This window comes from Lissotriton vulgaris, chromosome 4_1 (genome assembly GCF_964263255.1).
Source record: "Lissotriton vulgaris chromosome 4_1, aLisVul1.2, whole genome shotgun sequence".
Taxonomy (NCBI): Eukaryota; Metazoa; Chordata; class Amphibia; order Caudata; family Salamandridae; genus Lissotriton; species Lissotriton vulgaris.
This window is the reverse complement of record NC_141691.1, coordinates 800,248,708-800,688,016: the sequence shown is the minus strand read 5'-3', so window position 1 is coordinate 800,688,016 and position 439,309 is coordinate 800,248,708. Positions and strand designations below refer to the sequence as shown.

General features: G+C 46.3%; 1 protein-coding gene across 5 annotated transcripts; it reads right to left on the bottom strand.

Moving 5' to 3' along the window:
- Positions 1-52,572: 52,572 nt before the first annotated feature.
- On the bottom strand, positions 52,573-411,506 carry LOC147722605 (tyrosyl-DNA phosphodiesterase 2-like). 5 transcript variants are annotated; one of them, XM_086965136.1, is made up of 8 exons: positions 411,256-411,506; positions 352,057-352,130; positions 219,638-219,765; positions 214,492-214,650; positions 184,460-184,551; positions 128,127-128,245; positions 100,141-100,311; positions 52,573-53,965 (listed from the first exon to the last, which is right to left on the bottom strand). In XM_086965136.1, exons 3-8 carry the CDS (start codon positions 219,736-219,738, stop codon positions 53,687-53,689), a joined length of 921 nt encoding a protein of 306 aa, XP_086821262.1. In that variant the 5' UTR covers positions 219,739-219,765; positions 352,057-352,130; positions 411,256-411,506; the 3' UTR covers positions 52,573-53,686. The 5 variants fall into 5 exon arrangements, with proteins under 5 accessions (XP_086821262.1, XP_086821263.1, XP_086821260.1 ...); XM_086965137.1 differs by lacking the exon at positions 352,057-352,130 and having other exon boundaries at positions 411,256-411,477; XM_086965134.1 differs by lacking the exons at positions 352,057-352,130; positions 411,256-411,506 and adding an exon at positions 315,012-315,038.
- Positions 411,507-439,309: the final 27,803 nt, after the last annotated feature.

Here is a 439,309-nt window from a genome sequence, read left to right as displayed (position 1 = left end):
ACTCAGTGCTATGGCCTGGTCTGAACCCATTTTGTGATGGGTCCAGGATGTTATTTTGGACCATGTGCTGGGACAGAATGCTGTTCGCATGGGCTTCTGAGAGTTTGGACAGCCATGGGAGCAGAGAGATTGGTAGGAAGTTTTCCGGTTTAGATGGGTCTAGAGTGGGTTTCTTGATGATAGGTGAGACCCACGCTTGCTTCCAGGCAGATGGTACACTCGCTGAGGAGAAGGAGAGGTTCAGGATAGAGGCCAGGAAAGGTAGAAAAAAATTAAGTGACTCTAAGAATTGAGCCGGGCGCATGGGGTCTGACGGAGAACCAGTTTTACCTTTTCGGCATAGTTTGGTGAGGTTTCAATGGAAATTTCTGGGATGTGGGTCAGGATAGTATAATTAGGGGAGGGGTTAGTGATTTTGGTGGGGCTGGGGGAGTGCTGAGGGAAAGATCTATACATTTTTTGTACTTTGTCAACTAAGAATGTGGCAAGATCCTCGCATTGTTGCGCAGAGGAGATGCTGGGGGGTGTGGATTTGCAGCTCTGAAGTTCTTGAACAAGTTTAAAAACTTCTTTGGCAGGGGTAGGGCTCAAATTGATTTTATCTGCATAGAAGGCGGTTCGCGCTGCGCGGATGGCTTTGTGATAAATTTTTTGTTTTAGTAAATAATTGGTTTTATCTTCGTTGTTGTATTCCCTTCTCCATAGGCGCTCGGCTCTTTTACATTCTTTGCGCATGGTTTTGAGGGTATCGGTATACCATGGATTGGACGGTGAGCTACGTCCTTTCGTCCATATCGCTGGGATAAGAGCGTCTAATCCTCCCGTAATCCAATCATGAAACGTGCTATAGGTTGCGTTGATATCAAGGTTGGTCTCATGATGAAATTCCCCAAGGGTGGTATGGAGATCATTGATGGATAGTTTGTGCCATGATCTTTTTAGACGGCGAGAAGGTGCGATTTTGTGCATTGTTTTATTGACTAAAATGGTCAGTTTAATAAGGTAGTGGTCTGTCCATCCCATCGGTAGGGGTGCCTCTGTTTTAATCTCCTCGATGTTTGTAAATACTGGATCTAGGATGTGACCAGCTAGATGCGTTGAAGTTTGAATAAGAAAGTTAAGTTGCAGGGCGGAGAAGTCAGCAAGAAGATTTTTGATAGTGGAGTCATTAAGCAGGTCAAAGTGAAGATTGAGGTAGCCTAAAATGGTGAAGTTTGCATTTTTTGTCACTAGAGAGTTTGCTGTCTCAAGAAGTGCTTCAATTAATTTTGAAGCAGGTCCAGGTGGGCGGTAGATGTAGAGGCCCGACATGGTGAAGTTGGGATTTATAGTGATTTTAAAATGTGCACATTCACAGTCAGGAATTTCTTCCTTTGTGAATAGGCATGAAAATAGTTGTTTATAGATTATAGCAATGCCTCCGCCTCTTCCATCCCTATTTAGGGTCGACATAAGGTAGTCGTCTGGAAGCGTGAGGTTAGGTATGACTGTAGTGCCATCCCGTAACCAGGTTTCACAGAGGAAGAGGATGTCAGGGTTTTCATCCAGTATGAGGGTATTAACCTCAAGGTGATGTTTGGTGAGCGACCTGACGTTGAGATGGAGGATCGTAATGGGGTAGTATTGGGTAAGTTTTGTAATTGTCGAATGTGGAGGGGGTAGGCTGTAGTGAAATGACAGGTTTCACATTGGAGGCAGGTGAGACCGAGCGTACCTGTTATGTGGGCACAAGTCCGTCCAGAGTTCCAGGCAAGTAGTTGTTCCCTGTCGTAGTGAAGGGGTGCTGATGGAATACGACCAGGGGGTCTGGCGAGAGGCGATGACTTGGCGAGGACAGGCGAAGACGGGCTTGCCTTAGGCGCGCCCGCTGCGCCCGTCCGCTGCGCGTCCGGTGAATGCACATGTTTTTAATAGGAGTAGAAAGGGCAGGGGGCGTGGCCTCGAAGTGGGCGTGGCCTCGCAGCACGCCGTCAATGGCGGCAGGAATTGAGTTTTTTGTAGCTTCTGTGACAGCGCTAGATCCGCTGTACAGAACGTTCAAAGGGCACGTCCTGAAGGTGCCAGGAAGTCAAAGTAATTGCTTAATTTTTAAAAACACAAGTATAAGTGACACAAAGAGTTAAAAATCAGCTAGTCTTGCTCCCGGCTTTCCGCCTCAGGAGGGTGAGTAATTCTGTATGCAGCGCTCGCAGTCAGCGCTTATATACACGAAGGGCGGGGGCGTGGCCTCGAAGTGGGCGTGGCCTCGCAGCACGCCGTCAATAGCGGCAGGAATTGAGTTTTTTGTAGCTTCTGTGACAGCGCTAGATCCGCTGTACAGAAAGTTCAAAGGGCACGTCCTGAAGGAGCCAGGAAGTCAAAGTAAGTGCTTAATTTTTAAAAACACAAGTATAAGTGACACAAAGAGTTAAAAATCAGCTAGTCTTGCTCCCGGCTTTCCGCCTCAGGAGGGTGAGTAATTCTGTATGCAGCGCTCGCAATCAGCGCTTATATACACGAAGGGCGGGGGGCGTGGCCTCGAAGTGAGCGTGGCCTCGCAGCACGCCGTCAATGGCGGCAGGAATTGAGTTTTTTGTAGCTTCTGTGACAGCGCTAGATCCGCTGTACAGAAAGTTAAAAGGGCACGTCCTGAAGGTGCCAGGAAGTCAAAGTAAGTGCTTAATTTTTAAAAACACAAGTATAAGTGACACAAAGAGTTAAAAATCAGCTAGTCTTGCTCCCGGCTTTCCGCCTCAGGAGGGTGAGTAATATCTATTGGCGTATCGTTATTGCACAGTCTAAGTACTCTTAGCATTACTCCTGGTTTGAGAACAGTGTACCCGGAAGCTTGTCTCCTTCCCAGTATAAGAATTGGCTTGGTAGTTTGGTTTGCCCTGTTCCCATCATGCACTGGGACAGGAACAGACTAATTTGCATATAGCCAGGTTCTGAGCTGGGATGGTGCAGTGAGCTAAAAAACGGTGATGGATCAAGCCCTGATCTCTTGACTGGGTAGGAGTATTCTGCATCATTCAGAAACTCTGTCCATCACCTTTTCCAAAATTGAGAACAGTGTATGTAATGTAAAAATATATTGCTGTGACAAGTGAACAAACATTTTCAATTAAGCATGGATTCCGTCCTGTTTGACTGTTTACACATTCTTATCTTTTGTGCAGCAGACAAAAGTTCTTCCGCTAGTCCATGATTTGGGGGCATTTACACAACCGAGACAAAATTCTTCTCGTACAAATTCTTCAATAGCAGCCAGAAGATGAGGCAGCCAAATGGCCGAAAGATGACCAGTTAACAATAACCAATAATACAGGACTAACCACCAACCTTGGGTTCCGGAGCAGTGTGCTGCCTGGCGTAAAGTGCTTCAATGCCTCGTCAGTGGTAGTAAGTATGATATAATTTTAGTTGATGGGCCTCACCAAGCACCCATTTTTGGGGACCAAGCCCAAATGTTCACTCATCAAACACTTACCGACAGTAAAAGAGACCAAAACACACAAAAGCAAAGGAAGGAGGAAGAAAAAGAAAAAAAAACATCAAAAAGGGACAAATCATTAACTATAAGAGTGAGATGAAGAGGCAGATGTTGTCTGGTGGTGGATTAAAGAGGCCTGAGGTGGATTCCATATTATGCAGTCTTGGTATTTGGAAAGCCAACATTTAATAGGGCTGGACTTGGGTTTCCGAGGAGAGCTTTGGACACGTGCACTCATTCATTTATAAACTAAGCACTGAGTGGTATGACATTTTTGTAGTAGCACTGACCATAATAAATAGTTATGTTCTATTTCTTTTTATACACCTCCTCACAGAGGCAGTGAAGGATATCAAAAATAAGTCCCTTTCAGAAATACATTTGTGAATATATTTTCGATAGCTAGTACAGTTAAGTTAACAAGAAACTTCGCATTGTGAAAATAAAAATAAACTACCAGTCACTAGATGTTTGGAGTAAGAATATTTATAAACAATGATGTTTCTTGCTCCTGCATTTAGCCAGCTTCACTAGAGGTTGGTTTTCTTATTGCACAATATGCAGGCATACATCTAGGAGTTTAAGACAGAGTGCAATTTGGGAGGTGCAGTCAGACTGGTATTCATTAGGCTAGCCTTCTTCTCAGGCAAAAAAAGGAAAATGGTATATTGCTGCTGGCAGTATTCAAAGTTATTTAGAAACAGTCACATATTCTCTGTTGGCTGTCATTGAACGTAGTGTGAAAATGTACTGGCTATATCTAGTCCTAGAACAAATGGTCGATGTGCAGTTTAAAACAACAGAAAAATCAGAAAAATTCCTTTTCCAAATTATATATTAGAAAAAAATCCTTTAGACTCCCTGTTCTCTAATGAGAGAGAGGGATGGTGTGGAGACAAGGTTTGCACAGGTTACCAAATTTACAAAACGTATTCTATACAATGGAATTATATATGTTGAGTGAGTCACATATAACTCAATACCAGAATCCAATATATATCTTATTTTATTATTATTGTTGTTCAGTTACCAGTACATTATCATTATCAGAGGTTAAAAACACTTGATCATATTATTTATTAAAACATATACATTTGATCATTAGAATTCAGAAACAAAATTATGCAGTAAATATACACTTAAAACAATGATATTCTTATAAAACAAATTGTAGTGCAGTTTAAGCTACATCTTGTAAAAAAACAATCTGGCGACACTCATTGAGGCCAATGAGATTTGGCCTAGGAATATCAGCCAGGCAGCACCATTTTGGGTTAGGATGGAATTAGCCGCACAAAAGAAGTTCCTTTCTCTCAGCTAAACATTGTGTGAAATGCTGCCATTATCCCAGTTGGTTACAAGGTCTAGTAATTTCAGCATCAACATGTTTATGTTTGACTTGTATGAATCCTGCAAGGCAACCTTCCAGTTTGAAAGCTTTTTGATTGGTTGAGCTGCCAGCATCATGATTCAAAACGGAGCTTTGCCCGTTTACACTATTTGTTCTACGGCATTTTTTTTTTGGCTGGGCGGTGGTAGAAAAGAAATACAGTCTTTACAGAAAACATTCGAGCTAGACACAGCATTTCCAGATGATAATGTTCAGCAAGTCTCTGATCATTTCCTAGAACACTACATTAAACAAATGAACGAGATGGAACTCTCTGTGTCTAGGTTGGAAACGTTTCAAAGGAGCAGACTGATTGACATCTATGAAAATATTACGCAAGCTACAGCTCTTTGGTGAGAAGGCCAGGAGCTGAATAAAGCATAGAAAACTTTACAGCTGTGTTGGACATGGACCTCTCTGCAGGGTCACCCCCAAACCTTTTGCCCTCCTGTTTTTCTGAATTCGTTGTTGTTGGCTTTTAGGACTCTGCACACTTTGCCAGTGCTAAACTGCTTGTGCTCCCTCCCTAAAATATGGTTAAATTGGCTTACATCCAATTGACACATTTAGTTTAATTGTAAGTCCCAGGTAGTGCCACCCACTTAGGTAGCCCTTTTAAACGTATAACTGCGGCGTCGGTTTAGCACAGTGGACAGGACTGCGGCGGCCAACAGACGTTCACAGCACTACGGAGGCAGTGCTTGTGACGTCCGTTAGCTGACAAACGCACGCAAAGGGTTAAACATGTCCCAGTTCTGCCATTGCAGCCTGCATGCAGTTTTTAAACTGCCATTTCGACTTGGTCAAATAATCTCTTTGCCAAGCATAAAACTCCCTTTTTTTTTTTTGAAAACATGTTTTATTGAATTTTTGAAGTACCTCGCCAGTGAGTATCCAATATACATCAATTGCATACAGGATGATAAGATGTTACACAAATTGGGATACCTAAGATACACTTTGCAAATAGAACATATGTAAAAAACAAACTTTACGCTGACAGTCCCACCACTCAGCATTGGCAAATATTATTGACAACATGTACACAATGAAAATAAAAGTCAGACATATCATATGAAATGGCCATTAACAACCAATAGAAGCAGATTCTTAAGGGGTTTGCGAGGGAAGAGGGGGAAGATCTATACCCCAGTAGGTAGCCCATCTAGACCTAATTTTCCTGTGCTTTTGTGGGCATCCCCGTGCTTGGAAGACTGCTATTTCTGCCCCATGCAAGTGTCAAGCACCCCACGACATTTCCCCATTGTCGGTGGGGAAGTTCCTTTCTAAAGCTGAGCAATATCCTGCTTGGCAATCATGAGCGCTAGGAAAAGTAAGTGTTGCTTGTACCGGTTCCCCACTATATCTTCAGTGCTATTAATAAGAAGGAACAGTCGAGGATCCAGCGGGAGGTCCCATGACCGTACCTCCTTAAGGCAAGTCTGAACCTTGCACCAGAAGTGCTGTATTGCAGAACAGCCCCACACAGTGTGAAAATATGACCCCTCCTACCTGTCACAACGTAGGCACAGTGGGGAAGCTATAACTCCCATCTTCCAAAGACGAAGGGGTGCATAGTATACCCTATGTACAAATTTAAATTGAATAAGACGGTATCTAGAGGACACCACAGCGCCCCTAGGACTGGCAATAGCTTCTGCCCATTCGTCATCAGTCAGTTCAAGGATGTCATCCTGCCATGCCTTCCTAGTCTTATGGAGGGTCATGGTGGCATGTGTAATCAGTGTTTGATAAACCTGCCTTATTTTGTGAGTGCCCAGGTCCCCCATAAGGAGGCGGCCTTCCAGTGTGTGAAATTCAGGGAGGTCATCTACATGTTTAATCGCTGGAGTGAGCGCGTGGCAAAACTGGAGATATTTATAGAACTGGGTTTTATGAAATTGAAACTCTTACTGGAGTTGCTGGAAAGATTTTAACGTTGTGCCTCGCATGACATCTCCTAGAGTGGAGATGCCAATGAGATCCCACTAGTGGAACCCCCTCAAAGCTGTCACCTGGCGCAGGTAATTACCCTGCCACAATGGTGTAGCCTGGGTCAGACGCCCCCTCCATCCCATCCGCCGGACCACATATCTCCACAACCGAATCGTCACTATACTGGCGTGGGGCAGAGAATCAAGTTTCTGCGTGCTGTATCGTAACCATAGGAGAGGAGTCCCTGCCATTACTGCATGTTCTAGGGCATACGCTGGGTCTGTAGGCGTGTTGTACCAGTCATTTATGAGCAGGAGATGAGAGGCTGCGTATTATGAGTAGACATCAGTAGCAGCAATACCTCCACAGTATGTAGGTTGTATACATGTCTGCAGGGCCACTCTTACCTCACCTCCACTCCAGAGGAATTTATTAAGTAAAGTATTTATTTGCGCGAACCAGGACCGAGGATTATAATATGGAAAATTTTGGAGTCGATAAAGCACCCTGGGGAGAGAAGCCATTTTGAAAATCACCAAACTCCATACAACCAGAGAGGTAGAGAAGACCATATGGAGGTCTCTTCCCAAAGCCGAACAAGAAGGGGATTGATATTTCTCATCCAGGACGTCTTGGGGCAGGGAGAAACATATACCCCCAGATATTGGAAGCCATCCCCAGCATGTCTAAGCTGAGATGCCCATGTACACCTACTCTGCTGCCCACAGACTGGGAATAACACAAATTTGGAAGGGTTGGTATGAGGGCCGTTGGTCTGGCCGAAGACTCGTAGAATCTGTAAAATGTGCGGGCCTGAAATCCATAGGTCGTCTTGAAAAATAAAACATCGTCGGCATATAATGCTATACGATCTGGTTCCGAGTTGGGCCAGTCGAAACTCCAGAGCACTGGATCACGGCGAACCCATATCGCCAGGGGTTCTACTGCCAAGGCGAATAGGAGCAGAGACAGGGGACAACCCTGATGTGTGCCGCGGCCAATGGGGAAAGGGGGAGAGCACTGACCGGCAACACGGACCAAAGCCATTGGTTTAGTATACAGCAGGCATACGTATGGCCGAAAACGTGTGCCAAAATTACTAGCCTCCAGAAGCTGGAATAGATACTTCCAGCTCAAGGAATCAAAGGCCTTATCTATACCTGCAAGGAGTATGGCGGCGGGCGCCAACGCCATAGCGTTATGGACCTGGCGAATATTGTGGCGGGTGGCATAAAGCCAGATTGGTACAGGAGGACCAGCTCTTGAATGCAGGTCCGCAGGCGATCTGATAAAACCTTCCCCAGGAGTTTGGGTTCAAAATTAATTAGGGAAATAGGGCGGTAGGAGGATGACTGTTCTGGAGGATGGCCTGGTTTTAAAAAGAGAACTATCTCCATCTGACACCAGTACCGAGGTAAACATTTTCTGTCAAGGACCCCATGTATTGTGTCCAACATATGTGGACCTAACGTAGACATATGAGAGCAAAGAAATTCCATTGGGAACCCGTTGGGACCTGGGGCATGGCCAGGCCGCATCGCAGATAACGCCGCCGTTAAGTCATCCACCGTAATGGGGTAATCCAAGTGATCCCGCATTTGACCAGTCAATCTCCGGGGGGAATTACGTGAAGGAATTCTGCTATGAGGTCCTCTGAGAGCTGTTCCCTCTCTGTGTATAGTGTGGCGAAGTAATGTGCAAATTCAGTAACCACCACTGCGGGGATGAATGTAAAACACTGTCCCTGCCTCTAATGGTTGGGACCACGGCTGGGGTGTTACCTGCCTAACAGAGTCTATGTAACATTTTTCTCAATTTGTCCCCCCACTGGTTTATTCGGTGTTGAGATGCTAACCATATATCCTTAGCCTCGTCTATAAGGGTGTTGGTGTAGCCGTTGCGTGAGAGAGATATCATGATAAAGGGTAGGACTCGGGTCTAATGTGTCTTGCGCCTTGAGCAATGTACATTGATCTTCCAGCTCCATCCTCTGGGCAGAGCGCTTACGATTGTCATTTGTCCTGTAAATAATGTCCATCCGACGGAGTATAGTCAGGATCTCGGAGGTACCATGGGGACATTCACCACCGAAAGGGAGGCCTCTGTACATGCAAGTGGAGTCTCACCCTGACCGGGGAATGATCTGACAACCCTCTGGGGAGGAGGGAGACCTGGGAAAATCTATGGATATAGGTTTGCAGTGCAAATTGATAATCTATGCGGCACACGGAGCCATGAACTATGGACATATATGTGTAGCCTGTCTCAGCGAGATGGTAATCTTGCCATAAATCTGCCAATGCCAACGTCCCAGCAAGCAACAACAGTTTAGAAGTCGGGGCTGAAGAACCTATACCGGCTCCATGGCTCCTATCAGGAGGAGCCATAGTGTTGTTCCAGTCTCCTTCCAGAAGAGATAGGCCCTCTGGAAGGTCACCCCACTGGCGAGTGATGTTGTCTACAAATGTGTTTCCCAGAGGTGGGGGTGCATAGATACTGCCCAAGTTCAGTGGTTCCCCATAGAGTGTACCCGTCAAAAGGACATATTGGCCGCCAGGATCTACCCAATATTTAATGTGGAGATACATAACACGGCGGTGAATAAGAATGGCTGTTCCCCGAGAACCCCTGTTGAATCCTGAATGATACACCTGTTGATACCCAAACCAGGCCAGGCATGGCCAAGAGGCGAGTCTCCTGCAAGAGAAAGATATCAGCTCCATGGCCTTTCTTAGAATGGCCCATCGCTTTATTTTATTAAGCAGCTCTCGGACATTCCATGATACTACGGTTCATTCAGTCATGTGGGAAGTTACTGGCTGGGCAGCCCTATGTAAGGTATTGGAACTAGATAGACTGACCTGCCTAGTGGAGAGTGGGACATGTGTCTGTGTGTGTGAAGAAATAGAAAAAACTACAAAACTTTAAACCCGAAAAACACCCTTCCCGCCCACCCGCTTCCACACGATACCCCCAGGAAATCGGAACATCTGTCGCAGTAGAGAACGGCCCAGGACCCGGAACGTAGATCCAAGAACCCTCCCTCCAATGGATCCCAACAGCCCATAGAACCTTAACAGTGAGGTACACATGTCCGGGTCAGTTCAACCTTAGTCCACTTCTACCCGGTGCCGGATAGGCGGGTTAGTTTCAAACTGCTCCAAGTCAACTGCAGTCTATTGGTGACCATGCTAGCGTGAAGTAATCTAGGCATGCTCTCAAGGCTGGATGATAGTCATGTTGAACCAGAACGGTGTTGTGGCTTGGATTTCGTTCAACGTAGTCTATTCGTTTGTGAGTTTCTAAAGGAGTCATATTCCAGCGGCGACGGGGAAATAGGTTTCAAATGCATCCGCTCGTCAAACCAAGCAAAGACTGCTTCAGGCGAGTCAAAGTAGTATGTCTTAGAAATATACACCACCCATAGTCTGGCCAGATATAGCAGCATGTATGAGACATTCAGGTCTCGTAGGTGCTTTTTCGCTGCTGTGAAGGATTGCTGCTGCTGCTGTACCAAGCGGGTATAGTCCGGGAAGATCATTATGTGCTTGGAGACGAAGATGAGTATATCTCTGTGCGATCGTGCAAACTGCAGCACTGCATCTCTGTCCGCATACTTGAGCAGCCTGACGATAACCGGCCGCGGGGCGTCCCCAGAAGGCGGACTCCTAGTGAGCGCCCAATGACCTCTCTCGAATACAAAGCACATGAGGAGTAGTTCGGCAGAAAGCTGATCCTTGAGCCACGAGGTAAGGAAGCGGTTCATAGTATTACCCTTGCAGCCTTCCGGGAAACCAACGAAGCCAAAGTTATTGCCCTGTGTGCGGCCTTCTGCATCCTCCTCCCGAGTGACTAGTTCTAGAGACATGGCGGTCAATTTAATGACACACTGCTGGAGGGTTGTAACATTGTCTTCTACCGTGGACACTCTTGTCTCAGCTTCATTGATCCGATCCGCAGCTTTTCTCAGGTCCTGACATAAGAAGGATACTTCTGTGCCCACTGCGCCAATCAAGCCTCCAGAGTGTCTCTCGCCTCTGTGATGGTAGCCAACAGAGCTGGATTGCCCGGGATTGGGCCAGATGGGAAATTGCCACTCGCAGACGTGGCATATTGGTCCATGGTGCTCTGTTTCTGGCACGAGGCGTTAGGCTTTTCCTTCCCCATCGCAAACTCTTGTCATAGCCACCACAAGGAGACTCTAGTTAGAATTCGGCTGGTCACAGGATCACGGCTGCACCAACCCACCACATAGGGGGCACCGGAGAAAGTGGGACGGGCCAGTCCACATGGAAATCCCCACTGCAAGGTCACAAGCCGCACCAGGCCTAGCCCAGGCGCCGCCGCAACCCGCAGCAGAAAACCAAGTAGGCTCCTCTAGCGGGACCTACCGTGCCGGACCACCAGCCCGCCACTCTCCCCCAGCATCCCCAGCTCTGCAAGGCAATCCTCCTTTGTCACTCAAAAATCAGGCACACAGTGAGTCCACTGTTGACCGAAAGTCATACTGTGCGTCGTCTGCCCCACCAGCCAGGCGGTGCCAATGGTACTCTCTATGCCACGTATTGATAGTGAAGTGTTTGCAGGGGGTCAAGAGGGTGCTGCACGTGTCTATAGTGCCACAGCAGGATCCGCGTACAGGCGGCATATACGATGCTGCAAGCAGGCCGAGGGTGAGGCGTGGGACTCCAGGCTCAAGGCACACGCGTCGCCGCCCCCGGACAGCAGGAACACTACTAGCCGTACGCTGACTCCCGGGCACTGTAACCAGATAAAATCTCAGAAGTGCCACCAGGGAGGCCTCGCCACATGGAGTTCTACCCCCGTACCCCCAGCACTGGGATCCCAAGCAGCCATCCCCCACCAGCTGGGCCCCAGTCTGGGCTAACCCCACACCCCAACCTCGATCCGGCCGGCCCGTGAGGCTCCATCGCAAACAGAACTCCGGCAGCAGGGAGAACGCCCCTCAGCAGTGGGCCCCGGCAGGGCGGGAAAAGGACACACCCTCAATGCTCGCCTTGGCCCCCCTGTGCCTCCCGGCTTCTCACCTCAAGGCAGGCCCCAGTCCAGGTGTCTGTGGCCACCCGCAGCGCCAGGTCCGATCCACGCCGCCTCCCAGATAACTCCGGCGGAAGCACACAGCCGCCCACCAGGAACCAGATCACTGCCTCGCTCCGGATACACTAAGGCAGGGACGTTCCCTCGGCGTCGGATGGGTGCACCAAGTTGGTAATTCGAGGATTATGTCGGATTAAAGAGGTTGACGCATGGAGCTCATTCAAGCTGCGTCCGCCATGATGGCTTCCCAAGCCACGCCGCATAAAACTCCCTTTTTAATGCATATAACTCACTCCTAGGGTATGCCCTAAACAGTTAATAGTGCAGAGTATTTAAAAAGTTGGACATGTACATTTAAGTTTAACATGTCCTAGTAATGAAAAAGTCACAAATTTATTTTTCACTACTTTGAGGCCTACCTTTTCCATAGGATAACATTCGATTACCTTATTACATTTAATACATGATAACCTTTGTTTGGGGCAGGTACACAACATTATGTTTGGTGTCTAAGGATTGGAATTGTAATTTAAAATCATCTTTATTGTTAAAATCATAATTTTAGTCACAGTTCTGAAAATTCCACTTTTAGAATGCTGGTGGTTTCTTGCTCTAATCACTTGGTGCCTGCAGCCTGGTTCCTAGGTCACATGACTAGATGTAGATGGCCTTTTTGTCTTCCTACCAGACAGCCACACAATAGAGAAGCTGCACTTGGCTAGATGGGACATTTAAGACAGGATGGGAGCAGAGCTATGAACAGCCCTACTTGCACTTCAAAGACACTGACTCAGTTCGCACACAAAGAACTTCGCACTAGGCTATTGTGCTTGCAGACAGACTAGGACCAGGGCAGGGAAGCAGGACTGTCCAGATACCCCGAGGGGAGAAAACTTCAGAAGCTTCCTCCACTTCAAAGCTGGCATCAGGTATAACAATAGGACCCTCAGACTCACCCTTCATTTCACTTCCATACTTGTGGAAGGACTCTCAAAGGACTGCCCTGCTTCCTGTCTGTTGCTGTGTACTTGAGAGTCCTGCCCTGATGTCTGAAGCTTGCACTGTGTCCTCAGAGGACTACCCTGCTGCTTGAGACCTGCTTTCCTGTTTGAAATCAAGACTTCCAGAGTGACTCCAAGGGCTATTTGGCTGGCCTCCTAATAGAGCCTCAGGGACAGAACAGACTCCAACCATCTTGAACCTGCACATCGACTCAGCCTGAGTGAGTCCTGACCATTCAAGTGGTGCCCCTCCTGTCGTGGACCCTTGGAAGTTATGTTATGTTATGTTATGTTAGCCGGATTTGTAGAGCGCACAGATGCCCCAACAAAGGGGCGTCCTGGCGCTAACAGAACAGAAAAACCGGACAAAAGTGATATCAGAACTCAAACACAACAGCACTAGGGGGCAAGGGGAAAAAGGAAAGTTTTTACAGCCTTCCTGAATGGCAGGAGTCCATCAATAGCACGAATATGGACAGGAAGGGAGTTCCATAACTTGGCAGCAAGCACTCTAAAAGAGCGGCCGCCAATCCTAGACCTCTTAAAACGCGGCACTATAGCCAAGTGGAGACCAGAGGACCTCAGAGACCGTGCTGGAACATATGAGGAGATGAGGTGCTCCAAGATCTGAGGGGAAGAATGTTTGAGGATTTTGAACGATAGACAGAGGGACTTAAACTTAACTCTCTGAACGACAGGGAGCCAATGGAGCTTATGAATGATTTTTTTGGCTGAGCAAAATCTGGGTAAGCCAACCAGAGCCCTGGCGGCAGCGTTCTGGACTCGTTGGAGTCGAGAGAGTTCAGCCTGATTCGCTCCCAGAAGAAGAGAACTAGCGTAGTCCAACTTAGACAGAATCATAGCTTGTACAATGAGCTGTCTAGTAGGCGCGTCAAAAAATTTAAAAATGGATCGAAGCTGACGCAGAGTCCCAAAACACGTGGCAGCAACCTTTTTAGTATGGGTGGAGAAACTGAGTCTGGAATCGAACCATACCCCTAAGTTTTTAAACTCAGTGACAGAAACAGGAGTAGGACCAAGCACAGATGGCCACCAGTTGTCGCCCCATAACTGACTCTCTGATTCCCACAATGAGCACCTCGGTTTTCTTGGCGTTCAATTGAAGGAAATTATTAGTCATCCAGCGTGCCACGGAGATAAGCCCCTCGCGGAACTTAGCAGCCTCAAGGTCGGAAGCCCCACTTATAGCAACTGCCAGCTGCGTGTCGTCAGCGTAGGACACCATAGTCAGGTTCCCACGCTTGGCGACAGCAGCCAGCGGCTGCACATAGAGGTTGAATAAAGTGGGGCTAAGAGCCGAGCCCTGCGGGACTCCCTGGGCGATCGCATAAGGTTTGGATTCAAAAGGTGGAGTGGCAACCTTGAAGGTGCGACCAGATAGAAAAGATCGAAACCACTCAAGTGCCAAATTGTCGACACCCGCCTCAACCAAGCGCTGAAGTAAGATAGCGTGGGAGACAGTGTCGAACGCGGCACTGAGATCAAGAAGAACCAGTGCCGCAGTATAACCAGAATCCATCAGCATGCGAAGATGTTCAGCCATAGAGAGAAGCGCAGTCTCGGTATTATGACCGGGCCTGAAACCATTCTGCGATGGATCTAAAATATTTGCAGAATGGAGATGGTTAACTAAGATGGTGTTGACATGGGCCTCGGTCAATTTAGCTGCCCACGGGAGGAGGGAAATGGGACGATAGTTCTCCATTTTTTTTAGGTCCAGAGCAGGTTTTTTTAAGACAGGAATCACCTGGGCCTGTTTCCAAGTGCCAGGGACGGAGCCAGAAGCTAAGGACAAATTAATGAGCTCACATAACGGAGGGAGACAAAAGGAAGCAGATTCTCTAAATTGAACGGGTCATAGCGGATCCTTAGGAGAACCTGATTTGACTTTTACTACAAGTTTATTAAAATCCTCCAAGGAAAGCTCTGGGAGGTGGGATAAAGATGAGATAGTTTTAGATGCAAGTATCATTTTCTGCAGGGACCCTGTGGGGCTAGGAAAGGCACGATAGATGCCTTCCACCTTATCAATGAAAAAAGCAGCTAGATCCTCACAATGGGAGGGAGAGCAGATCTCAGCGGCAGATGCTCTGCTAGTAGTGAGATCCTTAAGCGCCTTAAAGATGAGTTTAGTAGGGTTAGCACTGGCACTAAATTCGCGGGAGAAATAGGCAGCCCGAGCTCTGCAGATTGCTCTATGATAATTCTTAATAGCAGCTAAGTACTGGGTTTTCCTTTCAGGTTGGTATGATTTACGCCAGGCTCTTTCAGCTTGTTTACAAGATTTTTTTAGGAGCCGAAGCGAATCATCATACCAGGGGCTGGAATCGGTACGCCGCTGTTTGCTCTCAGCGAAAGGGATCAGCTTATCCAGGGCTTTAGTCAGCCAGTTACAGTAAAGATCATAGCCAGACTCCACATCAGTAAAAGAGCCCAAAGGAAAAGCACCAAGAAGCTGATGGAAATCATTCAGTCTCAGTTTTTTCCAAGGGCGTCTGAGAGTAGTAAGAGTGGGGGCTATGGGAGGTGGATCATTCAGCATGATATGAAATTCAATTAAATGGTGGTCCGTCCAGGCCATAGGCCTCGGAGACAGTACCTTAGCCATAGCAAGGTTAGTAAACAAGGGGTCTAAAATATGACCACCAACGTGTGTGTGATGTTTGACTAGCTTGGAAAAGCTGAAGAGCCTCCAAGTCGGCAAGAGTACTACTGGCCGCCGAGGGGTATGGAGAATCAAAATGGAGATTAAGATCACCAATAATGCTGAAATTAACAGCTTTTAGGGCCAAGGAGCTAACTACATCAGGAAGAGCAGCCCTGGAGGCGGCATCCGGGTCCGGGGGCCGGTAAATAAGAAGACCAGAGAAGGTAAAATGATGGCTAACAGAGACAGAAAAATGGGCGCTTTCGCAGCCAGCAATATCTATGACCTTCCAATACATGAATAGCAGGATTTGACAGCCGCCGCAATACCACCACCTTTAGAGTTACGATTAAGAGTGTAAATAGTGTACTCAGGAGGGAGTGCAAGATTGATCGCCGCAGAAGCGTCATCATGGAGCCATGTTTCTGACATAAAAAGAATATCCGGAAGCTCCTCAATTAATAGGTCATGGATATCCAGATGATGCTTCACCAGAGATCTAACATTAAGGTGGAAAACCTTAAAAAAGGTGGAATCTAGCTCCGGAGAAGAGCTAGTGTTGGTCGATGCACTTAAAGAGGCAGAACAGTGTGTGGAAATCGGAGCAGGAGAAGGGAGAGAGAATGCACACCCGGGGCAGCGAAAAGGGCCACACAGAGGGTGAAGAGAAGCATCAAAGCAGGGGGACAGAATCGGGCGTAGACAGAGCAGCTGCGCCCTGGAATACATACTTACAGAAGGAAACAAAGGACGCAAACAAACCACCTGTAGAGCCCTGCCCTAGCACTTCCTAAGCGCTGACGGGCGCAGACGGGCAGGACTCTGGCACGACTCGGGCGCAGTGAAGGCGCGACCGCTGCGCGTCACCGCTGCGCGCTAGAGGGAAGGTTTAAGAAGGGCGGGCGGAGGAGGGCCGCAAGACTAGAGCGCTCGGTTCGGCGCCTCTAGAGCGGCGGGTCCACACCCAAGATGGCGACCAAAAAAGCGAGCAACAGGCTAGGAGCCCACAGACCCGGACCCGCTAAGCAGCGGTGGTAGTGACAATTATGGTGCAGGTAGGGGCCAGGAAACCCTCTTAAAATCAGGGGTAAAATAGAATAAATGTAACCCAAATAAGAAAAACGGTGGATTTAAAATGCGCTAAAGCGCTGCCTGTCAGAGCGTTATGGCGTGCAAGTCCACAGCACGCCGATGTCCAAGGTGTTGTCCTGACTGACCCCCTAGAGGACCAGCCTTAAGAAGGGCGGGCGGAGGAGGGCCGCAAGACTAGAGCGCTCGGTCCGGCGCCTCTAGAGCGGCGCGTCCACACCCAAGCTGCCGACCAAAAAAGCGAGCAACAGGCTAGGAGCCCACAGACCCGGACCCGCTAAGCAGCGGTGGTAGAGACAATTATGGTGCAGGTAGGGGCCAGGAAACCCTCTTAAAATCAGGGGTAAAATAAAATAAATGTAACCCAAATAAGAAAAACGGGTGATTTAAAATGCGCTAAAGCGCTGCCTGTCAGAGCGTTATGGCGTGCAAGTCCACAGCACGCTGATGTCCAAGGTGTTGTCCTGACTGACCCCCTAGAGGACCAGCCTTAAGAAGGGCGGGCGGAGGAGGGCCGCAAGACTAGAGCGCTCGGTCCGGCGCCTCTAGAGCGGCGCGTCCACACCCAAGATGGCGACCAAAAAAGCGAGCAACATGCTAGGATCCCACAGACCCGGACCCGCTAAGCAGCGGTGGTAGTGACAATTATGGTGCAGGTAGGGGCCAGGAAACCCTCTTAAAATCAGGGGTAAAATAAAATAAATGTAACCCAAATAAGAAAAACGGGCGCTTTAAAATGCGCTAAAGCGCTGCCTGTCAGAGCGTTATGGCGTGCAAGTCCACAGCACGCTGATGTCCAAGGTGTTGTCCATGTGGTGTGGTGGCTAAAGTGCCCAGATTGCCCAAATCCAAAACTTGAGACATAACATTTTCTGCCAGAAAGTGTTCTGTGAGTCAGGAGGCAACCAGGGCCTACCTGCTCGCTGATCCACCCATAGTGGATCGCTGGCCAGCCTGACTTCTCAGTAGTTCCCTCTCCGGTCTTCTTGGCAGCACAAATCCTGTTTATCAGCTCCTCGCAGAAGGAGTATCCAGCATTGTGGAGTCCTCGTTAGCTACAGCCTGCAGCTTCATCCCGATGGAGATCTTCGACTTACAAAAAAGAGACTAAGTGAGAATGAAGAAATCTTCACTGCAACCTCATCCAGTGGCTCGACGACACCTCCTCCTCAGACACTGCTGACCGACTTGCCCCTCTGAACTTTACCTTCTCAGACGTTTTGCTTCAAAATTTCTTCTAAGTCTGAAGGTAAGTGGAGACCAGGCCCAATCCACTTTGTGTATCCGAACCACACTCTAGCGTGGTTGGCCATAACTTTCGACTTTGTCCAGGTCACACGTGACTAGATGTCCACGGTTTGTGCTTTAATCTTTTAGGTGTTATTTTTCGTCTAAAAAATCATAACTCTTGTTCTACTGATTGCATTTTTGTCATTTTGGTGTCAAATAATGTATAAAAAATATCTCTATTTTCCTTAAATGGTGTGGGATTTTTTCTTGTGTTATGTTTTCACTTTAATAGTGTGTAAGTGCTGCATAAACACTTTACAAAATGCCTCTAAGTTAGGCCTGACTTCTTTTGTGCCAAGATACCCAAGGGTTAAGCACAGGTTAATTTGGTGACTTTTGTTGTTCACCCTGACAGGGATTGTGGCTGCTGCTTGAGAAGGGCTCACACCCCCAGAACCAGCAACCCAATTTTTCAAAAGCTGCAAATAAGGCATGTCAAATTGCAGCATAAAAGTGCAAATATATGGGTTTTTAAAATTATACTTTTGATTCATCCATCCATATGTGTAATTGCCAAGTGGGAAGTAATGAATTGCACCATCAGGCAGTTTTCTGTTTTTTAGTCAATAGTAACTTGCTGTTTGGGACTTGCAATTTGTGTTTATTATTAAAAGTGTATGATAAAATAAATACCAGTACACAAAATGTGCCTGGATAATAAAAAATAAAAAACTATCCAGAGGTGTCATTGATGACAAATGAGTAATTAATGTATTTCCCCTATTGTACATCATTATCAAGCATTATGTTGTGCCTAACTCTGCAGCTAGGCTTTGGTCCATTAATGGTATTCAGAACTCCTAGGCTTTAGCATTTAACCTCAGATCAGGCTGCCCCTTCTGGAGGTCCTGCTGTTGCAGCAAAAGGGCAGGGTTCTGCACCTGGGCCATTCGCAAAATCCACTTTCATACTTGGAGATGAAGCGCTAACAGCTGAACACCTTCGACCCTCCTTCGGAACTGCTTGATATAACTTTGGCAACCAGACGTCTCTCGAAAATACGTTTATATGCCTGTCATTGGTACAAATTAGTGGTTTCATGTGGTGCTCAGCAGATAAACTCCCCACTCCAGGCAAAGTTATCTGATGTTTTTTTGTTTGTTTTGTCCCTAGCCTGGCAAGGCTTGGCTCTGGGCACAGTTCAAGGGTACATTTTGGCTCTTTCAATCTTTTGGCTGTTGTCAGAGCAGCTGTCTTTGTTTAAATCTCCAGTTGTTGTGCTTTTTTGAAAGGTTTACATTAGCTTGCTACCTCTCCCTTTGTGATGCCACAGGGGGGACCTCAATTGGTCTTCACATTTTTAATGTGCATCCCTTTTGAGCCACTTCAGAACAGTTCCTTGTGGCTTCTCACCCTCAAGACAGTGTTCCTCTTTGCCATAACATTGTGCACAGCATGTGAGTGAGCTTCACGCTCTTTGAGTCAACCCAATATACACCACCTTGTTCTCAGACACACGTTATGCGGACACCAGCACCTTTCTTGCCTAAAGTTGTGAAGCTGTTCCACATGGGTAAATACATCACTTTGCCAGTGTTCTATGCTCGGCCGCACCCCTTTAAGAAGGAGGAGAGGTTTTATGTCTTGGACCCTAGAGACCACTAAGCATTAACATAGTTCATACAAAAGACCATTGGCTGGATAATCAGATTTTTGTGGGGTTCTCTGGAGTGAAAAAAGGCAAAGCTGAGCAGAAGAGAACAATCTCCTACTGGATTGTGCTCTGCATTAAGATCTCTTATGCATTAGCTAAAAAGCAGCTGCTGAAAGGACTGTGTGCTCATTCTACCAGGGTCAAAGCTGCAACCAGTGCATTAGCACACAGAGTCCCTTTTCTGGACATTTGCCTGGCGGCTACGTGGACATTCCTCCATAGGTTTGGTGAAGCACTATTGTGTGGATAGTCAGGTTCTCCAAGATGGGTATGTTGACCACCCGGTCCCAGCGGACTTTCTGGTGTGAGTCCATCAAAGACCCACCTCCAAGTAGGTACTTCTTTGGTATCTATTAAAAAAGGTGCGGAATCTTCAGCTAGAAGTTTCTATCAGAAGAACATGTTACATACCTTTGGTAACGCTCTTCCTGGTAAGAACTATTTCTAGCTGCAGAATCCTCACCAACCCTCCCATATTCCCCGTTCTGTGATTAGACTGTACCCATTAACAAGATCCCAAGTCTAGGAATCTACACTCTGGTCAAATTTGCTTTTGGGGCCCTGTGTCTGAGTGCACAGTCTTGACAGCAACTCATGTCAGAGTGTAAGAGTGCGCCTATATAGGCTCATCACATCAGTTCCAGAGCACTATGGTGTCAGTGTAGAACCACAAGGTGCCACCTACAAGAGGTACTTCTGATATTTTTTTCAATTCAGTCTGATGCCTGGGAAATATTCAAAAGGTGAGAAATTTGCGGCTAGTCTCTACCAGAAAGAACATTATTACAGAAAGTAACATGTTCTTTTATATGCCGTTGAGTTTTGCCATAGTCAAATGGGTATTCACAGATGTGGGCACTAGCTCGTTTTGCTCAGACACTCAAACCAAACTCAGCTGACTTTTCCATCAAATTCTTATTTTTTATTGCATTTTTGTAAGTGGAATATTTAGGTTTAGATATGGACTATTTGCTAACCATGCTAAGAGCATAGGACATCCGTATGGTATTTGTTGAACCCTATGTAATTTTTTCTTTTTTTAAACTCCATTGTTTGCTTCAGAATGGATCCTGACCCTGTGCAATACAACAACAAAAATGTGTTTTGTTAACATGACAATCACAATTACATTGTTTGCACCTATAACTAGCATTTGCAATGCAATTAGTCTCGCCTTTGGGACCTTATATGTATTTACCTATGCAGTACATTAGCCTGGGTGCTGAAACACTACTGTACTTTAACATGAAGGGAAAGTAAGCACCAAACTACGTGACACGCCCAGTATGGGAACACAAGGGAGAGAAATATTGCCTTTCAGCAGGAAATGGTATAGTCCAAAGCTCTGTTTTCGGTGGTCATATCACTGAAAATGCAAGATTTGAAAAAAATATTATTGTCTACAAGTGCTCGTGGAAGACAATTTCTATACTGGAATATAGAGAATGCTGAATTGATTCTGGTATTTTACTGACCTCTGCTGGTCGTTTTCTATCAAGAAAGTTAAATGGAGGCAGTTGCCAGAATTTTTTTTTTAAAAAAAAGTCCCTAGGCAGAAAGCAATTCTGGTATGTTACTGACATCTACTGGTCCTTTTCTATTAAGACAGTTAAATAGAGGCAGTTGAACAGAAAAAAAGTCCCAAAGTGGAAGCAGACAAGTCCTAGGGATGATCTCCAGAGCTCACAAAGTACATACAAATATAATTATATACTGATATATAAGTATATACTAAAGTATGAACAAGAGGTCTTGAATGCTCAACCTAATAAAGGATGAGGTTCGTGTAAGCAGGGGACACTGAATAAATTGTAAGATTTCTTTTTTAAAGTGAAGGTAGACAAGATAGTTTTTAGGCAATTCCTAACAACAGGAAGCGATCACAATCACTGATGCACAAAAGAACATCGTAATAAGCCCAGAATTCCAATTAGAATTTTTTTTTAAACCTTTATTGTACCTTTACAAAATTACACAGCCATTCGCCTACAACCCGGATGGCCGGCTGCTAATAATTGAACGGTGGATACCGTGCATCAGGGTAAGTCCATACTTTGGTCACGTTGCTTAAAAGAAATATGTTTATCTCACGGCAAAATAAAAGGTACATAACTGGCGATATGTTGCTAATCAGTAATGGTTTTAGTTTTCTATTTTTTTATGAAAACAACAAAAAGAATAACAACAAAGAAATCACATTGCGGTCATCAAAAAGTAATTAGTTCTGTTTAGCTGTATTGAAAGTCTATCCGACAGTATGTGCCACTTTTTATAATCATTGAGTCAAACCCAGATTGAAGGGCAGTAACGCCTATGCTCCCACATGTCACTGTACACCAGTCCCATCCGTGTCTACCTATACTGCCCGGCCTTCAGGACGTGGGCCCCCTCCCACTCACAATGGCCTCTCCCCTCTGCAACACTTTCATGGCTTCTCAGCCGACCTCCCCCTCTTCATCTGACTCCAACGGGTCATCCTCTGGCAGTGGATCACAAATTTCCCCTCTGTATACATTCCATGGGGTCCATATCTTGTTCCATTTCCCTGGGCATGCACGACTCAAGTATACCGCCCTCTCTGTCACATTATCTTATCCATATTCATACACCACTGCGACATCGTCGGTAGTTCTGCCACCCCCCAGCGCTGTGCAATATCCCTCTTGGCCACTATCATACCCAACGTAACCCAAAGTTGGCCACATCTGGACAGGTCATTCGGTCCCCACACATTTAAGAGACATTGTCTCGGTTCGGGAAGTAGAGATGTCTCCAGGGTCTGTGACACAGTGCGCATTATTTGTCTCCAATAGTCTTGGATGCGTGGGCAGTCCCAGATTGTGTGAAAGAATGTCCCCATCTCCCCACAGCCAAGGAGACAGTAAGGATGTTGTATTCTGTGTATACGGTGTAGTAGTGTTCTCGTGTAATACACTCTGTGTAGGACTTTAAGCTGTACGAGTCTCAGCCTGGCTGAGATGCCTACCTCTCTTGGGGAAGCTAGCGCCTCATTCCATTCATGTTCGTCCAGGGCGTCCACTTCCCCTTCCCATCTCTCTTTCAAGGAGGTCAGCGGGTCAGGTAAGTTATTAAGGAGCTTGCGGTATGTCAATGACATCGCTCGCTCGATCATGAAGTCCGTTAGTAGATGATCCTCCAGCGGGGATGATTCTGGTATATCCTCCCCGGAGGGGATGGCCGTGAGTAATGCATGGCGTAGATGGACGTAGCGGTATGATTCTTGTGGCCCCAGTTCGTATAGTTCCTTCAGGCGGTCTAATGTTATGACCTCTCCTCTTTCCCACAGGTCTCCCACCGTGGATATCCCAATGGTGTCCCAGTGGGAGAAACCCTTGCTGTATCTCAAATTTCCCAAGGCACGTGTGTCCCAGAGCGGGGTGAGTTTGGTAATTTTCCCCTTCCAGCCCAGCGCCGCTAGTGCCGTATGCCACAACGCTGCGGTAAGTCTAGTGGGTCCGGTTAATTTTCGCACTCGACGTTGGTCATAGAGTGGGGCCAGCATACTATTGGTGCCCAGTTGTGCCCTATCTGCTTGGAAAGCTGGGTCAGTCTGTGGAGCATGAATCCATTGGTTATTGGGCTTAAGGTGAGCTGCCCAGTAATACAGTTTAAGATTCGGCAAAGCGATTCCACCATCATACCAACCCCTGTGTAATTTGGCTTGCGCAATACGCGTCGGGCGATTGCTCCAAAGCAAACCAGAAACCACTGCTGCCACCTTTTTGAAATACCCTGGCGCCACTGGATATGGCGTATTCTCCAGTATGTATAGGAAGCGGGGCAAGGACATCATTTTGTATAGCGCTGCTTTTCCCAGCATTGTTAAGGGCAATCCCGCCTAGAACTTGGCGTCTTGTTTAAGCCGTTCCAAGGGTGGCGCCAGATTCTGTTGTATAAATTCCGTGGGGTCCATTGTGACGTGGATCCCCAAATATTTAAAAGAGGAACCAGCTAACCTTAAGTGGCAGTCAGGGCCCAGTACAGGGAGCGGGCCTTTCAAAACATATATTTCTGATTTATTCCAGTTGATCGTGTAACCTGAAATTCTACCATGATCATTACAGAGGTCCAAGAGTGCCGGCACGCCACGCCCTGGGTCTGTTAAGTACACCAGCATGTCGTCCATGTAAAGGGGCAGCCGGTCCTCCCAGCCCTCCTTCCATTGTATCCCTTTAAGTAAGGGTGTCTGCCTTATCAAATTCGCTAGTGGCTCTAGGGAGAGCGCAAAGAGCAATGGCGATAGGGGACAGCCCTGGCGGGTGCCTCTCCCCAAAGGGAATGTTCGAGAAATGTGGCAGTTCGCCACCACATGTGCAACTGGTTTCGTGTATAGTAGTCTGATCCATGATATAAATTTCGAGCCGATGCCCAGACAAACAAGAACCTCAAACAGGTAGTTCCATTCCACTAGGTCAAATGCCATTTTCGCATCTAGGGCTAAGATTACTGCTTGATCGTGGATCAAGTCCGCTCTCGCCAGCACCCCATGCACCCTGCGAAGGTTCAGTGCCGTTTTCCTGTGGGGAATGAACCCGGATTGATCCGGATGTATGAGGTCAGGTAGATGCGCCATCAACCGGTTAGCAAGGAGTTTGGATAAGATTTTACTTTCCGATTTCAGCAAAGAGCTAGGGCGGTACGAGGCGCAATCCTCTTGCGGTTTCCCGGGTTTGGGAATCGCTATTATAGTGGCCGTTCTCTGGTCGAGCGGAAGTTCACCCATTTCTAGGCATTCCTCATACACGGCGAGTATATATGCACTTAGCTCCTCTGATTGGGTCTGATACCATTCCACTGGAATGCCATTTGTTCCAAGCGCCTTGCCAGGCTTCAGCGCTCGTATAGCCAATTGGATTTCATCCCTAGTTATGTCCGCATCTAAATCCGCTGTTGCTTCTGGCTGCAATATTGGAGTTTCTATCCTGCCCAATGCCGCCCGCGCCATGTCAGTAGAAACTGCCAGTTCTGGGGTACAAAACTTCCTCGAAATGTGTCGCCAGTGCTTCCACTATCCGTTCAGGGCTTGTCTGAATTTCACCGTTGCTATCTCTCACCTGTTGGATTCCCCTTGAACTACCCCCCCTTTTATTTAGCCAGGCTAACATCTTTCCCGCCTTATCTCCCACATCATATATCCTGTTCTGTGTATCAGTTATGTGCCCCTTCACCCTCTGCCGGACATGTTCCGTGTACAGCTGCTGGTGGAGTGTAAGCGCGTGCGCCGTGTCTGGTGTGGGGTTTGCTTCATGCAAAGTTATCATGTCGCGAAGTGCCGATTCGAGCCTAGACTGTTCGGCAGCTTGCTCCGTTTTGTGGCCCGTGATTGTGTTTATGGCCTGCCCCCTCAATACCGTCTTGTAAGCCTCCCATACCACCTCTGAAGAGGTCACGGTGGCCACATTTTCTTCGAAGTATTGTGTTGTAGCCTTCTGGAGGGTTTTCCTGATTTTTGGGATTTTAAGGTATGATGCCTGAATGGGATATATACGGCTGCGAGACTTTTCTTGAGTGGAAACTGTCAGGGTGATCGGAGAGTGATCCGATATGCCTCTAGGGCAGCGGTCTTCAATCTGTGGGGCCCGACCCACAGGGGGGTCGTGGAGTCCTTGAAAGGGGGTCGCAGATTCTGCAGAGTGCAGTTCCTGGCATTGGGCTGAGGGTGCTCACGGCGGAGGCCTAATTCACACCGAGGTGTGAAAAACATCAACGCCTCATTAACAAGTAAAAGGTCTTTTAAAGACCTTTCAAGTACTTGGGTGGGACTGTGTGTGTGACCCTGAAGCCTTTTCAGCCTGGCTCACATACACGAGCTGGGGGGAGCTGGGAGGGGGGTGGGGAGGCTGGCTGGGGGAGTGGCTGTAGTTTAGCCCTTTGAGTTCAATGGATGTTGCGCACCTGGAGCTGTGGGTCCCATGACACGTCCCCCGCCCCCAGCAGGGAGGCACAGAGATGCCCTTCCATGAGCGGGAAAGAAGAAGGAAGACGACGCAGAGAGATACTGATCCCCCCCCACCCCCCCATGAGAGAGGCACAGAAAAGGTGGGTGGATGAATGATGGGTAGATAGATGGATGAAAGGGCGGGTGGATGATGGATGGGAGAATGAAAGAGTGGATGGATGAAGGATGGATGTATGGATGGGAAGATGAAAGGGTGGATGGATGTATGAATGGATAAAAGGTTGCATGGATGAATGATGGATGGATGTGTGAAAAGGTGGGTGGATGAATGATGGGTGGATGGAAGTTGGATGAGTAAAGGATGGATGTTTGGATGGAAGGGTGGATGGATGAAGGATGGATGTATGGATGAAAGGGTAGATGGATGGATGTGTGAAAGTGTGGGTGGATGAATGATGGAGGGATGTGATGAGGTCTAACAGGCGCATTTATGGTTGTCAAAAGTTGATGATGAGGAGTACCAGTTTCTAGAAACATTTCTCAGAAGGGGGTCCTTACGCCTAAAAAAGTTTTACAAGGGGGTCTCGGCATCAAAAAGTTTGAAGACCTCTGCTCTAGGGTGTATGTCTACGGTATCGACGTGTTGTAAGCTGTCACCCAGTGCTAAAAAGTAATCAATTTGTGAGAGGCTGTTGTGAACCGTTGAATGAAATGTGTATTGCCTATCCTTGGGGTGGACATGTCGCCAGATGTCTACTAGACCCATCGCTGTCAGGAATCGTTGAAACCGGGAAGGTCCCCCAGTCGGGCCCGTCGCTGGGAATTTGTCAAGGTGTGTGTCCACTGTAGCATTAAAGTCCCCTTCCAGAATTACATCACCCTCAGGGAGGGACAACAAAAATTCACTGAGTGCCGGAAGCTTTAGTGAGTGAAGGGATGGTGGGATATATACCGATACCACAGTAAGGGGTCGACCCTTCCATTGCCCCTGCAGGGCTGCGAAGCAACCCTGCCCGTCAGTTTTCGTGCCTAGTGGGATGAATTGCGAGGACTTTTTGATCAAAATACCAGTACCCTGGGAGCCCGAAGTGAACTCCGAGTGGGCCACCATCTTGTATCCCCTCCTGTCTAGGGCCTTAGAAGCCCCCCCGTTAAATGTGTTTCTTGTAGCAGTGCTCGATGAGGTTTTTGTCTCTTCAACGCATTTAGTACCAGGCCACGTTTCACCTTATCTCCAAGTCCCCTTACATTCCACGACAGTATTCGAAGGGGGGAGCCACGTGTTCGTGACTCGTCGTCCTCAGCTTTACGTATCAGACCATCCGCCATTTCCAGTCATGCAGACGCATACTAATGGAGCTAGGTGGTGGATCTGGACCCCTAATGTTACCTTTCCAGCTATAGTATTCACACAGAAAACACAATTTTTCGACCGACGTAATGTATTTACAACCAGCAACCAACAACCCCCCCTCTCCCTCCCCCTCCCTGCCTCCCTGCTTAACGGACCTTCAACTGCCCGCCTCCCCAACTGAGCAGAGCTCTTAACCCATCCCAAAAACAGAGTACATGCACGTTGGGGGAGAGTATGTCCCTGAGCAGGCGGCAACCCTGCTTCCATCAGGGCACCCAGGCTAGCGTCCATCCACGACTCGTGTGCAATTGAAGTCAATAAAAGGAGTCATCGTCCAGTGTGTTCACAGGTTGTCTACTTTATTCCCCTCCTCCAGCCTCAGAAAGTTCTTGTGTCGGCGACTTGCTCGCGCCTCCTCTGCCTGACGTTTGTGATCCAGTTCGGCTGCCGTCTCGGTGTCCGTTCTGCCGGACCTACGCGGAGGCCCAGCAGTGCGCCATCCATCGAGCCAGTCTCTGGCCGCCTCCGGAGAGTCAAAAAACCAGACCTTCTTGTCGGCGACCACCCTTAGCCGGGCTGGAAATAACATGGAGTAGGGTAACTCTTGCTCTCGCAACGTCTTTTTCACTTCTAAGAATGTCCTCCTCCATCGCGATACCTCAGCCGTGTAATCGGGGAAGAAGGATATCCTTGAATTTTGAATGTGGATACCCGGCGCCACTCTGGCCGCCTGAAGGATGGTGTCCCGATCTCGAAAGTTAAAAAGTCTTACTAAGATCGGTCGTGGCGAGGCCCCTGGTTTCGGTTTTCCTCCTGGAACTCTATGGGCCCTTTCCACAGTGAAGAAGTTTGAGAGACCCTTGGGGGCAAGCTGGTTCTTGATCAGGTCTTCCAAGTAGAGATCTATAGAACCCGTGGTTTCAGATTCCGGGACCCCTAGGATACGTTGTTCCGCCGGGAGCGTCCTTCATGATCGTCCAGCTTTTCCTTGAGCAATTTGTTATCGGCTTGCAGTTTCTCCATTTCCACCTGCAGATCCGATACATCTTCCACCAGGGATTTAGCTTCCACCTCCACTTGCTTCACCCTTTCACTCATTTTCTGGAGGTTTGCCCGAATGAGGGTTACAGCCGTTGCAGTCGCCCCCACCGTCGCTTGAACTTGGGCCAAGGCGTTCAGTACATCCTTCAGCGTAGCTTTCTTTGCGCCTTCTCCCTCTGTCCCTTTGCTCAGAGACTTGCGTTGTTCCGTCTGGGGGAGAGACTGTTTCTCGTAGGCAAATTTATCGAGCTTAGCTTGGGTGGAATTGTTCCTAGACTCTCTGCCCGCCATGTTCACACCCCAAGAGTTCAAGCACTGTTGCACGCAGCCTGTGGTGGTATTCTGCCAGGAGGTTCTCCGCAGTGAGTGGTCGACGGGACCGCCCGAGTTTCAGCGGCGCCTCTTCCACGCAGTAGTTGGGTTTTCCGGGCCGGATCCCCACTGGCGGGTGTGTACCCCTTCTTCCGTTGCGTTGGTATTCTTAGGATCCGTTGTCGAGCTTGCGGAGACCTCGTCACAGGCCGTCCGGCTTGTTATTCGAGAGAGTTCGTGCCCGCAGTGGCGTATGTTATACAAAATGGCGGCGTCTGCGCACTTGTTTTCTGGCTTCGGTTTCCGTTAGTGTTGCCGCTGCCTGCAGCTCTGCTTTGTCGTTGGGGCGATATTTACAGCCCTTGGATGGTCTGCGGGAGCATCGGACTCCTACTGCCGTTTTCGCTTGGGTCCTTCTCACTACGAGCACTTCCGGTCGGTAGCACGGCCGAGGCCCCACTTCCGCCCGGGCAGCGCCCTAACCAGCCGCCGCTGCTTTGCACGTGCCACAAGGCCGTGTTCGGGTGCCGTCTTTTCCACCAGTTCCCGGGGCACCGCTGCTCCAAAACTTCTCTGCTTAGTGCCGTTCGGTCACTGGACCCGGGACATCCCGTCTGGGTTCGTTGTTGAGCGGATAGGCATGCGGATTGATGCGGGAAGCCGCCTTACTCCGGGAGCCTCTCTAGTTTGTTGCCGCCATCGTCGGCTGCTAGCCACGTCCCCCCAATTAGAACTTTTTAAAATCAAATTCTAAAACCATGTTATGATGGCTTATTTGAATATATCTTCATATATAGGAGTGTTTATGATTCGGCATGTCTAGCTTTTCTGCAGTGTAGTCCTGCCCCCTAAACTAACGTTTCTAGAGTAGTGTTGACTTGGTTTCTTCACAGAAGAGCAGAGTAAACTCCTTATTTGGGAATAGAGGTGGTTTTTCTCAGATGGTTTCATTCTTGGAGCAATCCTAGAAATCACGCTTTCTGCTATGTTGACTTATAGGTAATAATAACTCCTGGAGACCTGGAAGGGATTTTGAGCTTCACCGCAAGTCCACCGGGCCACCTCAATACTTTGACAACAAGATGGACAGTGGAGCAAAGGGACTTTTCCAGATTGCAGTTTAGTTTTCCCTAGCCAGAGAAAACAGGTCTGAACCAGGTTAGGAAAGTTTTTAATTTGGCAATTAAGGGTCATGAAAGTCAGAAAAGAGTCAGTCCCCCATTACTTAGGGGCATATTTACAATATTTTGGCATAGGGCAACGCCACAAGCCTTCTAGCTGCCCTGCCCAACGTCAGAAGAAAAGGGCAGGAATGTGCCGTATCTATAAGATACGACACATTCCTCTCCGTTCTGCTGGCGCACAAAATACAGCCAAGTGCCAATGCAGGCACCCTTGCACATTGGTGTAAAGGTGTCTGTGTCATTGGCATGATTGTTTTTGTGCAGGAGGCAGCTTCCTGCACAAAAACAGTCAAAGGAGGCATTTTCCTCGTTCGATGTGTGCTGCAAATTTCAGCACACATGGCAAGAGGAAAAAACGAGGAGAAAGGGGGGTCCAATGTACCTTCCAATTAGGCCAAACATAGCAATGATATCGTCCTTGTAGCTGCGACTTCCTGCAACATCAGTGAACAGGGACTGTCAGTAGACACTCTGGCCCTTTGTGTTTTTTGTGAAGGTCCTTTTCTCAGGATCACTTTCTATCACTATATTACAGTACCCTACCCAGTGTTGCATCTCTTCCCAATCTAACAAACCCTGTAAATGTTCTGCAAAGGAAAAGACATGCAACAGAAATGGGAATGCAGCATTTTATGCAGAAAGAAATACACGCCTAGTCAGGGCAACTTAAACATATGAAATGAATTGTGCACATTTAATATACGTGAGCACATACAACTACAACAAAAAAGAAAATGTCAGTACATTAATTCAGAATTAAATTCATGTTACCTTTTAAGTAAGGATAATATAACTTCAGGTACATGTTGGTAAATGTGACTAAGAACTACATTATGAATGTAAATATGCAAATATTAGTGCTTTACATAAATATTTCTCATTTCTCAAGTAAACACATTTTAATAGTGTGAGGATGGTTGCATCAGATTCTTAAAAGTACAATTCATTTTAATAAGATTAAGGCGCAGAGTGTATATGAATCTCTAGCTCTACAGTGAGTGCACTTCAGTAGTACATCAAAGTGCAATACTTCTCATCGATAACGTTAGGAGACACAGAGTACATATTGCTAAGTGCACATATATGTTGCGTATTTGTGACGGGCAAGGGTGCAGCCAAAATTACCCTGCTTCAGAACAGAACCCCTGCATAAGCGCTTCAGTAAAATTGTAGTCTTTTTCTTCTGTCAGCTTGTGTCAGAAACACCGACATTCACTAAACATACTGCTATGGTTTCACTGGGAAAATGGTGCTCGGATATTGCAATGTGGGCCTATAGTAAGAGTTTAGTGTTGCACACACTTGAAAGATAAACAAGCTCCAGACACCCCCTTGTTGCTTTATGGGATGATACCTTGTTCATATCCAAACACACTGACACATGTCTACGACTGCCGTCTCAAGGAGACACTGAGAATGCCCTTTCAGACTCTATTAACAATTGAATGCTGTATCGAAACATAGCAGATTGTCTTACCTATAATTCTGGCCTGCATCCCTCGTGAGCTTCGTTTCTCAATTAACCCACTGGGAAAGTTTGGATTACTAGTTTTTTTATTCAGTTCATTGTGATATACAGATATCTGTTGCTAGTGACAAATGTATATCTATAATACCCATGGCATTATTTTTCTACTATCGTGTAAGTCCAAACCATGTTATAATATATATATATATATATATATATATATACCAATGTAGCTCCTCCTCGAATTTCTAGGCGTCTCAGGTCACAGCCTCGCACACCAGCAAACAAGGGAGACGGACCACAAACGAATCAGCATAAGTAGTTCATTTTATCCACAGAGATCAGCTATATATATATTGCAAAAGCAAACGTTTCTTCACTTAAGAAGACGCTGCACACCACTTTAAGTTTGGCTTGGTTTCTTTATTCTCCTGTAGGTTTTTCCCACCTATGCATTTCGCGTCCCTGGTCACGGTGTACAAACCGTGACCAGGGACTGGGATAGTCCGAAACCCGTAGGTGGGAAAAACCTACAGGAGAATAAAGAAACCAAGCCAAACTTAAAGTGGTGTGCGGCGTTTTCTTAAGTGAAGAAACTTTTGCTTTTGCAATTAACAGCGAGGCTGTCCCGATCCTCGCCCTCAGCACTGGCTAGAAGTTGCTCCCCCCGCTTGGGACATTTGCTCATATGTATATATATATATATATATCCAAAACAAACTGCTATGGGTGTGACAACTTCATTAGGGGGAGGAGCAGCGTGCGCTGGACAGTATTTTACACAGGTGGGGATTGATGGGTGTGTTCTGCGTTGGGCGCTGAGGAAGGCTGTCAAAGCCGAAATGCATTCGCCACCGCTGCTAGAAGAAGAATTAATACGAGCTGGCTTCCCAGAAAACCCCTTCGGCCTCTGAGTCCTTCTTGTCGGGAGGGACTGTTTCCACGAGATTTTGCTGCGCCTGCCAGGGACGCATTACGGAAGGCCCCGCGACACCAAAGGTCAAAGGACAAACACTGGCATCAGACTGCTTGCAGCTGCTAAACGTCGAGGTATCGACAGTTCCTTTGGACCGCCAGCAGCCACAGGAAAATCCGGGGAAACTTAGGTATTTTACCGATTGGTGCAAAGTCCGCATTGACTGCTCCTGCCCCGCCTTTGTTCCTGTGGAGCTGGAAGTTGCGGAGTAAGGGGACCAAGGGAGCCGGCCGTGGATGTTCCTCAACTTGGATGTGCACACAACCTACCTGTAACCAGCGCGAACCCATTGTTTTGCCTCACTCCGCCACACCACCCACCCAGGCTGGACGTTACAGTGCCTGCTGGGAACTGTAGTTTCTTCATCCAAAACAAACTGCTATGGGTGTGACAACTTCATTAGGGGGAGGAGCAGCGTGCGCTGGACAGTATTTTACACAGGTGGGGATTGATGGGTGTGTTCTGCGTTGGGCGCTGAGGAAGGCTGTCAAAGCCGAAATGCATTCGCCACCGCTGCTAGAAGAAGAATAAATACGAGCTGGCTTCCCAGAAAACCCCTTCGGCCTCTGAGTCCTTCTTGTCGGGAGGGACTGTTTCCACGAGATTTTGCTGCGCCTGCCAGGGACGCATTACGGAAGGCCCCGCGACACCAAAGGTCAAAGGACAAACACTGGCATCAGACTGCTTGCAGCTGCTAAACGTCGAGGTATCGACAGTTCCTTTGGACCGCCAGCAGCCACAGGAAAATCCGGGGAAACTTAGGTATTTTACCGATTGGTGCAAAGTCCGCATTGACTGCCCCTGCCCCGCCTTTGTTCCTGTGGAGCTGGAAGTTGCGGAGTAAGGGGACCAAGGGAGCCGGCCGTGGATGTTCCTCAACTTGGATGTGCACACAACCTACCTGTAACCAGCGCGAACCCATTGTTTTGCCTCACTCCGCCACACCACCCACCCAGGCTGGACGTTACAGTGCCTGCTGGGAACTGTAGTTTCTTCATCCAAAACAAACTGCTATGGGTGTGACAACTTCATTAGGGGGAGGAGCAGCGTGCGCTGGACAGTATTTTACACAGGTGGGGATTGATGGGTGTGTTCTGCGTTGGGCGCTGAGGAAGGCTGTCAAAGCCGAAATGCATTCGCCACCGCTGCTAGAAGAAGAATTAATACGAGCTGGCTTCCCAGAAAACCCCTTCGGCCTCTGAGTCCTTCTTGTCGGGAGGGACTGTTTCCACGAGATTTTGCTGCGCCTGCCAGGGACGCATTACGGAAGGCCCCGCGACACCAAAGGTCAAAGGACAAACACTGGCATCAGACTGCTTGCAGCTGCTAAACGTCGAGGTATCGACAGTTCCTTTGGACCGCCAGCAGCCACAGGAAAATCCGGGGAAACTTAGGTATTTTACCGATTGGTGCAAAGTCCGCATTGACTGCCCCTGCCCCGCCTTTGTTCCTGTGGAGCTGGAAGTTGCGGAGTAAGGGGACCAAGGGAGCCGGCCGTGGATGTTCCTCAACTTGGATGTGCACACAACCTACCTGTAACCAGCGCGAACCCATTGTTTTGCCTCACTCCGCCACACCACCCACCCAGGCTGGACGTTACAGTGCCTGCTGGGAACTGTAGTTTCTTCATCCAAAACAAACTGCTATGGGTGTGACAACTTCATTAGGGGGAGGAGCAGCGTGCGCTGGACAGTATTTTACACAGGTGGGGATTGATGGGTGTGTTCTGCGTTGGGCGCTGAGGAAGGCTGTCAAAGCCGAAATGCATTCGCCACCGCTGCTAGAAGAAGAATAAATACGAGCTGGCTTCCCAGAAAACCCCTTCGGCCTCTGAGTCCTTCTTGTCGGGAGGGACTGTTTCCACGAGATTTTGCTGCGCCTGCCAGGGACGCATTACGGAAGGCCCCGCGACACCAAAGGTCAAAGGACAAACACTGGCATCAGACTGCTTGCAGCTGCTAAACGTCGAGGTATCGACAGTTCCTTTGGACCGCCAGCAGCCACAGGAAAATCCGGGGAAACTTAGGTATTTTACCGATTGGTGCAAAGTCCGCATTGACTGCCCCTGCCCCGCCTTTGTTCCTGTGGAGCTGGAAGTTGCGGAGTAAGGGGACCAAGGGAGCCGGCCGTGGATGTTCCTCAACTTGGATGTGCACACAACCTACCTGTAACCAGCGCGAACCCATTGTTTTGCCTCACTCCGCCACACCACCCACCCAGGCTGGACGTTACAGTGCCTGCTGGGAACTGTAGTTTCTTCATCCAAAACAAACTGCTATGGGTGTGACAACTTCATTAGGGGGAGGAGCAGCGTGCGCTGGACAGTATTTTACACAGGTGGGGATTGATGGGTGTGTTCTGCGTTGGGCGCTGAGGAAGGCTGTCAAAGCCGAAATGCATTCGCCACCGCTGCTAGAAGAAGAATTAATACGAGCTGGCTTCCCAGAAAACCCCTTCGGCCTCTGAGTCCTTCTTGTCGGGAGGGACTGTTTCCACGAGATTTTGCTGCGCCTGCCAGGGACGCATTACGGAAGGCCCCGCGACACCAAAGGTCAAAGGACAAACACTGGCATCAGACTGCTTGCAGCTGCTAAACGTCGAGGTATCGACAGTTCCTTTGGACCGCCAGCAGCCACAGGAAAATCCGGGGAAACTTAGGTATTTTACCGATTGGTGCAAAGTCCGCATTGACTGCCCCTGCCCCGCCTTTGTTCCTGTGGAGCTGGAAGTTGCGGAGTAAGGGGACCAAGGGAGCCGGCCGTGGATGTTCCTCAACTTGGATGTGCACACAACCTACCTGTAACCAGCGCGAACCCATTGTTTTGCCTCACTCCGCCACACCACCCACCCAGGCTGGACGTTACAGTGCCTGCTGGGAACTGTAGTTTCTTCATCCAAAACAAACTGCTATGGGTGTGACAACTTCATTAGGGGGAGGAGCAGCGTGCGCTGGACAGTATTTTACACAGGTGGGGATTGATGGGTGTGTTCTGCGTTGGGCGCTGAGGAAGGCTGTCAAAGCCGAAATGCATTCGCCACCGCTGCTAGAAGAAGAATAAATACGAGCTGGCTTCCCAGAAAACCCCTTCGGCCTCTGAGTCCTTCTTGTCGGGAGGGACTGTTTCCACGAGATTTTGCTGCGCCTGCCAGGGACGCATTACGGAAGGCCCCGCGACACCAAAGGTCAAAGGACAAACACTGGCATCAGACTGCTTGCAGCTGCTAAACGTCGAGGTATCGACAGTTCCTTTGGACCGCCAGCAGCCACAGGAAAATCCGGGGAAACTTAGGTATTTTACCGATTGGTGCAAAGTCCGCATTGACTGCCCCTGCCCCGCCTTTGTTCCTGTGGAGCTGGAAGTTGCGGAGTAAGGGGACCAAGGGAGCCGGCCGTGGATGTTCCTCAACTTGGATGTGCACACAACCTACCTGTAACCAGCGCGAACCCATTGTTTTGCCTCACTCCGCCACACCACCCACCCAGGCTGGACGTTACAGTGCCTGCTGGGAACTGTAGTTTCTTCATCCAAAACAAACTGCTATGGGTGTGACAACTTCATTAGGGGGAGGAGCAGCGTGCGCTGGACAGTATTTTACACAGGTGGGGATTGATGGGTGTGTTCTGCGTTGGGCGCTGAGGAAGGCTGTCAAAGCCGAAATGCATTCGCCACCGCTGCTAGAAGAAGAATAAATACGAGCTGGCTTCCCAGAAAACCCCTTCGGCCTCTGAGTCCTTCTTGTCGGGAGGGACTGTTTCCACGATATATATATATATATATATATATATTCACTGAAAAAACCATAGGTTATAGACCAGATATAGTTAGGAATTAGCATTTACAAAACCTAGAAAATTCACTGAAAAAACCATAGGTTATAGACCATATATAGTTAGGAATTAGCATTTACAAAACCTAAATTTACTCGCACAAAACCATAGAAATTCGAATATATAGTTAGTTGCAATAACTATATATCGCGCAGCCGCAATCCACTGCTGATGATGTCACATATTACATCATTCATGACATGGTCAGTGACATCACTGATGACATCTCAAATGACATCACTGATGACATCTCAAATGACATCACTGATGACATCACTGATGACATCTCAAATGACATCACTGATGACATCACTGATAACATCTCATTTGACATTACTGATCACATCACTGATGATATCATTCATGTGATAATACGATTAACCTCTTCAGACTCTAATATAACCTTAGATACAATCAGTGTAAACAGACACTCACAGACTGTCACTCATCCATGGAGTTACTCATACACCTAGTCAGTCATGCAAAGAATCAATCACACCTCCATTTCCTCAACTATACAGTTATACACACCTTATTTAATCAAACATATACTAACACATATTTACTCTCTTATACAATCACTGATACAAGTTCACAATGATCCATACAGCCACTCACACATTCACTGGCTCTTATGCACAGTTATTTATATATGTCAACTCTTACATGTACTGTGTTTTACATATGTACTTACTTTGACATGTAGCACTGAGAAATCCAATCACTCACCAATACACTCATGCAGACAGTCATCCGCCCATACAGCTGTTTCTACATGCACTTTTGAACCCATACATCTACTAAAACAACTGCGCACACATCTATGCACAGAGTCACATACCTCCCAGCCACCCCCACACACACACTCACTCTCCCATACAAATATTTGGGCAACCAATCAATAACCCATATAGTTACTCATATAGCTACTGATCAACACATGCAGCAGTTTACAGAACTACAGAAATAATGATGCACAAATTAAGACAGTTTAGTCACTAACCCATGCACTCAGTGAGACACATTTAATCACTCTCTATGGAACTTTTGAAAATTCTATGTCTAATAACTTTGGCGTTTGTGGACGGAATCGGCTGAAATTTTCAGGAAAATGGCACATTTTGTTTCTGGGCAGCCCCTGAAAATTTGGGGGGGTTCCGTCAAGGGGGGCCGAGAAAAAAGGGGGGTCCCAAAACGCGTTTTTCCCATTCATTTTTCCATAGGGCGTTTGGCCTCACTTTTAGCTCGAACGGCTGAATGGATTTGCACGAAACTTGGCAAAATTGTAGGGACTGTTAGCCCGATGTGCCTTTGCTGGGTCTCAATATATGTGCTCCAGTGGATTTTGAGATTTTAGCGCACCAGTTCGCGTACTTTTCGCGTAACGGAGCTTTGCGAAGCGAAGCTGATTGGCTCTCCGGTGTCTGTCAACATTCTAAACAGTCCGGAGCGGCCGCCATCTTGTCTCTCGGTAGGATCGAGAGACAAGAGGAGGCCAAAACAAAGAGGGAAATGAAGGAAAGGGGGCAAGGTCGACCCCTTCTGACCCCCTAGGATTGATGAGGGGGATATTAAAGTGCCCCACGGGGCCAAAAAAAAAAATTGCGATTTTTCGCCGTAGAGGCGCGTCCCGGTACGGGAACCGGGCAGCTAACTGGGCAGCTAACTGGGCAGCTAACCGGCAGCGTAACGGGAGTCTGAGGAGAAGCTGATTGGCTGTCAACATTGTAAACAGTCTGGAGCGGCCGCCATCTTGTCTCTCGTTAGGATCGAGAGACAAGAGGTGGTGAAAAACGAAGGGGGAAATGAAGGAAAGGGGGCAAGGTAGACCCCTCCTGACCCCCTAGGATCGATGAAGGGGATATTAAAGTGCCCCGCGGGGCAAAAAAAAAAAAATAATAATTGCGATTTTTCGCCGTAGAGGCGTGTCCCGGTACGCAAACCGGGCAGCTAACTGGGCAGCTAACCGGCAGCTTAACGGGAGTCTGAGGAGAAGCTGATTGGCTGTCAACATTGTAAACAGTCCGGAGCGGCCGCCATCTTGTCTCTCGGTAGGATCGAGAGACAAGAGGTGGTGAAAAACGAAGGGGGAAATGAAGGAAAGGGGGCAAGGTAGACCCCTCCTGACCCCCTAGGATTGATGAGGGGGATATTAAAGTGCCCCGCGGGGCAAAAGAAAAAAAATTGCGATTTTTCGCGGTAGAGGCGCTTCCCGGTACGCCAACCGGGCAGCTAACCGGCAGCGTAACGGGAGTCCGACATCTTGTGTTTTTGGAGCGTCCGGTTTGCGTACCGGGTAGCGTTCCGGTAAGCGTAACAAGGGGAAAACCAAGAGAAACAGTAAAATAAAATTTAAAGGAAAAGATTTCCACCAAACTTGGCAAAATTGTAGGGACTGTTTGTTTGATGTGCCTTTGCAAGGCCTCAAGATATGTGCACGTGTGGATTTTGTCTAATTAAGGTTAAAAAAATATATATATATCTGTAAGCGTGCTCTGGCACGCTTACGTTACGGGTTTTGTTTGCGCTGCAGAGACGATACGTCACGTTTATGCGACGCGTCATGAGGCGTCTCACGTGGCTACGTGATACGTCACGTAATAAAGAATATATTTTACAGCTATAGATATTAGCTTTTAAAAAACCAATGAAATTCACTGAAAAAACCATAGGTTATAGACCATATATAGTTAGGAATTTGCATTTACAAAACCTTGAAAATTCACTGAAAAAACCATTGGTTATAGACCATATATAGTTAGGGATTAGCATTTACAAAACCTTAATTTACTCGCACAAAACCATAGAAATTCGCATATATAGTTAGTTGCAATAACTATATATCGCGCACCCGCAATCCACTGCTGATGATGTCACATATTACATAATTCATGACATGGTCAGTGACATCACTGATGACATCACTGATGACATCTCAAATGACATCACTGATGACATCTCAAATGACATCACTGATGACATCACTGATGACATCTCAAATGACATCACTGATGAAATCACTGATAACATCTCATTTGACATTACTGATCACATCACTGATGATATCATTCATGTGATAATACGATGAACCTCTTCAGACTCTAATATAACCTTAGATACAATCAGTGTAAACAGACACTCACAGACTGTCACTCATCCATGGAGTTACTTACACAACTAGTCAGTCATGCAAAGAATCAATCACACCTCCATTTCCTCAACTATACAGTTATTCACACCTTACTTAATCAAACATATACTAACACATATTTACTCTCTTACACAATCACTGATACAAGTTCACAATGATCCATATAGCCACTCACACATTCACTGGCTCTTATGCACAGTTATTTATATATGTCAACTCTTACATGTACTGTGTTTTACATATGTACTTACTTTGACATGTAGCACTGAGAAATCCAATCACTCACCAATACACTCATGCAGACAGTCAACCGCCCATACAGCTGTTTCCACATGCACTTTTGAACCCATACATCTAGTGAATCAACTGCTCACACATCTATGCACAGAGTCACACACCTCCCAGCCACCCCCACACACACACTCACTCTCCCATACAAAGATTTGGGCAACCAATCAATAACCCATATAGCCACTCATATAGCTACTGATCAACACATGCAGCAGTTTACAGAACTACAGATATAATGATGCACAAATTAAGACAGTTTAGTCACTAACCCATGCACTCAGTGAGACACATTTAATCATTCTCTCATTCAGTCAGTCATGCACCTACTAAATCCTTCATCCAAACACTTATACATCCACTCATTCTTCAATATGTAAGACATATTTTAACTTTACAGAAACATACAGTCACTGGATGTTGTCATCCGTGATGTCATCAGTGATGTCATTTGAGATGTCATCAGTGATGTCATTTGAGATGTCATCAGTGATGTCATCAGTGATGTCACTGACCATGTCATGAATGATGTAATATGTGACATCATCAGCAGTGGATTGCGGGTGCGCGATATATAGTTATTGCAACTAACTATATATGCGAATTTCTATGGTTTTGTGCGAGTAAATTAAGCTTTTGTAAATGCTAATCCCTAACTATATATGGTCTATAACCAATGGTTTTTTCAGTGAATTTTCAAGGTTTTGTAAATGCAAATTCCTAACTATATATGGTCTATAACCTATGGGTTTTTCAGTGAATATATATATATATATATTTTGTGCTTCATTTTGTGAAAGGATGGGCTGCTCCGTGCCCATTGCGTGAGGCCGCTCTGAAGGGTCTTGGGCTCCAGAACGGGGGACTTGTTGTGTGTGTTAATTGAGGAGCCTGACCCACTCGCACCCCCAACCTACCAAGGAAAAGCTAATTAGCGAAAAAGGACGGCGCGAGGAAGAGATTCAGGCAGGATGATTTCCTGCCATGATCGTGCTGCGAGATGGAGTTTTCTTTCAAGTCTGCATTGACAGAGGTACACGAAGATACTGTACCAACCCACCTGACTGTGCCAAGAATTCCCATAATAACATCAGTGCATGTGTGCAGAGGGAAAGTACCATTGAGAAAAAATATCGGAAGATTTCCACTTGAATCATGAACAATCAACACAGTGCACTATGGGACTTGAAGTAAGTTTATTCCAGTCATGTGACTTACCTTTGAAAAAGCGCGCCCTAACACACCTGCGTGTTATTGAATTCCCTCTGTGAGCAAGGCGTAGAGCCGAAACGTTAGAGACTATGGAATGCGGTGCTGCTTAAACTTGGAAAATAAACGTCATCTGCAGTATTGGGCCTCACTTTTTGTGCTTCATTTTGTGAAAGGATGGGCTGCTCCGTGCCCATTGCGTGAGGCCGCTCTGAAGGGTCTTGGGCTCCAGAACGGGGGACTTGTTGTGTATATATATATATATATATATGTATGTATATATATATATATATATATATATATATATATATATATATATATATATATATATATATATATATATATATATATATATATGTATGTATATATATATTCACTGAAAAAACCATAGGTTTCACACCGGTTATAGTTAGGAATTAGCATTTAAAAAACCTATTAAATTCACTGAAAAAAACATAGGTTTCACACCAGTTATAGTTAGCTGGAAATTTTACTGATATAAAACCATTGAAATTCCCACGTTATAGTTAGTCGGACTCACTATAACTTGCGCGTGCAATGCACTGCTGATGACATCACATATTACATCACTCATGACATGGTCAGTGACATCACTCATGACATCACTGATGACATCGTCCAGTGAATGTGTGTCTTTCTGAAAAATAAATATATTTTATATATGTATATGTTAAGATCGATGGAAGAATAAATGTTTAAATAACTGTCTAAATGGATGTTTTTTTTTAAAAAAATTGATTGGTTAACTGGCTTATTAAGTGTATCTTAGTGAATACATATATTAGCAAGTAATGTTTAAATATTTAAATATATGTATCAGTGTTTTACTTTATGTATAAGTGGCTGCATGGGTTGGTGAGTAGCTACATGTGTGTGTATATGGGTTATTAGATGTGTTTTTTTAATATCAGTATGAGTGACTGCATGGTTTGGTGGTGGTGTTACTTAAGCACATAGATGCATCAATGACTGACTCACTGTTTGTATGTGTTTTGAAGACAGCATTTGTGTAGGATTGTATGGGTGGATGAGTGTGTATATGTGTGTGTTAGAGAGTGAATGCCTCTCTCACTAGTGTCTTTATGAGTAACTACATATGTTTTAATCTTGTATATATGAGAATTGATGTATATAAGTAAGTATATGTGAGAGTGAGAGATTGAAAGAGTTCCTGTTTAAATAAGTATGTGTTTCTATAAGTGATTGTTTAAGAGAGTAAGTATGTGTAAGTTTCCTTAGAAGTAATGTGCTAATGTGTGTATAGTTGTATATGCAAATAAATGGATGTTTATTAGTTTATTTGCATGTGTGAGTATATGTATGAGTAAGTTTTTGATGACTGTCAGTGTGTAACAGAATGAATAGGGGTATCACTACATATGATGAGTGAGTATATGTATGAGTGAATACATAAAACTGTTGGTGAATGTGTGAATTTGTATATAGATGGTGAAATTACTGAATTGGTTGTTGTAACTGGTATGGGTATATCCACTTTTTTGTTAATGTTAGTTTCTATTTTTGAATATGTGTTTCAAAGGTTACTTTACAGTGAAAGGAGGTCTGTCACTGTGTTACAAGGATGGTGTCATCAGTGATGTCATGAGTGATGTCACTGACCATGTCATGAGTGATGTAATATGTGATGTCATCAGCAGTGCATTGCACGCGCAAGTTATAGTGAGTCCGACTAACTATAACGTGGGAATTTCAATGGTTTTATATCAGTAAAATTTCCAGCTAACTATAACTGGTGTGAAACCTATGTTTTTTTCAGTGAATTTAATAGGTTTTTTAAATGCTAATTCCTAACTATAACCGGTGTGAAACCTATGGTTTTTTCAGTGAATTTCATAGGTTTTTTAAATGCTAATTCCTAACTATAACTGGTGTGAAACCTATGGTTTTTTCAGTGAATTTCATAGGTTTTTTTAATGCTAATTCCTAACTATAAGTCTCACTTTATAAATAAGACTGTTAGCACTCTAGTTGTTCTTTAGAACACTCTGGTACATTCTGTCATTGGGCTACAGTTGGGCTACATCTAGTTGAAATTTGGGCTACATTTACATTTTTTGGTCTCTGGTGGCCATCTTTGGGCTACATTGGGCTACATTGGACTACATTTGGGTTACATTTTGGCATTTTTGCATATATATATAGCCCAATGTAGCACAATATATATTTTATCAAAGTTAATTTTCGTAAAAACCACTTAAGAATAGGGCTACCAGTCCCTACAATTTTTCCCATTTTTTATTTATTTTTTATTTTTTGCTTTGGAGCGCTCCCGGTGCGCTTCCCGGGGAGCGCCCCGAAAAGCGTACTTTTATAAAGCGCCCCCGGGCGCGCTCCGAGGAGCGTCCCGTAAGCGCCAATATCGCGAACGAAAACATGATCATGACGTATCGCGTAGCCGCGTCCGCGTGATACGCACGGCGTAAGCGCACCCGGAAGTACTCGAACGAATACGATCGCGCAACGTAAACATCCGACGCGCTTACGCTACGCGACCCAAAGCGCCGCCGGGCGCGCCCCGGGGCGCGTAGCGTAAGCGCGTCGGGTCATGTGACCTGAAAATAACACTTTTCATTGGTTCATAACAGTTTTAGTTTCATAATGATGAAGCCCCTGGTCTTGTGACCTGAAAATAACACTTCTCATTGGTTCAGGACAGTTTTTTTTCTAAATGATGAAAGACCCCACCTTTTTTCCTTATTCTGACTTTGTCCTTTGACTGAGGAAGACCTGTTTGTACATCTCTGTACCTTTTTGATATTAATAATGGCTTCAGTAGCAGCAGCAGCTGGTGCATCTGCCCCACCACCACCACCACAACCACCAAGAGGACCACCTCAAGATTATATTGGTGGTCAAGAACAGGAGGAGGAGGAAGAGGAAGAGGAGGAGGGGAGGAGAAGATGGCTGCCTGAAGAAAATACCCCATACAAACCCAAGCCACACATTGTATGGGAGTTTTTTTCAATCCCAGAGGGCAAGAAAAAAGTGAATGCGCCCAAGGTAACTTGCCTAATCTGCAATGATGAACTTTCACGGGGCAACCCAAACAAAAAATATTCATTTGGTAACTATACCATGATTCGTCATATGACCAGAAAGCACCCAAACAACTACTCTCGTGCTGAGTTCAGGGAACTGGCCAGTAACCTCCCCCAGTCGTCAAGGACCACCTCCCAAACAAACCAACCCACTTCATCGGGACCAGAAACATCCGAGATGATGCCTTGCATTCAGCCAAGATTTGCTGATTTTAAAATCACTTGTTCTGCATGTGGCAAGCTTATCGCCTATGGTGAAAAAAGCGTTAAGCTCATCGTCCTTGCAGGTGATAATCACAAGTGCCCCAAAAAGAAGTAATTTTTTGGGTTTTTTATTTTTTTGCTCCAGTTGAGCCAGTTTCAATTCCCTTTTTTGTTTCTCCCCCTTAAAAAATACAAAAAAAATATAAAACTGTTTTGAAAAGCCAAAAAAAGTTCAAAAAGTTCAAAAAACACAAAAAAATATAAAACAACAAAAAGAAGAAAAAAAAAAGTTCTTTTTAGAACTACCTCCAATTTCTAAATAAAAACTTCATTTTTTAAAAACTGTCATCTTTTTCCTTCATTTTACGCTCCCCGGTGCGCTACCTGGTGCGCGTACCGGGCGCTTCCCCCGCGCAAAACGAAAAAAAAAAAAAAAAATTAAATGCCCCGCGGGGCCCTTTTATAGCCCCCACATCAAACCTAGGGGGTCAAGGGGGGGTCTACCCTGCCCCCTTATGGTCATTTCCCTCTTTGTTTTGCCCACCTCTCGTGTCTCGATCCTACCGAGACACAAGATGGCGGCCGCTCCGGACTGTTTAGAATGTTTACAGACAACTGAGAGCCAATCAGCTTTCTGCGCGCAAGTCGCGTGGCGCGCCTGGAGCGCTCTCCGGTGCGCGCACCGGAGAGCGCCTATAGATATATATATTTTTTTGAACCTAAATTACTCAAAATCCACTGCAGCACATATCTTGAGACTTGGCAAAGGCACATCGGGCTACCAGTCCCAACAATTTTGCCAAGTTTGGTGGAAATCCATTCAGCCGTTCGGGCTAAAAGTGAAATCGACCGCCCTATGGAAATTAACATGGGGAAAACGCGTTTTGGGACCCCCCTTTTATCTCGGCCCCCGCTTGACGTATCCCCCCCAAACTTTCAAGGAAGAACCGGAGCTCGACGAGGCCATTTTCAGGAAATTTTCAGGCAGATTCGTCAACCGGTGCCAAAGTTATTCCAAATAGAATTTTGAGATTTAACATTGAAAAAAATCCTAACTATAACTACCTACTGGCGACCGCCAGTAGGTAATATATATATATATATATATATATATATATATATATATATATATATATAGCTGCACATTTCCTGGCTCCATGCGGTGTCAGAAAAAAGAAAGGGCCGGCACACTGGTATCCGTTTTGCAAAATTTAATAACCAGAACCCCCCTTCACCCCTCGCAGACGCGTTTCGCCTTTGCAGGCTTCGTCAGTGCAACGTTTGTGATGAAATCAAAACCTAAAAAACATTAAAAAAAAAATTAAAAAAAAAAATATATATATATATATATATATATATATATATATATATATATATATATATATATATATATATATATATCCTGAAACAACTCGCGCTCCATCTGTCACATTATCCAGGCCACACCAGCAATACTTGTAAGAATACTCTTTATTAAAAAAGATTTCGCGGGCATATATATATTCCTAAATGTTAACATTGTAATTTGGGTATGCCGCAATTCCGTTTGATTGCAGAGGAACACATAGTGCACTGCACTTTATGAAGAGGGCAGATGGATTTGTGTAGATTCTACTGTTAGTCTTATCTACCTGCTGATTGCTGTTCAACCTAAATCTCAATAAACAGATTTACAAAAAATCATATTGATATGGTGATTTGATGAGGCTTATGAATAATTAGTATCCTGTGATATTAAAGTGTTCTACACAAATATTCTCCAAGATGGGTCACTAGTATTCCTCGAAAAGTTACTACCAAGTAAACAATACCCACATCAAAAACCTTGGGGCATATTATCAAGAACGGCGTTAAACATTATCGCCGGTTTAGCGGCGATAATGGGCTTGATAATATGCACTTGAGAATTACAATAGAAGTCCATGTTCTCGTCTGAACATGGGCTTCTATTGGAATTCTCCAGGGCATATTATCAAGCCCATTATCGCCACCTTAGAGGCAGTTTTCTGCCGCTAAACCGGCGATAATTTTAACGCCATTCTTGATAATATGCCCCCAAGTTTGATTCATCACAAATTGTGAACAGCAAGCACTAATGAGAGATTTCTTCTTCAAGAATGAATGTTATCTCCAGAAGACAGGAACAAGCATGGGAGCTATTTTAACCGTAGTTTGAACATGTATAGAAGGTATTCTACAAAGCGAGAGGATAAGAGTATTTAGAAATATTTTGGAGATAAGATCCAAGTATGGAAAAATCATAGAAGTAACTTTTTGTATTTGAATGGGATATGAAGAACTAAAATAACTTTTATATAGGAGCAACACAAGTGAGAGAAATCTGACAATTAGCTTTATATACCACAAATAGAAATTTTAGGTAGCTTGATTTATAAGGAACAGGGACACCTAGACAGTACCCTGTACATTAAACTGTCTGACATGAAGACTGCCAGGAATACATTATCACACTTCACACACAAACTCATTTAGACATAATAGCAGTATTATCTTATTGACAGCTTCTCTGAATATGAAGAAACTGCTGCAGTAAAGAATGAGAAATATTCAGGTCAGTTGAAAGAGTTGAGAAACGTTGCTGAAAAGGATAGCCCGTACATTTTAAGGAAAGCTTACAAGAGAACCAGAACAATCTTTTGATAGCGAGGATACAAATCCTTATAAGCCAGAATAGTAGCAGTATTCACCTATAATCAGGACAGGAAAGAAATCTCAAACAGGAATTGGGATAATATAAATTCTGGGAAAAATAAAGGCTGCAGAAACCTTTGTTTCCATTTAAAGTGTGGACCACATTGAGAGACACATACATACATACATACATATGCCGGAACCAAAAAAATACATGTTAACTAAAATGTGGGGCTTCAAGCCCATGAAGAGCCATCATGGCCCAAGAAAATGCAGTCTCTGTAAATTTTGTATGAACACAGACATCTTTTAATACATAAGTATAATATAATAATATGCTAGATTATCCAAGGAAAGACAACATGGGAGAAATACTTCTGTGGAATGAATAAAAATGGCCATATGATCAGGGGCTTAAATCACTGGGTTAGATTAAACTAAGTTGAGTCCCCTGTCTTTAATGAAATAAAGTGATGACCTAGACGTATAAAATTGAGGAGACAATGATATCAGAGAAAGATCAGAGTAAATATCCCCATGAGTGGTATCCTTTCCATGACTTTGTGAGCAAATTAGCTTCATCAAACACACAAAAGCTGATGAGAAGATGCTTCCAATAAGTGAGCATTAGATACCTGCCCAGATGCGGGTCCCTGCTCACTGTACCACTGAAACCAAGCTACACCCAACTTAAGAGCCCCAATTAGGGAGAAAACAGTTTTAAGTTGCATCTGTTCCAGTTCAGGGAGGCCCTGGCTTGGATGTCCAGGCCAGACTGGTTTCATGAGAGGAAGGGTCAAGACTGATTTCCATATGCCTGGGTCTGAATTGAGGTGGTATTTTGGGTAAAAGAACTATGGGTTGGAGTGCTATCCCAAGCTATTGCCAGTGGTTAGACCTATTACAAGCATTCCTAAGCATCACCTTTTCTGTGTTTGATGCTACACCCTAAGTAGCCAAGAGTATGCCCAGGTGTGGATACCACTGGAATCAAGCTACATCAGAATGAAGAGCCCCAATCAGGGCCCCTGGCCTCATCCAGGACTGTGAAAGTATGTTATTTAAATACATGTCCCAGTGACCTGTTTAGACCATTACATAGTACTTATGACTATAGATCTTCCTAACACTAAGAATACTATCACCAGTAACCCACCAAAAAGGCAATAGCATAAACTGGACCCATCTGCCTTTTCAAACTTTATCGAGAGAAGGGTCCCCCTACTAGAGTCCAATATTAAATGGGCAGAGTCTGCCACTAAAAGCATGCTAACTTATGCCTTAGATCATTTTATTCCGACCAAACGCTGCAGAACCAGGAAGCAGCCCCAAGCTGCCTAGGTTAACGAAACACTGCTCACGGAAAAGAAGAAATGGAATGAACTAGAGCACGCCTGGTGCAAATCCTATGATGCTGAAGCAAATTCACATTATCTGAGACTGATTAAAGGCTACCAGAAATCTATTAAAAGAGATTGCGCAACTTTTTTTGCTGATAAAATTTAAAACTGCAGCAACCCTTCTAATAAATCTTTTCTATTGTGAACAGCCTGACTAAACCCACATCTAGTCAGAAAGCCGACACATGTTTATCCTCGGGGAACAATCACCCGATGACTTCATCAGGGATACAGAAACGAACAGAAACAAACAGTTTGCACTTAACATTAGTTTCTAATCAGTCATGCATAACCAACTGGACTAAATATTGCTCATGAAACTATAGACTATAGACATAGTGAACGATAGACTCTTATTAAGACCCTTGTATATTTTTCAGTTTTTTCTTTTATTAGTCTCATGCTATATGGGACCACAGACAGGTTATAACTGAAAGGTGGAGAATTCTATCGCAAAGACTTATTGTGGTGAGTGATGGAACTATGTGCTTCTTCTTGGGTTTACCAGGACTGGTTTCTTAATCATTTGAATTTAGCCCTTTTTTTCGTGTGCGATTGGACTGATCAACTCTTTTTTAGAACCAATGAACCTGTAGCATAATGGGTGCTTCTAACCATTGTGTTAGCTCGTAATGTTGGCACTGCTCTTCAAACTCAGAAGTTCCTCTTTTCCCTTTTCCTTTGCGACTTGAGCAGTAGAGTCACATACTTTATAATTTTCACTGGGTGATTTTTGGTGACTTTTGACTCTTTTTCCCTTATGTTTACCTTTTTTCACTTTACACATTGTTGGTGGTGGTGAAAAGTTGGTTATGCATGACTGATTAGAAACTAATGTTACGTGCAAACTGTTGGTTTCTGTTCGTTTCTGTAGCCCTGATGAAGTCATCGGGTAATTGTGTTCCGGGAGAAAAAACACATGTCTGCTTTCTGGCTACATTATTTGCGATTCCAATCAACTTACCAACAAGAATCATCATTCTTTGAAATCACTGCAATTGTGAAGAAAAAAGAGAAATAAAATAATTTACAGTTTGAATATCTAAAAATCGGATATATCCTTGGACTGCTTTTTTCTTTGAATTGATATATTCGAAAACATTCTTTATCTGTGTTGTGCCTCGGAACAATAATTTGTTTATTGCTAATTCACTGTGTTTGACACAGAGAATTTTTGGGAACGTGGGTGGCCGTTGCCTTATAGTTCCCTGGAGCTGGCTTTGCGCGAGGTGTAACCTAGCCACGCTTCGCAGTTCATAAACCCACATTTACTCCTGGATTAGCAGAGGCTTTTAATAGACACTGCAATAAACTTGCTGTTCAATTTGTTAATAAAGTCAACAATATCTATCTTCACTTTAATAAAGAGGAGGAAACAGTCATGTCTCCCTACCTTGATACAGGGGCCACCCACATGCAATGGGCACCCTTGGACCAATTGGCTCTGCTTGATGTCAACAATGCCTCCACCTATTGCATTAATAAAGTAAAAACTGGATCTCCGGATGATCCGTTAAAACCTGACCTCATTTTAAAATTTCAGGAAAGTATTACTCCCATCTTTCGTGAAGTAGCCACTCCTCGCTATGTACTGCAGAAATACCAATATCTTGGAAACATGCCAAGGTTATCACTCTTTTAAAAAACCCTCGTTAGATGCCACTCAGCCAGAAATCTACCGTCCTATCTATCTCTTGCCATTTCTATCAAAAGTGGTGGAGAAACATGTAAACAATCTCCTAACAAAACATTAAGAACAAAATAAAATACTTGATGTTTCTCAAAATGGATTTCAACCGTCACACAGCACTGAAACTGCTCTTGTAACAGTGACTGAAGCCATTTGCAGCTCCTCAGATGCTGGGAAATCCTAAACTCTGATCCGCCTAGATTTAAATGCGGCCTTTGACTCGGTCTCCCTTGTGATTCTACTATCCCGACTCACTGAACTGGGAGTACAGGGTAAACGCCGATACTAGTTTGCCTCTTTTCTAAAATAGCAGTAGTTTCAAGTTGTATTTTCCCCTTTTGCGCCATCCCAAAAAGCACTGGTACACGCCATCCCCAGGGATACACAACTGCTTAAAACGTAACACCAATAAAATGGAGATTCTCCTGCTAGGTAGGCATACCCATCTTTGGAGTGACCAATGGTGGCTCGTAATACTAGGTCCTCCAAGATCCAAAATCAGTGGGGAAAACCTTGGATATAGATGGATAATTCTTTATCATGCAAAAACTAAGACATTAGCAGTTCACTGTTTTGGCATGCTAAAGAACCTCAGGCCCATCTTGGGACTCTCTCCCCAGCAAGTACGCAAACTGATTTTGAAATCATTAGTCATCTCGCGACTTGACTACTGCAACATCCTCTATCCGGGCTCAAAAAAATATATTCTGAACCACTTGCAGGTTGTCCAAAACGCAGTCCCTTGACTTCTCTCTCCCCTCCGTGAATTCAGCTCTGCCTCCCAACTTCTAGTTAAGCTCCACTGGCTACCTATTGGAAAGCGCACTAAATTTAAGGCCCTATGCATCTCCAACAAATTGATATACAAGCAGGGAGCGCCGAACTTAGCCACCCTGATGTATTTCTACAGACCCTCTAGAGCACTTCGCTCTGCTGAGTTACACCTGACCTACATCCCCCACTATAGCAGGGACATTATGACAGGCTTCTCTTTTAGTGTCTTAGTCCTGATCCTATGAAACTCTATGCCACCCAACCTCTGGAAGATTCAAGGTCACTTACAATTTAGGTAACAGTTGAAAACCTGGCTGTTAGGCGGATGATCTCACTGTCCTGTTGTTGCCTTTTCTTACCTGTGACTTGTGGTGGGAGGCCCCTTTTAGGGTAGCCATGTGCTTTAGAAATCATTTTAACATAACATAACAGGGTGAAATTGGTGTTGGCTTGCCAGTGTTCCAGTTCAGAAAGGACCTGGCCTGGCAGTTCAGGCTGGACTGCTCCCCAAAGGAACAGTTTCAAAACTGATTTGCATATGGCTGGGTTCAAACTGAGGGGCTTATTACGTACTTGTGTTGGCGATCCGACCACCGCCACACTGCGGGCCCGCCTGCAGTATTAAGAATATGGCGGTTGGATCACCACAGGACTGCTGCATCCGAAGAAGGGGATTCAGAATCCCCTGGCAGTCATGCAGTGGTCAGGAGCAGGTATATGCTGACGGTGCAGCAGCGGCACAGGCGAGCATATTCTAAGTTACCTGTCCACCGCACTTTTCAGGGCGGTGAACCTGCCATACAAAGGGTGGTGGAGAGACGTCAGGGCCCCCTGCTGCTCCTTGGGGTGAATGCAGAGGGGCACATGTTGTGCCCTCCTGGAATTGCACCCCAGTTCCTGCACGGTGTAGCATGCACAACATGGTGCATGCCACACCATGCAGGCATGTGCTGCAGGCGTTCTCATGGTGGTGGTCTACATGTTAGTCTCTCCTATGAGCTTAATGGACCGCTGCCTTGAGACTGCCTCAGCACTGCCACCCGGCCCGACCTGGTCTAAAGTCGTTTTCTGGCGAGCTGGTGCACCACAGCTTTAGTGGTCCTCCAGCGGATGGCAAAATGATGGTGCCGCTGGAGGACCGCCAAACTAGTAATAAGGACCTGAGGGTGCTTGGTGAGCAAAAAAACATTGGGTTGGAGTGCTACCCGTGCAATTGACAGTGGTTACACTTATTGCAAGCATTCTTCCCATCACCTTTTGTGTGTTTAATGTAATGCTGTAAGTGCACAAGGTTATGCCCAGGTGTGAGTCCCTTGCTCACTGTGCCACTAGAACCAAGCTACACCCAACTGAAGAGCCCCAACTAAAACACAGCTAATCTTGCGTTGCTTGTTTTCTGGTTCAGGGAGGACCTGACCTGGCAGTTTAGTCTGGACTGGTCCCATGAGGACAGGATCAAGACTGATTTGCATATGGCTGGGTCCAAAGTGAGGTAGCATGGTGGGCAAAAGAACGATGGGTTGGAGTGCTACCCAGAACGACTGTCAGTGGTTAGTCTTATTGCAAGCATGCCTCCAATCACCTTTTGTGTATTTAAACTATGTTGATGGTTTAAGTTCGAACCATGGTCCTAATCGTAAGCCCATTATATTCTGGATTTTAAGTAATATGGAAAATATTGCACAACAAAGTTAAAAGAACACAGAAAAATCAGTGAGCAATTTGTATGAATAATTATAATAACTAAAATACTAAGATTCTGAGTAATGAAAAGGACTTTTAATCCACATAGTTACGATTACTATGGCTCTCGGAATATAAAGTAACAGAACATAGTTCTGGTACGCGTTTCATCTACTTTCTACGGATAAAAGGGTAAGTGGACCCCCTCAAATTTGAATCTGTGACCTAGGGTTCAAATACATGCCCCTGCAGCGTATGCATTATTCTACTAAGCCAAGAAACATGGACCATGATGTATTCAAGTGATGGAGGTATCAACCAATATAAAAGTGACCTTAGTGCATTAGTATTTATGTGTAAACAGAAATACAATGGTTAAATTATTGAAGAAAGTTAATATTATCAAAGCCCTACCTTACAAGAAGATTTTTTATTTGAACGAAATGGAATGTTTAGTAGAAAACAAAGATGCAAAAATGGTTGAAATTTAGAAATGAATAGGAGATAAGAAATAGTTTGTTGACAATAAATAAATATTTGGTAACTAATAATTGACTATCCAAAGTACATAAGTTACATTTGCAGCCAGCTGCCAATGATACAGTCAACAAAACAGATCAATGAATGAGGAAGAAGAATGTTGAGCTACATATTGGTTGAAGCAAATGTAAATTACAAGAGTTTAAATAATGAAAAATATAAACAAGGGTAACATTTAAATGCACACAGCAAACCTACTGAGAATGTATGTCATGAGTAAATGCAGTATGCATGAGATTAAAAACAAGATAGGCGTTAAATGCACGTAAGATTGATTTAATGAGTTTTAAACTGTGATACATTTTGGAAATGCATATATTTCTGGTGATACCCTGTTACATGAATTTAATGAGTTAGACTAAAACATGCAGGATTGCTTTGGCAAACATTTGCTGTACGGTAATAACAAAGGCAAGTAATGATTGTGATACATTATTATTATTACTGATAAAATAGTCTTTTTTTTTAATTTGAAGAGCTTCAAATACATTTTGAAATACAATCCGAAAACACGCCAATTCTTTCCTTGGCATGGGCATTTCTTTCTTCCATATTTTGTTTCAAAATCACCAACATTCACCGAAGCTTTATACATTTGCAGTATTGTGCTGCCATTTAAAGACAATCTTAGACTATAAACATCAACAATACTCTTTAATCACTTCGATTTTTCTTGGCTCACCTTCAAATATACAATACTTTAATTACACCATCTTGTTCCAAGAGCTTTATTATACAAAATTTAGTATAAGGCAACTAATTTCCTTTATAAAATGTGGTCTGATTTTTCTCCCAAATGTGGCAGAGAAGGAACAAGTCAGCTGTAAACTAGTTCCATTTGCATTTATTCATTTTGACTATAATATTTTTTTGAAAATATATTCATTGGAATTTATATTACATACAATGTATGCGACAAGGTTTACATTGTAGTTTACATTGTTGAAAAAATATACCATGTAAATACACATTGAGGTAGTAAAATCTACTAACGGTACATACATCTCAGCAATAAAGAAAACCGTGTAAGATTCAATGGTATTAGCCAGTGAGTACTACTTTTACCCTGCCGCAATGTCCTTAACTGGGGTAAAAATAGTAGCAGCGGAGGAGTACAGGAGATGGCGGCAGCAGGATGAATCGATTGTTGTGACTATACCAACCATCCAAGCAACTAAAAGATTGATGCCACTGGGCAACAGAGGAGCTAATTAATTATTCAAGAGGGTGGTTTGTGATATAATTGTTATAACCCAAAAATGATCATTTCATAGGTCACTGGTATTCATTTATCTAAAGATTTAATGCAAATGCAGAATTCTGATCAAGGTTATTTTTAAAACAGAATAAGTACCTCATTTGAACTTTCAATTTCTAAATCACATCAAATATACACAACAGACCCCAGTGGTCACTAGGGAATCGACCACAGTCCAGTTTTTCTAATCCAAGTAGGTCCAATGTACGTGGGATAAAATGGCCTCCATCCTTGGATGCTCGGAAGAATATGCGATCAAACCTCAGACTGCAGGGATAACGTGCTCTTATGTTATTATTCACTTTTGTGTCCCATGTGTAACGACAGTGCTCAGGTTTACCCAGGCTCTCCCAAATGTCCAAAATGTTACTTGGAAGGCCTCCCATTTTAGATACCTGGAGTGTAAAATAGACAAGATTCAATACAGAAATCCAAAAGCTGCAAGCTATATTTATCTGCTTTATTTTGAACAGTGAGAAAAACATTCTTGCTTATGAACTGCACACTCTGGCCAGACACACAACTAGCACCACTGCAAAATCACTTGTTTATAACTAGGGTAGACATCATAGGTAAAGAGAAGTCATGACAACAGAGGAAGAGCTAGGCAGCGGGACGAAGTATGAAAACGATACAATCAGCATGAAAATTCAAAAAAGATGGCAGACAATGATTTATTACAATGGCTTCTCGCTTACAGGTACTTATTTTCCCACGTTTCATTCCAGTCTTCCATTCTAATTCCTGAATTACAATGAGGCATTTGTGCTGCAACGCAGTCAAATTTATAAGCTGAAATCTAGAATTCAAAAGAGGGGTTGTAATAGGACTCGGGAGCCCTGCAGAATGGTTCGGTAGGGGTTGGGGTGAGACCTGGTCAGATGAGCAGGGTAGGACATCAGGCGATGCTCATTGTGGATTTAGTCGAGGGAAAGGTTTAAATAGTGGCAGAGAAAGGCTTTCTTTTTCCACCATTCCATGCTTGTAGAGGACCACCTTTATGAGAATGAAAATACATAAGTATTTTGCATTGTATTGAACTAGCCAAAGGCAAAGGAGAATTGTATATGTCAAAGTCAGTCAACAAGTGATTCAGGGGTAGCTGGTTTGTGAACTGACAAGGCATCATGATCAAGTGTTCTTTAAAGAGGTGTATCCTCAACTCTTTCCTGAATTGGAGCAGGGTTGATGCAGTCCTAATGGATACAGGAATGTTGCTGCAGATCCTGAATAAATAGATGGAAAAGGCCCATTGCCTTGATTTTTATTTTTTACACTTCTTTGTCTCCAGTCTGAAAGAGAGTTAGTGGAGTCATCTCATGGCAGTGGTATAGTGGTATAGTAATTATGAAGACGCATATCACCAATGTTTGTAAGGAAGCGAACCACTTGACGAGGACACTCAGAAATATCAAACCCTTCCTGCCACAAAAGGACTTCAAGCAGGTGGTTCAAGCGCTTGTCTTACCAAGGTTAGTCTATGGCAGTGCAAGTCTCTGTGGCCTTCCTAAATATGCCTTGGCTCCACTTAGGGCTTCGCTGAACTTTGCAGCAACACTGATTACAGGCTCCAAACTAAATGGGCACATAAACCCAGTCCTTAAATCTCTCAACTGGCTACCCTTTGAAGCATGAATCCAACTAAAGGTTGCAATACTGGCGCACAAACGATTTCACTACAATACTCCCACGTATCTGGCGCAAAAACTTGAATTATCCTGTAGGGTGAGGGCATATAGAAGCGCCTCTACTCTCCTCCTGAAATTGATCATCTTTAGCAAAAAGAGAACTTGTCACTGAGCCTTCTCTGGTGCTGCCCCTAAAATAAATAAATAAATAAATTAGGAATAAGACAAAAGTCATCAGGGATGGTGAGCCTGTCAGCTAGATAGGTAGGGGATACAGGTACTGATGGCTTTGCAATTGAAGCTGTTGGTTTTGAAGATGGAGCATGCTGGAACGCAGACCTAGTTGCATTCCAAAAGGATAGCTTCGATGCAATTATATTTCTTCAAGCCCTGGATGAGATGTCTAAAATGTCCTTTAATGGTGCATTTTGGAAATTGAGGCCGGTCATTTTGTTGTACAACACTACGGGGACTTTAACAGCAAGTCTTAAGTTGCTTTCTTGGGTTAAGAACTCATAAAAAAGAGCTGGTTGCAGCCATATTTGTTTTTGAGCGTGACGTTAGTGTGCAGGGTGAAGCCAAATGTCTTGGCATTAGGGTAAAAGTGGATGTTCAAAGCCGCCAAGATTTATTTAATTGAGCCAAGTTTATACAATTTCTTGCTTGCTGTACTTTGCAAATAACTGGAATTCTAACTTGGTGGCATTGAGATTGAGGTTCAGGTAGGGGCCAGACATCTAGGTTTAAATGAGGTGCAGGCAATGTTTGATGCATTGTACCTCTGGAGTGGTGGAGACTTTCAAGTAAAGTTGTGTATCGTCCTCATATTGTTGAATATTTATTCTGGTGTTGTTAGTACAAACCTCAGAGGGTCTATGTATAGGTTGAAAATGACTGTAGACCGTATGGAACCATGCAGGTGATAGGGGCCTGGGTGCATGGCTCATCTCATCAGAGGGAAACCAGGCTGGGGAATGGTAGGAAAATAAGGGTGGTAAATATGGGGAAGAAGATATCAGTAAATGGCCCGTGGGCACCAGCCCAAAACAGGGTAGTGTCCAGTAAGGCCCAAACAACTACTGCAACAAGAAGGTGGCTGGTGGGCATAGGCGAAGAGAAGTAACTAAAGATGAGAGTGATATGTGGCGATCTGATGGATGGTGTAAGGGAAAAATAAATTGGTGGGAGGGTCAAAAGGTTCCTTAACTGTGATAAGGAGATGACAGGTAAGAAAAGAAAAGCAATGTAAGGGTAAATAGGAGGTAAGGTCAGAGGACAGAGAGCATGTCAAGCATGGGCGATAAGAAACCGGTCACTTTTTGATAGCATCAGTCAGGCCTAAATATGATAATAGTCAGTAGTTAATTTCTCCATCATAGTAAATAGACTTAGGAGACTGGGGAGCCAACATGAGATGATGTCCTGGGTACAATCTTACCTAGATAAAAGAACATTTCAAGTTTTTTCAGGGGTCGCTACATCTAGGAGACTGAAGCTCAGCTGTGGAGTCCCACAGGGATCCTCGCTGTGCCCTACAATCTTTACTGTGTATATATGTCCACTGGCCGATATAATTCTACCTCACAGTATTAAGATTGTGACCTATGCAGATGACGCACAGTTGGTCATAACCTTTAATGGGGCCCGCAACTTCCCCTCAGACTTCGAAACATGTCTGGAGAAAGTTGCCTCTTGGATGGAGCACTCCTGTCTCAGAATCAACAGGGGTAAAACCAAACTTATGCTCCTAGGCAACCACTATAGTCAGACTTGGCCTAAGTGCCTAGGTACCCCCAACACCCAAAACCAGGATAAAGATTCTGGGTGTCTCGTTAGACAACTTTCTCAAGTTTGACCATCAAGCAGTAAAGGTGACAGGGGCCTGTTTTGGCACACTCAGATCACTCTGAAAAGTCCTCCAGCTACTCCCAATGGCAGCAAAAAGAATCTTAATTCAGGCCTGGTCCTATCACGTTTGGACTACGGCAATTCCCTCTACTTGGGGGCTCCTAAGGCAACACTAAGTAAACTCCAAGTTGCTCAGAATTGTGCTGCCAAGATGCTACTTGGAATTCCAAAAACCCAGTCAGCTAAGCCAGCCTTAAAAACCATACACTGGCTACCAATCCTTGAAAGAGTAAAATGTAAGGCCCTGTGCATTGTCCATAAGACAATGTGGGGAACGGGCTCGGCTATTTATAAACCCCTCATTATCCCTCATCGCCCCAAGAGGGATCTGCGATCGCTCAACCTTAATATTGCAGTTGTCCCCAAAGTCAAGAGGACAAGAAGCGGAGGAAGATCCTTTGCCTACAATGTGGCGAAGCTCTGGAACACTTAACCTTTACACCTCTGCTTTGAATCCCATGTCCTACCATTTCTTAAACTACTAAAAACCTGGCTATTCTAACAAATAGCTCCATAACGTCAATGGTTTTCTGCTCAGTCGCTAGCGCTGGGATGCCCGAGGGTAGCTATGCGCTTTACAAGTGTTCAATAATAATAATACTACTACTAATAATAATAATAATAGTCAGATGCAGCGCCATCATGGTGACGCTAATATCTTGAAATGCAAAGCAGTTGAATTCCCCCCTTAAAAAGCTCAAACTCAGGAGTTCTATAAAGGTAACCTGATATAATATGCCCAGAATGAGCAACAAATTATACCCACTATATTTCTAAGTTACGAGTGAAGTTAAGGGAAGTGGGATCATGCTAGCACTGCATAGAGATCTTGATTATGTGTTGCATAGAGTCATTACAGATTCCAAAGAGTGTTGGTTTGTTTATGCACAGAGATCTATACAAGAAATGTAAATACCCATACTCGCTACCTATGCACCAAAGGCAGACCAGAAACACTCCCTCTTGTACATGCTTGATAGAGTGAGTGAGAGCGGCCCGCTGGAAATGTTACAGGTGGGTGATTTTAACATAGTCCCAAAGGTTGCACAGGATAGACACCCTCAGGATAGATACCTTCTTGGGGCAATGTCGAAAATAGTTTTAGGGAACGGCATTCTCTATACAGGGAGTACACATTTTTATCACACTACATGGGTAATTCACTGATAGAATTAGCATGAGGGTCAGAATCAGTTCTCCTGGCTACATCCGGGAAAAAGATAGGCGTGACTGTACTTTTATGCTCACATGGGAGGTCAATGTGGGACAAAAGACTAAGATAAGGGAAAGTTGGTGATTTCATAGATCCCTTCTAAAGGACAAATTGGTAACCCAAATCCTAACCGAACAGCAACATAAAATATTTGGAGAAAAGTGACATGGAGGATGTCCTTCTTTGTATCCTAGACCTAGAGACCTGACACTTACCTGAAGAGGGTCCACAAACGCCGCCACCGCCCGAGAGTCATTCCTTGCATCGCATCGCGCCGCCGCCCCGGGACCACAACTCCCGGAAGCCTCAGCGGCGGCGCGCACCTCTGACCTCGCGCCAGCGCCCGGAGGCGCTTGAAATCGGCGCTGAGGTCGGCGGAGCCTGGGGAGACCTGACACTTACCTGAAGAGGGTCCACGAACGCCGCCACCGCCCGAGAGTCATTCCTTGCATCGCATCGCGCCGCCGCCCCGGGACCACAACTCCCGGAAGCCTCAGCGGCGGCGCGCACCTCTGACCTCGCGCCCGCGCCCGGAGGCGCTTCAAATCGGCGCTGAGGTCGGCGGAGCCTGGGGAGACCTGACACTTACCTGAAGAGGGTCCACGAACGCCGCCACCGCCCGAGAGTCATTCCTTGCATCGCATCGCGCCGCCGCCCCGGGACCACAACTCCCGGAAGCCTCAGCGGCGGCGCGCACCTCTGACCTCGCGCCAGCGCCCGGAGGCGCTTGAAATCGGCGCTGAGGTCGGCGGAGCCTGGGGAGACCTGACACTTACCTGAAGAGGGTCCACGAACGCCGCCACCGCCCGAGAGTCATTCCTTGCATCGCATCGAGCCGCCGCCCCGGGACCACAACTCCCGGAAGCCTCAGCGGCGGCCCGCACCTCTGACCTCACGCCAGCGCCCTGAGGCGCTTCAAAATCGGAGCTTAGGTCCGCTACGCGGGACGCCCGGGGCGAAGCCCGGGCAAAGGGCGGGCCCTCTGTGGCCCTCCGGGGACCGAGGAGCCGGGCCGGGGCCATTCCCTTTCATCATCGTTCTTTGACAGATTCCAGTAAACAACACATGTGAGTGAGAAACTACTGCTTACAATCTACCTTAATCTCCCATTTGAGACCGGAACTATCCTCCATCATGCCCTCCAATCTGGTCACTATGGACAATTACCTAATTAAAAAGGTTGCGCAAATCAATAGCAACAGAAGGGCGTCCCTGGGTTTGGAGCATTCTCCTACAGTTACACCGGAGCCTCCATTGACTGTCACAGACACACTTATGTCAGAGGTGCCCTCTGCCCCACCAGGCAAACTAACTACTGTTGTTGCCATGGTTCATGCGGGTCAGCATGACGAGGGTCCCCACGCTCAAGCCCTTATAGGGACAGGCACAGGTTCTCTTGAAATATATGAGCCTGCAGCAAAAGAATCGCCTAGAAGATTCAGGAAAGCTCGAGTGAGACGTAGGGGGAAGCAAAGGAAAACCAGCCACACAGTTACACAAGGAGGGGGGGGGGGTGAGTTTGGAACTCTACCACTACTCACAGAAACAAGATCATCTAATTTAGGAGAAATAGGGGACGCAATCTCGCCCAAACGTCTTAGAGATTCTTTGCTGCTTATCGATTTATCACACTCAGGGGTCACAGATAATATTGAACGCTCTTCTGCTGACCCCACCATGATAAGCAAACATCTCTTGTCTAGTACACCTGATAGTTCATCCCTATTGGACTTACCTATTGAGAATGATAGTGTTAGGCTATCGGGCTCCCCAAAACTCCCAATTGAGCTGTCGCCCAAGCCTCCTACATCTCCCTTAATTACGAAAAACAGCAAAAAAAGGGGGGGGCGAGCCACTGGGTAATGAAGCACATAAAATAAGGAAAGGGGTGGTTCACTCTCCTCAGTCACAAATTGGCCAAACCCTAGTATGCGAGGCGGCCATGATAGCCAAAATTGTAGAACCCATCAGGGGTGTGACGCAACCACTTCTGGACAAGACTATTATGATATGCACACACCTAGATCAAATAGAGAAGAAGGTTGAACAGAATTCCCTCCTCCTATCTGACCTGGTAAAGGGGCTAGACAAAGCTAAGAGGAATTCTTCATTAAGAGCCAACCCACCTGTAAAATCCAAAGTAATAGTTCCCCCTCCAATACGAGCTCCTATAACACCAGCACCTATAACATCGGCACCTGTGCAAAAACAGAAACCTGTGCAAGAAGGGGTAAGATCGGGTAGTCCTGTGATTACGTTATTAACTCCAACCCCACAATTGGCCACACCTCAACTCGTGGCTCCAGCAACTAAGGAGCAAACATCTAAACCAGGGGGAATTCAAAATCAAGGTGGTAGTAAGGACCTATTGACGACTAAGTCAAGTAAAGGGAATGTTCTGGCCATCGCTCCAAAGAAAAACCAAGTCGTATCATAGATTTAACCCCTGATTCTGCTCCTTATGTTATTGTAATGGCAGGGGTCCCAGAACTGCCCGCAGGTAAATGGGAAGATCATGGAGCACTACGGAACAAGGTGGCCTTTTGGCTCCGTGATAACAGAACGTTACCTGCTTCAATAAATGGTGAAATTTTAAGTGTAAGGCGTGCCAACTGGGTGGGAGCCAGGCCAAAGGATAGAAATGGCGATGTTATAATCATCAATTTTAAGGACCACAGGGCAGTGAGGCATATTGGGGATTGGTTCGATGCTAGAAGCAGCGATTCCATCTCCACACATCTTCTATCCTATTTCTACCCCTATGCACCGCCAAATAGCTTTAATAGCTGGGGCAGGGACAGGCAGCTTATTAAGAAGCCAGTCTACCAACATCGGGGGTTTGGAAATGCAAGATCATGGGATAGGGTTGGACCCGGGGGGGTACCACCTGCGCTGAGTAGTTCTGTTTATGCAAATGGCCAAGACCCCTTTCGTTACACTCAGAGGCCGGAGGACTTTTATCCCAGAAATCAGCCTCAAGTTTATCAATACCCCCCTTTTAGTAATCAATATCCACCATACTTGGGACCCAACCTCACTCAAGGTAGACCATGGAACAATAGAGGATTGCTTCCACACATGTATAACCTACCAATTCAAAATCGCTTCCAGATCTTTTCTGGTCTGGATGGGGTAGACTGACAGCAAGCCCAGATTCCTAGAGAAACTGTGGCCGGGAAAAACCCCTCTCCCATAGTTTCTCAAGTTTCTACTAGGGGTGGAGTTCTCTCTAACAACATTGAGGCCCCCATTGAGTCATCTCAAGAATCGCCCACACTAAATAAGAACCTCACTCCCGATAGGTTGACATCGTGTGACAAAGTTAGCCTGAAGCAGACGCCACCCATCGTAGGAGATAACAATGGGAGCAGGGAAAAGATAGGAAATGGCCCGATACAGGTGAAGAGTGATCTTTGTGCACTGCTTTTCTGGAATGTAGCAGGGTTGAGGCAAAAAATTTGTAACCCAGCCTGGGAGTCTGTAATAAGTGGCCAGGATATAGTGGCCCTGCAAGAAACATGGACTCAGGACCCAATTCATGTAAATGGTTATAGAACCTTCTTTACCTCAGCAGTTGGAGGCCATTTTGGAAGGGCAAAGGGTGGTTTGACTACGTTTGTTTCAAATCAACTCAAAATTAAGCAGGTTCATTGTCACTTACATTCTAATTACTTTCAGCTCATAATTCTAAGAGATTTTAAAGGAGAGAAGGTGATTATTATTAGCTTCTACAATAATGTCCCGAGGGACGAAATTGTGGCTACGATGAAGCAGCTCAAGGAGGTAGTTCAATTAGTGGTAGATAAAAATGACAGAGAACTAGTAATTTTATGGGGGGGGGGGATTTTAACTGTTCACTCTGTACTAAAGGGAGCCAGGGCCTATGTGGCCTAATGACAGAGAGAGATATGTACCTGACCCACTTTGATCATACTTTGATGGGGGACTTGCTGAACGAATTATTATTCATGTTTGACTTGGGGTTTGCAAATGAAACAGCTCTAAAACCCACACCCTTTGCCCCGACCTTTGTTGGTAGAGGTCTGGCGTCAACTATTGACTTTATTATCTCCTCCAGTAATCTGAATCATAGAGTGGTGGGGGTTACAAACATCCAATTGCCCATAAGTGACCATTTCCCCCAATGTCTCAAGGTAGCAGATTTGTTCCCAGACCCATCGACGGCCGCGCCTCTTGTTGAGGCAGCGGTTGATGTGGTTCTTGGGAGACAAAATGGGTACACACTCAATTGGAGCAAAGTAATGACCGCAACATTCTTCAAGGAACTATGGGAGGCGTGCTCCACTAGTTTTATGACCTGTTTGGGAGATAATTCTAGTAACAATCAAATAATAGAGCACTTTAGTATAATAGCTACAAATATAAAAAATAGCTTAAGGGTGGAGGCAAAACGTAGAGGGAAGGGGTCTAAGAGCTGGTTCGATATTGCATGCACCAGGGCGCTGAAAAATTTAAAACAAGCAGTACACAGAAGCCCCAGGGACACTGGTGAAATAAGAGCATGTAGGTCTGCGTATAACCAGGCCCTCAAAGTAAGGAAAACTGTGCTAAATAAGGAGGCAATAGATTCACTCTGCGAGGCTTCACAAACTAAAAATTCCGCCGCATTCTGGAAAGTACTTAACATCCCTTTCCCATACGAAACCCATACGGCGCGAATTGAGATCGCAATAAACGAGGATAATTGGGTGGATCATTTTTCTAATCTCTACAAGGCACAGGATGTCACTTGCAGCGGAGGTCCTCATATTAGCTTGGACTTACAACCAGGTCCTAACTTGGTTGTAACACTAGATGAGGTATTGCTTGCCCTGAGAGCTACCAAAGGAGGCAAGGCAGCTGGGCCTGACGGGATCCCCGCGGACCTATTTAAAGCAAACACTGAAATATGGGGCCCATTGTTGGTACAACTTTTTAATGCGGCTTTATCGAGGGGCTTGAAAGACGCCTGGTTTACTTCTGTCATCGTCCCAATTTATAAGAAGGGGGATAGAAACAGCTGTGCCTGTTACAGGCCAATCTCCCTTCTCGATTCTTCAATAAAAATCCTGGGACGAATAGTGCTGGCAAGACTCCAAAGCTGGGCGGAGGAAAATGAAGTCATGAGCGACTTGCAATTTGGTTTCCAAAAAGGGATTGGCACAATCGAGCAAGGCCTAAACTTAATGTTACTGCAACACAAATACATAAGGATAAAATCGGAACGCTTGTATTTTACCTTTGTGGACCTTTCATCGGCGTTCGACTGCGTGTCGCACACCAAACTGTGGGCAATAATGAAAAGTCTGGGAGTGGACAACACCATCATCTGTTTCCTGAGGGAACTGTAAAGTGGAGCCACAGCTTCTGTTCGTTACGGTAGGGGGGGCGAATGCTCCAGACAATTTAGTGTGGGCCGTGGAGTGCGTCAAGGTTGTGTTTTAGCACCTTTTCTTTTCCTCCTTTACATTAATGGGCTTGAGCATCACCTGCTGCAGGAGTGCAGAGATATGCCCAGGGTGGGGAGGAGGGCAATCCCTGCGCTCTTGTATGCGGATGATGCCGTGCTTATGGCACGTACTCCTCAGGCTCTGCAAAAACTAGTAGTAAGTTTTGAGAACTTTATGCTGAATCTAGACCTATTGGTAAATTGTAGTAAAACTTTCACAATGAACTGCGGTCCTAAAACAGGTAAACCGATGAAACGGATGTTCTTAAATAGTGTTCCACTAGACAACACCCCAACTTTTTCCTATTTGGGCATTTTATTCCATGAGTCAGGTTCTTGGACAAGTGCAATTAAGGCCAGAACTCTTTTATTTATGAAAACGATCATGGCCCTTAAGAATTTTGTTAGAAAATTGGGCAGGAAACCGATAAAAGAAATGTTAACTATATATAAAGCAACATGCTTATCCGTGGCTATGTATGGCTCAGGCTTGTGGGGGTACGCAAATGTTGATTCAATCCAGGTGGTGGAAAACAAATTTATGAGGGAAGTCCTTGCAGTTCCACAGTGTGTTGCCACATTTAACTGTCACGCTGAACTTGCTCAACCCTACATAACAGACATTATTAAAATTCAGCCTATCCTTTTGTGGCATAGGGTATGGACCACAAATGAATGTGTTATGATTCGGGCTCTATTACAGGATACCCTCAGCCTGGATCATGTGGATAGATCAGAATGGCTGGGATACGTAAAGTGTTTCCTGACTGAGATTGGGCGCCATTCTTATTACTCAGATCCATCTTCTATGGATAGCATCTCAAGGAGTAAACTGAAAACCCTCTGCCTGGACCATCTTGAGGATAAGAGGAGGAGAGCTGAAACTTTGAAACATTCTGTACATTCCCACCTCCTCACTCTATGTGAGTCTAAGTCTGTACAGCCATACCTATCCCTGCCCATGACAAACTTTGATCGCTTTCTTTTAACTCGTTTTAGATTTTGTATATTTTTTAGAATGGTGTCTTTTCCTAATATGAACTCATGGATGTGTATATTGCCCACTTGCCCGTGTGATGGCATGTCACATCAATCGGATATTCATATCCTTTTCTTCTGCAGACTTTATAGTGCCTCTCGTAGAAAAATTATCGTCCCTTTTTTAAAAGAAATGAATTTAACCAGATGCCGCCCAGCTTTTTTAGAAGTCCAGAGAATGGATATGGTTTTTACTGTAACTGTGGTCTTAAGTTTTTTAAAAAGCGTTCTTAATTTACGGAAACAAATGGTAACTGAAATGGTTTAAAATTTCTTTTTAGTGAATAATTCTCTAATGATCTCCCTTGGTGAACTTATATTATGAGCTGTAATCAATGTAATCTGTTTTTATGTCTGTTACTTTTATGGTTACTTGTTTTAACCGAATAAAGTTCTTTGAATTGAATTGAATTGTATCCTATGGGATACCTTTATGGCAACTACAAGAGGTCAATGTATTGCAGCATAAGTTGAGCAAAGACAAATCTGGCTGATAAATAAAGAAAAATTGGAGAAGTACTTGAAATCCAAATAAGAAAAGTTTAGGAATACTGGGTAATTGGCCTCTCTCCGAGCTCTAACCACACTAAGGGATCAATTCAATCTTTTAACTATAGAATAATCAGAAAATGCTCTCCTCAGTTGGAAACAAATACTCTACTTTATTAGCATAATGACAGAGTGGTAGTCACAAATCCCAAATGTTAAAGACTCCCTGAGTATTTTTCAGGAGGGTGAACACGCGAAAAGGCTAACATGCAAGGAATATTACAGAACTCTGTACTAAGAGGACCCTGTGGATTCTGTAAGACAAGAGGCTTTCAGATCTACTGTTGGGCTCCCCTTGATGTCCGTTAGTTTAAGGGAAGCTTTAGAGTCCCATATCACAGCTGATGAAATCTCAGCAGTGTTTACAAATTTGGACTACTATAAGACTCCAGGTCCGAGATGTCCACTTAACATCTTTTACAAACATTTTCAGTCGGTACTCATGCCACAATTAAAAAACATTTTCAGCTAATTTTCACAAACTAACACAGTTATGCCCACAATAAGGGAGGCAAATGTTACCTTAATACATTATTCTGGTCACCCCACAGATCTCTGCCCATCTTAAAAATCATAACTAGCCACTAAGATTTTCACTAAAGTCCCCGCAAAAAAACTAGCAGTGCATATTACCCACTTGATTCATCGAGATCAGTCGAGCTTTATCCATGGGAGACAAACACTAGACAACGTTAATGGGGTACTAAATCGTATTGAGAAATTCAATACTAGGAAAATCCCCATGGCCATATTGATCCTGCACACAGAAAGAGCATTCAACATGGCCAAGTGGTCTTTTTTGAATCTATAAGACAGAACTAAGACTGCATATGAAGATCTTTATCAAGGTCATTTACAAATTCCAGATCGTTAAAATTCTAGTCAATGGCCTTAAATCAGAGCCCTTTCCTCTGAGCAGGGGGTTATGATTGGAGGGTGCTCTCGACCCAATATTAACTACCTTGGTAGTAGAGCCGCTGGTGGTAAGGGAATGCAGGGACATTAAAGGCATGCAATTTGGAGGGGAACTAAACAAAATTCAGCTTTTTGCAGACAATTTACTCCTGATCATGTGGGACCCAGATTCTTCACTCAAAGCAGTGCTAGGCATTTAGCAAGAGTACAATGACCTCTCTGTATTCAAAGTGAACCTGGACATAGAGTTATTGAGTAAGGATCTAAGATGGGAAGTGAAACGAGTAGCCACAATTTCTTAATTTCAAAGAACAAAAGAAAAGATTAAATACCTGGCAATTTACATTACCCCTTCCCTGACTGGGTGGGATAAACAGTCAAAATTAATACCCTTTCCATGCTTTTTTAGGCTTTCCTTGTTCTGATCCTTAGGAAAGACATAACTGATCTCCAGGATCCTTGAGAAGACTTTTGTATAGCGTTGTATCTTGAGAAGGTAAAACCACCAAGGGGGTGGGGAGGATGGGCAAGCTGGATCCTCTTGGTTTCCGGGTTCACAGTGGAGCGTAAGCTGCAGTACATTCTTAGCATTTCTGATATAAATCCATGTTATCTGGTCCAAAGCTGGAGTATGATTTTGGTTTTTTTTGTCCACATATCACCAGTGTTTGCAAGTCAAACCTGGTACCCGACCTGTACCACCTCAGGCAATTTGCAATTACACATCTAGCCATGTGATCCAGTCCATCTGGTTACCTGGTTACTGGTTTCACGGAGGTGTAATCATGGGACAGCAAAGTTAAGTTCCTACTATTCCACTTCAGCTCAAATAATCATCCCTGTTCTTACTGTGTGGACCACCCTTTATTCCTGTATCCATTTTGCAGGTAGTTTTAATCGCCTGGAGCCACTCAAGACCACCAAGTGGAATGGGGTGTGTCCATCTCTTGCAGAACTCTCTCCTGGCAAGGAGGATCATATAAAAAAGAAGATCCCGCCTATTTACCAATAGGGGTGGAGTAGGCTAGTCTTACAGCCCTATCAGTATCAATGTTAAGCTCATTTTTATATTGGCCTGCAAAATATCATTAATTACTTTTTCAACCATGTGCCAATACTCCTGTAATTGGGGTAATTCAAAAAACATATCTCTTTTCTATTAGCCTCCACCGAAGATAGCAACTGCAGGTATTTGAATCTTGAGAGGGAATCACCAGTTTTTGCCAACAAGATTCCCCATGGCACCACTTTCTGCATCATCAGGAGTTCCCGCCACACTTCAATTCCCGCCCTCCTTAATGGGATACTTAACTGATCTTGAAGGCACTCTGACGTACCTGGTAAATCCCAGATTGGTGAGAAATCTGAGAAATAGTCACGTGGTCACTATCTTCTCCAGCTCTCCGTTTATGGCAGGGCCAATAGCCTGTGTGACGGGGGGCCTAGCAACCCGGCACTAGGGCCCTCGACCCCGCGTCTATGACCTTGTGTGTCGGTGGAGGTGTGTGTGAGTATTGTCCCTGTGTCGTTACAATTTGCAGTCCCGTGATAAATACTGGTTAGGGAAATGTACGCCGGTCTCGGAACCGCCGGCTTGCAATACGAGGGAAACATCAAGTCGTGGGGGAAACTTTTCCTAGTGTATTATACAGTGCTGAACGTATGTGGTACCTTAGTCGGGGTCAGTGGGCATCGTACAAATGGGGAGATACGAGTCGCCGGGGACAGTGCAGCCTATCCTCAAGGGGGGGGCCTATAGTCGGTTTGTCTCGCTGTGCGTGCGGGGAACTCAGGTGTCAGGCAATGGGCTGGGGTGACGTGGGGAGGCTTGAAAGTAAACACTATCTATTCAGCCTTCCCCCCAAAAAAAATCAACTCATCTACCCAATCCAACTCTCTATCTCAACACACCATGTCCCACTTTCCCCTACTAGACCTTACCACCCTTGAACCACTAGTGCGCAGTGTTAAGTCCGGATCGCTGGATGATCCTGCTCCACCAGACATAATAATGGCTGCCTCTCAGATCACCCTGCCTATTATTAGGGAGGTACTAAACGCATCCATCACCTCCAGCACTGTACCGACCGTCTGGAAACAGGCCATGGTCAGGTCGCTGCTTAAAAAACCCAATTTAGACCCGTCTGACTTGGCCAACTATCGCCCCATCTCCCTGCTCCCATGGGTGAGTAAGGTCTTAGAAAAATATATTAATCAACAGCTAGTGAACTTCCTGGAAAATCATCACGTACTAGATCCCACCCAGACGGGCTTCAGACCGAAACACGGGACCGAGACCGCTCTCCTCATGGTCACCGAGGAAGCTAGAAAAATCCTGGATCAAGGAGGATCAGTGGCAGTGATCCTCCTTGATCTAAGCGCTGCATTTGACACGGTCAGTCATGACACCCTACTGGACCGTTTGTCCTGCGCCGGGATCAAGGACAAAGCCTGGACATGGTTTAAATCCTTTCTGGAGAACAGATCCTTCAGGGTCTTTGAGGGTGAGTCCGTCTCCTCTAGCAGACCTCTTAAGTGCGGAGTTCCTCAGGGCTCCTCTCTGAGCCCCGCACTCTTCAACCTGTATATGAGGCCACTGGCTGATGTCGTCCGCCCATTCGGAGTTAAGATCATCTCCTATGCGGACGACACGCAGCTGGTGGTCTCACTGGCGCAGGAGACTACCCGGCCTGCATCAGGTGGGCTTAGAGAATGCCTAGAGGAGGTGAAGACCTGGATGTCTTCATCATCCCTCAAGTTGAATGGGGATAAAACAGAGCTGATGTTCTTAGGCCCCCCAGATCTTGGCCTCCCCCCCTCCTTGTGGCCTCCTTGTCTGGGCCCCCCCCAGCCCCCAAGAACAATATTAAGAGCCTCGGAGTGTGGCTAGACAGATCTCTGTCCTTCAACGCTCAAGCCACAAAACTATCAGCCACCTGTTTTGGCATCATGAGGATGCTAAATAAAATCTTCCCCCTCCTCCCCCTGGAAGCCAAACAGGTGGCCATACAAGGCCTCATACACTCGCGCCTCGATTTCAACAATGTGCTCTATCTAGGCACCCCAGATTACACTCTGCGCAGACTGCAGATAGTGCAGAACTGCGCAGCGCGCTTACTGCTCAAGATCCCTCGGAGACAATCAGTGAGGGCCGGTCTGGTCAGCATTCACTGGCTACCGATTCGGCAGAGAGTCCTTTTTAAAGCTATGTGCATAGCCCACCAAGCATTCTGGGACACAGGCCCCAGCATTTCACGTGACCTAGTTACTCACTACATTCCCAACCGAAGCCTTCGCTCCAGCCAGACCTTTTTAGCAGTGGCACCAAGAATAAAAAGATCCAGGTCAGGCGGAAGGACGTTCGCCTACAATGCGTCCAGAACCTGGAACACTCTGCCACTACATCTCAGAGCCAATCCCAACCTCACTGTGTTTCGTAAACAATTAAAGACTTTCCTGTTTAATTCCCCCCACTAATCCCTAGCTTCCTCCTCATCTGCTCTTTGGTAGGTTCTGGTTACCCTAGCGCTTGGACGCCTCCGGGCAGCAATCGCGCTCTACAAGTCTACAGGTTTACAGGTTTACAGTGTGCGGAGGAGAGGGATCTGTGACAACTTCCGGGGTAGTTTTGTGCTGGAATTGTATGAGTAGTTGTGCCCATTCTAATGAGATGGGGTTCTTTCGCATTCCCTTAACTTCCTCGTCCCGTAGAATTTCCTCCTCGGCGGCCCCCCCATTTCTTTACGCTCCTATCCAGGCTGCTGCTGGGGGGCCCACGGGGGCTCTCCAGTGCATTGCAATGGCTCTTTTTGCTAGCAAAAGGGCAAAGAATGCAAATTTCCAGTGTAATTTCTCTGTCGTTTTCCTATGGTAGCTGCCTAGCGCGGTAACTTCCCAGGTTTCGACTTGTGGGAGGTTGACCAACGTGTGAAGTGTCTGATGTATCGTGGCCTAGTATTGCCGGAGGGAGGGGCAATTCCAAAATATGTTTTTAAAGTGCGCTGCAGACAAATTGCATTGTGGGCAATGGAATGGAGTAAGTAAAGTAAACACAACGGGGAAGAATGGTCAGAGGGAAAATATTTAAAGACCTACCCAGGGTGGAGTCCCCCAACCAGTTAATGTAAGAAACAAAAAAACACACACTGGGGGTCTACAGCTGGGCCTAGTACGCTCCAGACGACAAAGTGACAAAGATGCACACTGCTAACCAAGTCAGTGAACGTTTGCCGATGCTACGTAACATAAAGTTTACTCATGGGGTGCCAAAAACAGCGACCTGTGCAATGGGATTCACTTCAAATATAGACTAGACCCATACAGAGAAGAGTTGGATGTCCATCAACGTCAGATGTAGATCATATATTCTCATTTGGCCATCCAGGTAGGAATGGTGTGTCCCATGATTATTGGGACTGATCCATAACCTAGGTTTGTCTGGGTCTTATCTCCAGATGCAGTGAAGACCATGTGAGCAAAGGGATCGTAATGGAGTCCGGTGCAGTGCAAAAAAATTAAAGTGTAGTGAGGTTAAAAAAGGATAGTAGATCAATACAAAAACCTTAATATAACTTGATCACTCCCTTAATAAAAACAAGAACAGTGCAAAGATGCAGTCTTAAACAAATAACTGCATTTATTCGGCCAACATGTTTCAGCCTAAGGGGAACCAAATCCCACGGCTTTCTTCAGGGTCACAGTCCTTAACGTTTGCTACTGCGTATCAGAAACAGTGAAAAATAACTAAATCAATTAAAGGATACAACTGTGTTGTGATAAGTATCTTTCAATCCTCTGTATCAACCAGTGTCGATTTTATCTGTATTGTACAGGGAGCAAACCTCACCTCTCCTGGAACCTTGCTCAGGATAATATGAGGAGCCGCTCTGTCCGTCGTTGCCTCGAAGCTTGCAACTGAGCTTAGAGGGAGGCCAGTGTCTGGGTAATAGCGTTGAAGTTTGTCTGGCGGAGGTAAGCCCGGTGCAGAATGTTGAACTGTATATTCTTAAATTTCACATTTCTGGAGACTTTTTTTGGTATATTCTAAGGGGCGTTTCCATTCCGAGTCATGGAATGCCCTGCCTATATCGTCCTCCCAAGTCTGTCGCAGGTTGCCTAAAGAGACATTGGTCAGCTCCCTTATGGCTTTGTAGTGCCACGTCACAAGATGTCGTCCAGACCCCATCCAAAGAATTGTATGGAGTACCGGGTACATCAGCGGCTCTCCATTTCTCAGATCCCAGCACTGTTGAGTATTCTCTAGGAGTTGCCTTTATGTGAGAAATTGGCCCCGTGGTAGGTCATACCATTCGACCATCTGCTCAAAGGTGCGCAGTTGTCTATCTTGAATCAGCTCCGCTACCTCAGTTACGTCGTGATCAGTCCAGGTTTGTAAGCTCCTGGCAGTGAAGTGGTGTTCCCCGCGAGGGAGACCCACCAGTGGCAACTGTGGGGAGTAGAGCGGTGTGTCCTTGGAGAGGCGCTGAATCCGCATCATACATTTGCGTGCTATGGACACCTGGAGCGGAAGGGTACAGGACGGTTTAGTGCCCGGTAGGAGCATACGTCTGATAACCGGTAGAGGTATCTTTCCAGCGACTGTCGTGGTTTCCACTACATGGCGCTCCGCTGTCCAGTGGGACATCCATTGTAGTTGCGCCGCCAGAAACTATGACTCGAAGAACGGGGCGCCCAGGCCCCCCTCTGTAGTGGGCAACTGCAGTTTACTGAGTGCCACTCTATGTCGGCCATTGCCCCAAATGAGCTTTGTGAGCAGTGTGTCCAGTTCACGGAAGAAGGATCAGGGTGGAATCACCGGGAGATTGGAAAAATGACAAAGCAGTTTGGGTACCATTATCATTTTCGCTAATGCCACTCGGCCTATAGGCACTAGGGGCAGAGTTCCCCAGAAGGCCACTGCTGATCGTAAGCTTGCTAGCTCCTTACAATGGTTGCCCTCGTATAAGTCAATCGGGGATTGGTACAGTCGTACTCCCAGGTATCTTCGGGCTGCTCCATTCCAGTGGAGCGACTGCGCGCCTAGCGTTACCTCATGCGGCGCCAAGTTGGGGTGAAGCGGGTATACTGTCGACTTTTCCCAATTGACTTTGAGTCCAGAGATGGCACCAAAAGCTTGTAGGGTGTCCCATATTGGGGTAAGATCCTCCATGACATCACGGACGTAGATCAGCTGGTCGTATGCATACAGGGAGACGCAGTGAGTCATCTCCGCGATTGGTATCCCCCAGACTGCACCCTCCCCACGTAGCCGCATGGCCAATGGTTCGACTGCCAGTGCGAATAGAAGGGGAGAGAGTGGGCAACCCTGCCTGGTGCCTCGTTCTATTGGGAAGGGATCCGAAATCAATTTACAGAGTCTCACCCTAGCGGTGAGCTCCTTGTACCATAGCCGCTTGTGAGCTAACAGAGTCTGACCATATTGTAGTGTCTGAAGAACCGCAAACAAATGCCGCAACAGTAGCGTATCGAACGCTTTTTCTATTTCGAATATCAGGCATGCTGCTCTGGGGTACCTGTCACGCACACTGTCTTGGATGTGGAAAAGTCTCTGTAAATTATGGGAGGTGTTGCGCCGGAGCACGAATCCGCACTGATCGGGATGAATTAACGTGGGTATGAGTGGGCTGTAGCGGTCAGCTAGTATTTTCTCCAAGATTTTACAATCCGGGTTGAGGAGCGTGATGGGTCTGTAAGAGGAGGGTTGTGTGGGGTCTCTGTGTGGCTTTGAAAATGTAACCATAGTGGATTCCCGAAATGATGCAGGTAGAATCCCCATGACCAGGGCTTCTTCAAGTGCGAGAGCGAGTCGGGGCACCAGTTGGGCTTTGAATTTGCTATAATACTCTAACGGGAACCCATCCATCCCCGGAGCCTTCTTGTGAGCAAGAGACCCTATGGCATGTTTGATCTCTGAGGCTGTAATTTTCTTGTCTAGATCCCTTCGGTCCTCCGGGGATATGATAGGAAGTCTGTGCTCACCTAGGGTATTGTTGCGAAGCGTCGTGCGGTGTTGGCGTGGTATTGTGGTAAATTCCTGTGTAGTAGGTGCGAAATGTATTAAGGATACCGGTTTGAGTGTAGTGCATTTGGCCTGTGTCATCTGTGAGCTTTGTGACTGGTTGCAGGGTCGTGTCTTGTTTGGGCATCCATGCTAGGAGAGCGCCCACCCTGTTTTCCTCCCTTTGTGTGCGGGTTGCATATTTGCGGAAGTTGTATTTCTGTAGGTCCCGGAGTGTCTCTGCCTATGTCAGCTTTGCCTCCCCTATTCGTTCTGGGGGGACCCCGCCTTGGTCTGAGGCGCGGGAAATCGATGCCAGTGCTTGTTCCACCTCATTTAAAGCCGATTCTAATGTTCTCCTTACCCCCACTATTTGTTGGATGCAGTGTCCTCGTGCCGTTACTTTGTATGCATCCCATTCTAAACCCCTAGTTGACGCGGAACCCGCGTTGCATTGGAAATGTGCCTCAATGAACTCCCCGTGTGTGTGTAGCAAACATCTTGATCAGTAAGGCACTCTTGTGGGAGTCGCCACGTGGGAACCAGTGGGTGGGGTGGGCACCAGCGCAATGTTACCACATGTGCGTCGTGATCCAAAACAGTGCAGCCTAGGTAGTCAGTGTGATGTATTGTGGATAGTATCATAGGGGAGCAGAGGCATCTGTCTAAGCGCACCCTAAGGTCGTGCAGGATGGAGAGAAATGAGTATAATTTGGTCGTTGGGTGCCGCGACCTCCAAATGTCCAGCGCCCCATCCAGTTGCGGAAACCTTCAGTTTGTTTGTGTGCTGGGGAGCTCCGAGGGGGGGTGTGATCTGTCAAGGAGTAGGTCCAACACACAATTGTAGTCCCCTCCCAGTAGCCAAGGGATCGCAGTGTAGCGGGCCAAGATTCGAGTCAGCTCTTCCCAATATCGATCTTGCTCCGTGTTTGGGGCGTAGAAGCTACCTAGTCCTCGGGTGATGTTGCTGGGGCGGTAGTCACTTGTAGGAGCCGAGCACCTGAATGTTGTGGTCCAAGTCCTTCACGCTATTACTCGACTTCACCCCTGATGCCAGGTGTTGTGGTCCCGCAGCCGGAGGGAGAAGGGGCGCCCTAGGGGCACGGGTGCTCTGAGCTCCGTTGAGCTAGTGATGTTCCGCCTCTGTGGATGGGTGGTGGTAGTGGTGGTGGGGTGGCCTCGAGGACCCGACAGGGGTGATCACTATTCCCCGGTCCCTTGGTCCTCCCTCGGCCTGTTGTTCCCAGTCAGGTGGCTTTTGGCGGTGACCCCGCGTATTAATATATAGGTTTCTTGGGGGGGACCAGAAGGCACTGTCCAGGCCCCCTCTGGGCGGTTCCCGGGGCCCGCGCTGATGTTGGGGGGGGGCGAGTGTCCTGTCGACAATGGCCTGGTGGCCCAGAGAAGTGTGGAGGCACGGGGCTACACCTGTGGGGGAGGGGGCGCCCCCGGCCGCACGGGCCGCCCTAGATGTGCCGGGCCTCCGGGTTAGCAGTGCGTCCGGCGCCCGCTCACCTCCCCCTGCAGTGCGGCCCCTCACCTGGTGCTCACGTCGGGTTTCTCGCCGGGGGTCCGTTGTCCCCGGCCCGGGGGAGTGCCTCGTCCGCTTCTCGGGTCAATGGCCGCCTCTTAGGGTGTAGGTGGAGTCTGTGCACCGGCCCTGTTCCCCGTGGCTAGACACGTCCTCGCTAGGGGTGGCAGTCTGTGTGTCTCGGGCGGTCGCGCCTCTTTCAGAGAGGGTCGGCAGGTTTAGGACTTCCTCGGCGGGGGGATGGGCTTCTCCGGCTCCACGGCCGACCCCACTCTGCAGCTGTCGATCCCGCTGTGCTCGCTCGGCAGCTCCCTGTCACTTCATGGCCGGGCCCTCCTCCGTCAACCTACTTGCACACATCAATGCCACAGTAGCGCCGCCCAGTCAACGCGCACTCGTCAGTGCGCTGGGTCCACCAGCGCTGCCGATGCACCATGTGGCCGCCATTTTGCAGGTCAACTCATGGGGAACGATCGTGGCGTCCCGGGCCCGTTCTGGGCCGCCATTTGCAGCTGTGACTGCCGCCGATCCCGCTCTGGGGGTTCCGATGGCGATATCTGTCTGTGAAACTGCTGTTACTTCATGGGAATTCCCGTGGTAGGCCTTTGAGGCGGGCCGGCTGCGGGAGCTTCAGAGAGATCCGTCCGCCATCTTAGGCGGCTAGGCCACGCCGCCCCCCGGTTTTCACATTGTTGACCAAATAACTGGATGGTGCCCCAAACTCTTTAGCTACAACCTCCACCCTGGGAATAGTTAACTGGATCTTCCGTAAAGATTACAAGATCATCCGCATATACTGAAATGTTCTTTTTTTAATGTACCTGCACTGAAAGCAATTACCTGATCATCCTGCCGTAGCACTGGGTGAATGGTTCGATATAAATATCAAACAATAATAGTGAGATGGGGCACCACTGCCGCGATCTCCTAAAAATCAGGGGAACTCATAGTGAGAGAATCCTAGCTGTTGTACGATCATATAAAGCTTTTAGTGTTGTTATAAAGCGTGGCCCAAACCCCATAACCTCCAGTACTTCCCATAAATAGCCCCAACAAACACGATTGAAAGCCTTGGTGGCATCCAATGTAACTACCACCAGGGGTACCAACCTTGATGTGGCCAGATCTATGCTACCAATTAATTGCTGGGTCAATTTGTGGATCTGCCTCCCAGGGATACATTTTTTTTGATCAACATGGATAAGTAAGGATGATATAAACTTTGAGCAGAACATCCAAAGAGTGCATAGAGAGCCCTTCCGCCTCAACCCCTTAAGAGTTAAACCCAGGAAGATCCTCATGAATTTCCTCTCTTGTACTATCAAAGATGAAATCCTTAGCAGGCCCTAAAAATGGTCTGTATTCAGTAAATGGCTACTCATTCATAATCAGGTCACATTTATGTAAATCCACAGAACAGAGGGAATGTGAGCTAGGAAACAAGAAGGAGGAGCTACAGAAGCTTGGAGTAAAGGTGCAACTAAAATTTCCTGCAATGCTACGTATAATGTGGGATAATCAAATGTACAATTTCCGCTCACTTGAAGATGTTGAGTCACTAATTGATACTATAAAAAAGAGGCAATACATGGCTAAGTGATTAACAGATGATTATCGTAATTTAGTTCCGGCTAAATGTGATAGTATGCTCTCTCCTTATCTAGTACTAGCTGAAGTTCCCTTAAATAGTGTGCCCATTAGGAATTTCTATGCCTAAAACGAAAGGCAGGGTACCCCTGGGTAGGTTCAGGGGGGTGGAGCGGGGTGGTGGTGGAGGGGTAGGAGCACGGATGGGGAGCAGTGGGTTAAAAAACAAAAAAAGTCCTCAGAATCATTCAGTCAGGAGAGTTTTATTGAGCCAGTGATGAAGCAGAAAGTGGAACTTGAGAGGAAGTATAATGGCCAACATTTATATGCTCACATGGAATGTGAACAGTCTTAAGACAAAGAACAGACAGAGGGTAGTGCTGAGGTATATGGAAGAAAGTCAGGCGCAAATCATGGTTTTACAGGAGAAACATTTTCCAGCAAGTGAGAGTAAGGATTTGTTTGGCAGGTGTGGTTGGATTCAAAATGTTGTAGTCTTCGACCAAGCACAATGCTGCAAGGTTGTTGCAATTTTAATTAGAAGAAGCAGTGGGATTGAGCTTAAATTGTCAAGTACGGATAGCTCCGGCAGATGGGTCTTAGCGGGTATGAAATGGGCAGATAGTGAATTTATATGTGTTGTTTTCTTTGGACCTAATGAGGATGACCCACAGTACATTATAGAGTTGGAACTGAGATTAGTTGATATATCAGCCCCAGTGATTGTAGGGGGATTTTAATATCCTGTTAGATCCTGTACTGGACCAATCTACACGGAGGGATAGTGCCCTGGTGCCTAGAACGAGACATGCCTTGAAAATCTTGATGCAGGATCTTGGGTTAGTAGATGCTTGGAGGCATCTGAGTGGGAAAGCGAGAGGTTGTACCTACTACACTAAAAAATATCGCCACTTTTCTAGATTGGACTATTTTCTGAGTGAAAGATGTTTAGGGTCCAAAATTGAAAAGATTATACACCACCCAGCCCTCATTTCAGATCACTCAGCAGTTATTATGACATTACAAGCCCCAGGACTGCAGCCCAACAGGAGTTGGACAATAAAACACGCCCTTCTCTTAGATGAGGAGGTGGTGCCTCTGAATACTTTATTACTTTATGATCAATAAAGACACTGCCTCCCCTGGAATAGTGTGGGATGCTTTTAAAGCATTTATACGTTTTTTTAAGTCTTGGATGTGCTAAAGGCAGAGAAGAGAGGGCTGAATTAGTAAGTATAGAAAAAGAAGTGGGTAACCTTGAGGCAGCTTTGCTATCTTTAAGTGAGGGAGAAGAAAGGCAGGGGATGGTAAGAAGATTAGAAGAGGCCCAATTGAATTATAAAATCAGGTTGGAGTAAAAATGTAAGGCAAGGTGGCAGGCAGCGAACATGAGGGAATTTGAATACGGAGAGAAATCAGGGGTACTATTGGCCTGGAAGGCCAGGGTCAAAAGAACCAGAAATGAGATTAATGAGCTGAGGAGGCCCTCAGGGGAGGTGTTTGACAACTGGAAAGGAATGCAGAATGACGTAGTCGCACTCTTCTCACAGTTTTATAGGGAAGACACTATCTTCGAACCCCTACAGTTTAAAGATTGGCTGAGGGCAATTGGTGTCCCTGTATTGACTGATGAAGGGGAAAAGATGATGGAAGCTCCAATTACCCAGGAAAGGATCAGGGGGGCAATTAAGAGAACTAAGAATGGGAAGGCCGCTGGCTTGGATACTATCCCCTCAGAAGTTTATAAATTATGAACCCCTTCTATGCTGATGGCGGAGTGGTTCAGTCATCAGCACTGGTTGGGCTGTGCTGATGATGGAGCCGCTCTGTCATGAGCACAGCCCCTGGGGGGAGTTCTGGCGCTCCCCCCTGGGGCATCGATCTTGCCCCCACAAACAGGGATGGCAGCAGAAGAGTTTCCGTTGCCACCCCGAACCCCCCCAAGCTTCCCCATGACGTCAGCATGCACAGCGCGCGCAGACATTATCAGGAAGAGCTGGACGTGCTGGAAACTATTTGTTTCCAGCGCGTCCAGGGAGAGGAGGAAGGTTTGGGCCTCCGGTGGGGCCGGGGGCGGCATTTCTTTGTGCCTTGAGGCATCGAGGGAGAGGAAACAGTGTTTCCTCTCCCCTGAAGTCCCAATGCAGGGCATTCCTGGTGCACGATCGCGCACAGCGTCACGATCGTGCACCAGGAATGCCCCCACTAGACACCAGGGATGTTTTTTTTAGAGAAAAGGAAGCAACCCCTTGGGCAAGGGTCGCTTCCATGGGGGCATAAATTAATTCAGGGTCCAGAATCCCACTAGAACCAGGGATTATTTATTTATCAAAATCGGAAGCGACCCCTTGGGCAAGGGTCGCTTCCTTGGGCCCTAAATTGTTAATAAGTTGATTCTGCCCCCTCCGGGGGCAGATTGGTTTATTTGTTTGGCCTTTCTGTCCCCAGGGGTGCATAAAACCCCACTAGACACCAGGGAATTATTTTTTTTTAAAAATGGAAGCGAACCCTTGGGCAAGGGTCTCTTCCAGGGGGGCCAATTTATTTTAAAATTATATTCTGCCCCCCTGGGGACTGATAGCCTGATGTTTTGGTGTTTCTGGCCCTAGGGAGGGCAGAAAAGCCCACTTGAGCCAGGGTAATTGTTTTTTTAAAAATTGGAAGCGACCCCTCGCTTCCAGGGGCCATATTGTTTTTTAAGTATATTCTTCCCCCACCCCGGGGGCAGATCGGTTTGTTTATTTGGCCCCCTGGGGGCAGAAAACCCCACTCAACACCAGGGAGTGTTTTGAATTTGAAATGAAGCGACCCCTTGGACAAGGGTCGCTTCCTTAAGGGCCGAATTAATTTGTAAGACTTTTCTGCCCCCCTCCTCCCCCCGCTTGGGGACAGATTACCTATATTTTTGTCATTTCTGGCCCAGGGGTTTGTCATTTCTGGCCCAGGGGTTGGGGGGTTACTCTCTCTGTTACCTGCTCTGCTTGAACAGACCTCGGACGCCGGAGGCTCGCGGAAGCACCCTCTGACCAGTGATTACAACTTGTGCTCTGAAAGGCGCCACTCCTCGCCGGACCCGCTTCGCGGGTCCCGCCTCGCAGCGCTGTGGTCTTAAAGGATATTGTTTCAACGCATCGAGGTCTTTGCAAAGACAGGGCTGCGAACGGTTCACAGCGGGACTCCAGTTCCCAAGAGTCCCCGCTGCTACCTTCACCGCAACCACCTGGTGACGCTCTCCCTGTCGGCCACGCCCCCCTGTTCCTTGTGAAAAGAACCTGGACACTAACTCCTGCCGGTTACTCTCTCTGTTACCGGCTCTGCTTGAACAGACCTCGGACGCCGGAGGCTCGCGGAAGCGCCCTCTGACCAGTGATTACAACTTGTGCTCTGAAAGGCGCCACTCCTCGCCGGACCCGCTTCGCGGGTCCCGCTTCGCAGCGCTGTGGTCTTAAAGGATATTGTTTCAACGCATCGAGGGCTTTGCAAAGACAGGGCTGCGAGCGGTTTACAGCGGGACTCCAGTTCCCAAGAGTCCCCGCTGCTACCTTCACCGCAACCACCTGGTGACGCTCTCCCTGTCGGCCACGCCCCCCTGTTCCTTGTGAAAAGAACCTGGACACTAACTCCTGCCGGTTACTCTCTCTGTTACCTGCTCTGCTTGAACAGACCTCGGACGCCGGAGGCTCGCGGAAGCGCCCTCTGACCAGTGATTACAACTTGTGCTCTGAAAGGCGCCACTCCTCGCCGGACCCGCTTCGCGGGTCCCGCCTCGCAGCGCTGTGGTCTTAAAGGATATTGTTTCAACGCATCGAGGGCTTTGCAAAGACAGGGCTGCGAGCGGTTCACAGCGGGACTCCAGTTCCCAAGAGTCCCCGCTGCTACCTTCACCGCAACCACCTGGTGACGCTCTCCCTGTCGGCCACGCCCTCTCAATCTCCTCCCTATATCATATGGTTCGGACTTCCGCTGCGCGGGAGCGCGCGGGAAGCGCCCGGGAGAAGCCCGGGACAAGGGCGGGCCCTCTGAGGCCCTCAGAGGCACGAGAAGGCCAGGCTAGGCCAGTCCTCTAACATTCGTCCATTCGCACACTGTGTGGCCAGAGTACCCCCACGCTCCTTTTGAGAAAGGTATTAGAATGTTTATGATAACTATATAGGTTCTGTAGACATTGTTTGTTAGTTTTTGGTTTCACGTAGTCAATATATATTTTTTTGAGAAAAATTGTTAAGTATTTCAGCTTATGTGCACTAAATAGTACTTATTTCAATATATTTTACCACTCCCATTGATTGATTGAGATGATGACAAAGAAATTAAGGTCTGGGAGAATACTGGTAGGAAGATCATGCTCAAAAACTAGATCGAACCCCCTCCGAAATAAGCTTAGCCAGGCTACTCATTTGAAAAGCACCTGTCAGCTTTTTAATCTGTGGGAAAGGGGTAAGAATAAAGCTACAGTGGTGGATAATAAGTCGGAGGATATTAAGGATTCCGGAGCTATTCACTCAGATATATTACCTAATACATCGCGAGAGACGCCTGTAAGTAGAAAGGTAATTGTGGATAATAGTGCAGTTGCAACAAGAGTAGTACCTATACCCTCTGAGCGTGGTTTTTCACCTCCCCTATTCTCCACAATGAAAAACAATATTGAATTAGTCCCAGAAGTAATCATAAAAACAAGGAAAGATATTGAACAAGATAACTTGCACAAAGGGAAAATTCCACATGAAGATGCCCAACAAATAGTAGATATATCACCAACAAGAGATTCTTTCAACAACGGCTTGTCTCCTATGGTCCTAGATAAGGACCTATGTCAAAGATACATGGAGACTGACCTGGTTAAAGCCGAGATAGACCTAAAAACTCCGGTAACATCAACCCATGCCGGCTTGCAGCTCTACAGTAGTACCCCCTCCAAGTCCTCGCACACAAATTTTTCCATAAGCCCCAACCTAAATTTGACTGGGATAAATGCACTACAATACCAGGGGACAGATAAACCCATTTCTGATTCCCTCCATATATTAGAACACTTATTGTCGTCCATTTTACAATTATTGGAAAAATTTGTGGGGGGCTCCGACTGTGTACTAGATACAGTCACCCAAATTTTGAAAGTCTTATTGGGCACTCGAAGTGAGAAGGATGCAGTCCAAAAGGAGCAGTCCTCCTACTCTTTAGTACAAGATGAGGTAGGAATAAAAGATCAGTTACCCATAGTCAATGATGACCCAAAAATAGTATATGAGGATGTAAAAACAAGTGCTACTCAGTCACCCACTACTCTAAACGGCTCTACAGTTAATGATTCAAAAACTAAATCTCGTGGGGAATTCCCTTCAAAAACCGGGAATGATCTTTTCCCAATTTTTAAGAGGCAACAGGGAGAAGGAGATAGAGAGGTGGATGCCGCTCTGGAAGAGAATAGTCATAAAGGGAAGTCAGAGATAATAAAAAAGAATGGAAAAAATAAGAGGAAATTATTGAGACGGATAGAAAAAAATAGGCGGAGGAAAATCCTTTTTAGAAAACATCTTAACTCCCCCTTACACAATGAGGTACATCATACTCAGGTGGTAGCTGAAAATGATAATATCCCTGAAAATAAGAACACTAAGGAAAATATTGTTCCACCGCCTCCGGCCACCCCAGTATTACTCATCTCCGCCCCCCCCACCATCGATAACAATTGACACAAATACCCTCTTCCAACAAGCTACCATCAATAGTGATACAATTGGGACTAAAAATTCTATATCTTTGGGACAGGAGCATAACCCTCCTGGCCATGTAGTTCCAATCCTTAATCCCCTAGCAACATCCTTTGCGGGAGTAGTTGCAAGAGGTACCTCGTTAATAGAGACCAAGGAGAAAAGCATTGATACCGTATGGGTAGAATTTTCTCCCCTTTTTGATGTTGAATGCATTTTGAATAGATCCCTCTTGCTTAAATATTTTCAAGAATCAGCTAACTTGAAATTAATACAATCAGCCGATTTAGACAGGGTACAAATATTAAAATCAGATGTGGGGATGATAACTAGGGTGAAGTTCCACTCTAAGTTAGTAGCTAATCTAATCCTGCAACGCTCAGAAGATCTACAGAGTAGAGGGATAGATGTAATTCCGGTGTTAGGGTACACTAGACAAAACAATGTCCTTAAATCTCAAATTTGCCAGAAGTCTCCTTTTTCTCTGTTGCAAGCAGCTACAGGTAGTATAAATAAGGTGGGTGAGCTTACAGAGTTAAAAATATGTAAATCTAAGGATTTTTGTTTAGTGTCCTATGCTAACCCTACCTTGCTATCTTACCAATCAGATACTGGAGATGATAACGTTCAATGGAATTGGCTTCCCAGAGTTCTTGCAGAAAAATCCCTAAATAAACAACCGTCTAATTCGCATCTTTAGCAAAAAATTATCTATAATATCCTGGAATGCAGCTGGTCTAAAAAACAGTCCGGAAAAAATGGCATTCCTCTTGTCCCTGGAGGCAAATATATTATGCCTCCAGGAGACATGGTGCCCTGACAAAGTTCAAACAGGGAAAGACTATTTTGTATTGGAAGGTAGTGCCACTTCGAATAAAAAAGGACATGCCAGTGGGGGGATAGCTTGCTTTTTATCGAACCGAATAAATTGGAACTATGCATATTATATGGACCCCAGTAAATTGTTTCAAGTAGTAACTTTATTCAGGTCTAGTAACCCTAAAGCTGGTAAACATTTGGTTTTGATTAATGCTTATATACCACCGGAAGCTGGTTTTAATGTAATTTAAAAAAAGGTTTTTTTACATATCCAGAGTATCAGGGAGAAAGATCCAATGACGGCTATAATTTTAGTCGGGGACTTAAACTGCAAGATTTCCAATTCAAGCATAAATTTATTTTGCGATAAATTTAGAGAAGAAACTCTCCACATTCCTCAGGCAGTATTTCCCGAAAAAACTAAAACAAATAATCGTGGAAAGCTATTATTAAACGAGTTGGCAGAAATGGATGGGATTATTGCAAATGGGAGACTCCCCTCGGATTCCCCTGCTAATTTTACGCATAAATCCTATCAAGGGGAATCAATTCTAGATTCTGTAATAGTGGGGACTCACTCTTTTGAGTTGTTGAAGGACCTCAATATTATCGACACACCGCTAAGTGATCATAGAATCCTTTCCATTTTGGTGAATGTAAAGCCCTCAAAATGTGATCAGTGGTCTCTGAATAGTGATCAAATAAATTTCGGTACCAAATCGGGAAGGTGTTACTGGAATGCAAGGGCGCAACGAAATTTGGAAGCAATGCTCGATGTAGCTATATCTGAGCTCCCTTCCTGGTATGGTTCTGAAATTGAAAATTTCTCTCTGTTTATGAAGGCAGTAATAGTGGGGGCAAAAAAGTCCAATAAGAAAAAGCCCATTGGAACATTCCCAAGCCCTCTGAGACTGCTTAACATAGAAATTAATAAATTAGTAAGGGCCCAATACTTAAATAGATCTATTGTTACAGCACGGAAAATAACAATGCTAAAAAGGAAAAGGAGAAGGCTGTCAGCCACAATACGTAAAGAAAAAGAGGATGCCATCTGGGTAAAAATAAGAGAAGCCGCAATTAACGGGGAAATGAGGCAGTTTTGGTCCCTTATAGGTGAGGGGTGCGGACTGAGAACAAGCCCTTTACCCATCCCTATCGAGGAACAAATATGGAGGGACTTTATTTCTAACCTTTATGCAAGCAACAACACTGTGGCCCCTCAAGTATGGCCAAAAGAGATGAGTTTGCCTTTAGAGCCATTTTCAGAAAAGGACATAGACTTAGCTATCGGAGAAATGCGGCACTCCGGGGCAATGGGCCCGGACGAATTGCCCATTAACGTACTAAAACAAAACAGGGCTAAATGGAGCAAATTACTTTGTCCAGTATTTAATATTTGTTTATTGGGAGGTAAGGTTTTACCCTCCTGGAAGGGAAGTATCCTGGTACCATTGTTTAAAAAGGGAGATCGCCTATCCCCTCAGAATTATCGCCAGATTGCATTATTGGATGCAATCGGCAAAGTTTTTACAAGATGTCTGCTGAAACGAATAAATGACTGGGTGGAGCATTCAAACATACTTCCACTCGAGCAGACCGGTTTCAGGAAAAACCACGGCACCATGGACAATTTAACAGCCCTCCAGGTAATAACCGACAAATACATTGGAGCCAGAAAGGGGAGAGTCTATGTGGCATTCATAGATTTTTCTACGGCCTTTGATAAAGTCGATCGGCAATTACTGTGAAGAAAGCTACATGCTTTGGGAATGCCTCATAGACTCTTAAGTTTGGTACAAGACTTGCATGATAAAACGTGGTGTAGAGTGTCATTGGGGGGAGAAAGGGGCTTATCTCAGCTTATTCCTTCGGCGAATAGCCTCAAACAGGGCTGTCTATTAGCTCCCCTTCTGTTTTCCCTCTATGTTAGTGATCTCCCCCACATCATATCCGCATGTGAAGGAATTGCCCCACGACTGGGAGATACATATATTTCTTGTTTAATGTATGCGGACGACATATTAATCCTAGACCTTACCCCGAAAGGTCTTAACAACCGTCTGCATTCAATATATGTATTCTCCGAAGACCATTTCCTGAAAATAAATATCTCCAAAAGCAAGGTAATGTGCATGGAGGGGCGGAAAAAACTGAAGTTGGAACACATTAGCTGGGAGCTGGGAGGTCAAAAATTAGAAAGAGTAAAATCACATGTATTCTTGGGTAAGGTTGTTAATAGCAACTTGAGCAACAAATCCCATATAGATAATAGTTCCCGCAAGGCAAAATCGCAGGGAAATGGGTTAAGGGCACTATACAAATCAACCGGTAAAAGACATTTCGGATATTTGCTGGAGGCATTCCGGGCAAAAATCCCTCCAACTATGATTTATGGCATAGAACTCATCGATTCAGGCGAATGGGGTTTTTTGGACATTATCGAGGGTTCCCTCTTGAGAAACGTAACTTCGGTTAATGATAGTTGCAGTGCAGCAGCCCTTCGATTAGAATTTGGCCTAAGAAGTAGCTGGGCACAGGGTCTGGCAGGAGTCATTCGCTGGGTTACCTGTTTGATCAAAGGAAAGCCAGCCACATTAAGATCCCTAATCACAAAAGAGTTGATGGGCCCCCTAAAAGAGCACTCGATCCTCATAAAGAACTACAGGAAGGCCATTACACTCTTGGATTTGGAGGAAGCCACTCTTTTGGACCTTTCTATGCAACAATTAAAATTTACATTAAAACAAGCTACATGGAAGTTAAGCTACGAAAGGGATCGCAACTCAATTGTACAAAAGAAGGGGGTTACTCAAGCTGTTAATTCTCTTTTGTTTAGACAAATACAACCTTACGCCTCCTGGAATATACTTCACGGCTTGCGCCGCTTTTGGCTGCTTCTTAGGCAGGATCTTCTTCCACTGAATAAGTTGTTGGCCAAATGGTACGGCATATCCAATATATGTAATTTCTGTAATACTTCAGTTCAAGACTCTTTACACGTTCTGCTAGTTTGTCCAGCACTAATGGCCCACCGACGTTTGTGGGTGAAACCTGTATGTATTCAGTTTGGTATTTTATCGGCCAGATCTTTGATAGATGCAATTTTCAGTCCCCCAAATGAAATTTTCTGTAATAGAATTTTTAATTTTTTTAAATGTTGTTTAGAATTGTATTAGATGAGTTGTATGTTAATCTGTACATTCTGATAGAATAAGTCGATCATATGTGGATTCATTTTAACATTTTCTTGTCTGTTGCTTTGTTATATGTGGATCTCTAAGGAGTTCCAAAATCATATTCAAATAAAATTGAAAATTGGGGGGGCAGAAAAGCCCACTAGTGCCAGGGATTTAAAAATAAATAAATTGGTTGATTCCAGGGGACATATATTTGTTTATGTGTATTCAGCCCGTTTATTTGGCATTTCTACCCCCATTTGTGTAGTGACATAGCCTGTTAAATTGTGTATTGTATTTATTTCTTGTGAATTGTATTGTTTTATTTCCCCCTTTTTTGTTCTAGTTCAAGGCTTTTGCTCTTTAATCTGTTGCAGGTTGCGGTTTCATTACTGGTGGTTCTGCTGGTTGTGTAGTTGCATGTGTTTGGTAAGAGGCTTTTTTTGTACAATTACAATGTAATGTGTTTTTGCAAAGTGTGTAATAATACCAGTATGTTTGGTTTCTGTTTTTGAGTGTCTAAAAAATGTTTTGCATTTGGCTTGTTCTGTATTTTGTTTTCTGTAGATTAATTGTTTTTTTTCTTCTTTCTAGTGGGATATCGTTGACTATTTGCTGTGTCCTTTCAATGTAGGTGCTGGTGAGTGTAGCTGTCCCTTGTAAGTGAATTGTATAGTTTTTGAGTATACAGATCTTTGTGATAGAGGCACACTTTTTTTTACTTACTTTGCACAGTGTTGGTTGTTGACTTGTTTGTGCAGTCTCCTTTATTAGTAAGGATAATGGCTATCCGCCGGATTACAGATCAGCAGGTTGTTGAAATGCTTTTTTATTCTTCCTCTGACAATGGTCCAGTGAATGACTCTGATTCTGAGGCAGAGGTGGGAGGGGAAGATTCAGGCAGTGAGTTTTCTCTCCACATGGCATAATCCGATGATGAAGCGGATGAAGTGCCTGTTTTAGAGGAGGGCATTGATGTGCCGATAGTGCGGCAAGAGGCATCTGGGCTGCAGTCTGGGGCTGCAAGACTTCCTGTTGGTATAGTGAGACAAGAGGCATCTGGGCTGCAGCCTGGTGCTGCAAGACTTCCCGTTGGTATAGTGAGACAAGAGGCATCTGGGTTGCAGTCTGGGGCTGCAAGACTTCCCGTTGGTATAGTGAGTCAAGAGGCAGCTGGGCGGCAGCCTGGGGCTGCAAGGCTCCCGGTTGAAAGTGCTGACCTCTGGGTTGCCCCAAGCATGCTGCAGCCGGCATTGCCAGACTTTACTGGTGTTCCAGGGTGTGGGGTGAACACTGAAAACTTTTTGCCGATAGATTTTTTTCTGTTGTTTATGGATGATGTGTTTTTGGCAGAGATTGTTGAGCAGACTAATTTGTATGTCGAACAGTTTTTGAGGGACAACTGTGCTTGCCTTAAGCCCCACTCTAGAGCTACCCGGTGGACTCCCACAAATCTGGAAGAGATGAAGAAGTTCTTGGGTTCAACTTTTTTGATGGGCTTGCTAAGGATGCCATCAATGGCTTCATATTGGTCTACTAGTCCCTTGATGGCAACTGCTATATTTCTGGCAGTCATGAGTTGTGATAGGTATTTGCTTCTGCTTCGTATGATGCATTTTGTCAATAATGGTTTAGCTTTGCCACAAGATCACCCTGATTGTGGCCGTCTTTTCAAGATTCGGCCTGTCATTGATCACTTTGTTGATCCATTTTCTGAGATCTATGCTCCAGGGAAAGAAATTGCAGTGGATGAGTCTTTGGTGTTGTTCAAAGGCCGCTTGTTTTTTAGGCAATACATTCCTAGTAAGAGGGCACGCTATGGAATTAAGTTGTATATGCTGTGTGACAGTCGGACTGGATATGTCTCTAATTTCAGGGTGTACACCGGTAAGGAATCCAGGATTAACACCCCTGGTTGTCCGTCCACTTTTGGAGTGACTGAGAAAATTGTGTGGGAACTTAGTAGAGGATTATTTAACAAAGGTCACCATTCATATATGGATAACTTCTACACTGGTGTGCGGTTGTTCAGGGAATTGGCCAAAGTGGACACTGTTGCTTGTGGAACAATCCGCTGTAACCATAAAGGTTTCCCAAAACAACTTGTTTGTCAAAAGCTTGTCCGGGGACAGTTCAGTGCATTACGTTGCGAGGAGCTTCTAGCTGAGAAGTTTTCAGACAGGAGAGATGTCTAAATGTTGACTACCATCCATGATGAAAGCACTGAACTGGTGACTGTTTGGGGTGAGGTTGTTGACGCACACAAACCTGTGTGCATTTTAGACTATAATAGGCACATGGGTGGTGTTGACAGAGTAGATCAGAGGTTGGAAACTTATGCTGCTCTCCGTAAGACTTACATTTGGGACAAGAAGTTGGGTATCCATCTTTTCCACTTGGCAACCTTTAATGCTTTTGTTGTGTTCCAGGAATCTTGTCCTGAGTCAAAGATGACTTTTGTGAAGTTTCAGGAGTCTGTAATAGGCAGCCTTGTTTTAGTGGAACAGGCAAGTGTTCCTAGAGTTGGAGTGGTGGAGGATGTTGCTAGATTGAAAGATCCCCACTTTCCTGATCACATTCACCCTACATCCTCAAAAGACTTTCCCAATAGGAGGTGTTGAGTGTGTTGGCGAAGAGGTATGCGGAAGGAGGTTTGCATGTACTGCCCCGAGTTTCCTTCTAACCCTGGGTTGTGCGTGCCTGCTTGTTTTAGAATGTACCACACACTAAATAATTTTTGGGAGCATCCATGAGTGGTAAAGTGAACTGCCTGGCCTCTATTGTTTAATAATTTTTGTTCAGTTTCAAGGTTGGCATTTGTGTAGTGTATTTAGTTTTAGTTGTGTTAGTAGATTTGTATAAATTTGCAATTTGTTTGTGTTTTCTTATTTATATAAAAAAAATCCTAAATGTGATGGCGGTTTGCGCGGAGTGGCGATTGTCTGGCAGTGTGCGTGGTCTGGTGCTTGGCTGGCGGTGTGTTTGGATTGGTGCTTGGTTGGCGGTGTGCCTGGACTGGTGCTTGGCTGGCGGTGTGCGTGGACTGACGCTTGGCTGACGGTGTTTTTGTACTGACTCTTGGCTGGCGCTGTGTCTGTACTGGCGCTTGGCTGGCGTGTGTTTGTACTGGCTCTTGGCTGGCAGTGTGCGTGGATTGGCGCTTGGCTGGTGGTGTGCGTGGACTGGTCCTTGGCTGGCGGTGTGCGTGGTCTGGCATTTGGCTGGCGGTGTGTTTGGATTGGTGCTTGGCTGGCGGTGTGCGTGGACTGGTGCTTGGCTGGCGGTGTACGTGGACTGGCTCTTGGCTGGTGGTGTGTTTGTACTGACTCTTGGCTGGCAGTGGGTTTGTACTGGCGCTTGGCTGGCAGTGATTTTGTACTGGCGCTTGGCTGGCAGTGTTTTAGGTATAATACCTAGCATAAAATGCTACTTCATATAATTCAAATGCACTGTTTTGAATGTATATATATATTATATCTGACAGATCAAATTTTGAAAAACAATCGGAATTTGTGAAAAATAAATCAATACCATGAAGACTTGCAAAATCAACATATGATATTGTAAATAGGTATGGAGTGTACATTTTGAATTTTCTCTTTTGCCTTATACCTCACTGATGGCTTTTTCTGATCACCCGGGAATACACCTTCTTTTGTCACGCTAGTTCACTCAGTACTTTTTGTATCGCACTTCTTGTAAATATGCTCACATAAACGTTAGCCTTAAACTACTAAAATCTTTAAATCTTAGCGGAGACAAACCCAAGATCACTATGTATCCTTTCTCTTTCCTGACATCACTGGGATGTCACCTATCTCTCAATCACCTGTAGTATATTCACAACTCCAAATCACGCTAGCTTTTCTTCAGTCCACATTTACTTACCTTCCCTTTCCTCTTCTGATCTCACAGGCACTTGGGTCAAAGGCTGTCTGTTTTTAAATTTTCTCAGGCTTACGTTTGTTACTCTTTTGATCTTTTACAGCCTTGAAAAAGCCCCGGCGCAAATCGCCACAGGGGGCGAAACACGTGTCGGCTGTTCATGTTTTAATCTTATTTAATAAAAGCAATTTTTTCACATCATATGGACTCCTGACGTTGATTACAAGAATTAGGATTCAGCCTAAGGACACCAATAAACTTGGCCAAACACACTCATCACCCCCTACAAAGACTTGGCTGGCAGTGTGCCTGGATTGGCATTTGGCTGGCAGTGTGCGTGGACTGGCGTTTGGCTGGTGGTGTGCGTGGACTGGTGCTTGGCTGGCGGTGTGCGTGGACTGGCACTCGGCTGGCGATGTGTGAGTAGTGACTTGATGCTGGTCACTACACACACTGGTAGCTGAGCGCCAATCCATGCAATCCATCAGTTTGTGTAGTTGCAGTGTCAGGAATGTGATTCAGAAAAGGGGTTGGTGATGAACAGAGTGTCTGAATTAAGCAGACCACTCTTACCCAGTCCAAAGATCAGGGCTTGATCCATCACCGTTATTTATCTCACTGCCCCATCCCAGCTCAGAACCTGGCTACATGCAAATTAGTCTGTTCCTGTCCCAGTGGATGATGGGAACAGGGCAAACCAAACTACCAAGCCAATTCTTATACTGGGAAGGAAACAAGCTACCGGGGACCGGTTTCTGGCATTTCAGCCGTCGTCGGCCCGGCTTGCTTGAATCCTGATGGTGCAATGAGCAAGGGACTCACATCTGAGTATACCCTTCCACGCTTATGGGGGACAAAATGATTCAGAAAAGGGGTTGGTGATGAACAGAGTGTCTGAATTAAGCAGACCACTCTTACCCAGTCCAAAGATCAGGGCTTGATCCATCACCGTATTTTAGCTCACTGCACCATCCCAGCTCAGAACCTGGCTACATGCAAATTAGTCTGTTCCTGTCCCAGTGCATGATGGGAACAGGGCAAACCAAACTACCAAGCCAATTCTTATACTGGGAAGGAAACAAGCTACCGGGGACCGGTTTCTGGCATTTCAGCCGTCGTCGGCCCGGCTTGCTTGAATCCTGATGGTGCAATGAGCAAGGGACTCACATCTGAGTATATCCTTCCACGCTTATGGTGGACAAAATGATTCAGAAAAGGGGTTGGTGATGAACAGAGTGTCTGAATTAAGCAGACCACTCTTACCCAGTCCAAAGATCAGGGCTTGATCCATCACTGTTTTTTAGCTCACTGCACCATCCCAGCTCAGAACCTGGCTACATGCAAATTAGTCTGTTCCTGTCCAAGTGCATGATGGGAACAGGGCAAACCAAACTACCAAGCCAATTCTTATACTGGGAAGGAAACAAGCTACCGGGGACCGGTTTCTGGCATTTCAGCCGTCGTCGGCCCGGCTTGCTTGAATCCTGATGGTGCAATGAGCAAGGGACTCACATCTGAGTATACCCTTCCACGCTTATGGTGGACAAAATGATTCAGAAAAGGGGTTGGTGATGAACAGAGTGTCTGAATTAAGCAGACCACTCTTACCCAGTCCAAAGATCAGGGCTTGATCCATCGCCGTTTTTTAGCTCACTGCACCATCCCAGCTCAGAACCTGGCTACATGCAAATTAGTCTGTTCCTGTCCCAGTGCATGATGGGAACAGGGCACACCAAACTACCAAGCCAATTCTTATACTGGGAAGGAAACAAGCTACCGGGGACCGGTTTCTGGCATTTCAGCCGTCGTCGGCCCGGCTTGCTTGAATCCTGATGGTGCAATGAGCAAGGGACTCACATCTGAGTATACCCTTCCACGCTTATGGTGGACAAAATGATTCAGAAAAGGGGTTGGTGATGAACAGAGTGTCTGAATTAAGCAGACCACTCTTACCCAGTCCAAAGATCAGGGCTTGATCCATCACCGTTTTTTAGCTCACTGCACCATCCCAGCTCAGAACCTGGCTACATGCAAATTAGTCTGTTCCTGTCCCAGTGCATGATGGGAACAGGGCACACCAAACTACCAAGCCAATTCTTATACTGGGAAGGAAACAAGCTACCGGGGACCGTTTTCTGGCATTTCAGCCGTCGTCGGCCCGGCTTGCTTGAATCCTGATGGTGCAATGAGCAAGGGACTCACATCTGAGTATACCCTTCCACGCTTAAGGTGGACAAAATGATTCAGAAAAGGGGTTGTTGATGAACAGAGTGTCTGAATTAAGCAGACCACTCTTACCCAGTCCAAAGATCAGGGCTTGATCCATCACCGTTTTTTAGCTCACTGCACCATCCCAGCTCAGAACCTGGCTACATGCAAATTAGTCTGTTCCTGTCCCAGTGCATGATGGGAACAGGGCAAACCAAACTACCAAGCCAATTCTTATACTGGGAAGGAAACAAGCTACCGGGGACCGGTTTCTGGCATTTCAGCCGTCGTCGGCCCGGCTTGCTTGAATCCTGATGGTGCAATGAGCAAGGGACTCACATCTGAGTATACCCTTCCACGCTTATGGTGGACAAAATGATTCAGAAAAGGGGTTGGTGATGAACAGAGTGTCTGAATTAAGCAGACCACTCTTACCCAGTCCAAAGATCAGGGCTTGATCCATCACCGTTTTTTAGCTCACTGCACCATCCCAGCTCAGAACCTGGCTACATGCAAATTAGTCTGTTCCTGTCCCAGTGCATGATGGGAACAGGGCAAACCAAACTACCAAGCCAATTCTTATACTGGGAAGGAAACAAGCTACCGGGGACCGGTTTCTGGCATTTCAGCCGTCGTCGGCCCGGCTTGCTTGAATCCTGATGGTGCAATGAGCAAGGGACTCACATCTGAGTATACCCTTCCACGCTTATGGTGGACAAAATGATTCAGAAAAGGGGTTGGTGATGAACAGAGTGTCTGAATTAAGCAGACCACTCTTACCCAGTCCAAAGATCAGGGCTTGATCCATCACCGTTTTTTAGCTCACTGCACCATCCCAGCTCAGAACCTGGCTACATGCAAATTAGTCTGTTCCTGTCCCAGTGCATGATGGGAACAGGGCAAACCAAACTACCAAGCCAATTCTTATACTGGGAAGGAAACAAGCTACCGGGGACCGGTTTCTGGCATTTCAGCCGTCGTCGGCCCGGCTTGCTTGAATCCTGATGGTGCAATGAGCAAGGGACTCACATCTGAGTATACCCTTCCACGCTTATGGTGGACAAAATGATTCAGAAAAGGGGTTGGTGATGAACAGAGTGTCTGAATTAAGCAGACCACTCTTACCCAGTCCAAAGATCAGGGCTTGATCCATCACCGTTTTTTAGCTCACTGCACCATCCCAGCTCAGAACCTGGCTACATGCAAATTAGTCTGTTCCTGTCCCAGTGCATGATGGGAACAGGGCAAACCAAACTACCAAGCCAATTCTTATACTGGGAAGGAAACAAGCTACCGGGGACCGGTTTCTGGCATTTCAGCCGTCGTCGGCCCGGCTTGCTTGAATCCTGATGGTGCAATGAGCAAGGGACTCACATCTGAGTATACCCTTCCACGCTTAAGGTGGACAAAATGATTCAGAAAAGGGGTTGGTGATGAACAGAGTGTCTGAATTAAGCAGACCACTCTTACCCAGTCCAAAGATCAGGGCTTGATCCATCACCGTTTTTTAGCTCACTGCACCATCCCAGCTCAGAACCTGGCTACATGCAAATTAGTCTGTTCCTGTCCCAGTGCATGATGGGAACAGGGCAAACCAAACTACCAAGCCAATTCTTATACTGGGAAGGAAACAAGCTACCGGGGATCGGTTTCTGGCATTTCAGCCGTCGTCGGCCCGGCTTGCTTGAATCCTGATGGTGCAATGAGCAAGGGACTCACATCTGAGTATACCCTTCCACGCTTATGGTGGACAAAATGATTCAGAAAAGGGGTTGGTGATGAACAGAGTGTCTGAATTAAGCAGACCACTCTTACCCAGTCCAAAGATCAGGGCTTGATCCATCACCGTTTTTTAGCTCACTGCACCATCCCAGCTCAGAACCTGGCTACATGCAAATTAGTCTGTTCCTGTCCCAGTGCATGATGGGAACAGGGCAAACCAAACTACCAAGCCAATTCTTATACTGGGAAGGAAACAAGCTACCGGGGACCGGTTTCTGGCATTTCAGCCGTCGTCGGCCCGGCTTGCTTGAATCCTGATGGTGCAATGAGCAAGGGACTCACATCTGAGTATACCCTTCCACGCTTAAGGTGGACAAAATGATTCAGAAAAGGGGTTGGTGATGAACAGAGTGTCTGAATTAAGCAGACCACTCTTACCCAGTCCAAAGATCAGGGCTTGATCCATCACCGTTTTTTAGCTCACTGCACCATCCCAGCTCAGAACCTGGCTACATGCAAATTAGTCTGTTCCTGTCCCAGTGCATGATGGGAACAGGGCAAACCAAACTACCAAGCCAATTCTTATACTGGGAAGGAAACAAGCTACCGGGGACCGGTTTCTGGCATTTCAGCCGTCGTCGGCCCGGCTTGCTTGAATCCTGATGGTGCAATGAGCAAGGGACTCACATCTGAGTATACCCTTCCACGCTTATGGTCAGGAATGTGGGCATGTAAAAGTAATGGGCCCTTGAATGGCGCTGTCTGCTGGTGGAAGTGTTGTAATGTGATTGGCCCGCGGCTGGTGGTGTGAATGTTTTGAATGTGTCACATGTATGAAATGTGTATGAATGGCCTGTAAAGAGGTTGGCGCCTTGTCGTGGCTTTACAGCTCACGAGCTGTGAGTCAATGGTTCAGTTTCTAATCCTTTCAATTATTAACAGTGCATTTCATTTTTGTGAAATCACTTGCTAAAACAATTGTATACACTGAACCATCACTCATCCTCGTGCCAAATCCAACCAGTATGTGTGTGTGTTTGAGGAATAGATGGCTGTGCAGTAATATTTGTCTTTTTTGTATTTTTAAAGCAGGGTGCACCCTGTCCCTTTTTATGAATGTTGTGATGTGTTGCTTTCATGCCTGGGGGTGTGAATGGTCTTCTGTGTATCAAGCATGAAAGGTGTGTGAATGGCCTGTAAAGCGGTTGGGGCCTTGCAGTGGCTTTACAGCTCACGAGCTGCAAGTCACTGGTTTTTTTTTGTCCATTTAATTAACAGTGCATTTCATTTTTGTTAAATCTCTTCTTAATAAAATGTTATATACTGAACCATCACTCGCCCTCGTGCCAAATACAACCAGTATGTGTGTGTGTTTGAGGAATAGATGGCTGTGCAGGAATCTTTGTCTTTTTAGTATCTATGCCAAGGTGTACATTCCACCTAAGAATAACCTACCAAATGGGAGTACATGGTGATGTCTCTCTGGTGAATTCTAACAAGTTATTTTATCCACAATGTCCTGCAAACCTCACAATGTCTGTCATATTTTCCTTGCAATATTGTGCCAAAATTCTCATGCTGCAGAACTAAACAACTAATTTTGTCAAAACAATATGGTTTTGCTAGGAGGGGTCACCTGGGTTTTTGGCCCCGTGCTCAGCGGCCATCTAAGGAAACCTACCAAACCCACACATTTCTGAAAACTAGACTCCCGGGGGGTTCCAGAGAGGTATGGCTGTGTGGATCCCCCAGCGTTTCCTTGGCCAGAATCCCTTGCAAAGCTCGATTTTTGCTGAAAAAAATCACTTTTCTCACACATTTTTGTGTGGGAAAGTGTTGCATCACCGAGATCACACAAATTTCCTACCACCCACCGTTCCCCCAGGTCTCCTGATAAAAATTGTGCCTCACTTGTGTGGAAGGTCCAAGTACCTGCGACAGCCAAGGGCCCAAAACGTAGTGAGGAGACATCAAATGTGCCTATCCAAACTACCCGGTTTTGCAAGGGGGGTCACCTGGGTTTTTGGCCCCGTGCTCGACGGCCATCTAGGGAAACCTACCGAACACAAACATTTCTGAAAACTAGACACCTGGAGGCTTCCAGGGAGGTATGACTTGCATGGCTCCCCCAATGTTTCCCCGCCCAGAATCCCTCGCAAACCTCGATTTTAGCTGAAACAATCTGTTTTTTTCACACATTTTTTTTGTGGGAAAGTGTGGCATCACTGGGCTCACACAAGTTTCCTACCACCCAGCCTTCCCCTAGGTCTCCCGATATAAATGATGCCTCACATCTGTAGGAGGCCCAAGTACCTGCGACATCCAAGGGCCCAAAACGTAGTGAGTCGACATCAAATTTGCCTATCTCCAAAGCACCTAGTTTTGCAAGGGAGGTCACCTGGGTTTTTGGCCCTGTGTTCTCGACGGGCATCTAGGGAAACCTACCAAACCCACACTTTTCTGAAAAGTAGACACACGGGGGCTTCCAAGGAGGTATGGCTTGCGTGGATCCCCTAAAGTCCCCTTACCCAGAATCCCTTGCAAACCTCAATTTTAGCTGAAAAAATCAGTTTTTTCACACATTTTTGTGTGGGAAAGTGTGGCATCACAAGGCTCACACAAATTTCCTACCACCCAGCGTTCCCCCAGGCCTCCCAAAAAAATTGGTGCCTCACTTGTGTGGAAGGCGCAAGTACCCGCGACAGGCAAGGGCCCAAAACGTAGTGAGACAACATCAATATTGCTTATCTCAAAACTACCTGCTTTTGCAAGAGGGGTCACCTGGGTTTATGGCCCAGTGTTCGACGGCCATCTAGGGAAACCTACCAAACCCACACATTTCTGAAAAGTAGACACCCGGGGGCTTCCAAGGAGGTATGGCTTGCGTGGATCCCCCAACGTCCCCTTACCCAGTATCCCTTGCAAACCTCAATTTTAGATGAAAAAATCAGTTTTTTCACACATTTTTGTGTGGGAAAGTGTGGATTCACCAGGCTCACACAAATTTCCTACCACCCAGCGTTCCCCCAGGTCTCCCGATAATAATGGTTCCTCACTTGTGCGGGAGGCCCAAGTACCCGCGACAGGCAAGGGCCCAAAACATTTTGAGGCAACATCGACAATGCCTGGCAGTCAAGTCACCCCATCCTGGATTCCCCTGGGTGTCTAATTTTAAAAAATGTATAGGTTTGGTAGGTTTCCCTAGGTGTCGGCAGAGCTAGGGTTCAAAAACTACAGCTAGGCACTTTGCAAAAAAAGGGTCATTTTTCACTGCGAAATTGAGGTGCGACCACGTTGTGTTTTGCGCCGTTTCCTGTCACAGGCACTAGGCCGACCCACACAAGTGAGTTACCATTTTTCTCAGAAGACTTTGGGGAACGCGGGGTGGGTAGAAATTTGTGGATCCACGCAGATTCTAGAACTTTCCACCACAGAAATGTGGGAAAAATTAGTTTTTTTGTACAATTGTTTAGGTTTGCAAGGGATTCAGGGTAACAGAATCTGGTGGGAGGCAGTCAGGTCACCCCATCCTGGATTCCCCTGGGTGTCTAGTTTTCAGAAATGTATAGGTTTGCTAAGTTTCCCTAGGTGCCGGCAGAGCTAGGGTACAGAAACTAAAACTATGCACTTTGCCAAAAAAGGGTCATTTTTCACTGCGAGATTGAGGTGTGACCACGTTGCATTTTGCGCCATTTCCTGTTGCGGGCACTAGGCCAACCCACACGATTGAGGTACCGTTTTTCTTGTAAGACGTTTGGGAACGCAGGGTGGGTAGAAATGTGTGGATCCACGCAGATTCCCAAACTTTCCACCACAGAAATGTGGGGAAATTTGGCTTTCTTGACTTTTTTTTAGGTTTGCAAGGGATTCTGGGTAATAGAACATGGTGGCAGGCAGTCAAATCACCCCATCCTGGATTCCTCTGGGTGTCTAGTTTTCAAAATGTATGGGTTTTCTAGGTTTCCCTAGGTGCCGGCAGCGTTAGGGTTCAACAACGACAGCTACACACTTCGCAAAAAAAGGGTACATTTTCATTGTGAAAATGTGGTGTGTTCACGTTGGGTTTTGAGCCCTTTCCGGTCGTGGACACTATGCCTACCCACACAAGTGAGGTACCATTTTTATTGGGAGACTTAGGGTAATTCAGATTTGTAAAGCAACTGTTATTACCTATTGAGTTTTGATGCATTTCTGCCTTCCAAATAAAAGACATTGTAAGTCATTTGGAAAAATGACCAATAATTCTCATGCTAGTATGAGTATTCCCAATTTTGAAAATGTCCAAATATGTACTGTTTCTAAACTCTATAATTTGTACCCATTTCAGAAATACATAGGTGTCTTTCATACCGACTTTTCCATGTATACATTTTTGCACAATAATTGCTATATACCCGGTACATAATAAAAAGCCATTGCAAATTGCTACTCAGTTTTTGACTCTGGGTTTGTCTGCTTCTTGGTGAACCTACAAGTCCTATATATCCCAACAACTAGGAAGGTCCAGCGGATGTAACGATATACTATATTAAAATAAAAAAGCCACAAAGCGGGTGGGGCAGTGAAAGCTGTCATAGTTACAAGAAGTTACAGGTGAAAACCTTGACACAAAAGGCTGTTTTTTTCAACTAATTTTCAATTTTTCCAATATTTAACTTAGTTTCTATAAAGAAACCTTGATGAATCTACACAAATGACCCCTTTCTGAATTTAGAATTTTGTCTACTTTTCTAAAATGTATAACTTTCCAGGATCCATTATTGCTTTCATACTAATTTTTACCATTAACAGGAAGGAGGTTGAAAGCACAGAGAAATGTCAAAACTGTGTACAAAATGTTTGTTTCTCTGACAAAAGACTGTCATTCCCTAAAAGCTGGGAAAATGGTGATTTCAGCCTCACAACCCCTTTTTTGATAACATTTGCAGGGAAAACCCCAGAGGCTTTCATTTGTAGCCTGTTTTTCCCATTTTTTTGAACAAACAAAAATGTTACTGCATTTTGGCTAATGACTGGGACCCCTCCAATGGAATCCACAAACCCTGGGTACCTTTAGAATCCCCATGATGTTGGAAGAAAAGGAAGCAAAATTGGTGTGGATACTTTATGTGGTCAAAAAGGTATGCGTGCACTACCCCAAATAGCCCAAAAAAGGCTTAGCACAGGAGGGGAAAAGGCCTACCAGTGAAGGGGTAAATAGAGGAAGTCCTTCCAGTTTGGTAGAACCTGTTTAACATGGTCTATATGGGGAAGACACACGTTCAAGAAGCAATGAAAGAAGCACCCATTGTCTTGATTTTAAAACCAGCCAGAGACGCCGGGAAAGCAGAGTCATACCAACCGATCTCCCTGCTGATAACATTTTTGTCTGCATTCTAGCAGGGAGGATGGCTAAACTGGTTCCCCAACTTATCCATGTTGATCAAAGCAGGAATATGATTAAAATAATAGAATAGAACTACCCCTTTGGTTCTTCCTGTAAAACGATGTACAATTCGAGAAGAGACACTGGTTGGCTGATCCTAACATAAGAGAACAGATCTCAGACATCTTTGTCTTGCACCATGGAAACATCTTCTGCTGAGCTATCACATTCTGTTGACAAAGCTATGCTAGACTGGGCTCTGTGTTGTGGTTCCTGTATGCTGCAAGGTATTGTTGAGCATTGCCTTAAAGGCAGTGTCCACTCAGTCTCTTCTTTTACTGGTAGTTGTCATTAAACAGGGACCTTTCTATTAGAGCAACCTATGGTCACTGCAGCTTATGGTCCATGCACAAGCATACCTCTCAATCATAATTTCTTACATTTTGTTGCAAGTTTAGTCCATCAGACCAAAATGTTAATAGTATGTTTGTATGTTTGCAGGACATGCCCCAAAAGTATTTGCTCCTCTAATACCCTACAACTGCCCCAACTAACTATTTTGTGAAGGCAGTGTCTAATTATGTTTTGGGAGTGCTATCAGATCGGTATGCTAAAGACCTTGGAAAACATTAATATATAATTCTCAGATCTTTTCAAATGTGCACGAGTTAATGACAAGGGGCCATATTTACCAAAAGTACTAATCTGTTCCCAGTTGCTGAATTTCAGACCTTCTGAAATGAAGTTGCAGCACTAACTTTATGGGGGTTATTGCCTGAGTTAATGTTTACAGAGTGTGAACAAAGTATGTGAAACTGATAAACAAATACAGAGGCATCATTTACCTCTTTATCTCGGAGATTGGTATCCCCAGCAAATATGACTGTGGAAGACTCAGGAGCTTCATTTATTTTCTTTAACACAATGTTGAGTTGGTTTAAGCGTTCCTTAGCATGTTCCTTTGTGCTCTCCAGATGAGAAGTCATAAGGCACAGGTTCTTACCAGATACATTTGCCTGCCAGAAAAAAACGTTGTATGTGTTTAGTTACAATTGATCTGTATTTTTAACAGAGGCATCTTCAAGTTGTTTGCGGGGTGTAAACTTTTTGGCTTTGTGGTTCTGACTTAATTGGTAAAGCCCAATTGTTTGCACGATAAATGTTGTCACTTAGTATATTTATACAAACCAGGCAACAGAGAGCTTGTTTAGTCCAAATACCATCACTCTTCATTATGTCAATGTGTGCGAGTAAGTACCCCAAACATTTAGAATATTAAAAAAAAGAAAAATTGTAGCTTGTAGATATGAAAACGGCAAGAGCCCTACAATAGTTACATTTTTTGTAACACAGAAATGAAGGAGTTCAGTGACACAATACAGTTGAATTTGGTTCGCAGTATCTCCATCAATAGTCCATTCATTTCCCCCATGCTCCGGCTCTAATAAATAATTCATAGAAACATAAAAACGACTAGATTAAAAAAGATGACTATAAAAATAATAATCAGAGAGTAATACTTTCTGGAAGAAATGTAGAAGTAGAAGATTACATTTTTTTAAAAACATACCGGCCAGAAAAAGGTCTATAGGCACCACAGAAACTATTAATATAATATTAGTAAACAGCACATTCAAACGTATCAATAGAGAATGCTTGTTCTGACTAAAATAATTTATTAGACTAGTCGTTTTGAGTGAAAGCTAATTAGGAAGACAACATTGTGCAAATATGTTGTAATAACAAAGGAGAAATCCTTGCTTAAGTATCCTAATTATCTAAGAGTTTTCTAGGTTTTGGTCTGTCACATGAATCGGCTTGCTTACTTTAAGTGACTTTCAATTGTTGTTGAAAGTGAAGTAAATCATAATGTCAACTGAATACTGTCACAAAGCTACAAGAGTTATATCTCACTGTAAGTAACAAGAATGATAGACATAATTATTTAAGAAGGGCTATTAAATAAATAGTGGGGGAGCAGAGATAGCACTAGTCAGTGAGTGTGAGGAGCTGTGGTCAGTACATGGTCTCACTCACAACCGCAGCTAGAAGACACACAGGAGAGTTGAATGAAATCCCTTGCATTTTTTCCACACGCCTGCTAATTGGCATATTAGCAGAGGGTCAAAGAAAAAAAGTGAATGGTATCTGTTTAGGAAACAGATTATTCCAGGGAAATAAGAACACACACAAATTAAATGAGGAAAGAATCAAATCAACAATCCTTTTTTATTATTATTAAATTAATTGGCATAATTTTGCACATACCATGGAGGAAAGGTTTTGAAACCTGAAAATTGCATTATGTTGTCATGTTAATGTGCAGTATATAATCCATTCTTGGCTGCCGTCACAAGCTAGCATCACTCTGGAGCACCAGGAGTGTAGCTCAATACCAAGGACCCATTGTGGGGCATGTGTGCTCATATGAGAGGTGAGCATCCTTGAAACCATCCACTATCATACTCACAGGACAGAAAACCTCCGTAGAGCACCCATTAATTAACCACCCTTCTGAAACACTCATCAGAGGGGATCTTTATGAACAAATCCATGTCTAGCAAGATGGTGCTCACTTAACTGAAGCACAGCCTTGGACCGTGGAGTAAGAAGTGACCTTCTGCTCTACTAGTAGGATCAACATACTAATGGTGAGTGAGTGGAACTGTAATCTGGCATCATGTCTCCTCTGAACCCAAAAGCACAATCCAACGCAAACTTTAAGGATCACCTCCAAGCCCCTCCAGCTACAAAGTAGGCTTCACTGGAGAAATCCAAAAAGCTAGCGATTGGTCAGCTTGGTGAAAGACTAATAACTAAATTCTAAAAGCAGTTTTAATTGACTTACTGGATTTATTGGGTGCTTTCAACAATGAAACTGGATATATACATCTCTATGGCTGAGGTTAAAAGTAATTTGTAAAAACAAAAACAGAAACTGATCCACAAGCACGGCAAAATGTGGGCTACTTTCCAGGAAATCAAGAACCGACCATGTCAAAATGTGAGGGCTCCAAAAAGTGTTCAAAGAGTAACAACTATATATAGTAGGGATACCAGTCTCCATGGCACTGAGGGTACTAGAGGAATATGCCCTCCTTTATTTACAAACTCTTTCAAAATTATGTAATGCCATCAATCCTTCCTGACTGTATGCGTACAGTTTGGCAGATTTCTAACAAATGAAGAGGGATCCCATACACATAAATTAGGGCCCATTTCCACAACATGAAGGCGGAAACTCTAGAAGCTGCTAGAAAGTGTCCTGACCTCACCTTTCAGCCTGAAACATACCCATCTTCCATGTTATTACTCAATCCACAGGTAAGAGAAGAAATAATTGATGATCTTATTTCGTAAGAAATAGATGACTTACTATTAGAGCTTGGCTTTCAGCATTTTCCTTTAGTTCAAGAATGTAAAGTAGGCACTATCATGTTGCAAGGAAGACATGAAAATCCTGGGGCTCTTCGCGCAAGACCTGAGAACTGATCATAAGCCATAGCAGTTTCCACAAGAGCAGGTATTTGTGATGTCCACCTCACCAGCACTATGATGCTGTGAGTGTCAACAGCGAAGCAGATTGAAGAAATTATACTATTCAATAGAGACCCAAAAAGATACCTGAACTACCTTGGGGGTTGGTGCCCTCCTAATATTCTTTTACGTGAAAGTTGCAGTTTCTTTAAAAAAAAAAGTTAAAACTTTTTTATTGAGTCATCAGATAAGTTAACCACATTCTTTAAAGAGAAAAAATAATATTTATTGATCAATATTATGGCTTTCGAGCCAGTGACTTCTTTATGACATTTATAGTACAAAAGGATAAACCTTTCGGGTCTTTGAACATCAGCCCCTAACTTTACAAACAACTGTGTCTCATGCTGTGTATTAGTCCATATATCATACCTATCAAGCCACTCCACATGTATCATAGCCCTTTGTATCATCGCTTTTTACTGTGATACGTTCTCAGAAGGTTCCCAGATTAGTAGTGCGTGGTGAATGAGGTTCCAGTATGAGACCCCTGAAGTCTGTACAACATTTCCATATTTCGGGGTGCTTTTACTGGCATCCCTGTGCCTTAAAAATAGGCTGTTCCTGACCCATACACCGATCAAGGTTTGCCTTCCAAGCTCCCAATTTATGCGGACCCGGATCTTTCCATGCCCTAGCTATATCACTTTGTGCCAGGGTAAGGCCCAAGAATAACAGGTGTCTTTTATAGATGTTTCCCCCTATTTCTTCTGTGATATGTAAGAGAGCAAGCTTAGGAGACAAAGGTATTTCCCATCCCAGCACCTTTGATAATTAATTCTTAACCCCCCTCCAAAACGTACTAAGCGCAGTACATTCCCAAATGGTATGTATAAGTGTGCCTTTCGCGCTGCCACATCGTAGACACGTAGGGGAATCAATCAGCCCCGCCCTCCATAGAATGTGTCTGGATAAATAGACACAGTGGAAATATTTAAACTGAGTAAGTCTGAGGAGGGAAGCTATTGCAGCGCCCCTCGGGGATTCCAAGGCCTCTGTCCAGTCGTCACTGTCATGGGGACCAAGGTCTGGCTGCCATTTTTCCCGGAGTGAGTCTAAGGTTGTGAAGAGTCTGTCACTATAGTTTATATATCTTTGCAGTCTTGTGGTCTATCAGATTAAACTCTGGGAGAGATTCCAGATGTGCGACATATGGGGCTAAAGTATGTTGCAGGTGTAAGTATTTGTAAAATTGGGTATGTGGCATTGCAAATTCGTTCCTGAGCCCCTGGAAGGACCTTAAAGTGGTACCTCGCATTACATCCCCCAAAATGGAAATGCCTATGGCGTCCCATTGTCTAAAGCCCACCTAGATGGACACTTGCCGCATAAGGCTGCTCTGCCAAAGGAGCGTCTCTCTCGTCAGTTGTCTCCACCACCCCATCCGTTTTTTTTTTAAATAATTGTATCTTGTGTTTCTACTGTTTTAAAAACCTACCTAACCCTCCCCTGAGGCTGACTGCACCTTAAACCTACCAGGACACCCCACGAGCAGCGGAGCTAGCGCTGCATCGCGGGATTAACTGGTAAAGGGCCGCCATCGCTGCTTCGCGAGGCCACGCCCATCTCTCTGGCCACACCCACCCTCTCCCCAAATGTGCCATCCACGCAAGCGCAGCGGACGAGCGCAGCGGGAGCGCCTAAGGCAAGCCCGTCTGGGCCCGTCCGGGCCCAGCCGGTCCTAGGCCCAGCCACTCTGCCCTTTTTAGCCAGGAACGACCGGACCTACACCCGTGAGGACTTACTAGCCTTAAACACCAAAAAACATCCCTCCTGCTCACGCATCCTGAAGGGCGAGACTCAATTCTCCGGATGTAACATCTGTGACCCCGCCGAACAGAACCCGGCACCCAAGGGCTTGCACCTAGGCCTACTTAACTGCAGGTCGCTCGTGAAACACTCGCACGAAGTGAACATCTTAATTACAAACCATGCCCTAGATATTTTGTTTCTCACAGAAACCTGGCTTACCCCCAGTAGTGGCCCCGATACCGTTCTAGCACTCCCCCCTGGGTACTTCATGTGCTCACTGAATAGACCAGAGGGCAGGGGAGGTGGACTAGCCATAATCCTTAAGGACGGTCTCACCTGTAGAACATCTGACGGCAACATCATGGGTTATGAAAGCTGCCACTATACGATACAAATCTCCCCAGTTACCTCGCTGTCAGGAACGCTGGTATACCGCCCGCCAGGCAACTTAGCAGACTTTCCGAACAAAATTATTGACCAGACCTCCATTAAATGTACATCTACCACTAACTACATACTACTGGGAGACCTTAACGTACATTTTTTGGATCCGGATGACAAGCAGGCCAGTGAACTACTTCAGGACTTCACCTCCATGGGCCTTGACCTTAAAAACCCACAGGCCACTCATGAAAGAGGGCAACTGCTTGATCCCATCTTCTCCAACATCCCCGACCTAAAAACCCTTAACCATATTCCCCTTCCCTGGACGGACCACTTCTTGGTCCCCCTTGTATGGGACATCATCACTCCGCCCCCTCAACCCCCCAAAATCAGAACGTATACCAGACGATGGCAGGAACTGGAACCAGACGTTTGGGCAGCCAAACTCAGGGAAAACGTTCCCTACCCCTCTCATGACACCATAGTAGGGGATAAGGAATTTAACACCTGGGTCACCCAATCGCTCGACGCCATTCTGCCTAAAACCCACTCTCTGAAACACACCAAGAGAGTTAACCCCTCACCCTGGTATACCCCGGAACTCAACCTTTTGCGTAAGGCTTGTAAAAGGAATGAACGCATCTGGAGGAAGGAAAAAACTGAGGAAAATAAAGAAACATTCCGTACCTCTGTAAAATCCTACAAAAAAGAGCTCCGCAACACTAAAATCGGTTTCTACGAGAACAGAATTAAAAACGCTGCCTGCTCGGCTCACGAAACCTACTCCGTTCTTAAAGAACTCCTCCACGCCCCGACCCCCCACTTAAACCTCTTGATCGCAAAGAAGCTGAAACTAAATGTAACAACTTAGCCACCTTCTTTGACGAAAAGATTCAAAAAATTCTTCTCACCATACCCCCCCCCGAACCGGCTCACACGGATCAGGATCTTACCACCACCACCACTAATCCTCCCCTGCTGTCCGCTAGCCCCCGACCCTCCCTGGATGTCTTTGGCCCTGTAACAACGGAAGAGGTAGGGGCAACTCTGGCCTCAATTAAAAGTGGCTCCCCCCTCGACCCTGCACCCCTCCGCTTCTTGAAAAAAGTGTCGAGCACCATCATTCCTTCCCTCACGGCTCTAATCAACTCCTCTCTTTCGGAGGGCATAGTCCCCCCCAGCTGGAAAGCGGCAGCAGTTAAAGGCCTTTTAAAAAAACCCTCCTTAGACCCGCAGGACTTTTCCAACTATAGACCCATCTCCCTTCTCCCAGGAAATAGCAAGATCGCGGAGAAGCTGGTGAACAAGCAATTATCACTTTACCTAGAAAGTAACAACCTATTAGGGGTCTCCCAGACAGGGTTCCGTCCAGGCCAGGGCACGGACATCGCCCTCCTGGCAGCAGTGGAGAAGGCCAGAAGCATTCTGGACACGGGAGGATCAGTGGCAGTGATCCTCCTGGACCTCAGTGCGGCCTTCGACACTGTAGACCATGGGTACTCACAAACTTTCTCTCGGGGGCCAAATTTACAGTTTGGTTTGTGTCCGAGGGCCGCATCGGTGGGGGGGCAGGGTCAGTGGGAGAGGGGGAGGGGCTAGAGCAACAACATAAAACTGACCATGAGGTTGATCATAGGTCCCTGCAGCGGACGCCTTCGTCCACTGAGCCGTCCCGGCATACACACATCTCTCTCGGTCTAGCTCTCTCTCCCTCTCACCCTCCCTCTCTCCTGTCTTCCTCTGTCTCACTCCGACTGTCTCACTCCCTCTCTCTCACTCCCTCTCTCTCACTCCCTCTCCGTCCCCCTCCCTTTCCCTCCCTCTCACTCACTCTCTGTCTCACCCCCTTTCACTCCCTTTCCCTCCCTCTCCCTCCATTTCCCTTCCTTTCCCTCCCTCGCCGTCTCCTTCCCTTTCCCTCCCTCTCACTCCCTCCCTTTCCCTCCCTCTCTTTCTTCATCTCACTCCCTCTCCCTCCCTGTCCGTCTCACTCCCTCTCCGTCTCACTCACTCCCTCTCCCTCCCCCACTCACTCATTCACTCTCACTCCCTCCCTCTCACTCTCACTCCCTCCCTCCCTCTCACTCCCTCTCACTCCCTCCCTCCCTCTCACTCCCTCCCTCTCACTCCCTCCCACTCACTCCATCCCTCTCACTCCCTCCCTCCCTCCCACTCACTCCATCCCTCTCACTCACTCCATCCCTCTCACTCACTCCATCCCTCTCACTCACCCCATCCCTCTCACTCACTCCATCCCTCTCACTCCCTCCCTCTCACTCACTCACTCCCTCTCACTCACTGACTCCCACTCATTTACTCATTCTCTCTCACTCACTCCCTCTCACTCTCACTCTCACTCACTCCCTCTCCCTCACTCCCTCTCCCTCACTCCCTCTCCCTCACTCCCTCTCCCTCACTCCGTCTCACTCCCTCTCACTCACTCCCACTCATTTACTCATTCTCTCACTCACTCCCTCTCACTCTCACTCTCAGTCACTCCCTCTCACTCACTCACTCCCTCTCACTCATTCTCACTCACTCTCACTCTCTCAGTCACTCTCACACTCCCTCCCTCTCTCCCTTCCCCCCCTCTCTCTCTCTCTCCCTCCCTCTCTCTCCCTCTCTCTCCCTCCCTCTCTCTCCCTCCCTCCCTCTCCCTTCCTCCCTCTCACTCACTCACTCTCACTCACTCCCTCTCACTCACTCAACTCATTTACTCACTCACTCCCACTAACTCCCTCTCCCTCACTACTCCCTCTCCCTCACTCCCTCACTCCCTCTCCCTCACTCCCTCTCTCCCCCTCTCTCTCTCCCTCTCACACTCTCCCTCTCACTCCCACTCACTCACATCCACTCACTCACTCCCACTCATTTACTCATTCTCTCTCACTCCCTCTCAGTCACTCACTCCCTCTCTCTCACTCCCTCTCTCTCACTCACTCCCTCTCACTCACTCCCTCTCACTCACTCACTCCCTCTCACTCACTCCCTCTCCCTCACTCCCTCTCCCTCACTCCCTCTCCCTCACTCCCTCTCCCTCACTCCCTCTCACTCACTCACTCACTCACTCACTCACTCCGTCCCTCTCACTCCTTCCCTCCCTCCCTCTCACTCACTCACTCCCTCTCTCTCTCTCTCTCTCTCTCTCTCTCTCTCCTACTCCGTCCCCCTCCCCCTCCCTTTCCCTCCCACTCCCTCTGTCACCTCACCCTGCCTGTGCGCCAGCCGGGGCACGCACACACACACAGCCTCACCCGAGCACTTCACAGGTCATTAAAAGACCATTTGCATGTTAATGTGGCCTTTGTATTTCACCTCTCCTTAGGCCCCTGCAGCTTTACTCTGCCATTCCTAGGATCGCCCGCCGGCAGCCCCCACAAAGCAGCAAGAGTCTCTCTCGCTTCTGCAGACACTTAAAAAAAAAAAACTCGGGAAACACAGGTCTGATGTCTCGGGGGTCCGCGGGCCGCCAGGGAAGGCTTACCGGGCCGCCACTGGCCCGCGGGCCGTACTATGAGTACCCCTGCTGTAGACCATCCCACCCTAATCCATCGACTGGGAGAAATTGGACTAAAAGGTACGGCCTTGAAGTGGCTAAAATCCTCCTTATCAGGACGTTCCTTCCAGGTGCGGGAAAATGACAGCCACTCACCTATCATCCCCCTCCGGTGCGGAGTACCGCAGGGCTCATCCCTGAGCCCTACGTTATTCAACGTGTACATGGCCCCACCCGAGAAGAGGGTCGGTTCGTTCGGCGTGTCAATTATTAACTACGCCGACGACACTCAGTTGGTCGTAACCCTTTCACACCCCCACCACGCCCCCTCTGATCTTTACAGCTGCCTCTCTGAAGTCCACCGATGGATGAATCTCTCATCGCTGAAGCTGAACGGGTCCAAGACGGAGATACTCTTGATGGGTCACAAGGGGCCCTCCCTGCCACTCCACCTCTGGCCCAGCTGCCTAGGAGACCCTCCCGCACCCAAGGAAGAGGTCAAGAGCCTAGGTGTATGGATCGAGAGGGACATGAGCTTTAAAACTCAGGCAAAAAGAACGGCAGGGACATGCTTTGGTCTACTCAGAGCCTGCAGGAAGATCTTCCCCTTGCTCCCCGAAATCGCAAGGAGGCTCCTCATTCAGGGTCTAATTCTGGCAAGATTGGACTACTGTAACGCCATCTACCTGGGAGCTCCCGAAGCCACCCTGAACACGCTGCAGAAAGTCCAAAACGCCGCTGCCCTCCTACTCACGGGCACATCAGCAAGATCCTCTGCCAGGCCGGCTCTTAAGTCTCTCCACTGGCTCCCAGTTAGAGAAAGGGTCGTCTTCAAGGCCCTCTGCTTGGCCCACAAAACCCTCAATAATAACGCCCCCCCCCTTCTCAAAGAACTCCTAATCCCCTACAAAGCAGAGAGAGATCTCCGGTCTGGTGGAGAAAATCTTATCTCAGTTCCCAGAGTCAAAAAAGCCAAAACCGGTGGCCGCCGTTTCTCGGTCCACACGGCCAAACATTGGAACCACCTACCACGAAGACTTAGGACAGAACCGAACTACCTCCAGTTCAGGAAAAATCTAAAGACTCTCCTTTTTCCTCAAACATAATCTTATCAGATGGCAGAAACCCCTGGAGAAGCAGGTCAGCGCTGGGATGCTCTCTGAGTTACTACGCGCTTTACAAAACCATTAAATAAATAAATAAATAAATCCTGCGCATCGATTCCTTCCAAATTCCGAAAACCACACACGTGGAAGGCAGAAATCGCCGTAGCTCTTTTGGGGTGTATAAAAGCTTATGGGGTAGTATTTCACCCATGAGCCATTTCTCCACTTGGTATGCCGGATCGCTGCTATTCCCATACAACCAGTCGTTTAATACCAGGAGATGAGATGCTGCATGATATGAATGAATACCAGGGGTTGCTATATCTCAGCAGTATGTTGATTGAAAGCACGTCTTAAGCGCAACACTAGAAGCTTGAGCATTCCATAGGAAGCAGCTTAGTCTTGAGTTGAGCTGACGGAACCAGGAGACCGATATCTGAAAGGGGTGGTTCTGCAGCTGATAAAGAAGGTGAGGGAGGGATACCATCTTAACCCTTTCGATGCTGATCATCAGCCATGGGGGGCGTGTGCGGATGACGAGCTGATCTCGTCATCTAACGCGGCTATTACAAAATAGCCGCGTAGCGGAAAAATAACCGCCGCAGCGATGCGGTTAAATATCGCCGACCTTCCTAATATGGATAGGGGCATATGTGCCCAGGACTCTATCTCAGCCTGCCTGCGCGTCCAGATGGGGGCGTTGTTTCTATTACATAACACTGATTAGAGGCCAAAATGTAGACCTTGAGGTACTTAAACCCGGTTGTAGCTAGCGTTACTTCTACATTTCCGAGCCTCCGCGAAAAGGCCACAATATCGATTTTCTAGCATTCATAAACAGACCCGAATGTTGACCAAATATCTGCATAATGCGGAGTATTTGGGGTCCAGTCTGGTGTGGTTCTATTAGAAAGAAGAGAACATTGTCCGTATATAGGGCGATCTGATCCGAAAACCCTCCCGGCCATTCCAATTGCTTTACCTGGGCATCGATTCAAACCCATGAGGCCAGCGGTTCCATTGCTAATGCAAATAGATGGGGGGATAAGGGGCATCCCAGTCGGGTACCAAGTCCTATAGGGAAGGGATCAGAGACCAGACCAGCCACTCTAACCGAGGCCGTGAGATCGGTATATAGTAGTTGAATATAGGACATGAGTTGCAGTCCTATATTTAGGTGCTGCAGGTGGCGAACAAGTATGTCAACCCTAACGAATCGGATGGTCTAACTATGTCTGGTAGCAGCAGCGCTGTTGGGCCTTCCAAATGATCAATTGCTGCTACTGCATTGAGGGCCTGTTGAATATTGTGGCAAGTCGCTCAGTGAGGCATAATGACTGCCTGGTGAGGATGAACCAAGTCTGACATATAGGGAAGGATCCGACTCGCCAGGGCTTTGGCCAATAATTTGGCCTCCATATTCAGCAACGACATGGGATGATATAATGAGTGTTGGTCTGGGGGTCGGCCGGGCTTAAGGAATACTGCAATTTCGGCATGTTGGCAATATGGCGGGAGTCTCCCCTCCTCAAGGGCCACATGTACAGCCGCTAGAAAATGAGTAAGGAACTGGGACTGGAACAGCTTATAGAACTCACACAGGAAGCCGTTTGGGCCTGGGGCTTTGCCTGTGCGTAAGTTGGTAAGGGCAGCGCCCAGTTCTACGATCGTCAAGGAGGTATCTAATTCTGCTTGCGCATCATCCGAAACAGCTCTGGGGGGTAGATCCTCAAGATATTGATGGATCAAGGGTTCTGGCATAGTGTCATTGAGCGTATATAACTCTGCATAATAGGTCGCAAAGCTGGAGGCAATTTGGGATGGGTCAGTGAGTGTTTGGCCATCATCGCCAAGGATACCAGGTATTGATAGCGGGTGGAGTGCTTGTTGACAAACGATGCAGGAGAGAACTCGATGTATCTCCCCACTGGTATATTCTTCTACGCACAGCCAGCGTGTCTGGCCTTGTCACACAGTGTATTAGCATATATTTTTTGCAGAAGAAGAAGTTGGTGGCAAATCTGACCCCCATCTCTTCCCCTACTCCTCCGCTCCAACTATAGCAGCCGAGTTTCGGTCTGGAGCAATGCATCCCTGTGTTTTTGCCGCTGAGCGGTGCAATATGATATATATGCACCCCTAATGGTTATCTTCATAGCCTCCCAGATAATCTCAGAGGAGTGTACATGCCTAGGTTATCGAAATAGTCTGTAATTACCTGACACATGAGTGTTTTATATTCCGGGTCTTGGAGGTGCCATGTCAATAAATGCCACCAGAAGGGAGGACGGGCTACCCAAATCACAAAGTCAACAATACTGAGGAGTGTTCTGATAGGCCCCTGGGCAGTATATCCATCGTCGCAATTCAATAGTAATAAGTGGCTGGTATAAATATATAATCCAATCGTGAGAAGGAGTGGTGGACCGCTGAGTAATATGTATAACTTTGTGTGGTCTGGTGCAAATGTCTCCATGTATCCATCCACTCCATGTCCCGCATCAGCGTCTGCAGACGTGTGTCCCTGAGTGTCCCCTGCCCACCATGCGGTCTCCATCTGTCCTGGGCCATATTCACTACGTCATTCCAGTCTCCACCTATTATAGAGAGGCCTGCTGGCATCTCCAGTGTTTGCCTCGTCAGGCATTCTACAAATGACTCCAATAGCGGAGGGGAGCATAGATGCTGCCAAGTATAATGGACTCCCGGTGCAATGAGCCAGTCACAATAATATACCTACCCTGGGAATCTGACCATGTTTTAGCATGCACAAAGGGAACTCTGCGATGGATTAGGACTGCCACCCACATGAACCTCTGGTGAACCCTGCGTGATAAGTCTGTATAAATCCAAAACAGGAGAGATACAGCGCCTTGGAACCCATAAGATGCGTCTCCTGCGGTAACGGGACATCTGAGGCGCGTTTAGCCTGTTGAAGGACAGCCCCTCTTTTAATCTTATCCAGTGCCCCCTGTATGTTCCAACTGACTATATGGAGCCTACCAAGATGGTCTGTCATAGGGCACTGTATCAAAAATGAATGTAGGGCTTGGCTTGTTGTAGGGCATGAAGACCGTATGTACAGAAGAGTATGACACAGCACATTCAACAAAAATAAACAATCCCAATCCCTTCCCCTCCCCCAATACCTCAAAACAGCTGAAGCATCTGTCGTGGTGTGGGTCTTATGCCTGCTTCAAAGGGGGTAGGGTGCAACCCCACACCAATAGATGCCTAATAAACTATCCCCAATCATAAATAAAATTCTCAGATACTGAGAAGAGAGTTGTGGGGGGAAAAGTCTCTCGTAGGCCCTTAAACAATGTCATCAGTCGAGTAAACGTCTTGGATACGGCCCTCAGTCCCCATGTTGCGATAGCAACAAATCTTGTTGATCTTCTGCCAGCCGGAGGCACCCAGTGATTTGGAGCGGCGTCTCGATTGCGATCTGCGTTTAGTCTTCTCTTTAGGTTTGATCAGTTTCTGCGTGGCTTCTACTGAGGACGACTCCGAGCCGAGTCGCGGCGGGGTGTGCGGCCTAAGTCGCCACCCCTCATCCACCCAGGCAAAGACCTCTTCTGGGGTGTCGAAGAAATGAGTAGGCTATTTATAGACAACTCTTAGTTGTGCTGGGAAGAGCAGAGCATACTGGATTTTGAGGTCTCGCAGCCGAGCCTTTGCGGCCGTAAACGACTGATGGCGCTGCTGCACTAATCACGTATAGTCTGTGAAGATTAAAATGAGATGGGACTCAAATTGGAGTTTGCCAGCCAATCTGGCCTGTGCAAGGATGGCGTTGCGGTCATGAAAGTTCAAGAGTCTAGCAATGATGGGGCGTGGTTGGGCCCCCGGCGGAGACTTCAGAGCGAGGTGTGCACGTTCAATGATGAAGCATTGTGATTTAGGTGTTTGAGGGTTCCTTCCCGCTATCCACTTGGTAAGAAATTGTTCCATGTTGTTGCCTTCACATCTCTCAGGAAACCCACGAAGCGTAGGTTGTTCCTCTGTGCTCTGCCTTCGGCGTCCTCCGCCCTGATCGCCAGCCCTTTCGTAATAGACTCCAAGGAGGACACCCGCGCTTGGAGGGATGCAACTGTATCTGCCGCGGTTGAAATGTGAGTTTCAGCCTCTGCTATTCTGTCAACCACTTTGCAAAGATCTTGATGAATGAGCATAACATCCGGCCCCCGCTCCGATTTCAGCCTCCAGCGCCTCATGAGACTGCGTTATTGCTGCCATCAATGAAGCATTATCTGGGCCAGTAGAGACCTGGCTCGTCGACTCTGGCGCCTTGCCCCAGACCCAGCATAGAGATCCAGTGTAATCCACTTGCTGCCCTGCAGCTTATCTTTGGTCATTTTCAATGGCAGTAGTTGGGCCGCAGCCAATTGGAGATCTGCAGGCTGCCGTGAACGTACCTTAGTCCGCCGTCGTAGTAGTAGTGTCACCTAGAGGGCGGGGAGTCCCCACTGGAGTCAATACAGGTATCTGTTGCCTTCTAGGCTGGCGTGAAGGCTGGCGTGAAGGCAACCCGCACACTGGCCACACCAAACCTAGTCCGCCCGCTTCTGCGTGCAAGCACCTCCACACCCCCCTAGTGGGTGCCTCTGACCAGCCCCGCTCCCCAATGCTGTGAAGCCACATTATGAGGGTGCCTCTCCTGAATCGCAGATAAGCAAGTGTGTTTGTCACCTGCGCACTTTCAATTGAATTCAGCTAAGGCCCAGATGGGAAGGGCACTACATGGCACAGCACGGGCCATCAGTGTCCATTCCTTCAACTTCCAATATACGAGGGGGGACAGAGCAATCACAGGCCACGGACGAGCAGCAATGGATGGGGGCCACAATGTTGAGCTTAGCCGTGCGAGTGCGACCCTCCAGGATGTCTACTATCTCACAGCCCCCTCACATCTAGGCAAGGTGTGCCAGGGGGGTCAAAGGATCACAAACCAGCCACACCTCCGTCCCACCCAGCTACACCAAGCGGAGGCCACCCCAGGAGACATGCAGGGCCTCAGGGAGCACTGTTTTACTCTGGGGGGGCACAATAACAAACAGGCCACCCCCTCTTTAGCTGCTATGGGACAACATGGGGATGCCGCACACTCACCACAGCGGTGTAAGCTCATCCCCGCTCCGTCGATTCAGTGGGCCAATGCCATCAGCCCCAGGCCCGCCACTGTGGCGTCTCTGATCGGACCCCAACTTCACCCCTCCACCTGTTCCACCTGCCACAATCACACGCCCGATACTTTTTCTGGTATCATCAGCACACCACGGGACCTATCCAGGTTGCCGTTCACCCACTTCATTGGTGCCTGGGGGCAACGGCGTCCGATGCAGTGTGCTCCAACGTTGGCGCCCCTTTGATCCTTCAGGCGTGGCACTTTTGACGCAGACTCCGGCCCGCCACGCCGCCCCCAGTCGCAGCCCCCTCGGAGCAGTCACAAACCTTCACATGTGGCCACCGACACCAGCAGGTCTGTCAGTCAGGTAAGGACCGCCAGCACTGACAATAGGCTGCACCCGGTTCCAGACCCTCAAGGCCCTTCTCAATGGTGCACGGATGGCCAGGACTCACCCACAGTGTTCACGGCTGCCTCCCGGTACGGTCGCCACCACAACTGATGCTGTGCAGTCCTCCACAGCCAGCGAGCCAACCCAGGGGGCAGCCCTGCGCAAGATCGTCCGATATGTCATGACGAACAGCAGCGCGGCGCAGGCCCAGTCCTTGCTCTGCCGATCCTCACATAGTGCCACTGCCAGCCATCCCAGCCACGACTCCGCTACTTAGCCACTCCACAGGACACACTGTATACAGGGGAGCACTGCAGGAGGGGGCCTGGGGGTAGGATGCGTGCTGATAGGCAGGATAATAGAAGGATTATGGACGGGCCCACAGTGCTCTTCTAAAGCGCGTCTGCCATGTTGGACCGCTTGGTTACACCCCAGTTTCTTTTCATTTCAAAAGATGGGTACTGGGTTACACTGTATCTTGATTACCTTTAACTGTGCCCTTTAGCCTACTTTAGTTAAGTTTCCTTACCTTGACCCAGTAATACACAGGCATGGGGTCAAAGGTATGTTCCTTCTCACTGTTACATGCTGGTGGTACATGACTATGCCAGCATCATTACTGTAGCTTCTTGGTGCTAGAGTTGGAGTCTTTTCAAGCAGAGTGGGAAGAAAAAGTGAAAAATTTCACAGAGTACTGATTTTTTCAAATTTTGTGCTTTAACTTGGAAAAATACTTAGCCGACATTTTTCTGCCTCATGTAAGGGGAATATGGATAAGTCAATTAATGTTCTTGATGGAGCAAGGATTCGCACATGAAGCGACTTCCTTGTATTCACGAACCTCGAATAATGTTAATAAAGTAACCAACATGTTTTTTTTACTAATTTTGCACATTTACATCAAAATCGGGAGTCTGAGAGAAGCTTGCTTATGTGTTTTACTAACCATACTACGCTTGCAATTAAGATGGCTGCTGCTACGCGAGGGTTTCTACTGCGCATGCGTCTGTCATACTCACGTGACATGACGTATTCTTTGCTTCTGCGCACTAGTGTTAATATGGCTGTTATGTGTTCTCACATGTGAGAAGCTTACCCTGCTGCTTTTGCTAAGCTGTTCGTTCTGCCTAATCCTAATGCTATAGTTAAATTTAAGATAATGGGTATAGAGTAGAAATGCATGGTATACAGTGTATTCATTTATTCTGTGTTCTAAAACTGTTTCTTTTCCATTTCATGTTACACTTTGAAAACTGGCCTGGCTTGTACCGCTGTACTCCATCTTTGTTGAAACTGAGGCTGCGTGAAAGTCTCAAGTCTTTGGAACAGTGACCTTTGGATTATAGCCAAGGAGCTGACTGACTAGAAGATGCTCCTGGGAAAGTGCACTTGTGAACTCAGAATTATAACAATGTATTGGTCAATAGAACATCCATTGTTGGGTGGAATAAAACGTCATAAGAACCTGAATTTGATGGGCGGGAACGTAAATTTGCATATGAGACGGCATAAGCCTAAAATTTGGTATGGTGTGATGACCTCTCCTCCTCTTTTGTCCAATCAAAATTGGGGATCCTTCCACTCGCAACATTAGGGGGTGGTACACTGACCTGAAAAACAGTATAACTAGGGTAGGCTTAGTTAGTTAATTTGTCCGACTTGTCCGAATAGCTGACCTGTCACTGACCCAACGCACTCAATAGGTGACCAAAATCAGAGGGCTGCAGAGCACTCTGCCGGAAGATTCGCTGACCAAATCGGGGTTCTGGGAAGCTGAGGTGCTGGTGAAGCACTTTGTCTGTGAATTTGATAACCCAATCGGGGTTCTGGCTATTAGTTGCAGAGAGGGAGTAGCGCAGGCATTGCAACTGAACTGCGGGTGCTGGTCTTAACCTTTGGTGGTCCTGTCCTGATCCAAATCTGGTTTATCCTGTCCTGATTCTGATCTGCACCTGCTGGCCTACTGGCAACTGCAACTTTTGCGGTTTTCTGTCCTTAACTGACCCGTGGCCAGGGTTGGTCTTCGCACCATTCTAGGTAAATATAAATCTGTGTGGGTTCGTCATTATATATGTTTTCCTCTCTGTAACTAATTTTTCGTTAAAACTTTGATAGTACATGTTACTTTTTCTCTTACCCATTCCCTGTAGTAAATAATCAATTGGTTTCTGATTTAATAGAATGTTCCACTATCTTACCCTCTTTATAGTCAAATGCTAAATGTTTTCATGATTGTATATTAGGTTCTTTTTCCACCCTTCCTTTAAAGTGCTTAAGTTTAGTTATTCGATATAATAGTGTGTTCCATTTTTCCTTCCCTATAGCTATATGGTCAAATTGGATTTTTCGTGATTATATGTTATGTACCCTCTTCTTACCCACCCTTTTGGAAATTGTTTTAAAGCTATATTATTAGAATGTTCATTTTCTTTACCCACCTTTAGGGAATTTGTGTAACTGGTTGTATAAATTAGCATGTTCCTTGTTTTACCTTCCCTTTAAGAAATTACTAAATGATTGGCATAATATATGTTTTGCATAGTTATACATTATTTCTAATACTCGTTATTGACAGTCTTATTGCTTTCAATCTTTGGATCATGACCATTTATGACATTTAGATAAAGAGTTTAAAACTTTCCTGAGTCTGTGGTTATTATTTGAGTGCAAATGTTATTTTCCTATTATGCTAACTCCCTGATCCAATAGGTTTATAGGTACCAACAACAAGGATTGGTAAGTCAATGGTATAGGACCTAGAAAATAAAAAAATCTGGTAGTAGAGCGTAAGTTACTCGGTTAAGAAAATGTATAATTGATTATGGGCCCAGTCGAGTATGGTGAAATTATAGTCGGGTGACCTGCGCGCTCTATCATTCTCATACTTTTATTAAGGCTCGATTCCCCTATTTTGCAAGGAGTATTTGTCCAACCTCATATCCCAAGGGTGAGCACAATCTTACTTTTCTGCATTTACTTTCAAACTGTTTAGACATTGTATATATTCACATTTTAAAGTGATGACAATTAACTCTAGCTAGTTGGAAGGATATTTCTCGCATTCCTCTACCGGGCTAGGTAGCTTAGCTTTGACCACCCGATCACTACCCCAAACACTTACATTACAGACACATCAATTTACATTTGGATGGTGGGCTTTCACATAATACAGTGTTTTTTCTCATGCTTAATAAAACCTCAGCATACCTGTCATAGCAGATCGTTGGGCTGCAAGCACGTTGCTGCTTATACAAGGGGACCCATGTATAAGCAGCAACCCAAGGGGAAGGGGACCCTTCCCCTTGACTTTGTCACTTGAAAAGAGTTCTTCCCAAATTAGATACTAAATCACCTAATCAATATTCGAAACTCAAGGCTTTGGAGTCCTTCTACATTTGAAACACTTTACCCTTACCCAACAATATAATGGCCCTTCGAGCATATTTGTTCTGCTGCTCTCCTCTATGAACAAGGCCAAATTGGCCCAGCTGCAAATATATGAACTTAGAGTAATCCCTGAGGAGAAATGGCAGCAGCATTGGTCCATGCATTAAAAGACTCCATGTGTGTCCAATCGAAAGAAAACAGTAATAAAGAATTACCTGGCAAGACTTAACACATATGCCCTACAGGTTACTGGGGGTGCTGCACCCGTTTAGGAGATGTGCTAATGGTAAAATGACAGATATTTTGGAATGAGGTGCTTTTCCACTCTGAAACCCAGCTACCATTGGACCTTCTGCTTTTTTCTGTTGGGGCCAAACACTAGACGAGGCTTATATTCATAGTTAAACCACTTGTGCTTTTGTTAATTACTCATGGATGCCTTTATTACCTTGACCCAAAATGGAAGTCTCCTGATAAACCATCGACTGACGCCTGGCAAGACAGACTCGGGCGATCCTGCAAATGATTACCTTTAGGGTAATGGATCAATCAATCAGATTTAGGCAAGTTTTGAGCCCCTTTCTAACTTGGCACGCTAAACGCACGCAATGTAGTGGACAGCATGGGTTTCTGAAACAAGCTTGCTCCTTGGAATGATGTCCCTTTGACCTAATCGTTCACACTCCTTTTGGGTATGTTTTGCAGATTGGGTTTTCTGCTTTAATTGTCTATTTGCTGAAATACGCTTAGTGCAGATAATGTGTAGTTGTAAAGTAACATGTCTGCTTGTGCCAACTGCTGAAAAAAAAATGTATTCCAAGCATTGCAACAATAAATATTTCTCAGATGTTTTCCTCTGGGCTGTTGTTTTGGATCCTTGGCTGAGTGTTAGACTTCAACTCAAAAATGTTGACCAATATCTTAAAAAATAAAAATAGTCTCACTGCACCTACTACTTTTATTATATCCAAATACATCCAGAGCCAGCCGGGCAATCTTCTGATCTTGTATGTGGATAAAAAGTAGGATAATATAACTCGATTATGAGGATAATGGTTTATTATATGGTGTGGTTGTGTTACCTCATTGGGCAATAAACTCACTACCTGTGCTGGTCCAGTAAGAGCTGTCAGAAAAACCTCAGCTCAACCCTGGGTAACTGTGGCTCAGCACAGTTAGGTTTTATCAAGGGAACAAGTGTAAAAAGAAGTACCGAAATAGTTGAATATGAGAAAAACAAGACACAAATTTATAAAAATATATTGTATTTTTTTTTGCTAAACAGACACCTCATTGACAAAAATCCACAGGATTGCTATGGAGATATGAATTTTCAAAGGAACAATAAGGAACAATAAATCACTGCTTTTTCACTTAGCACAATAAATTAATAAAAGTTGCAAACTACAAATGTGGCAGGGAGCATGACCAAGAGGTCCAGTTACTGGACAGTTACCTCACAGTAATAGGCTCTAAGGGAGAACTGCCATTGACTTTAATGGAGTGGTCCTGATGCAAAAGATACAGGTTTCTGATCCGGTGACAGGGGTCTCCCTGTGGCCAACCCTAGGTGCACAAACCTGTGGGGTGACTTGGCCTCAGAGGTCTATGTCCCTGGTACTCTGGATGAAGTTCAGCCAAAAACTAGTTGCCACTGGTCTACTGGTCTCGGTTTCAGTGAAACCAGTGCCTCCCTGCAAATGGTGATAACTATCTTGCCGGTCAACCGAACTGTAAACTGATGACTCTCCGCGGTCCAGCAGACTCGGTGCAACTTTTGAGGGTCAGGGCTCTGTCTACCAGGTTCACTTTCCTCCTCTTCCCCTCCATCTGTCACCATGAGCACGGCCACGACCGCTCTGTCATGGTGTGGTTTCAAACTGTTGACATATATTACCCTGTGAGAGTTCTTTGGGGTACCTAGGTCCAGCAGATAGGATTATCCCTCCTTCTTTTCAGAAATGGGGTGGGCCCAGTCCACATGTCTTGGAGGGCCCTGCAAGCTACGGTTTCCAAAACCCACACCAACTGCCCTGAATGGTTATCTACCAAGGAGGATTTCTGGTCATACCAGTGCTTGACAAGCTGTCGCTGGCCTCCAAATTCTTGCTTGCCCTCTTCATATACTCTGCCATCCTGGAGCAAAGGCCCAGTATATACTCTGTGACTGTCCTAAGGAGGTGGCTTCTGGGTACCTTGTGGCATGGTCCATTAACACCAGGATGAAAGATGAGCCTGTACCCAGATGCAGTCTGAGTGCTAAGAGGATCAACAATATCTATCCCTACCCTCTCAAAGGAGTCCCCACGACAGGTAGTAGTATCTAGGAACCCTTTGGCTTGCCCCTGCCTTGGCCCTGGCTTGACAGGTGACACAGAAGGGACAGAGCTTCTTCACTTTCTCTTAGATCTGGGGCCTACCAAAGTGAATGACCAACCTCTCCCAAATTTTAGTCTGCTGCAGATGAACAGATAGGGGGATGTCATGGGCCCGGTTGAAGAGGAATAGTCTGTAATGCTAAAGGTCCACCACTCTCCTGGTTTCTTCAGGCCTTCAAGAGTGGGACAAGTCCTCTAACTCTGGCACAAGTCATACCTGGAGGAAAGTTCGCCAACTCTAGCAGGCCTCGCAAGTGGGTGAATTCTTGGGGCACTCAGAATCACCTATCCTGTGTCCTGGCAGCTGACAAACATAAAACACCCCAACCTTTGAAGGGTCAGGATTCTTTCCCAAGTACTTCCTCCCCTTGGACTGGGATGGGTCTCCCTCCACCCTCTTGGGTGTTTTTTGGGTACCCTTAGAGGACTTTTTCTTTTTTATCTTTGTTGCCCACATCTTTCCCGTAAACCGAGGCCTGATCCGCTTTCTTAGGGGCCTTCTTGGGTACCCTAGTGCGCATCCATTCTTCTGCATTTGTGCCCAGCTCCTTGGGACTAGACAGCCTTAAATTTACCAGGTGCTGGAATAACTTCTCTGATAAACAATTTGTAAGGATATCCTCTTTAACCAACAAATTATAGACTCCTTCTTAAGTGTCCACCTTGTTACCGTTAATCTAGCCATCCAGCACCTTTACTGAAGCATCCACAAAGCCCACCCATGTCTGTGCTGTTCCCTTGTGTGTGTTTCTAAATTTCTGTCGATACACCGCTGGAGGAGACCAAATGAATCTATAAATGCTTCTTTCATGCAAGTGTAAGACTCTGCCACCCCATCCTCTAATGTCAGCAGCCTTTCTCTCCCCACCACTGGAACCAGTTCCCACAACAAGGACCCTGTGCTGAGCACCCACCTTCCTCATCTGGACAACTCTCTCATAAGATGCCAGCCACTTGTCTATGTCATTGCCCTCAACATATTTAGGCCGTGCAGTTACCTCAGCCTTTTAGTTGCTACCACCATTCTCTCTAGACTTAAAGCCCAGCTTGACCCTTTTCTCCTAATGGGCCAGTCTCCTTTTTTTCAAGGCCAATCTTCTCTCCTCCAGATCTAGGAGGCTTACTATGGCCTCCTCTCTGACGTTAAGTTCCTCTCACTGCTAGATGTTGAAGGGAGCCTTGGGTGAATGTGGGGGTCAGGGTGCCATCATCCCCCTCCTCCTCGTTGATGATCCTCCTGTGATCATTTTTTCCCCACTTCCTGGGTCACTTTCCAAAAGTGCTTGGGTTCTCTGGCCTCCTCTCAAACCCTAGAGATCCTTCTTTTTTGCTGATGCACCCAAAGTGATGTTTCAGTCCTTGCACAAGACTTTCAATTCATTGAACTTGAGGTTGGGCAGAGTGGCCGAGCCTATCTTCATGTTTTCTAACCCTTTTTGTTACACTCAACAACTTTGCAAAAACGTTGACAAACTTTTTAAATACTTTTGAAAAGTTTCCAAACTCATGCAAGCGGTGTCCAGGAGATTTCAGAACTTGGCAAACTGATTGGAAATTGCAAGCACTTCCTTCTAGATATCAAGTTGGAGGATTTTTAACTTTTCAAAGTTATTAACCGGAGGTCCCTGCAAACACACATTTTCTGGATCCCACCCCACTAGGCACCAATCTGAGGAAAGCAGTTTATTATGTGGTGTTGTTGTGCAACCTCAACCTGTAATAAGCTCACAAGCTGTACTTGGTCCAGTTAGATTAGTTTCAAAAACCTTAGCTCAGCTGTGGATAGCAGTGGCTCAGAGCAGTCAGGCTTTATCAGAGGAAAAAGTGTAACTTGCGTCCTTGCCATGCACTGTTTATAACCGCACATATTACATCACTCATGACATATTCTATAACATCATTGATAATATCAATACAACATCTGAAATGACATCAATGATGACAACACTATGCATAGTGGGGATGAAAATTATAGTTACTTTAGCTAACCATAACTGATGAATTTCAGTTTTTTCTGAGTTTAAAATGTTAATGTAACTTTAACCTTTGTTTTTTTCCATTGAAAATATATCCATAAATATAGATACTGTATATAAACGCAACAATGAACAATTTTATTTAAAAATAATTAGGTACCCTTACCTCAAAGCTTAGGCAGTAAACAATATTTAAAACACATATCACACACACACATCTAAACATTTAGAAATAATACCATAAAAATGTGATGTACAGGTACCATGAAGTAAAACATTGTGGCCTAAAAGTAACAGCGATGTGAATACTGCAATGTAATCTACAGCTATGTGATTTTACGCGCTGTAATCACTGATACTCTTTAAAAAGGGTGTATCACATTAATTCAATGGCTGCAGACTGCACTGAGGGTCAACTTCAAATTAAATTCAAATGAGTTTGTCTGGTACAGACAATTTTGTGCAAATGTGGTTTTGACTAATGCCCAGACCTGCTGCTCATCTACCTCTTAGACACCTATGGGGTTTCTCCCAAAACCGGTAGGAATGGTTTGGGGTACATCTCTTCATAGAAACTTTACAATCCTATTACATTTTTAAATCTCCCATCCCCTTTGAATAAGACTTTAGAAAGGTCTTACAACCTACTTTTTACACGACGCATATGCAATGGAGGGTGTGTAAATGTCTTGACATTCTCTAGTGTCCACCGCTTACAATCGACCCTAAATCACAAACAACCCTAAACAATTACCTGGCAGTTTTAATCAAATTAATGAAGAGATTATTTCAGAATGGAAATTTGATCAATTAGAAATGTGCACTTCCCACAGATGTGTGTCTATATATCATTGAAATATCCCTCAAGCTCCCAGAAGTTTCCCAAGCTTTAACATGCAAACACCTAAAAGCAAAATATATGCTTATCGTTCAGCTCAATGTAGTTATTACAACTCAAACAGGAATCCTACCATATGGCCCCTCTGACCTGAGTAAAGACAAATGATTGAGGGGTACTGCCACTATGATCAAATGAATAGGTTGTATGTCCTATGCCAATGCTGCATCAACACTTACCTGCATAAATAGTCACAACAGTGTAATCCCCTTACTTTGAGGGCTCATAAAGGGTATGTGTTTTCCATTTATTAACAAATGGTGAGCTGATTATTGCGAAGTTTGGAAATTTTCCCCCTGAGATGTCAAGTGGCTCAACCGTTTCTGAATGGATTGGCTCCCAGGCCTGGTCATTGAGCTCATGGATACCACATACTGGACATTGAGAATTTGTGCATAGGCAGCTGTAAGCAAGGCACGCAGTGCCTGCAGGGGGCATCAGGACTCAAAATAGGCACCTTTTCAGAGAGTGTGCTCACCCATAGTTAGCACAGCTACTTGCGGTGTGAGATGATAGTATGGTGCAGAAGTGGGTCGATTCCTGAATGCATATATAAGGCACAGAGGCCAGAAGGTTGTGGTTAAATGACAACAGGCTCTTAGATGGCTGGAAAGATGTCTAAGTAATACTATGTGGAAGGGTAAAACTGTATGGTAGGTGCTATGTTTTAACTGAGACCCTTCCTGAGAGTAAGCTAGTGTAGAGGCTTGATGGCAGACCAGATTAATCACAGGGCCTCAGAATGAGTGCAAGATAAGAAGGTTGCTGTGTACCCCTTTGGAATTTGATTGAGTATTTTTTGGGGCGTAGTTAAATGTAGATGGCACGGTTATATTGCAGCCACACAGAGGACCAAGGCAAATTTGTGAAGCTTTAGCAACAAAGGATTCCATACAATTGTAAGTGAAAGAACCCATTCTTGTTGGCAATATTAACCTGGGGAGTGAAAAAGAGGTCACTATCAAAGAAGAACTCTAGATTGCCTTTTGGACAGGTGTTGGGGGAGAGCTAACACAATCAGGTCAGACAAAAGGTAAAGGAGATGAATCCACTTGGTCCAGGAGAAGCACTTCTAACTTTTGAGGCCGAGCGAATTTAGCTCATCCAGTGCTGGGTATCTTTAAGACAGTTAACACCTCTGTGAGGGATCCCTGTGCCTGCCATTATTTTAACGTGGATCTTGGTGCAATCTGTCTGCATGTGATGGCAGATGTGATGTACTCTGAGATTAAAAAGGAGGCAAATGAGGGTTTCTGCTAATAATTACAATTGCAGGCGATTTGATAGTAGATTGTGGTCCATAGTAGCAAATGTTGCTCAGAGATCCAATAGGAATAGAGCACATACCAGGCCTTGGATGATCCGGGGTTTATCTCTATTAGTTAGGAAAGTTGTTTGAGTAAATCAATGAGGTTGAGCCACAAGGCTGTAGCTCAGTTAGCAAGTTCTTTCACTTCCCGGAGCGCAGATAGATGTGAAGGTTTTCAGGCTCAAAGTTAGGCTTTTTTCCACAAATGGTATGGCAATGGCATACTTGAGGTTGAGATGGATTTCTTCTCTGCGCAATAAGATGTTTATTTCACTTGTTATGACGGGGGAAAGAAGTGGAAGGTATAAGTTGAGCATTTTTTAAAAAGGAAACATAGTAGATGGCATGATTTTTGAACGCAAAGACATACTTGGTGGCTTCCAGTTCTTGGACAAGGGGGGGGGGGGGGACACTATGAGTGGAAGCTGGTAAGTTTGTGATGCAGAAGTAAATTATCTCAGAGGATGTGGTAGGGTGAGCCTTGCTGTTTCTTTGATAAATGGCACTACGCCGTTGCACAGATCTAGAGAATGGTCTCCTAAAGGAGTGGAGATTTTCTGGAGGTTAATTAGATGGAGATTTTGAAAACGTCTAACAATAAATTATCAGTGCTAGTAATGCAAATTTGTAAATGTGCAACTTTATATGTACCAGTGGAAATCTGTCAGCTAGGGTGGTCAACAGGAGATTGAGGTTCATTATTCCACTTCTTTAAGGGAGACTGGAAGTCCTGGAAGGTATCTGCTTGGATTACCACAACATTGCATGCCTAGAGGTAGGCAAATAGTTGGTTATGTTGTTATAGGTTGTATTGATTTGTATAATGCACTATTGCTACCCGAGAGGGTATCCAGGCGCTTGGGTAGGTTTGTGGTCCCCAAGGTGCTTAAACAAAAAGCCAGGTCTTCAGCTTCTTGTGGAACTCAAGAAGCGAGGAGTAGCCTCTGATGTGTTGAAGGAGGTTGTTGCATATCTCAAGTGCAATGTAGGCGAATGCGCGAGTTCCAGTTCTGCGGATGTGGGCAATGTGTGTGAGTCAGAGTGAGGCTGAGCGTAGGTGGTCTGGTGGGTTGGTGAAAGTGTATGCAGATGTTCAGTTGGTGTTGGTGATTTGAAGTTTGAGATCAATGAGGATAGGGAGTCCCGTAAGAATCGGTTTCTTGAACAAATACGTTTTTTACATGGTAGTAGTAAAAGGTGAATTGAGGAACAGATTTCACGTTCCCATATCATTTCTGTGAATTCCAATCTTAAATAACATTAAAATGAACTAGGTCAACCTTCCACAATATAGTGGAAGGGCGGAAATGCTGTCTCGTGTCCAGGATGAGCTCCAGAACCCATACACAATAGGTTCGGAAATACTTGAACTGTAAACCATTTGGAGCGATAGTGGACTGGGAGCTAAAAGCAGCCCAAGAAAATATGATTTGATCCAGGTCCTTACGGTATATACTGAGTGACTAATTACGAGTCTGGCGTTCCATGGACCGTCAGACTCGCAGGGTGAGGCCCCAGCCTTCCGACTCCTCTATTACAACTAGGGCAGTCGGGTCTCCCTGGGACAACCACAATTACGAGGAATCAGAGATCCCGGTCGGTGGCGCAGCGTTCTTGAGGCCGCAAAATGCTTGGCGGGAAAGCTGCAGTCTCACCATGCATATTACGAGTTTCCTCTTTGCAGCAGGTTTCATTTGAGTTTTACCTCCATGAAAACCGTGGCAGAGAGGAAACAAAGGGGGCCCTACAGGTCCCCCTGTTCCCTCTGGGACTGGGGTTGCATACAGGGGTCACATGTTATGCCCCACGTGTGCATGCACACCAGTACCTGCACGACATGGACGGCAGCAGTTCACGCCATGCAGGTACTGATTTTGATGTTCCCATGGAAGTGCCCATTTCATAGGCACTGCCATGAGAACGCTAAAGAACTGCCCGCTAGACCAGGTGAAAACTCCTAATCTGGCAGGCGGTTCAACCACAGGTTTGGCAGTTCGGTCCTGCTCCCGCACCGCCAAACTCTTAATCAAGCCCATGTGTAGGAAGGGAATAAAACTGGACAGGGCAAATTTCATATTTGTTTACCAAAAATTGAGTTCTCTACTCAAAAAGGTTTGCCAAGCTGGCTATCCGGTTCACATTCGCCCTTCCGGTCCCAAAACTGGCCCCCTGGTCCTCATGCTACCATGGGTTTTCACTGACATGAGAAGAAACATTTCAGTTTCCTATAATGTGGTCACATTTTTACAAAGAGAAACATTTTAAATTGCTCTGCATTGAGTAAGAGATGCATTTAGGGCCTTTTCTCCTGAAAGAAGCAGTGCTATCCCGGAATGGGACAGAACAAATGGCCAACTTATTGCTCAATACTATTTTTCATTCAGTGTTGCATTATCGGCCTCACCTTAAAAAGTTTCTGCAACCAAAAACAGGTCTCAACAAAGATCCAAATAAAAGGGAAACTGATCCCTGAAATTGTGGGCTCATTTTGAGTAAATTGATTTAAACCATTCTATTGCTCTGGTCAGGGATGGATATTACCAACCTCTCATAGATGAATTTCGGATGTTTCTGGGCAAGTTATGACTCTCATTATTAATTATCCTATGCAGCCTGCCAGATAAGTGACATACTGGCTTCTTTCACTATTTATAATCAGTCAAACATCAATTGGAAGACTGTGGTGATTAACCCGTGCACAAAAGTCTACCCAACAGGTATCAGCATTGAACTGCTACATGAAGTTGTTATGTAATAGCTGAACTCTGATTTGAAGACAGGATTTTAAGTCAAGTTCCAGACACAAAGAAAGCATTTGCTACAGCATGAAGAATATGCATAAGATAATTATTATAATCAGCCCTCTTGACAATACCCCCATCGGCAAGAACAAATTGCTTTTTAAACTATAAATAATTCTACCCCCAACTACTATAAGCAGGAAATAAAACAGCCCACTTTAAAAGTCTATATCAAGCCCAGATTGTGTGTGTAAAAGATTAACATTGTGGCTCCACAAAAATACACAATAACTAAGGAAATGCCCTATCAAGGCAGAGGGCTCGTCATTGCAATTATAAAGTACTCACATGAACAGTAAGGAGGTTTCTCATCATGGTTGATGAAGGGAAAGGAGTAATTTCTTGACTGATCAATGTAACCTTAGATTTTTTCAACATAATGGCAGTAAAATAACCAGCTTCGTTACCTAAAGAAAAGGATACAACATTAAGTCTTCACGGAAAGATATTCCTTAGCCAGTTCTGACCTAACTCGGTATAAAACAACTTTTCTCTGGCAATGCAACAAAACAAATTTCCATCTTTCCTCCTGTCTATTGTCCTGCCTACACAAAGTCTAGAAGTGCAGGATTTGATGAGCGATTTATGGTAAGATGTTTATCTAAATGTACGTATTTGACAGATAGTACAGACTTCAACACAACCACAAAAGGACTTGCCTGTCGCTTCTATGTATACGTCAGATAATCGTCTAGCAGTGATCAAGTTATTTAGACTTCTTCAGGAAACAAATTCATTAGGACAATACTGGGTTCGAATGAAACTTTAATTCAAAATTAAGTTTATTTATTTATTTATTTGAAGGTTTTATATAGCGCGAACAAGATCTTTGCAGATATCAGAGCGCTTTACATCAAGCACAAGGAAAAACAGGGGGTAGGAAAAACAAGAGAGCGGTTAACAACTTTTGAGCAAAGAGTACTTATAGGAATGAGTAGCAGAATAGGGTATATACATGAGGGAGAATAGTCAATCAACCAAAACAAGTAGACAGTCAGATAAAACGATTATTACATGGTGAGGAGTCACAAATAGTTCCAAAGTGAAGTAAAGGTTCAGGTGAATTTAGCCATGAGGATAGCTTTCAATTCTTTCTTAAAAACTGTGGTGGAGGAGATAAGTCTGGTTTCTGGAGGGAGAGAGTTCCAGATCCTGGGTGCGATTCCTGAAAAGGAGCGCTTATATGTTTTTTCCTTCCGGAATCTACGAGGTTTCAGAAGAAGATTCTTTGTGCTTCTTGTGTTTCTTGAGCCACCAGAAATTGTCAGCTTCTGAGTGAGGTAGCCAGGTGAGCTGTGGTGTATAGCCCTTTGAGTCATGCACGCAATTTTCAGAAGTATTCTGGCCTAGTACGCAGATCATAACCTCAATCAATACAGTGTACCCCAATGGTGGTCAGTGAAGAAATGCTAAAAGCTCCAAGGAAATTACTGTATTTGAAGACACAAAAGGCTCCAGGAGCACAGGGCAGGACTAAAGCCAAATTTAAGACATTAAGGGGCAGGATGTTGAAAATATAAATGAATTATTTACTCATTTATTTTAATGATCTGTATAGCAACAGCTTGCAACATGCAGCAATTTTGCAATGCTTGCAAAGTGAGGGTCAAAAGGTCCATATCGCGGATGATGCACATCAACCGAGAGAGTATAACCCTTACGTTTGTTTCCAGTGAAGTGTTTCTTAGGAAGATGGACTCAACTCAAAGGGGCAATCTCTCGCCTTTGGAGGATAGCTGTGGTTTGCCGCCGTACAGTTGAAAGCAGGAGGTCTCTTTCACGAGGCCAGACTTCAAACTTCTGTTGAAAGTTTGCAGAATTGGAAAATTCCCCAGAATGCAATTTAATGAATTCCAGAGTTGTACTTTAAGGGCACAGAGCACCCTGCTTAAGGAGTTAAAAGCTTGAAATTGGCTTGAACTATTAGATTTGTTTAGCCTTAAGTTAGGACTATGTTCCAATGATAATAGGGCATCAGCTTCTGTGCCTATTTTGTGCATGCTTTAGAAACGGAATGAGCTAAACCTAATTCTTAAAAAGACAGTGTAATGTGAACTTCCTTAGAATGAAGTAGACACTTTTCAATGCATTTTTATGTCTGATGTTGGAAAATGGCCATCTCTGAATGTTCAGCCCAAACGGTTTGCCTTAGTCCTCCTCGTTTTGTTGAATATTTTTATTGGCCTAAGGACTATGAACACTGTACCCCTGCTGACCAGTGCTAAAGTACATGTGCTTTTCCCTAAACATGTGTGAAATTGATGTACACATATTTAATGTACTTGTAAGTCCTGTGCAAAGTGGTATACCATACACGCAGGGCCTGTAAGTTCAATGCTACTAATGGGCCTGCAGCACTGATTGTGTCACCCATAAAAGTAGCCTTTCAAACCTTTCCCAGGCCTGCCACTGCAGTACCTGTGTGTGCAGTTTATTGCCAATTCGACGTGGCATTTAAAACTACTTAGCAAACACAAGGAGATGATGGAGGGAGCGCTGAAACTTTTCAGACACTCACCCCCAGTTACAGATCTGGGTTGAATCCATCATTATTCTTTAGCTCACTTCGCCACCTCAGTTCAGACCCAACCATATGCAATTCAGTTTGACCCTGTGCCTCAAGGGAACAGTTCAGCCCAAACTGCCAAGCCAGGTTTTCCCTGAACCAGAAACAAGCATCCTGGGACTGGTTTCTGGGTAACACCGCCTCACGCACTCTGCCCACAGCTACCTGCTACCTGCTACCAGCCTCACAGCCACTAGGGACTTCAGCGCCCAGACTGCCTAGCGCCATGAGGCACTGACGCTTCTTTCTGTTCCTGGAGGCGCTTCAAAACCGTAGCGCGGCTCCGGCAGCGGGGATGCCGCACGCACTCCGCCCACAGCTACCTGCTACCTGCATCATAGCCACCAGGGACTTCAGCGTCTAGACTGCCTAGCGCCAGGAGGCACTGATGCTTGTTTCTGCGCCCTGAGGCGCTTCAAAACCGCAGCGTGGCTACCGCAGTGGGGACACCAGATGCACTCTGCCCACAGCTACCTGCTACCAGCTTCACAGCCACCAGGGACTTCAGCACCCAGACTGCCTAGCACCAGGAGGCGCTGACGCTTGTTTCTGCACCTGGAGGTGCTTCAAAACCGCAGCGCGGCTCCCAGAGCGGAGACGCCACACGCACTCTGACCACAGCTACTTACTACCTGCTATCAGTCTCACTACCACTAGGGACTTCAGCGCCCAGACTTCCTAGCGCCAGGAGGCGCTGATGCTTGTTTCTGCACCCGGAGGTGCTTCAAAACCGCAGCGCGGCTCCCGCAGTGGGGACGCTGCACGCACTCTGCCCATACCTACCTGCTACCAGCCTCACAGCCACCAGGGACTTCAGTGCCCAGACTGCCTAGCCCCAGGAGGCGCTGACACTTGTTTCTGTGCCAGGAGGTGCTTCAAAATCGCAGCGTGGCTCCCGCAGCGGGGACTCCGAACGCACTCTGCGTACAGCTACCTGCTACCAGCCTCACAGCCACCAGGGACTTCAGCGCCCAGACTGCCTAGCTCCAGGAGGCCCTGACACTTGTTTCCGCGCCAGGAGGTGCTTCAAAACCGCAGCACAGTTCTTGCAGCAGGGACGCCGCATGCACTCTGCCCACAGCTACCTGCTACCTTCTACCATCTTCACAGCCACCAGAGACTTCAGCGCCCAGCCTGCCTAGCGCTGATGTTTATTTCTGAGCCTGGAGGCACTTCAAAACCCCAGTGCAGCTCCCACAGCGCGGCATCACCAGCACTGGACACACGCGGGTGGGCCCGTCTGGGTCCATTTGAGGCAGGCCGAGCCCATTCCCTTGGCCCGTCATTGGACACCTACTTTATTAACCAACGGAGACCAGCTGTTTGCTGATATAGTCACAAGCCTCCCTGCTTCCAGACTTGTCCCTCTACAGGTTCCAAGAGCTGTCTAATAGTGGTCATAGAGAAGGTAGGCGGAGTCCCCCTTCTCGTATATTGTACATTGTATTGGTATCACCCACGCTGACTGTGCCGTAGCCTGTTTGTAGAGTGTTTCCATGATCTAGACATCATAGTATAGCATTTGGACAAACTTAACTCGATCACCCTTACATATTAATTCCTGAAAACAACACTGAAGTCACTAATTATTATCTAAGCGCTTTAACCCGTCAATTTTGAACCTATTATTTGAATCCATCATGGTTAGGCACAAGGCAACATTAGTGCCTGGAAAGGCCACAACTGGTATTACCGCCTCAGTGACCACCATGGACTCATTTTTACAGCGAGCAGCAGCAGTGCTGGACAAGGAGATTGAGCTGGTTAACCAACACCTTTCTAGGTCTCCAGTCATTGCTCCTCACCCCATACATGGTGATACACCAGCGTCTCAGTCTGGCGCTGGAGACGATCTATCAAACCTTTCAAAAAACATGGGTCTCCGGGAGGTCAGTCAAGATTGTAATGGAATATCCAGCCAAACACCAGCTCACTTTCCACCACTTCCCCCTGATATCATAATTAGCAACAAGAGGAGTAACGAAGCTCCCTACAATAAAGAGAATGCAGCGATCACCGACAGTATGCACCCAGAACAATCCAAAACAACTAGGCAGGGGCGTGTCCCCTTGGACGAGTCAGGTGGTTTAGGAACAGGGGCAGGCACCAAAAGGAAATCCCAAACATTGGGGGCGAAGGCTAAAAGATCTAAACCTAATCCATTCTCCAAACCCATTACATCTGCCCAATCATTATCCAAATCTGACCTGATGGGCGCACTGGAATCCCTCCATGTAACAATGATGAATCTGCTAGACTCTAAACTGGGCCCAATAATCCATCGCCTGACACTGATCGAAAATAGCTTATTGGAACTCAAACGGTGTGTTTCACCGGCATCCATGGGAAGGTCAGCCATCCAAGCAGGGCAAAATTCTCTATTGGAGCCCCTTTCTTTGTATAGCCTGCCTAAAAACAGTAAGGGACAGTCACAACCACAACCAAAGCCGCCGGGTGGGGGGCAAGTACCTGCTTGCCAGGTAGTACCAACACAAAGTAAAATCCATAAGAACAGGGACAGTTTGTCCATGCAGGCACACCCCCGGAAGAGAATAACACAATAGGTGTACAGCACCAGGGGGAAAGGAAAGTCCACTTGCAGCGCCTTCCAGTAATTCATCTGCCAGGGGAATCTACCCCCTATGTAGATGTACTGGGGAATGTGCCACCTCCGCCACAGGGTACGAAGGAGGACTTTTTCCAGTTGAAGAATAAAGTTCTACATTGGCAATCGCACAACACACCTCTGGGAATTAGGGTAAAAAAACATTAACATGGTGCAAAGAGTCAGTTGGATAGGTAGCTCTCGTAAATTATGTACGGGGATTGCTTCATCGTAAATTTTAACAGGTCTCACATAGCAGAAAGGATTCTGTTTACAGACTCATACTCTGCCCCTGTCAGTCTAAAATCGACTACTGTGGCTCTACCACTGGGATACTTCTATAAACCAGAACCATCTGGGTACACCCACATGAGCATCTCCAATATGGCTCAGTTTGATGGCCTAATGCCAAGAATTTCATCCAATAAGAACAGTCATCTGAATTTGTCCCCATCATTAGTTCACTCAAACCAGACCCGCATGCCAATAGAACCGTGGTCCACCACCCCTGGAAAAGTTTAATCAGTTTACTACACTGCCCACAATGGATGCTTGTGATTGACTCAGTAGTCCCCCTTTAATGGTTTTAGAGAACCCGTTAACCAAGCAAGACCCTTTTTTGCATAATAATGTGGGCCCACATGTATATGATAACAATGTTTTGTTCTGGAATGTAGCAGGCTCGGCCAATACGCTTTCTGATCCCACATGGATGGCTTTTGTGAATCAATTTATGTATTAAATCTTTTATTGAGCAAAGATAAGCATCATGCACCTCACAACATCGTTCGGGCCGGCACCGATCTGGGGAAGCCGAAATCCCGAGCCCCACTGTCGCCCACCACATCCCTAGCGGGTTCACTTTTTGTTAACACAGCAAGCCGCCTACAACCCAACCGGGCCGGCCGCGTCAAAAGAGGTGCTATAGAGGTGCAAGCTGAGCAACACTAGTGCAAGAACGCAGGACTTTAAATAACCCCCCAGTACCCTCCCACCCATTCCCTCCCCTCTCCTTGTCCAATATTGGGGATAAGTAGTAGGTCACAGTCGGTTCTCTACAGGTCAGGTGGTGCTGCGCGTGTCGGGCCTTTGCACTTGTGGGTGCGCGTCTTGGGTTCCGGGAGAGGGGTTTCTGCGAGGCGCAGCAGACGCAGGTAGTGGGGACAGCTCACCTCTCGAAATTCCCCCGTTAGTAGGGTGAGGAAGGGCCGCCAAAGCTCCGCAAAGTCCGCCCCCCTCCCCGCTGCAGCCAATGACAGTTTCTCCATCCCCAGGATCGCCCAGAGGCGGTGTAACCAACCCAGTTGTTGCGGAGCGTGGACGGCCCTCCAATGGGCCACAATATTCTGGACTGCCGCCCCCAGAGCCAGTGTGATCAGCCGCCCTCTCCAGGATTTCAGAGGATACATGAGGGCGTTGGGGAGGCCTAGGATGATGTAGGCTGGGAAGCGAGGTAGCTGCGTATCCAGGTGGGAGTCTATGAGGTCCAGGATAGGGGTCCAATATGAGCGAAGCGCATCGCAGCCCCACAGCAAGTGCTCCAGAGTCCCTAGTTCCCCGCACCCCCTCCAACATCTATCGCTAACCCGGGCGTCCCATTGGTGTAACCTCTCGGGTGTATGATACCAGTACGTGACGACTTTGGTTAGTGTCTCAGTGAGCCCAGTATGGTGTGCTGAATGCCTGGCCCTGTGGTACACCCCTTCCCATTCTTTTCTTGTGAGCTGTCGCCCCAGGTCCCTCTCCCACCTAGCCTGCCCTGCGTTGTATGTGTGGACGTGCGTGAGGAGCAGCTGTTGATAGAGATCTGAGATCAGTTTTTTGTCCGAGGTGCGTGTCAACAGCCACTTTTCATAAGGCGTGAGGTGTCGTTGGGCTCCTGGTTGGATCGAGGGGTGAAGCACCCAGTGTCGCACTTGCAGGTATTGGAGGCGGTCCGTCTCGGCAATGCCGTAGTCCGTCTTGACTTGACGGAACGGAAGGATCCCCTTGAGGTCAAACATGTGGCCCGCAGCTCTGCAGGGCGTCGCACGCCAAGCCGCGAACGCTCTGGTGTCCAAACCAGGCGTGAAGTCCGGATTGTCGAAAATGGGGGTCATCGGTGAGGGAAAGGAGGTCAATCCTTTGGCCACGGCCACTCTGTCCCATACTTCTAGAACGGTACTCGTGATTTCAGAGGCGTAAAGGTTGGGGGGTCTATGCCGGCGCGGCAGGAAAGGCACGCCCTGCAGGGTACGGCCGGCCACCGCCTGATCCTGGACGAGCCAGTGCTTGCCTGACTCCAGTTGATACCACTCTACTAGAGTGCGTAGCTGTGCCGCCTGGAAATACAGGGTGAGGTCAGGCACACCTACCCCCCCGTGAGCAGGAGGCAAAGTGGCGAGGGTATGCTTAAACCGTGGCCGACGGCCATTCCAGATGAATCGTGACAGCTCCGATTGGGTCTGTTGAAGCCACCCGGCCGGGGGCTTCAAGGGGAGCGTCTGGAACAGATATAAAATCTGCGGCAGCAACGTCATTTTGACTGCGGCAATTCTGCCCAGCCATGATAACGTAAGTGGCTTCCAACGCCTTAGCTGCTCCCGGAGCTTCTTCGTGAGTGCCTCGTAGTTGACCCGTGCCGTACCCCGTACTGTCGGGGTCAGGAGGACACCCAGATAAGAGACGGAGGTGTCTGACCACTGCATTTTGAACTCCGCCTTGATCTCGTCCAACACTTCAGGTCGCAGCGAGATGTTCAGGGCCTCCGATTTCGCCTCGTTGATTTTAAAGCCCGAGGCCAGGGCGAAGGCATGGAGCTCCACAAAGAGAGTACGCAGCGACTGCATCGGGTTGGTGAGGGACAGTAGGATGTCGTCAGCGTAGAGACTAATTTTGTGCGTGTCAGCACCGAACGGGATGCCAGAGATGAGTGTGTGATGCCGCACTCTCTGTGCCATCGGCTCCATGTAGAGCGCAAATAGGAGCGGCGAGAGCGGGCAGCCCTGGCGGGTGCCCCTGCCGATGTCGAACCTCGGGGAAGTATGACCGTTCACCCGCACCGCCGCGTTGGGTCGGCGGTAGCAATTGAAGATGCGATGGCGGAGTGTTTCCCCAAACCCGAAGTGGCGCAACACTTGGTCAAGATAAGGCCAATGCACCCTATCAAATGCTTTCTCAGCATCGATGGTGAGGAGCATACAACCCGGCCTGGTACGTGACCCGGCCTCAATGAGGTGCAGCACTCGCCGAGTATTGTCACTGGTCTGCCGTTGGGGGATAAAGCCCGACTGGTCAGGGTCTATCAGTTGTTGCATATACGGCGCTATGCGACCTGCGAGTATTCCGGTGTAAAGCTTCAGGTCTATGTTCAGCAGCGAGATAGGCCTGTAGGAGCCACAGTTGGTCGGGTCGCGGCCGGGCTTAGGAATCAGAGAGATGGACGCCTCCAGCAGATCGGGGTGTATGGCACCAGGCTGATCAAAGGTGTTAAACAGGTCGCGCAGGAGGGGGGCAATCTGTGGACAGAGGGCCTTATAGAAGGCCGCAGTGTAGCCGTCAGGTCCCGGGGACTTCCCCACCTTGAGGCGAGATATCGCCGAAATGACCTCCTCCAGGCCTATAGGCCGGTCTAAGAAGTCCGCCTGGGCCTGATTGAGGGTGGGGAGTGCAGCGCCTCGCAGATAGGCTAGGCCGGTGTTGGGGTCCAGGTGGTCCGCATCATAAAGAGCGGCATAGAAGTTTCCGAAGGCCGCCGCTATGGCTGCGTCCTCCGTGATCTGGGTGCCACTAGCGGATTGAAGGGAGCGTACCTGTTGCCGCTGAGTCTGCGCCCGCAGTCTACTCACCAGAAGCTTCCCGCAACGGTCTCCCCCGGTGTAGTATGCGTGCTTGAGGCGCATGGCGGCGTATTCCGCCACGTCTTGGTCTAAGGCAGCTAGCATTTTCCTTTCGGCGCACAACTGGCGCCACGCCCGCGCCGCCCCGTGCGTTGGTGCATCTGCTCCAACTCCGCCACACGTTGGGTGAGTTCGGCTCGCTTCAGAGCCCTGTCTTTGTTGTTGGCGGTGGCGATGGAGATAAGTTCACCGCGTAGGACCGCCTTGAGGGCTGCCCACTGTGTGGCCTTAGTAGTGTCTTCGTTTGCGTTATGTTCCAGGAAGTGGGCGATCGCGGATTTAAGCCGCTCTTGGGTGTCGGGCAGTTGCAGAAGGCCATCTCGCAGCCTCCAGTGTCGTTGGGGAGCCGGCGTGGGCCCTATGTGAAAAGTCGCCACGACTGGGGAATGATCCGACAGCGAGGCCGGGAGTATCTCCACGTCCTTGACCTGTGGCACCAGTTGGGAGGAGCACAAAATATAGTCCAGCCTCGCATAGGACTTGCGCGCCGCTGAGTAGTATGTGTAGGCCGTTGTTTGTGGGTGAGCATGCCTCCATAAGTCGATGAGGCCTAGATCTGCAATGTGTGCATGCCCTGCGGTCGTGAGCGCCCCCACCTGTCCGAATCTCTGACCCGAGCGGTCCGCCGTGTTGTGGAACACAAGGTTGAGGTCCCCACTGAGTAGTAGGTGTGTGTGTGTGGTGGAGGTGGCTGATTCTAGTGCTGTGTGCAAGAACTTTTCCTGCCCCTCATTCGGGGCATAGACCGAACCCACCGGCAGAGTGCGACCCGCGACCTGAAAGCTATAAAGTAGAAGCCGCCCTTTAAGTTCAGCTTCTTTCTGAAGGACCCTCCCCTCGAATGATTTGGCCACTAAAATTGCTACCCCGGCTACTTTTTTCTGGGAGGAGGAGAAGAATTGCCAGGGGAAGGCGCGCGATTTAAGCCTGTGGTGGTCACCAGTGACAAGGTGTGTTTCTTGGAGGAGGCATATGTCTGCTTTCGATCGCTCCAAAAAGGACAGTATCGCCTTGCGCTTGTTTGGGCTGTTAAGACCCCGCACATTAAGTGAGAGTATCGTCAAGTGACGTGGCATGTCAGGAGTAATAGGAGAGATGCTAGGTCCCACCCGTGGGCAGTGGGCATGAGCCGTAGGACAATGGCCAGCACAGCACAGGGGCGTCCACCGACTCTATCAGTGAAGTTAGAACCCCCTGGACAAGGAGAGCCCTCCCACCCCACCCCCCCTTCCCCCAACCCCAACCCCAACCCCAACTGCCGCTCCCGGATCCCCCCCCGCCCCGTTATCCAAACTCTGAAAAAGGTTCGAACAAACATAGTCCCAGGTCCAGGTGAGAGTCCGCTGGACCCGTGGTAAGGTAGTCTCTTGGTAAGCAGGCAATGGCAACGGTGTTGGTGGATGAAGCACAGTCCCGTCCGCCGCTGTGGGCAGAATGGGACTGGGACAACGGAGGAAGTGTGTTGAGTCCGATGCCGCTACTCCCGCCGCCGGAGCGAGCAGTCCCGGCCTCATCAAAACTGCCGAAGTCTGTGTAGCTCGAGTAGGAGTCAGCCACTGTCCGGTTTCGCTAGGCCCTGTGCGACGGTCTCCACCGCCGCCCGCTGACCCTCCTCTATCTCCTTAGTGGCGGGGCGCCGTGGTCTGTGGCGACGTCGCTGCTGCTTCCATCTCCCGGCCGTGTCTTCACCGGTGGTGCCCCCGCCCGAGGGGTCCTCGTCTACCGTCGGCTCGTCAATGCCCAGGAGGTTACAGGCCTCCCTGAGGGAGCGCAGTTGGTGGAGGTTGTTGCCCATTTTAAACACCAGTCTAAAGGGGTGGCCTCAACTGTAGGAGATGTTGCGTTTACGTAGTTCTGCCGTGACCGGCCGAAAGGTGCGGCGCTTCTCCAGGGTAAGGGCTGCGAGGTCTTGGTACAAGGTTGGGGAGTGTGCGCCGAAGGTGATCGGCGCCATCTGGCGCGCCTTGTTAAGGATCTCCTCTTTGGTCCGGAAGTCTTGTACGCACACCAGTATGTCCGCTGGATGGGCCGCGTTAGCTCTAGGCGGGCCTGTTCGATGCGCTCTGTCGAGGCCTAGGGGAGAGTCTGCTGGGCGGCCCAGAATATGATTAAACAGGTCCCGGGTGAAGTGAAAGAGATCCTCCGTGTCTGGGGAGTGCTTCACACCCCGAATCCTAATGTTGTGCCGCCTGGAGCGGTTCTCCAGGTCCTCGGCGTGGGTCTGGAGGTCCACTTGCTGATCATGAATGCGTACCAGCTCCTGGCGCAGCGCTTCGAGTTCCGCGTCGCACGTGTCGCATTTCGCCTCTGCTCTCTCCCCAATGGCGTCGGTGTCTCGGCGTACCTCTTTTATTTCTTCCTGAAGTTCCTTCTTCAGGGCGTGTATGTCCTCGCGCAGCCCGGTAAAGAGAGACTCCAAGAAGGAACGTGTAACAGGGCCCTCCGGGTCCGTCTTTCCCAAGGACGGGGAGTCCGGGGCTTTCTTCTCGGAGCCCGCTCGGTGGCTGGTTGACGCGACGCCCGTCCGTTTCCCCATAGTGCCAGGGGTGAAGAGCTCCGTGATGGTGCGGTTCTTCCGGGTCTTCCCGTTGGACTTGACCCAACGAGGCCCTCCCCGGTGTGCTGAACGGCTGCCGCTAGTGTCAGTAATCTCAGGGCCCAAGGCTTCGGGCACACCACGTGCCAGCGGTCCCTGTACAGGCCGGGCCTCCGAAGTCCAACGCCCTATGTGCAGTGTGGGTGAGCGTCCGGCTTCTTATTCGTGGCCAGGGAGGCTGTGTGGCGGCAGCGGGCCACCGAGTGGGGGAGAACAGGCCGACCGCCCGCGCTCTCACGAGTGTGGCGCCAGGCCTCTCAAAATGGCAGCTTGTCTCGGTGCTCGGCCCCGGCTGGGCGAAGGGAAAGGCGGGCGCCCTGCAGGAGGGGGGGCCCACCGCCACCGTCTCACCCCCCCCCCCCCCGACTTCCTCCACTCCGCTGCGGCCACTGTGCCGTGTGCCGGGGGTCGGTCGTCCACCCCCCGATCCTCACCTCTGGCGCCGTCGGGGGCCTCCTGGCGCCGTTGCCGGCAATCGTCCGGGTGGGGACGGCTCCGGTATCTGGTCTGGGGCAGCAGGTCCGCAGAAGCCTCCGCGAAGGGTTACGGGAGGCCTCGCGCGGCACCGCGCGGGCCGGACCTGCCGCCACTACCGCCGCCCGTCCGGGGAATCACCAAGGCGGCTTTCAGGCTCCGCCCACCTCGGCCTCACTTTCGTTGCTCCGCACACTCCAGGCCCCAACGGTCGCGGCGAACGACCGCGGCAAGGATCGGGCTTCCTCCGCTGTCTGCGCCACCGCCGCCGCCTCCGCCGCTGCACCGCCGGTGGCAGGCGCCGTGTGAGACTCTTCGGCCCGGGATAAGTGCTGTGCTAGTGCTAGAAGTCGGCGACCGGCGGCGGGAGCTCGGCAAAGCACGTCTGCTCACACCGCCATCTTGGCCACGCCCCCCTTGTGAATCAATTTAGTGTGATCTATCTGCAGGAAACTTGGTTGATGGATAGTAGTTTCCTTTTTAGGGCTACAAGTCCTTCTTTGTCCCGCCTCTCCCTCTAGGGCTGGTAGACCAAAGGGTGGTCTTGTTATATATATCTCCTTGGTGCTAGAATGTCAGATACAGGTTCTGCCTTCGATAAATCTGTGTATACAATCCCTGGTCTTAGGAAAGGGGTTTAATAAAATGGTTCTTATACATTTTTATAATTCTGTATCATGTAGTGAATACAACATTACTTTGTTGGGGGTCCTTTGTAAGGCAACATTGTCTAGATGGATCTCAAAAATGTATGATTACTGGGGATTTTAACATAGACCTATGTAGAGACCCTAGGACTACAAGACTGGCGGACCTAGGTTGCCCACATGTGAAGGGGATCCACTTTGAACCTTCCATTCAGGGGGACGTTATGAATAATCTCCTCCATGAATTTGATCTAGTGTCCCTTAAGTCACTCATGGATCCATGCAGCAAGGCTTCTATTCCTTCCTTTAAAGGGGAAGGTGTTGGCACACTCATAGATTTTATATTAATCTCATCACTTTTACAATCCCTATTTCGGGGGTTTTCGATACAGGAAAGTGCCTATATTCCGTTCATTTGTGTTGAATTTCGTGGACCTTTAATGACTCTAAAAAGGGGGTTGGAATCAAGGGTTCACTGAGACCAACAGATGGAAGAAGACAGCTAAAGTGGAAACAGATTTCCCCAAAGGCTCTCCATAAATCGCTAAAAGAATACTGTGCAAGTGAATTAGCCCTATGTACCTCGTCGCGTACATCCCGGGGGGAGGTTATCACTGCTTTCAACATTATCTCTGCCAAAATAGGCGATCTCTTAAGTGCCACGGCTCGTAGAACAGTCATTCCATCTCCTAGATGGTTCGACTCTTCCTGCTCGCTGGCAGCAAGAAAGCTGGGGGAAGTCCCTTACGGGAGCCTGAGAAATCAGGCCTTGGTTAGAGCTTGCCGCAAAGATTATGAATTGAAGTTGGCCAAGCGCAAGTCTGTTTTGAAGAAGGAAGCGTGGAGGGAGTTGACCGAGACAAGTACGCTGAGGAACAGCTCTAGATTCTGGAGCACTATCAACAGCCCGCTTCTAGTGCATGATGAAGGTAGTACATTAGGTGCACACATTACCGAGGACGAGTGGGTGCTCTATTTTAAAATCATGTTTGAGTGCCCGCCAGAGTGTAGTTGCTAGTCAGATCACAAGGTAGTTACCCCTGATCTAATCATAGGGTTGGGGGAGGTCAAGAGGGGTATCGCTGGTCTAACGTAATAAAGCAGCGGGACCCAACGGTATCGCTCCGGACCTATTCAAATCTGACCCAACTTTCTGGGCGTCGGTCCTTGCAGCCGTAATCAATGCAGCTGCAAGAAATGGATGCCCAGAGTCCTGGGCTATCTCGACAATAGTACAGTTTTTTAAAAAGGGCGACCGTGACTGCCCACACTGCTATAGGCTGATCTCTCTTTTGGATTCGGTGGTTAAGGTGGTGGGATGGGTGCTCTTAGAATAGGCTGTCCACCTGGGCAGAGGGACATGACATACTTTCAGATGTACAGTATAGGTTCCGCCCAGGTCAGTCCACCGCAGCCCTGTGCCTTATTCTCACCATGATCCTTAGTAAATACACAATTGCCCGTTCTGGCATCATCTACTTAGCTTTCATGGACCTATCGGCCATGTTTGACCACATGAAAAGGGCTAAACTGTGGCAGTCCATGAAAGCTATTGGGGTAGGAAGTAACATCGTCTATTTTTCAGAAGATCTTCACAGGGCAACAAAGGCTAACATCAGATTTTCGCAGGACTTTTCATATAAAAAGAGGTGTGCACCAAGGCTGCATCTTGGCCCCATTCCTGTTCAGTCTTTATATTAATGACCTAGATAAGGCCCTATTATTAACAGGGGTAGATTACCCACATGTACGGCGACGTGGGCTCCCCATTCTACTTTACGCGGATTACGCTGTTCTTATATCTAGGACTTCTAAGGGGCTTCAAAGTTTGCTTGAAGCCTTTTCCGATTTCATGACAGAACAGGATTTATCTATTCAGGGTAGGCCCTGCTAAGGTACTGATGTTTTTTCTTATCTGGTGGTCTTACTGGATGATCAAATAAAATGGGGAGCTCTTAAACAAAGAAAGCAGGGGGATCTGGTGAGGGTGAACACAGCTATCTTCAATTTCACCTCTAAACTGGAAAGTAGACCGATTTGCAGCCTTGTTAAAGATTTACCAAGCCAAGAGTGTAGCGATAGCCTCTTATGGGAGTGAAATATGGGGGCAATCCACCACAGGTGCTCTTCAGGTGGTCAAGAATACATTTATGAAGAAGCGGTTGAGTATCCCGCGGGGCCTGTCTAATATGGTGGTCCACGAGGAACTGGGAGTGCCTTATTTAAGTGACACTTTGGCATTCCGTCCCTTAATGTTTTGGGTAAACATATGGCTGAACGAGGGATTAACGTTGAGCCAGTCGATTTTAAAAGAGTGTATGAGCCTTGATCACGCCCTCAATATACCTTGGCTCCCAAACATTAAGAGCAGTTTTGAAAAGCTAGGACGAGCTGAACTGTACACCAAGCCTGAAAATAACAAAAAAGTGTGTGGGGGTAACAAGGGAGTCTTTTAGCAGTTTGAGGAAATTAGAGAGGGAGGAGCTCGTACTACAGAAGCCCAGTGTCCATAGATTTCTCATGTTAAAAACTACAACTTCAGCTGAGCCTTATCTCCTAGGGCTTTTATCTATCTATGAACGTTTCTTATTGACCAGCTTTCACCTGGATCTCTTTCACCTACGGCTCGCCATACCCAGGGGGAGCAGTAGAGGTAGTTGCTAGCGCCCTGTGGCTGCGACTGAGAGTCTTCACAGGGGTTTCTACACTTTATTCTATTTTGTAAATTTCATGAGGTCTCCAGGAAGTTTTTTATAGTTCCGATTTTAAAGAGGATGAACTTCAAGCAGGCTCGCCCAGCTCTACTGTATCTCCAACTGCTGAATGATGATTATCATGGATTGTTGAGGAAAGTATTTTAATTGTGACAATGTGTGTTGATATTTTATGAAACCTGATTTATTGTTAACTTTTATGGTTTTACATTTCTGAAACCGAATAAAGGTGATTTGATTTGATTTGATTTGGGTAACGCCCTTCATCAGCCAGGCTAGCTTTAATCCAGTGGCAAAGTGAGTAGGGGACCCACGTCTGGGCATACCCTGCCAACTTAAGGCAAACAAAGCAAACACAAGGAGATGATGGACGGAGCGCTGAAACGTTTCAGACACTCACAGATCTGGGTTGAATCCATCATCGTTCTTTAGCTCACTTCGCCACTTCAGTTCAGACCCAGCTATACGCAAATCAGTCTTGACCCTGTGCCTCATGGGAACAGTCCAGCCCGTACTGCCAAGCCAGGTCTTCCCTGGACCGGAAACAAGCATCCTGGGACCGATTTCTGGGTAACACCCTTCATCAGCCAGGCTAGCTTGAATCCAGTGGCAAAGTGAGCAGGGGACCTACGTCTGGGCATAACCTGCAAACTTAGGGCGAACAAAGCAAACACAAGGAGATGATGGAGAGAGCGTTGAAACCTTTCAGACACTCACCTCCGTCACAGATCTGGGTTGAATCCATTATCATTCTTTAGCTCGCTTCCCCACCTCAGTTCAGACCAAGCTATATGCAAATTAGTCTTGACCCTGTGCCTCATGGGAACAGTCCAGCCTGAACTACCAAGCCAGGTCTTCCCTGAACTGGAAACAAGCATTCTGGGACTGGTTTCTGGTTAACACCCTTTATCAGCCAGGCTAGCTTGAATCCAGTGGCAGAGTGAGCAAGGGACCCACATCTGGGCAAACCCTGCCAACTTAGGGCGAACAAAGAAACACAAGGAGATGATGAACGGAGTGCTGAAACTTTTTAGACACTCATCCCCAGTCACAGATCTGGGTTGAATCCATCATCATTCTTTAGCTCATTTCGCAACCTCAGTTCAGACCCAGCTATATGCAAATTATACTTGACCCTGTGCCTCATGAGAACAGTCCAGCCCGAACTGCTGAGCCAGGTCTACCCCGAATCAGAAACAAGCATCCTGGGCTGGTTTCTGGGCAACACCCTTCATCACCCAGGCTAGCTTTAATCCAGTGGCATAGTGAGCAAGGAACCCACGTCTGGGCATACACTGCCAACTTAGGGCGAACAAAGCAAACACAAGGAGATGATGGACGGAGCACTGAAATTTTTCAGACACTCACCCCAGTCACAGATCTGGGTTGAGTCTATCATCAATCTTTAGCTCACTTCGCCACCTCAGTACAGACCCAGCTATATTCAAATCAGTCTTGACCCTGTGCCTCATGGGAACAGTCCATCCCGAACTGCCAATCCAGGTCTTCCCTGAATCGGAAACAAGCATCCTGGGACCGGTTTCTGGGTAACACCCTTCATCAGCCAGACTAGCTTGAATCCAGTGGCAATGTGAGCAAGGGACCCACGTCTGGGCATAACCTGCAAACTTAGGGCGAACAAAGCAAACACAAGGAGATGATGGACAGAGCGCTGAAACCTTTCATACACTGACCCCCAGTCACAGATCTGGGTTGAATACATCACCATTCTTTAGCTCATTTCGCAACCTCAGTTCAGACCCAGCTATATGCAAATTAGTCTTGACCCTGTGCCTCATGGGAACAGTCCAGCCTGAGCTACCAAGCCAGGTCTTCCCCGAATCAGAAACAAGCATCCTGGGACTGGTTTCTGGGCAACACCCTTGATCACCCAGGCTAGCTTTAATCCAGTGGCATAGTGAGCAAGGAACCCACGTCTGGGCATACACTGCAAACTTAGGGCGAACAAAGCAAACACAAGGAGATGATGGACGGAGGACTGAAATTTTTCAGACACTCACCCCAGTCACAGATCTGGGTTGAGTCTATCATCAATCTTTAGCTCACTTCGCCACCTCAGTACAGACCCAGCTATATTCAAATCAGTCTTGACCCTGTGCCTCATGGGAACAGTCCATCCCGAACTGCCAATCCAGGTCTTCCCTGAATCGGAAACAAGCATCCTGGGACCGGTTTCTGGGTAACACCCTTCATCAGCCAGACTAGCTTGAATCCAGTGGCAATGTGAGCAAGGGACCCACGTCTGGGCATAATCTGCAAACTTAGGGCGAACAAAGCAAACACAAGGAGATGATGGACAGAGCGCTGAAACCTTTCATACACTGACCCCCAGTCACAGATCTGGGTTGAATACATCACCATTCTTTAGCTCATTTCGCAATCTCAGTTCAAACCCAGCTATATGCAAATTAGTCTTGACCCTGTGCCTCATGGGAACAGTCCAGCCTGAACTACCAAGCCAGGTCTTCCCTGAACTGGAAACAAGCATTCTAGGACTGGTTTCTGGTTTCTGGTTAACACCCTTCATCAGCCAGGCTAGCTTGAATCCAGTGGCAGAGTGAGCAAGGGACCCACATCTGGGCATACCCTGCCAACTTAGGGTGAACAAAGCAAACACAAGAGCCGATGGATAGAGCGCTGAAACTTTTCAGACACTCACCCCCCAGTCACAGATCTGGGTTGAATCCATCATCATTCTTTAGTTTACTTCGCCACCTCAGTTCAGACCCAGCTATATGCAAATCAGTCTTGACCCTGTGCCTCATGGGAACAGTCCAGCCCGAATTGCCAAGCCATGTCTTCCCTGAACCGGAAACAAGCATCCTGGGACGGGCTTCTGGGTAACACCCTCCATCAGCCAGGCTAGCTTGAATCCAGTGGCAGCGTGAGCAAGGGACCCACATCTGGGCATACCCTGCCAACTTAGGGTGAACAAAGCAAACACAAGGCGACAATGGATGGAGCGCTGAAACTTTTCAGACACTCACCCCCCCCCCCAGTCACAGATCTGGGTTGAATCCATCATCATTCTTTAGCTCACTTCGCCACCTCAGTTCAGACCCAGCTACATGCAAATCAGTCTTGACCCTGTGTCTCATGGGAACAGTCCAGCCCGAACTGCCAAGCCAGGTCTTCCCCCCTGAACCGGAAACAAGCATCCTGGAACCGGTTTCTGGGTAACAACCTTCATTAGCAGTTCGGGTTGGACTGTTCCTATGAGGCACAGGGTCAAGACTGATTTGCACATAGCTGTTTCTGAACTGTGGTGGCAAAGTGAGAAAAAGAACTATGATGGATTCAACCCAGAACTATGTGACTGGTGGTGAGTGTCTGAAAAGTTTCAGCGGTCTGTCCATCATCTCCTTGTGTTTGATTTAAAACTACTTGCCAAGCCTTAAACCCTCCTTTTTTATTACATGTAAGTCACCTCTGAGGTAGGCCATAGGTAGCCCTTAGGAAAGGGTGCTATGTAAGTAAAAGGTAGGACATGTAGTTTTATGCTTTGCATGTCTTGGTAGTGACAAACAGCATATTTCGTTTTCACTACAAAGAGGCCCTACTCTTCCTATAGATTAGCATTGGGAATTCCTTAAAAATACTTTTAAAACAACAATCCCCTGTGCACACCAAAAGTATACACATTATATCAATGGCAGTGTAACAAAGAACTTGACTCCTTGCTGGAACATTCGCTTCAGTTTATTCTCAAAAGCCTTAGACAACACATGTTTCGTTGCGCTTTACGGTTGTGCGCAGCGACTTCTCCAGGGCTAAGAAATAGGCAAATGTACAAAATTGTGAATGCAAGGTATCCAACAATAGCATCTAATTTCGGTTTCCCATTGTGACAGAATGACTTTAAAGGATCGACTCGTGTTGCCTACTCGAGCCTGTAGAAACCCATGCTGTTGTAAATATATCACCGTAGTTGTCTAATGACAAACTAGTGCGTTTAAGAAAAATTATTATCTTTACTCTCTAAGACAATACAAAACTGGCCCGGAATTAAGACATGCTCGTTCCTCCTGAGTTCAATTGTGACGTTTAATCCTAAACAGTCAACAGTGACTTTACTATAGTGAGACAAAGAAAGCAACACCCCCTTAATGTTGCCTGATACCCAAAAAGTTCGTAGCAAAAAGCTGAAGTACCTATATTCTATTCGTGCAGATCCTAGGAGAAGAGAGAAGGGTAAACAAGAGAAAAAAAAGTTTACAGTACTGTAAGAACAGGTGTATCATGCTAGTTGTAACCATAGCTGATTGGAAAACCAACCTTAATTTCAGTTGCAAGAGATTCAAGAGGTCCAAAGTATGACACACAGTTAAGACTGTAAGGCATCCTGTGTCCAGTATATAGTCACTCCTATTCAGTGAATGTGTATCCTTGCTGTGATTTCAATTCAAAAGTTCCTAAGGACAAATAAAAAAAGGAAAACAACCTATTTGCTGGGTTGAATCCATTATCATTCTTTAGCTCGCTTCCCCACCTCAGTTCAGACCAAGCTATATGCAAATTAGTCTTGACCCTGTGCCTCATGGGAACAGTCCAGCCTGAACTACCAAGCCAGGTCTTCCCTGAACTGGAAACAAGCATTCTGGGACTGGTTTCTGGTTAACACCCTTTATCAGCCAGGCTAGCTTGAATCCAGTGGCAGAGTGAGCAAGGGACCCACATCTGGGCAAACCCTGCCAACTTAGGGCGAACAAAGAAACACAAGATGATGAACGGAGTGCTGAAACTTTTTAGACACTCATCCCCAGTCACAGATCTGGGTTGAATCCATCATCATTCTTTAGCTCATTTCGCAACCTCAGTTCAGACCCAGCTATATGCAAATTATACTTGACCCTGTGCCTCATGAGAACAGTCCAGCCCGAACTGCTGAGCCAGGTCTACCCCGAATCAGAAACAAGCATCCTGGGCTGGTTTCTGGGCAACACCCTTCATCACCCAGGCTAGCTTTAATCCAGTGGCATAGTGAGCAAGGAACCCACGTCTGGGCATACACTGCAAACTTAGGGCGAACAAAGCAAACACAAGGAGATGATGGACGGAGCACTGAAATTTTTCAGACACTCACCCCAGTCACAGATCTGGGTTGAGTCTATCATCAATCTTTAGCTCACTTCGCCACCTCAGTACAGACCCAGCTATATTCAAATCAGTCTTGACCCTGTGCCTCATGGGAACAGTCCATCCCGAACTGCCAATCCAGGTCTTCCCTGAATCGGAAACAAGCATCCTGGGACCGGTTTCTGGGTAACACCCTTCATCAGCCAGACTAGCTTGAATCCAGTGGCAATGTGAGCAAGGGACCCACGTCTGGGCATAACCTGCAAACTTAGGGCGAACAAAGCAAACACAAGGAGATGATGGACAGAGCGCTGAAACCTTTCATACACTGACCCCCAGTCACAGATCTGGGTTGAATACATCACCATTCTTTAGCTCATTTCGCAACCTCAGTTCAAACCCAGCTATATGCAAATTAGTCTTGACCCTGTGCCTCATGGGAACAGTCCAGCCTGAACTACCAAGCCAGGTCTTCCCTGAACTGGAAACAAGCATTCTAGGACTGGTTTCTGGTTAACACCCTTCATCAGCCAGGCTAGCTTGAATCCAGTGGCAGAGTGAGCAAGGGACCCACATCTGGGCATACCCTGCCAACTTAGGGTGAACAAAGCAAACACAAGAGCCGATGGATAGAGCGCTGAAACTTTTCAGACACTCACCCCCCAGTCACAGATCTGGGTTGAATCCATCATCATTCTTTAGTTTACTTCGCCACCTCAGTTCAGACCCCGCTATTTGCAAATCAGTCTTGACCCTGTGCCTCATGGGAACAGTCCAGCCCGAATTGCCAAGCCATGTCTTCCCTGAACCGGAAACAAGCATCCTGGGACGGGCTTCTGGGTAACACCCTCCATCAGCCAGGCTAGCTTGAATCCAGTGGCAGCGTGAGCAAGGGACCCACATCTGGGCATACCCTGCCAACTAAGGGTGAACAAAGCAAACACAAGGCGACAATGGATGGAGCGCTGAAACTTTTCAGACACTCACCCCCCCCCAGTCACAGATCTGGGTTGAATCCATCATCATTCTTTAGCTCACTTCGCCACCTCAGTTCAGACCCAGCTACATGCAAATCAGTCTTGACCCTGTGTCTCATGGGAACAGTCCAGCCCGAACTGCCAAGCCAGGTCTTCCCCCCTGAACCGGAAACAAGCATCCTGGAACCGGTTTCTGGGTAACAACCTTCATTAGCAGTTCGGGTTGGACTGTTCCTATGAGGCACAGGGTCAAGACTGATTTGCACATAGCTGTTTCTGAACTGTGGTGGCAAAGTGAGAAAAAGAACTATGATGGATTCAACCCAGAACTATGACTGGTGGTGAGTGTCTGAAAAGTTTCAGCGGTCTGTCCATCATCTCCTTGTGTTTGATTTAAAACTACTTGCCAAGCCTTAAACCCTCCTTTTTTATTACATGTAAGTCACCTCTGAGGTAGGCCATAGGTAGCCCTTAGGAAAGGGTGCTATGTAAGTAAAAGGTAGGACATGTAGTTTTATGCTTTGCATGTCTTGGTAGTGACAAACAGCATATTTCGTTTTCACTACAAAGAGGCCCTACTCTTCCTATAGATTAGCATTGGGAATTCCTTAAAAATACTTTTAAAACAACAATCCCCTGTGCACACCAAAAGTATACACATTATATCAATGGCAGTGTAACAAAGAACTTGACTCCTTGCTGGAACATTCGCTTCAGTTTATTCTCAAAAGCCTTAGACAACACATGTTTCGTTGCGCTTTACGGTTGTGCGCAGCGACTTCTCCAGGGCTAAGAAATAGGCAAATGTACAAAATTGTGAATGCAAGGTATCCAACAATAGCATCTAATTTCGGTTTCCCATTGTGACAGAATGACTTTAAAGGATCGACTCGTGTTGCCTACTCGAGCCTGTAGAAACCCATGCTGTTGTAAATATATCACCGTAGTTGTCTAATGACAAACTAGTGCGTTTAAGAAAAATTATTATCTTTACTCTCTAAGACAATACAAAACTGGCCCGGAATTAAGACATGCTCGTTCCTCCTGAGTTCAATTGTGACGTTTAATCCTAAACAGTCAACAGTGACTTTACTATAGTGAGACAAAGAAAGCAACACCCCCTTAATGTTGCCTGATACCCAAAAAGTTCGTAGCAAAAAGCTGAAGTACCTATATTCTATTCGTGCAGATCCTAGGAGAAGAGAGAAGGGTAAACAAGAGAAAAAAAAGTTTACAGTACTGTAAGAACAGGTGTATCATGCTAGTTGTAACCATAGCTGATTGGAAAACCAACCTTAATTTCAGTTGCAAGAGATTCAAGAGGTCCAAAGTATGACACACAGTTAAGACTGTAAGGCATCCTGTGTCCAGTATATAGTAACTCCTATTCAGTGAATGTGTATCCTTGCTGTGATTTCAATTCAAAAGTTCCTAAGGACAAATAAAAAAAGGAAAACAACCTATTTGCATATAAGAGTAAACCCAAAAAAAAACGACACGGGCATAAGCTGTTTTGTTTAGGAATATGGTCAAGTGGTCCCATGTACCTTAACTACATGGATGCTGAAGGTCTTCATCTCCTGTGCTGAAGGTCAATGGAAACAGGTATGTAAAAAGAGAAGGTTTTATGGCTATACTGAGCAGGGCATTCCAATGTATGCAAGGCTACGGGATAGCTGGTGTCAGTATTTTTAACCGCCCTCATGTGTTCTAAAATGTGGTCTTTCAAAGGTCTGATTGTGCTGCCAATGTAGCTGCTTTGGCATTTACATATGACAGTGTGAACCACATAGTTGGTCTGGCAGTTTATGTTTGTGGCTATCTTGTAAGATCGGCTATTCGGGACTGAAAATTCCCGCTTTTTGTCAGTGGCCCATCTGCACGCAGTGCACCATCCACATTTGAAAAAACCCAGACCCACGTCTGGGCATAACCTGCAAACTTAGGGCGAACAAAGCAAACATAAGGAGATGATGGACAGAGCGCTGAAATCTTTCATACACTGACCCCCAGTCACAGATCTGGGTTGAATACATCACCATTCTTTAGCTCATTTCGCAACCTCAGTTCAGACCCAGCTATATGCAAATTAGTCTTGACCCTGTGCCTCATGGGAACAGTCCAGCCTGAACTACCAAGCCAGGTCTTCCCTGAACTGGAAACAAGCATTCTAGGACTGGTTTCTGGTTAACACCCTTCATCAGCCAGGCTAGCTTGAATCCAGTGGCAGAGTGAGCAAGGGACCCACATCTGGGCATACCCTGCCAACTTAGGGTGAACAAAGCAAACACAAGAGCCGATGGATAGAGCGCTGAAACTTTTCAGACACTCACCCCCCAGTCACAGATCTGGGTTGAATCCATCATCATTCTTTAGTTTACTTCGCCACCTCAGTTCAGACCCAGCTATATGCAAATCAGTCTTGACCCTGTGCCTCATGGGAACAGTCCAGCCCGAATTGCCAAGCCATGTCTTCCCTGAACCGGAAACAAGCATCCTGGGACGGGCTTCTGGGTAACACCCTCCATCAGCCAGGCTAGCTTGAATCCAGTGGCAGCGTGAGCAAGGGACCCACATCTGGGCATACCCTGCCAACTTAGGGTGAACAAAGCAAACACAAGGCGACAATGGATGGAGCGCTGAAACTTTTCAGACACTCACCCCCCCCCCAGTCACAGATCTGGGTTGAATCCATCATCATTCTTTAGCTCACTTCGCCACCTCAGTTCAGACCCAGCTACATGCAAATCAGTCTTGACCCTGTGTCTCATGGGAACAGTCCAGCCCGAACTGCCAAGCCAGGTCTTCCCCCCTGAACCGGAAACAAGCATCCTGGAACCGGTTTCTGGGTAACAACCTTCATTAGCAGTTCGGGTTGGACTGTTCCTATGAGGCACTGGGTCAAGACTGATTTGCACATAGCTGTTTCTGAACTGTGGTGGCAAAGTGAGAAAAAGAACTATGATGGATTCAACCCAGAACTATGACTGGTGGTGAGTGTCTGAAAAGTTTCAGCGGTCTGTCCATCATCTCCTTGTGTTTGATTTAAAACTACTTGCCAAGCCTTAAACCCTCCTTTTTTATTACATGTAAGTCACCTCTGAGGTAGGCCATAGGTAGCCCTTAGGAAAGGGTGCTATGTAAGTAAAAGGTAGGACATGTAGTTTTATGCTTTGCATGTCTTGGTAGTGACAAACAGCATATTTCGTTTTCACTACAAAGAGGCCCTACTCTTCCTATAGATTAGCATTGGGAATTCCTTAAAAATACTTTTAAAACAACAATCCCCTGTGCACACCAAAAGTATACACATTATATCAATGGCAGTGTAACAAAGAACTTGACTCCTTGCTGGAACATTCGCTTCAGTTTATTCTCAAAAGCCTTAGACAACACATGTTTCGTTGCGCTTTACGGTTGTGCGCAGCGACTTCTCCAGGGCTAAGAAATAGGCAAATGTACAAAATTGTGAATGCAAGGTATCCAACAATAGCATCTAATTTCGGTTTCCCATTGTGACAGAATGACTTTAAAGGATCGACTCGTGTTGCCTACTCGAGCCTGTAGAAACCCATGCTGTTGTAAATATATCACCGTAGTTGTCTAATGACAAACTAGTGCGTTTAAGAAAAATTATTATCTTTACTCTCTAAGACAATACAAAACTGGCCCGGAATTAAGACATGCTCGTTCCTCCTGAGTTCAATTGTGACGTTTAATCCTAAACAGTCAACAGTGACTTTACTATAGTGAGACAAAGAAAGCAACACCCCCTTAATGTTGCCTGATACCCAAAAAGTTCGTAGCAAAAAGCTGAAGTACCTATATTCTATTCGTGCAGATCCTAGGAGAAGAGAGAAGGGTAAACAAGAGAAAAAAAAGTTTACAGTACTGTAAGAACAGGTGTATCATGCTAGTTGTAACCATAGCTGATTGGAAAACCAACCTTAATTTCAGTTGCAAGAGATTCAAGAGGTCCAAAGTATGACACACAGTTAAGACTGTAAGGCATCCTGTGTCCAGTATATAGTCACTCCTATTCAGTGAATGTGTATCCTTGCTGTGATTTCAATTCAAAAGTTCCTAAGGACAAATAAAAAAAGGAAAACAACCTATTTGCATATAAGAGTATACCCAAAAAAAAACGACACGGGCATAAGCTGTTTTGTTTAGGAATATGGTCAAGTGGTCCCATGTACCTTAACCACATGGATGCTGAAGGTCTTCATCTCCTGTGCTGAAGGTCAATGGAAACAGGTGTGTAAAAAGAGAAGGTTTTATGGCTATACTGAGCAGGGCATTCCAATGTATGCAAGGCTACGGGATAGCTGGTGTCAGTATTTTTAACCGCCCTCATGTGTTCTAAAATGTGGTCTTTCAAAGGTCTGATTGTGCTGCCAATGTAGCTGCTTTGGCATTTACATATGACAGTGTGAACCACATAGTTGGTCTGGCAGTTTATGTTTGTGGCTATCTTGTAAGATCGGCTATTCGGGACTGAAAATTCCCGCTTTTTGTCAGTGGCCCATCTGCACGCAGTGCACCATCCACATTTGAAAAAACCCAGACCCACGTCTGGGCATAACCTGCAAACTTAGGGCGAACAAAGCAAACATAAGGAGATGATGGACAGAGCGCTGAAACCTTTCAAACACTGACCCCCAGTCACAGATCTGGGTTGAATACATCACCATTCTTTAGCTCATTTCGCAACCTCAGTTCAGACCCAGCTATATGCAAATTAGTCTTGACCCTGTGCCTCATGGGAACAGTCCAGCCTGAACTACCAAGCCAGGTCTTCCCTGAACTGGAAACAAGCATTCTAGGACTGGTTTCTGGTTAACACCCTTCATCAGCCAGGCTAGCTTGAATCCAGTGGCAGAGTGAGCAAGGGACCCACATCTGGGCATACCCTGCCAACTTAGGGTGAACAAAGCAAACACAAGAGCCGATGGATAGAGCGCTGAAACTTTTCAGACACTCACCCCCCAGTCACAGATCTGGGTTGAATCCATCATCATTCTTTAGCTCACTTCGCCACCTCAGTTCAGACCCAGCTACATGCAAATCAGTCTTGACCCTGTGTCTCATGGGAACAGTCCAGCCCGAACTGCCAAGCCAGGTCTTCCCCCTGAACCGGAAACAAGCATCCTGGAACCGGTTTCTGGGTAACAACCTTCATTAGCAGTTCGGGTTGGACTGTTCCTATGAGGCACAGGGTCAAGACTGATTTGCACATAGCTGTTTCTGAACTGTGGTGGCAAAGTGAGAAAAAGAACTATGATGGATTCAACCCAGAACTATGACTGGTGGTGAGTGTCTGAAAAGTTTCAGCGGTCTGTCCATCATCTCCTTGTGTTTGATTTAAAACTACTTGCCAAGCCTTAAACCCTCCTTTTTTATTACATGTAAGTCACCTCTGAGGTAGGCCATAGGTAGCCCTTAGGAAAGGGTGCTATGTAAGTAAAAGGTAGGACATGTAGTTTTATGCTTTGCATGTCTTGGTAGTGACAAACAGCATATTTCGTTTTCACTACAAAGAGGCCCTACTCTTCCTATAGATTAGCATTGGGAATTCCTTAAAAATACTTTTAAAACAACAATCCCCTGTGCACACCAAAAGTATACACATTATATCAATGGCAGTGTAACAAAGAACTTGACTCCTTGCTGGAACATTCGCTTCAGTTTATTCTCAAAAGCCTTAGACAACACATGTTTCGTTGCGCTTTACGGTTGTGCGCAGCGACTTCTCCAGGGCTAAGAAATAGGCAAATGTACAAAATTGTGAATGCAAGGTATCCAACAATAGCATCTAATTTCGGTTTCCCATTGTGACAGAATGACTTTAAAGGATCGACTCGTGTTGCCTACTCGAGCCTGTAGAAACCCATGCTGTTGTAAATATATCACCGTAGTTGTCTAATGACAAACTAGTGCGTTTAAGAAAAATTATTATCTTTACTCTCTAAGACAATACAAAACTGGCCCGGAATTAAGACATGCTCGTTCCTCCTGAGTTCAATTGTGACGTTTAATCCTAAACAGTCAACAGTGACTTTACTATAGTGAGACAAAGAAAGCAACACCCCCTTAATGTTGCCTGATACCCAAAAAGTTCGTAGCAAAAAGCTGAAGTACCTATATTCTATTCGTGCAGACCCTAGGAGAAGAGAGAAGGGTAAACAAGAGAAAAAAAAGTTTACAGTACTGTAAGAACAGGTGTATCATGCTAGTTGTAACCATAGCTGATTGGAAAACCAACCTTAATTTCAGTTGCAAGAGATTCAAGAGGTCCAAAGTATGACACACAGTTAAGACTGTAAGGCATCCTGTGTCCAGTATATAGTAACTCCTATTCAGTGAATGTGTATCCTTGCTGTGATTTCAATTCAAAAGTTCCTAAGGACAAATAAAAAAAGGAAAACAACCTATTTGCATATAAGAGTATACCCAAAAAAAAACGACACGGGCATAAGCTGTTTTGTTTAGGAATATGGTCAAGTGGTCCCATGTACCTTAACCACATGGATGCTGAAGGTCTTTATCTCCTGTGCTGAAGGTCAATGGAAACAGGTGTGTAAAAAGAGAAGGTTTTACGGCTATACTGAGCAGGGCATTCCAATGTATGCAAGGCTACGGGATAGCTGGTGTCAGTATTTTTAACCGCCCTCATGTGTTCTAAAATGTGGTCTTTCAAAGGTCTGATTGTGCTGCCAATGTAGCTGCTTTGGCATTTACATATGACAGTGTGAACCACATAGTTGGTCTGGCAGTTTATGTTTGTGGCTATCTTGTAAGATCGGCTATTCGGGACTGAAAATTCCTGCTTTTTGTCAGTGGCCCATCTGCACGCAGTGCACCATCCACATTTGAAAAAACCCAGACCCACGTCTGGGCATAACCTGCAAACTTAGGGCGAACAAAGCAAACATAAGGAGATGATGGACAGAGCGCTGAAACCTTTCAAACACTGACCCCCAGTCACAGATCTGGGTTGAATACATCACCATTCTTTAGCTCATTTCGCAACCTCAGTTCAGACCCAGCTATATGCAAATTAGTCTTGACCCTGTGCCTCATGGGAACAGTCCAGCCTGAACTACCAAGCCAGGTCTTCCCTGAACTGGAAACAAGCATTCTAGGACTGGTTTCTGGTTAACACCCTTCATCAGCCAGGCTAGCTTGAATCCAGTGGCAGAGTGAGCAAGGGACCCACATCTGGGCATACCCTGCCAACTTAGGGTGAACAAAGCAAACACAAGAGCCGATGGATAGAGCGCTGAAACTTTTCAGACACTCACCCCCCAGTCACAGATCTGGGTTGAATCCATCATCATTCTTTAGCTCACTTCGCCACCTCAGTTCAGACCCAGCTACATGCAAATCAGTCTTGACCCTGTGTCTCATGGGAACAGTCCAGCCCGAACTGCCAAGCCAGGTCTTCCCCCTGAACCGGAAACAAGCATCCTGGAACCGGTTTCTGGGTAACAACCTTCATTAGCAGTTCGGGTTGGACTGTTCCTATGAGGCACAGGGTCAAGACTGATTTGCACATAGCTGTTTCTGAACTGTGGTGGCAAAGTGAGAAAAAGAACTATGATGGATTCAACCCAGAACTATGACTGGTGGTGAGTGTCTGAAAAGTTTCAGCGGTCTGTCCATCATCTCCTTGTGTTTGATTTAAAACTACTTGCCAAGCCTTAAACCCTCCTTTTTTATTACATGTAAGTCACCTCTGAGGTAGGCCATAGGTAGCCCTTAGGAAAGGGTGCTATGTAAGTAAAAGGTAGGACATGTAGTTTTATGCTTTGCATGTCTTGGTAGTGACAAACAGCATATTTCGTTTTCACTACAAAGAGGCCCTACTCTTCCTATAGATTAGCATTGGGAATTCCTTAAAAATACTTTTAAAACAACAATCCCCTGTGCACACCAAAAGTATACACATTATATCAATGGCAGTGTAACAAAGAACTTGACTCCTTGCTGGAACATTCGCTTCAGTTTATTCTCAAAAGCCTTAGACAACACATGTTTCGTTGCGCTTTACGGTTGTGCGCAGCGACTTCTCCAGGGCTAAGAAATAGGCAAATGTACAAAATTGTGAATGCAAGGTATCCAACAATAGCATCTAATTTCGGTTTCCCATTGTGACAGAATGACTTTAAAGGATCGACTCGTGTTGCCTACTCGAGCCTGTAGAAACCCATGCTGTTGTAAATATATCACCGTAGTTGTCTAATGACAAACTAGTGCGTTTAAGAAAAATTATTATCTTTACTCTCTAAGACAATACAAAACTGGCCCGGAATTAAGACATGCTCGTTCCTCCTGAGTTCAATTGTGACGTTTAATCCTAAACAGTCAACAGTGACTTTACTATAGTGAGACAAAGAAAGCAACACCCCCTTAATGTTGCCTGATACCCAAAAAGTTCGTAGCAAAAAGCTGAAGTACCTATATTCTATTCGTGCAGACCCTAGGAGAAGAGAGAAGGGTAAACAAGAGAAAAAAAAGTTTACAGTACTGTAAGAACAGGTGTATCATGCTAGTTGTAACCATAGCTGATTGGAAAACCAACCTTAATTTCAGTTGCAAGAGATTCAAGAGGTCCAAAGTATGACACACAGTTAAGACTGTAAGGCATCCTGTGTCCAGTATATAGTAACTCCTATTCAGTGAATGTGTATCCTTGCTGTGATTTCAATTCAAAAGTTCCTAAGGACAAATAAAAAAAGGAAAACAACCTATTTGCATATAAGAGTATACCCAAAAAAAAACGACACGGGCATAAGCTGTTTTGTTTAGGAATATGGTCAAGTGGTCCCATGTACCTTAACCACATGGATGCTGAAGGTCTTTATCTCCTGTGCTGAAGGTCAATGGAAACAGGTGTGTAAAAAGAGAAGGTTTTACGGCTATACTGAGCAGGGCATTCCAATGTATGCAAGGCTACGGGATAGCTGGTGTCAGTATTTTTAACCGCCCTCATGTGTTCTAAAATGTGGTCTTTCAAAGGTCTGATTGTGCTGCCAATGTAGCTGCGTTGGCATTTACATATGACAGTGTGAACCACATAGTTGGTCTGGCAGTTTATGTTTGTGGCTATCTTGTAAGATCGGCTATTCGGGACTGAAAATTCCCGCTTTTTGTCAGTGGCCCATCTGCACGCAGTGCACCATCCACATTTGAAAAAACCCAGACCGTTAGTCGAGAGCCAATGTGCCTGAGTGCCCGTTCTATGATAACTAGGGCTCAGGTAGTTCCTAAGGCTCTTACACTTAAAGAATGTCAGTTCCAGTCTGGAAGAAAGGAAAGGTTCCAACGTCTTAACAGCACGAAGTAGGTGCCAATGCTTCCTCATGCTTTTTGTAAGTGTCATACTAGGCACATTATAGTCAGTAACAAGCCAAATAGTGTTAGGGTCCTCTTGCTTGCCTTTGGTCTGAGGTGTCTGTAGTCTTTCTACTCATGAGATCCTGCTCAGTGCATTGAGTACTATCCACTGACTGTAACCTCTGCACTTGAATCTGTCCACTATGTTATTGAGGCAACTAACAAAATCACCATTATTACTGCAATTGTGTATGCGCACACAAATTGCCCGTAGAGGATAGCATTATTCTGATATCTCGGGTGAGCGCTGGTGGCATGTAATATACTGTTACACACTGTCTCTTTCCTGTAAAGCCTGCTTTCAATTCTGTCATTGGAGACAAAGAGGTCTACATCTAAAAAGGTAATTGAGCTCTTGCTATGAGGGTGAGTGAATTTAATATTAGCGTAATTTCTGTTGAGCTATGTCACAAATTTCTTCAACCTCTCAGTGTTGCCTATCCAGATTAAGAGGCAGTTGTCACTGTATATGCCCCATAACAGGATGGAGTTATATAGCAATGGGGTAACCCGATAAGCCACTGGACCTGGGTAAATTACAGTAGAAGAAAAAAAGGTTACAGTGGTATACCATTCAGTCAACAAAATGTAACATCACCACGAAATCAAATCATTACAATGTATCAACTTCCAACATATACTGATTTATTCAATGAAACAGCATAAATTATATTAACATTTGCATATAAAAATGCAGGTTCTCCAAGGGAAGTGGGAAAAAGGTGCTCGAAGGGGGTGTGCACTTCTGAGGGTTTTACGGTAGGAAAGGCAATGTGCAAATAATTACATAGCGAGGACTGATAGGCACCTATCCAGCCGCATGAAGCAATATTTACATATGGACATAGTGATTTTTTTGGCATAGATAATCAATCCCTATTGTCTGCACTCCTCCACCCTGACCAGGACCATCGATGTTTTGACCCCCTTCACTCGAGTAGGTAGAATAATCCTTACGTTGGGGTCTTCATCAGGACCAAAGGGGAGGGGGAGGGAAGACACCTATAATAAATTAATTGTGTAATCTCATTATTCTGGTGATGGACATGTGTAAATGAGGATAATTAGGTAAAAGGACAATTAATGTTTTACCATTCACGATCGACAAGAGGAATCAGGATGTTGTTTTCAGAAAGTGCGGGCCCGTAGGCTCCAACGTCAGGAAGGCGAAAAAGGAATTGCTGTGAATAAAAAGTTTGTGGAAGTACTAATCAAAAAGAACAGAAAATGTGTCTGACATGGAACAAATTTCACTGCTACTCACCGAATTACAGGGTTCTAGTAGCAATCATTGTTTGAAATAGTTCTGTTCTCCATGGGTGATAATGCCGGACATGTGAATCGCCTATACCATACGAAAGATATTAACTCGTCGTATTAAAAGTTCAATAATATCCTGTGATGGAGGGATGATTCCTGTAATTACACAACATGTGAAAATGTAGTCAGACACATTGGTATCTATGGACAACCCCTAAACAGAGAGGAGAAGACCTTGACATACCTTGTATATTCGTCATGGACGCGGAATGAATCCAATCTGCTTAACAGAGATTGAGAATATCTGTTAGGACCAATGTTCTGTATGAGCGGAACTCTAAGTGTCTGTTAAAGATCAGGGACATGCCGCTTATCTTGCCATACTGTACGAACACCTCCGGTCACAACCACGGGCGCTCAGCGGATGCAGGAATTTATAACGTACACGTTGCGTATGTCTAGCATGCAGGGCGCTGGATGCTAACACGCTCTGGCCTACGAAAAACGATTACCGAACCCGTGCATATCGGTCACCGATGATGTGGTACTTGACTAATTGAGATACAGTGTTGTTTATTGTTGTGTGACGAGAATAGTTATTAAATCTTAAAATGGTGGGAAGGATCCATATTTCTTATGACTGATGAAATTGAGATGATCTAATTGGAATTGAGGTTGTTTGGATGTTAAAATAAATTCAGCTAAATGCAGACACAGAAAACAGACTCACTGGTAGGAAACTGTAGATATTGTAGCTAGTGTTTCGTGTTCATTCTAAGTTTTCAGTTACAAGGACATAAATGTATATAACATTACATCAGTAAGGGACCCTGTTAAGTGACAAGACCATGATACCCCTTAGTCTAAGGAAAATACCACACATGACATGGACTGAAGAAAAACGAAATACACTTCATACCCTGAATTACCATATTATTGATCAGTACAACATGTGATGCTTAAACAGAACAAGAAACATGACCCATCTCAAACTTTGATCAATCATATATTTCAGACAATCGAAAACAGAAAACAGGAGGGACACAGTGCCTATGAAAATCGTATGAGAATGTAAATAGATATATCCTGGTACATAAAGTAAAAATCCCTGGACAACTTTGAAAATGCATTCATGTGAGAGAACTTTACAGTTTAATCATGACAGTATACCCATGATCATTCTTGGACACAGTGCATAGATGGATGTATTTCATTCAAGGTTCACATGTGTATAGACACTCATAAGTATATATTTTGCCACTAGTGACTCAGGGGACTAACCTGAACGTCAACAACAGGTAGCCCTTGTGTAATGCAAAGTTCTGCTTCTAAGCCCAGTATGTAAAATCTGTAAAATCAGGTAATCCCTAGTAAGGCAAGGCAGTTGAGCATTGTTAGCATCAATTCAATTCAGACCATCCTGTACAGTTTTCATGCAATACATCCATTTACATTCTCTGGTTTTGAGGACAGCATTAACGCCACCACCACTGATGCCCAATGTAATTTTCTCAAGCACCACCCATCTAATGCTCACAAGCTGGTGGTTAAGACAAGAGCCTGGAAATGCTCAACAAGGGGTATGCCCACTGTACAGCACCTGATCCTACTGCAGTGCTGCAGGATACGTGCTTTCACTTTCTGGCGTGTCTAGCCTATGTACATGAGTTCGCATGGCCATGTGATCGCATAAATCACATCGGTGGTGTTACAATTCTTGTGTGATTTCAAATCTATTGTTTGTTCTTTGTAGGTGAATTGCTTGGTCTGTATAGTAAGTTTGCACGCCTTGCAATGCCCACATTTAAAGTGTCCCACAACCTCCGGTAGGCGCTACAGAGTCTGAATGGAGGGCTGTTGGGGAGTTGGTAGTTAGGAGCGGACCACATGGTCCCGAATGTTCTTGCCCGTCTTGAAGGAATGCATCGGTAGATCACACAATTCCAGGTCATCTGAAATCAACTTCCAATGTTTATTAAGCACATTTTTGATGTCATTACTGCGGGTGCAGTATGTGGTGACACAGGTAAGCCTGTTCGCAGGATCCGTGGTGCGTTGTTTGGGTGTCAGCAGGCTCTCCCTAGGGTTAAACCATGCTCTCTTCCTGACCCTTTTCACAAGTCTACGAGGCTATCTGACTCTCTGAAAAAGTCTTCCTAGAGTGAACAGTTACGTCGAATGCCGAGGAACTATCCGAAGGGGAGATTGTCACGTAGACCACTGGGGTGGTGACTACTGTATCTTAATAAGGTATTCCTCTCTGTGGGTTTCCTAAAAAGACTTGTGTAGAGTGAACCATTCACAGACTTGATTGTAATGTCCAGAAAGTCAATGCTTTTGGGATCATGATGAATTGTGATTTTAATATCGTCAGATCTTTCATTCAGCCAACCAAAGAATGCCTGCAATTCCGTGGAGTTCCCTGTCAATACGACCAGGACATCATCTATGTTATGTTATGTTATGTTAGGGGGATATTTCTAGAGCGCACTGACACCGTGAGTTTCCTGGCGCTGATTGGGAGATCAGTGAGATAGCAGATAAAAATTAGCCGGATTGGGGGAAGAGCCAAGTTTTAAGAGATTTACGAAAGAGAGTGAGAGAGTTAGCAGATTTGAGAGACAGGGGAAAGGAATTCCAGAGAGTGGGGGCAAGATGAGAAAAACTCCGACCTCCCATCCTCGCGAGTTTGAAAGAGGGAGTGGCAAGAAGATGAAGATGGGAAGATCTAAGATTGCGAATGGGGCAGTATGGGGTAATGAGGGATTTCAAGAACCTAGGAGAGGGGCCGGTCAGAGATTTAAATACTATGCAGCCGATCTTGAAGGCTGCCCTAAGATTGACCGGGAGCCAGTGCAGTTTGGCAAGAAGAGGCTTGGCCGACTGCCATTTAGGGATCCTGAAGACCAGCCGTGCCGCTTGGTTCTGAGTGATCTGCAGCCTGTAGAGCAGAGTTTTTGGCAGACCATGATATAAAGAGTTGGAGAAGTCCAAGCGGGAAAGGACCAGGGCCATGGTGACTTGAAGCAGAACTTCGGGGGACAGGAGATAAGCAACCTTCCTGATCCTGCGAAGCTGATGCATACAGGATGAGACCACCGCCCCCACCTGGGCTCTGAGTGAGAGTTCGGAGTCAATAATAACTCCCAAACTCTTTACAGACGCCACAGGGGCGGGAGGAGGGCCAAGCTCTGAGGGCCAGAAGTGGGGACCCCAATGGATGGAGCTCTTGCCAGGAAGAAGGAGCTCCGTCTTTCCAGGATTTAGTTTGAGCTGATTTTGACTCATCCAGAGGAGGATGTGGGACATGACAGCATGAAAGTTAGAGACAGCAGAAGGGGTGGAAAGAGGAAAGATGAGTTGTAGGTCGTCAGCGTAGTTAAAGACGGTGACGTCCCACTGCCTCAGAGAGAGAAGGAGAGGGCGAAGGTAGAGATTGAAAAGAAGGGGGGACAGAGAAGAGCCTTGAGGGACACCGCAGGTGGAAGATACCTTGGGTCCACGAAAGGGGCCCAAACTGACCGACTGAGCCCTACCGGACAGGAAAGAGTGGACCCAGGCCAGCGCCGGGCCCTGGAGGCCGGCTTGCTCGACACGGCGAAGAAGGATGTTGTAGTCCACCGTGTCGAACGCGGCGGACAGATCTAGTAATACCAGGGCCTGGGGGGTGCCCCTGTCCGCGTTGCCTCTCAGAGTGTCGAGCACGGCCAAGATGACTGCCTCCGTGGAGTGGCCGGGCCTGAAGCCGGCCTGATTGCCCTCCAGGAAGTTCGAACTTTCGACAAACTGTGAGAGGCAAGCAGTGACATGGGCTTCTAGAATCTTGGAGAAGTAAGGGAGGAGAGAAATGGGTCGGTAATTAGCTGGTACCGAAGGATCAGCCCCAGGCTTCTTCAAAAGGGGCACGAGGACGGCCTCCTTGAAAGAATCAGGTACCGTACCCGAAGAAAGGGAAGAGTTAAGCAAAGGGAGGATACAGTCAGGAAGGGACAAGCAGATGTTACGTAGCATCGAAGGGGGACAGCAATCATCCGGAGAGCCAGACTTGACTCGGGTGGCGAGTTTTGCTAGAGTGGCGAAGTCAAGAGTAGGAAAGTTTGAAAGAGAGGAAGTATTGTGAGGGACGGGAATGGTGTCAGCGTCAGGAAGGGGGGCAGAGATGGAGTCCTTAATACTGGCGATTTTATCCACAAAAAAAGAACTGAGGGTATTGCAGGATTCCTGAGTGGGGGCTTGAGTGGGAAGGGTCCTGGTGTCAGTGGTAAGTTCCCCCATAACTCTGAAAATCTCTTTGGATTTAATAGGTGCGGAGAGAATTCTGTCGGTGATGTGTGCAGATTTGGCCGCAATGATTGCTTTCTTATACTTCTTGCGCGCAATCAAGTAGGTATCTCTGCTCGTGGCACAGTAATCTCTTCTCCACCTGCGCTCAAGTTGGCGGAGTTCAAGGTGTTGCTGTTTCAGGCTAGAATTATACCACTTATGAGAGTGACTGTGCCGAGATCGAGGGAGTTTTGTTAAAGGGGCCAGGGCATCAGTGGCTGATAACAGCCAGTGAGAGGTGTCGTTGGCCAGCTTGCCGGTACTGAGGTCAGGCGTGAGGGGGGGACGCGATTTTGAGAGGAGATCGAGAAAGCCCTGAGTGTCTACGGTCTTCCATTTTCGCGCCATGCCACCCTCTGAAGGGGGGACCTTGACATGGCCAGTGATGGTGAGAGTGGTCTCGACCAGGAAGTGTAGCGCTTCTACATAGTAGTATGTTCACGGTATGGATTAGTTGGATGGTAAACATATGTGTCCTCAAAGTGGGCCATGTACATGATTGCTAAATCCGGGGCGAAGCTCGCGCCCATGGCAACACCTTGGCTTTGTAAAAAAAAAAAACTCGCCCTGAAAGAAGAAGAAATTCTTCATCATTGCTAACTCCAGGGGTTGCAAGATATAACTTGTAGGGACTAGGGCTGGTAAAGGCCTTTTTTCCAAAGCATTGCTGATCACTTCCAAAGTCGGTCGTTGGGGAATGCTGGTGTACAATGACGCGATGTCCAATGTGACTAGAAGCTGTCGGGAGGGATCAAAGGGCATGTCATCAAATAAATGAATGGCTTCCATTCTGTCCCTCAAGTATGACCTGGTGTTTTCAGCCAAAGGCTTGAGGAAGAAGTCCACGAATTTGCAATGGTTCAAGTACATATCCACAACCTACTGGGCGATTTTCTATATTCTTATGGACTTTGGGCAATGTATAGATTGTAGGCAGCCGTGGTTGCTTTTCAATGAGGTAATCGAACTCCAGGTCTGATAGAAATCCTGCGTCTTTTCTTCCTTCGTGATTCTCCAGATCTGCTTACTTGCTTCCTTTGTCGGGTCTGTGGTTAAGTGTGTGTAGCTCAACCCGTCCCTTAGTTGTGAGTAGACCTCAGACTTATAGTTAGGGGTACTTTGCACTACGATGGCCCCGCCCTTATCAGCTGGTTCGATCACACTTGATCCGTTTTCCTTCAGGAAGTTAAGAGATTCCCGTTCTCCTTTAGTGATATTGTATTTCACATATTGCCTGGTGGAGCACACTCTCATAGGTCAGTATCTTGTGTGACATCATGTGTGTTGGTGGCATAAAAGTAGAGGGCACTCTGAGACCAGTATGGGACAGAGATGGAGATGGCTGGGAATGTTTGAAATAGTACCTCAGCCGCACCTTCCGGAAGAAGCGATGCAATTCTGTTTTTAAGTTGAACTGGTTTGGATGATTGGTAGGTACGAAAGATAATCCTTTGCTTAGCCCCCTTTGTTCGTCCTCTGTAAGTTCATAAGATGATAGGTTGATTATTCTTCACCATCGGTAAACCTGTCGTTGGGTCTGGATCTCCACGTGGTTCTATGGTGGGACCAAACCTGTCTCTGATTCTGGCCTCGTGTTCTGCCTCCTTCCCAATTCTGGGCCCGTTGCTGTTGTTGACCCCGTTGCGGGCCCTGGCTCTAATCGTAACCCCTACCTCTGGGTGGTCTCCATTGGACATCCTTTAAAAAAGCAGATCCTTGAGGTGGCTGGTACCAATTATCGTGGTGTTGGTAACCTAAGCTGGTGCCTGGTTGCTCACTCTCGCTCCCAGCACTGATAGAGCCAGATCACTCTGAAAAGGTTGTGAAGCAAATGTAATTTCTGTATCCTTCTCTACCTTGGTTTGAGAACCTGCCTAGTGTTCCTGTTAGAAACAGTCCTCTTGGAGGTAGGGATAAGTTAGCTTTTTTATCATAAAGCCCTTGGATAATTTATCCAGCTTCTTGGCCTGGGTGTTCGTGTCAAAGTCCTTGATTGTCTTGTCTAGGTGTTCTAAAGCTTCTTTGGCATTTGTTAATGCATTATCCTCAGCGATCTCTCTTTTGAGGTCTGTGATCTCCTTCTGGAGCTTCTCAACTTGTTCCAAGGCGGTCTCGATTCCCAGCACCATCCAGTGGCCTGAACAATTGTTGGCCACGTAAATGAAACCCTCTTTGAACTTTGGAACGTCCACAAATATCACTGGTTTGTTCTTAACCTGTAGCCCTAAAGGGATAATATTTGCCTGCAAGTATTTAGTAAGGAGATGTCCATGCAGGCGTGTCCATATTAACTTCTTCTCAAGTCTCTCTAGCTTGTTGATTTTATCATTGTCATGGTTTCCCTCGCCCATGCCATCCACTGGATACAGCGCGATCCTGCACCATCACAATCGGCGCCGCCACAGGTCCGGGACTACAACTCCCAGCATGCCGAGCGGGAGGATCGCGGACCGGAAACGCCTACTTAAGCGTAACTCAGCGAGGACGCTGCGTCGGGTATTTTGAAATCCTTGCCGACCTTGCCTACAGCCATTGGACCCGGTACTTTGGTATCCCGTCATTTCACAGCAGACCGGAGGAATCTGAAACGGAGGTAAGAGTGAGCGGCTGCTCTCTGCCCCCGCATCGTGATACATTGTATAGCTAGCGGAGACGCACACCACGGAGGTGTTTGCCGCGTCTCAGCTGAGAAGCAAGTAAGGTGCTTTACACCACAGCAGGAAACGGAGGTGAGATTGAGCGGCTGCTCTCCGCCCCGCTTGTTGGTCCACTGGTAACAGCTAGCTGAGACGCACACCACGGAGGTGTTTGCCGCGTCTCAGCTGAGAAGCCCAGGAGGAGCTTTGAGCCACAGTAGACCAGAGCAGAGGAAACGGAGGCAAGATCGAGCGGCTGCTCTCTGCCCCCGCTCCTTCCATAGTAAGCTTCCTTGGCACTACAAACAAAGACGGACACCACGGAGGTGTTTGCCGCGTCTCTGTAAAGACACGAGAGGCTGGGCGCTGGTTCTTTACCGGAATCCTGGGGTTAGCTCTTTGCGCAGAGAAGGTTGAGCGGCTGTTCCCTGGCTCTGGTCACAAACTGCATGGTTGAGTGCCCAGATGGGCACTCCCAAGTTCGTGGCATAACTAAAAGCACCCAAACAGGATCAGGAGCTTTCTCACAGACAGTATTACCTTAGCAGCTGTCGAACGGCATTTTTGGCCGTTTCTTAGCACAGTGCCCTCCGTTGGCGAACACCAGGACCGGTGTTCATGCGGAGGACGGTAAGAGCCCCAGGTGCTGCTAATGGGTATCGTTGACTTTACTTTCCTTTCATGTACTGAATGATTTTAATTTCGGTTAGTTCTGTTCTTTTCTTCTTATCCATTAAATACAACAATAGCCAATTCAAGTTTGTCTCTCTTATTATATCCGGGCCTTCCCCGATCCCGGTAACATCAGGGTGTTACAATCATTTAGTGTGAAATCAATATTAAGGGTGTTGAATGATAAAAAACGACTGCTAGACTGCCCCTGTATCAGCCTATTGATGTAATTCTCAGTATATTAAAGAGTTTCGCTCTCTGACATAGTTGAATCCAAATCCAAGAAATACCCTTGCATCCATCTATGCACTGTATCCCTTAATGATCATGGATATACTGTCATAATTGAACTGTAAATTTCTCTCACAGGAAAGTATTTTAAACGTTGTCCAGGGATTTTTACTTTATGAACCAGGATATGTCTATTTACATTCTCATACAATTTTCCTCAACACTGTGTCCCTCCTGTTATCTGTTTTCAATTGTCTGAAATATATGACTGATCAAATTTGAGATGGGTCATGTTTCTTGTACTGTTTAAGCATCACAGGTTGTACTGATCAATAAAATGGTAATTCAGGGTTTGAAGTTTATTTTGTTTTCCTTCAGTCCATGTCATGTGTGGTATTTTCCTTAGACTAAGGGGTATCATGGTCTTGTCACTTAACAGGGTCCCTTACAGTTGTAATGTAATTTTATGCATATTTATGTCCTTGTACCCGAATACTTTGAATGAACATGAAACACCAGCTACAGTATCTGGGGTTTCCCACCAGTGAGTCTGCTTTCCCTTCTGCATTTAGCCAAATGTATTTCATCATCCAAACAACAGTAATTCCAATTAGATCCATCTCATTTACATCAGTCATAAGAAATATGGATCCTTCCCACCATTTTTATATTCTTGCCACATGGCATTCAACAACACTGTATCTCAATTAGTCAAGTACAACTTCATCGGTGACCGACCCGCATGGGTTCGGTACTCGTTTTTCGTAGGCCGGAGTGTGTTAGCATCCAGCACCTGCATGCTAGACGTAAGCAACGTGCACGTTATAAATACCTGCGTCCGCTGAGGGCCTGTGGTTGTGACAGGAGGAGTTAATACGGTACGGAAAGGTTAGCAACATGTCTCTGATCTTTAACAGACAGAGTTATGCTCATTCAGAACATTGGTCCTAACAGACATTCTCCATCTCTGTTAAGCATGTTGTATTTATTCCTCGACCATGATGAATATACATGGTATGTCACGGTCTTTTCCTTTTTCCTCGCTGTTTAGGGGTTGTCCATAGATACCAATGTGTCCGACTACATTTTCGCATGTTGTGTAATTACAGGAATCATCCCTCCAATGCGGGATATTATTGAACTTTGAATACGACGAGCTAGTATCCTTCGGATGGTATTGGAGATTCACATGTCTGCCATTATCAACCATGGAGACAGAACGATTTCAAACAATGATTGCTACTAGAACTATTTAATTTGGTGAGTAGCAGTGGAGGTTGTTCCCTGTCAGACACATTTTCTGTTCTGATAGATTAGTACTTCTACAAACTTTTTATTCACAGCAATTCCTTTTTCGCCTCCCTGACGTTGAAGCCTTGGGCGCGCACTTTCTGAAAACAACAGCCTGATTCCTCTAGCCGATCGTGAATGGTAAAACATTAATTGTCCTTTTACCTAATCATCCTCATATACACATGTCCATCACCAGAATAATGAGATTACATTATTAATTTATTATAGGTGTCTCCTCTCCCTCTCCCCTTTGGTCCGTAAGGATTATTCTACCTACTCGAGTGAAGGAGGTTTAAACGTCGACGGTCCTGTTCAGGGTGGACAAGTACAGACAATAGGGATTGATTATCTATGTCAAAAAATCACTATGTCCATATGTAAATATTGCCTTCATGGGGCTGGATAGGTGTCTATCAGACCTCTGATATAATTATTTGCACATTGCCTTTCCTACCCTAAAACCCTCACAAGTGCACAACCCCTTCCAGCACCTTTTTCTCACTTCCCTTGGAGCAACTGCATTTTTATTTGAAAATGTACATATTATTTATGTGGTTTCTTTGAATAAATCAGCATATGTTGGAAATTGATATTTTGTAACGATTTGATTTCGCTGTTATGTTACATTTTGTTGATTGAACGGTATGGTGTTACTCCAATATCTACCTTTGGAGCCCCAAATTAAATTCTCCTCCAACCACCCCATGAATAGATTGGCGTATGATGGGGAAAACTTAGAGCTCATTGCTACTCCAAGTATCTGTCTGTACCATGCCCCTTTGAAAAGAAACACATTGTTTTCAAGAATCATTTGTATCATTTCCATATCATGCCCGTATGTTCCCAGAGGCTAGCTGGACGTGAGTTAAGTGTATGTCTTAATGCCTGTAGGCCCAGTCATGTTGGATGCTGGTATACAGGGCAGTACCATTCAAAGTGATCAATGTCATAGTATCATCCCAAGTAATGTCAGCCAACGGGCTGAGTATATGTTTAGTGTCTCTGGTATAAGAGGGCAGATTAGCTACCAGCGGCTGGAGAAATAAATCCTCATACTCCGATCATTTCTTTGTGGGTCCACCAATTCCAGACACTATGGGTCGGCCAGGTGGAAAAGGGAGATTCTTATGCACCTTAGGTAGTGTATACAAGCATGGGTGTCTGGGGTGCTCTACTCTAAGGTAAGTGTGCTCAACAAAATTTAAGAGGCATAGATCATGCCACCCTTTAAGTTTTTGACTGATGAGACTAGTCAATGTCCAAATCGGGTTATATGGTATTTTCTCGCAGCAATCTATGCCACTAAGTTGTGAGATGACCTCCTTATCATAGTCAACCTGGTTCATAGGCACCACATTCCCCCCTTTGTCAACCTACCATATTGTAATGCTGTAATCTACCATCAGTTGATGTAGTCCTTCCCGTTCTGTTTGGGTGAGGTTGTCTGTCCACCTATGTTGTGAGTGTCGTGAGTCAGCACATTTATCTAAGTCTGACATAAATAGCTCATAAAAAATGTCAATGTTATTGCCAACCGGCATTGGGGGAGTCCATCTCGATTAAGCCTTAAGTCCACTGCTAATGTTCAGGTCTGTTTGAACATCAAGATCATAAAGCAGTCTATCCATTGTCACTGTATCCCCCTCACATTCAGAGATCAACATAAGCAACTTGGTATGCAATGCATTCAGAATAGTCAAGTCATCAAACGAAAAACTGACTTGCGGTGTATTTCTGTTTTTATTGGTACAAGGATAAAGTGCAAAGTGCTTTTTAAATTTAAAGCTTCTGACAAATTTGAACATGTCAACCGCAGCCTTGCATATATCACCCCTATCCATTGAGCAGAAGCTCAAACCCTTCTGAATGAATGAACCGGTTCTTATATGTGCGCGGACTAAGCCCAATGGGCGTCAAGGCGCCTAATTCAAATGCGGAAGACAGAATAACTACCAAGTCCTATTTACTCATGGGTAGGCCCTCTTGAAAAAGTAGGTTTTGAGGGCCTTTTTAAAAGACTCGATGGTCGGGAGAGTTTTTATTTCTGTGGGGATGGAATTCCACAGCTGCGGAGCAACCACAGAGAAGGCTCTGGCGCCCCATCTGGCAAGTTTGAAACGAGGAACAACCAGTTGACATAGTCACGCAGATCGGAGGTTTCTTGTAGGAACATAGCGCGTAAGAAGAGATCCGATAGCAGTGGAAGGACCATCCTTCAGTGCTCTGTGGGTCAGACAGAGAATTTTAAAGGCAATTCTATGCTGCACCGGAAGCCAGTGGAGCTCCTTCCTGGCTGAGGTGGCTGAAGATGCTTACGGAAGCTCCAGAACAAAGCGAGCTGCAGCGTTCTGGAGAATCTGCAGACGATGTATCAGTCCTTTATTGGCTTCCATGTACAGGGAGTTACAATAGTCCAACCTTGAACCAACCAGGGCGACTGCAACCTGTTTACGCGCCTGGGGGGAAAGGTAACCACGGATTTTATTGAGCGTACTGATCACGCCCCAGCAGGTGGCCACGGTCCTATTGACTTGCAGGGACATAGAGAGCGCGGTGTCGAATAATACTCCAAGATTTCTGGCGGAAGGGGAGGGAGTGGGGCAGTTGCCAAGAGAAGAAGGCCACCACTCGCTCGACCACAGATTTTGATTCTTCCCAAACACCAACACCTCCGTTTTTTCGCCGTTTAGTTTGAGGGAGTTTATAGTCATCCAGTCTGCCACCGACTGCATGCAAACCCTGAAACTAGCGGCTGCTGTAGTGACAGAGGTGTGGGTTAGTGATACCATAATCTGGGTATCGTCTGCGTAGGATACCACCTCCATCCCCTGAGATTTAACCAGTCTTGCAAGGGGGGCCACATAGATGTTAAACAGGGTCGGACTCAAGGCCGACCCTTGTGGCACCCCACACTGCAATGACTTGGCAGGGGAGAGGTGGTTCCCAAGCATAACTCTCTGTTCCCTTTCGGTCAGGAAGGAATTTAAGAGGCTCAGGGCCGGTCCTGAAACACCAGCTTCCCTCAGCCGAGATGTAAGAATGGCGGGGGATAGGGTGTCGAACGCGGCCGTGAGATCTAAAAGGACCAGAACAGTAGTTTGGCCAGAGTCTACCTTACGTCGGATGTTATCGACAACACAGGTAAGGGCGGACTCTGTGCTGTGATGTTTTCTAAAACCGTGTTGAGTGTTATCCAGGTATTCCGAGGAATCAAGGAAGGAGGACAGGTGGAAATTCAGTTGAGCCTCAAGCATCTTCGCAGGTGCTGGAAGGAGGGAGATTGGCCTGAAATTTTTCAACAAGGACGGATCCAAGGATGGTTTCTTGAGAAGAGGTTTAACAATTGCTTTCTTCCATATAGGGGGGAAAGATCCTTGAGAAATGGCCTGGTTAAGGACTTGAAGCAAGGGAGGAAGGAGGGAATTTCTGCATTCTTTTAATTTTTTAAGCGGTATCGGATCAAGGGGGGAAGATGATTTGGTCCTGTACAGTAGTAGGTTCAGCGATTCAAGGGATAATGATGGGAATGTTGTGAATAGATACGACGGATCTTTACCAAGTGAATCAAGACTAGAAATGTCAGTTGAAATTTTTTGGTCGAGAGCACGACAATGGGCTTCAAGAGAGACATGTATAGCATGAATTTTACTGTGAAAGAAATCGGAGATATCGTTACAGAGTTGTTGAGAGCTGACTACCGGGTCAGGGAGTTGTAGGGAGCATAGAGAGTCGGCGATTTTAAAGAGCTCTCTAGAAGAGGAGAGGGAGCTGGTCAGATTGGAAAAATATCTCTGTTTCTCGGTTATCACTTGGAGTTTGTAAGCTCGAAGAGAGGATTTATGAGCCTCTCTATCGATTGGATCCCAAGATTTCCTCCATTTTCTCTCGTTGCTCCTACAACCTTGTCTAAGAAGCCTCAGCTGATCGGAGAACCAAGGAGCCGTGGGTTTACGGCGAGCTACGTAACGCAAAGATGAGGGAGCAAGTTGTTCCACTGCATTGAAGATAGAATCATTCAAAATTTGGGCTGCCTCTGCCGCGTCATTTACGGCTAGGGTAGCAGGAGTCGAGATCAAAGGGGCAAGGGCCTCATCAGAGATATTTCTTAGATTTCTCCTGAGGGTAAAGGGAGAGGTTTCCCGATTAGTAGGACAAGGGACAGGAATGAGAAGCTCAAATGGCACGACAAAATGATCAGACCAGACCACCTGGAGAGGAGGGCCAGTGGAAAGCCTGTCATCATTAGAAAAGAGACCGTCAAGACCCATCAGTGGAATACCTGAATCCTTTTGCCGTCGGACAGGCGCTGCCTGTATCTTGCCCTGGGACTCTCTTCAAGACCCTGCCAGCCCGCCCGCCTCCCGCCTCTCGCCGTGGGACCCCTTCTGCCATCTAGGGAGTCCGGCTGACGAGCGGAGTGTGGGCGTGGTCCAGGCATAGGACCACAACACCCAGCAGTCCTAGCGGGTCATACCGCGAGATTTCGGCGCCAGGAGGCGCATAAATTAACCGTCATCCCGGTCGAGGGGGTGACCCATCAGTGGAATACCTGAATCCTTTTGCCGTCGGACAGGCGCTGCCTGTATCTTGCCCTGGGACTCTCTTCAAGACCCTGCCAGCCCGCCCGCCTCCCGCCTCTCGCCGTGGGACCCCTTCTGCCATCTAGGGAGTCCGGCTGACGAGCGGAGTGTGGGCGTGGTCCAGGCATAGGACCACAACACCCAGCAGTCCTAGCGGGTCATACCGCGAGATTTCGGCGCCAGGAGGCGCATAAATTAACCGTCATCCCGGTCGAGGGGGTGACCCATCAGTGGAATACCTGAATCCTTTTGCCGTCGGACAGGCGCTGCCTGTATCTTGCCCTGGGACTCTCTTCAAGACCCTGCCAGCCCGCCCGCCTCCCGCCTCTCGCCGTGGGACCCCTTCTGCCATCTAGGGAGTCCGGCTGACGAGCGGAGTGTGGGCGTGGTCCAGGCATAGGACCACAACACCCAGCAGTCCTAGCGGGTCATACCGCGAGATTTCGGCGCCAGGAGGCGCATAAATTAACCGTCATCCCGGTCGAGGGGGTGACCCATCAGTGGAATACCTGAATCCTTTTGCCGTCGGACAGGCGCTGCCTGTATCTTGCCCTGGGACTCTCTTCAAGACCCTGCCAGCCCGCCCGCCTCCCGCCTCTCGCCGTGGGACCCCTTCTGCCATCTAGGGAGTCCGGCTGACGAGCGGAGTGTGGGCGTGGTCCAGGCATAGGACCACAACACCCAGCAGTCCTAGCGGGTCATACCGCGAGATTTCGGCGCCAGGAGGCGCATAAATTAACCGTCATCCCGGTCGAGGGGGTGACCCATCAGTGGAATACCTGAATCCTTTTGCCGTCGGACAGGCGCTGCCTGTATCTTGCCCTGGGACTCTCTTCAAGACCCTGCCAGCCCGCCCGCCTCCCGCCTCTCGCCGTGGGACCCCTTCTGCCATCTAGGGAGTCCGGCTGACGAGCGGAGTGTGGGCGTGGTCCAGGCATAGGACCACAACACCCAGCAGTCCTAGCGGGTCATACCGCGAGATTTCGGCGCCAGGAGGCGCATAAATTAACCGTCATCCCGGTCGAGGGGGTGACCCATCAGTGGAATACCTGAATCCTTTTGCCGTCGGACAGGCGCTGCCTGTATCTTGCCCTGGGACTCTCTTCAAGACCCTGCCAGCCCGCCCGCCTCCCGCCTCTCGCCGTGGGACCCCTTCTGCCATCTAGGGAGTCCGGCTGACGAGCGGAGTGTGGGCGTGGTCCAGGCATAGGACCACAACACCCAGCAGTCCTAGCGGGTCATACCGCGAGATTTCGGCGCCAGGAGGCGCATAAATTAACCGTCATCCCCGTCTCGCGGGACGCGAGCGGGACGCCGGGCGAAGCCCGGGCCAAGGGCGGGCCCGTTTAATCCCGTTCAAGCCCGGGTAAGACTGGACTGGGCCATTCCCTTGAAACTTCATTTTATTTAAGCATCGCAGTGCTTCTTTTTCACCACCAACATCTAGTTTGCTGTTTCATTGTATTTATTTTACTGTGCCCTCCTGTAATCTACTACAATGTCACCCAGAATTACTAGAAACACTAAGCTCACACACGCCGCTCAGGTCATAGGGCCTATCGACCAATTCATCGCCAAGGCGAACGATGCTATTAACCAAGGAGTCCTCCTTTTAGAAAGGAGGGTCTCGCAGGACTTAGCGGCAGCAAGGCGTTCTTCATTGGGACTACTCGCATCCGCCGTAACTCCTCAACGTACCCTCGGCTCTGGTACCCAACAAGAGACCCCAACAGCCCTTGGGACTGTAGACCTGTCTGTGTCCATTGACCTATCCACAACTCAAATATCTCAAACCTCTGTATCTCACCTTCCCCCATCACGTGAGCGAACCCCGACCCTGTTTACAAACCCCCCAGAGGAGGTCCTTCCATCCCCCTCTACGAGGGGCCAGAGAGAAGGTGCTATCCCGAAAAAAAGCAAGGGAAAAAGAAAAGGAAATAAGAACTCCCCCCAAAATACCAGCAAAGCACGACAGGATCTTTTGATACAATCAGATAAAAATTCCTCCTCATCAGCAGCTTCAAATCACTCGGCCATGTTGCAACAGCAAATTGCTATACCTGTTTCAGAAACCATAAATCTCTCATCTGACACCCACAACCTGCTTTCGAGTGGCAATATGTGCACTGGGCAGGACATAGCTATACATGATACCAACCTGCTAAACTCAATCGAGGCACTAATAAAGTATCACCTTCAACCTTTCATGGTATCATTAACTAAGATTGAAAAATCCTTAGCTACACTAACTTCCGACCTTAAATCTAAGAAAAACTTACCTTCTACGCACTCACTACCTGCAGTCTTAACTTGTAACTCAAAACAAAAAACTGCCGGGGGAACAAATCTTACACAAACACACAAAGCACCCAAAGCGGCTAATGCTACAACGGTGGTCCAACAGAAAATAGTGACCCAACAAAAATCAGCAAACACAATACACACTAATCCGCAGCAACCATCAGTCATCACATCTGCAAACAAACCTACTACCTCTGCCTCTTCTTCCCTTCCTGTTCCACCTGTACTAGAGGGCCAATCTACCAACCACCTTTCTACCCCAATTCCAGCAAAGACACCAGCCCCTAAAAAGACGACTGTACCCAACAAGACACCCGCTACAAAGAACGCAGCATATAATACTAGACGCAACGGTGCGCGCCCAGCTTACCTTCCACCAGAAGCAACACCATACGTCATTATTATGACTGGGGTCCCGGAGCTACATATTAATTCCGATGAGCCCGGCTGGTCCTTAAAAAACAAGGTTCTTCACTGGTTGTCAATGAATCGTCCACTTCCCCCCTACGCAAACAACAGAGTTGTATCGGTCCGTAGAGTTCCGTGGGTAGGGAAGGAGCCAAAACACATCCCAGGGGATTGCATAATAATAAACTTTGAAGACCCCCAAACCGTGGAACTCATTTCCTCATGGGGGCCTCAAACTTCCCCTGAAGGAATTTCAACAAAAAGATTAGCTTTTTTCTACCCGCCAGCCAAGCCCCTACTACCAGGACACGAATGGAACTGGACCCAGGTTGGCAACTGGAATAACAAAACGAACTGGTCAACTTGGCAAGGACAAGGAGGCAGGGAAACTACGTCATTTCCGGACTGGAGGGGTGTCTCCACCTACAACAGGTTTGACGGCCTGGAGATGGTGGACTGACCACCAGCAGTACAGGGTCTGGAAAACGAGATCTTATCTCTATTTGATCTACCATCCTCAACCCCAGCAAACCTCTCTCAATCCCGAAGTCCACCGCCTAATATGATGCTTTTATCTCCCACAGTAGATAAAATTGCAACAGATATAAACATTATTGAGGCGGAAGGTTCACTCCACCCGGTCCCGTCTCGGTGTTCTACCAATGTAATCAATGTTATTAACCCCAGCAACGGTGTTTCCCAGTTCTCCCCCCTTAAGAACATCAACCGTGCTTCTCTGGATCCATCTGCACAGATAAGAAGCCCTGTATCTATTAATGAAACGGAGTCGTTCCAGCTAGTATCAATATTGTTCTGGAACGTGGCAGGTCTCCGAACCAAGATCTTATCTTCTGCTTGGCTGGACTTTGTTACCGCACATCAGATACTCTGCTTCCAAGAGACTTGGGCAATTGTCCCACTGCATATACAGGGTTACCTAACGTTTCATTCACCGGCCTGCCCATCAACTCACGGTAGACCGATGGGGGGCCTTGTTACATATATTTCAAATAAACTTGAAGTAAGAAAACTTTTTATAAAACGTACTTCTTCGAATTATCAAATTCTTATGATTATTTTTAAAAACGGTACATCATATAGCATAATCAACTTTTACAATAACCTATCTCCGCTAAACTGTATGAAAATTGTGTCAGAAATTACTATGTCTATAAGTGAACAACGTGCTAAACATTCACCCACATTGTGTAATGTAATATGGGGTGGCGATTTCAATGTACAATTGTGCCCAAAACATAGGACAACTGATTGTGGCCTTTCAGATGAAAACGACTGCCCACTGACACATTTTACTCATTCTGCGCTAGGAGACTCTATTAACGAAAGTTTAATGTTTTTAGAACTGTTGTATGCCAACGAACTAGTTGACCCCCTAGTGGAATTTAAACCTACGTTCCACGGTAGGGGCTGTTTTAGTACTATAGATTTTATTTTGTGTTCATATTCTTTAAAGGGTACTCTTATTGAATTCACTACAGGAACAGAAGTATCTAGTGATCACTTTTCCAATAGCATTGCACTGAAACTACCTACTAATACTCCCCACCCTTCACTGAAGAGTTTATTGACCCAAAATGCACTAACTATGGATAGAACCAATGGTTATTCAGTGAAATGGTCCCGGGTAGACCCCCAAATAACATCAACTAAAATTGTAACCAAAGCACTCCCCTGGATAAATTCATGCCTTGATGAGGATTCTACCCCCGAGCAAATTATTTCCAGTTTTGGTGAAATCCTCAAAACTATCCAGAGTGAATTAGTCCGAACTCACAAAACAGCTACCCATCCAGGTCCAAAATGGTTCAACACGGCATGCCGAAAAGCATTAAATGCCCTAAAGAAAGAACTCCACAATCCAGTCAGAGATAATGCCAAAATAGCTAAGCTAAGATCTGAATATAAGCAGGCCCAAATTAGTTGTAAAAAAGAGACCAAGGTAAAACTATGGGCACAGCTACATGAGAGCTGCCTAATAAAGGACAGTTCCCAGTTCTGGAAAGTTTTAAAATCTCCTTTCTTGCTTGACGCCAATTCTCACCAATACCTAGATGTAGCAGTGTCCGCGGATGAGTGGGTGACTCACTTTTCTAAAATCTTTAGTGACTTCCCCTCGGACAGTGCGGCACAATGTAATCAAGAACCTGGATCCCCAAGAAAAGGAGTGTATCCAATTGATCTATCCTTTACCCTGGGGGAGGTCATAAGCGCACTGTCTTCCTCAAAAACTGGAAAGGCTCCCGGCCCGGATGGCGTCCCATTAGATATATTTGTCTCCAATATTGACCTATGGTCTCCAATTATCACCCAGCTAATGAAAGCAGTTCTTAGCACTGGCCTTCTGGATTCTTGGTCCTCGTCCATACTTCTTCCTATTTTTAAAAAAGGGGATAGAAACAACCCTGCCTGCTACAGGCCCATCTCCCTCCTGGATTCATTGGGAAAAGTCGCGGGTCGCCTAATCCTTGACCGTTTGCAGGATTGGGCGGCTGAGAATAACATCTTTACCGACCTCCAATATGGATTCCGGGAGGGACTGGGCACTGTCGAACAGGCTTTAAATCTGACACTTTTAATGGGGAAGTATGTGGGAGCTAAACGGGGAAACCTATACATGGTCTACGTCGACCTTAGTGCGGCGTTTGACTGTGTAATTCACGCTAAGCTATGGCCCATCCTGGAGAAATTGGGGGTTGATCCGCCGCTAAACGAATTCTTGCGCGAGCTTTACTCTGGAGCTTCGGCACGCGTAAGGTTTGGCACAGGTGGCGAACTAACATCTTCCTTCCAAATAACTCGCGGAGTTAGGCAGGGCTGTGTCCTGGCTCCCTTCTTGTTTAATTTATACACCAATGGTTTAGAAGCAGCCATGCTTGAAGGGAGCCAGGATTTACCTACCATTAACCACCGCCCTATCCCAGCATTGCTCTATGCTGATGATTCAGTTATTTTTGCTAGATCTCTGGTACAACTGCAGAAACAACTGGACAAATACTGCAACTTTATGCTTTCCCTGGGGCTAAAGGTGAATAAGACCAAGACCTTTGTCATGCAATCAGGGCCCAAGGTGACAAGCTCGAAGTACCTTTCTATCGAGCAATCAAAATTAGAACGAGTCAGGGAATACCCTTATTTGGGTATATTAATAGATGACCAGCTAACATGGAAAAGGGCCCTGGTAACTAGAAAATTGCTGTACCAACGTGCTACATCTGCCCTAATCTCATTTTCTAGAAAACTGGGTAAGCCATCTCCCACCCCACTACTTAAAATCCATCAAGCTAAGTGCCAGAGCATTGCCACATATGGGGCTGGTGTATGGGGTTATGTAAATACGGCCGAACTCCAAAAAATTCAAAATGGCTTCGTAAAATATTTGTTGGCCCTTCCCCAGAGTGCCCCCACATACGGATGCCATACTGAGCTTGGGATTGACTACCTAGCTGATTACATCAAATGTCAACCAATGCTCCTATGGCACCGTATCTGGTCTAAGCCTGAATGTCACCTTACCCGTGCCCTGATCTCGGACTGTCTGGGGCTGACCTCTTGGAAAAAGATCCCATGGTTGGCATACGTTGTCAAATTCCTGGAAGATTTGGATTTTAACCAATATATAACGGAGCCGTCATTAATCAGTGAGCTAACCAGAAAAACCTTTAAGTACCAATGCCTTAACCATCTTAGGGAACTTCGTTTGAGCGGCGAACTACCCAAGCAATCTAATGCTCATGTCATGATGGTACAAGTATCTCCAGGCTTACAGCCTTATCTCACTTATTATTTGACTAACTACGAAAAATACCTCCTAACTAGGTTTCGTTTTAATTTATTTTTCCGATTGATAACTTTTCCAAATCCATTGAATTGGTCCCACAATCTAGAGAAATGCCCATGCGATAAGGTCTCATCCCAAACCACCATGCATATAGCTTTTTTCTGCTTTTATTATGCCACACCCCGTAAACGCTGGGTATTGCCCGTGTTGCGTCAGATGGGGTTGAGGACCTGTCGACCAGCGCTTCTTGCACTGCAACAGCTAAACTCACAACACGAGGCTAAAAGCCTGGCAATGTATTTGAAATCATGTATAATAATGCGTAAAGCAATAAGGAATGAGGAACTAACACATTGAAACATTGAGCAAGGTAGTTGATTGAAAGTGTATCTTTCCCCCTTTCTTATTTTTTTCTTGTGCAACGTTATAGGCGTTTTAAACTGTATTATAACATTGTAATAATATTATATGTCTTGTATTCATGTGAATATGTATTTTTAAAATCATGATGTACTTTTTATGGTTAACTAACTGTCTAACCGAATAAAAGAATTTGAACTGAACTGAACTGACCGTCAAGAATATGTCCTGCCTTGTGAGTAGCGCTTTTAACAAGCTGGACAAGGTCACAGGATTCTAGCATTTCAACAAGTGCAATAGTGTCCTTTGAGTTAGTCTCATCAAGGTGAAAATTAAAATCACCCAAGATGGTGAAGGCAGTTTTTCCCATATAGGATTCAAGAATGGACATAATTTCAGCGGGAAAGGTGGCCCTAGAGCCGGGGGGTCTATAGATAAGGATGCCAGAAAAAGAGGCTGAAGGAGATAGGGAGATGCAGAAGTAAAATGATTCTAAACGAGATAAGGGAGTCGAAATTGGTTTAGTTACACAGAGAAAGGAGGATTTCACAAGAATGGCAATACCACCTCCTCTACGCAGGGGTCTGTCCTGCCTGTATAGAGAGTAACCCTCAGGTATAGCCATGAGCAAATCATGTCCAGAGGTATCGGAGGCCCAGGTCTCCGTAATGAAGACCCAGTCTGGTTGTCGGCTGTCAACGAAATCGTGAAAGGCGACGTTGTGCTTAATAAGAGAGCGGGCATTGATTAGGAAACCGAGTCTCCGTTGTATAACAGGCTGAGGGGGCGGAGGGGGAACAATAGGGGCGACAGCCCTGGGAGATAAAAAGGAGGCCGAACAGGCCCAACACCTGTAGGAATGCAAAATCCCTTCAGGGGAGAAACGATGGGAGCAGGGCAGAAAGGAGGGTCGGAGAGCAAGGAGGTCAGAGTAGGAGTAACATCTAGGAGTAAGGTTGGGAAAAGAAGGACTAGGGATTGGATCCAGCCCGTCCTGCAGCCCGTCCTCAGCGCGGACGGGCGCAGACGGGCTGGACTCTGGCGTGACTCCGGCGGGCATCCGGCCGGCATCCGGCCGGCATCCGGCGCATCCGCTAACGCGTCCGCTACGCGGAGCGTCAAGTACCTTTTTATATATCAGCTAGAGCGCGAGAGCGCGACCCCACACCCAAGAATGCTGCTAAGCAACCCTCGCCTCCCCGGACCAGCTCTCAGCGTCAACACTCAGCTGAGAGCGGCCCAGGAGGTAGAGGAAGGTAGGAAACAGTGATCCAAGTGCAAATACGCTATTTAAAATCGAGCGCCTATTAAAAACAAACGTCACTCGGGACGCGTTCTAAAATGAATGTTACCCTCAGCAGTTAATTCAGCAGTTAATTCTGTGCAGAATAAGGTAAGGAAAGTGCTGTAGAACCTCCGGCTTCCGCCTCAGAGGGTGAAATGAAAGAAATAATAGTGATGTTGCTTCCTGGCTAATTGGTTTATCAGTGAGGTTGACAACCATGGGATCCCCTATTTTTTCTTGTTCCAGGATCTGGTTTTCATTCTGTCTCCCTGCCAACCCCCCTCTCTTTCCCCACTGTGTCAGTCTGTGGTGGGAGTGTGTCAGTTCTGCTCCTGGTTCCCCTTCTTTATCCTTAAAACCTCCAGTAAAAAAGGATTATCCCTACATCCTGTCCCCTCTTGTTCACTCTCATTGGTCACTGGTGTGTCCAGTGAAGTGGAACTGGAACTGATCGATGTAGCTGGCTCCTTGGCCCCTGTCTGTGGTTTATGGATAAGATGGTCATATTTTTTGGCGAAGGTAAATACCTTGCCACTGTTGTAGTCCTGTTCATCCCTTTTTAGTTTCTTAGTTTTTCTTTGTTTTACCTCAGTCTGGTGTCTCAGTATTGCGCTCTCAAGAATTGCGTATTTCTTTTCGGTTGCCTCTGGTAGGTTGAGATCTTTAATCTCTGTCTCAAGGGTGTCTATCTCCCGCAATAGTTTGCTGCTCTTTCTTTGTGAGTTTTCAATTAGTATATCCATTAATATTTTTGAGTTTGCTGTCAATTTCCTCTCCCAAGCTACTAGTAAGTCAACTTCAAGGTCGTCATAGGTGCGGATAATTTGGGACCTGAGGCCCCTTGGGGTTCTTCCTAGTCTGATGTATTGTTTTAAGGTGGCCCCATCCCACCATTTCACCAATTCCCACTTTTTAAGTCTCTCCAGTAATGAATTTACTTTTAAGACGTTCGTTAGTAAGTGGGTTTCCACTCTTAGTGGCTGGTTCTATGGTAAGTGAAGAAGTCGCTTTGCACAACCGTAAAGCGTGACGAAATACATGTTTTTAAGGCTTTTGAGAATAAACTGAGGCGAATGTTCCAGAAAGGAGTCAAGTTTGTTGTTACACTGCTATTGATATAGGCTGTATACTGTGGGGGTGTGCGGGGGATTGTTGTTTTGTTCTAGAAGTGGATATCCACTCGTTGGGGAGGAGGGTGGCTCTCCCTATCCTTATGCACCACAATTCTCACTCACTACTAGTATACACTTACCTGCATATTGCCCAGGAGTGCCAATATCCCACAGAACCACATACCAAGCAATCTCAACTTAAATCACTTTTAAGCTGCAATTCCTGATCCGAGAGGAGCAACTTGTTCATGTGTTTTTAATGGTATTGATAAATCCCACTTACTGATGAAGTTTAATTAACATTACTATTTTAGAAATGCCACTTTTAGAAAGTACCAAAAAGTAGAAATGGGCCTTGACTCAAACTCAGTCAGGCTCAGTCGAATATTCAAAAGAACAGAACTTGTGCCAGGACTGAGACAGACTGCTAACAAATTTTCGAATGGACCCTTATGAACAAAACATAAACGTCTGTATATTTATTTGCATCATCTAATGATTTATTCAAATTGTTCAATTTTATGTATTTTTTTAAAACATTATATTCTTTGTGCAAAGTATCAAGACAAGATATAAACAATGAATCTATACAAATATATACAAAATATCCACAACATTTACAAATGACACATTTGACCTGAACCACATACACACCTCTCTCAAACTTCAGACACTCATACTATAAAATGGTCCCAGTGTACACATTCAAATAAACAAAGAAGAATAAAGCAAACTGTCATGGCAGATTAGAAATCTATTGTCTTTTTTCTATAGACAGAGCTAAACCTTTTCTTATATAATGACCAAAATATGCACAGTCTTTGTGACCTGGGACCTGGTCGACGCGTTTCGAACCCTCCAATTAGTGGGGTTCTCCTCAGGACCAATAAGACTCTTAAGTCTTCTGGGTCACAGCCTTCGAATGTGGTTCTGATATGTCAGTATCCCCGTTTTTCTTGAAAGCCCAATATTGTTTAGGCATCCAGGTTTTCCAAGTAGTACCCAGATGCCTGGAGACTTTAATTGTCCACTGAGCGAATCCGTTGATCTACTCCCAAGGGGCGCTGCCGGCAAAAACACTCTCCTCGCTGAATTTGTTTTCCGATGGCGGCAGGTTTATGAACCGTCACTCCATGCTCCAGCGCGGTAATCTATTACCATCACTCCATGCTCCAGCGTGGTAATCTATTACCGCGCTGCAGCGTGGAGTGACGGTACATACCCCTGCATGTGAAATCACATTTTGCTCTACACAGTTGGTATGGCTTCTTTTAACACCAGAGCAACCGTATTTTTTAGCTAAAAAAACAAAAGTCAGACTCCAGGACACTTTTCCTTCTCCCGATTCCAATTACAAATGATTTCATTGACCATTAAAAAAAAGGTAGTTCATGATGTATGTTCATACCTGGAATGATGGTGTAGCCGACTGCTCTCTTCGCCAGGTAGGCAAGGTAAGGAGGAATGACTTCCTGCAGAAAAATTACATCTGGGTCGTATCTAAACAGACATATAAATGGAGGCATGAACAACAGGTTGAAGTAAGGTTAGCACGGCATTAAGTTACAAATTAATTAGCAAGCACATACACAACACAACAATACTCATAATTATATTGTATTTGTTACTTAGAATGATGACATACATTTTGGAAATATAATTATTAAAAGCTACATGGCTGAACAATTAAAACATCACCACAACTCTTGCAGACACTTATTTGTTGCAGTATCATGATACCAGAAAAACGTTTACACATAGAGTGGCTGAATGTCATGAAAACATTGGATTAATTTCAAGTACACATTAATGTTCAGTGTAGCTAGAAACAAGCAATTGAGAAGCTATGAAACAGGATTTGAAATATTCCCCATATTTTTATAATCTGGAATCCCAGTGGTTTCATAGTGAGTATACTTGTTAATTTGAAACTGTGCAGCCCAATGTATGCGAGGACTGCATGTTAATGTTATGTTATAATGATTTTATAGCATGCACTCAAGAGTGTCCTGGCGTGGCGCAACACAGTTACCGGATGGAATAGGACCATTTAATATGCCTGCTTAAAAAGGAAGGTCTTCAGCTGCTTTTTAAAAAGTATGAGGCTTTGGATATTCCGCAATGACAGGGGAAGCGAATTCCAAAGGGAGGCTGCCTTAACAGACAAAGACTGGTCCCCCACCCTCATTCTGCGGAAACGTGGGATCGCCATCTGTCTCACAGAGGCAGAGCGGAGTGGTCTGTTAAATGTATAGAAGGAGAAGCACTTCCTAAGATACAATGGTCCAAGATCCTGTAAGGCTCTATGGGCCAAAACGAGAGCCTTAAATTGCACTCTCTGAGCCACGGGCAGCCAATTCAGTTTGCGAAGATGCTGTTTTACACTAGACCACCTTCCGGAGATGTTAAACAGGATTGAAAACAGAGAGCAAACTACTTTACCTACTGAGCTGGTATATCTACTGAATCAAGGAGATTATACCGGATATCTGGATTGTTGTACTTGCCTAAGTCAAGACCTTTTGTTTTTGAATAATATATTTAAGACAGGCATCTAAGAGGTTTTGTAGCAGCCTCTTTCTGCCATTAGCTTATTTGGCTATGGGGCCTTCAGTCTGAACTTGAGGCATTGTCAGTTACATTTTGGATTAGTTCACAGGTAATATTTTTTGGGTCACTGGTTTTCTACTGGTTGTGTGGTTGTATTCTTTCACAAACTCTGGGATGCACGTGAGACTATTTACCATCTCATAAATTACGTCAGTCACCGCACTTTGTCAATTTTAATTACTTATGCGACACGTGCACTTCTATTTATGAAGCAATCCTTTTTTCATGATAGCATCCATTATCACACTTCATGAAATACCTTATGGTGAAAATAACTGATAAACTTCACAAATTGTATGTAATGATCAAAATAGGACTAGCTATGTTTACAGGGGGGAGGGGGACTCAATGAAGTACGCTGGCTGGCAAACCAGTTGTTTTTTTCATGAAGTCCTCACCCACCAACCTGGTTGGTGGCATGCTTCATCATCGGGCCCACCACAGTGACACCGAATGTGTCCCGGGTGTGCTTCGACGCCGGATTACTGCGGAGCTGGTATATTCGGTGAGTGTGCAGTGTAGTGAGTGAGAAAGTGAAGTTTAAAAGCTATACAGTGGGTCCCAGGACCCGAGGGTAAAAAACAAATTTTAATAACTGGGCCCCTGTTAGCAATCAAAAAAGGCGGTTAGACGCGGTGAGTACGAATTATGACCTCCTGCGTCTGGTGTGGTCTACATGTTTAAGCCAGGCCTTATAAAATTTAAAACTGGCTTTCCTCAGGACCAAGTGAGTATGTGCATAAGGTGCAAAAAACTAAATTATAGTGTTTGTGTTGTTGGTTTATGTGTCGCACTCTCTAAGGTGCGATTACATGTAAGAGGGGAATTCCCTCTAGTTTTGCTACATATAACAAAGACAGAGACAGACGTACAAGGGAGAGTCATTTTAGTTTTGTAATGAAATAATCACATTTTGTAGCCGACTTATAAGGTGAGTGAATGACCTATATGCGGCTACGGTGTGGTCATGTTTGACCTGTATGGGTTTTAATAGGAACCGGTTGTTGTGGTGAGCTAAAACAGCGGATATTAGCATTTGTGAGGTACAGGTAAGTAAAGTTGGTATCCTCACGCAGGCTATTTGCTGTCAAAAGCTTCCTTGGGTCACCTGGCAGAGAAAGAGACCCTAAAACAAGGATAATGAAACTAATGGTTTACATCCAACCTGTAGGGAGAGAAAGGTTGCTTACCCCAGTTGTAGCGGTAGTATTGAGTTACTCGCGGAATTCCCGGTCTAGATCCTCCTTGGACCTATCGTCCTTCTGCGGTGCCCGGAACGAGTGAGTGAGGACCTTGAGATCGAGTTTAAGTAGCCCTGATCGTTTGTTCCACCTGGGATAAGTGGCAATAGAGGGAGGGATGCGCTCGTGCTGACTGCACTGTCATTGTTTGTTATGCGCATGCGCTCGGAAGTGTTCTGCACGCATGCACGCATTAGGCTTGCAGTTAATTCTAAAGGAGCGCATATGGAGCGCTTGTGCGCGCGATTAGCGCGTGTATGGTAGCACGTTGTGGGCACGTGCGGTGGTTCTGAAGATATGGCGCTGTGTAAGCGTCTAAGTACGAGAGCACAGTTTTCTTTTTATCTTTTTATGGCTGGGAGTGTCAGAGGGGAACTCTGTTATGAGCTGAGAGACAGAGGGCATAGGAGTGTAGACCAATTGTTTATCACAGGTTGATGGAGTTCCACGTAATGGAATCGTTCAGACCCCTTGTGTGGGTGGACAGACGGTATATCCATCGCTGTTCTTTCTGGAGGAGGAATTTTTCGTTATTTTCTGTAGGGTCAAATTGTTCAATGACTGTCCATGTGAAGTCGTTTGGGGTATGGTTGTGAGTTAAGAAATGATCAGTCAGTTTACTGATATTTTTGCCGCATCGGATGGTACTTCTGTGTTCCGTCATTCTTGTCTTGACTTTCCTAGCGGTCATCCCGATGTAGCGGAGTCCACATCTACAGGTTATCAGGTGTATTAGATTTGAGGAGTTACAATTGGTGAACTGTCGTTGTTTCCAGGTTTTCCCTGTTTCTAGATTGAGGGTTTTTGATGCTGATGTCAAATGGCATACGCTGCAGTTATTGCATGGCTGATGGCCTGTGAGCTTGGGAAGGCCCCAGGCGTTGAGGATTGTGCTGCTGGGCGGAGAGGAATTGGGTCTTGGTCTTGTATGGACCAGTTGGTCTTTGAGGTTCTTTGCTCTCTTGTAGGCAAAGCGGGTTTTTTCCCAGTTTCTTGTACCTGAGTTAATAATCTTCCAGTTTTTGTTGATGATGTTGGAAACCTGGTTTGATGCCGTGTTGTATGTTGTCACGCACTTGAGTCTGGGTTCCTCAGGGGCCCTGACGGTTGCTTCTAGACCGGGAATTCCGTGAGTAACTCAATACTACTGCTACAACTGGGGTAAGCAACCTTTCATTCCCTACAGGTTGGATGTAAACCATTAGTTTCATTATCCTTGTTTTAGGGTCTCTTTCTCTACCAGGTGACCCAAGGAAGCTTTTGACAGCAAATGGCCTGCGTGAGGATACCAACTTTACTTACCTGTACCTCACAAATGCTAATATCCGCTGTTTTATCTCACCACAACAACCGGTTCCTATTAAAACCCATACAGGTCAAACATGACCACACCGTAGCCGCATATAGGTCGTTCACTCACCTTATAAGTCGGCTACAAAATGTGATTATTTCATTACAAAACTAAAATGACTTTCCCTTGTACGTCTGTCTCTGTCTTTGTTATATGTAGCAAAACTAGAGGGAATCCCCCTCTTACATGTAATCGCACCTTAGAGAGTGCGACACATAAACCAACAACACAAACACTATAATTTAGTTTTTTGCACCTTATACACATACTCACTTGGTCCTGAGGAAAGCCAGTTTTAAATTTTATAAGGCCTGGCTGAAACATGTAGACCACACCAGACGCAGGAGGTCATAATTTGCACTCCACCGCGTCTAACCGCCTTTTTTATTGCTAACAGGGGCCCAGTTATTAAAATTTGTTTATTTACCCTCGGGTACTGGGACCCACTGTATAGCTTTTAAACTTGACTTTCTCACTCATTACACTGCACACTCAGCGAATATACCAGCTCCGCAGTAGACCTGCACACTCAGCGAATATACCAGCTCCGCAGTAATCCGGCGTCGAAGCACACCCAGGACACATTCGGTGTCACTGTGGTGGGCCCGATGATGAAGCATGCCACCAACCAGGTTGGTGGGTGAGGGCTTCATGAAAAAAACCAACAGGTTTGATAGCCAGCGTACTTCATTGAGTCCCCCTCTCCCCTGTAAACATAGCTAGTCCTATTTTGATCATTACATATAATCCTGGGGATACGGACTAGCCTTTCTAGTCCTCACTCTCTACTTTGATTTGGTGATGTGGTGTAAACTTCACAAATTATCATTGGTTAGAAAACTGTGATGGGTTAGTGTAAAAAGATTTTTTTATTAAACGTTACATTCAAATAAATTAAGTTCTACACCAAATACCTCTGTACTAAAGATAGTGAAGCTTTAATACTAAAATCCCACAAAAAGAAAGAATTATGAACTAAAAATTAACAGCTTCTTTTCACTTGAAATATTTTCCATTTTAAAAAGGGCAAGGGAGAAGATAAAATAGGGTCAGATGTCAAGACACAAACAAACCCATCCTAAACCATCACTAAACAATTAGCATGCTAATCATAAAACAGAGACCATATACCCTCATACAGATGTGAGGTGCCAACCTTAACATACAGAACTCTAATTTGAAGATACTACTAACATATCCATTAGCCAATTCAACATGGCATGCATGAATAGACTTTGAAACTTTAGGCAGCTGCTTTGTGGCTAATCTCATAGCACGTTCCATCCCACCGCCTGTGCTACAGTAAACACACGAGGACCGCCTATATAAATAAACAAAGTTAGTGACTCTTGTCGGCTTGGTTTTCAAGATTGTATATCTATTCAAGCACTTCTAGACATTGCAGTCTTTAAAATGTGCCAAGTTGTTACTTACATGACCCAGACAAAGTAATATTGCACAAGGCCAATTTAGTCACCGCATCTTGCGTCCACTAAATCTTATAATCAATCCTCTGGTATATATTGCTTAATCCATAATGAACTTCACTTAATAAAATGCCACAATTATTCCCCACATTCATCACACTTAATAGATGCATCTCTTGCATTTACTCTCACACCTACATTCTTTAGATGAATGGCCAACACATTTATAAGGCATTTGTTTATAAACACAGCAGTGGAGTAATGTAGTACTTAGTCAAATATACAAGACTGGCACGTCAGAAATACCTATTGGAATGATTTTAAGAAATAATTCAACAGCTATTTTAATTTCTCAGAAATTCAAAGCCCACTGCTGAATTTCCAGATCACAAACGAACAGCAAAAATATCAGCTGCAGTTTAACTTTTACAAAGCAACTGCACATTGTTATTTTCACTACTGTATTCTCAATATTTAAGCATCAAATACTGTCTACCCATTTTCTCAAAATATGTGATCCATTTTTTGTGGAGTGCATAGGATCGTAGGAAGAACTCTACGGTTATTAAAGCCCTTATGCACTGTAAATATTGGCCATAATGGCATTTGGCCCAACACATAGTGCTCCAATTTTATCGAAATAACCCCTCTTTCACAAAAAATTAGAAGCTGTCAGAATAAGGGCTGAAAGGAAATGTAGCAAGCCAGGCATTCCAAAACTCACTTCCTTTAGTCTACTAAAAATGGATGGCATATAGGAGTCACACTTTGTTTGCCCACTCTACCTCCTAAAGTCAACGAGATGTAATTGACTGGTCTGGAAAATTAAGAAGCAGAGCATTTACATGTATAATGAATCTAATAATAAAGCAGAGGAAGATTCAGCGGAACACATTTTCTGCGTACATCATAAATAAGAACACACCACCTACCTCCAATAACAATGTAACCCTTTCACTGCCCTCAAGATAAACCAATATATCATAAAATTCATATGAATGTATAAAATTACTGGTAAAGAAAGGGTAATCTCCTTGCTTCGTTAAATCTCCTAGAGGGCACTTTGTTGCCCACCCGCTAAAGATGATGGGTGACGTCAAAATGAAAAAAGGTTGAAACCGGACACCACTGTCAAAACACTATAAACATAAAAGGTGGGTTTGTTTAGATGAGCTCTTTCCCTGCCCAATACCTTCAGCCTCAACAACCGCAGCAGGATATCACAACAGCATGGGTATCGCCCACCCGTTACTGTGACAAGAGGTTCGTAGCCTCATGATTCACAGCTGTGTAAAGGGTTTAAACCTTTTCCTGAAGTAAACCGGTGGGAAAATCCTTAAACAGACTCAAGTGAACAAACAACTTGGCCTGGATGCATAAAGAAGGGCTTAGTGGGGAGGGATCAAGTGTTAGGGAATGATATATTTCATATCCCCGCTGGTCCCGCTATACAAATTACACGGGACACCAGCGGGAGGTTACAGCACGTCCCCTTCCTGTTCCTGCCATGCCTAGTCCTGGGTTACAGACAGGACAGGCATTGCGATATGACATCTCCCCCTTTTGTATTTTGAGTGTTCAAAGTTTTATTTTCAGAGTTCTTCAATGAGTCGGCTGGGTTTCCGAACCATTCTCTGTGGTCGACTGCTTCGTGGTGGAGTGGAGTGATGCCTTTCACTGCTGTCACTGATTCCTGATGTTGGTTGGGCTTCTTCATATTTGTCTTCTTCTTAACTTGACTCGTCAATGTCCCAGTTTGGATCTCGAGCCCGAGTATGTAACGTAGGATTACACCTCTTGAAGTGTGACGAGTTCCTAGTTGTTCTCTTGACACCGGATTCCGCCGTGATCATGGTCCCTTTCTTCTTGATTACTTGTAGCGACTGAGCACAGTAGCAGCTGTCAGCCTTAGTTTTCCTTTCCTACTTCACTAGCACCCAGTCACCTTCTCGGATATCAGACGTCTTGGCATGCCTACGTTGATCCGCATATTCCTTCATTTTCGCCTTCTTGGTTCGATCAAGCTCTACCAGTGTCTCATGGTCCGAGTTCGTGAATCTGGACTGTGTGATGGCATCTGCAGCTGGTATCCGAGTGCGTGGGATGCGCCCCAGCATTAGGGTGGCAGGACATTGATTAGTAGTACTATGTGTCGTGGTCCGGTATGCTCGTAACACTTCGTTTAGGACTGGCTAAATGTCCAGATGAGCTAATTCAACTTGTTGCATGGTCTTTTTTATGGTGGCCATGAATCGCTCCACAATTCCGTTAGCCTGAGGCTACGAGGGAGTGATCTTTCGGTGTCTGAAATTTAGATATCTCACAAATTCTGCAAAGTCCTGTCCGTTGAACAATGGTCCATTATCTGTCTTTACGACTGTAGGGATTCCCCATGCGGCAAATGCTTCATCAATGACTGGTATGACATCAGCTGCTTTGGTGGAGTAGATTTGGTGAGCAATGGGGAAATGAGAATATTCATCCATGATAACAATGATGTACTTCCCTGATTTCAACGGGCCAAAGATATCGACTGCCACATATTGTCATACGCTATCTGGGAGATCTAACATCTGTAGAGGGGCTTGTGGTTCTTCTCGCCCCACCAGTTGGCAGTGTGGGCAGTCTAGTAATGTAGTTTCTACCATCTGGTCAAGTGAAGGAAACCAGACATGTTCACTCAGTGCCTTCTTCATGGCTACCACTCCTCTATGTCCTTCATGTGCCAGGTTGACCGTGCCTTGCCTCAATTGATGAGGCATTACGATTCTCCTGTCTCTTAGTAACAGACCATTGGTGCTGATGGAGAGGTCATCTTTGACATGTTTGAATGCCATGAGTTCTTGCGTGTTGATGGCGCCATTTGTATTTCGTTCTTCCAAGTGTCTCCATGAGTTTGTGCGGACCCGGTGCATGATGTTCTGTAATGTGGCATCTTTTGCTGATGCTTCTATGATTGCCTCGAGTGGGACGGCAGGCATGCTTGGTCGATGATGAAATGGAGATATTCTTCTGCTGCCGACGGCCGCACATGTGTCCCGGCTTGGGGATGTTGTGACATGTAATTATGTCATTTGACGGGTTTTCCTCCTTCCCGGGTTTGTGAATGATGGTGTACGTGTAGTCTTACAGGCGGATACCCCACCATTCAATCCTCAGAGGCATCTTCGCCCTAGGGTTGCCATAGAGGGTTGTCAGAGCCTGGTGATCAGTGATGAGGGTAAAATGCTTGCCATAGACGAAGAGGTGGAAATGTTCACAAGCCCATACAACTGCCAAGCTCTCTTTTTCCAGGTGGGAGTATGCTTTTTCCATGTCGGTGAGACTGTGACTGGCATATGCAACGATGTGGCGTTGATCTTTTTTGTCATCGTATTGGACCAGAATGACACCGAGCCCAACGGAGCTGGCATCTACTGTGATTTCCGTCTTCCGTTTGGAGTTGAAATATGCTAGGTTGAAGGCTGAATTCACAGCGGTCTTGATTTCATTGAATGCTTATTCACATGTATCAGACCAGTGAAAACTCTGCCCTTGTCGTGTCAGTTCACGTAGTGGGTAACTGATGGTTGCATAGTCCTTGATGTACCGGGCGCAGCAGCTAGCCATGCCCAAGAGCGAACGGACGTCGCTGACATCTTGTGGTTGTGAGGTGCAAGATAATACTGGTAATTTCTCAGGATCTGGTCTCATGCCTTCTTTTGAGAAAATGTGTCCATCGAATTTTAGGGTGGATTTGTGAAACTCACACTTATCTTTGTTAAGTGTGAGGTTCGCATCCAGGAGTGCGTGGCACTCCCGATCCAATGCCTTTTCGTGGTATTTCTGAGTCTTTCCAAACACCAGGATATCGTCACTATAGTTGAATGCATTAGGGATGTGATATATTACTCGCCGAACAGCTTCCTAAAAAATCTCGGCTGCGGACGAGGTCCCAAAGTTAAGCTTGCTGCAAGTGAAAAGGCACTTTCCTGTGATGCTGCCCCACTGGTGTAACTTGCTCATTAATGTGCAGTTTGACCTTGAAATGGGCTAGTTTCCCTAGACCATAGAAGAGCTTTGGGGACTTGCTGACAATGTCTGGCGAGTCATCCACCAGCTTCAAACGTTCTGCCGTTGGTAGATTGAGAAGGCAGTCATCTGTTCTGGGTCCTTCAATGACGTGGGTGTGTGACCAAATCGTTCTGTCTCTGTATGTCAATGTTGTGGGAAATTGTCCCAGACTCAGCAGTGGTTCTCTTGACATCCAGGTGTAGACTCGTACTGCAGCTGGCTCCAGTTTTGGTTTTGGTTTCATTTTTAGGTCTCGCCTTTTCCATTGGAAAATGGCGAGAATTCAAGTGCTCGATCCACTAGTCAAACCACTGCAGTTTCGACTGCAGTTTCTTCACAGTGCATGTTGAAAAGCGGGAGAATCACGTGACCACAAGCCTCTCGTGAACGAGCCCAGCCAGCCCATTTCCCCACAGGCTTCCCCATTGCATCACCACATCAAAGCCAGCCATCTGTTGTTTCCCCAGCGTGGTGCAGCCAGCAGCTTCACTTCAGGCATCTACTCCCCCCCCCGCCCCCTACTTCACACTTCTCACGGTCACCAGGCTGTGTTTTGCATTCCCCCCCCCTCCTCCCCACTATCATTCTGCTATGCAGATCGTTTCTTTTCTCTTAATTCTAAGAACAATAAGCGCAAACTCGACCAACGTAATTGGAGTGCTTTACTTGTCCTAAAATGTTGTCTGTCCCTCGAGCTTGCCGTTTTTTTCCTCCGGGTATCCTCCCTTGTTATAGTAGTGTAGCCACGTGTCTCTTCTTTAAGCAACTTCCGGGCCAGATCACATACATTTGGCACTGGTGCAAAAAATAGCGCACATGCTTGTTTGCACCCCTTAGCTGCTTATGTTATATAAATTGGAGCAAACGCACTCTGCAGTCCATATTACATAAAGGCTCCTCCTCGCCTTTCGCCGTTCTGGGTTCTCCATCCCCAACGTAACCTCACCCCTCCTCTTTTCGCCGTTTCATCTTTGCTCTGCCTCCATTTGCCCTTTCTCTGCCCTCTGCCTCTCCTTCCCCTCCATCCACTCCACCTCAGTCTCTCCTTTCACGTATCCTAAGCCCACCTCCTCTGTTTTTTTCCTAAAACCCCAGCGTGCGCTCGGCCTCATGCCAGCATTTCTCCTCCCCCAATTATTCACTGCACGGCCGGCCAGCACATCAAAGGCTGCTGCTCTCCGTGCGTCTCGTCACCCGTCCTCCCTTGTAATTATTTACTTCACTTTAGTTTAACAGTTCTTCTTCCTCATCTCTGGTACACGCAGTTGAGTTTCATTGACCTTTTTTCCTCTTAAACATTAGTATAGCGAGAACAATCCCAGTGATTTTCAAAATGTGGGCACTTAATGTTTTGTTCTCGTCAAAATCCCAATGTGTTTTTAGCTTTTACTGATCTAACAGTTGCTTGTTTTAGCTATAAAGCCAATAAAATGGGCTATTGTGGTAATAATTCCTGTTCTTTACATTATGGCACGGTTTTGGATTTGAGGTTTTCTACAGTGTGGTCCGTCGCATCTAGATGCCAGAACACTTAGTTTACACAGTTGTTTAACAAAAAAGTATAAGCAAAGTATAAAATCAGAGCCACACCAGTTATATTTACATTAAATTAATATTCTAGAACCCAGTTTATTGAACTTGGTGTATACCTTCATGTTTTAGTGAAGGAGGAAAGTGTTTTTTAAAGGTCTCGTGCTTTTCTTCCAATAGTTAATTAGTCCACTCATCCACGCAACGCCACTCACCCATGCAACGCCACTCACACATGCAACGCCACTCACACATGCAACGCCACTCACACATGCAACGCCACTCACACATGCAACGCCACTCAAACATGCAACGCCACTCTCACATGCAACGCCACTCACTCACGCAACGCCACTCACACACACAACGCCACTCACACACACAACGCCACTCATCAACGCAACACCACTCATCAACGCAACGCCACTCATCAACGCAACGCCACTCATCAACGCAACGCCACTCATCAACGCAACGCCACTCACACATGCAACGCCACTCACACATGCAACGCCACTCTCACATGCAACGCCACTCTCACATGCAACGCCACTCACACACGCAAGCCACTCATCCACGCAACGCCACTCATCCACGCAACACCACTCGCGCATGCAACACCACTCGCGCATGCAACGCCACTCGCACATGCAACGCCACTCGCACATGCAACGCCACTCGCACATGCAACGCCACTCGCACATGCGACGCCACTCGCACATGCAACGCCACTCACACATGCAACGCCACTCACACATGCAACGCCACTCACACATGCAACGCCACTCACACATGCCACGCCACTCACACACGCAACGCCACTCACACATGCCACGCCACTCACACATGCAACGCCACTCACACATGCAACGCCACTCACACATGCCACGCCACTCACACATGCAACGCCACTCACACATGCAACGCCACTCACACATGCAACGCCACTCACACACGCAACGCCACTCACCCACGCAACGCCACTCACCCATGCAATGCCACTCACCCACGCAACGCCACTCACCCACGCAACGCCACTCTCACACACGCAACGCCACTCTCACACACGCAACGCCACTCTCACACACGCAACGCCACTCACCCACGCAACGCCACTCACCCACGCAACGCCACTCACCCACGCAACGCCACTCACCCATGCAACGCCACTCTCACACACGCAACGCCACTCTCACACACGCAACGCCACTCTCACGCACGCAACGCCACTCACCCACGCAACGCCACTCACCCACGCAATGCCACTCACCCACGCAACGCCACTCACACATGCAACGCCACTCACTCAAAGGCACTCACACCCACGCAGTGCCACTTTCACCCACACTGTGCAGTGCACAATAGGTCTCGCAGTAGGAAAGTTGGAGCTATTGGTTTTGTAAATGACAAAGCCCTTTATGTTTTTAAAATGAAAACAAAAATAAAAGGCATTGCTATTTGCAATTGTAATAGCTCCAACTTTCCTACTGCGAGACTAATTTCATTCTAAATGATTACCACCTATGTTTTGTCATGTAACTAAACAAACAAGCACTGGCGTTGCCAATAGGTCTCGCATTAGGAAAGTTTGAGCTATTGGCATTGTAAATGACAAAGCTATTAATTTCGCTATTTTCAAAACCAACACATAAATAAAAAAATTGTCATTTACAATACCAATAGCTCAAACTTTCCTAATGCGAGACCTATTGGCAACGCCAGTGCTTGTTTTAATACTCAGTGACGCAAATGTAGTTAAGTGATGCACCTGTGTCTAGGACAAACTTGGCAGAGTGTCTTCCCATCAGAATGTCCAACCATGGGTATTTCTTCAACCTGTCTGGGTCTGCCACCATATATACATACTTGTCACTGTCTTGCGATATCGGGGTAAGTCTAGGGGATTCTCTGGACGTCGACCTGTGAGATCAGTATGAGCTGTGTGACTGATTGCTGGACCTTGATGAGCTCGTTGATCAGTCCCTTCTCCCTTGCACAGCTCTGACATGGTGACGTGACCCGTGCTCCGCTTATCCAGTCCTGTTTCTTTGCGACGGGTTTGGCAGGCAGCTTCAAAATGGTTATCTTTTCCGCTTCAATGACATTGTTGGCCGATGGCTGAGCATTGGCCCGAGTGGGGTTAATCCTGCACACACCGATAGCACTGTGATGGTTGTCTTTGGGAGTAACTGCTTTGCTTTCCACTGCGGGGTGACCTTGCATGAAATGTTTTCTTGAATTTTTCAGACTGCAGATGATCTGGACTACGTCTCGGCTCAGTGTGCGACTGTACGCGGAGAGCCTGGTCTCTTTTCTCTGTCTTTTCCATTTTGCTGGCATCCATATTCTTGGCATGCTCTTCCGCTTGGTCGTTTATTCGGGTGAGTGCTTCTATATCTTCGAGAGAGTAATGCTTTTTTAATAGTCGACGGCGTAGCGATTCCGAACGACACCCGTCAATAATGCGTAGGCTAAGTGCATCATCTGTACTGAAGTTATCAAATTCGCAATAGTGAGCCAAACCTTTGAGACGGGAGATGAAATCACTCATAGGCTCATCAGTGTAGCGCTCGTAGTCAAGAATTCACTTGGGAAGACACTTGCTGTTCAGGGCCTCTCTCACATCATCGTAAGATGCTGCATTAGCTGGCGGCAGTTCTTTGATGATTTGTCCAACATCTTTGCCCGCTAAGTTCCGCAGACCGATGAGTTGCTTGTCGGGATTTTGGACTTGTGAGCCCATCATGAAATCCTCGAAATCTTCAAGCCAACTCTTCCATTTAGGCCCCATACTGTTTCCGGACGTAAATATTAAGGGTTCAGGAGGACGCAGGAAGGATACTCCTAGGAACATTGGTACAGGCGGCGGGGCAGTTGGCGCAGAGCCGGTCGCCGCCGGTTGCGACGAGTCAGGTCGTGTGGACATGATAGGGCGTCTGTAGCTTCACTCCGTGCTTCAGTGGGTCCCACGGCTGTCTAGGGACCTCGGTTGAGCTTTTGGCGGGCTTTGAGGTGCTTTTCTGGGTGGCGCCTGACTTCAGCATTGCCTCACTCCATGCTTCAATGGTCCCCACTGGCGTCTGGGGGCCTTAGTAGGGCTTTTCGGCGAGCTCTGGGGCACTTTTCTGGTGATGCCTGACTTTAAGATGGCCGCCATGCAGGGGACCAAGCTTATTCAAGGGAAAACTGCCTGACTGTAAAATGGCCGCCGTGATGACTTCTGCCTCCTATCCTCACAGGGTGCTCCCTCTTCTGTGCTCCTGTCCCCAGACTTCCTTGTGCTTTGGGAGAGTGGAGGTGCTCTATGAATGCTCTGCTACCTTTCGCGCTCTTGCCTCATGGCCTTCAGTGGTCTGGCAGTCCTTGAAGACGCTCCGCACCTCCTCACTCGCGGTAACGTTTTTTTTTCTTACTTGTGCGCACGTGTAGCTATCAGGAAAGAGGGGGGGTGCCTCTATCCCACCCTCATCGCCAGTTTCATATCACTGCTGGTCCCGCTATGCAAATTACATGGGACACCAGCGGGAGTTTACATCGCGTGTTTATTTTACCATGTCTTGGCACGGACTGACTTTTCTTTCTCTAACCCAACCCCTTCCTGTTCCTGCCATGCCTGGTCCTGGGTTACAGACAGGACTGGCATGGCATGGTGATACGACATCATACAATCTATGTTTCAGAGTTGCAAGAAAAGTATTTGCTTTCAGACAATCAAGAAAAAAAACAAGCAAATCAGCAAAGACACCAAATCCTGGAACTTTTAATACCTAAATTATTTTCTGTCAATAGATTTCGTGCAAATATTTTTCGGGGATTGGAAGTCTAATAACATTAAACTTCTATAAAGTTTTCATATGCACAATAGGGAAGATAATGTGACGGGCAAAAGATAAATCCTATGAGAGTAAAATATTAATTGCCATGTTGGTAGTGGAAATTGGGTAGTATGACTCATCACTAGAACATTAATACAAATGAGGATGTTAGTCATCTAATATTGGGGGTTTCCAAGCTTACATAAATACTATTCAGGGCTCATTGAAAGACCAGAGTTTATTCTTAAAAAGCAAAATCCAAGACTATTTTAAGTGGCTTTCGAAGAGCTATGGATGAGGTAAGTTCCCTTTGTGAATGGTAGTTGTGCAAAGGGGCGTGACTCTGCAAAAAATGTTTTAATTGAAAATGAAATCTGAAGAACAAATTTAAGAATGAAATGTGGCTGGAAGACATGAATAAGCAAGCAGGACTTAAATGACAACAATTCAATAGTAAGGAATATTACATGCATTTGAAATCAAATAAATTATTAGGTGAGTCTTCTGTTTGTGGCAGTAAGGGTCATTCAAAAACCAATCATTATGCAAGGCACTTCTCTCTTCAGTATTTTTCTTTATTCTTACTTTAAATGCTTTCTAATGGCTTGCAAGCGTTTTTTGTAGCAACCGTTCCACCGTAACCTTTAGAGGACATATATGTGCCGTTAAAATGTAATTATAACAAACACTGTTGTGTGTCTGTAAATTCACACAGGCACACAACAGCCACTCACACACATTATACTTTCATCAGGTCAGAATGTGCTCTAAGTATCTCAACATTAATCGCCTAATGGGTAAAGATGAAGACACAGACAGAATATGTGAGTGTATATATTTACACATTCTTTGCCCCCTGGTGATGCAGAATGTTTTTTTTTAGGTACCTCAATTACAGTCCTCTTTGCAGTGGTGCACTATGGGCTCCCTAGCTCCAATGCAGGCTGGATTATTTTTGTGCAGCAAGGGACACCTTCCTGCACAAAAACAATCCTCTGAGGCAGTTTCCTCTTCCTATGTGTGCTGTATCCTGCAGCACACATGCAAAAACGAGGAATAAGGAGAAATAAACATATTTCTCCTCATTACGTCTCCCCGTGAGGGCGTAGCATTTTGAAAAAATCCCAGGCCAACAAGTCATGGTAAATCTGGGAATGCACCATAATCCTGGGTGGATGCATGGGAACACCCATGTACCACCCCCTTGGGGCACAGTAGTGCAAAGCAGACACTTGTGCTGCCTGCCTTACACCAGATTTACCAAGCCATGCAGGTGTAGTATGGTGTTTATAACAGAATGTTTACTGTGTGAGAATTCCCTCAGGAATTCTCATAGTTCATTCTGTGTAGAATGTTTTCTATTCTATGTTCTGTACTTGTGTTGTATATCTTTGAAAGAGAGTTTGTTATCTTACTTATTGAAAGATCAGTTAAAAGCAGTTGCACTGCTGATCTTCAAGAAGGTGGATGCTCCAATAAAGACTTCTTCACTACAGTCTGGATTTGCTTGCTTCTTTTATCTTGAAGAACCCTTACTACATATTGGTGACGTTTGGGACTTTTCTAACATATTTGGAGCATCTACTGATCGGTATTTGGGAAGTTATCTTTTATTTTTATCCATTTATAAAGTCATGGATAATGGATTTAATTTATGGATTATAAACTTCCTTGCAGCGCACTCAGGAAACTAATCCATGAAGGAATTATTCCAGAATATACTCGTTTACGAGTAAAATGTAACTGTTTATCGAGCCTTTGACGGAATTTAAAATGCTGCTATCTTCAGGAGAAGAGTATCGCAGTTCGTCAAAAAGTGTTGCTGATTGCCCGATTTAGGAAAATAAAGGGAGCACTGCACTGAGAGCCACATTGAAGTGCATTAGAGTCTATTTCCAGCTGTTTGCTTTGTACGGTTTCTTCAACTCGACTGGCTTTGCAACAACAAGATCATTTCATTGGGTCTTGAACTTTGATCGCAAGTTTTTGGAGGAAATGTTTGAATTTTAATCCTTTCTTCAAAGTTGATCTATTCTCTCACAGTTGCGGTCTGTGTATATTTAAAAAGGAAACGTACTGTGTGCTCTTCATCGTCAGGATTCTGGAATCTGTGTTTTCAAGCTACGTCTTCAAGCTACGTTCTGTGTCTTCAAGCTACGTTCCTGGCGCGTCGCGGTGACGCACACACCTTTCGTTTAACAATCTTTGTTACGTTGTGCTGTCATCACGCTTGGGCGGCCATTTTGTTTATTTAGTTAGTTGCTTAGCAACTCTACGAAGGATTATACGAGCGTTTGTTTTGCTTTTCACCACTGTTTCAGCTCACATTTTCGGAAGATATTCCTTTAGGGTAATCTTGCATTTTGTTTTCGCTTTCATTAACTATTTAAATTTACATAATGAGTACTGTGTGTGGTACACCACCTCCTTCTTTTTATTCAGGACCCAATCAGCCTAGCATGAAATGGGAAAAATGGTATAGATTATTTGACCATTATTTATTAGCGATTGATGGTGCAAATTTTACTGCTTCTAGAAAGTTAGCCATTTTATTAAATACTTTAGGGGCTCATGCTGAGGGTGTGTTTATTCATTTACCTGTATCTCCTACTCCTAGTGGTATGGACAGTGGAGATTATGATTGTTTTGCAGAGGCCATTGACAGACATAAAAAAAGATTTATTGAACAACCTCATATCGTCATGGAAAGATATAATTTTTACACTAGACATCAATTACTTAATGAACCTGTTGATACTTATGTTGAATGTCTTAGAGTGTTAGCAGCTGATTGTGATTTTGGAGATCAAGTTGATAAATATATTAGAGATCAACTGATTATTCGTTGTTCAAATAAAAAGATTCAGGAGCAGTTACTAAGACAACGTAATCCAACCTTAGAGGAAACGATAAGAATTGCAAAAAGTGTAGAACGGTCTATTACTTCTTTTAACACTATTAATGTTGATAAAATCACTACTGGTATTGCTGCTGTTAATGTGAAAGATTCAAAAACTCAATTTGTTTCTAAAAGCAAAAATGCGTTTAAGGAATCTTATGTTCAAGGTAATGTGAAATCACATATTAATTCTAGAATTTTTTTTTGCAATCGTTGTGGTTCAAGAACACATACTTTTCAATTCAAACAGTGTCCAGCTAGAGGTAAAGAATGTTTTACATGTAAAGAAATTGGTCATTTTGGGACATATTGTCTATCTAATAAGAGAATTGCTGTTCTTTCTGAACTTGAAGATCAGGAAGAAACACCTACAGAATTTTTTTGTGATAATGAGATTCTTGCTGTCACTGAAGTTCATACATTGGGACAAGTTATTACCAATGATTGTGATGTTGATTCTGAACCTTATATTCCTCCTGTGTGTACCATTTCAGTAGAAGGAAGAGATATTGAGGTCATGGCAGACTCTGGGTCTCCTTATACAATTATTTCTGATTCTTTCTTTTATAAGTCTTGGGACAACAAATCTTTACTTCCGAATGACATTCGTGTTTTTGGTTTGGGTGGTAAGGAAATTTAAATGTTGGGTTATTTTATTTCTGATATTATTTTTAGGCACAAAACTATTTGTGGAAAAGTTTATGTTGCAGTAGATGGCTTACAGGTCCTCGGCTGGAAACACCAAAGGAAATTTGATATTACTTTGTGTCCAAATGCTAAGGTACAGGTTTGTTTCTTTGAAGATTTGCATGTGAACAGTCTTGAAAATGGGGATAATGCAACTCCTATGTCAGATATTATCTCTAAGCATACCAGTATTTTTTAAAAAGGACTGGGTAAGGTTAAAGGATTTTCACACAAAATTGTACTTTAAAAAAATGCAGTACCCTCTAAACATAAACTAAGGAATGTTCCTTTATCTGTCAGAGGTGATCTATCCGAGATGATTAAATAGCTATGTAAGGAAGGTGTAATTGAACCTGTTGATGCCTCTGAATGGGTTTCTGCCATGGTTTGAGTTAAAAAAAAAAATGGCGAGCTTAGAATGTGCACGGATTTGAGGTCTGTAAACAAACAAATTGTTACGGAATGTCATCCGTTGCCTAAAATACAAGATTTATTGACAAAATTGGATGGGGCAAGAATTTTTAGCAGCATAGATTTAAAATCTGCTTACCATCAGGTAGAACTTACAGAAGATTCACGAAACATCACAACATTCATTACTCCTGATGGTACGTTTAGATATATTAGGATGCCATTTGGGCTCTCATCTGCAGCCTCAGTGTTTCAGAAATTGATGAATTCCCTATTTAAGGACATTGATAATGTCATGGCTTTTCAAGATGATATTTTAGTATTTTCAGATTCGGTTGAACAACACAAAGGCATTCTTGACAGAGTATTGTCTATTTTGGATGAAAGAGGTATGACTATTAGTTTGGATCAGTGCAATTTTTTTGTATCTGAAGTTGAATATCTGGGACATATGATCAATTCACAAGGTATTTTTCCTAAGAATGACCTGCTTGCTTCCATCAAACACATGTGTGAACCTAAAGACAAGGATCAACTAAAATCGTTTGTGTGACTATTATTCGAGGTTTGTTCAAAATTTTTCAGATAATGTATTACCATCAAGATTACTCCTTAAAAAAGGGTGTAAATATGTTTGGACTGATGAACATTCTACATCGTTCTCTGCTATTAAATCTGCAATAATTGATTGTAAACCTCTTCCTCCTTTTTCTTCTAATGCTTTGAGTGTGATTACTGTGATTACTGTAGACATCACCATCGCCATCCCAGAAGGTTACAAGATCACCCGGAGGGACCGCAACGCCAACCAGGTGGGAGGAGGCATCGCCATCATCCACAAGAACACCATCCGCATCACGACCAGCACCGACAACAACCCACCCTCCGCCGAACACCTGCATTTCCAGATCCACACCGACCCGAAGACCACCCTCAGAGGCACCCTGATCTACCGACCTCCGGGACCACGCACTCAATTCAGCGAGGACATCGCCGACTTCGTCAGCCCGCACGCCCTCCCCTCCGCTGACTACATCCTCCTGGGGGACTTCAACTTCCACCTGGAGAACAACAACGACTGCAACACCAGCACCCTGCTCGACAACCTCGCCAACCTTGGACTCAAGCAGCTGGTGTCCACCCCCACCCACCTCGCCGGACACACACTCGACGCCATCTTCTCATCCAGCAAAGACATCGCCTTCAGCCACGCCACAGAACTCCACTGGACGGATCACAGATGCATCCACTTCACCTTCAGAAGAACGACGATCCACCACCACCAGCAACAGGTTGCCCGAAGATGCTGGAACAAGATCACAGCCGACCAGCTCGCCGCTTCCCTGAGCCAGCACCCCCCGGCCAGCTCAGCGAACCCCAGCCAGGCCGCCGTCAACCTCTCAAAGTGGATCAGCAAATGCGCAGACGAACTCGCGCCTCTGAGGATCCCGCCCAGCAGACCCGGCAGTAAGAGAGCCCCATGGTTCACCGACGAACTCAAGAGCTCCAAGAAGAACTGCCGAGCCCTCGAGAAAGCCTGGAGAAAGGAACCCACGTCGGACAACAGGACCACCCTCAAGCTCGCCACCCGGAAACACCACCAACTGATCCGCATCGCCAAGAAAACTGCATACAAGGACAGGCTGGACAACAACGCACACAACTGCAAGGAACTCTTCAACATCGTGAAAGAGCTCTCCAACCCCAACGCCGGAAACAACGACATCACCCCTTCGCAAGACCTCTGCAACTCCCTCGCCTCCTACTTCCACAACAAGATCGCGGACATACACCACAGCTTCAGCACCCAACCGACGCACGCCACGACCGCAGCAACACCGCCCACCACCACCCTCCGCGCCTGGACCCCAGTCAACACCGAAGACACCGCCCACACGATGAACTCCGTCCACTCCGGATCTCCGACCGACCCCTGCCCTCACCACGTCTTCAACAAAGCCGACGCGGTCATCGCACCCCACCTGCGGGACATCATCAACTCCTCATTCGACACCGCCACCTTCCCCGAGAGCTGGAAGCACGCTGAACTCAGCGCTCTACTCAAGAAACCTACGGCAGACCCCACCGAACTCAAGAATTACCGCCCCATCTCTCTCCTCCCGTTCCCAGCCAAAGTCATCGAGAAGACCGTCAACAAACAGCTGGCCGCCTTCCTCGAGACGAATGGATCCCTCGACCCATCGCAGTCCGGATTCCGTGCCAACCACAGCACCGAGACCGCCCTCATCGCCGCCACTGATGACATCCGAGCCCTGATGGACAACGGAGAAACAGCGGCCCTCATCCTCCTAGACCTCTCCGCGGCTTTCGACACGGTCTGCCACCGCACCCTAGTGCAGCGCCTCAGCAACGTCGGAATCCAGGAGAAGGCGCTGGAATGGATCGTCTCCTTTCTCGACGGAAGAACACAAAGAGTCCGCCTACCACCGTACAAGTCAGAGGCCACCGAAGTCATCTGCAGCGTCCCTCAAGGATCCTCACTGAGCCCGACTCTCTTCAACGTCTACATGAGCCCCCTCGCGGCCATCGCACGCCAACACAACCTCAACATAATCTCCTACGCCGACGACACCCAGCTGATCCTCTCCCTGACCAACGACCCAGCCGCCGCCAGAGCCAACCTGCACGAAGGGATGAGAGAGGTAGCCGAGTGGATGACGACGAGCCGCCTGAAACTGAACTCAGACAAGACGGAGGTCCTCATCCTGGGCTCCTCGCCCTCCACCTGGGCCGACTCCTGGTGGCCCCCAAGCCCTGGGCACCGCACCCAAACCGACGGACCACGCACGCAACCTGGGTTTCATCCTGGACTCCTCCCTCTCCATGGCCAGGCAAGTCAACGCCGTCTCCTTGTCGTGCTTCAACATCCTGCGCATGCTTCGGAAGATCTTCTGGTGGATCCCCACAGAGACCAGGAAGACCGTCACCCAGGCCCTCGTCACCAGCCGACTGGACTACGGCAACGCACTCTACGCCGGAACCACCGCCAAGATCCAGAAGAGACTCCAGCGCATCCAGAACGCCTCAGCCAGACTCATCCTCGACGTCCCACGACACAGCCACATCTCCGGACACCTGAGAGACCTGCACTGGCTCCCGGTCAACAAGAGAATCACCTTCCGCCTCCTTACCCACGCACACAAAGCTCTCCACGACCAAGGTCCGAGCTACCTCAACAACCGAATCAACTTCTACGCTCCCAAACGCCACCTCCGCTCCGCCAGCCACGCCCTCGCCGCCGTCCCACGCATCCGCAGAGCCACTACAGGAGGAAGGTCCTTCTCCTACCTGGCCGCCAAGACCTGGAACTCCCTCCCGGCCGACCTGCGCCTGACCCAAGACCACCTCTCCTTCAGGAAGAAGCTCAAGACCTGGCTGTTCGAGCAGTAGCGGCACCCCCCCGCCCCCCCCCAAGCGCCTCGAGACCCTACGGGTAGGTAGTGCGCTCTACAAATGTCTTTGATTGATTGATTGATTGATAGATGCGAGTGCTACTGGACTTGGTGCTGTTTTGAGTCAGGTAAAGAATGATAAAGAAGTGACTATTGCTTTTGCGTCCAGACCATTGTCAGTTGCTGAGGTAAAGTACTCTACGATTGAAAGAGAAGCTTTAGGGTGTTCATGGGCTGTTGAACATTTTAAGACCTATTTATGGGGAAAGTCTTTTAAGATTAAGACTGATCACAAACCTTTCAATGCTCTGTTATCTAACAATAGTGTTGGAAAGGCGTCTGCTAGGTTAGTTCGTATTTTGGCAAAATTATATGAATATAATTTTGATATTGTTTATATTCCTGGTTCACAAAATACCAGAGCTGATTGTTTTTCAAGGTTATTACCTAGTGTCAACTTTGTGAATCATTCTGAAAGTTTTGATGAGTGTGTTGTGGCATCTGTGGAGAGATTTGGTTACAAAAGATGAGTGGTCCAAAGCTATGGATTTGGATGAACAACTTAAATTAGTTTGTAAATACTGAGGGATTCTTGGCCAGTTGAAAAGAATCTTTCAAAGGATCTTGCTGTATTTTGGAAAGTTAGAGATGATTTGACTTGTAATGAAAATTTGATTTTAAAGGGTGATTGTTTTGTACCTCCGATTTCTATTAGACAAAAGATAATTTCGATTGCTCATCTTGGTCATTTAGCACAGTCCTGCACCATTAAGAAGATTAGAGATATTTTTTGGTGGCCTTATATGGATGATCAAATTGTTCATTTTATTAAGAAGTGTTCTTTATGTGCTGATTCAGATAAAGTTTTGAAGCCATTGCATTCAAATACTGTGAAAGTTGAGATACCACATACTCCGTGGAATAAAATAGCAATTGATATTTTAGGTCCATATGAAGGAATTCAGGCACAAAAAGTGTATATTTTTGTGGTCATTGATTATTTCTCAAAATGGGTAGAATATAAATGGTCAACACAAATTGACACTATTTCTGTGATTACATTTCTTAAGGAAATATTTAAAAGGGAGGGTTTGCCATTTACCTTAGTGTCTGATAACGGAACAAAATTCACTTCACATTTGTTTGATCTTTTTTATAAAAAAAAATAATATTAAACATTGTAAGACTGCTTTATATTCACCTAACATGAATGGTCTTGTGGAAAGATTTAATAGAGTTTTAGTCGAGGGTATTCAGTTAGCCATTAAATCTCACATTGATGTTAAAAATCATATTGCAAATCTTGTTTGGTCTTATCTTTGTACTCCACATTCTTTTACAAAATATTCGCCTTTTCCTTTGTTTAAAGATAGGAGTCCTCAACAAGAGATTTCTCTTTCTTGGATTGAAAAGGCAAAATCAAAAAATAACATGAGTGTTATTTATAAAAAGGCTAAACAAAATGTTGTTTCAAAAAATATAGTTCACTCAACAAATAAACCTAAATTACATATAGGTGACAAAGTCAAAATTAAACTACCTGTTTTTGTAAAAAAAGGTCAGTCTAAATTTTCAGACATTTTTGAGATTTGTAAAATAGGAAAAACTTCTGTTCTTTTGGATAATGGATCTTGGTGGAATGTTTCTAAAATTGCAAAGGTTGATCCATCAATTTGTAGGCATTGTAGTTCTGTAGATCCTGATTTTTCAAGTGATACTGTTGTTGCCGAGCAAAGTACAATTTCTGAGGATCATCTTGATGATGCTAATGTTTCTTCTCCTTTAACACAAACATTTTTTCAGGAAAAAAATGTTCATAGGTTGTCTAAAAGACAGAAATTTGTTCCTAGGAAGTTTGATGATTTTGTTTTGTACAAATGAGTTTTATCTCTGTTTATTTATTTTATTTTATTTTATTTTATAAAGGGAGGAGATGTCTAGTATGGTGTTTATAGCAGAATGTTTACTATGTACGAATTCCCTCAGGAATTCTCATAGTTCATTCTGTGTAGAATGTTTTCTATTCTATGTTCTGTACTTGTGTTGTTATCTTACTTATTGAAAGATCAGTTATAAGCAGTTGCACTGCTGATCTTCAAGAAGGTGGATGCTCCAATAAAGACTTCTTCACTACAGTCTGGATGTGCTTGCTTCTTTTATCTTGAAGAACCCTTACTACAGCAGGGCCATGCAAAGCGGCTGTGCGTGGCAAGTAAATCTCATTCTAGGTTTTGCTCCAGCCTGTGTTCCCTTGCGTAGCAAGAGGCCAAAGTGAAACCTTTCATACATATGTCCCTATTTATCTAATTAATAAGGTAATGTTTAATTTCCGTTGTTCTCCGCTTAACAAGCATTTTTAATGGTACCAGCCCGCCAGAGACCGCCACTGTAAGGACAAATTTCTACTCATGATTTCCAAGTTTCGTTTAAAGACCATGGGTAGGCAAGCCGTTTTCAGTAGTTTTGGCCACACAAATTTACTAAAAAATTAAAACTACATTAATTCACACATGAAAAAATCACAAAGCCATGATAGACCATTAAATATGGTCATTTTTAATTTACTATTAAATGCAAATGTGTTTATATTTTCCCATTAACTTGTCACTATAAAATAATACCATATGAGGTGAAACATGTTGTAAACTAGTTCTTCATGTAACATGGCTGACAGTGGTCGTTAGCCCTTCCTTTGTGTTCTTACCTCCTTAGCCTCACAAAATACCTATGTGTGTTCTAACTTGTACTGGAGTGTTCCACTCTTGTCAGTTGATGGTCTGGTCAGCTGGCGAGGTGTGCACTCAGCTGTGCCCTTAAATAAACTACCTGTAACTTAACTAGAAGTGTCCTGAGATTCATCCACAACAAAACACATGTTGGCTGTTACTGCTAAGAACGAAGCTAATATTTTGCTAAGTCAATGAAGAAAGTGCTAAAGAGATTTGTAACTGTTATTGTTGAACATTTAATGCAATACTGCATTGTTAAATTTGAAAGAATTCTACTGCTTACATATTGTTTCTCCAATTCTACATCCAATTGTGTAACTATTTTCTGAGATCATGGTCCTACTTATGGTCTTTAGAATACATAAAAGCACCAGCCATACATATGTCCTTTTTTCTTTTGCAATTTAGTGGCATTTCCAAGGGCTTTCGACCCATAGTATTTCTTCCAATTCTTTTTTTTAAGTTGGAAAACGTCAATTTTGTAACTTTTAGGAAATCATCAAAACTTCCCCCTCTGAAGATTTATTAAGACCAGTCAGGTTTATTCTCTGAAAAGACCCTGGTCACCCAAGTAATGAAACGTAAATTTTGTTATCAACTCCACTTAACTATATTATAAGGAAAATGCCTACATGGGACTGAAAATTAACTAATCTGGTCAGTGCAAAGGCCAGGACTAAGTTTACCAAACACAGCCTCGCTTTGTCAAGACCATGGAGCAGCCCAAGACAAGGCAAATGTTTTAATTTTGAGACATTCAAATGTGTGTTCGTTTGCGCTGAGTATAGATCTGTAATTGATAATGAAATTTTGAATGCCTTCTATGCAGTCTCCTTATTTGTTACCAGTCAATTTTAAATCCTTCAATAACCAGCAGCTCTATTGCAGACTGGCATTAGGTCCTAAGTCAGGATATGGTGATGCACAAAATGTTTAAATCATAGTTTAAAATGAGGTTGGAGATTTAAGTGCAAGCACTTTCTGATCTGATATTTAGCAGCATGCACGTTAGAAAGGAGTTTGCACTTTTAAAGGTGTGCGTCCGAGAGCATTTGATTCTGATGATGTGATATGGTAAATGAGTTTGACAAGGGTAAGAAAGGAAAGGGAAAGAGCAGGATTATGTGAGCAAAGGTTTGAGTAGGTATGAATAGGTCGAAGTAGAAGTAATAGAGAAAAAGTAGAATTTGGGGTAATAGTGGTACGGATAGGCATGGGGTGGAGTAGGCATAGGGGTTTGAGAGAGATTAGCATTTGAGTGAATCAGGGGTAGGCAATAGAGTAACATTAAGAAACCAAATTTTGATTTGAGTAGGAGTGAAAGAAGAGAAGGAGTAAGTTGGAAGTAGGTAAAAGAACGCAACCCAACTGCAATGTATTGACACTTCACAGGCTGTGAATTAGAGGAAGCACTGTATAGATAAACCAATGCACCTAATAGCAAGTCACACGATGACACAGAGAAAACACTTGTGTGGGTTGATCCAAAATCTGAATGACACTTTCATGAATCAATTGCTGAAGGGGGATGACCCAAAGTCCCTCAGTGTGTATTTGTTTTCCTTTTCTGTTTTAAAATAACATGAGCTCAGACAGGCAGTTAAATCCATTTATAGACCAGAAAATAAAAGTAGACATACTAAAAGAGCTGAGGGCAAACTTATAAAATCTAGAACCTACAGGAACTAAACAGGTCTACATCAGATATAGCCCGTTGATAAAAGTGTGTTTGGGATGAAAAAACTTGTAAAACAAATGTAATAAATGGAAAAATCTCTCTGTCTGGTTTTTATATACACCAGGCTTGAGTGAGTGAAAGTGACTGCCAGGTTTAATTGCACAAGTAGTGTGGTGATATCTAAGCAACTGAGTTTGGAGTGTGAAGATATCTAGGGTTTTGTTCCCGACGAAAGCCAACTATGAAGGCACACTGATTTGGCTGAAACAAAGAACCATAAATGTTTGAGTCCTAACAAGTACCCTGACACCATCACCTGTGTTGTTACTTTTGCAAAAAGATCCTAGAATAAACAAAACCTTCAGTTGACCATTAGGATATCTGTAGGCAATTTTAAATATAAGATCCCTCCCCGGAGGTTCAAGGTTGAGCCCGTCCAGCTACAACTAGTATCTCGGTGAGGACACTATGATGAAGCATGTCACTAGGAACCTTGATAGGTGAGAACCATTTCAAATAAATAGGGATCCCCACTAAGAGGGAAAGAGACACAACTATCAATCAGAAAACCACACAAAGCTTCTTGTTCCCCACTTCATTGATTTTGTCAAACTTACAGGTGCAAGAAAGGGGATTGATGCTTAGGAGACCAGTGAAACTGCATTAAAGCTGATATATTCAACACAATCATTCAATAATTTGACCCTTTATTCAAACATATTCAAGTGACAAACATGTTTGGGTTTTGCATTGTCCAGGGTCCTTGGTCAACCACTGGCTAATTGTCAGCTTTCTGGTGATAAACAGCTGTGTAACACTGATGGCCCAAGAAGAGTGTGATATTGTTCTGCTCAAAGAATGCTGTGTTCACATCAATGTCATGAATGTTCAATGGTGAAGTATGTAATGAAGAAGGTCCACTCAGGAAGGCAGTATTTCAAGATGATGTATTCATAAAGATAACAGGTAGTAAAGTACAAGACATCATGTAGTTAAGATGGTATATCAGAGCCCCACCAGGAGCTGCCTGTCAGCTGCTCAGCCCATGACCAACTGTCACTCTGCCTCCCTCAGTCCCAACATTCCGAGGCATCATCAAACTCCAACATTCTAATGAGTCAGAGCACAGGCACTGGCAAAGCAGGGCTGGTAAAACACCATACAGTATAATATGCAGGATACTACATATCCCCTTTCGTTCTAACACAAGCAGTAAACCACTACGTGAATAACAACTGGCGAAAGAGAACCAAAGAAGAGATAACAAGGAAGAATAGCAGAGGAACAGAAACAACAGCAAAGAAAGGTGTAAGCAAAGCAGCGTGAAGAGACAGGTGGAAGAAAATGAGGAGGAGGAAGAGAAGAGTAAAGTGGAAACCGATAGAGATAACACAGACTCATGGACAAAGAAAAGATGAGGGGAAAACGAGTAATCAGAAAATGGAAACAGTAAGGAGCAGAAGAACTCACACGCACTAAGGACTAACCCCCAAACGCACCCACTGGCCAGGCAGGCAGGAAGGGAAGAAAGAACAAGGCACAACGGAAAACGTTTCACCAGCCTCCACAGAGACACAGGAAAGAGGGAGTAACAGATTTCCTCCAGAAAAGGGAAGGAAAGAATGAAAAAGAACGAAAGAAGGCTGGAGGCAAAAAACGACAACAAGAAGTGTAGATCCAGAAACCAGGGATGACAATGAGAATGACACCACGAGTAAAGCTGGACGAATAGAAAAACAGAGAAAAGGCAAAGTAGATATATACAGTATAACTACAACTTCCCTCGATTTTCAATAAACTATATAAATGTGATGTAAGTGTGTGTAACAGTGCGTTATTCAAAACAGCAAAATTACAAATTGTAAACAGACAATAACAGTCAGAGCGACTAAAACCCATGACCGTCCTCTGCTCCTGTGCAAGAGTGTGAGGAGCACTGTCAATGGGACTGAACCCCATATGATGCCCTATGTAGGGTGACCATGTAAATGTAAATGGGAATGTAACCCATATGACGCCCTATGTAGGGAGACTGTATAAATGTAAATGGGTAAAAGACCCATAATGTTGTACCCTGTTTAAGGGTACTATGTAAATGTAAAATGGGACTGTGACCCATAAGACGCCCTTTGTGAGGGTGAAAATGTAAATGGGATTGTAACCCATGAGACACCCTGTATGAGGGTGACAATGTAAAAGTAAATGGGACTGTAACCCATAAGCTGGTGCCCTGTGTGAGGGTAAAAAAACGTATGTAACTGTGCCCTTTGTAAGGGTGGAAACCGTGAACGGCCTGTGTAGGCAAGTATATGGGCAAATGGGGCTTGTACCCATACCCATCCCACCCTCGTCGCCAAAAAATGTAATGAAGAAGGTCCACTCAGCAAGGTAGTATTTCAAGATGATTTATTCATAAAGATAACAGGTAGTAAAGTACAAGACATCAGCTAGTTAAGATGGTATATCAGAGCCCCACCAGGAGCTGCCCGTCAGCTGCTCAGCCCATGACCAACTGTCACTCTGCCTCCCTCAGTCCCAACATTCCGAGGCATCATCAAACTCCAACATTCTAATGAGTCAGAGCACAGACACTGGCAGAGCAGGGCTGGTAAAACACCATACAGTATAATATGCAGAATACTACAAAGTGCTAAGTAGTCAAGCCAGATGTATATCTTAAAATATATAGGTTTTTAGTTATAAAAGCTGAAGGTAGAATAGCTGGTGCTGTTAAAAGCCCTTCTAGAGCTGTGATACAACCCCTAACCTATTTGCAGTGCTTACAAGGTAAAGCACTGTCAAGTGGTTAACATTATAGTCCATGTCAGTATTCATCTATAGGAGGGGATTCCTAAATCTTATTAGACCTTGGATCCTACTCTGGATTCTCTGGCTCTATAAAGTCTCAGGCTCCTGCGATCTACACCACCAATTTGCTAGACAGCATACAACGCGTATGTTTCAGCCCTATGATGATATAGGAGTGACTAAGTGGGACAGAGACAACTTAATCTTTAAAACATCATACTAAACAAACTCCATCACCCACACAAGAGCAATGAGATATCCATCCAAAGCAGAATTGGGGATTACTTGCTGTTACATGAAACAGAACTGCACATCTAGTTAGTGAATATCTGGTCATGTTGAATAGAGGGGACAGTGGGGGGGGGAGGAGAGGGGGTAGGGTGGTGAGTTCACGGGTGTGGTATAGGAAGGCGTTCAGTGTCAAAGTGATGTGTTTCAGGGTAACTCAGATCAAGTTAAAGTTCTGGTTGTCAAACCGATTTTGGAAATTTGGGTTACACTGTGGTTGGAAATAATCTCTTCGTCATAAATAATTAGGGGCCCGTTTCTCATAAATATGAACCATTGTGAATTTCACTCGGGCATTGAATCATTTTAAATTAAGCAATGGTTTGTTTCGTAATTTTAGTAATTATTATCTTCCATAGGACTGGTCATTATCTATTAACATTACGTATTTCAGTTTTGAAATAGCCCCAACGCTGGCGTGCCATAAAGGTTGAGACACGTGTTAGAAATACAAAGTATGGTCTTTCAAAGTGCAAACAAAGTAGTATTACAATACTTACAATTTCAAACAGGAGCAGACACCACGAGCCCTTTCTTGAATGTTTGACTGATCCAGGCCATCAATATTCCACGTGACAAAAATAAGTCCACTGTTATCTTCCTGCTGTGCATCATTTAAACTGCTCTCGGGAATCACTGCATCAGCTGTCAAATCGACGCTGAGGGTGAGGACATATCACACAAACAATTAGCACAAAGTACAACAAATCATGCTTTTTTTAAACACCACAGACATTCTCCCTTTATTTGGTTTAATCCCATGCAAGGGAATCGGATATTTAGCATACAGTTTAGAGAAGTCTACTTTCTGCTTTTAAAGAAACAAACAAAAACAACTTTGAAGATAATGTATGTGTTTTATGAGAATAGCCAACTATACCACGTTGCAAAGTTGTATAATTATTGGTGTTCAACTGTGTCAAGTGTTGCGGCTCATAGTTTTAAGAAGTCAGATGGGAAAATGTACATGATGCACACATTTGAAACATGCAGATTACTAGTTAAATTATGCTGGTGGATGGGATACACACTATCTTTATTACAATAAAAATATATAATCTTTGGTCACCTGTTGTGGTGATCACTCGCAAAAGCTTGCAGGGTGCAAACCAGAAGTACCTCAAAGTAACCCAGTATAAGAAGGAAAATGATTCTACCTATGAAAAGTGAAGAATTCATAAGGAACATCATCAGAGCTATTGTGGTGATCCAAAGAAGTCAATTTCCAGAAAAAAAGGCGAAGACGGCTAAAAATATCATATTAAGATTTTATCAAGTCAAACTGCAGGTCCAAGAGAACACTGGCCATCTGAAAAGGAAGAACTTGAAAACTGAAGGGAAAATTGAGGGAAAGGGCCAAGTCATTCTGTCCTAAGCCCCACTTCTTGTTCTGAAACATATATTTAAAAAAGTATCAGCAAAGCCAATAGGTCTTGGCTGTGAACGCTAATGGCTTTGCCAATGCGTTTTGTTCTGAGGTAGGCATCCAGTGTAAATGCAGGGGCACCCACAATGGTCATTTCGGAATGGCACTTAGAAAAACGAAATCGTAATCACAGATGCAAGTGCATGCACTGCGGCCTTGGTTGAAAGTATTTTATCTTATGTTTTACAACTCTAGTTCAAAGATGCTTGCTTTTGATGCATACACATTAATGGTGACCTTCTTTGAAAACCATTTATTTTTACAAGTCCTGTTAAAAAAAAGAACAGAACAAGCATAAATAATTGAAGATACCCAGAGCACAGCTGGCGGCCATCTTGAAATAAAAAAATAAAAAAATTAAGATGTCTACAAAAACATTCGCAAGGAGCCAAGAGGAGGCAGGGAGGGGAGTCAGAAAGAAGAGAGAGGGTTAAATATGAGTGGGATGGTGAAGGAGTCAGGGAACGAGAGAAACAGAGGAATTAACAGTTCCTCACATGCACTGCAATGCATGGTCCAACATCAGCAGTGGATGGATACCTCAAACAAGCAAGACACTGAGACTGATATGTTTCTGTGTGGGACAAATACAAGAATAGGGAGAAATTCTATTCAATCCAAGGCAAAGGAAGTAATACAAACAACAAAGCCACCCAATGGAAAGCCTGCTCAATGTATACAGTCTTGCCAACAGAAACGATAAATAAAGTTGGATATCAGCAATACTGCTAGTTAACCGCACTATAATACACTTTTAAAACACACTATCACATTCTAAATATCAATGATAACGATATATAAAGGCCAGAAAAGATTTCAGATACTTACAAGTAGATGGTGAAGGGAGGTAGTAAAGAGAAATCAATGCTATAGAAGAAACCAGGAACAATGTAATGCTTTAGCATCCCTAGTACCACTATTCTGAAATGATCAGCTTCAATTAAGACACTATGAATTCTGCAGTAAAATACAACTGAAAAAAGAATCACTAAGGAGAGTGTGCGGTAGTGGTTGGTGAGCGTTCAGACTGCCAGTGTCACAGTAGATGGCCAGAGGGGATTTAAAGAATTGCAAGGGTTTGCTCCCCTACGCCTAAATCAAAACACAGAAAAGTACCCTTGGGTCTATAGGTATCAATTAAAGTTTAAAGTTTAAAAAAAACACTGTTTTTAATCCTAGCCCAGGGTCGCCCTATCAAAGTTTTTTGTGAACCCTGTAGTTAGTTTTCAATCACTTTTTTCACCTGCTCTGCGGCCATCACCACCCCTGACTCCACAATTGGGTATTTAGTATATTTCTCTCTTAGTATGAAAACATCAGTGAGCTCCTCCCTCTCAGTGAGGGGGTTGTAACCGTACAGTGACTAGGCTTCACGGTACGAGGAGGTTCCCCAATTAAGAAGCATGCTACCTTTAGGTGGGTGATAGAAACTGTCCTTTAAAAGGCACACCCCAGGTTTGGAGGTTTATCGCACAACTAGGTAATTGATACCTATAGACCCAAGGGTTATTTTCTGTGTTTTGAACTTTCAGACTGGACATGAGTAAACAGCTAACTAACTTAACGAAGGGATTGGTCGTGAGAAGATTTTGGCCAAGTAAATAATGAAAAAGGGATCATTGCACCTTTTGAGTGGATAAACACCGTACATTACCAAGCTCCTTCAAGTAAAACACTATAACGAGATTACTTGGGTATATTAGTATTCTTTTTTAAACAAAAGGATGCTGCAAAATGCAGACAAAATTTCCATAATACATACATTACACTTGACTTGTAACACATATAAATTCTTCGGTCATACCTAGAAAGATCACAGAAGACTTTAAAAACCTGCTAGCAGCTCCATCACATTAAATTTTAATGGAGAGCGGTTTAAGAAATATGCTACAGTTTCCCTTGTTCAATGGATAAAGTGTAGGAAATCTGTCTTTTCTGAGTGATCACCCTGATATATTGCCTCTTGCTGTACCTTATATTTTTGATAGCTTTAGTACTCTGTTACCACTGTAGCCTGACTGTTGCAGGGCAAAACTGCATTTCAACCTGTCAAACTAAACCCTTTAGACCGGTAAAAACTTTCCTTTTAAATACTAATATGTCATATCTATGTAGGCTTTGTAGCCCACAGAACAGGGTGCCCAGTATTTAAAAGCAGGACATGTAGAAATCTAAAGTTAGTGTGTCATAGTGTACAGGGACTAGTCCCTCAAAAGCTATTTTTACTGTAGGAAGGAAACATTTTGAACCAATATTCTTAAGAGTTAACAAAAATAAAATTTAATGACGAAGTCATACATTAAAAAAATATTAGGAAAAAGTAACTTTTAGAAAGTTATCCTTTACCTGTCTGAACTGTGAAGATGCTAATCAGCATCCTCTGATAGCTCTAAGTCTGTGCTCAGCCTTGAATAGGTGTGAAAAAGGTGTAAACTGCCTCCTAGGAGCAAACGATAGGATGACCTGAATGGGCAGAGATGTCTCCTCTGAGCTTGGTATAATACGCAGGGGGGAGCTGTGGGCCTTCTTTTGACAGCAAACTGTCAAATTCTGCTTGACTGCTTGGCTGAGCCACATGTAACACTTGAAAGAGAGAGAACAGGATGCCAAGAAAATGCTTGTGTATCTACTGTCTGGCTGCTGGAGAACAACGTGTTTGTTCTACAGGACTTCTATCTCTGGGATTTATTGTGGATACAGTGGCTGCCTCAAACTGGGTTTTAGTGGAAGGACATTAGGAATATGATAGCTAGGCGTCGAAAAATCAGAAGAATGTGACGAGACCTGCATGTCTGGTGTCTTGAATAACCTATTCAAACTATCTGTTATGTGATTGACCCATAAACTCATCTCAAATTGTGTGATCTTAGGGAAATATATTATGTCAATGTGTCGCTGTTTTCTTCATTATCACATACAATAGCACCTTCAAATATGTGACTCTTTTGTTCAATTTAATACACTAAACATTTGGTCCAGGTATAATAAAATTCTAGTCCACGTATAGGGTACATGAGACTGATGACTTGCCTCTCAGTTCACTACTAGCATTGTCATCAGGATAAGGCAGGAAAGTTTCTCAGTTCATATTTAAAAAACATTACTTTTAATAAGTATATCACTAAATCATGATGTGGAAGCACACTGTCATTTACAGACATACATTTTCCAATGAAATGGCAACAAATGTTCTCAAACTTTCCTACTGACATGCAGTTTTACTGATAAAACTATATAGAATACTAACGATAATCGGGTTTCAGCAAATATTTCTAATTTGCACATCACTAAGTATACTTATTTGTTTTGATGCCATTAAAATCTTTGTTTCCCTCTCACTTCAGAATTCCAATAAACGTGCTCATAAGTACTGAAATATATTTTGAAGTATTTGTACAGTTAATTTACGAGGGGTTATATGCCCAAAACAATGGTCAGGCAGTTCACGATCTAAAAATAGCTCCCCCCCATAAAATCTGACTCTCAATAGTGATTGGGTGACTAGATTTCTCAAGGCCTGTTTGTTCACTACTCCCACACACCCCCAACCATCAAAGCCTAAGTTTAGTGTGACTGAAGACTTTTGACATCTTGGAAATGTCCAAAGTGGTTACGGTTGGCGAGTAATTTTTACCCCATTTGTTAGGGTGTGTCCAGGAGTCATTCTCACCCACTAACTAGTGCCAGGCATAAATGTAGCCCCTCCAGGCACCTGCCTCAGAACTCTTTGTGGACCACAGGAAGAATAGAAGAGGACTGTGCCTGCTATTTCTGACCTGACAGAGGGGCAGTTAGTTTTTAGTGTACTGGTTATTGCCTTTGCCAAGGGCTTTAATGGCTGAAAATCAGGGAACTGTAACAGGGAATGCCGTCATAGCTTTATAAACCCATTATTTTGATCAAGAACGTTGCTATATTGGAGGTTTCAAGCAATGGTAGTCATTAGCAGTCATTACTATCACCCCTTTGGACTTAAATTCAATCATTAGTCAGCGGGCAGTATTAGAATTATCTTCCTGGTCAATCAAATACTGCTGAAACTAGTAAGAACATAAAATGCATTTTAGATAACACTCTAAACACAAGTTATCATTTTAAAAATTCCCAAATTCTTAACACACAGTAAAACCTGTATATTGTGAGTGCACTGTGGTGGATACAAAGGGCCATAAGTAAAGATAGCTGTAGGATCAAATATCATACAATAGTAAATTATGTACCAGGTTTCTTCTGCTGACGGAGGTTTGTGTATTTCTTGTTTCTGGGGTACTTCTTGTTGGGAGGGCCTAACACCACCAGGATCAAGATCTTGTTCCATCATGGGCTCAACAAATGAATTCAGTGCTCTCTAAATAAAAGAAAAATATTAAACTTTATTAAAGCAAATTGTAGAATAGAGGCCTGGCTAAACGACATACAAATTTATCTGAATACAATATCTTGAAAAGTTAAAACATTTGAAGTACAATATAACAACAATAGGATGTGGTTCCACAGACCAGGAAAAAAAACATGCCTTGTTTATTTATTTTAAAGGTTTTCTATAGCGCGAACATGACCACCGGGGGTATCAGAGCGCTTTACAGTATATAAATCAGGGAAGGATACAAGGAGTAAAAAGACAGAGCAACCAAACAAAAAACAATCATAACAGTCTCATAAATAAGGCGCCCTAGGGAGCAATGGAAGCAATGAGTCCAGGCAAACGTTTCTTCATCCATAACATTTTTACTTCCTTGAGAAAAGAAGTATAGGGCTAAAGTCTATGTTGAGAACATGGTCACAGGGGGTATCATAGCAAATTACCATATATCAGTTGCAAGTGGAATTAAGTGGAGGTAATAGAGGACCGTCAGATCGGCAAGACAATCTTCATATACTCAGACCAGCAAGGATGTCATCTAGCGACTTGGAAGCTCCATTATAATGGTAAGAGTTTCTTTATCAGTATCTATTTACCTTCCTTTTTGAAAAGGGCAGTAGAGGGATTCAACCTACTTGGGTGATACTTGAGAAGGCTCGATTGTACGTTTTTGTTTTGTTAAATTTTTGTGGTTTGAGCTGGCACTTCTCGAGGATCTAGATCTACTGGAGGGCTCTAACTTTTGAGCGGGGTACATTGGGGTATTGAAATGAATAAGGAAACAAAAATGGTGGAGGGCCTTAGGGGAAAGTATTTTTATAGACCTCCTGGTACCTTGTCCCCCAACTAAACAGTTAAACACACAGAAGATACCAAAGGTCTTAGTTTACTTAAATTCCTGATTGGAACCTATATAGTGTCCCACGTAGGTGATAAGACCAAGAGGTTAATACAGAAAAGGACACTAATACAAAGAAAGGGAGACACAGGAGAAAGGAAGTTGAGAGATAGAGTTCAGAATACAGAACTGGAAAATGTACCCATCAGCCCACTCAATAGTGGAACTTCGTCATCTGGGTTTTCACGTTGGAAACTGGTGTCCAATATGCTCTTCCTCAAGACAAACCTGAGGCTAGCTGTTCTTGGACCCAATGGTTGAACCCTCAACCAAAGAAGATGACAGTATATAGGATGAAGGGGCAAAGTTGCAGTGCTCAGAAATTGTGAAAAAATGAAAAGGAAAGGAAAGTAATCCAAGTGATTAAAAATACCTATCTTGATGTCATGAGGAAACTTTATTAGGTCTGTCCATCAAGGTGGTATGATTAAAAGCAGAGTGATAATAGCATGCAAAGAATTGCTATTCACCATGAATGTTATCTGGTCAACATGTTTCAGCCTTTATAGGCTTTCGTCAGGACCTATGATGCACTACTGCAACACTTACTTCACGTGCTGTGATTAACAATCTACGGACATTGTCCAATTCTCAGTGAAAATTGGTGTACCTTCTCCCAAATTTAAGGGAGGAAGAGCCTCACCTCACCTGGCACCCGCTCAGGATAAAGGAGGCCACGCACTCTCCGTCGTTGCCTCGGACTTAAAGCTGAGCCGAGGGGGAGCTCAGCTTTAAGTCTGAGGCAACGACGGAGAGTGCGTGGCCTCCTTTATCCTGAGCGGGTGCCAGGTGAGGTGAGGCTCTTCCTCCCTTAAATTTGGGAGAAGGTACACCAATTTTCACTGAGAATTGGACAATGTCCTAGATTGTTAATCACAGCACGTGAAGTAAGTGTTGCAGTAGAGCATCATAGGTCCTGACGAAAGCCTATAAAGGCTGAAACATGTTGACCAGATAACATTCATGGTGAATAGCAATTCTTTGCATGCTATTATCACTCTGCTTTTAATCATACCACCTTGATGGACAGACCTAATAAAGTTTCCTTATGACATCAAGATAGGTATTTTTAATCACTTGGATTACTTTCCTTTCCTTTTCATTTTTTCACAATTTCTGAGCACTGCAACTTTGCCCCTTCAGCCTATATACTGTCATCTTCTTTGGTTGAGGGTTCAACCATTGGGTCCAAGAACAGCTAGCCTCAGGTTTGTCTTGAGGAAGAGCATATTGGACACCAGTTTCCAATGTGAAAACCCAGATGACGAAGTTCCACTATTGAGTGGGCTGATGGGTACATTTTCCAGTTCCGTATTCTGAACTCTATCTCTCAACTTCCTTTCTCCTGTGTCTCCCTTTCTTTGTATTAGTGTCCTTTTCTGTATTAACCTCTTGGTCTTATCACCTACGTGGGACACTATATAGGTTCCAATCAGGAATTTAAGTAAACTAAGACCTTTGGTATCTTCCGTGTATTGAAATGAATGGCTTTGTGTGCCATATATGCAATTTTGTAGGTGAGCCAATTTAGGGATATCAGCTCTAGCGTGATATGATTGTATCTTTTCAAGCCCGCTATGAGACTTGCAGCAGAATAGAAGGAAGCTCTGAGAGGGGCTGTCTTTCCTCTAGGAAGGCCACAAAGGGTTGTGTTTCCATAATCAAGCTTAGAGATCACTAGGGCTTGCACCGCAACCTTTAAGTCATGTGAAGGGAGGAAAGGTTTTATTTTCCTTAAGAAGCTGAGTTGGAAGTTCGCTCCTTTGGTGAGTGCACTAATATGCTTCTGCATGTTCAGAATCTTGTTTCGCATTATTCCAATGAGCTAGTGGAATCAATGATGTGTGGCATGCAGTTTAGAGCTGATAGTTGATTCATCCATTCTTCAATGACTGGAGACTGCTTGGGTGGTGCGATTAGGAGGAATTCAGTTTTAAAAGCCTTGAGCTTCAAGTGGTTCTGTGTCAACCAGCTTTGTGTTTTCAGTAAGACTGAGTTGCGGGACCGGATGCCCCAGGGGAGGTGACCTTCATGTACAGTTGGGTATCATCAGCAAACATGTGATGGTGAATGCTGGATAATTTCAAGATTTCTGTTAAAGGCTCCATGAACAGGTTGAAGAGAGAGCAGATTCCTGTGGAACCCCCAGGGGAACCGGCAAAGGATGAGACAGGGACCGGTTCACTGTGAAGCTTTTGGGTTCTATTGTGGAGAAATGAGGAGAACCAGTTTAGTACAAGCCCAGAAAGCCCCATCCTGTGTTCCAAGAGGTCAATTAGTTTGTTGTGTTTAACAGTATCAAAAGCTGATGAGAGGTCAAGGAGGGGCAGTAGGCAAGATTTGTTTTGATCTAGCAATCTTAGCGCATTGTCTACAATGTGAGTGAGAGCAGTTTCTGTGCTATGACCCTGACGGAAACCGGACTGAAATTGTTCCAGGAGTCGGAATTGTTCAATGTGGTCACAAAGCTGGACATGCACACATTTCTCCAGGAGCTTTGCCAATGTGGGAATGTTAGAAATTGGACAGAAGTTGTGTAGGTCAGAGGGATCTGCAGATGGTTTCTTTAGAATAGGGGTAACCTGCCCAGATATTAGACAGTCCGGAATAGCACCTTGCAGAAGTGAGCATTGACAATCTTCGTCCACAGTGGAAGTAAGGAGGCTCTGATCTCAGAGAAGAAGTTCGATGGCAAGGGGTCGTTGAAATGGTTAGATGGTTTCAGAGTAGCTAGAGTTTTGCATATAGTACTTTCATCCAAAGTTTTGGAAATGCTCCAAGAGGTGTTGCTTTTGGGGGGGAGAGGGGGGAGGGGCAGAGCCGACCAAGCAGGACATCATCCGACCCAGTAGGAAGGAGGGTGTTAGGAGGTGCAATCGAAAGGTGCTCCAAGGCTGAACATAGTTCAACTTCGATCTTAGTAGTCTTATAAGAGAAGAAGTCAGCAAATTCTTCGCAGTTAGGCAGAGGACCTAGACCCAGTGGGGAAAGGTTCGGTTGACTGTTTGATTTAAGCTTTATGAGCTTGAACAGCTTTTTTGGAAGTTTTTTAGCATTTTCTAATTGGTTGCTGAAGAAGGTGGCTTTAGAGCATCTGATGCATTTGTTACAGATATTTCCTACATATCTCAGCTGGTTGAGATGTTCAAGGGAGGGAGAGGATCTCCAGTCTTTCCGCAAGTCTCACATTCCCTCTTTCAGTATTTAGACTATTGTTGTACCAAGGTTTGGAGACTTTGGAGGACAGTCCTTTTAGCTGCAGAGGCACCATCGCGTCTAGAACACTTGTTATGGAAATATTATAGTGGTCCGTAAGGTCATGAATGTTGGACATATCCAGAGGGGGCAGGGTGTTATCACAGAGAGCAGTCAGATCACGCAAGTTGATGTTTCTTAGACATCTTTTCCAGTGCCTGATGTACTTAGGCTGGACTCTGTTACCTCTCACAGAATCTGAGATGAGGAAGGTGATGCAGTAGTGGTCAGTCCAGTCACACGGGACAATAGATTCAAGGTGAATGGAGTTGAGCTTACCGATGACATGATCTAAGGTAGCTCCTTTAATGTGAGTAGGGCTGTCACAAATTTGTATTGGTTAAGGTCTACCAGAAATGTTTTAATGCTATTGACAGTCACATCATTCATGCCATTCCAGTGGAGGTTGAAATCTCACAAGAAGAACTGAGTGCAATTTAGATCTGCGTTAGATGAGATGATATCCATGATCTGTTCTATGAAGGGAAGATTGTCTCGTGGAGGGTGGTAGAACGTTTTCACTTTGCATGGATTAATATTGCTACAAGCCACCTCAATGCACAAGTATTTGCAAGACAGCAGGAGAGCCGATTGTGATTGTTTGACTAATAGACTGCTACGCTACATCCAAGCAATGCCGCCACCTTGTCCGCTAGATCTGTCTAACCTAATGATGTCGTAGTTAGGAGGCACTAGTATGTCCAGGATGCTTGCTGATGAGTCATTTGGCCAGGTTTCAGTCAACATTACAAGGTCAAGGTCATGTGCAAGTGATGGAGCAAGGATTCGCACGTTACGCGACTTGCTTGAATTCAAACCCCTCGCATAAACATTAATATAGTAATCAACCTGTTTCCGTTATTAATGTTGCACTTTTACACTAAACGTGGGTGTCCCAGAGACGCTTGCCTATGTGTTTATTAATCCTAACTACGCTTGCAACTGACATGGTCGCTGCTATGCGGGATTTCAGTCTACGCATGCGTCGGTCATACCCATGTGATGTGATGCACTCGTAGTTCTGGAGGGATTTTTCGCTCATGCGCAGTATTGCTAATATGGCCGCTTTGTTTTTAACATGCTCTCTGCTTGCCACCGCTGCTCTGGTTCAGCTGTTTATTTCTGCTTAACTCCTAATGCTATAGATATTATAAAGTAAGGGATGTAGTGCAGCTAATCATGGTATACAGTGTATTCATTTTTTCTGTGTTTCTAAATTGTTTTCGCTTACTTTTCATGTAACACACTTTGGGGGCCTGTGAGCTGTGCGCCACTCCATCTTTGAAGCCCATGTCACCCTAACCACGTGATGAGGGAGAAAACGAATTGCGCAGGAGTGGAACTAAGCCAGCTGGCTGCCGAAGCTCAGATGCTCCTGGGAAAGCAACCTCTGCTCCAGGAGAAGACTTCGACTTGTACCTGAAATGTTACATTTTATGATAATGTTTGTGTGCCCTATTGTTTCGGCACTCTTATGCCATGGGAATTGGAATGTAAGGGGTGGGTTCAAAATATTACACATTAATTATGAGAACTCCAAATTCTAGGTGGTGACAATGACCTAACCACCTCTCTTGTCCAATCCAAAGTTGGGGATCCTTTCATTTGCAACATTTGTGGGTGGTCCACTGACCCGAAAACAGTATAACTAGTCTAGTTTTAGCTAGAGAAATTGTCCGACTTGTCCGAATAGCCGACCTGTCACTGACCCTACGAACTCTATAGGTGATTGATACAGAGAGCTGCGGAGCACGCTGTCCATAATTTCCACATACTTAGCCCGGGGGGGGAAGGAACTTTTAAATGCTGACGAAGCACTTTGCTGGGAGATTCGAGAACCCAATCAGGGTTATTGGCAGATTCCTTGCAGAGAGGGCGTAGCGCAGGCGTTGCATCCGAAGCTGCAGGTGTTGGTCGTACCCTTCCGGGAGCCCAGTCCTGATCCAATTCTGGGGTGATCCTATCCTGACTGTCCATGAGCTGTACCTGCTCGCCTACTGGCATTCCAAGTCCTTGAGGGTCCTTTCCCGCCTTTCCCAACTGACCCGTGGCCAGGGTTAGTCCTCATTCTGTCCTAGGTAAATATAAATTATATGTGGGTGTTCGTCATTCTAAATCTTTCTCTCCTATTTTCCAAATAAAGCAATCTTGCCTGTGATTTATCTCTGACTTTTAAAACTCTGACGAAAATATTCTTTAGCATGTTCCTTATCTCTCCCCTACCCTTACTCAATGCTGAATTGTTTGCATATTTAGTATGTTCCACTGTTACCCTTCCTATAGAAGTTGCACTTATTCTGAAGCACAAAACCTTTCAGTTTATTCCAATTAGCTATCAGTAGTATGTACCCTTGTTCTTACCTATCCTTTAGTGATGAAATAGCATGTTCCTCTCAATAGTATCCTTCTAAATATTAATGATTCTCACTCTGGTTCATAGCTATATTGTGATTTTAATCTTGGTTATAGACGTTCTCATTTGTGTAAATTTCATTCTCATGGCATATGAAAACCTTTTATGATTTAGATAAAACTTTTAAAACTTCCTGTGTTTGTGGTTATTACAAGGTTATACACAAATTATAAATGTATGTGGTATTAGTGTTATCTGCCTAAAGCTTAAATTTAGCTCCTGATCCATTGTGGTCATAGGTACCTGTTCTTGAGGATTGGTAAGTCAGGTAAACATGAAATATATAGAAAGTCAGAACCCCGAATTACTGATAGCGCTGTGAAGGTTACCTGATTCACGAAAATGTATTGATGGGCCCAATTAGCGTATATATTTTGGTGAATAAGGATCGGGTGTCCTGCGTGCACTATCAGTAATTTTCTGGTAGCAGAATGATGGTTAGGACTAGTAAGATAGGTAGATAAGATATTTGCTGATGAAACCGTGAAAATAAAATGTGCTGCTAAAAATAAAAATCCTTTCTTTCAGTTATCGATAGATCTAAATACTATTGGTTTTGAAATGTTATAATAGTATTATTCTGTGAAATGCTGCTATATTATTGCATGTGATTAACAAATTGTTAGTGATTGTTCTATGTTGTCTGGAATCCCAGTGGAATAGTATAGCGGGTGGTGAGCAGAATCCACTTAGCTGTGAGGTCACTGGCTGCGAGGAAGATTAGTGCATGGTTAGGTAGAACCGGAAGCGCTAATTAGGATTTTCTGAGTAAATAGTTGAATAAATGATAGCAACGAGTCCGCTAATGAAACTTTAGTTGTGATATTTCCTAGTAAGGGTCACACGAGGAAGGAGTAGTAGGTTCATCGGAGCTTGAATGATAGCAAAGGAGTGCCTTGGTGAAACTTTAGACTTAGTATATATCCCGGAAAGAGTGGATGAGTCAAAGAAGTAACAGGTTATTTAATGCTTGTGTGTAAGGGTAGGCAGAAGGGTCTATCCGTAGTGTATGAAAAGTAGACAGAAGAGGTTTACTTGCAGTGAAACTTTTTTTCTTTTTAGACACTCGAGCACAGTGGCGAATGTTATACGTTGTTAACTAAATTGAGCACTTGCACTTTAAGGAAAATTCAAAGTTTCCGTTACCTTGTGAAGGAGGGAGTCGGTCGCGAAGCTGCGCTGACGTCACTCCGTGCCGCGCTGGTATTGGTTGAAACAGCGGGCGTGTAACGAAGCTGGTATTGTAAAGGAGGGGTGAGTGCCGAAGCGTGAGACCGCGTCTCGCGAAAAAGGCCGCGCACCCATTGGTCGAAATTATTTGCAATCACAGGGTTGATTGGTTGTTGCATCTGTTGAGAGACGCGCTGGTATTGGAGGAGGATTTGTAAACAAAGAGGTTGTAGCTGACCACGGAACTTTCAGTTACACAGTCTATGTGGTATCCCGATTTCTTACCTGATCCACAACTTTTAGGCTTTGGCAAGGATCAGATGCTAAGAGGTAGACCTTATAATATGTACGGAAGCAAGAGAAAAATGTCCTTTGCTGACAAAATCAAAAATTATTTCAAGAAAGACAAGCCCATTAGAACTAGAGAAGGTGTAATCATTCCACCACCTAATACTCCCGCATCATTCATGTTGTTTGACAAAGGTTATCACACCTGCGTATGGTTGGAGAACTGGGTAAAGTATACCCAAGACAATGGAATCCTAGCATTTCCCCTAGATGGTACCTTTAATAGTAGTATTTTGTTTAATTTGAGGACCCGAATGAATGACTTACATCCCAGAACAAGGTTGACTCAGTATGAGGCTTTAGAAGAATGGGAGATTGAGGCCTTAGAGCGAGACAGACCCAGAATGGATAAGGGAGTGAGCAAATGGTACCCGAAATTACAACGAGATGCCAAAGAGAAAAAGATGAAACAGTGGAGACAGAATATGATGGTTGAGGGACTATTTCCAATGTTTGGTATAAATGAACCCGAGGGAGGGAAAAGCACAGAGAAAACCCGACACCTAAGGTCTACAGGTGATTCGGAAGATGAATACCTGGAGGAATTATTAATGAAAAATCCACCGCCATATGATGAGGAATCTAGGTCCCTGAGTTTGAAAAACCAGTTTTTCCGACACCCTAGAGAAAGAAGGGCCAGTGAAATAGATGTAGCAGGTAAAGAGGGATTTTGTAGGCCTGATACAACCTTCCCGAACTATAGGCCCTTTGGTGATGAAAGACCAGGAACGAGAGTCCCAACTGCCCCAAGTCTGTATCTTCCTTTAGTTCCACAGGTAATACATGAAACACCGATTGAAAAGGTTTTACAGGAACAAGAAAGGGAAGCCTTAATTAAACAACGGAATGAACTAATTCAGAAAATATCATTGTTGAATCCCATTCCTGAAGCTTTGACAATTCCAGTAACTATTGGTCCCGTTGTTCCTCTTTATGGGGATAGACAGGCTAGTCCAAAAACTCCAGTTATTACACCAGTGGTAGCACAACCCAGAAAGGAGCCTCTCATAGTTGACGATCAGACAAGTGAATGCGAATCTGTGGTCTCCCTGTTGGATCTGCCCATAAGGGAACCAGAGAGTAGTGTACCTCGAACGAGAACACAGACTAGTGCAAGGGAAGTCCTAATAGACACAGCTTCAGGTACTCGAAGTGCCACAGTAGTGACTCCGGAAGAAATAGATAGATGGACCAAAGAATTAGAAAAAACAACTCCCCAGCCAAAACCATTAGATATTTACAAGCTAAGAATAGAGATGGAAGAACTAATGGCTGGAAACGTGGGATTAGACAGACTGAAAACTCTTAGCGAGGAAGAGTTGCTGTTCATATGCAAAAGTCTTACCCGAAACACCAGAGTGTTCCATGAGAAACTAATGGACACGGCAGCTAATATGGGAATAGATGTGAGCAAATCCAAAGTATTACAAAAACCTTATAGAGCAGAGTTTTCAGACAAAGACTTAGAAAACATGAATGTGTCCGGAAAAAAGGTGCAGATAAGGGAATTGTTAAACCTGTTGCAGAAATGGGGAGACTTAGAAAAATGGAAAGCCAGATGGGCAAAGAAAAAGGAAGACAGTAAGGCCAGACCGAACACTTCTGAATATGTCCTAAAGGAAGTTGATAAGCCAGAAACCTTGTATCCCATGAGAGAAGTGCCAGGGGAAAAATATGTACATGTACCATGGTCCCAACAGGATATTGTGTCCTTTACAAATGACTTCCCAAAACTACGAGAGAAACCGGTACTGTGGTATAGGCAGGTCGAGAGATTTGTCAAAGTCCAAAAGTGCCTCCTGAAGGACCTAGATGGGTTCTTCGACATTGTAGTTCCTGTAGATTTATGGACAGAATGTAAAATTGCAGTTGATTGGCCCAGTGAGGAGTATGAACGAGACTCAAGAACAGGAGCTCCCTCCCCGAATGTAATGAGGCAGTACGATAAGGTAATACAATATTTGAAGGGGAAGGTGCCAGCAAAGGAAACTGATTGGACCCGCATAGATAGAACTACCCAGAATCGTGACGAAACTGTGCACTCCTATTATGAGCGATTGCTGCATGTATTCAAAACCTACAGTGGAATCCATAATATTGAAATGAAGGATATGACCCATTTCATTTATCGATTCGTGTTGGGATTGAGACCTGAGATCTCCCAGTGGATTAGAGATAACAAGATCTGTTGGCAGGGTAAACCTGTAGATGAGGTCCTGAAGTATGCCAAATACTGTGAGGACGAGATGGAAAACAAACGGAAGGCCCTAAAGGAAAAGGGTATGTGGGCTCAAGTGAAATTGGCGGAACAGCAAGAAAAACAGTTAAGTAAAATAAATAATAACACCCCGAATACAAGTACTGGGGGAGGAGGGAAACCCAGAGTTAAAATGAGTCGCGAAGAAGCCATGAAGAAGTTTCCCTGCCACGGGTGCGGTCAGATAGGGCACTGGAGAGACGAATGTCCGAATTTACAGACTGGTAATGTCCCAAATAATGATTTAAATCCACAGGTGCAGAAAGAGGGGCCCCGAAAGACCCAGCAACAGGTAAAATAGAGTCAGTTGCCTCGTGCGCCTAGGCCTAATTATAAGAACAAAAATCAGCAGAATGAGACAGTTGAGGTGTGGGAAGGAAGAGAGGATTGAAATGCAGCAACCTCGCAATTCCTGTTGAATGATACATTCCTCTGTGATGAACCTTACTGACGGGGCCTGAGGGGGGAGGACGAGGAGTGCGTACTTGGCGCCTCCTTGCCGGTAGACCAGTCAGGGCCATACATTGAAGGAAAGGTTGAAGGAAATGACGTCACCTTTCTGTTGGACACTGGTGCTACCCGTTCTACTGTGAGAACAGCAGACGTTCCTAACCTACCCCTCTCGGGAGAAGCAATCCAAGTAGTGGGTGTGTCAAACCAGATAATTAGTACCCCTGTAACTGAACCAATGGAGATCTCAATAGGAAATTTTAAAGAAATGCAAAGATTTGTTGTCTGTGATTCTAGCCCTGTGAACTTATTGGAACGTGATTTGCTGTGCAAAATAAACTGCACCATCTTTTGCACACCAAAAGGCGTTGAAATCCAGACTCCAGATGAAGACGGATTGTACAAATTAATGTTGCTAAGGCCTGACTCAGAAATTAAGAAATTGACAATGCAAGACTTACCTGAAGAGCTCCAACAGACAGTGATACCGGAAGTGAGGGATTTCACTGGAAGGGATGTAGGACTAATGGCAAATATAGACCCAATTCAAATAGCCATAAAACCAAATGCAGTTTACCCAAATACCAAGCAGTATAAAATGAATGCAGAAGTGAAAGCCGGAGTTGCCCTCGAAATAAAAAGATTGCTAGAAGCAAACATAATACAGGAAGTAATGAGCAGTCCTTGTAATTCGCCCATAATTGGAATCAAAAAGCCTAGTGGAAAGTACAGGGTAGTGCAGGACCTGCGCAAGGTAAACAAGATCGTTGTCCCTTGCTGTCCTATTGTGCCAAACCCTGCAGTGATTTTGTACCAAATTCCATGGAATGCTGGATGGTTTACCGTCATTGACTTGTGTCATGCATTCTTTTCTATCCCATTGCATCCAGACAGCAAATTTCTTTTCTCATTTGAATTCGACAGTCATGTCTATGTCTGGAATCGTGTCCCTCAAGGGTACACAGAGAGTCCTTCTATTTTCAATCAGATTCTAAAAAGGTGCCTTGAATCCTTAGTCTTACCTGGAGAATCAGTTTTGGTCCAGTACATAGACGACCTCCTGGTGGCGTCTAAAAGTCGGAATGACTGTGTTACTGATACCATTGCATTGTTGAATCATCTAGGTAATGGAGGGCATAAGGTTATGTTATGTTATGTTAAAAATGCTTGTTACCGCGCACGTACACCAATTGGTTTCATGGCGCTCAAGACAAGTGGGGGGGACTCTGGAGGTGTAATAGGCTAGCCGTAAGCAAGACGAAACAGGTGAGTCTTCAGAAGTTTACGGAAAGTGATATAGTCTGGAGCAAGGCGAATGGGAAGGGGAAGAGAGTTCCAAGTAGAAGGGTCAAGAAAAGAAAAACAAGCACCACCGTGTTTCTTACGTTTAAACCTGGGAGTGATCAAGAGGTTTTGGGCAGAGGACCTAAGGTGTTGTGACGGGACGTGGGGGTGAAGACTGAGACAGATAAAAGCAGGAGCAGGAGTGGATAGAGATTTAAAGACGGTGCAACCCATTTTGAAAATACAGCGGTACGCTACCGGGAGCCAGTGAAGTCATTCCAACAAAGGTGTGACATGTTGGTATTTCGGCTGTTGGAAGACCAGTCTGGCCGCCTGGTTTTGTACCAGCTGGAGCCGGTGAAGGTGGTATGCAGGTATCCCCACGTATAGACAGTTGGCATAATCGATACGTGAGGTGACCAGGGCCATAATGACTAGAATGAGAGCCTCCGAGGATAGATACCTTCGGATTTTCCCAATTCTACGGAGATGATAGAAGCAGGCCGAGGTAACCGCATTTATTTGGGGACGCATCGAAAGATCACAGGAGATGATGACGCCAAGGCTTTTCACAGTATTGACGGGGCAGGGGGCGGGACCGAGGGCCAAAAGTTGGAACTCCAGGGGAGGATTCGGCAACAATAGAGAAGATCTCTTTGGTTTTTGATGCAGAACTGAGGATTTTATGAGAATAGTAAGCAGATTTGGCCGAGATAATTGATTTTTTATATGATTTTAATAGATCAGTGAAAATGATTTTAGATGAGGGGTCATAGTTTCGTCTCCAACGGCGCTCAGCGCGTCTAAGAGATAGCTTGTCTGCCTTGAGTTGTTCGGTGAACCAACGCTGGGCGTCATGTGGGCGTTTGGATTTGATAGTTTTCACCGGTATCGCCAGACAAATTACAGTTCTGCAAGAATTCAGTGAAATATCTGGGGCACCAGATAGAAAAAGTTATCCGGAAGGTTACTTCAGAAAGGATTAGGATAATTCGAGACATGGAATTACCCCGTACTCAAAAAGACATCAGAATGTTCCTGGGAGTGGTAGGATACTGTAGGCAGTGGATTGTGGGATTTGCAGTCTTGGCTACACCATTGATAAAAATGACCAAGAAAGGAGCAAAAGATCAAGATGAATGGGATGATGAAAGCATGACATCCTGGATAAAATTACGAAACTGTCTGTGCTCAGCTCCTGCATTAGGAATGCCTGACTATTCAAAAGATTTTGCCTTGTTTTGTGACACACGAGACAATTGTGCACTCTCAGTCCTGACTCAAATTCATCGTTCTAACTAGACGACCGGTGGCATATTTCTCTGCCACCCTAGATCCAGTGGCTGCTGGATTGCCTGGATGTCTGAAAGCAGTAGCTGCAACTTGCACGAGTCTTGAACAAAGTGAGTCCATTGTCATGGGACATCCAGTAACTGTGTATGTTCCACATGCAGTTGTAATCCTTTTGACCCGGACCAAGACTCAGTACCTCACACCTAGTCGGCTGACTAAGTATGAGAGGATTTTAGTGGGTGCTGCCAATGTGACTATCACTAGATGTAATATACTGAATCCAGCAACTCTATTGCCAAATACACTGGCTGCAGAAGTCAGGAAGGAGGTTGAGCATAATTGCATTGATCTCACTGAATATAGCACAAAACCACGCCCAGATATCAAGGAAACAGCTTTGCCCATAGAAGACATTGAATTGTTTGTGGATGGCTCATGTTTGAGACATGAGGATGGAGGCCTAGGTGCTGCCTATGCTGTGGTCACCCTAGCAAAAACAATAGAAGCATCCTACCTTTTTGGAGTAAAATCTGCACAAGTAGCCGAATTGGTTGCATTAACAAGAGCTTGTAAAAATGGGAAAAATAAGAGAGTAACCATATATACTGACAGTCAATATGGTTACGGGGTTGTGCATGACTTCGGCCAATTGTGCCTGCAAAGAGAATTCATGACTTCCTCAGGGACCCCTATCAGAAATGGAAAAGTGGTACAGAACTTACTGGAAGCAATCCAGTTACCAAAAGAATTGGCAGTGGTCAAGTGTGCTGCTCACAAATCTGGCAACGACAATGTGACAGCTGGTAACCGTTATGCTGACCAAATAGCCCAATATTGCGCCCGAAACAAAATGTCATTGAACATCACATTGGGGGGAGTCGGAAACAGCTGCCAACTTGTGGTGTTTGAGGATGTATCAACTTGGGAGGAACTGAAAGGGATGCAACAGGCAGCAGAACCAGAAGAAAAAGCAAGATGGGAGAAAGATGATTGCCAACCAAGGGATAGAGATGGTATTTTTGTCTATAGGGATGGTATGCCTGTGTTACCAGACAGTATGGTTGCTTCTATGGCAAGACTGATACATGGAGATTCACACATAGGGAGAGATGCAATGGTTCGTGTTTTTAAACAAACATGGTACAATTCAAAGTTCAGGAACATTGCAGAGGCCCTTTGCCAGAGGTGCTTAACTTGTCAGCAGTTTAATCCTGGAAAGAAAACAGTGGTGTTGCCCAGTACAATTGGAAAAGCAGAAGGCCCTTTTATCAGACTACAGGTTGACTTTATTCAGTTATCCATTTGCAAAGGACATAGGTATGTTCTTGTCATAGTCTGCCTATTTTCAAAATGGGTAGAAGCTTACCCAGCCAAGAAGAATGATGCCATTACTGTAGCCAAGTTGTTACTAAGAGAACTGATACCTAGGTACGGTTTTCCAGTCACGGTTGAATCAGACAGAGGTGGGCATTTTGCCAATGACGTAATAACTCAGCTTTTCGAGGCATTTAAGATTACCCAAAAACTGCACTGTGCATATCATCCAGAGGCTTCTGGAGTAGTAGAACAGCTGAATGGCACTATAAAGTCGAGACTGGGAAAGATGTGTAACTCTTCTGGATTGAATTGGATAGATGCTTTGCCCCTTGTCCTGATGGGACTGAGAAGCATTCCAGACCGAAAAACAGGCCTGAGTCCCCATGAGATACTGATGGGAAGAGTGATGCGGCAAGCATGGGTACCAGGACACAAACTGCTAAGTATTTCTGATGATTTGGTACTAGAATACTGCAAGCAGCTGGGTGACCAAGTGCGTTCTATCTCTCACCAGATTGGGGAAGACACCGTCGTCAGGCCCACAACTCCAGCCACTAATTTGAAACCAGGAGACTGGGTTGTGCTTAAGAAACACACCTGAAAGAGTTGCCTAGGACCGAAGTAGGGAAAACCGAGGCAAGTGATTCTCATCACTACAACAGCAGTAAAGTGTGCGGGTGTGCCAAAGTGGATCCATGCAAGCCATACAAAGAAAGTGACTGAAAGAGAAGCGGCTGAGGCTGAAAGTTGTGCAGCTGAAGGGTCTCCAGACGATGGTCCTGAAGTAGCTGAGGACGAACAACCAAGCACCAGCCAAGACGAAAGGTACCCTGCAGATGATCTGGCTCTTGATCCAATAAGAACCAGAAGATACACCTACTTAGATAGAGAGTGGGATAGTGAGGACGAGACAGGACTAGGAAGAGAAAATCAGATTATCGAAATCCATGACAGATTTGATGAAGAAGGAGGTCAGATAGGGACAGGACAGGTCATCAACACACCTCCTACAACTCCAGAAACAGAAAAGGGACAGTTAGAAATTAGTGCGGAAGAAGATCAAGGGTTCGAAGTGCATGAACAGGATCAGATAGAAATAGACGAACGTGTTCATGAACCAGAACTTGAAACAAACGAAAGTCAAAATCAGCATACACCTGAACCAGGCCAGTTTAGCAACCAGGCAGAAGAAACTGTAGTAAGACCTGGGACTAGTCAGACAGGAAGAGAAGACGGAAGCGTTGAAATAGCTGTGCCACAACTAAATGAAAACAAACGAGCTCGTGAAGAGAGTCAAATTACAGTGCCAGTTAAAAGACTTAAAAAGAAGAAAAATGAACCAAGATTCATAAAAAGACTGAAACTGAGGTTGAAAACTGTGGAGGAAAAGCTAGAAGACATAAAGAGGTCTGCCAGTGAAAAGGAAAGGGCTGGAGCCAAGCCTAAAAGAAGAAGTGACAGAATAAAAAGACAAAACGAAAAATATCGGAGTCCTGAATGGACTTACCTAGTACTAGAGGAATTTGAAGACCTCGAGATTAGTGACGAGAGTGACGAAGAATCGATTGATGATCAGGGTTCCGAAGAAGACCCCACCTGAAAAATGTAACCTGCGTAAGCCACCTGTGTAAAGTTACAAAGAGGGGTTGAAAAACCTCTTCTAAGCCAAAAATGTCTGATTCAAATGTGAATGGAAGACCTAGACAGAATTGCTGTAAAACATGCTGTAAAATATGCTTATGTAGTGTAGCAATAGTACTGATAATATGGATAGGACTAACAGTCTTAATACCTTTCATGATAAGCAAAGATTCTAACCTGTACCCTACTAAAGTAGTGACGAAAGACTCAGATGTTTTGCCGACAGAAGAAACACCACAAAGTGTAGAAAGACGTGAGAAAACCTCTAGCCTTAAACAGACAAAAAGGGACATAGATGCATCCGATGAGGGAGGACTACATTATCCCAGAATCAGAAACAGGACGCATTTAAATGTATTTGCAAATCTTTTAGTTCACTATGTAGAAGCTATGGAAATAGAAGACTGTTATGTCTGCATGAAGCTACCCACTTCAGTAGCTAAAGGTGTGACCTATCATCATTTACCCCTAACCTATGGAATTTCCTGTAGCATTTTAGCGAGCCTCTTCTATAGAGGAACTTTACAGTATTACTATTCTAACTCTGACGTAATATTTTCTGAAGTTCCTATTCGGGGAAACCTGAACATTGTACATACCAAGAGCGATGTGACTTGTTATATGGGAGAATACTTTCTGACTATAGGTGATATAGACTTAGGTGAAGCACACAGAAATAACTTGACCTGTTCATTACATGAACAAGAGAAAATGTTTTTAAATATGGCAGAAAAGAGAAGGGAAAGTTTCCAAAGAAAGGCCAATGACAAAAGACATAAAACTCCTAAATGGGCAGAAAACATGGAAGGCACCTCAAAGGGTGAAGAGAACGCTGCACTGTTGCTGGATTTCGAAAGAAAGGGGAAACTTTGTCTTCATGGAGAAAAGACTAGTTATTATAACAATGTATTCATCGGTTCCAGTGAATGCGAACACAATTATAAGGTAATTGGAGGTTGGGGTTTCAAAAATGGGTCAGAACCTGTGTTTCCCGGAATTTATTATATATGTGGAAACAAGGCTTATTTCAAATTGCCTGATCACTGGTATGGAAGCTGCTATTTTAGCATTGTCTTCCCGAAAATATACTATGTGAATGACGCCGCTGGAAGCAATGAAAATACTAATGGTTTAGTGAGTAGTAATTTCTAATTTCTAATTTAAAACATTTATAAAGCGCAGCGTGCACCGAACGGTTTCTTGGCGCTAGTGGAGGGTATTGACTACAGAGACAAAATAAAATAAGATCCGGTGGTAGAGCCTGGGAAGGGGTTTACACAGGGAAAGCCTGCTTGAAAAGAAATGTTTTTAGTTCCTTACGGAAGGAAACATAATGGGTAGTAGTAGAAGAGAAAGTGTAGGTGAAATTATAGGTGATATATTCAGTGCATTGATACCTGGAGTGGGAGTGGTTCTAAACACACCGAATTTGCAAATTGTCTACAGTGGTGGATCGGTTATCTACTGACACTGCTGCTGGTTTCCTGCTGGTCAATACTGAACTGGTTGCGATCAGATCAATGGTTTTACAAAATAGACTTGCTCTTGATACCTTATTGGCAAAAGAGGGCGGAGTATGTAGAATGTTGAAAGCGCAACATTGTTGCACTTACATTCCAGATAAAAGTGTTGAAATTAAGAAATATGTGAGAAACATAACTAATTTGGAAAAAGAACTCAAACCACTGGAGGTTGACAGTGCCTGGAAGAGACTAACTGATGGTCTCTCCTCTGTAGGTAGTTGGTTTTCTAACATAGGTAAAAGTCTTGTGAGTAAAATACTGATGCCAATAGCAGGGATTAGTTTAATTGCGCTAATAATAATAATTTGTTGCAAATGCCAGTAATTCAAAAAGAAGTATGCTGTGAATAAAAGAGGAGTGAAAAGGAATGTTGATGAACTCTAATTAGAAGAGCTGAAAAACTAAATTTATAAGAAAGCAAAGAATTTCCATCCTAATAAGGATGCAGGAAAAAGGCTCAACAACAAGTTTGTTGAGATTGAGATGGATGAGATATGAAAGAGAAAGTTGGCATCTGGTTCCATTAATAGTGATGATAGTAAATATCATCAAAGAGGGGATGGATGGAGCAAGGATTCGCACGTTACGCGACTTGCTTGAATTCAAACCCCTCGCATAAACATTAATATAGTAATCAACCTGTTTCCGTTATTAATTTTGCACTTTTACACTACACGTGGGTGTCCCAGAGACGCTTGCCTATGTGTTTATTAATCCTAACTATGCTTGCAACTGACAAGGTCGCTGCTATGCGGGATTTCAGTCTGCGCATGCGTCGGTCATACCCATGTGATGTGACGCACTCGTAGTTCTGGAGGGATTTTTTGCTCATGCGCAGTATTGCTAATATGGCCGCTTTGTTTTTAACATGCTCTCTGCTTGCCACCGCTGCTCTGGCTCAGCTGTTTATATCTGCTTAACTCCTAATGCTATAGATATTATAAAGTAAGGGATGTAGTGCATCTAATCATGGTATACAGTGTATTCATTTTTTCTGTGTTTCTAAATTGTTTTCGCTTACTTTTCATGTAACACACTTTGGGGGCCTGTGAGCTGTGCACCACTCCATATTTGAAGCCCATGTCACCCTAACCACGTGATGAGGGAGAAAACGAATTGTGCAGGAGTGGAACTAAGCCAGCTGGCTGCCGAAGCTCAGATGCTCCTGGGAAAGCGACCTCTGCTCCAGGAGAAGACTTCGACTTGTACCTGAAGAAGGCTCAAGAGCCGAAATGCGCGTAGTGGTGTCTACCGCTTTGCCTTCATCACTGTATATACGTTTCATGTCTATTGATTTTGTATTTTCCCTTTTGTATTTTTAATTCAATACTATATAAATTAAAACACATAATCACTTATAAAAACTATATAAAAAACAGTAGAAAACAAAGAAAAAATAATCAATAACAATAAACAATAAAGCTTTATCAGAAATAATTTATGCTTATTAGTTTCTGTACACAGGTGGACTTAATATACCGTTCATTTCAGGTTTTCATTTTCAAAAAACCATAAACTAAATTATCTAATCATTGCTTGTCACTTGGCTATAGACCTTTCCCAACTCAGTGGGTTCAAAATATTACATATTAATTATGAGAACTCCAAATTCTAGGTGTTGACAATGACCTAACCACCTCTCTTGTCCAATCCAAAGTTGGGGATCCTTTCATTTGCAACATTTGTGGGTGGTCCACTGACCCGAAAACAGTATAACTAGTCTAGTTTTAGCTAGAGAAATTGTCCGACTTGTCCGAATAGCCGACCTGTCACTGACCCTACGAACTCTATAGGTGATTGATACAGAGAGCTGCGGAGCACTCTGTCCGTAATTTCCACAAACTTAGTCTGGGGGAAGGAACTTTTAAGTGCTGGCGAAGCACTTTGCTGGGAGATTCGAGAACCCAATCGGGGTTATTGGCAGATTCCTTGCAGAGAGGGCGTAGCGCAGGCGTTGCATCCGAAGCTGCAGGTGTTGGTCGTACCCTTCCGGGAGCCCAGTCCTGATCCATTTCTGGGGTGATCCTATCCTGACTGTCCATGAGCTGTACCTGCTCGCCTACTGGCATTCCAAGTCCTTGAGGGTCCTTTCCCGCCTTTCCCAACTGACCCGTGGCCAGGGTTAGTCCTCATTCTGTCCTAGGTAAATATAAATTATATGTGGGTGTTCGTCATTCTAAATCTTTCTCTCCTATTTTCCAAATAAAGCAATCTTGCCTGTGATTTATCTCTGACTTTTAAAGCTCTGACGAAAATATTCTTTAGCATGTTCCTTATCTCTCCCCTACCCTTACTCAAATGCTGAATTGTTTGCATATTTAGTATGTTCCACTGTTACCCTTCCTATAGAAGTTGCACTTATTCTGAAGCACAAAACCTTTCAGTCTATTCCAATTAGCTATTAGTAGTATGTTCCATTGTTCTTACCTATCCTTTAGTGATGAAATAGCATGTTCCTCTTAATAGTATCCTTCTAAATATTAATGATTCTCACTCTGATTCATAGCTATATTGTGGTTTTAATCTTGGTTATAGACGTTCTCATTTGTGTAAATTTCATTCTCATGGCATATGAAAACCTTGTATGATTTAGATAAAACTTTTAAAACTTCCTGTGTTTGTGGTATTACAAGGTAATACACAAATTATAAATGTATGTGGTATTAGTGTTATCTGCCTAAAGCTTAAATTTAGCTCCTGATCCATTGTGGTCATAGGTACCTGTTCTCGAGGATTGGTAAGTCAGGTACACATGAAATATATAGAAAGTCAGAACCCCGAATTACTGATAGCGCTGTGAAGGTTACCTGATTCTCGAAAATTTATTGATGGGCCCAATTAGCGTATATATTTTGGTGAATAAGGATCGGGTGTCCTGCGCGCTCTATCACAAGGATGAGGGCTGCAATGTCAGCAGCGTGTCTTACTGCTGATCTGCAGCTGAGAAGCAGGCATTTAAGTTTTGGATTAGTGTTCAGTGTAGTGGTAAGAGGTATGGGGGCACAAGGTTGAGGCGGTTATTCTTTGAGGACTCGCTTAGCTTCAGATTAGCGGATGACTCTGAGGTGATATGTAAAAGACTTCGAACCTCTGCCTTAAGTTGTTGGAGGCAAAGTGTAATCTCATCTAGCCAATCTTCCAATGGGGTGTGGGAGTGAGTTTTTGAGGCTAGGAGCACGGGACTCTGCAAAGGTGGAGAAATATTGAAGGATCGGATAGAAAAACCTGGAAGAGCCTGTGGCTGCAAGGAGGGTGGGGTTCAGGGCCTTGGGACTGGGGGCTAGGATGGGTGGGTGAGTTAGGGAAGGATTGTTGGAATAAATTGGAGAATGATAGGTGCAACCTTTGGCCAAGAGGCTGTATTGGGGTTCTATGAGACATGTTGTTAGCCCAGTTCAGATGATCAGACTCTGGGGGTGTTTCTGATTTTGATATGTGGAGAGTCTTTGGTACACCCATAATATCTACCGTACTGGCTCGGAGGTCAAGGGAATATCTTGGAAGATGGTGTGGTTTATGGAGCATGTCAAGTCAGAGCTGGCTATTCTAGAGGAGAGGCGGTCATGCATACTAGAATGGTGGATTACTGGAGGGACTCATTCCAACTGTAATTGAGGGAGAGTTGCTATAATGTGTTGTGGTTCCTAAGAGGGAGCCACCATGGGCCAAGGTAGGGTCAAATGAGGAGTTGAGGATGAGAGATGATAAACTTTGAGGAGTCTGGGGGACCTCTGAGGAACTGGTTGCTACTAAGGAGGGGGATGATTTAATGCTAGACATTGTGTTCTTAATGATGGGGAAAATATTGTCAAACATGGCTTGGTTGCGGTCTGAGGCTTGGATAAGAATAGACCCATTTTTGTAAAGGGAGATGGTGGCATCAGCTCTATATATCGCGGAGGGAGCCACCGTCACTCTAAGACCATGTGGAGTCTTCATGGAAGTGGAGATCTGGAGCAGCGTTTGTAGGGCCTTCCTCTATTGAGCATGCCGTTTTGTATAAAAGATGGGATCACTTATAATAGCACCTTTTTTAATGGAGAATAAGGGATCTGAGATAAGGGTTTCAGGGTGGAATTTAAGTAGTCTATGTTTAAAGCTTTTTGCAGCGTTTTTTGATAGGTTAGGGGGATATTTCATTATGAAAGAGTTCTAGCCGGACGGCTCCAGATTAGGAGAGATTGAGCTTGAGGGCTTTGGGTCCATGTCAAATCTAATCTCAGCTAGTGGCATAGGTAGAGTGAATAACTCGAGTTATGGGGCCACATAGTGATAAGAGAGAATTCTTATGAATTCAATATACCAGCTAGAGGAGCGCCTCTGAAGGGTGTGGCCAAGGTGGCGAGTATGAGTTCGAGGCACAGGCTACAATCTGACATGCCGGCCTCGACCAGGTCAAGCGGCAGGGAAATAGTTAGGGCATCTCCCAGGGCTGTACCTTCGCATAACATATTGGTGAATTGAAGAGATCCTCATGGACAAATGAGTCTTAGAGGTCAGATAGTGAACAGTGAAGCTAGCAAATGGGTCGAAGTGGGCTGTGGGGGTCAACTCAAGACGAAGAAGAGGGATAGGCGAGAGATCAAACTGTCCCGAATGACCCCCTCAGAGCAATCATATTCAATAATGCAGACTAATCCAAGCTGAGACCATCTATCGTGTTAACACTTCTTCAGTTCCGCATGTCTGACTGACAGACAGACAGACAGACACACACACACACACACACACACAGTTTTACCTTAATGTTTTTCTCATTCCAGTGGGAGCAATTTACACTGCATCATGTTCATCACATGGCCATACAGTATAAACATCTAAAATTAGTAGACTCATGTTCACAACCAGTCAACGATCTAGAGCATACCAGACACTGTAATTAAAGAGTTCAGACAAGGAAAGAGATATGGAGTATCAAATGAGGATACTGAGCAAAGGGGGAAGGAGCTGGCACTACGATCAAAAAAGGAAGAATAAACATACTTTTCGTGTCTAGGAGGTATGGGATGCTGTCAAGTGGAGAAATAAAGCAATTTAGGGTAGATTTATAGTACAAACAAGAGAATTATGATCAATGAAGGGAATCACTGTTCACTATAGCAGACTTGAGGCTAGGAGTGCAAATAAGAGTGGTTGGTGGTTTAGGCGATGTGCAGGGGCTCCATTAATTAGTTAGCTGAAGACCTTTTTTACAAGAGAAAGCTGGTACAAGTCTGACTATGGTTCAGATGATGTTCCAAATTATCTGTGCATGCCCAGAGAATCATAGATATTTTCATGAAAATACAGGGGCGTGGGGAACTCTGGGCATAGAACTGATTTACAGATTGTTTCTGCCCTCTAGGGATGGATATTTTGGGGAGGGTGTGGGGTTCAAATCTAATTGCTTAATAGGCAATGCAGGCTGCTTTTAAAGTAAGTTAATCAAGCATACATTTATAACCATTGGTGTGTCTTTAGCACTGCAGTACTGTCTTGTAGTTCCTGCTTTCTGGTCTGTGTATGTATCCAGTCTTGAGAGTTGGTAGCCAAATTGTTGAGAGATGAATTAGTAACAGGTTTCAATAATGTACTCAGTAGATGACAAATGCATTAATAGCCTGTTTGAGGTCAACTATTTTGACAATAGGCTTAATGGGCAACAGTATCCTCAGGTGGTTGTGGATGATTTTTACCATCAGTTTGATTTGTGTATCCATATTCAGTGCAGGCTTCTAACGAAATGGCACTGATAATGGTCTTGAGTAAGTAATTCAAACCTTACCCAATGTTCCACCTTTTAGAGGAAAGTTTATTTCTGAAGCCAGCGATATAACTGTTTTCTATTGGTTAATTAAAGTGCCCCATGTGTCCCCTAATACTGCATGCATTTTGGCAGTGTAAGATGCGATTCACTGACTGCGGAATTTATACATAAATTGGGCAATATCTGCATACTGATGACAAGTTACTCCCAAAGAATTCATTAGGGGCTAGATGTACGACCCACCAATTTGCAACTCGCAAATTGCATTGCATTTATGTCTCTCAAATTAGGATGCACAACAGTGTCTGAGACAATGTTTGCTATTCCCAATGGGGTCGCAAATTGCATGCATATTAATGAGGCTTTGGAATCAGCACCCATCAACAAAGTACTTCTTGTTAATTACAAATAATGTCCTTTGAAACAATAAGAAACATCCGTATCAAATGAACAGGACCGAGCTGGGTAAACGTATATTTTCAATCCTTTATTTTGTTTCCACTGTAGACAAATGATCCAATTCACAATGGATTTTCTTTTTTTCTTTTCTAGCCAACGCGTTTCGTCTCTTTTACTGAGACTTCTTCAGGGCTAAGAAAACATATGAAAAAATATTTTATAAAAAACACTCATATACAATTACATAGTATTTACAAGACACAATGACAAACATCTATATACAAGAGATTTATATTAAAAAGGCGAAGAAACTATCCAAGTTAGATACAATTATAAGGTGGGCTTTTTACTGCTTTACTGCTTGTTTTTTGATCAAAGATGGGGAGAAACTTCATACGTACAGCTTTAGGACATGGAAAATTTTCTGCACAAAATTACCATGTCATTTCATATATTAACCACAAATCGTTGGTTCCTCTTTACACAAATTCAAATATTGTACCAATCATTTGAACTGATCTATTGATCACAAAAATGAGTTCATACATACATCTTATCCTTTAGATCTTTTGAAAAATATCTATGAACATCAGAGTAAAGAATACATTTGATTATAAAAACCCATCATGTCCAGTTATAGATAAATCACTTGCTAAAATCATACCTCAAACACCTGTCTTTATGGTAAGTGGTATGGGCTGGCGAATTCTTAATATTCACGAGAAACTTGTAGGATCTAGAGGGTACATATTAGTTATATTTTAGACAATCCGCTCGTGAGATGTATTGCAATAAAGAGATCAACACTAACAGTCCATCAACTGGCCATATAACAAGAAGAAACAGTCTTCAATGAAACTGCAATTTTTATATCAACAACTTCATAAGTGCCAGTTATTCTAATCCTATCAGAAATCTGCTTATAAAATGTTTTGAGATTGTAAAAATCAAAAGAATAAAAGTACATCAACTAGCCCCTAGCTCAAAAGCAAAGTGTACTATTAGACTGCAAGGCTGTGTCAATAATACCATGATTGACAATTGGATACATGGTTATCAGTGACTATAGGTAACTTGCATTACAATTGATCAACCACAATATCCTGAAAAAACAATTTCAATATAAATAGAAAAAGTACTGCAAAAGTGAATTCCAATTTTATGTTATTAAAGAACAAAGCAAACATAAATATTTGGCAATGTCATGAAACAACCAGTAATGCTATTAAATTATTTCATATGTTAAATTGTTTTTCCAGGATATTGTGGTTGATCAATTGTAATGCAAGTTACCTATAGTCACTGATAACCATGTATCCAATTGTCAATCATGGTTTTATTGACACAGCCTTGCAGTCTAATAGTACACTTTGCTTTTGAGCTAGGGGCTAGTTGATGTACTTTTATTCTTTTGGTTTTTACAATCTCAAAACATTTTATAAGCAGATTTCTGATAGGATTAGAATAACTGGCACTTATGAAGTTGTTGATATAAAAATTGCAGTTTCATTGAAGACTGTTTCTTCTTGTTATATGGCCAGTTGATGGACTGTTAGTGTTGATCTCTTTATTGCAATACATCTCACGAGCGGATTGTCTAAAATATAACTAATATGTACCCTCTAGATCCTACAAGTTTCTCGTGAATATTAAGAATTCGCCAGCCCATACCACTTACCATAAAGACAGGTGTTTGAGGTATGATTTTAGCAAGTGATTCATCTATAACTGGACATGATGGGTTTTTATAATCAAATGTATTCTTTACTCTGATGTTCATAGATATTTTTCAAAAGATCTAAAGGATAAGATGTATGTATGAACTCATTTTTGTGATCAATAGATCAGTTCAAATGATTGGTACAATATTTGAATTTGTGTAAAGAGGAACCAACGATTTGTGGTTAATATATGAAATGACATGGTAATTTTGTGCAGAAAATTTTCCATGTCCTAAAGCTGTACGTATGAAGTTTCTCTCCATCTTTGATCAAAAAACAAGCAGTAAAGCAGTAAAAAGCCCACCTTATAATTGTATCTAACTTGGATAGTTTCTTCGCCTTTTTAATATAAATCTCTTGTATATAGATGTTTGTCATTTTGTCTTGTAAATACTATGTAATTGTATATGAGTGTTTTTTATAAAATATTTTTTCATATGTTTTCTTAGCCCTGAAGAAGTCTCAGTAAAAGAGACGAAACGCGTTGGCTAGAAAAGAAAAAAAGAAAATCCATTGTGAATTGGATCATTTGTCTACAGTGGAAACAAAATAAAGGATTAAAAATATACGTTTACCCAGCTCGGTCCTGTTCATTTGATACGGATGTTTCTTATTGTTTCAAAGGACATTATTTGTAATTAACAAGAAGTACTTTGTTGATGGGTGCTGATTCCAAAGTGTATGTTGTTGTGTTTAGGACTTTTGTCCTTGAAAGGAACTTATAGGGTTGTGTTCCTAGGTTTCTCAAGCACCATCACATTACTTAGGAGTCACTGACTACGACAGGTGCAGGTACTTTGCTCCAACCCTTCTTCTGCTATATTAATGAGGCTGTCGCAATTTGCGACCGCATTGGGAATGGCTTGCAACCCCAGGGATGGTGACCATGTCTGGAACTGGTTTTTATTAAAGTAGTTTTTTAGGTTTCGACCTGGCGAGGGCACGCAGTGCCCCGCCCAGATCGAAAACTTTTGTTAACAGTAAGGATGTTCGGACCGCCTCTGTTTCCCATTGGCTAGCTCCATAAATGGACGCTAGCCATTGGGAGACAGAGGCTGTCAATCACGCTTTCTCGGGAAAACACGATTCGGGGGCGTTTCTCGGGCTTTTTTAAAGTCCCGCCCCTTTGTCCCGGGCCGCGCTGTGATTGGCTGCCGGCCCGGGACACCTCCGTGACGTCATTTTCCGGGCCGCGCTGTGATTGGCTGCCGGCCCTGGACCTGACTTGTTTCTTCTTTTTTTTAAAGGCCGGCCAGCGCCGCTCTTTGTGGTGATTGGTGGGCTCGCGCTCGCTCGACTCGTGCCGCTAATTTATGAAATGAATGATGGAGGGAGGGGGCAGCAGTCGAGGGCACCGCTGCCGTCCAATCTGCCCGCGCCTCGCGCGCACCCCCCACCCCCCTCCTCCGGCCTAGCCACGGGCTCCCGAGCAACGGCCCCTTTCAACGGCTCATTAGGGGAGCCGTAGGGGCGGCTTCAAGAGCAGGCAGCCTTCCGCGCGCACAACATAAACAATGAAAGATGAGGCATCGCCGCTAGTTGCGAATAGAGTTGCAATACCTGCCAGGCAGGTGGAGCGCAGAGCGAGATGGGGTCTGAATCTGGTGCTGGGCTGTGCTCCTCACCATCCACAAAGCGCTCCGGGACACCCCACCCGGGAAGGCGGGTCCACCCGGGGGAGCACTGTTCGGGTGAGGCTCACTGCATGCACCAGGTGAGCCGTGATGTTGGGCCGCCGGCTCACAGCTTTGCGACGCGGGATGGGTGCTACCCCCTTGCAGGTCGTCATCGCCGTGTATCTCCGCAGTCTTCAGCCCCACGGGGCACTCAGAACGTCCTCCCGCCCTAGCAGACCGCCGTTAGGGGCACTGGTGCGATCCACCAGAGCATTCGTCACTGTAGGGCGATAGGCTGTGATCCCTGGCCTGGCGTGAATTCAGCTCACTTCCAGGCTTGTGCGGCTCCCCGTGCTTTTGTTTGCTTGCAGGTCAGCGGAGCACCTATGTGTCCCCCTGTCCCACCGGGTTCACACAATACCTGGCTCCCTTGTAAACTTCGGGGATAAGATGCAAGCCAGGGCTTATCAGGATGGCGTAGTTATCGTAGCGGGTCCGGGGCTCTGGCCGTGCCTCTCAGAAGGGCTCCACCGAGCTGCACGCAGCAACTGCCCTCAGTCGCGCGATCCCCATAGTGGTTCCGTCACCTCTCTCGGTCGCCTGCAGGTATGTGCTGGGGTCGCCACAACAAGTCCACTTGTGCGGCCCCTCGATCTCCGTAGTCGTCGGCGGACTCTCCCTGCTCTCGGCTCGGCCAGCAGCGCTGCTCAGCACAGGCCACAAATTTACAGGGCGCCCAGGTAGTCCGCCGCTGTCTCCGGATCGTTACTGAAGGGTGACACCGCTCCCACCTACCCTCCACCACGTTGTGGGGCAGAGTACAGCGAGAGTCCCTCACGGGTTCAGGATGATTTTTTGGATAGTATCTCCAGGGCTGACGGAGCCTCACTACAGTGCGGCTATCTTGTTAGCCCGTCCTCCAGTGCCCAGAATATAAGTAGCTCTTGTTATAGAAAATGTTGGAGACCCCTGCATAAGGCAATTAGGTCAAATATTTGATGTCTAACTGGACAATGGATGCTATTTTATACTGGAAACAGTAGATGTGATGTTGAATGGAGATTGGGGTGGAGGGGCTGGTCGAAAAGTCAGTGGCTAAATTGAATGACCAGAAGTGTGATAGATGGTAGGGTAGAGGCAGACAGGGTAAGGCAGCATGGCTGTTCACGGCGAAGTGGTCTGCTACTGTGTGGGGTAAAATGGTGCGGGTCGTGCAGGGTGACAAATCACAATGGGGACGCTCAGACAGACTTAAGGTTCTGTGATCGTGGTAGAACAGGATGAGTGTAACAGTTCAATAAATCAATGTATGAGGTACCAAGCAGGATGAGAGGTTAGACTGTGGTATGGCTGTGTGAAGTGTGGCTTGTATACCATTGTTATGTTAGACTTGCGAAGAGACCTCTCACACTACTAAGGGCAACTGGAAACAAGAGTATGAGTCTAGAGCTGCCAGTAAATGTTGGTTTTATTTTTTATAATTAACTGTGTTGTTTTGTGCTAGTATGTCACTTAGCAACCAGTTTCTCATGCTGACTGCCAAAGGCATATTACGGAGGTGAATTTGGATGTTTTGTTAATCAACAAGATCGTGGGCGACTATCAGTTCAGTGGCAATCTTCAGCGTCCTTCATCAACCTGTGACAGTGGATTTCAACCTTAATATTTAACACAAAACAGAGAAGATGGTGCTGGTATGGTGTAGTTGTGTGCATTAGGCCTCCTTGAAAAGTGAGTTTTGAGTTTTTTAGCAGACAGGGAGGCTCAGAAGTTCTCTGGTTAACGTTCAAAGAGCTCTAATGCTGACAGCCTTGAGTGAAAAAAATACTTTTTCTCACTCAGTTTGAGATTGCAAGTTACTGATGAGGTTAGAAACTAAAGACAGTGCTGTAGGGGAGACTCTATAGAATAAGTGAAAAAGTCAGTCCTAGTTAGTGAATTGCGGTAGATGTAGTAATTCCTTGGCCCTGATCTTTTACTGTTTATAAACGGGGCTTGATCCCTGGGCAAGAACTCGTAGAAATCGCGTATGGGTTGTTTGGTATCAATATGATATAATTTGGAATGTGCATGTTCCAAATAAAGGCTACCGGCATCACTTAGGTGGCTATTCCAAGCCTGGTAGTAGTTCTTTGATGTTTTTTGTTAGAACATGCAATTTTTTTGTTAGAACATGCAATTCTTTTGTTGGTGAGCTGGTTCTGTGTGATCGGTTGGATCACACCTACTCACAGATAACTGCTTTATGAATTGAGCTCTAGTAGATACTAAGTTTGTACTGTGTAGTTTATGTGAGTATGATACTTGGACAGGAGGTAGAAGGAGCCCCAGCAGAGGCAATAAGGTGGGCCTAGGATCACTAGCAGATTTGAGCAATTCAGCTGGCACAAGCATTGGTCAGGAAGCAAAAAGACAATTCATAATGTAGTTGCGGTGAAGAAACTTTAGAAGACCCCATAGTGCTACTTTGCTGTTCTATTTAGGAGTTTTGGAGTGCACTACGTCGCTTTCAGAATCTTTGCAGTGCTTGTTTATACCGCAGACTGTATGATGAAGAACGTTTGTGGACATTTTAGATTCCAATCAGATAAGAGCTAGCTAGCTGATGCCATATCCCCCAGTCACTACTCTTAGCGTTATGGTATTCAACTGGACCTGAACAGATCAGAAGGCTACTGAAAGGAAAAGCGTTTGTGTAATTAGACGTGGCTTCAATGAGATTGAGTCTGTGACTCCTGCCTCATGACAACACTACCATGCTTTGAATTTTTTTTAATTTTCTTTTTAGGTCGGGCCTAGAGCCAGCGCGCATGTGCTGCTCTGCGAGACTTGTAGTTGAGTAGCGAATAGAAGCCCCGCCCACTCCGCCCATAATTGCCATTGGCTTGTGTCATTTGCTGTCCTAAGTGCTGGCTTCTGATTCGTAAATAGGCTTGCTAGTCCCCCCTTAGTACCGCCTCCTCTTCATTTGTCACCTCCCATGGTGACTGTCCCCTTTACTTCGGTTGTTACACTGTGCGTGTTATTTAGATTGTGACCACAATTTTCTTTATTCAGTCTTACTGAAGGCACAACATGCTTTGTTGCCTTCTTTAACCCCTCCTTCCTGTTGTCGTGCCTTCTGTACTGTAAGATCTACAGTGATGATTCAGGTGGAGCGAGTAATAGAAGATACTGCAGAGCAGATGCAATTTTGGACCCTTGGTACCAGACCCTATTATTTTAACTGAAGTGGGGTCCTTGGTCTGGTCAGTCAGTAATGGGAGACCCTACAGTGCAGGCAAGAACACATACAACCTTATTCAGGAGGCAGCAGGAAACCTACCATGCAGGTAAGTCGGAAACACAGATCCCAGCTCAGGGAAGGCCCTAGTCAGTGCCCTGGTCAGGAGGTAATTAGAGCCACTCCAATGCTGGAAAGGAAGCCAGGATGGCAAGGGGATTGCAGGAGACCACATGGTACACATATGTTGGTCATTAATATTCCTGAGGCTTTGCAGTGCAGGCATTATGGATTTCGTTTTAATATGAGACAGTGGGAAACACATAACCTGGGTATGAGTGCCTTTAACCCTGCAACGTGGCCCCTTGACATGTTATGCCTTCTAATATTTTTGTTTTATTAGCTATTAGCACTTTGCATGTGATGAGAATTGAACCTCTACAATGTTAAAAGCAAACTACAAAACCCAGCATGCTACTTGCTGGTGGCTAAAAAGCAAGATTGATTGAATGTATCACGCTTGACTTGGCCTCATGTTTTGACAATTCGCAGGAGATAGTGTTAGGAGTTTACAGTTGAGGTACATTTTAGCTGAGCAGTGGCAGGTGGCTCACAGCAAACCTTATATGTCAGAAAGCCTCCGAATTCCATGTCTTGGAATTCTTCAGTAAAGGGATAATTGGAGAAGGTCTCCCTAAATGCTTCTTTAGCAACAGTGGTCCCCACTTCAAGTCTGGTCCTGTGGAAACTATTTCACACACAATGAGATGTCTTGTTCTATCACTTCTCTTTACCATACCTCAGGTAACGGTACGGTTGGGAGATTTCATAGGGATTCATGGTTGTGTTACAACTAGCCAACATTGGTAAGTAGGGTTAGGAAGAAGAGATTAAGAAAATGATTTGTGCTCATCAGGTCGCACTTACATTAACTTAAATTGCGGATTGGCAATGCGGGTATTCGGGCATCGGCCGAAGGGCCAGTATCTTCGTGCCCTATGTGGGCCGTTTTTTTTCTCCCCTTTCCCAGCCGCACAGTGAAGCTGCATTAATTTCTCTGTCTCTGTCTCCGTGATCACTGTGGATTAGGAAAGGGGGGGAAAAAACGGCCCACAGAGGGCACGGAGACAGAGACAGAGAAATGAATGCAGCTTCACTGTGCAGTGATTATCCGCTGTGGCCTCTCCTTCACCCCCTGCCCAGCAAAGCAATCAGGCTGAGGGTGGCGGGGAGGGGGTGATTCTTTGCAAAAATCGGCCTCCCTGGGGGCCAGGTGTTGCTCAGGCCTTTGAGGCATTTTCACCTCGGCCCCCCTGGGGCCCACGCAGCACATAAACAGTGTTAGTTTTTAGGTTTCGACCTGGCCGTAGCACGAAGTGCTACGCCCAGGCGAAAACTTTTGTTTACACTTGGGGGACTTGAACCCGCCCCTTCTTTCATTGGCTAGCTCCATAAATGGAGGCTAGCCATTGGAAGAAATTGGCCGTCAGTCACTATTTCCCCGTCGGAACGCGATTCGGGGGCGTTTCTCAGTGTTTTTTTAAGTCCCGCCCCCCTCGTTGCCGTGTGTCCCGGGCCGCGCTGTGATTGGCTGCCTACTGCCGGCCCGGGACACCCCTGTGACGTCATTCCCCGGGCCGCGCTGTGATTGGCTGCCGGCCCGGGACCTGACTTGTTTATTCAATTCCATCAGAGGTTTAAAGGCAGCCAGGCGCAGTGTAAACACACGTGCATCAAGTCCCTTGGAGCTGTCTGAAGGGCGGGTACCTGCCTGCGCTTTGAAAAACTCCAGCTTCATAGTAGGGAAGAAAGACTGGCAGATAACGGTACCTGCTGCCGTCAGCATCGAAGACAGACTAGCGGGCCTGCTCGCCCCTCACAGACATGGCGGTGTCGCGTGTCGTCACTTCCGCGCCCTGGAAGCCCCTCCGCACTCAGCTCCCGGATCCCCGGCGCTGAGGGAGAGAGCGGCGGCCGAGCTCAGCTCTCCATGCATGGAGCGGCGACCCCGCCCCTGGAGGGCAGGGGGGTGTCTGAATAAGGTGAGTAAATGATGCACATCCAGGAGGTGTGTACAAACTGCTCCCCGAAGCCACCACATTCACCGCGCCATTGGAAGCGATTGTACTCTTTAAACACATCCCCTTGCCCACCCTCTGACATTCTGTTTCCCTCAGTTCCTAAATTTCTCCTACAACACACCTTTGTGTGATATGTCACTCCCTCGCGATACCTATAATGCCTTGTGGTGGTCCATCACGCTCCACCCCGATATCGCCTCCGAATCAATAGCGGCACACTTGTTAAAGTTTCTTAAGTAGGATGAACAGCCACACAAGTTATATTAAGTTATAGTAGCTGGTGGAGAAATAAGCACTTTGAAACGAGGCACTAACCAAAAATAGAAGCTGACAAAGAGAGAAAGAATACCGGGTCCATGTCAGTTTGTCGGTCTGTGCCCGTCTGTGTGAATGTCCATCTGTCTGTGTCAGTCTGTCTCTTTCTTCGGTGTCCGTCAGCCTGTCTGCATGTTCATGTTACTTTGTCTGTGTCTACCGGTCAATCTCTTCGGCTTTGTTTGTCCGTCATTGAGTGAGTATTTCCGTCTCTCTGTCTGGAAGTTCATGGCTGTTTGCTGGTGGTGGTGCGTATGCATGTGCATGTCAGTTTTCTTCGTGTCTGTGTGCATGCGAGTTAGCTTGTATGCACATCCATGTCTGTGTTCACCGGTCTGTGTCTTTGTCCGTGTGTCTATCTGCCTTCCTCTGCGCCTCTGCCGCCCTCTGTCCGTGTTGTTTCAACTAACATTTGAAAAGGCGAAACCGTTGCATTGTAAATGCTTGTTTTTAACTGCAGCCCGTTTTCCTTAAAGGAAAACAGGATGCATTTATAAAATATGTTTAGGGTCACCCATAAAGGGGAAGGGTTCTCCTGGGGACCCCTTCCAGTTAGTGAGTGGCTTACCACCTTTCTCTGAAGGGTGGTAAACTGCGACAGTTTCGCGACCGCAATTGGGTTTGCAAAACAGTCATAAATAGGTTTAGGAGTCGCTATTAGGAAGGGCCGCCCTTGGAAAGCCCCTTCCTAATAGCGAGTCGCTAATCCTAATTTGCGAGTCGCAAATTGATTTGCAACTCACAAAATAGGATTACTACATGGGCCACACGCTTTTTGCGGTCGCAAACAGGTCTAATTTCCATTTGCGCCCGCAAAAAACGTTAGTACATCTGGCCCTAGGTCACATAGTGGTTCAAGGCATAATCTAACGAGTATGGGGACAGTATAGAATGCCAAGAAGTCTCAAAAGGTGAAGTGGTGTGGAGTTTTGCCTTGTGCTAATGAGGTGTTTTGATTTTGAGCCAGTGGGGATAAGGAGTGATCGCAATATTCTGGTTTGCCATCAGAGTGTACGCATGATATCCCTGGACCAAGTTGAGTGTGATTTTGGCTGCTTATTTTTTGAGAAGTCATGTTTTGGAGTTATGACTAAGTCAATGTGGAAGGTGTCACACAGGTCAACGGCTGTGGGCTCATCAACGTTGAAGAGCTAGTGGATTAGTTCCGATTAGGTCAGGTATAGCCACATTGCTGTGGTTTAGCTTCTAGTAATACTGATGATGATGGTTATCTTCGAAGAATGAAGTAACCATCTTGACTCTTTAGTCTAAATTGTCAATCCAGTGCGGGTATAAATCTTCTAGAAATATACAACCATTTGATGTCAGAATCTTTATTCTATATGCAGTAACGTTCTCAACAAATTCCAGGTTGTTTTAAAGGAGGCACATAGGTAGTATGAGGACTACAAAGGGTGTGAAAACTTTGGGGAACCATGTTTTGGTCAGAATATTACACCCAGGTTTTTGGCTAATAGGAGGGCTGGGATGGATGTAGCATTTTCCACTAATTGCCAAAATGTAATCGCGTATTCAGCTGGATATTTATGCGCTATAGAGTGATTGGAATGAGACTGATGAGACATGCAATTCTTTTTTGTATGATGATTTTATTTTGTTGTAAGTTGTACGCACTGAACTGTGGGGTAGGCATAGTCCACTGTTAATGAGACGTTGTTTATTTGAAGAGTGATGGTAGAGAGCAGGTTCGCAGGAGCTTCATTTTCAATTGAAGAGCAAGTGTACAATCTTGTGAGCGATTTACCCCTGGGAGACATCTATGACATTTATGCAAGGTGCTGCTTGGAGTAGGTGAAGTGGTCACATGCACGGAAGGGAAATGACGACACAAAGACATGGCACATAATTGGAGAGTTTGGTTAAAAATGTTGCGCAATGAAGATGTGATTACATTTGTACTCCATACAGTATATTGGGTAGGGGTGGCAGGTTTGAGCGGGTAGTAATGGTGTTTGTGAGTGAGAGAGAAAATTATCTGCATTTTGGTCATGCACTTGTGGGGAGTTGTTTCGTCATGCATTTGTGGGGAGTGGTTTCAGAAACTAATTTTGATTTGTGTATTATACAATAGGAACATGGGAGATTGCTCTTAACAGCAGTAGTAGAAGTACTATAAAGATTTCTAGTATATAGTGCATACAATCATGTGGACCTCATAGGAATTTCCCACGATTTTCTCTTTTTTAGGTAGACATATTGGAAATTGTACAATCAACTAGTGAGAAGAACTATCAGTGCAATGTGAATTGTTATGAGAGGTTAGGTAAGCAGAGGGCTGGGTGAGTGGTAGAGGGTTATGACTGGTGTCTAGAGAAACTGGTGCAGCAGTATGGAATTCTGTTTTGAAGACCACGATGAAAAGAATGAGGTTTGTGTATTTGAAAATTTGTTTTTTTGAAGTTTAAAAATAAATACATTTGAAAGACAGATGGCAAATGTCCATAATTGTGTATATGATCTTAACAATAACAACCTCAAGTTAATATTCTAATATTTTTAAGGCAACAGGGTTTCTGGATTGGATGCATTAGATGTATGATTTTATATTTATTTTTGTAGCATTTTATATACAGACAGGTGAATGTATGCTTTTGGAGGCACTCTATATTTAACTCTATTCTGTGGATGCTCGACTATATGGTTTAATTACAGTAACATTAATTATAAAGACTGTATACAAGAAGGTAAAGATATTTTCAGCATCTGGTGGCCAGCTATATATGGGTCATCAGATATGAGGTGATTGGGAAGGAGTGGACATTGGAAAGGTGAAGTGGAGTATGATAAATTGGGCCAGGTATGTTGGATAACTGCATGAGTTGCAAGTGGTCTGCGGAATATATGACAGTTACATAGTTGGGAGGAAAGAAAAACTGCTAAGCATCATAGGTCAGAGAACAGCATTATACAGTATTCGCTTCTTAACAACATTGCAGCCTATAGGTTTAGCAGTGGAACAATATGCTCACACAATTTTACAAGGCTACAAGTGACATAATGTGCACATACACTTTCAAAAGACTACGAGCAGCATAACATGCATATAAAAGTAAACACTGAAGAACTGAAATCTTCATTCTCAGGGGTCTCACTAATAGAATAAAGAACTTGGCACAGAAGCTGAAATATGGAAAGACATCTTTATTATAAGTGAGGCTACGTCGCCCAGAAGCCTTAGCAACTGAATGAGGCAGTCTGAGGAATACAGAGAACAGAGGCCTTTTATATGCTTAGGGTTACAAAACTCAGCATAAAAGTAAGGGGCAGTCCTAGCTTTTGCAAGCATACAAAAAGCCCAACATTCCTTCTTACACAACCGGACAACCCCATAATAAAAGACCACAACCCATATCGTAAACAAGCCATAAAAGAAGGAACAGAAACAGATGAGAAGTAGGATAATGGGTGTGTATGTGCATACCAAACTTTACAATCTCCTGTGCTCTGATCCTGAATCTTGATCAGCTACTGGGCAAGGAACTGGTCTAACAAGGTCAGCTTCAGGCAACAGGGTCAGTTCACTAAGGTCATCCAGGAGTCAGCTAAAGTCATCCGCCTATGTGAGGGCAACCACAAAATGGCTGCCATGCACAAAATGGAACCCATGGTTCAGAATCAAATCTCCAAATACATAGTGAATCCATGTGTGTAACATAACAAAAACACTCATACTTGCTGAACTCACTGTTTACGGTTCGCTGTTACCAAAATCGTAACAGAACCACGACCTTTATGACCCAGGTTCAGAATTCACGGAACCTCAGACCCTCCTTTTGCCCTTACATAGGCAATAACCTAAACTCACGTCAATCTGAATCCAGGTCTATATTCATCAGATCATCAAGATGTTGCTGGAGCATAATCCTATTACTTAGCAACTCTCTCGGGACAGGACTCCTTACACACGTAGTAGCACAAAGGCCACATATGGCAGGACCAAATAGGGAATACCTCTATCTGTAGTATGTGGCATAAGACCACACACCCAACAATTAGTGATGTTCACTACTAACTGTTGTTGATGCAGAAGCCGTACAAAAGAATTGTTTACGAATTCTGATCTTCTAACCTGCTCATGTTCAGGAAAAGGGTGAAAAGAATGCAAAGAAGCAGTAGTAGGAAAAGACATAGGTTGGGAAGTGGGTGCAGAAGTCAATTTAGTAGAAAAAACAATCCCACCCATAAATGACGTCATGTTTAAAAAAACACTAGAAAACACGTTATTAAGAACATATAGACAACAGGAGAAAGTAATGACCTCTATTACAAACAAAATTATAATTTTTCACAACCCTAAGCAGAAAGCAAATCCTAAAATTATCTAGTAACGTTTTATGGCTCCTATGCATTTCAGTAACTTATTCTATGTTCAAGTGAAACAGTGGTGATCCTCATCAAAGCTCTGAGGTGAAAAAGGGGATACTTTTCCACAGAAAATGGACTTTATTCTGCTTTTACTAAACAGAATACTACTTTAAAATAATGTCAGCAAAACAATAACAATCAGTCTCCTAACACCTAGTCTATACAATCACACGGAAACCTCTTGTGAAACCAACTATGCCCAGAGTCCGTTCAAAAGCCTCTCTGGTAGGCTTCTATTGTCCATCAATCTTCTTTTGTTGTTTTCTTTCGCATGGGCCTCTTCATTCAGGCCTTTCATGTAAATGGTGCTTCTCAGTATCCATTGGAGTGCCCTCCTGGCAAACAATCATAGCTCACTTAAAAGTCTCAATGTCTCAATGCAGTGCACCAGTATCTCTCCTCTGCGGCAGACACTACAGATATTGTGCTCTTCATTGGTCATGGGCACAGATCATCTCGTGCAGACCCGGGAACATTCTCAGCCTCCAACACTTATCATTCAGTATTAGAGGACGCTCAGGCTGCTCTTTCATGGGCACCAGAATGTAGTGCCTTTTGCCAATCTTGGATCCGCCGGTGCACTGCACTTCCGTTGGAGCAAAAGAAAAGGGGGGTGCGTGTGGCCAAAACTCAGGCCAAGGGGCTCAAGCGACTGCACACTGTCAGAGGTTACCAGCACATGACAGGCGCTCTTTTGCACTGAAATTCCAGTTCTGTGATGTCCAATGCCGTCTGATGGAGCAAGTGTGATGCTTTAAACAGTTCATTGTATAACAAGGGGACTACAAACAGGTGGCCTGCGATCTTCAAAGGAGTGGCCACACACCATGGGACAATTCTGGTCTAGAATACACTGTCATTTTCAAAAAGCAATACAAATAAAAAGGCAGTAGGCAAAACAGTGCCTCTAGGCTTTTCAATTGGGTTTCCGTGTGAGAGCATATCCTCCATCATCTAAGGGTAGATAGCGACATGATTAAGTCTAAAGAAAATTCTTAAAAACCAGTCTGGTCATACAAAAGGGAATTATACATAATATGGGGGTTTCTGGTACATTACTGCAGTCTGGAAGTGTGAACCTGAACAATACACTAACAATAATAAAAGCTGACTGGTGAAAAGAAATACAGAAAAGAGAAATGGATCTACGACACAGCAAAAATCCCCAATAACTAGGTAAAATGCGACATCGGTCAGGGGAAAAGCGACAAAAGAAAAATCTATAGGAAGAACAAGAAATTACTTGGGTGATTGTCAAGCATGTGACACAATAGGGTAGATAGCGACATGATTAAGTCTAAAGAAAATTCTTAAAAACCAGTCTGGTCATACAAAAGGGAATTATACATAATATGGGGGTTTCTGGTACATTACTGCAGTCTTGAAGTGTGAACCTAAACAATACACTAACAATAATAAAAGCTGACTGGTGAAAAGAAATATGGAAAAGAGAAATGGAACTAGGACACAGCTAAAATCCCCAATAACTAGGTACAATGCGACATCGGTCAGGGGAAAAGCGACAAAAGAAAAATCTATAGGAAGAACAAGAAATTACTTGGGTGATTGTCAAGCATGTGACACAATACCAAGAGTATGAGTGATACACACAAGGTCAAAATAATACACAAATTTAAACTCTACCGCTGGCCGCTACACCATATACGGTAATCTTTAGCTAATGTTCCAGTTCCTTCTTCAGGGAAAAAAATTAAACCTGGTTTCCTTTATGGTACAAAGCCATACACTACTTAGGAAGCAGAACAAAACTGAGTAATGTAATATACAAATTAGGTCACCATGTACAAGAGTCACAGATCTATAATTTTATCCTTACGTCCAATCAGGATACATAAATGTAGGGCTGCCTGTTCCTTTAAGGGAAGGGGCAGTAAGTGACTGTGACACACTTTGATTCTGTATATCTTTTTTATTTTTCTTAAATACTATTTATAGCCAAATTTGACATACACTGGTGAAGTGTTGTCTGTGTCGTGTTCAGAAAATGAAAATATCATATCTGTGGAATTTAGCAAATCAACCCAACTGTTGTGGAGCGATATGCATCGTCATGTATATCCCTTCACAACACAGGTAAACTTGTACTAAAAAAACGCACAAAACATCAAGCCATCAGATATACTTGCTGTATATCAAGCACAAAAAGCATAGACAAAACAATAACATATGTGAATGACAGATATACTTGCTGTATATCAAGCACAAAAAGCATAGACAAAACAATAACATATGTGAATGAGCGGTGACACACAACACCATGTCATGTACTTTATGTTACTGTGAAATTCGAGCCTGCTTAATTTGTCAGGTTTGTAATCCTTACCCTCCTTTTGACAATAGATCACCAGTTAGTGGATATCTGCTGTCAAATACAACTTTCTAACATACAGGACCAGCAAGAACAATTCATGATAGGACCAAATACACAAACATAAAAACAAAAACATGAACATTTCTTTCCAAAGGAGTTACGCAAAAACACATCTCCTTTCAACCAACCAAACTCACATGTCTTGACTTCCTTAAAATCACCCAGAACAATCCATGAATGATCTGTAGGCAGAAGCAAAAAAAAAAATACACAACACACAAAAGAGAGACATTTCTCATAACAAACAAATATCCTTTATAACTTGTAATCAGAAGACAAAACATGATACACATTACAGACACAAAAATAAATTTCCATTATTAACTGTTACCATCTTGTCAGTCAGCTTGCAACATTAAGCCATTTTAACTTTCCAAAAGTAAAATTCTTTCACTGACACTCCATGTTATCTTTGCGCCACAATTCTTTTTCACTTAGGCATGTAGCCTTCAAAATTTCAATAAAAGACTTCGTCTTATTTTCTGTCTAAGACTTAATGCAGTCCTTCATTTTCTGTCAAATAAAAGCAACTAGCAGACATTATTTTTTTAGAGCAGAGATACAAATGTATCAGTTCTGCAGAGCATTTAGCATGATGTTGGGACTTTCAAAGAAACCCTTTTTTATATTTTCCCTTTGGAATTAAGTTCTTTAATTTTACTGATGTTCTTATGGAGAAACCAGAAACCCCACCTTTTAGAGGCCCGTTTAGCAAAGTTATTCTGCATTCCACAGAGACAAGGCCCTAATTTAAAAGGTCACAAATGTCAACATGACAGCCTCTTCCATTGTTTACAGGGAAACTAAAGATAGCATCTCAGCACAACTTGAGCCTCTGCAGCTTTCCCAGCCCCCAGCTTCTGCTCACTGTGAGGCTGACAAAGACAGAAGGCCTTCCTTATTCCTCTTAACCTGCAATAATTCACTCTATTTTGAAAAATAATTTCTCCTTTTTAGGCGCTAAAAAAATTATCTCTATTCCCAGATTATTAAACTACATTTACTGTGAATAATTCACAAAACCTAATAACACACATACCAGTTTTTAGAACAAATGCTTGTTGCAATGGTACTCATTTCAGCACCCTTAATTGGATCTCACTGGGCCATTTAAAAGTAAACCCAAATGGGGACAACCTGCAAATTTGTATTGTACCTAAATGTATGCATTTACTGAAGCCTAAAGCACTTTAAAGCTATTAAAAATGGCAAGAATGCTGTTTTAAATGGTCTATTTTACCCAAATTCAACTTTGATATTAGGGGCACTTAAAAATAAATATCCTATAATTGTGTTACATATTAATCATCCTCAGAATGTTCTTTACAAATTGCAGATATTGGACATTAGACATATCCCATGTAAATCCTTAGAAAAATGAGTTTTTAACGCCTGCTGCGCTAAGTAAAAATTCCATATGGTAATGTCCTCATTATGCAGGATAGCACAACTTAAATTAAATTATAATGCTAGGAGGTCACAGTATGAGCATTAAGCTTCATGAATAGTAAAAAACGAATTTTGTAGCACTTATTTTTAATAATTATTTTTCATAATTAAATAATTATTTTTATTAAAGCCAATCATTTTTGATAATACCACATATAAAAGCAAGCTGCATCCCTTGCCTGTCATTTTTGACGCATTCATTTATTAGCCCAAGCACAGAAGCCTAACTTGAAACATGACAAAATGTTTGCGCCACTTTTTTCCTTTCTAAAAAGTTTTATTTATTTTTTATTTTACAGATTTGTAGAGCGCATGGCTGCCCATAGGCGTCCCAGCGCTGACAGACAAAAACCTAGTGAGAGGTGTTTTTATGGGAACAGCCATGTTTTGAGTGCTCTACGAAATGAAAAAAGGTTAGGTTGGGCTCTGAGGTTAGGGGGGAGCGAGTTCCAAAGTTTGGCAGCGTTGAGGGAGAACAGTCGGCCGCCTGAGCGGGCTTTTCTGATCCTGGGGATTGAGGCTAGGTTACAGTTGGAGGAGCGGAGAGTTCTAGAGGTGGTGTGGGGTGAAATGAGATTTTGGAGTATGGGGGGGCCTTGCCGTGCATAATCTTGTGGGTCGTGCAAAGAGCCTTGAATTGAATTCTCTCTTGGATGGGGAGCCAGTGAAGGGCCTTCAAAGATGGTTTGGCGGAGCAGCGACGATGGGTACCTGTAAGAATGCGGGCTGCCGCATTCTGGGCCGTTTGAAGTTTTGCTAGAACTTTTTTGGGGGCCCCTAGGTATAGGGCATTGCCATAGTCCAAACGAGATAGTACAAGGCCGTGGATGAGGAGTTTACAGGATTGAGTCGGAAGCAGGGGTAGAATTTTCCTTGCCGATCTTAGAAGACCGTGGCAGGTTCCAGCAGTTTTCCGTGCTTGGGCTGAGAAGTTAAGTTCTTCATCTAACCAGATGCCCAGGCTCTTAATTTCTGGTTTAGACACAGGGGGGAGGCCCATGGTTGACGGCCATATGGAGGTGGAGCTGTATAAAGATTTGTTGCCTAAAAACATGATCTCAGTTTTTTCGCTATTCAGCTTGAGGTGGGAGCTACTCATCCATTTTGTTATTTCGATCAAGCAAGTATGCAGGTTGGGAATGGAGAGGTCTTGCTGGTTAAGGGAGACCACAAGTTGAGTGTCGTCGGCATATGTCAGGAGTTTGATGCCATATGGGGCGACGACCTTCTCAAGGGGGGACATATAAACATTAAAAAAGGTTGGGCTCAGAGACGAGCCCTGTGGTACCCCGCAGTTGATGGCTGTAGGTCTGGACGTGAAGGTGCCCTCTGTTACCTGAAAGAGTCGGTTTTTGAGGAAGGATTCTAACCAGGCCAGGGCCACTCCTGTGACTCCAAGGTGTTTGAGTCTTTGGATAAGGATAGAGTGGTTAACGGTGTCGAATGCGGCACTAAGATCCAGGAGGATCACTGCCACTGATCCCCCTGAGTCTATGATCTTCCTTGCCTCTTCGACTACCGCTAATATTGCTGTCTCGGTGCTCTGGCCTGGCCTGAATCCTGTTTGGGAGGGTTCCAATAGTTTGTTGGACTCGAGGTATTGGGAGAGATTTAGGTTAACATGTTTCTCAGCTATTTTGCTGACACCTGGAAGTAAGGAAATTGGCCTGTAATTGCCAAGTTCTAGTGGATCAAGGTGGGGTTTTTTGAGCAATGCTCTCACCATAGCTCTTTTCCAGCTGGGGGGAACAGTGCCTAGGGAAAGTGAGTCGTTGATGAGTTGTGTCAGCTTAGGTAGAATAGTGGGTCCGACTAGTTTCAGGATATTCAACGGAGCAGGGTCGGAGGGGCTGCCACTTTTAATAGAACTGAGTAGGCGGAGAGTGATGTCAATTGTGAGCGGTGTGAATGCTGACAGCTGATTGTTGGGTGGGTTGACGTCAGAGGGGGCACTGAGGGCATTGAGAGGGGTAGGGGGGAGTGAATTAATGATTTTAGTAATTTTGGAGTTAAAAAATTCTGCAAGTTCGTTGCAGCGGGTGACTGAAGGTTCCACCAGAGGGGGAGGATCTGGTGTTTTGAGTAGTTTCTTCGCTATTTGATAAGTTTCCCGGGCTGAGTTGTGAGAAGATTTAATTTTCTCCTCGAAGTGGTTAATTTGTGCAACTTTGATTGCTTTTTTGTAGGTGAGAAGAGTAGTTTTATATTTGGTTTTAGTGGTATGGTCAAAATTTTTCCTCCATTCTCTTTCAGATCTTTTGCAGGCTTTTTTTAGTAGTTGCAATTCATCAGTGAACCAGGGGGAGGTGGGTTTGTTCCGTGAATTACAGGAAATTTTTTGGGGTAGAGTTTTGTCTAGGGAGTTGGCAATCCAAGCTGAGAATTCTGCATCAGCACTGATGAGGTTGTTGTTGGGTGCAGGAAGGGAGCTCTCTAGGTGGTGTTTCCAGGTTTCTACATTAAGTTTAGACCAAGATCGTGAGGGTTTACTGGGAGGGGCGGTAGTGCGAGGGGCGCGGGTGATCTGCCAATATAGAGGAACGAGGTGATGGTCAGACCAGGGGACTGGAATAGGCTTACGAATAATGAGGTCGTGAATGTTGGTGAATACTGGGTCCAGCAAATGTCCCAAGGTGTGAGTGGGTAGATGGCCCAGTAGTTTCAATTGGAGGGTTTCAAGGTCTGCTGTCAAGTCGGCGGTCTGTTTGACTTCCTTTTTATCGAAATGGATGTTTAGGTCGCCCAGGATCAAGCATGAGGAGTTGGTTGCGGTCAGGGTGTACGAGTGTTCCGTTAAGGATTCGCAGAACTGACCTAATGGTCCTGGGGGGCGGTAAATAAGGAAGCCTGAGATGGATTGGCAAGGGGAGACCTGAATAGCATACATGACGTTTTCGCAGTCAGCAAGTGGGCTGCCTTGGAGACGGCAGGATAGCTGTTCTTTATGAATTATGGCAATGCCACCGCCTCTTCCTTTAGGTCGGTCTATACGCTGTATGAGGAAACCCTGGGGAAGGGAGTTGACAATGTCAGGATCTGAGTCCGGTCCCAGCCATGTTTCGGTTAGGAAGAGTACTTCTAAGTTGTAGTTTTCCAATAGAAGGTGGATTTCTGTCGAGTGCTTAGGGAGAGATCTGCAGTTGATAAGGGCCATGCGTATCGGGGTAGGGGGGGGCAATATGGATACGGAGGGATTACAACTGTATGAACAGTGGGCGCATCGAGTAGGAGGGTGGTCAGCGGAAATGCCATGTAGGCATGAGCTATGTACCTTTTTGTTAAGGTGTAGCAGTTCGTCTTTATTGTATCTCCAAGTCCGGGTACTGGATTTAGTAGTATGGCTTGGCTCTGCGCTCTGCCTTGCGCGGACGAGCGCAGACGAGCTTGCCTTAAGCGCGCCTTCGGCGCGCCATCGTCGCGCACGCTGCGCTCGACCGCTGCGCAGCCTGAACTGACACATAATTTATAGGTGGTGTTGGGAGGGTGGGTGTGGCCAACAGGAGTGGGCGTGTCCCGTGGCTCCTCGAGGCAAGTGATGGCGGCTAGCGATCGTTTTCTGCCCCTGAACAGAGTTAATGTCGTCTGTTTGGGGAGTTTCAAGTAAGTGCTGGGGAGCGGATTTGCAGTGGGTTAAAAACAATTCACACAATTTAAAAAAGGTTTTGCTAAGTGGCTCCCGGCTATTCGCCTCAGGAGGTTCAAGTCTCAATGCGATGCTCGTAGTCAGCGCTCGTATTTATACTTGGTGGAGGGTGGGCGTGGCCAACAGGAGTGGGCGTGTCCCGTGGCTCCTCGAGGCAAGTGATGGCGGCTAGCGTTCGTTTTCTGCCCCTGAACAGAGTTAATGTCGTCTGTTTGGGGAGTTTCAAGTAAGTGCTGGGGAGCGGATTTGCAGTGGGTTAAAAACAAGTCACACAATTTTAAAAAGGTTTTGCTAAGTGGCTCCCGGCTATTCGCCTCAGGAGGTTCAAGTCTCAATGCGATGCTCGTAGTCAGCGCTCGTATTTATACTTGGTGGAGGACAATTTTATTTAGCAACAGACCCAAGAATATGCTTACAAAAATGCTTAAAGAGAGAAAACCCTTAATTGAAATGCCTTCCTGTAATACAAAATAATGAACCTTAGTTTTGGAACCTTTTGAAAACAACATTCTGAAATGCAAGTATTCACCCGTGTTTAACTAAGGGCAAAATCCTGGCTAAGTAAATACTCCTGTTTATTTAACTTGTCTCTCAGCATTGTAACATGAGCACAAATGGCAGTCTTTTTCAAACGAAAACACATAGGTCCGGATGTATCAAGATATCGTTTTGCAATTCCTAAATAGCGATTTTTTGCGAATCGCTATTTAGAATTTGCAAAATGGTATGTATGTACAAAATCGCTATTTTTTAACGATTCCTTATCATTCTTTATTTGCGAATTCGCAATTTGCGAAATCGCAAATAAAGAATGATTTCCAATGCATTCCTATGGGCCAGGAGGCCCATAGGAATGATGGTGCAATAATTCTCAAATTGCGAATTCGCAATTTGCTAATCGCAATTTGCGAAATATTACAAGGGTGCAGGGGTGTCTCAAAGACACCCTGCTGCACCCCTGAAATCTACATGTGTGTGCATGTGGCACACATACATGCCCTATGGGCATGTATGTGTGTCACATAACACCCTCACAAATGCCAAATAGGGCATTATTATAAGAAATCGCAAATTACCACCAACTACAAGTTGGTGGTAAATTGCGATTCCTTATCACAAATTCGCACTTCAAAAATGTATCGTACATATCATTTAAGGAATCACAAAATTTGCGATTCCTTAAATGCTATGGCAAAATAAGGAATCGCAAATTATTGCGATTACTTAAATTGCGATTCATTGATACATTGGAAGAAATGCAAAACGGCTGTTTGCGAATCGCAAAGGCCGAAATTCTGCGAATTTCGGCCTTTGCGATTCAAAAACGGCTTGATACATATGGCCCATTGTTAGAACTGGGGGTCTCTAGTTGGCAGAGGTAGGTACCACTGTCCAAATAGGGACCCTTGCTTCTAGTCAGGGCAAGGAGATAACCCTCTTAGATAACCCCTGCTCACCCTCTAGGTAGCTTGGCCTGAGCAGTCTAGGCTAACCAGAGGCAATGCGTAAAGTATTTGTACCAACACTCACAGTAACACAGTGAAAACACCACAAACTGATTCCACAACAGTTTAGGAAAATAAAGATATTTATTCTAAACTACACAAGACCAAAACGACAAAAATCCAACATACACAGTTCAAGAATATGGTTTCGAAAGAGTTCTTCAGGTTGTAATCAAAGTTCTTTAAGTTGCGTTAAAATAATCCACAGATGCGTGAAAAGTTCACAGTTGCGTCACGTTTACTCACAGTACCTTTTAGATGCAACAAAGTTCCACAAGCAGGAAGCTGGTGCGGTGGAAAACAAGCGATGCGTTACTCCTGAGACCCTGGGGAGGCGATGCGACAGCTTCGCTGCAGCAGCGGGCGTGTTGCGACGAATCCGGTCTGTATGGGGAGGAAGGCCACTTGCGTGGATTCCGGTGCGCAGGTTCCGTAGGAAGTCTGTTCTCGCAAAGGCACGATGCGATGATCTCGTAGGGGCTGCGACGATCTCCGGGGCGTCGATGCGCGGTCCAGCGGTGATCCTCTCTCTCGCAGCTCCTCGATGCGATGGTTCTGCGACGATGCTCGCAACGACGTGATGCGGTCCGCAAGCAAGCGGAGCGGTGACCTCACCCAGAGACGACAGGCTCTGCGACGACACTCGCAGCGATGTTCGATTCTCCCGCACCGTTCTGGTGCGTCCCGCAAACGGAGGATGCGACGGCTCTGGCAGCGGCGTCAGGCGCTTCGCCGGTCTCGACCTTCGTAGCGGCGGGAAACTTCTCGCACTGTCGGGGATGCGCTCCGCAAGCGAGCGATGCGACACTTTTCAGATTCAAAAGTCTCTCAAGCTTAGTTTCAAGCTTCCCAGCTCAGGTTCAACTTCCAGAGGCCCCACACTGGATCAAGCACTCTAGGAAGGACAGAACTCTCTCGGCAGAGTTCAGGGAAACTGGGGGTGAAGTCCTTTTGTTCCTGGGACTTCAAAAACAGGGAGCCAGCTCTTCTCAGGCCCTTGGAGACTCCTTCAAGACAGGGGACACAGCTCACAGCAAAGTCCTTCCCCTCTCCTTGGCAGCAAAGCAACAGCAGGTCAGTCCAGCAGAGCAACAGCAGGACAGTATTCCTTCTTCAGAGTCAGCTTTCTCCTTGGCAGAGGTTCTTTCTTGATTCCAGGATGATCTAATTTTCTGTTGTCAGGGGTCCTGTACTTATACCCCTAAAGTCTTTGTTCTCTCTGTGCATGTGGGCCCTGAGCCCGGTCTGAACCAGTTCTGGGTGGATCCTGAGCACTTTGTTTTGCTGGCTGCATCTTTCCTTTCAGAGTGAGGGGCAGGGTCCTCAGCCGCCCAGCAGGAGGTGGAGCCAGCATTGTGGCAGGCAGGCACAGCCCTAGTGCTAACTCCTCCCACCACTCAGGTTGCAATTGCATTCATTCAGCCTAGTGCTGACTCATCCAGCCTCTGGGGGAATTCCCCAGCCCCTGTCACTCACAAACCAGACAGTCAATACACAAACAAGCCCAAACACACAGAAGGGTCAGACAAGAGAACAGCAACTTTCTAAAAGTGCTGTTCTCAAACACAGGATTTAAAAACCACCTTTCCTAAAAGATGTATTATTAAATTCTGAGTTCAGGGATACTAGATACTTATGTCCTATCGTGTTCCTATGGGAAGAAATGCTGTTAACCACTGTAGCCAGCATCCCCCATGTTAACCTATGGAGCAAGATAGCCTTACAATAGTGAAAAACAAAAATGGCTGTAATTCACTACCAGAGCATGTCACCTGCACTAGTACATGCTCTACCTTTCACATACACTGCACCCTGCCCAGGGGGGTACCTTGGGCCTTCCATAGGGGTGACTGATGTGCACGAAAAGGGAAGGGTTAGGCCTGGCCAGTGGGGACACTGACCAGGAGGACATGGCAGTTCTAAACTGCCCATAGGCGCTGCAGTGGCAGGCCTGAGACACCATTTTTAGAGCTACTCCTGTGGGTGGCACAATCAGTGCTGCAGGCCCACTAGTAGCATTTGTCATCACCAGCCCTGGCACACCCAGTGCACTTTACTAAGGACTTCATGGTGATACAAATATGCCAAACATGTATATCCAATCAGAATAACAATTTACATAGGGAGCACTTACACTCTGGCACTGATCAGCAGTGGCAGAGTGTCCAAAGCATCTAAACCAGCAAAAACGAATCCAGCACAGCATCAAAAAATACAGGAGGCAGAGGCAAAAAGATTGGGGTAATCACGCCAAAGATGCCAGGTCTAACACGTGTCCCCTCCAGCTGAAAGTGGGGAGAACTACCCACCCTCTTGGGAGTTCTCTTCACTAAGGTGGAAAAACCTGGACAGACCATCAGCGTTGGCGTGTTCTGTACCAGGGCGGTGTTCCACCGTAAAGTCCATTCCCTGTAGGGAGATGGACCACCTCAACAGTTTTGGATTCTCGCCCCTCATATGCATTAACCATCTGAGGGGCCTGTGGTCGGTCTGAACACGGAAGTGAGTCCCAAACAAGTAGGGCCTCAACTTTTTTAGAGCCCAGACCACAGCAAAAGCCTCCCTCTCAATCGCACTCCACTTCTGTTCCCTGGGGAGTAGCCTCCTACTAATGAAAGCTACTGGCTGGTCTCCATTCTCCTCAGTGGCTTGTGAGAGTACTGCTCCCACACCATGCTCTGAAGCGTCCGTCTGAACTATGAACTCACTGGAAAAGTCAGGTGCCTTGAGCACCGGTGCTGTGCACATCGCAGTTTTCAGGGCATCAAAAGCAGTTTGGCAGGCGTCAGTCCAGTCAACTCTTTTGGGCAACTTCTTGGAAGTGAGTTCTGTCAAGGGGGCAACAATGGTGCCATATCCCTTGACAAACCGTCTGTAATACCCGGTAAGTCCTAAAAAGGCTCTTACCTCTGTCTGGGTCTTGGGGGGCTCCCAAGCCAGAATGGTATCAATCTTTGCCTGTAGGGGCGCCACCTGGCCGCTCCCCACCTGGTGTCCCAAATACACCACAGATCCCTGCCCTATCTGGCACTTGCTGGCCTTGATAGTGAGGCCTGCCTTTTGCAGAGCCTTCAACACTTCGCAGAGGTGTTGCAAGTGTTCCTCCCACGTGGAGCTGAACACCGCAATGTCATCCAGGTATGCGGCGCTGAATTCCTCCAGCCCGGACAGTACCTGGTTAACCAGTCTCTGGAATGTGGCAGGGGCATTCTTCAACCCAAAGGGCATGACACGGAACTGGAAGTGCCCCTCTGGCGTTGAAAATGCTGACCTCTCTTTGGCCCCATCAGTTAAGGCAATCTGCCAGTACCCTGAAGTCAAATCAAATGTGCTGAGGTACTGGGCAGCTCCCAACCGATCCACGAGCTCATCAGCTCTGGGGATAGGGTGTGCGTCAGTCTTCGTGACCGCATTGAGCCCACGGTAGTCCACGCAATACCGGAGTTCTGGAGGGCCACCGGGGGTAGCAGCTTTCTTGGGAACCAAGACCACTGGGCTAGCCCAGGGGCTGCTGGAGGGCTCAATCACCCCTAGCACCAACATCTTGGAAACCTCTTCCTTGATGCTGGCCCTGACCTTGTCAGCTACCCTGTAACATTTTTGCTTCACAGGCAGACTGTCTCCAGTGTCCACATCATGGACGCACCAGTTGGTGACTCCTGGGGTCAGGGAGAACAGAGAGGAGAACTGACCCAACACTTGGCGACAATCACTCTGCTGTTCTGGGGTCAGGGTGGGCGAGAGGACCACACCATCCACTGACCCATCTTGCTCTTTAACTGCCAGGAGGTCAGGGAGAGGATCGCTATCCTCTTCCATTCCTGCATCTGTAGCCATGAGCATGGTTACTTCAGACCTCTCAAAGTGTGGTTTGAGGCGGTTCACATGCAAGACTCTCAGGGGCTGCCTGGGAGTCTCCAGGTTAACCAGGTAGGTTACCTCACTCTTCCTTTCCACCACCTCATATGGCCCAGACCACTTGTCTTGGAGCGCGCAAGGCTCCACTGGCGCCATCACCCACACTTTCTGCCCAGGTTGAAATTCGACCAGAGTGGTATTCTGGTTGTACCATCTTTTCATTTCTTCCTGGCTTGCTTCCAGGTTCGCCTGAGCGAGTTTCCTGAAGCGTTGTGTCTGGTTGCGGATGGCCAGCACATAGCTGAACACATCCTGGGGGGTTTTCCCACGGGACTTTTCCCAACCCTCCTTCACCAGTGAGAGAGGTCCTCTAACAGGGTGGCCATACAGGAGTTCAAAGGGACTGAACCCTAAGGACTTCTGAGGCACCTCCCTGTAGGCAAACAACAGGCATGGTAACAAGACGTCCCACTTCCATCTCATGGGCTCCGCTAGGCCCATAATCATACCTTTCAGGGTCCGGTTGAACCTTTCAACCAGCCCATTTCCTTGAGGGTGGTAAGGAGTGGTGAACCTATAAGTTACCCCACACTCCTCCCACAGAGACTTCATGTACCTAGAGATGAAGTTGGTACCCCGGTCGGAGACCACCTCTCTGGGGAACCCCACACGGGAAAAGATCCCCATCAATGCACGGCCCACCACGGGTGCTGTGATTGTCCTGAGAGGGACTGCTTCCGGGTACCGGGTGGCATGGTCCACCAAGACCAGGATGAACCTGTTGCCTAAGGCCGTCTTGGGGTCCAGGGGCCCTACGATATCTATGCCCACCCGCTCAAAAGGGGTGCTCACCACTGGGAAGGGTTGAAGGGGTGCCTTCAACTTCATTCCAGTCTTGCCACTAGCTTGACAGGTTTGGCAAGATCTGCAAAAGGAACCAACGTGCTTTCTCATCTGGGGCCAGTGGAAGTGGGTGACAAGCCTGTTTAGGGTCTTGTCTTGCCCCAGATGTCCTGCAAGAGGCACGTCATGAGCCAGACCCATTAGGAAGTTTCTGAAGCGCTCGGGTACCACCAGCACACGGGCTGCACCGGGCTCAGCAAACTTAGGCTCGCTATAAAGTAGGTCATCTTCCCAGTAGACATAGTGATCTCTGACTGCTCCACCTGCTGCCTGATCTACAGCCTGTTGCCGCAGACCAATGAGGGAAGGGCATTCCTTCTGCGCCTGGCATAACTCCTCCCTGGAGGGACCACCTTCTTGCTGCCAATGGGTCAGCTCAGGTAGATCTCCCAGTTCGGCCACTTGATCCCCTGTAGGTTCCAGGGCATCCCCCTCAGGTTCTGCTTCCTCCTGGACCGTGGGAACGGCTGGGGCTGGTTTCCCGCGCCCTCTGCCTCTTCCTCTCCTGGCTGGTCTCCGGGCCACTGTTTCAGGCTCCAGTTCTGCTGATTCACCCTTACTGGCTGCCATAGCACGCGTGGTCACGCAGATCCACGCAGGCAGACCCAACATCTCCAAGTGAGTTCTGTGTTCTATGTCCTTCCAAGGAAAACTCTCCAGGTCGTTGCCTAACAGACAGTCTACAGGCAGGGCATCACTGACAACTACTTCCAAAAGACCAGAGACTCCTCCCCATTCAAAGGAAACCTTCGCCAGCTTGCAGAGGCGCACTGAGCTGTCAGCTGCCACTACAGGGCGGAGTACGCCAGGGATGATTTGCTCTTCAGACACCCACTGACACCTCACGGATGTCACGCTGGCTCCGGTGTCCCTCAGAGCCTCAACCTTCCTCCCATTGATGGTCACCTTCTGCCCATATTTCTTAGTGTTGGAGGGCAGTAAGGTTTCCTGGACCATCTCTTGGTCTCCTAGAGAGACAAGGGTCATGACTGCTAGCTCCCCCCAGTCACTAGAAACCAAATCCCCACCCAAAGCTACACTAGCTAACGCTGGGGCGGGAGCACCAGTGGGTGCAGGCTTCTTCTTGGGACATTTTGGAGCAATATGGCCCACCTCATTGCAGTGATAGCAGGTAGGGGGACCCTGGTTATTTCTCCTGTCTCTATTGTCCAGCCTGCCCTTAGAGGGCCATGGCTGTTTAGATTTGGGGGGTTGGGAATCCTTTTCCTGGGAACTATTTTGGGGCCCTTGTGAGAACTCCTTTTGGTTACCCTTGTCCCCCCCACTCTTCTGCTGGGGACCCTGCCCACCTTTGGCTGTGGTACCCACAATTCCTCTGTGGACCCTGGTACTGGTCCAGCGGTCCGCCTCCTTAGCAAGCTCAATGGGGTCTGTCAGCTTGCTATCTAAAAGATGCTGGCGCAGCTCTGGAACACAAAGACTACTCAAGTGCTCCCAACTGATTAAATGCAACAACCCCTTAAAATCAGTTACTTTACTGCCCTTCATCCAACCTTCCAGTGCACGCGAGTACCCATTCACACACTCCATCCAAGTCTCAGACTCTTTCTTCTTGGAGTTTCTAAACTGCAGTCTGTACTGCTCTGGAGTAAGGCCATACCTGAGACATAAGGCCTCCTTCATATTGGGGTAGGTCATGGCGCCTGCCATCTCTAAGGGCTCTAGAGCACTCCTCCCAGAAGCCTCAAAATGTTTCCACAGGCCCGCCCCCCAATGCTGATCAGGCACACCATTCATCTTCAATGCAATCTCATACGAAGTGAACCAGGCATAAATATCCTCACTCCTATGGTAATTCTGTACCAGGTCTTTGGGAAAATATACTTTACCCCCATGCACTGGCTGCGCGCTGCCACCATTTGAACTGGCATCCACCTCCTTGGCTTTAAGATCCAGTTCTTTCATGCTCAACTCATGAGCCAAAAGCAATTTCTTTTCCTCTAGGGCACGGGCCTCTCTCTTGTCTTCCGCTGCCCTTTCTTTCTCCATTTCCAATTGCCTCAGTTTTATTTTCATGACTTCCAAGTCATATTCTCTCATTCTCTGATTTTCTTGTAACTCTTCTGGGGTGAGGCCCCTACCGGAGTGGTTCTGCCAGCTCCTGAGCCTACTTTGCCCACTGGCAGATCTTTGCCTTGAAAAGCATTTTCTACATCCACAACATTATTTCCCTCTTGTGCCTCCCAATGGACCTTCAAGATTCTCTGCAGCTCCTCTTTTCTGTAGGCGCTCTTTATGGGGCACTCAAACTTCTGGCAGAAGTACCTAAGATGCTTTACCGGGTAGGAGTACAAATCTCCAATCGAGAATTCCAAATCTATATCTGCCTCCTCACTGGGTGCCTTCCCATTCAGAGACATGATGCTTTAGAAGAGTTACTCAAAAATAGAAAAAATCAAAAACCAGTAGTATGCGGTGGCGTAGTGGTCTGCACTCACTAGTGATGTACACCAATTACTGTGGGTCAAGTACAAATTTAAGTTCAAATCCCACCGCCTGACCACCAATGTTAGAACTGGGGGTCTCTAGTTGGCAGAGGTAGGTACCACTGTCCAAATAGGGACCCTTGCTTCTAGTCAGGGCAAGGAGATAACCCTCTTAGATAACCCCTGCTCACCCTCTAGGTAGCTTGGCCTGAGCAGTCTAGGCTAACCAGAGGCAATGCGTAAAGTATTTGTACCAACACTCACAGTAACACAGTGAAAACACCACAAACTGATTCCACAACAGTTTAGGAAAATAAAGATATTTATTCTAAACTACACAAGAGCAAAACGACAAAAATCCAACATACACAGTTCAAGAATATGGTTTCGAAAGAGTTCTTCAGGTTGTAATCAAAGTTCTTTAAGTTGCGTTAAAATAATCCACAGATGCGTGAAAAGTTCACAGTTGCGTCACGTTTACTCACAGTACCTTTTAGATGCAACAAAGTTCCACAAGCAGGAAGCTGGTGCGGTGGAAAACAAGCGATGCGTTATTCCTGAGACCCTGGGGAGGCGATGCGACAGCCCCATGCAGCAGCGGGCGTGTTGCAACGAATCCGGTCTGTATGGGGAGGAAAGCCACTTGCGTGGATTCCGGTGCGCAGGTTCCGTAGGAAGTCTGTTCTCGCAAAGGCACGATGCGATGATCTCGTAGGGGCTGCGACGATCTCCGGGGCGATGATGCGCGGTCCAGCGGTGATCCTCTCTCTCGCAGCTTCTCGATGCGATGGTTCTGCGACGATGCTCGCAGCGACGTGATGCGGTCCGCAAGCAAGCGGAGCGGTGACCTCACCCAGCGACGACAGGCTCTGCGACGACACTCGCAGCAATGCTCGATTCTTCCGCACCGGTCTGGTGCGTCCCGCAAACGGAGGATGCGACGGCTCTGGCAGCGGCGTCAGGCGCTGCGCCGGTCTCGACCTTCGTAGCGGCGGGAAACTTCTCGCACTGTCGGGGATGCGCTCCGCAAGCGAGCGATGCGACACTTTTCAGATTCAAAAGTCTCTCAAGCTTAGTTTCAAGCTTCCCAGCTCAGGTTCAACTTCCAGAGGCCCCACAACTGGATCAAGCACTCTAGGAAGGACAGAACTCTCTCGGCAGAGTTCAGGGAAACTGGGGGTGAAGTCCTTTTGTTCCTGGGACTTCAAAAACAGGGAGCCAGCTCTTCTCAGGCCCTTGGAGATTCCTTCAAGACAGGGGACACAGCTCACAGCAAAGTCCTTCCCCTCTCCTTGGCAGCAAAGCAACAGCAGGTCAGTCCAGCAGAGCAACAGCAGGACAGTATTCCTTCTTCAGAGTCAGCTTTCTCCTTGGCAGAGGTTCTTTCTTGATTCCAGGATGATCTAATTTTCTGTTGTCAGGGGTCCTGTACTTATACCCCTAAAGTCTTTGTTCTCTCTGTGCATGTGGGCCCTGAGCCCGGTCTGAACCAGTTCTGGGTGGATCCTGAGCACTTTGTTTTGCTGGCTGCATCTTTCCTTTCAGAGTGAGGGGCAGGGTCCTCAGCCGCCCAGCAGGAGGTGGAGCCAGCATTGTGGCAGGCACAGCCCTAGTGCTAACTCTTCCCACCACTCAGGTTGCAATTGCATTCATTCAGCCTAGTGCTGACTCATCCAGCCTCTGGGGGAATTCCCCAGCCCCTGTCACTCACAAACCAGACAGTCAATACACAAACAAGCCCAGGCACACAGAAGGGTCAGACAAGAGAACAGCAAATTTCTAAAAGTCCTGTTCTCAAACACAGGATTTAAAAACCACCTTTCCTAAAAGATGTATTATTAAATTCTGAGTTCAGGGATACTAGATACTTATGTCCTATCTTGTTCCTATGGGAAGAAATGCTGTTAACCACTGTAGCCAGCATCCCCCATGTTAACCTATGGAGCAAGATAGCCTTACAATAGTGAAAAACGAAAATGGCTGTAATTCACTACCAGAGCATGTCACCTGCACTAGTACATGCTCTACCTTTCACATACACTGCACCCTGCCCAGGGGGGTACCTTGGGCCTTCCATAGGGGTGACTGATGTGCACGAAAAGGGAAGGGTTAGGCCTGGCCAGTGGGGACACTGACCAGGAGGACATGGCAGTTCTAAACTGCCCATAGGCGCTGCAGTGGCAGGCCTGAGACACCATTTTTAGAGCTACTCCTGTGGGTGGCACAATCAGTGCTGCAGGCCCACTAGTAGCATTTGTCATCACCAGCCCTGGCACACCCAGTGCACTTTACTAGGGACTTCATGGTGATACAAATATGCCAAACATGTATATCCAATCAGAATAACAATTTACATAGGGATCACTTACACTCTGGCACTGATCAGCAGTGGCAGAGTGTCCAAAGCATCTAAACCAGCAAAAACGAATCCAGCACAGCATCAAAAAATACAGGAGGCAGAGGCAAAAAGATAGGGGTAATCACGCCAAAGATGCCAGGTCTAACACCCATAAATGCATGTTCTATAATATACTTCTGAGTTCAGCAAGACTTTACTTCAGCTGAAGAGCGTTTGCCTGTTAATATCTGATGCAATATTTGTAAGCAAAAAATACTATAAGCTTGTTTTCCTACAAAACACACCATTTTCGTTTTTGAGGCTTCTTTATTCCTAGTGTATGTGAATTTTTAATTTTATTATTTTAAACATTTAGACATTTTGCTTAATAGACTGAAAACATAAAAAACCACAAACACACATTTGAGCTCATTTCAGACATAAACAGAAAGGGGTCAAAACACTCAGGACGGGGGCGTGGCCAAGATGGCGGGGTGAGCGGACGCTTCTTCCCGCAGCTCCTCCGACCCGACTAGGCCCGAGCCCTTTTTCGTCAGCTTCTCTCCCCCCGCTGAAGCTCAGCGGCTGAGGGACGGGCGGCGGAGACCCTGGGGCACACATTGATGCTACTTTGACCCCGATCGCTCCGGCGGAAGCACGCTAAGAGACTGATAGCCGGACGGTGAAGCGCCTTGGAGGCGGAGCGGAGCGGGGCGCTGTCCGGGAGCCTCGGCTGGGGCCTGGTGCTGATGTCTAGCGATCTGGAGTGGAGCTCGCCCCGGTACTCGACGGGGATCGTCAGAGGGACAACTGCCGTGTGACATCGCTGAGCGTGGTCCCTACTGTGTGATTGTGGTGGTGCTTGGACTTGCGGTGGTGGCCTCTCACGTTGTGCGGGCCCTGGCCCCGTCGCCAGTTGGCGACAGTGCTTAGGATTGGAGCCAGGTCTACTGTTTCTCCTCTCTGGCTGGACGGCCCTGGATAGAACTTTCCTCTGTATACCTAACTCTTCGAGTGGCCCTGGTGGCATCGCGAGGCCTGGACGATCTGCCCGGCCCCGCCCAACCGCCATCTTGTCTTCACGACGACGGTGTCGCAGCTCTCCTCCAGTGTCGCCTGGGGTTGTCTCCTGCACCTCTACCCTTGCACAGCTCTTCTTTCCTGCGGGACGCGGCAGCCCGGGTTCCTCCTGCGGGGGCCTATGTTGGAACTTTGCCTGGGCACCGAAAGGCCCTCTGTGACTGGACTGGCCCGCCATTTTGTCATCTGTGGCGCAGGGCCCCTGGCGTCCCTATCTTAGCGGGCGTTCCCCCTGGAGGTGTTCTGCCGAATGTTAGAGACTCATCGAGGGCCGAGCCTACTGCTGGCAGCCGGAGCCAGTGTTCCTGACTCAGTTGAGTGCGGTGGCTTACGGGGCACGAATGTCCGGAAACCGAGGATCGAGGAAAGGGGACCGCACCCTGCCGGACATGCTTAGCAGGGCCCAGCAACAGCGAGACAGGGCGCAACCATCTCCGAGCTCTTCCCGGGCTGCTGCGGACCCGACCGGGGGTGAGCCCCCCGTCACAAGGTCCTTCATGGAGGAACTGTTCAGCTCGCTCAAGGCTGACTTCCAGACGCTGAAGCAGGAGGTGGCCAGTGAAGTACGCGAGGTCCGCAGGGAGGTGGAGGGCCTCGGCGAACGGATGGAGACGGTGGAGGCGGCGGCCCAACGTCGGGACGACGAGATTGTCCATTTGCAACAGGACGTTCTCCGTCTCAGGGAGCAACATGTTGAACTCCAAGCCCATAACGAGGACCTGGAGAACAGGTCGAGGAGGAATAACATACGAGTACGGGGTGTGCCGTCCGCAGATGAGGGGACAGACCTGGTGGGCTACCTGCAGGACTTGTTCCGGGAGATTCTGGGAGAGCCCGGGGACTTCCCGATCCGCATCGACAGGGCCCACAGAGTCGGCCGACAGCGACAGTCGGCAGCACCTCCGCCGGACATCTTGGCCTACCTCCCTGACTTCCCGGTGAAGGAACGCATCATGTCCGAGGCCCGCAGGAAACAACCATTGACATTCAGAGAACGACCTGTGGCGCTGTATCAGGACCTGTCTGCCATCACGCTACAGAAGCGTAGGTCCTTCAAGATTGCAACTGATTTCCTGTGAGAGCACGAGACACCGTACTCCTGGGGGCACCCCTTTCATTTGATATTCCGTTGGAACGGGGTACTGCACCAGCTGCGCTCCTTGCAGGATGTCTGCGGTGTCTTGGGTCTCACGGCTACAGAGGAGGATGGAGCAACACCGACCTGGAGGCGCTCGGATAGAGGAGGACGACGGCGGTCAGCGAGGAGGAGATCGGCGGCGATCGCTGGGCGACCTGACTCGCCCACCATTAGAGCGGACATGGCTAGAGCTCTGAGAGAAGCGGCCAGGGACTCGGCCACCATGAACGGTGTGGCCTTGACGGCGTAGACTCACTCCGGGGGGAGATGGACATAGCTTCTTCGGTGCCAGGTTTGGGGGTCGGAGGGAGGGCCGGGGGAGGGCGGGGTGAGCGAGTGGCCGGACGTCCACTTTTGGTACTTTCTGCAGACTTGTCCGTTTTGGTACTTGACTGGGACAATGGGTTGTTTGTGTATGGTTAGGAATTTGGCTAGTTGCCACTGGTTAGTTTGGGGTGGGGTTGGGAGTTGTTCAGGGGTTCGGAAGGAACCGTCCGGTATTTCATATGTTAACGCTTGGTCCTACTTTGCTTGTCCTGCGCTGCTGCCCTGCGCCCCTCCCCCGCCTATTGCCTGCCCGCGGCATAGCGTCTCCGGACCCTGGGAGGTATGTCGTCCCTGAAGGTGGTGACCCTTAATGTTAAGGGTCTGAATAACCCTGTGAAGCGCAGGGCGATTTTATCTCTGCTGGAGGGGACACAAGCTGACATATGCCTCTTGCAAGAAACCCACTTATTGTCCCGTGATTGTCACAGAATGCGCTCTGCCAAGTTTCCAACTCAGTTTTTCTCCTCTGCTACGTCCAAGACCGCGGGGGTGGCTATTCTGCTATCGAGCTCCTTCAGGGGGGAGGTGTTGTACAAATTTGCCGAACAGAAGGGGAGGCTTTTGGCATACCGTCTCCGCCTGGGTGACACGTCGTTTACCATTGGTTCCTTATACAGCCCAAATGACCATCAAGAACGCTTTCTAGATTCGGTGCTGGTGGACGTGACTGCCTCCCCTGATTGTCATGTCATACTAGGGGGTGACTTAAATATAGTCTTTGATTCTGCTTTAGATAGATCAGCGCAGCGATTCCCGCAGACTGGGGAACTTTCCCAGGCCGGGAAGGCCCGAATCACTGACATGGATTTGCATGATCTTTGGCGCACCCTCCACCCTACAGACAGGGACTATTCCTATTACTCGCATGCGCACCGGACCTACGCACGGTTGGACTACTTTTTGGTTAGTGGACCGATGCGTGCCGCTGCTACGGCAGCGGACATTGGGGTCCTGACACTGTCTGATCATGCGCCGGTCGTGGGCACGTTTGCGTGGCCGACGACCTCCCCCTCTCGGGGGGTGTGGCGCCTTAGGGACACCCTTCTGCACAAAAAAACGGTTGTAAAGCATATTGAGGAGGCGATCCGGGAATACCAGGCACACAACGATAACTCGGACACTTCACTGGCGACACAGTGGGCGGCGCTGAAGGCGGTTCTCAGGGGGGAGTTCATCTCCATCTCCTCGGCAGAAAATAGAGAGCGGCAGCGCAAGAGGGAGGAGCTGACTTCCCAGGTCCAGGAACTGGAGCAGGTCCACCGCCGTACGGGAGCTCCGAGGGTGTGGAGGCAGTTAAAGGCTGCCAGGAAGCTCCTGTCGGCGCTGGACATGGACAGGGCGGAATACGCAGCGTTGCGACTGAAACACGCATTCTACACAGGGGGGGATAGGTGTGGCAAACTTTTGGCAAATAGGCTTCGTGTCGCGCACCAGCGTAATGTGGTGAAGGAACTATTGGGTGCTGACGGGGTGGCGGTTTCTGGTGATGCGGCGGTTGCGGAAACTTTTTGTAGTTTCTATGAAGCACTATACGCCGGGGAGCCCCCTTCGTCGCGGGATGCCACGGAATATCTGGAGTCCGTGACCCTTCCGGCGCTGGACCTCGCTCAGGCGGAATACCTTGAGCGTGACATTCATGTAGAGGAGGTGATTTCTGCGATAGCCAGACTTAAGCACGGGAAAGCTCCAGGCCCGGACGGTTACACGTCCCTGTTTTAGAAAACCTTCTGCCCGGTTGTGGCCCCGATCCTCGCCCGGCTGTTTAACTCCTTCTCCGAATCAGGAGCCATCCCACCAGACCTCCTGAGAGCGACGGTCTCAGTGATCCCGAAGCCTGGGAAGGACCGGGCCTTATGCGGCTCATATAGGCCCATCTCTCTCCTGAATGTCGACCTCAAATTGTACACGGAGATTCTGGCGTCCAGGCTGGCCCTGCACCTCCCGGGTCTGGTTGAGGCCGACCAAGCTGGCTTTGTGCCTGGTAGACAAACTGTCGACAATACTAAACAAGTGGCGCACATTCTGGAGAAGGCTTCGCGGATCCCGGGCGAGCGGATGCTGCTGGCGGTGGATGCTGAGAAAGCTTTCGACAGGGTTCACTGGCCTTACCTCGACCAGGTGCTTAGGAAACTGGGCATCGGTGACAAATTCTGCTCGATGGTCTTCAATTGCTACAAGTACCCTTCGGCGACGGTGAGAGTCAATGGGTGCAGCTCCCGTAGCTTTGCAATCGAACGGGGCACTAGGCAGGGGTGCCCACTTTCCCCACTCCTCTTTGCTCTTTACATGGAGCCGTTTGCCCAGAGGATCCGCCAAAACCCGGATGCGATCGGGATCAAGATGGGGCAGTATGTCCACACGGTCAGTCTTTATGCGGATGATGTCCTGTTGACCCTGGACGATCCCAGGAGGTCCCTTCCCGCCTGTATTCATGAGCTGGACGCTTTTTCGCGAGTGGCCGGTTTTAAAATGAACATGGGCAAGTCGGTGGCTCTTGATGTGTCTCTGGCCGCGGATACTAGACGGGACCTCCAGCGGCTCTTTCCCATGCAGTGGTCATCATCCCTGGTGCCATACCTGGGGATTCTACTGGCGCCGACGTTGCCAGAGATGGTAACGGCCAATTACGCCTCTCTTAGCAAGAAAATCAAGGAGGAGCTTGGCCGCTGGAGCAAAAGCCTGTTGTCCTGGCTCGGCAGGATTGCTGCGGTCAAGATGACGGTTCTGCCCCAGATTCTATACCTTTTCCGAGCCTTGCCGCTCCAGCCTCCAGTGGGTTGGATCAGGCAGATGCAGGCTGACATCGCACGCTTTGTCTGGCAAGGCCGCAAGCCGCGGATGAAGAGGGTTCTCTCCACGCTCGCCCCGGAGGCGGGGGGCCTCGGTATCCCGGACCTCCGGAAATATTTTCAGGCGGCGCAGTTGCGCTACCTTGTGGAGTGGAGCAGGTGGGAATCCGATAAGCACTGGCTCTTTCAAGACCAGGCGGTGGCAGGGCGTACCCTCCAGGAGGTTCCATTCTTGCGCCGGGTTCACCGCCCCCCCAACCTCTATGCTTCCTTTGTCACGCGGGTTCCCCTGAGGGTGTGGGACACAGTTTGTGAGGTTCGGGAACTCACCACGTTCCCTTCGCCTTTTACACCGATAGCGGATAACCCTGATTTCTCCCCTGGGATGGAGCCAGGCGCTTTTTCCCACTGGAGGGCGGCGGGCTGCCGAGCGCTCTTTCAGATTTATGGGTCGGAGGGGGTGGTCCCCTTTCAGCAACTTCAACAGGAGTTCCGACTGCCGGAGTCAGATAGACTGAGATACATGCAGGTCCGGCACTGGGCGCTTCAACCCCAGGTGCGGGACACCGCTGATCGTCAGATAACACCATATGAGCGTTGGTTGGTGACCCGCGCCTCCGATGCTAAACTGATCACCGATCTATATAAATTCTTGCAGCCCCCTCTGTTTCACTACTATAACCCAGGCAGGGAACGATGGAACAGGGAATTGGGTAGGACACTTAGCCATAAGGAATGGGACCAAATTGCACACCGTGCGAGACACTCGGCATATCACACTGGCCTCACCGAAACATTCACCAAGGTGTTCACATATTGGTACTACACCCCGGAGAGACTGCACGAGATGAACAGGCATATCGAGAGGGAGTGCTGGAGAGGTTGTGGTCAGGTGGGGACCCTTTCACACATTCTTTGGGATTGTCCCTTGTTGGCAGCTTATTGGAAGGAAGTTCTTGATGAGATTGATGTGCATTTTGAAATCGAATTACCGCGCTTCCCGGCGTATGTATTGCTGGGCCTTCCTAATGGTCTGATGTACCCGCTGAAGTCCCGCAGGGGCAGGCAAATCGCAATAGCGCTGGGCTCAGCGGTTCAGAACATCATGATCCACTGGCGCACCACCACGACCCCCTCCATCACAGGCTGGTTGCACAGGCTCTGGCATGTGCTGGGTATGGAAAAATTATCACTCATGGTAGCGGGGGATGTGGACCAATTTGATGAGCTATGGCAACCCTTTCACGCGCTTTTAACTACGGAATTTAGGGAACTCACCTGTCCGAGGTACCTCAGGCTTCTAAGATTGACACCACCGGTGATTTCAGCTGACTAGGGGGGCAACAGGGCTGGACACATGGGGGGGGGCGTAGTGGGAGGGCAGGTAGTGTTATTAGCGGAACATTGGACGGGGGGTGGGGGGGGAGTTGGGGTGAGTTGGGGGGTTTGGGGGGGGGGTTCTAGGGGATGGTGGGTTGGTTTTCTTTGTGTTATTGCTTTTTTTCTGCTCAGACTGATGGTGTTGATTATGCTCAGATTGATGGTGTTGCTTATATTTAGCCTTTCTCATTTGCCGTTGTTTCCTTTTCCACAGCGGACTAGTCCACCATCGCATTCATAGTATCATGCTTAACTTCTTTCACTTGAATGTATGTAACCCTAACCTCCTGTTCTCTCCCCCTATGTTTTTGTCTTAATAAAATGCTTTAAACCTAAAACACTCAGGACACACAATACAGCGTGCTTTAGCCATGCATTTCGTGAATAGCGCCATCGCTATCTACTTACAGAAGGTTGCACTAATGTGAAAACCACATAGACATTTAAACACATATTTAACCCACATATCAATACTCAGATCAAAAACAAAGGACAGCCCACAGACTGTACTTAAACCAAACCATTTGTAAATATTAGTTGTAAGTCATATTTACAAGAAACGCTTCTCAATTGTGTTTCAAAAGACTGCAAAAACAGCCCAACAGACTGATGTATGTCCAAGAAGTGAAAATACACTCAATTCACTAGCTTTGGCTAGCAGAACACCAAACAAAATTGTTCTGCATATCTTCATTCATAAAACTGCGCAGAACAAAGGATCCTTGTTTTGTATTATGTCCATATTTTAATTCCCTGGGGATACAAAATCACCAAGGAAGAAATATGTTTGTAAATCTAAACCTATTTAGATATTTCCCGCTAGGGGAGCCGGCTAATTTTACTTCACATCACACTATAGTACCTTCCAAAAAAGCAACACATTTTTCCATGTGAGCTTACAAACAGGCATGCCAAAAATACTGTGGAATACGCAAGTATTATCAACTAAACCAAATGGAGAAATATCTCCTCACAACCTGCCTACACAAATTGCAATTCGCATATCCAAACCTATACAAATCAAAAGTTGGCCCAACACAAATTCCAAAGTTCCAAAGCCTCATTCCCAAATTTACTAAGACCAGGCATCTTATAGCTCACTAATCTAGCTTCAAACTTCAAGGGGTTATCTCTACCAATATACTCGCAAATATACGAGCCCCTCTGCTTTGGTTTTTTGCAGCAACCAAATCAAAACCAAGAAACCAACCCCTCGGCTTTGGTAATTGCAACAACCAAACCAAAACCAAGAAACCAAACAAAGTCGTGGGAGCGACCCACTTGTACTTCTTATTCTTACTAATCAAAAGGTTATCCAAATTCTAACTGCCAAGTTCTACATGACCTAACGGTCTTTTTTAGAATACTCACGCCAAAAAGGTTCTCAGTCAGGAGTGACATCATGTGGAGAATCAAAATCAGGAAGATCAGAAATATACTCGGCTGCAGAAACAAAGAATCTCCAGAATCCCTGTGCACAGAGTACCTCCTTAGTAGAATCCTGTTCTGTCCTCCTCAGTAGATTTCAGTCCTCTGACAAGATCACTCCCACAGAAAGTCACTTCTCTGATGACGCCCACGTTGGCCGCGCCATTTGAAGAACTGAAACCTTCATTCTCATGGGTCTCACTAATAGAATAAAGAACTTGGCACAGAAGCCTTAGCAACTGAATGAGGCAGTCTGAGGAATACAGAGAACAGAGGCCTTTTATATGCTTAGGGTTACAAAACTCAGCATAAAAGTAAGGGGCAGTCCTAGCTTTTGCAAGCATGCAAAAAGCCCAACATTCCTTCTTACACAAGCCGGAAAAACCCATAATAAAAGACCACAACCCATATCGTAAACAAGCCATAAAAAATGGAACAGAAACAGATGAGAAGTAGGATAAGGAGTGTGTATGTGCATACCAAACTTTACAATCTCCTGTGCTCCGATCCTTAATCTTGATCAGCTACTGGGACAGGAACTGGTCTAACAAGGTCAGCTTCAGGCAACAGGGTCAGTTCACTCAGGTCATCCAGGAGTCAGCTAAAGTCATCCGCCTATGTGAGGGCAACCACAAAATGGCTGCCATGCACAAAATGGAACCCATGGTTCAGAATGAAATCTCCAAATACATAGTGAATCCATGTGTGTAACATAACGAAAACACTCATACTTGCTGAACTCACTGTTTACGATTCGCTGTTACCAAAATCGTAACAGAACCACGACCTTTATGACCCAGGTTCAGAATTCACGGAACCTCAACACTGCTACATTTTTTCTTGTAAGGAATCAAAAGGGCTTGCCCAAATCCACCTATTCTAAGACAATTCCCCAAAACTGTGTTTTTAGGTGCAACACTACTCCATCATCTTTACAGCATGTATCAAATCTCACGCACCCCACATTGTACCTACCACATAAGTCATTTTACAAACACTCTTTTTAAGCCTGCACTTCAAAAAGGTGCTCAGGATCTAGACACAAACAGGAGTGTTTCCTGCCTATGTTATTAACTATGCCATTTCTACAATACAATAAGTTTACACGATTAGGATTGAAGACAATACAAGTAGTAAACTGTTCTAAAATACAATAATTATTATCCAATTGGAAAGAAAGTATAGAGTTAGGGTTAGGCAATATTCAACTTCTTGTGTTCAGGTGGTATGGATGAGTGTGTAATGTATCAGAGATACCTGGTTGTTTTTCAATAGCGAAGTTTCAGAGGAGCTAGAGGACGGAGAGTCCCTGGACTTTACTTTTGTCCTGTCTCCCCATTTTACGCAGGGGGGTACTCTGGGGGTACTCCTGGCCAACCTGGAGCTTCTCTGAAAGATGACGCCATTGCCTCGCGGGCTCTCCGCTCCTCTAAGTTCTTACTTTTGGGTGACTTTAACATCCACCTCGATATCCCTGAGGCTCCAGGTCCCAGAGCCCTTATGGATTTGTGCAATATAGATCAGCTGACTCAGTGGATTAAGCTACCCACACATAAAGGTGGCCATTTGATTGATCTGATTTGCTCTAATTTTGATCTTTCTGTCATGGAGCCCTCTCCAGTTACCTGGTCTGATCATTTTCTGATCAGGTTCTCTTGGGTCATAGAAAAGCCTTTCTATTTTATTTATTTATTTGCGGGTTTGCATAGCGCTTGAATCAACTTCCATGAGGAGTATCTCTGCGCTTAGGGCCAGGGACATGAGAAAACAGATTGCTACAGTTGGGATTTAGATCTGATTACTAAACAGTAGGGTTTTAAGTTGCTTACGGAATTTAAGATGCTCTGAGCATTGTCTGAGGGACAAGGGAAGTTTGTTCCATAGTATGGGTCCCGTAGTGGATAAGGCTTTCCCGCCATGTCTTGCCTTTCTGGCACGGGGTACCACCAGAAGAAGTTGGTCGCTGGATCTGAGAGAGCAGGTGGGAATGTATGGGGTACATTTCTTAATCAGGTATGTGGGCCCATGTCCGTTGAGGCATTTCTGTATTAGACAGCATATTTTAAACTTCGTTCTCTGCCGGATTGAAAGCCAATGCAGTTGGTCCAGAAGAGGTTGGGATGCTGTTCTAGGTGGAACATTTAGGACTAAGCGGGCCGCTGTATTCTGGATAACTTGTAGTTTATCCAACACACCCTTGTTAGCAGAGAGTAGTAGGCCATTGCAATAGTCGTTTCGACTTAACATTAGTGCCTGTACCAGAGTTTTCCGAAATGAATCGGGGAGCAGGGGAAAAACTTTGCGCAGCAGGCTGATGGTATGGAAACAGGAGCTTACCACAAAGTTGCTGTGTTGCTTTAGTGATAAGTCTTGGTCCAGTTTTATCCCTAGATTTTTAACAACCTGTTTAGGTTCTGGAGCCGTTCCTAGGTCTTGTGGCCACCAGTCTGGGGACCATAACATTTTGGCCTCCCCGAATAGCATGACTTCCATTTTATTAACATTGCATTGGAGGCAATTGCTGGACATCCACTGTGCTATGGCCTTCATGCCGGATGAAAAGGAGCTAATTACTTCAGTGGAGAGGGTTTTGAAGGGGAAGAGGAGCTGTGTGTCATCCGCATATGACACTGGGATGAAGCCATACGTGCGCATCACTCTTGCCAGGGGTGCCACGTAGATGTTAAAAAGAGTTGGGCTCAGACATGAGCCCTGTGGCACCCCTTTCGAAATCTCCACCTCCTCTGAACTGTAGGCACCCATGGTGACACTATGGGTGTGATTAGTTAGAACAGCTCTTTAGCCAGGCAAGGGCTTTGTTCTTTATGCCAATGTTAGCCAACCGGTCAATTAAGATGGTGTGTGGCACGGTGTCGAACGCTGCCGACAGGTCTAATAGTACCAGGATGACGGCATAGCCTTTATCCTGGTACATGTGCAGATCGTCTGTGACAGATAGAAGAGTGGACTCAGTACTATGCTTTGGCCTGAACCCAGATTATGAATAGTCCAGGCCACCAGCAAGTTCAATGTATTTGGACAGATGATGGTTAGCATGTTTTTCAATTAATTTCCCTAAGAATGGTAGTAGGGAAATGGGCCTAAGATTGGTGAGTTGGGTCCATGGTGTGGCAGTATTTTTTCTAATTGGTCTGACCAAGGCTCGTTTCCAATTCTTGGGAACGTCGCCTGTGGTTAGAGACATATTCACAAGTCTCTGAATTACAGGGCATAGTTCTTCAGTTAGAATGGGCATAATCCTAGCTGGAATTGTATCATCCGGGCTTCAACTCTTGATCTGTGTGGATAGCGATGATACCTCCTCTATAGTAATGAGGGGGAAACAGTCTAGGGTCTGAGTAATCTGACTTGGTTCGTTTTTGATTAGAGGGAGTGACTGAATCGTACCATATGCCTTGTTGGAACTGGTTATCTTCTCATATATTGTATCAATTTTCTTAGTAAAGAACTGGGAGATATCATCACATAACTGTTGTGATGATGATTCAGAGCTTTCACATGCCAATGGTTTTATGAATGTTTGTAGGATTTGGTACAGAACCCTGGGGGAGTTTCCAGCAGCAGTAATTTGGGACGTGATAAGCGTTTTACGTGCTGCACGTGCTGCACGTTTTTCTTCTTCATCCCTGCCATAATAGCTTGTCATCCCGGAAGACCGATATCCGGGCTCTGTCTGAAGCCTTATTGCGGGTCGGCCCGGCGCCCGACCCCAATCTTGAAGAGGCGGTAGACAGCTTCTCCTCTTGGATTAGCCGGGGGGTTGGTTCTATCTCTAAACCTGTCCTGAGCAGACAATTGTGCCTTACTCCTTCCAAACCCTGGTTCACGGATTCCCTTAAAGGGCTTAAGGTGGGGTGCAAGAAACTGGAACTGCGTTGGCGGCATGGTGACATTTGCTTGAGCGATTGTATGGTTGTAGCGCTTATTTTGAAACCTAAGTCCGCTGTGTGATTGAACTAGAAAATTGCACCGAGTATTTTTAAAATTGGAAGCCTGTTCTACGGACACTCCCTAATGACATGCGCTGAAACGACTGAATGTTTATAGCGCGATTTGTGAAATTTTTTAAACAGCACTGTGTTGATTGATTTTAAAAATTGCACCGTGTACCCTGTTAAACTGCACTTTGTATAGCACTCACCACTGAGGCACTTGTCGCCCCTGCAGCCCCGGTCCACCGCAAGCGCTAGGCTTGTTAGTGTGGAGGGTGGAGGGCAGTACCTTCTTCCGGCTTCCCGCCCGGGGCAGGCACTGATTGGGCGAGTGTGTGGAGGCGGAGCTGATGACTAGCCCGTCCTCTACATAAACCTGATGCCCTCTATGACGCGAGGCAAGTACGCGCTGCGCCCGCAGCAAATACGCGCCGAAGACAAGCCTAAGACCAGCCCGTCTGGGCCCGTACGGGTCAGGACGGGGCAGGGAACTATGCCTCGCCGGCCCTGCTAAACCCAGGTATGACCTCTGAGCAGTTAAGGGCCTTACGTCCTGCTAAACACGGCAACCTGCCCACCTGCCCAAATTGCAAATTTTCTCTCACTAACTTCCAACCCTACCTTGACCAAAGAGACTGTAATTCAAAGCAGAAACTGCTCCCCAGGCCTAAGGCTCAAGATTTTTCCTTTTATAGCATTAACTGTCGATCTCTACCGCAACATAAACTAGACATTTTTAATTTACTGCTTGACAATAAACCCAGTGCACTTTTCCTGACAGAAACTTGGCTACATGACTGTGCTGGTCCCGATGTAGCAACCGCTCTCCCGCCTAATTATGCTATTGCCAGGAGGGATAGAATGGGTAAAATAGGCGGTGGTATCGCAATTATCTTCTGCAGAGAACTCACATGTAGCCTTGAGTCGGTCAACATCCCTGAATGTGAAGCTGCCTTTTTTTAAATCACCCTTAATCCAATTTCACGTTCTCCGGTCTTCTGATGTACAGGCCCCCGGGATTGCTAACATGTGGGCTGCAAATCTAGCGAACCACATCACACCGTTTCATCTTGCCTCCAAAAATTTCTCATTGATTGGAGACCTAAATCTGCACTTTGACGATCAAGCTAACGCCTCATGCACAAACCTGCTAGATGATCTAGCGGCATTGAACGTGAGACTACTTAACTCTGGCCCCACGCACAAGGCAGGACACCTGCTCGACCCTATTTTTTCAAACATTCCAGAATTGAGATGGCGAAATACTACTCCCATCTGCTGGTCAGACCACCATCTTATTCATTTTAGTCTAACACTATCAGCACCCACCCAGTTGAATCCTGTCTGGCCAGCTACCTCAATGAGAAATTGGAAGTCGCTTGACCTCAAAAAACTAAATGAAACTCTAGGCATAAATCCCCCAACTCCTGGCCTCGATATGGAAAGCATTGCGAACGCGACACACACTTGGCTTGGAAACGCCGCAGATGGCTGTCTCCCTTCCTTTCACACAAAAGGGAACGTTCACCGCCCCCCAGCCCCCTAGTTTAATGAGCTCCTAAAAGCGGAAAAATCGAAGTGCAAAGCGCTTGAAAGACAGTGGCGCAAAGATTACGCACACGAAAAAAGAGACATACCATAAAGCCAGGAATAAATACCACACTGCCTGCATTAAAGCTCGAGCCCTTTATGTATCAAATACCATCAATACAGCACCAAATAAGGCAGGAACGCTCTTCAATACTGTAAGGGAACTAGCGGGTGCGCAAACTACCGCAACTGCCTGTCCTCTTAACAAGCAACAATGTCAAGATCTCGCTATTTTCTTCACTGAAAAAATCGACAAGATCATTATTGACATAAATAAGAACACCACTGCAAATGACCGACAAGATGACATGGTTCCCATGCCGGCTGAAATGAACACCTTACAACACTGGCCTCCTATTACCCTTGAGTCACTAAGGTCCACCCTCAAGACCATCAAGCCAGGCTCCCCCCGTGATCCGATACCCATTAGTGTCTTGAAACAACAGGACGCTCCATCCCTGAACATCATCGTCGACACTCTAAATTCCTCCCTCCAACTCTCCACAGTTCCTACACTCTGGGAACACGCTATGGTCAGTCCACTTCTGAAAAAACCCACAGCCAACCCCGAATTACTAGCCAATTACCGACCCATATCTCTTCTCCCAGCTTTCTCGAAACTTCTAGAAAGATACATCCACTCCGCCCTAAACCTTTTTACTGAAGAAAATTCCCTCCTTCACCCGTAACAGTCCAGTTTTAGAGCAGGTTTCTCCACGAAACTGCTCTACTAGGAGTAACCGAAACCATCAGGAAACTCCTAGATGAGGGTCAAACAGTCGCACTCATTCTGTTAGACCTGAGTACGGCCTTTGATACCATCTCACACAATAAACTACTTGCCACGCTTAGTAGAAATGGTATCTGTGGTGCCGCACTTAAGTGGATCAGGTCCTTCCTGACACAAAGGACGTTTCAGATCGCATCTTCCCTAGCTTGCTCAGAAACGTTCAGCGCCCCGCATGGAGTACCCCAGGGCTCTATCTTGAGCCCACTGTTTTTTAACCTCTACCTCCGACCCCTGGCCGACTTAGCAGACAGATCAGGACTCACCCTCATGACTTATGCGGATGACTCGCAGATCATCTTTTCACTGTCTGAATCTAATCCCCTAGCCCCATCCCCTCTCAGACAGGGGCTCCACAATATCTTCAGCTGGATGTCTACCAACCAGCTGAAGTTAAATGGAGATAAAACGGAGATCCTCCTTCTGGGGGAAAACAAAGACCTATGGAACTCCTCCCACTGGCCCTCTGAGTTAGAAAACCTCCCCATACCAGCCACCCAAGTAAGAAACCTGGGGGTCACTATCGACAATGCCCTCTCCATGAAACAACAAGCCAACAAAGTCGTAGGCCTCTGTTTCACCATCATGAAGTGGCTGAGGAAAATCCTCTGGATGCTGCCCTCTGCGACCCAAAAGACTGTAGTCAATGCACTTATTACTTCTCGTCTTGACTACGGCAGCATTCTTTATCTGGGTTCGAATCAGGCTGTAATTAGGCGGCTGCAACTTGTTCAAAATTCAGCCGCAAGACTTCTATGCAAAATTCCAAAAACCGCCAGTGTATCGAAATACCTGAGGGACCTGCATTGGCTCAGGGTTGAAAACCGCATCAGGTTCAAAGCCCTGAGCTACATGTTCAGGCTCAAAGCCGGTACGGCACCGAAATACCTGCAAGCACTGGCCCTTCCTTACATTCCTGGAGGGAATATGCTCTCTCAAACTGCAGCAAATTTTGGGGTACCTAGGTTCAAACTGGCGAGAATGGGAGGGAGGTCCTTTTCATTCCTAGGGCCCACTCTCTGGAACGCACTCCCTCCTCACATTTGCAAGGAAGACAACTATGCCAGGTTCAGGAAAAGCATCAAGACCTGGCTTTTCGAGAAATAACTTGAATGATCAACTCATCTCATACCTCCGTTCAGAGATATGTCTCGGCGCCGGGAAACCCTTTTTGGGTAGCTGTGCGCCATACAAGTGTAAAAAATAATAATGGTTATTGCCCCTTGGCTAAGGTGGCTCCCCGTTCAGCCCAGAGGGATTATATGTAGCCATTAGGAAAGCTAACAGCGACTTCTATGCTGAGCGGATTGCCAAGACCAATAAAAATAGAATTTTTTTTTTCCATTGTTCGTAGTTTTCTGTCCCCCTGTGCCGAACAAACAATCCTCCCAGTCTCATCACAATTGTGTGAGGAGCTATCCTCTTTCTTTATTGATAAGATTAAAAGGATTCAGGACAGCCTTCGGACGGAGCCTCGGGAGCCTCGGAATCTTCCTTTGCTGCCCCTTTCTTGCCCTAGAGGGTCTACCCCATCATTTACACAGTTTCTTCCCGCTGCTGGGACTGATATATTGGCCATCCTTAAATCATTGAAATCGTGATCTCCTACTGATCCTTGTCAAGCCAGAACCCAGGGGGGGAAGGTTGCCGAGGCAGTCTTTGTAGAGGCAGCATCCATCAACCTCTCTTCAGACAGCCATCGTCCCTCAGCAATGGAAACAGGCAAAACTTCTGCCCTCCCTAAAAAACCTTCGGCAGACCCTTCTTTACCCACCAACTATCGTCCTATTTCCCTTTTACTGGCCTTGGCTAAGGTCTGCGAAAAAGTGGTTTTCCAGCAACTTGAGACCTTTGTTGAGGCCTCAGGTGCTCTTCATCCTGCACAATCTGGGTTTAGGGGATACTACAGCACTGAGACAGCGCTGGTTGAGATGAGAGAGGCGATTAGGGAGTGGTTGGACGCAGGTGGCAGAGCGGCCCTGATTTTATTGGACCTCTCTGCCGCCTTCATATGGTGCCCCACCAGCAACTTCTTGCCCGGCTGTCTTCCATTGGTATTTCTGGCCCAGCATGGGACTGGATAAAGTCTTTTTTGGAAGACCGCACCCAGCAGGTCTGGATGCCACCTTTTAAGTGATTGATCAGGAAATTAGCTACTGGGGTTCGCAGGGCTCCACACTGAGCCCTCTGCTCTTCAATATTTATCTGACCCCCCCCCCCCTGATCTTCCTAGCTGAGGAACTGGGAGCCAAAATAATAGCTTATGCTGACAACACCCAGCTCCTATTCACCTGGAAAGACTCGGACCTGAGAACCGACACTGCCCAAATATGTCTTGCGTCTGTTTTTAACTGGCTAGCACATGCACAACTTAAGTGCAATGAAGATAAGTCAGAGGTGCTCCTGTATGGTCAGTTTCCCAAACCTTATGGCCCCCTGACTTCCCGCGCCCTAACTCAGAGGCAGGCTTAGCGAAGAACTTAGGGGTTTGGTTTGGGGAAGACCTACGGTTTTTGGATCAAATCAAGAAACTTACAGGAGTCTGTTTCAGCACCCTCAAAGCTCTAAGGAGATTCCTCCCCCTGTTACCAAGACAAGCCAAGGAAATGGTTACCCGGGCGCTTATCCTTTCCTGCCTCGATTATGCCAACGCTTTATATATTGGCATCACGGGCTATCTCTTAAAAAAACTCCAAACCATACAGAACGCCGTGGCCAGACTCCTGTTTAATATCCCTAGGAGATCTAGCGTCTGGCAGCATTTGCGTGACCTACATCAGCTTTTTGTGGCCCAGCGGGTGCAATTTAAAGCGCTCACCATGTCTCACAGGGCCCTTCATGGCTTTGGACCATCTTACATTAGTACACGCGGGTGCAATTTAAAGCGCTCACCATGTCTCACAGGGCCCTTCATGGCTCTGGACCATCTTACATTAGTACACGCTTTGCGTTTTATGTCCCAGACGATCTTTGCGCTCAGTGTCTCAGCGTCGGGTGGTGATCCCGAGGTTCCGCAGGATGCGGATGGGGGGCCAGTCTCTTTCTGTCAAAGCAGCTATTGCGTGGAATTCCCTTCCTGTGGATCTTCAGCATATTAATGATTTCCGAATTTTAAAAAAACAGCTCAAAACTTTTCTCTTCAATCAGTCTTCCTAAACATCTTTACTTTCCCCCGCCACAGTCCATTTGCGCGCCAGGACACTCTAGAGCAGAGGTCTTCAATCTGTGGGGCGCGACCCCCAGGGGGGTCGTGGAGTCCTGGGAAGGGGGTCGCCGATTCTGTCAGAGTGCAGTTCCTGGCGTCGGGCTGATTGAAGGTGCTCACGGCGGAGGCCTTATTCACACCAAGGTGTGAAATACATTAAAGCCTCATTAACAAGTAAAGGTCTTTTGAAGACCTGTGAAGTACTCTGGTGTGCCTTTGTATATGTCACTGAGGCTGTTTCAGCAGGGCTCACATACACGAGCTGGGGGGGCTGGGAGAGGAGGCTGTAGCCCTTTGAGTTCAATGGACTTCGCTGTGGAGTTTATTTTAATTTGTAACGTTTTATATAGCGCTAGTTTAACCTGTAGGTATCTTAGTGTGCCAGTGGAATGGTGGCTGCTGGTCTCGCCTGCTTTCTGCCACCTCTCCTGGGTCCCACCCCCCCCCTCGCACTCCGTTGTCTGTGCATTTTCGCACACCCCTGCCCGCATTCTGCTGTCCTTGGATGGATTTCGCACCACCCTCCCCCTGCCAGCACTCCGCTGTCCGTCATTTTTTGCCCCCCGCCCGCATGATAATTGGGATTTCTGTGTGAGAATGACAACACTCGTTTGAAACAAACAAACATGGAGAAAACCTTTCAATCATCCTTTGGATTGTCTGTTGCATGACATTACCTGCAAAAGGGGTGAGTGAAACATGTGTGGTCCTTTTGCAAGCCTCTCCGCATTATAACTGGGGGTGTTCAAAGTCTGCTTAACTTCCTTTGCACAATTATGCGAAATTTCAGCAATTGTGTTCGGAATTCAAAACTGGCATTTGATGATGTTTGTAGCTTTAGACAGGAAGATGCATTTTGTGCATAAAAAAGTGTTAAATAAACACGCACATTAGCTGCCCGCACTCTGTCATTCGGGTTGTTCACATGCATACATGTGTGAGTGTACATGTGTGTGTATGTATGTATGTATGTATGTATGTATGCATATATATATATATATGTATATAAATATATATATATATATATATATATATATATATATATATATATATATATATATATATATATATATATATATATATATATATATATGGATAGATGTGTGAAAAGGTGGGTGGGTGGAGGATGAATGGATGGATGAAAGGGTAGAAGGATGGATGGATAAAAGGTTGCATGGATGGATGTGTGAAAAGGTGGGGGATGAATGGTGGGTGGATGGATGGATGAAAGGGTGGATGGATGAAGGATGAATGTATGTAAGGATTGAAGGATGAAAGGGTGGGTGGATGTATGTTTGAATGGAATGAAGGATGGATGGAAGGATGAAAGGATGGATCGATGTGTGAAAAGGTGGGTGGATGAATGATGAGTGGATGGATGTAAAGATGAAAGGGTGGATGGATGAAGGATGGATGGATGTGTGAAAAGGTGGATTGAGGATGGATGAAAGGGTGGATGGATGAAGGATGGATGGAAGGATGAAAGGGTAGATGGATGTATGGATGGAAGCAAGGAAGGATGGATGGATGTAAGGATGAAAGGATGGATGTGTGAAACGGTGGGTGGATGAATGATGAGTGGATGGATGAATGATGAGTGGATGGATGTAAAGATGAGTGGATGGATGTAAAGATGAGTGGATGGATGTAAAGATGAAAGGGTGGATGGATGGATGAAGGATGGATGGATGGATGTGTGAAAAGGTGGATGGAGGATGGATGGATGAAGGATGGATGTATGGATGAAAGGGTGGATGGATGTATGGATGGAATAATGAAAGGATGGATGAATGATGTATGGATGGAAGGATGAAAGGGTGGATGGATGAAGGATGGATAAAAGGGTGGATGGATGAAGGATGGATAAAAGGTTGCATGGATGAATGATGGATGGATGTGTGAAAAGGTGGATGGATGGACAGGTGGATAGGTAAAGGATGGATGTATGGATGGAAGGATGAAAGGGTGGATGGATGTATGGATGGATAAAAGGTTGCATGGATGAATGATGGATGGATGTGTGAAAAGGCGGGTGGATGAATAATGGGTGGATGGATGGACGGGTGGATAGGTAAAGGATGGATGCATGGATGGAAGGATGAAAGGATGGATGGATGATGGATGTATGGATGGAAGGAAGGATGAAAGGGTGGATGGGTGAAGGATGGATGGATGTGTGGAAGTGTGGGTGGATGAATGATGGATGAATGATGGATGGATGGATGGATGGATGTGATGAAGTCTAACAGGCGCATTTATGGTTGTAGATAGTTGTTGATGATGAGGAGTACCAGTTTCTAAAATCTTTTGTCGGAAGGGGGTCCTTACGCCTAAAAAGGTTTTGCAAGGGGGTCCTGGCATCAAAAAGTTTGAAGACCTCTGCTCTAGAGTATTTGTGCGCTATATAAATTTTGTATAACATAACGTATACCATAATTTTATGCACTGAACCTTGGAGAAAAAATTCAAAAATGTTTGTTCCATTTGGTATTCTGTCCTTAGCCTGACTGCCCGTGAAGAACACACAAAGAAGAGGAGTGAATATGGGGTAACAAGGCTGGCTGGGGCACAGAGAGTGAAGACACAACCCCCACTCTAAAAGGGAATGCAATTCACAGAATTACAAGCTGGAATACCAAGAACTTTCTTGTTCAATATAGCATATATTTTGTCTGGGCCTTTGCGGTGTTCTGGCAGGTAAACGTAGGCCACACTATTCCCTTCTCACGTCAGGAGAATAATCAGTGTGATTTCAGATGTAGGGGAGCTTATTGCCCCACTTCAAGAAAGACTCCAAGACACAATTATGACATTGTTTGTGCATAACAGAGTTGGCAAAAGCAGCTCTGTGGTTCACTCGCACTTCCCATCAAAAATACATTTTTGGTTCGCTTAAAACGTTGTCACTGTTTGACAGACTACAGGAATTTGGCACTAACCTAAAGTATCTGGCTACGTTTCCGCATGTCACCATTTTTTTCAAAAAATATCTAGGGCAAATGAAGTTATGGGTGGGGTAAAAAAAGATGAATTTCCCTTTAAGGATCTCAAAGGAAATGCTGCTTTCCGCTGCAGCAAACAGTGCATGGATTTGCACAAAACTTGGTATGACAATAGAAAGTCACTCAGAAAGCATTAATTTCATGGTTTGGTGTAAATCTGTTCAGTAGTTCTTGAAAAATCCACTTGTGAAAAAGGTGACAAAGAAACTTGTGAATTGCGTCAACTGCATTCATACTTCTTAATAAATAATGCTGGCTGATGAAGGGCTTTACTTATTGTTTTCCACCTTCTTGGAATTTGGCCAAGCCTGAGAATTCTGTTTTGTGAAAAACAAATTCACTGAGAAGAGCAGGCATACTGACCGTAGGCTACAAACTAGAAATTATTTCTCCTACACAGTGCTCACAAACTCACACACTACATTTGTTTGACCGGTGTGTTTTGTTTGCTAATGGATGCTCATACCCAAGTGCTCTTTTGCCACATGGATGTTCATTATTACTGTCCAGTGAATGGATGTCGTATTTAGGAGTGGGGTGCATGCACATTTTACTGAATACTGAAAAATGGCCTGTGTTGAAAAACAAATAACATGTCGTATTGCGAGTGTGTGTAGTTTGCACTGGTGTGTACCACTTGGATATTTGTTTAATTTGTCCAAATTGAATACAAATTCAGGGTCGGCTGGTGACATTTGAAAGTGGTGAGACGTAAAAGAATTGTCGTACTTCACAGCGGCGAGCTCACGTAGCACGCGAGCCCGAACCCCCTATGGGGGGTTCGGGGGTTCTCCCCCGAGAAATTTTGAAAAAAGAGTGGGCAAATGGTGCATTTTCAAGCAAATACGATACAATTCGGATAGATGCACAGCTAATGTTTGTTAAATTGTTTGATGAGACGGTTTGGCTATGTGTTATGGTGCTCCCAAAGGTGTTGTCGAGGGTCCAACGGCGTCTGAAAATATGATTAGAAGTGAAGCTAGAGGATCTCTAGTCTCATCCCTTTTAAGGCACACATATTGTTGTCTTTCCCTTTGGAAAAAGACTTCATTCCGTTTTTTCTGGTACATAAATGTCTTTTTTTATTCCTTTAAATTTAACTCATGGTTTTCAATTTCGTTTCATTTGTGCATGAGTTTTAACCATATACACTTCAGGCAATGTCATTTTAACGTATCCAATGCGTTTCGGGCATTTCATTCATGCCCTTCATCAGGGAATCGACACTGTTGAGTGGTGTCTCATTGTCTTTATCTTAGATGCTAGGAGTTAAGGGAGGGCCAGTTGTGCGCAGTGTTCACAGTGGAATGTTTTTCAACAAAGTTCTTCTGATGATTCTGCCTGATAGTTATTCTTGTCCTAACAAGGAGCGCAGGTTGTAACTTTCCTTCCTGTCCCAGTTTTGGAAATAGTTGATAATAGCATATCACATTGCCGCCTTTTTCTTTTAGAGTGCGTTCTGCTACAGGGGGTCCTCCGATATGCATGCCATTGCAGCTGAAAAAGGCGGCGATGTGATATGCTATTATCAACTATTTCCAAAACTGGGACAGGAAGGAAAGTTAAAACCTGCGCTCCTTGATAGGACAAGATTAACTATCAGGCAGAATCATCAGAAGAACTTTGTTGAAAAACATTCCACTGTGAACACTGCACACAACTGGCCCTCCCTTAACTCCTAGCATCTAAGATAAAGACAGGAGACACCACTCAACAGTGTCGATTCCCTGATGAAGGGCATGAATGAAATGCCCGAAACGCATTGGATACGTTAAAATGACATTGCCTGAAGTGTATATGGTTAAAACTCATGCACAAATGAAACGAAATTGAAAACCATGAGTTAAATTTAAAGGAATAAAAAAAGACATTTATGTACCAGAAAAAACGGAGTGGAAGTCTTTTTCCAAAGGGAAAGACAACAATATGTGTGCCTTAAAAGGGATGAGACTAGAGATCCTCTAGCTTCACTTCTAATCGCATTTTCAAGCAAACCAGAAGGTGTGAAGAACAGCTCAATTAATACTAATGTTCAGAGTTGTGGGAGTTAAGAAACCTTATAGAAGTTTGACCCATAATTAGAATGCTCTGTGAATATGGAACTAAAATGAACAACAATTTCCTGGTACCGCAGTAGCACAACTATTCTTAATCATACTGGATATAACCACAAGTGAACATGTACAATACCATGATTGACAGGGTGATGAATTTTTTTGGACACTAGCGCTTAGGGAATGTAGCAATTTCTCACTCCAAGGCTCTCAAAACTATTCACACATCAAAAATGTGTTTTTGTGCAGTGCTTTGAGGAGCTGACCATACATGCAGACAGGGCTTTGGACACAGGTTGAGCCCACTATGGGTGGCGAAACACAGATGTGTCCCACACACACCACTGTAAAACACTGCCATTACAAGATGGAAGCCATGACAGGTGCATCACTATTGAGGCAGCTAACTAGAGGTGTTAACATGCTCAGTGCAACAGTGTTCCACTGTGGTACCAACAGACTCAAGTTATAATGCTGGCTGCGCCACTGCCCTGTCCTTCAGTTAACCATTTGCCAAACTTGTGCCACCTAGAAGCAGACCTGACCACACTATTAGGCGCTATTTAAACATCTGCCTCCGGCCTACAATCAACAACAAAAGCTGGATGATGCAGCTGCACTGGCATGTTTGGGGAAGGGAGTATACTAAAGTGGTAGATTGAAGCCAAAAACTGTGTTTCTCTTGAAAACATACGCCAAACAAATCTGTAACTCTTTTTCCTTAAAGGTATTTCCATTTGACAATTCTAATGCACCCAATACAATTTTAAACACATCAAAGGCAAATACTAAATTTAATGCTGGGCAGTTGGCCCTGAACTAACTGTTTTCCTTTTTAACTTCCTAAGATCATTTAAGAATATTTTTTCTGTGATCCCCAGGCAGTCAGTGTGTAATAAAAGACTAAACAAATTGAACTAGGGAGTTATAAAAAAACACACAAAGAAGGGCATTAGGCCAAAAGGAGCATGCAAGTAGCAATTAAAGGGTCTCCATGGATGTGCTCTGGTCAGTCATAGCACGGGGTGGAGCACAACTTTTCACCTAGCCCTGTGGTTCCCAAACTGTGCGCCCGGCACCCCGGTGCGCCGTTATGAGTAGCCGTGCCACGATGTGGGAAATTGAAAGCAGCACAACATACGGGGAAGAAATGCCACCTGCATAATCAGGCAACATGGTTCGGCCCAAGCACTGCCGCCATACGTGCGTGCGTGTGTATGCGCTTTCACAGGCGTAGTCTCGGCATTATGCATACGCAGCAAGCACCTGGCGCAGTCCTGTTCCTCCAGGAGGGTGGTGGGATCTGTAACTTCTCTGGCGGGTCCTGTCTCCAGCTGTAATTGCTGAGACGGCAGCATCTGGCATCAGCATCTGGTTCTCACTCTGAACTTGAAGTCGGGCTGTCGATGTCCTTTTTAGGTCTCGCCTGGAAATCGCATCCGAAGGATGCGTCCAGGCTGGAGACTTATAGCGAGCTGACACGAAGGAATGACGGACAAAAAACTGTCACGCGCTTCTCCCCGGCTGGATTCAGCTGCTTGCACGCGCACCAACATTCACGCATGCGCACATCACAGCCACACGCATACACAGCACTCACGCATGCGCACATACACACGCATACACAGGCACACCCCCGTCGCCGCCGCCGCACCTACACGCATACACAGAGACCCCTCCACACACACCAGCCCCTCTCCTCCCGGCTCCACTCACCGGTGTCTGGCGGGCGCTCCCCGGGTCTCCAGGCTCCTTCCCTTCCTCGGCAGCTGCAGGCTCTCAACATTCACACATGCGCACATCACAGCCACACGCATACACAGCACTCACGCATGCGCACATACACACGCATACACGGGCACACCCCCCGTCGCCGCACCTACACGCATACACAGAGACCCCTCCACACACACCAGCCCCTCTCCTCCCGGCTCCACTCACCGGTGTCTGGCGGGCGCTCCCTGGGTCTCCAGGCACCTTCCCTTCCTCCGCAGCTGCAGGCTCTCCCCACATCACGGGGGCCCGCTGCTAGACAGAAGGCTTCTCTGTGGCCGGGCGGTGGTAGCGCTCGGCGGGGCTCTCTCTCCACATGGGAGCCCCGCCTCCTCAGTGCGCCCGCTTCGCCCCGCAGTCTTCACCCGGTCCCCCATCTCGGGACCGGGACTTAAAGGGAAACAGTATCCAGGGCTCCTTCCTGGTCACGGGAGCCCCGGGGCCGCAATGCTCACGCCACTTCCGGCCGGGCGGTGGTAGCGCTCGGCGGGGCTCTCTCTCCACATGGGAGCCCCGCCTCCTCAGTGCGCCCGCTTCGCCCCGCGGGTCTTCACCCGGTCCCCCATCTCGGGACCGGGACTTAAAGGGAAACAGTATCCAGGGCTCCTTCCTGGTCACGGGAGCCCCGGGGCCGCAATGCTCACGCCACTTCCTGCTGCCGGCTCCTCTTCCTGGTTGCACGTCAGGTCCCGGGCCAGCAGCCAATCAGAGCGCGGCCCGGGAATGACGTCACAGAGGTGTCCCGCAGTACCGCCCCCGGCCTGCTTGACTTCTCAATTACTTTATTCAGGTTATTTTTTTATTTTAACTAACTTTGGCCAAAGCTCTTGTCAGTGTAGGTGCCCACGCCTGCTGACTTTCACCTTCTGAATAGTTACGGTTCCGCCCGACGCCTCTCACGGGTTCCCTGGAGATGAGTTACGGCAGGCCGCCGCCTGACGTAGGAGGCATGACGTCCTTGAAGGTGGACAATCTTACCTACAGGACGTCGCCCGAAACACTTCGAAGAGTTTTCGAGAAGTATGGACGAGTAGGCGACGTCTATATCCCCCGCGACCGGTGAATGCAGAGTGACAGTAAGTGCAGAGTGAGTGACAGTGAGTGCGGAGTGACAGTGAGTGCGGAGTGACAGTGAGTGCGGAGTGACAGTGAGTGCAGAGTGACAGTGAGTGCAGAGTGACAGTGAGTGCAGAGTATTTACAACAAGGGGTGGTGAGGGACAGAGTCTCTGAATTAAGCAGAAAGCTCTCACCCAGTCAAGAGATCAGGGCTAGATCCAACACCGTTTTTTAGCTCACTGCACCATCCCAGTTTCAGAACCTGGCTGTATGCAAATTAGTCTGTTCCTGTCCCAGTGCATGATGGGAACAGGGCAAACCAAACTACAAAAGCCAATTCTTACACTGGGAAGGAAACAAGCTCCCGGGGACCGGTTTCTGGCATTACAGCCGTCTTCGGCCCGGTTTGCTTGAATCCTGATGGTGCAATGAGCAAGGGTCTCACATCTGAGAATACCCTTCCACGCTTAGGGTGGACAAAAATATTTACAACAAGGGGTGGTGAGGGACAGAGTCTCTGAATTAAGCAGAAAGCTCTCACCCAGTCAAGAGATCAGGGCTAGATCCAACACCGTTTTTTAGCTCACTGCACCATCCCAGTTTCAGAACCTGGCTGTATGCAAATTAGTCTGTTCCTGTCCCAGTGCATGATGGGAACAGGGCAAACCAAACTACAAAAGCCAATTCTTACACTGGGAAGGAAACAAGCTCCCGGGGACCGGTTTCTGGCATTACAGCCGTCTTCGGCCCAGCTTGTCTCCTTTCTGGTGAAGAATTGGCTTGGTAGTTTAGTCTGCCCTGTTCCCATGATGCACTGGGCCAGGGACAGACTGATTTGCATATAGCCAGGTTCTGAGCTGGGATGGGGCAGTGAGATAAATAACGGTGATGGATCAAGCCCTGATCTTTGGACTGGGTAAGAGTGGTCTGTTTAACTCAGACACTCTGTTCATCACCACCCCCTTTTTGTAAATCGTTTTTGGCCACCATAGGTGTGGCAGGGTATACTCAGACATGAGTCCCTTTCTCACTGCTCCATCAGGATTTAAGCAAGCGGGGCCGAAGAAGGCTGATATGCCAGAAACCGGTCCCCGGTAGCTTGTCTCCTTTCTGGTGAAGAATTGGCTTGGTAGTTTAGTCTGCCCTGTTCCCATGATGCACTGGGCCAGGGACAGACTGATTTGCATATAGCCAGGTTCTGAGCTGGGATGGGGCAGTGAGATAAATAACGGTGATGGATCAAGCCATGATCTTTGGACTGGGTAAGAGTGGTCTGTTTAACTCAGACACTCTGTTCATCACCACCCCCTTTTTGTAAATCGTTTTTGGCCACCATAGGTGTGGCAGGGTATACTCAGACATGAGTCCCTTTCTCACTGCTCCATCAGGATTCAAGCAAGCCGGGCCGAAGAAGGCTGAAATGCCAGAAACCGGTCCCCGGTAGCTTGTCTCCTTTCTGGTGAAGAATTGGCTTGGTAGTTTAGTCTGCCCTGTTCCCATGATGCACTGGGCCAGGGACAGACTGATTTGCATATAGCCAGGTTCTGAGCTGGGATGGGGCAGTGAGATAAATAACGGTGATGGATCAAGCCCTGATCTTTGGACTGGGTAAGAGTGGTCTGTTTAACTCAGACACTCTGTTCATCACCACCCCCTTTTTGTAAATCGTTTTTGGCCACCATAGGTGTGGCAGGGTATACTCAGACATGAGTCCCTTTCTCACTGCTCCATCAGGATTCAAGCAAGCCGGGCCGAAGAAGGCTGAAATGCCAGAAACCGGTCCCCGGTAGCTTGTCTCCTTTCTGGTGAAGAATTGGCTTGGTAGTTTAGTCTGCCCTGTTCCCATGATGCACTGGGCCAGGGACAGACTGATTTGCATATAGCCAGGTTCTGAGCTGGGATGGGGCAGTGAGATAAATAACGGTGATGGATCAAGCCCTGATCTTTGGACTGGGTAAGAGTGGTCTGTTTAACTCAGACACTCTGTTCATCACCACCCCCTTTTTGTAAATCGTTTTTGGCCACCATAGGTGTGGCAGGGTATACTCAGACATGAGTCCCTTTCTCACTGCTCCATCAGGATTCAAGCAAGCCGGGCCGAAGAAGGCTGAAATGCCAGAAACCGGTCCCCGGTAGCTTGTCTCCTTTCTGGTGAAGAATTGGCTTGGTAGTTTAGTCTGCCCTGTTCCCATGATGCACTGGGCCAGGGACAGACTGATTTGCATATAGCCAGGTTCTGAGCTGGGATGGGGCAGTGAGATAAATAACGGTGATGGATCAAGCCCTGATCTTTGGACTGGGTAAGAGTGGTCTGTTTAACTCAGACACTCTGTTCATCACCACCCCCTTTTTGTAAATCGTTTTTGGCCACCATAGGTGTGGCAGGGTATACTCAGACATGAGTCCCTTTCTCACTGCTCCATCAGGATTCAAGCAAGCCGGGCCGAAGAAGGCTGAAATGCCAGAAACCGGTCCCCGGTAGCTTGTCTCCTTTCTGGTGAAGAATTGGCTTGGTAGTTTAGTCTGCCCTGTTCCCATGATGCACTGGGCCAGGGACAGACTGATTTGCATATAGCCAGGTTCTGAGCTGGGATGGGGCAGTGAGATAAATAACGGTGATGGATCAAGCCCTGATCTTTGGACTGGGTAAGAGTGGTCTGTTTAACTCAGACACTCTGTTCATCACCACCCCCTTTTTGTAAATAGTGAGTGCAGAGTGACAGTGAGTGCAGAGTGACAGTGAGTGCAGAGTGCGTGCAGAAACAGTGAGTGCAGAGTGACAGTGAGTGCAGAGTGAGTGCAGTGACAGTGAGTGCAGAGTGACAGTGAGTGCAGAGTGACAGTGAGTGCAGAGTGCGTGCAGAATGACAGTGCGTGCAGAGTGACAGTGCGTGCAGAGTGACAGTGCGTGCAGAGTGACAGTGAGTGCAGAGTGCGTGCAGAGTGACAGTAAGTGCAGAGTGCGTGCAGAGTGACAGTGAGTGCAGAGTGCGTGCAGAGTGACAGTGAGTGCAGAGTGAGTGCAGAGTGACAGTGAGTGCAGAGTGACAGTGAGTGCAGAGTGACAGTGAGTGCAGAGTGACAGTGAGTGCAGAGTGACAGTGAGAGCAGAGTGCGTGCAGAATGACAGTGCGTGCAGAATGACAGTGCGTGCAGAGTGACAGTGCGTGCAGAGTGACAGTGAGTGCAGAGTGACAGTGAGTGCAGAGTGACAGTGAGTGCAGAGTGACAGTGAGTGCAGAGTGCGTGCAGAAACACTGAGTGCAGAGTGCGTGCAGAGTCAGAGTGAGTGCAGAGTGACAGTGAGTGCAGAGTGAGTGCAGTGACAGTGAGTGCAGAGTGACAGTGAGTGCAGAGTGACAGTGAGTGCAGTGACAGTGAGTGCAGAGTGACAGTGAGTGCAGAGTGACAGTGATTGCAGAGTGCGTGCAGAATGACAGTGAGTGCAGAGTGCGTGCAGAGTGACAGTGAGTGCAGAGTGCGTGCAGAGTGACAGTGAGTGCAGAGTGACAGTGAGTGCAGAGTGACAGTGAGTGCAGAGTGACAGTGAGTGCAGAGTGAGTGCAGAGTGACAGTGAGTGCAGAGTGACAGTGAGTGCAGAGTGACAGTGAGTGCAGAGTGACAGTGAGTGCAGAGTGAGTGCAGAGTGACAGTGAGTGCAGATTGCGTGCAGAGTGACAGTGAGTGCAGAGTGACAGTGAGTGCAGAGTGACAGTGAGTGCAGAGTGACAGTGAGTACAGTCACTCAGCACCACCACATTATCACTCAGAACCACCACAGTATTAAAAAAAATTAAAAGCCATTGTTATTTGTAATATCAATACATCTAAGTCACGTAAATACAAATGTTGCATTACAAATGCTATAGGTGTCACATTTGCGAAAGTTATAACTATTGGCATTGTAAATGACAAAGCTATTAATTTAGCTATTTTCAAAACCAACACATAAATGAACATTTGGTGAATTTCCATTAAAATATTTGACTTTTTTACTAAGATATTATTATACTGTTTTATGCAAACAAAATTTAGATACTGCATAAATAACTTTAATAAAACATATTTTATATGTAGCTTTTTATGTAAAAAAAAAACTATAGCATAAAGCAAAAAACAATTGCCATTTACAATGCTAATAGCTCAAACTTAAATAATGCGAGACCTATTGCATTGCAAATGCTTGTTTGTAGCAAGGAATGTCTCTGACAAGCAGGCAGTCTCTCTTTCTTCCTTCCCTCCGCAGATACTGTTGGCTCTCCCTCTCGTCTCTGTTCCTCACTCTCCATGTCTTCCTTCGGTGTCTTGGGGCTCTGGGCTCCTTTCCTTTTACATCCGACTCCACTACCTCTTCCTCTTTAAATTTAAAGCCCTGGCATAATACCCCAGAAGCAGGAGAGAAAGCCTTGGCTTGGCTTTTATGATTTCTTTAACGAGCTCCGTGGAGCCTGCCTTTTTACGATAAAAATAATGCTGGTGGTACTACTATTAATCAAATGTCATGGTGATCTTCTGCCCAACATCCGTTTTTAACTTGAATTAGATTTTGAATACTGCCAAGATCGAGTGTAAAATCTAGTTCAAGTAAAAAACGGATGGTGGGCAGAAGATCGGCATGGCATTTGATTAATAGTATCACCAGTATTATTTTTACAGTAAAAAGGCAGGCTCCACGGAGCTCGTTAAGGAAATCATAAGGCAGCCTTACACAGCCTCTGTCAGCGCCCGCAGGCCATACTTGTGAGAGTATATTTTTGGGCTCCTTCCTAATCCCTATAACTACAGGGCTGGGAGGGAGGGGACCGGCCAGGGTGAGAGAAACATGGCGCCCACCCTCCCCCAGGTTCAGGGACACGACAGAGTCTAGAAAGCCTTCTCTGGTACACCTGAGCCCCTGGACATCACACTCTTCCCTGTTTAAGAAACTACATTATTCTGCCAGGAAGTGAAAGGAAAACAAAGTTCACCAAACCTTACCCTTATTACGTAATCAGGCCCTAGCGTTCCTTTCCATCACCTTCGCAGCTGCCCTGCTTGCAGCTAGGGGGCAGCTTGCACTCCAGTGTTGGTGTGCTGCAGGATCCGGTGCTCAATTTGGAATATAATGAGTTGGGCACTCTTGGGTGTTGATATGCTCAATGCCAAGGCTGCCACAGTTTGATTTCACCTCATGTCTCTCATCCACCAGACACTATTTGCCTCTTTATCTCACTCCTGCAGGCTCTGTTTTTCGTCTTGCTTTCTTCCTCGCTGTTTTGTATTTCTCTTCCTCTTGGTTTTCCCATTTAGGGTTTTTTTTCTCTCTTGCACTGGGTCATGTCTGATGAGGAAAAATAAGTGCCCCCCCCCCCCAACATGTGTGCCTGTGTGCCCCACATACAACCACCAGCTCAAATAAGCACTAGCTTCACCTGATGTGGAAATCCATTTTACACATAAGGCTTATCACGATCATGGTGTGTATGTGTGTGCAGCGTTGTATTTTCAGCATTTGCATGTGTTTATGTGTGAATGGTAGTGTATGTGTGTGTGCTCTCTTGTGTTTGCTTCGATTACTTAAATGTGCTCGGCTGCATTTGGTACTTGGATGCGTGTGTTCTCAGCATTTGCAGAAATTATTTGTGCTTTGCTGCTTTTGTAGCTACAGCTTGTCTCTGGTCTGCTGTATTTGCAGCATTGGTGCATGCAGGCATGTGTGAGCTCTGTTATATGTGCTGTATTGGCATGTTTGTGCTCCGTTTAAATTTGCGACATTCATTAATATCCTCCTCTTTGTGGTTCAATATGCTTAATCCCCCGGCCAAAATGATGATTCGATTACCAATTTTACCCTGTTTCCAAATTAAAAAAGTAAAACATATTAATTAGACAACAATTTGAAAAATGAAATATCAACAGGAAGTACTCCCGAGGTCGGGCTTACATTCCCGCCCACCGGTAAAAAAAAATGGTGGGGAGCCTCGGCCAACTGCCAATTTTGTCAAGGGAGCCACAGGTCAAAAACGTTTGGGAACCACTGACCTAGCCCAACAGGTTGTAGGGATTCCCAAACTTTTGACTCCTGAGGACCCCCATTGACTCACTACTGGAAGCCGGGGACCCCAGTAATTTGTATGATTTAAATTTCAAACATTAAAAGAGTAATTCGAAAAAAATAAACACACGTGCACACAAAACAAACACTCGAATTACTAAGAATTTTAGCATTTTATATTGAAAGAGTTTGCAAAAAACGGAAAAATGTCATGGGAAGGTTGGTGCTGCATCTCCGTGATTAACTTTTAAATGGTTTGTTTTATTTTGCAGTACAAGGCTCCTGCTCCTGCCAAGGCCTGAGTGGTAACCCGAAGCAGCCCTAGCAAATGTTTTCAGACCAGCCCCCATTCAGTGCACACCAAGTGCAGTAAGTGAACCTGACCACTACAAAGGGGGCTTTGGAAGGCTCACCCCTCAAGAAAATTTTGGATACAATAGTGCATTCTACAACACATTTATCATTATATATTGAATTGTATTAGCTTTTAAAGAATAGTAAATGATGACCTTACTATGTACCAGGATACAAAAATCTTTGTTGGGGTTCTGCAATGATTCCCTTATTATCACCCGTCAACAGTGCCTCTCATTTCTCCATAGCACATCTGTCACATGTATTTCATTTGTCTCTCATACCATTGCAGGATGTTAGAGCATTTTACATCACACACATATAGAGACAATGAATCATACGTGTAAATCAGTGTAGAGAAAATGTTACATAGGCAAAGGGGACTACAAGGTGTAGTATTCACATGTCATTTATATGGGTAGGCATTTTTAAATAGTGCTTGGTCTGGAAAAGCACACAATCAGGATTCAGAACATAACACATTGGTTAGCATTGACTTTAACAATAAAGATCTACTTCCACCCAAATAAAGCCCTTTAGCAGCATCAGGATAATGAAAGAATGGGAAAAAACATAAGTTACTAACTTGTACCATGCAGTGTGTAAGCAGCTCTTTGATGACAGTTTATAGGTCACTGTGCTAGATTGTTTGTCTCTTATGAGCTGCAGAGTAACACAAGAATATCTGTGACAAAAGCAGTAACCCACTGACCTATGCACATAAAATACTGTTCTTTAAAATGCATGGTGTGCGTTCTTTGCAGCAGGCATATTAACCCTCTGTGCTACATTAGATAAGTCAAACCTGCCACTGGACAAAACTCTCATCTCTCTCCAGCAGGTACATTAATCACTGGTGTTATCTTGACACTTATTGTTGCTGCTCGAAAACTGCCAATTCTACAAGGAACTTTGCAGTGCTTTTAAAACTGCTGCCTGAGGACCCCCGGGGAATGTGTCACGGAGCCCAGTTTGGGAAACACTGGTAAGGCATCTGCTGCACTGTACTGGGACTCTGCATTTTATCAAACTCGGATGGGCAGTGGCGTAACGAAACTTGAGGGGGCCCCCCTGCAAAACACATGGAGGGGGCCCCCCCCCCGGTGGCCCGGCCCACCACCTACCACTTGGCCCCACCGCCCAAAAATCTGGCATATTTTGATTTGAAACCTCCAACATTTAAATGAAATGCCTCCATATTGTCTTTCTCAAAGATCTAATGAGAAAGCGGGAAACCCTCTTTACTTATAAGATATGGCATTTGTAACATTAATGTCAAAAGCAGATTATTTAACTGAGGCAGCAATCAGAACAATGCCAAGGAGTGATCCTATTGTCTCAGGAACTGCAACAATCAGTACAATGACAAAGAGCGGTCCAATTGTCTCAGGAACTGCCTGTGGCTGAAGAATAACTTGAAGGGTCTGAATTAGAATTGACATTAATAGACGATAACATGAAACTTTGAAAGACAAACCCAAATCAACAATTCCATAAAAACTCGACTGACAATATACATGAGACGAACACAAGATAGAACTCAGTATCCTGCGAAAGGCAAGAGAAATAGACTGGTGAATTATCTGAATGCCACACACTAGCGACTGTCAAGGGTTGTGCATGATAACGTAAACTGAGGAAGCAATTTCAATTTCTACCACCATGTCTTTATTAGTAAACATTACAAAACAGGCAGGCAAACAAGGTTAAGGAAGAAAACTGTTTGGATGCTTCAGAACATTGATGCAGATGTTTGTCTGTTTTAATGTAGAACAGAGCGGGTTTTATCAGGGGGCCCATGAAAGTCTGGGACCCTGGGCCGAAGCCCACTTTGCCCAACGTCTAAAAAAGTATCTGGGTGGCATCTGACAGTCTTTTTGGCGTGCCCCCCCTCCTCCTTTTCCCCTACTCACCAACAATGCACCTCATCTCTGTAGCACACTTTCTGAAAAACATTTGATTTTTTTTATAGCGCTACACATAGTTTCCTCACACTCAGTTCTGTGATCTGCATGGTACACATTCTTTGTAGCAGGCATATTAACCCTCTGCGCTTTGTGAGTGGTAGGTCTGCCCATGTGAGTGCACGTTAGTGATGCAACAGTGTGAGAGTAGGGTAAGAGAAGTGACTGCAAGGTGAGTGAGGTGACCATATGAATTTGGGTGCGGATGTAAGTGCAGAGTGGGACGAAACTATCATGGTTAGTGATGGGCTTGTTTAAGTGAGATTGCAGATTGAGCAGTGAGCGGGACAGTTGAGTGAACTGTGACATGAGTGCAGGGTGAGTAGGGTGCTCGTGTGACTGCAGGGTGAGGTACAGGGTGAACAATGCAAGTGCATTCGGAGTGCAGAGCGATCACTATGAGTGCAGGGTGAACGGGTGAATGGTGGGAGTGCATTGTGATCAGTGAGTGCATTGTGATTGCTGTGAGTGCAGGTGAGCATAAAAGTGAAGGGCGAGAACGGGGAGTGAGTTGTCTGAATGCAGGGTGCATTCCCAGACACTTGAAGTAACTCAGCATGTTATTGATTGTGGCGTAGGGTTTTCAGATATATATGTTAAACTATTGCTATTATGGTGTTAATCAGGGATCGAGAGTGAAGGATATAAATCATGTGCTGATCCTGCAACAGACTTTCAGACTTGTGATTAGGGTCACCAGCTCATTATTTTGATGTCCCAGATGGGACAAAAATAAGCAGTCACCTAAAGCCGTATTTTCAGCACTTATCTGTTCATACTTTGAACAACAAAAATTAATAGAAAGCACTTTTAATGGGGTTCTAGGGCTGCCTGAAAGATCCAGGACTGATAATTAAAGGGAACAAAGACAGAAAAGTCACATTACAAATCAATACATACTTTATTTATAACCCTAATTAGTGTCACGACAAGGTCTTTACAGGCTCTTTAAACAACACATGGCTGGCATTTTTCTTTTGGCAACCTTACTTCATATTCCTTTTCATGAAATGCATTCTGACACTAGGACAGTAAATGTAAAATTCAAATGTAAGGAATAGGCAGAGTGGGTGCCCAGGGGGTACTGGAACCAGAAAAAACTAAGCCTCTGTAACCAGTTTACAAAGGTATGTAAATATGCAAATAATCTCTGGCCTCAAGGCAGTTGCCTCAAACCCCCTTGCTGAAGCTCAGGTCACCTGCACCCACCCAACATGACAAGCACCGTTTAATTTATGAGGCAGGACTGTTATGAGCAACTCACAGGTGCAACCAAGGCCGGTGAGAGAGTGTAGTGCTGCCTGTGTGTGCTAACGCGATGATGGACCCCTGGAGGGTGGAACACGGGGGCTGCTGTGGGCATAGCTGCCAAGGTTTCAGATTGCCATGTGTGACATTTTCATAATTTCAGTGTAATTATGAGTGATATTTCAACGACCCTGAGTGACATTTTCTTGCGTGCAAAGTTATGCAATAAAGACGATCAAAACATATAAATATCAGAAATTACACTCATTTGAGCAAGAAGAAACTTGGAAAAGGTCTTAAAACACCATAAATGGTGCAAAGCACCAGAAATGGAAGGGCACTGAGACATGGAATGGCAAAGTACGGCCTCTCTTTGTATAGTAGATGGTCGTTCCCCTCCACAGAGGCCAATGGTCCATTTTCAAGCCGCGCCATCCTTGAAGACGTACACCTGCAGGGCATAGAAACTGCACCGCAATACACAGGGCGCAGTGCTGGCAACGTAGAACCACCTTCGTTAAAAAAACATACCTAAACCTCATGCCAGGAAACAGAAATCTAAGGTTTTTGCCAACCTACGGGTTGGAAATGTGTTTTGTCAAAAGCTGTTAGGAGTGTTTTATAAAATAGGGCAGCTGGGAACACGGTTGAAGCACATGACATTGCTTGTGGTACACATCATGACCAGTATGGAAACCCGCATGTTATATGTGGGGGTAAAAGGAATATTTAAAACACCTTCTGATACTTAATCTGCACATTCCCATGTGCTTTTATGTAATACAAGATTGCTGCCTGCTGCAGAGGCGCCCCTAAAATTGCTAGCCATTGCCCACACTGGGCCCCCTCCCTGCCAGCAATCAATCAGGCGAGCACCAGGACTCCAGTGCCTCTCTGTCCACGTGGGACCCAACATGATGTGATGCAGGCCCAACATGAATAGTTACAACACACAGATCCATCTTAGCTCCCTAAGTGTGACACTGACTCACGTACGGACAGGCACCATGCTGCATTATCCTCAGGCTGAGGCAGTAGCTGTGCAGCAATCTCACAGCAAAACCAACAACTAGTATAACTGTCAGAAGAGACCCACCTGTTTTAAATTACCCCCAAGATACAAAGAAGCACGGCCGCCAGAAAGCCGGCTGCATTTGCCAACAAGCGCTTGAAATAATGCGCGCACGTACCTGCGGCATTGCTGTCAAGTTTTTAAGATTGCAAACGCAATTGAAATGTCGCACATCAGCAATCGCAGAGCCCACCTAGACACCAAAGGCATGCATTAGGCACAAGTGGTCTCAGAAGTGTAAGAACGTGCACATAACATTCCCAACTTTCAAGGTTGTAGTGAATCAGGTAAAACATCAGAATTGTCACAATGCACATGCCTCGATCTATGTATGCTGTAAGGTATGTTTCTTTGGTGACTACGCGGCCGCCCATTATTTCTAGACTGGAGGCCAATATAATGCTCTCAACTTTGATTATGGTTGTGGCTTATACACTGTCACACAGCTGCAATAAATCACAATTTTAAAATGTTGATTTCTTGCAGCCACGCGACGGTGTGCAAGATGCAACCACCCATACCTGCCAAGATTTCAGACTGCTATTTGTGACATTTTCATAATTTCCATGTAGTTATGAGTGACATTCGACGACTATGAGTGACACTTCCTCGCGAGAAAAATCAAGCAATGAAGACGAGGGAAACATACAATTATCAGAAATGACACCCATTTGAGCAACGAGAAACGCTTAAGAGCTTAAAACGTACCTGCAAAAAAAAGCACCAGAAATGGAAGGGAACTAACCTAGTGTTCCTGTAATCTGATCGGTCAGTGGGCAAGGACACTAGGCATCGGGCAAGGCTCAGGAGAGTGAGGCTGAGGAGCACATAGGTTACAGCCAACCAGGGCGCTCATTACTGATCTCAAGCCTGCTAATATTGGAGGAATGCTTAATCAACAGTGGTCACCAAGACAGGAGATAATTCAATTTAGTTGTATGACTTTGGCCATTGCAGAAGAGCACTCGACTTGCTGTCACCTGTGCGTATATTATTATATCCCGGTCCGGCTTGTTTGTTTGTTGACGCCCCCAATGACAAACTCCGCCACAGACAGACTCTCTCACTACCCCGCTTTAACAGTGCTCCTCAAGTCGCCATAGCCACTCTTTTGCTGAGATGCATTTAATTAGGTTTATAGTGCTACTCATACCAGTGTAGAGTGTCAGAGCACTTTACATCACACACACATTACACAGAAACAATCAAAATGTGTAAATCAATGTATAGGAATGTTACATAGGATAGAGGATAGAGGACTACAAGGGGTAAGAGCCTCATGTCATCCATACTGATACAGTATAGTTTAAGAGTGTTTGATCTGGCACAAACTCAGAATTTAAAACGTAACACTGTGTTTAGGCAGTTCTCTTTAATAATAAGGACTGATGTTTTTTTGTTACCAAAATGAACCCTTTTTGCAATATTCTAATAATGAAAGGCTGGGGGGAATCATAGCACTCTAATCTATACCTTGCAGTTTGCATGCAGGTCTTCTACGACAGTTAATAGCTCCCTGGGATTTTAACTTAAACACTTACTCCAAGTAAACAAAAGGATGTCTTGAACAAGGCACTAACCTATTTACATGATATGCTCTCCTGACCTGCATTCAACACATACTTTGCAGTCGGGCATATTAACTCTCTGCTCTACTTGATAATCAGCCAGAATTTCCACTAGACAACATTCCGATCTATGTGACATTTTTATTGTTGTATGAAAATTTACGGAGGAAAGGAAGACGCAACAGATGCTAACAGACCGGAAAAGGGAACAGTGCCCCGAGGAAAAAGCTTAGACTCGAAAATATAAAGCTTTACCGGAGGCAGGTGCTGAAAGAAACCGCCGGTGCAGTCAGGATAGGTGCCACACCCTCGCACTGGAGCAACCACCATGGTCTCCGTCTCCACTCAGCAGAACGCTCGGAATGAACTTTTACTTGTATTGATGTATTCCCGGCCGCCTGCCCCACGATGCATCCCTGCGGGCATCAGAAGAGAAGACAGGGCAAGAATGCAAAGCTAGCCAGAGGCTCTAAATAATTAATTGATGACATGATGACCTGCGACCCACGCGGCGCGGGTTCTCTCGGTAATCTCTGGCCGCACAGTGCAGCCTCGCCTCACCAGACGCGCACTTTCAATTGCGCGCCACCCGAAGGGGGAAAAAGCGCAGCCGCAGACCTGGAGACATCTGCGCAGAATTGAAAGTTATGTATTTTGTCATGTCTGGGCCGTGGGTGCGTCCGTAGTGTAAGCTCATATTTCGAGTCATGTCTGGGCCGTGGGTGCGTCCGTAGTGTAAGCTCATATTTCGAGCCAGTCTGCAATGTGCTCAGGGGGCCCCCTGGACCTCGCCCCCCCCCCCCCACCCCGCGTGACCTGCGGGGGGCCTTTGTTACGCCCCTGCGAATGGGGGGGGGGGGGGCACTAGTTAAGTAAACAAGACATCTGTCTGCACAAACACACAATTGCTTTGTAGTGGGTGCTACATTTTATGGTGAAGTGAGAGCTAACGCTGTCAGCAGCGGTTGTAGCGCGAATTAACAATGGGTGGTTTCTGGGTCTCGTCCCAACACCACAGCGCGTCAAGGGGAAATCACGCCCACGGGGTACAAAATATCCTCCCGCAGGCCATGGGGGCCCCTTACCGGCTGCGCGCTGCTGGGTTCTGCTGTCCCGGATGCGGCTTCTTAACCGTGGTCAGCTTTGTGATCCCTCTTCAGAACCGTCTCCCTGAAGACAAGTGTCCTCCTGTCCTGCCGGGCGCTATGTATCACATTCTAGAGCTGCTGCCCGTAGCAAAAAAAAAGGTAGAATGCACTGCCCGGAACAGTAGGGCGAGGTGTGTGCCAGATAAACCCCACGCAGTGGTTGGTGATTCACTTAAAACTGAAGCTGTCGACAGGTTTCAACGAAGCGAAGTGTCAATTTGATGGAATTCCGCCATGTGAGACTTAGGGTGGGAAGCACTTGACTTTTTGGGTAAGAATGCGAGTCCAAATAGACATGTTCTTTCATTGGGCCTGCGTGTCAGTCGAGTCCAAATCAAATTTAATGGGCCATCAGTCACTATGGCGGGTTAGGTTAAGACTGAAGTCATGAAAAATGTTATTTGTACCTTCATCCTGTTTCTGTTTCCCCGGACCCCGGCTATCTTCTCACGCAGTGATACACATTTGCTGTGGGGTTTTTCCCTTGTCATATCCTGTTCGCTTCACATTTCATGGTGTACGAATCTCAGAGCGGTTTGAATTGAATGCGTTCTTTCAAAATCTATGCAGCGCTGGAAAGGCAGGTTTTGCATACATTGGACCAGCCAATCATGCGAGGTTTTGGTCGGTGCAAGCACTGCATGTGTGAGATTTACATCTACATGCCCCCACTGTCCGATTTATATCGGAGCCGCGAATACATGAGTGGGATTTAATAAGTAGTGCGATGTATATATGATGTGTTAAACGGGTGTATGTATGGCATTTAAAATGGTGCAGCACACACGTGTGTGAAATTTCCACAGGGCAACACACGCATGTCCATGATTTAATCTGGAGCAGAGGCGCAACTAGAGTCAAATTTCGGGGGGGTGGGGCTAAGAAAAAAATTCGGGGGGGGGGGGGCTGAATCTTTAGGCAATCGGCAGAGTCGAGCTGCAGGGGCTCTTAGAAGGTGTGAAACAACAACAAAGCCCCATTAACATGCACAAGGTATTTTAAAGACCCGTGAAGTGCTCGAGTGCGGCTGTGATCGGGCCCGGGAAGTGTCTCATCCCGGGAAGTGTCTCATCCCGGGCTGCCTCACACGAAGGGGGGCTGAAGCCCTTTGAGGCCAATGGGTGTTGCGCACCTGATCTGGAGCATAGTGCGGTATCACTCGGCTCACAGAGACGATGTGTTAAAAATTGCAATAATGTCAGAGGATAATTCATGTATCGTACGGGTTTCTTGGAATACGTGCACAATGCACAGCCAGCTGCAATAGGTTTAAAAAAAGTTCCTATAAACTTCAAGAGTCAGTCAGTGTTCTTCTCAGTATGTTTACCGAGAGGGCTGCTTCACCCCCAGCACAGGTACGCCGCGTAGTCACATCAGTAAACAACAACCCCCGCCTTAAAACATACCCAGCATCCAACAAATAACACACAGACACCAGTGTTAGATTGGGAAAGTTGCTGCAGGTTTATTACATACAACATATGTAATCACGGTGGGTTATCTTACGGGCGATCCAAGGGCAGGTCGCATTCTCACCACCTGCCCGCCTGATGAGCCAATGGGCACGGTGGCGAACCACCCAACTGCTGCGCCATTATGGTAATAACTCTATTCACGCCCCTTGCGGGGCGTATCTAGGCAAACCCCCGGTTGCAAAAGCACACAACCGCCCAAAGGACTACTGGGGCACCGACACGGATTCCCGGACCTCCCATGAGGTTCCAGGTTAGGCTGTGGCAGCCCTATGTGCCTGCTGAAGTACAGTGCTGCACGTCTCCGCTTCCGGGTCGCCCTGTAACTCCACCTGCAATGAAAAAGAACACATTAAAGTCCCCCCCGTACTCCCCCCCTTTGCTGACACTCAGGGTAAGAGGTAGGGAGGGAAAAGAGTGTCCCGTGACCCGACGCGCGACGTCCGGAGCGGCAAAGAGGCCAGTGAAATGGCGAGGGGAGGTTATATACCCCTCGCCATGTTTGCCGCCCCGGATGCGCGTCACTGGCTTGCCACCCTCCAGCCGGGCACCTCCTGCCCGGGGAGGAGTGGATGACCGAAGAAGAGGGGGGGGGGGAGAAGCCCTCTGGGACTACTAGCCCGCCCTCTTGATGGCCAAAGGGTGGCCTCGGCAGCGGTAGAAGTGGAGGGGGATCGGTGGGCACGCCGTGCCCCTACTTCTAAAAATAATTTCAGCCCGTTCCCCTACTTCTTTCTTTGAAAAAAGCATCCCGGGACGGAGAGAATAGTCCTACTAAAAACGATAACTTTTTTTCAGCTTCCTGGGGCTGCTCGCACTTCTCTGTTGAACTCCGGAGGCTGCAGCAGCCCCTCCCTGAGCTCTCACAGACCGAGGGCAGGCCATTGTCATTCCGATTGAGGCTGATTATCTCCTTTGGAATGACAATGCGCCCGCCCGCTGCCTGCCGTTAGCATATGCCAGCGAGATCTGCATGAGGTGTCTCTGGTATCTGGGTGCAGGCCATGGCTCGTTGTGCAAAAAATATACGAGATGGGTCGACAAATGTGTAATTAAAGCTTTAAAACAATCCCGCTGGGGCGTGAGAGGTGCACTGTGGGCAGTGTAATAAGCTGTCTGGAAAACACAACCCTGACGTCGACGAGGCGGAGGAGGTGAGGAAAAGCATTACATTCGATCAAGCTATTTTTATAGACAGTATACTTGTAAAAACACTTGTGGCTGTCAAAGGCGTGCCCGAAGGTGCTTGCTTCTTCTAATGCGTCTTATGGAATATATATTTTGCTTAGTGCTCTAAGCTGTGTTTTTATAAGTGTGTTTTGCTGCTCGGTACGTGATGTATTAAAGGGGAAATCCGGCGAATATTACATTAGTCTCAACACCCAGCAGACGTAATTGAACAAGGGAACATCGTGGGATGCCTATTGTTGGGGATTGTTCGAAATACAGGTCGATAAACAGAACGGGGTTTTCCTTTAAACTGCCAGGCCCCTTTAACTGGAGGACAACGTGATCTTAAGCTCTCCTCTGCGATCCTGTGGCCTTTAAGGTGTGAGGCTCTGCTCAGGGGAGAAGCCAGAAAATCAAAATGCCCCGAACTTTGAACTACACTTATAATGGCAAGCAGCACATGATGAGAGTGTCCTTTGCACTCCCTAAAAGAGCGGCCTTCACTGCTCCATCCAACCAAGGGAGTAGTCAGAAAATTAGAATGCCCCCCATTTTGCAGTAAACCTCTGATGCACACCAAGCAAAATAAGTAAATGTGCCCATCCTCCACTCGAAGAAGTGACGGGGACAGGAGAAGTGACGGGACAGGAGAAGGAGAAGTGAAGTGAAGGGACAGGAGAAGGAGAAATGAAGTGAAGGGACAGGAGAAGGAGAAGTGAAGTGAAGGGACAGGAGAAGGAGAAGTGACGGGGACAGGAGAAGGAGAAGTGACGGGGCAGGAGCAGTGAACGGGGCAGAAGTGAAGGGACAGGAGAAGTGAAGGGACAGGAGAAGTGAAGGGACAGTAAAAGTGAAGGGAAAGGAGAAGGAAAAGTGATGGGACAGGAGAAGGAGAAGTGACAGGACAGGAGAAGTGACAGGAGAAGTGACGGGACAGGAGAAGTGACAGGAGAAGTGACGGGACAGGAGAAGTGACGGGGGCAGGAGAAGTGACGGGACAGGAGAAGTGACGGGGACAGGAAAAGTGAAGGGACAGAAGAAGTGAAGGGACAGGAGAAGTGACGGGACAGGAGAAGGAGAAGTGACGGGACAGGAGAAGGAGAAGTGACGGGACAGGAGAAGGAGAAGTGACGGGACAGGAGAAGGAGAAGTGAAGGGACCAGGAGAAGGAGAAGTGACGGGACAGGAGAAGTGACGGGACAGGAGAAGTGACGGGACAGGAGAAGTAGAAGTGAGGGGACAGGAGAAGTGAGGGGACAGGAGAAGTGACGGGACAGGAGAAGGAGAAGTGACGGGACAGGAGAAGTGACGGGACAGGAGAAGTGACGGGACAGGAGAAGTGACGGGACAGGAGAAGTGACGGGACAGGAAAAGTGACAGGACAGGAGAAGTGACGGGACAGGAGAATTGAAGGGGACAGGAGAAGTGATGGGGCAGGAGAAGAGACGTGGGCGGGAGAAGTGACGGGGGCAGGAGAAGTGACGGGGGCAGGAGAAGTGACGGGGGCAGGAGAAGTGACGGGGGCAGGAGAGGTGACGGGGGCAGGAGTGGTGACGGGGGCAGGAGAAGGGAGGGGACAGGACTGTTCCCATTGGGAGCAGAATCTAGACTGATTTGCATATGGCTGGGTCCAAACTGGAATGGCATGGTGAGCAAAAAAACAATGGATTTAGGCCCAGATCCCTGTACTGGGGTGAATGTATGATATTGTTCTGCATTCAGTTGTTCTTTTTGCTACATTATGATTGAGCAGCTAGCTGGCGACATGAATATGAAGGAGCCTTTTTGGGTTTCCGTGAGTCTAGATTCTCCTGAAGAATCCCTTTCTCTTCTGAGCCCTGCTTAACACATGTGTACAGGAGGAGCCCTGTATTCATGACCTCAATGTTTGAGACAAAAAATAATCATGGATTTCTGAACATTGAGTAAAAGCATTAAGGTAACATGTTGTTCCTGCTTATATTTCATACGCTTTACATAAACCTGTATTACCTATGACTGTTTGCTTTTTCCTGAATTAAACCTCAAACATGTTTATCCGTTGTTTAATTAAATAACGTTATAAGCTGTAACTGGTCAGTGAAATGCTAAACGTACAAAAAATTGGTATGTTTTGCTATTTCTAGCCACGCCCCTGACTCCGCCCACTGATTCAATCTTCGGTTATTCCCGCCCCCTGATTCTCCACCCACAGTTCCCCTACTTTTTTTCCCCCACTTCGACCACTGGGCCTCGGGCAAGCGCATAGTCACATCAGGTCAACAACAACCCCCGCCCCAACACATACCCAACATCCCGCAAATAACACACCAACCAGTGTTAGATTGGGAAAGTTGCTGCAGGTTTGTTACATACAACATATGTAATCACGGTGGGTTATCTTACGGGCGATCCAAGGGCAGGCCGCATTCTCGTCACCTGCCCGCCTGATGAGCCAATGGGCACGGTGGCGAACCACCCAACTGCTGCGCCATTATGGTAATAACTCTACTCACGCCCCTTGCGGGGCGTACCTAGGCAAACCCCCGGTTGCACAGGCATCCGACCGCCCGAAGGACTACTGGGGCGCCGGCACGGGTTCCCGGACCTCCCATGAGGTTCCAGGTTAGGCTCTGGCAACCCTATGTGCCCGCTGAAGTACAGTGCTGCACCTCTCCGCTTCCGGATCGCCCTGTAACTCCGCCACAGCCGGGCGGCGGCCACCGTCGCCGTCCAGGCCCCCACCACTTCGCTACTTAGGCAACCTGCAACCTTTGCTCTGCAGAGCTTCTCGTTAGTTCAAGAGGAACAAGTCCAAACGGACAGGTGAGAGGTGGACCCCTTCCACCTCAAAGTGACCTTTGATCCTGTCCTGAATCAACACATGCCTGATGAACCAAAGCCCCTCTGTCACTAATCTGCAGAATACCCCCGGGTCTACATACCTCTACAGCATTAGTGTAGACCGTCCCAGGTTCGTGGGGTCATACCCCCAGGTGAAGGACCAAGTGCTGAGGAGGGGCCCCCAATGCTGATAGCGCTTCCTGTAATCTGTACAATAGGAGATCCAGCGCACGCCACTGAGACCCAACCACACACCTTCACATAAAGCGTCAGCAAACTACACCCCAGTCAGGTTCAACTTCTGTCGTAACGTGGTCCCCCGAATAATCAGTTAAAAGTGCTTTTGATTAAACGCTTGTGTTTCTATGCTCACAGAGTACAGGGGACCATTCTAGAGAAAATTACATATTTTTATAATATATAACTTGTGTGGAGTCCCTACATTTGATATCACAGGATTTGCAATGGGAAAACACTGGCTTCACATGCCCTCGTGAGTTAGCCTTGAGGCTGCTTAGTCCATGCTACCTCTAGAATAGCTTGACTATCAGGTTGACATACAACCACCACCAAAGGGATTGCTTTTACTGCTACAAGGTGCCCCCAGAGTTGGAGACATCAAACATCCGGCCAACTTCTCACATTGGGAGGGGCTTCCAAGAGAATCTATAGGTACTCAAGTTTATTCACGAGGCTGTTCCGGCGCAAGCCAGGGGAGCCCAACCACACGTAATCGTGATCGTGAAGCCGTGTGTCCAATTCCTGATAGGAGCCCACCGTGCAAAGCCACAACCCATCTGAGAGAAAACGAGCAAAAGGGGGGTTGGGATACCAGATTGATCAGTGTGAACCCCCGCAAGCTAAGCGGGGACAATTGTGAGGGCCCCTCCCCATTGAGCGCACAGGAGTAGGAACAGACAGCAAATCTGTAAATTGTATAATTAAGGTGCCCAGGTGAATTTTCGCACCGCAATTTAGGGGTTTCACAATAGCTGAAAAGGCCAATCCAATAGCTAAATCACACAAACTATTTGCTGCACGTGACGCTGTACTGCCTCCTCTTAGCCCTATCAGGAGGATGTAAAGCGTCGCCTGCTGGAACATGTGCTTGGGGTAATTAGCCGCTTGTATACATCAGTACCCTTAGTGCGTGTCAGAAGGAGCTTGCCCAAAAACTGTAATGCGATCAGCTCGACTCCCGCCGTCGCTGAGCGGCTCCCTGGTACCACCGGCCCAGAGCAATGGAACATTCTGCTACCGTGTGCCCTTTTCCAGGGTAAGGAAGAGGGAAAGCCAAGGTCAACGGACCCTCTCGCCATAGGCTCTAACACTGTCGGCCCCACTTTCTGTGCCACAAAACACTTGGTAGATGCAACTACCTCCCCCCGCCTGCTGCTCTTGCTAAAGCGCGGGTGTATATGTCTTAACAGAAGCGACCAGATACCAAATGTCCAAATCGCTACCTCGGGGTAGTCCCACCTGACTGACACCGCACTCCATTCTGTGCATTGTGTAAACATGGCCACCATTGAGTATGAGCCGCGCCCCATGAAGTATACTTGGCTTCGTGGCCGCTGGTGCACCAGAAAGGTGAGGAAGTAGAACAATACTAGCAGAGTCATGTAGTGGCAGGGGTGTTAGAGTAGTATCGTGACTTGCAGCTGCGTCCATTATTCGGATGCTTAAGCCAGATAATGACCATTGCACTTTATGTGTGTGATTTAATATCACATCCTAACCCAACCCCTTACCACTCTACCCAGGAACCTTCCTCATCTCAGGCCACCAAACTGAACTTCCAGTTCCCCTCCTTAAGGGCACATCCAATTACAATAAATGCCCTATCCAAAAATTGGAGAAGACCTTTTTATTATACAAGTTCTATTATCCCTGACCCTGGATGTGTCTACCCATAGTGTTCATGTGGTTAGAGAGTCCGCCATTTGATGCAGTATCATCCTCTTACATCGTGTTTACTTCTGGTACTTGGCCAGAGCCACCTCCAGGTCAAGTCTGCACTTATATACGGCATAAGGAGCACTGGCTGCCGACAAGGCCCAGGAGGGTGACCTACGACTAGCTGTGAGCTGACTCTCATGACACCCAGTCATCCCCCGGGAGCTCGCGTCATGTGAGAATGGGAATTCTTTCCATTCAACAGGGTCGCACAATACGACATGCCTGGGGCTGAGTTATGCGACAGGTTCTCGTCCAATACATATCACAGCTCTGCTGAACTAAAGACAAGATAACACCTTCGCTCACTGGCCTGCCCAATGACCTAACAGCTTCGGCCCAAATACAAAACTTAGGATGAAACACAAACTACCACAGCCCCTTCATACGACGAATCAACAGGTAGGTGAAGCAGACGCAATTTTAACCCTATCCTATTGACAATTGGGTAGAATCTGACTCTCAGGTGAAGGTTGTGTGATGGATAGGTGAACGATACCCTAACCGGCATCCCTTCGACATGTATGTGCTCAATACCACATTACACATTCCTCCGGCATGTGCGCGTTACGTGCTCTGTCAAGAATCATCTAATTGGGCGCGACCCTTGGGCCCAAAACCTGGTTCTAGCATACGTCAGGAGCGCGAGCTCGGCCCAGAAAAAAAAAAAAGGAGCGCTTAAATGAGCAGTAATTCTTTACCTATACAGGCACATGCAAGGAAAGTGAGTTGGCCAACGTCCACTATTAAAGCAGCGCCAACTCAGCACAAACTAACTGATTTGACTGAAATCCCTGCATGTGAACGCGCTTAGTCCAGGATCACCTAATTGGACGCGACCCTAAGCTCGAAACCTGGTCTAGCGCCCGCGCCGGAAGTGTGGGCTCGGCCCAGAAGAAGGAGCGCTTATGTGCAGTAATTCATTATCAATCCAAGGCCCATGCAAGGTAGGTGGAGTGACCAAAGTCACTGCATGTAAACGCGATCCTGCGACAAGAAACCACTATTAAAGCAATGCAAATTCAGCACAAACTACTGATTTGACCGAAATCCCTGCATGTGACGCGATCCTGCGACAAGAAACCATAATTACGCAGCGCGAACTCAGCACAAACTAATTGATTTGACCAAAATCACTGTATGTGATGCGATCCTGCGACAGGAAACCCTAATTAAGCAGCGCGAACTCAGCACAAACTAATTGATTTGACCAACATCACTGCATGTGAATGCGATCCTGAGACAAGAAACCACTAATACTGCCGCACCCTTAGTTATCCAGCACGCACTCAACACTAACGCAGATTGAAGCCGACCTAGACATAACAGGGAGCTTTCAAATTGCACTACCAACACACCTGTACCTAAATAACACAGCCAGGCCTATGGATGGTTAAATTCCCCCAGCTCGAAGGTGCCTATTTTTTCCGACCGCACGAGGATGAACGACTGGGTGGCCGGCGGGGGTACAATCATGCTCAAGGCCTCTGATGTACTCTACCAACCTTAAAAGTTGTCCAAGAATGACAAACCACTTTTATTGCCCCCCAAGACTATACGAATGGCTTGTGCAGCAGGCAATAGTAATCTCAATGTGTTTTGCATTATTGTGATGGTCATCCCTAAATTGAACAGACAGCGCTGGCCCGTGGCGGACTGTCTCCCGTGGGCAGATTCCAGCACAGGGAAACTCGGTGCTCTAGTTTGGTAGTCCAATGCAGCACTTTAAGGACAAACTGTTAGAGTGAGGGCACGCGAACATGCAAGCACAAGCTGCCCAGAGGCTGTTAAAGCAGCAGACATTCCCTCTGGTGCACAGGCCGGGAGCGTGCTTCAGAGTAATGTTGTCATCCAAAAGATTTAACAAGCAGCGTCCCGTCCATTCCCAGTCCAAAAGCACACCAGAGAAGGGGGAGTATGAGCGCAAAGGGTGCTGATTATTTTGACACTTTGTCAATCAGAGACAGGTATCACTACCTGACACTATAAGACAGGCCTTGTTTGTTATTGCAGTGTGCATCTTGGGCCTTAACAAGAGGCACGTAATACCTTGGAACAGTGCATCTGATTCCCTAAACATGGGAACTCTTGTTTCCTTGTTAAAACTGTGAGTCCTATCCTTGCGTGAATTGGACCTATTGCTAGCCTCCTGTAATAGTGTACAGCTACCATTTGAGGCCTATCCGATCTGTGGTGTTGCGTTCTAGTGGTTGCACGTCACGCCGTGACGTGACGTGCTGGCGGCCATTTTGGCGGCTGCGCGAGCATAGTAAGAGAGAGGCGCGAAAGCCGAGGCTGAGTACACATCGGCTCGGCGCTCTTTAGGATAGAATAAGCTAAATAAATAGCGTTACCTACCACTCTTGTGTCGTGTCATAATAGGGCGAACATCACCATTACAATGGCGACGAGGACGGGATGCTGAACACCTGCACATGGGAAAAAGGAAAAAAAATACATTTAAAGAAGCACCAGTGGAGTCAAGCATTCAGGACAAGGAGAGGAATAGCTGAACCAGGCAATCGAGAGGAGCAACCAAACACGGACTTGCAAGTAAGCTACCACACGTAGAAACCAACCCTAAAGAGCGTGGCAGAGCACACCCCAAACCACGGGGGGAAAGACAAGCACGTGGGGGAAGGGAGGAAGAACCCAGACGGAGCCAGTGACAAGGGCGCTCAATAGCACTGGGACCCTGCGGCTGGGGAAACCGCGCTGGCTACCTCAGGAAAGAGCGAGGGGGCAGACACAGAAAGACCCCAGTTACAGACCGAGAAACAGGAGTCAGACAGCACGCCAGGCAGTACCAGAAGTCACAGCGGCACGCCACCCACGGTCAAGCGCGAAAAGATGAGTGCGCAAGCGGTGTACGCAACAGCCCCAGTACAGTTCCTGCCTAAACCAGGAGAGCCACTCATGAAGTGGGAAGATTGGAGAGACTACATTGACAACTTCATAGAAGTACTCGAAGATGAAAATGAAAATGAAGAAAAGTGCAAGAGGAAGAAGCGCATTCTACTACATAACCTAGGCCCAGAAGGGCTCAGAATCTATAAGAACTTAGTGCCCAAACAACGAGGAAGCACAGACGACGACGTGTATGCCCATGTCATAGACGACTTAAATGAACACTACAAGCCAGCAGTGTGCGTATCGATAGACAGATTCAACTTCCAGCAACGGAAACAACGTCCAGGAGAGTCGGTGAAAGAGTACGTGGCAGCTCTGAAGAAACTGGCAGCCACATGCAAATACGACAGATTCGAAGAAGAATTCATCAAAGATCAAATAGTGATGCACACCACGAGCACGGCCGTGCAGGACAAGCTGTGGGCCAGCGGGGACGCCACGCTGAAGGAGGTGATGGTGATAGTCAAGAGGGCAGAATTGGCGCGCAGGTGTGCGGAAGCGGCGAAGAAGGAGACGGCACCCAGCCCCATTGTGAACAAAGTAGATGATGAGGAGCCCGCAGAGACTATAAATACAAGGGATCCTCATCGAAGGGACTAACAAATGGCAAGGCAACCCCGGCCCACCAGGAAAACAGACTGGGAACAACAAGAAAATGTGCTATAGATGCGGAAGCTGGTCCCACGAAGCGCATGACAGGAAGTGCCCAGCGTTCCGCGCCAAATGCATGTACTGCGGCATAGTAGGCCACTACAAGAAGGTGTGCCGGAGGAAATCCTTCAAGAGCATGGTAAAATATATACAACAAGAACGAGAAGATCAAGAGGAAGTCACAGAGGAAGAAGTCGATGCGGTACTGTGCATATATGACCAGGTGTTAAGTGTGGACGGCAAGAGATCGACCAAACCAGTACTAGAAATGAAGATTGGGGGAGTGCCGATAAGCATAGTGGCAGATACAGGCTCCCCCTACACCATTGTCCAAAGAGCGGTGTGGAATGAAACTTTTAAGCCACACTTAGGCCCGGAATTGGAAAAACTGGACATCAGACCAGTCACATACAATGGGGACCGCAAACCCATGGTTGGATTCAGACCTTTAAAATTTGAGTTCAGAGGCCGCTCCGCATTCTGCAAGCTATATATATCGGAGAAGGGGCCGTCGGTGTTGGGATGGCTGGACCAAGGCAATCTGGGCATCAAAGTGGATCCAGGTGGGAAAGAACAGATACTACTCACCGAACCAGAAGTGTGGCCAGATCTGGACAAATGGAAGAGAGAGTACCCCAAAGTATTCGGAGGCACGGTGGGAAGACTGGAGAAATTCTCACATAAAATAGTGCTAAAGGACAGAGCTATACCAGTCTCCCATAAGGTGAGGAATGTAACCCTAGCAGTGAGAGAGGCGGTACAGGAGGAGCTACAGGAATTAGAGAAAAAGGGGATCATCGAATCGATTACGTGCGCGGAGTGGCTCGCGCCATTGGTGGTGGTCATGAAACCCAGCGGGAAAGTCAGGCTATGCATAGACCTGCGGGAATTGAATAAGAATATTGTGGTGGAGAAGTTCCCATTACCAAGAATCGAAAAAATGTTGGCCAAGACCAGGGGAATTAAGTGGTACTCCACCATAGACTTGATCTCAGCATACCATCAAATTGCATTGCACCCGGAAAGCAGGAAATTAACATCCTTCATTACCCCATTCGGGTGCTATCAGTTCTGCCGCATGCCGTTCGGACTAGCCTCGGCGGCTGCGGTGTTTCAGAAACTGATGCACCAACTATTTAAAAATATGGATGGCATCCAGTACTTTCAAGACAACATCCTGGTAATGGGGCAAGACAAAATAGACCACGACGCAAAGCTCAACAAGGTACTGAAGATCCTGGATGATAAGGGCCTCACAGCAGAATGGGCTAAGTGCCGATTGGGCATGGAGTCGGTGACCTACTTAGGCCACGAAATAGGAGTGCGAGGAATCACTCCAAGAACAGAGAACGTAAAAGCAATTTGCCTAGCACCGCCACCCACCAACAAGGAGGAGGTCAGGTCATTTTTGGGTATGGCGGAATACTACAGTCAATTTGTGCAGCACTTCGCCACAAAGACGCATCACATGAGGAAGCTAACAAGAGAAAGTTTAGTGTTTCGTTGGACGGAGGAAGCTCAAGGAGAATTCAAAGTCATCAAGAAAGATGTAGTAGGAGCCATACCACTCCAGGGATACGACCCCCAGGGCAAGACAGTGCTCACAACCGACGCCAGCGACAAGGGGCTGGGTGCAGTATTGATGCTGGACCGAGGGCAAGGAGTGATGGAAACACTCAGCTTTGCATCTCGCACACTGAGCGACACAGAAATACAGTGTCATAGAAAAGGAGATGTTGGCAGTCGTGTGGGCAATGACAAGGTTCAGGCAATTCCTGTGGGGCACACGGTTCCAGTTGAAAACGGATCACAAGCCCTTACTGAAGGTACTAACATCCAGCGGACATGCGAGTGCCACGCCCAGGATTTCGAAGATGACCCTGAAATTACTGAAATTCAGATACGATGTAGAATACATCCCAGGCAGCCGGAACAGAGTGGCACACTACTTAAGCAGGGCGGCGGCCATGGATCCGGGTGAAGAAGACCAAGCAGGGAAGGAAGAGATGGTGGCACTCACGGAGGACCAAGAAAGAGTCATTTGCAATCGGGAATGGAAAGAAGCCTACGACGAAGATCAAACCATACAGGAGGTGAAATTGTACATCACAAAGGGCTGGCCGGACAAAAGACAAACCAACGAGAACCTAAAACCATACTACGAGGTCAGGGGAGAGTTGTCGACGGACGATCAAGGAGTGTTCATGTACAGGGGAGACAAGGTCATTCCCCCGGCAAACATAATTCCCAAGTTACTGACTATGCTCCATGAAGGCCATTTGGGAATAGGAAAGATGAAATTGAGGACCAAGCAAAATTACTGGTGGCCAGGTATTGACCTGCGAGCTGAGAGGCACGTCAGAGATTGCTTACAGTGCCAAGGAGCAGACAAGACACTCAAACTCCTACGCCCAGCACTAGGAAAATTCGACCCCCCACAGAATCCGTGGGAAGAGTTGTCCATAGACATCTTGGGCCCGATTTTAGATGGACAAGGTATTCAAAAATACGTATGCGTCCTCATTGACAGATATTCAAAATGGCCGGAAATGAAAGTGGATGATGTGATGGACACAGAGACAATCTTAAAGTTCCTGTCGGACACTTTCGTGAGAGAGGGCATTCCCAAATCCATCTTGAGTGATAATGGCCCCCAGTTTACATCCGACAAGTGGAATAACTTTATGCAGAGGAATGGCATCCTCTCCAAACATACATCTATCTACCATCCGGCCGGAAATGGGCTGGTAGAACCTTTCAAAAGAGTAGTGATGGGGTCAGTGCAAGCAGCGATATCAAGCAACAAGGACTGGGAAATGGAGATATGGCACATGGTGTGGGCTACAGAATCACCTCCACAGGGACAGGATATAGCCCCTTCCAAATATTGAGGGGTCGTGAACCATTCACCAGGGATAACCGGGTATGGAAGGAGAAAACCATAACGAGCAAATGGTCCCCAGCAGTGGTTCAAGCCAACTTGGAAAAAGCACAGGCCATCTATGCCAAACATTACAACAAACGCAGGAATGTGAAGAAGACGGAACTGGAAGAAGGCGAGTGGGTGTGAGTCAAGTTAGCAACGCTACAGAGGAAGGGGGACAGCAAGTACAGTAAACCTATGCAGGTCAAGGAGGTGTATGACAGACCGGCTTTGTTGAGCGACGGAAAAGTGTGGTCCCAAGACCGCATGGCAAGATGCAACAAAGTACTACGATGGAGCTAAGGTGGATTAGAGTTAGAAGATGTGGAGGAAACCAACGTGTAGCAGGAACAAGAGGAGGAGGAGTTGTACGAGAGAAGAGGAGAACAGAACGAGGAGAGAGATAACGACAGCAGCCAGGGAGCTGCGAGGGAAATAGACACGAGGAGAGAAGGAGAGAGCGCGGCTGCGCTGGGAGATGGAAGGGGTGGCGTAGAGACTCAGGAGAAGGAGACCACGTCCACCCCAGTAAGACTAACCCGGAGGGGAAGAACCGTGGTGAGACCGGCCAGGTTTCAAGACTTTGATATGAGCGGTGGACTGTAAGTTAAACGTTTCATTGTTTGGAAAAAGGGGAGATATGTGGTGTTGCGTTCTAGTGGTTGCACGTCACGCCGTGACGTGACGTTCTGGCGGCCATGTTGGCGGCTGCGCGCTCATCGTAAGAGAGAGGCGCGAAAGCCGAGGCTGAGTACACATCGGCTCGGCGCTCTTTAGGATAGAATAAGCTAAATAAATAGCTTTACCTACCACTCTTGTGTCGTGTCATAATTGGGAGAACATCACCATTACACAATCCTGCATGACTCTGTAGTCTTTGAGGCTGGTGGTTGCCCCACTGCGAGCACTGGAGGCTCCCACATGTCAAATGTTCACACACCATGAACTGAAAGCAAAACAACACTGGAACAGTGCTACCCGGTGACTAAAACGCGTGACACATACTGCCGGACCCCCTGCCTGGAGCCCGAAACCCAAGCCAAAGCCATTCAGCCTCAGTTGCTGATGGGGCCAAACATTGCAACTGCCACCCGTGTAGGCCTCCCAAAGGGGTATATTACCACCAAGACATATTTGTTGCACACAACGGACCGTTTAACGGTTTCACCAGGAATCAAACTCGTGACCTGCTGGTCACATCGGACCTCGGCAGCAACGCTTAATACAATGAGCCAAAAGTACGCTAAACCTATATTCCTCAGGAGGTGCATGGCAAGGGCGTGGTGCGATTCCCGCACCCCGGCCCCTGCATCACCTAAGCCCACTCTCACGCCTGTCGTGACTGGGCGATGCTACGGTCTACCTACCAAGCCAGGGAAAACAATCATAATTAACAATTTGGACCCCTGCTGAGGCATCACGCTGTAACTTTGTCCACAACCGGGCAGGTGCAAGAAAATCTACAGACCAAGTAACCGGAACCAGGGAGGACGCAAGCTATATACGAGCACAAACGAAAGCCAAGTGCCACCGATGTGCTGTTAAAGACAACTCCATGTTTGCCTTCCCTGTTACCTTGACAAATGCAATCAAAACCCGTTCATTAAAAACTTGAGTGTTCAAACCAATGTGATTGGTAGACTCCCTTGTGCCAGCAGACCTGCCATACCCAAGGGACCATTCATCAGAAATTGCGAAGTTTTTCCGATGCCGGGGACTGTCCCTCTGCCCCAAGGACAAGAACAGGAAGGGGCACAGGCAGCGAAAGTGCACACCTCAAAGCATTCCCAACACCGTGAACCATCACTGGGCGCGCAGCAGGAGCTTAGCGCACCAGCGTCCTGCAGCCCTGCGCTCCTTACACCCTCAGGAAACTGGAACAAACCGATAATCGAAAAGGGGGTAGAGAACACACGAGCTAGAGGATCACACACACACAAACCTAGCGCTAAGCACTCCGGAACTCCTCGCAGCGACCTGGTCTCTGACTCAGCCTTTTCCTGATGTTAGACTCTCCTCTCTAATTTATTTACCGGCACTAAGATGGCATCCATTGCATAATGGCCATCCTTGCTCAACTAAGCCGAAGCCTTAATGGCAATCTGACCTACTATTTTCACTTGCCCGAATAGAACACTCGTAGCATATATGCAAAGTAACGGGGCCACATGGGGAGGGAGGTAAGAATGTATGAGAATATCTGAGGCGAGACACATCTGCCATTACCTACTGTACGGGCCGATATTAACTTGTGCTCCGTTCCTGACGTGTCCGTACCTCCGCTCGTCCGTGCACGATAGGCCTAAAACCGACAGAATAACCGTGCAGCCTAGAATTAGGTACAGGTATGGGGAGACCCAAACAGGGCCAGTGTTAAGCCCCTCCCGCGCTGCTAAACAGTCACTGTTGAACTATCCGTATTTACCCCTGGTTAGAAATGCGAATAACCCGGAACCCTAAGAGCTTGCCTCTGGGGAGTTGAAATGAGGCTTGTGATGACACAGCGCAGCCATTCACAAAACCCTTGTGGCTGCTCTCAGCATCTGCTAATCACATTAGTGGCTAACAAAGTCACCCCGCGATTTGGGACCGCAGAACCATCTACATGCGTGAATTATCTCCTCGTGGCATGGCCGGACTGCCCGCGCCCCTCCTTTAGGCCGTGCTGGCGAATATAGCTCAATTTATTAAATGGTATGCAAGTCGAGCAGGGCAGCATTACTAAATGAGGAGGCAAGCATTATCTGCAGGCTGTAAGCCGCGCGCTATATCCAAGCAGCGCAAAACCTCAGCGAAGACCCTGGGTCACCTAAAGCAAGCCGACCCTTCACAGTCTGCTAACTGCCCCAGCGGGCCCTTGTCCTGTGACCGTTTGCTGCGTGCCGGGCCAATTACCCGTACAATCGTCAACAACGTTGTCTATAGCCCCGACTGGTGGTTGCATCGCCTCACTATTTTGCGTTGGCACATTGCCCCCCCCAGCACCGCCCGCCCTTATCTGAGATAGAGAGGGGGGGGGGTCACAGAGTATGCATGACACTTAGATCAATGCTCATACAAATGTCTTCCGTGGACGGCTCGACGTAACTTGGTGCCCGGTTCCATGAGCTCCAGCGGAGGGCGAGGTGCTCGCTTACATCCCTCAAGGCAATCTTTTACCTGTCTCCCGTTACCTATGCAAACGAGCGTCCCCACACCTGGCGGTATGCCCCGCTGCCCCAACACCTGCCTACACCTGCAGAACATGGGCTCGAACTGCACCCTCATTGAAACGGAAAACGTACGCACACCATACGGACGCTGAAATATCGCCCGCCCACTAACTCCCATATTTCTAAACCTTTCCACGCCGCAAAACCAGGGAGCCTGACCCAGTACGGGGGAGCTCCTAAATCTGTCCTCCCCCTTCAGCACTAAGGGCCAGATGTAGGTAATTCCGATTTACCGACTCTGAAATACCGACTCATACCGATTCGGTATTTAAGAGTCGGTAAATTGGAAGGAGCAGATGTAGGTAAAAAACTTACCGAATCTGTAAGAGTCGGTATTTACCGATTCTGTAAATACCGAATCTGTATTTCCCATTGATTCCTATGGGCCTTGAAGCCAATAGGAATCAATAAGAAATACAGATTCGGTATTTACAGAATCGGTAAATACCGAATCCTGCAAGGGTGCAGGGGGTGTCACTTTGACTCCCTCTAGCACCCGAATTCCGGACTTGTTTGCCATGTGGCACACAGTGTGCCACATTGCACAGGTGTGCATGCACAGATGTGCATGCACACCTGAATTCCGTATTTTACCACCCAATAGGATTGGGTGGTAAAATACCGATTTTTAAGGGCATGTGGCACTCTTAGGAGTGCCACCTACATGTGGTGTTTCCGAATCGGTAAATATACCGATTCGGTATTTTACCAATTCTGTAAATTTACCGATTCGGTAACTTTACTGAATCGGTAAAATATAGGCCCCCTACATCTGGAAACCCTAATACCGGTCGGTACCGGCCGAATTCGGCCGTTACCGACCGGTATTAGGGCTCCTACATCTGGCCCTATGTCCCTAAAAGTCAGCCAGTGCCTACCCAAAGGTACTACATACGGCCGCTGAAATATCGGCCGCCCGCCAGCCCCTAAATCCGTCCCCCCCTTCAAGCACCTCCGATGCTATGAGATGCGAGGGAGGGAGCGCCGTTCGGTCGGCGACATAATGTGCGGCAAGGCCCCGGACGGGACAACCCCGAAGGCTGGGTGTCCCGAGGCCGCCCGCAGCACTAGCCAGCGCAACCCCCTCGTGGGTTCTCCGACCCCCATTCCCAGTGCTGCCCCAGCCTCCTCAGCGGCCCACTGCTATGCAGGCCGCCTAGCCCGGCTCAACCTCCCGAGAAAGAGGGAGTAGGCGGAGGGGGAAGAAAACGGCTCTTAGGCCCACCTTACTGCAAGTCCTAAAAGAGTGTCCCGTGACCCGACGCACGACGTCCGGAGCGGCAAACAGGCCAGTGAAATGACGAGGGGAGGTTATATAAACCTCGCCATGTTTGCCGCCCCGGACGCGCGTCACTGGCCCGCCCACCCTCCAGCCGGGCACCTCCTGCCTGGGGAGGAGTGGATGACTGAAGAAGAGGGGGGGCGGGGGAAGCCCTCTGGGACTACTAGCCCGCCCTCTTGATGGCCACAAGGTGGCCTTGGGCAGCCGCATTTCCACTCACCGAGGAAGGGGCACTGCTCTCACAGCCTGGGGGCGGCAGAGAAAAGATGCAGAGATAGAGATAATAAATAGCCATCCAGAGAAGTGAGAGCGCAAGATACAGAGAGAGAAGAAAAAGAGACAAAGAAAAAGGTCAGAGTAAGAATACTTATAGAGAGATACGTGGAAAAAGAGGCAGAGGTGAGGTCCGATTTAAAGATAAGGAGAACAAGAGTAGGGAAAGACACTGAATCTCATGCTTGATGAGCATGACCTGATACACACAACGAGTATAGTATCACCATTAAAAACGCAAACGGAACCCACGTTTAAGGGTCGAAACCATGGAACCTTCATAGATTTTATCCTAGTCTCTAGATCTATTATGACCTTAGTTATAGGTTTTTGTGTAATCCCAGGTGCACACAGTGACCACAACCCAGTGTGTGTATCACTGGGAGGGAATCTTCTTAAAAAAAAGGATAGAGTTATTGGAGGTAACATGATGCAACCTATCAATGGGGGTCGGCGTATCAAATGGAACCAGGTCATCTCATCCCTCTTTCTTGAAAGACTTAAAAAAGAGTGCGAAGCTGATCTCAAAAGCTGTCGTAGTAATGAATCTTCGGACGTGGGAGTCCTTACAGCTTTTGAGTGTATTGCATTCAAGGTAGGAGTGATGTTGCACGCCCCAGGGGGGAAAACTTTATCTGGAGATCCCAAATGGTTTTGCCACAACTGCTCTAAGGCAGCTAGAGGTTTGAAAAAGGCCCTTAGAATTACCCCACGGGATAGACTCGTGATTAGGGCATTAAGGTTAAACTACAAGAACACCCTGGCTTAAAGAAAAACGGAGCTGAAAAATGCACTCTCGAGGGAGCTTTTAGACTCCACGACCTTAACAAACAGCTCCAGATTTTGGGCTACAATTAATCGTTCGCCCCTGTTAACACCAGTAGTGCAGGAAGCAGGGTCCAATATCACCGCTCACTGACCTACTACTGCCAAGGAAGGAGCTCTCTGCAGTATCAGAAGCGAAGGGCGCTTTCTGTGCAAACTTTTGCCCTGTGTCCAGACTCCATCGAGGTCGCGCCGCTGGTGGGAGCTCTTCCGTGGTCGACGGAGTGCCTGCCAGCTCCCAGCGAGCGCTTGACCCCATCATCATTGGCTGCCTGCACCGGGGGACTGCGAGGACCAGAAGCCTTTGCTTCTTCCACCTGGTGCCTCTTCCCCCGGCGGTAACGCCCCCGTGCTGAAACCTCCCCTTAAATTGAACCACATCTTACGCAACGCGGGACGCGCGCGAGGAGAAGCGCGGGGCGAAGCCCGGGCCAAGGGCGGGCCCGTTTCAGCCCGTTCCAGACTGTGAGAGACTGGACTGGGCCACGGTATTTGTGTTTGTTTTTCTACCCATTTGTAGATCTGTTTTGATAACAACTGTGGGGTCTTACATCCTAGTCAATAGTCAACAGTGAGATCTGTCTGCTCGTGCCCTATTGTCTTGTGCGTCTGAGACGCATAGGGTTCGATCATGACTAGAGCTACTAGAAGCAAAAAGACAGATAAAACTACCGACATAACTGGACCACTTGACTTATTTTTAAATAAGGCTAATGCAGCTATTGATAATACCATCCAATTGATAGATCGACGGGTGTCTCACGAACTGGAGATTGCCAGAAAAAGATCGTCAATGGGCCCCTTGGCTTTAGCACAAACTCCAACTCATAAGGGTCCGATCACCCCCCTGTTGAACCAAGCAAGTGCACTAGTTCACACAGTTCCAAATACTGTGGACCTGTCAGCAACACAATTGTCATTAGGATCTGATTCTGTGGAGGATCTGGAAAAAACACCGGACTTACAACTCCTACAAAATCAAGACATGACTTTAGAACCTAACCCCATGGGGGAAAGGGAGGGTGCCATACCTAAGAGGTTAAGCAAGGGGTTGATTACACATGAGATCACATCGGCTCCACCTAATTGTGTGAACCCTTGCAACCTGAAGAAGAATAGTAATAACATTGTAGTGCTCCAAACCCCACCACCCACCAATAGTGTGATCCCAAACATGCCCCCACAGAACACGGCGCCACTGGGGAACTTAGATGCACTAGGTGCAGTAGGTGGTATACACAAACCATGCACCACATGTGTGACATTACATGACTTTCTTACAAATAGCATGGGGGAATTGTTAAAATATCATCTGAAACCCTTGGAAAAAAGTATAAGGATAATCGAAAAACAACTTGCTAAATTAAATACCCCTGCATTTACTCAGAAGTCATTGAGCACCCTAGATACGGGGGAAGGGAAAACCAAACTGCCAAGTAAACCGGCTAAACCGGCCCAACCACTTACCTTACCAGCTGTGTGTCCAAAGCCCCGTGCACAAGATAAAGAAGGAAACACCCAGACTACCAAAAGTGTCAAACAAAACTCACAAAATACCCCTAAACCCCTAATTGCAGAGGGGAAGGGCCAATCCGATATTAACAGCGACAAAGCGCAACCCACCTCAGCCCTAGTGGCTTTAAACACTCAGCTAGCCAATCTTAAGGAGACGTCACATAAATCACAAAAAACCCAGTCCTCCCAATCTCAGGGAAAGCAGAGGACGGGCACTAGGTTCAGGCGGCCGTTTCATCTCCCACCTGAGGCTACTCCGTACACTGTTGTCCTAACAGGGGTGTCAGAACTGCCTGATGGCGCGGATGAGCCCCCGTGGTCACTAAGGAACAAAGTTCTGCAATGGCTAAGCCAAAACAGACCTATACAGCCATCACATCTTAGCAGAATAAATTCAGTCAGAAGAGTGTTTTGGATTGGGGACACGAAAAAAAGCCTACAGGGTGACTGTGTTATAGTCAATTGTGACGATCCTGCCATGGTTGACTATATCTCTTCTTGGCCAGCACTCGAAAAAAGGGGGGGGGTGGACGTACAGCGTCTTTCCTTCTTTTACCCACCGTTAAATATTCCCAATTATGAGAATACAACTGGTTGGGATGAAGTCCAAGATTGGCCTTGGACACAGGTGGGGTACACTAATAGAAGCAGGAATAGAAACAACAATAATTACTGGAACAGAGGCTGGGATTCTCGCCCCTGGTACCATAGTAGAGGTAACCCAAATCCTGATTATTGGGGGGGGGGTTCCCACAAGGAACAGATATGAATGCTTAGACATGGTCGATTGACCAATAAAGGTCACTACAGGGGTATCAGAAGTCCCAGCCCCCCAACTAAAGATCTATGATGTCTCTCCCCAGGTAGAAAACGCTAATCCCATGATGACAGAGATTACATTAGAGCATGACATGGGTGGTGGAAACTTGTCAGGCCAGCATCTAATAGAAAAACTTAGTAAGCCACTGAAGGAGAGCGGACTTGAGTCCACAACCGAAATCACCAGCATGCATTCACATCTGAGCACAGTAGATAAGACTAGGACTCAAATTGAAAATGAGATTGGAGCCCTGCCCGTGGGCATTGTCTCACTAACCAGTCAGGAAGAATCCAGTCCAACCAATGAGGGGAAATGTTCGTTAAAAATAACATCATGGAACATCGCTGGGCTGGCTAAAAAAGTGCGGGACCAGTTATTCCTAACTTTTATGGAAAGGCAGGACATAATCTGCCTACAGGAGTGCTGGGACTTAGATGAGACCCACATCGAGGGTTTTAGCACTTTTTACGTTCCCTCGATCCAGGGCAATCGAGGCAGAGGCTCTGGGGGACTGTGTATTTTTACTTCTAACCTCTGTAATGTAGAACAGAGTATGCATGAGGCAAGCGGACCAAAAGCAGGCGTAGGGAGCTTATTACAAGGCCTGTTTATTAAATCAAATGGGCGCTCCTTTTTCCTGATCAACCTTTATAATAACGCACCAAAAGTTGAGGTTAAAACCTTAATAGTGGAATTGGACTCACTGTTAAAGAGAGGTGGGCAGGCGGCAGACTGCTTACTTATAGTAGGGGATTTTAATTGTCACCTATGCCCTTATAGTCAAACAAAAAACTGCGGCATTTTTGACTTAAAAGGGGACCCCACTACGCATTTTGAACACTCCATAGGGGGCAACCTGTTAAATCAATTCATGCATGAATGGGACTTGGCCTTTGCAAATGAACTTTGTCAGCCACCCGTAGCGTTCCAGACAACTTTTTTTGGCCATGGGGCAGGCACTGTAATTGACTTTATTTTAGTCTCCAATAGGAATCAAGGGTGGGTGGGGGGTTTTGATACGGAGGATCTAGCAATAAGCGACCATTTTCCTATTAGCACCTCCCTTAGTCTAGGGAAATCGGGGACCCAAAAAATAAGCACTATGAATATATTGCATGGTCGTTCAGTGGCGCTGGCCAGAAAAAATGGCTACGCCATTAAATGGACAAAAATTGAACCCACAAACTTCCTGAAAGATCTGGTGCAGAAAGAATCTAGACAATTTGCCACCTGTTTGGAACCAAGCACCAACCCCGAGCTAATAATACAGGCGTATGAAGGGATTAAAGCCACAATAAACGCCAAGTTAACTAAAAAATTAAAGGTAGGGGATGACACGAGACTACATGGCTGGTTCAATCGAGCCTGTACTAATGCACACAAAGTCCTTTTACAGGCTTTAAAGACTGTCCCTAGGGATAGTGGCCGTGTTAAGGAGGCTAGACAAGCTTACAAGCTGACCCTCCTGACCAGAAAGAAAGAACTCAAAAATGCAGCATGGGAAGCCCTGATAAAGGCAAGCGCCCTAAGGGACAACACGTCGTTCTGGAAAGAAATTAATGCCCCCTTCTTTCTGGATAGGAAGGTAGACTCCCTGGAAATAGGCATATCAGAAGATGTCTGGGTCAATTACTTTACCTCCCTCTATAAGAAAGAATCACTTGCTTCAATCCCACAAGTTGAGATGGATGCGGGGCGAGAGGTTCTTCCACAGATTCAGGGAAACTTCCCACTAAAAGTAATGTTCACCCCTGCAGACCTGGAACAAGCGATTTGCCAGAGCGCTAGTTTAAAGGCCCCGGGACCTGACGGAGTCCCCATTGATTTGTTTAAAGGCAACGTAGATCTTTGGGCCCCCTTACTAGCAAACGTACTGAATTCTTACACTAAATTAGGCTTCCCCCATACATGGAATGAAGCAATAGTCATTCCAATATTTAAAAAAGGGGACAGACAAGACCCAAAATGTTACCGCCCCATCTCCCTGTTAGACAACCTAATGAAAGTAGCAGGCAGGGTGTTGCTAACCAAACTACAAACCTGGTCCAAGAGCAATGGGATACTTTCAAAATTCCAATATGGTTTTAAGTCGGGTTTGGGAACCATAGAGCAGGGTTTAAACCTGTCCCTCATAATGAATAAATACATTGGTTCAAAAAAAGGGAACCTGTTCCTAACATTCGTTGACTTAACCTCGGCGTTCGATTGTCTGGATCATGGAATACTGTGGAAAACCCTGACCACAATGGGGATAGATAAAAACATCTTAAGCTTTATCCAGGAGTTGTATAGAGACGCAGGCGCCACGGTGAGATTTGGCAAAAATGGCGAGCAAACTAGAAAATTTCCAATAGCAAAAGGTGTTCGCCAAGGCTGCATACTTGCGCCATTTTTATTCAACCTGTACATCAACGAGGTAGCAGCTTTCTTGAATGATCTGGAGGTGGACTACCCCAAGATAAATGGTCTCGCAGTCCCACTATTGTTATACGCCGATGATGCGGTGATCATGGCCCGCACTCAGCGGGGACTTCAAAAGGCACTAATGGGCTTTGCAACCTTCATGAGCTCTAGAGGCCTAAAAATAAACGTGGGGAAAACTTTCACGATGTCATGTACCACCAGAAAAAAAGTTCCTGACTGCAAAACCTTTGTTAACGATTCAAAGATAGCAATGTCTAAAACCTTTTCTTATTTAGGTATTATTTTTAATAATAGGGGGACATGGTCTACAGCGATTACCTCCCGGAACCTGGCCTTTGCCCGCTCAATAGGGGCGGTCAAGCAATTTGCTAAAAAACTCGGCGGGAAACCGGTAGACACACTACTTAAGATTTATGTAGCAAAATGCGTGTCTACAGCTGTCTATGGGGCGGGGATCTGGGGACTTGCAGATAGCTCTGAAATCCAAAGGGTAGAGAATGCTTTCCTGAGGTATCTCTTAGGAGTCCCGCGTTCCACATCTACTACTATATGCCACAATGAACTTGACAGATCCCATATTAGTGATCTGATAAAGATAGCGCCAGTCATGTTGTGGCACAAGATTTGGACATGCGAGGACACGACCTTTAATAGGGAAGTAATTCATGATTGCCTGCAGCAAGCTAATGGCACCAAACAGCCATGGCTGGCCTATGTTAAAAAAATTCTGAATTCCATCGGCCAACCAGAATTCTTTTCAAACCCTACCTCATGTGCCCAAATGTCAAAAAAAGTATTAAAAGAGACATGCCTTGGTCTATTGGAGGAGAGGAGGTATTATCTAGATGGGAATAAGTCTACCATCATAGCCCATCGCCAGATCCTCCATGATCATGGCCTTCATCCTTATTTGGCGCCAAATTTCTCATGTTATCATAGAATGCTTTTAGCACGATTGAGGACGGATTCTTTTTTTAGGCTAATAACGTTCCCTGCCCCAAATGATTGGTCTGGGAAACTGATGAAATGTCCGTGTGACGGAGTAGCCACCCAGTCTAATATACATTGCATCCTTTTCTGCAAGTATTATCAGTGGGGGAGGAAAAAACACCTGTTGCCACTACTAAAGCTGTGGGGTTTGAGAAGTTGTAAAACTGCCCTCCATAGATTGTATTTGCTCCAAGATGAGCTCACTATTGTAGTGGTGATAACATTTTTGTCGTTCATTATAAAATGTTGAGGAACCATGAGAAGTGATTGAAGGCTGAGGGTTCGTTGGAGTATTATTCTGTGCCTAATAACACCACATAATACATAAATATGCTATATTTACCTCAACCGTTTTAATAATCCAATGTATTCACCTTTGTACCAAATGTTTTTATGAAATGATTTTATGGCTTTCAAGACTAGATTAATTGACTGACAAGTGCAACGAAGAGGAATTTGTGGCAGCGATTTCCTTTTTTAATACCTAAGTGTCAAATGTTGTATCTTTGATTGTATTTTGTAGTGTTTGCTTATATGGTGTTTGCCAAATACCGAATAAAGCTATCTTTGATTTGATTTGATTTGAATATCACGGAGGAAGAATGGGTTTCCCACTTCTCGCAAATTTTTCAAGATACAGCGTCTCATTCAGTCCACCCAAAAGAGACGACGGGATCGGAAGTCATGGTTTTCTCAGAACTGGAAATGAGGGAGGGAATTAATAACCTCACAAATAAGAAAGCACCAGGGCCTGATGGTATTCCCCCCGATTTACTTACTAACCCCCTGTTCTGGGCTCCTATCTTAGTAGTGGTGGGAAATGCTGCAGCGAAAAAGGGCTGCCCCTTATCTTGGGGAGTATCAACTATAGTACCCGTATTCAAGAAGTGCGATAGATCCTGCACAACCAATTATAGGCCCGTCTCCCTGATTGATTCCATTGTTAAAGTCCTAGAGAGTGTGATCCTGAAGAGGTTGACTACCTGGGCGGAGGAGAAAAACATTGTAGCTGATATCCAGTATGGGTTCCGTAAGGGGCATTCAACCATGGCTCAATGCCTAAATCTGTACCTGATTTCTACATGGCCTTCATGGACCTCTCCTTGGCCTTTGACTGTGTCAATCGAGGAGGGTTGTGGCAGTCCATGGAGGCCATGGGGCTTGAGAAATACCTGGTTAACTTCCTGAAAGATTTACATAAAGATACCAAGGTTAACGTAAGATATACCTCAGACCTCAAGGTGTCAAGAAAATTTAGAACCAGCCGGGGGGTCAGGCAGGGGTGCATCCTGGCCCCCTTTCTTTTTTTTTTTTTCACAACAAGTTTATTGATAAAGATGAGCATATGAAATAGAGTGGCCCCCCACAGTCAGGATGGTACCACCAAACATACCGATACAATCATAAAATAGGACTGAGTGTCCAGTCGAGGAACCAATGCAATTCAAGGATACAAAGAAACATTTTCCCCTTCTTTATCTTTTCAGTTACCTACCAACCCAACTCCCAGAACCCTCCCCTGGATCCCACCCTAATCCCATGCATGTGTGTACGTACAGTGTCGATGCAAATTCCTGATGTGGCAATTGCGTGTGCGGGGAAACGGGGTCGCCGGGCCATATGGGGCTAAAGATCTTCCTCCTGTTCTGCCGGGGGGTCCAGTGTCAAGCCCCTGTAGTCCGCCCACCTCTTCCATACCTTAAAGTGCTTACGGGGGCATCCCCGAGCTTCAAAGATCGGTCTCTCCAGACCCATACAGAAGTCTATGCCAGCCTTCCATGCACTCAGGGGGGGGGGGGGCCTCACATCCTTCCACGCTCGGGCCAGGTCTCTTTTGGCCACCACTAGCCCCGGGAGGAGCAGGTGCCTCTTGTAGATATTGCCACCAACCCCCTCTAGGATGTGCAGTAGGCCCAAACGGTGAGTACGGGGGAGGGTCCAGCCCAGCACCTCTGATAGGCAGCCCCACACACCCCTCCAGAAGCCAACCAGTCTGGGGCACGACCATTACTGTGTGGAGCAACGTACCCATCTCCACCCCACACCGCAGACACTCCGGGGACTCAATCAGTCCTGCCTTCCACAGACGCTCACGTGTATAGTAGGCTCTATGAAGAATTTTGAATTGTATGAGTCGAAATCGTATTGCAATAGCCGCCCCCCTCGGGGATTCCAAGGCCTCTCGCCAATCATCTTCATCTAACTGACCGATGTCGACCTCCCAAGCCGCCTTTAGCGGAAGAAGGGTGCAGGAGCAATGGGTGACCATTGTCTGGTAGATGCGTGAAACCTTTTTATCCCCAAGATCGCCCATGAAGACCTTTGCTTCAATCGGGCTAAATTCGGGGAGTGAGTCAAGGTTGGTAAGACTGGGCATCAGTGCATGCCGGAATTGTAGGTATCGAAAAAATTGAGATTGGGGCATGTCGAATTCGGTACGAAGGGCCTGGAAAGATTTGAGCGTCGTGCCGGACAGCACATGGCCTAGTTGCGAGATACCGATCGCGTCCCAGCCATCGAAGCCCGATAGCTTAGACAGTTCGGGCAGCATGCCGTTACGCCACAGGGGCGTTTCCGCGGTCAGTCTGCCCCACCAGCCCATGCGACGCAAGGCCTGTCGCCACACCGCAAAAACAAGTCGAGTAACCCTCGGCAGCGAGCGACGCAGTCGGGGTGAGTAGAGGATGGTGTGGAGCGAGTTATCGCCCATCAAAGCACGTTCCAGGGCATAGGCTGGATCTCCACCATCGCCATACCACCATTCATTTAGAATGAGAAGATGCGCGGCTTGATAATACGACTGCAAATCCGAAGTGGCCAGGCCCCCACAGTAGGTGGACAAAAAACATGTACGTAGCGCCACTCTGGCGGCACCCCCAGCCCAAAGAAAGCGGCCCAGCACAGAGTTGACCTGCCTAAACCATTGAGGTGGGATAGGATACGGATGGTTCTGCAGCTGATATAATAGGCGCGGTAGCGCCACCATTTTGAAAATAGCGGATCGGCCAAAGATTGACAGGGGCATCCGAGACCAAGTTTTAACATCTGACTTTACCCGTTCCCAGACTGGTATTAGATTACGGTCCGAAGCAGTGTCCGCCGAGTCCGAGAGAAACACTCCAAGGTATTTCAGACCGGTCGTAGCCACTCGCAACCCTGAAGCCCAGGGGTCCGTCACCGTGCCTCCTTCCAGTACCCACAGTGTGGATTTATGTAGGTTCAGATATAGGCCTGAAGCCTCCCCAAACAGTTGCATAACCTCTAGGACACGCGGGCCCGAGCGCTGCAAGTCGGTAAGGAAGAAGAGGACATCGTCCGCGTATAACGCAATTTTATCCGACAGGGTGGCAGTCCACTGAAAGCCCCGTATCAGCGCATCCTGGCGCACTCTGGCAGCTAGGGGCTCCATGGCCAGTGCAAATAAATAGGGGGAAAGAGGGCATCCTTGTCTGGTCCCGCGGCCAATGTGGAACATCTCCGACACTGCCCCGGCGACCCGCACCGAGGCCGTGATGTCTGTATAAAGGAGTTTGACGTAGGACAGGAAGACCGGGCCCAGGTTGAGACAACACAGTAATGCAAATAGGTACGGCCAGCTTACAGAGTCGAAGGCCTTGTTGATGTCGGCCAGCAACAGCGCCGCCTGGTCCCCCAAGGCCCCAACAGCGTCGATCGCCGCCTGTGCGCGACGGATATTATGCAGCGTTGCCCTGTGAGGCATAAAACCTGCTTGGTCAGGATGGACCAAGTCCGTGATATGTGGAGCTAACCGGTTCGCCAGGGCCTTGGCTAAGATCTTGGCTTCAACATTAATTAATGAGATGGGTCTATACGAGTCATGGCTATCCGGGGGTCTGCCCGGCTTCAAAAAGACCACTATTTCCGCATGGCGCCAGTCTGGGGGCAATACCCCTCGTGTACGTGCCACCTCAAGCACCCGGCGATAATGAGATCCAAGCTGTACATGAAATTTCTTGAAAAATTCACACGGGTATCCATTTGGGCCAGGGGCCTTACCAGTATTTAGTTGCCCCAGTGCGTCTCCCAGCTCCTCAGCTGTGAGGGGTGCATCTAGGGCCGTCTTGGTCTCATCAGATATCGGTACAGGCGGCAACTCTGCGAGAAATCGAGCCAAGTCGCCTTCAGACAATTGGTCGCGTGGAGCGTATTGGGCTGTATAGTACGTGGCGAAGCTCGCCGCCAATTCGTGTGGGTCGGTCAGGACCTCCCCATCGCCATTCGTGAGACCTGGCAGCAGGAGGGGTTGGAAGCTGTTTTGGCACAGTCTATGGAGCATTGAACACGACTTGTCCCCCCATTGGTATACCCTACTTCTGGTGGCCAGCCATGCCTGTTTGGCTTCATCCATCAAGAGGGACCCGTAAGTTTGCTGTGCCTGCAGAAGCAGACGTATCCCGACCTCATCACCTCCCTCGCGGCTTTCCTGCTCCAGGGTCGCTACTCGCGCAGCCGCCTCCGTAGTCTGCTCTCGACGCTTCCGACGGGCCGCCGAGCACCATGCGATATCTACTCGCCGTATGGTAGGCTTCATGGCCTCCCACACCACTCCTACATCAACACCCTCTACCAGGTTTTCTCGCCAGTAATGGTCAATGGTTTCTCACAAGTGTTTAGTATATGCCGGTTGCAGGAGATGCCACGAGGACATCCTCCATCTAAACGGCTGCCTTCTCCGGAGGAGTTCCATTCTAACTGAGACGGGGGAGTGGTCGGACAGGCCCCTCAGCAAGATGTCAGCGCCTTTCACCCTATACAAACATTCCCTAGGCACAAACACACAATCTAGCCTCGAGAATGAGCCGTGTACAGCTGAAACATAAGTATATTCTCGGGCTGCGGGGTGCATATGTCGCCAGGTATCTACCCAGCCCAATCCCTCACTCATTGCATACAATCTGGTGGGCGAAGGGGAAGGGGGGGGGGATCTCGGTCTCCTCTTGGCGCCTTCGGCGATCCACACATATATCCATCACATCGTTCCAATCTCCCCCAATCACTGCCAGCGATCCGGAGATGTCTTCCCACACTGCAAACAACCTCTCGGCCAGGGCCCATTGTAGGGGGGGTAAACACTGCCAAACACCACAGATTCCGTGCCCACCATGCCCTTAACAAACAGGTAGAGACCCTGGGGATCCACCCACTGCTTCTCATGGACGTACGCCACCCTGCGGTGAATCAATATGGCCACTCCCCTGGATCCCCTGGAAAATCCTGCATGGAAAACCTGCTGATAACCAAATCTCTGTAGGCCCAGAGTCTTTGTGCCCATCATGTGGGTTTCCTGAAGCAAGAGTACATCTGCAACTTCTTTTTTCCCCCAGCGTAACACAGCCCCGCGTTTAATTTTGTCCAATAAACCCCTGACATTCCACGTAATCACCCGCATAGAGTCTTCAGGGAGTCTATGAGTCGATTCAGCCATGATCCACTAAGATCCACCATACGAACCCTCCATTCCCGCGCCACCCACTACACACCACATGGAACATTATTGCGACACACACATGCATGCTACTGCCTACCCCATAAAAAACAACCCCCAACTCCACAGTCCCACAGCCCCAACCAGTCCCTGTCCCCAACTCAGCGGCCACAACCCCGACCGCCCATGTCCCGCCTCCCCCCGCCCTATACCTCAATGAACTATGAAGTACCTGTCGCGGCATGGGTGGTCTCGAGACCAAAACACAAGGCCCGGGCCCACCCATACCAATGGATCCCAACATCCCCAAAAAGGAACAGTAAGCTTACCCCCCCTCCCTCAGTGTCCCTCTCTCTAAAGGGAGAGTGGTAGCCTCTATCACGTAGTCCCCGAACCCCCACCCCACAACCCTATCCACGATCAGGAGACAGAAGCAGTACTGTCCCAGGGCAGCAACATTGCCAGGCAACAAATGAGTCTCAGACGACCTGGTGAGCCCGACCAGAAGTCACAGCATTAACAGCAGAAGAGGGGAGTCAAGGCCCCGGAGTCTTCAGTGCTCTGTTCCAGATTGTTCCGAATCCTCGGTTCTACCACTGGTCTGTGTGCCATCGACCGAGGCCGCGCGTCTGCGCGATTTGGAGCGCTTGGTACGACCCTTCTTCGTCGTCTGGTCTCTCTGTGCCCGTGGTGATCCTTCAGGAGAGCCCGGATTGAGCCCTGGTTGAGAATTCGGTCTGAGCCGCACCGTTTCATCTGTCCATTTGAAGAGGTCTTCCGGTGTATCAAAGAACAGTGTCTGTGATTGGAAAATCACCCTCAGGCGCGCCGGGTACAACAGGGAATACTGGAGCTTAAGGCCTCTCAACTTTGCCTTGGCGGCCATGAAAGAATGACGCTGCTGTTGCACAAGTTTAGTATAGTCAGGGAAAATCATGATCTTACTGTTTTCATAATGGAGGGCTTCCTTGATTCTAGCCTCCCGCAATATGGCGTCCCTATCATGATAATTCAGCAGTCTAGCGATCACCGCCCTAGGCCGTTCGCCCTCAGGTGGCCTTTGCGTCAAGGCGCGGTGTGCTCTTTCAATAATGAAGCAAGCAGATAGCGTCCCTGGGGGCATCCATGACTCCAGCCACCGTGTGAGGAATTGTTCCATGTTGCCTTTTCCACAGCGCTCCGGAAAGCCAATAAAGCGGAGGTTGTTGCGGCGTGCCCGCCCTTCGGCATCCTCCACACGGAGCGCCGGTTTCCGCTGCGCAGATTCCATCGCCGCCATTTTCTTTTTAAGGGTATTCACGTCTTCTTCCACCACCGACACCCTGGATTCGGTTTCGGTGATTCGCGCCACGGCATTTCTCAGGTCCTGGCGTAAGAGGGTCACATCCGCGCCCACTGCCCCTATCTTGGCGTCTAGCATGTCCCTTGACTGGGTGATGGCCGCCATAAGGGCTGCATTGTCTGGCCCCCCTCCAGGTGGAGCACCCCCCGACGGTCCAGGGCCCCCACTGGGCCCCGTGAATTTATCAATAGTCACTTGCTTGGTGGGGCCGCCGCCTCCTCTGGTCATGACTGCCAAGGGTATAAGGGCCCCAAGATGAAATGAAGGTGTGGGACCCCGACCGCCCTCGTTGAAGTCTATCCAATATAATGGGAGGGGGGGGAAAAACAACGTTCGGTCTCTGGCCCCCGGGCGGGTCCTGGCGGGTTCGTTCTGGTATGGCCCAATGTCACGGTCAGTGTGGGGCCGGCCTCAGTGACCGCCAACGAGCAGGGTCTCCCACGACCAGCAACCCTCCCCTGGAAAGGTGGATAGTCCAAGTGTACCCTGCGCCACAGCGCCGGCGTCTCCTCCGGTCTGGGGGGGTCAGGGGGAGGGTCACTACTCACTGTTGCCGCCAGTCGTCCCGCAGGTCATCCGTGTCTCGGGCCCTCCACCGCCGGGCGGGGGCATCAGGGCGTCCGACCCCTTCCGAGCCTGCAGGCCCCCGGCAGACGCGGGGCCGCGAAAATCGAGGTCCCGGCTGCGCCTGGGCCACCAGGCCGTTCCGGCTGTCCCCGGTCGTCTGCTGCCCCTGTGTCTCCTCTTGATGCAGCTGGGCCCTGGAAGAGGAATCGCGCACACTCCTTCTCGTCCTCGGCGCCCCGGATCGCTGAGCGTCGCGGGCGCCACTAGGCCAGGCGACGTACTGCACGGCTCCCCAGCCGGGGAGCACCAAAATCGAGGCCCCGGCTGCTCCTCAGCCCTCCAGGCCGCACCTCACGCCTCGCAGCTCAGTCCGGTTTTGGAGCGCGGGACCACCGCTGAGCACACCGGAGGGTCCCTGGCACTCCTGGCAACCTTCGCCCCGCTTTGGTTGTGGGTTTTCGGGGTCAGGGACCAGGATAAATAGACGGATTAATGGCGGGCCGGCGGGAGCTCTAGCAAGCTGCGACCGCCATCTCCGCTTGCGTAGCCACGCCCCCCCCCGGCCCCCTTTCTTTTTAATCTTTATATAAAAGATCTTGAAAGTGTATTGGTAAAGACAGGGGCTAATTATCCCTATGTGGGGCGACGAGGACTGCCCGTCCTGCTTTATGCGGACGACGCAGTCCTCTTAGCTCGCACACCGAAAGGGCTTCAAACTTTGCTTGACGCTTTCCATGGGTTTATGGTCAGGCGAGACCTGACCATAAACAATTCAAAATCCTACATAATGCAGACGGGCAAAAAACAAAAAAGCTGTACCCCTTTAAAGTTGATGGTATCAACGTAATTAAACAACAGGGGTGGTGATGGACAGAGTTTCTGATTTAAGCAGAATACTCTCACCCAGTCAAGAGATCAGGGCTTGATCCAACACCGTTTTTTAGCTCACTGCACCATCCCAGCTCAGAACCTGGCTATATGCAAATTAGTCTGTCCCTGGCCCAGTGTATCATGGGAACAGGGCAAACCAAACTACCAAGCCAATTCTTTCACTGGGAAGGAAACAAGCTTCCGGGGACCGGTTTCTGGCATTTCAGCCGTCTTCGGCCCGGCTTGCTTGAATCCTGATGGTGCAATGAGCAAGGGACTCACGTCTGAGTATAACCTTCCACGCTTATGGTGGACAAAATAATTAAACAACAGGGGGTGGTGATGGACAGAGTTTCTGAATTAAGCAGAATACTCTCACCCAGTCAAGAGATCAGGGCTTGATCCAACACCGTTTTTTAGCTCACTGCACCATCCCAGCTCAGATGGTATCAACGTACCCAAATGTACAACTTTTTCTTATCTGGGTGTGCTCTTAGATCACCAGCTAAATTGGACCCCACTCTTAAACAAAAAAAAAGGAGAAGTCACCAGGGCTAACGCTGCACTTTTTGGATTTGCTGCAAGATTGGGCAACAGACCGATAGCGGCTATGCTGAAGATCTATCGTGCAAAGAGCATTTCAATAGCTAGCTATGGGAGTGAACTATGGGGGCAATGTAATTTAGAGTGTCTCCAGGTAGCTGAAAACAAATTCCTGAAGCAGCTACTATGTGTACCACAGGGGACCCCAAACATGAGTGTGCATGAAGAGACAGGCACTCCCTTCATTAGTGATACCTTGTCCCTGCGACCCCTCTCTTTTTGGCTACAGTGTTGGCTCAACAAACATCTAGGTCTCACCCATATTCTCCTTAAAGAGACCCTAAGCCTAGATTCTATGTCCAAAATCCCCTGGATGAAGTACCTTAAAACTAGTTTTAGTAGGGAGGGGCGCGTTGATCTGTTTTTAAACCCAGAAGGCATCACCATCAAAGACTTGGTACTTATAAAACAATCCTTTACCATGCACAAATCAACAGAAAGGGAGGAAAGGGAGCTGCTGAAGCCTAATGTGCGTCTTCATCTGATTCTTAAAACCTCGCCCGCTGTGGAACCCTATTTACTTTGGCCTTTACCTGCCTATGAGCGTTTTTTATTAACTGGGCTCAGGTTTAACATGTTCCATTTGTTATTAGCAGTTCCTAGGGGGTGCCATAAAGGGAAGGTGCTGCAGCCTGTGGCTGCGACAAATTGTCTCCACAGGATTTGCTGCACTTCATGTTTTTATGTAAATATTATGAATTCCCAAGGGCTTTTTATTTAAAACCAGTTTTAAAAAGGCTGAATTTCGTTCAAATTCGCCCCGCATTGTTTTACTTACAACTGTTAAAACCTGAATGTATATCTCATGTGGCTGGTTTCTTAAAAAGTGCAATGAAGTATAGGAAATGTCTGAACACACACTGACCTGAACTGGTACCCTTTTTAACAATGCCATCTTTACCATGCAATAATGGGACCCTAATGTAACGAATCAATTTGCTTTTTAACTTGTGTATCTTGTGTTATGTATTTTATTGAAAACCACAGACTTTTTTATTTGTATGTTTATGTACTTTTATGGTTTCACACAAGAAAACCAAATAAAGTATTTTGAATTTGAATTTGAGTAAAGAAGACAGAGGAAAGGATACAGAGGGCGAACTAAGAGAGAACCATAGGCGCAGAGAGAGACAGGAGACGAAACGTAACTAGAAAGCGGGATGACCGACTCACCAAGGCGGGAACGAGTCCAGCTGCCGGTGACCCCTCGGAACTCTGCGAGGCTGTGTTTGCTTAAGTTTCCCCGTCTGAGGTAAATTTATACACATATATCGGCGCTCTACAGGGTCCCCTTTAAGAGGGGGTGACGCGCCTCCTGCATATTTAAGGAGTCTGGATAAGAATATGATTGGAGGCAGCGGGCTGGGGTAATTTAATTAGAAGGTGTGCCGTACCGATGTTTCGCTGGTCTATGCGCAACAGTGGATTGTGTTTAGCTGTATGGATTTCACTATTTGTCTCTCAAAGGTATGTACATTATTTTGGAAAGTGAGGTATACTTTAGGCTTCAAGATTCAGAATACTGTGGATCTTTTTCAGGTTGTCCGAATGACATTCGGAGAGAGGTGAAAATGCACTTTCTTGTAAATATGATAGGAGTGTGTTTATTCGGTTGATGTATAACAAGTGTATGCTCAACTGTGTAGGGGCAGGTACGTCCGACTTTTTCGTTACTGTGCGCTGGATTCTTTTCAGTGTGTATGTGAGGAACTATTCAAATTTAACAGTTTCTTTATTCGGTTTTTTTTCATGTAAAAAAACCATAAAAGCACATTCAGTATAAATGTTTTCTGACATTTCGACACAATAATAAATACAATTTGTAATAAAAAATGTATAAAACCAATTTTAAAAATCGAGCTTTGAACAGACTTATGTGGCGATGAATTTGTGTCCTGAGCATGATTTAGATCTTTTTTTACTTTTTTACTTTTTCGTTCATTTTCTCATTCTAAACTATTTCTATGAAAAACAATACACTTCAGGAATTTCATAATGATTTTTACCAGCCATTGTTCGTCAAGTAACTGTAAGAAAAGGAAAGCAGGGCGACATCTTCGAAACCCAATAATCTTAACGGAGGTATAAGCCATTTCTTTCTGAACTCAGCATAAAACTTACAAAAAAGAATGGTATGCAAGGTTGTCTGAATGGAGATGTCATCACAAGGGCAAGGATGTAAATTACTTGCCCAGTTATTTCTAGTGGTAAATACAACCAGTCGATGGAAAAAGTTAAGCCTAAACCTTGTCAAGAGAAAGCGCTCGTAAGTGGTGGTATCATACGTTAAGTAGGGCTGGATGGCAAATGTTGTTTGAACAGCCAAACTGTGGTTAACTGTGGGTTTCAGAGCCTCGATTGTTAGTCGTAGTTCATCGAGGTGGTTAAGACAATCAGACTGGAAAACCTTCCTCGGTATCTCCCGAATTGAGATGGGGTCATGGTAATATTTTTCTAACCCTAGATCAAGTAAGAACCTTTTCACATAAGATAGCCAACCAGATTTATGTGCGTTCTCCAGGGCGATACAGTCTAAGATTATCGAACTATTCAATTTTTTGTAAATCGTGCAGATCTTTCACCCGAATTCTGTTTCGGATGGGATACTCTTTGAAACTAAGTGGACCATGTGTTAAATTGAATGAGTGGCAAACCTCAGCAATTTCGTTTGTTTCTGTCTAAATGTATATCTGGCATGGGATTGGGTAAATTATTCTCAAAAGATGCTAGATTTTTCAATTAGTTTTAGTGGTATATACATATTTAAAGCAAAGGGAGCCAACTGTGAATGTGTACCCTTTCAAGAACACTTTCAAAGCCCGACTGTTTGTTCTGGGCCTGATTTATAGATATATCCACAACTGATTTAAGCTGTTTTTAAAAAATTGCTTATTTTCACCATTTTCCAAGCATGCCTGTGGTCCCAGAAGAATCTAAGCGCTTGTCAAAATTTCATTCAGTTTTGAGCTATTTCACCGTTTGTGTGTTCTGCATGATCGCCCGTGTTTAAAAAAAGAAAAGCATTAAAAACAGACGGTTATCGACTACGGCATATATGACCAATGCTCACCATGCACGTGATGGGCTGGAATATATACCAAAATATGGTGGACTATAGACAAAAATACCCATCATTCATTTTTCTGAGTCCCACTGGAAAATTCAACATCATGTTAATTATACTGTGGATATATCCACCTAGTGGTCCAGCACACACAAAAATATCATCATTATAGCCATACTAGTAGGAATCCATCAAAAGAAATATTGTGCAGGTTTGTATTTAAAGCAAATCAAGAAAGAGTGATGATCAACATATAATCACTGCAACTGACAACAGAATTATAATTCAAATATTCTTTATTCTTTTTTCTTCACCTTTTAAAAAAAACGTTGTGGATTAAAGGTAGTTGTAGCCAACGCGCTTCGTCCTTTCCCTGACTTCTTCAAGACTACAAAAAGTATATACAAAAAATATATATTTACATGATATATACATAGATATAAAATTTTAAAACACTTAAGCTCTACATTTTCACAATCTGGCTCCGATATGCTATGAGATGGATATTGTAACAACAACAAAGAAATTTCATTACGCATATATTTTTGCATGGATTGTGCTATATTGTTGTACAAAGAAGAATGAGAGCACCAATGCTAGTTGCAACTGTTGTGAATATCCTCTTACTGTATTATCAATATATAGAAGACATCCGATTTCTAGGTTTATATGCACTCTAATTCTATATACACTCTAATTTGGGACATCTTACTCATTATTGGGAGATATATTGATTCCGGACTTCAACACCACATTTCTTAACATACTATTCCAAAGTTATTTCGTCTAGTTGTATGATAGGAGGACCTGTACTATTGTTTTGCATTTCTTCACAAGACTTCATAACATGGGCTTTTTTGAGGGTATGATCAGTATCTCCAATAGATTTAATCAAAATATAGTTTTATTGAACGAAGACTGCCCTATCATTAGATAGTACAAACAAAGTAGCAATTGGGACATACTCCCAAATTTTGAGTCAAACTTCTTTTATCCCTTTGATCCATATAAATATTCTGACAAATCGAGTCCTTCTGTATAATAACAGAAAATAAATCCAATCAGAAATGTAATTTCTGAGATAGTGCTGCAGTATCTATTAACAAACCTTATCAAGGTAACAGGTAGAACATACCTCCAAATTGTACAGCAAAACGTATTTTGTTTGTTGTCCTTTCAAACAATAAGGGATTTAACAAATCAAGTCCTGCATAATAACAGAGAATCTGTAGGATATGTCAAAGAAGAACAATTGTGTAAGACATCACTAACCCAAATTGATGGACCAAAACTATACTGTTTAAATATAACTAGTTATACTAAACTGATCTATCACCCTGTTATTAAGGTGACTTAAACTAGTTAAAAATACTGGAATACACAATCACTAGATCCTTGCATATATCCATTCACAATAAGTTTATGTGCCTAAATCAGCTCGCGTAAAAATACTTACTGGGTTCGTGAGTCCAGAACGCTTCAGCCTCACTCACATTGTCAAACAGCAAATGTATAACGATGCAATGAGGAGAGTTTGTGTACTCCCAAACATCAAAGTCAATTCTTAGCACCTGGCGCCGATTGTTTAGTAATGTCTGCTATCTTACAGCAGGTCAAGGGGCATAGTTGTATACAGAGCGAATTTTCTAAATGCTATTAAAGGCAGTTTAATAGCAATTGCTTCATTCCAAATTTAGATACCCCCCCCCCCCAATGTTTCTTTTAACTGTGCCAGACCTGACCAGAGCATTGCAGGCATCTGACTGGGAGCACCCCCGCCCCCCACTCTCTGCTCATCAAGTTTTCCCAATCTTGGGGGTTCCATTTCTCTCCTTCACCACACTAAGGCCCCATCCAAAAATGTCGTTTCTAGTACCCTAGAGCAATCAATATAGTACGTAAGTTGCAACAAGTCATGGAAAGGAGAGTAACACTAATGGGGAAGCCATCTTGCAATGGTATTGGACCTACCCATATTCCTTACTGAAGGGACCTGCCAGCCCTAATAGCAGTAAAACACACACAATTGTACACAGTGTAAATGTGATTAAAACTGACTTGGAAATATCTTAATAGCCTTTATTCTTGCATTTCCTGGCATTTCCTGGCCAGGATTGATAAGCATTTGCAATGCAATAGGTCTCGCTTTAATAAGAGTTTGAGCTATTGGCATTGTAAATGACAATGCCTTTTACTTATGTGATGTTTTTAAAACAGATACATAGAAGGCATTGTAATTTACAGTGCCAATAGCTTAAACTCTTGCAAATGTGATACCTATTGCATTGCAAATACATGCTATAAAAATGTTAAAAAGAGTTAGGAGAGAGCGTGGCCATTTGAGAAAATAGTGCTTGGAGACTGTAATTAAAGCCTACCAAGCAACTACACACGTAACAAGGAGTGTCGCCATGGGAGGTTACAAAATGAGACAAGGTGGTATTAGGGAGGGATTACTCAGCCGTTTGACCAAGCAACAGCCACAATTTACAGTGGACAATGATGCAAGCCAATGAAAAAAGTGGGCGGAGAGCAGGCGGAGCGTCAATTCCCTACCTCAATACAGCAAGCCTCGCAGAGCAGTGCATGTGCTGCCCAGGCTCGACCTAATGAAATGGCAAAAGCAACTTAGAAGTTAAAGCCAGCAGGCACCTGCGGGTTATATTACTGCAATTGTGCCCTATGTCCACATGATCACCAATCAGATGCCAAAGGTCGAGCCAAGCGTTGCAGCACATGTGCTGCTTGCTCTGCGAGTCATGCTGTAGTAGGGTATGTTTTAGAAGTGGAATGTAAGCCCCGCCCATATTTTTCATTGGCTGGTGGCATTTTTTTTGGTAAATGCTGGCTTCCAATTCAATGTGAGGTTTCTTAGTCCCTCCTTATTACCACCCTGTTGTCTTTTGTAACCGCCCATCAGGACCGGATCTTGTACTTGTGGTGTTACACAGTCTCCATAAGTCGGAAAGCACTCTTTTTAGGTCTCGACCTAAAGCATTGCTTTTAGCAATGCTTGTTGTCAAGATTTCTAGTAAGCAGTTTGAAAAGTCTGCCAAGGGCGGATTAGCCACAGTTCATGTGAGAAAGGCGCGTGCACAAACCAGCCACGTCACACACCACCATTTGTCTGCCTCCCATCAGACTTCAAAGGAATGCGCTCCCGCCTCGCCCCCGCCACAACAATGCCGAGAGCTTGTTTACCATTGTTTACCACTTACCATCGATTCATCTTCAAACGAGTGCTGCCAGGGCCCATCTCTGCTGCAGCGTTGCCTATTCAAATATAACAAGGCTGCATTTCCTGCTCACATCGATGCTGATGGAATCGCCAATTCTAATCTAATCTTACATTGAGGTGTCAATTAGCTAAAGCGAAAGCGCTCTCAAAACCTACTGCTTTCAATTCTATTGAATACAGAGAGGAACAAAATAGCAACATGGAGATCGCCTTGGCATAGAAGACTTTCAATATGGGGAACTGTAACCCATGCAGTACTGGATGTTGAAACATGAATCTGCTGAAGCAACTTGCGGTTCCAACTGTAAGGTCTATAATGTGATGTTTCCTCTTTTGGTGAGCTTAAAGTGACTCCTAAGAACTTGTATCTATGCAGAATGTCCAGTGTTAGCCCATTCGTGCGATTATCACTATGTCTTCCAAATGATGTTACTTTTGTTTTGGAGATGCTCATTGACAGTTTATTGTTGTTCTTATACATTGTCGGGGAACTTCACAACCTCTGCAAGCCAAATGGAGTCTGATAAAAAAATCTAATTATCTTTGTAGGAGAGCAAGAAAATTCTAGACCTCCCTAAATGAGGTGAAAAGCAATGTGTACTTTTCTTATACACAATCACTTATTCACTCATCTATTAAATCATAAACCACACACTCACCAATCCACCCAGGCACTAATTTACCCATCCATTCATCTATCCATGCAGGTTCTTATTCATCCATTCATTAACTCAGCCATTGATTCAATATTGCACTCAACTACTCAAACGTTCACTAAACTTTTTGTAGAAAAGTCAGCTCCATTAAAGTAGGGTCTTGGAAAGATAAACGCAGCACAATAGTGCTTTTCATTACCTTTCGCCACCATTCAGTTTAGACCCAACATGGGTGTAAGTGGTTCTAAAGATAAAATGTAAAAAGGTATTTATAAATGTGGGTCCCTGGTGCCACAATACAAATAGCAATACAAAACTAAGACAAATGGTAGAACAAACAACCATTGGCAATGTCAATAGGCCTGGCTTATAGCTGAAAGTGTCTTTTACATATGTTTAGGCTATCAATAAATCATCATGCATGAACTCTGGCACTCATTCTTGCCCTCATACATCATGCTAGCCACTCGCTGACTCATTCTTGCACTTTCCCACTTCCCAATCCGTAATAAAATTGACACACAAAATCCCATAGGCATGTGGAAAATAAATTATAAGAATAAAAGTAGAAAAAAAACTTAGCAGCATGTATTTACAATACAAAATTAAACTAAAATATAGTAGTGGGTAGCCATCTTGCATTGGCATTGTACAAAGTATATAATTGTTTTAAAGTTCCAATGCAGCTACCACACTGCTGCCCGCCTCACACTGCTGCCCACCTCACACTGCTGCACGCCTCACACTGCTGCACGCCTCACACTGCTGCACGCCACACACTGCTGCACGCTGCAGGCCACACACTGCTGCATGCCACACACTGCTGCACGCCGCACACTGCTGCACGCCGCACACAGCTGCGCCATACACTGCTACACACCTCACACTGCTGCAGGCCACACACTGCTGCACGCCACACACTGCTGCACACCACACACTGCTGCACGGCTCACACTGCTGCATGCCTCACACTGCTGCACGCCTCACACTGCTGCACGCCTCACACTGCTGCACGCCACACACTGCTGCACGCCACACACTGCTGCACGCCACACACTGCTGCATGCCACACACTGCTGCACACCACACACTGCTGCATGTCTCTCACTGCTGCACTCCTCACACTGCTGCATGCCTCACACTGCTACATGCCTCACACTGCTGCATGCCTCACACTGCTGCATTACTCACACTACCACACGACTCACACTGCTGCACGCCTCACACTGATACATGCCTCACACTGCTGCATGCCTCACACTGCTGCATTACTCACACTCCTGCATACCACACACTGCTGCCGGCCACACACTGCTGCACGCCTCACACTGTTGCACGCCTCAAACTGCTGCACGCCACACACTGCTACACGCCACACACTGCTACATGCTACACACTGCTGCACCCCACACACTGCTGCATCCCTCACACTGCTGCACGCCTCACACTGCTGCATGCTGCACACTGCTGCACGCCTCACACTGCTGCACGCCTCACACTGCTGCACACCACCACATCATTCAGGAACACCACCACATCACTCAGGGACTCCGCCACATCACTCAGGGGCACCACCACATCACTCCGGGGCACCACCACATCACTCACAGACACCACCACATCACTCAGGAACACCACCACATCACTCAGGGACACCACCACATCACTCTAATACACCACCACATCACTCAGCTCAACCATATAATCACTCAGCAGCACAACAGCATCACTCAGCACCACAACAGCACTGTCCTTGCTTGCTACCAACAAGAATTGCCATAGCCAATAGGATTGCATTAGGAAAGTGTAAGCTATTGGCTTTGTAAATAACAATGCTATTAATTTATATATTTTCAAAGCCAACACATATTAAAAAAAATGTCATTTACAATACCAATAGCTCACACTTTCCTAATGCGAGACCTATTGCATTGCAAATGCTTGTTTTAATTATTTGCATCGCGGTCCTCTTTCACTTTGGGGACCGCGCTTGTTTATTTAATTAATTTGTGCGTGATTTGCCCGCGGGCCGCTTTCACTTTTGCAGCCGCGCTTGTTGGGTTCTGATTTGTTGTCAGGCGCGGAGCGCAGTGCTTCTGTTTCTCAAGCTCTCTCTGTGGGTCTTTGGAATCCCGGTCACAAGGTGAGCAAGAGAAACACGCATTGGACAGCTGTAGCGCTGGCCCCGCAAGTCTGACTGGCATGGAACTGCTTGGGTTTTTTTTTGAAGGTGTGGGCTGCTCCAACTCTCATTTTCATTTACACAAAGACCATTGGGGCCCACCAGTAAGGGGGGGGGCACTGACCACAGACACCAGAATTGTGAGATAAAGGCCGCTTTATTGAAATCAGGTGCACCCTGCCTATTCCCCAACCCTGGCCTGTGCCGAACAAAACTAGGCCTAGCTAAATATGTGAAAGCCTAACACCCCCACCCCCACCCCTAACCGGATCCCCAACATTGCCACATCATACAACATCTTAAAACAATCAGTCCGCACAAATATCCCCATGCCTACCAACTGTAAATGACCTCAGTGTCCCCCACCCCCTACAGAAACAGCCCAGGCCTCCTCAACTACCCCAACTACCCCCCTTTCTGAACTAGGGAACGCCACTCGAAAGTCGCATTACCGACTTTCGACCCCCCCCCCCCATAGGACTCCAACCTCCTTGGATACCTGCGCACCCCCAAGGCCCCATCCAGCGCCTCCTTCAACTGCACAATGTATAACTCCATCCTGTACTGTGAGAGGTGCACTCCGTCTTCCTTAAAAAAGTACTAAGCTCGGGGTGTTCCATCCTGCCTATCCCCTCCCTGTCACAGAAATCCCTCATCTCCCTGTTGATCTTCCGCCTCGTCCTATCAATCGCCCCAGGGCGCTCCGCCCCCTCTCCAGAATCTTCTAGGAATAAATTCTGACCAGTTCCTCCTAATTTACAACAGGTCCCTCTTCATCTGTTTAACCAGTGCCAACCCCTTACACTGCACCAGGCCATTCAGCCCTCTCTGCCCTCTTGACAAATGAGTGTCCCACAATGAAAATGTTCAGGCTGTTCACCTCCGGCCAGCCACAGCACCTGAAAAAACATACATATCAGAGGGCGAACCAACAAGCTCAGAGCGCCTCTTCTACCCCCGCATCCTGATGTATCGCCTATAGCAATCGTACTTCCACCGCCCCAACCGCTTGATCTCATCCTTCCCCCAACCACACCGTGCTGCCTCTGTCGCTGCCCCGATTCGAAACGAGTGCGTCCAAACGCCTTCGGGTCCTCATCCATATTCCGCAGGGCGTGCCGCAGAACCCACAACGCCTGAGCCGCTGTCACCCTGCCGCCATCACTTCGCCCGAAAACCTCGACGTCCGCAACATTCCGCTTCACCGCCAACCGCCGGCCCCACGCCGCCGGACAGACGTCATCGTGCCCCCCCGGGGCCCAGCACCACCCACGTCCCCATCCCCCTCTGATTCATCTTCGAGTGCCACAAACGCATCGCAACTTCCCGGTCCCGCATCTCCACGTCCTCCCACAGGAAACCCCGGCCCCCTTTTGAGCCTACCAACTCTGACACAACCGAAACGCTCCAAAGAACAGCCAGGACATGAGCGTGGAAAACAATACTGCCTCGCTTCCGCTCCGGCACACCGACGGCAACACCCCAATCAAAGCCCCCAGCAATGCCTCCGTAACCGACTGACGCTGCGCCACCCAAGCCCCCCTCTCTCTCGCCCACCCTTCCAGCAATCGAGCCCCCAACTCACCCGCCGACAGGGGGTACCCCCACCACAACTTCCCCATGAACGCCACCGCCGCCAATTTGCCCGCAATCGTCACCCGCGACAGACCCCTGTCCATCAGACTCAACATGAACCGTACCACCTGTCCTCCCGCTGCTATAAAAATGTTAAAAAGAGTTAGGAGAGAGCGTGGCCATTTGAGAAAATAGTGCTTGGAGACTGTAATTAAAGCCTACCAAGCAACTACACACGTAACAAGGAGTGTCGCCATGGGAGGTTACAAAATGAGACAAGGTGGTATTAAGGAGGGATGACTCAGCCGTTTGACCAAGCAACAGCCACAATTTAGAGTGGACAATGATGCAAGCCAATGAAAAATGTGGGCGGAGAGCAGGCGGAGCGTCAATTCCCTACCTCAATACAGCAAGCCTCGCAGAGCAGTGCATGTGCTGCCCAGGCTCGACCTAATGAAATGGCAAAAGCAACTTAGAAGTTAAAGCCAGCAGGCACCTGCGGGTTATATTACTGCAATTGTGCCCTATGTCCACATGATCACCAATCAGATGCAAAAGGTCGAGCCAAGCGTTGCAGCACATGTGCTGCTTGCTCTGCGAGTCATGCTGTAGTAGGGTATGTTTTAGAAGTGGAATGTAAGCCCCGCCCATATTTTTCATTGGCTGGTGGCATTGTTTTTGGTAAATGCTGGCTTCCAATTCAATGTGAGGCTTCTTAGTCCCTCCTTGTTACCACCCTGTTGTCTTTTGTAACCGCCCATCAAGACCGGATCTTGTACTTGTGGTGTTACACAGTCTCCATAAGTCGGAAAGCACTCTTTTTAGGTCTCGACCTAAAGCACTGCTTTTAGCAATGCTTGTTGTCAAGATTTCTAGTAAGCAGTTTGAAAAGTCTGCCAAGGGCGGATTAGCCACAGTTCATGTGAGAAAGGCGCGTGCACAAACCAGCCACGTCACACACCACCGTTTGTCTGCCTCCCATCAGACTTCAAAGGAATGCGCTCCCGCCTCGCCCCCGCCACAGCAATGCTGAGAGCTTGTTTACCATTGTTTACCACTTACCATCGATTCATCTTCAAACGAGTGCTGCCAGGGCCCATCTCTGCTGCAGCGTTGCCTATTCAAATATAACAAGGCTGCATTTCCTGCTCACATCGATGCTGATGGAATCGCCAATTCTAATCTAATCTTACATTAAGGTGTCAATTAGCTAAAGCGAAAGCGCTCGCAAAACCTACTGCTTTCAATTCTATTGAATACAGAGAGGAACAAAATAGCAACATGGAGATCGCCTTGGCATAGAAGACTTTCAATATGGGGAACTGTAACCCATGCAGTACTGGATGTTGAAACATGAATCTGCTGAAGCAACTTGCGGTTCCAACTGTAAGGTCTATAATGTGATGTTTCCTCTTTTGGTGAGCTTAAAGTGACTCCTAAGAACTTGTATCTATGCAGAATGTCCAGTGTTAGCCCATTCGTGCGATTATCACTATGTCTTCCAAATGATGTTACTTTTGTTTTGGAGATGCTCATTGACAGTTTATTGTTGTTCTTATACATTGTCGGGGAACTTCACAACCTCTGCAAGCCAAATGGAGTCTGATAAAAAAATCTAATTATCTTTGTAGGAGAGCAAGAAAATTCTAGACCTCCCTAAATGAGGTGAAAAGCAATGTGTACTTTTCTTATACACAATCACTTATTCACTCATCTATTAAATCATAAACCACACACTCACCAATCCACCCAGGCACTAATTTACCCATCCATTCATCTATCCATGCATGTTCTTATTCATCCATTCATTAACTCAGCCATTGATTCAATATTGCACTCAACTACTCAAACGTTCACTAAACTTTTTGTAGAAAAGTCAGCTCCATTAAAGTAGGGTCTTGGAAAGATAAACGCAGCACAATAGTGCTTTTCATTACCTTTCGCCACCATTCAGTTTAGACCCAACATGGGTGTAAGTGGTTCTAAAGATAAAATGTAAAAAGGTATTTATAAATGTGGGTCCCTGGTGCCACAATACAAATAGCAATACAAAACTAAGACAAATGGTAGAACAAACAACCATTGGCAATGTCAATAGGCCTGGCTTATAGCTGAAAGTGTCTTTTACATATGTTTAGGCTATCAATAAATCATCATGCATGAACTCTGGCACTCATTCTTGCCCTCATACATCATGCTAGCCACTCGCTGACTCCTTCTTGCACTTTCCCACTTCCCAATCCGTAATAAAATTGACACACAAAATCCCATAGGCATGTGGAAAATAAATTATAAGAATAAAAGTAGAAAAAAAACTTAGCAGCATGTATTTACAATACAAAATTAAACTAAAATATAGTAGTGGGTAGCCATCTTGCATTGGTATTGTACAAAGTATATAATTGTTTTAAAGTTCCAATGCAGCTACCACACTGCTGCCCGCCTCACACTGCTGCCCACCTCACACTGCTGCACGCCTCACACTGCTGCACGCCTCACACTGCTGCACGCCACACACTGCTGCACGCTGCAGGCCACACACTGCTGCACGCCACACACTGCTGCACGCCGCACACTGCTGCACGCCACACACAGCTGCGCCACACACTGCTACACACCTCACACTGCTGCAGGCCTCACACTGCTGCACGCCACACACTGCTGCACGCCACACACTGCTGCACACCTCACACTGCTGCACACCTCACACTGCTGCACACCTCACACTGCTGCATGCCTCACACTGCTGTACGCCTCACACTGCTGCACGCCTCACACTGCTGCACGCCTCACACTGCTGCACGCCACACACTGCTGCACGCCACACACTGCTGCACGCCACACACTGCTGCACACCACACACTGCTGCATGCCTCACACTGCTGCACTCCTCACACTGCTGCATGCCTCACACTGCTGCACACTGCTGCATGCCGCACACAGCTGCATGCTGCACACTACCGCACGACTCACACTGCTGCACGCCTCACACTGCTACATGCCTCACACTGCTGCATGCCTCACACTGCTGCATTACTCACACTCCTGCACGCCACACACTGCTGCACGCCACACACTGCTGCACGCCTCACACTGTTGCACGCCTCAAACTGCTGCACGCCACACACTGCTACACGCCACACACTGGTACACGCTACACACTTCTGCACCCCACACACTGCTGCATCCCTCACACTGCTGCATGCCTCACACTGCTGCATGCTGCACACTGCTGCACGCCTCACACTGCTGCCCGCCTCACACTGCTGCACACCACCACATCATTCAGGAACACCACCACATCACTCAGGGACTCCGCCACATCACTCAGGGGCACCACCACATCACTCCGGGGCACCACCACATCACTCAGGAACACCACCACATCACTCAGGGACACCACCACATCACTCTAATACACCACCACATCATTTAGCCCAACCATATAATCACTCAGCAGCACAACAGCATCACTCAGCACCACAACAGCACTGTCCTTGCTTGCTACCAACAAGAATTCCCATAGCCAATAGGATTGCATTAGGAAAGTGTAAGCTATTGGCTTTGTAAATAACAATGCTATTAATTTATATATTTTCAAAGCCAACACATATTAAAAAAAATGTCATTTACAATGCCAATAGCTCACACTTTCCTAATGCGAGACCTATTGCATTGCAAATGCTTGTTTTAATTATTTGCAGCGCGGTCCTCTTTCACTTTGGGGACCGCGCTTGTTTATTTAATTAATTTGTGCGTGATTTGCCCGCGGGCCGCTTTCACTTTTGCAGCCGCGCTTGTTGGGTTCTGATTGTTGCCAGGCGCGGAGCGCAGTGCTTCTGTTTCTCAAGCTCTCTCTGTGGGTCTTTGGAATCCCGGTCACAAGTTGAGCAAGAGAAACACGCATTGGACAGCTGTAGCGCTGACCCCGCAAGTCTGACTGGCATGGAACTGCTTGGGTTTTTTTTGAAGGTGTGGGCTGCTCCAACTCTCATTTCCATTTACACAAAGACCATTGGGGCCCACCAGTAAGGGGGGGGCACTGACCACAGACACCAGAATTGTGTGATAAAGGCCGCTTTATTGAAATCAGGTGCACCCTGCCTATTCCCCAACCCTGGCCAATGCCGAACAAAATAAGGCCTAGCTAAATATGTGAAAGCCTAACACCCCCACCCCCACCCCTAACCGGATCCCCAACATTGCCACATCATACAACATCTTAAAACATCCAGTCCGCACAAATACCCCCCATGCCTACCAACTGTAAATGACCTCAGTGTCCCCCACCTCCTACAGAAACAGCCCAGGCCTCCTCAACTACCCCCAACTACCCCCCTTTCTGAACTAGGGAACGCCACTCGAAAGTCGCATTACCGACTTTCGACCCCCCCATAGGACTCCAACCTCCTTGGATACCTGCGCACCCCCAAGGCCCCATCCAGCACCTCCTTCAACTGCACAATGTATAACTCCATCCTGTACCATGAGAGGTGCACTCCGTCTTCCTTAAAAAAGTACACCGCCCCATACCTAAGCTCGGGGTGTTCCATCCTGCCTATCCCCTCCCTGTCACAGAAATCCCTCATCTCCCTGTTGATCTTCCGCCTCGTCCTATCAATCGCCCCAGGGAGCTCCGCCCCCTCTCCAGAATCTTCTAGGAATAAATTCTGACCAGTTCCTCCTAATTTCCAACAGGTCCCTCTTCATCTGTTTAACCAGTGCCAAACCCTTACACTGCACCAAGCCATTCAGCCCTCTCTGCCCTCTTGACAAATGAGTGTCCCACAATGAAAATGTTCAGGCTGTTCACCTCCGGCCAGCCACAGCACCTGAAAAAACATACATATCAGAGGGCGAACCAACAAGCTCAGAGCGCCTCTTCTACCCCCGCATCCTGACGTATCGCCTATAGCAATCGTACTTCCACCGCCCCAACCGCTTGATCTCATCCTTCCCCCAACCACACCGTGCTGCCTCTGTCGCTACCCCGATTCGAAACGAGTGCGTCCCAAACGCCTTCGGGTCCTCATCCATATTCCGCAGGGCGTGCCGCAGAACCCACAACGCCTGAGCCGCTGTCACCCTGCCGCCATCACTTCGCCCGAAAACCTCGACGTCCGCAACATTACGCTCCACCGCCAACCGCCGGCCCCACGCCGCCGAACAGACGTCATCGTGCCCCCCCGGGGCCCAGCACCACCCACGTCCCCATCCCCCTCTGATTCGTCTTCGAGTGCCACAAATGCATCGCAACTTCCCGGTCCCGCATCTCCACGTCCTCCCACAGGAGACCCCGGCCCCCTTTTGAGCCTACCAACTCTGACACCCGAAACGCTCCAAAGAACAGCCAGGACATGAGCGTGGAAAACAATACTGCCTCGCTTCCGCTCCGGCACACCGACGGCAACACCCCAATCAAAGCCCCCAGCAATGCCTCCGTAACCGACTGACGCTGCGCCACCCATGCCCCCCTCTCCCTCGCCCACCCTTCCAGCAATCGAGCCCCCAACTCACCCGCCGACAGGGGGTACCCCCACCACAACTTCCCCATGAACGCCACCGCCGCCAATTTGCCCGCAATCGTCACCCGCGACAGACCCCTGTCCATCAGACTCAACATGAACCGTACCACCTGTCCTCCCGCTGCTATAAAAATGTTAAAAAGAGTTAGGAGAGAGCGTGGCCATTTGAGAAAATAGTGCTTGGAGACTGTAATTAAAGCCTACCAAGCAACTACACACGTAACAAGGAGTGTCGCCATGGGAGGTTACAAAATGAGACAAGGTGGTATTAAGGAGGGATGACTCAGCCGTTTGACCAAGCAACAGCCACAATTTAAAGTGGACAAGGATGCAAGCCAATGAAAAATGTGGGCGGAGAGCAGGCGGAGCGTCAATTCCCTACCTCAATACAGCAAGCCTCGCAGAGCAGTGCATGTGCTGCCCAGGCTCGACCTAATGAAATGGCAAAAGCAACTTAGAAGTTAAAGCCAGCATGCACCTGCGGGTTATATTACTGCAATTGTGCCCCATGTCCACATGATCACCAATCAGATGCAAAAGGTCGAGCCAAGCTCGGCAGCACATGTGCTGCTTGCTCTGCGAGTCATGCTGTAGTAGGGTATGTTTTAGAAGTGGAATGTAAGCCCCGCCCATATTTTTCATTGGCTGGTGGCATTGTTTTTGGTAAATGCTGGCTTCCAATTCAATGTGAGGCTTCTTAGTCCCTCCTTGTTACCACCCTGTTGTCTTTTGTAACCGCCCATCAGGACCGGATCTTGTACTTGTGGTGTTACACAGTCTCCATAAGTCGGAAAGCACTCTTTTTAGGTCTCGACCTACAGCATTGCTTTTAGCAATGCTTGTTGTCAAGATTTCTAGTAAGCAGTTTGAAAAGTCTGCCAAGGGCGGATTAGCCACAGTTCATGTGAGAAAGGCGCGTGCACTAACCAGCCACGTCACACACCACCATTTGTCTGCCTCCCATCAGACTTCAAAGGAATGCGCTCCCGCCTCGCCCCCGCCACAGCAATGCCGAGAGCTTGTTTACCATTGTTTACCACTTACCATCGATTCATCTTCAAACGAGTGCTGCCAGGGCCCATCTCTGCTGCAGCGTTGCCTATTCAAATATAACAAGGCTGCATTTCCTGCTCACATCGATGCTGATGGAATCGCCAATTCTAATCTAATCTTACATTGAGGTGTCAATTAGCTAAAGCGAAAGCACTCGCAAAACCTACTGCTTTCAATTCTATTGAATACAGAGAGGAACAAAATAGCAACATGGAGATCGCCTTGGCATAGAAGACTTTCAATATGGGGAACTGTAACCCATGCAGTACTGGATCTTGAAACATGAATCTGCTGAAGCAACTTGCGGTTCCAACTGTAAGGTCTATAATGTGATGTTTCCTCTTTTGGTGAGCTTAAAGTGACTCCTAAGAACTTGTATCTATGCAGAATGTCCAGTGTTAGCCCATTCGTGCGATTATCACTATGTCTTCCAAATGATGTTACTTTTGTTTTGGAGATGCTCATTGACAGTTTATTGTTGTTCTTATACATTGTCGGGGAACTTCACAACCTCTGCAAGCCAAATGGAGTCTGATAAAAAAATCTAATTATCTTTGTAGGAGAGCAAGAAAATTCTAGACCTCCCTAAATGAGGTGAAAAGCAATGTGTACTTTTCTTATACACAATCACTTATTCACTCATCTATTAAATCATAAACCACACACTCACCAATCCACCCAGGCACTAATTTACCCATCCATTCATCTATCCATGCAGGTTCTTATTCATCCATTCATTAACTCACCCATTGATTCAATATTGCACTCAACTACTCAAACGTTCATTAAACTTTTTGTAGAAAAGTCAGCTCCATTAAAGTAGATTCTTGGAAAGATAAACGCAGCACAATAGTGCTTTTCATTACCTTTCGCCACCATTCAGTTTAGACCCAACATGGGTGTAAGTGGTTCTAAAGATAAAATGTAAAAAGGTATTTATAAATGTGGGTCCCTGGTGCCACAATACAAATAGCAATACAAAACTAAGACAAATGGTAGAACAAACAACCATTGGCAATGTCAATAGGCCTGGCTTATAGCTGAAAGTGTCTTTTACATATGTTTAGGCTATCAATAAATCATCATGCATGAACTCTGGCACTCATTCTTGCCCTCATACATCATGCTAGCCACTCGCTGACTCCTTCTTGCACTTTCCCACTTCCCAATCCGTAATAAAATTGACACACAAAATCCCATAGGCATGTGGAAAATAAATTATAAGAATAAAAGTAGAAAAAAAACTTAGCAGCATGTATTTACAATACAAAATTAAACTAAAATATAGTAGTGGGTAGCCATCTTGCATTGGTATTGTACAAAGTATATAATTGTTTTAAAGTTCCAATGCAGCTACCACACTGCTGCCCGCCTCACACTGCTGCCCACCTCACACTGCTGCACGCCTCACACTGCTGCACGCCTCACACTGCTGCACGCCACACACTGCTGCACGCTGCAGGCCACACACTGCTGCACGCCACACACTGCTGCACGCCGCACACTGCTGCACGCCGCACACAGCTGCGCCACACACTGCTACACACCTCACACTGCTGCAGGCCACACACTGCTGCACGCCACACACTGCTGCACACCTCACACTGCTGCACACCTCACACTGCTGCCTGCCTCACACTGCTGCATGCCTCACACTGCTGCACGACTCACACTGCTGCACGCCTCACACTGCTGCACGCCACACACTGCTGCAAGCCACACACTGCTGCATGCCACACACTGCTGCACACCACACACTGCTGCATGCCTCACACTGCTGCACTCCTCACACTGCTGCATGCCTCACACTGCTGCACACTGCTGCATGCTGCACACAGCTGCATGCTGCACACTACCGCACGCCTCACACTGCTGCACGCCCTCACACTGCTACATGCCTCACACTGCTGCATGCCTCACACTGCTGCATTACTCACACTCCTGCCCGCCACACACTGCTGCACGCCACACACTGCTGCACGCCACACACTGCTGCACGCCTCACACTGTTGCACGCCTCAAACTGCTGCACGCCACACACTGCTACACGCCACACACTGCTACACGCCACACACTGCTACACGCTACACACTGCTGCACCCCACACACTGCTGCATCCCTCACACTGCTGCACGCCTCACACTGCTCCATGCTGCACACTGCTGCACGCCTCACACTGCTGCACACCACCACATCATTCAGGAACACCACCACATCACTCAGGGACTCCGCCACATCACTCAGGGGCACCACCACATCACTCCGGGGCACCACCACATCACTCACAGACACCACCACATCACTCAGGAACACCACCACATCACTCAGGGACACCACCACATCACTCTAATACACCACCACATCACTCAGCCCAACCATATAATCACTCAGCAGCACAACAGCATCACTCAGCACCACAACAGCACTGTCCTTGCTTTATACCAACAAGAATTGCCATAGCCAATAGGATTGCATTAGGAAAGTGTAAGCTATTGGCTTTGTAAATAACAATGCTATTAATTTATATATTTTCAAAGCCAACACATATTAAAAAAAATGTCATTTACAATACCAATAGCTCACACTTTCCTAATGCGAGACCTATTGCATTGCAAATGCTTGTTTTAATTATTTGCAGCGCGGTCCTCTTTCACTTTGGGGACCGCGCTTGTTTATTTAATTAATTTGTGCGTGATTTGCCCGCGGGCCGCTTTTACTTTTGCAGCCGCGCTTGTTGGGTTCTGATTTGTTGTCAGGCGCGGAGCGCAGTGCTTCTGTTTCTCAAGCTCTCTCTGTGGGTCTTTGGAATCCCGGTCACAAGGTGAGCAAGAGAAACACGCATTGGGCAGCTGTAGCGCTGACCCCGCAAGTCTGACTGGCATGGAACTGCTTGGTTTTTTTTTTGAAGGTGTGGGCTGCTCCAACTCTCATTTCCATTTACACAAAGACCATTGGGGCCCACCAGTAAGGGGGGGGGCACTGACCACAGACACCAGAATTGTGTGATAAAGGCCGCTTTATTGAAATCAGGTGCACCCTGCCTATTCCCCAACCCTGGCCTGTGCCGAACAAAACTAGGCCTAGCTAAATATGTGAAAGCCTAACACCCCCACCCCTAACCGGATCCCCAACATTGCCACATCATACAACATCTTAAAACATCCAGTCCGCACAAATACCCCCCATGCCTACCAACTGCAAATGACCTCAGTGTCCCCCACCCCCTACAGAAACAGCCCAGGCCTCCTCAACTACCCCCAACTACCCCCCTTTCTGAACTAGGGAACGCCACTCGAAAGTCGCATTACTGACTTTCGACCCCCCCATAGGACTCCAACCTCCTTGGATACCTGCGCACCCCCAAGGCCCCATCCAGCGCCTCCTTCAACTGCACAATGTATAACTCCATCCTGTACCGTGAGAGGTGCACTCCGTCTTCCTTAAAAAAGTACACCGCCCCATACCTAAGCTCGGGGTGTTCCATCCTGCCTATTCCCTCCCTGTCACAGAAATCCCTCATCTCCCTGTTGATCTTCTGCCTCGTCCTATCAATCGCCCCAGGGCGCCCTGCCCCCTCTCCAGAATCTTCTAGGAATAAATTCTGACCAGTTCCTCCTAATTTCCAACAGGTCCCTCTTCATCTGTTTAACCAGTGCCAAACCCTTACACTGCACCAGGCCATTCAGCCCTCTCTGCCCTCTTGACAAATGAGTGTCCCACAATGAAAATGTTCAGGCTGTTCACCTCCGGCCAGCCACAGCACCTGAAAAAACATACATATCAGAGAGCGAACCAACAAGCTCAGAGCGCCTCTTCTACCCCCGCATCCTGACGTATCGCCTATAGCAATCGGACTTCCACCGCCCCAACCGCTTGATCTCATCCTTCCCCCAACCACACCGTGCTGCCTCTGTCGCTGCCCCGATTCGAAACGAGTGCGTCCCAAACGCCTTCGGGTCCTCATCCATATTCCGCAGGGCGTGCCGCAGAACCCACAATGCCTGAGCCGCTGTCACCCTGCCGCCATCACTTCGCCCGAAAATCTCGACGTCCGCAACATTCCGCTTCACCGCCAACCGCCGGCCCCACGCCGCCGAACAGACGTCATCGTGCCCCCCCGGGGCCCAGCACCACCCACGTCCCCATCCCCCTCTGATTCGTCTTCGAGTGCCACAAACGCATCGCAACTTCCCGGTCCCGCATCTCCACGTCCTCCCACAGGAGACCCCGGCCCCCTTTTGAGCCTACCAACTCTGACACCCGAAACGCTCCAAAGAACAGCCAGGACATGAGCGTGGAAAACAATACTGCCTCGCTTCCGCTCCGGCACACCGACGGCAACACCCCAATCAAAGCCCCCAGCAATGCCTCAGTAACCGACTGACGCTGCGCCACCCATGCCCCCCTCTCCCTCGCCCACCCTTCCAGCAATCGAGCCCCCAACTCACCCGCCGACAGGTACCCCCACCACAACTTCCCCATGAACGCCACCGCCGCCAATTTGCCCGCAATCGTCACCTGCGACAGACCCCTGTCCATCAGACTCAACATGAACCGTACCACCTGTCCTCCCGCTGCCAGAGTTTCCCGTGCCTTACCGCACCTGAACGCTGAAACTCCTCCCACGCCTGCGCGTACCCCTTCCACGTGGGCAGGGCCACCAACGCCCTCACCAGCTGAACAACCCGGCGTCTCCTACTGACCAGAGCTCCCTCTGTACCGGTGTCTTGACTGTCTCCGCCGCCGTGGCTAGCCCATGGAACCTTTCCCACTGTGAACGAGACAAAGCATCCGCAATGTCATTGTCCACTCCCGGAACGTTGCGTGCATGAAACATAATGTCATTCTCCAAACAGCGCAGCACAAAAACTCTCATCAGCTTCAAAACCTGCGGATCCCGCGCCGACTGCCTGTTCACCACGTGTACCACTGCCATGTTGTCCACTCTGAACAACACCCTCTTGTGTGCCAACGCACCCGCCCACACCGTGACGGCCACCAACAACAGAAAAAACTCCAGGAAAGCGATGCTACGGCCCCCTGCCTGCCAATGTGCCGGCCATTTCTCCGCGCACCACGGCCCGTCCCAATACAGGCCATAGCCGCCAACACCCCCGGCATCGGAGTACAGCGTAACGTCCCACTCCCAGTCCTCCGCCGGCACCATTGGCAAACCATTGAAACGTTCTAGGAAAGCCCGCCACATCCGCAAGTCCTCCTTCACCCCCGCCGACAGACACACGTGGTGATGTGGAAGGGTCAAACCCGACAACGCCAAGCCCAACCTCCTACAGAAAGTACGACCCACACGCACCACGTGACAAGCAAAATTAGGATGCCCCAAGAGGACCTGGACTTCCCGTACCAACACTTTCTGCTTGCCCAGCATGTCATCCACTAATGCCAACATGACCGACCTCTTGTCCTCCGTCAGGCGTGCTTCCATAGCAGCTAAATCGAGCTCTATGCCGAGAAAGGACAACACCGTACTGGGACCGTGCGTCTTCTCTGGCGCCAGAGGCACCCCAAACTCCTCCATCATCCCCGCCAAACTGTCCAGCAGCCACTGGCAGTCCGTTGCTACGGGTCGCCCCACCAGGAAGAAGTCATCCAGGTAGTGCGTCACCGCCTCAGAGCCTGTGCGCCTGGAAAAAGCCCACTGCAGAAAGGAACTGAATCGCTCGAACAACGCGCAGGAGACTGAGCACCCCATCGGCAATGCCTTGTCCACAAAAAAGGCACCATCGAACTGAATCCCCAGCAGCTGGTGGTCATCCGGGTGTACTGGGAGCAAGCAGAATGCCAACTTAATGTCACACTTCGTCATCTTGGCGTCCTATCCCGCTCCCGCCACGAGCCTCCGTGCCACGTCCACTGATGAGTAAGACACCGACGCCACCTCCGCCGATATGAAATCGTTGACTGACCCCCCCGCCAGCCACAACAGGTGTTGTATCAGTCGGAACTGCCTCGGCTCTTTCTTAGGCACCACCCCGATCGAGGAGACAATCTAACCCAACAGTGGCGGTTCCACAAATGGGCCCTCCATGCAGCCCTCCTTGACCTCCTTCAACAACTTCTCCCTCACAATACCTTTGTGAGCATTCACTGATTTTAGATTCTCCGCCCAGCGCGCAATCCGTTGACCCTCATAGCCCAGCCGAAAACCCTCCCGGAACACCCTGACGCAAACGGCCGCATCCTCCGCCCGCGGGTTCTCAGCCAGCCAGGGGTCGATCCGCGCCAGCCTAACCGGCGTACAAGCCTTTTCCCATAGTCCCCGACCCCCCTTCCGCCCCCCCTCCCCCAACCTGTGAACCTCCGCACTGCGTTCTTCCCTGCACGGGCTGCTGTCCCGGCGGCCCGACGACACCCCAGCAGTGCACCACTGGGCCGCCCGCATTTTGAGCACTCGTGCTGGAAACGGCACGTTTGGCGGCCACACGCCCCTTTATGGAAGTCCCAGCAAGCCCCAACCGGGTTCTGCCCGGTGGACTCACCCTGCCCCACCTCACCTCGGGTGGAGTGAGCCGAAAAGGGGGGCGGCGCGAGCGGCAGACCGCTGGCCGTATACACCGTACGCCCGAACTTCGCCCCGCCCATCGTTTGCTGATACAGATCCGAATCTAGCTCCCCCCACTTTGCCTCCGGATCGGACGCCATACGCGCCCGGAATTCCTCGTCGTAGTGGGACCAGGCGTACCCACCATATGTCACCTGTGCCCTCCGCACCACGTCCATGTACTTAAAAAGTGCAATGGACCGATCCGGGAACCTCTCACAAAAACGCTGGCGTTTATGTAGAAGGCCGCTGACCAGTTGTCAATCGTCAAAGGAACTTTGGGGCGCCGCGCCAACTCCTGCTCCTCCTCCTTGGACCCCTCCTTCGAAGTCAACTCCCTATGCAACAACTTCAAGATATCGATATACTCCACCTTCCAGATCTTCTCCTTCGTCCCTGCCGACAGGTGCGCCCCTAGCGGCTTGGTCACCCCCATGTACGATAGCTTGCGCACCGGCACCACACAACTCTCCTTTCCTCCGGCCGCGCCCGCCCCTGCCTTCGCGTCCCCGTACCCGTGTTCTCGCCCGCGCCGGACCCCGCGCTCCCCGCTGCCACCGCCCCACCAACGCCGCTCACGCCATCCGTGCCCACCACGGTGTCCTTCACGTAACAGCCCTTCACCAAACGCCCCCCTTCTTCCCCTCCAGCATCCGTCCCCACCGACACCTGCACACAGCGCCGCTTGCTCGCGCCACTCCCCACTCCGCCTCCAACCTTACCTGGTGTCAAGGTCCGCGTCCGAACTGGATCCTGCCGCCTAACCAGTGTAGCTGAGGGGGCCTTCACTCTGGGCTCGTCCTGCTGTGGCCGTACCTGTAACACACTGCCAACAAGATTACTCGATCCCCCCTACCGTATCTCCCCCTCCTCCTCAGACTCCCCCGCTCCAACATCCCCCACTCTCCGGCCGTCCTCTATGGACTCCAGCCGGCTCAACCGTGCCTTTTCCATGCACACCCGCATCAGATCCACCAGATCCACGCACTCTCTCTCATCCACTACCGCATTCACACCAAGCATTGAAGTGATTGGAACCGCAGGCACCATCCTCCCCCCGGCGGCCGTCGCGACCCTTCGGGGGTGGGCTGGCGGGGACACTGCCAGTCGCCGCCCCAAGCTGTCCCATGGCATGTCCCACGTTGGAGCGCGACCGCCCGTACTAGGCAGAGCCGGCTCATCCCCTCGGTAGAGCGGAGCCGCATGCTGCTCACCCGAGCGCCTCGCCAACCTGTCCTGCCAAAGAAAAAAGGTGGAGTCCAGAATGCAGGGTGAAAAGGCCCCCCATCCCCTCCCCAAAAGCTGCCCTCGCCCCAACCCCCCAGCGCACCCCGTTCTCACCCCATCGAGAGGCCCCCCCTCTGCGCCGGGCGCCCCACACCCCTGCCCGCTCCCCCTGACCCCCACCCCGTCCCCATGCCACCCACTGTGGCCCCCCTCCCCCTCCCCACCTCTCGTACCACCAACCCGGCCCGCCTCCCCCATCCCATCCCTCCTCTCCCCCTCCCCCATCACACCCGGACCCCAGTTCACCACTCTTTGCTGCACCCCCCACCCCTCCCCCCGCTCCCTCCCCGGCGACGGGGACCTACTCGGGCCCACCATGCTTGCCCCCTCCCCTGATGACGACCCCAATCCAGCTCGCTCTCTCTGCCCCCCCTCTCCCCCATTTGCCTCCCTCCTCCTCCATGTCCGATTCTTTGATGAGCTGGGGGGACCCCACCCCCGGCACCCTGCCCCTCCCCTCCGAAAACCCCCAGCCCCCGTATCCACTCGCTCCTGGGGCACCCCCACCTCCTGCACCGGGCCCCCCCAACCCCCGCCACCTCGCCATTCTCACAGACCACTGTACCCCCCCGCGTTGTACTCTGCGCCTCCCTCCCCCCTCCCAGGGCCCCCAGATCCTTCTCCTTCGAACACCAGCGCAGGACGCCCCTTGCCTCCTCCCACCCCCTTCCGTGCCCCACCCCGTGTCGCGGCCTTGCCCCGCTGGGCTCCCTCGCCTGCCCCCTTCTCGCCCCTCCCACCTCCCGGGGCCTTCCGCGGCCGAGACCGAGGAGGCCCACACGCAATAACTGCTGCCGCGGCGCATTTCGCAGTGCGCCGCGGCGGTTATACCTGGATGTCGGGCCGCACCAGGTCCATGCGGCCCGCCTCCCCCAGCAGCCGGAGAGCCTCCTGCACATAGGAGTCCCCGAGCGCCGCCATTCTTCCCTCACTGCACAGCCAACCGACGAGGGGCCCAGCAACCATGCAAAACGCAGCGCCCACAGTAACTACCGCTCACGCTCTTTTCTTCTTGTGACGTGTACACGAATGCGCCCCTTTCCGCTCTCTGCCAAACAGTCTCTCTAATCTGGTGATCAGAGCCTTTCTAATCGCTGGCGGTTCATTTACAAATAAATAATGGATTTTTTTAACGGAGACAATACGAGTTGTCCAGGATAACACAATGTACTCAAGCGGGGAAGCTGATACTTCACCCCCCTCTTCCTACGGTGCTCAGGAGTGCAGGTACTCTAGAAGGGCAGATGATTGGTATTTTAGTGCCAGGCCCTTTAAAGTACTGGGTCAAATATTTTAAACTCTTACGTGCTCAGGTTAAATGAACGACCGCCTCACATAGACCCATGGTTCGCCCAGTATCCCCTATAGTCCCGAGCTACATAACTTACTTCAACCACCCAAATGCGGCCCCCGGGGAAAGCAGGTCGGCAGACCAGTCTTTTCCCCGGGGTATTCGCGCGATAGGACGGGCGGGCAGGAAGTTAGGTAAGGGTTGGGTTTAGGGGGTGGGGGGGTTTAGGAGGTTACTTAAAGGGACAGGAGGGGAAGGACTTCCTCTTCCTGTCCCCAGTGCCTCAGGGATTAGGTTAGTTTGTTGTGGTGCAGCGGTGTATGGTAGTTAGTGTAGGCGGGGAGTAATTATCGGCGGAGCGCGTCGCCACTAGTGCCCTGGTGTGCGGCTTGTACAGGCCCCATTTCGAGCGTCGGAGAGTCGGAGTGTGTAGGCATGGCAACGCCCGATGCTGAGGCGGTGCGGGCGGCCTTACAGGTACTCGGCCGGGCTGGGAGGGCCGACCTCCTCCAGCCCGGCGTTTTGTAGCAGGCATGGGTCGGGATGACCCGACCTCATAGGGCTGCTTCAGCGGGGGTTTTCGCGGCCGTCGCCGCTTGCTTAGATGAGCCCCTGGGGGCTCGAGGGGGTGTAGCAGGGCGGGGGAGGGGCAAGAAAGAGCAGGAAGGCCCCAAACACGGAGGGAGGCGGCTGAGCCTCCCTCCCTGGTTGCGATACAGACGGTAGTGGGGTGCTGGGTGGGAAGGGTGGCTCTGGGGAGGGGCTCAGGGCCCACGGGCAGCCTGTGGGGGACACCCTTATGGACTTGGTCTCATTGCCTCCTCTGGTTGGGGGGTCAGGAGGGGGGGGGGCAGCTAGTGGACTATGGGGAGAGCAGTGAGGGCAGTGGGGAGGAGGACCTGGGAGACTGGGAGCAGGTGGCTGGAGAGGATTTCGCCCTCATGCTGACAGAAGGGGAGTCTGGGGAGGAGGAAGGGGACCCTGATGGGGGACAGCCAGAGCAGCCAGTGGACCTTTCAAAGGGTAAGAAGGGTGTGGTCAAGGCACAGAGGTCCAAGGGCAAGGGACCACGGAAGGCACAACAGTCAGGGGGATTGGGGTCTGAGAAAGGGGCCCCCACGGCGCCCCCATCAGGGAAGAGTCCCTTTGGGGACATGGAGAGGCAAGGGTCATGGTACGCTAGGTGGGAGCTCATGTGTGCGGAGGAGCGGATTCGTGACCAGCGTGGCGGAGAGTGAATGGCAGCGCTTATGTGCTGCCAGGGAGGCGAAGGCGGGTAGGGTGCCCGGGGGCAATCGGGCCCCTGCACCTGCGCGAGGGGGGAGGTCTGACACTGGCCCGGAGGTAAGGGTTCCTGGGACTGTTGGGGAGTGGGTCTGGGTAGAGGGGCCAGGGACTGCCTTGGCGGTGCAGAGACCTGGTGGCACTGGGGCCTCCCCGGGTGCATACGGCTCGGGGGAGGGGGTGGGTACATGCCAGCAGGTGCAGCTGGCAGAGGCCGGGGTGGGCCAGCGGGGCACCGGAACGAAGCAGCAGGGGGGTCCGCGGCGGCCTGCCCTCCATCGAGGGAGCGGGCACCGGCAATGTTGGAGTGCGAGTTTGTGCCTGGAGTGAAAGGGAAAGGTGCGAAGAGGGTGGTGACTGAGGTGCGTAAGTTGATGGAGGATGAGGTGTTGGACTATGAGGATGAAGAGGATGAGTTGGAGGAAGGCGAGGTGCGAGAGGCTGTGAGTTGGGGGAAGGGTAGAGTGGCAATGGACAAGCCGGGAGTTTTCCCGGAGACACAGGCTGATGCCAGTGGGGCCAGCAGAGGGGCTGGGAAGCCGGCGGATGCACGGAGGACGGAACGGGACGCCCCTGCAACTTTATCAAGTGAGGGCGCTTGGTGGGACGCTTGGGGAGATGGGGCGAAAGGAGGGAGGAAGAAGGCCTGCCGGTCGGTGGGTGTGGGGGACGGGTCTGTACGGGATGTGGGGGCCTCACGTGGAGCGGGGACGGCTACGATGGATGGTAAGAAGCAGGTCATGATGGCCAGTGCACAGACGGATAAGACAGAGGACAATGAGGGAAAGGATGATGGGGTTGAGAAGGCACGGAAGAAGTTACCGTACATGGGTATGGCTATGCCTCTCGGGTCTCATTTATCTAAGAAGACGAAGGCGCGAATTTGGAAACATGAATATGTTGATGTTTTTAAACTCTTGCACAGAGAGATTCAGGCGAAGAAAGGGTCTAAGGAGGAGGAGTGGGAGTTGACCAGGCGGCCGAGAGTGCCGGTGACGATGGAGAATTGGACGTCGGCCTTTTTGATCTATGCGAGTATCTATTGTGAGAAGCACGCAGATAGGGCGATTGCGCTGTTTAAGTATATGTATGTGATTCGGAAAGGCGCAGCTGCATTTTGGGGGTTTTGCCTGGTTGAGCTATGACGAGGAGTTCAGGGCCAGGATTAGTGTTAATCCGGACAAGCCGTGGGGGACGTTGACCAGGAACTCTGGGTTCAGTGGATGTCATCGACACAGGTGGCGGCTTCTACGCATACGGCCAGTGGTCTTCCGGTCACCTATCGGTCTTTTCAGTCGCGCCCCGCCCAATCTAGGGCGGGTGGGTCAGGTGTTGCCGGGGGACACGGAGCTCAGGCGGTGTGGTCACGGGCAGCCGGACAGCAGTACAAGCCGGGACCCAATGGGGCCTTCTGGGGCTTCAATAAAGGATTCTGCAATCGACCTTCCTGTAAATTCAAACATGAGTGTTCCAAGTGCGGGGGACGTCACGCGGTCATGCAATGCCTCACACTGGCTACACCCTCAGAGCAGTGGAAGATTGCAAGAGGCAGGGGACAGGTTGGGCAGAAGGGCCCATACTCCGGTTAGGGTGGAGGCCATGTGTCCATGGCTCTCCCGGTATCCTGATAGAGAGGCTGCAGTGAGACTGTACTGGGGGTTTGTGGAAGGTTTTCGGATTGGCTATCAGGGGCTGAGAGGGCAGCGTTGGGCTGAGAACTTGCGGTCGGCAAAAGAATTGCCGGAGGTGGTGGCACACAAATTGGAGAAGGAGGTTTTGGAAGGCAGGATCGCGGGTCCATTTGAGGAGTGGCCGTTGTCGGATCTCATGGTCTCCCCTCTGGGGGTGGTGCCCAATGTTATGTTATGTTATGTTATGTTATTAAATCATTTATTGAGCGCATTAACACTGATTAGTTTCTTGGCGCTGAAAATTAGCAATAACACAATCGGAGGTGAGGAGAAGGTAGGTTAAAAAGCTTGTCTAAAAAGCCAGGTCTTCAACGCTTTCCGGAAAGATAGAAGATCTTGGCAGAACCGGATTTCCAAAGGAAAGGTGTTCCATAAGCAAGAGGCAAGTGTTGCAAACCTACGTCCACCAGAGCGTTTGAGTTTGAAGGGGGGAGTCTGGAGAAGGCCTAGGTGGAGTGAGCGAAGGTTGCGAGAGGTAACATATCTGGTGATTAATTGATTCATGAATATAGGGCTTTTACCATGCAGCGACTTAAAAATCATACAGCCTGCTTTAAAGGTACAGCGTTGTGTAACCGGGAGCCAGTGCAATTTGATGAGAAGTGGGGTCTCTGCCTGCCACCTTGGTTGCTTCAGGATCAACCTAGCAGCATAGTTCTGCACCATCTGGAGACGCTTGAGTAGATAGCTTGGGAGACCCAAGTAGATGGCATTCGCGTAATCCAGATGGGACAGAACAGTGGCGATCACAACCTGGGTAATAGCTTCTGGCGTTAGAAGTCGCCGGACCTTCCTGATTTTTTTTAGCTGGTAGAAGCATTTGAAAGCCACCTGGCCCACTTGTGCTTTTAATGAAAGGTCACTGTCCACAATAACTCCAAGCGTTTTGGCCGATGATGATGGTTGCGGGACTTGACCCAGATCTGATGGCCAATAGTGAGGACCCCAGTACTTAGCACTGTCCCCAGTCAATACCAGTTCGGTTTTACCTGGATTTAATTTCAGCTGATTTTGATCCATCCAGGATTTAATAAACCTCATGGTTGACTGGAAGTGACTGATGGATTTTTCGGAGTTGTCAATGGTGAAGAGTAGCTGCAGGTCATCTGCATAGTTAAATACTCTCACCTGTTTATCCCTCAAGGTTTGTATAAGAGGTAGTATGTATATATTAAAGAGGTGAGGTGACAGGGAGGAGCCCTGTGGCACTCCGCATGGGATAGGCTGTTTGACACCGGTTAGATCCCCCATGCGCACCGCTTGGGAGCGATCCTCTAAGAAGGACTTTAGCCAGCAGGCCGCTGTGCCCTGTATGCCGGCCTGTCCGACACGCTCGACCAAGATGTTATGGTCGACCGTGTCGAACACGGCCGACAGATCCAGGAGCACCAGAGCCTGGGGGGAACGTCTATCTGCGCAGTCTCGAAGTGTGCCCAAAACTGCAGTGACCACTGACTCCGTTGAGTGAGCAGGCCGGAATCCAGCCTGATGGGGGTCAAAGCAGGAGGACTCCTCCAGAAAGTTAGAAAGAATTTTCGCCACGTGTGCCTCTAGGATTATTGCCAGGTAAGGCAATAGGGAGATGGGCCTGTAGTTTGCCTTACATGCAGGGTCAGCCCCGGACTTTTTTAATAAAGGTATGACTGTGGCTTCTTTAAAAGCAGACGGGTCTATGCCCGTTAAGAGGGAGTTGTTTAGGAGAGCAAGAACAGGGGTTGGGTAGGTGGAAAAGCATTCTTTCAAGATACGAGGAGGGCAGATGTCCAGTGGGGAGCCGGATTTGACTCTCATCATTAGTTCCGAAAGCTGGTCATAGGTTATGGGTAAAAAGTTGGTAAGTGTGGCGGAACCGATCTTGATTGCCATGCCGATCGTGATTGGAGTCTTTGATTGGGGAATGCTAGCTTTTATGTCTGTGATTTTGTCACTAAAATAAGTGTTAAGTGAGTCACACAGACACTGAGTAGGGATTATTTTAGGACGAATATTCTCCAAATTGGTCAATTCATTAAAGACAGAGAAGATATCTTTAGATTTATTTGATGAATCTAGGATACGGGAAGAAAAATATGCTGCCTTTGCTGCAGATATGGCATTCATATATTCCTTCCTCGCCCTAGTATATTTAATTTTTTCCTCAATGTCATAGTCGCGGTGCCACAGGCGTTCAAGATGCCGAAGGGCCAGTTTCCTAGTTTTCAAGTCGGCAGAGAACCATCTGTTGGCATCCGTGCTAGTCTAATTCTTTTATACGGGGCGTGAAGATTGCTAGCCGCTTGTAGCCAGTCAGTGAGAGTGGAAACTGACATGTTTATGTAATTGTCCAGGGAGGGGACATCATTGGCTAATGACTGTAGAAAAGCGGTCTTATCCATTGCGTTCCAATTTCTGGCCAATCTGCCAACGATTGGCACAGTGGTTCTGATTGGAGTGACGCAGATCTTAAATTTAAGAATGAGATGGTCTGACCATAGACAGGGCAGGATTAGCGGGGAGGTCACACATGTGGTGTTAGACCACACCTGGTCCAAAATGTGTCCTTTGTCATGGGTGGGGGAGAGCACCAGTTGCTTAAAGTTAAGGTTAGACAGAAGGTCAGTCAGTTCTGCCGATTGAGAGCCCTCTGATTGATCTTTGTACCAATAATTAAAATCACCTACTAACATGACCCTGGCATAATCCAAGGCCAGGTTAGCAACTTGCTCACTAAACATCAGGGGAAACAGTGGCATTGAAGTGGGCGGTCTATACAGGAGGACGCATGCCATAGTCATGTGGGGAGTAGTAATTTTTAATACCAGGTTATCTGTGTTGGCTAGTGGCAAGCAGATGAGAGTAGTGATATCCAGGCCAGAGTGGGTAATCGCCGCGACTCCACCTCCTCCTTTCCCGATAGCGCGGTCTGCCTGAATAATGTAGTAATCAGGTGGCAGAGCTGCTATTATATCGGGTGCTGAGGTAGGAGTTAGCCAAGTTTCTGCTAGTAGGAGAATATCTGGCTTCTCCGTGTCTAATAGCAGGAAGATGTCCATCTGATGCTTAACAAGGGAACGAGTGTTGAGGTAGAGGATAGCAAGCAAGTTGAGGGGAAGATTGGGCGGTGCCAAACATGCTGCGCGAGTGGAGAGGTGACAGCCTTGGTTCAGGATGCCATACTTACAGAGCTGATGGAGTGTGTCCTTAGATAGGAGCAAATGATCTTTATTTTTATTGCACTCCAAAAGGTCGGCCCTGGAATAATGGATATATTTGGGTATTATGGAGTGCCCCTAGTCCCGGTCGGTCGCGGACGGGCGCAGACGGGCTTTCCTTTGGCGCGCCTTTGGCGCGCCCGCTACGCTCGTCCGCTGCGCTTCCGGGGAAGACACATAATTTATGACCGGGGTAAAGATGGGCGGTGGGCGTGGCCTCTGGAAGGTGCTTGGCCTGCGGTCTGGGCGAGGCGCTGGCGAGCAGCGTTCCAGGCCAGATGATAGAGAGCCCCAAGTCCGCTTTGCTTAAAGCGTCGAGACGTCAGGGGTTAAATGCACAAAACCACAAGGTAACAGAGCACAGTTTTAAAAAGCACAATTTTAAAAACAGTCTAACCTCCCGGCTTTCCGCATCAGGAGTGTGAGTAATGCTAAAGACGGCGCTTTAGTAGATTTTGGGCGGTGGGCGTGGCCTCTGGAAGGGGCGTGGCCTGCGGTCTGGGCGAGGCGCTGGCGAGCAGCGTTCCAGGCCAGATGACAGAGAGCCCCAAGTCCGCTTTGCTTAAAGCGTCGAGACGTCAGGGGTTAAATGCATAAAACCACAAGGTAACAGAGCACAGTTTTAAAAAGCACAATTTTAAAAACAGTCTAACCTCCCGGCTTTCCGCCTCAGGAGTGTGAGTAATGCTAATGTGCCGAAGGAGCCGGGGAGTTCAGGTGGATCCATCATCTGTCGTGGCCGAAGGGAGGTTCTGTGAATGACTTCATCGCGGAGGAGAATTCCAGAGTCTTGTATGCGTTGGTGGATGATGCCATCGGTTTGGTGCGGGCATGCGGGGCAGGGGCGGAGCTGGCCAAGTGTGACATCAAGTCGGTCCTTCGCCGCCTTCCCATTCATCCGGCGGATTTTTCCTTGTTGGGGATGCAGTTTGATGGGGCCATTTTCGTTGACAAGGTGTTGCCGATGGGCTGTGTGGTTTCTTGCGCGCTCTTCGAGACCTTCAGTTCCTTCTTGCAGTGGGCTTTTGTGGGCCGCAGTGGGCACCGGCTGGTGATGATTTCTTGTTTGTTGGAGTGGGACAGGCGGGAGAGTGTGGAACGGCCTTGGGCCAATTTCAGCAGATGGCGCAAGAGTTTGGGGTGCCGGAGAAGACGGAGGGGCCTAGTTGCTGTCTTACCTTTTTGGGAATCGAATTGGACTCGGTGGCATGGCAGGCGCGGTTGCCGTTGCAGAAGGTGGCGGAGATGCAGGAAGTTTTGAGACAGGTGCTCGGTGCACGCAAGATTGAGTTGAGGTTGGTACAGCGTTTGCTGGGGTTGTTGAACTTTGCTTGCAGGGTGGTGAGGGCTGGGAGGACGTTTTGTAGACGCCTCGGCATGACCATGTCGGGGGCGGTTCTCCCTCATCACAGGGTCAGTGTCACGCTGGGAGTGCGGTCTGACTTGCGGGTCTGGTTGGTGTTACTGGAAGACTTCAATGGTGTCTCCTTGGACTTTGCGCGGGACAGGATGGTGTGGCAGGTACAACTCTACTCGGATGCGGTGGGAGCTGCAGTTTTCGGGATTTTCTGGGACGGCCGTTGGCGTGCAGAGCAGTGGCCGGCTCACTGGCTGTGCCAGGGCAGGAGCATTGCGTTCCTGGAATTCTTTCCGCTGTTGGTGGCGCTGTTGGTATGGGGCCCGGAATTCCAGAACAGGTCGGTGTTGTTCCACGTTGACAACATGACAGTCGTGGACTTGGTGAACAATCAGAAAGCAAAAGACCTGCGAGTACTGCGCTTGCTGCGAAGTTTCATGCTGCTGTGTTTGCGTTTCAATGTGTTTTTTCGCGTGCAACATGTGCCTGGGGTAAGTAATGAAATTGAGGATGCGTTCTCGTTCGCAGTGGCAGCGCTTCAGGAAGCTGGCTCCGGGAGCGGAGGCTTGCAAGACCAAGGTGCCGGAGGGTATCTGGGCATGGGGGGAATGAGAGTGGTGGGTTTGGTTGAACAATCTATAGCTGAGTCCACTAGGCGCGCGTACAGGTTGGGGTGGTCTGAGTTTGGGGCCTTTTTGGGTTGGAAGAAAGGTGCTTGGAGGATGCCCAAGGATGCATGCGAGCAAGGGGTGGTGCGATTTGTACTGGACTGCATGGACAGGGGTTTGTCTTAGACGACGATTGCCGGCAAGTTGGCAGGCGTTTCTTTTTACAGCATGGTCTATATGGGTTTTGATCCGGCTAGGACGGATCTGCTGAGTCGTATGTTGAAAGGTTGGGGATGTGTGAGGGCGGAGGGGGGAGGGGGGGAGGGGGGGAGTTGCCTCGTGAGGCGATTACGTTTGAATTGTTGGACAGAATTTTGGGGGAGTTGCCGGTTTGCTGTTATGACAGGGATGAAGTGGCGTTGTTCCGTTTATGCATGGTGTGGATGTGTTTCGGGTATCAGAGTTGTTGGGGGCTCGCGGGGCACCGGGGCGGGTGTTTGCAGATGTACGGTTGGATGGGGCCCGGCTGGGCATTTGGTTGGAACGTTCCAAGACGGACCAGGTTGGTCGTGGTAAATTGGTGTGGTTGGCAGAGAGCGGTTGTGCGGACGTGTGCCCGGTACGTGAGTGGCGAGGTTTCTGTGGGCGAGTGCAGAGGTCGGATGGTGAGCTCTTCGAGCGTGGATATATGATGTTACAACGCGTCCTTTTACAACGCATACCATGACCACGGATCTATTACAACGCAGGTCATGTTACAACGGATCCCTTTACAACGCAATTCACTACAACGCAGGTACTATTACAACGCAATACCATTACATCGTAAGTATAATTACAGGTAAGTAAATAAAATTAATATTTAAAGTAAATAATTATTAATGTATTATTAATTTAAATTATTTATTATTAAAAAAATAAAACATATTAATACAATTAATTTTAATTTTTTAAATTGTAAATATATATTAAAAATAACCCTGTACCCCAAAACCCAACCCCAGCCCTAAAACCTAAAAATACCCCTGTACCCCAAAACCCAACCCCAGCCCTAAAACCTAAAAATACCCCTGTACCCCAAAACCCTACCCCAGCCCTAAAACCTAAAAATACCCCTGTATCCCAAAACCCAAACCCAGCTCTAAAACCTAAAAATACCCCTGTACCCCAAAACCCAAACCCAGCCCTGAAACCTAAAAATACCCCTGTACCCCAAAACACAAACCCAGCCCTAAAACCTAAAAATAGCCCTGTACCCCAAAACCCAAACCCAGCCCTAAAACCTAAAAATACCCCTGTACCCCAAAACACAAACCCAGCCCTAAAACCTAAAAATACCCCTGTACCCCAAAACCCAAACCCAGCCCTGAAACCTAAAAATACCCCTGTACCCCAAAACCCAAACCCAGCCCTAAAACCTAAAAATACCCCTGTACCCCAAAACCCAAACCCAGCCCTAAAACCTAAAAATACCCCTGTACCCCAAAACCCAAACCCAGCCCAGAAACCTAAAAATACCCCTGTACCCCAAAACCCAAACCCAGCCCTAAAACCTAAAAATACCCCTGTACCCCAAAACCCAAACCCAGCCCTGAAACCTAAAAATACCCCTGTACCCCAAAACCCAAACCCAGCCCTAAAACCTAAAAATACCCCTGTACCCCAAAACCCAAACCCAGCCCTAAAACCTAAAAATACCCCTGTACCCCAAAACCCAAACCCAGCCCTGAAACCTAAAAATACCCCTGTACCCCAAAACCCAAACCCAGCCCTAAAACCTAAAAATACCCCTGTACCCCAAAACCCAAACCCAGCCCTGAAACCTAAAAATACCCCTGTACCCCAAAACCAAAACCCAGCCCTAAAACCTAAAAATACCCCTGTACCCCAAAACCCAAACCCAGCCCTGAAACCTAAAAATACCCCTGTACAAAAAAGATAAACTTACCTATAATTATACTTACGATGTAATGGTATTGCGTTGTAATAGTACCTGCGTTGTAGTGAATAGCGTTGTAAAAGGATCCGTTGTAACATGACCTGCGTTGTAAAAAATCCGTGGTCATGGAATCCGTTGTAAAAAATCCGTGGTAACAGTTGTACACCTTCGAGCGTACTTCCACGAGGCGTTTGACATCCTTTTAGTTGCTGGCGGTGTTGAGGTTGGCTTTGCGGAGGCTTGGCAGGGATCCGGCTCGTTTTGGCACGCACTCGTTTCGAATTGGGGCATCCACGGCCGCGGCGGGGTTAGGTTGGTCGTGGTAGGAGATTCGGCGGATTGGTCGTTGGCAGTCTCGTTGCTCTGAACGCTATGTGCGCAAGTAGAGAGGGGGCGCGGGCTAGCCTTGGCGGCTGCGATAGTTGTTTTCATCTTGTTTTACTGTGGTACTAATCTCTTTCTCTTTGTAGGTTGCGTTCGGGGGCCAGGGGCCAAGACGGTCACCTGGATCGTGGGACACTCTTTTGTACACTGGGCCTCGAAATATGCGGACAGGCAGGTATATGGTCGACTCTTTTGCGCTGATCATGGGGTTAAAGTGCTGGCTCATGTCGGGCTCAGGCTGGAGGAGCCCCTTCTCTTTCGCGATGATGGCATGCACCTTTTGCACATGGGAAATGCGTACTATCTTATGGAACTACGGGACCTGATCAGTTTTTTGTGGAATGAGCCGATATGGTGTAGGCGTAACTGAGTGCGAAAGGTGCACGATTGGTGGGGCAGGTAACCGCCCTCCGGGGGTTCCCTGGGTGGCTGGACCTGGGAGGGGTGGGGAGTCCATGATGGGCAGAATCACCCTTCCAGGGAGGGGGTTACAGGTGCAGGATGGGGATGTGGTAGACGGGAGTGCGATGGATGGAGATGATGGAGGAGTTTGGAAGCGAAAGGGGGAAGTGAATGGTATACGTGAAGAGGTTGTGGTGTGAATTGGGAGTGGCTATTGGATTACGTGAGTGGATGATGGTTGAGAGGCAGGATGTTTGGGGGGATTGTTAATTGTTAATGACGTTATGTTAATTTTGGCTGTCATGCCTGTCCTAATAAAATGGCCTTTTACGCTAACTGATGCGTGGAGTGGTTATTGCGCGATTAATTCTAGCTGCAATCTTAACATGAACAATATTTATGTAGTGCGGTCATAGGCTTGATGCTGTATAGCCCTACCAATAGCAGGTATTAATGTTATCTATATGCAGTGGTGCACTATTTATCAACCTTTAAAAGGTTAAAGGTGAGTGGACTGCTGAAAATGTAACATGTAGTCACCACTGAGAGGCCTTACCGGCTCATGAAATAGGAGCCATACAGAAATTCCGAATGAAATTCAGTGAAGAAGGCACCACTCGTCAAAGGCATGTTTTGAAAACGTGCGCAATAAATCATGAGATTTCAAAAAATGGCAGTGCCTTATGAAGGCGAACAGGGCATAAAAATGTATACTAAATTTAGAATCCGGGAGCAGCAGCCTGTGTCCTCCATGTTTCTGAAGTCCAGGGAGCGTGATATTGTATCGGACAATATTTGCACATGGCATTTACTGTGCTGTGCAACGGCACACGGCTGTAAGCACAAGCGCTATGCACGCACTTCAATGTTTACTTAGAACAGCAGTGTAGCAATGGTTCATGTTCTCTAATGCAGGTAAACAAAATGTGCCCCGCTCGTATTCACTTTGGGTGCTAAAGACAACCATACTAGGGGCCTTATTTATGAAGGTCTTACGCTGCCGGTGCGTCACTTTTAAAATGGGAAAAAGTGACGCACCAGTGGCACAAGGCCTTCATAAATGAGGCCCTAGGGGCCAACAGTGCCGTTTATATCACGTGTCACCGGTGCCACTGCACCGGATGCACTGTTTATGGCAGAATTTAGGAGGTAGTGTCATTGCAAGGGTTCCAGGGGCCCTAATGCAGGCAATGAAAAGTTAAACCCGCTCCTTGTTTGGCATTAAAAACATCCCAAACGTGTATGTTTTGAAAGATGTCACTTTATTTATCTTATGCAACTAACAACCATTGCTCACTTTGCCACTGGATTCAAGATAGCCTGGCTGATGAGGATTATGAATCCGAAACCGGTCCCAGGATGCTTGTTTCTGGTCCAGGGAAGATATGGCTTGGCAGTTCGGGCTGGACTGTTCCCATGAGGCACAGGGTCAGACTGATTTGCATATGGCCATGTCTGAACTGGGGTGGCGGAGTGAGCTAAAGAATGGTGATGATTAAAACCAGATCATTTGACTGGGGGTGAGTGTTTGATTTGCTCAAACGCTCCGTCCATCATCCCCTTTCGTATCACTAACAACCATTGACAAATCCAATAATTCTGAATTGTTGTAAATGTAATATTACTTGCTGTATTATATATCTGGTTGTAATGACAAAGTAGACTATACCAGTCGAGTGGCACACTAAGTTGAGCATAGATTTTCAGTTATGTGCTTTTAAGCCACACCCTTAAATTCATCGGCCAAGCCCATTTGAGTGAACCCCCCGTTCCCAGTTTTTTCATCCCACTTAACCCCTTCGATGCTCATGACGAGCTCAGCTCGTCATGGCAGGGTTGAGCTGTGCTGATGATGAGTTGAGCTTGTCATGAACAATGGGATTTACAGATAGCCCAGCACAGGAGGGGAATACCATCAGCAGCGATGGTGTTAAAAACCCTGGTATTATGTATTTTGTAGGCGGACTTCCTGCATTTAAAAGAGAATAAAGCCCTTGCACTCAAACCGGTGGCACTGTGAATCATTCATGGATACAAGGCTTAGCCATTGAGGCTTGTCTGAGGTCCCCAGCTGGGACCAGGAAGCCATGACACACGAGGACTATTGGATGTGCCACTAGAGGTGCATTATAATAAAGTGAAATGGGGTGAGTGTCACCACAAAGAAGCAACTCCTGGATGTAATTGGGTTGGTTCAGAAAAACCACCCAGGACTTTAAGTGGGATGAAAAACCTGGGGAGAGGTCTCTCATGTGGGCATGGCCAATGTAAATAAGGGCAGGGCTTAAAAGCATATAAGCTGAAAATCGAACTCCTAGTGAGCTTCCCCCACCATCTGCACAATGTATTTTTCTTTCCCTCTTCATAGCATCTCATAGCTTCTGCCATCTGTCCCTCCTTCCTCCCAACATCTTCTCTACCTCCTTCCCTCCTTTCTACTTTTCATCCTTATTTTTTACCATCATCCTGTTCTACTTTTTCTTTCGTCTTTCTTGTTCCTCCTCTCGCCTGTTCTTCCCCTTTCCTCACTTCTTTCCCATTAACAAAGTCCGTCCATCTTCACTTCCTATTTCCCTGCTGCTTCCTTTCCTCACCCTCTTGTCTTCTCCAGTCTTTCCTCTCTGTGCAGCATTCAGCTCTTCTTCACCTTTCATTTACTCCTTCCTCTTCCTACAGTATCTCCCCTCCCTTTTCTCATCCTTCAGTCTTCTCCCCTAGCTTGTCTCCCTTTTCTCTCTCCCCCCCTCCCTTCCTCCTCTTCCCATTCGTCTGTTCTCGACCTCTTCTCTTTTTCTTTGTCTGCCTGTCTATTTTCCTATTGCTCAATTTCCTATCTTCTCTTGTTCTTTGTCCCCCTTCATTCCTGTTTATATCCCGCCTCCTTCCTTTTCTCCCCTTCAGTATACATCCTTCCCTTTAATTCCTTCATTCCTCTCACCCTTCCTCCATCATTCTACCCATTTACTCCCTTCTTTACTTTTCCTTCCAGCCATCGTTATCCACATCATATCATGCTGCAATGTTGGGGGGCTTGTGGACACTATTCACATATGCCTTCCCATCCACTCATCCATTAATGCATCATCCTTGCCCTCCCCTCCCCCCTTGTATTTACCTCTTCCGGTTTCACACCTTTGTGTAACACTTTTAAAAGTCCAGCCTTGATAAAGGAGGGGCCTAAATCCCAAATTCCTTTGAGACTTGGAAGGTCCACTTATAGCACCCTCAATAAACATGCAGATGACCTAAACATTTATATTTTAAACCTGTCACCTCTGAGGAGGCAGACGCTGAGCAGGAGAGGACTATTAACATGGGCCAGCTCCAAGTCAATCATCAGAAAACAAGCATGAGCAGAGCCAAGAGTTCTGGCTTTAATGTGCTAAAGTATGTGACCAGAAAACTGCAAGGGGGTGGCTCTAATCAGTATGGCTGAGCCAGTGTCTATAGCAAAAAGAAGGGGATGCCAGTACTGATACAAGTAACCATTTAACAATTTAAGACACTTAACCTGAAGTAAAATTCAAGGCTTGGAGCTGGTCAGTAGCTTTTATTATTTTGCTTAATGTTATTAAAGAACAATTGGTTCAAAATTAAACCGTATTACATGCTAGGTACAACAATGTGGGAGGGAAAGGTCTATCATTCTATCAGGCATGTCACAGGCTTTCAACAAACAATCATACAAGGACAGTGGGGGACATAGAACCTCATATATTACAGTGGACAGTATTTACAGTGAACTGACAAACACAAAAATGGTAGAACAGGCCACAGTCTGCTAAATTTCTGAAAAGTTTGGTTATAAAATTATTTACATGAACAGTACATTCCTAATGCAAGTTTGAATAATCACAATTTTTGATGCAGTCAACCAAGTGGATGAACAAGGTAATGTACAACTACGGGTGAAAAAATGACAAGACAATTCAGCTCAGCTTGTCACCCAGGCAGACTTAAAGGTGATAGAGGGCCTACGCGTTTCGAATCCTACAGGTGTGCGAGGATTCTCATCAGGGCCTTTGGTTCAAAACACGGTGTTAGAACATCCGCAAAAAGTGGTTTTTTCAGCGTGTATGCTGGGGGGAATTTTTTAGTACCTGCTGACTTGCTTATAGATGAAGCTTTAACAGGCGCGAAGTCACTTGGAAAGGCTGAAGGGGTCCTGATAATTTAAAATCTCTATTCTTATTTGTAATCACTGTCGCTGTATTGTAGGTCGCTGTCGCTTTTTTAGAGACACTACCGCCGTAGGCGTGGAGTTCAGTCAAAAGCCGAAGCCTAAATCAGCAATTCGGGTTAGCCAACTCGGAAGGTGAATGGACTGTGTTTTAGAATAAGGCGGGCGTAGTCCGCTAACTGAGTTTACAAACGTTCGAGCAAGTACACGATCCGTCTATGCTGCAACGCACGCTGCAGAAAGGTGATTTAATCTTTCAGAAGTTCAGGCTGGCGACCTTAGCGACGGCGAACGCGAACAGAGTGGAACCCTTCAGGCAAGGGCGCCTAAGCATCAAAATTTGTGATTATTCAAACTTGCATTAGGAATGTACTGTTCATGTAAATAATTTTATAACCAAACTTTTCAGAAATTTAGCAGACTGTGGCCTGTTCTACCATTTTTGTGTTTGTCAGTTCACTGTAAATACTGTCCACTGTAATATATGAGGTTCTATGTCCCCCACTGTCCTTGTATGATTGTTTGTTGAAAGCCTGTGACATGCCTGATAGAATGATAGACCTTTCCCTCCCACATTGTTGTACCTAGCATGTAATACAGTTTAATTTTGAACCAATTGTTCTTTAATAACATTAAGCAAAATAATAAAAGCTACTGACCAGCTCCAAGCCTTGAATTTTACTTCAGGTTAAGTGTCTTAAATTGTTAAATGGTTACTTGTATCAGTACTGGCATCCCCTTCTTGTTGCTATAAAGTATGTGACCAGCATTTCTATATGATTTTTTTGCCATATTAGTCAGACCTAGTGGATTTGCCACTGCTTTTTTATCTGAGCATGAAGCGCTCCTGCTGGAAAAGTGCTAATTAGAACTAAAATATATACAAAAGTGAGAAAACAAATGCTAAACAAATTACTACCTTCGAATACTTGGGTATTACCCTATCTGAGAAAATGGCATGGAAAGATCACATTACAAACCGAACCTCCAACATAGACAGACTAATGGGGCGCTGATTAGGGAACATGGAACCCCCCAAACTAAGCCTATAGCCGCCCCCTTGCAGATTTATGACCAGAAGGTAGTGAATTTGGCCCTCTATGGGGCCGAACTCTGGGGATTGGAAAACACACATAGCCTGCTTACCACAGAAAATAAATATTTAAAATCTTTCTGTTCACTCCCACAGAGTACACCTCTTTATCCACTGAGGTTAGATATTGATAGACGCTCTATTGTGGATAAAGCTAGGTTGCGCCCCTACTATATATTGGTTACATCTTAGGCTAACCCCTGAGCAATAATACAATAAGGGGGCGTGTGAGGGAAATGTTTACTGACCTAGCATTGTTACAGTCCCTGCAAATACTGAAAAAACCAAGTATAACAATGGGTCAAAAGAAACATCATGTAGCTATCTAAATAGTTGTGTGTATTGTGACAGAACACAATCCCTGAATCCAAGGTATTCCTGGTGAAAAGTAGTGTTCCCATCAGATACCCATCCTGTACCGCCCTTACATCATTTGGGATCCTTCACCCGAAGGAGGTGGAATCAAATCCACTATGGATTAGGTAGATTGTGTCCTAATCCTATATGAAGGAAATGGTGATGTAAAAATGAAAACTATATGTTGGTATCAGGGGGCAAAAACAATTAGCAGTGCAAGAAGGTGCTCTCTGTAGCATGTGATAAAGTGAAGTTAATATTGGGTTGTGGGAGTGGAAAAAATAATTTTTATTAGGATCCTACCCACACCCAAAGTTAAAAACCAGTGCAAAGTAGTGTAAACAAATAACTACTTGGGTCTTATCTAGGTCGACATGTTTCTGCAGTATTTCGGCTCACAGGATACCTATCTGCTTCATCAGGACCTTTATGATCAAGTGCTACTGCTGGTTAAAGTGAAATAAAGTGTACGAAAATCATATCACCTGAAATCGCCGGTTGAAATGATCCATTTGGTCACCAAAGGACAAAACAGACATACACACAAATAAAATACACACAGTTAATGACGATAGCTACAAATACACAGAGAATCTCTCATGATGCTGATTTTTTATGCCAAAAAATATTGGTCAATGGTTGTTAAACAATCAACCAAATGGTCAGGTAAGGAAAGTCCTTAGTAGAAAACAGTTTACATACACTCACCCACAGTCTGGGGAATGAACTCTCCACCTCACCCGGCTACAGCTCAGGTACAAATGGAGCACCGCTCTATTGTATGTGAAAAGAAAACATTAATGAAAGAGGAAGAGCCTAATGAAACTCCATCAGAAACACACATGTCTTTCCCAGCCTGTTAGTTCTACCGCTGTTTTAAATTCCAGTCAGGTACCTGGGAAAGTGGATGGTATTGGAAATGTAGCCTTTAAGTATTACAAATGTAAATAGGTTTAGTGCTCTAATCAGATGTTTATGCTCTGTCCCTAAGTTGTAAAAAGACAAGTCCCACTTGTGTCTATAGGGTAAACGAGCTAAGTGAAGGATCGAGCACATTTGTCATTAAAACGGAGGTTCTACCTCTCAAAAGTCCTTAGGTAAACGGAAGCGTCAGCGTAGCCCATTACATTGAGTAGGTACTGAGGCCCCCACCCGCTTACCTGTCCGTCGGTACTCCGCGCCTTCCTCTAGGCTGACTGTGGGAGGTACCGAACGGGTAGGAAGCAGGAATATTTAAACCCCTTCTGATTGGCCGGCAGGGACCCACCTGACGCGCATTGTCGCGCGCGCCTCAGGACTACGAGAAACCTGGGAAATGTAGTTTGTTTACTTTCAGTCTCTCGCCCGAGATTGTCATATGCCGATTTTTCTCGGCAATATTTAGCGTTGAAGGTTTTGGAGATAATACGCCCAGTCTAATAGTGGAATTTTAGAAAAAAGGGTGCCTATAATGAGGAACAGCACCAGTGCTTTACGAACCAGGAGGTAACACGTGACAATACTTGTCACGTGTACCCCAGGACTACACTAGTGACGTAGTCTATTAACTTGTGGCCTCTCGCCCAGTGTTGCCCATAACTATTGTTATGCATAGGTTTGTTTCAACAAATGCCTAGCCATATTTTGAATAAATACTAATGAACTTATAGTAAGTTTTTTATGTGCTGAAACTCAACACGTGAAGATTTTTTTATAGCATTAATCGCCAATGCTCGCCAATGGGTTGTTTTAAGGTGTTTAAGAAGACCAATAGAACTATATTTTGGTTCAGGATCCAATCTCTAGTTGTCTATATTATCTATTTGCATTGTCATACATTCTCCATTGCCATGATTATTGTTAATAGATATCAATGGAGGTGAAAAAATAGAAACAGATTGGTTTCTCCGCTACATTCTGACGTGAAAGATGCAAGACCAACTTCCCCGTGCTTACTGGACAAACACCTATAGCGACATCCATGGGATGTCTTCGTTCAGACCTATTACATTGGTTTGGAGTTTGTGCACCCATCTTTGTTCTCTTCGATGTAAGAAAGTGCTAATGTCTGTTATGTGCTTAGGGATTATTGGTTGCTCTAGCACTGTCCAGTGTAAGTCAGTGGGCGCATGTTCAGCCTCTAAGAAATGTTTAGTCATTTGTGTTGTTTGTTTGTTGCAGCGTATCGAACTCTTATGTTCTGAGATCATGGTCTTCACTTTTCTCGTGGTCATCCCCACATATTTTTAATCGCAGGGACAGCTAATCAAATATATGAGGTTAGAACTATTACAGTTCGTAAACCTACGCTGTTCCCACGGATGTTCTGTCCCAATGTTGAGCGTGGTAGATTTGCGGGTTTGCGGGCATGCTGCACATTGTCCACAAGGATGGTGTCCGGTTACTGCAGGCATATCCCACAGAGTGCCTCTTGATCTGGGGATTTCAATCTTAGGTCTTGTATGGACCAGTTTGTCCTTGAGATTTTGTCCCCTTTTAAAGGCAAATAGGGGGACGGGCAGTTGGTCTTTCCCCGTATTGAGAATGCCCCAGTGTTTCTTGACGATGCTGGTAATTTGGTTTGATAGTGTACCAAATGTCGTTACACAGGTCATTCGTTCTGATTTTTGTTTAGGGGGCATTATTTCCAATAGGCTTGCTCTATTGTTGTTTTTTGCTCTTTTTTTGGATCGGTTTACCAGTTGTTCGGGTAATCTTTATCCAGAAGGTTTCTTGTTAGATTTTTAGCATGTGTTTCAAAAGATTCTTTATCTGTGCAGTTTCTGTGTATGCGCAGAAATTGCCCATAGGGCAAATTATCCCGAAGGGACTTTGGATGGCAACTGTGGTAGTTCAACAAAGAGTTACGGGCCATAGGTTTCTGATAGAGCTCCGACTTGAGTCCATCCACCGTGCCAATGATCATAAGATCTAAGAAAGCCAATCTACATCCATCGAATTCCATGGTGAATTTGAGATAACGATTCTTTTGATTCAGCCACTCATGGAATTCTTTGAGTTGGGTTTCATTACCACGCCACACCACGAAGATGTCATCGATGTAGCGTTTCCACGCTCGCAGACACGGTAGATGGGGGTTGGTGTCTGCGAGCACGTGCTGTTGTTCAAATTGGTGCACGTACAGATTAGCGAGACTATGGGCAAAAACGCTGCCCATACTAGTCCCGCTAATCTGTAAATAAAGGGAGTCCTCAAAGGCAAAGTAGTTCTCCGTCATGGCCAGTGTTGCCAGGGTCATAATGAGTCTAACTGGGGTTATGGAGTTTAAGTCCCATGATGATAACAGGTCTTCTATCACCTGTAGAGTCTCCGTCTGGGGTATAGACGTATATAGACTCTCGACATCGAACGACACCAATAAATCTGTATTGATGTCGTATTCGATCTCAGGTAACAGTCTTAACACATCTTTGGTGTCTTTTAGGTAAGAGGGCATCTCTCGCACCATAGGTTGTAGGAACACATCGACAAAGGTCGACAGAGGTTCCAGTAGCGAACCTATCCCAGATATTATGGGTCGGCCTGGTGGTGGACGTTGGACCTTATGTATTTTTGGTAATTGTTAAAAATACGGGGTGACCGGATTGGATACTTGTAAGTATTGGCCCTCTTTCGGAGTGAGCCAACCTTCTGCGAGGGCTTCCTCAACGATGTGAGATATGACTGTGGTTAGTCTAGCTGTCGGATCTTCCTTGAGTTTTCTGTATGACCGACCGTCGTTGAGCTGACGTAGGCATTCGTTACGATATGTTTCCACGTCAAGGATGACCACCCCTCCCCCCTTATCTGCTGGTTTTATCACAATAAGGGGATTTTCAGTTAGATCTTTGATGGCATTTTTTTCATCTCTGGTCAGATTGGAAAACATCCTTTGTCTATTAGTGAAGAGCTCCTTGATGTCATGATTGACCGCTTCTTCAAAGGTTAATACCTTGGGGGGTTGGCCATCGGGTTCCGGCAAATCGAGGGAGTTTGCAGGTACCATACGGGTGCCTAGCCGTGCAGGCGGTGTGCCATTGTGCTACCACCCCCCTTCCGAGACCCATGGTGTATTTAGTGAACACACCCCATAATAAGCTCAGTTCCTCTCAACACGAGGGATACCAGATCTAGTTTTTAATTTTTCGCATCAATTATCTGTGGTTAGGGTGGGCCTTACACTGCCCAGGTTGACACTTCCCTTACGGTCCTGACGAATGCCAGTTGAATTACAACACATAGGCTGAAACATGTTGACCACACACTAACGGACTCTGCTGAACAATTAATTCAGCTTAGATGTCCTACACTCTGTTTTTATTCTTGTTTGATTGGCTCCTAATAAAATTATTTTTTTGACACAATCAAGGCATTTTTAACATTTACTTTACCCACTCACTGATCACGAACTACCAGCTCCGCAGTAATTCTGGCGTTGAAGCACACCAGGGTGGCATTCAGCCTCTCCTGGTGGGGCCCGATGATGAAGCTTTCTCGCCAACTAGGTTGGTGAGTAAGGGCTTTATTAAGAACCTAGTTGGCTTCTATTGATGTGCTCCACCTTCATGAATAAGGTACACTCTTTTGTTGTTATGATGATAACCCCTGAGCCCTCTCACTATCTGGCAACGCTTGAAGAGGTTTCGAAGCTTGATCGTTCTAAAAAGTTTAGGTGGCCAAATGAAGTCAGATTACTTTCAACATCGATAGGTCTGGGAAATTCTTAGGAAGCTAGAAGATGTGTACGAATTGCTCAGCAAAGAAGTGGTTAGAACACAATACTGGAGTTGGGTAACAGCGTCTTTTGCTGCTCAATCATCAGTGGGTTGCCTCACATTAGAATTCATGGAATTCAAACCTCAATGCACCTTTGAAGCCTATCTGGATTATATCACCATCCTGCTGGACAGGAAAATTTACATCCAGTTTAGATTAGGCTCACTCCCCATGAATTGCTTTACTGCAGATTTGGCAACAGCCTCGGTCTATTACACAGAACCGGGACAGATTGTAGGCCTCTTGTAGCATGTGGAGTTGCAAAATTCCTTGGAAAGATATGGATTATCAAAAGGTTTGCATGCACAACAAGATAGATTGCTTCACACAACGTTTCCTTAAAATTGTAATTCCATGTACTATAATAGCTATACAATGTTATATTTGTAAAACGATTGATTGCTGCTATTATTGGGTTTCCCTTTTTTAATATGGTCAATGCTTTTAAAAATATTTTTAGATTTGATCTTTTTTAGCAAAAAAATGATTATTGCTTTTATACTAACAGTGACAATATAATAACTTCTTAGCAAATGTGCATTATCTAATAGTGTTCTTTTGTTTAATATTGGATCATTGTGTTGTAAGCAATCGCAGTTTAATAGTCGTAATGACGGAATAAAGTTATAATGATGATGACAGCCGGTCCTATTGGATTTGCCTATGCTTGTTTATCAGTGTATGGAGTGCTCCTGCTGGAAAAGTGCTAATTCGAACTAAAATATTTACAAAAGTGAGAAAACAAAAGCTAAACAAATTGCTTTCTTTATACAATGCATATATGACAAATAATTTAATGTGTGACGATTTAGTCCACTTTTTAAATGTACAATAGTCCATAGGCAGTGCAATGCCGCACTCCATAGGTGGCGTGATAATACACCACGCAGCCCCTAGCACCAGAGGACAGAGAAATAGTTGCTCCTCTGGGCGGAGCCATAGTACACTGTATGTATATTTTATAGAGTTGCTAATAATAGGTCTAGGCCAGGCCTCGTGTATGACACGCAGGACAACAGACCCTCAAATTAACCCCTCCCATGCTCGTGACGGAACCGTTCCGTCACGAGCCTCGGGTGGGCTGTGCTGGTGACGGAACGGTTTTGTCATGGCCGCCGCGCCTGCGCGGCGCGAATTCTGCGCACGCGCTAACGTTCTCTAGCGCGGGCGGGGCGGTGACGGAACCGTTCCGTCACAAGCACAGCTCACCCGCGTGCCGTGACGGAGCGGTTCGGTCACGAGCACGGGACTGCCGCACGGCCCCCCCACCCCCTTAGCACTGCGGCGGAATAGCAACCGCAGTGAGACAATAAGCATTTTGTCATTTGTTTAATAGGTCTAGGCCCAGGCCTAGTGTATATCACGCAGGACAACAGACCTTCACATTAAAGAACCACATTTTGCCATTTGTTTACATTATGTTTATTGCATGGTTTATGTAGCAGGTTTAGTGATGGCTCGGCTCATAATCCACCGTGTAAGGTAAACCATCCCCGAGCCTCAGCCCCCTATTAATCCGATAGATGGCCCCCCATTTACATCTGTGTCCTGGGATTAAATGTGGGATATTCTGTTTTTTCGGGAGGTGTGTAAATGTTACCCTCATGTGCTCCAGTAATCAATAAAAATGTGTGTGAAAGCGCAGCAAAGACTTTCTTAACAGTTGCAGAAATACAAAGACAATAAGCATTTACAATGAAATAGGTCTCGAATTTGCGAGAGTTTGAGCTATTGGCATAGTAAATGACACAAAGTCCTTGCTTACAAGGTGCAAGGCTGGCAGTAAAACAGGCACGGTTACTGCCAGCCTTGTTTCTCGTTGGCAACAGCTACAAGTATAAAGTGTATGTTTACGCACCACTTGCAGGTTTTCAAAACACTAAAAGAAAAGGCATTGTCATTTACAATGCCAATACCTCAAACTTTGGCAAATGCGAGCCCTATTACATTGCAAATGCTTGTTGTAATGGCATTTATTTATTTTAGCCAAATCTGCAGCCCAGAAGAAGGTGCTTTGCAGTCACCCAGTGTCCCATGAAAACGTTTTCGCTGCACTTTCTAAGGAAATAGGGTGGAGCAGTTTCCCTCACAGCCACCTCTGCTCTTATGCTCTGACAGGCGCCAGGCAGTACACGAGCAGAGCCAGTAATGGAAGCACAACGGCATGCACACAGCATAGTGCCAATATCGGCCCACTCACCAGCCCTCTTGCAGCAACATACATGAAGCAGACAGACAACTTTTTGTTGGAGAGAAAATTGCTGCAGGTTTATTAGCATACACATATGCCAACATGGTGGGTTATCTTACAGGCGATCCAAAGGCAAGCTGCCCCTCTCGGCCTACCACCTGAAGGGCCAACTTGCATCGTGGCCTTAGCCAATCGTTGCTTAGGGGTTGTGGTGAGGGATAGCCACTCCCACTTCCGGTGAATGGCAGCACAACGGCATGCACACAGCTTTGACATCTACCTTCTGTTTTGGACGGAGACGTCTGCTTGAGTCCACTCACGGCAGACACCTAATGTCAAACAAAGAAGCAACTCCTGGATGTAATTGGGTTGGTTCAGAAAAACCACCCAGGACTTTAAGTGGGATGAAAAACCTGGGGAGAGGTCTCTCATGTGGGCATGGCCAATGTAAATAAGGGCAGGGCTTAAAAGCATATAAGCTGAAAATCGAACTCCTAGTGAGCTTCCCCCACCATCTGCACAATGTATTTTTCTTTCCCTCTTCATAGCATCTCATAGCTTCTGCCATCTGTCCCTCCTTCCTCCCAACATCTTCTCTACCTCCTTCCCTCCTTTCTACTTTTCATCCTTATTTTTTACCATCATCCTGTTCTACTTTTTCTTTCGTCTTTCTTGTTCCTCCTCTCGCCTGTTCTTCCCCTTTCCTCACTTCTTTCCCATTAACAAAGTCCGTCCATCTTCACTTCCTATTTCCCTGCTGCTTCCTTTCCTCACCCTCTTGTCTTCTCCAGTCTTTCCTCTCTGTGCAGCATTCAGCTCTTCTTCACCTTTCATTTACTCCTTCCTCTTCCTACAGTATCTCCCCTCCCTTTTCTCATCCTTCAGTCTTCTCCCCTAGCTTGTCTCCCTTTTCTCTCTCCCCCCCTCCCTTCCTCCTCTTCCCATTCGTCTGTTCTCGACCTCTTCTCTTTTTCTTTGTCTGCCTGTCTATTTTCCTATTGCTCAATTTCCTATCTTCTCTTGTTCTTTGTCCCCCTTCATTCCTGTTTATATCCCGCCTCCTTCCTTTTCTCCCCTTCAGTATACATCCTTCCCTTTAATTCCTTCATTCCTCTCACCCTTCCTCCATCATTCTACCCATTTACTCCCTTTTTTACTTTTCCTTCCAGCCATCGTTATCCACATCATATCATGCTGCAATGTTGGGGGGCTTGTGGACACTATTCACATATGCCTTCCCATCCACTCATCCATTAATGCATCATCCTTGCCCTCCCCTCCCCCCTTGTATTTACCTCTTCCGGTTTCACACCTTTGTGTAACACTTTTAAAAGTCCAGCCTTGATAAAGGAGGGGCCTAAATCCCAAATTCCTTTGAGACTTGGAAGGTCCACTTATAGCACCCTCAATAAACATGCAGATGACCTAAACATTTATATTTTAAACCTGTCACCTCTGAGGAGGCAGACGCTGAGCAGGAGAGGACTATTAACATGGGCCAGCTCCAAGTCAATCATCAGAAAACAAGCATGAGCAGAGCCAAGAGTTCTGGCTTTAATGTGCTAAAGTATGTGACCAGAAAACTGCAAGGGGGTGGCTCTAATCAGTATGGCTGAGCCAGTGTCTATAGCAAAAAGAAGGGGATGCCAGTACTGATACAAGTAACCATTTAACAATTTAAGACACTTAACCTGAAGTAAAATTCAAGGCTTGGAGCTGGTCAGTAGCTTTTATTATTTTGCTTAATGTTATTAAAGAACAATTGGTTCAAAATTAAACCGTATTACATGCTAGGTACAACAATGTGGGAGGGAAAGGTCTATCATTCTATCAGGCATGTCACAGGCTTTCAACAAACAATCATACAAGGACAGTGGGGGACATAGAACCTCATATATTACAGTGGACAGTATTTACAGTGAACTGACAAACACAAAAATGGTAGAACAGGCCACAGTCTGCTAAATTTCTGAAAAGTTTGGTTATAAAATTATTTACATGAACAGTACATTCCTAATGCAAGTTTGAATAATCACAATTTTTGATGCAGTCAACCAAGTGGATGAACAAGGTAATGTACAACTACGGGTGAAAAAATGACAAGACAATTCAGCTCAGCTTGTCACCCAGGCAGACTTAAAGGTGATAGAGGGCCTACGCGTTTCGAATCCTACAGGTGTGCGAGGATTCTCATCAGGGCCTTTGGTTCAAAACACGGTGTTAGAACATCCGCAAAAAGTGGTTTTTTCAGCGTGTATGCTGGGGGGAATTTTTTAGTACCTGCTGACTTGCTTATAGATGAAGCTTTAACAGGCGCGAAGTCACTTGGAAAGGCTGAAGGGGTCCTGATAATTTAAAATCTCTATTCTTATTTGTAATCACTGTCGCTGTATTGTAGGTCGCTGTCGCTTTTTTAGAGACACTACCGCCGTAGGCGTGGAGTTCAGTCAAAAGCCGAAGCCTAAATCAGCAATTCGGGTTAGCCAACTCGGAAGGTGAATGGACTGTGTTTTAGAATAAGGCGGGCGTAGTCCGCTAACTGAGTTTACAAACGTTCGAGCAAGTACACGATCCGTCTATGCTGCAACGCACGCTGCAGAAAGGTGATTTAATCTTTCAGAAGTTCAGGCTGGCGACCTTAGCGACGGCGAACGCGAACAGAGTGGAACCCTTCAGGCAAGGGCGCCTAAGCATCAAAATTTGTGATTATTCAAACTTGCATTAGGAATGTACTGTTCATGTAAATAATTTTATAACCAAACTTTTCAGAAATTTAGCAGACTGTGGCCTGTTCTACCATTTTTGTGTTTGTCAGTTCACTGTAAATACTGTCCACTGTAATATATGAGGTTCTATGTCCCCCACTGTCCTTGTATGATTGTTTGTTGAAAGCCTGTGACATGCCTGATAGAATGATAGACCTTTCCCTCCCACATTGTTGTACCTAGCATGTAATACAGTTTAATTTTGAACCAATTGTTCTTTAATAACATTAAGCAAAATAATAAAAGCTACTGACCAGCTCCAAGCCTTGAATTTTACTTCAGGTTAAGTGTCTTAAATTGTTAAATGGTTACTTGTATCAGTACTGGCATCCCCTTCTTGTTGCTATAAAGTATGTGACCAGCATTTCTATATGATTTTTTTGCCATATTAGTCAGACCTAGTGGATTTGCCACTGCTTTTTTATCTGAGCATGAAGCGCTCCTGCTGGAAAAGTGCTAATTAGAACTAAAATATATACAAAAGTGAGAAAACAAATGCTAAACAAATTACTACCTTCGAATACTTGGGTATTACCCTATCTGAGAAAATGGCATGGAAAGATCACATTACAAACCGAACCTCCAACATAGACAGACTAATGGGGCGCTGATTAGGGAACATGGAACCCCCCAAACTAAGCCTATAGCCGCCCCCTTGCAGATTTATGACCAGAAGGTAGTGAATTTGGCCCTCTATGGGGCCGAACTCTGGGGATTGGAAAACACACATAGCCTGCTTACCACAGAAAATAAATATTTAAAATCTTTCTGTTCACTCCCACAGAGTACACCTCTTTATCCACTGAGGTTAGATATTGATAGACGCTCTATTGTGGATAAAGCTAGGTTGCGCCCCTACTATATATTGGTTACATCTTAGGCTAACCCCTGAGCAATAATACAATAAGGGGGCGTGTGAGGGAAATGTTTACTGACCTAGCATTGTTACAGTCCCTGCAAATACTGAAAAAACCAAGTATAACAATGGGTCAAAAGAAACATCATGTAGCTATCTAAATAGTTGTGTGTATTGTGACAGAACACAATCCCTGAATCCAAGGTATTCCTGGTGAAAAGTAGTGTTCCCATCAGATACCCATCCTGTACCGCCCTTACATCATTTGGGATCCTTCACCCGAAGGAGGTGGAATCAAATCCACTATGGATTAGGTAGATTGTGTCCTAATCCTATATGAAGGAAATGGTGATGTAAAAATGAAAACTATATGTTGGTATCAGGGGGCAAAAACAATTAGCAGTGCAAGAAGGTGCTCTCTGTAGCATGTGATAAAGTGAAGTTAATATTGGGTTGTGGGAGTGGAAAAAATAATTTTTATTAGGATCCTACCCACACCCAAAGTTAAAAACCAGTGCAAAGTAGTGTAAACAAATAACTACTTGGGTCTTATCTAGGTCGACATGTTTCTGCAGTATTTCGGCTCACAGGATACCTATCTGCTTCATCAGGACCTTTATGATCAAGTGCTACTGCTGGTTAAAGTGAAATAAAGTGTACGAAAATCATATCACCTGAAATCGCCGGTTGAAATGATCCATTTGGTCACCAAAGGACAAAACAGACATACACACAAATAAAATACACACAGTTAATGACGATAGCTACAAATACACAGAGAATCTCTCATGATGCTGATTTTTTATGCCAAAAAATATTGGTCAATGGTTGTTAAACAATCAACCAAATGGTCAGGTAAGGAAAGTCCTTAGTAGAAAACAGTTTACATACACTCACCCACAGTCTGGGGAATGAACTCTCCACCTCACCCGGCTACAGCTCAGGTACAAATGGAGCACCGCTCTATTGTATGTGAAAAGAAAACATTAATGAAAGAGGAAGAGCCTAATGAAACTCCATCAGAAACACACATGTCTTTCCCAGCCTGTTAGTTCTACCGCTGTTTTAAATTCCAGTCAGGTACCTGGGAAAGTGGATGGTATTGGAAATGTAGCCTTTAAGTATTACAAATGTAAATAGGTTTAGTGCTCTAATCAGATGTTTATGCTCTGTCCCTAAGTTGTAAAAAGACAAGTCCCACTTGTGTCTATAGGGTAAACGAGCTAAGTGAAGGATCGAGCACATTTGTCATTAAAACGGAGGTTCTACCTCTCAAAAGTCCTTAGGTAAACGGAAGCGTCAGCGTAGCCCATTACATTGAGTAGGTACTGAGGCCCCCACCCGCTTACCTGTCCGTCGGTACTCCGCGCCTTCCTCTAGGCTGACTGTGGGAGGTACCGAACGGGTAGGAAGCAGGAATATTTAAACCCCTTCTGATTGGCCGGCAGGGACCCACCTGACGCGCATTGTCGCGCGCGCCTCAGGACTACGAGAAACCTGGGAAATGTAGTTTGTTTACTTTCAGTCTCTCGCCCGAGATTGTCATATGCCGATTTTTCTCGGCAATATTTAGCGTTGAAGGTTTTGGAGATAATACGCCCAGTCTAATAGTGGAATTTTAGAAAAAAGGGTGCCTATAATGAGGAACAGCACCAGTGCTTTACGAACCAGGAGGTAACACGTGACAATACTTGTCACGTGTACCCCAGGACTACACTAGTGACGTAGTCTATTAACTTGTGGCCTCTCGCCCAGTGTTGCCCATAACTATTGTTATGCATAGGTTTGTTTCAACAAATGCCTAGCCATATTTTGAATAAATACTAATGAACTTATAGTAAGTTTTTTATGTGCTGAAACTCAACACGTGAAGATTTTTTTATAGCATTAATCGCCAATGCTCGCCAATGGGTTGTTTTAAGGTGTTTAAGAAGACCAATAGAACTATATTTTGGTTCAGGATCCAATCTCTAGTTGTCTATATTATCTATTTGCATTGTCATACATTCTCCATTGCCATGATTATTGTTAATAGATATCAATGGAGGTGAAAAAATAGAAACAGATTGGTTTCTCCGCTACATTCTGACGTGAAAGATGCAAGACCAACTTCCCCGTGCTTACTGGACAAACACCTATAGCGACATCCATGGGATGTCTTCGTTCAGACCTATTACATTGGTTTGGAGTTTGTGCACCCATCTTTGTTCTCTTCGATGTAAGAAAGTGCTAATGTCTGTTATGTGCTTAGGGATTATTGGTTGCTCTAGCACTGTCCAGTGTAAGTCAGTGGGCGCATGTTCAGCCTCTAAGAAATGTTTAGTCATTTGTGTTGTTTGTTTGTTGCAGCGTATCGAACTCTTATGTTCTGAGATCATGGTCTTCACTTTTCTCGTGGTCATCCCCACATATTTTTAATCGCAGGGACAGCTAATCAAATATATGAGGTTAGAACTATTACAGTTCGTAAACCTACGCTGTTCCCACGGATGTTCTGTCCCAATGTTGAGCGTGGTAGATTTGCGGGTTTGCGGGCATGCTGCACATTGTCCACAAGGATGGTGTCCGGTTACTGCAGGCATATCCCACAGAGTGCCTCTTGATCTGGGGATTTCAATCTTAGGTCTTGTATGGACCAGTTTGTCCTTGAGATTTTGTCCCCTTTTAAAGGCAAATAGGGGGACGGGCAGTTGGTCTTTCCCCGTATTGAGAATGCCCCAGTGTTTCTTGACGATGCTGGTAATTTGGTTTGATAGTGTACCAAATGTCGTTACACAGGTCATTCGTTCTGATTTTTGTTTAGGGGGCATTATTTCCAATAGGCTTGCTCTATTGTTGTTTTTTGCTCTTTTTTTGGATCGGTTTACCAGTTGTTCGGGTAATCTTTATCCAGAAGGTTTCTTGTTAGATTTTTAGCATGTGTTTCAAAAGATTCTTTATCTGTGCAGTTTCTGTGTATGCGCAGAAATTGCCCATAGGGCAAATTATCCCGAAGGGACTTTGGATGGCAACTGTGGTAGTTCAACAAAGAGTTACGGGCCATAGGTTTCTGATAGAGCTCCGACTTGAGTCCATCCACCGTGCCAATGATCATAAGATCTAAGAAAGCCAATCTACATCCATCGAATTCCATGGTGAATTTGAGATAACGATTCTTTTGATTCAGCCACTCATGGAATTCTTTGAGTTGGGTTTCATTACCACGCCACACCACGAAGATGTCATCGATGTAGCGTTTCCACGCTCGCAGACACGGTAGATGGGGGTTGGTGTCTGCGAGCACGTGCTGTTGTTCAAATTGGTGCACGTACAGATTAGCGAGACTATGGGCAAAAACGCTGCCCATACTAGTCCCGCTAATCTGTAAATAAAGGGAGTCCTCAAAGGCAAAGTAGTTCTCCGTCATGGCCAGTGTTGCCAGGGTCATAATGAGTCTAACTGGGGTTATGGAGTTTAAGTCCCATGATGATAACAGGTCTTCTATCACCTGTAGAGTCTCCGTCTGGGGTATAGACGTATATAGACTCTCGACATCGAACGACACCAATAAATCTGTATTGATGTCGTATTCGATCTCAGGTAACAGTCTTAACACATCTTTGGTGTCTTTTAGGTAAGAGGGCATCTCTCGCACCATAGGTTGTAGGAACACATCGACAAAGGTCGACAGAGGTTCCAGTAGCGAACCTATCCCAGATATTATGGGTCGGCCTGGTGGTGGACGTTGGACCTTATGTATTTTTGGTAATTGTTAAAAATACGGGGTGACCGGATTGGATACTTGTAAGTATTGGCCCTCTTTCGGAGTGAGCCAACCTTCTGCGAGGGCTTCCTCAACGATGTGAGATATGACTGTGGTTAGTCTAGCTGTCGGATCTTCCTTGAGTTTTCTGTATGACCGACCGTCGTTGAGCTGACGTAGGCATTCGTTACGATATGTTTCCACGTCAAGGATGACCACCCCTCCCCCCTTATCTGCTGGTTTTATCACAATAAGGGGATTTTCAGTTAGATCTTTGATGGCATTTTTTTCATCTCTGGTCAGATTGGAAAACATCCTTTGTCTATTAGTGAAGAGCTCCTTGATGTCATGATTGACCGCTTCTTCAAAGGTTAATACCTTGGGGGGTTGGCCATCGGGTTCCGGCAAATCGAGGGAGTTTGCAGGTACCATACGGGTGCCTAGCCGTGCAGGCGGTGTGCCATTGTGCTACCACCCCCCTTCCGAGACCCATGGTGTATTTAGTGAACACACCCCATAATAAGCTCAGTTCCTCTCAACACGAGGGATACCAGATCTAGTTTTTAATTTTTCGCATCAATTATCTGTGGTTAGGGTGGGCCTTACACTGCCCAGGTTGACACTTCCCTTACGGTCCTGACGAATGCCAGTTGAATTACAACACATAGGCTGAAACATGTTGACCACACACTAACGGACTCTGCTGAACAATTAATTCAGCTTAGATGTCCTACACTCTGTTTTTATTCTTGTTTGATTGGCTCCTAATAAAATTATTTTTTTGACACAATCAAGGCATTTTTAACATTTACTTTACCCACTCACTGATCACGAACTACCAGCTCCGCAGTAATTCTGGCGTTGAAGCACACCAGGGTGGCATTCAGCCTCTCCTGGTGGGGCCCGATGATGAAGCTTTCTCGCCAACTAGGTTGGTGAGTAAGGGCTTTATTAAGAACCTAGTTGGCTTCTATTGATGTGCTCCACCTTCATGAATAAGGTACACTCTTTTGTTGTTATGATGATAACCCCTGAGCCCTCTCACTATCTGGCAACGCTTGAAGAGGTTTCGAAGCTTGATCGTTCTAAAAAGTTTAGGTGGCCAAATGAAGTCAGATTACTTTCAACATCGATAGGTCTGGGAAATTCTTAGGAAGCTAGAAGATGTGTACGAATTGCTCAGCAAAGAAGTGGTTAGAACACAATACTGGAGTTGGGTAACAGCGTCTTTTGCTGCTCAATCATCAGTGGGTTGCCTCACATTAGAATTCATGGAATTCAAACCTCAATGCACCTTTGAAGCCTATCTGGATTATATCACCATCCTGCTGGACAGGAAAATTTACATCCAGTTTAGATTAGGCTCACTCCCCATGAATTGCTTTACTGCAGATTTGGCAACAGCCTCGGTCTATTACACAGAACCGGGACAGATTGTAGGCCTCTTGTAGCATGTGGAGTTGCAAAATTCCTTGGAAAGATATGGATTATCAAAAGGTTTGCATGCACAACAAGATAGATTGCTTCACACAACGTTTCCTTAAAATTGTAATTCCATGTACTATAATAGCTATACAATGTTATATTTGTAAAACGATTGATTGCTGCTATTATTGGGTTTCCCTTTTTTAATATGGTCAATGCTTTTAAAAATATTTTTAGATTTGATCTTTTTTAGCAAAAAAATGATTATTGCTTTTATACTAACAGTGACAATATAATAACTTCTTAGCAAATGTGCATTATCTAATAGTGTTCTTTTGTTTAATATTGGATCATTGTGTTGTAAGCAATCGCAGTTTAATAGTCGTAATGACGGAATAAAGTTATAATGATGATGACAGCCGGTCCTATTGGATTTGCCTATGCTTGTTTATCAGTGTATGGAGTGCTCCTGCTGGAAAAGTGCTAATTCGAACTAAAATATTTACAAAAGTGAGAAAACAAAAGCTAAACAAATTGCTTTCTTTATACAATGCATATATGACAAATAATTTAATGTGTGACGATTTAGTCCACTTTTTAAATGTACAATAGTCCATAGGCAGTGCAATGCCGCACTCCATAGGTGGCGTGATAATACACCACGCAGCCCCTAGCACCAGAGGACAGAGAAATAGTTGCTCCTCTGGGCGGAGCCATAGTACACTGTATGTATATTTTATAGAGTTGCTAATAATAGGTCTAGGCCAGGCCTCGTGTATGACACGCAGGACAACAGACCCTCAAATTAACCCCTCCCATGCTCGTGACGGAACCGTTCCGTCACGAGCCTCGGGTGGGCTGTGCTGGTGACGGAACGGTTTTGTCATGGCCGCCGCGCCTGCGCGGCGCGAATTCTGCGCACGCGCTAACGTTCTCTAGCGCGGGCGGGGCGGTGACGGAACCGTTCCGTCACAAGCACAGCTCACCCGCGTGCCGTGACGGAGCGGTTCGGTCACGAGCACGGGACTGCCGCACGGCCCCCCCACCCCCTTAGCACTGCGGCGGAATAGCAACCGCAGTGAAGGGGTTAAAGAACCACATTTTGTCATTTGTTTAATAGGTCTAGGCCCAGGCCTAGTGTATATCACGCAGGACAACAGACCTTCACATTAAAGAACCACATTTTGCCATTTGTTTACATTATGTTTATTGCATGGTTTATGTAGCAGGTTTAGTGATGGCTCGGCTCATAATCCACCGTGTAAGGTAAACCATCCCCGAGCCTCAGCCCCCTATTAATCCGATAGATGGCCCCCCATTTACATCTGTGTCCTGGGATTAAATGTGGGATATTCTGTTTTTTCGGGAGGTGTGTAAATGTTACCCTCATGTGCTCCAGTAATCAATAAAAATGTGTGTGAAAGCGCAGCAAAGACTTTCTTAACAGTTGCAGAAATACAAAGACAATAAGCATTTACAATGAAATAGGTCTCGAATTTGCGAGAGTTTGAGCTATTGGCATAGTAAATGACACAAAGTCCTTGCTTACAAGGTGCAAGGCTGGCAGTAAAACAGGCACGGTTACTGCCAGCCTTGTTTCTCGTTGGCAACAGCTACAAGTATAAAGTGTATGTTTACGCACCACTTGCAGGTTTTCAAAACACTAAAAGAAAAGGCATTGTCATTTACAATGCCAATACCTCAAACTTTGGCAAATGCGAGCCCTATTACATTGCAAATGCTTGTTGTAATGGCATTTATTTATTTTAGCCAAATCTGCAGCCCAGAAGAAGGTGCTTTGCAGTCACCCAGTGTCCCATGAAAACGTTTTCGCTGCACTTTCTAAGGAAATAGGGTGGAGCAGTTTCCCTCACAGCCACCTCTGCTCTTATGCTCTGACAGGCGCCAGGCAGTACACGAGCAGAGCCAGTAATGGAAGCACAACGGCATGCACACAGCATAGTGCCAATATCGGCCCACTCACCAGCCCTCTTGCAGCAACATACATGAAGCAGACAGACAACTTTTTGTTGGAGAGAAAATTGCTGCAGGTTTATTAGCATACACATATGCCAACATGGTGGGTTATCTTACAGGCGATCCAAAGGCAAGCTGCCCCTCTCGGCCTACCACCTGAAGGGCCAACTTGCATCGTGGCCTTAGCCAATCGTTGCTTAGGGGTTGTGGTGAGGGATAGCCACTCCCACTTCCGGTGAATGGCAGCACAACGGCATGCACACAGCTTTGACATCTACCTTCTGTTTTGGACGGAGACGTCTGCTTGAGTCCACTCACGGCAGACACCTAATGTCAAACTGGAGCCAGCCATTTTGTTTAAGTAAGTAAGTGAGCTGTCTGCTTCTATTTCCATATAGCTTAATTTGGTAAGACAGGCACAGACCACATAGGGCTGGGTTTGATTGCACTATTGGGAGTCGAAAGCCAAGGGCCTTGATCGACTGGGAGAAAGTAAAGCAGCAATTTACCTTTCTTTGCACTGTCAAGAGGTTGAAAAGACATTCATTCACTTCTAGGGCCGGACTGCCAAGTTTCCACTTTCTAGGCGTGGCTCTGAGTCCCTCCTTGCGCTTTAATCATCATCACTATTCACCACCAGATTTCAAGTTTCATTTAAATCATTTTAAGAATAAAACCTAAAATCCGAACTTGCCGTTGGCTAAAATATGTATGGAACCACGTGCCATCTTTACTGAGACCACCTGGTCCTGTTTTTTGTTGTTGTTAGGGGCAGTGTACAAAAGTGTCCCTGAAAAAATGTACAATTTCATCTTAAAACTCACAGTAATGGTCAAAACAAAGGGAAAAGATAACTTTTCCTACAATCATTACGATTTTGATTGTGGAGGCCCCCCCCCTCCCCCCCCCCCCCCCCCCCCAGTACCTTGCAGAGGGCTGTCAAGGTTTTATCACGCAACTTCTTGCGTCTCTCCTTATTTCAGCCCTTCTGTGGTATCCTGCCATGACCTTTGGCCCCACAAGGCATGTACTCCATATAGTTACGCTTTGTGTTCTTATTCACCCACATACAACAGCGGGTATCAAGAGTAACAGTCTGAGCTTTTCATATACACACAGCTCAAGGTATTAAGTGTTCAGGAAATAACCACTTTAGTCATTTACATAAAATAAATGCAAAAATCCATACAAAAGTGGAAATATTAGAATGAGATTTTTGGTCTAGATCTTAAACCATCGATTGTGCAACTCGAAGAGTTGTGTTAAATCCCGTTTTTTTACTTGGACTCATTGTGTGATCATGGTAAATTGATTTATCTTGGCCTCACTTTCCTTAGTGACCAAAAATGCAAGCCTTTAAAAAGGAGTGATTCTGACCGTGATGTGATATAATAGGGTAGTTGTATTTTAGGGGGTTCTGAAACTGATCTCTCATCGGCCACAGACAAGTACATTGATATCAAAAGGCCTGCAAGAAACGGGCTTCAGTTTTACATATGCACGTTATTATTATACACCCTTACAGATTACACTACCGAGGCCAACGCAACTACAGACAAACGTGGATTATCGGAATAAAAAAAAAAAGGGCGAGCAGGTTGAACCATGGAAGGGGAGGAGATGCGGCCTCTGTGGTTACATTATTGCCTGTCATCCCAGGGGACCTGATTTCAAGAGCTTCATAAAGGCACATTTGCACACAAAAAAGCGCAGAAACGACACGAGTTAAAATGAACAGTTATGGACGAGGAGGCCAGTTACCGGGGGCGTAACACAGGTCCCCGCAGCCCACGCGGTGCAGGGGAGAGGGGGCTCCAAGCTCCAAGGGGCCCCCTCGGCACTGCAGTCTGGTCAGAGAGCTCATGATTGAACCCGGAGGGGGCCCCCTCTACGTACCGTGTAGGGAGGCCCCCTCAGTTTTCGTTACGCCAGTGCCAGTTACCTCACCTGTGTCTCGGCTGCTCGCTGTTGCTTCCACTGGTTTCTGCGTTGTGCTGCAGCTGCCCGGGGTTTCCGTACTCAGACCTGCAAAGCTTTATCGTGGTCCCGGTGCCTGAAAGCGCACCCGGCCTTGCCCACACAGCTCTATTCCCCTTCACGCCAAGATGCTCAAACAGGGCGAGCAGGGTGTTGGTGGCCTAGTTAGGGCCTCTTCAAATAACCCCCCCTGAAGAACCTTGCCCTTTCCGATTACAGATGTACCGTGGAAAGCCAGCGAATGCGGAGCAAAGGGTGTGGTACCAGATGGCAACTAGTGACAAAGCAAACAAGCATTTACAATGCAGTCAGTCAGTCAAAACAAACTTTATTTGGTTTGTTACAACCATAAAAGTACAATTTACCTCTTGTCTTACTAAAAAGGATAAAATAAAAACAGCAACAGATACATAGCACGGCGGTATCAATAAACAGGGGCGTAGGAGACACTAAATTTCTGGGGGGGACAGGGACAACCTTGTGGACTTTCCGGAGTCCCTATACAAATCGCCCATTGCATGAGACCGTACGCCCCGTAAACGAATATAATCGGATAGTTTTGAAGAAAAATATTGAGAAAGGCAGGAATATAGTCACATTATGCTTTATTGTTATTTGCATTCATAAAGTACTTAGACCAAATGTGGAAAAATCATGGCTATTGTTTATAGTGCTACTCATAGTTCACTCAGTTTTGTGATCTGCATGGTACATGTTCTTTGCAGCAGCCACATTAACCCTCCGCACTACTTTACGATGAGCCAAAACTTTCACTAGACAAAATTTCGAACTCTCACTAGTAGGAACATTAATCACTAGTTATCGTGACATTTTTATTGTTGCCTGAGAACTGCCTGATGCACAAGGAAGTTAATTTGCTTTTAAACCAAAAAAATATTTTTAAACTCAGTGTCCCTCACCAAAGTCAACTCGAGGTGCGGCTGCAACAGGTCCCACCGCCCTAAATCCGGTCAAGCTCCCAGCAATGGGGCAACACAAGCATTTCCTGAAACGGGGTCAGACCTAACCTTATAGCCATTATATGAGGAAAAACATCCATGTAATTGGTGGGGTGGGATACTTTCCCCTGATTGCAGCAAGCAAAACAATTTACCAAGTTTCTTGTAGAAGATTTAAGAGAGAGTTGACTTCTTCCCTGACAATGTTTTGAAATTTGTGGGATCAAATTTCTAAAATGTGGCAGACCCTTATGAGGCATTCATAAAATATTCCAGTACTTTCAAGGTGCACCAAGGAGGCCTGGCTTTTTTAGGAGTAAATCTGAATTTTTTCAAATGTCTTATGTCAGAAATAACTTCCACTATGCCAAGGTCCTAATTTTTTCATGGTAAGGGGAGCAAATTACCATGAAGTTGACCTTCATGGTAATTTGTGAAAACTTTGAAAAATGCACTAAAGTGCATTTTTCAAAGTTCCATTTTACACACACACATGCCCTTGGGGCATGTGAGTGTGCAAAATGTACTTCTAAGCAGATTTCAGGGGTGCAACAGGGTGTCCTTTGGACACCCCTGCACCCTTGAAATTGCATTCTTAATTTGCGAATTTCTAATGGTGAATAGCAAATTAAGAATGTCTTTCCATTCATTCCTATGGGCCTCTAGGCCCATAGGAATGGATGGAGAGGTATTTTTTTAATTGCGTTTCTCAATTAGAGAATCGCAATAAAGGAATTTTAAGAAATCGCAATTTTTATAGCGATTTCTTGATGCATTGCAGTTTGCAATTCCTTAATTACGATCCCTTATTTTTCGCAATTAAGGAATCGCAAAATGCAATATTGATGCATGTGCCCCCGAAAACCAACATAAAATGTGACAGCGCTTTGCATGTGGAAGAGCAAGCACTTCAACGGATGAACACTGATTTTGAGGCTAAGCAATAATGATCACAGTATACAAGTAAAACAAAAGCGTGTACATTTTTAAAACAGTTAGAATTGTACTCAGAGTTTAAAAATGAATGCCCCCACAGGAAAATAGTTATTCAGGTTTAAAAGATTCCAACAAAGCAGTGTCGTAGCTCTGAATAACCAACATTAAAGACTAAATTACAACAAAAAATAAAATTAAGCAACAATATATTCTCAACAAAAAGTTCACTTGCGGACTCTGCAAACAACAAATGGAAGGTATTTTTCTTTTGGAAAGGTGGCATCCCTACTTGTGAGATGCCTTTTCATTAAATGCATTCTCCTACTGTGACAGTAAAAATAAAAGTAAGGAATAGAGAATAGGCGGAGTGGGGACACAGGGGGTTCTGGAATAAGTTAACAAAACAACAAAGCCTTCTTAACCAGTTCCAAATGAATGTAAATGGTCTTTTAAAGACGTGTGAAAAACGTGTGTGTAGCAGAGACAGAGGCGGACACCAGACACTGTCCAGCCGAGCGCACAGCAACACGAGCTGCAGCAGCCCCGGCTTGAGACACACAACGAGGCAGAAGGGGGTTGAAGGGAGAGGGGGAGGGGGTGTTAATCCCTTTTAGCCCTATCAGGCATGCAGCTGATAACAGGTAACTTGAGGCAGGTCACAAGTCAAGTGCAGGGCCATTATGCGCTTTCACGTGCTAACGACCCTGCGATTCACAGGAGAGGGAAATTCCTTTGTCCCCTCGTCTCCCCCACCCTTGTCCCCGTGTCCCCCCCACTCCAAAATCTGGGGGGGATATGTCCCCCGCGTCCCCCACACTTCCTACGCCCATGTCAATAAACATACAATGCAATAAGACTAGCATTTATGCAAGACCTATTGCATCATGGTCGTAGGATGTGTGGGGGAAGCAGGGGATATATCCCCCTAGATTTTGGAGTCGGGGGACATGGGGGACGAGGGGACAAAATTATTTCCCCGCTCCCTCCTGTGATTCGGTGGGTCATTAGCACGCGAAACCGCTATCTATAATGGCCCTGCACTTGACCTGTAACCTACCTCTAGTCACAGAGCCCCCCCCCCCTCACCAGTAATAGCCAAATCCCATAGGTAAGGCTCAGCTGCTCTGGCAAGGGCAGAGAAGGAAACAAGCATTTGCAATGCAATAGGTCTCGGATTCACACAAGTTTAATCCTTTGGCATTGTAAAATACAATGCATTTTGTTTATGTTTTAGTTTTTAAAACATAAATAAAAGGCATTGTAAATAATTTACAATACTAATAGCTTAAACTCTCGCAAATGCAAGACCTATTGCATTGCAATAAAGGGCCTTAGATTGTAAATATCAGAGGAAGAGACCGGCCTGTGACCGCTTCAAAGCAGTGATAAACAGTGCAGTGAAGAAGATGTGTAAGTGTTGTAAATTACACAGACACAAAGTGTAAAGTGAGAGTTGCATAGGATACGAACTATAAACACTAACAAAGTGCTCCCACACCTTTCACTCCGTGATTACACTTTTGCAGATCAGGAGGATCAGTGGGAGGAGGGGTATTTCCTCCCCTCTCCGTGATTTGAGTGTGCAGGGTGGCCTTGCGTAATGTCATTGCTGTCTTTGGCCTAATAAAATGCACTCCAGCTATAACAGGGCCCTGGCTTTACCTCCTGGTGCAGGGCGGGCTGTGCTTTATGGCAGGCATGTAGGGAGGGAGCGATGGTCTCAGCTGCAGCTCCGGCCTCGTACAGTGCCCTTGTCATTACTAGTGAGCGAGAGGCGCTGAGGTGGTGGTGGTTGTATTGGTGGTGGTGGTATTGGTGGAAGTGGTATTGGTGAAGGTGGCATTGGTGGTGGTGTTGGTGGTGGTGTTGGTATTGGTGGTGGTAATAATAATAATAATAATAATAATAATAATAATAATAATAATAATAATAATAATAGCTCAGTTCAGTTCAACTTTATTCGGGTACAATAGTACCCATAAAAGCAAAAAAAACAGATACATCTCAAGAAATTTGCACGTAAGATTTAAGGTAAATTACAAATGTCCAATATATGATCCAAAAGTGGCTTTGTATAAAAACTATACATCAAGACAGTACATACAAATTTTAAAATAAAAAAGCAATAAGGAAACAGTACAGAAACAATTTATAACAGTGTCATACATCGATCATGGTTATGCGCGCCCTTACTGCAGTTTTTTAAAAAGTGCTGGTTCGAAAGATAAGATCCACATCTTCTAATGCTAACATAGATCGAAATGCTGCCTCTAAACTAATTGGTCTTATTTTGTTAAAATAAGGGCTTAAAAACTGTTTAAAATATTTAGTGTAGTATTTGCAGATAAATATAAAGTGCTTAATAGTTTGCTCACTCCTCCCGTCAAGGGGCACAAATTTGAATTTAAGTCAGGACTATAGCAAAGTGGGAAGCAGAGTATTAAATGTGCCAGCTCTTAAACGGAATAATAAACTCATTTCCCATCGGCTCATTGATAAGGACAGATACAAGTGGACTGGGTGACTATACCGTTCAATATCCATGTAGTTGCACACAGTTATTTTCTTTGCCTCTGCCTCCTCCCGCTCAATCTTATAAAGGGAGAACAGAGCATTCTGTATTTCTTTTTTTGCGACTGAGGCAACTAGTGTTGTATCCCAGAAAATACTTTCCATATTTATACTATGTAAACTACTCAGCACACCACTCAGCCATGGGATTTCTGAGCTTCTAGCACAACCTAGACAGTCCTTAATAATCATCAGTGTCAGGGACGCTGCTTCATTCTTCCATACTGCAATCCACATGAGTGCCGGGCGAGCCCTAATAAAATCCGTGATAAAAAATAATGTTGAGCTCTTTGTGGCATATGTAATGGGAGGTCGAGATTGGGACATTCAATAATTTCCTGCAAAACCTGTTCTCCTCCTGCTGTATAACTGAGCAGCTGACTGCCCCCCATATCTCGGCGCCATATGTGGCTACCAGGGTACACTGGAGTTTGTAAATCTTTTGAACAGCTAATACTGCGTCCGTAATCTTAGGGCGAGGTAGATTTAATATTGAGTTGGTGGCCTTTGAGAACTTGCTCCTGGCGTGGGCCAAATGCTCACTCCAGGAGCCGTTCACAGCAAAGGCCAATCCCAAGTATACAAAAGATTTTACCACTGTCATCTTATGGCCATCTATTATAATAGGGCGTATATCGTGCTTGCCCGGGCCGCTGCTCATTAAAAATGATTTTTGTAAATTGACTCATAAGTCTAAATTTTTCATAAAAATGTTATAATTTTGGACAAGGAGGCGCAGGGAATTTGGTGTACGACCTATTAAAACTGCATCGTCAGCATAAAGCAGCACCGGAATGGGTGTTTTGTTAATATAGGGAAAATCTTGGGTGGCCGATTTCAGGGAGGCATTCATGCTGTTGATGTATGTAATAAAAAGCAGGGGGGCCAACACGCAGCCTTGTCTGACTCCCCTGCCAATATTGATGGGTCCTGAAACCTCCCCCCCCCCCCCCCCCCCCGCCCCTATTCTCACTTGGGCCTTAAGGTCTCTGTGCAGGTAGGCCAGAAAATTACCCAAGGCTTCATCCAAACCTCCCTCCAAAAGGATTGCCCACAGCTTTGACCTATTGACTAGGTCAAAAGCTGTGGACAAATCCATAAAGGCCATATAAACCGGAGATTTTTTAGCTATGGCATATTTGCCAATGATTAGGTTCAGCTTGTTTCCTTCCCAGTGTAAGAATTGGCTTTTGTAGTTTGGTTTGCCCTGTTCCCATCATGCACTGGGACAGGAACAGACTAATTTGCATACAGCCAGGTTCTGAAACTGGGATGGTGCAGTGAGCTAAAAAACGGTGTTGGATCTAGCCCTGATCTTTTGACTGGGTGAGAGTATTCTGTTTAATTCAGAGACTCTGTCCCTCACCACCCCTTTTTGTAAATATTTTTGTCCACCCTAAGCGTGGAAGGGTATACTCAGATGTGAGTCCCTTGCTCATTGCACCATCAGGATTCAAGCAAGCCGGGCCGAAGAGGCTGAAATGCCAGAAACCGGTCCCCGGTAGCTTGTGTCCTTCCCAGTGTAAGAATTGGCTTTTGTAGTTTGGTTTGCCCTGTTCCCATCATGCACTGGGACAGGAACAGACTAATTTGCATACAGCCAGGTTCTGAAACTGGGATGGTGCAGTGAGCTAAAAAACGGTGTTGGATCTAGCCCTGATCTTTTGACTGGGTGAGAATATTCTGTTTAATTCAGAGACTCTGTCCCTCACCACCCCTTTTTGTAAATATTTTTGTCCACCCTAAGCGTGGAAGGGTATACTCAGATGTGAGTCCCTTGCTCATTGCACCATCAGGATTCAAGCAAGCCGGGCCGAAGAGGCTGAAATGCCAGAAACCGGTCCCCGGTAGCTTGTTTCCTTCCCAGTGTAAGAATTGGCTTTTGTAGTTTGGTTTGCCCTGTTCCCATCATGCACTGGGACAGGAACAGACTAATTTGCATACAGCCAGGTTCTGAAACTGGGATGGTGCAGTGAGCTAAAAAACGGTGTTGGATCTAGCCCTGATCTTTTGACTGGGTGAGAGTATTCTGTTTAATTCAGAGACTCTGTCCCTCACCACCCCTTTTTGTAAATATATATAGGTTCAGATTGAGGCATTGCTCCTTGGTTCCTACTTTTCTCCTGAACCCCAATAGACAAGGGTCTAAGATGTTACTTGCTTCTGTCCAATCTATGATTTTATTGTAAAGGACTCTACCTAAAATTTTGAGAGTGTTATCTATTAGGGAGATGGGGCGATAGTTACACGAAAGTGACCTATCGCCCTTCTTAAAGATCAGAACTATTATACTTTTGGCCCATGTGTCAGGTATCTTTGCCAGTGTCGAATTATTAAAAATGTTCAGAAGCAGGGGGGCCCAAAAGGCCGGGTTCCATTTAATTAGATCTATTGGTAATCCATCCGGGCCGGGCACTTTATTGCCTAGGCTATGATTGATTGCTTCCGTTACTTCTACGATGCTAATATCGATCGGTATTCGGTTATCAAGGGTAGGAATTGGGTCCGTGGGGATGGGGCAGAATAAATAGCTGTGAAATGATCCACCCATGCGTCGCTGGTTATATTACAGCCAATTGACGTCATTAACTGGCCCATGGAACGCACTTCCCACACTGCCGCCCAAAAGATGTTGCAGTTTTTCAGGTTTGCTTAATAATCAATACACCACATGTTAATCAATAACACATTAAGGGTTGTTCAGGGGAGGTCAGAAAGAAAAACAAACACTCTGTACATTTATATTTCAACCATCATTGGTATTGTATTTTATCAGCAATTGATGAGTATCTCTATACATATAGTGTTCCAAGGAAAAAGTGCAAAAGTGTCCCAAGTGTAAAGTGAGAACCAAGAAAGTACATAAGAATACAGTAAGGTGACAACAAGTTCAATATACACGGTTTCTTCAGGGAATATATTACAAGGGAAAGAAAACTACCTATGAGACAATAATTGTAACAGCAATGAATATCGACGTGACTATCTATGATCATAGGCACTGTTTTGTAGGGTTCGTTTTCTAGGGGGCGTCAACGGCGTTTCGACCCTGGAGGGATAAAGGGTCTCGTCAGGACTGAGGGGATGTGGGACGTCTGGATCTTGACAAGCTCAAACACTAATTTCAAGTGATCACCATGCGTGCAGTTGGACCGAGAGAAACTACAGGAGCGATCGCGCCAAATCACCCCGGGCATCATCCCGGCCTGCCATTGTGCAGCTTGATAATCCCACTGGCACATCCTGCCTCTGTAACCGGCATCCTGCCCCCGCACAGACCCAGATATCATCGACTGCACCACTACAGTGTACCCGGCCGGGTCCACTGTAAGTGTCTTTATCTTTGCTATTCATGCATGGTGGTCACTTGAAATTAGTGTTTGAGCTTGTCAAGATCCAGACGTCCCACATCCCCTCAGTCCTGACGAGACGCTTTATCCCTCCAGGGTCGAAACGCCGTCGACGCCCCCTAGAGAACGAACCCTACAAAACAGTGCTTATGATCGTAGATAGTCACGTCGATATTCATTGCTGTTACAATTATTGTCTCATTGGTCGTTTTCTTTCCCTTGTATAATATTCCCTGAAGAAACCGTGTATGTTGCACTTGTTGTCACCTTACTGTATTCTTATGTACTTTCTTGGTTCTCACTTTACACATGGGACACTTTCGCACTTTTTACTTGGAACACTATATGTATAGAGATACTCATAAATTGCTGATAAAATACAATACCAATGATGGTTGAAATAAAAATGTACAGAGTGTTTGTTTTTCTTTCTGACATCCCCTGAACAACCCTTAATGTGTTATTGATTAACATGTGTTGTATTGAATATTAATCATACATTAAATGCACCACTGGAACCACTGTTTCTGATATCTAGTATGCACCCTGGTTCCACAGTGAGTAGGGTTCCCTTGTTTTCCTTGTGGTTTTTCAGGTTTGCGGCATCGGACAACTTGTCCCAGCGTTCCCTTAGAACTTTGTTTTTGCTATTCTTGGTCGCCATCTCATAATCGTTCCTAGCCTGTGTAACCAACATGGGGCATCTGGGAATAGTTTTTAGTGCACCTGGTAAATTCCTGTTAGTTAATAATAGCTTGAAAAGCGCACGGCTACTTCCAACGAAGGTGTCCCGGCACTAGTAGTGCGGGTTGACCTGGGCATGAGAAACCGGTAGTGAAGTGTTAAGGGAGAACAAAGAGCCATGTTTTAATGCTTTCCTGAACATTTAGTTAGAGTTGATCTTCCTTAGATGTTCCGGCATAGTGTTCCACAGAGTGGTAGTTTTAACCGAAAAGGAACGGTCTCTAGTCCTGGCCTAAGCAAATCGTGGAATGACAGAAAATTCTGGTCATTTGATCTGTATACTCTCTTGTTGCTGTATTTTCGAAGTCTTAGCCTCAGATAGTGCGGACAGTGGTGTTGGTGGTGTATTGGTGGTGGTATTGGTGGTGTTGGTGTTGGTGGTGTTGGTGTTGGTGTTGGTGGTGGTGGTGGTATTGGCGATAGTGGTGGTATTAGCTGTGGGTGAGGTATTGGTGGTGGTGGTGGTGGTATTGGTGGTGGTATTGGTGATGGTGTTGGTGGTATTGGTGTTGGTGGTATGGGTGGTGGTATTGGTGGTGGTAGTGGCAGTGATGGTGGTGGTATTGGCAATAGTGGTGGTATTAGCTGTGGTCGAGGTATTGGTGGTGGAAGTATTGGTGGTGATATTTGTGGTGGTGGTGGTATTAGTGGTGGTATTGGTGGTGATATTGGTGGTATTGGTGATGGTGGTATTGGCTGTGGTAGTTGTATTGGTGGTGGTGGTGGTATTGGTGGTGGTTTGTTGTTAATAAAACAGGCTTTCGAAAACAACCTGTCAGGTGGCATCAGTGCAGAAGACATGTAACACAGATGTGCTTTTGTCAGCTTCAGCCCATTAGCACAGGATTATGTGCTACCTGGAATTCTCCTGACTTAATTCGCTAATCAATGCTAAATTCATTTTACTTGGGATGTTGAAACAGACGAGATAATGATGGATTAAAGTGACTGAAAGCAGGTGCCCCTGTTATGGGAGCAGCAGTGCTGCTTAATTAAACACATGCTGTTTCAGCCAAAGCAGCCCATGTCCGGCCTGCAGTAAGAGAAAATCACTTAAGTAAATAGTGCTTACAGACTAAATGACAGGTCCTGTGTAACAACTAAAGAAAAAGTGTCAGCCACCATGGGAGGATACAGCTGAAGACAAGGCCTTACTAAGGAGAGACTACTCAAGCCTATTAATGAATCGGAAGGCAGAATTTACGAAAGACAATGACACAAGCCAATGGGCGCGCCTCTTTCCCATAGTCTACTACAGCAGTCTCCCAGAGCGAGCAGGGCATGCTGTGCTGCTAGGCTCGACCTAAAAAAACTCAGCAGCTGCTAGAGGAAGGGATGTCTCACATGCGATTTACACAGCAATCCCGGCAGACACGGGAGGCAGCTCAGTCGCCGGTACAATAAACTCATCAGAAGCTGAATGTAGCTCAGTCTCTCAGTACAATAAAGTCGGCAGCCTCTAGAGCGTGCTCAGTCTCTGGACACCATAAGCTAGCAGCTACCGAAGGATGCTCACTCACGGGTACAATAAACTTCAGCAAGGGCTGGAGGCAGCTCAGTCTCAGATGGTAATACCAGAACAAACCCAGCATCGCTTGATGCCGCTGAGTCGCGGGAGGTCACTGCAATAAAAATTCATAACACTCAGTCTCAAAACCAAGAGCTTCAGTCTCACTCAAGGAGACAACTCATATTAAAGAGCAATCAAGAGCAGCTGAGCACTCCAGGTAGAGTCAGCATTCACACCTACTTGCATTTCAGCGGGCACCTTTTGAAAGGTCAGGGCACACCGGGGGCAGCTACAGTGGAACAAGTGCGAGGACGACCTCCCATTAAAGGATGCACCACCCAATGCAGGGGGTAAATCCAGGAGTAAAAAACCTGCGAGAGCAAGGAAAGGGAAGGAGAACCCCCCAATGAAAGCAGCAACAACCCCTGCAGCCAAAAAAAGCGAGAGAAGAGGTCTTTCCATACAGCACAGCTCTGCTGGGAGCTGTAAGGACACCTCCATCACCACCCAAGCGCAAAAATACACAGGATTGACCCCATTATGCCATACGTGATGTCTTAAAATGGCCACACCTCATATGACTGAGAAACTACGGAATGAGGGAGGGGAGGCACAGGAGGAAAGTAGTGCTCACAATACTAAAGGGCAATAGTAGAAGTAAAGGGGCCAGTAGCCATGGATGGATACAAATGACAATATGGCTGTCATAAGGAGGGATTAACAAGCCTAAAACCAATCGGGAGGCAGCATTTAAGACTCCAGTCAATGGAGAATATGAGCGTACAGTGAGCTGAGCTTCCACGGAGCCTCCACTCCATACTGAATATTGCATGCCTCGCAAAGCGAGTAGCGGATGCGCGCTGCCGCTATAGGCTCTACCTAAAAAAACTCTCTCTCTTTTCCATCCTAACCAGAAAAAGCACGGACAGTGTGCATTTCTCCTGCTTGCCGCTGGCAGCAGCCCCCCTCCCCTCCTCCACTCTCTCTGTCTTTATTCCTCCCTCTCTTTCTGTTCCTGTTTTGCTCCTCCTCACTTGCGTGATTTCAAGAGACAGCTCTTGCCTCTCCTTTCTTTTATTTGTTCCACTATGAAATAGAACCAAAAAAGAATGTAACACTTTGGCTGGAAATGTCGTCCTTTTCTATTCCACAGTGCAACCTCGGGACCGAGAGAAAAAAGGATCAAAATACGTAAAAGAAATAACTAAATAAAGCAATAGAGTGGTCACAGACAGCCAGTTTGGTGTTATTCACACCCACACACATTAGTGCCACTTAACATAGTTTGCCAGTGAAGCGCTACTTTCTTTTTATCTTCTTTCTTTGAATAAAATAAAATTCCCAGGGTGGGGCAGTGCATCATTTCTGGAGGGACTGCAATACCTTGTTGATGGGTGGAGTGGAAAATGTTTAACATGATATTTTACAACGTTTTTTTAGCTTATAAAATGGGTACGGCGGCACTGTGTTCAGGGATGTGGTCTTTTTAAACAAAACTCCTTGGGCCATTTGTAGGTAATATGTGTTTTGCGTTTCTCAAATTGCGATTTTCAGGGAATCGCAATTAGAGAATTGCAAAACGCAATGTAGGTAGGATTAGCAAAATATTTTATGAATACCACCTATTCCTTATTTGCGAATCGCAAATTGAGATTCGCAAATAAGGAATACCTTCCCATTCATTCTTATAGGCTAAAAGGCCCTAGAAATGAATGGGAAGACATTCTCAATTTGCGATTCTCAATTAGAGAATCGCAGATTGAGAATACAATTTCAAGGTTACAAGGGTGTCAATAGGACACCCTTTTACACCCACCGAAATAAACATGTGTGCATATGTGGCACACATACATGCGCTAAGGGCATGTATGTGCGCTACATGGCACTTTGAAAAATGCAGAAAAAGTGCATTTTTCAAAGAAATCGCAAATTACCACCAACCTGAAGTTGGTGGTAATTTGCGATTCCTTAAGCCAAAATCGCACAACTTGGGTGCTTCCTACAATGCATTTAAGGAATCGCAATTTGGGATTCCCTATCCCCTTCGATGCTCATGACGAGCTCAGCTCGTCATGAGGTATACCTCTTGTGTGCTCATGACGAGCTGAGCTCGTCATGACCACACCCATTTCCATTATGGCTCAGCACAGCAGAGGATCTTCTCAAGCACCCAAGGTGTTAAATGCTGTCAAAAAATAAGTACTCGCAAATTTAGCGATTCCTTATTTTGCGTGTGGGTTTTTGTGTGCTACATAGCACACTGCCCAAATTGTAATCGCAAATGCTGAAATTCTGGGAATTTCTGCATTTGCGATCGCAATTGGGCTACCTACATATGGCCACTTACGTTTTGTAAGGCTATAAGCAATGGACATCGAAACGGGTCCCTTCCGGGCACTGTAGTCATGTCCTGTACTTTTTCAACCACTCACAGATTTCTGAATAATGAGTGTAAAAGCATTTAGGTAACCATGTTGTTCCTGCTTACATTTCACATCGATTACTTAGACGTGCATTCCCTATGAGTGTTTGCTATTTCCATGTTGTTCAGGCAGGGTATTACTCTTGTCTAGTGCATAATTTGAATTGAGTTGCAGCACAACTGGGTTGTAGCTGAAGGCAGTGCGAGTTTCTCTCAGTGGGGCAGTATTATGTTCAGTGGGGGAGAGGATGTGGCACTCTGGCCAAAGGTACCGAATTTGGAACTAGAGAACAAGGTTCAGCCTTCATGACCAGTCCATCAGAACACTCTCCTGATTAACACATTCCCATGCTAAACCTGAGAAGACCCAATAGCCCTTAGAAGCCCTGGTGTCTTAGCACCAGCTGGTGGACCCCAATGGTAGCAAGTGTGGGTTAACCTTAAAGGCCTCTACCCCACAATCCATACTGACGTTCACCTCCAGTCTTGAGGTCAGGCATTTAAAGTGAACAAAAGAAGGGTATGAAGTTCCTAAGTGATGTATTAATAACTCACAAGATAAATACTAAGACAGGTTCTACAGGTCGTGAGGAGGGGGAATCCTCCTTGTGGAACTAGTGCCCTCACACACCCAGCAATCTAGGTGTCATGCTTTATCATTTGGGCCTGCTCCTCGTCGGGCCGGCGCTGCAATACCCGATGGGCACTCTTAAAGGGACTCTTTATCTGAGATCTTTTGTTCCTTGCCGTAAGGATGACGTGGGTGTGAGGGGCCTAAGTGAGTGTAGATGTCTGAAGTGGTGATAAAACAGGTAAGGGAGTCCTCTGTAGTGAACTTTATTCTGCGAGGGACCCAACCTGATTAAAAGTCAAAAGGGAGGGGTAATTCTTTTGTTATAATGTAACAAAACGAATGCTCAACTCCCTGGAGGTCAACATGTTTCTCGCCTAAAGTTGTCAAGGAGTGATCATGGGCGATTCTTCAGGACCACGTGAATAAAAGTGAAACTATCTACACGTGAGTGGTAAAATGCAACACTACCTACCACTGGTGGCCCCCAGGGACACTACCCTTGGGGAAAAGAGGCGACCTAATTAGGTATAAAAATATGCCTCATCAGTTGCAGCGGAGTAAAAAGACACAGTGAATGGTGTCTCTGCTCCAATTTTGAGCCTGTCGGCCGACCTACCCTTCCCCACTGCTCCCAGGATGGAGGCATTTGAAGTAGCATACCTTTTGGTACCTCCATTGGCCTTTTTCAGCAGTAGTAGTGCAACTCACCAAGGATTGGCAATGCAGGATTTGTATGCACACCACACTAAGTTCACAAACTTGATGGTCTCTCTGTTTCACACACAAGCACTTGTAGCTTGTGCTGCCTGGTTTGGGGCTACTGGAATTATGCAGCAATGGAGGACAACATTATGTCAATGTGTTTACTAAAATATGCAGCAAAAGAAAGGCTGCAGCATAATTTGGTACATTTTATGATACTTTATTATTTTGACATTTTTATACATCCTCTGCAAAGATTTTGCCTCATTAGTACCTGTGTAATATGCAAATGCTAAACACACAATACTCAACTCCCAAGGAGGGAGAGAGGGGGGGGGGGGGTCCTAGGGAGAATATTTAAAGACTCAACAGTTTTAATCCCCAAACCTACTAATACATAACACAAGAAAACTGATGGTCTAAATGCAAACAAAGGAAGGTATATGTAACCATAGACACAGAACAGAAGTAAGCCAAACAACCCACATTGAATGTTTCATCAATCTAGCTGTGAATAGAAATAAAAGGTTGATAGAGCCTTTGCGACTTCATGTCAGGAGAAACCCTGAGGAGGGCAGAAGAATAAGGATTTCCAGCAACTGCCCTTGGTGGCCAGTGTCATCATTTGGAAAACCAAAGGCGCCCTATGTCACCTCAGCTCTTCTGGCAATGAGCCAAACGTTGGTAGACTAGGCGTACAGTGACAAGGAAGAAAAGTGCAGTGCAAAGAATATTAATGTGAGTGAATTAAAAAAGTTACAACAGTAGTCCAAAACCCTTTATTGATGACCACTGGTGGACTTATTAAAAAATACAGTGTCGGTTTCGAACAAATCTACCGAAAATGGTCTACTAGTTTCAGCCGCTATGGATATAAGAACCCCGGCTTTCTTCAGGACCTAATTAATTTTGCTACTGCATTAAGTATGGTGATAATAGAAAAAACTAACAAATATCACAGTGTTAAATGTATGTGACCAATCACAATACCTCCATACAGGATGGTTGATACTTCATACCTGTAAGAATAAAACAAGCATCAAGAGCAAAATCCACAGTGTGAGTGCGGTCTCATTCATTGCCTTTGTATATATTTGCTCTTACTAATGCTATTTCTGGATAGAAATAAGTATTTTTGGGACCCTGAATGATGTCTTGACTATGTCGAACGCTTGAGAGTCTGTCATAGCAGTCTCACTTAGTATTCCACATTGGTTTGGATGGAACTTTATATACGTACTTTATATTTATTACATATTTGACTCTGAGGACAGATGGAACTCTTTTCTTTTCATTTGGATTTTATTTTTAGAAACTAGCCTTATTAGAATAGTTTGTCCTTACATATAATTGATTGTATGTGAGGCTTATTGCTGTGTCCTGTACTTGTTATTCTCATTTTGCAGGGCGGTGCCTCCTTCTCGACCTGAGTCAGAGCCAGGTGAGGTGAGGCTTTTTACCTCATACAGGATAGGGGAGTGCATTATCTTTTTTGTAATGTTATGTGACAACCCAGAACAGTCCAGTAGGCAATAAATGAGACAGCACCCACACTGTGGATTTTGCTCTTGATGCTTGTTTTATTCTTTCAGGTATGAAGTATCAACCATCCTGTATGGAGGTATTGTGATTGGTCACATACATTTATCACTGTGATATTTGTTAGTTTTTTCTATTATCACCATACTTAATGCAGTAGCAAAACTAATTAGGTCCTGAAGAAAGCCGGGGTTCTTATATCCATAGCGGCTGAAACTAGTAGACCATTTTCGGTAGATTTGTTCGAAACCGACACTGTATTTTTTAATAAGTCCACCAGTGGTCATCAATAAAGGGTTTTGGACCACTGTTGTAACTTTTTTAATTCACTCACATTTATATTCTTTGCACTGCACTTTTCTTCCTTGTCACTATACGCCTAGTCTACCAACGTTTGGCTCATTGCCAGAAGAGCTGAGGTGACATAGGGCGCCTTTGGTTTTCCAAATGATGACACTGGCCACCAAGGGCAGTTGATGGAAATCCTTATTCTTCTGCCCTCCTCAGGGTTTCTCCTGACATGAAGTCGCAAAGGCTCTATCAACCTTTTATTTCTATTCACAGCTAGATTGATGAAACATTCAATGTGGATTGTTTGGCTTACTTCTGTTCTGTGTCTATGGTTACATATACCTTCCTTTGTTTGCATTTAGACCATCAGTTTTCTTGTGTTATGTAATATACAAATGCAGCAGGGAGAAAGGTGACCAGTCAACCTTTGCAAGGGGACCTCCACTTTGCAGCAACATAAGTCACAATTTTTGATCCGTTTGAGCTACAATCAATTTTTTGGTAGAAATTGTTATATTATGCAGCAGATGATTTATTAACTGCCACATATAGTACAAGCATAACTAAGTGGAAAACATTTGCAAACTAGGATATTTTGATATTCATGTTTGAGCTGCTCTTGTGGAAAAAGGGAGGAGAAATGCTGATGACAGAAACTGCATGGCTTGTAGACAAATGGCTTGTGATTCCACTTTTAAACATATTTTGCATATTCTGTATATGGAAGCATATCCCACTTTGTGAAGATATTTTAATGTCAATAACTCATATTAACCTTAAATAAACATGTGTAAATCTTGGCTGAATTAAATAATGTAATATGCTGTAACTGGTCAGTGAAATGCCAAACAAGTAGTAAAAATAGGGCTGTTTTGCTCTTTCTGGCTACACCTCTGACTCCACCCACAGACCTAAATCTCAGGTTATTCTCGCCCTCTGATTCTCCACCCACAGTTCTCCTACTTTTTTACCCTACTTTGACCACTGCTTCCTGTTTATGGAGTTTTAAATGTAGAGGCCTCATGAATTGAAGTATTCTCACAGCAGTTGCAGATCACAGTTGGCTCAGATGGGAGTTGGGGCTTGAAATTAACAATCACCGACTGCATAGGGCACTTTCCCTGTGCCTTCCCACTTCACTAATGATACCTAGTAAAGTGCCAGATAACACTGTATCAGGAAAAGCGCTACTTTGCAGTACCCGACTTTCCTTAAGCACAATTATGTATTCTGGGATATCTAGTCTTGCATTACATCAGATTAACCAAGAGGACTAATACACCTGAGAGCAATGTCAGGAAAAGGAAAAGCCCATGACTTGACCACTGTGTTTCTGATGATATTCTGGAGTCCTCTGATACCATTAAAGGTAAGCCACACTTATTCAAGCAGTACCACTATGAACCAGTATAGAAATATGAGGCCCCTTTTTGCAGGCGTGCCGAGTGTAAACCAAGTGGCCCCATTATCAAGTCTGTACCATTAATGGCCTAACAATGTACACAATTTTTAACTTAATGTTCCCACTTAGGCCTGTTGTGCTTGTGTTTGTGATTCACAAAAAGTGCAAGAGATTTGCTCACAGTATTGCACCAACATTTGAAATGTGAGTAGCCCTTTTGACCCACTGCACCAGTTGGCGCCCCATCCACCTTTAGAAATCGCAGGCCTGCTAGGGCATCTTCTTGATAAAGCATGTGCCATGAGCTTTAGCACCACATGCCCTCTGTGCTGTCTTTGTGTTTGTCTGTGACAGCTGTGGATCTTCTTGAATTAGGGACACTTAAGAGGGCTTTCAAGGAAAAACTATGCTTTTGAAGACGGTGCAAATTAGATTTTCACCAGATTTACTTTACATTTTAAAGCTACAAGTGGACAAGAATCAAAGATGAGATTATCAGCCAGTCGTGGCTCTTTAACCAGCTGTGAGGCACTGCAATGCGAAGAGTATAGGGGGCTGAGGAAAAAGCGGATTTCAACGGAGTGGGTGCAACTGTTAGAACATTTCAAAGCACATTCTGCAACCGAATCAGAGGGTTGACAGACTACTGGGGGCTCTCTTTCTCCCCCTCTCGCCCCCCAGTCATGTCCACCTGTGCCTCATTACCTAGGCACTAGAGTACATGTGAGCACTGGGACTTTGACTGATTATACACCCCGCTCTCTATCGCTCTGCCCCTACTGCCCCAGCCTGATCACCCGGTTGGAATGTATACTACAACAGATACCCAGACCATAGCGGCTTTGTTTGTTAATGTTTTTTCATTATTTGTGGGAGGGATTTTCATGCAAGTGGGAGGGGGATGGTTAGGGGGACAAGTTTAGTGTTCTATAACTTACTCACCTTAAAAGTATATCTTGATCACTATGCGCAAACCGTTCATATCGCACTGGCATGTAAAAGATGAACTGTAATGATTAACTCTGTCAAATGTAAACCGATATATATCCTTATGACCACTGACCGTATAAGAAACCATCATCTGATCTAATCACTGTTGGATGCCATATATATGAGTATAAAGTGAAAATTGAAGAAAATTTGTGTTAAAAAACAGCAGCCCTTTGTATTCTGGTACTTGTAGTTTTACGGTTTTTACTATAGGCATGGACCATGAAATCCAAGCATTCAAAATACAGAGGGCCAAAAATTCAGAATGGCCTGAAGGGCCTACATTTGACATGTGGCCTATTGGCAGCTAGGAGAATAACACCTCTAGGCATGAATCTGGGTCCAGGATGACAGAGGGATGATGGCTCTCAAAAAATGCAATCCGTGCAATTCCCCTGTCACCATTGTGAATACTCTACCTGCAACGTCGAGAGCTCGCACGTCTGACGATCATCTGCATGCAGAAAGGCAAAGTAGCATGGCCAATTTGGCCGATAATTGTTTCCTACTTAAGAGAGTGTTGACCGGCCATCTGTTAAACAATGCGAGAACTAGTGAAACATCCCACAAACCTGTATACTTGGGTTTAGGTGGATTGGCCACCCGAATACCTTTAAGCAACTTGCACACCACTGGGTGCATGCCTACCGGTTTCCCGTCTATCTGGGCATGCCCCGCTGAAATCGCGGACCTGAAATTGTTCACCGATCTATAAGCCAAACCTTCCGCTGCTTTATCCGATAAAAAGTTCAACACGTGGGGTAACTCTGCCCCCATGGGATCCAAATGTCGTCCCACGCACCAATCCACCCAGTTTTTCCAGGCCGGGGAATACCGTTTTCTTGTGGATGGTGCCCATGCCTGCCTGATAAACTCTGAAGTCTTGTCCGAAACACCTGGCAGTTGCCACTGCGCCCGGAAAGCCTCCAGGCCATCAGCTGAAGCCTGCCTTCCACTATCAGTGGGTGCCGCTCCTGATGAGGGCCCAGCAATAGCAACTCCTACTCCGGAGGGAGTCTGGGGAGATCGCAACTCCACTGTAATAACTTGGGGAACCACGACTGGGACGTCCACCACGGAGTCACCATGACTATCTCCACCCACTGTCTGATCACCTGTGACATCACTCTGGGGATCAACATGAAGGGGGGAAAGGCATTTTGGGTCGCCTTCGACCAATCCTGGAGAAAGGCATCGGTCGCTTTCGCTAATGGATCCGGCCTCCAACTGAAGAACTGCGGAAGCTGACATGTTAGTCTGGAGGCAAAGAGATCCGTCTGGAATGGACCCCAAATGGTCTGTATCCACTGAAATACCTCCGGAAACAGCTTCCAGTCGCTGTAGTCTCTGAGGTACCTCGAGTTCCAGTCCGCCACTTGATTGGACTGGCCTGGAAGGTATTCTGCCACTACAGATATTTGATTCTTCAGGCAATAGTGCCAAAAATCCTTGGCTATCTGCACAAGAAGCGACGACCTCGTGCCGCCCAACTTGTTGATGTACCTCACTGCTGACACATTGTCCATGCACAGGAGGATACAACAAGAGGTCTGCCTCAGGGATAACGTCCGCACGGCGAACGACCCTGCGAGCAATTCCAAGCAATTTATATGCAAGGCAAGCTCTTGTGGAGACCATCTGCCACCTGTGGAGATGTCTCCACAGCGCGCCCCCCAGCCCCACTGGCTGGCGTCGGACTCGATTATGACTTCTGGTTGGGAGCCGAAAATCGCTCTGCCATTCCAGGCGTCCACATGGCCTAGCCACCATTGTAGCTCGGTCCGTACTTCCTCCGATAGAGGGATGACGTACGAATAGGACAGTCCCTTCTGAAGAGGTCTGATCTTTAGCCTTTGCAGGGCCCTGTAGTGAAGAGGGCCCGGGAATATCACTTGGACAGATGAGGCCAAAATCCCTACCACTCTGGCAATCGCCCTGAGAGTTACTGTCTGGTTGTTCAACAACTTCCGGATCTCCTTCTTTAGATCCTTCAGTTTCGCCTTCGGAAGGCACAGCTGGGCCGATGTCGAGTCTATCGTGAAACCCAGGAATTCTATTACCTGGGTAGGAGTGATCACTGATTTCTTTGGTTGATGACAAACCCTAACGTTTGAAGCAGCGTCGTCGTAAGGGCGAGATACTGCAGAAGAACCTGTTGACTCAGAGCCATTATCAGGATGTTGTCCAGATAAATTATAAGACGTATCCCTCTCTCCTGTAGTTGAGCCACAATCGGCTTCATTATCTTGGTGAAACACCAAGGAGCTGAGGAGAGCCCGAAAGGCAGAGCCAAATATTCTTACCATTGGCCGTTCAACCTGAACTGTAGGTACCTGCGATGCGCAGGGAAGATGGGAACGGAAAGGTAAGCGTCCTCGAGGTCCAACCTGACCATCCAATCCCCTTCTTGAAGCAAGTCCGTTAAAAGATGGATGCCCTCCATCTTGAAGTGATTGTACGTGAGAAATTGATTGAAATCCTTCAGGTTCAGAACCAGCCTGTTCCCACCTCCCTTCTTTTGTACAATAAATATGTTGCTGCAGAAGCCGCAAGGCCCTTTTATAACTGGTGCTATCGCCTGCTTTTGCAGCAACCCAGCGATCTCCGCCTCGATAAAACTGCGATCTTGTTGGGTAAAATGGAGATCTGCAGGTGTACCTGATTGAACAGGATGAGAGTAGAACTCTAAGTGAAACCCCTGCACTGTCTGTAACACCCAAACGTCCTGCGTTAAATCCTGCCACTGCTGTAGGCAGTGTTGAGTACGACCCCCCAACGGAAGAAGAGAAAGGTCTGAAACGCTCACCTGTGTTTTGTTGAACCTTGAAGTTTGCTCTGTTATTCGACTGGTATCGTCCCTTGTTGAACGATAGATGGATAGAAGGTGAGATGGATAGAAGGATAGAAGGATGGATGGATAGAAGGTCCCGCCTCTGGTGGAGTCGTAGTCGTTTCGTCCACGACCAAAGTCACCTCTTTAGGAGCCTTGGTGACCTCCACGGCTGACTAGCGACCCCCGCCTCGTCCGGCCCTGTTAAAAACACCCTGGCTAAGGGCTCTCTTGATCCCTGTCTGGGCCTTATCCAAGGCCGTGAAAGTCCCGACGTACTTTGAGACGTCTTTTACGAATTTGTCGCCAAAGAGTTGACCCGCTGCTAGGGGTCCCATTTCTGCGTCCGCCAACTCGGTCAGGTTACTGTCCATTTTGATTAAGAGAGATTTTCGTCTCTCGGCAGATATGGCACAATTGGCGTTGCCAATGAGGCATATGGCCCTCTGGGTCCATCCTGCCAAAACATCCGGATCTACAGGGGTAGAGGATTCTTTGGCCGCTAAGGCCGTCTCCAGAATCTTGGCCAAGGGGCCCACTACATCCAGCATTTTGTCCTGGCATCCTCTCCATGCTCGGTCAAAACCTCGTTTAGGGTCTTTAGAAAATTTGTGAAGAAAGGTCAAGAGGCTAGCATCAATCCCTGGCGTATCTGCCACCTTGTCCGGGAGTTCCGGTCGTGGACATTCCAATTTGAGGCGATTGCACACCTCCCTTGGGAAACTCTTCCTAAGGTTCTCATGTAGGTATGCTGCGACTGCGGTGGGAGGCACCTATTCAGAGGATCTGGGGTGCATTATATCAGAAGGGTCGAAGGTGAATGGGGTATTGACAGGAGTCGCCCCAGTTGGCTGAGGTGTCTTCGCCTTTTTTGGTCGAGGTGGCTCCTCCGATGTGTCTGTATCAGTGTCCGTGTTCGTGGTGTTAGTGTCGGTATCTGTATCGGCATGGGCCTTACGCTTGGCTTTAGCCTTGCCCTCTGCGTATGAATGTTCAGCTGCCTCGCTGGCTGGTAACTCCGCCAGTGCTTGTGCATGTTGCCACTTAGCAGTGTCAAACGAGCTTTGGCCAGATGTAGATGCCACTGCTTTCTTCTTCTGCGGCTTGTCATAGCCGTGTCTCTTAGCGAAGCCCTCCAGCTGCTTCCTGATAGGGCGTAGGGCTGCTGCTAGGGCTTGTTGAACCGTTTGTGGGACCGTGGTCTCCATAGCCCTGTTCACAGAGGACTGGACCGAAGCGTCCAAAGCATTAACTATATTGTCCTCCAAGACAGCCTCCTGCTGTCCCTCATATGTCTCCTCCTCAGAGTACTCCTCTGGGTACTGCTCCCATTCAGACAATATCAGGGTGGCGTGAAAAGTCTGATATCAATGAAACTCAATGTAAAAGGAGGGTCCAGATAAGCCCCTATTAATATTAAGCCACAAGGAGGGTAATGGGGGGAGGGGGGGGGGGGTCAGCCCACTCAGCACACCAAAGGATTAATTACAGACCTCCTCAGCAATGCTGTAACCACACAGAGTCAGAGACCCAGGCCAAAAAGTGTATACAGAGAGTGTGTGCTCACTCTTTCGATAAGCCAATATTTTACAACCTTTTGCAGGCGGTATACAGAGCAGAGCGATCACCGATGCAAAAGTGTCCAAAATCGCGTGAGGAATGAAATGGTAAATTCGCGCCGTAAACGCGCTGCCCAAACGCGACTGAAATCCTACAAGAGGATAGCCCAATTTCAGCGTGTTGGGGAGCGTGTCGCGGCCGAGAGCCACCCGGCCTCTACAGCGTCATCGGGCGATTAGGGGAGCCCTGCGCATGCGCGAAAGACGCGCCTACCGAAGGAGGGGAAAATCGCACCAGGACACAAAACAGGCTCAAATATGGAATCGGTGTCGGTCTGCCCCCGGTCAACGACCTTATAATCTACACGCCGAACGGCGCGAACCAAGCAACAGAGGAATGACGAAGGGCGGGTGACAGAGCGCTCCTGATAACGCGCTCACCCGTAGGTGCACTAATTCCCCAAAACAACTAATATGCAATGAATCAACAATAAGGCAAGTCCAATGTGCATCTAATCCATATCAATAGCGAAATAAGCCATATATAATAAGAATAATCATCAAATGTAATTAGAACCAATGCAAAACAGCAGAGGGAGGAACAAAATGCACTTATCTCTTGCTGTGAGCAGCAAAGAAAGAGGAAGATGGCTGCACGCAAGGGGTTCTTATGGACTATGGGGGCGTGCCTATGTACAAGTCATGATGGGAAATGTAGTTGTTTACTGTTATTTAATGAAAAATATGTATTTTCATTGGCTGCTGTGATGTTTGCAGTGAAGAATGAGAAGCATAATCTGAAGCCTCCAGTCCTGTAATAGAATTTGAGGCTCCTTTGACAGTACGGAACCCACACACATTATCGCGGTAAAATCCACCTTGAAAAGGAGAGGGTTCCGGTCATGTAACTAGGAGGAGACGTGTATACTGCCAGCCGGTTCATTTTAATAACAAAACCCACACCCAACATGAGGGCAACTTCCCAACTAGGGATCATGAATGTGGTCTACAGAAAATCATGTTGGGCGCACGTGACCAGTAGTCCGGTCACTTGACCGGAAGCTCACGTATACATTTCAAGGCTCTAAAATGAGCCTATGCCTACACGCTGTTACGAGGGGGGATGGTGGAGGCATCTCAACCTTGACAATGTGAGTAAATTCTTTATAGAAAGCGGGCTGGTGGAGTTAGGTTGCTTGCGCATGAAACTCCTGGCAGTAGGCAAATGCCGGGTCCCACATGAGAGTTCCCAGTGTCGGGGGACAGTATGAATCATTTGCATCAGCCGCTGGTATGGAGCAGTGGCAAACATATCATTTTAACAGAACAGAACTGAAAACATTTCCGTTCCAACATGGTGTCTATGTTTGTGTGCATTTCCATTTGAACTCAACTGTCTTAACCGGAATGACTTTGACAGTTGACTTATGTTTTTTTTTCTTCTTCACGTGCTATTGTGAAGTGTGTCTTTTAAAACTGCCCCTCAGTCCACAGCCAAGGCTATTCTCCTTTCTTTCCAGACGTAGGTGCTAGTTACATTTTGAAAGTGATTTTTGCTTTTGGTATTTTAGGGCTGCAGATTACTAATTGGACGAATAACACTGTCTTGCATAATCTTCCTCGTGCACATTACTTAGTCTTGCCCTAGCTGGCTGTAATCTATGTGTGTGTTTCAGCCTCACTCTCCTGATGCTTGCTCGATATGGAGTATCAATGACTACTGTACAATCAGGTTTCAAGGCCACTTTTTTATTTCTGGTGCTTTACAGCAATTTTAAGATCCCCTTAGAGTTTCTCGTTACTCAAATAGGTGTAATTTTTGATAATTCTCTGGTCTTCGAGGCTTGATTTTGCTTGCGATAAAGTGTCACTCATAGTCGTTGAAATGTCACTCATAATTACAGTTCAATTATGAAAATGTCACACATAGCAATCCGAGACCTTGGCAGCTATGTATATTCTGCCTTTATGTATCATAGTGTGTGACTGTAGGGAGATTCTCGCACACGAATTTCAAAGGAACATTTGATGTAACTCAGTATTTTTTTTATTACTTGGGGGAAATGTCCTGTTCCACTTTATTGTCACACTTTCACTCCTGAGTGTGACCACAGTGAGGCTTCGAAATATCGGAGGCATAAATGCATTAGTAATAACAAAGCATTGTATGTGAAGACGCTTCTTAAACCAATGAGTGAGGGGCAATTTTAGAAGTAATCTCAGATCATGGTTTCTTAACACGAAGTAAGAGTGGATGAGTGGGGCGCACTATATATTTAATAGTTATTAGCGCTCTCTGTCTATAAGTGTAACCCACTATTCTTAGTGGTGTCTGTGTAAGACCATATTGGGTCATACCTCTGTCTACCAACAAATACAGGTAGGAAAATACGGGGCATTATGGGACCTGAAGTCCTGACAAAGGCCGAGTGACCCTTATGAGCAACAGATAGGGGCTGAAACATGTTGACAATTTTGAAGATAGAAGGGATGCAAGGATAATAACTTTTCCTATCATCTCCGTCCTTTAGAGTTTTTTTAATCCTGACCAGGAAATCCAAGAATAAAGGCTGTTGTGGATATTCCTTAGACAGTTTGAATCACATTTACACTGAGTTTCTGCATGTTAAGATCCCGTAGACTTTTATGTTTGTATTGTATTCCCCTACCTTATGCTCCATTCCAGGCATTGGTCTGCACAGGGATGTTGTCAGCAAGCCCAATGATGAAGCAGGCTACTATTAGTGGGTGAGAGTATTTGTAACAAATTTTACATTTTTGTTTGTGCAGCACTCATTTGTATGTGTTTTCTTATCCTCCTATTCCTATGTGTGTGTGTAAGGTTATTTGGTTAGGAGGTTAGTTTAGGAGAGGTACCTCTTATCCATTTATTTTGTGTGTTATAGTGCTAGTACGGCCACTGAGCTCAAGGGGAAACTATATTAAATAAGGCGGGGAATACCACCAGTGTACACAGAGGAGTAGGAAATTACTCAACATTCTGTAAAAAGCATGTCTGAAGAGCAGGGCTTATCATATGGGGATGATGCAGCAGCACTAATCCTCTCTGGTCCTTCCTTGTTAGTGGAAACCACTATCACTCAGGGGCTCGCCCATGTAGAAGGATAGGACGTGCTGACTGTATTAAAAAAGACCCATGTAAAGTCTATATACATTACGGGGCATGTCATCTGTCTGGCATTCATTATGTATTCCGGGGATTGGGTGACTGAGTAAACAAAAAACACAGGCGGAATGACAAGTTGCGTCGGTGCGTGGATGAGGGGGGAGGGAATTGCGGATATAACAAAGATATGAGTATGGGCGCGCTGCAAGTGTTCCGGGTGGGGTCATTCAGTTTTATGTTATATTGTTGACTACATATTAAGTAAGTTAAACATTGTATTACAATGTCCAATCGATTATTAGACAGGAACCTTGTACCGGTTGGAACTGGCTGAAGTGCGGTTGTAATGGCGGGATTTATTTTTATAACACCATGATCTGTTTTGTATTAATATGGAGGACCAAACATGGAAAAGATATTAACATACTGTGAACTACATATTGTTGTAAAATCAATAAAAACAAAGTTAAACAAAAAAGACTATCTTGCCTTGCATGGAGCAATCCTTACCGAGTATTTGAGAGCAAATGCAGCTCCTAGGGGGCTGTTGGTAAACAACGAACCTCTGATTTTTGTTGAAGATGCATCATTTTCGCATTAGCATTGACCGTCAATCGCCGGTCTCAGTTTGCGAGGAGGGAGAGGAGGAGGACGAAGCATTGCCTCGCTGCCTCCCACGATTGCCAAGCACCATTTGATCTTTACTGTGATGGCGAGTTGCTACCCGCAGCCCCCGCTGAACTCTGCTCTAAACTCTTGCTCAGAGCCCACAGACTACAGACGAATTGCAACCGGCCTGGCGTCAAGTGCAGCTGAGTGCGACCGACCCCCCTACAGTGCCCCACTATTGTGCTCCGTCAGCGGTATTCGACCAGGAGGTCACTGTTTGATCCAGCTAGCACTGGAGGAGCTGGGGGGACCAGAAGTCGGCTGCAAAGAGTGGCGCACAGTAGACCATGTGCTGTAAGCAGTAGGTGGTGGTTTGACTCTGGGGCCTGCGGGCGGCAAACGTGGTGTGTGTGGCCATCATTAATGGGCGGCTGCCTGAGTGATCCCAGGTTGAGGCGCGCAGAAGCGGCCCAACTAGGTTGGGTGCGGCTTACAGCCCCATCTTGAGTATCCCGCCCACTTGCTTGGCCCCTGGACCTCTCTGACCTACCATTTCAGTCATTCCAGACACATTCCCCCATTCTGGTGGGGCTCAGCATCAAAGGCGGGATTTTATTGCTGTGGCATATTGTTCTGACACCCAAGGATAGCGTGCAGTCCATTCAGTGCTCACACGGGGGGAGTGGTTTGTATACATATAACCAGAGCAGCCAATGCAATTAACAATAAAAAAATTCCTTTTGATATTATTGGTACTCGCTCTCAGCCAGGTGGTAGAGCCAGGAAGTCAGAAAAGACCGTGGCTGGCCCAAACAATCAGCTAACCGCATCTTTAGCCGTCAATTAGCCAATTAAAAATAAGATTATGTAGGGTCATAAAGCAAGTCAAGCCAAAGCAAAAATCCAAATCAAGAAGCAACAAGACCCCGCTGGGCAACTCAACAGAATCATCTCCAACCCCTGGAGCTGCACTAATATCACCGACGTACTCAATTTTTAGATCAATAAACTCCTCCGGAAAATTCCCGTTCCTAAAAGATCCAACAACAGTCTTTTATTCTACACCAGGCAAGACCACTGGTCTTCCTAAACCTCTGACACCCATTTAATTGAAAACTACACAGGACGAGGTTTCAAAGAGCAGTGCACGTACAACACCGATTGCAATGGTAGAAAAAGCAGATTCAAGCCCAGCGACCAATGTGGATAAAAATCATCAGTGCGTCAATAATAAGCATACCAACCAGGTACAGGTGCATACAACCAGCACAGCTCCGTCCACGCCTAGGTTTGAACCAGCAATTGATAAAATCATGGAAATCACCCACAACATCTGCAATACTGGTAAACCCAATGGCCACTCCACTCCCAGACAACAACCAGATAAAACCTACACACAGGCCGTCACCAACCCTGTACCAATTCCTAATGACTCCTAGATTGAGTCCCTCTCAATAACAAATAATACAGATTTAATGCAGGCAATTAGAGCCATCACTATGAACCCCTGTCAGACTCAATTCACAAGTCAATTAGAAGAGCAACAGCATTCAGTAATAGAAATATCAAGCCCTCATAAGCACATTGTAAATGTTGCAATAAGTCCTGCAACAAGTCCGGCAAATAACAATTATACCACCCACAAAATAAACAATGAGCAAAAGCACAATTGGGTATACATCAGTTAAAGACAACAATGACCAACGTGCAAGTCCAAAGAGCACAGAAGTAGACCAGTTATCAGGAACTATCATTATGAACCAAGCAGTAAATGTACAAGCTAGCAATAAATCAATTCCCTCATATGAAGTTCAACCACAATCAATAACAGAAAAATATCAAGCTCGCTTGAACATCCCAACAATGGCTTCATCAGCCCAGCAAATAATAGTAATGGAAAAAAAAGATT

What these genes read in the sequence shown, in the direction of transcription:
- LOC147722605 (XM_086965132.1), bottom strand. Translation starts at nt 313,786, where the DNA reads ATGGTGGTTGCTCCAGTGCGAGGGTGTGGCACCTATCCTGACTGCACC. An exon ending in TCTTTCAGCACCTGCCTCCG is followed by an intron (nt 219,766 to 313,711) that starts GTAAAGCTTTAT and finishes TCTTTTATTTAG; the next exon opens with AGAGCACTGAATTCATTTGT. An exon ending in CCGTCAGCAGAAGAAACCTG is followed by an intron (nt 214,651 to 219,637) that starts GTACATAATTTA and finishes CCTCACCCTCAG; the next exon opens with CGTCGATTTGACAGCTGATG.